The sequence below is a fragment of the Trachurus japonicus genome, chromosome 7 (assembly GCF_045865225.1).
Source record: "Trachurus japonicus isolate A0001 chromosome 7, Traja_1.0".
Lineage (NCBI taxonomy): Eukaryota > Metazoa > Chordata > Actinopteri > Carangiformes > Carangidae > Trachurus > Trachurus japonicus.
The window spans coordinates 18,890,040-19,391,271 of record NC_140913.1 but is presented as its reverse complement, the minus strand read 5'-3'; the positions used below and the strand labels follow the sequence as shown (position 1 = coordinate 19,391,271).

At 42.2% G+C, this 501,232-nt stretch overlaps 26 protein-coding genes, 1 long non-coding RNA gene and 1 other non-coding gene across 40 annotated transcripts in view; 15 read left to right on the top strand and 13 right to left on the bottom strand.

Moving 5' to 3' along the window:
* Positions 1-3,773: 3,773 nt before the first annotated feature.
* On the bottom strand, positions 3,774-20,836 carry fignl2 (fidgetin like 2). 2 transcript variants are annotated; one of them, XM_085781882.1, is made up of 3 exons: positions 20,555-20,836; positions 18,744-18,884; positions 3,774-8,473 (listed from the first exon to the last, which is right to left on the bottom strand). In XM_085781882.1, the coding sequence occupies exons 2-3, from the start codon at positions 18,766-18,768 to the stop codon at positions 6,450-6,452; spliced, it is 2,049 nt and encodes a 682-aa protein (XP_085638008.1). In that variant the 5' UTR covers positions 18,769-18,884; positions 20,555-20,836; the 3' UTR covers positions 3,774-6,449. The 2 variants fall into 2 exon arrangements, with proteins under 2 accessions (XP_085638008.1, XP_085638010.1); XM_085781884.1 differs by having other exon boundaries at positions 20,041-20,655.
* Positions 20,837-49,188: 28,352 nt separating this feature from the next.
* Positions 49,189-50,190, top strand: LOC146984592 (uncharacterized). Its single transcript, XR_015036213.1, has 3 exons — positions 49,189-49,530; positions 49,639-49,738; positions 50,041-50,190. It is a non-coding gene; the product is annotated as an uncharacterized LOC146984592 (long non-coding RNA).
* Positions 50,191-54,866: 4,676 nt separating this feature from the next.
* On the bottom strand, positions 54,867-97,940 carry scn8aa (sodium channel, voltage gated, type VIII, alpha subunit a). The gene is made up of 27 exons (XM_085781881.1): positions 97,832-97,940; positions 93,884-94,214; positions 88,553-88,670; positions 87,066-87,156; positions 86,180-86,308; positions 85,188-85,279; positions 81,674-81,895; positions 81,349-81,412; positions 81,033-81,174; positions 78,681-78,887; positions 78,303-78,584; positions 76,745-77,059; positions 75,055-75,190; positions 74,582-74,820; positions 73,217-73,390; positions 72,659-73,015; positions 72,024-72,497; positions 71,158-71,275; positions 70,312-70,466; positions 69,601-69,774; positions 65,056-65,178; positions 60,244-60,528; positions 59,834-59,887; positions 59,486-59,623; positions 59,280-59,384; positions 58,897-59,167; positions 54,867-58,788 (listed from the first exon to the last, which is right to left on the bottom strand). Exons 2-27 carry the CDS (start codon positions 94,157-94,159, stop codon positions 57,629-57,631), a joined length of 5,901 nt encoding a protein of 1,966 aa, XP_085638007.1. The 5' UTR covers positions 94,160-94,214; positions 97,832-97,940; the 3' UTR covers positions 54,867-57,628.
* A 903-nt stretch (positions 97,941-98,843) lies between these two features.
* On the top strand, positions 98,844-111,252 carry LOC146984590 (transmembrane protease serine 11D). Its single transcript, XM_085783206.1, has 5 exons — positions 98,844-98,913; positions 99,432-99,615; positions 102,170-102,447; positions 110,738-110,880; positions 110,974-111,252. Exons 1-5 carry the CDS (start codon positions 98,844-98,846, stop codon positions 111,208-111,210), a joined length of 912 nt encoding a protein of 303 aa, XP_085639332.1. The 3' UTR covers positions 111,211-111,252.
* Positions 111,253-113,663: 2,411 nt separating this feature from the next.
* On the bottom strand, positions 113,664-159,324 carry dip2ba (DIP2 acetate--CoA ligase B (putative)a). The gene is made up of 38 exons (XM_085781880.1): positions 159,053-159,324; positions 137,199-137,270; positions 135,644-135,799; positions 135,419-135,544; positions 134,923-135,159; positions 134,648-134,776; positions 133,741-133,860; positions 132,968-133,165; positions 132,559-132,650; positions 132,361-132,471; positions 131,774-131,897; positions 131,309-131,418; positions 130,897-130,999; positions 130,561-130,625; positions 130,349-130,442; positions 129,056-129,175; positions 128,833-128,947; positions 127,961-128,100; positions 127,667-127,803; positions 126,996-127,076; positions 126,782-126,909; positions 125,685-125,799; positions 125,304-125,505; positions 124,965-125,077; positions 122,888-122,968; positions 122,549-122,672; positions 122,306-122,427; positions 121,157-121,268; positions 120,345-120,454; positions 119,815-119,945; positions 119,532-119,700; positions 118,871-119,041; positions 118,466-118,527; positions 118,270-118,327; positions 118,068-118,142; positions 117,665-117,839; positions 116,440-116,563; positions 113,664-116,305 (listed from the first exon to the last, which is right to left on the bottom strand). The coding sequence occupies exons 1-38, from the start codon at positions 159,135-159,137 to the stop codon at positions 116,053-116,055; spliced, it is 4,740 nt and encodes a 1,579-aa protein (XP_085638006.1). The 5' UTR covers positions 159,138-159,324; the 3' UTR covers positions 113,664-116,052.
* A 3,758-nt stretch (positions 159,325-163,082) lies between these two features.
* On the bottom strand, positions 163,083-180,115 carry atf7a (activating transcription factor 7a). Of its 4 annotated transcripts, XM_085781878.1 has the most exons (12): positions 180,030-180,115; positions 174,635-174,706; positions 171,148-171,244; positions 170,803-170,915; positions 170,166-170,330; positions 169,760-169,908; positions 169,216-169,309; positions 168,993-169,112; positions 167,964-168,119; positions 167,507-167,695; positions 167,086-167,191; positions 163,083-166,220 (listed from the first exon to the last, which is right to left on the bottom strand). In XM_085781878.1, the coding sequence occupies exons 2-12, from the start codon at positions 174,680-174,682 to the stop codon at positions 165,988-165,990; spliced, it is 1,470 nt and encodes a 489-aa protein (XP_085638004.1). In that variant the 5' UTR covers positions 174,683-174,706; positions 180,030-180,115; the 3' UTR covers positions 163,083-165,987. The 4 variants fall into 4 exon arrangements, with proteins under 4 accessions (XP_085638004.1, XP_085638003.1, XP_085638002.1 ...); XM_085781877.1 differs by lacking the exon at positions 180,030-180,115 and having other exon boundaries at positions 167,964-168,095; positions 168,975-169,112; positions 174,635-174,748; XM_085781876.1 differs by lacking the exon at positions 180,030-180,115 and having other exon boundaries at positions 174,635-174,748.
* A 4,482-nt stretch (positions 180,116-184,597) lies between these two features.
* On the bottom strand, positions 184,598-189,335 carry asb8 (ankyrin repeat and SOCS box containing 8). Its single transcript, XM_085781875.1, has 4 exons — positions 189,086-189,335; positions 187,903-188,079; positions 187,704-187,808; positions 184,598-186,742 (listed from the first exon to the last, which is right to left on the bottom strand). Exons 2-4 carry the CDS (start codon positions 188,029-188,031, stop codon positions 186,107-186,109), a joined length of 870 nt encoding a protein of 289 aa, XP_085638001.1. The 5' UTR covers positions 188,032-188,079; positions 189,086-189,335; the 3' UTR covers positions 184,598-186,106.
* Positions 189,336-190,415: 1,080 nt separating this feature from the next.
* larp4aa (La ribonucleoprotein 4Aa) lies at positions 190,416-203,475 on the bottom strand. Of its 4 annotated transcripts, none has more exons than XM_085781871.1 (17): positions 202,856-203,475; positions 200,428-200,545; positions 199,916-200,074; positions 199,377-199,461; positions 199,141-199,277; positions 198,947-199,050; positions 198,749-198,859; positions 198,587-198,640; positions 198,286-198,495; positions 197,736-197,839; positions 197,041-197,082; positions 194,343-194,570; positions 194,148-194,202; positions 193,892-194,050; positions 193,641-193,780; positions 193,321-193,531; positions 190,416-193,001 (listed from the first exon to the last, which is right to left on the bottom strand). In XM_085781871.1, the coding sequence occupies exons 1-17, from the start codon at positions 202,979-202,981 to the stop codon at positions 192,606-192,608; spliced, it is 2,439 nt and encodes an 812-aa protein (XP_085637997.1). In that variant the 5' UTR covers positions 202,982-203,475; the 3' UTR covers positions 190,416-192,605. The 4 variants fall into 4 exon arrangements, with proteins under 4 accessions (XP_085637997.1, XP_085637999.1, XP_085637998.1 ...); XM_085781873.1 differs by having other exon boundaries at positions 203,402-203,451; XM_085781872.1 differs by lacking the exon at positions 197,041-197,082 and having other exon boundaries at positions 202,856-203,458.
* Positions 203,476-204,857: 1,382 nt separating this feature from the next.
* On the bottom strand, positions 204,858-217,521 carry pfkma (phosphofructokinase, muscle a). The gene is made up of 22 exons (XM_085781869.1): positions 217,333-217,521; positions 215,873-215,946; positions 215,671-215,748; positions 214,568-214,757; positions 213,508-213,673; positions 213,221-213,265; positions 211,018-211,126; positions 210,793-210,888; positions 210,607-210,699; positions 210,385-210,510; positions 210,190-210,254; positions 209,423-209,486; positions 209,169-209,315; positions 208,684-208,754; positions 208,482-208,569; positions 208,179-208,331; positions 207,913-208,077; positions 207,701-207,762; positions 206,771-206,882; positions 206,555-206,654; positions 205,253-205,358; positions 204,858-205,163 (listed from the first exon to the last, which is right to left on the bottom strand). Exons 1-22 carry the CDS (start codon positions 217,421-217,423, stop codon positions 205,022-205,024), a joined length of 2,343 nt encoding a protein of 780 aa, XP_085637995.1. The 5' UTR covers positions 217,424-217,521; the 3' UTR covers positions 204,858-205,021.
* A 761-nt stretch (positions 217,522-218,282) lies between these two features.
* troap (trophinin associated protein) lies at positions 218,283-227,304 on the bottom strand. Of its 2 annotated transcripts, none has more exons than XM_085781867.1 (14): positions 227,145-227,304; positions 226,542-226,651; positions 224,692-224,929; positions 224,077-224,599; positions 223,626-223,738; positions 223,444-223,495; positions 222,188-222,318; positions 221,998-222,052; positions 221,813-221,895; positions 221,624-221,710; positions 220,678-220,767; positions 220,255-220,576; positions 219,842-220,044; positions 218,283-218,910 (listed from the first exon to the last, which is right to left on the bottom strand). In XM_085781867.1, the coding sequence occupies exons 2-14, from the start codon at positions 226,601-226,603 to the stop codon at positions 218,836-218,838; spliced, it is 2,034 nt and encodes a 677-aa protein (XP_085637993.1). In that variant the 5' UTR covers positions 226,604-226,651; positions 227,145-227,304; the 3' UTR covers positions 218,283-218,835. The 2 variants fall into 2 exon arrangements, with proteins under 2 accessions (XP_085637993.1, XP_085637994.1); XM_085781868.1 differs by having other exon boundaries at positions 221,813-221,892; positions 227,145-227,284.
* Positions 227,305-228,936: 1,632 nt separating this feature from the next.
* LOC146984583 (differentially expressed in FDCP 6 homolog) lies at positions 228,937-237,445 on the top strand. Of its 2 annotated transcripts, XM_085781863.1 has the most exons (12): positions 228,937-229,058; positions 230,624-230,764; positions 230,868-231,053; positions 231,963-232,190; positions 232,282-232,428; positions 233,932-233,994; positions 234,088-234,196; positions 234,291-234,589; positions 234,685-234,851; positions 235,283-235,481; positions 236,313-236,403; positions 236,837-237,445. In XM_085781863.1, the coding sequence occupies exons 1-12, from the start codon at positions 228,963-228,965 to the stop codon at positions 237,031-237,033; spliced, it is 1,923 nt and encodes a 640-aa protein (XP_085637989.1). In that variant the 5' UTR covers positions 228,937-228,962; the 3' UTR covers positions 237,034-237,445. The 2 variants fall into 2 exon arrangements, with proteins under 2 accessions (XP_085637989.1, XP_085637990.1); XM_085781864.1 differs by lacking the exon at positions 233,932-233,994.
* Positions 237,446-240,174: 2,729 nt separating this feature from the next.
* On the top strand, positions 240,175-247,296 carry ppardb (peroxisome proliferator-activated receptor delta b). Its single transcript, XM_085781865.1, has 8 exons — positions 240,175-240,683; positions 242,630-243,028; positions 243,122-243,273; positions 243,390-243,528; positions 244,316-244,518; positions 244,634-244,840; positions 244,929-245,172; positions 245,909-247,296. Exons 2-8 carry the CDS (start codon positions 242,689-242,691, stop codon positions 246,154-246,156), a joined length of 1,533 nt encoding a protein of 510 aa, XP_085637991.1. The 5' UTR covers positions 240,175-240,683; positions 242,630-242,688; the 3' UTR covers positions 246,157-247,296.
* Positions 247,297-248,173: 877 nt separating this feature from the next.
* mkrn4 (makorin, ring finger protein, 4) lies at positions 248,174-252,421 on the top strand. Its single transcript, XM_085781866.1, has 8 exons — positions 248,174-248,321; positions 249,415-249,543; positions 249,629-249,864; positions 249,968-250,020; positions 250,111-250,361; positions 250,455-250,562; positions 251,432-251,531; positions 251,646-252,421. The coding sequence occupies exons 1-8, from the start codon at positions 248,263-248,265 to the stop codon at positions 251,790-251,792; spliced, it is 1,083 nt and encodes a 360-aa protein (XP_085637992.1). The 5' UTR covers positions 248,174-248,262; the 3' UTR covers positions 251,793-252,421.
* Positions 252,422-253,074: 653 nt separating this feature from the next.
* fance (FA complementation group E) lies at positions 253,075-257,785 on the top strand. The gene is made up of 10 exons (XM_085781862.1): positions 253,075-253,335; positions 254,408-254,978; positions 255,139-255,183; positions 255,274-255,330; positions 256,276-256,419; positions 256,501-256,624; positions 256,860-256,935; positions 257,052-257,118; positions 257,236-257,361; positions 257,479-257,785. The coding sequence occupies exons 1-10, from the start codon at positions 253,133-253,135 to the stop codon at positions 257,581-257,583; spliced, it is 1,518 nt and encodes a 505-aa protein (XP_085637988.1). The 5' UTR covers positions 253,075-253,132; the 3' UTR covers positions 257,584-257,785.
* Positions 257,786-258,590: 805 nt separating this feature from the next.
* rpl10a (ribosomal protein L10a) lies at positions 258,591-261,318 on the top strand. The gene is made up of 6 exons (XM_085781861.1): positions 258,591-258,635; positions 259,076-259,147; positions 259,455-259,535; positions 260,271-260,419; positions 260,522-260,694; positions 261,106-261,318. Exons 1-6 carry the CDS (start codon positions 258,631-258,633, stop codon positions 261,274-261,276), a joined length of 651 nt encoding a protein of 216 aa, XP_085637987.1. The 5' UTR covers positions 258,591-258,630; the 3' UTR covers positions 261,277-261,318.
* Positions 261,319-262,095: 777 nt separating this feature from the next.
* Positions 262,096-266,678, top strand: irag3a (inositol 1,4,5-triphosphate receptor associated 3a). Its single transcript, XM_085781860.1, has 13 exons — positions 262,096-262,312; positions 262,409-262,472; positions 262,561-262,633; positions 262,731-262,758; positions 263,445-263,585; positions 263,676-263,807; positions 264,478-264,634; positions 264,722-264,762; positions 264,853-264,903; positions 264,988-265,124; positions 265,240-265,368; positions 266,255-266,368; positions 266,449-266,678. Exons 1-13 carry the CDS (start codon positions 262,301-262,303, stop codon positions 266,597-266,599), a joined length of 1,230 nt encoding a protein of 409 aa, XP_085637986.1. The 5' UTR covers positions 262,096-262,300; the 3' UTR covers positions 266,600-266,678.
* An 88-nt stretch (positions 266,679-266,766) lies between these two features.
* inavaa (innate immunity activator a) lies at positions 266,767-277,314 on the bottom strand. Its single transcript, XM_085781859.1, has 10 exons — positions 277,240-277,314; positions 271,414-271,507; positions 270,830-270,963; positions 270,584-270,706; positions 270,037-270,271; positions 269,891-269,944; positions 269,284-269,488; positions 268,744-268,893; positions 267,946-268,642; positions 266,767-267,576 (listed from the first exon to the last, which is right to left on the bottom strand). The coding sequence occupies exons 2-10, from the start codon at positions 271,475-271,477 to the stop codon at positions 267,484-267,486; spliced, it is 1,755 nt and encodes a 584-aa protein (XP_085637985.1). The 5' UTR covers positions 271,478-271,507; positions 277,240-277,314; the 3' UTR covers positions 266,767-267,483.
* A 1,480-nt stretch (positions 277,315-278,794) lies between these two features.
* LOC146984576 (protein FAM107B) lies at positions 278,795-282,347 on the bottom strand. Its single transcript, XM_085783114.1, has 5 exons — positions 282,110-282,347; positions 280,565-280,595; positions 280,084-280,231; positions 279,849-279,993; positions 278,795-279,480 (listed from the first exon to the last, which is right to left on the bottom strand). The coding sequence occupies exons 1-5, from the start codon at positions 282,131-282,133 to the stop codon at positions 279,370-279,372; spliced, it is 459 nt and encodes a 152-aa protein (XP_085639240.1). The 5' UTR covers positions 282,134-282,347; the 3' UTR covers positions 278,795-279,369.
* A 1,486-nt stretch (positions 282,348-283,833) lies between these two features.
* On the top strand, positions 283,834-284,241 carry LOC146984575 (small Cajal body-specific RNA 2). The gene has a single exon (XR_015036234.1).
* A 1,089-nt stretch (positions 284,242-285,330) lies between these two features.
* Positions 285,331-296,924, top strand: smc5 (structural maintenance of chromosomes 5). Its single transcript, XM_085781854.1, has 24 exons — positions 285,331-285,614; positions 286,543-286,684; positions 286,857-286,909; positions 287,265-287,427; positions 288,233-288,367; positions 288,968-289,108; positions 289,231-289,392; positions 289,797-289,868; positions 290,002-290,257; positions 290,392-290,546; positions 290,944-291,057; positions 291,179-291,273; positions 291,391-291,523; positions 292,059-292,232; positions 292,420-292,589; positions 292,719-292,842; positions 293,207-293,329; positions 293,464-293,589; positions 293,763-293,858; positions 294,250-294,354; positions 294,471-294,590; positions 294,965-295,144; positions 295,888-295,983; positions 296,386-296,924. Exons 1-24 carry the CDS (start codon positions 285,451-285,453, stop codon positions 296,518-296,520), a joined length of 3,234 nt encoding a protein of 1,077 aa, XP_085637980.1. The 5' UTR covers positions 285,331-285,450; the 3' UTR covers positions 296,521-296,924.
* Positions 296,925-297,581: 657 nt separating this feature from the next.
* On the bottom strand, positions 297,582-298,849 carry cfap276 (cilia and flagella associated protein 276). Its single transcript, XM_085781855.1, has 4 exons — positions 298,664-298,849; positions 298,033-298,149; positions 297,825-297,940; positions 297,582-297,721 (listed from the first exon to the last, which is right to left on the bottom strand). The coding sequence occupies exons 1-4, from the start codon at positions 298,736-298,738 to the stop codon at positions 297,622-297,624; spliced, it is 408 nt and encodes a 135-aa protein (XP_085637981.1). The 5' UTR covers positions 298,739-298,849; the 3' UTR covers positions 297,582-297,621.
* Positions 298,850-300,477: 1,628 nt separating this feature from the next.
* elapor1 (endosome-lysosome associated apoptosis and autophagy regulator 1) lies at positions 300,478-313,116 on the top strand. Its single transcript, XM_085781853.1, has 22 exons — positions 300,478-300,607; positions 302,635-302,755; positions 302,878-303,058; positions 303,190-303,337; positions 303,422-303,502; positions 304,096-304,201; positions 304,287-304,436; positions 304,717-304,805; positions 305,041-305,218; positions 305,822-305,950; positions 306,313-306,403; positions 306,497-306,602; positions 306,713-306,850; positions 307,692-307,955; positions 308,504-308,680; positions 308,763-308,913; positions 309,725-309,818; positions 309,969-310,070; positions 310,293-310,419; positions 311,419-311,597; positions 311,730-311,895; positions 311,980-313,116. Exons 1-22 carry the CDS (start codon positions 300,521-300,523, stop codon positions 312,064-312,066), a joined length of 2,952 nt encoding a protein of 983 aa, XP_085637979.1. The 5' UTR covers positions 300,478-300,520; the 3' UTR covers positions 312,067-313,116.
* Positions 313,117-314,002: 886 nt separating this feature from the next.
* mapk14a (mitogen-activated protein kinase 14a) lies at positions 314,003-327,981 on the top strand. Of its 2 annotated transcripts, none has more exons than XM_085781851.1 (12): positions 314,003-314,426; positions 317,068-317,197; positions 317,329-317,387; positions 321,559-321,670; positions 322,363-322,392; positions 322,648-322,695; positions 322,812-322,926; positions 323,554-323,625; positions 324,902-324,981; positions 326,178-326,256; positions 326,473-326,646; positions 326,756-327,981. In XM_085781851.1, the coding sequence occupies exons 1-12, from the start codon at positions 314,308-314,310 to the stop codon at positions 326,818-326,820; spliced, it is 1,083 nt and encodes a 360-aa protein (XP_085637977.1). In that variant the 5' UTR covers positions 314,003-314,307; the 3' UTR covers positions 326,821-327,981. The 2 variants fall into 2 exon arrangements, with proteins under 2 accessions (XP_085637977.1, XP_085637978.1); XM_085781852.1 differs by lacking the exon at positions 324,902-324,981 and adding an exon at positions 324,360-324,439.
* Positions 327,982-330,145: 2,164 nt separating this feature from the next.
* Positions 330,146-342,635, top strand: srpk1a (SRSF protein kinase 1a). Of its 2 annotated transcripts, none has more exons than XM_085781850.1 (16): positions 330,146-330,196; positions 330,898-330,952; positions 334,117-334,244; positions 334,366-334,474; positions 334,619-334,706; positions 334,869-334,956; positions 335,443-335,549; positions 336,015-336,180; positions 336,279-336,304; positions 336,953-337,178; positions 337,291-337,680; positions 337,811-337,911; positions 338,115-338,222; positions 338,394-338,463; positions 340,793-340,885; positions 341,224-342,635. In XM_085781850.1, exons 1-16 carry the CDS (start codon positions 330,184-330,186, stop codon positions 341,406-341,408), a joined length of 1,953 nt encoding a protein of 650 aa, XP_085637976.1. In that variant the 5' UTR covers positions 330,146-330,183; the 3' UTR covers positions 341,409-342,635. The 2 variants fall into 2 exon arrangements, with proteins under 2 accessions (XP_085637976.1, XP_085637975.1); XM_085781849.1 differs by lacking the exon at positions 340,793-340,885 and adding an exon at positions 339,625-339,717.
* Positions 342,636-343,619: 984 nt separating this feature from the next.
* lhfpl5b (LHFPL tetraspan subfamily member 5b) lies at positions 343,620-348,583 on the bottom strand. Its single transcript, XM_085783204.1, has 3 exons — positions 348,069-348,583; positions 344,664-344,900; positions 343,620-343,639 (listed from the first exon to the last, which is right to left on the bottom strand). Exons 1-3 carry the CDS (start codon positions 348,475-348,477, stop codon positions 343,620-343,622), a joined length of 666 nt encoding a protein of 221 aa, XP_085639330.1. The 5' UTR covers positions 348,478-348,583.
* A 25,711-nt stretch (positions 348,584-374,294) lies between these two features.
* On the top strand, positions 374,295-452,470 carry cpne5a (copine Va). Of its 2 annotated transcripts, XM_085781856.1 has the most exons (21): positions 374,295-374,542; positions 389,762-389,802; positions 390,636-390,682; positions 394,474-394,577; positions 395,664-395,703; positions 396,667-396,681; positions 396,858-396,934; positions 411,399-411,462; positions 416,921-417,024; positions 417,277-417,381; positions 420,157-420,198; positions 420,559-420,634; positions 422,683-422,736; positions 423,147-423,208; positions 437,510-437,556; positions 438,771-438,952; positions 440,647-440,774; positions 443,989-444,091; positions 446,553-446,610; positions 446,828-446,901; positions 448,676-452,470. In XM_085781856.1, exons 1-21 carry the CDS (start codon positions 374,433-374,435, stop codon positions 448,862-448,864), a joined length of 1,722 nt encoding a protein of 573 aa, XP_085637982.1. In that variant the 5' UTR covers positions 374,295-374,432; the 3' UTR covers positions 448,865-452,470. The 2 variants fall into 2 exon arrangements, with proteins under 2 accessions (XP_085637982.1, XP_085637983.1); XM_085781857.1 differs by lacking the exon at positions 396,667-396,681 and having other exon boundaries at positions 374,296-374,542.
* Positions 452,471-465,511: 13,041 nt separating this feature from the next.
* On the bottom strand, positions 465,512-470,381 carry dclre1b (DNA cross-link repair 1B). Its single transcript, XM_085781847.1, has 4 exons — positions 469,699-470,381; positions 468,206-468,371; positions 467,867-468,049; positions 465,512-467,513 (listed from the first exon to the last, which is right to left on the bottom strand). Exons 1-4 carry the CDS (start codon positions 469,894-469,896, stop codon positions 466,255-466,257), a joined length of 1,806 nt encoding a protein of 601 aa, XP_085637973.1. The 5' UTR covers positions 469,897-470,381; the 3' UTR covers positions 465,512-466,254.
* Positions 470,382-498,442: 28,061 nt separating this feature from the next.
* adora1b (adenosine A1 receptor b) overlaps positions 498,443-501,232 on the top strand; it is a 4,244-nt gene continuing 1,454 nt past the window's right edge. The window contains exons 1-2 of the mRNA XM_085781848.1: positions 498,443-499,138; positions 500,693-501,232. The exon at positions 500,693-501,232 is cut by the window's right edge and continues 1,454 nt beyond it. Of these exons, the coding sequence (XP_085637974.1) occupies positions 498,807-499,138; positions 500,693-501,232 (872 nt within the window). The 5' untranslated portion in view covers positions 498,443-498,806. The remainder of the gene's footprint in view (positions 499,139-500,692) is intronic.

The window sequence follows — 501,232 nt, the reverse complement described above, 5'->3', positions numbered from 1 at the left end:
TCCATTATTTTATTTTATTTTTTTTATTTTGTTCCCGTTGTTATTGTATTGTATCTTTTAAGTTGTTTTTTTAAAAAAAATCTATATCATCATCTACTTCATGTACATAGGCTACAGTATGTGTGTTTATTAGTTAGGCCTACTTTAGTGCATAAATTCATATGATCCAGAAAAAAAAATCTTGTATGGGCTAAAATTATATTAATAATGTATGTGAATTATTTAAGAAATAAATTATTTGTTGACGTTGCAACCACATGCACGTGACATATCCCACTGTTTCCTTTTGAAGAAATAAAAAATTGTCATTTTTCCCGAGTGGAGCCACCAGAGGGCGTTAGTGTGTTTATTTGTCACAGTTCAGCTACTGGTTTGTTACCTGAGGGTTTGAAGCTGTTCTGCCTATGTATTTGATGTGCTGTGTTTATATCGATGTAAATGTTCATAACTGTCACATTGTACTTGGTAACTTTAAAACACATAGTAGAGACAAAAACACGCACACCCGCCAAAAAAAAACTCAAGACTAGGTGCTGGACCACCAAGGACACATAAAAAAAACACATCTCACTGGATATGAAGCAGAGTTTCCCTTGTTCAGGAAATAAATGCACAGGATTTGGGCTGAATTCATATATTCTGATGAATCGCAACAACGTAATTCTGCTAAAATACATTTCAGACAGAAGTCTTTTTTAGTGTCAGGGTGTTAATCTGACTAGATTCAAGTCCTCAATCCAGTTAATACATTTTCCTGATTTGGCCACATGATGGAGCTGTACACCTGCATTAAAAAAAAAAAAAAAAAAAAACCTGACCTGCCTGTCTTGAGTGTGTCCAACAGTCTGTTTGAAATTAGGTGCCATGGCAAGATCACACATGGTCATCAGCAGACTACCCAACATGAGTCAGTGCGGCTCTGCAGAAGAATTTAATGTGATTCCATCAATACCAGATTCTCCTCTTGTTTTCACAGTGACACATCAGTTTCAACAGAAACTTCATTCTCCCACACAGATATTTATCTGTTATTTATTCCATGATTACCTCTTGGTTATGTGAGAGGGGGCAGGCCAAGACATTCCACCTGTCAGATCCAATTTCCTGGAGGTTTTGATTGACCTCTCCAACACAGAAACAATTCAGCTGCAGAGATTTGATCATTTCCCTTCAAAGAACCTGAGGAGTTTCCTTTGTTTCCTTTTCCCCTCAGATTTTAGATTATTTTATTTACCTGGCTTGAAGTTTCAACTTCATCCACTTTTTGTGATTTATATTCTCTCCTCAGGACTCCTCTGACCTGTCAAATGAAGCTCGTTCGGTGGACTCAGACCTCAAAGATTAGACTCTTTAGTATTCAAGCCAATATTTGTAATGACAGCTACTCCTTCCAGGAAAGAGAGAGCCAATATCTGACGTTAAACAGCACCGACCTCACTCTCTAAATGCAGTTTGCAGAGGTAGGAAACAGGAAACCTTTCATTGAGAGAAACTGACTGTTCTTAAGAATTTTTCTGTGGTGTGTTTGTGTTTGTGTTATTGTTGCATTACCATTCTCCGTGCAGGTCTCTCATCATTTTCGGGGTCCTCTTAGGTAAAAGGCCCTCACCACCACCAACATCTTGCAACACCTGGAACCAATACAGTTGTGCTGGCTATCTGTGGGACCAGGGGGCTTGGAGGTTGTAGGCTGGGTTCAGGGGGGAGGCGAGGGGTTGGGCTAGTTGCTGCTTTGGCCCTGGGGGTCCATGTGTCCCTGACTTCAAAATAGACTTGATTGCTAACAGCTGGCAGTCCTAACTCACCCAGTGTCAGAGCTCTCCTCTGATGTCAACCTTGTCAGTATCAAGGCCCGGACAATGGAGGGCCAGCAGCACGGCAAAGGTATAGAGGACTGTGTCCATGTGAAATGAGATTCAGAGAATATAGCCCTTTTTTCCCTCTGTTTTTTACCAAGGGTTTTAACAGCTAAGTTTTTGTCAAAGCACAAGGATCTGGCATGACAATGAAAATCCAATATTTTAGATGATTAAGGAAATAACGCTGAAATAATATCTTGCAATCTCATGCTGCTTAAACTATAGCTACATCAGCACAAAGCAAACACGTACAAACACTGAACAAACAGTCATCATGAATGCATCCATCAGTGCAACCCATTGTCTAAAAACGTTGGCTTTAATTATAGCTGCACACATTTAACATTATTACATCATAAAATGTGTTTTACAGTCTATTATCATATTGACTAGTTTATAATCCATAAAGTAATATATATAGAAGTCATATTCTGATAATTAACATATATATCTCTCAATTATTGTCTAATGTCCTTTCAGTTTCACTCTTATTAGAGTTGTATTGCAGTGAGGAAAGTGTGACAGAGCTGCGTCCTCCTATTCACTGCCACAGTATGAGTAAATAGGACAGCCGCTCATTAGCATCTTTTATTATCCAATTACAAACTCTGCTCGCCTAATTACCTCCAATCAGCAGGGAGAAGAAAATGATTGGCTTCCTGGAGGACAGGCATCACTCAGGACAAAAAAGGACAAACTGGTTTTCACACAAAGTCAGACTGTGGAAGAATGTTTCAGAAATGAATTATCACAAAAATCAAGATAGTGTGGACGTGAAATATTTGCACCAAAAGGTTTATAAAAAAATAAAGATTTTAGATTTAGAACGTTTGGTATTTTACTTATCAATGGGTTGATACTGTAACTCCAGTGTGAAATTAGTATGTAATGTGGCCAAATAGGCCCCCCTTCATTTCCAATGTCACATTTCCACATGGTCTATTCTACTTGTGCAAGGTTATGTTGTTCTGTGGATTATGTTATTGAGATGGTGACAGGAAAAGATAGGATATAATTTTTAAACAGCTGCAGAAACGATTATCCTTCATCAGAGGATGAAGGGCAGCCACTGCACAAGGTTGCGCTTATAACAGAGCTATGCATCATTATTAGACAATTAATTACTCTGTCATCAACACCACCGGCACCACTGGTCTACTGGGATTCAGACACAGATGTTTTCAAACTCTGCTTTTGACACCACTATCCATAAACTGGGCACCGCTGAATCCCATTTCAGGCTTTGGCTAAAAACTTTGGCTTCTTCGCAGAGAGTTTCTCAGATTTACTTCTTCTCTCAGTTAGTTTTGAGTCTTTGAAAGATGTCAGGGAAGGCCAGAAATAGCATAGGGCAGGCCGCTGGGACGGGCTGTTGTTTACAGACAGTGACAGGGATGAAGGACCTCTGTGCTCTGTTGCTGGGCCTGAAGCCTCAGGGGTGCACTAGCACTGCTTCTGCTGCTGTTCTGGACACTGCAACGCACACATAAAAACACACAAACACATAGGCCGACGAACTTGTGTGCACGTGGACACACAAAATACATACAGTAGGCTAATCTCTGTCTTCAACACAAGAACACACACCATTTCCCTTCTCTCTAATCTGGTTTTAATTCTAACAGAAATGGACCATCATTTTTTTCATTCTGCCTTTACCTGCTGACTATACAACCTGCTGTTGGGTAGGTCAATCCAGCAATCTGTTACTACAAATCCAAAACCTCATGACGTACTCTTGTGCGTTTATACGTTAAAGGTTCAGCAATCAGTTTAAGTAACCATGCTGACCTCAACACTGGGGTCAAGCCAGGCTGCAGACACATGAACATAGAGTCACCAGCAGCATCATGTAGTTTCCGCACTCTGCTCAATTACACTGCCTTGAAAACAAACAAAGACATCACCTCAGTGCAGTATTGACAAATTCTGTTTAATATTGTGTGATACTCTTCTCTTAAAATACAGTCTTTTCTGAGGTAGACCATTACAGTTCAAGAACATTATTATCATTTTTAAAACAGACATCAAAAAAGACATGAAATAAATACTTTCATGTACAATATGCCGCAAAAATGAGGTAGAAATGGTTACAGAAAATGTACAATAACCAAGGACAAAGTTACCGTGATAACAGATCAAAACATGTAAAAAATAAAAGCTTGTTTTGTTGGACAAACTGTGGGGCGTCGTGGGAACAACGACAAATGAAAATATTGAAGCAACTTGTACCTCTCAGTCATCGTTATCATTTTATTCTTGTAATTTCATGTGAATAATTGCTTGCATCATGTAGGCGCTGCAGCTTGAGGCAGGGGCTGCTCTGTAATTTGTAAATGTGTTTTCAGTTTCTGGGACAGTGATCAGTATGCACAGAGGGGGTCACTCTGATTGATCTGGCTGTATGGCATGACTGAAGCCACCAGCTGGAGAGGGAAGGCTGCACTGTGATATAAGGTTGCTGGACATCAATCAGACCACTTCCACTCCCAAAGAATCGGTGTAAGGGGAAGGGGGGACGGGGGTGTGGGGAGGGGAGGACACAACGCCACATGGCCACCGGGGCTCGTGGCCAGGGGGCAATCCAATCTAATGAGGCTGCATCAGGGAGAGAGGAAAAAGAGAAAGAGAATGATGAGGGAGGGAGGGAGGGAGAGGAAAGGGCGGGAGGAAATATTACATCATTCTGTGTAAACCTCCTCAGCACCATGTCAACAGCCTAACACCGTCGACCTCTGTACCTGCTGTCCATGTCCAGTGACCAGGTTTTTCCAGCTTGTTAAAACAGAAGTGTACCGTTGCTGGAAAAAGGAGAGATCTGTCTGGATTGTCTACGTGTCGGGTTCATCCACTATATGAACACACTTTGGGATTTGCTGAAAGCTACGCACAACAACAGAGTTTTTCTTTTCTTTCTTTCTTTCTTTTTTTTGCATCTGTGTTTTTGTACATCGTCTTTTTTGGAAGGTATAATTGTGCTCAGATCTTCACTGTGAGTGCGTGTGTGCGGTTGTTTCTGTGTGTGTGTGTGTTATATTTACAAATGACATTTTGCAGCTGTTAAACTATAGACAGCAGACATGCATATACAGGATATGTAAACACTAAATAACACAGAGATCTGCAAGCAGTTTGTCCAACAAAAAAAGGAATATTTTCTGTATACTAGCATTTTTTGAAGACAATCATCACTCCACCATAAACTACAATAAAAACAAAAGGTAAAAGAACAGAAAAGAAAAATGTATTTATATATTCATATATAATAATACATGGATTTATGGCATCAAATATCCTTTGAAATACCTGAATTACATTCAATGTTACTCTTTGTAGCATATTCAAGTTTCTCTCCCGAGGTAAAGCCCAGCTGCAGTGAGTGTTACTAGACTGTCAGGTTTCTCCTCGCTCCTTTATCTCGCTCCGCGACACTCCCTACTAAGACCCTAAGATTACATACATTCTTTATTTCGTATTTCTGAGGTAAAGAAATTCTTCCTGAGCATTTCAAACAAGACTACATACTAAGAAAACAAAAGGAGTAAGTGAAATAGAAAACACGCTGTAGGAGAAGCTGGGTGTGCAGGTTAAGTGTTGCTCTGTGGGTGTGATTCTCAGGAAAACTGCACTCGATGAGGAATGTGAGACCCAGAACAGATTTATGGAAGTCCACCAACAACTATCCAAAAGTAATCAAAGAAGTTGTCTGTGAATTGTACCATTTTAAGTGAGTGTATATTACCACAATGATACAGATAAGATAAAAGTATTTCTACAACCAAACATGTCTAGTGCGACTGAAAGGTTTCGCTTGTACATTTGAACTCCTGGCAAGGGACAGCCGCACGGTCCAGTTTAATACATGTGATTACATTTTCTTTCCTCCCCCAGAACAGTAAGGACAAACTGCTGCGTCATGATTTGGTAACAAGCGATCAAGAATATTAATATACTGCGATTTTGAGGACCAGTCTGTTTGGGGAGATAGAACAGCACTGTTGATTATGCATTTGGTTTGACATGTTTTTGGTCAAAAACTGTGGTTTTCTGTAATGTTGCTGATCCCGAGCCCTTCGTTCTTAATGATTAGTGACAATCCAATGACTAAATCAACATTAGGATAACATGGTAGTGGACTGGCAATAAATACGATCCTGAGAGTAGCAGTCAAAGGGGGTATTTTGCAAACCCTGATTATCCATAATCTTGGACCACGTTACCTAGCAACAAATAATTGATTTTTGTCCTGGACCAAGGCTAATCAGGATCTCCGAGAGTATCCAAATACTTATTTGATTCTCCCATTGGCCCTCCAGTACACTACCCCAGTCAGCAAGGCTAATTCATCTTTCTTTTCTTTGGGAAAAATAAAATATTGCGGATATTCATAGCAAAACAAAAACAGTACACCATGGCATGCTTCTGCCAGTAAAACAACTCTGTCAGCTCTCCTGTATCGCTGAGCTTCTCTGGCTCTTTTGGCTTCATAATCTGTAATTACAAAACAACAACAAAACATTCCCAAGGCTTGCCATGTCAAAGCAAAGACAGGTCCGTGGTGCAGTCCAAGTACAGTGACTGGCTGCTCTCTCAGTGGCTATACATCTTGCTCCACTCTGTACAAGTGTCCAGTTCTTTTGTGGTGGTGTGTGGGCACACCTTGCAGAAGGCATTCTCAAAGTCTGTGAAGGCTGGGGGTTTGGAGGGTGTGGGGAGGCCGTGCATGGCCCCGCCGGGGGAGGCCGCGGAGGAGAGCGCCTGCTGGCTGAGCTGCAGCAGCTCCCACACTGAGAAGCCCTCGGTGCGCTGGAGCACAGCGCTCAGCTCCCTCTCGCTCAGGCTGCAGCCCTGAGGCGACAGCGCCTGCAGCAGCACTTGCCTACGCATGCCCACATCTGGCAGGCCGACGTGATATCGCTTGGCAAAGCTACGATGAACCGCATCCTGCAGCAGATCTGGCCTGCCAGTGGCACACACAAGAATCACCAGACCTGTGGTCCCCACCTGGGCTTTCTCCAGGGTGGTCAACAGTGTCTGCCTCAGCCCCTCCTCTTCCATGGCCTCCACCTGGCTGAGCAGCACCACCGAGGGCTGCCGTGCCCCTGCCACCTGCAACAGAGACCCCAGGATGTGCTCTGCCTCGGCCTTTCCTTTAGAGGCCAGCATGGCTCCACTCAGCTGGTAGAAGGAGGCCCCCAGCTGTGAAGCCAAAGAACGAGTCAACGTGGTCTTACCCCCTCCCCGGGGCCCAAACAGCAGGACGGTTCTTGGTGGCCGCACCACTGGACTGGGCCTTAGCACGGGCCACAGCAGGTCCTCCTCCAGGGCAGTCTTGACGTGCGTGAGCCCGACTAGCTCACCCCAGCCTAGTGCCGGACTGCAGTCCAATAACTCCCCATTGACAAGGTCCAGCAGTCGGGGATCTGGACTCTTCATAGTCTCACACAGTGGAGGACGTTTGTGGGCCTGAGAGCGGTGCTGCTGCTGCTGGGTAAAGCCCTGCTCGGCCACACCATTCTCCCCCGTCATACCCGCTGGGGGGCTGTACTCCCCTGCTGCCCCATACTGGGGGGACACCAGAGGCTGGGAAGAGGGCTTACTGGGCTTGAAGGATTGAGGGTCTGTGCTGCCTGAACTGCTGAAGCCGTTTCCCCGGCACTCTGTTTTGTCATTCACACTGTAGGGTGAGTTTCCTCCGGCCTTCAAGGGATCGTAGCTGTATTTCCTGTAACGAGAGCCATCGCCTCCCTCATCCTTCTCCACAGTCATCTCAAACGCTTTTCTTTTTAATGTCCCTCCAGACTCGGACGTCCCAAGGTTGGTGCTCTGGTAACTATAGCTGCCTCCTACCACTGTGGGCCTTGAAGGTACAGGAGTGGGGGCTGGTAGACCTGAAGGCAGGTAGGTCGCAGAGGGGTGGCTGTAGCTGGGGGCAAGGCTGGTCTGGGGAGGGTACGTGCTTGGGGGGTAGTTATAGACAGGTGTGGGAGGGCTATAGCTGGGTACCAGAGCGGGGGTGGATTGGAGAGTGTGCAGGGAGGCAGGGGGAAGTGCTGCGCCGGGTTGGGGACAGTACCCTGAGGAAAGATAGGTGCCATTGTAGCTGGAGGGGTACTCGCTGGAGCCACTGCAGGAGCTGCTGCCGCTGTAGCCAGAGTCCGAGAGGTTACTGTTCACCACAGACACGCTGCCAACTCCTGGGGGGCCCGCGGATGTGGCTGCAGCCTTGGAGCCCGAGAGGCTGTCGTGTCCTCCCAGGGAATACGAAACATCAGTGCTGTGAGTAAGTGGCCAGGGCTCCAGCTCAGTCTTTGGGCCATTGAGGCCCCCGAAGGCTCCTGGCTCCGGGTAGGCGCCAACGGTAGGTGGCCGGTCATACGGTGAGTCCAGCACGCCAGCGTACTTCTCAGCATAGCGCTTCAACATGTTGGAGGCTGTCATGGCAGAGATGTCGTCGTTGGCCCAGGCGTAGTTGTAAGCGCTGCGGCCGCGGCCAGAGTAGAACTCCGACTTGTGGGCTGGAGAGGAGGTGGTGGAGGAGACGTCCAGGTGCTGCTCAGGCCACTGGCTCAGAGGCTGGGCATGCTCTGGGTTCCAGTGCATCTTCAACAGACCTGACAAAACAAAGACACACACGCATTAAATTTTGAACCTGACAAATCCTCTACAAGACTTGAGTCTCTGCAGACTCAGAACACAATCAAAATAGTTTGTTCACCATTAAATGTGATGAATTACAGGAATCATTTAAAATCTTTAGATACAACATCCACAACATTTACTTCATGTAGAGGACAACACAGATAAAAACTTATTGGACTCATTTGTTATGATCAAATTTGTATGACAATGGTATAACAGCAATACCTTCAACCAAAAATGCTAGTCGACATTCAGCCTAATATGGATTAGTAAACTAGACAGTCCACACGGTGACACATGGTCCGAGCCCCACACTCAAAGTGGCCAGTGACAAGAAATGGCCTTTCTTCTGCTTGGAAATGAATCTTTTTTCATTCATGCCTGGTAGCAGAGGGGGCTCAAATTTCCCAGAGAGGGAGATGGTATGGTAAAGAGGAGGTGGAGGGAGGCAGAGAAAGCTGCAGAAAGGAAAAGAGTGAAAGCAGATCGGTAGGTTGGATTGTGTTGTTTTGCAGTTTCCCAGCTTATGTGGGAGTAGCGATAAGATCCCACTACTATTCCCTATACTGCTAGCATCTGCAGGTCTCCCAGAGGAGCTATTGTTATCTCCCCGTGCATGTTGCTCTGAATGCCTGCTCTCTCCGCCCTGCACCCCCACCTACCACCCACCAATCCACCCACCCACCGAACACCAGAGCTCCAAAGGCCCAGTGGCCGGCTGGACAGAGAGAGGGAGGGAGGGAGGGAGGGAGGGAGGTTGTGTGGTTGTGTGTGTGTGGTGTGTGTGGACAGTGGTGTAGAGAGAGTGAGAAAGAAAGGAGGAAAGAAAGAAAGAGGGGGGTTGGGTTTGGAGTTGCAGCATAGTGTGCTATTCATCAGCACAGTCTCCCATGGAACATTGGGAAAGTGGAATGTCTGTTCCTCTGGCTGACTTCAGCACAGGCCGAGGTCTGATTGATCATGGCTGCTACACACTGAGCACATCAGGCAAGTTAACAGGAGACAGGGCAGCAAGGCCAAAAACAAAACAAAAAAAAGAAGAGATTTTTGCTACATTAAGTGTTTTCCCTCCATGTGCGCTCATGAAAACGCATTTGAAATCTGTGGAACTTGCACATCTGCACATAGCAAGTAGTATAACATCTCCTTCAAGGATGTTACTAACAATTATTTTCATTATTGGTTCATTATTTTGTGATTTTTGTCTATGGAATTCCAGAAAACTGTGAAAAAATGGCTGCAGCAGTTTTCCACTGACAGAGTTAAAGGTTTAACCAACACAACAAAATCCAAAGATATTCAGTTTACTTTCATGTACGACTCTGCTTGAAAAAAATATATAAGCGCAATTGTGCTGAAAACACATAAAACTGACTATTTGATCAACAAAACAGCTGCTTATTTCTGTTGATCATCAAACTGATTCATCAATTTCTCAAATCAGCTCTAAACTCCTATTCCTGCATGTAAACTGCATCTGCACAGTGTTCATACACTATCAAGCCCATTTCACCTGTATATTAACCAGATAAATCACAATATCATAGTTATAGATTCATCTATTTCATGGAGACCAGCACCACCTCTTGCTGAGGCATTAGCTTGACATTCCACACATAGCTTGGCATTATTGAACTGCTACGATTTACCCTGAGGTGACGACTACTGCAGCTAAAAAAGAGAAGTAAAAAGGAATATTGCAAAAGCTGTCATTACCGGCCTCTGCCTTCCCTTCAGTGGACGCCTGATGATTCATTATTCATAGCTGTCTGTGTGTATGGAGCCAGGCTTCTTATTGCCATTTAAATCAAATCTCAATATCCACAGCCTGTGATTTTTTTTTTTTGCTGCTGTTCTTGCTCTCTCAAGCTCACTCCTAAACTTTGGCCTCTTTCTTTTCCCCGCTTTCCAAACCTCCCCATGTGTATTTTCAGATTACGCCTGTTATTTATTCAGTCAAATGAGACCAGCAGACCAGATGGCCGCTGGATTATCATGTCCTTCATATTCAAATCCACTGCCTTAAGTTCCCAATGGCCAAACCAGTTCAAGTGCTTCCCTAAGCTTCAGCCAACCCACACAACCACACACCCACCACAGCGAGCTGCACAAGAACGTTCTCACACTCTTGTATTTTTACAAACATACTGAAGACAGTGGCTTGTCCACACCCAGATTACCACATATTTTTGTGGTCTGACTTGCAGGTCTTTGTCCAGCCTGCAGAAACCATATATGTCCTGCAGGCCCTTCCCATCTGCAGCCCAACCAGTTTGTGAGCAGCCCCAATAATGGGGCCTGTGTGTGACAGAGATGGATGAGAGCCCAGGGGAGCTCATAAAACCTGCAGCGGGGAGGGAGGGAGGGATGGATGGAAGGAGGGAGGGATAGAGGGAGGGGAAAGAGTGGACAGCAGGCCCTTCGTCCTCTCTAAGCGGACTGGAGCGGACATTAGAGGACTCACTGAGGCGGGCTAACTGCTGTCCACTCCATCATCAGAGCAGCACCAACACAGAATGGACTTCTCTTGCACTAACCCCCCACCACCACCACCACCACCAATGTAATGACCAGCTGCCAATACCTGAGGAACCAATTCACCGTTACATCTGAGAGTAATATCCATACGTCTTTTAAGAGCGTGCATTATTCTCAGTAATTCTTTCTGTGTGCACACTGTGAGTTTGATGAGTGAGTGAGTGAGTGAGTGATTCGCTGCCACCCACCCCTGATGAACACAGCAGGGTTGCAGTGCAGTTCGGCCCTTTCCATGTAATTAGATCTTGCCTTCTGCTGGACTGTGGTTTTTAGAGCAGCAGCACTCCACAATAAACTGAGCAAGCTCTAATCTACACTTCTGCTTAAATCAGAGCCATCATGTAGATTAATTCACTGGAGGGACAGGAAGAAAGCTAAGATTAGAAGTAGGAAATCAGGACATTGTGGCCACACTGTGGGTAGCAGTGAAATCATTAGATTAACTCCAATATATGTTTCAGAACAATGCTAGATTGTAATTTATCCACTGAAACATGACAACAGGCTGCTAATATAACTTTATAATGTTGTCATCCTGATCGAGGAGGCTGTGTTCCAGTTTTTACCTTTATCATGAAACATTTTCAGCTCTGAACAACATGACATTTGCCTTTCCTGCTGCACCCCCATCAACACTGTCTCAATCATATTAGGGGAGGATTATGGATAAAAACACATTTATAAAGCATGGACCAGGACAACAGCATGTTTGAAACTGGGGATCTTATCCTCATCCTTTTGTTTTGGAAGCGTTTGTAGCCGCTGTTAGTTTAAGTAAGTAAGTCACAAAGGGGGTGGAGGAGTATTTCATATATTTTATTATTTCTCAGTGGCTTTGTCAGATTTATATCAAATAAAATCACAAATTGTGTCCCGGTTAGGTAAACATAAATATGTGCCGAGGCTGTTTTTCTGTTGACTGATGGTTTCACTTGGCTGCAAGGAGGTTGATAAGAACCTTGTGTCATGCACATGAAACTTCCCTCTGTTTGTGTGTGTGCTCTTGGCCCCAGGAGAGACAGATGTTCTTCTGCTGACCGCCTTACTGTCTGTGCGGCCATTGTCGTGGACGGCCGTCCAGCAGACGTGCACGGCTCGGACAATCCAGTTGGCCCTGAGACAAAGCCTGAAGGATCCTATTGTCAGGGGCCTGTCTAATTATGGAAATCTTATTAATCTATTCAGCAGCAGTCCACTGACAGCTTTTGTGTTAGCCTGGGATTTATTGAGGGACCTGTGTGAGCTGCATCCTATTGTAGGAGTGCGTGATGAAGACAGTGGCACGGCTCTCTTCAGCAGAAACCTGTTTTATTTTGAGGAGGCCCTAAAATTAAAATTAGATCGTTTATGGCTCAGAGGGAGCGTGTTAGGTTCATCTGTGATTTCTGCCCTCGAACGCTCTAATTTAGTTTCCACAAAGTCACTGAATCTGATGTTGACTGAGTGAAACTGAAGTAGCTTCTGGCCCATTAGGGCTTGTAGTACTCTAGACTGTGTTGTGGTTTCCTATAAAAGAAGTATCAGTGGGTGAGGTGAAACGTTATCTTGGCAGGAGGCCCAGAGACGGAGGGCTCCAGTGCCGTTTCACAGCTCCCCTGAGGTTGATTTTTCCTTCTCCCTTCCCGGCACTTTTGTTTTCTCTGCCCCAAGGAACAAAACGGACACGGATGCAACAAGCCTTCTGGGACAGCCGGCTATTAAACTGTGCCGATTGTGAAGAGGCTGCTTGTAAACAAGAGCGCTGTGGATCAATCCAATCAGGACTCTATTCAGGGTTGAGCTCTACCCCCACCGCTGACCAGAGAAAACGCCGCCGCTCCATCGTCCACCTCCACACAGTGGCACAAATTAGGTAGAGGAAAGTGTCTCTAAACCCTGCCACATTCTTTGTTAATAACTCATTAAAAAACATCAAGAGCCATCATGATGTAGACCATGGGAGCTCAGCTGGTCAACTTCACATTTATGAAATATGCTATATATATATATATATATATATATATATATATATAACAGCAAGTTCTTTCATCAGAATTCAAGTCAAGATTTTAAGCTGCACGGTAACACAAGTTAAACAAGTAAAAGCTAAAACTTTCCCTCTGCTCTAAATGAAACCGTTGACCCTGATGGCTTCCACGGCACCAAAGCCATTCTCTCTGTTCAATACGGAGGTAAAAAATGTTGAAAAAGATATCAACATGAACAGTTTACTTTATGCCGAAAACAAAATTCTTTCAGTGCCTCAATAGAAAAAGCTGCACTGAGGGCAGTGTCCAATTGTTTTGAGAATGCTGCTCCGGCTGTTGTGGCAGTATGTCAGGGATTCAATTTAGACAACATCTCAGAAACAAGACACTTTAAAGAAAAAAAAGAAAAAAACTGGGACTGAATGCACTTAACAATACACAAAGCACACAGCCGCACAAGGGGGAATGAGAGGCAGAAAGTGGAGAGAAGGGCAGACTGTGACAGACACTATATTTGTGCTGATAAATCACAAACTTGGTGCTTTGATGATTGCATCAGTTGTTATGTATTCAGCAAGCGCCGGCTGATCAATGAGAAGCTGGATGAAACTCCTGCTTGCTGGACATTAATATGAAGAAGAAATGTATCTATTTTTTTCTTCAAAAATGTTCTAAACACTTTACACATAAACATTTTTGTTAAACTTCATTTTGTTATGTGATTAAGGGATGTGTTATGTGATTTTTTTTAATGAATGATTAAGAGTTAAGTTTGGTGAAAACAACATGGAATCTGTTATTTATCAGAGTTTGTTATCTTGATTTGTCGTTCACTCTTGAAGCCCCCTTTAGTCCTCTGTTCTCAAGTTCACTGTGATTTATGGCACTAATATCAAGCAGGACATTCTCACTAGGCTGCTGCGGTCCTCCCGCTGCATACTACCTGGCCTGTCATAAAAACACCAATCTGAAAGGCCGGCCACATTTCACAGCCTGGCAGGTAGAGACAGAGGAAAATTGTCTCTGGACGTTCTCTCATGTTGGTATGAAATACACATTTTATCAGCTTTTGCTCAGTTTCTACGAACATACTGAAAAACGGCAATATATGTGTGTGTTTTACTGCACTCATCTTAGACAATGTCAAGTTACCATGTCCTATGCTGAATAGCCTCTGTTATCATGTGGGGTATTGCAAAAAAGCTGTTAAAGGAAGTGTGAGGTCAGTCCCAGAGACCCTTCCCAAACCGCCTTAAGACAGGGATAATGCACACACCAGACAACAGGGATCATAATTTATCAGCCATGCATAATTGGACATTGCTAGGGAAAATTATTATAAATCTATGCGTTAGTCACAGAGCTGCTATCAATCAAGAGAAACACAATCCCGCACTCCCACTCTGCCTGTCGCTCCCTTCGGCTCATCTGCTCCCTCTTTCATGGCCCTAAAAAGATGTAATAACAGAAGAGTGCGGGAGCTCTGGTGGGGAGTTTTCACACCTGCTGCCCAGAGCACGAGCAGACGCAGCTCTTTTCAAACACGCCTCACCAGTCCAATCCCAGGAGGAAGAAGCCCATCTCCTGCAGTGGCATTGAGGGATGTCCTCTATGTGTGTGTGTGTGTGTATGTGTGTGTCTTTCTCTCTCTCTCTGTCCCTTTCTCTGTACCTTTCTCTTTCTGTGCATAGAGCTATCTGTACTCCATGTATCAGAATGACAGTTTGACTTGCTCTATTTTTTGTTTCATCCTCCTTTGGGAGCGTCCCGGGCCAACTGTCAGAATAGTTTTTGTCAGCATGTACAGCTAATATGGTTTTATTATAAGAGAAGGACAATGTGACAGCACTCTACTGTGCATTTTGTAGGAATAATAAAATCACATCACCCTTGTCTATAATAAAATATACTTAGAATAAATGACAATTATTTTTCAAAGCCAATCAATACGCATAATGAAATTCACCTCGTTTTAGCACATCTCCAATTCATTATCAGAGAACAAATATACGCCGTCATTAAAAGTTGCTGTTTTGCAGAGTGGAGCAGGCAAACTGTTTGATGACATTTTGTTAAACATTGATTCATTGACAAATGTGTTTAGAGCTGAAACAAACACAACAAAGCAAGTTCCCATGTGAGTGCATGTTCATTTTACATCCCTTTTCTCAGCACTCTCCAAAACTAGAAAGCCTCCGGAATAATTGCTGGATGCGTCACTTCATGCTCGTAATTTTAGAAACAACTCCCCCATCCCCCGTGCCTGCTACGCACGTCCACAAATGGTGGAAGCCCCCCCTTCTACCCCCCACCCCTTTCCTTCAAGAAAAACAGGGTTCCTATTTTCTGTGACTGCAGGCTGGCTTTAGGTCATTGTGTCCACTAATATATCAAAGACCAGCTGTCCCAAGGCTCTGTGATGACCAATCACCCCTTCCATCTGTCTCACTCACCCAATCTCTGCTCTATCTCACCCTATTCAGCCCAATCCTTCCTTGCCTATATTCCTTGCAATCTCCTTCTCTCCCTGTTTCGCTGCGTCCTCCACCTCCCTCATTCCCCCCGTTCCCAGTGACCATGTTGCATTCCCTTCTGTCTGTCCAAATCCCCCAGCCCCCTCCGTGCTCCCAGCTTATACTCTCAGCACATGGACAGCGATGGGATTTGTTGTTTTCTGTTAGTACACACACAAATTAGAGAAAGCTCGATATATTCAACAGCCGCAGTCCCCTGCTATGGCGGTGCATTTTATGATCACTGCGCTACAAACTGCTAATGGAATAAAGATTTAAGTATGTTATTTCTCAAGTGTAGTCATTTACTAATTAGCTGCGCTGGTGTGAAAGACGTTGTGTCTCATTGTCAGGCTCTGGATTCTGCTGCCTCAGGAATCCAGTGAAGTGTTGCCATCCAAATGAGCCTCACCACCCTGCTTCTTAATTGGGCCCTTAACGGGAGCGGAGGTCTCCTTAATGAGCTGATGAACCCTCAGAGAGAGAGAGCAGAGGGCCAGCGGACTCACAGGGCCCTGGGTCCCTAACCTTCTTTTCTTGTGGACACAGAGACATGCAAGAAGCATGCACACAAACACATACACACACACACACACAAATACGCACACATACCCACAATCATGCACACACACTGGGGGCTAATTAGAGCCCATTCACACCCTCCACTAATGATCCCAGCTCTTATTCACACACACTTTAGCAGACTGTGTGTTTACTCAAGGGCCTCACAGGCCCCTCCACTGCACCACTCATACCACTCTGACGACAATGGGGAGAGACGCATGCATGGCCCTCCAACCTGCTCCTTCAGGGGCCAGGATGAGATCTGCTCCTTCTTTTTTTCTATACAAACTACTCCATGACTTGGCCGAGTCATTCACAAAGACACTCGCACAAAACATAAAAACAGAGCCCGAAAGAGAAAGGAGAGGGAGAGGGGTCAGTCAGAGGAGAGCTATAAAAACTGCCAGATCTGGACTCCTGTGTGTAGTGTGTGTGTGTGTGTATGTGCTGTTTTAAAAGAAAAGGTATCGCTACACCAGCGGGGGCCCCCAGCAACAAGAGTTAGGGCACTCCTGGGTTGGCGGCCTGGGACTGATTTAAGAGTGTGTTTGAAGTGCAGATTACAGATTCTTTGCACCAAATCCCTCCAGGAGTATCCATGGCCCCTGGAATCTCTCTCGGGTTTCTTCTCAGGTCCAGCCGTGGTTTCTCGCCCCAGCTTGAAGTCCTCTGGACTGGCCGGAGACGAGCACCAGGGCCGGACACGCCATGGGAGAGTGTGACACACACACACACTCACTGAGGCTGCGTGTTAGATTGCGATCACAGAGACTGGATATGTTAGAGCCGCCCTGATAACAAAGAGTGAAGCGTGCTGATGGGCGTACCTGTTCTATCTGTGTCACCATGTGCACATTGGTACACTTGTGACCGGTCCATGTGCAGAGGCAGAAATGCCTACAGCTGGAGTCAGAAATAGGGTTGGGATGTCGGAATGATCAACATTCCCACAAAGGGAATTTCAACATGGAGGTGAGAGTCTTCGCATGTCCTGCACATATGCAAAGTCCCTCACAGTCAGTGTTTCGCTCAGCAGAATCATGACTACAGTCTTTAACTAAAACACAGTGAGCTGCAGTGTCACAGGCGAGCAGAGGGATGTGTTTGTGTGTCACTGGTCTGAGAGTAAACAGCGTGACTACCTAACACTGCCGTGTGCGCTCATACGATCCCTCTGTCTGCACACACTTACACTAAGCGGGCTGTTCTGAAACGATCTGAACCCCGCTGAAGCGCCGCAGAACAGAGCCGCTCTGTGCACGAGAAACCATCAAGCTGCTGGACAAGAGCAGATGAAAACCAGCTTTGTGCGTCCTGATCATAAAAAGCTGATCACACACAAAGGCTGCTGCGTAAAGTACTGGAAGATTCCCATGAAGGAGCGGCAGTGTGCCAGCTCTGAAGACATGCAAACTATTCCACCAGCAGTTTGTGACATTCTTGGACGCGGTGTCCACTGCAGCAGCACCGAGTGTCCGTATGGGCTAACAGGGCGCAGGGGGCTGATGGAACGACCAGTTAAACGTGCATTTGTGAGAAGCAACACAAGCATGCATGCATGCCCTTGAGAATAAATGTGTTATTTGAGCAACTCCACCTAATTGGATTTGTTGCTGTAAACATCATTTAATGGGAAAGAAACATAACATGTTCTGGGAGAGCTGACATTAAGAGCCACTTGTGAGAGGACATGTTTCATAACAACACATAAGGTCAACTACTTATTCATCTGGCAACAATTCTGAATTCCACTTAAAATAACACTGGCTATTTCAAGGGTGAAATTTACAAAATGCAAACAAAGTGTAATGGTCACTGTCAAACATCCTCCTCTGATGCTTTAATCAAGCTGTTTTGTCCAGTTTGAATTCACACACCCACACACTTGTCTTACACTGCCTCTGCAACCTCTTTTTGGCAGCTCCAAAAACTCCATCAATTACGGAGTCATATTTTTTAAATTAACCATTTTGAGTGATTTCCCTCTTTTCTTGTGAGAGTCATGCCAATAATGTTCCTTTGAGGCGAGTTAAAGAGCCGGGGAACAGGGGCTGTTGAGGCCGAGGCTGCGGAGGCAGCCCCATGCTGGCCAGCAAACAATGCTGTTTTGGAGAGTCAGAGCACTGGACTCAAATGAAACCTGGTGGGAGGGTGCGAAGGGGGGTGGAGGCCAAAACTGGACACGTCAGTTATTAGGTCAGCACCAAGGAGAGAAAACAGAGAGCAGGGCAAAAAAAAGGAGGGAGGGAGGGAGGGCAGGAGGCGGCGTCGTGGTGGTGGGTCCTGAGCTGTATTGGTAAAACGACACTGGCAGAACTGAGGGGTTTCTGCTGCTCACACCATCAGCCCCCCGCACCCCCTCCCACCCCAGCCATCTCTGTCTTCAACCCAGTCATGAAACATTCAGACAGGGACAGTGCCCAGGGTTTAGCTTTTCCACAATGCAAGTTTCTCACCAGGGCATGCACTTTTTCACCTTTTGTTACCTGTGCATTTTTTGCAAAATACAAAACACGACAGTGTCCACTCCTACTCCTGCATATTTTTTTTTGTGAGCATTAGGGGCTCATTGATTTCAGGCAAAGTCCAACTAAGTCAAGTGAGGTTGTTTGGTGTTACGTGCAGCTGTGTAGACAGAAAGAAGGGTGCAGTGTACTCACTATAGGGGACAATAGGACTCAGCATTCTGTGGAGCTGGTCTCAGTAAGGAGGAATGCTGTTTTGTGAATGCCAGCTAAGGTTAGCATCCGTCCGGCTGTAGTCCATCACTGGCATGAGCTCGCACTGACAAAAGAACAACCCTGAGAGAGAGAGAGAGAGAGAGAGAGAGAGAGAGAGAGAGAGAGAGAGAGAGAGAGGTGAGGCAGTTACAGGGTGCTGCACAATGTCTGGACAAACACTCACATGTCAACCAACCAATCACACAAGCTTACACACAAACCTAAACACACACACACACACATGCAGAGAGAGAGAGAGAACACAATTCACTCAGTATGATAGAATTACTGACCAACCTGAAAACACAACCAGTGTAACAAAATCAGGGTTCACACACAGTCTCACAAATACACACACTCCGCCAAATTGACACACACAAGGGTATTCATTATTGGCAGGCATTAAGCTGATTGTGAGGCAGCGTTCAGCCTCTAAAGAGGGCTTTCTAAATCTGCCACACAAAAAGACTCATGCATACCATTGCTCTGTGCACTGGGGCAATAAAGACTGCATTCTTAGGACACCAAACACTTTTGGAGCTGCAAAAGCAAAGTGCAGAGGGAAAAAATGTTGCCTGTTTCACATCTCAACCCATCTTAAAAAATATATACTGTGTCAGGTATGAAAAAAAGTAGTCAAAAAAATTACTTTATCTATTTTCAAAAATGAGGCAGAGCAATCTGTGTGTTCTGGTCTGGGTTGTAAATGTCACATTTTAATCATGCACAGATTAAAGGCAGTTTAATCCTCCAGATTTTATTGTTTTATTCTGATATAAAGCACCTATCTCGGCAGAGCCCAGAGATTAAAACCACTGTCAGAAAATTTTGTCGTTTCATCACAGCCATTTGTGTTATTTCTCGTTTCTGTGGACACCAAAGCACCATTTTTTTTTATCTGCACTAGTGCTAAGCTGCTTTGTGTAAAAACAACAGACAAATAACTGAAACTCTCCTCCAGTTTTTACGATATGAAAACTTTTTATCCACAAACACACATTCATGTTTCTGTAAATACACAATTCAACAATCGGTAAAGATGAGAGATATTACAATAGCTATCTAAAAACAGTATAGAAAACCAAAACATCACAAAATCTCAAATACAACCAAGAACTAAACAACAACTTTTAGACACAGTATTTTACCTAATGCAACGGTGAGACATTTACTACATTCGCACATTGTTGGAGTAGAGTAAAACAATCAGCAATGTACACTCACTCCTGTAGCCTACCATTCATATGGAGAAGAAATTACGCAATGAGCACACGGCTACCCCTGGACACCAACAGGCTTCACACACACAGCACCACCTCTTGACGGCGACCCCCTCCGCTCCCACTGACAGTCAACTTTGAACACTCTGCCCAGAATAACTAACTGCACTACAGCGGCAAACCACAGCTTCCACTCAAAGCAAACACAGCTCCGTCCTGACACAGTTCACCGAGAGGCTGGAGGGACGGAGGGCAGAGTTTAGGAGGTTTGGTTTGGTTGCGCTCAGGGAAGTGTCTCATGGTCAGTGGCCAAAGAGGAGAGGAGAGGAGAGGAGAGGAGAGGAGAGGAGAGGAGAGCACTGCCGCCGCCGCCGCTGCTGCTGAAAACACGCTCAGCTCCGGTCCTTCTCCTCCTCCTCCTCCTCCTCCTCCTCCTCCTTCTCTTTCCCTTCCAACTTCAGCGGAGCCAAGTCAAACAGCGGAGACAGCGGATCAACAGAGATGCGGAGAAGACAAGACAGGCAGCCTTACCTCCTCATGCCTGCATGTCCTCCATCAGGTCTGAAAGCGCTACGGTTGTAATCCCTGGAGTAGACCGAGCCCGTGTGTGCACTGCTATGCTTTTTTTCAACATATGGGACTCAACTCCACACTCACTCTCCCTCCCTCCGTCTCTCTCTCTCTCTCTTTCTGTTTCTCTCTCTCTACCTCCTCTCTCTCTCTCTCTCTCTCTCTGGCCAGTGACAACAGAGTGAGCACTCAGCTCCCCTCCCCCATGGATCTCCCATCCCCCCCCTCTCTCTCTCCCCTCCTTCTCTCAATTTATGCTAAAAGTATTTAAGTGGGGAGAGAGAGAGAGAGAGAGAGAGAGAGAATGAGGGGAGGGCAGCAGGGAGGGTGGGGGACTGACCAATCCTGCTCCTAAGGGGAGAGAGGGTGAACACAGAAGCCTGGACACAGAGGACAGTGGAGTTTTTGGTTGGAGGGAAATGACCGGGGTAAGTTTGGTTTGCCCTGGGAGGATTAAGAAAGAGCTGAAGGAACAGTGGTCAGACTGTGGTGCAAACACACAGAGGAACAGTCTCTTATGTCTCCTCTGATTGACCAAAAGCAGGTTACTTAAAAAATAAAAAAAAACGTATATAATTGCTCTTTAAAAAGCCATTGTTTCACTTCACTAATCGCCCAAAAGCAGAGGGAATGTGGTGTTACTTGTTAACTAAGCGCAGCTCTGTCAAAGATGCCTTCAAACTGCCACACCCACATGTCACATCTTCTGAAGGTAACATGTTAAGAAAGCGAAAACAAGACAATGTGTTCAGCAAGCGGCCATCCCACACTTAGTTTGGAGGAATTTACTGATTAACAGCTAGCACCACCCCTGCTGACAATCCACTAGTCCTGTCCGCACACAGGCCTGATCCTTGATGCCACACACCAACAGTCGAGGGACGGTCTTGGACATTTGAGCTGTGACAGGAAGGATGCTGAAATACAAACTCACCAAGAACAGACACTACAGTCCAGTGGGGAGGACACACTGCAGGACTTCTTTTTTCTTTTCTTTTTTTCTGGCCTTTCATGCACGAGATTTATCTTGATTGTGGTCATTAGTGTTTTTTTATTGAATGCATTTATCTTCTAAAGTCACAACTGGGCAGTTTCAGCAGGTTTGGTGCTTTTTAGTGTTGTGAATTTGCACAGAACGTGTTGTCAAACTGATGAACTTGAGCACTCAGGCCCACCGTACAAAAAAGACTGAACACACGTAGGTGAAACTCACCAACCTCCATCTAACCTCTGGAAAAACAGCAAAGAAAAAGATTCCCCCAAAAGAGTTGAAGTAAAGACTGGAAGCAGTAGCGCTGATGTTATTTCTTTATATTTGATGATTAGTTTTCTGTCACAGTAAAACAATCAGAAACTACACATGGAAAAACACTAGTAAATTTTACAATACATAGTTTAAAGCATATTTGGCGTTTTTATTACCCAATCTTCATGTCACTCAAAAATGTATCTGTGCTTCATCTATCTCATGGTCAGGTGCTGTCCCAGTTTCATTTACTCACTCTTCACACACAGCTGTCAGGCTGTTTTTAGCGCCACACTGAGGGCCACATGTTCCAGTCATCTCCTCCTGTTACATGGAGCCGGTGCTCCAGTCAAGCTTCCCTGCTGCGCTTCCGCACGAGCTACGGGATACCACACACACACACGCTGTTCGTCACAAGTGAGCACACAGAGTGAGCGGACTGGCTGAAAATAGAGAGGGACATTGTGATCATATGATTGGTGTTCAGAGCATCCCATGTTCTTCATCATGTGACAGTATTAAGGAAAATGTTTGCTCTCTGAGTGTCCTAAAGGCCCACAGACATGAATCAATCATCCTGGACCAAAGATAGATAGTTCATTATACTGTAACTTAACATGACTTCCCACATTTAAAGGATCTGTTATAACAGTTTGGTGTTTATCTAATTAGTTTTGGCCATTACTTCAATTAAGAATTAACATGCATTTTTGTTGCAAGCTGAGAAAGCAGGAAAGCCACTAAAACATCTGTTTAAATAGAATATATGATTAATTAACCCTCATGAAAGACAAACGTATATGGACTAGAAAATTAAGGCATCAAACACATCCATCAATTTACCAACCAATACCCTGGTTCAAGTTTGAGGTATCTTGGTGTAGGATGCAGAAGCAGTTTGACGCAGCCATGTTTTTAACCCATCTGATCACCTGACCACTTGTGTTTTTTGCCCTGTCAGCCTCTTTCAATCCATGTCTATCTGTTACAACAAATATAAGTACTGCCCCTCACTTCAAAACAAGACCCAAGTTGTAACAGGTAATAATTACCCTTTAAACACACGGCCTCTGAGAATCCTCTTTTGTAAGACGTGGCTTGAGCTATTTTAGGAGATGCCCCAGCGGTCAGCGACATGGCTCAAATTGGAATGTAGGGCAATAAACCCATTGGAGGAAACACTGCAACTCATTAGAGTGGTTACAAAACTTAACACACCCAGTGAGTCCCAGTTCAGAACCACAATTAGACTCCTTAATGTTTTCCCTAATATGGGATCCTCAATAGATTTGCTAATGGTGTCTCTGTGGGGGGTTAGGTGAGGGTATGGTTGAGTAGGGATGTTGAAAGCAGACAACTCCGCGCTCTCTCTATCACTCTATTGCCTTATTAGTGCTGAGGCAGCAGTGTGTGGACACAGGCAGCATGCTGAGCCCAGCACTACTGAAGCACAAAGACTTCAGGGCCCCAGGACATGAGATGAGCCAAAACCGAGAGAAATGAGAGAGTTTGAGTGAGACCGAGCGGGTACGTGCGCACAGCCTGGATCCTGTGCCACATGAGCGAGTCTGACAGGTGTCAGTCTCTGAGATCACGCCCCCTTTTTTCTGACTCGCATTAAGATATTTCTGCACACGTGTGGCAGGTCAGGCTCCCCGAACGCTCGGAGGAATTTAAGCCCATTGGACACAGGGGGGACATGGGTTACTGTCAGGACTGGGGATGTTGCGTAGGTGCCTGGTGGTTGGAGGTTAATGGAGAGATATGAGAAGCAGACAAAAGAGCCATGGCAGGCTGAAAATGACTCATGAATGGACAGAGGCCACAGGTCAATGCGCTAGTGTTTGACCTCATACGCCGGGGCATGTCAGCTCAACACCTCCATTCAGCAGGTTGTTCGCCCAACGATTAACCGTGTTTGCGTGTCAGCTGATTTCTTCGAGCCAAACTGATGAATCAGGCTTATGTTTAATTTGGTTAAATGAAAATCTGCATGGAATAAGGTGCACAGGTGATTAGCTAAGCAAGAAAGGTCAAAGGTGCACTTCTATGAAAGCACTTGCACACCAAAAGACACGGACTGTGAGATTTCAACAGTTGTTATTTGTCATGCAAGCCACACTGTGAGACACAGCTCTAAATAATATGGAGACATCAGGTTTCATCATGTACAGTAGACTCTGCAGTGATGACAACTACTGGATCGTAGGCTACAACACCAAAAGAATATAGGAGAATAAAATGTAATCAGAATATGTCATCCATCCGTACCACTATACTGGTAAACAATGGGGTTCAGCAGCACGTTGATCAGTGTGTTTCATTCTGTCTTCCTATTGGCTGATCAGTAGACTTTTGTCATCAAAGCATGTACACATTTTGTGAAGTTCATCCTAAATTTCAGACAGTCAGAAATGTTGTCCTGTGTTATTATTAGTCCAACAACTGTGACGGCCATCTTTGAACGTCTCTCACACCGCAATGTATTTTCACCATTTTACTAGTAAGTGTAGGAAGGGTTGGGGGATGGAGAAGATCAGAGACAGGATGAAGGGTCAAGTCAAGAAATTCTCGTTTACATGATTTTAACATCATTTTTTATTCATCTTTTTAAAAGAAGTACAACATCTTCTCCTAAAACAGAAAGAAAACATTTAATATAACACATAAATTTATCATTTAATTTAGTCTGTAAAATGTCGTAAAATTGTCAAAAATCAAAAAAGGTGACATTATCCTTGAGGAATTCCTCTGTATTCACTTGGACTCCTGAAATATGTTACTTGTGAGAGACATTTCCCTTGTGAGAGGGGTTGTTTGAGCCTCATGAAGGCTCATGACCATGTGCATGAGTGTGCTAATAATTAGGATGGTGTCTGCCTCCTTTGACCCAGGAAAAACCCTGTTAATATGCATGTTTTCAGTCATTCCTCATACAACTTGAAAAACTGGAAGTACTCAGCTCAAAGTGTAAATGTAAATACTTCAACCAGTCACACTTTCTACTGGTGTCAAAAAAAAAACCTGAACTAATAATTCAATGTTGTATTAATTTTAGAACACATATTTCAGGACAGTGTTTAAAAACTAATGTCCCAGTCATTCAGCAAATATCATACACTTCTAAAAAAAAAAAAAAAAGGTAAATATTACTTACATAGTTGAAGTCTAGTCTATGATTCTTTGAAATTTTCAGGAATTTACCTAACAATTAAATTCTCAAACACCAAAAGCATTTTTGTGATCAAATGGCTGAAAATGTCCAGGAAGGGCAAGAATATCTAGATGAAATGTTATTAATTTTCAAATGTGTTGCTTTAAAGACCACAGGCACTGTAACTGACACAGTAGGTAACCACTGGGTTTGAAGACTGGGGGGATGTACAGGCTCTGTGCAGCTAAATGGACAGAGTGGACCAGAACTGAGGCATGAGACTTGAGGTCTGACCTCTGGAGACTAATTGCTTCCAGGACTGTGCAGGCGGCCCTGGACCACGGCACTGCCGAAGGGGAACTAAACACCCAAATTCAAACACAAAGGCCTGCAGGCAGAAAAAGATGCAAGACAAATTTGTACACATTTTGTATTTCAAAACACATTACATGTAATTTCCGGTGTTCCCTCTCTTGTGACGACATCTCAAAGCTCAATGAGGCACAAGTTAATGTTTGAGGAAACAGTGTAGAAAAGCTATCCGATGACACAGCTGAGAGTTGAGAGTTCACCCTTTGCCTACACTGAGGAGGGTGTGCAAGGATTATTTGTGCTTTGATGTGTTCACAAATAATCCACTAAATGTGCATGTGTGCGTGTGTGTGTATGTGTGTGTGTGTTGATGGCGATAATCAGTTCCAGCCTCCCCAGGTTCGCCGATATCATTTCATTAGAGCAGAGGAGCGAGTGCTTGGGCTTTGGCTGAGATTAGGGCAGAGAGAGAGAAACTCTACCCCAGCCGAGCAGTGGAGGAAGGGACACAGTGAGTGTGCATGTGTGTGTGTAAGAAAGAGATGGACAGGAGTATGTGGGGTGGGTGGGGGGGATTATTAGTGGGAGGTTCAGCTGTTTATTATTCCAATTCTATCTCTAACAGCTGAAAATTGGAGAATTAGGCAGCAGCCCTGGGTAACCTGGGGATCAATGCAGAGGGGTTAAACCCTGTGGCATGGCTCCACGCACTGACAGCGCTCACAGATACTGACGCTGCACATACACACACACACACACACACACACACACATCACAGAGGTCATTCACAAAACTTAACAGACACATCAGATTTACCGCTCTGAAGTGATAAGACACTCACACACTTCTTAGGTCGATGAATAGCTTCACACGTCAGTCCTGGTTGAACCATTGAAAAACATAAGAGTGTTAGTTTTCTGCTAATAAATTGAAATTTAGCTAAAATTCTAATGAGTGAGTTTTCTCTTTCTACAGATAGTTAAAGTCCCACAAAGCCTCACACACAAATTAAAGTTTTGTGTATTACATAAAGAGAAATACTTTGTCATGTAGCCTTGATGTTGTTACAGTAATCATAGGATCCACAGAGACGGCCTATGTCCTCAAACACTGTTTACTTCTCAATGCATCCTGTGCACACATGGACTTTTCTCTGCTACATTCAAATGTTGGCATAAGCCAGTGGTGTCAAAGCGTTTCTGGTCACGTCCATGCATGTTGTTAATCTGGAGAGGGACATGTGACACTGGAAACTGGGAAACCTGAACTTTCCACTCCATGAAGACATGTCTGGGGGCATGGGAATAGGTCTCTGGACATATGGAGGTCAGGGAGTTGAATTTAGATTTTAAATGGGCTTCTAGCTGTTTCAAATTACAATCTGCATTTTGTGTTGTTTAGGCGTTTAAGTTTTTTTTTCTTTGGCTAAGAGAAAACAAGCCAATCAAGCAAGGAGAGAAGGTGCTGACAAGACACAGTCCCAGTGGTCAAACATTAACTCCAGATGTGGAGATCTTCACTATTACATCAGTGCTGTGGATCAGTTATAGTATTTGCTGGCATTTGGACATTAGCTCTTAATGCTTCTTGTGTCGATTTACAATGAACAGAGCTAAAATAACAGGCAAAGAAAAACAATTATAGAGTGTAGATAGTAGGAGCAGCTCATGGGATTATTCCTTAATGTTAGCATTGATTTAAACGTTTGTGTGCGTGTGTGTGTGTGTGTGTGTGTGTGTGTGTGTGTGTGTGTGTGTGTGTGTGTGTGTGTGTGTGTGTGTGTGTGTGTGCCTGTACATTCTTTCATACTGCCAACTTTAAGCTGTAATTAAAGACAGTGAGCTAATCCACCAGCTGCAGCCTAACACAAGTAACTATCAATAAGACTCTAAACATGATTTAACCTCAGAGTTCCCTCAGTGTGTGTGTGTGTGTGTGTGTGTGTGTGTGTGTGTGTGTGTGTGATGAGTGTGTGGATCAATAGAGACATGCTTTTAAACAAGTAAAATAATCATAATTGATATATCTCGACATACACTCAAGGCCCACTGGTTCTCATGTCCTACAGATGAGGACATGTTAATCAAAATAACCGATGCAAAGCAGAACCTTGCTTACTGAGGCAACTTGACGCCACAAGTCACTGACATTAATTTACAAAAATGCTTACTTAATGAAGATGATTTCCTTAAATAATGGCATTCATTTATTCACTATGAATAGGTCAGCTGCAAATTGCATGAGCATATTCATTATTTTAAATATCTTCCAGTGGACTCTCTCTTTTGGCATAAGACTGAGCAATAGTTCACACTGTGTACTTTCAGCTTACTCAGCTGGTTAAAAGAAACTTTCTCCTTGAGGATAATTCACAGTCACAACAGTGTTTCAAGAAGTGGCCAAACAATGGCACGCCAAGACTGAACATTAGTTAACCTATAGGCTTTAATGGCAAAAAAAAAAAAAAAAATATATATATATATATATATATATATATATATGTATATATATGTATATATGTATATATATATATGTATATATATATATATATGTATGTATATATATATATATATATATATATATATATATATATGTATATATATATATATATATTTTTTTTTTTTTTTTTTTTTTTGCAAATTGCTGTTACTTTGGTGCAGTTATGTGTTCCTTATCAGTTGTTTTCTATTAAATGATTTATGAAATATTGATCAAACTGCATCTACCATGCCACTAAAGTGGCATAGGTATGTGTGAATAAAATCTTATCTAAAAATGACACTGTCCTCTCCAAACCAGCGGCTATTGATAGATGTGTATGTGGCAGAAACTACCTCCAGAAAATTGATTGAATATTGATTTAATTTTGAAAAGACAATTCATATATGCAGGGCAGGCATGAGCGAAATCAATCTCTGCCATCTGCATGCAAAACAGAGGAGTGTGTATGAGTGCATCAAGCTGAGGGTGACTTAAACGAGATGAAATGTCGGAAATAGAGTTTTATCATTATGCGTGTATGTGTGCAGGTACATACTGCACAGGCTGGCAGACACATCATCAGCAAAGGCACAATATGAGTTAACTCACATAAGTGAAGATCCATCTGCTGAATTAGACTGGATAAATGAGGTAACATGTGAGCACTCTTAACACAAGCTGCTTAAATTTTGTAGTGAGTGAGGCCAGGTCTTTGATGTAGTATACTGGTGGATCAGTCGGGCTAACGCTTAGGAAAAAGGAATTAGTTTCCCCTTTCCGTGATTGTCACAGACTCCAATAGTTCTTGTTGGTCTATTGGTCCTGCTATTTTCTCCTCCATCAACAGAGGTTGGTAGGGAGCTAATGGCTATTCTCCACTCCTTATTAAACCTTTTCTCCAGGGTCTAACTCGTGCCCAGTGTTCAGAGAAACAGGGGCAACAGAGCGGGGCACAGCTCACCGGGGTGTCCTTTCTAAAGAGTCCACCCTGTTGGAGAAGACCTGGACAAAGCAGGAGCCTGGTGAAAGCTGCCTGTTGTCCACCTAATCCCAGCTATGGCCCCGTCTCCATTGACAACGAGAACTCGAACAAAGGTCTCTTTCAAGAGTCGTTCTCTTCACTGACACACTGACATAGCAACAATAGAAGAAGACACAAGCAATGGAAAACCTTGTCCATGATCAGACATGTGCGTCTTTCACAAACGATACAGGAAGAAAACTGCATCTGTACATGATTGTCCAAAATAAATAGAGACTTCCTCGGAGAAAAGGCTGCGGGGGCAGAAATGAGAAGCCATGGCCACTTGAGATCAGTCTTCCATATCTTCACTGATGAATGCAATAAACAGCAGCCTAGGATAGCCAGTTGTACCAGACCAAAGGGTGAAATAGGCTTCACTGTGTGGTCCGGTATAAAATGATTTCTCTTCTTCCAGATCAGCTTTTCTCGCCACGTTTTTTTCCTTTCCTTTGCGCACATTTGCTGACCAACAGAAAAGGAAGATGAATGCTTCCATTTCAGATGCTGAGGCCCCTTTCTCTCATCTTCTTCGATCCAGATTTCACATTAAACTTGTAATGGCATGCGACCCTGCAAGGCACGATTCTCATTCAGGTGGGCCATGTTATATGAATGAGATTTGGTGAAATGCCAATATTTATGCACATACATTCACATTCTGAGCCTTTCTCATCATAGCATCTACCCCAGTGCTGAAGGAAGAGCAGCTGTCATTTAATACATCAAATTATACTGAGGAACATGCAGGGGTGTGTGTGTGTGTGTGTGTGTGTGTGTGTGTGTGTGTGTGTGTGTGTGTGTGTGTGTGTGTGTGTGTGTGTGTGTGTGTGTGTGTGTGTGCGCACAACACAGCACAAACACTTTATCACAGGCATGAAATGTACAGCTGCACCACAATGTCCAGACGCTGGTCAAGTTGTAATACTCGTCTTCCCAATGCTCGGTGCAGCACGATCTGGCCAGCAGGCTGTCCAGCTACAGCTACAGCTGCTGGGAAGGTCATCTGTCAGAGAATGAACTAGGCTGTGGCCGTTTGGCATCCCCAGGAGGTGTACAGAGAGGGGAGAGCCGTCTCTGAAGGACACTTTCCCTCCTCTCCTGCACTCTAATTCAATCGTTCTGACAGTGTAGCGGTGTCCCAGTGTCTGCCAGCCCAGTAATCTCTGTGTAATTGAGTTCCCAATCAGCCATCCATCAATAATGCATCTGGTTCCATGAGGGAGGAGACGACCACACCGCTCCGGCCCTGTGCATCGAGGAAGGAGACAGGATTCTGCTCCGACTGGCCGACTGGAGAGATCTATTACTTCCTGGAGATCACACACCAGTCTCTCTGGCTTGTATCACTCCTAAACACAAGCTACTTTTAAAAAATGGGATTATTATGTTATATCAGACAGTATCGTGATGGTGAGTGGTTTTGCAGAGCTGAAAACGTTGCTCAAGACAAACAGAAATGTTCAGATATCTGCCCACGTATCGATGTTGCAATGTGTTGTGTGGTTGTGAGATGGAAAAGATTCAAGAGAAATGTCAAGGGCCATCGGGGAGATATTCATGAAGCATCTCTCATGGTGTTTCATAAAGCCTTCTTGAAGCACAGCATGTCCGTACAGACACACACAGGTTTGATGTCTACCCACATACGCCTCACTTTTCAATTGCCACTGCATGCCAACCCATCAATTAGTGACTAAGACCATGGTCCACCAAGGTTAAACTGTACAGCTGTCTGAATGATTTTCAATTATACAGCCAGGAAGCCCCCGACAGCTCACTGGCTCCCACCTCCTTCTCTGGTCTCACAGGGTCATTTATAATACCTAACGCTTCCCACAGATAATTGTGTATCACCACCTTGCTTTCCTTTCCTCCGTAGCGTTATCTCCATTTTCAATTTCCGATCTTGATGCACCTGGTGTCCTTTTTTAAAAGCCTCAGCTTGCCTCGACCCTTGTATTATGAATAAACTGCTTTTGATGGAAGATTCTGAGAAAAAAAAAAAAAAAAAAGCTGTCTTCCCAGAAGCAACGCATGTGTCATTAGGCGATTTGATGTAACACTTTAAAGGAAGATTTAGATGCATATAAGATCCACCCACTTATGATAGCTACATTTTATATCAGTTATTCTTTTAAAAAATAGGCAATCACAACTAATCTGTGATCACCCGCAGACCCCCACATCTTGGTTACATCATGCTCCCTGAATCCCTGTTGTGCTGTCCCTTTACCCTTGGGTCTGCCAGATTAATGGCTCATTTAAGTCCCCATTACATTACATTAGCCCATTCAGCCAGTGCATGCTGTACACTCCCCAGCAAATAAATCACATCATGAAAATATTAATCAATCTCAATAAGTGACTGCACATAATCTGTTTGATGATAAAGACTATGACAAAGGTTTATACTGGGAGCGGCAAATTACTGTCACTCACAAGGATAGACTGACTCTAATAGTTTTGGAGCTATTGAAGCTATTGGCTTATCATAGCAATGAGACTCTGAAGCTCAGGGACATAAAATATTCTGCTAACAGATTCTGCAACCAGAAACCCACGTATGTCAGTGTGAGAGTGTATTACACTAGTCAGTGGTCTGAACCAATTCCTGTGGTTGGTTGGTTGGGCCAAAAGTCATAAAATGCCACAAAATAGCACTGCTTGCCCAAGCAATTTTAGAAAACCGATTCTCCGCCGCATAACAGTGTGACCGTGTGAGTTGAAGAAAATTCTGTGAGTTGCAGGCATGTAAAAGGCGTAGGTGTGGCTCCCACCACCACACACCAACACACACACAACAACACCATTACCAGCTGGAGGTTAATTCAATCCCAGCGCGTTCCACTTTCAAGCTGCTGTCAGGCTCAGGTCTGCAGTGTGACATTGTGAGGGAGAGGTAATTACATTTTGGTCCAGTCCGGCAACTCAGCGTCTATTCAGAGGGTGCTGTCAGTGCCCTCCTCCTATAGACCACAAACACCAGAGGAATGTCCAGCTCTGGATACACTGCTGTAGACAAACACTTTTATTAAATGCACCACTACACTTTGCAGGCTACAGCAGTGGACTCTCATTTTTAAATCCAAAATTTTACTTCAAGTAGTTAACTACAGGAAAAATAGAAAACACTTGAAAGAAACAAAACAATGCAACACATTTGTCAGCAAACAAACAATCGCAGATTAAGTTTTAAAACTACTCTCTATTATATGGAAATCCTAAATGGTTGCAGTGAGTCATGGTGCCACAGCTCTATATCACTCTCTGCCTGGCAGGCTGCAACAGACATACGAGCCTTTACGGCAGCTACTCGGCAATTAACAGTCACAAGTTGTTCGACTGATCTGTCTCGTAACAGGATGATCACATTGGGAAGTTTACTTTTGATTTTAAAGGGCTGTTTTTAGAAGACCTTCAGCACTGAAAGACGATCGAGCGATGATGTGACACATGCTGAGGACCCATATGTTTCACTGTGTGCGATTTGTTTTTGTTTTTTTTTACAATGAGGAGTGACTGTGCTGTGAGTGGAGGGCTGTGGAAGTAGAAATGAGACACACCCAGCTGTTTGCACAGTTTCTCTGCAGTTAGTATGTGCACCTGACCACAAAACTTTGTGATAGATTTACAGCTTTGCTGATGCTCTCAGTTCATGTGTGGTCATGTTGTACTTGTCCATTGTGTACTATTGATCAGGTCCTGGTGAAACTTGTGACTAAAGCTTAGTCCTATCCCAGCAGAATAAATCACAGTATTGACCGTGTGGTTATCAATAAAGGTAATGACAAACATCTGGCCCCACCTTTAATGGAATCGACAGAGTCTTCCTGGCAGCAGCCCAGCATTGGCCACACATAGATTGCCTTGATCTTTTCAGTGGGAGCCCACTCTTAGTATGCAAATGAGAGGGGAGAAATGCAATCGCCATCTAAAGCTAAGCAGTGCTCCTATTGAATTAGGAGCTGAAAATCTCCATAAACACCAAAGAAAAACCTTAAAATGTCCGCTGACAATAAGCCTGTTTTAGACTGACTAAGATTTATTCTGTCAAGGAGCTCTGACACAGTGTATCTATGTCAATGACGGAATAAGTGAGGAGATCAAATCAATGGTCGCTCCACTGAGGTCCAGAGGTGCTGAGGTGGACGTTTGAATTGGCCTGCAGAGGCAGCACTCTGTCCTCCTGTGTGTCTTGGGTGTGTCAGGCCTGGGTCTACACGGGATATCTTATTATTGGGGCCAAGGGTCTCCAGTGACAATATACCCCCATGTATGAAAACGCCTAACCCTGGAAACAGAAACAATATCAAAAGGCTCAAACAGGAGTGTGGCTATTTTTTTTTTTTAAAGCCACGCTGTCCTTCTAACACTGGATCAATGAGTGGCTCAGAGAAGCATAGATATCTCTGTTTTCCTGTACACATGAGGATGGGCTATACAGTAATTCATCATATTGAGGCTGCAGCAGCATTACTGAAAACACAGAGGCGGTTGATACCCTGCAGCCCAGTTAGCGTCACTGCAAATGACAATAAAACAGAACATGTTCACCAGACTAATAGTGACTGACATAGAATTGCACTCTATTGACAGTATTGAATTCACGGCAACAACAAGCAAGTACAGCACAAGCTATTTGAAATAACATCATTTTGTTTTAATGGAAATGTTATGACATTTTCTTTCATGGATAAAATGGCAACATAATGCACTACTGCAGCACACAACATATGGAGCAATGCTGATGGAGCAATGTTGAATTTATTTTAAAAAGTGAAATATGCAATGTTTAAAGATGGATGTGAATTCAACAAAGATGATTTGAGTGTCTCGAAATGAAATGAAAGTAAATAAAGCAATAACATCGTCTGCTGTATCTTTCCTGGAGTTATCCAATGAGACAAGAGCTAGTGAAATTTTATCAGCACGTCATAAAATTCAGTCATGTGTCTCCAGGTTTCCATCATCATTTCTTTTGGGTTTCCACTTCATTTAGTGGATGGGCTCGAGCACAATGACTGAGTGACTCATAAAGTAGGTAGGGATGTAAACACACAAACATGCATGGGGTGGGGAAAAACATAAAGGTTTACAAGAACAATTTAATTATGGGAGGCTTTAAGGTGTTTCGTTTCTGGAAGGCTGCATGACACAAAAACATAAAATGTATGTGTTAGTTAAAATCTGCACATAAATACCTATAGTGTGGATTCTCCAAAATACAGTTAATTCAGAATTAAGTAGTACAAAAACACAGTGGTGTTTGTCTGTAATGCAACAAAGCCCAGCAGGGATCCACACAGGGATTATCCTAAAGTCTGAAATGAAAACAATGTTTAACCCTAACCCTAACCCTAACTGGCAGTACTTCACATTTGTCTGTAATAATAATAAAATAAAAAATCTATCAAGTTGGATTAATATCTGATGGGTTTTTTTAAGACATGTAGTAAACTTTGTTAATAATGTTTTTGTCTTCACAAAACAACCTGAGGAGAATATCCAGTTTGTTTAACTGATGACGTCAAATCACCAAGCAGAGAAGATAAGCAATGAGGGTGAATATTTTTCATCATTTTTGGTTTTTTTTCTTTCTTTTACGGTAAGGTGAGGCAGCCCTGAACCTTCCAGTTCCCCGCCAATCCTGTTACTGCTGGGATTTGTTCTGCTGGCCCTATAAAAGATTAGTCCTCGAGGAGAAAGAATGGACTTGATTAGCTAGACAGCAATTTAATGGGATTGTCAGAGGGCCTACAATAAATCAGCTTTTGTGATTAAATGGGATCTCCAGTAAAAGTTGTATGTCTCCAAATCAATAACTATTGAATGTTTCTCCCTTTGTTCCAGGCGAAGTAAAAAAAAAAAAAAAGAAGAAGAAAGAAAAAAAAAACAAGAGAAACAAAGCCAAAATTTCCGGTGAGTTAATGACCCTGTGGCCAACGGAGGGAAGCAGCTTACACGTTGAGCAGAGGTGGAAAGAGAGGGCAAGGAGCCACTCAGCCTGGACTTGAAAGGGAGGAGGAGAAAAAGAGATGGAGATTTGTATTTAGAGTAAAGAACAAAGCATCAGGGAATAGTTGGGGCATTAAGTAAAAGCAAATGGACTTAAGCAGAGGCGGATGCATGGCCATAATTGGACAGATACTGTAAAAGCTCTAGGCATCTTTGTAATGGCTGACCACAGACAGGACTGTACTCCCTCTCTCCGTCTGTCTCTGTCCATGTGCTCGCAGGGATATGAGTCAGGTCAAAGAGATACTCTCCATGTGTATCGCTCTCATAGTGATTGAACACTTGGAGAAGGAGCTGGGCTTTGTCTATTAGTGGGAAATAAGATGGTGTGGAGGCACAGAGTCTCCAGCCAGCCCATGACCCCGTGCAGCGATGGAGAGGTGCCCTAGTCAATTAAGCAGCAGAGATCTGATTCCTCCATACATATTAACCACCAAACGCCAGTGAGACACAGAGGGAAGTGCCCATAGATCATCACACCAGGTTAAATAGAAAATATCATTGACCAGCGGAAGGTTTTTCTGGCTAAATAGATATGGGATTTGGATTTTGCAGGAGGTATCACGAGGTTAAAAGATTTATTGACGTTCAGAGGCGCATTGTGCTTTTTTTGCAAAACCACAAACACGGGGGCATTCATCAAAGCATAACAAATGCTCATGTAACAAAACATGTCCACATTGCAAAACAAATGACCACCTCTTCTTCCTCTTCTTCCTCCTCCTCTTCTTCTTCTTCTTCTTTTTCTTCTTCTTGCCTAATGCAGGATCAAGTCTGGTAACCAGCTGTATGATTGTGGCCCTGCTCTGTATCTGGACTGCTATGTGCACTGACGAGGCTCACCCCTCCACTTCACACATCACATCAGATCAGAGGGTTTGAAGAGCGTTCCAGGTCCTACCAGCCCGCTCGACATTCCTGCTGCTTTGATACTGGGAGGGCTCCCCCATGTCTGTCCATCATCATAGTCTCCCCTCTCCTCTACCCTCCAAACCTCCTCTAATCCCCCCCACCATACACGTACACACACACACACACACACACACACACCACCACCACCACCACCACAACTCCCTATCCTCCCCCAGCTCAGAGGAATTCTCCAGCTCTGGACAATGTTTCATTTCTTCACAGGCCACAACTTTGATAGCTTAATGGCCCCCACAAAAAGGACAACATGCACTGACAGACAGGCAGCTTTAAAGCCCTACCACTCATATTCATGAAATTCAGGGGTATAAGCTTAAAGGCCGGTGCGTGGGCCTGTTTGTTGCAATGAAATGATGTGGCATGGCCCATTCTGTTAGTAGAAGGAGTATGTTGACTCCCTTTCCATCTGAGCCTGTGTTGTTCTGCGAGATCCGCTCAATGTTCCTTTCACAAGCTGCACTGAGGAACACGCAAGGACAGAGCACAAGGAAAGAGTGGCCTTGAGCATTGTCCAACTTGCAACCAACAAACATTTGACATAATTGAGCCATGTGCACGAGCCTGGACTCAATTCCCTCTCCCTTTTCACCTCTGTTTCACACTGAGCCGCGGCAGCTCTGCTCTTTATCAGTGCCATTCCACTACCTTTCACTTTGACATCATCACAAGTGTGCGCGCTGTCTATGTGGCCTTCTGCACTTTGAAGGTCTGTTCATTTTCGAAGCTGAAGGCGCAGCACACAGAGAGCTGCCATCTTTTCCCTCTGACAGCATGGATCCTGCTGCGCTGAGAGGAGTGAAAAGCTCTACGATTTTACACTGAAAGACATGAAAATGTGCCATTGAAATATTCTAAAGATAAAGTGAAAATGTACTGATTTATTTCGAGTGCTGCTTTATGCAAATCTTCTAAAGCAAAAAAAAACAAAAAACATCACATGTATTACACTTTGCATTTGTCCACCTGTCCATCCATCTATCACATCTTTTTTCTAGATGAGTGGCTCTTAAGCCTCGACCAGAAATAACACAGTTATGCTCATTTCCTCATCTAATTAAGGAGAGCTTCACACCCGGTTTGCTTTGTGAATGCGGAGAAATGTCCTCTGGATCGTAACCAGCTGAGCACATCATTTTGTAATATGCTGCAGTACCTCCAAAAGGTTCTTTGTGTGCTCTTGGTCCAACTGGGAATTTGTTGTTACACCAGCATGTCCTGGGACTCCTGGCAGACAGTCATGACTCGAAACACAACGAAACAACTGTGCCTGAACAGCAATCACTCCAAAAAGGCTTGAGTGATTCTATAAAACCTATGTAACTGTAGCCATAAAGACTTTTTTAGTTTTTATGGCTAATCAGTTTTAAGGTGAAGTGGGAGATGGGTTATAAGACGTGCAGATCTCTACACACATCGTTTCGGGGTCAAAGGAAATACAGGAACAACCACTGTGAGAAATGTAAACAGCATCCAAGAGAAAGTGCAAAGTAGTTGGAGGGTGCTGTAAAATTAGGCTGAATGAGGTGACGCATTTGAGCTATATACAACTGGATGGCATTACATAACATGCAAACAGGGGGATTTACATAACATGTAAACACGCTTAAATGGGGATAAAGAAAGCAAAGACAATTGGCAGGTATGTCTGAGAGAGTGTTGAAGCACAGCTGGAGAACCACAGCTGGCCACTGACCTTCAGGTGCCATTTGAGGGACAAGCCCATGATGCTGCTTTTATAGCCAAAGCCCCCCCCCTTCCTCTCTCTCTATTCCTGGCTGTAATAGCTTGGCTTATAGTCATTTTCAGCTATAGGACATTTTATGACAGCCATAGCTATGATTGTGGAGCAGGCCTGTGGCAGCAGCAGCAGCAGCAGTGGCTGAATTCGTAGGACAAGGTGCAGGCTGACCCTGAACCAGCCCCCACACTATTGGCTCAGCCACACAGGCAAACAACAAGGGCTGGTGGAAAAGAAAGATTATGGCAGTGGAGGTGCGAGCCTGGGTTAATCTCAGGTGTTGTGAGCAGGTTTTAATATAGATGGTCAGTGAGGATGTGATAGGGGATAATTGCTTTTAGGGTTGTCACAGATGGTGCTGGTTGATCTGTTAACTACGGACAGGCCACAGCGCTGTCAAGGACATTTTTACTGCTCTGATCTCCTTATCACGCTCTCACAATGTCAATCAGAGCAAGTCCAGCAGATGTAGGAATTGATATGTAGTTCATTTCATATTTTCTTTGCTGAGTATTTATTGTGTCATTAAAGCACCATACAGAAGTGTGTTATGAAATGGCTGATGTTCAAATCTGCTGAAAGCTGGTGTCATCTTTTACAAACAAGTATCCCAACAACCCCATTTCAGTACACTGCAACTCAAATAAATGCATGGAAACTGGACTGGGGGGGGGGGGCATGCAACTACACATATAGTACAATGAAGGTTTATTCTAACCTCCGCAGCCCAAGTCCAACCCTTGGTCCTCTCTCTCTGTCGCTCTCTCTCTGTCTGTCTCTCTCTCTCTCTCTCTGAGAATTAGGGAAAAACACAACTTAATAATACCCAAAAAGAATAATGTAAGTCACAAATGGGCACTGGACAAGTCCCAGCCAGGTTTATCACCCTTTAATGTCCCCTGGAAACAGCTAATTTACATTTTTAAAAATTGTCATTAAAAGTTTTCATTAAAAATACACGATTGATAGATCAGAATTAATGTTGCCTGTCCCCCATCACTTTTAAACCAATCAGGTGTGGCTGCTGAATCAGAGAGGCACTGTGTGTCTATATGCACTGGCCAACACAACAAGAGACAAAAGGCCATGTGGAACTTAACAAGTGTGTGAGACTGATACGCCATTTGCAATGCACACCAAAAATGATTGGTATCAGGCAATCACAATCATCGGTGACCTTTCAGTACAGTCATCCTTGCAGAATCACTGCAGAATTTACACTCCGAGAGAATTGTGTAACAAGGAAATACATAATAATCCTACATGTTATGCTGAATGTTATGGTTATGTTTTTGACAAATCATCATAACTATAATACACTGATGACTATAAAAGCAAATCACACGCCTTACCTGTAGTTCATGATTTGTCTCAGCACTGTAAATAATTTATCTTTTAATGATCATTACAAATTGATAAATCCACTTCCATATCACTGTATGGTTTTTAGTGCTACAGTGCTCCCCAACATACAGCATGCACAGACAGAAACAAAGAAAGAAAGCAAGAGTGACAGGGAGCAGCAGCAGAACGATCGAGGTCTGCGCTTGCCTCTCATCAGAGCTATTCCAAGCGGCCGCCCTGTCAGAACACGCCCCAGATGAGGTCTCTCAAGGCAGAGAGAGAGCTGTCATAACAAGACGCCTGGAGGGCCGTTCAATCAGACAGACAGCCCTGAGAGGTGTTAGGCACACACGCAGGACCCGTCTGCATGTGAGTGGTCCTGGTTATAGCCACGGAGTACAGCCCTGCTGACAGACAGCCGTCATTCACAGGCCTTTATCCTTCTCTCTCTGCATCTCCTTTTACCCTCTTCTTCCTCTCTCTCTTGCTTTCTACTATACCACCGCACCAGGAGGGAGGGAGCACCACTTGACAGGTTTACTTAAATATTTATGCTGACAGAGAAAAGACAAGAATGTTATCTCCAACAAAACGTGCTTCCGTATCAACACGTCCTCCGACTCACATGAAATATTTGCTCCCTAAAACCTCTCCACCTCCTCTTAGAGCTAGTTAAAAAGGCATGTGCGCCAGTGAAGATTGAAAACCCAGATAAGATGACCCCAAAGGTATGTAGCTGCTTTCATCAGGTGTCGTGAATATTAATAGAAGCCACTTATGTGATAAAACGACCGCAAGAAGAAAAATTCAAGGCAGGAGTCATGGCACTAATGAAACACTCCTTCCACTGCAGCCTCTCTCTGCACTGTTGTTCACTCATTGACTTCTCTTGACTCTCCATTTACAAAACACAGATGGGCTGGTGTTGTTACAGTGCGCCGGGCCCCGGGGATGTGTGTGTGAGAATGAGGCAGCGCTGTACCACAGATGCCCCATCTCATGTGATGCACATCCCATTGATGTAGGGTGGACAGCTTCTCCAATCAACAGATCACCTTTTCAAACAGTCCTTTGTTCCTCGACCTCCAGCAGCTGGCAGCAATTAGCTGCCAGGACAGTACACAGCAGTCCGGCTTTCCAGTCAGTCCATTACTGTGGAGGGACGGCTGTAACGTGGGAGTGGACTCGCAAGAACTGGGGACTACAAATTAGATCCGTGATAGATGTGAAAACCATGCAGACCTAACTTTGCAACTTTCTAAGCATAGTCATATCCAAAGCAGAGCAACACACATGTTCATTAAACCCACATTATGCTACAGGGGATACTCTGTATACAATTACTGAGATGTTAGTCCTCATACTCAGCTGGTTTTTTTTGCTTTGCCAAGTTGGCACAACAGCTGATGAGTTCAGTTTACCCAGCGGACTGCCAAGTTTCCCCTTGAAAAGTCTTGTTGCTGACAGCAATAATAAATAGCAATCTGACCAATCAATTGTAGACCAGCTTGAACCCCTTAAGTCCTTAAGAATGAGAGGCTGGGGAAAAAATCAATTTGCAATTTACATCAGGCTGATGAGTGTTGAAAACACTAAGAAAGAGACAGCTCCAAGGATCCAAGTATAATTACATCCCAGCCAGTGCAGAGCCGTGGTCATAATATCATCATGGGTTTCATAATTAATGGTACTGGGCAGGACTCAGTCTCACAGTGCCTAAACTTCTGTCATTCATGTGCACAGACTGCTCAGCACTGCCAGGTATCACTCAGGGGACATTATTTGTGTCGCATCAGTGGGCAGTGAGTGTGTGATGACAACCTCTTAGTGGCTTAGCTTCCTGGAAACATGGCTACCTGGACAAAACACAATGGGGCTGATGGGAAGAGGACACCGTTAAGGTTAAGGAGCAGATTGAGTCGGTGGGGTGTCTCAGGTGCCAGAGGCTACTGCCACATTGTATTGTAACCTACAGTATGGACACACGTGGAAAAACCAGATCTTGTGGAGGTGCTAAAAGAGCAATGGACTGCAAGGCTTTTATTTTATTCTATTACCTGTGCAAACCAGGATGAAGAGCAGATCCACCCGCTGCCTATCTCTCACATGATCTCACAAACACATGCGGCAAATGAAAAGGGTCGCAACACATTTATGCAAAGGGTGCAGTGCACAGCCAGAGACGGAGCCAAAAGTCATAATGAAAAACAGAAGCAGAGGGAGGTGAATGAATAGTCGTGGTTTCAACTATGTTTTGTTTTCTAGTGGAGACAGAAAGAAGAGGCAGAAAAAGGAGCAGGCTCGAAGGGTTAAACGTTGGCAAAAAGCGGGGAGGGGACAAAAGGCCCATTGTAAGGGCCAGAAGTGTCCCCGGAAAGGAGGGGAGAGAAAAGAAAGCCACCACTGGCTGGTCCCCCGGACCCATTGTAGGCGAAGGGGAGTGCAGCCACGCATGACAGATGTCCCTGGCCATTGTTTCCCAGCAGCCTCCTCTCTGCCTCCTGCTCCAGCTCTGGAATTCCATGAGATGGCCTCCGCCTGTGAGAGTCGTTCAACGCGCCTCATCTCTCGCCGAGTGCTCCCCGCCACTATACCCTGGCGATGCCGGGCCAGTGGGTGTGTACGGAGACTCTCAAGGTGGGGCTGCACGGGGCTGCGCTTCTCAGGAGGGGCTCTAAGCAGGGTGCCACAAGTTCTACTCACTAGACAGCACCGTTCCCACCGGCCTTTTCCTTTATGGTACTGCACTTGCCAAGACATGTGAGTGTACAAACGTATAGAGACAGAGCAGCTGTGTGTGTGCACAGAAAAGAAATATGTTGATACTACATAAGTCACTACATGAAACCTGACATTCACCAACTTATAAATCAATCAAAATAAGATCAATTGTGTTTGTAATTATCTGAATGGCTTCAAAAACAGCGGTCACATTTTGTTTTGGCCTGGAGGCTATGAGGCAAAGGCAAATTACTAAAGCGCTAAGTGAAGCACAGGTGAACGCTTTTTGCAACATAAAGAATTGAGGTAAGCTGTTTTTTCAAAGCAGTGACATTTTGCCTTCCCCATTCAGCGGCCCACCATGTGGCAGACCTACAGAGGCGGCTTGTCGGGCTGTCAGTCACAGCAACAGTGTGCCAGTGGGAAATGAGCACAACAATAGCCCTGTCTGGTTAATGGGTGAGAGAAATAGCAGACAATCCTTCATTTCTATGCCTTACCACCACACTGTCTGTTCTCTGTCCTATTCTTCTCCCAGTCTTAACCACATTCTGCCAACACTCGCTCACTCAGACTCCAGCAGTTACCCCACCCCCGCCGGCCTGTTTCAAACACACACACACACTCACACACACACACACTCACATTCCTATGCATAAGCATGAGAGAGTGACCAAGCGAGAGGGAGAGAGATGTCTAAACAGAGTGGAAAATCTGCTTGAAAGCAATGAATGTTTACCGCGTGGATCAATGGCTGGCTGTTAAATCATTTGTTGAATTATAACAGAGCTGAGGTGTAGCTGCTGCTGTAACACCCGGCAACTCTGGGTTGCGCTGTCTGAAGCTATCCTGCCACCCTGACCCCAAACTAAACACTGCGTCAGCACAAAACCACCATCTAAGAAGACACTTCATCATTATAGATGATACAAATGCAACTTCCACATAGCCTATAAGCAAAATACTCTTTACTCTGTCAGATGCTCAGTACACAATCTGCAGAGGTGACAGGAAACGATCTGAGAACATGGACTTGAACAGGAGACACTCCAACTGTTAAGATGGCGCTGGTTATACATGTGGGAATGTTTGCTTTGAAGTTGCTTAATGTGCCTGAGTCCTTCCATGTGGGGATGAGTCAGACACGTCACCTAGAACAAGATGCCCCACAATCTCTATTTCATTCAGCACTATAGCGCAGCACTACAACTACTCTTAGACAGCCAGCAATCTTTTCATTTACAGGAAAACATACTGCGATTAAAGAAGAGACAACAGGCACAATGAGAATTGGAAAAAAAAAACCTAACCCTAACCCTAAAACTGGGGATGCATGAGTACTGTTTTTTCCCAACCGACACTGATGACCAATAACTTCCTGCTTCTCATAACTGATGCCGATACCGATAACATTTTTAATAGTTTATATACACACCTGAGGTAAAGAAAGACAAAGATGTGATGAGTAAAGATGAATTAAAAGTATATTTTTTGGCTTTACATACTTTTATTAGATAGTTCAGATGAGAGAGACAGGAAATGCGGAGGCAGAGAGAGGGGGAATGACATGCAAGGGCCGCCTGATGCAGGATTCGAACCGGGGCCACCTGCAGTGAGGACTGTAGCTTCTACATATGGGGCGCCTGCTCGACCAACTGCGCCACTCGACGCCCCGTGAAGATGAATTTAATATTATAGCTCTGTATCTGACCAACATCACTGCTGTTGTAATCACAACAAAAACACGAACAGTTATGACACTTCAAAAATCAACATTTATTATTGTTTCAAATCAACTTAGCAAAAAAAAATTTTTTTTTGACTTATCTGTGTATTTTGCCTATAATTATTTAACCCTAACCCCTTTAATTATTGTCCAATATCGGGGCATTAATTATCTGTATCAATAGTTATCGTGCATCCCTAAACATATTCACCACTTTGACGACACATTTATGTTTTCTTTTAAAACACAAGAACTGACTGTCCTGGAGAGGCTGTCTGCAAATGTGTGCCACTAATTCACTATAAACAGCACTGGGACCTCTGATGATGGGTATCTTATCAAGAGTGGCTGTAAACACTGCCCCAAGTATAATCTGCCCCTGAGGCTGCATGTACAACAAAAAGAACCACTTTCTTCGTTTACTTGACTGATGTTATTTTATACTTTATCTTTATTCAATATTATATTTCTATGTTGAACCTTTTTGTGTGTAAGTTGTCAGTGATTTCCGTAGGATCATCTCCTGACTTTTTCTCCTCTGCCCTCTCTGCTGCAAACAGAACTGTCTCTGTCAGTCCTGTTGTTTTGTGGTCTAACTTTTTTTTTTTTTTTATCCCTGGAGCTCTTTGTGTTGTCTTTCTCAAGCTCAACTATTTACCATTTATTCACCTCCGTTCGTCACTGTCACTCCTGGCTCCAGATAAGTGCACGACTGAAACGCTGAAACACAAGATACAGGCCTCTTTCTCTGTCACGTCTGGCAGGTTAATGTCAACAGTGAAGCAACATTAGTGTCATATGTTCCTCAACCCACTCGTGTTAAGAGCTATGTCTGGTGTCACAGCTGAAAGCTCAGACCCAAAGCACAAGGTGAGGATCCGCCCACAGTGATTATTTATTCTTCCTAACTAGCCACCATAACCTGGTGGGTCTGACCTTCAATCCGGTGGTGGAGAAAAGCATGACATATGGCCATGTCTGCTCATCCACGGGTCGACCCTGGATTGGGCCGGGAGACCCCTGGGTAAAGTCAAATGAATGCATGTAAACATTTAGCCCCCTGCACACTGTTCCATGATCCCCCGCAAAGGCTTAGGTGACCCCAGTCAACATCAATCAGACAAAACACAATAGGAAGAAGCACACGGGGGAAAAACCGGGGTCAGCCGCACTTTTAATAAGTAGACGCTGATGGCAATGTGGAAGCAGACCGGCCCTGTCCGACCGTGGGTAAGCTGGGCATTGCTGCCCCCTCAACCGCAAGCGGCAGTTATGAGGAACCCTCAATGCATGAGCTTTAGAGATGAGTGGATAATCTACTTGGGCGGATTTAAGACTAATCTGCCATTTCTGCTCTCCAAATCAAATCACAATGGGATACATATAGGGCTTATGCACTGATATGATGATTTCAAAGCATGAACAGAAGGAGGACGATTCACAGAATGGCCAGGGGAGCATTTGCAAGGATTTGGCAGGAATATGATATAACAACAACAAAATGAAATGCTTTATTTTGGTTTAGTTTAGATAGCCCAAATGGTCACCACCTCCCACAACAGCCCGGTACAAATTGTACTATGACAATCTATAACCTCTTCCTTGCAGCTTAGCCGAGCTCTATCTCTCAGGGACATGCATCAAGTACACAGACAGAGAATGGGTGTTTTGACAGCTGCAGGGACAGCATTACCCTATTTCTCTGCCTTCTGAGATAAGAACTATCAACAGAGTAGGAAACGTAGAAGCCGGTCACGCCTTCCCTGCTGCAACATGCTGTGGTTATGTTGTCATCCTGAGGTTTATGTCTACCACAGTGGCACAGCTACAAACCCACAGAGCTAATGATAGTTAGCAAACAGTAACTCACATGGTCCCGTCTGGCTGTCTGACAGTCAGCAGGGGCAGCGAGTGTGGGTCCGAATGGGCATAAACACATGTAATCATTCGCACGTTTGAAGAAACACACACTAACAACATGCTGGATGGTGTGTATCCTCTGATGCGGGTGGCTGTCAGTTAAAGTCTCTCTCTCTGACAGTCCTGGCCCCTCATTTCATTACCAGTCCTCCTCTCTGCCAGACACTTACAATCCCATTACCTTCTACAGATCAGCTCCGGCCTGAGCCAGTGCCTCCCTGCACAGACACAAACAGATTGATCCAAAATCTGCAGCAGCAAACAGCAAGGGCAAAGACGAGCAGTGCCAGATTCACAGCCTCACAATCAATAAGTAAGGAAGCGTGAAAGAGTTGAAAGCAAATCTGGGCGAGTTATATTCATCATATTTTTCTACCACAGATTACACATGGATTTGACTTATTACTAACCGCTTTCAAAAGACACACAAGATTACTAAAATATTCTTGGTGCATTGATGCATGAGGACTAATGACACAGAATGAACCATTTCTAACTAAATCTCCCCCTGCACATGTTTCAAAATCCTCAAATTAAAAAGACTGAATCAATAAATATAAATAAACACAGAACTACTCTGATATACTACATCTCTCCTGCTCTCTCTTTACCCCAAGGAAATGACATGAGGCTATGAAAGGGTACGAGGCAATCACTTGGCGGTTGAGCTTTGAGACCACAGTTGTCCACAAGCATCCTCCAAAATCTGCTGAAAATAGACTTCCCCAGCTGCTCTACGACCACATTCACCCAAGCTGACTGCTACACCACCCCCTCCACCTATTCCCCCCGTGGAGACAAGGCCCGAGTCCACGCTGCAGTGGTATTGTTCAACATTTAAGATCCTGTTATGAGGCAGAAAGAAATCAAACTCCCCCTGTTGTGGTATAAGCAGGCAAGGGACCACCGGGCCTGTCCTCCCATTCATCCGCAGGAAAATGCAAGAGATGGAGGAAAGAGCATTTTGTTTTGTGATGGTGAAGAGAAAATCTACAACTAACATAAGCTGCTGGGTCTTTGCAGGCTTCCTTTCATTTCTCCCACCTCCCCGCCCCCACCACCAGCTCTGCCTCCTTTGTGGACCGTGGCCTGGCGTCCATGCCCCGAGTGCGCTCGCTGGAGCACAGGGCCCTGCAAGAAAGGACTCTATTCAACAGCCTTCCTCCAGATGCTTGCCAAAACAGTCCTCCAGGCTACAGCAGGGAGCACAAGAGGGGAAAGAGCAGGAAAGGGAGATAGGAATCTGATATCCTATCATTAACAGGCCAAATAAATTGAAGGAAAAAGTCCCAGGCTACACCGTTGCCCTCAGTCGTGATGTTTATAGGTGATAGCCTTATTGTTTTGTCTCTTGTGGCGTTTCAAAGACTTGTTGCAAAAGTAGAGAAGGTGTTCGTTGTTGCAGATAAATTGTCTAATGTGTAGCGTCCACTGTGATTCAGAGACACTGCCCTCCAAACCCCTAAGTAAGGCACGATCCATATGAGAGCATTGTGTGGGAGATTCTCATCAATGTAAATCAGCCTTACACCTTATGTAACATTTTCTTTCATGTCCTAGAATTGAAAAGTAAAGTAAGTAATGAAACATGTTTAATTATGACCTCCACATTCTTTCAGTTTCAGTCTCAAAACTGCAGTTACCATGTGATAATGTGCAGATACCCATATAATGAACATAAATGTAGCAGACCAAGTACAAAATAACACCAAACCCAGTGAGAGACTGTGATGCTGTTAGATAGCCTTTACGTGATGCTTTGTAATGGAGTGCCCCTGTGTGTACGAGACAGAGCAGATCAATGCAATATTAATGTATCAATCAGCACCAAGTTATCAAGCAGCAGCAGAGAGAACAGAACTGTCGACCCTGTAAGCATGACCCTCAGCTATATATCCCTGCACTCAACTCCCCATCTTCTCTTAGTGATAATATATATTGAATATAGACTCAAACATTTATACCCTCCCTCCCCAAGGGTAAAGCCAGAGGAAAACACTGAGAAGACTTGTAAGGTAGATGTGTGAACATTTCTCCAACGATCCAGCACAGTCCTTATGAATACAATATTACTGTTTTTTGTTTTTTACAGATCGTACTGGTCAGCTACTTGCTTTATTCACCAGTACAATTGCATCAGGCATCTTCATATCTTTGAATACAATCAGGATCTGAAAGTCTCTAGACCTTCAAGACTGCAGATACAAGAATAGAGTTGTTTTCTGTGGGACCTACATAAAGTATGGAGGTACATTTGTGTCTTTATTATTCAATTAAAAAAAAGTTGATTTAAACAAAAAATATATTTTCAATAAAATAATAACTCACTTCAATCAAAAAAACCTTTTCAATCAAAGAAAAAAAGAGTTCAAACGCAATCTTTTGGGTCTCAAATATTTTTTCATTCAAACATTTTTTTTGATTGAAAAGGTTTTTTTGATTGAAGTGAAGTTTGCTTTGATTGAAAATATAGTTTTTGTTTAAATCAACTTTTTTTTTTTGATTGAATAATAAATACACAAATGTACCTCCATAATAAAGTTGCCTTTAGTTTTCTTTATAATAAAAGGAAATTAAATACTGTACAGCAGCAGCATTCAATAACTCACAGTAAAAGGCTGAAATACTCGCCATAGAGGTCACAGTGAACTCTGCAGAGTGAAGACAACCTCACTACTGCCGAGTGGTCAAGTCTGACACTGACACCTGGTGGCCAAAGCCCAGAAGTACACTGTATACAGAAACTAGCTATTCATTTGTGATGATTAGATGGTCTTCTGGTTTTTGACTCAATTAGGGGAGGGGGGGATCAATAAGTTATGTGCAGCTCAAATTAAAGTTAATTCTCAACCTTCACCAGATGAAACCAGAGCTAGCATGTCATTTATGCCAGTGTCTGGTGCATGATTTTTGTCTTTTTATTTGGATGTGATTTTGTAAAAAAGTGTGGACAGAGAAACAAACATTTTGGCCATGAATAGAACGTAAAGTAAATACATCAATGAAAACATTAGAGTTAGATATACCTAAAATGTACCTAGTCAGCAAATGGCGGCTGAATGTTTAACACCACACCTGCAGAATTATCAAGAATATATTATGATGATTAGATGTTTATGTTTGACTTCAGCACAACAAGATCAACATTATCCAATGTGTGATGATACTGGAGGACAACATAAACTATACTGTATATCTCTCTTGGTAAAGTTTTTCAGATATATTGGTAAATAATCCCCTTTTTGAATATATCTAATGAATTATAACCTCCCAAAGCCATGGAAATTTCCTACTAACTAACAGATGCTTGTTTTATCCTGAAATTACAGTAAGTAACTTGTACATCTGACCCCACAGTGTCAGCAAACTTGAGTCATAAATGTCAAGATATACTTCTGTGAGTCACCTAAGCCACTCGAGTTGGTGGTGTGTTTACATTTAAGAATTGTCTTGTATATATAAGACAGCGGGGCCACTTCTCAAAATACTTACTCTGACTTTCTCTGTGGTCCTGACACATGTGTTCAGTCTAAACAGTGCATTTCATTGTGTGTTGTCAAAATGATTCACTGGTTTAAATACTGTTGAAATTGCAAAACCAATTGCAAAACAACTCTCATTCTGAGGAAAACTATGATGACATCTGAATCATCGGGATGGATTCATGTAAAGGAGAGGATAAGTGGTGAGAGGGAAACTAACAAATTATCAGATCACTAATCTTCTAAGAACCAAAACATTGCATTTAATCAATACTTCAAATACACTGAAGTAAATAAGATGATTTTTTTTTTAAAAGAAAAGAAAAAGAAAAAAAAAGTTTACTGAAATATACATCCACCACCAACACAGACAGATATGTACCCTGATAAGTCCTTGAAGACTGCAACACTCTGGCTGCCTATACAGTCTTTATATCAAATATTAAAAAAGTGAACAGTGCAGTTATAAGTGTCATTTTCTTTGCGTCACACAGCAGAACAATGTTTCTCCACACCTGCTACTGTCTCAGTAAGTCAGAATGGGCTGTGACCTTTGACTTATGTCGTGAGTACTCTCCATTCTAGCTCAGATCCACTATGATCCAAAACACCGTAATGAGGAGGAGGGTCGTGGTCTGTGGGAGGTGACCCGTATATATGTCACACTGGGACACCTGCTGTCCTTAAGGAGTGACGGAGACAATCAGTATTTGTAGTTTAGTCCATCCCAGTGTATCTTCAAGGTGTTGATACAAAGTGTGAAGGAGCTCCTCAATACTACACTGCATGTGCACCAGACAAGCAAGTACAGCGCTTCACTGGAGACAAGCCAGAGTTAACCAAGGTGAGTTTGTTCATCAGACCCAAGCATTTCATAAGAAATGCAAGTTTTTTTCATTTCTTTAATAATCAAGTAGGATAAACATTGTGTTTTTGGTTATGTGTTAACCAGGTGACCTAAAGATGAGGCTACTCGTGTGGTGTATGTTGGTGCTGTTCCTCTGCTCGAGCAGTAAAGAGATGGTTGTGGATAAAACAGCAAGAGCAGCAAAGTGTGTCTTCAGCCTCATTCTGCTTAACTGGATATGTGCATGTTTGGACATTTAGCCTTTGTATACTTTTACATTTGATATGATTTAGCAAACAGAGTTATTCTGTGAAATCAATGAAATGATATAATGATCTGAATGTGCAGCTTCAGTTTTCTCTGTATTTTTTTCTTCTTTTGCTGAACAAAACAATCAATATACTATATTGTGCAATATCTGTGTGCAATATGCAACATGATGTCTGGCAATGAAATTGACTGAAAACATAAACTTAACATTCACATATCTGCTCTGGTTGATCTTAGATGGCATTCATATCAGATAGAAAAAGGAGAAGACATCATCCAAAACCTGAAAAGGCACGCAGAAGGGACGTTCAGCAGCGACTTCACCCATCATCTCGATAGGATAAAGGCTAAGGATTTTGTGGAGTGGCTGGCCACCATCAAACGGGAAGGGTGAGCTGACAATCAATATTTATGCTGGAGCTGTTTCTTTGGTGTTGATGTGACAAGAAGGTGGAAAAGTAGAAGTTTGTCAATAAGTGTTTTTAATGGCTCTAAATCACTGTGATGGAAATCTTTTAATATTGGATCAAAGTGAAAATGAAGTATTTCCAGCTGAGTGTGCTTCAACCCCTTTATTATTATTATTTTTTTATTAACCTTTACAGATGTCATGCGGATATACTCCACCCTCCAGAAGTATAAGAACCCCCTCCCCCTCCCAGAATGATGTGTTTGCTTGTTTTGCTTGTTACTGCTTAACGTTGGCCAGCAGCATCAAAGAAGACAAGCCCTCTGCAACATCGTAGGAAATACTGCTCAGTTTATTTATTCTGAGGTTTTCTCAGATTGAAAAGTACAGTTTTTGCACTTTGCTGTTTCCATTTTAAGTAATAAAATGAATAATAATTACCATGATGTTTAATTACTTATCTCAACTTCCATGTTATTTTAAAATGTCAGAATTATTTCCTTCATCTGGTTCATCACAGACTTTTATTAATTTATATTTCAGGGGAAACCACTGTCATTGCCCGCACCTTACATAGAAGGCAGGCTGTCTTATTTTAAATTTCTGCAGGATCCATAAACTAAGAACTAAACTGTATGAATGCATCATGAATTCACCTGTATGCCTTTGATGTTGTAATACGCACAAATGTATTTTCAAATTAAGATTTTAGAATAAAATCTTAAATTGTAATAAAAGAGGCAGTATTTAGGGCTCTGTATTATTTTCTTTAACACACATATTTCATACAGGAGTCTGACCAGAGGTAGGTGCTGTTGTTTAGCAAATGGGGAAAAATCAGGCAACCAAGCAGCTCAGGCTGATTTGGAAAATCTAAAAAAAAAAAAAAAAAAAAAAAAAAAAGGCTGGCCGTGGGTGTAAAGGCATCTGTTTTGTTTCTTTTTGCAGTGCAGACTGTATATAGCACACACATTTACATTGTTGCACAATAAAGTTATGCAATGAGGCGAGCAGAAAATACAGTAGTTAATGGAGTTGATGTTTAGTGAAAAGGGAGGGGCTGGTGGATTTTAGGTATGGTGGGGAGAAACTGAGTGCTATAACTGGTGGTGGTGGTGGTGATGTATAAGCTTTCATGTGCATGTGTTCTGGGAAGGTAGGGATGGAGGGAGAGGGTGAGTGGGTGGGTGGGGGGTTAGTTATGTGTCTGCCTCTCTCCCATTGAGAAATGTAGAGTTATATGAGGGTGCAGCTGTGGTGGGGGCTCTTGGCTTCTGGCCAGAGTGATAATGGAGAGCTCCCTCTTCGGGCTCCCTCCTCCCTCCTCAGTGTGACTCACTGGGGACAAAGGGAGACCAGGGGAGGAGGGGGGGTGAAGGAAGGGAGGTGTTAGGGAGAAAGGGAGGGAACACCACAAGAGCACAAACACAACCCTCTGATCTCAGTCAAGGGTTGAAATGGGATCAGATAGTAGGAAACCCCCTCTACTCCCAACCATTTGCATTTGCACTGACACTTAGCAGCAGGACTGCAGCAAAACAGGACAGAGTGGGACAGAAATATGATCCATGATCATTGCCTTAGATTATAAGGAGCCATTTGAAAACAGTCCTCATTAGTGACTAAAGGACTGTCATATTATTCAGTGCCACACGCTTACTTAAAAACAATCATCATGGCACAGGAAATACTGTGACACGTTTAATCGTTATATTTAGCCACGTTCAGGTCTACCCACAGAGAAGGCACATGCTATGTGGCAACACACTTCAGAGGAGGGGAGGTGGGTGAGAGGAAAGCGAGGGAGCGAGGGAGGGAGGAGGGTGAGGAGAGGGGAGTGTGGGTGTGGCTGTCTTCGAATTAGGTCGAGCTCCTCTCTCTGCACATTGAACACATTTATACTGAGGTTTATACTGAGCTCCACCGGAGACAGCGATGCCCTCCTCCGATGCAGCCCCGTCCAGAGAGCCTCATACCCCGGGCAGAGGTTGTTGGTCCTCGCGGTACCATCTGCAGCACCAAGGACAGCTCCTCCTCCGCAGTAGCGCGCAGCAGCTAAACCGACAGCCGCGCCGCCGCCGCCGCTGCTGCTGCCGCTTCGCCGCGCTCAGATGCCGTTAACGAGGCTCGGTTAAGGTCTAAAAATGTCCATATTTTGTTGTGATTTGTTTTTCTACTGAGAGGGGCGAGCCGCTCTCCTGTAGGCAACCGTGCATGGGCACAAGCTGATGGAGGCACTGGGCCAAACTGGGAGTGTGCTGCTGACTCAGCCTCGACTGCTGCATTAATTTATCTGCACTGCAGTGCTCCACCACCTCCCTTCCCCTTCTCTGTTTCTTACCTCGCCCCTCCCTTCCTGACTCGCCCCCCCTCCTCTCACAGCAAACCTGGAGCATGTAGCTAGGAGCCAGGAGGTGAGGGTCCATGCAGTCAGTGGTTCTCCTATTGCCTGCATGTGTACTGTAGCACAAACATACATGAATTTGAAACATAAGCAGCCATACTGCAGATATAGATGGACAAAAATCCAGGGAGTTGGAGGAATTAGAGGGGAGGAGGGAGATGCTGGGAGCTGAAAAGAAACCATGTGACTTGAGGGAGACATTTTTTAGTGTGAATAAAAAAAGAGGGGAGGGACGGATGAAGAATCAGCCATCTAGCTGTTCAGTGTCTGCCCTGCCCGAGGTTCACTCCACACATCATTTACATACAATAACACCTACACTCCAAAAAGCCCCCCGAACCCTCCTCCACCTTGGGGAACCCGACAGAAAAAAAAAGAGCATAAACAGATCAATATCTCCCAACATGGCCATCTCAGCTCTGTTCACAGAAGGCGTACGTGGGTGATGACTGTATTATCATACCTCTGAGCTGGGCCTATTTATTTTATGGTGTACCACAAAGAGGTAGCATGACAGTACAGATGGACTGCATAGTAATTGGGCTATAGTACATACTCTGCCTCTGAGGGGTGGGGTGGAGAGGGAGGGGGGTGTTAACACAGGGCTCTTAACAAATCCATAAGTCCATTACATTTGAAAGGCTGCCTTTCATGACCCTGTTACCACAGTGCCACTCAGCTCCATTTCACAGGATGTTTTGTAATCCACTCGCATCCTCATACACAACAGAGCAAAAGAAAAAAAAATATATTAAGAAGTCAACATTACAGCAAGAAACAAACACAAGTTGTAACTGGAAGGCTGCTTTATTGGTAATAAAAAGGTTCGTGCTCAAATGAAGACAATCTTTCATATATTCTTACCAAGAGTCCAAGTGGTTGTGCAACACACCATCATATTGTACTGTATATCCTCTATCACGGTGTCAAATGATAACAACAGTTTGAAAAGCACTTTTTAATTTTTCAGCAAAAAAGAAAAAACGCCCATAACAAACCATGCTAAAAAAGAATGAGTCCTATAATCAAATATTGATACAAAAATAAATTTCAGATGGAAACAGAAATATAGAAGAAATAAAACAGAAATATAGAAGGCAAGCTGCTTTTTCACAAGCCAAGTGGGTGACACACATAGCACTAAGAACAGGACATTTTGAGTTAGCTGTTTTCTGTTAACATCACACATTGTTGAATATTAAAATGAAGTGGGGTGTCTGGATGATCCTCCGGCAGTATTTCTGACTCGACATCCCTGATTAATGTTGTGCTCACCCTCAAACCCCCACCCTCCACAGTTTGGAAACATGTTTTTTTGTTTCTTTTAGTTGTTGTCGTTGTTGTTTATCTTTTTTTCTTTCTTTTCTTTTTTTTTCAGTGTGGCATCGACATCCAAATTCGCAGAAAAAGCAGAAAAAAGGCACATGCCATTGAGTGGAACACTAAAAACAAACCGTTTATCAAAAGAAATGTGAGGATGAGAAGCAAGTACGTGATTGTATGCATGTTGAGTTGTAATGGCACTGATGTGTGTGTGCGTGTGTGTGTGTGTTTGTGTATGTGTGTACTGTATGGGGGAGGCAAAGGCCCTGGGGATGGTACTATCTCAAGGTGAGACACTGGGCAAGGAGAAGAGTCACTTGTGTGTGTGTGTTTGTGTCCGTGACTGTGGGCATGTCCTGTATAATCAGTGAGGGTGAGAGATATGACAGTAAGTGAGAAATGTGCTGGTAACATTATCCTTTCATCATGATCAGGCTACAATCCATGGCAAGCAGCTCCAGTAACATCGCACATGAGCTATTCCCCAACATAGAAGGGTGCTGGAAACAACCAGTTTTAGACATCCACTGAACGTGTTGCACATAAATCAAATGTGACAAACAGTGTTCTTCTGTTTTATGTATATACATATAGACATATATGTATACATGTATATATCTTTTGTATTATATAATATCTATATTTCATTCAATTTCTGTCAACAAAGTGAAAAGTGTCTCAAAAAATCCAAAAGGTAACAAATGTGACAAAGGGCATAGCTGGAAGCCATTCTATATTATTGTTATTATTCATTTTTTGATTATTAGTAGTAACATTTTTAAAATTCCATATTTACAAAAAAACACAACAAAGCATGCCGATAAAATAAAAGAATATAATACAATATTTATAGTTTCTCTCAAAAAGTTCGTTCTTTTTCAGCGATTGTGCCATTTACATCATAGCCTGCACTGTACACATATTATGTTTTTGTGTTTTCTTTTTTCTTTTTGTTTTTTTGTTGTTTTTTTATTTATTACTTTTTTTCAAGTGTGAATGTATCATTCTAAAACATTACATCCAAGATGAACATGGGTAAATTGGATGACATTACTCACTCCTCCTGTGGTTTTCATTGGGAATGTATTTGGTTTCAATGTGCAGCAGCCAAACTGATTCGGAGACCTCATATTGTAAACAGACCTCAGTTATTGTTACAGACAGGGGGTTCTGGTACAGGCAGTGTTAAACACACCAAATGGCATTAGTGGTGTGACAATGGATGCTAGATTTATGTCCAGTCATCCACTTATAAATAGGACCATCACTCCTGTGTAGAAAAGAAATGGCAGGAACACATTAAGGAGGCAGTTGTGTCTTGTCAACCACTTGACAAAGCCTCAGGTTTTTTTGTTTTTTGTTTTATGAAAAACACCCACAAAGCTTATTATACAACATAGCTGCGTCGATGTGAGGCCTGCTGATGTTTTATCTCGGCAAGTGTTAGGTTTCTACCTCCATCTCTGACTAATTATTTTTGAAGCGGGTGGTACTGTAGCGGTTGAAAGCCTGCACGTATGTGAGAAGATGGTGCGAGCCCGGGTCCAACACCACACAGTGTTTAAGAGGTCCCACAAAAGCACAATGATACACTGACAAACATGGGACTTTCAGCACTCCGACTCAGACCAAAGCACTATTCTCTTCTTCTGCTCTTGCGTTTCTTTCTTGTTCTCATGGCAGTCAGTCTAAAACCCTGAAGGGAGGCGCTCTTCTTATTTATTGGTCCACGTTTATGCTGTGTTAGTTATCAACCATCCACCTCCCTGTAATATCAGACGAAATCCATTTGTTTCTGCAGACAAAACCACAAGCCCTTCATGGCCATCCACCTTTCATACATGCTAGGCACGACAAGGCATGTCCTTGTGATAATTCTCTGCTAACTCTGCTGTATTAGATGGTCAGTGTCACACTCACTGATCGAAGCCTTTTCTGAGAATGATTGCATCACAAGGACATCAGAGAAGGACTTCAAGGCTTTTTGTTTTTCTAAAGCTCGCAACTCAAATTGTCTGAAAAGCACTACCTAAGACATCACTCACTGGGAAATTCTGTGGTGGATCTGACAGAGTACAAAAGAGGAACTGCAATGTATCTGTAAAAGTACTCTCTACTGTGTCTATCTAAATGTGATTTTCTGTTCTAGCCCAAAACAGTGAAGATCAAAATGAAGCAGAAAACATAAAAAATTCTTCTGTCCCTTCTCCAGGAACTATGGCAGTAGATGGGATACCTATTGACACTTAAGCACACCAGACCCTGACTGGTGCCAGATATGGATTCCTTGGCATGAAACATCATTTGCTCTCATTGCCAACACAGGGACCACAGGAATGTGAGGAAAGTGACTGCAGGATGGAAAAGACAAGGAGATGTAAGCCCCAGATTGGGTTCGGGACTACTGACATGACCCTCTCAAAACTATGTATCCTCAACATGAGAATATTCTGCTTCCTAATAGTCATACACTCCACACTCTTTCTAAACTATCCACATTCAGAGCAGCAAAAAACCTTTTCTAGTTTGTGTTATGGCCGATCTGACTGAAACGTTGCCTCTGAGTGCAAACATCCTTCACTCACCTGAAGATTTGATAAAGGGCTGAATCAAAAGATCAAGGTCAGTTGAATAAACAAAACTAGAGAAGGGTGGGATCATATGAATATCATTCCCCCTAATATTCTATATATCACTATCCATAATCTTCATTTTCCTTTTATAGTTCTCATAATTTTTCCCAGTGGACAGCCTCAAACTTATAGTCAAGCCACTGCAGTGGTCTGAGAATTAGTGTCTTGTGGACTATGATTACTCATGCATGATTCCTGATCAAAACATGCCTTCATGCAAGTCATTTCTATGCATTGAACGAGCACAATAATTATTATTTATCTGGAACTCGGTCTGAGCAAGTCTCCTTCAGCCCAAGTCAAAACAATAACTGATGACCCCCTACCCGGTCCGTGTGAAAGCCCATGTAGAAAATGTCTTTTTTAGTGTCAGTATAAGAAAGAGGAGATGAAAAGACTAGTGACATGGGCTAAATGTTACCTTTTTTGCTGCTCAAATAATGTAAAGATGCAAGTATACTCAGCACAAACAAACAAACAAAAAAATCTTTGTCTGCGGTTCTGGGTTTCCCCCTCCCTCGCAAGTGTTTCCTTCCTAGCTAAACTTGCTTGGTTGATTATTGTTTTCTTCTTGATAAAGATGGTAAATTCAGCGTTACAGACCCTCCTTCAGACTGCTAACACAGTTCTAGTAGGATCTGTGTGATCCAGTCCCGTAGCACTGGAGGTTTCCACGCGTGGTGGTGGCAGGGATTTTGCAATTCTCCAATCATCTAGCAGAGATTTCTGTGCCTTGGCATTTGGTCCCCAAAGAAATGTGTCATTGGCCAGCACACTGTGAGTCACTGTTTTTCATTTTGTAATTGTTCCTCATCTCTATGAACTTGATCACTATGCAGCAAAAGTTCCACGGTAAACTGATTGTGTTTGGTTCAGCTGTCTTTGACGACATAAGAAACCACATTGCCTCAGTAGTATTTGAGTCTGTAAACATTTTTTTGTATGTTTTTGTTGGGTTTTTTTCTTACTTGCAAATGATCACGTTTTCTACATTTGTTGGGTTTGGGCTCAGAGTCTCATCTCGCTGTGTTTTATTGGATTTTGAGTCACTGAACCCTAACACTTGGATTCCCACTCATCTTTTTGGTTTTTGTCCTTCTCTTTCCTGGCCCACTCCTCCTTGTTTCCATCCTGCTTCTCCTTATCAGGTTTGGTCACGCTGTCATAAGAGGGGAGAGAGGCAGTGGAAGGTGTGCTCTCCTTCTTCTCTTGGTTGGTCCCACCATTCTCAAGCTTATTGTTGGTAAAAGGGTGGCGTTTAAAGATGATGCCACGCCTGATGAGGTGAGTGCGGTAGGCATTCTGGATAATTCTGGCAGAGACGTCCTCCTGTTTGCGGCGGAGGGTGGTGGTGATGGGTTCGTACGACACTTTGGAGGGGTTGGCTGCCACAAAACGCTCCTCCATCTGCTGCCTCAGCATGTCCAACTCACCACTGTCACCCAGCACACGCTTTGTGAAGGCAAACAGGATGTCCAGGCAGTGAATGCGATCGCCGCTCACCATGGGCATGTCCATGGCAATTAGTTCTATAGTGTTAGGCTTTGGCACACGAAGTGGGTGCTCCAATGCATCGGCAAAGTCAGACAGCTTGGCAAAAGTAATGAACTGAGAGGCAGAGGGGTCGAACTTCTCCCAGATCTCGTAGAAGGTCTCAAAGTCGTCCTCACTGAGTGGATCAGCACTTTCCTCTGTGGCCACACTAAAGTTCTCCAAGATGATGGCAATGTACATGTTGACCACAATTAGGAAAGAAATGATGATATACATGACAAAAAAGAAGATTCCCACTGAGGGATTACCACAGTCGCCCTTCACCGATGTACCAGGGTTTTCCAAGAGGGGGTCACAGTCTGGTGGGTAGTTCAGGATCGGCAGCAGTAAGCCATCCCATCCGGCCGACGTGGTGATCATGAAGAGAATGATCATACTGTTGCCAAAGGTCTCAAAGTTGTACAGGTCATCGATGCCTGCTCCATGTTTTACGTAACCAAAGTTAGACATGCCAAAGATTGAGAAGATGAACATGACCAGGAAGAGCAGTAGGCCAATGTTGAACAGGGCTGGCAGTGACATCATCAGAGCAAAGAGCAATGTCCGGATGCCCTTAGCTCCTTTGATCAGACGGAGGATTCGACCAATACGAGCCAGCCTGATCACCCTGAACAGAGTTGGCGACACAAAGTACTTCTCAATGATGTCAGCCAAGAACATACCTGAGGGAAAGGAAAAGGGAAAATAAGTGAGAACGCAGTCAGGACACAACAGACTTCATATTTAGGCGACCTCCTCAGTGCCTCCTCTCTTCTATCTCTTTCACTCACCAACAATAGACAGGATAACCACAACCACGTCAAAGATATTCCAACCATTGGTAAAGTAATAGTGGCGAAGGGCAAAGAGCTTCAACAGGAACTCCGTGGTGAAGACTACGATGAATATGAAGTTGACCCAGTAGAGGACATTCTCCGTTTCAGCTGACTGATCATCCGTTTCCACCATCATAGTGACCATGTTGAGGCAGATCAGTATCATAATGGAGATGTCGAAAACTTGCTGCTGCACAAAGTCAAACACCATTCCCTGGATCTTGTTCTGTGAGGTAGGACAACACAAAGAGGAACAATGTTGAGATGTACTGACGTATCAACCAACAGCATCATATGTTGTACCATCTGAATGGTTGGTTAAAAGGACAAAAACACACCTGCGGGCGAGGAATAGGCTTTTGCGGCTTTTTGGACCCAAGTTTTTTCATGGCATTGTAGTACTTCTTCTGCTCCTCTGTCATGAAGATATCCTGGCCTCCAAAGTAAAGGAATAAACAAAGATTTGGTTATAATCATAATCTAGCACTTTAAAATAGAAAATATAGATGCAAAATATGGGATTAGAACTCAGAGCGGGTCTTATCTTTTTCTTTTGCTGGTTAAAGTTGTCAATGATCACACCAATGAAGAGATTGAGGGTGAAGAAGGAGCCGAATATGATGAAGACCACAAAGTAGATGTACATGTAGATGTTGACTTCATAGTCAGGCTGGTCTTCCACCTTGGAGGGAGTCACAGTGTTGATGACAGTGTTGTATTTTGTTAACACAATTTAAACTAATTCAAAGTGAGATTTTGTGAATTACACTTTTTATTTTCTTACCAAAGGTTACATGAAACCTTTCTCATACCTGTACAATAACTATGATCGGTGTATACAGGGAGAGCATGAAAATATTTCTTTAAAGAATTTTTTAAAAAATTAATATACCTCTCTGGAATCCACAGCTGCATACATAATGTCCATCCAGCCTTTGAACGTGGCCTTTCAAAAGAGAAACATGACTAAATACATTTGGAGAAACCATAAACACATAATGCCAAGAAAATTCAAAATTGAAATCAAAGAATACTCAAACTCAAACCGAAACTGATGAATGTCCTGTAGGAGACCTTGCGCATGGAAAGAAATAACCGGATAAAGAAAAGGCCATGGAGAAAACATAGACATATACAGAGTGAATACAGACAATAGACGGCCTCTGAGTGCTGTGAAAGTAATGGAATTTGAAACAACAAAACAGAAAAAACAAAAAAGTGCATAGGAAAATGAGAAAAGAAACCGAGTCAGCGTGAAACAAGAAATGCAGTTACAGAGGAGAGAAGGAGTGACACTCTCACCACTTGCAGCAGGGCCAGGTAGCCGGCGCCCACATTGTCAAAGTTGATCTTGACGTTCTTCCACCTGACCTCGGTAAAGTTTGCCAACCTGAGGGCCTCACACTGGGTCTTGTTGTTGACCACGTCAACAGAAAAGTATTCCTCTGACGTCTCATTGAAACAGTAGTAGTACTTGCCCGCAAACAGGTTGACCCCCATTATACTGAAAATCAGCCAAAAGATGAGGCAAACCAGCAACACATTCATAATGGAAGGGATGGCACCCACCAAGGCGTTGACTACCACCTAGACCAGACCAGGGAAGACAGGATATGACAGTGTGAGAACCAGGAAACAAACTCATCTCATTCAAACCCTCCGACAGGACACTGCATACTGTTATGGCGTCACACTTTGTACTATTCGCAGGTGGGGTTAACAGCAGCCGTTCAATTCTATTGTGGCTTCATGTTGCCGAAAATAATCACTGCATACCGCTATGATGTGCATTCGGAAGTATGGGGAATTAATGGGAAAGAGCGCTGTATCAGTCCCTTTTCTAATTAGAGCAGCACTGATGTGACTCTGAGATGCTCTTTGATCTGTTGGAGAGCGCAGCTAGAAATGCTTAAGGGATACTCAAGCACACGCTTATAAAAATTCTATAAGAATCACATGTTTATGATGTAAAATGTACACTTTTATGCTTTTTACATAAAACATAATGTGAATGTTTATGATTTCATCTTTCAAACCATTATCTAGCACTGACAAGCAGTTTGTAGATGGTTAAAAACACATTATAATGTAGTTTTTAACCGGCTTAAGTTGCATTTGTCAAAACGTATAACCACTGTTTATACAGAGTTACTGAATGTTATGTAGCAACAATGTTCTAAAAATAAAAGTTAATATAAAGTAGCAAACTTAAAATGTCTTATCTACAATCAAACTGCATTTTTATGTGTTGTAATTCATTGTGTAGCAGTGTTTCACCCTAACACTACTTTATGCACACACAAACACACACACAATTACCAAATTCACTTTAAATGCTCCTGTTATTTTTGTGCAGTGTATAATTGCGTACAAAATGGACAGGCATCTGTTGCTGCTTACTTAATAAAGTTTACGAGTTAATCAAAGTGTTTGCCATACCACTATGAAGTGTCCACTCTTACCACCCCAACCTTAGACAGTCAATATTCTAAATCTTATTGATCCATAACTCCCAAGTCAAAAAATAAAACACTGAAGCAGTGAAAATTAACAGTATAACTCCCACCACCACCCCAGAAACCTAGTGCTTTCTAGCAATCCAATCTAATTACCCATAGACTTATCATAGCCAGTATTAAGCTCAGCACATAGTGAACCGCTCACTACCAGTGTTAGGCAGGCCGACCAGCAGCTCTCAGGCAGACAGCTGAGCATGCATGTCTTTGGCAGACTCGTTTTGTGGAGCCATATTCCCTCCTCATTATAGACAGACAGGGAGGAGCTCTAGAGCAGGATTCTCTCAGCGTGTGCACGACCTTCGCAGCCTGACGTAGAATCACAATGCGCTTGTGTATGAAGGGCAGACTGCTAAAACTAACTTTGGAATATTTCACAAATGTAACTGTGAGTCTGTCCCACACAGTGTTGCCGTTGCACTCGCTGAGAGAATGACTCTTTGCTCAATCTGAGGTACAATTGAGCCACTTTCAAAAATTCTGTGTTTAAAAAAAAGAAAGAAATTAGGCCATGCTGTACGGAAAGCATTCTCAGAAAGAGGGAAAATGGCTTTCAAAAATGCGTAATGTGCATCGGCAGTTATATTACATGCGTGTTACATGGCATTGTGCAATCTCAAGAACCGCTCAAGTCAATAGATAAATAAATAGAGAAATGTGTGGATAGAGAGATAGCGGCTAAAGAGATAATGGTTGAAGCTTTGCTTGCGTGTCTGACGAGCCATTCTGACATTTACATGTGTTATTTGGGTGTCCGACAAATATCTACAGCACAGAGACTAACACAACATTTGTAACATGTGTAAGCCACTGAGGTGATCGAGGTTTAGAGGTTTTATCCAAATACCCCCTGATGACCAATAACTTTAACAGGCTGCAAAGCTAATATTACAAAACAATTGTCATTTTAAAATGTTTTAACTTCAGTAGGTTTGTCAGGTAAAAGGGGATTTTCTGGGGTTAAGATGGCTAGACATTCCTGTACAATGCATTACTCAAAAAAGTAGGACTGAGATTACAAAGCAGCATCAAGAGAAAGAGAGAGCAAAGTACAAAGTCAGAACAGCCCATAATCATTGCATGTTAAGCAGTGCAATGTGTCCAGTTGAAGCTGCACTGCTCGATCCGCACTGTTGAGATATTTTGGCCTCTGCGATGCATCGTGCCACAAGTCAACTCAACCAGCGAAGACGTACAAGTTCTCATCATTCTAACTCTCCAGAATCTCTTTCATACGGTGTCATCTCTCCATTCATGTTCTTCCCTATTCATTTATTTATTGTTTTGACCTCAGACTTTCTGGTTTCAGTTCAAACAAAATGGTAACTCAACTGATGAGCATATACTGTACATTGTAGTCAGAAATTGATACAGCAGGATCGTATTCCTCTGTTTCCCTTTCCACCCTCACCCTCTTTTACCCCATACACCCAGTGAATGAGGTCATTCATAGGGCAATCGGCGCTGCATATATCCATATATCTATTTATTTCTCTATTAAAAGCAAATGTGCCATGATTTCCAACCCCAAAAATGACATCATTTTACTGGCAGTTCTGTTTCCCAGAATTAACAGTTAAACATCATTGAAACATTCATGACAACATCCATAAAGCCTATCCAGGGCCTAAAAGCATTGATGTCTGCTCATATGCAACGGCATCACATTTTAGTCGCTGGATATCTAGTATGAATGAGACACTCCGAGTCCAATTTTAAGATTAAATTTGGTTACGACCAATCCACCCACTGAATGATTACATAGGCCTTCTCCACCTGCTGGTCTGTCATTTTTGGGACGTACTAGAAAAAAGGGTGACACATTGTCTGTCTAGGGTTGAGAGTGCTGTCCTGAACGCTCTAGTGCTAGTTAACCTAAGGGCCAACACCTATCCAAGCCCAGAACTCAAAGTCAGAGTTGAACTGGGCCCGTTGTTGCCTCCCAGTTTCACTTCCTGTGGCAATGGAAGGCAACAGGAAGCCAGGGCCTGCTGTACGTGCTACAGGATGTGGTGCCATGACATGACAGCAGTAATGCCTTGTGTGAAATGGCAGCCTGGCGTATTTGCTAAGCTTCTGTGTGCATTGCCAAAGGAAAGCATTGGAAATGACTGTAAGTATGTAATATGGACAATGTTTAGAAAAGTTTACAGTAAAAATCTGCCCCCAGATTGGACCGGTAGCAGATCAGTCGGTCAGATGCTATGACCTGAGGTGCTGACACTGGCAGAAGCTTAACAAATACTTTCCTCCCAAAGCCACAACACAGTGAGTGTGTGGTTTCTGTCTCAGTCCCTGATGCAGAAAGATCCTGGACAAGCAGGAGAGAGTGTGTGGTGACCCTCCAGTGGTCCGGCCCAGCCGAAACCGGGTCAAGATGGAGTGAGTAGTGGAGGGATAAAGGGTTGTGGAGGAAGAGGAAGAGGAAAAGGAAGAAGGGGAAGGATGGGATGGGTGCTGCACAGTGCTGCACATGTGGGGGCTGAGGAGAAGGAGGGGAGAGTCTGAGGTGAAGAGAAGAAGCTCAAACTAGAAGACAAGGCAACCAGTCCAAGAACAGTGAGAGGTTAAAGAGAGTGAGATCACAAAAGAAAATAGGGGAAAGAAGAGAAAAAGACAGAAGGGACTACGCGTGACAACAACCAGGTGCAACCTATCGCTACCACCAGTCAGAGAAAACCAATCAGATCTGTGAATTTTCAGAGGGGACGGCTGAAGCAACCAGAGGTACTTTCACAGCGAGCGATTTGCTCTGCAAACCACTCAACTGTAAAAAAATAAGACAGATTCCTCTGAGTGGTTGTCTGGCAGCCGCCCTGCATGCAGAAATTTGGTGTGACTGGTTGGGCAGAGGTTTTTGGTGTCTTGCAGCTCCCTGGTTCCTGCTGGTTGTTCTCGATGCCAAATGCACTGAAGGATGGTGTGAGCCGGGGGGAGGGAAGGGAGGGGGGTTTATGGGAGCAGGGGATGGGAAGGGTGGGGGGTGGGGGGGTCATGTGGAGAGGAGGGGGGTTCTCAATTGAAAGCAGTGGTTGAGAATCAGGCCAAATGAAGAGCTAATAGTTGATTTGGATGCTCTATATGAGATGGCATGTAAGTTTGGTTAGCTTTGACCAATTTCGCATTCACTTTGGCCAATCAGGACGAAACAAAGTCAGATGAGTTAATCAGAATTTCTACTTTGTTATTTATGTGATGAGGCAGCTTTGTGAAAGATATTTCTGTTGCTCTTTGGGTTATATTTGATCAAGAAACAAATCGATTTGCATGTTGATTTTTTTGTTGTTGTTGATTTAATTGATATTCAATTGAAATGTATATTGTTCTGCTGACAAAAATTACTTCACTGTTACTTTACTCAGTCTCCCAGCTGCATCATGACTTGTTCTTTGGCTCTAACAAAAGGCATGGTACAGGATTGCGCATGAAAAGGTGACTTCTTGGTTTTCATTTCCTGGTTTTAAAAACAATCCCCCAATATTATGGAGTTTTTTTTTTTTTTTTTTTTGTCCTCAGTTTGTTTTTAGATCAGTTCTAGCATGCTTTAAACTGTTGAATGGGCATGCGGAAGGATCAGCTGCTTAGCTTTGGATCTTACCCTCATCCCTTCAAAACGTGACAAGGCTCTGAGGGGTCTCAAGGCCCTTAGTGTCCTGAGTGATTTAATGGGGCCTAGATCGGAGTAGCCCAGCGCATTAGCTACAAGGCTGACTATAGACACCTACACAAAAACAGAGAAGCAAAAGAGGTTCCAAACTGTTAGAAGTGAGAATATTCACTAGGGAAGAGAGACGGCCCTGGCATAGGCGGAGAGTTGCTTGACATACACACATAAATCTATGCATGTATATGCATGTATAATATTGCATTTATACATGTATATACACTGAGAGAGAAGGTCAATGTTTAGTATAGGTTTTATGTGCGTAGTATTTTTAGTAGCAGTAGGCCATAGGGATTGTTTGTCAGTGATTTTGGGGCAGTTGACGAGATGTGAAAAGTCCTTTGTACCTGCAAAGAAATTTGTGGTTGAGAGAGAAAGAGAGGAGATAGAGACATAAGACTCAAATAGAGGGTAAATTAGGCAGAGAAGAGTGCTACATGATTTAGTAAAGATACAAGCGAGGGAAATGGGAGAGGAAGAGGAATTGGGGAGGGAGGGAAGGAGAGAGGTTACCCTGTAGTAGCTGATAAAAACCCAACAGACTTGAGAGCCTTACCCTTGCCCCTCTAACATTGTCTCTCCATGTCGCTCTTGGGCTGAGGCATAAAATCCCATATAATTTAAGACAGACAAACTAACGGAACCTAAGAGAAAGAATACAAGTAAACATGTACAAGTGTGTCATTTTGCCATTTTGCTTTCTCAGACATCAAATTGTCACACAGCATTTAGAGTCAAATAGGAGAGCCACAGTCACAAAGACCACACACAAGAAACAGGGATGGAGGTTAAGGGCAGACCGGATATAGTTATTAGCACTGGATGGCACTGAAAGGACAAAAATAACACAGAGTACAGTCAAGTTACACACAGTTAACAATGGTTAACAATAACAGAACACAACCTCAAAGAAACTGGTGCAGCCCCTCTCATGTCCAGTAGCAGCCATCAAGGTACTGCTGCAGCCAAAGAACGCTTTATCATTAGGTAAAAACACCCACTCAACCAATACTTATATTAGGTCCTTGTTTTACAAAACTGTATACACATTAATTCTCAGCACCACTGTAAATGTACAGAGCTCTTATCCCAGCTATAAATCAATCAATGTAAATTTAGGCACCAGGCCTGAGTTATGGTTTGGTGACTGCGAATGCCCTATAGCTCTGGTCCATAAAGCTGATCTAAGCTGAAAACATATACAGTATTGCCTCATTACCAACGAAGGAAATGGACTGTGGAGTGTGGTCAATAAGCTGCACTAATGTTCTTTGACGGGTGGTAAGTAGCAGAGGAACGACTTAGCCTTGATGAAGTCACAAGTCAGAACAGAAGTGTGCTAAGGCGGTCATTACAGGCTGTCTGCTGCACAGGGTAGCAAAGTATTCGTTGGCTGAATGTAGGTTATTCAAGATGCAAATGTAGGTGGGCAGCTATGTTAGAAAAAAACCTCAAAGTCTAATGACATCATTCAAATAGAGAGATTTTTAGTTCTTCAGGAATTAGTACATTTTATTAACAGGAATTTAATTTTGTTTAGTTTTTTTCCTGAATGTAATCTCTCTGGGTCTGGATGCTGGACAGACTGAAACAGGGGGAATACCAGTTCCTTTCAATAAGGAAAAATATCAACAGTGAACACATGTGAAAGCACCTCCAACCAGCCACCGACACCAACCGGTCAAACTCACCGCAAGAAGTACACAACATCCAAAGCTTACCAAAGTCACGGAGGGAGGATTGTGATAGGCAAAATCTTCATTTTGACTGATGCCATTATCAACATAGACTCCAAGAGATTAACATTTCAACCATCAAAATTTATGGAGAGAACAGCAGGAAAGGTGTCAGCATAGATTTAGACTTCTTACTATACATGTTGGACACTGTTCAAACAGCAGGCCTTCATTTAGATTCTGTTGAGTCTCCAAGTACTTACTGTTTGGCACAGAGCCCTTATCAAAATCAATAACATGGCCCCTTGAGTAAAGTTAGCAGCTGTTCTGGCAGGTAGACAGTAAAATAAAGATTTTGCCTTTATCTACACTACAGTACTTGGGGTAATTGTCACCTTCAGCCTGACCCCTTGGAGAGCCCCCCTTTGGGGTGCCTGGCCTCTGACCCCCCGCTGGGCCAGCTGCGCAGTAGCGGCCTCAGCACCTCAGCGTCCTTCTCACAGAGCTCTGCAAGGCAAGGCCAATGACATCTGGGGCTGTGATCCCATGATGACGACAGCACAAACCAGAACCTCACAGAAATAAAACAAACTAAAAAACAAAGGGAAAAAAAACAACAAAACAATGATAATAACCTGAGTGAAAAAGAAAAATGAATGGAGTATGACACCTCTCACCTCACACTCACAACCCTCAGTATCAATGTTAATCTAGAATAACAACATAAACTAAATTGCTCTAAATTCAGCTAATTTAAGATGCATATGGATTCTTATTTCTAAGATTCAAGCTCAGTACTGAATGTTTGTCTTCACTTTACAAATAACTAGCTGAGCTCTCCAACAATGATTATGTAAATTGATTTACCAGAAGACTTGTCTCTCTAACATTATCTTTCTTCTGACATTTTAGCCAATTTCATTATACAATAGCAAAACATTATTATAATGAAAATCAGGAAGACACAAATTGAATGGATAACAGAAAGATACAGTAACACAAGGGAAATGAGGAGCAACACACTCACACAAAGAGTCGGGCGCATCCACACTCAGAGAAATATACAGGCTGGTCTAATGATGGTGCCCCCCCTTTCTGAGTCCATGGCATTGGTTTTACCCCACAACACAGGACGGCAGAGGAACAGTCAGGCCACAACACAACCCAGACTCATCAAGCACAAGTCTTTTTTTTTTTTTTGAGGGGGAGCGCTAGTGAAGACCAAACTTACCGCCGGCCGCCTGTCACCCACCATCATTACATCTCAGCACAATGTCACCACATTCCTGAGGTTACACTTTCAAGGGGGAATTGGGACGGGGAAAGAGGGAAGGAGGAAGGAGGAAGCTCTTTGTAACATTTTCACAACTTGGGAAATGTAGTGCCCTGCACTGTCCCAAGTGTCGGGCTTGAGATCACACCTACAGGGAGGGAGTATACAATGGCAATAACCAGAATCAGTACAGTGTGGTATTGATAATAATAGCCACAAGCTCTGTGTGCTACTGTGTAAGTCAAACTTGAAAGTATAAATTAAAAACAGCAGAGTGCTGTCCCTTAAGGGAGTCTTTAACAGTAGCTATGTGTGATTTTAAGCCAAAGATATTATTAAATCTATATACAGTATGTAGTTGTAAAGTGTAAGATCTTAAAGTGTAGATCATGATATTGTGTTTGCTGCAGGGGGGTATCTGGATTACAGGAGCTTATAATGAATCAACATGGCAACCTCTGGCCATTGATAGGAGTCCATTCACGGGTATTGGCTGAGGTGTTGGACACTGCAGAGAGGTGGTTAGTTCAAGGAGAAAGCCAGAAGGCAGGGGAATTCTTATTCTATCCAATTCTGCTACTCGGTGCATTTATTACCCTTCGACTCAGACTTTATGTAATATTCAAAGTCATTATACCCCCCCTCCTCCCCCTCCCCCACTAGTGTCTGTCACTGAAATCCGTCACAGACATCTCAGCAAGTAATACAGTGTCAGTATGTACAGTAACTGCAAATGAATAGAGTGAAGAATTATCCCTGGTCTGGTCTTTCATACTTGACTGGCACAAGGAGCAGATAAGTCCACAGAGAGAGGACAGAGGCACATATCAAACATCTTACAGGTCTGAGACACAGGTAAACACACATCTTTGACACATTTCGTTGAGTGTGACTTGAATATGGTTGTGGTCAACGAGGCTCGTTATCTAATTCATGGTCCAAATTGTTATGTTTTCACTTTCAATTCTTCCTGGCAGATGTTTTCATTAAGTTAAGAAAACAGAGACCTCTGCTTGTGGCACAGCAATAACAGTGTTTAGGCCTTAATAGTTGTACATATTCAAGCATCTCAAAGTCATCAACAATGTAAAAACTGGGATTGTTGCTTGATGGAGTTGTAAAAGGTGCCACGGGCATGTGTTTACTTGATATGGACAGACATACAGTCTTGTAAAACACTGTCCTTACAACACAAGGAAATAAATGAAGGGTATTCTTGTTTGTACACAGCATGCCCTCTCACCTCGTACTGTATATACCATGAAGCAGATTATAGCAGTTTATAACCTGACCTTTCAAACCTAACCACACCCTACAGACAACAATTGGGTTTTAGAAACATCACCTCTTGTATCTATGTGGTATACGTACAACATATGCAGAAATTAGCATTAACACTGCTGGTTAATAGACTGTGTAAATCTTAGTGTTAGTGTGTTGCTGTTGGACCAGGGTGTGGTTGAGGACCATGTAACTACTCTTCTGATCTAGTTTACCACACACGGTAGAGGAAACGAGAGCTGGACTTACATCCACAATAAAGAAGTCCAGCCAACACCAGGCATTGGTGAAGTACTTGACAAAACCATAGGCGACCCATTTCAGCAACATCTCCAGGATGAAAATGTAGGTGAAAACCCTGTCGGCATACTCCAAAATGATCCGAATAGTCTTCCTCTGCTCGATGTACACGTCCTCAAAGGCCTGTGGAGGAACAGGAAACTCATCTCAACAAAGAAGAAACTGCACCTGGTGATTTACGATTCTGATAATGAAATTGTATACAGCCGTACAGCTCACTCCAGCTGATCACCAACCATGATTTACAACAAATACAATCTGTTCTCCATGAAATATTTCTAATAAGTCCACAGCTAATGTATATTTGCAGTCGCTGGTCTTATTTTTGTAGGATTTGAGATGCTTGAGAAAAGGGCCTCCCTCAATCCCCTGAAATAGATCCCATTCATACAGTCCATTAATCACACCCTTGGTCCCTCCCCCAACCAAGCAGCTCCGAGACTGAGCAACCAAACCGCCTGCATGCATCACTGACATTTAACACACACACACACACACACACACACACACACACACACACACACACACACACACACTGGTCTTTAGGTTATTTTCATTGAATCTTTATCCAAATGGAATTTTCTCAGATTAGTGAAATGTGTGTTCAGTCTTTCTCTGTGTTTTTGCAAAGGGTGCAAGTGCTAACACATGACTCCTTACCAGTGCACCACTACTAAGGAGGATCATGAAGATGATGAGCGTCTCAAACCAGTTGTGCTCCACAATCAAGTAGCAGGTTTTTCTGAGGAACCACCAGGGCTTCCCCCAGCCGTGTGTGATCGGAACGTCGCAGCACTTGTACTTGGCCACACAAGCTGTGTACACACAGAAGGAGGGACAACATTTAACCATAATACCGATATCAAGTGTTTGATTTGAATGTGTGTTGTACCCCTTTGTGTGCAGTTTTAACACTGTTTTGAGTGACTAGGTTAATCCTCCCTGTGAATCCTTGGGATCAAGTAGCAAAATATGTAGAGTGAATAAACAGGATACATCCTCTCCAGTGCTTCACATTTCTTAATGTGCTTCACATTAACTAAGTAACTTGATGTTTTTCCAATAAGCATATAAGTATTTACTTTGACCTGTTCCCCAGAGCTCTGGGAAAATGTTAAAAGTGAATTTCACAGCTTGTCTGAAAATCCTGTTGACAACCTGGAGTTGAACTGAGCCAAACTAATCTCATGGCTCATCTGCATCTTCAAAATGAGCATGGTAGATACAAAAAAAAATCTCTTTAGGAATTAAATTGCTAAAAAAATAAATAAAAGATTAAATAAATTGAACATATATCATCTCTAAAGTTATATGTACTCATGCATCAGTCTATTAGTATCATAGCTAGACTCAGTGACTGATTAATTTAATTCCTATGATAGAGTGATCCCCTCATTATGTTACTGTCCTTTAGCCTAGTGCCATCCTATCATTTCCACTCCGCCCAGGGGGAGCCTCTGTGTTGTCGAGTGGAGGTAATGGGTGCAATGGGAGCTGTGGTCTCACCATCTGTCCAGCATGCCTCTGGTTCCATGTATTCCTCCACTGTTTCCACCACCACCACCTCCTCCACATCTGGCTTGATGTCGATGGTGCTGCCCTCTGACGAACTGGTGTCATCCAGCTGCGCACACAGACATGCAAGTATAAATTTACATACACACACATATAAAACACAGGGGCGAAGCTTCAGTAATTCACAAACATTTCAGTTTTCATTTCATGGCTGAGAATCGATCACTCATGACGCCTTCCACGACTTGTTGTGTGCTACCATGTGTTTCCTGGTGTCTGTTTGTATGGCGATACAGTCTACAGTCTACAAATATCATGTTATTCCCAATTTGCATGGCCTCAGTCTCGAAATGCAAAAAAACTTGTACTATCTGATCACAGAGTTTTTTTCTGCCTGGAAATGGCCAACCATAACAACATCACATATCATCCTGACATGGATGGAAGTGAAATGGAAATATCAAATGGCAGATCATCTGCTCTGAAAGATTCCTAAATGAATTTTCTCAAAAGAAATGCATCAGCAGATATCCATTTCATCAACAGCGCTCCAGCCACTCCCATAGACTCTGTTGAGTAATAGAGTTATATTAGTGTCTGAGCAGCACAGAGTGGACAGCCACACCCAAGGTTTTACAGTCGTGAGAGACTGCACGTAGCCCGAGGACTACAACAACAGAAACACGTTGCCTCTTGGAGGATCAGCTACTATATAATTACATGTTGGCATTTTAAAAATAAAAGATTATTTTAATAAACGCTTGAGAAACTGCAGATCAGACTCTGACTAATGTTATTTTCTACATGCACCCTAATGGTTTATTAGTTAATAGTAACTACACACTCCACTCACTGACCTCTTTACTGTTCTCATTTTCCGACTCGCTGCTGAAGTCCTCTGTGTTGAGGTTCTCAAAGTCAGATTCTCCCACAGCTATGGGCACGCACACGGTCAGGTTGGGGTTGTGGATGAAAGACATATGGTCCTCATCGATCATGTACTTCCCCACGCTGCTGCCTATACCGCTGGTGGTGCCGTTACCATTCTTTGCATAGTCCAGGTCACGGTTGATGTCGACCCCGGTGTGATTAGCGATACAGTTCAGCTTCTTGTCGTACATGTCGTCCAAAGGCTTCTGCTCATCCTCCATTGGTGGTTTCTTCAGCATACTGGCCACTAGTATCCGCATCTTTGCTTTAAACCACGCAATCCCTTTCTTAATGCGCATAACTGAAATCTGGAGGTTGTTGGGCTCGCCGTCGTCATCTGTTGCAGCCAAGTTGTCAGCGCTGAACGAGCTCAGCAGCAAGGCAAGGAACAAGTTCAAAACCTTTGAACACAGAATAAAAAACAAGGAACTGAACATTGCACAATATTTTTCATAGATTCTGACCACATTATAATTCTTGTTCTAGTCTAAAATGCCCTGAAGACATGTCATTCTACACATCAAAATACCCTACACCCCCTCCCACTGATGTGCACACTCACCACCAGGTTGCCAATGACCATGACCATCATGAAGACGATTAGACACATGCCCTGGCCCGCCACTTCCATACAGTCCCACATGGTCTCAATCCACTCGCCGCAAAGCACCCGGAAGACGATGAGGAAGGAGTGGAAGAAGTCGTTCATGTGCCAGCGGGGAAGCTCACAGTCGGCAGCGATCTTACACACACAGTCTTTGTAGCTCTTTCCAAACAGCTGCATCCCAACCACAGCAAAGATGAAGACGATGATGGCCAGCACCAGAGTCAGGTTCCCCAAGGCTCCCACCGAGTTACCGATGATCTTGATCAGCATGTTGAGAGTGGGCCATGACTTGGCCAGCTTAAACACTCTCAGCTAAAGTAGAGTAGGAGGAAAAGAGTGGGTGGGAAATGATTTAGTCACACCATTTCAACATTAAAACTTGCTGCTTTCTTTCAGTGATTTTAAAATGGCATCGGGTGTGTCTGTATGTAAACTCCACCTGCAAAGATGTTGAGTAAACAAAGTTATCTCTATTTTGGTTTTGCTAAAGCGGGGGCTAAAGTGAGCATTTACCAATCGGAATGACCGCAGCACAGACAGGCCTTCGACGTCTGCCAGAGCCAGCTCCACTAAACTCAGCGTCACAATGAAACCATCAAAACAGTTCCAGGCCTCCTGGAAGTAGTAGTATGGATCCATAGCCACCAGTTTGAACATCATCTCCCCTGCAAAGATCCCTGTAAAAACCTGGCAAGTTGGAGAGAGGACAGATTTTAACCAAAAAATGTGGCTCAACATTTTTTTTTTTTGCAGGACAGTGAAAGACAGACAGATGAGAAATTTGTTCCGATCCATTATTGGAGCTAAACATAATAAATGCTGCATTCAAAAAATCATCATGTTATAAATTAGCCCTATAGTTAATGTATGCATATTTATGTATTTCAGCAGGGTAAATCTAATTACTGAAAGCGGCAGAATATCTAGTTTGTGTGTGTGTGTGTGTGTGTGTGTGTACCAGCTGCTCTGTAGTTAGTAGGGGTGAAATGGCACTTCTGTGGCCTCGTAACAGCTCTAATAAATTACCAAGGGTGATCCTCAATCATAGACTCCACATAATGAATAAATGCAGTGTGAGTACATGTAAGGTTGTAAGGTTTTTGTGTGTGCGCGCGTGCGTGTGTTAGACGATGACTCATATTGCATCAAGGTGACCTAGAAATGTTCACCTGTACCACCCATCGGCCTTTTCTGATAAATTATTCTGGAGCAGGAGTGGTAAATAACACATCTCTGTCCTCATAGTAAATTAGTACCTGTCTGCACTGTGAATAGACACAAACACACACACATTCACTCACTCTCACACAGACACACACACAGTCAATAATCTAGAATTGGACTTGTGTCATTTGAAACAGATGCAGTTTTGGGGACAACTGCAGTACTGACAGGTAAAGTAACAGAGTGCCGCCAACATTCAGATTTACTCAGTTTCCCCAAGAACGCCACTAGTGAAAATGGCCAGGTTGAGTTATCCGAGTCATGATTCAGGCACCATTTTAGAGCGGCTGATCGATCAGGCTCCATAAAATATTAACATGAGCCTCCCACCAGTCAGCCAACCAGCAGGAAGCCAGGCTGGTCCCACTGAAGCCAACATCAGCTCCACTCAGCCAGTAGAAAGAAAGAGAAACAGAGAGGGAACATGTGTGTGCTTGCACGTGAAGAAAACAATAAATGCACGGATACAAGGAAGCGGCGGGGGGTTGGGAATTTGTTTTTTTTTTCCCTTTCAACTCTGAATCGGCAATGAAACAGATGCCAATTATAGTCCCAAAAATAACACCCCGCTATTAGCGACTGAGAAGAGAAAAGAGAAGATTTGTTAAGGGCAAATCGGATAAAAATAAAAGAACAAAACAACCTGCCACTCACCAGATTGCCTACAGACAGCATATGCTCAAAGTCTGGGGTCATGGGGTAGTGCTCCATGGCCATGAAGAGGGTGTTGAGGACGATGCAGATGGTGATGGCTAAGTCGACGAAGGGATCCATGACTATGAGGTTCACAATCTCCTTGATCTTAATCCACTGGGGGCTGCACTCCCAGATCAGGAATGTGTTAGAAAACTTATACCAGCATGGCGGACACTTGCGCTGAGACTCCTCCAGTTCTGAAGACATAGCGTGGATCACACATCAAAACCAAACATACTTGCGTGCTTGAGCATACAGCATGCAATGGTATCAAATGATAGAAAAAATTGTATGCATTGTATGTATCTGGTACTTTTGGATATGCAAAGCAGATAAGCAGGAAATTCATGTCAAACTAATCAACCAATGAGAGCAGCCCTAGTTAAAGAATAATGAGAGCAGGTTAAATAGCTGGGTTAAAGTGGCAGTACCCTCCACTAGTGTGTTGGTAATGACGCTCATGACACTGTTGGCCCGCTCTTTCCGCCCAAAGGAGGTATTGAGCTGGTCCACAGACACCATCAGGGAGCCCGACAGCTTCTTCTTCACCTCAACCTCAGTAGTTGGCTGTCAGGAGGAGAGGAAGAATCAAGCACCCATGGAGAGGACATGAACACCATCCCACATCACCACCGGTGGCCGGCGGAGGGAAGTGCACAACAGCATTGGCAGGAAGAAGTAGTTGAGGATCAAATTTTTTTGGGGGGGTGGGGACAGGGCATGTTTCATTCTTTTCTATCTCAATGCTGGTTTCAAGGAAGATGTGTGTATGCTGTAAATGCATGCAGGTCTCAGCCAAAGTGGGAGCAGTGGTCTAGGGCTACTTGACCTAATTGTGTTCAAATGTAATTAGCTCATCCAGATTAAATAATAAATGGATTGTGAGATATTGTGCAAGGAGAACTGCTTCTGCATGAATGCATTTTCAGTCCTGTCATGCAATAATGGAGGCTTTGCTGCCATTGCAATATAATCATTAGGTTATTTTACAAAAGGTCTCCCAAATCTGGCCATTTTAACATTACTTGCAAATCGATGCTACTGTATCTTCCTACTTTGAAACCATACAACTTATATTGCAACCATCAAGTCAAGAGCATTGTAAAGAGATCATATGGAGGCAGGTAGTTCAGAGCCATCCAGTTGTCATGCACGAGCATGCTCCAAGTCAAAGAGAAGGAGAGGAAATTACAGACACCATAGCCATTGTTCTACTTGTCTATGTCATGCTTGTACGAATTTAGGGTTTAAATCTACCATGCTAACTAGAGAGAGACACAACTAATTCACTACTGTTGACCAGGGAGAGTTTGGAAAACAGAGAAAGATAAAGACAGACAAGGACAGCAGCCCTCCTTTGTTTCTTAAATTATATCATTGAGGCTTGGTAGGATGGTGTTGGTTGCTTGTGTATCTGTTCTGGGATATTATCTGTGCATTAGGGAAGCAGATAAAAATGTCTGTGGCTCTACAGTGCTGGTCCCCTCTGTTTCATCCGCCTCCTACTGTAGATCTACCCACACAGGCTAGCAGAGGACCTGGATTCCTGGAGGAGGAACACATCAACACACTGGAGCATGTTAACTCATCATTATATGCTGTTTGTTAACAAGAATTGTGTTATTATTTGAATGTGTTAAAACTTCATGACATCCATACAAAAAGCTTAAAAATGGGTTTGATCTATGTGACAAACTCGAATGATCAAATGGGGAGTTACAGAGTCACGTCTGTGGGATTAATGCCACAATGTATCGTGTAAATATTGTGCACGTATGAATAAATTTGATATGAACATATTCAAAACATTGACATTCATCGTTCAAATCAAACAACAAAATTGCCTGGAAGTCATTGATAGACCCAGTTTCACTAACCTACCAATTGCAGGGTTGGCTATAGTATAATAAGAATAAAGTTAAATTATTTCTCCATCCTTTGCCTACTGTCGGAGGGCAGCATACACTGCAGGGGCTGGGGGAGGGGAGGCGCGAGCGCTTAGCCAAGAGATACATACGGACTTGCAAAGATGACAGAGTAGATAGATAGAGAGCCAGAAAGAAAAAGAAACGGACGAGAGGGGGGCCATGCCTAGATAGGTCTACTCATTGACTTCCTTACACTGTCGTCAGTAGCTGCCTTATCTATTTTCACCTCAGGCAGAAGGCGTCCACCGGGCCCAGGGCCGATGAGCGACACCACGCCATTGCAATCCACCGTGCTGTTCCTTTTCCCATGGAAACCGCTGTAGCTGTTCCGCCGGTACGGGCTGAACAAGGAGCCCCGGCGCTCCTCGCACTCCTCGACCGTGCTATGCTCGTCGTCGGCAAATTCGTTCTCGGAGCCCACATCCTTACCGCGGCCCTTGAAACTGAAGATGCTGCTCTTACTGTTATGGCGGGACAGGAAAGGCGAGCCAGGTATACTGAGGAGGGACTGGAGGGGAGCAGGAAGAAGAAGAAGGAGAGGAGAGGAGAGGAGAGACATTTATGTGACTGATGTAGCCCTGGGTGTTCCTGAATTACAATTGATTGCACCATAATTTTTATGCTGTTTGTCATCAGTTCCCGAGGTCAGAGTGAAAGGCAACATCTGTGGGAAATTTAATGGGACCAGGACACTTTTCCCCAACGAGGAACACTCTGCAGGAGCAATCACGTGACTTAATAAACAAGAGGGATACATATAATTAGGTCAGTATCCTACACCGTCAAGGACACGCACACACAGGACAGAGCAGTTGAAACAACATACTGTATAGAGGAACATGACTCATGTCTACATCAGTCTGTGCTGCTGCCAGTATTGATCCGAATATGAATATAGCAGCACAGAGATCACACTGGCTGAGGTGAAATCATATTTTTTGACAACAGTTCTCCGCCTTTACAGATGATGAATGTAAAGTAAAAATGTAAACATTACACATCACATAAGCAATTTTCACACGAGGCCGGTTTGCTTTTCTGTCTTGTTTAGTGAACACCACGCTATAGAGATATAAAAATCCAGCGGTGCCCAAGAGAGGCCAAAACAAAGCTGCAGGATTTTTCCCTCTGAAACATTCATGCAATCATTGTAAATAATTCAGGACCTGGACATGTGCTTCTATATCTCTGGCCACTATAAGCTGCTCTGTATGTGAGCTCATGCAACACCACATTGCACAGTAGCAGCACTCTCAGTCTAAAATACCACACTAGGCCTACCTAACAGTCAAAAAAACAACTGAAAATACCTTTTGTGTGGCCACATTATTCACCAACATCTTTACTCTATTCATAGATATAAGAGGCATCTCTGTTGTTTGTTTCCATGGTTTTCTTGTATTTCACACAAATAAGTATCACTGAGACTTAAAAGTGACTTCAGACTTTCACATGTTCAGGTTTTGACATTTTTGTGTGCAAGATTTCCCCCATCGACTGAATAAATAACCCTAATTTACTCAAGTCATTCACCACTTTCATTGATAAACTCAAAGCAACATGTGTTTTGCAAAACAATTTTATCCTGTTACTTAGGATAATATATAAATCCTTGTGTTTTGGGCTGCACAAACAAAATTCTGTTTCATAAGTGGATGTGCCTGCACATACAATTGGGAATCTTTTTTCAAATGATGAAAAGTATTTGAAAGTATTTACAAAAAATAAAGAAAAAGGGATGTTTTCTTCACCTGATTCATAATGGAAGACTTTCGACCCAGCCGGTTATCAGGGAAGCGGAAGCGGCTCCTCTTGCTGCCATCGTCTGACTCCGACTTGACAAACTTCTCACTATCACCTTTCTCCTTCTCCTGCTCTTTCTGCCGCCACTTCTTCTTACGGTTTCGCCTCTCTTTGGCACTCTTGGAGCTGAGTTTCGACATCTCAGAGGAGCTGCACGACAGCCGCCCTCCTCCATCGTCCTCTACCGCGTCCTCTGACACTGTGCCCGCAGAGGTTGCCATGGCAGCAGCCTGGAAAGAAAAACAACAAACACAAGCATGAAGTCCTGAAACTGATATAACATGACAGAAGCAAGTATTTCAGTCTCCATCTGGCTCCGGACTGACCTGGGCATCTTCCTGCTGCTTCTTAAGCTGCTCCAGCATGGCCTTGAATTCCTCCTCCTTCTGCAGGGCCTCCTCCATGGTGGCCTGATTCTGCTCCTCATAAGCCATGGCCACCACAGCCAGGATCAGATTCACCAAGTAGAAAGAGCCCACGAAGATCACCAACACAAAGAAGATCATGTAGGTCTTCCCTGCTGCCCTCAGGGTCTGTGGGGAGGAAGTGCAGCCGAGGGGGGAGAGGGGGAAAAGAAAAACAGAGTCACGACATCTGATACGTGACCTAAACCCCTGCGTCAAGCATAGTGTCGACCTCACTGCACGTCAGACCTCACAATGAATCATCAGAAACAGACACAGTCAGCTGTTGATGGGGCAGAAAGGACAGGCAGTTGGAGTGATGGGACATTTGTGGGAGTTAAAATCAACTCAGCATAAATAATAGGGTCTATCACTTCCTCTGAACAGCAGATTCAACTAAGAAACACAACACACCTACAGTTAAACAATTATTGCTAATTAAAAAAATACTGCAACAGTGAAATTAGCTCAACTCTAATCTCAAACAATAATTAATTGATTTGCAAACATCTATTCTATGTTCTGCATAGAAAAAATCTTATACCCTGAGCTTGTTAATGTTGTCAGTCCAAGGTTGTGTCGTTTATCAGAGAGAGCGACTGTATATTAAGTTACGCATTTTGACCTACTTTTCTATGCACATTATACCAGGCAGCTCTCAGCCAAACAATTTCTATGGATTGGGATGCTATCCCCAGTGGAGATGAGCCTGAGCTGCAGAGGCACAGCTATAAAAATTGGAAATTTCTGGAAAAACCTAGGGAAACTGTTTGTAAATATACAGTTGCTACGTTCACTTCCATGCAGGTATTTTACGGGTTTTGATATGTTTACAATCAAATAGACAAATATCTTATTTTGTTTTGTTCTCCAAGGTATTTTAGAGGTTTTTAGTAGAACACAAGATGCACCAGATTTGAATTGAACTGTTCCCCACCCAGAAGCTCCCTCCTTCTGAAGGATAACTATTGTCTTCTGGGAGCAGAGCGGGGGAAAAAAGGCCTTCCTGGGATAGAGAAGTGAAATTCCCCCACACATCAATTATAGATGTAGTTGACATGTATTGCTGAGAAGTGTATACAACAAAACATTCTCAACAAGAAATGTCCACATGTCTAAAACACAGTCTCTCAGTCCCACACATGACTAAAGCTCATGTGTATAAAAACAGAGACTAATTGTCAGGGACGTTACTGGGGCTGAAGGATGAACAACGGTGTCCTATATTCTCTGCCATGTCACTTTCATTTGTGAACATCTGTCAAGAACATTCAAACCTAAAGACTTGTTTTCATTTCCATCATTTTTCTTAATATCCACTACACAATAGCAGTGAGAGTCTGTAGCTGGAAGCTGAATTTCAAAGATAGGACCAAAAATAGAAACAAGAGACTGGGTGCTCTCATCAGGTCTCATCTCCCTCATTGGCCATACTGTAATACTGAGCTGTTAATATTTCATACTCCCTTCCTTCCACTCAGCCTCCATGTGTGGAGGCAGGAGTGACTCCACCATTTATGACAAGCTACAGAGACAGACAGACAGACAGACAGACAGACAGACAGACAGACAGACAGACAGACAGACAGACAGACAGACAGACAGACAGACAGACAGGCAGAACGGGAAGATGGCAGACGAGACAAAGCTAATCAGAATAGGAATTAACACAGAGTTGTACTGGTTCTAGATTAATCCACCATTTCCTAAAACCTGGAGTTACAATATACTCAGAAACGTCATGAATCAGTGAAGGAGATGAAATGGTGCAAATAAACACTTGCAATTTTGAACAAATCAGAGCCTCAGCATAAATCTAGAGGACATACTGTAGACAAAATCTGTCTTTGTTGTTGTCTCGCTGGCTCTCTGATTTTGAGTCTTTTTTGAGTAGATTTAAATAAACCAAACTATTTATTTAGGAAGTGACAAAATACACTAATGAAGCACCCTTTATACGTACTGAGAGCCCAAGGTGTTGTATTTTACTGTCTAGTTTTGTCCAAAGTCCAAAACTATACAACAGAGAAAAGCAGAAAGACACTACATGTACAAAGCTGTAAACAGTGAGGCTTTGACGCCTCTGCTTCCGCTAAATAAAACATCTCAACATGACTAATTCTCTATTGATGGACTAATCAGGTAATCGACCAATTCACACATTTACTGTATATAGTTCTGTTATTCATATGCACCAGGATTTGAGTAATGATATGTGATGTATAGACTTCCTATTGAACAAATACTGTAGACATTTTGACATATCAGCTTTACCAGCATGTAAAGGTTTTCCCAGAAGTCCTGTGTCATGAGTCGAAAGAGAGCAAGGAAGGCCCAGCCGAAGCTGTCAAAGCTGGTGTAGCCATAGTTTGGATTCCTCCCAGCTTTCATGCATGTGTAGCCCTCCGGGCAGCGACTGAGAGATAGGGTGGAGAGGGAGAGGGAGAGAGAGAGTGGGGCACCCGGCCCGAAAATGATGACTCAGCATTATTTACTTACTGCATATTGTTATCTGAGTAAAGGCAGATAGGAGAGCTAGAGCAGGTCTTGGATCAGCACCATTCAGAGGAGATCAGAGAAGGCAACTCACCCAGAGTCAGAGCTGTTCCCACAGAGAAGAGCATCCAACTGGCCAGGCAGGAAGTAGAAATTGGCTTAAGAAAGAACAAATAACCATAATGAGAAATTCTGTCGCAGCTGCACTTGCAATGGTGTCTAAAATCATTCAGACCACGTTCTGACTTCAGTTAGCTCATGCATACATCTTCAATTCAGCACAGTTCATTTCAAACCATTTCCCTTTGTCTACCCTTTGCCAAAATGACATATTGTTTTTTTGTTGTTCCAGCATATGGGCTGACTCATATCCCTAGATCGCTGCCAGCTCACCATTGGCGAAGCCTTCCTCTACTTACTGTCGTTCATGATGTACTCATCCCAGTCAAAGCCCTTGCTGCCGTTGGCCAGGTAGCTCTCGGTGGTGTTGATGGGCCAGAAAACACACTTGTGGCGCAGGTTGCCCATGAAGAGCTGGAGACCGATGAGGGCAAAGACGCTCAGGCAGAAGACGGTCAGGATCATCACGTCCGAAAGCTTCTTCACAGACTGGATCAGGGCGCCCACAATGGTTTTCAGGCCTGGAGGGCAGCCACGCACACACGTACACAAACCATGCAGGTGATGCAGGAGCTGCAGTTGCCCCAGGTGTGAAAGACTGGACTGTCTACTTCTATTGGAAATGATCTCTTACAGGGAATACTGCAGATTGCTCATTACTTTTAAGATCTATCACTGGGAAATATCCAGTTTTTACTGGATTTACTGCAGAGTGGCAAAACTGTACTGATTTCATATGAAATGGTACTATATTGTTTAAAGAAATATATTTTGATTTAATGAGTTGAACGTCAATGTAATAAAATGTCAACATTTTTAACTGTGATAACAACTTTTTCTAGAGTAGAACTCACCCAGTGAGGGGGAGAAATTGATTGAAATAATAACTGATTTGAGCAATATAGATAATTCAATGTAGGTAGTAATACATTTTGGACAAAACTGACAGGATACGTACATGACATCTCTAGAAACAAAACAAACAGGAAATATTTAGGAGCCTTCCCACTCTTTTCAGATTTATCCTGACAGAAAAATATTGTAACAAACCAATTCTAGTAGATTTTCAACAGAGGAAATTTGCATTTCACTGCCAATGACAGAGATAATGAAAAAGAGGGGGAAGGCTGTAGAAAAGTGAGAGGAAATTCATAAGAGAGCACAGCAGCACAAAGAGGGGCCATGAAAGGGACATCGGCACAGGCAGGGGGGCTGGAAACCACATGCAGGTCATTTAAACTCCAAGGCTGAACAGGAGCAATTCAATGCCAGTGCCAGTGTGGCCACTTTCTTGAACTGTCTTGTATAAGGTGTCATTAGGAAAGCACTGACTCCCCACACCGCGACCCTGCAGTCTGTCTCATCCACAGGTTCACTAAAGACAAAATCGGTTTACCTTCCACACAGGCATCCTCTGGCAGCGTTCACAAAGGTCCGTGAGGAACTAAAACATGGAAGCAGGATGACCCGCACCCCCGTTTCTGTTTGGCCTCTAGAGCTACAGTGGCCTTTACCAGCTGTACAGTACAGTACATACTTTATCTTCCTTTAAAATATGCATAAGTTTCGGCTTAGTAAAAACTCCATTAGCTTGGCAGAGTCCAGTGAGACAAATGCAGGCTCACTCTTATTAAATTCAAAATGTCTTGTCCCATCCAGAAGAACGTGAGAAGGTCCAATGAAGAAAATCAACCTAACAGTGTGTTACAATATCAGCTGCACTACAATATGTCATTAAAACAACCCCATATCTTGCTCTAACGTGTTAACTCCACAGTACATTAAACATTGATCGCGAGATTAAAACAACTCTATTAAAGCTACATTCTCCCACACCGGTGCTACAGGCCTGGATGAATTATTGTTTAGTTTGATTTTGGGACATATGCCAATTCATTTTCTGGCAGAGGGTCAGATGAGCACAGATCGATCAATACCACTCTCAGGTCTGCAATAAGGCTACAGCTAGTTGCTGGTTAGCTTAGCTTGACACAAAGACTGGAAACAAGGGGAGGCAGTCGGCCTGGGTCTGTCGAAACTTGACCAAATCTACCTAAAATTATCATCTCTGAAGCTCAATAATTGACATGTTATACAGTAGCTGAACACATATGGCAAACTTCAACTGAATAGTCTGACATACAAGCTATGAAATGGTTTGACATTTATAAGTATGTAACTGGTATTACTAGATAAAGCCCCTTTATAGACCCCATCTTGCAATTCACGGATTCACTGAACAGTAACATTTTTTCCAAAAGCCTTAGTTCTAGGTTGAGGAAGAGCATTCTCACTTGTCTGTTTTTATAATTGTGTTTATGTAGATATCATTATAAAGATTACTCCCGAGAACAGATGGTTTGGCTGTTTTAAAAACACACAGAAGGTGGCTAATGGACTAAACACCAGCCTCTCCTCAAACATCAACCTGCCCTGGTTGATGTTGGAGGCGAGGCTGGTGTTTAGTCCAGCATGCCTTTTATTAACACGCTGTCTGAGTGGACAGTTAAGGACGAGATGAGCCACTTGATTGTGATCCATCAGATGCTTCTGCAAATGTGTTTTTAGCTGCACTGGACAATATCATTGGCCTACAGTCCAAATCTAGGCCATTTGTGTATTAAATGATTTTACTCAACTATTTGAGTTCAACTTTTTTTTCTCCTCAAAACCTTATTAAATAAATAAATAAATAGCTACATTATATCACAGATTAGCAAATTAGCATGCAACAATATGTAGCAACATCTGGCAACAGTCTTTCAAAAGTAATTGCTTTTTGTTTTTGTGGATTAACTGGTAAAATAGGTGGATTTTGCTCTATGAGAGTCGTACTTTCTCCTCTAACCCCCCACCAGAGCGTGAAAAAACATATTTCCCAAAATGTCACAGTTTCAACCAAATTAGATCCCTTTGGTCTGCACTTGATGAGTTTTCTTTTTTCAGTCTTAACAGTGAGTGCGCCATTTTAGAAAAAAGACCATCCATTCCATTGTGGTTCTTTTGAGTAAGCATGACATCTGTTCAACATCCTCTCTCAATGGATAGATAGATGTGCGGTCAGTGTCACTCAGAAGGTCAATAGGTCGTCCAACCATCCCATCTGCGTCCCCAACCTCTACAATGTGAGTACACTGCTTTTTTCCCTGCGTGGTATATCATTCAAGTAGGTCATAAAAAAAAGAAAAAGAAAAAGAAAGAAAAGCAATAATCAAACTAAAAACAAAAGAGGGCAAATCAAACTTTCAATGCCATTTGTCAGCCAAGCTCTTGTTAGGCTAGTATTGTAAAAGCAAGTGACTGAAAGCATCATGCAGCATAAGAGATATGTTCACAAACTAGGCTTGGCAGTCTTCATGCATAAATAATAGGTGTATTCTGTGGGATCTCTCTAAGAGCTATGTCTTTTCTTATATGGACATCAACAAATACCATGTCTGTTTTTGTTGATAATTTTAATTTTTTTTTAGTTTAGGCCTATAAAAGGGGATTTTCTGAATGTGAAAGCTGGTGAAAGGAGTAGGATAAAGCTAGATCTACAGAGAAACATAGCTGCCTTGTTGGAAATAAGCCTCATAATGAGAGTGCTACTGGGGCAGAAGAGAGTGCAGACACTTTGGATGGCCCTAGAGGAGACTGCAAAGCCTATCAAAAATGTATTAGTACCATTTTTGATAATTTTGGAGGAAAAATAAATCAAAAAATGGTTGTCTCCAATTTTTTAGTTGTTGCTTAAATCATAATCGTAATCATAATAGTGAGTAGAAAAGAAAGGGTGAGAGGATCAGCCTTAGTGTTTAAACTGAGTCTCACCTGGAATGACAGAGATAGTTTTCAATGCTCGGAGAACTCTGAATGTTCTCAGCGCAGATACATTGCCCAGGTCCACAAACTCTGTTATATATCTGAAATAGGGGAAGGATCACACACAGAACAAACACGATGACAAAAACCACACACGCCAAGAGCACGACACCACCGAACCAGGAGGAAACGACGCCACTCACAGAGCCTGTCCACTGAGGAGAAGGGTGGAAGGTAAAAGGAAAGAAAGACACACACACCTAACACCGACCCCGCCCCACCGTCCCCCGCCCCATCCTGTCTTACCTGGAATTACAGAAATTGTTTTCAATGCCCTCAACACCCTGAACGTGCGCAGAGCTGAGACATTGCCTAGGTTTACAAACTCTGTTATATACCTGCAGGATCAAACCACAGTTACAACAGCTTGTTATTTACATGCAGATATGAGGTGATAAAGATAAATTCACACACAGATGGGCCATGTCACAACTCTACAAACAATAATGATGTTGCATTTTACATGGTGGTGATGATTCTTGGACATGTACTTGCTCATATGGAGGCATTAAGTACTATGTGACATGGGAGAGTAACGTGGGAAAGACAATGGGCCATAAATTGGATGTTGCAGACGACTCCGGCAGATTGAGCGGGAAAAAGGTGAATGAGAGGAAAAGTTAGATGAGAAGAGGAAGATAAGATAAGTCAGATGTCAGATGAGGTGTGGATGTTGTCAGGGAGGCCGCAGTGTGTCGGATGGAAACCTTCGATTCCCAGAGAGAAAGACCAGAGGAGTCTCAGATCAATGGAGGAAACACGGAAGATGGGTTATCAGATAGAGAGGAAGAAAAAAGAAAGACAGAAGGATGAACAGTCATCTGTAGCACTGAAAGCTTACTTTCTTTACCCACCCTCTTTAATAAAACAATGGCAATATTTGCGCACATTTCATCATCCACTGACAGTTGATCACAAAAAAAAAAAATAATAATACTTACGCCATCGAAATGACCATGAAATCCAGCCAGTTCCATGGATCTCTTAGGAATGTAAACCCGTCTATACAGAATCCTCGTGCTGTGATTTTTACAAGAGACTCAAACGTATAAATTCCTGTGAATGTGTACCTGAAAGACAAAAGCGTTGACAGAATCAGTTCACCAGGCTGGATCAAAGCGCACTCATATCTGAATGTCTGCACCCTTGTTAACTGCTGAAACATTTCAGGAAATGACAAAGTTGAGTGTAGGGCACAGGATAAATTTGGAAAGCTTAAATCAAATTAAACTCTATAATAAATTGTTTTTTACTTTAGCACATTAGCACTGGTGTTAGCCCCAGGTTGTGCGTTTAACACGTTTAAACCATCTTAGTTTAGCATCTTCATGCTAAATAGCACTAAACACGAAGTACAGTTGTGGCTGATGGGAATATCATTAATTTTGCAGATATTCAGTCATAAAACAATGCATTACAAAATTTAGTTTGGTTACAATTCACCCTGAGGGGAATGTGAATCGAAATATTATGCCTACAATTAGAGTAGAGAGATTAGTTGTAAAGGTTTTTCATGAGAAATCCTCAGTGTGGCACTGCAGCATTCATCCTCTGGGGATCATGAATGTCTTTTACAAAACTTTACGACAGATGTTGCATGTTGATTTTATAGCAATAAATTATAAAAGAATAATATGTTTTTTCTCCTTTTACATTTTCTTTTTCAATAATGTATTAACATTATCAAAGATATAAAATACTTTCTATTTGCATTAGAAGTCAGAACAATTTTCATCCAAGTGGTTAAAGAAGCCTTTATAATTGGACACAAACTGTTAGTATGCATTCATGCAATCACAATTATGGATATATTAAAAGTGTACTTACTCTACTTGTTTTGACCACTCAGGAGGATCACTAAAGGTCATGAATATACAGTTGGTCAAAATAGTACACATAATGATCATGCTGAAAAGAGTGGGGAGCAGGTTAAGGAAAATGAGGACAATAGTAGAGGCAAACACAAATCACAAACACAACAGACATTATCATTATCAGCATCAAGGAGACAAGATATCTACTCTAACTACATTATGGATGTCACGTTCTTTGGTCCAGCCAGCTCTAGCAGCTCCAACATGTAAAGGGTTACAGTCATAAAAACCAACTCATAGCACTTAGCAGAAGGTGGTTATGTTGTGTCCAGTACCACAAAGGCCATTATGTTACCCATGAAATATTTAAACGGTATATATTTAGTGAAAATACAATAGCATGACCAAAAGTACAGCATGTTTTAAAGCTGCAAGGTTCACAGTGCAGAGAGGTTTACATTCAGAAGAGGGAAAGAAAACCTCAGAATTAGCTGTAAAGGCAGCCACAGAGGTCACTTATAGCTCTAGCTTGTGGCTATGAGTGGGTGGATACTGGGTGAATGTAGGGACAGAAATATTCTGTATTGTTAAGAATAGAATATACAAGAGGTTTGGGTTTAAGCTTTTGTTATTGCTAGTGTTGCCATATCTGACAATCACCTATTTGCACACTTTTTTTTGACAAATGTGTCCGGATAAGGAAATGGCTGCTTGGCAACAAGATGAATCTTTGAAAATCTTCAAAGCAGAGAGTACAACTCAGCTGATATTGGCTTTCTTTGTGTTTCTTTAAAGGGCCTAAAAGTGGCAGGCCCCACCCACATTAGTATATCACCCAGCATCCAGTAGCCCTGGCTGCTTCGCTTAGCCGGCAGTCAAATAACCCAATCCATCACTTTAAGGGAAGCACTAAAACTGTATAAAGCACCATTGGTTCAGGTGCCTGGTGCACAAACTGGCAATGAAGAAGAAAATAATGAAAAAGAAATTATATAAGAAACATGATGTCTCTGGTTCTGCTGCATCATCAGCGCTGATGAGGGGTTTCGGTAACATCTGGGGATCCGTGTCAATGTCACTTTCACCATGTGGTGAATCAATAGGCAGATCTGACCTACTTTATGGAAATGGTTTATCAATAAGAAGAAGAAAGAAAAAAAAACTTTCCATCCACCTCAAGTCTTTGTGTGGCAGCTCTCTGATGCCAGTGTTCAACCACAATGGGCTCATTTAGGAGGTCTACCTTGGTTTACTGCTGCTAAGGGTGACTCATCATTTGTGTGAGCCTCAGTGAGAAAATGGCTACTGTACAACTTCCTGTATTGGCCTCCATGTAAGGAAGTCTTCTGTCTAACATCCTGAGCGTCTGTATCTCTCCTGTAGCATCAGTCACTTGAAACATCAATAGCTGAGTGGTAAGACAGAACATTTCATCATGAATAATACACACGTACAGGAAACTCAAGTCTCTGCTGTTAAGACACTTTTTCAAAGGATATGAATGTATCAAAATTTTAATAGCTATTCGCCTAGCCAAATTAAAAGGACTTATGAAGTACAAGGCAGGTGTGGCACTAAAACGGAAGATTGTCTTCCCTTTATTTAGCACTATAAATGTCTGTGGAGAGAAGAAAAGGAGAAAGAGATAGTGTTAAAAAAAAAATCAGATAGAAGGACACATACAAAACAGATTGTAATTAAAAACATTTACTAAAGGCAACTACATTTGTTACAAAACCTAACACGCATATTCATATACATGAGGTTATTTATAATACATGCATTAACTCATAAAGTAGTTCAATGTGCATTTTGTGTCACATAAAATGAGCCGTAACACGTTTGAACAGTAGGAAAATGGCTGCCAGGATGTTTCTAATGTTGGTATGTTGTCCCAGTCACTCAGCGCTACCCTGCCCATCACGGCTTTGGTGGTTTCAAGAGAAGGAAACGAGCAAAACCGAGGGGAGCTGGCAAGCCTCTTTCTGTGGATAACCTCATAATTGTTTAAATAAAACATAGCGATTTGCATGAAACTTTAATGAGACTCTGTGCATTTGCACAAGTGATATGGGCCCTTGTGCTTTTAACAAGGCTTCCCTCACTACATTAAGCCCTGCAGAGTCAAGGCTGGAGACGATGGAGTCAGGAGGGAGGAGGTGGAGGAACGAGGAGGAAGAGAGGGAGGAGACGTACAGTAAGAGACCTCATGGTAGTGTCACATGACTGTGACATGTATAACGTGCCCTTCCAACAGAAATGGGGTGTAAGATGTTGTTAACAAGGAAAATAAGCATCTCGCAAAGAAACATGGAAGCCGAAGCAAAGAGCATTTCTGCCCGGAGGACGAGACACACTTCTGTCACACGACCCTCTGATATTAATTTGACGGAAATCTACACACACATCTCAGAATGAGCCAGTTCAGTCTAACATTAGATAATCTTACTCTCCGGTTACTATTCTGGGTCAAAGTAGCAGCAGCAGCCTCTCCCCTGAGTGGTAATACTCTCATATATACACTGTAAACATTCCCAGTCAGCACCACGGTCAGCCTTAATGACACACTTGGAAATGTCCCAGTTGCCAGTAGCATGGCATTTCTGTTAAATACAGTCAACACACACGCACTCACACATATACTGTATATTGTGTGCACATGCATGACCGACACACATGAACTACTGTGCACACAAACAGCATGCACCAAGCTCTGAAATGAGCAACCAATGTTGTCATCCAAACACACACACACACATACACACATGACTGGTATGTATGTATGGAGTCTTTTTTCATAACGCATGACTAAACTGCTGCAAAGCTACTGAAAATTTCATAATCCAGAGCGGAGAGGAGAGGAGAGGAGAGGAGAGGAGAGGAGAGGAGAGGAGAGGAGAGGAGAGGAGAGGAGAGGAGAGGAGAGGAGAGCAGGAGAGAGGGGAAGCAGAAAACAGGGGGAGATGGAGAGCGGGAGAAGCAGGCAGGCAGCAACTGTGGCAGCAGCAGGCTGAGGAGAGGCAGGACAGAGGGAGCCAGAGCGAGGGAGCTGGGCAGAAGATGGAGAGGAGGAGGGGAAAGGGGGGGATGGGCGGCGGAGATGAGGAGGGAGAGAGCAAGCGAGCGAGAGAGAGAGAGAGAGAGAGAGAGTGCGGCTTCAGCACAGAAGCTCCAGCCATGAGGCAGGGCTGCAGCATCTGTGTCTGTGAGGGCCACAGCAGCAATTCAAAGAGCCCCCTTCTTTCAACCCTTGTGGTAAATGGCCGCTTTATGGCACCTTTAGCCTAAGAGCCTCACACACACACACACACACACACACACACACACGCATTAATGCATCAATTGGGTTAGGGCTCAGCTGCCATGTAGGTGCTTACTTGTTCAGGTTTGCTTTCTTCTAGAACTACTATCATCTATCTTAATGTGTACAACCTGGGGACAAGTAGACATGTTCTTTAAGATTAAACTGTTTCCGTCATGATCAGACTAACTGTCCCCGAGATGATAACAGAGTTCAAATTAATCTGAAGAGGACGTATGACATGGTTCCTACAGCTTAAGCCAACTTAAATTTAAGACTTTTAAAGATGTTTTTAATGCCACTTGAAATTAAATTTAAGACCGACTTCACAATAAACACAAATCACACACATCTATTATATAGGGTTAGGGACAATTTTACCCACTTTCCTATGTGGTCCAAGGTAAAGTGACTGCTACATGAATGATTGGGGGGGGGGACTGATTTGGGAGCTGGTGGCGGTAAGAAATTTAGTGGTGACGGCCGCCACTAACTTCTCTATGTCAGAATGTTACCAATTATTTTGAGATTTGAGACTAATTATAATCATAAAATCCCACTTACCAAGTGTTAACATTTTTAAGACCTTTGAAAAATCGATTTAAGACATTTTAATGCCAATTAAGGCCTTGTTTTTAGATTAATGAATTCAATGCCATTTAAGACTTTTTAAGGATCCGTAAGAACCCTGTATGAGTTGCCTAACCTTGTTCGCAGATTTTATTTTTAATAATCAGTTGATATCAGTCCCCTCATTCAGGTTCTCTCTCCTTTTTTTGCACCTTCGGGTCTTCCCCAGCAAAACACATTTTACTGAACCTCGCTGCAGCGAGCAGGAGAGCAAGTGCACTCATGCATCCTTGCACATGTCGTCCATTTCATCCCTGTCCTCACTTCATCTCTCCCTCCCTCCCTTCCTCTGTCATTCTCTTTCCCCTCTCCTTGAAAATGATCTGTTCCACCGGCCTTGTACGCCAACGCCAAGCTCGACCTGGCCTGGTTCAGCATCAGCGTTGCCCGGCCCTGCCCAGGCCACCACCTATAGGCGGGTAGGGCTCGATGCTGCGTCACCGCCCGGCCAGCCTGCCTGTCAGCAGCCAGCCCTCTGTTTAAACTATGACACCATCTAAAAGAGCCACAACTGAAGATTTGCGATGAAGAAGATGAACACGTCTCCTTTATCGTTAATTCCCACCCCCCTCCTTCTCCCTGCGAGGAACGCTCCCAGAGCGACGTTCTCCCATCAAGGTCACCACCTGATCTGACGTCACGGCTGCTCGAGCTGCCAGATCCAAAGCAGCATCGGCTCCCATTGGCATTAGAACGAGACTAGATCGAGGGCCATAATTAGATTTGCCTGAGCCGAGCGCTGACGGGACCGCTGGAGAAGACAGGTGCAGAGGCAACAAGCACAAACACAAGAAGCAGAAAGAAGCTTCGCAACACTTGTGTGTATCTGTGCCAGTAAGGTGTGGGCATGTGTGCAACAAAAGACAGTTCCTGAGTTAATTTATCAACTGTCCTGTGTATCACTGGACATGTTTTTCCACGTGTCATTTGAATCGTGTCTCTTTCTTGTGCGCTGGACTGACGTGTTACATAACAATCAGTGAGCACTGAGTAAAGACATGGAGGTATGAGACAGAGACAGATGGAGAGAGAGGGACGCAGATCCTGTGCACCTAAATCAACACACACACACATTTTCTAGACCATTAATGATGGTGACGTTCACAGTATGCTGTGAGGACTGGCAGGGTTACACAACATTGTTGTCATAAAGGCATCAGTATGTAAAAGAATATGTGATAGGAAGGAGACCATTTTGAATAAAAATGCCAATTTTGTTACATAATTCTTTGTTAAAAATAGACAACAAATGATGTTACCAGGGAAGGAGATTTTAGCCTCGCTGCTGAGTCCTGTTATAAACACGGCTGATCTCAGTACACTTTGCATCTTGATTAATGGACAGCCATTTTATGCTAAAGTATTCTTGCATCTTCTTAAAGTAACAAACAGGTTTACAGAATACAGGAGCTCTACAGTGCACAGATGGCTCAGATTTTTCAAAATGGCTGCACATTTCAAGGAAGTTTTTAACTTTCCAGAGCCTCCATGTCACTCTCTATCAATATCTGTTAGATATGGATTTTATTTATATGGTTTTTTTGGGGTTTTTTATCCGGAAGGATGATTCTTTCAACAAGGGAAAGACGACCACATGTGAAATGACTACAATCTCCTTTACAGGTTTGGTTGACAGGTACACATGACCATGATACTCAGAGACTCTCAAGGTCACCCAGCCGTCTTCACACAGAGCTTTAGACATGACAGAAAACCCCAGAGAGACACGTGTCTCCTTTAAGACAACCAGAGTCCTCACAGCCTGCTGCTGCTTTCCTCTCCTGCCACAGATTAATTTTGAACAATTAGAAAAGTCCGTCATCTGGAACAACAGTCTTTCAACAGCTACCACATCTGACCTTTTCCCCAAAGCCCTGTGAGCACATCAGAGATACGCCAACGTCCCACTCAACAGTTTGAGTGCCTAACTCTTACCTTCCCCAAAGGCCTTTAAGGAGGAAAGCATAATTACATTCTGCAACCTAATCATAAAATTAAGATAACTGTAAACACAGCACAACTGGAAGCCAACGTCACAAACCACACATCTCCATTTTGCCCACGTGGATTCCAGCCATTATCTGTGATTCATTTTGACGTCATGAGGCTGCTACTGGCCATGATCTGAAACAGTCATATGCACGTCTGGGCCTGACAACTGTGCATCAAACACAGAATGTAAGGTGATCAATTAAAATCACCAGACTGACTAAAAAATGTTTAAAAACTAGCACAATTGAAATGACAAGTGTTCCTCTAAAGTTACAATCACAAGGGACTTGAATGCTCTACATATTTTGTTTCGTAACACTCAACATACCAGGAAATTGTTGTTTCCCGTTGTTTCTAATTTAAATGAAAAAGAACGATTAAAGACAAAGACATGTATGTTAAATCTCAAACAACACTTACAGTATTTTGATAAAAAGGGAAGAATCTTCTAACAGGGTTAAAGGCAAAACAATACATTGAGAAGTGGCAATGATGTCACGTTTTGATATTACAACTAATATCATGGTTGTAGTTTGAGATTTTGAGAGTCTGAGGAAGTGGGACAAATACCGTCTATAAACTGTACTGGGCATCGTTAAAACATTTCAGCAGTCAATAATATTTCTTTGTGTCAGGATAAATACTTTGACAGACACAGCTGTCACACAAAAAAGCATTTTCTATATTCTTTGAATCCAACAGACACGTTTTGGTCCGTGCTCATGTTCGAGGCCCAGTTCCAGTCAGAAGCATCCTGGGCTTTAAACAATTACTTTGAGTTGAGTCATTATGGGTGCACTTATGTGTGTTTGTGTGTGTGTGTGTGTGTGTGTGTGTGTGTGTGTGTGTGTGTGTGTGTGTGTGTGTGTGTGTGTGTGTGTGTGTGTGTCAGGTCTATATGAACTCACTTTTTGAGAGTTCAGGTAGTATGGGTCCAGGTCCTCCAGTGGTACCGCCACCATTCCTTTAGGGATGTCCCCGTAGATGTAGGGCAGGCTCTTCCCCGCCTCCAGATCGCTGTTGGGCTTGGGCTTGTTCTCGTCATCGTCGTCGCGGTAACTGCTGTCCTGCTTGGGTGGTTTCTTCTTCTTCTCCTCATTGATGCGCTGCTCAAGGCCAACCAAAGATTCCAAAGTAAACTTCTTGAAGCTATCAGGTCCTGGCGGTAGAAGGGGTGCAGCCATGTTTTCATCCTGCAGCTACTTGGTCTTTAGGTTTGTACCATCCACAGTAGCAGCTCTGCAGGAGACGCAGAAACAAAGAGGACAAGTCAGCCAACAGTCCATCCTTCACTGAGATCACGACTTACAACGTTTTAATATAAAAAATAAAGCTCACATCTCATGTTATTGGTTCTTTATTTAATATCAGCAAGAAAAATAAACCTGTGTTAAAATATTTCTTGGTTAGGAACATGTATAATGAAAATCACAAACATTCTGGTGTATTCATGTTCTCTCATTAACATTTCAAGTGATGAAGTCCTGATGATTGAAATTTGAGTTGAATGTAAAAATGCAATATATCCATTTTTGCTTTAGATAACATTAAGTATTACAAAAATGGCTACCTGAATGTTGCACCCTTACCACAGTTCATATTCATTTACAGTTGCATCATGGTCTGTATAATGCTGATGTAGGCTATCTGTCATCTGTGTTGTTCCACAGTCAAGGAAGTGTTGAAATGAATGATTCTTAAAAATAATAAATGAAAAAATGATTTTGATTTTAAAGCAGGGAAGAAAATCTTAGCTAATTACACCTTTGCATGTTAATAGTAAATGAATTTGTAAAGGCAGCAATGCTTTAACCAAGAGCGTTAAGACAGAAACATAAACAGAGCTGCTGCCTTAATGCATCAGAAGAAAACACAAAACTGTCCGTCAATGTTTTCAACGTTATGTTTACCGAGTTTCTTAGACCTCGCTCCATGTCTGCTTCACTTACATACAGAGATGAGGCAAGTTTGAGAACCTGGGTCTTACTTCCCTATGAGTGACAGGACATGCCATCCTGTAAGGTGACAAAGATGAATACATCTTTCCGTTTTTTTGTGGGTTAAATAATAAGATATACTAATTTTATTATAAAAACTGGAAAAAGAAAAATGTATGATGCAACTTATGGTCCATGACATTAGATGTATATGTTACACAGGCTTGTAAGAAATATCCAGATGGCCCAGTAGACAGTCCATCCTTGAGGCCTTTTCAGATATATCCGATCTTTTTTGTAATGTTTTACCCAAGTAACACAATATCTGATCTTTTTAAATTTGAGTAAGCTTTATATAATAATAGCTTGTTCCTTGTTGCTAAATATTTCAACTGGTCACGAATCTTAACATTGTGCACAAGCTGAAAAACACAAACATAGTGCAATTTACCGGTACATATTTTTCATCAGTTACGCTGGGTCTTGTGTTCAGGCACCGACAGTTTAATGCTGTGATTAATAATGATCTCAAATTTCTGTTACCCAGTGCTGAAAAACAAAGTTCTGGCTCCTGCACTAACCCGCTGACAATGAAGACAACGGACCCATTTAAGGATCTTACTCCTTATGATTTTTTGAATAGCTGCAGAAAGGCTGACAGAAAACACAGCACACTTTAATGGCTGCATGACTCAGTGGAGCCTTTATCCAGCACACTTAGATGTAAAAAGGGTATGATGGTTACATGACAACTGTTCAAGCTGCAGGACATTTCAGGGTCAATGTACTAATGTGAGGCAGTGCTGAGGAACAGAGGAGAGGGCTGACAGGGAAGAAGTGTTCGGTGGGAACACGGCCACACCTGAAACTGATACACTGACTATTTGAAAGAAGACAAATGACTTGAATCATTTGATTTGGGCAAATTTTAACATTATGATCCTACCTTTCCTGTGCATTAGCCTATATTACATCCCACTCACTGTTGTTACACATAAACCTGTTCCATGGCAGTGGAGAGAAAGGTGAATGCTGCCTTCACATTACAATTAGCCATATCTGAATCACAAGGCCTTGTCACTTCCCTGCTCCCCTCTTGCATAACACAGCCTAATTAAAAATGCTCCACATAAAGCAGATAGCCTATCACACAGGAAAGACTCCACTCTATCCGTCCTGGTATGAGAAGGTGGGAGGGTGGGGAGGGGGAGTTGAGGGGGTGATGATGATGATGGTGGGGTGGAGGAATCACAGAAAACATGCAGCCTGTGAGCCAAGACGTCTGTTTTAAAATGGACCCCGGAACCTCGCAGTCACTGAGCCTTCTGCTGCTCTGCTGGCGCTGTCCGCTTCAGCACCACAGGAGCGCGCACACACATACACACACACGTACACATATGCACATGCACGGATGCATAGCCTACATGGAGGCTTCATTGAGAGAGGGAGAAATCATAACCGATCTGTCTGGGGGAAACCAAAAAAAAAAAAGCGTTTCGCTGTACAGCGGGCCTGGCGCTGCTCGACGCCTTCGGGCCTCCATGCACTTTATCCTTCATTTCCCTTCAATGGCATCAAAGTCTCGGTGACAACAATCGTCTTGTTGTGTCTCGGGTCTCGTGGGCTGCACACTGCTTGCTTGCACCCGGGCTGGTCATTTTCACAGAGAAAACGAGCAGCTTCTGGCACCTTCTCGGTCATTCGCTCAGTTTCAGAGACGCAGTCAGAAATGGAGACACTTGTTTACTAAAGCTGTTAATTAAAGAAGCGGAGGGAGGGACGGAGGGAGGGGGGCCGTGGACGCCATTAGGCTATGCATTTTAACTAACAGGGTATATGTCATTGAATGGTAGAAAGTGCAGCCCAGCCACAGAGAGAAGCTGGAGGCTATACTGCGCAGAGAAGTGGCCCGCTACAAACCAAATTGGCCAGAGCAGTGTTGCTGCAGTGGGTGGTTTGTATGTTGAAAATGTCACGCCGTGGTTAAACGCACCCGTGGATTTGTCAAAGTCACATATGTGATGTCGATGTATCATAACGAAATCAGTGCAATATATCCTGCCTCTTGTTATTCAGCAAAAAAAAAAAAGTAAAAAACGATAGATTTTTTTAGGAGAGGGTGGGGGGTGGGGGGTATTCTGTGCGTTTTTGCGCGTTGCCTTGAAGGATCTGCACCACACCCGTGAAGCCATGTCGACTGCCAAATCAATAAGGGCTCTATCTGTGCACCAGATAGCCCCATAGTATGAAGCTAGACATCGGCATAAGGACAACACACAGAGACCAAACACAACAAATTAGGGGAATCAGAGAACAGCGAAGGTGCTGCCACACCAAAACCCCCCTCGACAAAACACCACCTGGAGGAATGTCAATTTCTTGCCTATCGATGATGGAAGGAGGATCAGGCTACTCACATAGCATCAGCCCCATTTTCGAAGCCTTGTGGTGAATCAAGAGCATCATCCTGTGATCCGGAGGGTGTAAAAAAAAAAAAAGAAAAAAAGAAAGACAAATACTGTGACCACAATTTTGAAGAAATGTGCAGCTTTCGGCGTTTCTGGGGCTGGGATCAGTCAGACGGCGCCATACCTGAAGCCGAACCTACGAGACATTTCCTCTCACAAAAACCTCTAATCAAAAAGCCTCAGATCCTCGATCAAATAGTTAATCCGATGAATTCCACGCCATCGATATCAAATTATTGATAAACAGATCTCCCCCTCCTTCCTTCGCTCTAGTCCAGCCGATAGATGCTCAAGCAAATGCAGACACCCCTCTTCCATCCCGCTCCAAAAAAAAAAGAGCAGTGTGCAGCTCTGCGACATTTACGCAAGGATACCGACAGCGAGAAAATGTACCCGCACCTAACATCATGCGCACCTTTTTCTCAAGCGATTAGAAAAGAGGCATACTCACTTTGTTTGCGTTACAATGAATCCGGAGAGCCGCGGCAGGACTGCAGATGTGGAAAAGATTGGGGAGAAACTGCGGTTGTCGCCATATTGTTGCTGCTATCTTCCCCCTCAGTGAGAGCAGTTTCCCTGCATAATTGATGACTCTCAGCAGAATGTGAGGGAGTGTCGGCGAGTGCGTTTCGTGAAATCGTAAAGGTCATTTAGGCCTGCAGCCTCCAAACCCCGGAGTGCAGCTCCGTGAACGCAGCTCGCGGGGCTCGGCGGTGAGACTGTGCACAGAAAAACGCGCACATGGTTATTTCTGACAAAACGCACTGGGCACACCGTGAGCTCCGACAGGGGAGTTTGTAGTGCAGGAATTTATTGGCTGCCAGGTTTGTCGGTAGTCAGTCAGTCAGTCAGTCAGTCAGAGACATCTTCCAGAAGACCACTGCGAGTCTGAGGTATACAGACACAAGAAAACACATTAAATACACGTTTCAAATCACACACAATACGAAATATATATCGTATTTAGTATTAAATCATGTACATTTTTATATATGAAAATTCAATTATACATAACCTACTTAGCAACAAACCCAATTCAAACATGTTGTAAGCAATATTATGAAATATAAACGATTTCCTCCTTGTAAACTATTTTCATTTACCGCCCCTCCGCCACACCTGCTCTTTAATAGCACAAATTAATATGCAAATAGACAGCTCTTAATCTGGTAACCTGCATTCTCGTCTTTGTGTTATGTAATTTTAAGTGTGTGAATGAACACAACTGAGCTCAATCACAGAGTTTAAACTCTTTTGATAATAATATAATTAAGACAGACGTCAATTCTGATGCATTAGCTGGGGGGGTCGTTTTGTTTATTCTGTGGTAATTTGGTCACGATGTCATCACAGACTTGAGTTCACTTGTGACTAATAAGGACGTGCAAATGACGTCATTTGTTGGAAGAACAGAGTTGTTTTTGGTCAAAAAAAGAAAAAAAAAGACCAGAGCAGTTTGAGTGATGGGGTCTAAGGTGTTTCTGCTGTGTGTGAGTGCTGTGTATTGGGCTGCAGCGACTTCACCACAGGAGAGTGAGTAAAACCAGAGCGGTTTCTGTGTTCAGATAAGATTTTAATTGATTTCTCTTGACTTGTTTTTTAAAATAGATGCTTTCCCTTAGCCTACAGTGACAGTGGTAACTAGGTGCATTTAACGTTACTCAACATTTATCATTTTAACATGTCTTTTGAGTTTTTCCATTTTATGCTACTTTATACTTTACTCAAGATGAAGTTTCATATAGGCTAGAAAACATGTTTTGAGCATGATGATTTTTCCTTAAAAAAAAAAAAAAGATTGCGGTACTATTTAAAACAGTCTAAATATTGACAATTAGGCTACAACATAAAAGTTTTTGAATTTGGAATAATTAATCTGTTATAAAATATCAGCTAATTTTCTGTAATGAATTGACTGAATCATTGTCTCACTATTCATTTTAAGGAAATTATAGTACGTCTAACTGACAGCGTCACACCCACAATCATGTACACTGTGAGATTTCACTTTGAAATTGAACATTTTTCTTTGATTCTGTTTTTTTTTTTAGGCTGTGGGCAGCGGTCCCTCGTTGCCCCCCCAGGTCTGTCTCGTATAATAGGGGGCCAGGAGGCACCTGAGGGGGCGTGGCCGTGGCAGGTGAGCATCCAGATCAAGTCCAGGCACCACTGTGGCGGGACGATCCTCAACAGCCGCTGGGTGCTTACTGCCACACACTGCTTCTACAAATACCTGTGAGTGTTATGCAATCTATACACAAGGTTGCCAAAATTATTGATTAAATAATGTGAACACTTTGATCCTGAAAGGTGTCAATAAAAGCACAAAAACAGATGAAAAGGTGAGGCATTAGGTTACAGTTATCAGCATTTTCCAGCTATAAAAACATGTCTGTCACATGTTGTATATGTGACTTAACCAAACATCATGAAACAACACACAACTGCAAAGAGGACACACAGCATCTGCACTGGATTTTATGCCAAAGTCAACTCAAATGTGAGATTTAGAGACCTAGGAACCATCACACTGCACGCACAGTGGTTTTCTCAACTCCTAACCATTCAAACCCGGACCACATGGCTGTATAAGTTACACCATATCAAGCTGCGCAGTCTGATGTCCTCAGGCAGGGACCATTTGACGGCTCCTATATTGAGGTCTAATATGAAACTGGACAGATTGATGCATCTTCTTTTGAATCAATAGCCTACTAACAGCTTATACTTATCAAAAGGGCTTTGACAGCAGTTAAACACAGATAAATCTACCTGGAACAGTTAAAACTAAAATGACATCAAACATTTAGAGGTGCATCTGTGTTTAACCTCAAGGTGTCAGGATGCAACCAAAATGCAAACAAAGCAAGCAAAGAGTGGTTGATTGTGCTGGTAGATGTGATAGGTGCCTGACTGGGTTATTTGAAAGCCTAGGTCGGTATTTTATCGTCTGTATTAACCTTTCACACACATGGCCTTTATAGATTGTAGAGAGAACAGACCTAAATGCCATAATAAATAGATACAATATTGGCTGCAAAACACACATTACCCTCTACAATCTACACCGTTCAGGTTTAAACACCAGGGAGCCCATAAATCAAACCATGAATGTAGACTGAGAGATGCTGCTGCTGTGATTCAGCATTTATGATGCAGTGTTGTTTGAATTTCTCTCCTCGTGTCAGTCGATGCCACTGTGTGGGCATCATTTGTGCATGTATTGTTGGTTTACAGGTTGTTTTTTAAACTTTTTAAAATAGGCTACACAAAACCACAAAGAATACAAACAGCATACAGTGCAGGGGGAAGGAGAGATTTTCAACGGGATGTCTGAATATCACACTTGACTATATAAAATGTTGAAGACCAAAAGACCAAAAGCTGTGAGCTCTTTAGCAGTAGGGCCACTTCTCTTCATCTGTTCTTCTTCTAGCATCATCACAGAGGAGCCTGTGACTGCAGCCATACAAATGTGTACATTTAAAGGATAATTACAGTTTTTTACAATCTGGACCTTATTTCCAGCATAAAACACGATCATTTACTCACCCAGATAACTTTTATGTCATTACAAGTCGTTCCGGCGAAATTAGATCCAGCCGAGAGCCGCTTATATCCGTATAATGCGACTCTACGGGGCAACGGAATGCAGCCTCTAAATAACACATTACTGTATCTGCAGCGAAACTCGTTCATTTCACCAATATTTTGTTATGATACGCTAGTGCTAGTCCCCTCTGAGTCCGGGCTGACCTTATCAACATCCGGCGTCTGTAGGTTGAACTACTAACCTCTGACCTGGATGATGTCATCTCCGACCGCTGCCCGGCTCATTCTGATAATAATCATTCCGCTTCGGCATTCGGGTCCATTTTTAGTGCAACTAGCCAGAGCTTTAGTGAGTCCAGATTGCAGAGAGGAAGCCTGTGGATGCTGCTCATTTTGTTCTGACAAGTCGGAAACACGCAGAAACGAACCGTAGCATTGGCGGTAGCAACAAGCCGTGCCGCGGTCGCCGATGACATCATCCAGGTCAGAGGTTAGTAGGTCAACCTACAGATGCCGGATGTTGATAACAGGTCAGCCCGGACTCAGAGGGGAATAGCACTAGCGTATCATAACAAAATATTGGTGAAAAGAACAAGTTTCGCGGCGGATAATGTGTTATTTAGAGGCTGCATTGCGTGCCCCGTGTACTCGCATTATACGGATATACGCGGCTCTCGGCTGGATCTAATTTCGTCGGAACGACTTGTAATGACACCAAAGTTATCTGGGTGAGTAAATGATTGTGTGTTATGCTAGAAATAAGGTCCAGATTGAAAAAAATATCCTTAAAATGAGCACATGACACAGACAGCTCATCTCTCTGGACTCCCTTTACAAACACAGTTAAATGTGTTAACATCAGGACCGATTATTTACCTTCCTGGAAGTAGCACTAACAGGTGAGAGCCTGATATCAGCCACAGATGGCCTCTTCTCCTTTCTTCTCTTCTTAGATAGCTTTGGTGACTGTGGGTTGACTGTCATTATTGTGATTATTAGTGCATCTATATTATTAATCTCTATGGCAGTTTGTAAGTCAAAGTTCTTCTTTAAGGAACATTGAGGTTTTACTTACAGTCTCACTATTATGTTGTACATGTACAATAAAGTTGGTAGGATCTGATGGTGCAAACCTTTGTACTGTATGTCATTTGCCTTGGCTTGGGACAAAGCTGAAAAAACGTAATGACTCCAATTCCGTCTTAATTTAATCTTTGTCCTTCTGGTTTGTCTACAGTTGGATCAACAGGGCCCATTTCAGCGTGGTGGCAGGACGTCATACGTTATCTATTCCTGGAGATCATGCCCAGACCCGTTCCATCAGTAAAGTCAAACTGCACAAGGCCTACAATGAGATGACGTCTGACAGCGATGTGGCACTGGTGCTCCTCAGCCTTCCCTTCAACTTCACTGACCACGTCCAACCTGTCTGTATTCCTCATAATATGACCCATGAACTCACCCTCAACTTCACCCACTGTTTCATCTCAGGATGGGGGAGCAACCATTACAAAGGTTGGTTTTAAAACACACTGATGCAGGATTATAATGAAGGACATGGTGGTGGAAATATTCACACTCAAGTGCACTTGAGCAAGATACAGAGGCCCTGATGCTTTCTATGTGTGGAAGGAGAGACGGCTCCACTTTACAACGAGATATCAAAATTAATTTAAAGGGACAACGAGGAGTTTCTATTCGGTTATAAAAAAGTCTGTGTGGATGAATCTCCGCTACCCACACTTGTTAATGGGCCCATTTTCGATAAATATATCGTTCTGCCTCTTTCGTTATTTTGTTATTATTAGTGGTGGCGGAAATGCTGGTCGAGCCGACCAGCGTTTCCTTAATGAGAATAACGCAGCTGAATGGCCATTTATGGTCGGAACTACGACGGTAACTGAACGTCTTTGAACCTCTGACTTTAATTATTGATGAATGAAAACATGAGTCTGTCTTGCGCCGGTCAAAGAATTTTACGGTGTGCGCGGAGGCTCATAAATGTAGTGTGAAAACGCTTCGCTTTTCCAAAACTCCTCGTTGTCCCTTTAACCAGAAAGTCCTATGAAATTATCATCTGTAAGGAAGGTGTGGACAATAAGGTTTAGGTGTTATAATCATAAAGTTGGGTCAAAATAATCATTCATTGAACTCAGAGGCATAAATAAAACTGGTTAAATAATAGTAAGTTATTTGTTTTGCAGATAAAGAGCAGAGGTAATCGTTATATGTAAATCAAAATGGCCAATTATTGTTCAATGACCGGTAAAGCACATTGAGTTGCCTTGGTATGAAATGTGCTATATAAATAAAGATGCCATGCCTTGCCTTCTATACCAACAGGGCAAGTTTGCATGCCCAATTTACAACAATTATCAAGTCATGAAATGGTTTGATAAAAATAATTAGGCTAAATGTGTAAAAAATGGCACAAGCACCAGGGATCTAGCATATGAGTGGACCACGCCACTAGGTTTATTGCAGTTTTCTGTTTGGAAATTATGATTTATACCTGCTGAAGAGTCAGCTGCCCATTTTGGCTATACAAACCCTTCACCCCCTTCCCTTTTCCACTTAAAGCAACATTGCAGAGTTTCAGCACAGTGCTTCCACCATCTGGTTGAGAAGCGCTATCGTCTGGGGGGAAAAACGAAACTTAACGAAAACGAAACTTATCAGCCAGCACATCCAGCGTTTATTCCCATTAATAAACTACAGTATTTCCCACATGTTTGCAAGGAGAGACTGTGTGGCGGGTGGTCGGGGGAGGGGAGGAGGGGGGTGAGGGGGGTGAGGGGGGTGGGTGGGCGGCGGCGACGGCCGGAGGGGAACCGTAAGTTTCGCTTTTACCCACCACGTCTCTCCCTCGACGCAGAGGGGAGGGGGGGAGGAGGGGGGGCGGTGTTTCGTACCCGTGCAGGGAAGTTAGCCTACATAGTGCAGTTTCAGCCGACGCGACCCCGCTCAGGCTGCAGCGGCAGCACCATTCATCCTATTAATCATTTTTCTACCATTGCAATGAGTCTGGAAACATTATTTTAAGGCTGAAAAACTCCGCAATGTTACTTTAAAGGACAATTCTCAGTCCCTCCAGGATTTCGCGGGCTTTTTTTGTGATTGTTGCGGCCTAAAATGCCTGAATTTGCGGCCACATTTTGAAAAAATTGCGGTGAATGTTGCGATGTTTTAAGCGCTTTTGTTGCGATTAAATTGCGGGGGACAGCGAAAGTTGCAAAAAAAAGTTGCAGTTTTGTTCTGAATAATTAAAAATCAAGGGAAAATTGAAAATTTTGAAATGTCACAAATTAATGTGATGTCATGTTATACCAGCAATTTTCCACTTGTTAAGAAAGGCACAGGAAAATTATATAGAGTTGAAAGTTGTTTTACTTTTAATTAAAATGTCTGTTTAAAAATCGTGGTAAAAAAACTGTTTTATTAAAACAGTCCAGTCTTTGAATAAAAAGGGGAGGGTGGCTACTCAAGTCCAGGGCCAGGGCCTTAGGATGGGGGGAGGGGCACCTGGCCGCCGGCTGCTCCGCTCCGGCCCTGCAGTGGCACACTCACTGGATTCCCCCTCGGCGAGTGCTGCGGGGTTGACACAGCCTCGGGTGGTCAACCAGGACAACTCACACACTCAACACGTTCAACTCAGCTTGTGTTCCTTTACTTATCACTTTGTGCACGTTGTATCAAGTTTCTTGCCGTCAGCCCAGCCACGCTGTTCCTCCGTGGACTCACTTTCAACCACCGCTCCGTCCAGACTCGCACTCTCTGCTGTGTAACTCGCGGAAAGCACCGACAATTGGTCCAATTTGCGGAAAAGTTGCGGTGATTGTACAAAATTGCAAGATCGCAAAAAATTGCGGGGATTGGCTGAATTTGCGTTAATTGTTGCGATCGCAACATCGCGAATTCCTGGAGGGACTGAATTCTGGGCAAATTCAACCTGTGGCTATAGTTTCTTAAAGCATAAGTAAGTGGAATGTATGTGTTAATATAAGTCTTAAATAGTTATATCTTCCGACAGCAATCACTTATACCCCTTTCCCACTGGCCAAAAAACCCGTTTAAACCCGCTAACAATCGGCTTTTGGTGGCAGTGGGAAAGGCGCACCGAGCCGCGTCGACGCGGGTCAAACGACTCGGCAAGCGTCGCGGGTTAAAATCGCCTTTAATCGGCTCGGCTCCGAACGGCTTGCAGTGGGAACGCCAGACCCGCGTCAACCCGCTAATTTACGTGATGACACTGAACGTTACGTGACGCTACGTCATCGCGCCGGTCGCGTCTCATATCACGCACCAAAACAAAGCTCTGCTCCGCTCTGCTCTCATCCGAGACTGGGATCAAAGGATCAGAGAACACTGACCAAAAACGATAGAAAAAAAGAAAAGAAAAGAAGCGACAGTCTGTTTAACTGACGTGTTGTGCCGCGGACGTCCGTCATCCGGCCGCAGCAGACTCTCTGTCCTCCGCGGTCCTGGTGCTCCAGGTCAGCCAGCCAGAGAGTCTGCCTCGGCGGACGGACACTCCGCGGCGGGCGGCTGTGGCATGACTGTGTGTGTCTCTTGCACCGCGGATGAGAGCGGGGCGACTGGTTTATGCTCTGTCTGATCCCCCAGCGGGGGGTCAGACTTGGCTCATTTTGGTCAATGGGAAAGGGGCCAAATGCCGATTGTTAGCGGGTCGACCCGCGTTTAAAAAACCTGTGTCGACCCACTAATTTTAGTGGGAAAACGGCTTTATATAGAGTGTTTGGTCTGAAACACGGGTCTGTCAGTCACTCTGCTCTGCTGTAAGCCGAGGAGAAAACTTTCCTTGTATCCTACAACCTTTATCCAATGAGGAGAGAGAACAGCATAAAGGGGCGGTCCTCTCTGTGTGTGCAGCCAAGGGATGCGCGTGAATGTGGTGACATAGGGACGAGGGCGGGGACTGCTAACTCCATCTGCTGACAAGAAGTTTGCCAGAACGACCGGATTGCTTACTTCTGCTTTAATATTTTAGGTCTAAAAGAAGGATTTTGGAAATTTTCGTTTTAATTGCTCCTGTTATGCAGTAGTTCTGTCTGTCCCCGCATCGCCACGGTAGCGTATAAAGGGAGAAGACCGATCTTACCTGTTTGTAGCCCTCAAAGCCGCACATTTTTTCCACAGACAGCGTCCGGTAGTATTCAACATACCCGGACCGAGGGGTTTGTTTACTTCAATCTTGTAAACGGAGCTGAAATAGAAAGTCTCGCGAAGTCTCGCGTGAGAGGCTAACTATCCTAAAATAAGCATAGATGCTAAAATAGCCCCAGGTTGTCCTTTTTGTCGCACTACACCACCGCCACCTCAGACCAAAACAAAGATGCTACCGTCTTTGACCAAAACAAACGCTTCGTCAACCTCAATTCCGACCTCCATTAACTCCCCGCACGTTCACAGTTGGCTTGGTGTGCTAGCTTAGAAAACGCTTATTTGATGCAGAAAACCATAAAGTAGCATTTTTTGATAGGGTAGCTTGAATCGATAGATAGACGTCACGGTTTATGCGGCGGTAGCAATTTTCGACAATTAAAAGCAGCAAAAATCGACAGAACACCGGGCGGGCCATTAGCCTACTGTGCTAACAGTTAGCCAGCCACCGGTGGTCTGTCACTAAAACAGACATGTACTAACCACAGACTGTAAAAGGTACTAACATTACGTACTGTAGCCATAGAGTAACACAGTGGAGATGAAACACTTGCTCTGAGTCGGACTGAATGTCTTGACTGAATCCAGGAAAGAAATCCAGTGAAGAACTCCTTTGCTGTCAGTGATCAGGTAAAAAAAAAAAAAAAAACTTGAACCGGAAGTCTCCGTGACCTGTCCACCTGACCTGGTGCTCCTCTACTCTGATCAAATAGGCCTATGTGAAGCCTTTAATAATTTGGCATAAACTGGTTTCTTCTCTGGAGGAAAATTCTGGAAAGTTGTCCTCACAGGTGAGGTTGAATTACCTGTAGTTATCCCGGCCGGTGGGCGGGGCTTACTCACAGGAGGCACGCACGCGCCACCAAAACAAAAGTCAGAGGTGGTGTGGATGCCATGATAAACCACCGCGGTAAAGTGAGCCGCTGTTTGCGAGTTAGTGGTAAAGTGAGCCGCTGTTTGATTTTCGTTGCGCGCGCGCTATAGTAAATACGGTAGGCACGGTTCTCGAGCAAAGTGGAGGTCCTGAAAGATACATAAAGCCTATGAGCTTTTACTGGAGAATAATCACTTCCAAGATGAATCAACGTTTTAGTTGTATTTCACTGACGTAAGGGGGAGATAAATCACCTTTCATCGACATTTTATTTATTTATTTGTTAGTTTATTTATTTTACTGTAGAAATATGGAGAAAAATTAATTAAAAACGACCCCTGTAATAAAATACATTCACAGTGTGCTGACATTTGACCTTACGTCACATAAATTCCTTTATAGGTGTATTCCTTATTTCTTTTGCATACTGTTCCTGACATCTCACTCTACTTCTGGTATCATTTTGGTGGCATTTTACTGTAGAAATTTGGAGAAAAATAACCTTAAAGTCACCCATATAACACAACCCAGTTACAGTATGCTGACCTTTGACCTTAGGTCACATCAATTCCTTCATAGGTGTGTTTCTCATTCCTTTTGCATATTGTTCCTGACATCTCACTCTACCTCTGGTATCATTTTGGTGGCATTTTACTGTAGAAATCAGGAGAAAAATCATTTTAAAGTCACCCCTATAACACAACCCAGTTACAGTATGCTGACCTTTGACCTTAGGTCACATCAATTCCTTCATAGGTGTGTTTCTCATTCCTTTTGCATATTGTTCCTGACATCTCACTCTACCTCTGGTATCATTTTGGTGGCATTTTACTGTAGAAATCAGGAGAAAAATCATTTTAAAATCACCCCTATAACAAAACCCAGTTACAGTATGCTGACCTTTGACCTTAGGTCACATCAATTCCTTCATAGGTGTGTTTCTCATTCGGTAGAGTGAGATGTCAGGAACAATATGCAAAAGAAATGAGAAACACACCTATGAAGGAATTGATGTGACCTAAGGTCAAAGGTCAGCATACTGTAACTGGGTTGTGTTATAGGGGTGACTTTAAAATGATTTTTCTCCAGATTTCTACAGTAAAATGCCACCAAAATGATACCAGAGGTAGAGTGAGATGTCAGGAACAGTATGCAAAAGGAATGAGAAACACACCTATGAAGGAATTGATGTGACCTAAGGTCAAAGGTCAGCATACTGTAACTGGGTTGTGTTATAGGGGTGACTTTAAAATGATTTTTCTCCTGATTTCTACAGTAAAATGCCACCAAAATGATACCAGAGGTAGAGTGAGATGTCAGGAACAATATGCAAAAGGAATGAGAAACACACCTATGAAGGAATTTATGTGACCTAAGGTCAAAGGTCAGCATACAGTGAGTGGGATTGAGTCATTATGGGTGAGATTTTTAAAATGATTTTTCTCCTGATTTCTACAGTAAAATGCCACCAAAATGATACCAGAGGTAGAGTGAGATGTCAGGAACAATATGCAAAAGGAATGAGAAACACACCTATGAAGGAACTGATGTGACCTAAGGTCAAAGGTCAGCATACTGTAACTGGGTTGTGTTATAGGGGTGATTTTAAAATGATTTTTCTCCTGATTTCTACAGTAAAATGCCACCAAAATGATACCAGAGGTAGAGTGAGATGTCAGGAACAATATGCAAAAGGAATGAGAAACACACCTATGAAGGAATTGATGTGACCTAAGGTCAAAGGTCAGCATACTGTAACTGGGTTGTGTTATAGGGGTGACTTTAAAATGATTTTTCTCCTGATTTCTACAGTAAAATGCCACCAAAATGATACCAGAGGTAGAGTGAGATGTCAGGAACAATATGCAAAAGGAATGAGAAACACACCTATGAAGGAATTGATGTGACCTAAGGTCAAAGGTCAGCATACAGTGAGTGGGATTGAGTCATTATGGGTGAGATTTTTAAAATGATTTTTCTCCTGATTTCTACAGTAAAATGCCACCAAAATGATACCAGAGGTAGAGTGAGATGTCAGGAACAATATGCAAAAGGAATGAGAAACACACCTATGAAGGAATTGATGTGACCTAAGGTCAAAGGTCAGCATACTGTAACTGGGTTGTGTTATAGGGGTGACTTTAAAATGATTTTTCTCCTGATTTCTACAGTAAAATGCCACCAAAATGATACCAGAAGTAGAGTGAGATGTCAGGAACAGTATGCAAAAGGAATGAGAAACACACCTATGAAGGAATTGATGTGACCTAAGGTCAAAGGTCAGCATACTGTAACTGGGTTGTGTTATAGGGGTGACTTTAAAATGATTTTTCTCCTGATTTCTACAGTAAAATGCCACCAAAATGATACCAGAGGTAGAGTGAGATGTCAGGAACAATATGCAAAAGGAATGAGAAACACACCTATGAAGGAATTGATGTGACCTAAGGTCAAAGGTCAGCATACAGTGAGTGGGATTGAGTCATTATGGGTGAGATTTTTAAAATGATTTTTCTCCTGATTTCTACAGTAAAATGCCACCAAAATGATACCAGAGGTAGAGTGAGATGTCAGGAACAATATGCAAAAGGAATGAGAAACACACCTATGAAGGAATTGATGTGACCTAAGGTCAAAGGTCAGCATACTGTAACTGGGTTGTGTTATAGGGGTGACTTTAAAATGATTTTTCTCCTGATTTCTACAGTAAAATGCCACCAAAATGATACCAGAAGTAGAGTGAGATGTCAGGAACAGTATGCAAAAGGAATGAGAAACACACCTATGAAGGAATTGATGTGACCTAAGGTCAAAGGTCAGCATACTGTAACTGGGTTTTGTTATAGGGGTGATTTTAAAATGATTTTTCTCCAGATTTCTACAGTAAAATGCCACCAAAATGATACCAGAGGTAGAGTGAGATGTCAGGAACAATATGCAAAAGGAATGAGAAACACACCTATGAAGGAATTGATGTGACCTAAGGTCAAAGGTCAGCATACTGTAACTGGGTTGTGTTATATGGGTGACTTTAAGGTTATTTTTCTCCAAATTTCTACAGTAAAATGCCACCAAAATGATACAGGAACAGTATGCAAAAGAAATAAGGAATACACCTATAAAGGAATTTATGTGACGTAAGTTCAAATGTCAGCACACTGTGAATGTATTACAGGGGTCGTTTTTAATTAATTTTTCTCCATATTTCTACAGTAAAATAAATAAACTAACAAATAAATAAATAAATAAAATGTCGATGAAAGGTGATTTATCTCCCCCTTACGTCAGTGAAATACAACTAAAACGTTGATTCATCTTGGAAGTGATTATTCTCCAGTAAAAGCTCATAGGCTTTATGTATCTTTCAGGACCTCCACTTTGCTCGAGAACCGTGCCTACCGTATTTACTATAGCGCGAGCGCAACGAAAATCAAACAGCGGCTCACTTTACCACTATCTCGCAAACGGCGGCTCACTTTACCGCAGTGATAAACCCACTATATATTTTTTTTTATCTAGAACATAGCTGTTGGCTGCTAAAATCAAAGAGTAAGAGACTATAAATAAAATACATAGGCATTGAATTAATTAACATTTGCAAACAACAATTATCTAATGTGTTGTAAACCATTCATATTAATATTTAATACTGCTTATGAATGCTAATGGGGGTAGTAGCCTAAATGCATGATATATTGACCATAAAAGCCCTTTAAAAATAAAGTACCATTTTGTGTGGACACACTGTAGGCAGGCTGCTGAACAGACTGCAGGAAGCTGAGGTGGAGCTCATTGACAGGACAACATGTAACCTGATCACCTGGTACGGCGGCCTCATCACTGAAAACATGATCTGTGCTGGACTGGAGAGTGGAGGGGCTGATTCTTGTCAGGTGCTGTTATTCTAATAAAGTGTAAAGTCAGTTACAGCCAAGGCTGCAGGTTTCTGGGCAGTTCAACATGGCTGCTGTTTATGTCTGCTCCAGGGTGACAGTGGAGGTCCTCTGCAGTGCTACAGTGAAGATGAGGAGAGGTTTTATGTGGTCGGAGTGACAAGCTTCGGAGAAGAGTGTGGACTTCCTCACAGGCCGGGGGTGTATACGCGAACCAGCAGGTTTGCAGGGTGGCTGGAGACAAGTCAGACAGCATCAGTGTCTGCTGCACACAGACTGAACACAAGACTGATCTCTGCTCTGCTCAGTGCTACGCTGATGCTGCTCTGAAATATCCAGCCTGTCGGCAATAAACACCACCGCTGAACAAGAGTGAATGTTTTTAAAATCTTTTTTATTAATGTTTTTGTTGTTTTAGTTTTAATATCCTTACCACTCAGCCTGTTAGATTTACCAGTGCTCATTCAGAGGCCTTGGAAACCCATTTCCTCAGTCAGTGTGATGAATTAGAGTGACAATCTCCAACAGTTTTGTTATTTCACATGAGAGCTTTCTCTATCTGTGCTTTTCTTCATTCATCATGGCCCACGGCAAGTTCTACTACCTTGAAAAACTGTACACAAGTGTGGTTTGAAGAATTGCACTTTCTATGATTTATAACTGATAAATAAAACCTAATAATGGCTTCTTCTTTTTTAAAGCATCCTCAGTTTATTTCCTAAAACTTTTGCACAGTACTGAATTATTGATGCAGAAAATGTAATTATAATTCACAGCCTTTGAACCAAAGTCCACTGATCAACAATTTATGAACATTTTTGGAGCTACAGATCAGATGCCCTGAAAAAAAAACTCATCAGAGTTCTTTGATACATTACTAACATTTTAATTGTATTGTAATTATTTTTTGCAACTTTGCAATCCAAAATATACAATTTATAAACATTCTGAAATAGGAAAATGTTTTATAAGAAACATCATAAGATATTATATTGTTGCTGACAATTTGTAAATGCATGCTGTATAATTTTTTAGATTTTATTGCACCATCAGAGCTACAGAGGAAAGAAGAGGAAACACTGCAGACTTAAATAAATCTGCAACACATTTGCATTTCGAAACAATAACGTAACGGACACACAGCAGTCTGCTGAGATTTTCATATCATACAGAAATTTAAAAATGAATGGATGTCTGAGTATTACACCCAAACATCCTCAACATCCTATCACAGCTTTGTCTATCATAATTCAATAATGTGAATGTGATTTCAGGACATTGCTGTAAAATAACTTTATGCTGAGTCACTCTCCCCTGAATAATAACAACAATGGTTGAAGTGAGAAGTTCTAGTGACAGTTGTGTTACAGATGTTAGCATCTGTAAGTCATTCCAAATGGCAGGGAAACATATTCAGCATTGAAGGAAACTGGGCCCTGGCCATGGATGTATTATATTATCGGCCCTGGCGGTATCGGAGAGGAAGCATTTTTAAGACTGACACCTGGTGGAAAGAAGGTGCTGGAAGAAAGAGGCACAAGAAGCTCTGACAAAGCATTTTTTTTCTTTATTTGACGTGAAACACATCCAATGACAGTGTGACAGTGTTTTGTCAAGTAAGACATGTTGTTAGAAGTTATCGCACCATTGACTAGTTCAGAATGTCTTTGCTGCAGCTTGACGATGCATAGTGAACAGACAGTCGTTGAGGTATACATTGTGGGCCCTTGAGATTTTGTGACGTTTGCGTGAAAGATCCTAATTTCATTACCTCACATGTACATTTTACATTTTGTGCTTAGAAGAACTTTGGAGGTTTGAAATGTTGCTCACAACACAACAACTCAAAGACCGATGTAAATATTCAGATGGAGAATGTGGACTTGCATTGTCTTGTGTTGAGAGATTTTTTCATCACAGCTCATAGTGGATGAAAAGTGGTGATGAACCAACAATCTCAGAACTGAGCAGTGAGTGAAAACTTTGAAGATGTTGGCATGGAAAAAGAATGACTTATTTTCATACAAAAAGGCCATCCAGGAAGAAACCTTGTTTGTAATGACATTGGAGGACTTGAGTCTGTCAACTTTCCCCTATTGAATAGCACCAATGTCTATTGAAAAGGCTTGAAGGGCAACATGAAATTATAAAACTTTATTAAAACTTGGAGTGAAACAGTAGCAACAAAGCAATTATCACACAGTCGCTCAGAAACTTCAGTTTGTTATTCATGAGTAACTGTAACTTGTCCCAGATACTGGCTCGCATACATGTCGTCAGTGTCTGTCACTGAACAGAAAGTGGTTTATTGACGTGCTGCTTCTAAACTAAACCATCCGTTTGCAGAAGTTGTGCAGTCTTAAAATAAAGATTAGATCAGGAAAATATTGATGAAACCTCTATAAAATATATTAAATACCAATTTTGGGTGAAAAGAATTAAAAAATACAGTGGAGGCGACATTAAAAAAAAAAAAAAATTTAAAAAAAAAAAAAAGGTTTAATATTCTGGGATAATTTTCTTACAAAAGACAAACCTTGTTGCACCAGAAAAGCCAAATATCACTGTTAAACTGGACACACACACACACACACACACACCCGCTTCTACATACACACGCACACACACACAAAATGATATTGGGAAAGTGCACATTGTTCCTGCCAAAATAATCTGAAACCTTTTCTCTTTTGTAAATGTGATATCATTAAATTAACAATGCAGAAAAAATGCTGTCAAGTATGAAAGATCAGTCAAGTTTTTTTTTTTGTTTTTTTTTTCAAATCAACAAAGTTCAATTCCATGTACACATTAACACCAGTAATACAGTATTTGACCTCTAGAATACAGTATACAGACAACACCCTTGCTCTCATGTTACCTCCTGTTTTCTGTTAACGGAGGATTCTGCCATTTTCAAATCACTGATTGCTCTTCATCCTTAATTTGATTTCTTTTCTTTTTTTTCAGTGTTAGAGACATTCAGAGAGAACTGATTTAAATGGTAATGATGAAATGAGAAAGGCATGACCACAAACTTAAAAAATAACAAGACACCCCCCTTGCTCTGAACATATGTAAGTGAGTTCTCAATTATAAACTGGGGTCTGATTGATCATGTATGTGAAAAATATTGGAACAGTTCTTTACACTGATCATACAGCCAGAAGTGGGATTAAATGCAAAAAGTACTGAAGTCCCAAAGGTTTAGTAAGGCAAAGTTATGTCCTCATTCTTCAAGTCTTGATTTTTTTTTTTTTTTTAGAGATCAGTCCATAATCGTAAATATCATGTCACCAGTTCAAGCCAGGAGAGGCAGTGACTTATCCTGTGAAGCTCCACCAGCCCGAGACTAATGGAAAAACCCCAACTCAAGGCTGACTTACTCACTTCTTCTGAAGCTTATAGTCATTTTACAGTCAATTTCCACAGATTTTTTTTATATACATCTGCTGATTCATTACATTTCGGATTCAGAACAAAGCATCTGATTTTCCCAAAAAATAAATACCTGCCTCTTTTTTTCTTTAATCGAAAGGGCTGTTCTGAGAGGCTCCTCTAACATCCTGTTTGCTACATGACTTAAAAAGTTACATTTTCAACCTGTTTCCTGTGTTGTAACCATACTTTCTTGTCAGAACAATGGTCCCAGCCAGAAATGGCGCATGTTCTTGCTCAATTTCTACATGAATCAAACATTTTACCATCAGTCAAACTGATAAATATTAATGGGTCTTGTCGTACTAAGAGTCCCACTTAACATTATGTCACTTCCTGTTAAGTGAAATAGGAAACACAACTTGTAGCCTACAAATAGAGCTGTCTTCCATTTGTAGAACACATGTTTGTATTTATTCATCCAGATGTTTGAGGAGTGGAAATACCTTTAGAACAGCAATCAAATGTTTTTAGATTTAAGTGTTACAAAAGATTACAGTGTATCTATTCTCAGAGAAACAGATGCTTGTGCTTTGAGTTGCATGTAATTTCAAGAAGAGGCACAAAATGGGGCTCAGCTCAGTCTGCTGTTTTACACCTGGACTTGTTAGATAGATTTCCTTTTTTTTTTTTTTTTTTGGACTACATGTAGACAATGATTGACCTCTGAACTAGCATGCACAGCTCAACACCAGGCATAGCTTCAACTCTTCTTCTGAAAATTGGTGCTTTTGAGAAAAAACTGTATTAGTACTATCACAATCATGAGAACTATCTAACGGACCGCGGCCTACTTACAGCGAAAATGAAGAATCTTGTTTCACCTCTACTATCCAGCTTTGTACAAAGCTTTGCACGAAGCGAGTCTTTCTTTTCCCACACCAACAATTACTCAAGTGTGTGTTTTTTTGGAGGACTTTTTGTAATGTGTGATTGCCGACAGCATGTCCGCTGGCAAATACAGTATGTAACGGGAGGCGGGAGCCACAGTGCACCTGGTAGGAAGGTCATATATCAGGATCGCCCCTGTGGGCTGCACTTGCTGGTGGAACTTTTTTAATACTGTTGTGGATTTGCTCTCGTGACAGCAGCAGACATGGGGTGGTGGTGGGGGGAGGGGGTGTCCCCTTGAGGCAGGTGAGACAGGAATTGGACTCAGAGGTGCAAGGACTTAAAAGTGCAAGGGGGGCAAAGTTCCAGCTCCTCTCAGCAGTCCTAGTGCACCAGCCTGCCTTCAAGAATGGAGGGGGGGGGGTTAAAAACATAAACAGTGATGGATGGTTGAGGATAAAAACCAAGGATTGGAGGGGGAAGGGGAGGGGAGGGCGATTTCTTTCGTTAATGAAAGTATGTAATTAAAAAATGTCTTATAAAAAAGATGAATTGGAGCTATGAGGGAGAAGTGGGATGCACAAAGAGGATGAAGATCAAATTTTCTCCAGTGGACAGATGTGTCTACGACTCAGCGGAGAGAAAACCTCAGTGAACCCGGACTGCAGCGGTCGAGCAGGTGGAAGCAAAGAAGGAACAGTTTCTGAGAGGGAAGCACGTTCTGACTACAGTACTGGTACTGTACTCGCATCCCCACATTGTTTGGTGTTTTGAATGTGTGTGTCTGAGGTTTCACTATCGGGGGCTGCTACTGAACACACGCCCCCCCCCCCGATTCCTTCTCCCTCGTGTCTGTTCTCAGAGCGCGGCTCAGTTTTCTGCATCGGTTGGTTTAGGGGGTGTTCACATGTTGTAGGCCACGTAGATGGGGTCCAGTTGGTCTGCCAGGAAGGAGTCTCGCAGGTGCATCCTCTGCTTCTCTCCTCTGGAGTTGATGGGGATCACCCCGGGGTCCACGATGACCACCACCCCGACGATGAGGTGGTGCTCCTCCAGGACCACGTTGGTGACGAGGGGCACCAGGTCCAAGGCCTCCTGCTCCGAGCCGCTCAGCTCCGCCACCACCACCAGCAGGTTGGTCCACGTAAACACGGCGCTGAGGAGGGTTAGTGTGGAGAGCACAGGGCAGGTTGAGTTCATTTTCTGTGTTAACTCGCAACCTCTTTAGTCCTTTTTCAGTAGATGGAAAAACTATGCAAAGACACGATCGTTACGGTAACCGAAGCTCACCTCTCTGCGATGCTGCGGTGGGCTCGGGACACAGACGTCTCAATGTCGATGGGGTGATAGCGCAACCCCCTCAGCTCCAAGGTTTCATCAAGGGAGCCCACCACAAACAAGGCATCGTGACGATCTGTAGCAGAAGAGGACAAACGTGTTGGATTATTACTATTATACAGTCATGGTGGTATGACAATAGACACACTGGGCCATCAAGAAAACACATTAAAGCAGAAGTAAGCGATCCGGTCGTTTTGGGTAATGCTGCGTTCCAGGCAGGCTTTTGAAACCGTAAATTACAGCTTCAAGTCACAACTTACGACTTAGTAGGGTGTGTGTGTTTCAGGCAACCCACTCGTGTTTTTCCGACCTGTTTTACCTGTGAAAGTCACTATAACGGCCACTCGTAACTTCCGACCGGTGAACTCGTACCAGATCGAACTGGTCCTACGACTTCACAGGACGGAAAAACACGAGTCTACGAGTTTCCTTGAACGCACCATAACAGTCCTCGTCCCTACGTCGCCACATTCACGGCGTCCCTTGGCTGCACACACAGCCCTGCATGCCGTTTTCTCTCCTCATTGGATAAAAACTGTAGGATACGATAAATGTTTTCTCCTCGGCTCAGAGCAGAGCAGAGGGACTGAGAGACCCGTGTTTCAGTCCAAACACTCTATGTAAGTGATTGCTGTTGGAAGATATAACTATTTAAGACTTATATTAACACAAATATATCACTTACTTCTGCTTTAACAGTGTAGAATATATTCCTTAAATGTGCCTGGTTATATATCGCCACTGCAGACAATGTTGCAAAATTTGCATTGTAGCCATATACAGGGATTTTTAATCAATGTTTTTCAGATCAGGGTGGTACGGTAAGGCAGAGGTTAGCACTGCCTCTAAGAGTTCGATTCCTGGGCCTTGGCATTTCTGGGTGCATTTTTGCATGAGTTTGCATGTTCTTCCCGTGCCTGTGTGTGAGTTCTCTCCGGGTTCTCTGGCTTCCTCTCATAGTCCAGACACATGCATGTTAGGTTGACTGGTGACTCTAAAAACATGTATGTGTGAATGTGAGTGTGTGTCTGTCCACGGTGTGTGTGAACTAGTGAACTATTATTACAGCTAATGATGAGCAGCTGAATTTCCCTGAGAATAAAGTAAGTATTTGTTGCATTTATTTATCCATCTATCTATCTATCGGGGGAACAATTATCAAATGCCCTCTCACCTCCGCTTGCATCCAGGAGCTCTGTCCTCTTGATGAAGCCCAGGTAGCCCGTCCTAGCCCACAGAGTGTGGGGTTCTCCAAAGCTGAGTCTGGTGTTGAAATGATCCGCCTGCAGGCCCTCCTCACCGTAGATGGTGTAGTAGCCGCTGGCACTATGAGGACTGGTCACCCAGATCTAAACAAAAACAAAGAGGCAAGAGCATATGTGTGATGTCTAAAAGAGACTGAAAGAGAAAAGGCTGCGGTTAAAGAGGAAAGTCACAATGATGGATTGGTGTCTCCCCCCCCCTCTCTTTGTATCAGCTTGCTCAGCCAGTGAAACCAGTTGCAATGCTGCAGGATCTTAAGAGGAAAGAGAAAATCTTTAATTATCATTATCCCATGATCCTCTCTGCCCACTCACCTCCCCAAGATGTGAATCTCCCAGCGGGCCTCTGGTCTCCGGGTTGACTATGATGACCCTCACTCCTGGGAGGATCTTATAGGAGAATATGAGAAGAGGCTTTAGCTTTAGGGATAATACAGCCACTTCTATTACCTCTCTGGCTCTGTGGGCAGTATGAGCACCACACAAATGAGTTAACTAGTCAATAATCAATACTTACAGTGCCTGACTCCATGAGTGGAAGACTCTGTGGTGCTCCTCGCTCCACTAACCTCACCCTGAGGGACATGGACAAAAGATAGCCTGTCAATCATTCTGTTTGATCTGACCCATTGTGATTTGTTTTTTGTTTTTTTCATATGTAGCATGTATGACAGTAGCTGCCTTGTACTGGTTATGAGGGCGTCCGGTCGTACCTGTCGTGACGCAGTGACTTCATGTCAACATAGACCGTAGAGGGGTCTGGTCCAGCAGTGCCCTGAGGACACAAGAGAGGACAATAAATCAAATCAAATCACTTTATTGGCATTATGCAGTTTAGAAAACAAAAACAGCACAAAGAAATTTACTTGTGCAACCTCTATGAAAAAAGAGCAGCCTTCAAACATACCTTTACATACCACACACACCCTGAAATAACCCTGAAATCTGAAAAACTGAGACCAGGACGTTGCCTTTTCAGCAGAGCATAGTTTTTTTTTGCAAACTGGATAAAAGAAAAAAGGGTGTGTGTGGGAAAATGGAAGAAAACTGGCAAATGAAGTAACGATCAGTAGCAAGAAGTCAGTGACAATGACAGTGTGTGTCTGTATGAGACTGACCTGCAGGCAGATGGCCAGGTTGACCCTGGAGCCGAAGGCTGTGCTGACGGCGCGCGGCGACAGGCCGAGGTCTTTGAAGAGCTTGGAGAAAGACTGCGTGAGAGCGAGACGGGGACGCTCCTCTGCAATCACCACGCAGCTCCGCACACACGACAGGTTCAGACCCCGCGCCTGGAGACATGCATGGATAAAGGTTATTCACACTTTTAATGGAGAGGTGTAGATGGAGCTCGACACAAACAAGCACTCAGCAGTGACAGACATTTTGATCCAAAGTGCTGTGAGGTACCAACAGAAAGAAGCGACTTATTGTGTGATAAAGAACCACAAGGAAACTAATCATAGTCATATATTTTAACTTCTGACAAAGTACTTGAGTTTATATTTTCTATTTATTGTTTCCATGTGACTACTGGTACAGGAAAAGCAGACGGATTTGCTTATTTGCTCTTTTCATTATTCTCATTACAACTTATGATACAGTCTTTTTAAAACCTTTGTGCAGGTGTGTATTAGTTGCCTCAACGGCAGATAAGATTCTGAAAGAAACTATTAATCTATCACTGTGCTGAAATTAAAATAATGACAGAAATGACAAAGCAGTTCTTTTAAAGCAGAACCACATGTGGCAGATTGCTCCGTGTGCGTGTGTGTTTCTGACCTTCAGCATCTCTGTCTGGGTGCCGAGGCCTTTGGTGCAGAGCTCCATGACAGAGTAGGAGCAGAAGGTGTCTCTGATCTTGTACTGACTGAGCGTGCTCAGCCACACCGGCAGCGAGCTCTCCAGCTCCAGGGGAGGGATGAGGATGGACTGGTGACCTGAGTAAACGCTGAACCGAAAACAAGTTCACTATAGCAACACTGCCAAAATTACAGGCTATAGTTAACATGAAATATAATATCAAGTCTGAGTGTGTGTGTGTGTGTGTGTGTGTGTGTGTTACCTGGAGAGGCACCACAGGACAAAGCCCAGGCCACAGTATGGGTCCAGACAGATGGCTATTTGGCGTGAGGAGTAGAGCTCACACTGAAGCTTAATGGAGCGGCAAAGAGTGCTGACTGCAGCATGAGACATCTGGAGAGATATGTATGTAAAGTGTCATCAAACCTACATAGTGAGATAGTCAGAGCTAATTCAACAGGAGTCCTTGTGCCTTAGATCATATTTTATTATATATAAACACTGCTCATATAATGTGCCTACTACAGGCTGTGACAGTATAAACAAATTACATTGTTTATGCATCCATTTCATTTCATTTCATTTTAGTGATGATGATTAAAGTGTCTGGCAAAGTTTTGCTACTGTGCTGCACCTGAAAAGTCCATCATCAGTGACTGTAAAGTGGGGGATACACATGTACTATGATGCACTATGATGCAGGCCTGGCTTCCAAAGTGCTACAGTGATTTCAAACTGATCTACTTCATGTGTATGTATGAAGATCTGTGTGATTTTGTCAGAGTGAATTACCTTGACTCCCGTCAACATGCCAGTGGTGGACACACTGAAGTCCAGGTAGGCCAGCATCTCAGCTGTGGGAGGTTTATAGATGTGCGGAGGCCGCTTTCTGGGGAGATCATCTGGGCGGAGAGGGAAGAGAGAAGTCTTGTTACATTTTTTTTTTACTGGACAAAATAAATCACACACTCTCAACGTCACCAACTGTTTGATGATCTATGTGCTACCACTTGATAACCGATCAGTGCTTTTGTCGCGTGGGAGGACGGTATCATTTCCAATGTAAATGTGCTATTTCCATATACATTTAAAAAGCTATATACTATCTTCAGTCAATCCATGACACCTACACATCATACAGTACCACCGTGTTCATGTGTTACCTTCAGTAACTGTTTTATTTTAAGAAATTATTAAATATTTGTAAACATGGTTTCCCCACCCCCATCTCCAACACTTCTGTCCCCTGGAAACACTTCTGTTATTTTGTGGAAATTCATTTGTAACCATTTATTGCCATATCTTGTGATCCTTACAAGTGCAAATTGATGAAAATGTTTTGCATTATGTTTGTGTCTTTGCATGTGTTTACTTAAGCTGCAGTGCATTGAGCTCTCAGGGCCACCATAGGTTTCCTGCTTCAAGTTTGGTAAAGAGCAAACATGACACCTTGTGGCCAATGAGGGAACACATTTTCTAATCTCAGGTTGTTGTTTTTTTTGCTAAGCCTCGTGTGCACCGAGGGATGTCATGCTTGTAGCAACTGTGCTCAGCTGCTTCCCATCATGCCTTGGTCCTCTGAGCACGTCTCAAGAGTAAAGCACCTGTATCGATAATCGTGGGCCACGTCTTGACGTTGACGCTGGCAGCAGCCTCCCTGGACCTGAGGATCCTCATGAGAGGCTGAGTGGTGAGGATGCAGGCTGCTTTGCTCACCTGTGACACAGCACACACACACACACAGAAGATCATTAGCAGACATAAAACACCACAGTGAACTCTAGTGAAACTCCTCCAATTCAGGAGTTACTCAAATTAAAGGCATTTAATTATTGTCATACTATATTGATCCCAGAGGTAAAATTCAATTCTTTCGGCTTTCCTCCAGGGAAATCAGTTGTGGGGATCAACAGCAGAACTACTTTACTGAATCATGGTGGGATTCAGTTACTATTCATAACAGTTTATTAAAATAGTGCATTTTTATTAGCTGAAAGACACATGTTTTGGGGCTTGACGTCAATCTAATGCTCACAAAATACAGCTATGTTACAACGTTTTGATAACAAACTACATGTTTTATTTTGGATAGATGCTGTATGATTCAGTGAAAACTAAAATATAAAGGTGTATTGAATTAATTATTTTATTCATTTTCCGTTAAAGCAGAAGTGAGCGATATTTTTGTGTTAATATAAGACTTAAATAGTTATATCTTCCGACAGCAATCACTTACATAGAGTGTTTAGACGGAAACATGGGTCTGTCAGTCCCTCTGCTCTGCTCTGAGCCGAGGAGAAAACTTTTCTCGTATCCTACAATTTTTATCCAATGAGGAGAGAGAACGGCATGAAGGGCTGTGTGTGCAGCCAAGGGATGCGTGTGAATGTGGTGACGTAGGGACGAGGACTGTTATGGTGCGTTCAAGGCAACTCGTAACTCGTGTTTTTCCGACCTGTGTGAAGTCGTACCAGTTCGATCTGGTACGACTTCACGGGTCGGAAGTTACGAGTGGCCGTTATAGTGACTTTAACAGGTAAAACAGGTCGGAAAAACACGAGTGGGTTGCCTGGAACGCTACAAAGTCGTAAGTTGTGACTTGAAGCTGTAATTTACGGTTTCAAAAGCCTGCCTGGAACGCAGCATTACCCAAAACGACCGGATCGCTTACTTCTGCTTTAATGTTTGATGTAAAAAAGAAAAAAAAGATTGCTATTGATTTTCATATTCCAGTCCAGATGCTGTGTACTCACATCGATGATCATGCGAACAGTGGGGAGAGTAGCAGCCAGGTTCTGTGGATGAGGCGGTCTCACTGTCACAGGGATGACCCCCGCATAGAGACAACCATAGAAGGCAGCTATCAGGTCAATACCTGCAGAGGTGGGAGACCGACATAAACCTTGTCAACTAAAATTACAGGTATATAAATAGGAAAACTTAGGGAAAGATCCATCCATCTGCAACGATGGCTGTTGTACTGTGTGTATGTTTACCTGGGGGATAAAGCAGCACCACATTGTCTCCTGTGTTGAGGCCTCCTCTCTCCATTAGGGTAGCAGTAATTTTCTCAGCTCTCTTGTGTAGCTGAGCGCAAGTGGCTGTGCACACTGCCACCCCCTAGAGCAGGAGCAGAGCAAGTTCAGCTGATTGTACAACCAACAACAACAAAATGGATCACCACGAGTACCATGGCACAATTTTAAAGATAGAAGACAACTGTTCATTGTTTGTGTGTCAGTATATTTATCTGATGTACTGAGTAGTACTATTCGCTAATTTCTAAAATTGATTGGTTGGGTGTGTCCATATGCAAGTGTGTGTTTTTAATCTACCTTGGCATTGAGCAGCACATACAGGACATGGTCTGGGTCGGTTTGGGCTCTCCATTGCAGAGCTTCAGACAAGAACTGGTGCTGGAAAAGCACAGAGAGGAATATGTCATCACCCCCTCCCAAAAAAAAGGTGAGTTCAAATCTATTGCACAATTAACAGTCCCACAAAGGTGCATCAGTGGCAAATAATAACCCATATAAAAACCGATCAAAAGATAGAAACACATAAAAGCAGGGGAACGGTCAAATAAACGGTCTTCTCAGTGACAACAGATACATTTGGTCGTTTCAAACTGACTTTGTGAGGAACAGGGAGGAACAAACATTGGAAAGTGCATCACAGATATGGTATTCTGTGACGCTTTTGACCTCTCACACAGAGACACACAAGCACACAACAGGAAAACGGGAGTGTCCAGAGAATTTTCTTTTTTTTTTTTTGCCAAGAGTAGGGTCATGCTGGGACCATCTGCACCTGGTAGGAGGCAAATTGGAGCCACTGTCCGACAAACACTGACAAGCTTTGGGTCTTTCAAACAAGGGGGTCGTCGTGACAACTTTGAAAAGCTTTTCACAGACTTCCCAGAGAAGATTAGTGCCTCAGTGTACAATTTCTTCAAGAGAACAATCCACCTGCTATATTGATAATTAAATCCATAACTGATATTAAACACATTATTAACATCTTGGTCAGTAAGCTGAGGAACTAGCCAGTGCACAGGGCAAAATGGGACAGGGGGGGGTGGAAGCAACAAAGTCCTTTAAAGGCAGAAGACAAGTGAACATTAGGCAGCACACACATGTATAAGAAGAAATAAATAAAGATGACACCATGACGTTCTCTAGACAAACAGCAGTGTCACATAGCTGGCCATTAAAATCACTGGCAGGAGGTACCCTTTGTGCCACCCACTCTCTCAGTCAGACATCATCATGCAGACTGGCTGCCCTGACCACTCATCAAGCCATGCTACAGACGGGAGCATTACAGTGAACGCAGCGAGCAGAGGTGCACACGAAAATGTTCCTAATACTTACAAGTATAAAGTTTGCATAACCTCCTAAAAGAAAGTCTGTGTTTGCAGATTATGTGAAGGGAATATAAACTTTAATTCACGAACAATGAATGAATGTCATTTAATTTACTGCTGGGTTTATTTTACAGCAGGTCGGCTGCTGGCCAACTCCATTTTTTTAAAAGGTGCTGGCAGAGAGAGCTGGTTATGGGAGACCTATAAATGCAGAACGTCTTGTTTAATGTGTTAGAGTAATTTGGGTGTGTGGACCCCTGCTGGCCGTGGAGCCAGCCCGGACAGTCAGTCAATCTCTGTGCACGGGGCCAAAACAATTGCTGGTGGCCGTCAGGCTCTCGCGGCTGCAAAAGCACATCTGACTGACAGAAGTAGCAGAAGCAAAGACGAGTGGGGGGTGGGGGGGCCAGACTAGAGCCTTACCATCATGGTGGGCCACATACAGAGCTAAAGCCCAACCCAAGCAGAGTAAAGGCAGAACAACAGAGGTTTAGGATAAGACATCAGCATCAGTTAGAGCATTTTATATGGCAGTTTGACGTGAATAGGTTTCCTATAGTGAACAGATGCAAATTATTATTTCCATTAATTTCCTGATTACTTGGGTTTATTTAGTAATTAATTGTTTGGTTTATGGAACATCAGAAAACAATAGCATCATTATACTACAGTCCAAGGTAATGCCATTAATCTTAATTGTCCTATCCATCCGAGAAGCTGGAACCATCACATATTTGGCAGTTTACTATTTAAATGACTTCAATAAATAATCGATTATCACTAGTTGTTGATTCATTTTCTGTCCTTTAGTTGACTAATAACTGCAGCTCTAATTAAGTGAGGAATAAACAGGTACTACGCAATAAAAGTAACAAACAATATAAAATACACTCATGTAAATTTCATCTGTCCAGGTGTTTGAGTCACCATTTAAAGAGATATCAACCATTTAAAGTCGTAAAAACTGTTTTTCTGACATCCCGCTGAAAGATGCTTCATTATCGAGTCTATTTGAATCTATTATTCTTGGGAAACGGTTTCGGTACCTTTCGGATCAGATCCTGGTCCTCCACCACACCCAGCTCTCTGCCTGTGGCCTGAGCGATCCGTTTCCCTGCTACCAGGTTTCCAACGAGCATAGAAGCTGGACCGACATCCACTGAACAGAGGAAAAACAATCAGGGTCAGACGGTGACACACCATAATACAAACTCCAGAACAGAAGTAAAGTCCCAACTAGTAATTTATAGATTCACTACTGTATTGGACTGAATTTAAGAAGAAGTCACATGTCACATACTGACAGGGCAGTATTTATGATGCTCCCTTCTTGCTGTGATGTAATGTGTAGTAAGCACCAGAGGACGAGGTCTGAGGTGACCTACCTGGCTGTTTCTGGCGTGGTTTGGGGAGATTGGTAACACAGGTGTGTGGGCACATGAGGATATTACAGGGGTGCAGGTTTCCCTCCAAAAAGTTCTGCTTGGTTTCACAGATGTGGATGCCTCCGAGAGGCGTCTTAGGGAGGGTGTTCGCTGGGACGAGCGCAAGGCAGAACAGGCCGACCTGGTGGATGCTGTCGATGGCCTGTGCAGGGAACATACCATGATATTTCAACTGTGAGACAATTGGGTAACACCTTACCGACAATTGTCTTGAGTCTTTGTAAACTTGAGACACAGGTACTTTTATTTTATCCATTAATGGTTTTAAAATGTACGTAACATTTTCAAACATAGCTCAAGACCTTACAGAGAAAGATTTACCTGCAGTACTCGACTCATCCACTGGAAGCTGTCCTCCTCGCTGGCATCAGGCCTCTGCTCTGCCACGATCACTATCCTCTCATCGTAGAAAACCGTCACCGAGAACACGGCGATCCTGCGCGGATCACAGAGGAGTGAGCACCAACACATGACCTAGTACTACACTCTGAGACAAGCTCTATGGTTTATGCAGTTACACATCAATTATGACTATAATTAAGTTCTATGGAGAGCATGTAACAAATAATCAAGACCTTTAAAGGGAGATTTCAACATTTTGGCAAATTCGCCCATTGCCATTATCCCTATTAGTCTTAGGGGTAGGTTTGTTACCTTTACTTGTTGGTGAAAACTGTTTTTAGATCAGTAACTCATCAAATGCACAATCCAACAACTCCAAACAACGCTCTCGTGGAGAAGTTGTGACCTGCACATTCACCACGCTATGAGATAATAACGCAACGTTACGAGACGGAGTTGTTTTCGAGGTAAATGCAAAGTCGGTGTCATGCCAAAAAGAGACTCCTTGCAAAAAAAGGACTGCCCCCGACGGGAATGTGCATCGGTGGCTTTGCATTCGCCTTGAAAACAACTCCGTCTCATAACGTTACATGAGAGTTACACGAGAGCGTTTTCTGAGTTGTGAAAGCCCAGAAATACCATGAGCCTCCGTAGCGTTAGCTGAGCAGCTTGCATCTCTGCCTGACCGATCTAAAAACAGCTTGCACCAATAATTAAAGGTAACGAATCTACTCCTAAGACTAATAGGGATTATGGCAATGGGCGAATTTGGAAAAATGTTGAAATACCCCTTTAAAAAAGATGCAACTCTTTTAACCTTCCATGTAATGTACTTTTTTGAGGGAACTAAACTCAGAGCCTTTTCAGACTTTTTAAGACCCCTCTATAAAAGGGAGTATTCAGTTATATACATTTTCTCACTTTCTAACAAAATATCATATATTTAACACTGATTATAAAGGTTTATTTGCTGCAGGAACTGTTCTCCTCCTCTCCTTCCTGTTACTTTAAAATGGTACACACTCACACACACACACACACACACAGTGGCTCACAGGAAGCCGCCAGTGTCTTACCTCCCCCTGTAAACTGTTTTGACAGGCTCAACTGCGAGCGCGGTGGCCACCAGGTCGTCCGCGTTGTGGCGTCGCCCACTCACCATCAGCAGCCCTTCAATCTTCCCCACAACAAACACCAGGCTGCCCTGTGGGGCACACATATTCAACTCAGCAGGGAAAAACAAGTCTCACCACCTTTATTTCACTTAATTTTTGTGCATGTGTGCCTTACCGGTCCTACAAATCCAAGCAGGCCAGTCCGGGTAAAGGGAATCTCTCCAATGGGTGCTCCAGCTTGGTTGACGGGAATCACCTACAGAACGGAAGTGACATCAAAACCCAGACTCAGACAGGTGCACAACAACAATCACCCTGTAATAAGATTTCAAAAGTATACCAAAAGAACTGGGAGATACTTCAGGTAAATTTTGAAAGCACTTCAGGGCTGTTTTATCATCTGCAAGGATTTAGATAATAAACCTCCATCGTGTTATTAAACAGAAATCACACTACGGAGTTTGGGAGAGTAGTTGGGAGGGTAATACTAATATATATGGCTCCATCTAGTGGATCATTTCAGTTCTTTTCCCGTCCATCCATTTTCTAAACTAGCTCAAACACGGAGAAGGGTGACAGGAACTGATCAGGCAAGAGGTAGCTTACACAAGGCCACATCAACAGAAAGTTCATTCATTAAAAGATAACCCTTGGGGTAGCAGTGTGTTTGTTTTGCATGCTGTTGAAAGCTACATTTCTTGCCTCATACCAACAACACGTTAACTGTTTTACTGTTATAACCTGCACTGATTTTGGCAGAAACTTCACATAGAGATCAGTGCATGAAGAACAGACGTGGAGTCACACAGGCAGCTCTGAAACATGACTTTAAGACTCAAGACAGACCTCGAATGTGTTCTTGGTGACACCAGGCAGGCCGTAGTACATGGTGCCTCCAGCCCGGGAGTTGATCACAATCTCTCCTATTTCATCTGTCTTGCACAACTGAGGAGGCCCGTCGGGTTTCACGATGCACATCAGAGCTGAAACGCACAGACAGTTCACAATATTGACATTACATACAGTTTGTTTGGGAGCCTGCACCCTGGCGTTGTAGGAGGCAGTGAACATACGTAGGTAAATAAAGTAGCAGCTGCTGCACTAAAACCATGCCAATTAAAACCAACTGCAGTTGCAAACCTCCAGGCATGATGTGGCCCACATCCTGAACAGTAAGCGCAGAGTTTTTGTCCTCTGTGTTCACCCTGATCACACCGTGGCTCAGCCCGCCCATGGACAGGATGGCCCTGGCTGGCAGCGGAGCTCCTCGTGCACCAGGCCTACAAAGACGGCAAATGTTGTGAATATTTAAATTTTTTAATTTTTCAAATTCAATAATGTATGTATGGTCTGTGTTATGTGTCATTTTTACATAGTGTATATCTTAAATTTTGGATGTTAAATGAAAAGTCCCTTAGTATGAGAAGAATGCATTTGTGTAGTTTCCTGTTGTTCCTATACATACGGAAAAAAACCTCAACTTAAAAGAGAGAAGTAACTGTGTCAGAAAGAAAAACAAGTCAGACAGGAAGAGCAGCCTCAGTCTAAAAGAGCAGTGGGTTCAAAACTGTGTCATCATGTATCTTTATCTTTGAAACATAAAAAACACGGTATAGCTTATGTTTATTTGTGCCAAATAATCCTTAACTGAATTTAAATGTTTACCCTTATAGAGGCGAAAATATTTTAGTAAAATTTCTAACTTGATCTAAGAAACTGATGTTGGCTACAGATGTGAGGTTTTAAGTAACCAGCTGTGCAAGCATAAAGGTCAGCCCAGTTGGTGTCACGACCACAAGTCTGTTGTCTTTTTGTTCCTCTAACACGCTCTGTCTACTACAATCTTCACTTCCTGGGCTTGTGGGTACTCAGTTGCATAACTGTTTCAACATCAACAATAACAATAAACACAATTCAAGTGAGTGTTTATGTGCAACAGCTCTCTTGCTGTGTGCAGGCAAAACTACACTCGTTTTGACCTCCTAATGTCCGAGAGGATGCAGATGTTGTACCTGCGTATGGCCACAGTCAAGGCCTCAGGAGAGGTGGCACATGGACAAATGACCTCAGGCTTCAGACCATGAGACTGGAACACATTCAGGAAGGCATCACATGACGACACAGACCCTGATGGCAAACAATGGATAAAAACATTACCACAACAGCGCAGCTAGACTATGTAGTAGTAGTTCTTCATCACACAGGGACGGTGTTTGCTCAGGCAAAGTCACTCACATGGGTTCGCACCATCCGCCACAATCAGCATTCGTATAGAGGACAAGTTGGTGTCTCTCTGGTCCTTGTGGGCCATCATGGCCCAGTGGAGGTCACGGCACTTCACCAAGGCCACACGTGCTATGAGAGGATATGGGAGACATGTTAACATACTGTGCTTAAATATTATTTTATCATTTACAAATACATTTGACATTTTCTAACATCACCCATTTTGATGGTATAATAATTGGTCATCATTTGATTCATATTTCAAATAAAATCTGTTTCATTTCATGTGGACAATCCATGCTTTATTTTTCATTTAATATGTAGTTACTCTAAATACATACACTGATATGAAAAAAAAGGCATGTTATAGTGCTTGATTCTTATCCATCCTCAGTGCCACCGAGGAGGCATCAAAAAGCAAATTTAGATTTGGGTTATATAGAGCATTTCTAAGTCTACACCAAATATAGATTTCATTTAGGTTTTTCTATTTACTGCAGCCGATTGAAAAACTATTCACAGCATAATTTTTGAAAATATCCTCACTTATGGTTTATTCGCTAAACATTAAAGGGATAGTTCACCCAAAATTCAAATTTCACTCATTATCTACTCACCCTCATGTCGACTAAGAGCTGTGAGAATTTTCAAAGTCCTCCGTGCCTTCTCTGAGTTACGGGGGGGTCCGCGCAGCAGTATTTGTCCATATAATGGTTGTCAATGGATACCAACTTTCTTCGTCCAAAAAGACACACCAAAAAACATCCAAATACCTCCATAGTGCTCGTCTGTAATGTCCCTCTTGTATTGAAGCCCTGACATGAGAAATTGTTCCAAAAAAAATTAAATAAGTCTATATTTTAAGCTTGTTTGTAGCGGAAGCTCCCAGTGTCTCGGTTCACTGCTCTTCCTGTGTCAGTGCAAATCTCTCGTGATTTGCACTGACCGGCGGAACAATTTCTCATGTCGGGGCTTCAATACAAGAGGGACATTACAGACGAGCACTATGGAGGTATTTGGATGTTTTTTGGTGTGTCTTTTTGGATGAAGAAAGTTGGTACCCATTGACAACCATTATATGAACAAATACTGCTGCCCCGTACCCCGCCCCCGTAACTCAGAGAAGGCACGGAGGACTCTGAAAATTTTCACAGCTCTTAGTCGACATGAGGGTGAGTAGATAATGAGTGAAATTTGAATTTTGGGTGAACTATCCCTTTAAAACAGTTCTGAGCAACTCTGTCTATAACTACTAAAACTATACAAATATTGATTATAAGTGAGAATGGATATTGGCTGAACCTTTGTGAATGTGGACCCTTTGCACCCAGGACATGGGACAGGCTTTCATGACAGCATATGGCACTGTGATGGTGTGGATCCTATTCATGACACTCTGCAATAAAAGAAAAAATACACATATTGTCAACGCCACATTGTGTTTCATACCAAAGTGAAGAGAATCTCATAGTCCAAATACTGTATATAGTACAAGTTGTTGTATTTAGCCTCACCGTTAAGACGCCATGCCACATGCCCATATCCTTCTTGCAGTCCAACACATTGACCAGAGTCTCCCCTAAGAGAGAAAACACAGAAAGACGTCAGTGAAGTTATGTGCAGTCTCTAGCACACTGATCCTAATCCTAATCTTCTCTGAGGTTTTCATGCCATGCGTTTCTGACAGCCTCTCTCTCTGAGGAGGAGAGGAAAATTAATTATAGGACAGGCAGCTGATGAAACGTCCTGCTGAAGAGCTCAAGAGTTGTAAAATGTGTTTTAATGCTTAGTTTATAATGCTGCACCATCTCAGAGAGAGAGACAGAGGGAGAGAAGCGCTGAGCTCTGACCTTCACAGTAGTTACAGGCCTGGGTCAGGGCCTGACAGTGGGTCAGCATGGAGATCTTGGAGACAGCCACTCCCATCACTGTTCCCTCCTTACTTGCTTTGTACTTTGAGACACACAGAAACAAACACACACATTGACAACATTTAATGACAGCATAGTAAACCTGGACACAAACCAATAACAACAATCAGACACTTGCATACCTCACACGTTTACTATTAAAGTTTTAAAGATTACATGTTATTTTCTTTACAAAGCATAAAAAATTTTACTGAAAAAGGAAAAAACTAATAATTATTATAATAATAATCACCATCACAAATGTTTATAGTGAGTGAAATCAAGCAAAGTCCATCATAACTAAAATAAAATATGCTACATCTCCTTCAATATTTCATGTTTTGAAGGATACCTCTATGTAGGCGGTGTCTGTGTTGGCGGTGGGGATGTGAGGCTGCCAGTCTTTGGAGGGTTTAGTCAGGTACTTTGTGTCTGTCACTACCCATTTCATCCTTGGCCATCCTGGTGAACATAATCGCCACACCACAGAGAAACATTTATTACAACAAATATTTCAGCTGACAGAGAGCAAAAAGAAGAAAAAAGAGTTTGGGGACACTCATTTCGAAGTGGCCGTAAAATGTCTGCGTTCATGCTGTGACCTCCTGGTTTCAAGGCCAAAGGTGAGGAGCAAATACTTAACAAGCAGAGTGATTACACAGCCACCCACTCACACATTTGGCCCTAAACTGGCCTTTGAACATCACGCCGTATATTCCCTCTAATGAGTCTATCTAATGGCTCCCAAAGAGACTGGGACAGAGATGACTCCTGCTGAGCCAGCAGATTTAGCAATGGTGCGTTTAGGTCGGCTGACCTTTGAATTGGATGATCTCTCCGTTCGGCGTCTTGGGCAGCCCTTTGAGACACACCTCGCTGGTCAGTGCCAGACTCACACCACAGCTGCCCAACAGGAAGCCAATCTGCTGGCTGCCTGCGTCCTGCAGAGAGAGGCAAGGGTGAAGACACTTAGGACACACAGGCACCGTGACAATTAGAAACCATGCATTTACACTCTCACTGTCAATATGTTGGTCACCTAATAAATCATGTGCAGACATAATGAGGAATGAGGCACTTTATACTGAATATGTGTTTAGAAGGGCATGCATTCGGACTGCAACTATGAAATACTTCGATTACCGATTAAACTGCTGAGTATTTTCTTGATTTAGTCGATAAAATGTTACAAAATAGTGACACAAGTTTCGCCTTCAACTGGTATTATGCTTTTTTGCTTTTATAAAATAGCTAAAAATAATAATAATACTGTTCAGATATAATTGACCAGGTTTATTTAATCCAAGACCATAACTAAAAGTTAAACTACATGCTTTTGACAGAATGCATGCATTTCATTTGTACACCACAGAGGAATTCATTTGATGACAGCAGCATCTTTACCTGTCGAGACAGAGGAACCTCAATGGGCACAGGGATGACCTCAGCTAACAGGCAGCCATAGAAAGCCACCCAGAACATGCCGGGGTCACTGTTGGGATACACCAACGCCACCTGAGAAAAACAAAAGACTTACTTTCCTTTTCATTTTCTTTCATACTTTACATACACAGCGGGGGGCTGTCAGACGCCTGACCCTACCCGATCTCCAGGTTGCAGGACAGGTTCAGTCTTGGTGCCAAGTTTATTGAGAAGTGTATAGGCCAACTTCAGACTGCGACTCCATAGTTTGCCTGTGGTGAATGGAAGTGAATAATGACTTTAAAATGTCCTGTTTGTTATTCGTCGTATTAATATTGCATAACTGATGGAGGGTAGGTTTTACTCCTCAACCCACTATAGCACTACAAGGGAGGAAATGTACTGTAGCTGTTATCATTTTCAAGCCAGTGAATTAATTGAGCTGAGCAATATCATATGCAAAATATGTCCCTCACATTTACATTTGTTAGACACGGTGATCTAGACATGCAACCATCTATCTTTGGGTTTTACACAATGAGAAGTTGAATAAAAAAATTTAAAAAACACGAGTCGAGTAGTTGCTCACCATATGTGAGGGTGTAGAGGGGTTTGCCAGTGATGTCTAGAGCAGTGAGGGCAGGACTCTTGGCCTGGGTGGCCCCCCAGCGGGCCAGGGCGGCCTGCAGGGCAGGAGGCCAGTTACTGACCACTCCCAGTGGCTCCCCTTTCACCGGGATGATCTGACGTCCTTCGGGCTTTGGGGTGTTGGGGTCCGGCTGGGGAACTGATCATCAAAAAGGAGACGCAGATAAGTACCGGTAGATGTTGCGAGGAGACAATTAGTGAGGCTGAAATCCTGCAATAACACTGTGAGCAACATATCTGATATGTCACAAGCACCTGGGTATTTTCCAAAAGATCTGAGTAACCACACAACAAACAGTCTTGTCACCAACCAGTCTACAGCCAAGATGATTAGCATGTATTTTCCAACCAGTGTGTACTCTTGTTTTAAAATAGCAGTTCTCTCCGGCTAGTGCAAAAAGGTAAATGAGTTCATTTTGGCCTGGACTTTTTTTCTATTACGCCTCCATTACCTCTACATGAATAGCAATAACTAGTAATTCTGGCTGTGCTGCAAACTATGTAAATAATCAGAAATACCATCCATCCACAGTCACTCAGACTTAAGCAACACATTCATCAATCCAACAAACTGTGAGATATTATTATTATATATGATGTGATGATAAGTTTTCTGCTGTGAATATCCTTGTGACATTTCTCCTTTATCCATAAAAAAAGAACCAGTCTTTAAACTGATATGGCCACTGTTACTGATGAGAAGGTGCGTCTCACCTTCTACTATTTCCTCAGAGTCGTCAAGGAAGAATTCGCTGAGTGGTGGTCTTTTGGGCCGTTTGAGTGTATTCAACAGCTGCTGGATCTTGGTGGACACCCTGCTGTTGACAGGCACGCCTGGACAAACACCAAGAACAACTACCGTCACAAACATATGCAAACAGGCAAACCAAAAGGAAACACTGCTCCCCCACACATGCAGGTCTATTCTAACACAAATCTCCACCGTATCACACACCCTCATACAGGCAGGACCCTACGCACTAGCACACATTCAGGACCAGAATCAGCAGCAGGAAGGATTCGGGAAAAAAAGGGAAATTTGTACTCTAAGAGACACAGATTGGACGATAGGGTAATCAAATACAGAGGATTCTCTACGTCTAGACCTACAACACAAGACAAACATAAAGATAGATCGACAAACACCAGGCTGGAAAGCAAGCTGAGTTGGGCCTCTTCAGCATCCCTCCCATTCCCCGATTTCGATTTATATTACCTTTTCTTTTTCCTTTTTTAAATGAATTGCAAGACAGGGACAGGATTAGTGGACCCAAAAGAAAAAACACAAAATATCTGTCATTAGCAGCATTCACCACACACTGGAATGAGGATGATGTTGAAGGCGACTTGGGAAGAGCACGGGTTGATCGTTTACTGATTTGAACACACTCCAATCATTTGTGTCACTACGATTAAGTGAGTCAAGCAGTCAATGCAAAACAGAAAATGTCACTCCCATGATCAGAACATGCAAATGGTTCAACCTCCCGATCTGAAGCAGGAACCAAAAGGACAGTGGCCGAGGTCATCGCATTTCAGGATCTGAAAAAAACTACTGATTTTTTTCCCCCCCGCACATTTCTACACATCCTGGTTTGTGTGAGTGTGAGTGTGAGTGTACCGTCGGCAGTATCAAGCATGCTGGAGCGGCTCTGTCCGCGGCTCATGCCCCTGACCGCCGGGGGCAGGTCCACCCTGGACCCTCTATCCTGGGGAGTGGAAGTTGTCACATCTGGAGGAACACTGTTTTCTGGAGGAGGAGGAGGAGGAGGAGGAGGAGGAGGAGGAGGAGGAGGAGGAGGAGGAAAATTAGCCTCATGAAGAAAAACAACAGTCAACCACCACTGTTACGCTGTATAGGTGTTAACTCTGGAGCTGTTTGTCAGAGAGGTTTACCGATGCGTGTGTGTGCCAGTACGTCAGCCAATACAGAAGCAGCAGGCTGAAGCTGAGGCTGTGGTTGGGTCTTGGGCTCTCCATGGGAGAGGGTGGAGGAAGCAGATGAGGAGGTGGAGGAGCTTTGGACGGAACGGTTGATCCAGTAATCGGGGCTCTGCAGGCTCTGGGCCAGCACTGCGCTGAGAGCAGCCTTTCTGCGCAGTGAGCCCTCGTCCTCTGATGCAGAAGACGTGTCTGATGTACAGAGAAAGAAACACACATAAATGGAGCATTGTTCTCTGATCCTGGCTCATTCCTTCAGCCGCTTAAGATTTTTTTTTCACTTTATTCAGCCCCAGGGAACATATTTATGATTCTGTCCTGCAGATGGTCGGGTTATAGACTCGCTCCAGGGAACTTCAGTAGTAAGGACGTTTGCCGTACAGAGAAAATTAGGCAATTTTTTCTGATTGAAAAGCAGGATCCATAATCATGACACAGAGAGGCAGTTTACCTGGAGGTGTGCAGGTGTCTATGGGAGACTGGACAAAAGCTGAGCGTCTCTTGGTTGGCATGGGCAGTGCCATCTTCTCTTCTTTGTGTTTGGCCAGTGCTGCCTGCACAGCCTCTGTATGGATGTCTGCAGAAAGAGTAAGAGCAAACAAAGAAAAAATATATTACAAGGTCAGAAGATAGGCTGATTTTATATTTGTTTATTTAAGGTGTTTTATGATTTTACCCGATCTGTAACGATCATCCCTGGCGCCTCCACTGCGGTGCGCACGGTGGTGTCGGGAGGCCGACGAGGTGGAGGGGCCCGGGGCCTCGGGACTCGGGCTGGGGTCGGCACTGTGGCCTGGGGAGAGCTGCACATCTGGCAGAGACAGATCTGCATCTGCAGAGCAGAGGCAGGGAAGTACAACATCAATAAAAACTCATGAAGGACACCATTAATAAAAAAAAACTCTTAAAACACAACAACAACCGCATATGAGCTTCTAGTGGAGTTGTACACACACAAACAGAGCACACTCTTGTTTTACATAATACCATTACAGCTACATGTAGGCATTAATATTATATGATTCTCCCAGAAGCTCCCTAAATATAACCTCGCTACAGAGCCTCTGAACCTGAAGTGAAATAAGGACATGTACTTGACTGACGTAACTTGTACTGTTAACAGAGTACATGAAACTAGGTTAGATTCAAGCAAATATATTTTTAGTCAACTGTCTTCTCTTCCCAGAGGACCTGAGTCCCTTTAGAGGCGGATGGTTTGGAGGGATGAGGAGACCTGAGGGGACGGGCGGAGGAGCAGGAGGTGACCTTTGGAGCTTCAAAGCTTCCCAGTGTGTGCTTTGACATTCAGGGCAAACTGACCACAATACAACACAAATCACAGCCCACTGACATCCATAGGAATTGGATTTGAGTTTTAATTTGATTTAGTCCTTTTTTTAAATGCCCCCGTGTGCGCGTAACCGCTCCGTGAAACGAGTATCATGTGTTAGCTGAAGTCAAAAACAACACAAGGTTAAATATAAGGAAGGGAAGTCAAGTATTCCACTTTTTAATTTAAGCTTCCACTGACACTTCGAGATGGATTTTTTCAGGTCAGTGTTAAAAGTGGTGCAACTCTTCAAGAGGAAACACCACACCCTCATGTGGGGGCAGCTGACTGAGAGAAACCGAGTGGATCAGCAGCAAACCAATGAGGACAGAGGTGACTGGCTCATAGTGATACTCGAAACTCTGGTACTTCCCTATGGTTGTGAGTGACGGTAAACCTACAGGAAGCTGTGTCCACGGTTTGACGGATGACAGCACAAGCAGTGTTTTTTTTTTTTATTGTGGAGATTTGAAACATTATGTGCTGTTATTAGAGAAGTGGTTTAGATTTTACTGTACGCTTGGTTATCACCTGTGCAGTTCACATTTTGGCCACTAGAGTGCCACAGAAAGCCAGGAATTCTTTTGGACACAACTCAAGACAAAGAAAATTACAGTCACACAGTGGACAAGTGAAGTTGCTTTTTATGGAGCTATAAAGATACACATCCCCCATTAAAAACACACATAACACAAATCTGCGTATTCTCAGTTCAGGTTCTCCAGAGACAAATGGGGAAGAACCACCTGAGTTGTAACTTCCAGTACTGAAAACACTGATGACTTGATGAGTTCCTCTGATGCAATTACTCTGAGTTTCCGAGTGGCAGACACCAAGAATGATGACAGAGGGTCGGGATGGGGGGAAACGCTTATGGCAGAAGAAGAGGAGATGATCTTACTTGACAGTTTGGGGATGTAGGAGGCCAGCAGCTTGGCTCTCTTCTTCTCGTAGCCCTTCTGTGTGATGTCACCTAGGAGAGAGCACAGCGACACCACACCGTTATGTTGGCAGGAATTACCACACAAACACCAGATACCTCCAAACACACACACACACACAAACACAAACATAAACCAGATGAAGTACACACAATTATCCTCTGACTGACACACACACACACACACACACACAAGCCCCCTGCTTTAGCTAATACATTTGCAGGGGTTGAGTCATAATAATAATCCTCTTTAAACCAAATCTACTGAACTCCACATGTTGACGGCTCAGTCCATTTACAACAAGGCAAGGAGATAACACCATTGTTTGGCCTTACATTAGCCCCGGTGAACAAACATGATGATGAGAGCACAAGAAACAAAAACAAAAAAAAACCTCCTAACCCTGGCTATGAAACCCAAATATGATTACAGCAACTATGAGATAACCGTGCCAGGCACAGAACAATGGCAAAAGTGAAGGCTATCGGGAACAGTCGGGATGGTAAGCAGAGCAAAGAGGAAGCCATGTGAGCAAGTTTCACATGGGACTCGGCCATTTATCTCCTCCACCTCCCCCTCTTTTTCCCACTGTACTCCCAGCACCAGCACCACCCCTTCCTCGTTCGGCCTTGGACTGGCAGGCCTCCCAAACGCTACCAGAGTTTGTTAGAGAGCGACAGCGGCAGGGACAAAGTCCACTTAACTGGGACCCCCCCCCCAAAAGCACACAGTCTGTCAAACATGCATGCAGCCAGGACACGCCCGATCCAGTCCAGCTAACATGCATGCGCAGCGCACTCCCCTTGAACACACAAACAAATCTCTCCCTCCTGCAGTCTCCCACACTCACAGTTATTCCCCTTCCTCTATATCCAGCGATAACACTGTACGCTATGTCAAGTGCACTGAGCCAAAGGACTGCGTAGTCTCAGTCCCCTGACACCTCCTCCACACTGAGCAGTGACAATGAGGAGAGACCCTCACCCAACCTATTGAGAGGAGGAGAGAAAGGAGCTAATCAAAAACAATGGAAAGAGGGAGAGGGTAGAAGTTGGAGTGAGAGGGGAAGAGAAGTTTGGGGATGGGATGGGGGGGGGGCGGGGGTTGATAAGCACGAAGTGAGAGGCAGTGGTGGATGTGTATGAAACAACAATGGAAAGAAACTGTAGCGAAAGAGGAGGGGGAGCCAGAGTTCAACACCAGATTTGAGGGTGGTGGGCTGGATAAGCCGGCGCTGGGTGGGGAGTCCCATGCGTGACTCAGATTCTGTGTTGTGTCTTAATGCTTTCTCACACTTTGGGTCAGTATCCACGGGTGTGTGTGTGTGTGTGCCGTTCGCCTGGATAAACAACAGAATCAGAGAGGAAGATGTTTCCCTCAGGACCGTGTATGTAGATTACCAGTATGGGTTGCAGATTTTTTTTTATTTTTTTTTTTATGCCTGACCCTTCCCAAACAGAAGACTCTAGAGGTTTCACAACACTGTGAAATCATGAGAAACAGGGGGAAGAGGGAGGGAATAGAAGGAGTGCGCAACATTCACAGAGAAAAAAGTCAGCAAAACAAAGTCCGAGACCGTTTTTTTTTTTTTTTTTTACAGCGTGAGGCAGTGTGTGATTGAGTGCTGTGTGCTTTGTCATTCCCTGCGTAAAAAAAAAGCTCAAATGGGGTGGCCGGCATTCAGCTCTGACTTCATGCCTGGATAAGCACACTGGCCCCGAACTCTAGCTGGGATGAAAAACACAGCAGCAAATGCGTGTTTTAGTCTCTCTCTCTTTGTTTCTCCTTCCCGTAGGCATGCCACGGGCCTGTTGATATAGAGGAAACACTCACAGACAGATACACAAGCACAGCAATCAACAGCAAATTGATTGTAGTGGACTGGAGCGTCATTGTTGTCGGAGACGGGCTCCTGTCAAACCCAGTCCTGGTGTGCCCGAGTCGGGGCCGGTGGAGGGAGGGAGGGAGGGAGGGAGGGAGGAAGGGAGGGATGGAGGTCATTAACACAGACAGAGGAGAGTCTGTACTGGTGTGGGGACATAACAACAGGCTCAGACTGGCACGACCGCACTGGCTCTGTGGCTGGCAGTGGGCAGAGAGACACTGAGGGGCTCGGGGGGTTGAGAGAGTGACTGTGACAGCTGCTTCAAAACAGAGGAAAAGCTGTATGTTTAGAGAGCAAGAATGTGGTGTTTTGAGTGCGAGCAGGAGCAAAACAGTACAGTAACTGTGTGTGTGTGTGTGTGTGTGTGTAATCTGAGGTCAGGGGACAGGATATGAGCGTTACCCCACCCTGTGTGTGCACTGCCAAAATCGTCTCCCAGTGTCTGTCTAGAGAAAGAGGAATGTGCTGATTGGAGAGCGCCATACTAACAGAGAGGGCCAACTGGCCAGGAGAGCGAGCTCACTGGCCAGAAACTCCCCTGAGGTGCAGGAAGTGAATGTATGTGTGTGTGTGTGTGTGTGTGTGTGTGTATATGTGTGTGTGTACACAGCTGGTGCAGGTTAAAGGGCGCTACAGTAACACACAGGAATGAATGCTGAGCGAGCCCTGAGTGAGAGTGGCATTTCAGGCCCTGCCCTGTCAGATGTGTGTCAGTGTGTCAAACCAGGTCTGCGCGTGTACATTTTATCGTCCAGGCTCGTCGCCGTGGAACCCGCTCAGCTCAGTAACATGTCCGAAAAAACATAAACATGTCTCTTACATGCGGTAACTGCAAGGGACAAAGGTCATCTGGTTTTTTCATAAGCAATCATCATAATCCTCCGCTCCAGTCAACCCGGCTGTTTAAGGGTGTATTGATGAGGATGGCGGTGTAAACAGGCCGTTTTCAGAGCTCAATGAAGATGACAGTGACGGCACAAGTCTTCCTTTGAACTGGTACTTTGACCTCTGACCCCCGGGATGGGTCAGGCAGAGGGCTGATCCTGTCACAAATGACAGCACAGGGTCACAGCCGCTATAAAAACACACATGCACAGACACACACAGGGTTTTACATCAATAATTATGGCGAGCTTAAGTGCATTCTGACTTAAAGGGGGTTTTACAGTAGAAGTCGTGCATGCAGTCATTCTGACCACTTCAGTTTTAATCTGTACAGAGTTCTCATTTACTGATCCGCCACATTACAGCGTTTTCTGTTTGTGCAGCTCATCTTTGCTTTATCTCTGTATTGTGCATCATTTCATGCACATATTATAAGAGCTCGCACAATAAGAACAGACGCTGAGGATGGTTGAGAGCTATTATTTTGTTACCTGAGTGTCGGCTATTTTTGTGACATTGTTTTACCGTGCACCTGGACCTGTCAACACTTTTTTTAGAGTTGTGCGGATGTTCTCTACAGATTGAAAAATATAAGAACATAACATGTATCAGGGTTCCTACAGCTAAAGCCAAGTTAAATTTAAGACTTTTTAAGACTTTTTTAAAGCCACTTGAAATGAAATTTAAGACCGACTTCATAATAAACACAAATGCAGAAAAAAAGAAAAAAAAAACCCACATCAATTACATAGGGTTAGGGACAATTTTACCCACTTTCCTATGTGATCCAAGGTAAAGTGACACATGAATATTGGATTCTGTCTCTTTCCAGCTGTCCTTCCAAAATAAATGCATAAAAAGTCCGGAAAAACAAAACAAAACACTGACTCGGGAGCTGGTGGCGGTGAGAAATTTAGCAGTGACGGCCGCCACTAATTTCTCTATGTCGGAATGTTACCAATTATTTTGAGATTTGAGACTAATTACAACCATAAAATACCACTTACCATGTGTTAACATTTTTAAGACTTTTGAAAAATTGATTTAAGACATTTTAATGCCAATTAAGGCCTTGTTTTTAGATTAATGGATTCAATGCCTTTTAAGACTTTTTAAGGATCCGTAAGAACCCTGTGTATGTATTAAAAAGGCTTTTATTGGGGTTTTTTTTTCTTTGTGCTTTTGAATTTGCCGTCTCTATTATTTAAGGTGTGAAACTGTGTCAGCCTTTGCTTTCCTCTGTAAACCACAAACAAACATTCTTCTAAACGTTTTTTTTTATCATTTTCATTGAATGTTGTTATAAATATCATTAATAAAAGTGTTCCAAGAAATAATATATAAATTTAGTCTTCGGTGTAATTCATGTAGGTGAAGTGGAGGCACAGGAAATCCTCCTTTTGGGGTGTTGATGACTTCACTCACACTTTTACACCAAGTACGAGATGCTGTTGCCATCAGAGATTCCTGACATCTGACTTGTAATTACAACAGGAGGCCAGTGTGTTCATGATTGAGGTCGAAGATACATGATGTGAATGTGACTCATTTTCCTAAATGTCTGGAGTTGAATCAAGTCAACCACTGCTGCTGCCTAAAGCATCGACTGTTTATAGTGCTTCAGTTGTGGATCTATAATATCAGTGAACAACAGGATGAAGTCTAATGCCTCTGTGGCCCCATTTGTCATTAAATCTTAACAATGAGATCTTTATGGGAAGTGGCTATTACGCCCATTTCTCCATATAGCCATCAAAAAAACAGAGATCCTCCTCCAAGCTCACAACAAACTGACTACGGCTCACATTTAAGGAACCCAAGAAAAGGTACAAGCTGTTCTTCAGCCATGTCACTTAAAGACTGATGTCCATGTTGAGTCATCTGACTCACTGATTGTGGCTGCCACACACAAACATTTTGTTTCTCGGGTTACTAATAACAATAGAGCGAGTGTGGCCTTCTGGAACAAACCTTAAGAGGAACACAGTCACCACATCAGCTGTGAATAACAGATGAGTTAATAGCGACATGATGGAAGTAGCTACACAGGGAAGGAAAGGCCAAGGCTAGGGTTATAAAAACACACTGCATGGAGGGAATATGCATGAGTGGAATAATGAATATTGGAATTAAAAGATGACTTAAAAGGATCGTGATGAGTTTTTGTTGATAATTTGAACAAACAGTTTAATTTGCCACTATTAAGAAAATGACACTTAGGTGCAAGTCCCAGGCATTTACTTAAGGCAGCAACAATAAATCCAGTGTGCTCACTGCTCCACAGCTATTCTTCAAAATCAGAGCCACACATGCTGCCAGCTTTCATACTGTGTCACAGTCTTTTTTCTTCTTATCTGATATTAGATGGCTCATGAAAACTATTCCCAATTTTGGAAAATGCTCCCCTCAGCCCGAGAGGCTTAGTCAAGCACTTTTTAATGCCAAAGTTTTCCATCTGTCTTCTGTCAAAGCACATTTTCTTAAATGAAAAACCCCGTTGGCAGTTTCAAAAAGCAAGAAAAGCAAGTGTGAAAGTGCCGCCAGTTGTTTTTTAAGTATAGAGGAAGCACCCTGGGTTAGAGATGAAGACAGCAGGCAGCACATGAGCATGTTTCTTCCCGCCGCAACCCAGGGACCAGATAATGAAAACACGGGAGAACTTAAAAATGCACAAAGGCAATGAAATCGAGGCGTCAGTCGAGCTTCCAGCGGGTCTCAAACAGAATTGAAAAACAGTCGGAGGTCAGCGCCGGGCTAATGTTTCCTAATCTATGACAGAAGAAAGAGCTAATAGTTGATGATGGCAGACAGGAGAGAGTCTGTCCATCCACCAACATGTACACACCACAACATACACACAGGAACAATCAAGCGACAGTCAATGCTTGTAGTCAGTACATTAAAGGGATAGTTCACCCAAAATTCTAATTTCACTCATTATCTACCCACCCTCATGTCGAGTAAGGGCTGGGAGGGGGCTCCGCGCAGCAGTATTTGTCCATATGATGGTTGTGAATGGGGCTCACTTTTCTTTGTCCAAAAAGACACACCAAAAAACATCCAAATACCTCCATACTGCTCGTATGTAATGTCCCTCTTGTATTGAAGCCCCGACATGAGAAATTGTTCCGCCGGTCAGTGCAAATCTCACAGGAAGAGCAGTGAACTGAGACACTGGGAGCTTCCGCTACAAACAAGCTTAAAATATAGACTTATTTAATTTTTTTTCGGAACAATTTCTCATGTCGGGGCTTCAATACAAGAGGGACATTACATACGAGCAGCATGGAGGTATTTGGATGTTTTTTGGTGTGTCTTTTTGGACGAAGAAAAGTGAGCCCCATTCACAACCGTCATATGGACATGCAGTGCTGCGCGGACCCCGCTGTTACTCAGAGAAGGCATGGAGGACTCTGAAACTTCTCCCAGCCCTTAGTCGACATGAGGGTGAGTAGATAATGAGTGAAATTTGAATTTTGGGTGAGCTATCCCTTTAAAGCACAGAGGTACAAGGTGTGTGTACCAAGTGGCTTTAAAAATCAGCCTCTTAGGCCTCTTACAGCAACATGTGCTGCCCATCTTCATGTTAAATGCACATAATGAGTCAGTTTTCACTGCTTTGCCAATGATGCGTCGACAACACTGATATGATCTCATCATATAAAGAACACATGTAGACCCACCCCACACCCCCACACCCCCACACCACCATCCCCTCCTTATTTGCAGACACATATTTAGCCCCCCAGCTGAGAGAGCTGCTGTAATTACTACGGGCAGATTAGCCTGGGAGGAAGTGACACGACTGCTGCTGTCACCCACAATTTCCTCTTGCTTCACAGTTTCAGTTCCTCTCCGTGCATGTGCACACAGGCACCGACATGTCACAGGTTACTGTTTACAAACACACATTTTAAATCAGACTAACTAACTACCAACATTTCTCAGGCCGTGATAAAAATTAAAACCTCCGTTTCGCATTGGTGAGAATCCGGTGTTCACATCCTCGGCTCTGTCCTAATCTGTAATCTGAGATTACTTATTTAAGAGAACAGATTACATCGTTCCGTCTGGACATTTATGTACACTTGTGAGAAGCATAGATGACAAAAAAAATGTCTGTGCTGAAGCTGGCATCTATGTCTGGTATGTAGGACTGTCTTCTAACCCTGTGAAGTCATGGCTGGGCGTGGAGCCAGTGATACTGGTTTGATCTGCACAACGCCGGCTTTGTTTATCGGTGGTTTATTGTCTGTGACGAATGTGATGCTAACATGCAACACTGTTACAACACTGTCTCTTGAGAAATAGATAACAAAAAAAAAAGAAAAAAAGAAAAGAAAGATACGGGTCCATAGGGTTCTGGTGAGCAGATGACTGTGGGGACACGCAGCACGAGCACTAACAGAAATACTCACACAAACAGCCACAGTGCGCACATTTACATGTAAATACACTCATACACAGACAGGGGCCGAGAGCAGAGGAACTAACGTCACCCACAGGATCTTATTTATAGAGACTCGGAGCAGAAACACAAAAACAACGAGCAGGCTGTTCTGAGAACACGGCTATATAGCGCTCGGCAGGAAATGCAAATGAATGAGTGTGACACCGAGTCCATTTCACTGCACCTGGTCATTAGTTAGTAAGTACATGGTAGGAGCTCATATCCATAGAGCGTGTGCTAAATATGGAAACAGGGAAGAGGAAAGTAGTAAATCTCCATATTCTCCCTTTGCATGATAATTAAGTACTATTATCAATATTATTAAACACTTAGCTGTGGGTCAAGCGACAGAAATAAATGGCAACTTTTTTCAGATTCCCTGTGGCTTGTGTGAGAGTTGCAATGGGATTTTTCCACTAGTGTCTGACATTTTACAGACACTAAATAAATAAATGATCACTAGATTTGTTGAGAATGATGAATATCCTCCATGAACACAAAGAATGTTGGTTTGGTTTGGTTATTTTGCCAGCTTATCATTGTGTACTCTACTTTGCATTTGTGAAACATTAATGAAATGTGCCGATGGAACAATTTTAGTTAAAAAAAACAAAACAAAGGGAATCACCAGTCACTATACGGTTGGTTGATGTATACTGGGCTTGATAATTAGGACCCTTAGGATTGTGTAGGTGTGCAGGTGCCTTTTATTCTTGTTGTATCAGTGGCTGAATCAGAGCTATTAGATATCACAGGGTATCTGGGTATTTTCCGCATGTCTGGGTTGTGATTCAAACCGTTGTGCAAAGGCCTCCCACCTCCAAAGCCAATGTTTTCCACTGCAAAAAGCAGACCTCCTATCCCTCTGGGACCCAGGGAGTCCATGTGGGGGTTTTCAGACAGACAGGGAGGATGAGGTGATATCTGGTTGGGTGTAGAAATCAACTGGCCAGCTGAGGAAAAACTAGGGACTGTGTAATTTCTCTTGACAGGATCAAGATAGGAAACAAAAATTGTGGTCAGTTTTTGGTCAAACAAACGTACCGGTAAACTACATACAAAGGAGGAGGCATGAAGAAATTAGGGTTAGGCCTAGGAGATTGAAAATGAAAATTAAAGAGAGAGTAGTTTCCATAGCTGGCAGCATCAGCCCTATTTGATTTCCTTGTGCCTATCAGTTGTGGAATACATCTTCACAATTTGACGCTGTGACGTATACTGATCTCGGTAGAATATTTTGCTGATAACTGGCATCACAATGTGAATATCACCGCCTGCACTGACACGGTAAATTGGATTAGAGACAAAGAGAAAAAAGCAAAGAAGCAGCAGCTTGTGATGCAGAAACACATACATTCACAGCAAAGTGTCTGTATTCGTATCAAGACAGTAAAGCCCGAAAGTGTAAAAAGCCTTACAAACACCATGCCCGAGAATCATGGGCACACACTTTTAACCACACACATAAACTTGCAGACCAGTTCATCCCCGCCTGAGTAAAGCGCCTAATCGCCTTTGTTTCAAATCAGATCTTCCTGTACGGGGGAAAAAAAACACTTCAGCTCAATTGTGTTGGCCGCGGTCAGATCAAAATTAAGATCATGCCCACACTGCGAACGAACAGCGAGCAACAATTCATCAGACTGGACGCCGGTCAGCATCCTGGCAAGTTATTTTTGCCAAGAAAATAAAGCTAAAAGTCCCATCCAAGCTTTTAAAGCATTCACATTCTGTCTGAGTGCAGAGGGAGTATCGCTCTACTTCCTCCATTACTTCTATTACATTGTGCACTTTATATTGGCAGAGACAGAACTCTTGAGCCAGCTGTGTGATACAGTGGAGCTCGAAGCTGGGGACAGTTGAAGCATTGAGAGTTGGTTTCTACTTTTGGCTCAGCGAGAAAGCCACAGCGAAGAAGTAAAGAGAACACATTCAGTCTGAAGCTCCATAGAGAGAAAACTCTTTTGTGAACAGCCCAGTAATGTAACAGATTCCTGATGCATTAAGATGAATTACCTTTCACCTGCATCTCACACTCCCCATTGTTAATCCACTTTCACAAACTAATTTGGGTCAACTGCGTTTCCTTGAAAGGAAAAAGCACGTCATACAAACAACGGCTATGGCCAGCTGTTCTACAGATAAATTCAGGGCACATTACCTCATCAAAGTGATAAGACTAGTGAACAAGTGTGCACGGTCGATCGATGAGTCAGAGGGACACAAGTGGGTTGGACTGTTCCGCTGTGGGAGTTGCAGGAGCTAACAGGTTGTTGTGTGTGTTTGTGGCATTAGATGAACGAGACCACCTGAGGTGAGAGGCCGCCAAACCCCCGGTAAGATTAGCTATCGGCTCTGATAATTACAGCACCCTCTACTGTGGGGATTATCTATCACCTGGAGTCATTGGGCAACTAGATAATTACTGCCAATGTTGGAACCATTACACCAGTTTGATGATTTACTGGTCGGGCCTGATCGTAGGAGACATGTTGACTTGCAATTACTATGTATGATATAACTATGATGACATATAACTGAGTAATTGAGATGAGTAAATGAGATGATGTGATATTTAATAAAACTATAGCCAAAAATTATGTTTTTTTCCTGTTATGGCAAATCAAAATGTTGATGAAACTCAAAACTCACAGATTTTTGATTTTAGTAATACCATGTGTTCTAGAAATGAAAAGCACAGAGTTATACTCAATACATGAACAAAGGAACCGTCGTAATCCAAAACAAACGTACACAACACAACCTGCAGTGACGCAGCAGTAGAAAGACAAATGATGATGCTGTAAGTTAAAAACATATTTGCATAGGATGAAATGGTTTGAAGATACCAAAAGTGTCTCTCTTTTTTTGCATTTCCATTTGCTGGCTGGCAGCCTGACATGACTACAGAGCTGTCAATGCTCTACCTAAAAAACCGAACAGCTTCTGTCAATAACATCTTGCATAACAAGTAACATTTGTACACCACCGCTGCCGTGTGTTCTGTCTCAACTGGCCTTTTCACAGAAGGTGTTTCTGATCAGGGTCAAAATAAAAACATCGACTACGGCTGGGAACTAAACTGGAGATCACATCTAATCTAAACCCCGCTTCACTTTCACAAATCCTCTCTAGTTCTAGTGAATGAGTCTTCCAAACAAAATCCCAACCCAACATACTGTGGACATTTTGAAACGTGCTATATAAATAAAGTTGTTATTATGAGGTGCTGTGTGTGGTGGGGCTCAGCATTTCTGCTCGCCAGTCAACCTCAGAGACAGTTTCCCTCCACAAACAAACCACTTTTCCTTATCATCCCTCCCTCCAAACCGCAAATCATGAGCTACTGTAGGTTTTGCTCTTTTTTTTTTTTTTTGAGCCAGTGGTCAGCAGGTGCCACGGACTGTTACCATGGCAACGGAGGGTTAGCCTCGTGGTCGGGAGGTAAGATTAGGCTTAAAATTAGTCAGGCTTTATTTTTGTGCATAGAAAAAAAAAAACATAATTTAAGAGCAAACTTCCCATACAGACCAGTCTCAAACACGGTTGTGAACCCAGGCTCAGTCTGGTATTTTATGGATTGCTGCCTCACTATCACATTGTCATCAGCCATTATAAATGTTATTATACACCTGTGATTTTCCTACAATGACGAGTCAAAATGTCTGCTGTGTAAAATAACTATTCCCCAGTGGAAATTGACCAGTGGGAGTTCCTTTGTCACTGCCTCTTCTGGCTCATTTATTTTAACAATGAAGGCCGCCTCTGGTCTCCGACTTAATTCAGCACGCTGTTAAGAGGAGGAAAACAGAGCAAGAGACTTATTTAGACAGAGGCATCCCGGCTGGCAAACTGCATGACAGACCAGCTTTCAGCATCGCTGGGTAACCAGAGTGTATCCAGCAGGGAAAGTGAGCAGGAAGGTATCAGATTTCTACGTGGCTGGTGTTGTGGTCAAGAGATACAGCGGCGGTGGGTCAGACAGACGTGTGGACCAGACCTGATCTGAGGTTCACTGAGCCTCACGCATCAACAGAACCATCAGTGGCCGGGGCACGTGAGACCGCGTATACTGGGCCGTAGAAACTGAGCTTATCTTAGCAACAGCCAACATCTGGATGACAAATGAACAAATGATGATCCTTTTCTCTGTTTAATTGCTGCAGGGTGATGGGTTAAAAGTGAACACTAATGTAGGAGGAGGAATGTTAGCCAGGCAGCTGACTCATTAAATCAATATTACAAGCGCATAACAAGGCATGAGTGGCCTTTGTCTCTGCCGTTGCCATCCTTTTGGTGTTGAGTCTAGCGCTGACATTGAAACCACACACACACACACACACACACAGGCCTTATTGCCTACGTTTCCACTCTCTGGACAGCTCAGAGTCCTGACCTCTCACCACCCACAGCTCACAGTCATTAAACAGCCTGTCATCAGGACGGGAACTCACGCCGGCTCTGAAAATGACGGCTCAGAGTCTGCGGGGGACGTCCGACCAGCAACACCAGAGGAACGTGTTAAAAGAGGAGGACTACTACTACGCCGCGGTGAAAAACAGGTGAAAAACGAACGCCTGTCAAGCTCTAAAATACACAAAGCAATGTGTGTCAGAGAAAACATTTCACTTCACGTGGTGGGAGTGGGACTGAAGGTGCAAGGTCACAAGGGAGTGGTGGTGAGGAGATGTTAGCAACAAGCTGCTCGCTACCACACAGGCAGGTAGAGGATTGGGTGGCAGTCAGCGCAGTGACAGAAAGGAAAAGAGAGACTTGACTGTGCAGTATGATCATCATCATCAATGAATCATTTTTCATTCACTGTATGTATATTGTGTAAAAGTCCCCACAGTTTCACAGTGTATCTATGTGTGTGTGGTCTAAAAAACAATACAAAACCAAAAATTATAAATAAACTACAACATAGAGCTGTGACAAATGCAATTGTATTTTCATCATTTTATTATTATGTTTTCAGCTCCTTGACTACTCTGATTCAATGTTCGATCCATGAAACATCAGTAAAAACAGTGAAAATGCCAATAACAAACACTTTGTTTTGTCTGACCAGTCCGGAAAATATTAAATATACCGGACAAGACGACACACACACACACATTCACACATTGGAGAGTCTGGATCTATGAAATGTTTGAAATTTAAGATATTCAACATCAGGATTTCAGTAACTGTATGCAAAGTGGATACAGTCCACCATGTTGTTAAAAACAGAAAAATAAATAATTGTCAAGTGGCTATGCTTTCTATGCGAACACAAACAATTATCCCAGAATGGATAACACATCTGACTAGTGATACCGCACATCTGGCAATGACTCACTGACGTTCCTGGCTTGCACCATTATCTTTCTGAGGTGTGTCGAGATATATTTACCAACAAGCGTGCGCACAACATGGTCTGAGTAGTTTCAAGGGAAAGTTTTGTTGGATAATCTGTGGCGATATAACTTGAACTCTAGTGGCTCTTTCACTGCAATCACGACCAAATCTTTTAGATAACATCCAGAACAACAGTCATCCATGTGTCGTCACCGTCTGTGGGAGTATTTAACACCACACAAACCTGCTGTACAGCCAGGGCCTCCTACTGATACAGCAGTGTGAAAAATACTTTGCGTTGACATACTGTCACTACTCGCTCCACAGACCATCCAAACTCATCTCATTCAACGTTAACATTACAAAGACTCGTCTTATACTCACAACGGTCATAACAACACAGATCGGCACAGACACGGAGGCAAACAACCAGCGATCTCCAGGAAATGAGACCGGCCAGTGTGGCCAGTAACTATAGCTGTGATTCTACCATGTGTCAACACATTAACCCAATGTTTCCATTCAAAGCAATAAACATACAACATGGTGAGTTTGCACCTGCACAGAAGCCAGCGTTACCGACAGTTAGGGATTAAGAGGTTAAAGCCACACCCAACCTGTGTGTTTTCATGGCCTTTGTTTTACCTCTTTCTCTCGGGAACTGAATTAAAGGGGTCCATGACTACAAGCCAAGCACAAGCACAATGTGTTCCAAGGGGCCAAGAGGGGAGATACACATCGGCTTGTTCAGGAGGGTTTCCTGAGGACTTCTACTCACTGGGCCTTTTTGATAATCCTTTGGCTCCATGCAAGAATTAGGAAGGGAACCATTCAAATGCACGGCACAGGTCCAAAAGGGAAAACAAAACAAAAAAATGACCCAATGAGTGACTGACAGATACGCGGTTGACCTTTTGGAAACTTTCATTGTACATATACAGAAAGTAGTGCTTTACCCCTGAGCTCTGGTTTCCCATCAGCCCTTCCTGTGACGCAGGCCTGCGCTTTCATATATAGAAACTGACCAGCTGCTGAGAAAATACGCTGTGTCCTTCATAGCCTCTTTAAAAGGCTGTAATGATCAGCTGTGGCCGATCAGCTGAAGAGGCTGGAATGACAGACACTGCAAAAGGGTGAGAAATAAACTATAGGTGAAACATTTAACAGCAGACAGCCAGTGTATGGCTTATGTTCTGGTGGAGTTGCCACCCTGATGCCCAATAATTGTCGCAAAAGTCAGCAATTTTTGAAGACCCAAATATCAGAAATGCCACATTAACCCCCAAGTCTTAGTGACTGAACCTCAACGTTACAAATCTGAAGCAATGTAGAGACTTTTAAAGCTACATTTTTGAACTGTCTTAACAGCTATTGCTGAGAGCTAAATTACATAAGTGAACTGACTTGTTTGTTAGATTCTTCAGCAAAGCCAAGGTGCAATAAAAGATACTGCATGACTTATTGCTTCATGGCACTCGTGTTGCTGTTCTGCTGTAAGCGTGTGGCTGGCTGTATTCAAAGATGTAATCAGTTGGCAGGAATTGATATGCAGCACCACAACAAAAAGGAAATGCGACTGATTTTTATTTTCATGATGTGTTTCGGGGAAGCTCTGATATCAGGTGCCAAAAGTCCCTGCAGTCACAAGCTACATTATCTGGTAGCCAACCGTTAGTTAAACATGGACACAGTGTGAACTTGGTGATTTTGTGCTTCACAGAAACTCCTGTTTCCCCCGAAACAATTGGACGCACCACCAAGCTGAGCAGACCCTAACTATGACGAAGCACTTGTGTTGATTTTTATGGCAAAACATGAAGGCAGCTGCCTGCAAGCTAAGAAATTAGCCTCCGAACTAAAAGGCATCATTTGGTTAGCAATGATGTCGGGTATACAAAATGTGAAGGTAACATGCTAAACACATCTAAAACCACTGCTATGATGCTTTAACAATTAGCACGCCTATAGCAACTTTCTCCACGGGTCAGACAGCAGGCCGATTGGCCCGAGGAGGGCGGTTCTCAACAGGCCATGGTATTTCACACACAACCCATGGGCGTAACAGTGACCCACATGTAGCGGCCAACTAGCCAGTTGGTTGGATGTGGAAAGTGTTTGCCACTGGCTGCTGTCTCCACTAGCCAGAAACATTAGCCTCAGCGAGAAAGAGATACACACAATTAGGAGTGACTCCTTGGGACTTGGAGAGGGTGGCCTCCGCTGCAATAATGGCAGAGCTTTTGTGTCAAAGAGATGCTTGTTTTCTCCTCCTCAGGCATGAAAGTGAATTTGTCTTGCCAGCCAGGTCTATTTATATTCACAAGAGCATTCTTCAGCATTAGCACAGTCACATGGCCTGCCGGGCAGTGGATATAGCCCAAGTGATAGATTGTAAGGGGCTCCACGTCAGCTCCGGGTCTGACAACAGAGAAATGCAACACACCTTGGTTGCTGTGTCACTTCCACTGAATTCATCATTTAGCCCACGAAACGTAAATCAGCGTGCCATTACTCACTGTCTGATGCGTCACAGCATGGGCCCCTGACTAAATGACTGTAGGCCACGAAAGCAGTCTGAGCGAAGATTGCGAAATGCAACGTCAAGCTGAGATACAAGTTTCTGAATGAAGGTGGGTGGGTGCACTGCACAAGGGGTCTCATATCTCAAGATCCCCATTCAAGTCTTCTCTTATGATGAGTCACAGTTTGCATCACACCTTTCAACCCAGTAAACAGGAGGTTAAAACAGGTTTTTCTCACTTTGTGCTGGACAGACGTGCCCCGGAGAGGGAAGACACACCTAATTGCAGTGACTCACAGATCACCGGCAAGACAGAATCCAGGCTTCACCTCACCTGTAAACATGTCCTATTGCTCACACTGCTGGTTCAGCTGGAGATATACACACGTCACGTGGGTTTACATGCCACATCAATGGACAACTTAGTGTAATGTGAAAAGTGTATTCATTGACCGCAGGGCACACACCTCCATTAACTTTCTGTCCATAACAGGAAGGCCACAGGAAGAGCACAAGGTCAGACACAGAGCAGCAACGTTCAGCGGCAGAGTCCTGCTCAAGGGCACTTCAACAGAGTGGATGCTCGCGAGCACAGGCACTTCAATCAGAGTCTTTAATGGCTATCACTCTACACACACACACACACACACTGCTGCCATGTGTCATCTCACACACCCACAACAACTCCACACTGAGACTGGGCAATGACTCAGAGTTCATATTGGTGGATTAATATGGTCAACACATCATCATGTTACGTTATCCTTGGACAAAAGTCTGTTCTCTCATTAAAGGGACAACGAGGAGTTTGTATTTGGTTATTAAAAAGTCTCACCTTAATGTGGATGAATCTACGTTACCCACACTTGTTAATGGCTCCATTTTCAATGAATATATAGTTTTGTCTCTATCGTTATTTTGTTATTATTATTAGTGGTGGAAATGCTGGGCGAGCCGTCCAGTCCAGCGTTTCCTTACTTTCGGTTTCGTGGACGTGGGTCATGGAATAACGCCGCCAAATTGCCGTTTATAGTCGGAACTAAGGACGGTATCTGATCATCTTCGAACCTCCGACTTTCATTCTTGATGAATGAAAACATTCTTGGCAAGACGTCCATCTTGCACCGGTCCAAGAATTTCACCGTGCACGCGGAGGCTCATGGGAAATGTAGTGTGAAAACACTTCGCTTTCCAAAACTCCTCGTTGTCCCTTTAACACATCTTAACAACAAGCTTTACAACTTGTCCTTTGGGGGCTGTGAGGGGCTGGAGCCAACCCCGGCTGACAGTGGACAGGGGCGTGGTTCATCCTGAAGTGGTGACCAGTGGATCATCACAGGGCTGTGGAAACTCTGTCTTCGTAGTGTGGGAAGAAATACAGTGGGAAGAAACCCCTGTAGGCACTACACAGAAACCCAGCCCCTTCTTGCTGTTAAGAAACAGCTCTCTCCACTGCACTGTCATTCAGCCCCTATGTGGAACAGTGGATTAATGCTTTAAGTGTATAATTACCCTTTTTCAACACTGAACTCCTCATATATATGTCATTCTGCCCTCCCTGACCTGACATTACATGCGAGCTCATTCAACAAGTTTAGCATCTTCATAATAAAGACATGCAAGAGCTGACGAGAAGGTTGACAAGATAGCTCCTGAAAGTATTTCAAAAGAGTTAGGTTGGTTTTTCTGTTCCTATGCATGCCCCAACGTCTACCAGGGGAGGATGATGACGTCACGTGCCCTAACCACACACACGCCAACACACCCACACCGCTCTGTCAGGGTGTCCTGGTATTTAATGAGAGCATGTGAATAATTCAGCCCACTACAGGCCTGGAGGAGTCGAAGGGACTGCAGCCATCATTAACTATTCACAGAAACATTATTATGTCACATGCATACAAACATACTGTGTATACACACAAACACATATCAAGGAAGACCTTTGCCAAGACAACCCAACCATCTGCTTGGGCCTAAGGTCTTGGCTCTGAAGCTACAGGACGATGCCTTTTGGATTCTGGTCTGTTAGGAGTTTTAGATACAAACATCTCAACAGAAAAACGAGGCTTCATCTGAAAACTCTTTATAGAGTTATTAAAATGTGATGAAAAATGGTGGAGAAACGTCCAAAGTTGTTTTGCAAGCACAGCTGGGCAGTAAATCATTTTTATTGTTAATCACCCCTCTTTGTATTCATGCTTGTGTTGTAAGAAGTACCACAACTCATATACAACTTGTTGTGTCTGGGTGAAAAATCATTTATATTTTGACCAAATTCTGTTACAGACAATCGCTCAATGAGTTTTAATTATCCACATTTTTAGAAAAGTATAGCATCATGTTCCAGGGAAAAAGAACTGGAGAACTGACCCAATGGGATAAACAACATGAGTCAACCTTTTCACCATGTCATTTGATACACTTCTGCACATAGTAGACACAGGAAGTAGATGTTCCCTATTTGTTTCAGCTGAGAACATTTGTTGCATGTCACCACACACACTTTCCCTCCCCTTTAACTCCTGTCTCTCCAAAATCCAAAAAAAAGCCATGTGATAGTCTGTAAAAGACATAGCCTAAATGAAAATATAGCTAAAATTTTGATAAACAATATCAATATTGATTTTAAAAAATCCCCTCTCCTATACGTAGGATAAGTGCACTCACTTGCATATGTTAGAGTTGTTAACAAAGCACGCAGGAACAGTTTTGAAAAGATTTAATTCCAGGCGGAAACTTTAGTTTGACAATCACTGTAGAGAGAGAGGCCCTGATCTATCCTTTTATACCAGCGCAGACAGGACTTTCTATCACACATCTGTCTGTCTCATTATAAGCACTCTGCCTCACTACTTACAAAAAAAAAACTGTTTGCTACGTATCCCATTAATGAATGATACAGATAGAGTAGAGACATGTCTTCACAAACCTCCTCCATGGCTGGGAGGAGGGTCCTTCTCAAGGATCCATCAGGCCTTGTCCTACTTGCTGTCACTGTTGGCTGGGGTCAGGAGGATGGATGGCTGATATAGAAAGGGTCCATATCAGTGCTGTCATCCTCTGCTGAGGGCCCTATCCCTTAATAGACAAAGAGCCCCAGTCTGCTTCTGTTGGCTGGTTAACTGTATGATTGGCCCAGAAAGGAAACAACTGGCAATAATCTGGACTGTTAGTTTCTACATGTGAGATGCAAACAGAGGGTGAAACTGCATCTCCACAGACATGAGTTTAAAGGAATACGCCAACATTTTTTTTTGTCTTGCCTCACTCCCGAGTCCATGACAAGCAGATAGACACCATCCTTTCGACTGTGCCGTATCGCCTGTAACTAGCTTAGCTCAAACGCTAGAAGTGTATGGGTAGTGTTAGCCTGCCTCCTACCCGAGCCGAAATCAGCAGTCAGAAGCTGATTTCATTTTAGCTCTAAACTCTGTAAATATATCACTTTATCAACATTTCAAACATTTTTAGGCGAGAAAGTAGCCGTTTAGATCAGCAGTGTGTCATTAATTTGTCTAAATACCAGCTGTTTACAATTTTGCTAGCCGTTGTGACCAAAGCACTTCGGGTTACTTTCACAAAATAAAACACCCGTTGCCCTTTACATACAGAAAACCATGACGATAGAATTTGTGCTTTTACTTTGAAATAGGAAGCTAACCTACCCTTGATGTAGCTAGCTTGAACCAAAATAAACCGTCTTTGCTTGAACCCTCTGTTTTGACCGATCTCGTCCCGTTACCGGCATCTGACCGCTCAAGATGCCGTACCGGAGAGTTTTGTCAGCTCTGAGACGAAGATCGGCCCGCCGGTTTCCATTTAGAGTTGCTGAAGAGTGTCTCTGATGACTTTAAGTGGAGGCAGGCTAACATTACCTATACACTTCCAGCGTTTAAGCTAAGCTAATTACAGGCGATATAGGCTCCCTCGTTACTGCACGCACAGTCGAAAGGATGGTGTCTATCTGCTTGTCATGGACTCGGGAGTGAGGCAAGACACGTTAAAAAAGAAATAGTTGGTGTATCCCTTTAAAAGCTCAGAAGCAGAAAGGGTCTAAATGCCAATCACTTGAAGTAATATTTCCATGCGAAAACAGCGTGTCAGTCTGGAGTGGACCACCAGCTACACAGACCATAAATGTGGAATTCTGCTTGTGTCAGCAACATCAGCTTTCAGTGTAACACACTTGACAGACGGCAGGGGATGTCAGCCAGGTAGGAAGAGCCAGACGTGACCTTTTACCCCCTCGCCCAGCTGAGAGATGGCAGGGTGAGAGGGGTGAACCTCTCCCAGTAGAAGCACACACACACACACACCACACGTCATCTTCTCAAGTATGACCAGTCCCCAGCCCCTCCCTTCTCTTCCTATGGAGGCAGCTCATTCCTACGTGCACACAAAGACTGGGTTCAGCTGAATGGCCTAAATGGCAGCAGAGCTCCTGGCCATGGCGGCTCAGACCAGCTGAATGGTCCTCATTGTGTCCCCATGGTCACAGGGGGCTAGCAGAAATGGGTTGTTTTTAAGAGGCCATTTGGCAGGCCTGTGTTCTTATCCGAGCAACGTAGGAACAGGCATTTTCACTTGGTTCGGAGGGGTGGGTGGGGGGGGGGGGGGCTTGTTGTGGACTCAAGAAAAAGAGCCAGAAAGGTGGTGACATGCCACATGCATCCAGTCGTAAATGGGGCTATGATATTTGAGAGCCGCAAGTTGAAAAGCACTGAATTTACAAGCTTTGTTGTCAGACAAGTATTGTGCAGACAACCTACAATTAGTAAACCTGGGCACCAGGACAATGTGAATTTGGTCGTATATCTTCCTTTGACAATAACAGCTTTGGTGACAAACTTGGGTCTCATGTTTTTCTCACAAGCACTTGAATGCACCAAAAAAGCTCTTCACAACTGCATTGCAACACATGTTTGTACTACTGTACAAATAAAGGTAACATGTTTTTCACTGTTATGGGATAAAGCAAGAAAGAAATCTCTGGTGGCAAAGTATGTCATCTACATGACTGACTCTATGATGGAAAAATAATACGGAGATTCAACATGACCATAAAATCAGTCCTGATTCTTGATTTACGACAGCACACCCAAAGATGCACTGTATAGTGTAAAAAGGTATTATCCATTTATGGGAGACACATTCCTATCTTCTGAAGGTGTACACTGTATATAGCTATATTAGTCACCCCTACGATGACCTTTGATACAATTCTGTTCAATTGCCTGTGATTTAAGGTGTAAACTCTTCTAAAAACATCCTAACATCACTGCTGTAACTCTCTAACAGTGTGGGCCTACATACTAAATACTATCTGATTCACAGCTGAGTGACACATTAACCTTGGAGGTCAGCTCTTCAAATCCCTGCAGATGCACCAATATAACCGCATATATAGTCTGGGCTGATATGGTGTATTGATCAACCCAATCTTCTGATAACTAACAGTAATTCACCTTTGAATATGTTTTCTTGTATCTTTTAACCATCAAATACAAAATAACCATATCTTTAAGGTCTAAACTACCATATTCCTTTGTACTGCCTTATAACAGACATGACAATTACTGTTAACCTGCCTAAGGGTTCTCCACAGATATAAAATACTGGTTATCTGTTTAAAATTAAAAAAAATTGTCAACTAACCCCCTACTAATCAGCACACAGGATGACTGGATACACCTCATACTGTCAGGGATGTGTGATAGTGTGTGTCAGTGGTTGTGGAGCAGGACAGCTGCTCTGGGGGAGGGGTTGATTTGAATATGCTTTGGATGAATGAATGGTCCTGATATGTGTGAAATACAACAAATAGCATACACACACACACACACACACCTGACACACATCTCACACAGGGACAGCGTAACCCCACAATGAGCATCACGGCTATAGGCAAACCCCTAATTCCAGTAATAGCAGGTTTACACAGGTGTACTGCACTAGGCTCTGCTGTGCACAGCTTGTTGGCTGCTCCAGTGGACGTCACTGAGGTCATACACTAGCTTTGGGAATTAGTGGCACAGTCATTTATAACAGCCTGTGTTGTCTTCATATGACACCAGAGCCAGATCATGCCTGCTGCAGGCCTTCTTGTCATTACCACCTCAGCTCTGTGTCTGTCACTGGAAGTCACAGTTATAACGTGATTACAACTGATTTCCAGCAGCAACTTCAGCCACAAATGCCAAGTGAAATGATTATAAGGCGTCTAAATGGGAGGCCAGAGGTATAACTATAAGGTGAGTCACAGGGGAAGGGGGTCACTCTGATGATGATACCCCCAGACAGACCTCACCTCTGCCCGGTCTGTCAGGGCAGCAGGGCGGACTCACACACTGCTAACTTAACAGGACCGGATATGGTACAGAAAACACGTCTTTGCAGCGACGTTTGGCTTCAAAAGAGCCACTGTATGGTTGGATATGAGAGGAGAGGAGGGGGGGGGGGGGCACGAGGATGAGGTTGAAAGCCCTTTCTCTTCATCCAGTACAATGCTGTCTGACTGTCTGTCATGCCCGGCTAGCTCCCACATCCTGTATGTTAGCACAAAACGAGCTAGTAGGTGCCACCACAGCCTCGAGTAGTGCGCTCATTCAGATGCACGGCAGTGAAAATAACAGGAGGGACACGTCTGATTAAACCACACAGATCAAGACATATCGATATCTTTCAAATCTGTCATAACATCCCCCCCCCTCCTCCTCCCCGCCTCCCTTACCTTCAGACAGCTCCAGATCCAACTCCGCCAACTGGTCTCTAACCTCCTTTGGCAGGGCGGACAAATCCATGCCGCGGTCTGCCATGGCTCCGCCGAGAAACACGAGTGCAGTCTGGTTTGGAAAAGGAGCCCGGGCCGCCGCCGCCGGGGGAAGTGTTAAAAAAATGTGGATAAATAACAACGCCTCTCCCCTCAAGAGGCGAAACAAGCATCAGAGTGGGAGAGACAGTCCATCCGCACGGCTGGCCGCTCCGCCATAATGGGAGAAACTCACCAGCGGCAACCAGCGGTCACGTGACTGCATTTACCTCCCCACGCCTGTGTGTGTGTGTGTGTGTGTGTGTGTGTGTGTGTGTGTGTGTGTGTGTGTGTGTGTGTGTGTGTGTGTGTGTGTGTGTGTGTGTGTGTGTGTGTGTGTGTGTGCGTGAAGTCACCGCATCCATCCGAGAGCAGAGCACGGCGACACCGGTGCTCCCTCTGGCGTCGCTCAGGCCGCAACGCACACACACACACACCTAGGCTACCTGCCAACATTGGGCTGTGGGAAATTTCCCCCCGTCACATAGGCTAATGATCCCCCACAAATCAAATCAAATCAAATCAAATCAAATCAGCTTTATTTATATGGTACTTTTCATACATTGTAGTAACACAAAGTGCCTCACTGAGGATAAACAAAACAAAACAAAACAAAACAAAACAAAAAACACACCATGAAAACCCCAAACCTCCCACCCCCACAAACTCAGATAGCCTACACAATTACATACACACTCACGCACATACATAGACATACCCACACACACAATATCAATCACCACAATAAATACAAGGATGTAAACAAAATGACTTTCAATTGCCACAGCTTACAATACATTGTGCTACAATATAGCCTAGCCCAGTGGTGCTCAAAGTGGGGTCCTTGAGGGGGTTCAAGGGGGTTCCCAACTTCCAACAGAATTTTACCACATTTTTTCCCTGAAATTTCTCAAAGATGTAACGCCATTGGCCTTAATTTGAACATACATTGACAAAAAAAGTGATGTTATTCAGTCTCAGAACAAATATTTGTGTACATTTTCTGGTGTTTGTTTCAAAATTTTGTCCAGTGGGGGTCCGGAGAAGCCCCTGGCTGCACTGCAGCCCTCAGATCGGGCGTGGCTCAACATGGGAGGAGTCAAACGTTGATCAACGCCCACCCTGATCTGCAGGCTGCAGCCAGGGGTACTTGGGGGTCCGTGGTCTAATTTGTGTCAGTATAGGGGTCCTTGATGTAAAAAAAAAAAAAAAGTTTGAGAACCACTGGCCTAGCCTATCAGAAAATGTGTGTTAAGTGCAAGTGCAAACATTGTGAGAGTGTCAGTGAGTGTCTGTGTTATGGTTGAGGAGCCATCACCAGTCAGAGGAGGAACACAGCACATGAATAGGTAAATAATTGTTATAATTTCATCCCTCAGACACATGTTCAACTCAAGAGCATGGTAAAGATTTGATGCATGCCTGTGTGAACTTTGAGCCCAAGGGCCAGGGGGTCACCTGACACCTGTCTGTGCCCATATGACATGACATGACTGTCCACATCAAGTCAGATAGCCTAAATGACCGTTAAGGAATACAAAATGACTGAAAAGAGAGAAACCACATAAAGCAGTGTGAAAGAAAAAAACGATGATTGTAGAAAACCCCAAATACTCGAAAACCTGATCAATCTGAAGGATTCACTCACTGGTTGGATGAGAACTTTGGAGTGTCGTATATTTAATCAGAGCTCATTAACACCGCTTGTATGTGCACAACAGTGCACCAATCACAAGAGACAAATTTTATAGATAAAAATAATCTGAATCAAAGCAGCTGAGGGAGTGATATCCTGTGGTGACACTTATTGAGGTTGTATTCACTAACAAACGCTACAAGACTAAAACAAGTTCTTTGGTATGGTTTAGCCTAATAGTTAGTTGGTGACAGTCATACTTTCTCAGACAAATTATCAGGGGCTTTCACTTGTACAATGGTGGGGGGGGCAAGGAGGGGGCGTCATACACGAAATAAAATAATATTTACGAATAAAAGAAAATAAAAGACATGTAAGAAACATACATACAAACATGCATTAATGTGCATATTAACAGGAAACATGAAGATGACATAACAATCACCAAAGCACATTTATGTAATTGTATTATCCAGGCATAGACATTTAAAGTAGGCTATGTGTTCACATGTTCAAAACCATCTCCACCTCTACATGTAAAAAAAATAAATAAAAAGAGGGTTAAGAAAATAAACATCTTCAGGAAAGACAAATGAGGACTGCATTTGACTATTATTTCACAAGAAAGTCCCATCACACTATCCGAAAGTCAAGCATGTAGGTAAACACATAGGTCTCAGTTAGAGTCAGTCTGGTGTTATACCAACAATGAACAGGAGAGGCTCCCATAGCCAGAACAACAATCACTAGCTTATATTTAGAGAATATTCAGTAATAACACCTTTACCTCAGGATAAGTTTACTTTTAGTCAGTCCACTAAAATTAATAGATCAGATGTAGTTGATGTATGCACAATCGTAAAATTATCTCTTCACTACCTGGCAGAAAATTCGCTCAACATACCTGTATGCCTTGTTAGAAAGTCATTCACAAATGCTTTAAATTTTTTTTGTGAATGAATCGAATAATTCACAGATAAATTTGTGGATTAGTTAAATTGGTTTGTTTATTTACAAGATATACTGTATTTGTGAGTTTGCAAATGAAAACGTTGTATTTGTGGGAGGTATATATACAGATTACACCTTTACATTCAGAGTGTCAATCTGTTGACACAATACAGCTACAGGTGCAGCACATATAATTAGAATATGGTGGAGAATGGTTTTGTTGTTGTTTTCGTCTCATACCAACTCCTGAGGGAAATATCTGTCTCTCCGGCTGCTTAATGCTCCTCTACATTCACCAGGTGGTGTGTGCCTGCCGTTTGGTTGTTGGTATGTTGTGTATGCTGTACACTGAGGTGTAGATCTGTACCTTCTGAAATTGATGCTATGAAACTGAGAAGATACAATTACGAGACAGGCAGCTAAAAATGATCTGAAACTTAGTGTGTTTCTAGTTTTTAGCAACTAGTGTCAATGAATGAATAAATAGTCATTTCAATAATTGTTTCAGTGGGATGGAAACTACACAGTATAGGCAACATGACACATGCATTGCATAATGTCAGGAGAATGGGGTAGATCGTTATCTAATCAGACCCAGGGCCCTATAATTAACCCTGATCCGAAATGAGACTTGGCCTTAAATGTAACCAAAAGTCGTTTGAGGATGCTTGCGCTGGGGGAAAAAAAAAAAAAAAAACAGCTCAAAAACACAAGTAACTTATTGGTCAGTGTGGCATCTTGACTGTAACCATTACAAAAATAAATACAGTTCCAGCAACTCTCTCTGCAATTAAAGGCTGCGTACAAAAAGTTATGATCATGTTCATTTTATAATCAACATGTATATTGTCTCAAAAGGAAAACAAGCTTCAAAACAAGTATGATGATCATAATCATAGTCTTCTCCTTCCAAAAGCACTTGAGTCCCCAAAAAACATCAATTTAAAAGCTGCACTGGAGCAAGGATTTTTGGCAAATCCAAGCTCCTCAACACAACCCTCAGCTCCTCAGACGGTCTGGACATGCCACTTAACGGGAAGTACTCCAAATGATCTATTTCTGCATATTTTTCATTTTATCAAGTTCAGTGTTTGATGAATTACATCTTGTGTAAACGTTCTTTCCCAGGATCAGGGTTAAAATGCCGTTTCTAATTCTTGTTCCACACTGCCTGGAATAAAACAGACACTGAAACATTGCTACATGCCTGGGAAGACTGAAGAAACACTGGTAACAGTGTTACAAACAGAGCAGTGCATCATCTTTATGTTCAACACCAATACAAGCATTATGTGAGAGTCTCCACAGAAACCATGCTTTATCGTTGTGCATCTAAAATGAAATGTAAAAAACACATGATAGTCATTAAGATGTAGTTTCTTTAATTAAAACTGCAGCACTGTAAGTGTTCATAGTATTCCACTTGGACATGCATGGAAAAGTAAATATATTCATATAGTACAGATATGTACAGTACAAGGACAACTTTTTGAAATCATCAGTCCAACAATGGGAGTGTGAAAAACCATTAAAACACTATGTGCAACTGTCACATTGTTGCATTTTTCATTAAATTGCTCTTCTCATAACAGTTCTAGGGAACATCAATATGCACAAGACTGTGATGACGATTGTTATTTGACCAATTAAGTAAAAATAAGTTAGACAAGGACCATCAAAAGACACAACCAAATTTATCTTAAAAGATATAACAAAAGGGATAAAATCTCTTTTTGAAAAGGACTAATGACGTTTTCCTGCAGAGCAAACAAACAAAAAACAGAAATCTGTGTTAAAAGCAATTTGTCTCTATATTCATCGGTACAATCAGAAGCGTAATGACAAAAGTTGTATAGTGCTGAAAATAGCACACAACAAAAGAAAACAAGAAATTACAGAAAAGGTGCCAATGACATGAATTACATGAAAATATGAAAGCTAAATATAGTTTTAATTTTCATTTCATATGAACAATCGTCTATAAGGGACTGCCAGCCAAATATAGCGCCAGCAACAGAGTACAACAAAATGCCGGGCTCGCCATTGGGACTGGAGGACAAGAGGTTCAGTCAAAGGTGAGAAGTATTAAAGTTGCTGAGCAAATTCCCGTTTATGTATACAGTACAGATATGTGAAAATACCACTTTAAAAAAAAAGAACAATAGAACTGCAAAAACCTAAATGAACAGAAATACAAAGCAACAAAAAAAAAACTTGCATTATTATTTTTAGTGCATAAAGACATGCCCTTATGTTAATGGACAGATATCTTGTTGAAATATCACATCTTGCAAATATATGATCAGACAAAAGAGGGACAAAACTATAAAGGGACACAAAATGCTTGTTAAGGTGTTTATGTAAAAATATACTGATATCTGGATAAAATATGTTGGTGGGATTTATGAGAAAATGGAGCCATTCAGAAACTTTTTCCTACGAGTGGGGATGTCTTTGCTGTGTCCCTCCAGCAGATGACGGACAAGTGTTTTATCATTCTGTGTCACTGGAAAGAGAGAGGATAGTTAAATAAACTCTTCATCTTAAAGGCTTAGAGGAATCGGCAACAGGTTATTAAATCGTTTTGTTCCTCATTGTTTTGACGAAATGAACAAATTAAGACAAATATTTTCTTTCTAAGGCTCCATTGATTATCACACGAGCAAATCTGCATGTTTTTAAAAGTGGGGGGTATCGGAGGCACCAACGTGATCTTAAGGCAAAAATTACCAGACATTGTGTGTGAGGCTGTGTAAGTGCAAGTAACAAGCAGTGATATACTGTAGATTGTGTCGCTGTGACCTCTGAATCACAAAATAACAGTCTGGCTATTGACTGCCTGCCCCAGAACTAGTACCAGGTGGTCTTTGGAGATTCAGAGATCTGACCTGTTGTCATATATGGCTTAGGTTTAGGTTTGGTAAAAAAGCACAGAGACCTAAGGGGTTCATCGCACTTCCAATGAGCAGCAAGGATGTGCAACCATCCTGAGAAGTGTGAAAACAACAGTTACAGAGAAACACAGTCACTAGAACAGTTTTTTTTTTTTTTTTTAGATAAAATGGAAAAGGCATCCACTTACAAACCAATAAACAGCACAACCGCCTCTTTTAGAGGAAACGTGAGAAGGAGAGCAGAGGTTCAATTCCCTTCAGGTTAGACAAAAATATTGCTCAAACAATATGATTTTAGGATACTACACTGTCTTGGACAATCCAATGTATTTTGGTTTTATGGACTAATCTTGGAGGATGTGCCAATTAATTAAAAAAAATATATAGCTGCACATACTGTATCAAGAACATAACACCCTAATAGAAAAAGTCACATGCTAACAATCTAAATATTAATGTATCAGATCAGGAGTAGGCAAACTGCTATGTTCTGATGTACACAAACATATACACACAGAGCCAATCACACACACAGTATCTAAATTGTTTATCGTAAAGGGGTGTAGATGAGGTAAGTTTAGGGTCCATGTTGAGATCGCTTTGAGGTGGAACCATTTACAAGAGGTTTGCGTGAATATTTGAGATCGAAGTCGCCGAAGCTGAGACAGCTACTGCATCTTTGGAGCCGAGGGTGTGTGTGTGGGGACCTATGCGATGATGATGGCCTGCGCGGGTGTGTGTATGGCTGAAACCTCAAGGAGCACAAGGCACTATTCCCTGCTGAAAACAGTGTAAAAAAAAATCCTGTGTATTGTTTGGTATCTGATTTGATCAAGAATGTTTATGCAACACCGGTGTGTGTGTGTGTGTGTGTGTGTGTGTGTGTGTTTCAAACTGTGCACGTGTGTGTGTGGTACGCGTCCACGTGGGAAGTTCATTACGGCAGTACACTCAGAGCGATGCAGTCCTACAGTCCAGTGAAGAGTCATTTTGACTGAGGGTGAGGAGAGATGAGCAAAGGGGGGGTCGGGGGAGGGAGGGGGCGCATAGAGGGGAACAGGGTGGTGGGGTGGTGGGAGGAGGTGGTGGGGGGGGGGAGTCCAGCCCCTGTAGTCTATGGCAAAGTTAACAGGAAGCTCTCTCAAAAGTCTCAGTCCATTCCCAGAAGGCTGCTGCTGAGCTCCAGGCCACAGCATGACGGCTCCACAGGAGGAGCAGAGAGAGCAGAGGAGGAGCAGGGAGGCCGAGGAGGAGGAGGAGGAGGAGGAGATATTTGGACTTCTAGACTGAGGTGGTGGGGGGGAACGGGGAGGTTGCCTGCTGCTCTTCTTTGCCCCTCTGTGATGAGCCAAGTCTTGGCTTGGTGGCATTGCTCATCATCTGGCAGCAGATTGAGACTGTGCAGCCATGATAATGTGAGAGGGTCCGCTCTCGGCCCTCTGCTGCTGGCCCATTCCCGCCAGCACAGACATGGCCATGGCCTCCGCCGCTGCCCTTGAGCTCAGGCCATTTTGCCCTGCGGAGGGGCTGTGCGCCAAAGAGCTGTGCTGGATCACCGGGGCCGGAGACCCCGTGGGCTCTGAGGTGTCTTTCATGCTCTCCTCAGCGACTGCACAGAAAAAGACATACGGTAACAGAAGTTTAGATTTATACTTTAATACACTTGAATAAACCTACTTAGCACAATATCCGTACTGGTTTGGAGATTATGTTTGTTGTTTAACATTTAAATTAAAACTATCCAAGTCAGGGACCCCATGTGTTGAGGCTATAGTCCTCACTGCAGGCGACCCTGGTTCGAATCCCGCGCCGAGCGGCCCTATCCTGCGTGTCATTCCCCTCCTCTCTGCCTCCCATTTCCTGTCTCTCTCTCGACTTTCCTGTCCAAAAAAGGCAAAAAAAAGCCCCAAAATATACTTTAAAACTAAGTCAAAAATCTAAAAGTTCTGCCCTGAATAATCGGGAATGAGAAAACAAATATGGAAGGAAACTCATGAATTTGTAGCTTAGTAGGTTTTAATTATGTATGTTGTCTTTTCGTCAGCTCTTAGAAATGTCATGAATTGCTGTAAAAATGAAAATGCTGTTCCCTCAGCTTTGTTTTACAATTGTTTTCCTGGTCCAGATGCTGCTTTTTGAACCAAACAAACTAATAAACAGTTTATTACAGGAAGTAGCATGGAAGTTCAGTTGTTGGTATATTGCACAACTCAGAAATTGTTAATTGTTTACTAATAAATTGTGAGATGGCAGTAATATAGAGTTGTTGTTTTGGCTTTAATTACAGGTAACTGAATCATCACGCCATCCTGTCTGATTAATCAGAAGTGATTTCTAGTTGTTTTTAAACGTTTTCTGTAACTAACAGAACATCATTCATATGTAGATGTGGAAGAAATGTGATTGTAAATGCATTTTCCTGTAACTTTAAATATCACAAATAGAGTATTACTGCATAATTGTGCAGGGCTCACCTAAGTAGGCAGTCTTTTTCTGTAGGGTGGTAACAGGACAGTCCTTGTGGGCCAGCAGCAGCTGCTTCAAATGAGCCACTTCGTTCCGCAACAGAGACACTTCATTCTGACGGCACGGAAAATCAGACCCGTGGAATTACATATCACAGTTAGACAAACAGTGAAACCTAAAGGATTATTATTGTTAATATAAGCCGAAATAATACAATGAGAGTCTGAGATGAGTTGCAATGGTTTACAGGGATTCAAGTTACCCGATTTTTTTCCTGAAATTGATTTTGCCAATCAGAAATACACCTCTTAAACTCCTAGGATTGTTGAAAACCTGTCAAGTGGGCAGGCGGTGTGACAGTGCACGCACCAACACCGGCTTCCCACAGGCCACTTTTCATCTCCGTCCGCCCACTCCAGGCCCACTCACCGACAGCGAGACGTTCAGGTTGCTGAGCTCCTCAGCCTTCTTCTCTAGAGAACTGACCCACAGTTTGCGTTTCTGTCTGCAGCGCGAGGCCGCGGCCCGATTCCTCTCAAGGAAGCGCTGTCTTCGTTCATCTGGGTCATCGTCTGCTGTCCGTCGCCGACGCCCACCTGTAGGCTGTGCTGGAGATACCTAGAGGGGAGAAAGGGTGAGAAGCAAACCGACAGGCAGGAGGGGAGAGGAAGCAAGGCGAGAAAGAAAAAGGGAAGTTTGAGTCATAGTTTCATCATTTTAGTCAGAACACATCATAGTCATCTCACTACAAGAAGTACAGCCCTCATTTTCTGTAACTAGAACAGGTGTTACGGCCACATTAGACAAGATTTTATGTCAGTTACTTTGGGGTATTTCTTAAACTTTCCAAGTTTAAATCATTTTGACCTTTGACACCACAGTGTACCTGAGGTTGTGCAGGTGATGGAGCATCTGGCTGCTGGACAAGCAGTTGGCTCTGCTCTGCTTTCTGAGGCACCATGGGGCTGCTGCCCATGGCCATGACCCCCATACTGTGTCCTGACGGGCTCTGCTGGGAGTGGGACAGCGCGGCCTTCAGACGCTTGAAGAGAACAATCATACGACCAACATCATTAAAAAGCACAGGAACCAGAACACACAACACAACAGTATAATCATTGTAAGTAAGATCAAAGAAAGCAAAGAAAGCACAGACACCACAGATCAGATTTTATGGCGATAGCTCACTAATTTTTTGTGCCAAGTTAACTTAACATGGTTGCTAAGCTTAAAAAAAGCCTCGAGTAAGTTGTTAATCACACTTACGCAGCAGATGCATCATTTCATGGAAGCCAAGTAATTTCCAGTGATAACTATTTGTGCTGTGAAATTCTGCTGCAGACAGACAGAGATAAATCTGCTTGATTATGTTTTCTGCTACGTCTCTGATGTTTTCATGATGAACTCTAATCCAGTGCCAGGTTGTCCCGCCCATCCATCCCCTCAGGAAAACTCTGTATCCTCAGAGGAATCTCTTTAAAAGGTGCTCTAACTCTGCTGAGATCTCACACCGAGGATGATGTTGCTTTGTGATGAAGGCAGTTGTCAATAATGTTTTGAAAACAACTGGCTGTGGCTCTGTAGGCATAAAACTGGTAAACATCATCAGCCAACTAACGATGATCATTTGGTGCTAAGAGAGGCTTGTGTGTGTTTGCCAGTGCCAAGAAGAAAAAAACCTGGCCACACTCACTTGTTTTCATCTGTGATACAGATGAAAACTGTCACCATCTGTGTAGTATCATAAGTTCAGTGCAAATTGTTATTGTAGTGCAAGGGTTAAATTAACAAGTAACTGCAGTAAAAAGTCATATGATGAACAAACTAAGTCAGTGCAGGGGAAAGCCGGAGGGTGAAGATGGAGACAAAAAGAACAGATAAAGAGATAAAAATAGAGAGCTAATCTAGTGCTGACCATCTTGGCCTCTGAGTGGATGCTGTAGCCAGAGGGGGAGTTAGAGCCGCTGCTGCTGCCTCCCAGAGGAGGACCAGGGATCCCAGGAATGTTGGGTACCATGCACAGAGGTCGGGCCAGCTGGAGAGCAGAAACGATACACAAATACACATGTATTAACAACTTGAACCAACTTCTTAGCTTTAGGGTTGAAATACAATACATTAGGACTGCGCTGTCTCACATTAATGACAGAGGGAATCTGTACGGGACCGGGGAGCAAAGGCACTGCCTGGCCAGAAGGGAGCATCATCATGGGGTAGTGGCTGGTTGGTGAACTAGACAGACAGACAGACAGAAAGACAGACAGAGGAGAGACAACAGGAACAGGAAGTTCAGTCATTTTTGCAGAAATGACAATTTAGCACCATTCAGGAAACATATTCACTTCAAGTCCACAAACTCCCCACACTTCCATCCATCATAACTAGTCCAAACTGTGCAAAGAATTACTGCATTTTCTACGCACATTTATTTAATATTTATGTAAAATACATTTTTAGAGACCAAGCATGTGTCGATTTAATGATGAAGATATAAAAGATATAAAAATATGCACAGGACAACTAACAAATTTCAATTTGTGAACATGACGCCTCTTTGGAATTGGGAATATGAGTGTGATATCGCCACACCGTGAAAAGGGGGGAAAGGTATTTTCTGAGGCAAATCAGGGTTGAAACAATTAGCTGCAGTCAGGAGAAGGATGTTGACTGAACTTAACTGACCCCAGAGTACGATTGGAGGGCGGTGCCTGTGTGATGACAGACGTCGGTGATGGCATGGTGGGCTGAAGGGCATCGAAGCCCAAGTGTAGTGGGAGGGAGCCTGGACGAACAATAGTCGGTGTGGGGGCTGAACTCCTGGGGGGGGTGTCCTAGGAGATTGAAGGTGTCGGAAGTTGTGTTAAACAGTTGAAAAATACATGTTGAAGTCGTTCTCGATAAAGAAAATGGAGCTGTGCTTTTCAACATGTCAGGAATTACAATTTTATGAAAGAAGGTGACATGATTCACTTGGGATGTATTTATGTAACACTGCACAAGTCATCGTGACATGCATAATGAGCAACACTCCCTCCCGCCCTTCTTCTTACATACGTTCAACCCTCCCTTACTCCCATTTCTGTCCTACCTTTCCTCTCACCAGAGGCTCTATGCTGCTGTCTGACTGTCCAGAGTAAGAGTCTGGGCTGTCTGGGGGTGAGGAGTCGACCTCTACAGGTGCCTCCTCTTTCACCTTCATGTCTGATGGTGTTTGCAGGCTCATGTCCAACGCCACAGAGTTTGCAGCAGGGAGCTGCGAAGAACACAGGATACAGTGAGAGAGAGAGATTAAGAAAGTAAGTTCACACCACTTATCACAGACAGCATTCTCATAGACTACAGTGCTTTAAAAGGGGGAAGTGGGTATTTATCAGACAAACCAAACAACCACAGCATCAATTTATGAAACACTGTTTTATCTGTTATAAAAACACACGTAAACTTGAAATGAAAGCATCCTAATAAACTGCTGAAATATCTAGTTTAAACTGTAATGACACACAATCAATGTGCACAAGGCGGGAATTCCTACGAAGCAATCATTTTTGACAAGTTCAACACTTAGGCTGAGAAAGAAGGAAGTAAAAAATCATATTTCACTTCATGGGAGTCTCTGCAGAAAATTTCCTTGGTTCCTGTACAGTAATGCATGCAGTCACACACACAGTCACACAAATTCACAGAAGAAAACGCAGACAAAATAATCAACCCCAAGCCTTTCTTACAGCGTTCTTGGCCCTCTTTTCATCATCGTCTTGCTCGAAGGAGCTGGCCAGCTCGTTGAACAGACCGACCTCCTCGCAGTTCTTTAGGAAGCGGGTGGGAGTAGGTGTCTGGTCTGTCAAATGGGAATGAACAGAGATAGCTAAATATGACACTTTCACACATGGTTCACACTGAGCATTGAATATAGAAAGAAAACCGTGTCATAAACGAGCCTTTGGAGCTGTTTTTTTTTTTTTTTTTTTTAACTGTACTAATAGTGCTGGGGCTGAGCTTTTCCTAACAGCCAGGAGAGGATATATAACAAAGATAAAGAATAAACTGATTGTCTTGAAGACAAACAGTACCTGCAATTATGACAGAGTCAGTCCTGGGTGGTCCAAATTTCAGTGTCATCTCATGCTTGTGTTTGTGTACAGCCAAGTGGTCCTCATTGGTAAACCTCTGTAACAAGTGAGCAAGAAGATAAGAGGAGAGATAAGTACGTTACATGATGTCGCCTCAAGGTAAGCGTCTATTTTTTCCTGGTGACCTAAAGAAGCACTCTATAGTGCCTTAACCCAAATATCATGTTGCAAAAATCAGAGACAGATAATCTCTCAGAGATGTATCCCAACACATGCAGCCAATACCATGTACATTATGTGACCAAACCACAAAGAAAACGATATCTGTGGTGTACAGTGTCTTAAAAGCTCTGTACGGGCCCATTATAGCTGCAGGATAACGGCTCAAATTTCCTCAAACCAACTCGAATTATCTAGAAAAAGAAGAAGCGCTGTATGAGTGAGACCTAAAATAATTTCAGCCGCACTGAGATGTAGGAAATGAGCGTCAAAATGATGAACTGTACTAAAAACTACTGGCAAGAGAAAAAAAAACAAAAAAAAAAACGATGAACTGACACATCATATTGGGTAATGTCCTTTTTACAGAGGAAACCTAATTGTTTCCAATAGTAAGTGTGTGAAACATGTGGTGAGCTGTGTCTCGGTGGAGCGCTACACTGGACTGTGATCTGTTGCCTAATATCAGGCGGTAGGAGCTACAGGAGGTCCGGCAAACAACACGACAAGATAGCCATTCACTCCTGTGTGAGACGCGCCGGCACTTCTTCTTTGGAGAAGTGGCGACGAGGTGAATCAGTCAGAGAGACGTAGGAGGAATAATCTTGGCTCTGGCACCACCAGCCTATTCACCATTCGCTGCAGCCTATTTTAGGGTGCCGCCGCGTTGCAGTTGCGAGTTCAGTCGTGAGAGTGAAGTGGAAACACAGTCAAGTGTCATGGGACTTATTTTTAGCCCCACCAGGCAGCATCACCAATACAACTACATGTCTCTTCCCCCTGAACAAGGAGGCTGCGTCTGGTGGACTAAACTATCTGCGGCTAATCTCCCTGTATGAGATACTGGCAGATAGGATTACCCTGTCGCACACAGTAAATACTGGGAGCTGTTGTTGTTGTTGTTGTTGTTGTTGTTGTTGTTGTTAACTTGGTAAAGGGAAAACCCTGGGCAAAGCCAGGAGTCAATCATACTTGTTCTATTATGGGCATGATTCAGACTTTCCTGGTAGACAACTGTTGCTTGTAAAGGGCAGCGGTAAAACAGCATTTGTGCATGAGCTACGTGTGACATAAAGGATGTTCCATGTCTAAATGCACACAAATAACCATCTCCAAGGCAAAAACACTCATAGATAACAGTCTAGACATAAAAACAAGTTGTATGACAGTAACTAAGTAAGAATTGATAAAGGCTTTTTTTTATCCAATGCACGAATGTCAGTTTTTGTAGTTTGTTGTAGTGTTTGTTGATTCTTTAATCGGGCAGTTTTTTATTTAAAGTAAGAATTTGATCATTTTAGGCTGCATTTTATTCAGGTGCATTTCTTGTTTGAAAGCTTGTGCTTAAACAGCCGAGGCTGCAACTGATCAATACTTTTACATAACCAGCTGATCAAAATGACGGTGTGTAATGCGACAGGGACTGTGGCCTTTAGTGACAAACCTACACACACACACACACACACACACACACACACACACACACACACACACACACACACACACACACACACACACACACACACACACACACACACACACACACACACACACACACACACACACTATCCACAACCCAATTCAGCCGCTTCCCTCAGCTCTGTGGAGAAATTTGTGTGTGTTTTGTTGTTTTGGTTTTCTGGCCAGAAATTTTATTGTTTTGGTTCAGTCCTCAACAGCACTGACTCCAGATTCTTTTTTTCAGGGAATAAAATCTAATAAATCCACCGTACACACTGTCCAGAACAGCAGACACACACACAAAGGTAGTGACTATAACTCTGGTTCATATATACAATGGAGAAGGAAGCAGCAAACAGAGCTAAAAGAGAAAATATAATACCTCAATGTTGTGTTTGAACTTTATTCTGCTGCCCTACAGTGTAGAAATGAACTAATGTGTCTATAACATCTGGGATTTCATTGTAAATGTATTCATAAAATGGTGTAAAAATAAATAAAAATGTTTATATTGCTCAAAGTAAAGAGGTGTTGTGAAAACGCACCCAACCATCTAGCAAGATCACACCCTACTACGAGACCCTCAGACCTGTTTATACAACGGTTTGTCACTCAAACAAAGCTGGTCCGAGGGCTGCAGCTGTGGACCGCCACCACCACCAACCTTCACTTTGCCTTGAGAAGCTTCAATGTGATTTTGTTACTGTCATTTAAATTAATGATGATGCGGCGTTTCCCACAGGATTTTAGGAGACTATGGGGTCGCCATAGTCTGTTGACTTGAATGAATGGGAAGCACTGCGATGATGTGTGCAAATGAAATATGCAGAGTATTTACACTGCCAAAACATGTCAGAGATAAGTTAAGATGTCTGTTGCTATCAGGCGAGGCATCCCACGGCGTCCATAATGTTCTGAGAAGAACAACGAGCAAACAAATCATCATTTATTTATCCAACACACGCATGTTTCACTGCCTTACATGGCTGCCGTTCAAGCCGCAAAGCCATGCGTACACATCCCGTCTGATCAGAGAACAGTACATGTGGGCTTATGAATCACAAATGTTTCTTAACCACATTAACACTTTTCTTCCTCCACGGCTCAGGAGACATAATCCATCTCTCCGTCTCTGGGGGATATCACACCCAAACTGGACACAGCAACAAAACAGCTGAGCTCAACACCAGACATGATGTTTCTTGCGTTGGATAATCATGACTCCTAGGACACACTTCTTTTATTCTGCTGTGTTATCGGGCCAAGCCCCGACATCACACCACGTTACTGGCATGTGAACGCACTATTGGCACTCAGCTGAGTCACTGCCGCGGCTCAAACCTGTGTCTGCAGGCGCTGCAAGTCAACAGTGACAGGTTGAAACAATAACTGTGCTCTGATTACTCACCGGAGCCTCCAGTGAGTCACGGCCAAAGGAGACAGCATTGTCTCACAAGACAGCATGCTCGCTATACAGCACTATCGATGTGATGATCATTAAACTGTGCTGTGTAAAGCGAAGTCGTTCTGGCAACACAAAGTGTTTTGGCAGACCGGAAGTTACTTCTCAGGGTTGAATAGTTGTAACACTGTTCAAACAGGAACCGTTATTATACTATATAAATAAATACTATCATGTAAAGTTCAGTCTCTTTTTCTTTTACCTTCAATTCATTTTCTTTTGGAAGGAGAGTATACTTACAACACTGACAGTAAACTGTAAACTACTTACACAAACACTAAAATACCCCACATCACACACATGCACACACCTGAAACCTAAGGGACAAGGAGGGAGAGGACTTACCTGTCCACAGCCAGGAGCGTTGCACACAAAAGGTCGGTCGTCCCCCATTTTTGCAAAGAGCTTGCAATGTAACTGTGGGAGAGGAGAAGAGGAGAACATTGCTGCGGCTTTTCTTGATTTGTGAACTGGAAAATCCTGGAAACAACAAAACAGGGATGCTGTGGCTTGTAGTCTTTAGTCTGAGCAGGAAGCCGAACGCTATTTAAAAATAACCCTGGCAAAAAGGAAAACATGCACAGAGGCAGCGAGACGAAGTTTCCCTGGTGATACTTCCTTCACACAGGGGGGCTTCTGGTTGGCCAATGAGGAGCTGCTTACAGGAGAGGACGGCAGCTACCATTTACACAAAGACATCTCCCTCTGTCTCGTTTTCCCTCACTTCCAATCCCTCCTTCTCTCGTTACCACTCCCTCCTCTCACTTCTCCAGCACCTCCCAGCCTCCTGCCTTGTTGTACCCCTCATTCAGCCTCTCTCTGTCTGATGAAGCTGTTTCTCTCTCTCTGCATAATCTCTTCACACTCCCATGTGAATCCACAGCACAGTAATCCTGAGATGGGCACTTGGACGCCGGCTGACACTGTACCTCGTTTGTTCTTGTTGTGGTTAATTCATGATACGTTTGGTATGACCAGTGGCGCTTTCAAACAATATAATGTAAACTAAGAGTGGGCGACATGTAGAGCTGCAGGTGGACAGAGAGAAAAATGTCATATTATAAGTAATTCACTGTTTTTTTTGTCAGATTTTAGTCTCTAAAATATGCAGATTTCCTGTATTTCTCTGTTTTATACCGTATTTAACTGGGTACATTTGGGTTTAAAACTGTTTACAAAACAAGAAATCTAAGCATTATGTAATGACACAGCAACTTTTATTATGTAGGGCAGGCCTATACATTGTGTTTCATTATAACATGTATTGCTTAGGAGACATCTACCTTTGTGAAGCACAAAAAATACATAAATGTATTGTATTATTGCCAATGAATACGGTAGTATGATCTGAAATATATGCCACAATAAAGAGTCATATTTACCTCAAAAATGATCAAAAGAAAATATATAAAAATAACTTTTTCCAATGTTGCTGATGTTTTCAGTGATCGATAACATTATGTACAGTTTCACATCAAGAATCCACTTCACATTAACTTGTTGGTTGAACTTCTGGGTGAATATGATTGGCTGCCGCTGTTTATTCTTAAGATTTTATTGGTGTGCTATTAACGCACCATAAATATTTGGTAACACTCTAAAAATAGAGGTTCATAAGGATACCACTGTTGGATATGTGAATGTACTGGAAGCATTTCCAAGGCTTCCCACAGGACTACAAACCAAATACTACTCCTACTCTTCTCTTCCTGAGTACATGCTATTGTCAAGAGTTAAATATGCACATGCTTCTGTTTGGTTTCTCCTCCTGTTGTGCCTCAAGCTGAAGTGACATAAACTAAAGCTGTGTGATGCTTACTGCCTCTATCAGCTGTCTCCGCAGAGGAGAATAACTCCTTACAACCCCCCTCTCCTTGCTCCCCACCACCCCACTGCCTCAGCCCCAACCCCAACTACACTACACCACCCCCCCACCCTGCAGTGCTCTGCACAGCTGAAACGCGCTCCATGCGAAGACAAACTGGGAAGTTTAGAAAAATAACTTGTGCATTAAATTTGAATCAGTGAATTGGAGGGGTAGCAATGGCAATGGATGAGGGACATTAATGTTTTAGCACTCTCAGCTGGCCCAAAGTGACGTCTGGCAGCTATTACACAATGCTGTCCCACTGACAGTACAGCAACTAGCAACATGCATCAAGGACACAGTGATGTATACGAGTGGAAACCTTTCAATAAACAAAAGCCGCTGATTACTGCAATATTCAGCAGGACTCGACTAAAATGCATGAGCAGAGATAACGGCTGACCTTAATGATTTAATACCAGCTATTTAATATTTAAGTCTCAGGTGTCTTTATGGATCGACCTCCTGAACTTGTACTGACGATTTGACAGGACACTTTCACTCCTTCTGTGTCCTTTTGACTTTTTTCTAAACGTGGTGCAATTGTGTTTGTTTGTTTTTTTTAAGTTGTTGGTATTTTATTCAACGCACAACATTCAGCCTCCACAAACTGCAGAGCATTGTCCGTTAAACATGTTCAGTGTTGTAATATTACTGATTTATCGACGGCATTAATCTCTGCTGCACCGACTACATGGGTTGAGCATGTAGCCTAAGATTATTGAGTGGGACAGATTATTCATTATGTTGGCGAGGCATAAATGGCTGAAAGTTTTCCCAAAGTTGAAGTCAGTACATTTTCCTCCTTCCTCCCTCCATTTCTCCCTCTGTCGAGGACAGCTGCCCCTGAGCCAACACATGATTACTGAAGCCTTGCGCTGGAATACGACGCTCTCCCATGACGCCGGGCCTGTAACAGGCCTCACCGTTGTGTCCCTCAGCTCTGTGTCTTTATGAGGAAAGAGGCCTGCATCGTGTTTTCATGCAAAAGCCCTGTCCCTCCCTGCAAAAGATGAAACGGCCGATGTGGCAGAGCAGTCTGATTTCTTGCAGACCTCCCATGCTCTGGAGAAAGACAGGAGATCGGTGCCAGGACCTTCACAAAGTGCTTACAATCCACTGAGTCTATTTGGGCTGAGATGTGTCTACAAACAAGATACACCGTCTAGCTCGTTATACCGAGGGTGTGGACTGTGTGGAGAAATGTACACATCTGGTGTGAGGAGTGGGAACAGATTTCAGAGTTTACATCTTACTAAAGACATGCTAGACATTAACTTGGCTGGCAGGCACCGACATGAAATGTGGGGTTTTATCTTGTGGGAAGTCCACCATAAATTCCAGATGACAGGGGTGGAAAATCATTTCTTTTCATGGCTGCCCCAACAAATATCTTAACCTGATTGAGACAGATGTGTTGAGGTCTTTTCTTTAGACTCTACTTCTTGGGTTTTGTTGAACGACTATCAACCTTGGAGGACATCTTCAAAGACTGCAACTCTGTACAAACGGAAAGAATACTATTAATCTGCTACTTTGATCAGTCAGATATGTCTCACTGAGAATAGACTCCAGGAGTAATTAATTAGTTGACAGTGTAAAGTTTTACAGCACACTGTAAAATGCTCTGCTTCATTCAGACCTCAACTGTGTGAGAGACAATAAATCAGTCTGCTACTCACATTAGTCCTGATGCACGTCACAGATATTCATTTCAGGCATGGATATCAAGTCCACCTATTTTCGCCTCCTTTCATCCAAGGTGACATGGAAGCACTCAAAGTGCCCTAATTCCTGCCCCTCTCATTGAGCTGCTGCCAAAGTCCCACCATTAACTTGGATTTCTCCGACTCAGCAGGTGTAGAGGAACGAGTCCCAGCTATAATCAGCCTCAGCCATCCAGTGTTTGATGCAGCCTGCTAGGAAACTGACTAAACAAACTGTATTAATAGCTCCTGCTGCAGCCATGACTCTGGAATCTGAGGCTTGAATTGCCAGAGGGTAGGGGAGACCCCACAAAAAGGAAAAAAAGGAAAAGAAAGAAAGAAAGAAAGAAAGAAAGAAAGAAAGAAAGAAAGAAAGAAAGAAAGAAAGAAAGAAAAGATGCAGTCAGCAGTCGGTCAAGTGAAGGATCATGGGTATTTGCTGGATCACAGGTGAGGTCTTGTAAATGTGCTCTGCGCTCTAGAGACCACAGATCTAGGCTGCGGCTGGGTGTGTGTGCAACAGCCAATATGTATTTATGTAAGCAAAGTGAACACGAGATTTGGTAAATGGAACAAATGAAATCCTATATCCATGTCTGCATAACTAACAAGGCCTAAAAGCTAAATCCATGCCAAGCCAGGAGACAATGCGGGACAATATGGGATGGACCCAGAGCGGTTTTCCAAAATTAAATCAAAAACACTGTCCTGATCTGATTCCTGCTGGGCGGCTTTTACAAGCTCTTGCCGTGAGGTCTTTGTTCTAAAAAACCTCAAAAAGAAGAAAAAGACCATGTCATTTTATGTTTTGCGATTCAAACAGAGCCAGCACAGCACTGGCGCTAAATCACCAACAATTTAGCAAAGTCCATGCTGAACAGCATTACCAGTACGACACTGAATTAACAACTCAATAATAAGATTTACAGGCTTTAAATCACTGACATTGCACTGATTCATACGCCGTATACTCTATACAGTATGTGTGTGTGTGTGTGTGTGTGTGTGTAAGATTAGATTTATTCACAGTGTAGTTAATGTGATGGCATTTAAGCTGCAGTCAAATGCATGTCATGAGTGTGGGTCAAAATGTTTGGTTGGACTTACACAGACAGACTGCAGCTTTCTCTCCAGTGTAAAACTTTCTCTATGTGATGGAATGAGGTACAAGTCTGCCAAAAACATGACCTACATTCCTAGTGAAGGTGTTGACATGCATGTGGATGCGGATCCCGGGGCGTTCAACAGCTCCAATTGCAAATACTATGGATATCATTATTACTTTAGCCTATTAATTCTTTTGAGGCTCTCCCTGCAGACCCACTTTATCATCGTGTAATAGCCTGCCGCCAAAAAGCAAAAAAAAAAAAAAAACCCCAGACAAGACAGGCAAATTATGTTCCCATGGGTTTTGAGCATGTGTAAGAGAGGCAGTGTCAAAGCGAAATCCTGAACTCCTGCAAACTTTAGTTCCTTCTTCTAGACAGCGTTGCCTTGCTTGAAAAAGTTGGGTCTTTCTTAGCCTCCATTACCCTCTGGCTATGTACGGGCACACTTAGCCCTGCCTTTTCCCGTAACAAGACCGCCTTTTCTTTTCAGCAATTGGCTATAGGCACGCCAGTCAACGGCATCTAATGCAAGCAACGCGTTAGACCCTGTCAATAACATCGACTGGCACCATCTTATTGGTTGAGAACCAGAAATCAACTTTTTGTATCCACGCAAAAAAAAAAAAAAACTAATGGCTAGCTGGCGTGGCTAGCGTTAACAACAGGCCGTATACACGTTCAAAGTGAGTAATAACAGCTCCACTACCACTCTCTGCGGTGACAGCAAACACACGGTAACACACGTTTAACTACACCCGAAGTGAACGGGTGTATTTTAGAGATATTGCGACATAACCACAGTCAGAAAAGTAGTAAAAAGCTAGCAGTTGGTTGGCTGGCTGGCTGGTTAGCGGAATGACACTTGAGTGCAAATCGAGACTCTGGGTCCGAATGAAGCGCAAGTAGCTGCCACAACAGTTTTGACAATTCAACAGACGCGTCGTTTTAGCAACAACAAACAATGAAAACTGGCCCGGCGGGTGCTACTTTGTCATAGTTTAGTGCAGTCGAGATATCTGTGGTAGATTTCAAGGGTAATAAAGTGTTTACAAACTCACCCTTGCGCCCCTCTCTCTGGCTCCCCTCTCCTCTCCTCTCTCTTGGAATTTGACACTCCCCTCGGCGACGTCGAACTATCGCGAGAATTCACGTAGGGGGCAGACATTTAAAATGTGGTCTAGACGCAGAGAGAGTCCCCCAAGAAGGAGATTACTCATATTGAGTAATTGTAACGACTCGCCTTTGTTTAAAAAAAAAATATATATATATATAAGTATATAGTCATATCTTGACGAAATTGGACATACAGTCACTGGTTGAGTCTCCTCAGCGTTTGGCATAGATGTCAAAATTTACAATTCAAAGTATGAAGCTGTCTATCTCGGTGGACTTGGGCCCTGAGTATATGCAACAGCAGTAGCCTATGTCTTTCACACATTAACAAGCAAACATATGCAATTCTTTTGAGCAGGGGTTCCCAAACTTTTCCATGCCAAGGCCCCCCAAATAGGATCAGCTTCTGGCCAGGGACCCCTTTGCCAAGATTGAGGCTTGATGCACAAACTGCCAGGTCAACACAATTTATGATGTCATGAATGATATTTTGCCTGGCAAAAAAATTAGAAAGATGAGCATGATGGCAAATAAGTTTTCAATATGTTATTACTATACATTATATTTCATAATGATTCTCAAAATATAATGATTTTATTTTATTTTGTTATTTGCATTTTTACTCATTTTCACTCAAATTTGCTGAGGACCCCTGGCAGCCCCCACTTTGAAAACCACTGCTTTAGAGGCATCAGCATTTTAAAAGTCTGAATAAACTGAAATCTTATGATACAAGCATAATCTTGTCTTCTCATGATAGTGTGCCTACTGTTTCATTAAGCAATTTTTTTCAATATTACAGAATATTTCATCATGTAGCATTAGTCAATGCAGCCAGACCTTAATATATAGGCCGATCAAGCAAGTACATAATGTTAAATTCTTCTTGACATAGTTAAAAATGTATAAATTCAAATATACACCCAGTTGGCACAAAGCTAAAACCAATGCAGCCCTGGAGTAAATGCCAACACTTTAATATCCAGTTCATTTGTCAAAAACTTTTCATTCAATTTTGATCATTGTGGAGACTGCACTTGTCAGTAGTGTTAAATTGTATTGTGCATACTGACTTAGAAACCGCAACCCTATCTTGTCCACCCCATTTATATGTGAGGTATAGGTTAAGCAGTTAAAACACTTGTCGGAAATACAGCTATGCAGCACTGCAAATATCATATACTGTCCAAAATTATCATTGCTGAATCTCTCTGAAATTGTTTTAATGAAATCTGAGCATTACAAGGGAGGATTTATTGCAGACGGCATTTTTAGCGGGTTACCCGTAAAGTACCAACTGAGTGTTTATTAGTCATTTTGTTACTTGATTACAAGTCGTAATACTTCTGGGAAGAAACAATTTAATTCAAGTAAAAACTCTGCACACAAAATTTTACTTAATTAAAAGTGCAAAAGTTTTTAACACTAGTTATAAAAAGTTATTAAAAAGCATGATGCATCACATCACTTTTGCAGCATGGAGCTAATTTGAATTATTTTTGAATTTCCAACCAGCAGTCATCATATCATCATCATATCTTCATCATCATCATCATCATATCTAATGTCATCTAATCATATATTTATTGATTAAAGTTATATCAATATACAGAATGCGAAGTAACTGAATCCGACAAATAGCTGGATAAAGTGTGTCATATTTGCCTGTGAAATGTAGTTGAGTCAGAGTATGAAGTAGAAAATATTGTACAGAGGTGAAGTATCGCTACCTGAAATTACATTTAAGTACAGTCCATGAGTAGATATAGCCTACTTAATTACTTTCAACCACTGTGGGATAAGGTCACTACCACAAAATATTGAGAGGCATGTTCACAACAAAATGATCACAACTCTGACCTCAGTGCTAAAATAGGTAAAAAGCAGTTAGGGAAATGTTGTCAATGATGTAGATATTGTGTATTTGATATTGATCTTTTTCTATAGTCTCAGGAAAAGCTGAAGTTGTGATTTGAAACTTTAAAATGTATTTTCTGATAGGATCTCCATGCAGCCTGATATTAAAAATGTGCAATTTTAAACTAGTGACCATCCATGCATATTGTTTCACTTATGTTATATAAATATATTTTACATATCTTTTACATTCTGTCTATTATTGTGTAGAATTATGTCTTTTGTAGCTTACAATAAGTGTTGCATGCAATGTCCCAGTTCACATGATAACAGTAAACTGTTGAAACTTCTGTATGAACACAGAAAATAAAGGCGCCGTCCTCCCCCCACGCTTTGTTTTTGTTTCCTTCCTGATACTCTCACCCTATTCTTTTCCCTTGAAGTGAACGTCCTGAATGTGGAGGTACATGGCAGCACCATTAACAAACCTAAGAGAATGGGCTGGGATATATGACAGCCTACATCCATGGTTGAACAAAAGATTCTGTTACCGTAATTATATATGATAAACTCAAGCTGTATGTTTGAAAGTGCACAAATTATTGTAGATGAGCCATCTGATGTAATCCACAGCTGTTGTTACTGAACAGTGCAATTTACCACAGATATGCAAATTACACTCATTCACATGTTACTTCAAAAACCAATTCATGTGAATCCACAGACAAAGCTTGAGAGACCCCCAATGGATGATTTGAGAACTGAGTGTATTTAAGTGAGCTTTGGTATTCCCCTCTGGAGATAGAAACAAAGACACCACGAGTTCACCCCTATTTCCACAAACTAAATAAATCTCTCACAGTATTGGAATAAATCTAGTAACTCTGTTTATATATAACATATTGTCCCTTTTAATTTCATAATTTCATTAGCGGGCCTAGAGTGGTGTGAATTTGACTAGACAAAGAATATGATTTCATCTCACCTCAAAACTGTAGCAACATTTAATTTACTTCCTAAACTTAACAGGAACCTGTGGACAAAGCCATTGTAAGTGACATTAACCACTATCACTGAACCACCTGTTGAAAATTGACAAAGGCAAAAAAGAGAAATTTAGAAAAAGGTGGTTTTATTAGGAACTCTGGTATTAAAAACTACAATGAGGAGGAGTTATTTATTATGTTTAACTTATAAATGTAGTATTGTTTACCACTATCATGCACCCTTGTCAGCTTGTAACATGTTCCTAACCATGCTGTTAAATGAATCTTAAGTTGATCTATACCACCTTCCCACAATATTAGTATAGTATTAGGAATCATCCCAAACACTTTATTTTGGTCCTCAAAAACTGATTGGATATAGCATCTTACCCTGTGTTTTATGAGGTAAACTGTGTTGTATGCATGTATTACTTCATACTGTGCTGTGGTTCACTGCTGTGCTCTGATTGATAGACTGTTTGAAAGTGCAGGTGAGGTTTATAGTGAGGCCACACCACTGTTTACACTGGTCTGATGAGAATTGCTGATATAGTGATGGTCTGTGAGTGTTGAAATTGCTCTTGAGCTTTGATTACAAACTCTCTGACAAGTTCTGCTGATGGTTTGAGGAAAGTTTAGACTGTCTTTACTTTTTTTTTTTTCACCCCTAGCACTTTTACCGTCATACAGGAGCTTTTATTATGTTTGCTTGTACTAGTTTCTCTTCATTTTTACTGTCATGCTTTGTATCATATAGACTCTCCACAACCATATCTCACTCATTGTACTTTGGACCTGAATGAAAACTCCTTAAACTGAGATGTTTTTCCTGATTTATCCATGACTGACCATTTGGGTTTTTAACTTTTAATTGATTTGAATTAATGATTTCCTTTACTCTGCCAACAAGTGTCAAGAACTTTATTCAGAAAGTAAGCTCTAGGTAACAAATTCTGACTGTTCATCTTGTGGTTTCTCGTATTTGAGCTCCTCTGGGCCTCTCATTGTAATGACAGTGATTCAGTCTAATGACTGCACTAAAACGGTAATTACACAAGCCCTAAAGAGATCACGGCTGTGTTCAGCCCTGACCACTGACGGAGTTTCACACTGTTGAACGGCAATTAAGCCTTTTCTTCACTGAGTTAATATTCACACTGATCTATGTATAGACCCAGGAGATAATGAATATGGATATATTTTCAGCATAGAGTTTCATACACATCCAAACATTGCAGATGCATGTCCACCTCTAATCCCAAAGAACTGACCCTGGATAACTTGTTTGGTAATCAAAATAGGGGCTTATTTACATCTCACGGAAGAAATGTGGACATGAGAATTATGGGAATCAAAAATAAAAGGAATCAAGGTTAATGTACATCTAGCTGTTTCAGTTTCAGACTCCTGGTGTGGAACATGCTGCCTCATTGGAATATCCTTTGTTAAAATTATAACTAAAACTGTTAAGTCTATGCAAATAAACCGAAATTAGTCTGGCCCCATGAATATGACACAGCTAAATATTTCAGTAGTGTTGCACATCCTACCACAGTGAAGCTTTTAAAGTACGGTAAAAGCACTTAATCCAACAATGTGATGTCTCCTGTTAGTTTAAACAACCTAAAAATTTCACAAATTTTGTAAATAAAAATTGCCGGAAAAATAAATGGAATATAAAGGCATTTACTTTCATTAGGTTGACAAAGAAAAAAAGCACTTTTGCAGGTGCACACAAGACATGATCTAAGGGGTTCATTTTTATACATTTGCAGAACAAGCAAACAAAATCACAGAAATGGTAAGAGTTCAGACAAATACCATAACAAACGTAAATACATTTTGCAAGCATATTTAGTGAATCTTTCAAAGACAAAACTTAGTACTCATGCCATTTAATGGTTCTAACATTTAAACAGTTAATTTAAAATAATCTTTAAACATATGCTGCAAAATGTTGGGCCCGTGAGCACCCTTGAAAACCTGAACTCCTGCAAGTTAAGATTGGAACACATTTATAAAAAACAAAAAAAAACACAAATTATTCCTGCTTGGCAAATGTGACTGCACCCTTGGTTAAAACAAAGCCCAAATAAATATTAAATTACATACAACAGCAGGCATGTTGAAGTGACTTTTAACAGCGAGCTTGATGGGAGCAAGACAAATGCGCCCATCATACTTTGTGAAACCAATCTGTGAACCAAATAATATTCTTCCTTTTGTTGCCTCTACATGACAAATAAAACTGTTGTTTTCTGTTCTGGTAAAAGTTTGTTTTCTTCCCCTTGGTAAAATGCGGTGGTAGCTTGTAGTGGTAAAACGACTGCACTGTGAGTTTTCTTGGGGCGTCACTCAAAGAAAGATGGCCACTCCAACTATTAAACAAACTACTTAACATTTGCTCCTGGTCACTACTTCAGAAACTGTATCCTCTTAATTACTAGGCAGCCTGCATTATTCCGCATTAGCGTTCATTCATAAACTTAGATTCTGAAACCTGATTCTAACCTTTACATTTTTACATAAAAAAGCAAAACCTATTTTTACCACCACACTCAGTATTTTATTACGTTTTCCTCATCCTTTGTGACATACCGGTACAATGATAGTAATTACTTTCCATTATACTGAAGTTTTGTAATATTCAATAATAACTGTGAATTTTGCAAACAAAATGAATAAACCTATGACGATACATTGGCTCTGTATAAACATACAGAGAAAGGCCGGGTAGTGGGACACAGTTAGCTTTGTGTAGGTAAAGATAACTCCCAACATCACAGGACTCAATCTGATGCAATCGTTTCTTTTTGTACACCCCATTAAGGTTGGGTGGCATAAGATTTGTTGCACAATGACGTCCAACAAGTCAGTAAAATAACAACATGAAGATAATGCATTGGTAGAGGCTCCTCGAGCTAAAACTGATCAAATGTATCGACTTGAACTTAAATAACTGCTCATTTCAATGCTGTGCACTAAATCTTTTTTTTTTTTTAAAGAAACATGGTGAGTTTTGCTCAGCTCTCCCAGTGCATGAATCTGTATTGATTTGCAATAAGGTTTAATAAACGAGAGCCACTGTCAGACACTGTCATACATTTCGCTGAAGACACTTCCTTGCCAGTACATGCTGTGTGATGAGCTGTAAAGGTCAACCAGTGGGGTTTATCACCTCAGTCTCTCAGCAGCAGGTAGTCTTTGATCGTCTCTGGTAAAGGAAGCTCTTTTACAGCCGTGGGGAGGAACTGCACTCCAAGACTCTGCCGGACAGCACAGCGTGCCAGAGAGCGCAGCGTGGGAGCCTGAGCCACCATGTTGGTCAGCCTCGCCAGCAGCTGCGGATCTTTATTCAGCTCCCTGGGAAGGGTGCCGTCAGCCCGTCGGATCTCAAACCGCCCCGCTGCCCGGCACAGCAGATCAAGGCACTCCTCCTCCTGTTCGGTGCCCAGGCCTCGGGCCAACAGAGCCACCAGTCGGGAGATAGGGGTCTGGCCCTTCAGGTTGGTCACATGGACCTGGGCTCCATAGTCTAATAGCACTTTGACACTCTCTAGGTTGCCTTTCATAGCTGCCCAACTCAAAGGAGTGTCATTGTTGTAGTCCCGGGCATTGGGACAGGCTCCGCTCTCTAGCAGGGCCCTCACACACTCAGGGTTATCTTTGAAGGCGGCCCAGTGAAGTGGAGTGTCCTTGTTACCATCCAGGGCATTTGGCTGAGCCCCATACTCCAACAGCAGCTCCACGCAGCTTTCATCCTTCTCTGCCGCATAGTGCAGCGCTGTGCGGTTGTATCCATCCAAAGCATTCACCTGTTAAGTAAAGTCAATACATTAAAGGGGCAATATGCCAAAGAGGTAACAGCCCTAACCACATACATGCAACAGTAGGTCTTGGACACAACTCATTTTGTTTCATATACCGTGGTATACTTAAGAGCATGAAGTGTGAAAGTTGTGGGGGACCTGGTATGTCGATTCAAGGGTGTGGCAATCAGCCACTAAGATGCAACATTACTGGCAAAACCAGTTTCAAGGTTAAGTGTTGGCAGATGATTGAACTGATCACTGTACTGCCATGACTCGTAACAGCTGAGGGGTCCATGCACCCAAATTAAAACAGACACTGTCAGAGGAACTAACTTTCTACCAAAGATTTATCCATATTAAAATGTTCCTGGTTATTATCTTAGGTAACAGGGACCGTTTCTGGAACACAAGCATCACTGGTATTATTAAGATTAATGAATGCAATTTCCTCCCTTTCAGGCAGCCACTGTCTCAAGACAGCACAATATGACCCTCAATATGATTCTGTAAATGAACATCATGCCCAGCTTTACTTTGCACCTGCATATTAACTTGGGTTATGAACAACTGGTTTAAAAGGGCTTTTTAACATTTCATTGGTGTGTTCAAGTGCGTAGGAGTGAACTTCAACTTCTAACACTTCAGAACTGTCAATCATATGACAATCTTTAAATACAAGCAACTCTGTATTTTGTTTTCAATTTCAGTGTTGAACACACCCACTGGAGGAGTTTTAAAGCTTGTGCTCACAATTGAATTGCTTAAAAAAAGATAAGATAACCTTGGTAAAAAAAACAAAAAAAACAACAACAACTGGGCATTATGTCAAGTGCAATGGATTGGATCGCCCAAGTATCTTAGGCAAGGCTAAACTCTCTTCATATCACACGGTGAGTGCCTGGGAGGTAGCAGATTAATACAAAATCTTGTGGTTCGGTGTTTGTGAGAGTCATCAGTGACGTACCTCTGCTCCCTTCTCCAACAGCAGCTCCACACAGTCAGCATCAGCGACCATGCACGCACAGTGCAGGGGCTTAAGTGTGCCATGCATCCGGTTCACATCAGCTCCCTTAGACACGGGGATAGTGATGTCAATACAACTGTGTTGACACTCGTAAATCTTATACACGTGAAGTCAAACTGAAAGATGAGCAGGTCCATACCTTACGAATGAGATCCTCCACATTGTCGTGTGGGAATGAGCGGATGGCTGCGATGGTGCGGATGAGCCGCTCAGACAAGGAGTATTTACTTTGAATGCTTTGCATGATGTACCACATAGTAGAGCTCATGTGTAACAGAGGACCATGGCACCCAGGCAGGGGTGACACTACGGCACACTGAAAGACAAGGTGGAGTTAAAAACTGTAAGACACAATGGTTTTCACAACTAAGAAAATACTACATACAAAAAAAACCTACAAATTGAAAGGGTCCCTCTTCTGCTGGTAGTTATTTGGGGTAATTATTTGTCGCTTGTGATGGACAATAAAGTTTTTTTTACTGAATTGAATTGAATTAGACTTCTTCTTAGGTAGTGGCAGAATGTGTGTTTCCTGATTGTTTTCTTAAAACAAGATGCTTTAAAACCTAAATAAATAAATAAAATAAAAATTATGTTTAAAGTTTACATGATATGAAGTAGTTAAGAATCATAATTTCTAAAGTACGTGTTGGCATTTAATCAAAGTGTCATACATTTACATTACATTACATACATTTAGTAGATTTCCCAGGTCTTTATTCATTATCATGTTGGATAGACCGTGCAATCTATACTGTGCACGCTCGTACTATCGTCTATCTGAGACCGGGTGCCTCACGTTGCTCTGCTGTCGCTGCTCCCTTGCAGTCGCCCGAGGATCGACTGTCAGCAAGGTGACTGCCATGTAAATAGCTGAACGTAAACATATGACTGACATTGACAGCTAATGCTAGCTCTCTTATCTGGGAGAGGACATGGTCCACAACAAAAGGAAAGAAAACACACGGTGTGCAACAGTGATGCACGCATACTACCAAGTGATAGTTGTGAGGAATAACGGGCTAACGTTTGCATACAAATCACAACAGCTATTTGACCGACAGGCAGACGCTGACGGGCAGGTTTAGAGGCGATAATTATCCCCGGCTGTATTTTCACAAGCTGCTAGCACTAGCACGGTAGCTAGCTAGCTAGCGAGCGAGCTAACGTTAGCATTATGAGCTAAAGCACAACCGACACTCGTAGGCGGAAAAAAAAAAAAAAAATCAAATGACATCCATCTTCAAATACTTGTGAGCACTCCTAGAAATGCTTCACCCGTCTACCGTCGATAAATAAGCAAAACAAACTAGATAACGTACCGTTTTCGGCCCTCGGTTTGGTGGTCTGACGGGCTGCGAAACGGTTTTGACATTAACTACATAAACAGATGACGTCACACAGCCACGCCCTCCTCCTCCTCCTTCACCTCCTCCTTCACCTCCTCCTCTCCCTCCTCCTCCTCGCACGAGCTCCTGTTGCTGTGTATTTAAACCTTTTCATACACAGTGAGTCTCTATGATTTAAACCCAGCGGAGCCGGTACCGACTCCCCGGCTGGTCTGAGTGCTGCTGCCCGTCAGGAGTTGGGACCTCCGTCTGCAGGATAGTAATGTCTCCGTCAGAGCGCCCACCCTCCTAATATAGGCTTGTAACGCTTGTAACGTAGTGGCAGGACCGCACCACCACATACCATGAATGCCTCCAGTTCATGTCCATGTAAAGGACGGTCGAGTCGACGAGACGAGTGCTTCACAGCCAAACCAGCGACACTTTTGTTTTTTTTTAACATGGACAGCCTGTCCAAAGTCGTAGTCCTATTATAGTCCATCTTTGACAGCTGACACGCTACAAGAATATGCAAATGAAACAGGTAGTAGCAGTGGGGTCCGATTTAACGCCCTTTGAATATTTAAATATTTTCTTTATTTAATCCTCAGTATATATAAAAACTGTCATCACAGGACCTCGGTAGCAAAGGTCACTGGTTCACAACTTCAACATCCCTTTAAACAGATTTTAACCTAATTGATAACACTCAGTGAATTGCCTTACAGCTTCCACAGTTGATTACTCCTACACCTGTTATTAAAAATTGTATGGATAACATTACCAATCCTTTTTTATGATCACATTGATTACTTTGCTCAGTGCAGAAAATGTGAAATTTACACAAATACATTACACATATAAAGCAGGAACCAGTGACTTGACAAATGATTGGCTGTCAACATGGACATACATTCAGATCTGGGCCTTCATGATCCATTTGCATCCCGATTTTCCTATTTTCCTTATTGAGTATCACCAGGTAATTGATAGAATATGCCCAGTATCAAAATATCAGTAGGTCAGGTGGCCAGTGGGCTTGCAAACAGCCAGTGTAAGGGTTAGAGGAATAAACAGGCCCAGAACCTATAGACCCTGACCTGACCTGATATGACTGATATAAGACACCCAACTAAGCTAAAATATTACCATCAAAGTTGACACCTGTGAGTCTCACACATGAAAGGCTGAGGGAAAAAAAATGACATTGAAATTACCACTCGGATCCAACCTGGCACAACTACAAACCATACATGTGTCGTCATCACTGCAACAAAGACAAAAAGACAAAAAAAATGGCAGAAAGAAATGTGACGCTGGAAAAGCCAAATCAAAATAATTTATTTTTGGTGACATTTCATACAGTTCTAGGATTGTGTCTCAAACACTTGGTTGATCCATTACTATATTTCCTTTTGCCACCCCAACCCAAATTAACAGAAAAAACCCAAACATATGGAGGGGGGAAGCAATTCCTGTAGGTACTTGCAAGCCTGTCAACATCAACCATATGCTTCTAAAATGATTTCACCTTACCGACAAGTAAGATTATTTTTTTTAAAAACAAGTTAGTGCATTTATTTAATTATACTAAATCACTAGCTGCTCATACTCATTAATGAAAAAGAATTAAACAGCCCCAGTGATTGGTTACTCGTTTACTGCATTACTAAACCCAAAGTCAATGCATCAAGTATTTTCTCTCAGCTGACATCTCGAACAGTATATAAATGTCATATGCGTGATTTTATTTTGCCAATGCGATTTCACACAACTTTGGGGAAACCAGCCTACCAAGATTGGGAGAAAAGCGTTGCGCATCAGAATTAAAATAAATAAATTTAAAAAGCAATACATACAGTAAGTAAAACTTCAAATTCTAAGTCAACCTGTTTGTTTTTTGTTTGTTTTTTTCAAAAATTAAAAAAAAGGAAAGAAAAACAAAACAAAAAGAAAACAGCAAACTCACCCTAAAAAGCACAAAACAATCTGGTGGATACCTGCTGTCAAAAGCCTCCCTCTGTAAATTCAGAACTAGAACAATTACATTCTCCCACACACATTTCTAGTGAAGGGTTATTACAATATAGCATAGGCAACTACACTGCTACAGCTTCTTCAAAATCCAGTTTTACTGGGCCAAAGGTTTCCGCAAGACTACATTATTTAGCAGACCTTGTCAATAAAAATCAAAACTTTATTCTAGCACACTATGATCGTAGGCAGCTGGCACATAGCACGTGAAAAATGTTCCAATTCTCCTTATACCCACGACTCGGCTGCCAATTATTATGTAGCTATCATCCTTAACTAACAGCACTCCTCAGTCTATTTTTTTTGACACTATGCCATTGTTAAGAACAATTCACAGATATAAGCTTAACCTGGATATCCTGTGATGATGTAGAAAAGCCAAACCTCACCTAAACCATCAGGCGCACTGAACAGTCAAATCTTACCATTAACCTATTTGTTGTTTTTTTTCCTTCTCTTGAAACACATCATCCTACTACCCAAACAAACATGTAAACAGAGAACCTGACTGATTATCAACATGACAATAATCTGAATCCAATGGAGCGGGTACACTCAAAAACATTTCAGATAGATAGCAAAGATAAAACTTAACATGAAAAACTTTGGACCAGGCTAGCAGATTCACCGTGGCTAACAGGCCAGTGAGCACCCCAAAGTGGATTTCGGCTTCAAACAAAACCACACATCTGACTGTGGCGTACATCAACGGTTTTCTGATATCCGACTGTTACGGCTGTAGCCAATCATAAACCAGGATCAAAATACCACCATAGAACACATTTCATTAATATACATTAGAAGACTACACTGTCCAGTTCCAGGACAGCGACTCTTAATCTCTGATGTAAAAATCAAAAATCATCCATTTCATTACATCAGTGCAACAGCACACTGTAGCACTTCAATCATTTTGTTTAACAATCAATGCATACACAGACATCAGTCAACCCTTCAGTCATACTTGCAACCCTAAGCACACACAAAAAAACCAAAGAAAAAAAAAAGACTGATGTCTCATTGCGTGTTAGTGATATCTTTGTATATGTACATGACAAATATGCATGTTCTTTTCTTCTTAGTGCATATTGTTCTTGCAGACCAACATCTATTCTTTAAAATCAAAAAAAAAGGTAGAGGGCCAGTTACGTGGCCCAGCATCCCACCTCTCCCTAGCAGAGCGTAAATGAGATGACCTCCAGATAAATCGCACTTAAATTCTGTTAAGCATAACGCTGGAGGCCGAGACAAGATTTTTGTTTCCTTTTCAAATCACTCGTCAAAGTTCTTCAGGTGTCATTTTGCCCATTAGTCCTGGATGTCCCGGTCTTAAATGTCGTTTTAAAAGCTTTTCATTGGACAAGTTCCAGGGGGGGAAGGTGGCTACCATAATGTTGTTGCTTTTATGTTATTCATTTGTATATAATTATATATATCCATGTATATATTCATACATCTTTTTTCTATTCATATCAAGTTTTTACTTTGGCGATACTGGTGGGATATTCTGCTCTTTGCCAGTGTGCCTGTAGCCTCCCTGGGGGGAGATGCGTCGGGCCGGAGGCTGGCGCCGCTGGTCCCGGAACTTGAGGCCCCCGGAGCCTCTGGGGCCGTTGCTGCGGTAGTAGCCTTGAGAGTCACGTTCACGCGGTGGCCGGCTCTCCTTGCATTCCCATCCGCCCTCTCTGTCGTGGCTTTTCTCGTGCTTGTCTCCGGGAGCGCTGCTGGAGCCCGACTCCTCGGCCTTGTTCACGCGCAACTCGCGCAACGGCTGGCCCGACGCGGTGCTGGGGGGAGCTGGAGCAGGGGCCGCGGGGGGAGGAGGGTCCTTGGGTGGTCGTTGGCACACCTCGGCGTAGCTCAGCTTACGTGGCTCCTGAAGCACGACGGGAAACAAGAGCAGAAGTAAAAGATGTACCTAATCATCAAATTCATACGTTCATTTTCATGTTTTCTCGTGTGAAACCCTCAGATCTCATAATCTTAACGCTCATCGGGATGGGAAGTGAACGTTCTGGACTTGTGGTGGGAAAGTTCAGAGAGCGGGAGAAAAAAAGACAGAAAAATTGAAAGAGAGACACAGAGAGAGAAAGACCCACAGCCAGTCAGTCCACTGCCTCATTTCCCTCTATGCGCAATAGATCTCATCATCGGGAGGACGTGTCCGCCATCGTTGTACAGAACCAGATTCTCACCTGCACAGGGGTGGGAATAGTGGCTGGAGCGGCGGCCGGCGTGCTGGGTGTCGCTGGCGTGGAGGCGGCAGCGGGCTGAGGCCTGGGGCTCGGCACAGGCACAGGCTGTGTGGCGGGGGAGGCGTTGACAGTAGTCTGGACAGGTGCACGTGGGGTCACTTTTGGTGCTGGGATCTCTGCCCGTTCAGCCCTCTTCTCCTGACGAGTGACGCTGTCAGCAGAACAGTTTCGGACATACATGTCAATACTCTTGAGTTTTAATACAGGCATCTGATTCCTAAAGGTCCTGAATTAATTAGCTACTAGTCAGAAAGTCGTACCCAGGGGCCGAGGGGCCGAGTGGTTGTGTAGCAGGTTTTGCTGCTGCCAGGGCAGGACTTGGGACCGCTGCAGCTTCCTCTGCGCCTGAGGCTTGGCCTGAACCTTGACTCACAGTGGCTTCTTTATTGGCTTGTTCGGTCTGTTAAAAAAAACAAAAAAAACATGACGTACGTTACACCTCCTCTCTATAAACCTACCCGTGTTAACAAACCCAAATGATTTACAAACTCTTAAAGTTTTCTCTTCTTACCTTGTCCCTGTACAAACCGCGTACAACATCGGACATTCGGTTTTCTAATACAGGCTCTCCCTGCGTGCTGACCACACAACCAGGAAGTGGTGGGAAGTTGGTAGCAGCCAAGTCAAACTTGGGTGGAGAAACCTTGACCTCTGCTAGTGGTACAGGCCTCTGATAAAGGAAAATGGACAAAACAAACAAAGATCACGAGATGATTCATGCTTTCGATGCAACAAGGTTTCACGACGACATGAAAACCGCCATTTACCGAAATCCGCTCGTCCTCTCGCCTCCTCCGTGTTCCTCTGTAGGTCGTGCTCCGTCTGAAATGCAATACAATTATCAATAATGACTCCTCATCAATCAACAGTGCCACTGATCAAATCTGAGCTGAGGAGCAGCAGCAGCAATGACGGTCAGGCGGCGATCAAACAGCAGCTGAAGCCAAACCACCAAAACTCACCGTCCGCGTCCAGACATGCCACTGTCATCACTTGGGTCCGAGGAAGAGGAGGAGAGATGTGAAAACGCCATGCTCAGGTCAGAGACGGTCTGGACTGGGTTAGTGGTGGCGGCGGCGACGGGGACAGGGGGCTGCGGGCTGCGCAGTCCAGTCAGGCTCTCCAAGGCGACAGGAGTTATGGAGGGTGGGGTCACCTCGCTCGTCCTCACCTGGGGCTTCACGTGGTTTCTGTTGCAACAGGGAACAGGCGACGATGAGGAAGGGCAACGTTTAGAAAAAACAAAACAACTTTTACAGCATAGTAGCAACCAGTGTTTCCTGTGAGGGTGATTTAGACCTCTAGACCTTCAGGAGGTGCTACACTAACCATATAGGTGTTTTTTTTTTTACACCAATTAACTGTCTTGATTAACTTTCTGGTAGAAATTGTTGAGAGGTATTGCTTCAAATATATTTGCGCGATGTGGTCCATCGTCACTGATATAAATAAATGTGGACAAACAGACCTAGAATTCAATACCGCACCTTTATCATGATCATGAAGCTGAAACAACATCTATGAAACAATATTGACACAAAATTAAATTTATAACCTTTAGGAAGTCCGGCTTTAATCCAAGAGGACTATTGGATCAGTTCCCACTTGTTTTGGCTGGGTGTACTTAATAAACTGCCAACTGTGTATATTTCTAAATTATACTATTGTCAGGGCCTAAATAAACATTGCTTGAAATGACATGCTCTAGGTAACTTCCCCAAAACCTTTAAAGGGATATTCCAACATTTTGTCAAATTCACCTATTGCCATAATCCCTATACTGTATGTATATAATAGTTTTAAGGAGTAGGTTCATTAACTTTAATTGTTGGTGCAAACTGTTTTTAGATCGGCGGGGAAAAGACGTGAGCAGCACGGTGTTTCCACATTTCCCTCATCAAACTAAATACACAATCCAACAACTCCAAAACAAGTCACAAGTTGTGACCTGCACATTCGCCACGATATGAAATAATAACGTATAATTATGTAACATTACGACACGTGAAGCAAATACTCTACTGGCTACTACTGGCTTTTGAAAATGTAGTTTCAGCTACACATTTGCCTCGAAAACAACTCTGTCTCGTATCATTCCATTATTATTTCATAACGTGGTGAATGTGCAGGTCACAACTTGTCCACGAGAGAGTTTTGGGGTTGTTGAATTGTATATTTAGTTTGATGAGGGAAACGTGGAAATACTGTGCGCCTCTGTCTCACCCCCGCCGATCTCAAAACAACATGCACTGACAATTAAAGGAAATTAACCTACTGCTATGACTATAGGGATTCTGACAATAGGCGTATTTGCCAAAATGTTGAAATATCCCTTTAGATTAGTATGTGAACAATAATGCTATAGATACTGTTACACAGCCACTTAAGCTCTGCAGGCCAGTTTAATGGGTATTAACATGGTCCTTTAAATGGAGCTTGGGATTGCATAGAGGAAACTGCACTGCAAGTATTGATTATAGGGCCTACAACAGGCTGTGTACAGTAAAACAAATCTAATAACTATATTCTGAAGGATCCCTCAACAATATTTGGATAATAGAAGCTGAGATTGGTTGACGAGTTTAAAGGAAACACTGGTGGCACCCACTGAAAACGTTGGCACGTTACAGGAGGATTGAGACAGCATGCTGTGTCCTCAGGGTAAATATGTTCACATGCAGCGGGCACTCAACTACATCTGCGCTCATGATTGGTTGAAGAAGTATAAACTAGTGCAGACGAGACTATACTGTGTGTTTGATGATCTGCAACCAATCATAAACTCATTGAGTAGCGATGACAATGTCTTAAGACCGAGACTAAAATCTCAATGAACCACAAAAATAAAACTGAGACCGTTGTTGCCGTCAAAAACCTGGCAATGTGGTTGACAATGGATTGATCTTCTTATCAGTCTTTGACCCTCAGATCTCATAATCTGAACGCTCATTGGGATGGGAGTGAAGCACTTGACTTTGGAAGGAAAGTAGAGAGAGAAATGAAAGGAAAGGAGGAGATAAAGAGGAGAAAGACAGAATCAAAGCCAGTTACCCCACTCCCCAGCTTCCCTCTATGCGCATCATGATCTCATCACCGGGTCTGACTTGGGAAGGGGACTGTGTGGTAATTCTTTGTGAGGCTGCTTTGTGACGAGATTTGAAGCACACTGATTAAAGCTCGATATGGACACCAGCTTCAGACTGTCAGCAGCTCTTTGTTATGGCGTATGACACATAGCACAATGGTAATACAATCACAGATAAGGGAAGCAGCAGCACAACATGGGTGGGGGGGGGTAAAATGAATAAATCAAGTTGATGGTTAGTTGTGATGGACAGAAACTGTTACGTGTAATCGTGGAAATGCAAAGAGGATATTTTGCAGCCAAAGTGATGATAACTGGAGAAAGCCATCTACTCCGAATCAGACAGCAGCTGCTGCCGTTTCGTAGGCAGGCCTTCATTTATCAAATGACATGACAAATCCAGGATGTCCATTACCTGGCAACAAATATTTATCACAGTGATGATGAAAGGGATTGTGGCTATTTAAGTCTGACTGGCAGAAGGAATGGGCCCCGATATGGATTTAGTCATTTGCTGCTGCGGTATGGTAAGAGATGAGGGTAGCGATGAAGCTTATTGTACAGTATAATAGTACCTGAAGGCATTTATTACATTCTTTCTTGAATAGAGGGGGACACTGTGGGGACAGTAAGAAGACAGGGAGTGAATAACAGTTCCCTGATGGGGTTACATTGTTTTTTTGTTTTTTTAGACAAAACTTAATTGCAGAAGATCTGAAGTTCAATATTTCATTTCATGCAAACAACGACGCAGGTGGTAAAACATTCCAAGTGGAAAAGTTTAGCTCACTTTTGATTTTGGTCGAAACCAACAAAGAAACTCAACAAATGAATAAATGGCCTGCACCAACCAGTCAAACTGCAGTTTACATCCACGTCTCTCCTGACTTATACATGGAGTGAAGAATTTGAAGCTGGTTACTTACTAAAAAGTATGATGTGTGTGATTCTTAGATTTGGTCTAAAAGTGTGTGCGTCAGTGACCTTTGACTATTAAACTAACCAGTTCATTCTTGAGCCCGACTGAACCTTTGTGCTAGATGAGTGACATTCCCTAAGGGTAATCCCAATATATATCACTATCACAAGAATGGGATGGGTGTGAGGCTACGCTGACCTTTGACCACCAAACTCTAATCTGTTCATCCTTGAGTGCAAGTGAAAGTTGGTGCCAAATTTGAAGAAATTCCCTCAAGGTGTGACCGAGATCTCGCCTTCATGAGAATGGGACAGATGAGAAACACCTCTGGACATGAAAACGAGTTCTTACCGATTTCTGTTGAATTGGCGCGTGATGTTAAGAGAACTGGAGGCCGTTTTGTAGTGTCCGGCTGAGCCAAATCCATTCACAAAGCTACTGTTGGGGAACGGAGCCTGCACGTGGAAGAAATGCAATATTAACAAATCCTATTTCATGCAACAACCTCCACAGTTATTTACACAGTAGCGAGCACAAAGACAGGAAAACACATTCACAGCGTCATTTGCTCTGGAAGTTTTAACTGTTTTAGAAAATACAGAGTATCATGACTAACTCATTTAGCAAAATATTGGGTGTTTACTTCTGACAATTCAAACTGCAAGAAAGAAAGGACTCATTTGAATTCACTCAACACACTTCCCTCCAGACATCACAACAAACAGGGTGGCAATGACTCATAACTGATTACGCAGACTCCTAATAATGCAGCCGCACAATGTGCAGTTTTTCGGGTCAGTTTCATCAGATTTATGTCTTGAATTCATATAAAACGCAACCACATTTGGATCTGTGTAGGTTTGTGTAGCTGCGTTACCATGTTAAGTACAGTGTGTCTCACCAGAGGAGTTTCGAAATACGGTGTGGGCGAAGGCGTCCAGGTGGGAGGTACGATGCCGTAGACTGGGTACTGCTGCTGGGGGTAGACGTGCTGCATGTAGAGCGGAGAGCTGTACTGGGACTGGCTCTGGGACTGCTGAGCGTACAGGCTGCTGTCCATGCTACGGTAGCCATTCTTCGCAAAGAACGTGTTGATGGCCTTTATCCTGGCCTGTCAGCAGAAAAAAAGGGAGGAGGAAATGGTTTATAATGCGACAAACAGGCCTTTCCAAAAATGACAAAGGACTTTTGATTCGACTTACCATGATGGGTTTTCCCTGAAATGTTTTTACTTCCTCTCTTAGATACTTGTACGCCTTGGGGAGCACAAGAGAGAATAATTCATATAATCAGTGCACGGTGCAACATTTTCACTCAACACTCTGACAATGTGAGGAAAGGAGGAGACGTTTGACCGCCAGTACCTGTTGAGCATCCGTGTCTGATTGGAATGTGATGTACCAGTTGTTGTTGTGCGCAAACTCGACACTTATCACCTTTGGACAGTTGTCGTTTTTGAACAGCGACTCCACTTCCTGTGAATTAGACAAAGAAAAGTTTTGTAAAATCATCCTAAAGATAATAAACAACAGTTTGACAACCGTGTCAAAACAAGCATTTACCTCAACAGGCGTTGTTTCAGGGACCTCCCTCAGGATGATAATGCACCGCTTGTGATTAGGACGCACCTTCTCCCCTTTCTCGTCCACTTGTACCATAGGAGAGGCTGAGGGAGGGGTCATGGTGTTAATATCTGGACGCAGCACAGACGCGTGTAATTCATTTTAATGTGCATCGCAATGAGCTTTTCACTTACATCTCAACACATCGAGGATGAGGTCCATGTCAGTGGTGAGGACCTTGATGCCCTCCATGCTGGCTATAGTCCAAATGGGGACAAACTGGTCACTGTCCATCTGGGACATCAGGTACAAATCCTTCGAGAGGTTTTCTCTGAAAATCACAACACAATAAATCCAAGCGCATTAGTCGACTCTTGACTTGACAAGAACCACCGTATTAATCATCGTTCATCAAGTGCTCGCCCAATACCTTGAGAAATAAAACTCCAGCTCCTTCTTCAGAGACTCTCGTAGATTCTCGGAGGAGATCGGCTGCTCTTCAGCTTTGGAATCCCCTGATCACCAAAAACAAAATGTCAGCGGAAGGAAAAGTGAATAGTTCACTGTTTTCAATACAAATATTGAGACGTGAGGCTTTACTGGACTGAAATGTGCAATTAAGTTGTATTGATGGTTTGACCTTTTGAGTCACACAGTCACACACAGGGTTTTGCATGCAAACGCGGTGAATGAAATACAAATATCTGCACAGGCGAGGTGTGGCCAAACAGTCTGCGTGCTTACAAGCTTGTCTTGTTGCAAGTTTGTGAGAGTTATGACTCTGCAGAGCAGATGAGTCCGTTTATGGTTTTACAGTAAACGATAAACGTTAACCGACTGTGCATGTGAATGTTTTGATTCCATTTAATCTTTAGATCGTAAAAACTATGTACTGAAAAACACCATAATCCTTAGTTGCAGCCACAGCTGGCGTGTGGAGACGACTGCATGTGATGTGACGTGGCTGACCTGCGGTCCCTGTGGTGGACTCAGCGGGGGAAAAGCCCAACTCTGGAGGGTCCATTCCATTTACTGCTATCTCAGCTGTTGCTGTGGAGCTGCTGTCATCCAGGGCTGTGAATCCCACAGTGTACGGCTTGCACCCAGCAGACGAAGACTCAGAATAACCTGCGCACAAGGTGAAGAGTTTCATTCAGAACCAACAACGGACAGACCATATTTTTAGGACGGATTCACCTCGCTTGTTTTAAAAGTCCTGTTCATATCATACCATCGCACTGTGTAAGTGTATTAATAAAAATAAGCTGTTTGTTTTCATGTTTTCCTTAATTATATCTACACATTTTAAGTGTGTGAATAGCTGTAATAGCAGGTGTCAAATGTGCATAAGTTAACATTTATATCAACAGATGTGGATGTGATCGAGTCCACTTTTCACATACAAATAAGTTAACTGCAATAAAAATGTCCTATAACTTCTCTAATGGACATTAAATTCTGCTGATGGAAGTAAATCTCACCCTCACTTATGTCCGTGGGGGGCCAATGAGGGCTGTTAGTGACAGCCTCGCTGGGGGCCACAGGCATCTCCTGCCACACCTTGGCATTTGGGTTCAAGCCGGCGCCCTTAGAGGTGACCTTCAGAGAAGAAAAAGCAGGATCAACAGAGTGCAATTCTTATCAGCAACAGCAGAAATGTGTTTGTATTCTCACTCAAACATGACAAACTCACACAGGGACAAAGAATAAATGTAGATAACATTGTACACGTAAAACTGTCACTAATCAGACAGCTGCTATTTGACGTCCGACAGCATCTGAATGTGATTTGCATGCTGCATCTCCACCTTAGACCTATGCTATTTTGAGCATCGTATGTTTAATATTCTTACTGCATCTGACCAGTGTTACAATCGATGAAGATTCTGCAAAGTTTGAGCTGTTCAAACTAATTTGTTAATGACCAAACAGTACACAGACCGACAGACAGTATTTTTTAATTATTAACCAGTCAAACCACTAGCACTCATTTGTTTATCTACATTATCACTTTAAGTTAGTTTATACCCAGTTCTTACTGAGCATGAAGTAGGAAGTAGAATCACAAATAAACAAATGAAGCTACACATAATATAACATAATAATCTCATGTAATTATTTCAATGGAAAAAAATACACAAGAAAACTCATTTAAAGACTGTAAGTATATCAATGACACCATTTAAAAAGTACAAGAACCAATCAATTCTGAAATTTGCATCAATACCAGTAGACTCTTAGGTATTGAAAGTCTGGAAGTGAGATTCAATGTTAACTCACAGTTTTCAAAGTAAATATAACATCTTATCATGCATTGCGCACACACAAACACACATGTCCGCTATCTTAAAACCAGCAACATAGAAAAACAGAAACAGTGTAAAAAAAAAAAAAAAAGTTATCCAACTGTGATCTCCAACAACAGGATGGTGGCAACACTGCATACCACTGGAAACCAGAGAAGTACCATGAAATGTGCCCACAAAGGGTGGCATGATCCCCTGTTCACAACATAGACTGCTTGCTGCCTGTGTGGACCTTTAAGAGGGGGGGGGGGGTGATTATAGAGGCTTTGTGTGACCAAAATGTCTGCAATAGGCCAATAAATGCAGACAAAGCTGGGTAAAATAACTTGCATAAATGCTGACGCTATTTTATGTAACTTTAACCCAACATGTTACATTTTTGAGATGCATTATTCAGGGATTTGCCCGGCCTCTCTGTATCAAAGGGGGGTGTGGAGTGGCAGTAGAAATCCTGACCCTGCAAAGATCCGTGGCCAAGAATAGATCAGGTACAGTACATATTAAGGCACACAGAAACTGATGTCAACCTGACTGTAGTAGATTGTGCTTTAATCCAAAGGGGGAATGGATGACATCTTCATACTACCTTCGAAACACTGCTATATCAAAATTGGCAGCTCCTTCTTTTGACATTGTCCCTCTCCCTCTCTCCACCTGCAATTGGATCCACTCCCTTTTTTTTTTTGGTTGCAAAAGCACCGGGCCTGACCAGACCAGCTGCCAGTCACAATAAGCCTTGGAGACACACTTCTCTCCACCAGCAGCCACACACACACACACACAAGAATTAAACGGGTTTGTCAGATGGTCAAGGCCTCTGTATCAATCAAATGAGCACGAACATTTTATGCGCCGTGAAACTTGACACATGGTTACAATGCACGCTTCTGTGTCACAGGCCCGTGACGAGCCAAGTAATATCAGCTGACTGCGCTGCGCAGCACAGGGCCAGGTATTTGCAACGCATGTCACTGCGCTATTAGCTAGGTTGGGTTAGCTCGGCTCGGCTCGCAGCAGCAGCAGCGCGATTAGCTCACAGATAACGGAGTGAATGAACCTTCATCCGTCGGGCCAATAAATAACCGAAGCATTGATCAGCTACGGAATTGAATTAAAGATGATTCAGTCGGTCCAAAAACAGCAAAACGTGTCCATTTTACAGTTACTGTGTCATAACTTAACTTATAAGCTAATGATTACTCAGCAAACTACTTAATGAGCTTGCTGCTGCTGCTGTTGCAGGAGCTAAGCTAACGTTAGCCGTGAAGGAGCAGAGCAGATCACCTGCAGCTCACTCCCTCTCTCTGTCTCGCTCCTGTTTGTGTTTGATAACCACCGTAAGATTACACGCTGCTACCACAGGGCGATTCACACGGACACTCGCTGAGTTGAAGCCGAATAAAACTTGGGTGTGTTAATAATAATACAAGTCTTGTTTGAGTTAAATTTAGCTGCTAGCTGCTTGATAAATATCGCTCCACCGCCACACGTTTGGGGGGTTGGGGGTTGGGGGTGGGGGTTATGTGCTGCTGCTGCTGCTAACAGGTTTTTCCACTGATAACTATTAGCGTTAGCTCGGTAGCTTAGAGAAGGCCGCACTCACCATGCCGCCTGACCCTCCCTCGCTCCCCAGCGGCGGAGCCTCGTCGTCCTTCCCCCCGGTCTTCGGTCCCGGATCGGCCTCCTCCTCCTGCAGCAGCGGCGGCTCCCCGCTCTGGTCTGAACTCATCAGCCGCTCCTGACTCACCTCCACCCCGTCGCGTTCTCCCGGCCCCCGCCTGCCACCACCTCCACCACCACCACCACCACCACCAGCGGCGTCGTCTCCCTCGGAAACCCCGGCTGTGTCTGAGCAGTCAGTCCGTGTCGGGGCTTCCAGCTAACCGGCTAGCAGGCAGAGGCTAACGCTAACGTTACCGCAGCGGGCTAACGTTACCAACGGCTGCTAACGGCTCAATGAATCAAACCAGCAGCAGCAGCAGCAGCGACGCGCCGAGACACTAATGGTGGAAGCGATGCCAAACCATGACTCTTCTGCTCACACCACAGGCCCCGCTGGCGTTTCACCGAGTATATCACGACTCCACACACCGGGCTGGTGAGGCGCATTCCTAGCCGGGCGACCGGAGCGGACACTGGGGACACGCACCTCTCCTCAGCGCAGGCACACAGTCCGCCGAGGTCCCGGCTGCCACCGCGAGTTCTCGGTGACCTCTGCTGAAACCATTTCCTTTTCCTTTTCCGCCGCCCGCACTGTAGTTTTCTGCGGGGTTTTAGTAGTAGATTGTAGTTATTGTGCTTTTTTTTTTTCACTTTAGTTTTTATTGAGAATTTTTCTTTTAGATAAAAACCAAAGTTTATACATAAAGACAAATATAAACACATGGGAGTTTTGCGAACGCACCTAATGAATGTAACTTAGGCTACTTTGTAAAAAATAAAATTGAAACACAAGAACACTTTTTTTCCCTCTTGTGATGTTTCTGTTTTATTTTGGGATGCGACTTATAGAAAATAATTAGTCTTTGTCAAAAATAAATAAACAAATCAGATTTGGTCGTTGGTTTCATAAACAAATGTAAATTTTTTCCTATTTTTTGGAAAGAGTTCTCAATATATTGTGATTCACCAAAAAGTATCAAATCTAAAAATGTACAACGTCTATATCAATATTTGTTTGATCTTTCCCTTCATCAGACCCCAGGAAACTTTAATTGATTTATGTATTGTAATATCTTTATGACTCTAATATGTCATGTTTGTATTTGTTTATTTATTATTATTATTATTATTATTTTATTTTTATTTTTTTCATGGCTTTCCTGTTCCATTCATTACTGTGTTATACTCAAACGCTGAAATGTTTTGCTCAGTTTTAAAGTATAATTTGTATTGGAAATTATTCTGCTGATAAGATTTGTATTACTAATAAAGAATTTTTAAACTAGGGCACATTACGCAGATCAGTTCCTGTGTTTTATTGATGTGTTTAGAGTGAAGACAGATCAGTTCATTGACTTTTATTCTAAAACTGAATCATACTGAGGATTTTTAAAACAGACAATAAAATGTACAGTACACTCTATATGATCTTCTGTTATATAGCATCATGTCAGTGTAAAGGTTTTTACCATCAAGAATAAAGTGAGGATATGCCACTAAATTTTCCATTTCCATCTGATAAACCACATGATTTATGGGCAAATACACTGACAATATGCCCAGTAAAGTAAATGCAATGGCTCCACAGTTAATGCTCCCTGTGGGATAAATAAAAACATGTCTATAGCCTAAATGTAGAATACCGGTATAATGATTCACTGACTTAAAAATGTATTTGCAATCGCAGACAGTGGTGTGTTTGATCTGTTCCCTTTAGCTGTCATGGATGACTGAAAATCAACAAAGACAATGTTTTATATGTAATGAAGTGACAGGTTTAACAAGTTCCCAACTAAATACACTGTGAGCTTCACTTAAATGGACTTGAGCAATACTACTGATATCCAGAATGAGAATATAAGTTAATAATAAGATCCTCCTAGAGCTTTACATCATTTCTATCTTTCAAACTTAACATTTAACATAAATCACAAACAATGTGCCATATTTGAAAGATATCTTTAATCTGTTAAAATCTTTTTGAAAGTTCATTCACAGGAGGTTTTGGAGAGTTGGAAGTGCCACAAAACACTGAAAATCATAAAGAGGCACACATTCAGGATAAGAAAGAGTGAAACAGCAGCTCTTTTAGTAAGGCATGTGGATTCTATTTTCCAAGAGCAGTCCTCTTCTTGATCACGTGCTCCATGTCGGTGTGTTCGGATGTGTCTAGTTTGATGTTGTACTTGGCCAGGATTTTCATGATGGGCCTAATCTTCAGCCACCACTGTGACTTCGGGATGCGGTGACTGCAGCAGACAGGGAGACCAGTTAAAATTTGCCATTACACTTGTTACTTCTATAGTACACTGTGTTATATGGGAAACATGTGTCTTACTCAAAATCTGTGTCTGCCTTCAGTTCAGCAAGTGGCTGGAAGGTGAGCGCCCTCTTCCTCATGCCCAGCACACAGGCAGAGTCGGGTGTGTTAGCAAAAATACGACCTAAAGGTCACAAGAAGTGAAAACGCTCAGTTAAAACACCATGTAAAGCCCACGACCATCAACCACTCAGATTTAATAAAGTAGGATCAAGACAACAGCGTAAATCAATGTTGAGGTATCAAGAGTACCAGAAAAGGATATGCCCTGTGAAGGTTGTTGCCCATAAAGTTAGCATAAGATATTTATATAGCCTACCTCTTCTCATGAAATGATTATTCTTGATAGATAAACTGTATATTATCAAAACTGGTAACTGGGACTCAGTAGCCTATGTAATCATTGCACCTGGTCAAAGTGATTACTGATGTGTATAAATAGGAATAAAAAGAGGAATGTGTCTGAAAACCAAATTATTCCAACTTAATATGTGTGTATATTACTGGTTAGTTGTTATTCTTATTTGTTGGTGGGGACTGCATTTTAGTTTGAGAAATTTTAACTACATCAAACTGGGTACAAAAATATATAATAGCCTATAATATAATTTAAGCTGATAACATACATGGAAAATCGTAATTTGTAAAGTAACTAGTTACTAAAACTGTCAGATAAATGCAGCAGAGTCAACACAACAATATTTCCCTCTGAAATGTGAAGTTTAAAGGGAATATCTGTATAGCCTGAAGAAGCCACGTTGCTCTGAAATAAATCAAAGATCCTCTTAACCCAGTCTAGTGTCTCGTTCGCCACACTATCGGCACCTCGACTGCCGCTGTGCACGGGCATCCTTCTAATTTTTGGGAATATCTGTAGGTTTTCTCTGCTACCCAGTTCTTTGTCAGGGCAGGTGGTGATTGCTTCAGCCATCATAGTCTTTACAATACAGGTTAATATGTCCTCTGATCGGTGCTATCTCTTCAATATACTGGACACCACAGTAACTTGGGTATGGCCAGACCAGGGCTAGCAGAAGACAAGAAGTGATACAAGTGAAATAAAAACAAGAGTTAATATTGGTGTTGCTTTCACTGCTGGAGACAGCTTGGAGAGTAAAGGAATAAAGTTAAATACTAAATTCACAATGTTACTTCTAGACTGGTAAGTAAACAGCTGCTGATGCTAACGCTGGCTATGTACCAAAAGGAAAAACTTGTCTTAGCCTAACTACTTTAAGTGTAGCATTAGTAGCATATGAAATACCTCAAGCATGTTTGTATTATTATATATTGTCAAAAATGTGCAAAATGTCAACATACCATGCCTATAGCAGTCCTTGAGTTTCTCAGTCAGCCACAGAACAGACTTGGCGCCCATTTTTGTGCCAAAGTTTCTGTCGAAGGGCGTTGGGGTGCCACCCTGCAGATAACAGACAGGCATGTTTATCAGCTATTGTGTTATAACAGGAAAAAAACTATGAGAAAATCAATTAGCAGTTATTTGGACTGGTTATACCCTTCATCACATTAACCCACCTGCTGCATGTGTCCCAGAACATTCTTGCGGCAGTCGAAGACGCCTTTGCCCTCCTCTGAGTACAGGTTGAAGATGAAGTCAGTGGTGTAGTTGGCGTTACAGCTCTCATTCCTATTGCAGAAAGAACAGCGACAGATCCTTAAACTGTCATCAGTGACATCATTAACATTATTTTTCTAACCACAGATCCCCATGTTAGGGTCTTTTTAGTATCCATCACTGTCATAGACATTACATAAAAATATATATTAAAAAAAAAACCCATTCAATTATTGATATCAATGCTTTATTTTGAAAAATATCTTTATTTCTCTTGTACGTTTGAACTATTTCACTTGAAATAATTAGTTTATAGGCCTAAGTATAGATTTGGAGTAGCAACATAAATCCAAAATCGTACATGAATGACCTTTAACTATTGTGTTTTTTAAGTTTGTTTATCTTTTTTATCTTAAGGTATCCAAACTGAAGAAAGAGATCTCCACACACTTAGATCTATGCAATCTCACTTTATTAAAAGATCTATGCAAAGTGAGATTGCATAGATCTAAGTGTGCAGAGATCTCTTTCTTCAGTTTGGACACTTTTGATACCTCCAGCACCTTAGCAAAGAACCAACCGGGTGAAGCGGCAGCCCCCTTTTTGCATTATCTTAAGGTATCAAAATAGATTTTTAATTCCAGGAACCAGGAGAAATCTCATCAGTTAGCTTTAATTAGCCAGAGTGTGGTTTGTTTCTTGCCTTTGTTGTGTTGTTCCTATGAAATTTCCATGATTCCCCCTGTATTACCGCTTCTACAGCAGCATACTATGTCCTGACTCAGTTTTTTACCGAATATGCGATCTACCTCTTTGTTTTGAATTCATTGGTCAGTGTAGCTCAATTCAGATCAGCTGTATGCCTGGGCCATGTGTGGACAAAAACCCACCTGAGAATCAAACCTCTCTTCACTGTTGTCTTCATCTTTGCCACAAGATGCTCTACATTCACCTGTAGACGAAATCCACAGTTCATATTCTCACAACACATTTCTCTTCACCTGGTGATCCCGCTAAGAGTTTAACATAATCAAGAACAATCAAACCATGACATAATTTTAATGTTGCACAAATAGGACCTGTTCTTGCATGATTAACTCACCTCCAGATCTTTAATGTTGAATTTGTCTTCATAGATGTAGGCAGCATCAGCCCCAGCAGCCAGACCGGCCATGGTGGCCAGGTAGCCGCAGTATCCGCCCATTGTCTCAACGATAAACACGCGACGTTTGGTTCCTGCTGCTGACTGCTTGATCCTGTCACAGGTCTGCAGAAAAAAACACACCAGATGTGTTCAGCTCCTGTTTTACAAATGTGTGTGTGTGTGTGTGTATCTACAGTATGTTACCACTGAATCTTGGCACTGACCGAGGTGATGGTGTTGAGGGCCGTGTCAGCGCCGACGCTGAAGTCGGAGCCAGGGACGTTGTTGGAAACGGTGGCGGGGATAACCACCATGGGAATGCACATCTCCTCATATTTTTGTCTGGCCTGAACCAGCTCCAAACCTCCAACAAAGGCCTGTAGTGGTGCATAGATAGAGGGAAGATTTAATGTAATGTCAAGCTTTCATATTACAGGTGAAGCCATTCTTGAATCTGAGAGAAAGGTCATGCAACATTTACACATGACCTCTGGTGTTAAAGGAGAGGAACAGCCCTCCTGTTTTACCTCAAATCCACCAATGACCACCAGAGCGTGGATGTTGAACTTGGCGATGTTCTGGCTGATTTCCTCCAGTAATTTACCTGGCAGAGTTCTTTATTAGACAAAGACAAATATCAGTGAACGGCTTTGTAGTGAATCTTCTGACAAGAGCAGCTTTTTATTTTCTGTAATGCAGAACAATGACGATGATCAGCTAAGGCTTTACCTCTTGGTGCCCAGCACTGAGCCTCCCTTTCCAGTCCAGCCACTAACTGTCGTCCAGTTAATGGGCTCAACCTGCAATGAATGGAATTAACACACAACAGTAACCATTAATACTAATGCCTATATTATTATGGTTGTTACCATCATTTCTTATAATAATACTACAGTTATTAGTTGTATTGTTATTATGTTTTTGGCCATGTTTGTCTGTCTGTTGTCTGGACAAACAACCTATGGGCTCGTTTTGCTCTGGATGATATTCTCGTTTCAGGTTATCAGTTTGATAGTTAGCAAGCTAATAGCTCATTCAACTGTCAGTGTGAAATCTGACATGAAGTTGGTCCAGTTTCTGGGGAAGTGAGAAATGTAAACAGTGAAACATTTTTCTCCTGGATTCTGTGGCTCCAGCTGGCAAAAACATAACTTTTATAACTTATTCTAAAACATCATTAAATCTTAACATGCTGGGGAAAAATCTGTGTTAACCTGTCCGTGAGCCAGACCGTCGAAGCCGTCATGGACAGCCAACATGTTGTGACCCTGGATGATGCCCATCCTGACTGCTGCACGCACTGCAGCGTTCATGCCGGCGCATGGAGCTCCGATGTTCATGACGGCCACGTTGATGTTACTCTGTAAAAGAAAGACATTGTCGAACAGTCTGTTGTTGGTCTAAATATAGGACAACTCCAGTCATTTGTTAAGTTAAAAATGTTGTTCAGAAAAAAATGGATCCTCACCTTAGTATCTGGGGGGTTGATGTGAGCCAGCAGTTTGTACGTGTTCCAGTTGTTCTCAAAACTCCTGCAAATTCATAAACACAGCTGAGTGCTGGATGTTCTGTGCTGCAGCATCAGTCAAATGCAGTGAGGCTGTGGTTGTATGGAGCCTCAAGTGTGTCAGTGAAATAATTAGACATTTTACACAGTTTCAATACTATCAGTTAATAACAAACTGTAGACTTAATAACACTTTATTGCTCTGGCCCAAATAAACAAACTTATTTTAAATCAGATGTAATAACTTGTGATGTCATTAAACATGAATTAATTAAAAATGTACTTTAGAAGATTTAAATTTAACTTGTTTGGTTTGGGTTGGTTTGGTTTGTTGATTTAATATTTACATTACTTTACCTTAGAGGTGGTATATAAAAGTGCAACTGTCTGAAAATGAATGGGCTTCTTATCCACAGAGCAACAGCTACTTTTGGCCATTTGTTATGTTTTAGCAGGAGTCTGGCCAGTCAGAGCTTTAACTACGACTCTGTGGGTTGGATTTCCTTCAGTGATCCCCGCCAGACATATTTAATGGTTTATATATTAAAAAAAAAAAAAAAACCTCTGCTTTGAGAGTAATTATTTGAGTCTGATGTGTTTTTATCAAAAACAGTTCCGTTGCCACTTAAATAAACTTGCACCTACACCTGCTCCCTCTGTTAAAAACACAGTCAGTGAAAACTTAGTGCAATATTATACTCCACTAAACCAAAAATGAAAACACGCACTTTCCCCTGAGCTTGATTGCATCCTCAAATCTGCCCTCAGCCATGGCAGCAGTCACATCTTTGGTCTGTAAAGGAAAGAGAGTGATGAAGACTGTGAGAGGGAGACAGATGAAGAGGAGCCCTTTACTGTAATGTCAGCGGGTAAGAAGAGCAACACATGAAAATGAAACACGGATGGGAAATGTTTTAACGTACCACTTGCACACACTCCATGAGCGGCAGTCTGACCGCCTGGTTTCCAGAGAGACTGACCACGCAGGCGGGAGTGTCTGGGGTGGCCTCCAGCAGCGCCATCACGGCCTCGACACCCATCCTGCTGCCCTGGACGACACACAGACACACAGACAGACCGTCAAGTGTGTGTGACGAGAAAGGGAGTTACAAATGTACACTGTTGTTTCTATATGAAACACTCACCAGGATTCTGTCGAAGGCGGAGGGCGTGCCACCTCTCTGGACATGCCCGAGAATAGTGGTGCGAGTATCGAAGCCGAGTCTGTCAGTCACCAACTGAGGGGAAATAAAGCAATCAAAAAGTCAGCCTGTGATATTGTCTGTGGATTTCACTGATTTGTATTCAGTGATATCAAGAAGGGGGCTTGCCTTTTTAATCTCCTCAGATGAAATTGGTTTTCCGTCTCTAGCCATCGCACCCTCAGCCACGATGATCACATTCAGACGGGAACCTCGGGCCCTTTGCTGAAAGAGTCATCAAAGGAAATATGAAAGAAAGAAAAAAACAAAACACAATAGTGCACTCTGACTGACATGTATAGAGAGGTGTTGATGGCAGCAGGCATCTCCATCTGCAGATTGAGACACACATACGTTTGCCAGCCTCCTGCACAGGTGGTCCTCCCAGCCGTCATCTGGTGGCATCTCTGGAATAAACACCCAGTCGGCACCGCAGGACAGAGCTGTCACCAGGGCCAGGTACCTGCAGCCAAGACACATTTTCCACTTTAGAGGGATAGTTCAACATTTTGGCAAATTGGCCTATTGCCATTATCCCTATAATTTTAGCAGTAGGTTTGTTATCTTTAATTGTCGGTGCAAGCTATTTTTAGAGCGGAGGAGCAGAGCCGTGAGCTGCTCAGAGCTACGCTACGGAGGCTAATGGGATTTCTTGGTTTCCCTCATCAAACTCATCAAATACACAATCCAACAACTCCAAAACGATCTGGTTGGCAAGTTGTGACCTGCACATTCACCACGCTATGAGATAATAACGGAACGTTACGAGACAGAGTTGTTTTAGAGGTAAATTCATGCAAGTTGCAGTTTTTCAGTTAGCAGTCTCTGTATTTACCTCTAAAACAACTCTGTCTCGTAACGTTACATTATTATCTCATAGCGTGGTGAATGTGCAGGTCACAACTTGTCCACCAGAGCGTTTTGGAGTTGCTGGATTGTGTATTTGATGAGTTTGATGAGGGAAACCAAAAAATCCCATTAGCCTCCGTAGCGTAGCTCTGAGCAGCTCGCGACTCTGCTCCACCGTTCTAAAAATAGCTTGCACTGACAATTAAAGGTAACGAACCTACTGCTAAGACTATAGGGATTATGGCAAAGGGCCAATTTGCCAAAATGTTGGACTATCCCTTTAAAGAAGTTTATATTAAACATATTACTTCAAACTATGCTCGGTTAGGAGCGCCAGAGCTTATTTTTGTCATGCCTCAAAGAAAAGAAGGGAAAAAAATAGTAAATAACAAAAAACACAATGTTACACTATGAGATAATAACAGAATGTTATGAGACAGAGTTGTTTTAGAGGCAAATTCATGCAAAACAATTTTTCAGCAAGCAGTCTCTGAATTTACCTCTAAAACAACTCTGTCTCATAACGTTCTGTTATTAGCTCATAGCGTGGTGAATGTGCAGGTCACAACTGATCCACCAGAGCGTTTTGGAGTTGTTGGATTGTGTATTTGATGAGTTTGATGAGGTAAACCAAGAAATCCCATTAGCCTCTGTAGCATAGCTCTGAGCAGCTTGCGGCTCTGCTCCACCGTTCTAAAAATAGCTTGCGCCGACAAATAAAGGTAACGAACCAGCTGGTATGACTATAGGGATTATGGCAATGGGCCAATGTGCCAAAATGTTGAACTATCCCTTTAAAACTGCACCCAGTCCTCTGTCATCCCGACCTCTGCCTCCTCTGATCAATAGCTTTCCACCTCCCTCACTGTAGCCCACTGCAAGACTCCAAAGACACTAAAACATATGGTGTAACATATAGTAGGTCCTAACACGTGTCTCTCCAGTCTCCTTGGGTCAAGGACACATCTTCTCACAGGTGGTCGACCTATTACATGTTTCCTTAAACATCCTGCAAGACATGTCTCCTACAATGTGCCAGCAATAACACATTGGATAAATGCTCTACCGCATTCAGACAGGCTCGGGTAACTCCTCTTCTCAGCTGCCCTCGCTTGACCCTGCTCAAGCGTGCTGTAAGGGCAGTTTTCAACCAGGTCTCATGGGAGGAACCCCTTGATCCAGATCAGTCAGGCTTTAACAGCTCTGTTGTCTATGACAGAGGCAATAAAGCCACCGAGAGGCGCAGCGCACTCCTTGGCTCTCATCTTACTGGACCTCTCTGCAGCCTTTGATGCAGTGTTTTTAGTCATGTGGATAAAACTTCAGTGAGTCACAAACAGTACTGGCACTCCTTATATATATTATACACCACCTGGATGCCATGCTCTGGGTGGACCTTGGCTATAAGGAACAGCACCTTCAGCTGAACCTCTCTTCAGTCATCCCATCTAATCAGCCTCTCTCCTGAAGACCAGTTAACCTTCTCACTCACCATGTTGCATTTATTTTTCTGTTCTTGCTGCTTTGCTCATTATAGCATAAGAAAAGGGTCTGATTTCATAATAAATGGTACTGGTGAAAAACAAACAAATAAGGACTAGAATTAAAATTAGCAATATTATAAAAAATATATTCAAATAGATGAAGATGTATTGTATCTTAGACTACATACAGTACACACACAGTCACAAATGTACCAGGTACTGACCCACAGTGTCTGCCCATCACCTCCAGGATGAATGTCCTCTGGTGGCTGTGGAGAAACATAAATTACAGGTAAGGAAGGAGCAAACTAATAAAGATTCTCCATTTTGCATGAGAAAAAGAAAAAGCCAAAAATATCTCTTTATTAATATTTATTTACACAACCGCATATTCTGGGTGTACAATCTCATACAGACTATAAATGTATAAATCAGTGAAGCTGTACATTGACTTTTACCTGTCTCCTTTTATTTTCTGTGACTATGACCTGGTTGTAGAGTGATATCTGACCTCTGTGCTGTTGTGGTGATGGCGTCCACCACCTCGATGATGCGGTGCAGGGCGGAGTCGGTGCCGATGGTCATGTCAGTGCCACAGAAGTCATTGTCGATAGAGCCGACCATGCCGACAATGTTGAGGTGGGAAGATTTACTGGCTTCTTCCTGTGTAATCTTACCTACAGGACATTTAGAAACAGATGTTTTATATCTAGTTTTACACTCCTTTAAACATTGTGTTTTTTGTTATTTACAATTTTTTTCCCTTCTTTTCTTTGAGGCATGACAAAAATAAGCTCTGGCGCTCCTAACCGAGCATAGTTTGAAGTAATATGTTTAATATAAACTTCTCTAAAGGGATAGTCCAACATTTTGGCAAATTGGCCCATTGCCATAATCCCTATAGTCTTAGCAGTAGGATCGTTACCTTTATTTGTCAGTGCAAGCTATTTTTAGAACGGTGGAGCAGAGTCGCGAGCTGCTCAGAGCTACGCTACGGAGGCTAATGGGATTTTTTGGTTTCCCTCATCAAACTCATCAAATACACAATCCAGCAACTCCAAAACGCTCTGGTGGACAAGTTGTGACCTGCACATTCACCACACTATGAGATAATAATGTAACGTTACGAGACAGAGTTGTTTTAGAGGTAAATACAGAGACTGCTTACTGAAAAACTGCAACTTGCATGAATTTCCCTCTAAAACAACTCTGTCTCGTAACGTTCCGTTATTATCTCATAGCGTGGTGAATGTGCAGGTCACAACTTGTCCACCAGAGCGTTTTGGAGTTGTTGGATTGTGTATTTGATGAATTTGATGAGGGAAACCAAGAAATCCCATGAGACTCCGTAGCTCTGAGCAGCTCGCGGCTCTGCTCCGCTATCCCTTTAACAATATGTGTTCAATACATTTTGGTAATGGTAATGAGTTATCTTCTCTTCTCAACAAGTTGTCCAAATGAAAAGACAAAATGTCACAGCACATTCTTCATATTCATCAGTCTGTCTTTTAGTGATGGACCAGGAAACAAGACATCTTGACAGACACAGCACTTTGTTTTTTTCTCTTTACCAGCTTTGACCAGGTCAGTCAGCAGTCCGCTCCACTCAGTCCTGAACTGGTTGGCTCCCGTCAGACTGCCGTCACCTCCGATCACACACAGGTTGGTGATGCCCAGCTTCACCAGGTTGAGGGCAGCCTTCATTCGACCCTCCCTCTCCCTGAAGTCCTTGCAGCGGGCACTGCCGATAACTGTGCCTCCCTGACACAAGAGGAGAAGAGAAGAGACAGTTTTTATCACAGTTATACAAACATTATCTGGCAGTGAAGGAGAAAAAAATACAATATTTCTGTCATCACTGACATTTAACTCCTTAAATACTGATCCCTATAGAGAAACTGGCACCAGGGCAGCAGTGTGGCATCATTAAGATGCTTTGAAGGCACAGCAAGTGAGGTTACATCACATCAAACAGGCACTATAAAGGTGATATCCTAGATGGCCCATGCCCATCCCATTGCTTGCTTTTACACACATCATGAATCTTAGCGTGTCATGTTTTCTACATTGCCAGGCCGCTTTATTTAGACAGAGATGACAAAGCTGTTATTGCATCTCCATCATCCCTCAGTCACAGGACCAGGCCGGCCATTTAATTTCATCACTCAGAAAACAGTTTCTCATGTTGTCAGAGCTCATAACACCTGGAGGAAACTCTGAACTGGAAAGGGCACTAAAGTTCAAAGAGCCCAGATTATGAAATATCAGATCTCTTACTTATGTGTTGGTATATGTGTTCTGTTACTGTGAATGAGTCATAGCTGGCATCTGTTTACAAATATGTTCTGTGGAGGTATAGAGGTAATTGGCAGCTTTGAGAAATCCTGTGGGAGAAGTTGAGAACCGTCTTGAACTCTTCAATATGTCTACCTAATGATTGTTTCACTGTTCTCTTTAAGTCATTCTCATCTCATTTTTGATTGAAACCTTTATTTCTGTTTAGATATAAAAACTATATATAGGGCCTAAACATCAAAAAAGTAAAGTGAAAAATCTATAGTTTTAGTTTGGTTTTATTTATAGTTTGGGTGAACTCAGCCTTTAAAAACACAGTTCTGTCCCATATCATGTGTTTGTGGGTGTGTGTTTGTTTATTCGGCTGCACATCACTCACCAGCTGAAGCATCATGGACACGCTCTCCCATGTGGCGGGGCGGATGTTGTCCCCTCCGTCCACCAGGCCCTGGTAGCCCTGCAGCACATCATAACATACACTGTGATATAGATACAGTTATGTCTAAATGCTCTGGTTTAGGCTTGTGCTGCAACAAAACACTCTACATTATCTGAGTAATGCAGCTTGTACCAACACATACCTCATGGACAAAGTAGACTTTGGCTCCAGTGTAAAGACCAACTCTGACTGTGGCTCTCACAGCAGCGTTCATACCTGAGACACACACATAGCATCGTCTGTGATGACTGATTGATGCATTTACACATAATACAAGTAAGGGTATTATGATATGATGATCCCCAGGGTATTTAAAGAATCTGATATTGATATTGTGTTGATAATACACTCCTGATGATGTCATGATGTCAGGTGATAGGTCATGTGGATCTTGTTTATCTCTTAATCCTGTTCCAGCCTCACAATCCACAAAGTGTTCATATTGTTTTTCATAAATTTATCTCCACCTCTCCACACTTATACACACAATAAACGTAATAAAGTTAGAATTGAATTTCACCAATAGCAAATACTCTATATATAATCACGATAATATTGTTATCGTGATTATTTGGGCGCGATAATCGTGTGATAATAAAAATCTGATATCGCGACTGAATCACGAGACAATGTCAGTGTCATGTCTTCCATCACGTTTCCTGTCACAAGGCTTTTTACACCCATCTTAACCTTTAAGTGACCGCACTTTGGAATCAGATGAGACAAAAATACCCATAGGGAGAGGGGCTGGAGCTGAGGATTATGGGACGGTACGTCTTGTGTACCATCTCGCCCTTGGCTGTCTGGCGCACGAAAGGCCACAGTGTACGTTTGTGTTGTGGCAGGCTGGCAGTTCTTGCAGCTCTTGTTTCACCAGACAGCAGCTGTGGATGGTGGGCGTTTCTCTCCTCCATACCACAAAAAGGTCACAGCCACTAAAATTAGCCCCAAAGGTGAAATAGGGGAATGCAAGGGGGAGAAAGGGGTACATAAAGCCTATACAAAGAGTCAGGCTCGGAGGAAAAGATGGGACAGGGATACGAGATGCAGATGAGACATCAACATGCTGTGCCTAAGTGGAGTTGATGGATTCATTGTCAATAGAAGCTTAACTTTAAATAATAAGTTATAAATGTTAATTGCCTAATTAATTTGGAGAGAAAAACAACTAGTTTGAATGATATCTTAAAGAACTCTTGGAAAAAACATGATTTGTTGACATCGTCTTCATCAGCAACACAGCAACATCTATGAGAGTGTAACGGTTTTGTGCATTAGGAAACTGCACATGATTTCAAATGTGGTTTTCATCCGTCATTCTCGACAGCTGAGCCTTAAACTGGGCTGCTCTTACATTGTGGAAAAAACGTACCATGTGCTTTGCTTAGGATGTCATGCAGTCAGAGCATTAACATGATACTGAAGAGAGAGCAGTGTTTCTGCAGCTGTTTGGATCCAGCGTTGCAGTCAGAGACGCAACAGCAGGGAAGATGCTGTCCCACACCGCTTGTCCTGCTTTGCTGAGACTCACTTTATGAAAAAAATAAAATAAAAATAAAAATACAAAAGTGATTAAGCAGTGGAGGCTCGTCCTCTGCCTACCTTGGGCGTCTCCTCCTGACGTCAGAACAGCAATGGACCGTCCGAGCCCCATCTTCGTGGGGTCCGCGGTTGGATGGTCAGTGTGGGACATGTTGCCAGAGGGACCAGTCAGACAAGTGGCACCGACCAAGGGAAAAGGAAAAGGAGAAAGACCAGAGAGGGCTGCTCTTCCTTTACTCTCTACTTCTCAGAGGAGGCAGGAGTGAAGGCGCAGGCTTTATAGACTACAGTTCCTGATCCTGCCCCAAGCCCCCTCCCGCTGACACCCTCCACCGCTCACTCAACTCTACTAAATATACATCAGGTCCTGTAACCACCTGCAGTGGACAGTCACAGGGAAACACAATGCACATGGCTTTAATGTGTCAGTAAACCCTTTGACCCTACTTCAGATCAGTTATTTCCACTTGAAAGAAACATGAAGAGCAAAAAAAAAGGAAATGATTTTGGTTCATTGTGATTTGATTCACTGTGCCACATCTGTACAAGAAATTTAGCAAAGTGACTACAACTCAACAGATTTAGCAAAATAACAGTAGCTACTCACAACTCAAACAGAGCAGTCAATCAATGGATTGGTCAATCAACAAAACTGAAAATGAATAAATCATGTGTCATTTTACATATTCAACCCTGATATAAAGCTTCTCCTCCTTTAATGTCATCGTTAGTTAATTAAATGTTGCTTTTTATGAACGGTTTGGTCACATGAGGTTGTCAAATTCATCCCTTTGGTCTCAGGATCTTGTCTTGTACATTTGACATTTAATCGTCCAAATGGAAACTGTCCTTTACAGTTGCTGATTCAGCAGCAGGGTGCGTTTCACGTGTAGCATGCTCAAGTCTCCAGAAGAAGGCTTGAACTTTACATCTAACCCAGAGAAAATCTGGGGAATGCAAGACATTAGAGCCCATCTAGTGTCATGACAAAAAAAAAAAAAAATCACAAATTGCGAGTAGTAACATATATACATTTATTATAAACACTGTACATTATGGCCTTTAATCATTTCATCACACAAGATTCTTGTTTGTTAAAAAAAGTAACCAATAACACCTAACAGAAAAGCTCTGACCCTTTCTTCCTATGTGCACACTACAGCTACAATACTGACGAAGACAAGTGTCTTCATTGACCTTTTACAACATTTACTTTTTCTCATTTTTAGGGTTCATGTCATATCATAAACATTATGTACAATTCCGATGCAATAATGTAGATGTGGATCCACATTATTGACAAACACGAGTGCTTGTAGTATAAAAGACGTTACTTTGAACAGATAGAAATCATCTTTTAAAAAGTAATCAGACATTTATAGGACAGTTGGTTTCAAAATAGTGACACCAGTAGAGCTTCTTTGGACCCGTGTTAAGGCTTACAACAGCAGTGTTGGACAAACATTGTGAGTTTCATTAAAGAAAGTGTCATCAGTACAAGGGAGAAACATTATCCACTGTGGATATTCACAACAGCAACAGGTACTGTACTTGTAGTGCAAATCATCTCTCCTGCAGTGGAGAGCTGGGTGGAGACGAAGGACCGGAGGAGAGGTCGAACTCAATTGGAACAAATCTCTGGAAAACACAAAGAAAGGTTGCATTGATATCAGCTCTGTGTTGACGTGCAGTGAATATCCACTTATATATATATATAGATTATGTTTCAAAGTGCTAAGCGTTGTTTAGGGTGTCACTGTAACACTACATGTGAAAATGTGTAGAGCTATAACACTATGCAGTGTGATTCACCAGGAGTCAGACGAGAGCGGCTTGGCTTAGCAATTAGGCTTAAAGCAGAAGTAAGCGATCCGGTCGTTTTGGCTAACTTCCTGTCAGCCGATGGAGTTAGCAGCCCCCGCCCTCGTCCCTACGTCACCACATTCACGCTCATCCCTGGGCTGCACACACAGAGAGGACCGCCCCTTTATGCCGTTCTCTCTCCTCATTGGATAAAGGTTGTAGGATACAAGGAAAGTTTTCTCCTCGGCTCAGAGCAGAGCAGAGGGACTGACAGACCCGTGTTTCAGACCAAACACTCTATGTAAGTGATTGCTGTCGGAAGATATAACTATTTAAGACTTATATTAACACAAACACTCCACTTACTTCTGCTTTAAAACAGGGGGAACCTGTTAGCCTGACTCTGTCCACCAGCGCCTTTAGAAATCACTGATCAACATGTATTGTTTGCTGGAACTGTGTCAAAAAGTATGTTAGCTTAGAGCGACTGCACGTTTCAACATATTGCTGCTCCTTTAATGATCACGTAACATTTCTTCTAGCGCCACACTCACAATATACGAGTGGTGGGGCTCCAATAGTCACTTATTATCATTGTTAATATCCTAAAATTGTAGCATCCCTGGCTGGGACGCAAGGCTTTAGACTTTAGTTTTTCAGTAACATCAAACTGTTTGAACACATTTTGTTTTTCCAACAGGAGCAGCAGCAGCAGCAGCAGCAGCAGCAGCAGCAGCAGCAGCAGCAGCAGCAGCAGCGTACTCACAGAGGACTCTTCAAAGTGCAGGATGGTGGCCAGTGGGTTTCCACAGCGAGGCCGAGGGGGGAGAAACCCAGAGGGGGCAGAGACGGACACTGAGGTGTAGGTGGCCACCTCCTCGTCCATACGCAGCTCCTCCAGAGGAGGGAGACGCTTCCGAAGCAACGCAACTGCAGGACTCAGACCACAGCTCTTCTGAGCACCGATGTCTGTGAGAAAAAGATGTCACATATTTAATAACAGACGGCACAGTGGTAATACATGCTCATAACAGTTTACATCCTCTCCGTAGGAGCCACTAACCTTTCTATCTAAAGAATCATATCTGTGTTGTCCTCTTACGTAACACAGAATAACTTCCAGGATATAGTCTATCATACGAGGTAATAATGATTGTGGGAATGTGATGGCTCAGTTACCTCTGTGCAGACTCTGAACAGGAGGGTTGATGCGAGCGGTCGGCTCCGACACAAATGACGTCTCTGGCTGCACTTTTCTCTGCTCTGATGAAACCGGACCGTGCTGATCCTGATCACATGAGCTCTCCAGCTTCTCAAAATGTGGGGCTCTGAAGAGATTTTTGCCCGTTGAGAAAAAAATAACCGAGTCTCTGTGTGGTGCTTGGAGGAATGGCTGTTCTCCCACAATCCTCTGCTGCTGCTGCTGCTGCTGCGGCTGCTCCTCATCCTTGATGGTGGTTGCCCTGCTCTTCTCTACCTTTTCCTCACAGCGGGTTTTAGTCTAGAGAAATGAGGGAGGAGACAACATAATGATAAACACCTCAGACACAGAGCCGAATTCAGCGTTGTTGTGTGTAAAGTTGTATATTTTGGACTTCTTACGCTTGAGTCTTGAGCTGGGAGCTGCTCAGCTTGTGTCTCTGCGTTCTGCTCGTCCTCGGGATCGTCAAACAACCTCTGGATGACCTCCTCCTTACAAACAACAAAGTAATACAAACTGTGATCCAGAGCACTGTAAAGTGTGTTCATTTAAATCACTTTCACGTGATATTCTGTGCTGGTAGCATTTAAATGCTTTGGCTGTGCTATCTGCATGCTCTTTGTTTTGAAGTGAATTTAACTGTGGCTTCTCCAACGTGTGGCATCATAATGGTCTACTTTTAAAACCTGCAAGCTGCTCTTCAAATGCATACATTTAGCACAAAACTTAATTTGTTCTACATCTACAGCATCCACACTCTTAAGAGCCCTGATTACATGACTTGATTTAATATTTACAGCCTGCCGATGTCCAGCAAAAATGTAAAAAATCTAGTAATTCATAGGGTCATCGTTTATTTTAGCAGATTATCTAAGATTTAAAATCAAAACTTTACTGAGAATGACATCACTAAAACTGAATACACCTACTCCTAATTTAACATTTCAGACCCATCAGGAGGTATAGAGCACTGAACATCCTTTAATTTACTCCCATGGTGTCATGGGCTTTTCTGGCACATTAACCAGCTGATGAAACCACTGACTGAGGTGAATTTATTGAAACATGCCTCAAGAACAAGTTTTTCCTCTGACCATGTCAAACGTATTTTCTATTCTATTCAATTTATTTCTTTATTTCAGACCCAAGGGGATCCATATCGCAATAAAAGCAGTGAGCACAATAAAAAATGACAGAAAAGAAAAGTGCAAAAAAGAAAAACACAAAATACAAAGTACAGAGCCTTCCCCACTATTCAGTATTGTAAACGTAATACAGTATTTCTGTAAAGCACAGGTGTAAAATCTCTCAACACATCATAAAATTGAATGAATTTCCTTCTCTCACCTCCTGCTGCAGCTGAAGGTTGGTTTTGCAGCTCTTTAGCCTGGGAGTGCCGGTGTACGGTGTCTGCTGTGACGACAGATGCCATTTCTGAAAACATCAACAGCATCGTGAGATAAGGAAGCGGATGCCAGAAACACAAACGCATGCCAAAACGGAGAGAATATGCGCGTACAGTGCCTGTGTACTGACCATCGCCGACATGGGCTGATGTCTGGTGTCGCGGACTCTCTTTGGAGTCCATTTCTGCAGCGGAGACTCGACGAGCGCTCCTGCTGAGGATAAAAACAGCCGAGTCACATCAGGATGAAAGGACAAAGAGATAAGGATGCATTAGGTCTTATAAAGATAACAAGAACAACGCTGCTGCATCTTACCCACTGGTCCGCCGGGCGCCTCTGCATGATTTTTTCTGACCGGCACTCTCTGAGGCTGCGAGGGGAAGCAACACAGAAATTGAAACTGGGCACTTGCCTCTCGAAAGCAGCGCAGTCATCTAAATAAAGCTATAAGACGTGAAATGAGGAAGGAAGAAATGAAATGAAAACACATTTAATCAGTACATACTGTGTAGATTGAAGTGCCTCTGCCTGACTGACGGACAGACATGCGGGTTGCGGCACCGCCCGCCTTCACCCCCTCGTTCTGAAGGATACTTTGCAGGGCAGCAGCGTCCGGAGAGAAGCGCACTAACTTTACTACTCACATGAGAAGAGCACAAAACACACACACAACAAAGTCACTGATATTGTATTGTTTGTTATTGAACTTCACACCAAAGCCTTCAACAAGTAATATTAAAGGGATAGTTCAACATTTTGGCAAATTGGCCCATTGCCATAATCCCTATAGTTTTAGGAGTCGGTTCGTTACCTTTAATTGTCGGTGCAAGCTATCTTTAGAACGGCGGAGCAGAGCCGCGAGCTGCTCAGAGCTACACTACAGAGGCTAATGGGATTTCTTTGTTTCCCTCATCAAACTCATCAAATACACAATCCAACAACTCCAAAACGCTCTGGTGGACAAGTTGTGACCTGCACATTCACCACGCTATGAGATAATAACAGAACGTTACCAGACAGAGTTGTTTTGGAGGTAAATTCATGCAAAACCGCTGATGCACGTTCCCGTCGGGGGCAGTTTTTCATCAAGCAGTCTCTGCATTTGCCTCATCAACAACTCTGTCTCGTAACGTCCCGTTATTCATAGCGTGGTGAATGTGCAGGTCACAACTTGTCCACGAGAGTGTTTTGGAGTTGTTGGATTGTGTATTTGATGAGTTTGATGAGGGAAACAAACAAACAAAAAAACCAGCTTGCATCGACAATTAAAGGTAATGAACCTACTCCTAAACTATAGGGATTATGGCAATGGGACAATTTTCCAAAATGTTGAATTATCCCTTTAAGTAATACCGACTCATAATTCTGCTCAGTTTATGGCTCTTGAGTCTGTGGTACAATATGAATCTGCAGCCAGCATCCCAGCACCTCTAAAGCTCACAATAGAATATGCTGTATAATATCTGCTTTGTATAGTCCATACATTATTTAAAACTGTTCTATGGACAGTGTGAGGCGAGTTGTTACTCCGTCTCCAGTCTTTCTGCCAAGTTGAGGTTGCTTCACATTTGCCATCTAGACTTGAGCTTTGTTATCAGTCCTCGTGCAACTCTCAACAGGAATGCTTATACGTGTATTTTCAGAAATGCTGACCTACCTGCAGCCTATAAGTTTACATATAAATGTACCATGACATTGTTTTGCATGTCTCTCTGTGGCTAATGCGACACAAACAAAATGAAAATGAGGTGCTATGCTAACCTGCGGTGGGCGCAGCTTTTTGTCGACTCTTCATGACGGACACTCGCTGGGGCTATCAACGAGAGAATCAGTAGCACATAGATCATTATTGGGCTCATTGTCAAACACATTGACATTAAAACACCCCAGCAGTATGGACATCAAATGATCATGTAAATAAAAGGCAGTGAATGACATCTCACCAGATTGTTGTAGGACTTCGACTGTGGAGTTCCCAGACCTGCGGTGCTTACTCCCTCGTTCCGCAGGATGCTGAGCAAAGCAGCATGGTCCGTTTGAAATTTGTTCCCTTTGTCTGAAATACATAAGAACCCCAGCTAAGCATCGGTGTTGGATGCTATTCACAAGGACAAACAAGTGAGGGATGTAGTAACCAAAGACAAAACTAATATAGCAACGCTCACAACCATCTGGAGATACATACTGTAACTGTTAACAGCAATTTTACAGTTGGATAAAGTCCAGTTTGTGTAGTTTGCGCAAACAAATAAAACTTACATTCAAAATCACTGTAAATACAATTTGCTGCCAAAATATTCCATCATATGGTATCTGCACTGCTGTCATCACATTAGTACGGTATCTGCACAGCAACAGAAATGGAAACTCAAAAGCAATGTGAAGTCAACTCACCACTTGAACCCTTTGAAAAATTAAGCTGCGAGGTGAGCTGTGTGTTGTGGCTAGCATGCAGTGTATCGGTCGGGTCTTTGAGACTGAGCTGGTTCATATTTTCCAAACAGGTCTCTGCACTAACAGTAGGATGTGCAGAAGAAGCAGCATTGCTCTGCACAGTGTTATTATTGGGATTGGCTGAGTGAGGACCAGACAAAGTGGACGGGGTCTTTAAAGAGTTGGGAAGTCCAGACTTCGCCAACAGGTGGGACATATTTTCTGTTGCCTTTCGATGAGATTTAAGTGTTGAGTCCACATGGCTGTGCAACACATCTTGGTGTTTAGAGGGTTTGACATTTCTGTCATTGGTCTTTAAACGAGTGTTGGATATATTCTTTTCAGGTTGGACGGTGCTGCTGCTGCGCTGCATGAGGGGTCCAGTTAGGGGTTGTTGGTTTTCGCTGGTCGCTCTTGAACTCCTGGGCTGAGAAAAGTTAAACGGCACGGGCCTGGTGCATGGCTTTTTCTTCCTAGCCTTCCCCTGTAGCAAATAAATGTAATGATAAAGAATAAAACAATCATCGTATTAAATGAAAACATTTAAAATCTACACAACAGGAAGGAGCCACTTACAGCCAGAGGCTTCTCCTCCCACCGACAGTGTGACTGACTGAAGTCAGAGGAAGTCTGAAGGGAAAGAGACTTGGCGAGAACTGGAAGCCTGCTCCCACCTGGTCGCACAGGCGTCTTTTTACCCACTTGTGACGTTCCTGGATCTTTGTTCTCACTGTCCAGCTTAGAAAGATGAGGGGCCAACACAGGTTTGGAAGGCTTCAGGTCTGTTGGCATTTTGTTGTGTTCATTCTTCATTCTGTGGTGGAAAAAATGGAAAAAAAGCCATTTAGAGAGAATAAATGCAACAATAGTCACTTGATGACTTTATTAGAAACACCTGTACAAGCAAAGACTATAGAAACTCTTGGGCAAATATATGGTCTCATTGACTTTAACTGTGACATGATTGTTGGTGCCTCGGCTGCTTTGATAAACTCGCCACAACCTATCTTGTGCTTACTTCCAGCATGTGAATGCTCCAAATCACAAAGCCAAAACCATCACACACTGGTTTCATGAACAGTTAAGAGATCTGAACCAAATTTTTGGGGGATGTGCAGCTGATGATACGATAGTCCTGTCAACATTGTCAACATTCAGTGCAAGCGGGTAAATGGTATTCATAGTGGTATGGTGTTCCTAATAATGTGTTGAGTTGGGTATAGTGCGATTTTTTATATACTCGTGCCTTTACAACACTCGTGTAGGGCTGTTTAAAAAAATAATGTAATAGTGAACTACAATATCCAAATCGCAGGAGCTTTTTTTAAGTTAAAATTTCAAATTTCACTCATTATCTACTCACCCTCATGTCGACTAAGGGCTGGGAGAAGCTTCAGAGTCCTCCGTGCCTTCTCTGAGTAACAGCGGGGCTCCGTGCAGCACTGCATGTCCATATGACAGTTGCGAACGGAGCTCACTTTTCTTCGTCCAAAAAGACACACCAAAAAACATCCAAATACCTCCATAGTGCTCGTCTGTAATGTCCCTCTTGTATTGAAGCCCCAACATGAGAAATTGTTCCAAAAAAAATTAAATAAGTCTATGTTTTAAGCTTGTTTGTAGCGGAAGCTCCCAGTGTCTCAGTTCACTGCTTTGTCTGTGTCTGTGCAAATCTCGCGCGATTTGCATTGACACCCAGTTCGCGGAACAATTTCTCATGTTGGGGCTTCAATACAAGAGGGACATTACAGACGAGCTGTGTGGAGGTATTTGGATGGTTTTTGGTGTGTCTTTTTGGACGAAGAAAAGTGAGCTCCGTTCGCAACCGTCATATGGACCTGCAGTGCTGCACGAAGCCCCCCTGTAACTCAGAGAAGTCACGGATAACTCTGAAACTTCTCCGAGCCCTTAGTCGACATGAGGGCGAGTAGATAATGAGTGAAATTTGGATTTTGAGTGAACTATTCCTTTAAAACATTGTTAGCATTGTGGTGCTACAGAGATACCTTGGTCTACACATTAAACAAAACAACAAACAAATATACAAAAAAACAAATTTTCTACATGTAAGGGAACATGACATTTGGTATGACCCATCAGCATTTCTATTTTTTCAGTGAAAATTAAACCCAAAATAACAATCCCAACTTAATTCAAATACTTTGACAACAAGACACAGACAAGACAATCAGCTGAAGGATCTTGCCTGAACAAAACACACTCTACAACAAGCAAAGTTCAAATAAGGAACAAGTGATTGAAAAATTATTAAACTAGATTGAGTTTGATCGGCTTTGGTGCTGGACAGTCTTTACTAGTTTGTGCCACAGATACATTTCAGTCCCTACTGGCACAGTGTCCAGCCCAGGAGTCAGGGAGAAAAGAAAGCTGAAGATGTGTCTCGGGCTTTCTATAACCTGACCTACCTCATGAAGTCACTGCAGATTTTGTTGTGACTTTGCTGCCGAAGAACCGGAGAGGAATCCATCGTGATGACAGTGGAGGAAGCGGGGGGTGAAGAAGGTGTGAAGAAGAACTGGAGGAGCAACAGATGGGGAAAAAATACAAATGAAAAGGAGAGCAACCATGCGTGAAGCAGCACCACGCAGTCTCAGAGCAAACTGACCACAAAGATGGACGAAATACGTCAAGTTTGAGCCCGCAAAAAAACAAACAAAAAGGCTACGATACCATTCAAATAATATGCTTCATAGATAAAACAGGTTAAACAACAACAACAACAAACATAAAGCTACATCTAGGTCGATAAAGCTGGGGGTGAAAAGAAGCTCACCACCAACACTGCAGTCAGACAGGGACAGCATTTAGTGGTCTGATCTATAGATATAATTCATAGCACATAAATGATAGTACACACGTCTGTATATAACAGAAAACGACGGATTGACTAGAAACAATGACGAAATAAATATTTAACTCGAGGGAAAGGATAAATTCAAAGTCGCTTATACTAAGAACACGTTATACACACAAACTTAAACCCGTTTACTAGTACACACTTCACATACTTTCTAAAATAGCCACTGTTACTTCCTCCTGGGTATCCGGTGTCCGTTCCCGATACAATTTAATCCAAACGTTTGTGCTTTCTTGGGGTTTTGTCCAGTTTAAAGATCCCTGGTTGCGACCTTTCAACACACAGCAAAGGACTGACAACTTCCTGGACTCGGAGCAGTTTGTAAAAAGCGGGCTTCGCCATTGGTCGCAATAAGAAGTCGGACCGACCAATGACCGCGCACTATTTACCATGACAACACCTTCGACCAATCAGAGACGGACTTGCATAAACAGCTCCATGGTAACGACGCGAAAGTGATTCAACCACGTGACTTCTTTTTGCCGCGGCACCATGCGTGACGTCACACCCATTGGTTTGTGAAGGGCCGTTTTTAAAAGGATGCTGAAAATAACTGGACGTGTGTGCGGGCTGATTATACAAGTCAGCGGTGTAAAGTTTGGACATTATTTTGATCATATTTAGATCAATTGTTCGGCCGTGATGCAGTTTCTCGTAAATCTTATACCGTCATCGGTCCGTGAAGGCAGCACTGTGGCACCATACACGGTGTGGCAAGCACATAGGCCTAATTGGAGTGAAATTTTGAGCACATGGTATTAGCCTGTATTATGCTGCTGTACACTTTTACCACACTGTATTTTTTTTGTTTAACAACTTAAGTCAGTGGTCATTTTGCATGTCTTTCAGATTCTACAGACAAAACAGCCTATTATCATATTATTGTGAACAAGTCCAACCAACAACAATGTATGAGTGGGGTAAGATAAGCCACTTTTCATATTCAGGATCAGTACATCAAGACAATTATAGTTTTGTTGCTAACTAATATATCTGCATATATTTCAGGACGTTGCACCCCTACAAACAAACCAGATTAGTGTAAATATAACTGTTTTGATAATATAATAAAAAAGTGGTATCGTGGCACAACCGTTATGGGGTAAGTGGAGCATAGGAGCAGGGTAAGTTGACCCACTTTCATGCTAGGTTTAGGTACTACCTCATGTTGTAGCTCACAGACACCACAACTCATGTAGGCTATAAAACAAATTTATATTTATCTCTTTCGGTCTAAGCACGATAGACCAAATTCACTTTTGTGTTGTGTTTGATGTTTTTTTGGACATAAATGTCTAACCACTTTACCCATGTGGTTCTTACAGATGCCTAAATATTTGGTCACATGCACAATTTTTCTTATGGTTTCCTAAGGGGTGGCTTCACTTGCCCCTATCCTGAACTTACCCCTCCTCCCCCCTATCAGTCAAAATTAGGCTAGATCGAGCTACTTCTAACGCGGCCTACAACTTTAATACAACAATCACATTAACTGAATAACAGAAATAATAGAATAAACAGTTTGATGGTTCAGAAGGTAGTTGTTTGGTCTATAAAGTAGAGGAAAGACACAAATCTTGCACTGCAGGTGTAGAATCAACAGGTTGTTGGGTGTTTTTATGTGGAAAACTGACTGATCTATTCATCAGATAATTATTTTATATTAACATAATTGTTCAAGAGGCTCTGACTCCAGTCATTTGATTGCAGGATTGTAAATGTGTATTTTTGTACTCAAAGGGATCTGAGCTGCTTACAGGACCATAGCATATAAACAAATAGGGCACTCCCACTCACTCACTCACAGTGACTGTAAACGTCCAGCAGGTGTCGCTGTCAGCAGACTAGTATAACCTCATGCCTGTCTAACAGCAGCAACACTGTGTGGGTGTCTGCCTGTCACCCAGGGGCCCATGTCAACAGCAGAGGGAAGAAGAAGAGACGTAGAAGAAGTAACGCTGTTGCAGAAATGGATCTGCGATCTGAGCTGCTCAAATCCATTTGGTACGGCTTCACAGCCCTGGATCTGGAGAAGAGTGGTAAGGTGTCCAAGTCTCAGCTGAAGGTGAGTGGTGGGTCCTCTACCTGGAAGGTGGGACTTCAGTTAAGTTTTTTAAGCCTGAGAATTCACTCACTATTTTACTCTACTGCCTCATTTCCTATGTCAGTTTGTGCTCCATCACGTGGGCTCGCTCTGGGGAGGATGCGATTGAAATAATATGAAGTGTTCGGCAAACTAAATGTGACAAATTCATAAGTCTTTGCCATATTTGATTCTGCTCTGTGTTGTGGGAAATAAGCGTGTAGACAATCTGATGCTCTTATCATCCTCTGTGGTTCCTGTGTGAATTTGTTCCCTATATTATGAGTAAAATGCTTTCACTGCTGAAGCAGGGTACAATATGCACCTCTGTCTGGCAAGAGCACCAGAGTAACAGTTTGCTCTCAGTCTGTATATGAATGGTGGCCCTCATCTCCAAGCTGTGCATACTCTGGGCCTCGACGTACCAGCATGTAGTGCAAAGGGTCCTCTGGCACTGGACCTGCCCCGAGAACAGCCTGTTGAATAGAGTATGTTCACAACATGAGCCCATGTGCGTCAAAAGGACATTGTCACAGTTAGTGCAGGGGCAAAGTGGAAACATGTTGGCGATTGTTGTCTCTTGCCACAAGGCTTCAATGAAGCAGCCTTGTTCTTGTTGATCTCATCATTATGTCACTTAGTCGTGGTGTGGATCAGACTCCATTTCCAGCCTGAACCTCCACGTTCCTGCGATGTGTTGCCTGGCTCACAGCGAGTCAGCCTCATGACTGGGCTTATCCCCCTCATGCATGCAGCCTGTGTACAGGCGCCATGCTCTTAAGACATGCTCGCAGAAGGCAGCCGTTTGCATACTGTGGCCTCAAAACTTACAGATGTTGTAGTGTTCTGGAGACAAGAGACAGGATGTGGTTATGGCTCAACTCACGGAGAGTGATTGTCTGATAATAAGCAACACACAGTTATCTGAGAACGTTAAAGAAATGTTCAAGTAAAAGGCAAAAGGTTCAGGTTTTATTGGATGAAATACATTCTGACACACAAGTAGCACTTTCCACTGATTATACTTATGTTTTTACTTGAAGTTTATAATCTAATCAGACTTTTTTTGTTTTATGAATATTTGATTTTCATCTTTCATCTTACACATTATATTGATTTATAATTTAAAAAAAAAACTTTTCTCATTTGTTTACACATTTATTCATCTGTGATCAATATTGTTTGAACAAATGTCTTGTTATTCTGACTCCCATAAAGCTCTTTGATCTGCACTAACCTGCGTGAAAGCTGTTTGACAAATACTTTGATTGATTGACTGGCTTTTAAAAAAAATACTACTTTAAATATTGTATCTGAAAACACAGTTCAGTTTCAGTTCAGTTTAATTTATATGATGTCACACTAAAAAATGTGCAAAATTATTTTTAGGAAATTGCGTGCAACAGAAAGAGATTCAAAACAACTAGGTTATTTGCATTGGAGTAACAACCCATTATGGTATTATAGCTAATTTGATTTATCTGTGTTCTGCGGTCAGGTTTAGTATATTTTTAATGATGTTTGTCCCATCTGCTGTGATTTTTCAGGTGTTGTCCCACAACCTGTGCACGGTCCTCTCTATCCCACATGACCCAGTTGCGTTAGAGGAGCACTTCAGGGATGACGACGATGGCCCGGTGTCCAGTCAGGGTTATATGCCCTATCTCAACAAATACATCCTGGATAAGGTGATTAAAACACAACTATATGCTCTTGTTATTGTTTCAAATGTTCTGGAGTAAAAAGATGTTGCTAGAGTTTTTTTTCAGCCTCTGTGTTTTGTTGCTGTAGGTTGTGGAAGGCTCTTTTAATAAGGAAAACGTGGACGAGCTCTGTTGGACTCTTACAGCAAAGAAAAACTACCGCACTGACAAAAACAGCAGCACCGTTCTGCCAGAGACAGACGCTTTTCGGCTCTGGTGTCTTTTTAATTTTCTGTCTGAGGACAAATACCCTCTGGTCATGGTCCCTGATGAGGTATGTTCAACTACAATATATTTAGAATTAGACAACCTTTTTCACACTCACTCACTATAGTTACAACCACGGAGCAAAGCAGATTTCTGATAAAGTAGATATATTTTACTTAGAATATGAAGTATAGCTTGTTATGCAAAAAATGATTGGACTGGAAAAAAACAAATCCTATTGTAAGATTATAGAAACATTTCAAAGTCAGAGTTGATCATGGCTGCTTGTTTCTAAATTTAGCCGCATGAATGTTTCAAGTCTCTGTGCTCTGTTGTTGAGTACAAATCTAAGACTGTAGTCAGTAATCTGTGACCTAAAAATGCTGTTGGATCTTTTACAATCTCTAAGTACACCCCAGCTGAAACTTTGTTTCTTGCCACTCTGGAACATGGTGCTCTTTGTGTGCAGCGGTGTGGGCTTGTTTCTCACTTGCAAACTCTCGTTTTGGTTTCCTGTCAAGTGTTTTTCACAGCTGCTGCCAAGAGAAAGCCCTAAATTTCAAGGGCAGAGTAGTTTCTATCATGCTGAGAAAACATTATCCAGTTTTATTTTTGTATTTTGGGCTCACACATTGACCATTACAAAAAGTCTGTGGTGCAATAGGTACCACAGTGTTGTGAATGCTGTTACTAAAGTGGATTTGATTGAGAAACGACATCAAGAATTGGCACTTTAGACAAAGGACAACATTTCTGAATGTGGTCTTAATTGGGTGTGTAAAGAAAAAGACAAGTAAAAGGAACTTAAAACCAGAGTTGATTTTATCACCTATCGAACCATTTTTGTGTAATGCAACTTGAAGTGAAGGGAAAAAAACTTACTTCCTCACTTGATGATAATGTAGCAGACATAGGTAACTGAAATGAATCATATTATTTCTCACTCTAAAGACGTTTGGTTTCTTTTCATCTTTAGGTGGAGTACCTCCTCAAGAAGATATGCATGGGTATGAGTATTGAGTTCAACGGTGTTGAATTAGAGGACTTCTTCTCCCAAGACTCTGTGCAGCAGAGTGGCATAACTGTTTGGGTTTTTCTGGAGATGATGAACTCTGGAAAGATAACCAGAGGAATTGATAAAAGCACAGTCAGCATGGCCATAGAGGAAGTGTACAGGGAGATAGTTGGAGATGTCCTCAAAGAGGTAGGAGACCTTCTGCCACCAGAAGTCTGTGTTTTGGTTTCCAACATTTGGTGGTGACAGTGTCTGTATGTGTTGGGTCGGGTGCATGCAGGGTTATCTGTGGAAAAAAGGCCAGCTTAGGAGAAACTGGAAGGAGCGCTGGTTCACCTTAAGGCCAAGCAACTTGTCCTACTACACCGGGGAGGACCGCAAGGAGTGCCAGGGCAACATAGCTCTGGATGGAAACTGCTGTGTGGAGGTAAGCAACTGGAGATGATCATCTTCCAAAGCTAAACACTTGACACTGGAACAACCCGTGGCTTTGAACAACAATGAAATCTCTGTCAGTTTCTCCAGAGAAGAAATTGTTTATTTACTTTGTTTGGTAGCAGTTCCCAACGTGGGGGTGGGGACTTCCCCAAGGTGTTGCAAGACGAAGTAAAAAAGGTCACAAGATGGTTAAAGGAAATTTGTTTTTATATCCGATGGTTTCCCCTGTGAAGTGATAGAAACGTTTTTCTCTTAAAGACTCGAATGATGCTCCCAAAATATTCAAATAAAACATAATCTGGACACATGTGCAACCATGAGGGGAGTGCTGTCGATGTTTTTGGACCAGGCACCTGTGACGCAAGTTGTTGGCAGTGTTTAAGTTGGTCCAGTTGATTGAGCCTGAGTGCATCACATGTATGGATAAGTGAGAACATAACAGCGCACCAAAATGGCTGCACCAAGCGGCTACAATCGTATTCTGGTGCGGTCCATTTTTTATATGAACGTAGCCGGACCTCAATCCACTCCAACTACCTGATGTGGCCTACACCACAAGTTTACTAAGCTAAGTTTCACTTTTACAACTGGGAGCCATGTAAACATGACGTAGCACGCGTGTTTTTCCGGTCAGTCGTCTGAGTTCCCAGCATGTACTCGCTCTCAGCATGCTAACTTCTCTCCACACTGTTGCCGGCTTCTGATACAAAATCACTATTGCACATAGACAAGTTTTCTGTGGGTGCGGGGGAGCAGGCCTGGGCAGACTGCTGTGAGAGAGGGCAGAGAAGATCCAACTTCAGAGCTAATTACATATCGACGGCTTAAGATTTAGTGAGGGTTTGTACTCGATGGAAGCGTTACGGTCATTTGTTACATCTCGTGTGCAAGAATATTCGATATATCGCCCATCCCTACTTCAATCTTGTTCTACTTTTGGCTCTAATCCAGAATATATGGAGAAGAAAAATGCTAAAAACAAATGATGCACCACTCACTCCTCAGCAAAAAGAAAAAAAGAAAAAAAAAACACACTCCCCACTTTTCTGAACAGCACTCATTTTCACACAGTCCCTAAGCCAGATGCTCACAGGTCACATACTGTATGTAGGTGTTGTAACTCAAAAAAGGTTTAGGAACAGCACAGAAGTACGAAACTGAGAGTTGTTTCTTTCACAGTACAACAATCACATCATGTTTTTCCTCACAACCCTGTCAGAGCTGAAGTGAACTGAGATGAGGACCGGTCTGACATCCTCACTATGAATGTGAATGTGACCTGAGTTGGATGACAGTGATTGTTCCTTGGGGTGTTTAGGTGGCTTTCGATGTGTTGCCTGAGCCAGTTACTTAGCCCACTGATGCCACATGTTACCACACTGAGCATGTTGCAAACACACAACTGGTCAGGTTTTGACTTTTCCCCTCAAGAACACTAAACACAGCAGCATGTGAAAACAAACAACCATTCTAAAACCATGCTTTATTATAGGAAGTAGACGATGATCAAATATTGTTTGGTCGTTCAAAATGGATCAAAAACGTCCTTTTTCCAGTGAGTTCACTGTTTCTTTTTTCTCCTCACCACTGTATATTACATGATGAAGGGATATTTATTGATCCGGAGAGTGTTGCCCCTGTTGAACAGGTGCTCCCAGACCGAGATGGGAAGAGGTGCATGTTTTGTCTTAAAACCCTCTCCAAGACGTATGAAATGAGCGCCTCAGACACCAAACAGAGACAGGAGTGGACCGCAGGTCAGAGGAGACTCACATTCACCGATATTGATCACTGATCAGTCTCAAAAGCTTAATTCTGACATCAACACATTAAACGTGATCTCCTCCTCAGCCATTCAAACAGCTATCAGGCTGCACGTGGAGGGGAAAACGTCCCTCCACAAAGACCTGAAGCTGAAGCGACGCGAGCAGCGGGAGCAGCGGGAGAAGAGACGACAGGCCAAGGAGGAGGAGCTGCAGCGGCTGCGAGCCCTCCAGGAGGAACGGGAGCGCAAGCTGGCAGAGCTGGAGCTCCTGAAGGAGGCGCAGAAGCAGGCCCAGACCCTTCTGGAGCAGGACGAGCAGAGGAGGCGCCAGCAGCACGAGCAGCTCCAGCAGGCCCTGGAGATCCAGCTGCGAGAGGCTGAGGAGGTGAGTGTGGAGGCAAAGGAGGAGGGAAAGAGTTCAAACTGAGAGGCAGAAACGTGTGACTGTTCATCCCCTCACTTCTTGCTGTGTGTCTCAAGGCTCGGGTCAGCATGCAGGCAGAGATGGCTCTGAAAGAGGAGGAAGCAGAGAGGCAGAGAAAGAGGATCCAGGAACTGGAGGAGATGCAGAAGCGTTTGGAGGAGGCGCTGCAGCAGGAGATCAAAGCCAGGCTGGATGAGGAGGAGTTCCGCTACACTCAAGCCGGGTAGAGTGCTGCCACTTATCTTCATCCAGGACACAATCAGAGACCTACAAACACTTTCACGGCGCGATAAGAAGTTATTTGTCCAGGTTTCTAGCTGCAAACAATGATGCATGTAAACAGGGAGGTGCTGCTGTGTGCAGCTGGCAGACACTGAGCTCAGCTGCTGAGAGGAGCTCATGTTGCGTTATGTTCCTGAGGAAGTTGATCTGCCGACAGAGGAAGTTGTTAAACGTACATCAGCCGGATCTCTCGTTTTGCTCTTTTAAGGCTCTTTCAACCATTTAATTTAGAAGAAAATTCTGACAAATAGGTTATGTAACTCTGCAAACACATTACTCCAGACCCATTGCAACCCTAAAATGTTTTATAAACAGTTTGGTGTCAATTGAAGATTCTTCAAAAATATCTATGTTTTGTCGTGTTGTGTCCAGGTTACTGGCTGAGGAGGAGGAGAAGATGAAGGCACTCATGTCCCTGCAGGAGGAACAAGAGGAGTACATCCTGAAGACACAGAGGGAGAAGCAGGAGCTCAAGCAGGAAATGGAGGCCAAGTCTCGAGCCCTGGATGAGGCGCAGAGGCAGCTGGAGGAGGTCCGCGCCAACCGACACAGGGTTGACCAGGATGTTGTGGTAAGAACCAAAAACCCTCAGACATGTCGGTTATATCCAAGTTATTTGTGTCTTGAGGAAATGTTAAGTTGTTGCTTGTTGTAGATCTGGTGTGATTTGCTTATCTTCGTGTATCGCTCTTTGCTTAATTTGCTTTCATTTGAAGACGGTTCATGTGTGTTTTTAGTTGTAGCTGCATAACGCTGTGTTTTAAAATCTTATCTATAAGGTAGATATTTACAGCATGTGGCTGCAGACAGGACAACACACCATATGCACCATGCAGCCTGGCACAGACATGAATTAAACCCAAAGCTGTTATGTCCTGTCATGCAAAATAAGTCAGTGGTTTCAAATTCCAAGCAGAACTTCAGTTATTATCAAGTTCTCTTTCACAGAATTTTTCTTTTTAATTATCTAAATACCACAGGTTTACTCCTCGGTCCTTTGTAGACTTCAATAACAACAACATCACCAACACAGGGTGTGTTTTGTGGCATATAGAAGAACTCTGATATGAATTCATCTATCCATATTTATGGGTCGGAGACAAATACTTTTTTTTTTTTTATAAATAAAACAAATAGGCATCAGATGTGTTAAAATGTACATTTTGTATTCATGTTGGTTTTATGTCATTTGAACATTTTTTTTTTACCATTTTCCACCTGCAGTGGATTTAAGTGTACCTATAAAACGTATACTTTCTTCTGAAAACATTAAATTGAAATAGATTTTTAGCTGTATTTCTATATTTGAATTTTAACGCATTTTAAAAACTGCTGATATGTTTCTGCATCCGTTTGTTTATTCATCATGCAGTTTTAATCAGGAGCTCTTTTTCTCTGACAGGCTGCGCAGAGGAAACTTCGCCAAGCGAGCACCAACGTTAAACACTGGAACGTCCAAATGAACAGACTGATGCGGCCGATCGGACCGGGCGGTACGTGTCTCATCTGACTGCAACATGATGACAAACTTGAATTTAGGATTTTAATTTCATATAGTGTAGGATAGACAAACTCACCATGTGTAGAAAGGTCAAATTTCTGTTTTATAACAGAATTAATGACAGCATCAACCATTTAATCATTCATGAATGAACTGAAGGTTACCAAATTCCAGTGTAAAATGTCATTGGGTTGAGTTGACATTTAACAAGTAGATTCTAGTAAAGATGCGTTTGTGCCCTTTTTCTTAGAGATTGTTTGTGATTACTCCCCGTCTCCTTCCCTTTTTATACTACTGCAAATGCAAATTACATATAACTCTTATTCTTCAGTTTTTGACACCTTCTTCAGTTCTGTGCAAACTGTCTGCCACAAACATCGACATTATTTTCTGATGTATTGTGTCTTCACTGTCCCCATTTTCAGAGAAGAGACCGTCGTTAGGAAGCTCTTTCTCCTCCTTCCAGATCCCGACGCAGAGGGATCCTGGGCTGCGTCTCAGAAGGCAATCAGGATCAGAGGATCGGGATGAGGAGAGCAAAGAAAATGTTGACAACAGAGCTGGATGTGATTTAGAGAAGCGTCACTCCCATGCGTCTAATGGAGACATGGACATCCCCTAAAAAACATGACTCAGAAGGGCCGACCAGGTCAGAGCCAGAGGTGACCGTCTAATATGTGAACAGTGGGACATCTACACTTAAAACTGAATTTACAGTACTACCAACTTTTTTAATTCAACGTTGAATTTACTGACCTCATTTCACACACAGCATATCTGTTAGTATAGAAGTTGCTTTTGCACTGTTCATAGCTCAACTAACGCTTTGACTGCAACCGGTGTGAGGCCTAATGTTTCAGTGCAGAGTGAACGAACTGCAATGAAGCTGAAAGTAAAAGGTTAATTCATGTAAAGAGTAATAGCTACAAACACAATGGAAGCTCTTTTGTGTAACTCTGTAATATAGAGAAAAAATTATGTTTCAGTTTTATATATTTTGTGTTGTTGTGGGGTGCAGCTTTGCTGTTTGATAGGTTTTAAAAGGTTGGATCAGTATTAAAGTTTACTTCAATTTCAGTGTAAAAGTATGACTACTCATAAACAGGAAAGAGAAAGACAAGAGACAAGAGAGAGAAAGCGAGAGGGAGGGGTGGGGAGAGAGAGACTCGGTGCACTTCCTGTTTCTACTGTCATTTAACGTAATTGTAAATAAAAGAGTGAATTAATGCCATGAACATATTTCTGCTCTCACCTTTACTGTGTTGAATGACATGCAAAATTATATTTATATTTTTGCTCATGGAGCGAATGAGTTATAAAATTGCTGTGACACAAATTCCAGAGACCGCACATGGTGGAAGAAGTTGAGGCCAACAACGCTGAAGTTGCAAACCGCACGTCCGCTTTAGTTTGAATTTGAGTCTACCTCATTTATTCAAAGTTGAAATGTGTCAGCGCTGACTAATTTGACTCCTCCCACAGATTAAAACCTGCAGCTCAGTTTGAGTGAACAGAGACATCACCTGACAAACTGCGCAAACTACATGAGGCTAAAAAGATGTTTAGCATCTGTAAAAGTTTTTTTTGTGTGCCCTATCTCTCAGTATTAATAAACTCTTTCTCCTTTTTGTCTACTGTTAAATCTTACTAAGTAAATTTATGACAATTTGCAAACAAGGTAAACATCAAGCAATGAATAAATATATAGTATTAACATTGGTGTATTGTAGAGACAATTTATACTTATGGTTGATAAGCAGTAAATAAGTGATTTAAGCTACTAAAAAACTTGACCTGTGTTTCTTTTTAAAACAATATCATGTTAGAAATAACTTGACAGCTAAAGGACACATCGTACACAACTTTAAACTCAACTTTATTGTCAGAGAAAAACTAAATTTAACATCAAGTAGCTGTGAACTTTCTTGTGTCTTAAGGAAATTATATTTTTGGTGTAACAGTAATTTCAAATTGATGTGATTTTATAATGCATACCTTTTCTTTTTGTAAGTTTTAAATGTGAATATCATGGCAAGATTTAACCCACTGGTCCTAAAAATGAGCTGCTGAGCCCCCACTGGACCACCTCTGTTCAGTACATAAATTATGTCTAAGCTGGAATCATTTATGGTCCCTGATTTGATTTGTGATAATCTAGTTAAACATAAAATGTATTTGGGAATAAGGGACATAAAATAATAAAGGCACTGGAGTTCTCTCCAACAAGATCGGGTCATAACAGCAGCTGCTTGTTGCTCATTAGATCTATTTATAGGGATGTTGCAATGTTCTCAGATCTCAGCCGTTAATTTGGGTTTGCTATCATAACCAATAAAACTCATAAACAGACCCCACCAAAAACTGTGGTAAATACTATTTACTGCCAATTTACTTAGAATTAAACATATTTTATGTTGCACAGTGACCCTGAGGCCTTTGGGGGAGTTTCTTATTTTCTGAGATAAGTAATCAGTGAGTAGTCAGAATGTGAAATTCAGCTATACATAGAAATTAGATCCATTTCCATTTCAAATACGGTTGATAACACATAGGACATTTATCAGTGTTAGTACACTCCACAAAAAATGTCCCATGTTTGTATTTGAGATCTGAGATGTTGTGAATGAAAAGTTCTTGTCAACGTCAACATCTTGACATACATATTGAACCAACTAAACACATGTTTGTCAGTGCAATGTGTTAAAAATAGTTAAATAGTTTGGCTGAATCTTAATTTCAGATTAAGTATGAACCTACAAGTAATTTATTCATTAAATTAATCTTAGCTATTAATGTAAATGAATGTATCTTGAAATCATTTCCTTCATAGTGGCAGTAATAGTCAGTAGTATGGACGTCTACATTTGTCCAAAGCCCAAGATGTATTGACGATGTGAACATTGTTCTGCTATGTAATTGTGTAATTTTTTTTGTAGATATTCTTCTGTACTTATTAATTAAATTATACATTTATAATGGAATAAGTGGTCATGATACATGGTTTAAAATTCTGTAATATTTTAACATCTCTCTGCAAACTAAACATTAAAATTATATTAAAATGGAAATATTGATACATGTTGAGAATTCATCTGTGCACAACTTTTGAAATGTGTTATTCAGCAACTATGATTGCATGCGTGTAATATAAGGGGAAGTTGAGACAGTGCGTGTGTCTGTGTGTGTCAGTGGTCGTGTAGGCTACTTCAGAGCTAAATCTAAATCTGCATATTTGCACTTACAGAGAATTCAACTCTTGGTTTCTTGGTGTCCTCACACACCAACAACAGCAACACAAGGACAACAAATCTTAACAAAGATTTGTAAACATAAACAAGCAAGTTGGTGAAAAAATAGATGTGTAAAGGAACAATAAATGCACAACAACAACCATCCATTATACAACATGTCTGTCTAACTGTGTATTTAAGTGGTGCAAAGTGTGGAGGGGTGTTAAAGTGTATTGGAATTATAATAGATTGTTTTATATGGGCCACAGATTTTTATACTATTATTATACTTGATGATATATAGGTACATGTGATGTCAATGATCAGTACAAACAACTTTACAGCTTTGGTGAATTTTGGTTTGGTTTGCAAAAGAAAAACATCCTGACATCCTGAAAAACAACATGATATATTAAGAGAGACCTTGACTCCTCAGACAGTGAGCTCTGTGCGGGTTTCAGTCAGTGTGTGTGTGTGTAAGGGGGGGTGGGGGTGCTGTGTCCTGGCATGTGACGAGGAGGAGGAGAGGGGGCAGTGAGGCAAAGCAAAGCAAAGCACAGCACAGCAGAGCAAAGTGAAGCGAAGCTAGGAGCCAGGAGAGAGAGTCGGAGAGTCGGATTATGAGTTCACCATGCCGGTCTGGATGTGACACGGTCTGCGGCCAGAAGTGTCCACGCTGCCTCTGTAGTTGTCCGCAGCTCAGCGGGATGTGTCAGCTCGGCCGCTGCACGAACTAGGCCTGACTCGGTCTAAGTTTATGTTAGCAGTCTGGTGTTAGCTCCTGCTGCTAGCTCACTCTGCACTCACTCACTCCTCCTGCCTCTGCTGCTGCCGCCGCCGCTGCTGCTGCTGGTGGAGGGGACTTCACTTCACTTCACTTCACTTCACACAACAACTTGTCAACAACCGACCGACCGATACTGGACCGGGACCGGGACCGGGACCTGTTTCCACTGCCTGCTCCGGTTCAGCCCGTTCGTACTTTTTCCGTAAAGTAAAAAAAAAAAAAAAAAATCGTGAACCAGCAGCAGTATTGGGAGAGGTAAGCTAAGGTTTATTGAAGGCACACAGACACACAGAGAGACACACACACACACAGGGGAATGTGGGTCAGCCACAGCTAACGGCTAACGGCTAACGGCTAGTGGTAGTCAACAGTCAAGGTTAGCAGCTAACTAGCCCAGTTAGCCCAGTTAGCCGTAGCAGCGGGTCCGTCGACGGCCACTGACAGGCTAACGCCGCTCGGTTACACGTTTCACACTGTTTCATCTGGAAGTATATATATATATTTTATTATTTTAAAAGTTTGACGGGTAGCCATGTCTTTAACTTCACGGTCCTTTGATTGTCTCTGTCGCCTGGGTCCACTGGTAGTTTGTGGTTCAGTTCACAGAAACATTAGCAGATATTTCTGAGAACCAGTGTGACAGGTTGTCTCCTGCATGACAAGTCTTAACAGTCCTAACCTCAGGTGGGGTTTTCTTTTCTTTTTTTCCTTTCTTTTCTCAACGAAATGTCGTGAGAGCAGAGTTTTAGACTTTGTCAGTCTTTTGCCGTGTTGTTGCCACAGTGTTTATTTTGAAATGTATTAATATAAATGTCTAATAACTGCAGACGCTGTGGGTGTTTGTCAAGGCACAGCTACATTCACGGGCGGATTAATCCACTAGGGGGCCCCGGGGCAAAAATGTAACCCCCACCCCCAAAGCTCACCCCCCCCCCCTCCCCACCGCCTCCTCCAGCGATCAACACTGCCCAGTGTGTACATAGTGCATGCACACTGTCCCCTTAAAACACCCACCAAGTACACTGTGCACCCTACCACGGAGCTGAGGCAAACAATAATACAGATGTCTGCAAGCTGCAAAAGAGACAAAGTTTACTTTTGAAGATAGTGGAGAACAGACTGAAATGTTTAAGATTCAGTAATGACAGAGTGAATCAGTGGTTGGGGCAGGGATATTATGTGCCCTGGGCATTGTGTCATTGTAGAAGGGTGGTTTTTATTTGTGTCCTGGCCAGTGTGTGTTTTTTTTGTTTTGTTTCAAGTTTGCTTTTAGCCTCGCGGACACATATTCTGACCAGAAACTATGTGATGAAACAAAGATATACGCTGGGTTTGTAACTCCAGAAAGTCTCTTGAGATGCATTATCTCTTTTGCAAGAGAGACCTGGCTTAAAGTAAGCTGTCAGTTCTCTGTTACATATGAATACACAGTCGTTGATTTACAACAATCACATGTAGAACAAAAAAACCTGAGAGACATCACAGACATAATTCATATCATCTGTTTTTTTGTTGTTTTTTTTGTTCTTTTTCTTCAAAGTAGAATTTTATATGATTTTTACATACAGTGTAATGAAGTACCTTGAGATGACTGGTTTTGACTTCGGTGTTAACATTTATAATACTAGGTAGGCTAATGCTTGCAGAAAATCTACTACATAGTGATATATAACAGGATCAGTGTATAAAATAAAGATGTAATGCAATATCCCCCACCCACATTAATCCAACGTGCAAGTTTGCCCTTGTTGAGGGCTCTTTGTGGTCTGGGATCCCCTGCTTGTCTGTACAGCTTGCCTTATTTGTAATCCAAGTATGGTGTGTATATCATAATCTTATTACTATTAGGGATTTACTCTTTTCTCAAACACAACCAGTTGTATTGGACTGACCAGGGAAAGGACATCTAATAAACAGACTGTCCAACAAATGGATTAGTAAACGTGCTCATTATCTTGCCCTCATTTACTTATATGAAAACCAGGGAATTATACGGTTTTGCTCAGTTTGGCTAGAGACTGATCACTGGAATTGGGCTGTTCACCACTCACGTGCAAGCTGTAACAGTGCTTTAGATTGTATGTGGATTTTTGGACCAGTTAAGTGTTGTTCATTCTTGCTTACTCATGTAAGGCATGTATTACATGTCCATTCCTAATTTAATATTGCATGGTAAAACAATTTAATCTGTTCTTTCTTAGTGGAGTTAAGATGGCAACGTGACAGGAGGGGCACCGCTGAGTCAGCTTCAACAGGAACCATGGAAGGGTTTCAGCAAACTGCTACAGAGCAGCACGACAGTGTGAACGGCCACTGTGAGCCCAAATCACCCCAGGACACTGCTGATGTCAGGTGGACATCACCAGAGGCAGAGTCTGGAGGTTCGGACAGCTGTGGGGGGACGAGTGTGTCGGAGCTGACAGACTTACAAGAGTTGAAGGCCAGAGAAAGTGAGGATGAGGAGGACAGGGAGGAGAAGGAGCCAGTGCCTGTCTCTAAAGGCCTGAAAGGGGACCAGAAGAAAAGAGAGAAAGAGGGTCTGGATCAGGAGGAGAACAATCACAGCAAGAAAAACAGCAGTGCTGCGTCCAGCTACACAGGTAAGACGTATGTGTTTGTAAAATCGCATGCCTTGAAGTGAACCAAGACAGATGATTGTTGAGCCTTCATATTCATCTCTTATTTTTATGCAGACCTGTCCCATACCTCATCGCCTTCGTTGTCAGAGCAGCTGCGTCTTGGCCGTGAAGACAGCGCAGGGTCTGGGATCAGTGTGGAGTGTAAGGTCTGTGGGGACAAGGCTTCAGGCTTCCACTATGGTGTGCACGCCTGTGAGGGTTGCAAGGTAACACAGTTTGTGCATCACATCAGAACGGCTTAGTAAGATTATGAAGCTTGATAGTGGTAGTTTTGTATTTTCCATGATGAGTTGCTGAACCGGTTGTGCCGTTTCTTTCTCAGGGCTTTTTCCGGCGAACCGTGCGGATGAAACTGGAATATGAGCGTTGTGAGCGCTCCTGCAAGATTCAGAAGAAGAATCGTAACAAGTGCCAATACTGTCGCTTCCAGAAGTGCCTGTCTTTGGGAATGTCCCATGATGGTGAGAGGAAAAAAAGAGACAAAGAATGAATGAAAGAAAGACGAAAGCTATTTTTTTTAATGGAAAAGTTCTGAACTGATATGGTTTGGGCTTAGAGGAGTTTTATCAAACCTGATAAAACATTTTATGTTGCACAGTGACCCTGAGGCCTTTGGGGGAGTTTCTTATTTTCTAAGATAAGTAATCAGTGAGTAGTCAGTATGTGAAATTCAGCTATACATAGAAATTAGATTATGATAGAGACGTCTTTTTAGTTCCATTTCAAATATGGTTGATAACACAAAGTTTATCAGTATTAGTACACTCCACAAAAAATGTTCCATGTTTGTATTTAAGATCAGAGATGTTGTGAATGAAAAGTTCTTGTCAATGTCAACATCTTGACATACATATTGAACCAACTAAACACATGTTTGTCAGAATGAATGAAAGAAAGACGAAAGTTATTTTTTGAATGGAAAAGTTACGAACTGATATGGTTTGGGCTTAGAGGAGTTTTATCAAACCTGAAGTGAGCAACAAATCTGTTCATTTATTTCAAATTCTTTCTAAGCTCCTTTGGAACCTTTTTACATAATTTGGTGCTGAGGGTGAAAGGTAGAACACGTTTTCAGGCATAGCAGGTGGTAAGTTGTAATCGATTTGCACTGACAAAGTGAAATATGTTGTTGCACCCTGTAAGCTGACAGATCTCGAGTTTCAAGAATTCAATGGAGATAACGATTCACGTTAGGAAACTCCTGGAACATCAACTCAAAGTAAAACCAGCATGTGTGTGTTTGCTTAGCGATCCGATATGGACGTATGCCTGAGGCAGAGAGGAAGAAGCTGGTGGCAGGCCTGCTTGCAGAGGAACTGAACGTTGGCAAACCAGGTGGCTCCGACCTAAAGACTTTGGCCAAACAAGTCAACACAGCCTACCTGAAGAACCTCAGTATGACCAAGAAGAGGGCCCGCAGCATCCTGACAGGCAAAACAAGCTCCACCTCGGTACGTTGTACTCACCAACAACCTACCTGTGCTTTGCCAGCCTGGTTTTGCTGATATAAAAACACACAAAGCTCTAACGTCAGACATTATTGTTATGTTTGTGTTTCCCTCTTAGCCATTTGTGATCTACGACGTGGACACACTCTGGAAGGCAGAAAGCGGTCTGGTGTGGAGCCAGTTGCTTCCAGGTGCGCCCCTGACCAAGGAGATCGGGGTCCATGTGTTCTACCGCTGTCAGTGCACCACAGTGGAGACCGTGCGAGAGCTCACAGAGTTTGCCAAGAGCATTCCAGGGTTTGTGGACCTCTACCTTAATGACCAGGTGAGTCCCAGTCTCCTCATTGTGCTGTGATTTGTATGGGACCCTTGAGGAAGATACTAATGTGCAGTTGTCCCGTTACTCCCTGCAGGTGACTTTGCTGAAATACGGTGTTCACGAGGCTATTTTTGCCATGCTGCCGTCTCTCATGAACAAAGATGGACTCTTGGTGGCCAATGGTAAAGGCTTTGTTACCAGGGAGTTCCTGCGCAGCTTAAGAAAGCCCTTCAGCGAGATCATGGAACCCAAGTTTGAGTTTGCTGTCAAGTTTAATGCTCTGGAGCTGGATGACAGTGACCTGGCCCTGTTTGTTGCTGCCATTATTCTCTGTGGAGGTGAGCACGGTTGTGTTGTTTAGCATGAGGATGCTTGTTATGTACAGTCTTGAAACCTTTTTCAGTTCCCCCCAAAAAGGCACTAGAAGGTACTAAAACCATATTTACTAGACTATTTATTTGATTTTAATAAATAGTACAACATTTGACTGTTGTACTGTAAGTTATAAAATGGTATGTTATCTGATTAAATCTGGTCAGAAGTCAAGTTTTACTCGTGCCATTGACAGTGGGTTGTACACACAGGAAGCTATTCAGGTGTTTTTTGTGGTTTGCTCATCAGTGTCATCAGATCTATGGCTTCAACTGCCACTGCTGTAGGTAGTAGTGTCACTGTTTGGAAGCTCTTTGTTTTATAATGGGCACAAACATGACCTTAAATGAATTATTTTTTGTTGTGTTTACCCCTTCATGCAGTTTATGCTCCTTGTGCTGTTTCCTGCTTGCATTAATTAATTTAATCTTATCATGAAGAATTTTTATTACATACTGATAGTAAGTACTGAAAAAGTTCAAGTGTGGTTTATTGTCCTCACATAACACTCTGGTTTTCCATCATTCTTTGATGCTGTGGTTGCTACAGTGTGGTCATGAAATAGATATTAAATTGGTCTCTGTGGTATTAGAAAGGTTGTTAAAAATCTTTAATTGAACTTGTTGAACCTGCAGAAACCCAGTGCATTTGAAAGTTGTATCTCATGACAAGCTGTACTTTGCTCCCATCTTGTTATCCCAGATCGTCCCGGGCTAATGAACGTGAAGCAGGTGGAGCAGAGTCAGGACAACATCCTACAGGCCCTGGACCTTCACCTCCAAGCAAACCACTCTGACTCTGTCTACCTCTTCCCAAAGCTGCTGCAGAAGATGGCCGACCTCCGTCAGCTGGTTACTGAGAACGCTCAGCTTGTCCAAAAGATTAAAAAGACTGAGTCTGAGACCTCGCTCCACCCTCTACTACAGGAGATCTACAAAGACATGTATTAGTGTTCTTCAGCACAGACTGCTCCTAGCAATACTGTTACAGACTTAATTTACGTTTATTATAATACACTGCATTCAGTACAAGCACTGTTCCACATTTGGGCATGGATTTTAACATGTGCAGATGAAGCAAAGTTGTGATGGTAGGGCTAACACAATCAGCAAAGTCTTCATAATGGCAGAATTACCTTCAGCACAGTGTGAGTGTGTATGTGGGCGCGCGCCTGCTTGTGTGTATGCTTGTGTGTGTGTGTGTATGTGTGCGTGAGCATCTGGAATCATTTGCTGCAAGTTTGAGTTTCCCACAACGGTCACTTAACAGAGAGAATGATATGTTTTCTCAGCGAGGCTGCTCCTATTTCATCCTAATAGCAAAGCTGACCCCAGAGCAGCATCTAGAGAGCTTCTCCTCACTCACCTCGCCTCTGTGTTTTGCTGTAAAGGGAAAGCATTTCTTGTTCTTACACCAATGGCATAGCTGAGTTGAGCTGTCAGTTTGTACTTTGCAAGAGTTTCTAATAATGCCAACGTCTCTGGTCGAGTGATTGTTCTCTTTGGGTGAAGCTGAAGATGCACAAATTGGGGTTTGTTTACATCTTTGTTATCATCATCACATCGTAATCATCATCATCATCATCACCATAATCAATGACCGCTTTCTTTGCCATTTGGTTTATAGAACACAAACTGGGCTGGCTCCAGCAGTGTAGAGCTCTCTCAATGCAGCTGTCTGTGCAATACCATTTCCATTTTTCAATAAATGTGGAGATTCAAGTTATTTAGGTTCTGTCTTAAAGCCATCTACCCAAGTGGTAACTAATGGACTATGCTGCATAGATTTTGCTTCTGAAGTTGACACTATAAACACATGACCCATTGAAGTACAAGGGACAGCATGTTTTTCTTTTTTTTTCCTTTATTTTTTAATCTGCAAATTATCATGAACTTGCCATTTTAAGGTTTTTCTTAGTTTATTCTTTGTAATTATGTTACTAATTATTTGTAATTGTTGATCATACTTGTTAGGGTAAAACATGAATTACTATCTTGTTTTATGTATTACGTATATGTGTTCTTTCATATTACATGCCTGCCTATTTAGTTTAGGTTGTACCAAATATATTATTGAACATACCAACACATTTTCCTTGATGAAGAACTTGAATTTAACGCCTCAGCAGGCTTGACCTAAAACCAGCATACTGTACCATGATATCATTATTGGCAAAACTGATCTGAAATCAACATTCAACATTCTATTATCATGAGTCATTTCTGTGTCCACCTTAGATATAACCACAAAACCCAGATCACTACCCTGTCTGTGTTCAGTCTGATTTGTCTACTTAGGAGAAGCACAAAGTGTAACAGCCTTACAATACTGTAGCCACCATTCACAAATTTCCTTTTCCCCCCACATTTCTGTAGGATTTACTTTTTTTCACTGTACTTTTTTTCTGAATGGACTTCAGTGTGTCAGGGGTGGTGCTCGCAGACTCCACCCTCAAACGTCTCCTCTTGTGCTCTTATTCTGTCTTGATCCCTATCTACCTCTAATGTATGATCTGTGACATTATTCCACTGTCTCATCTAATTTCTGACATTTTTTTTTATTACTTTTTTTGTGGGGGGGCCTTAATTCCTGCTTTTTTGATACACATTTCAGATTTGATTTTTGTTGGCTGATGTGGAGGGATAAAATGAGATAGTACACAAAACAAAAGTTGATGTAAGCTACCTCTATGCTTGTGTAAGTGATGGATTGACATTTGCTCACAAAAACACATGAGACTTGAGATTTCGTGTAACCAATCTGCAGGTCTAGTTTAGTTACAATTCACTTATAAACTTTATTAGAAACTCTGATTTTCTCCAGTTTATTAATATGGGGCAAATAATATGTCTGAACACACATGGCTGCAGGTTTCCCCATCATTTCCCACATGATAAAACACCCTGTGTTGTGCCTGCTTGGTGGGAGTTCGCACTAATGGATAGATGGGAATTTGGGGAAAACGTAACGTACAGACGTCAACGTCACGTTTCTATTGGTTCGTTGCTAAGTTAATTGGTAAAAAGCAACCGGCTGTTAACTATTTAGACAGGGGGATGGCGGGTGCTCAAAACACATGGAGGATGGACTCGGGCCGTGGTGGAGGTGTCTGTAGGTGAGTGGTGAGCAGTACTGGGTTGCTTAAAAACAAAACAAAAAACTACCAAAGTGGATTTAGAAAAAAGAAAAGAAGAAAAAAGTTGATAAACAACGTTACTAACGTCTCCGTTTGTCGAACTCATACACACTGCGTTCCAAATACAACCGTGCTGCGTTCGAATGCGGTCGGTAAGGTTTAGCCCGCTGAGTGAGGACGAGTCCAGTTAGGACGAGTAGTCAATACAGGTGGTTGTGAAACGTAAAGGAAAAGAGGGGCAGCGTGGAAAGCAATGTGAATGGGCCACCGCGTGTTAATAAGTTAGGCGAAACTGTTCTCAAGTCAGTGACACGCCCTCTGACCTTTTGAGTCAGTCATGTCGTTCAAAGTGGAGCTCAACAGATTTCAGTCCAGGAAAAACACGGCTAACTAACTAGCTGTTGTTGGGAGCCTCGATTTCCAACCGCACATAAACACGAGCAATTGAGGTGGTGGGATCTCATGACTGTGGATTTTTCTTATCTGAGTTTTTAGACATGATAGCCTCAGAGAATAAGGCTAGGTGATGTTACCATCTAGTTAGGGTGTAGTGTTTCAATTTGATCTCAGACATTTAAGAAAAGGTGTCTCAAATGTCAGATGAATCATGATGGCTGACTGGACCTCACGTGTTTATGGGAGTGTGGATTGCATTATTTTGTGAAGAGCTGCAAGGATAACAACCATTGGCTTGAAATTGTCTTGATTACTGCTCTAGGCATTTTCAAGCAGAAATTTAGACAATTCAAAATATATTGGCCCACTATCTTAAATGCCAGGATTTCCTTATTTACTTACTGCAAATGAAACATTTTTGGTTATATGATTCAATTATATACATTAGAAGAAGTGATTTGGAATATTTAGCATTCTTGGTTTCTTGACTAAATGATCAATTTCACATATACTTAACAGATTAATCTGATTAAATTACCTGTTAGCTGCTGCCCTAGTTTAGGGCTAGATCCCACTTGGAGATCTTCATCCTGAGGATTTGTTACTTGTCGGCGACACAAACAAATTTTACTTCAGACATCACACTTGTAACTTATTGTTTCCTTTTTCCTTCCAGGCATTTTATAAATGGCGCTTGCAGGTTTGGCCCAAGGTGCAATTATCGACATGAATGGCCAGTTATACCATCATCCCAAGTTTGTCGGTACTTTCAGAAAGGTGGATGCTGGTATGGTGAAAGCTGCAGGTAAACCCTGTGTTCGTCCTATGTCTACAACTAGATAAGAGGACATTCTCGCAAATTTGATTTATTCAATATTTTCCACTTCTAGGTATCTCCATGTCCTTCAACCTGAAGCTGCTGCAGCTGTTACAAGAAGAAGAGGTTCAGCGCCTAATGTCTCTTCCCCAAGGGCGGCTCGCACTCCACCTGACAGAGGGTCACAACCTGCTGCCCTACAGGTGACCATCAGACAGGAATGCAACAGATCAGAGACGGTGGTTGATTCTTCAGATACTCGACACAACATTGGGCGCCTGGCATCAAATGCTGAAGAACAATCACACGGTACTTAACGTTTTCATATGTAAAATGGGTTTTGGTCAAAAATTTCTCAATGCTGAAGTTGTTTTTTCCTACCTTTTTTTTTTTTTTGCACATCCTGACTCAGTCCAAGGCTCAGTTGTTGCTCAAGCTGGTGCATGTGATCAAAAGAACGAACAGGTAGGCTACGCATCTAATTTGTCAAGTGTGATCATTCTACAGAGCGAGCTAGTGTCTGGAGGCTTTTACTGATGTACCTGTACTTTGCAGACATCTTCAGCTGACAAGACGGAGGACGGGGCTGCGGCTGCCGCCTCCAGTACCCTAGGGAAAGTGGAGGAAATGGAGGCCTTGCTCCAGAGTAAAGATGTGACCTGTGGGATTTGCATGGACAAGGTGTATGAAAAGGCTGATCCAAGAAACAATGTGTTTGGAATCCTGCCAAACTGCAATCATTCCTTCTGCTTACAATGCATCATGACCTGGAGGAAAACAAAAGACCTCGGGCGGGATGTGGTCAAGTAGGTTTCACTGATATTTGACCTTTTAACTGCAGCTGACAACATTACATAAAGGGTCGGGCCTGATGTCACTGTTTATTGATTATTCCTCAGGACCTGCCCGCAGTGCCGAGTGAGGTCTCCCTTCTATATGCCAAACAAATACTGGGTTGAAGGACAAGCAAAGGAACGTTTGATTACTGCTTTCAAAGAGAAATGCAGGTATGTCAAGAGATTCTGTTTTGATGGCAGCACTGTTTACATAGTTTGTTGCTCTTAATTAGGCAGTGTTTCAACTCAGGGCTGTACTAGGAAGAAGTTCAACATATACCCAGCTTTGTGTTTTATGATCCGGCTCAACAAAACCTAAAGAGTTCAGAGTTAACTGGTGTCAATGATGGTGGTTATCAACTTGATTTGTCAAGTCCGGCTCTCAGCTTTGCGTGCGTCCACATAAAAGGGAGCCAAGAGGAGCAGGTTGGTTTTTAATGGAGACCTAATGAGGAATAGCCAAAAGCAACACTGTTGCTGCAAATATGGCAAGAGAGAGCTGCTGGTTTTTAATTTTTGACAGCTGAACATGTGCAATTACTTAATGTTAACCTTTTTATCCAATTTAAACAAAATAAAGTAGAGCAACAACTGTCATTTTTGAATGGTGTTTTTTTATATTTGACTAATTATAGGTGATTTTTAAGATGAAACTCTGAAAATAACCTGGTCGGGGAAACATGCATACCATGTATGTATCTTAAGCCTGCATTTATTGTTGGAAGTCATTTAATTTGACAGTGTGCCTGCTGCGTATGGTCAATCCCACCTTTTTTGTGAGGGGAGTTTAAAAATCATCCACATTAATCTGGTTATTGAAACCACCGTCTCAAACTGCTGGTGCACACAGCTATAGAAGTTTTGTCAATTAACAAACTGACATTTTGGAGAACAATAAAGGCGCCACATTAATTCTGCTTTTTTTTTTTTTCACTTAAAGTGTTAAGTAAACTGCATGATTGCTTTCAATCTGAAGCTAGTGTTGAATCGTGATTTGTTTTTGAATATACCCCTAACTGTTCTCTTGTATCTTATTTCAGTAAGAAAAGCTGCAGTTACTATGCACGATACAGATGTTGTCCCTTCAAAACGGAGTGCCTTTATCGACATGATAAACACACACGTCGCAGATCATTTCCGGTGAATATACTTTGATTTTCAATTGTGCTAGAAGTTCTGACAACTCTGGCTGTGCATGAGACTAAATGTTGCCGTGTTAACTTCTCTCACACACTTTGCTTTTCCTGCTCACAGTATCCTGCAGAAGAAGATGATGATGACTTTGATAGTGTAGATCTACTTAATTTCTTCATAGCCATGACCTTTCTGGGCGATGAAGATGATAATGATGACGATGACTACGACTTTGGTTTTTACCTAGCCGAGGAGTATGGTTTCTGAACTTTTTTTCATTCTTTTTGTCAGTGCCTGAAACCACTGTATGGGGCCTCAACTATAGGTAATGACTGGCCCCATTGACCCTTCTGTCCTCTTGTTATCATTATTGAAGCTTTTGTGTAGCTGTGGTCAGGATCAAGGTTGTTAAGCAAGAAGTTGTTTTCTATAGTATGGAAATGAGAATGTGTACACGAGGTCTGCACAGCACATGGTTTGTTGCCATGGCCTTGTATGTAAGCACCCCAGTTAGAAATTGAAGATTCGCCCTACCTCTGAGTTTGTGTTTCATATGTGGTCTTCTTGTTTAGGGTTTACTCCCATGACCATAATGCCTCAAACCTGTTGCAAAATTGTTTGTTTCCCCTTAATCTCTCTAGTGGTTATTTGTGATTCCTCCCTAAGCAGTTTGCACCAGTTTGATATTTTAAAGTGTTGTGTGGATGGTAGTTTTAATTGTCTAAAGATGAAATGTGTACTGTACCCCCTTCTTCTTTGTGTCCACTGCTGATAATGCCTGCCTCAAGAATGACACTCAATATCCTGGCTTTGGCAAGAATAGAATAGAAAATGTTGGTTTTATTTCTTTTTAAACAAGTTGTACTTGTACACAGAAAATAAAACATTGCATCCCACTTTGTCTCACGGAAAAAAGCGTGTCCTGCTCTTTATTGACACTTTGTTGATGGTAAGATTGAAAGTCTTGATTAAAGAGACTAGAATCTGTCTGATTTAGTTATGAGGTGGTCCGAAGAGCATCGGTTACAATTTAAATGGTGACAAGGCTCTGAGGAAACAGAAATGGGACAAACGGACATCATACAAGTCTCACTACAGAGACGCCACAAAGAAGACATTTCATTACCATAACAAAAAAGGCATGTATCCACTGATGCTCCTGTTTTACCTTGAAAACTGATAAAATTTGAGTTGTGAAAATGAGTGAATGCAATGAATTGAGAGAAAATCAATATTTCACATCCAAGAGTAAACGTGTAGACATTATTTCTCAAACTCAGGGGGGATGTTCAACCCTTATCGTAATAGACAACATGTATTAATGTATTCTCAGGTGACATTGGAAAATTAAAGTTACTCAGGGAGTTGCCAGATCTGGGTCTCTCTTCTGGCTGAAAAGGATTTTCAACATTTCAGAATCAGCAGTCATAAAATTGTGTTCACTCAACTGGCCTGAGCTAAATAGAGGTTCAGTAGCAGACCCCCTGTCTGTAGAGGGCAGCATTGAGGTTTCAGTGTGGGCTACGACCCACAGGAAGCTGGTCAGTAGAAGAAGAGATGTCAACATAAGTGGCGGCAGCAGCAGCAGAGTTCCTCCAGCTGAGAGGATGTTTTTGAGTCGGTTTGACGGCCAGTCGAAGCTGCTGGTCCGGTCGCTGCTGTCCGGAGCCTCCGGTGCGCGGAAAGCACTGGACGTCTTCCGCCGGCAGCAGCGGGCCAACCCGGACATGTCTCTGTGTAACTTTATAGAGACGCTGTGCCAAGAGGACGTCGCCTGTCCAGAGACCGCCGCCGCCCAGCCAGTTACTGTGTAAGTAACAGTAAGTTAGTAGTGTGTCTGTTGAGAGAGAGGGGGGCAGCAAGTGTGGGACAAAGTGTAGTCTAATGTGTCTATGTTTTGTGTTTTAACGCGACCGTCAAAGTAGACTTTTTGGAAGACACGGCGCTACATGTTGAGGAGGCAGACTGAAGGCTCGTTCACCATGGCAACACGAACGTTGTTAGCTCTATGTTGCCATAGAAACGCTAGTGGAAAACACATCATTGCACATCACTTGATCTCTTCACTTTACCCCATCTTTTTACTGCACTTCACACAACTTAAAGGTCCAGTGTGTAATATTTGTCAAGGTTTATTGGCAAAATCTGATATATACTACCAATGAATATACTGTAAATAATAGGATCGGAATGCTAGATGTCACTGTTTTCCCCTCATTTTACACACTGGACCTTTAATACCGGTACTTATTTTTGTAATATTTAAAATACAGGGTAAGGGTTAGGTAATAAATGAAGAACTTATAACATAGTGTTTTGTTCCAGAGTAAATCCAACTGCACACACATTTAGAGCCAAAGAAAATAAGTTAATGTTGCTAATTTTGGTCATCATTTCAAATTGTGAGGGTTTGGCTCTGTGGTAATTTTTAAAGGGCACCTTTCCCAACCAGAGCATTAATTGATTAAGAAGAAAAATAGTTTTTGTATTTTCATATTGCATATTATATTTGAGTAACATTTTTGAGGGGGCTTTTTCATGCCTTTATTTGACAGTACAGTTGAGAGAGACAAGAAATGGGGAGGCAGAGAGAGGGGGAATGACACGCAGGAAAGGGCCGTCCGATGCGGGATTTGAACCGGGGCCGCCTGCACGAGGACTATAGCCTCAAAATATGGGGTGCCTGCTTAACCCACTGCGCCACACGGTGCCCCAATATTTGAGTAACATTTTCATGATGTTTTTTTTATTTATTTTTTTTACAGTGTCATATTTGTACTTTTATATATGGAGGACTGATTATTGTTTCAATTTACACTGTTGACATCTTATCACACATCTGTGCCTCACTCACTCCACTTTCCCCCCCTCCCTTATTCTAGAAAACCCCTGGTGTGCCTGTTTCCTGCTTTATTCAAGCAGAACCTGCTGTCCTTCATCTACCTGGTCCACTCAGTTCTTCCTCAGACCTCCGTCCTCTGTCTGCTCAAGTGCCTCAGCCAGGACCCTCTTCCTCCAAACCCCTGGATCACTGCTCTGGGTAGACAGCTGAAGAGAGGCCTTGGGGTTCATACTGAGGAGCCTCTGTGCACTCCACTGTGCAGCCAGAGACTCAGTGAGCTGTCACAGCGTTTAGTTGGTCCTGGTGAGACTGGAGGATGGGCTCAGTGTCTCAGCAGTCAAACCATGCGATCCGAATCTCAGAGTGCATCTGGTTCATCAGAGCAGGGGACACAGAGGAAGAGGAAAGGAAGTGTCGTCTCTTTGGACTCTGAAAGCGATGACAAAGTGACACAGCAGAGTAAACGGACAAAGATGGATATCAGTAGTAGCGAGTGTGTTCATGCACAACAACAGAGTACGAAAGAGGAGACATCAGAAAAGTTAGAAGAAGATGCTCCAGCAGAAACTACTGCCGACCATCCATCTGATTCCTTGCCCGAACATATAAAGGTGGAGGATCTGTCTGTTCTGTCAACACTGAAATCATCCATGAGTTTTACATATTTGTTGTCTTTCCATGTAGGAACTGAATGGTGTATCAAAAATGTATTAATCAGTTACAGGCTCGGTTGTAATAGTAAAATTGGTCGGCTATGTTTTTCTTTTTTAGGTCTCTGTTCTTCAAATAAAAGAATTACTGGAAAGTCAGACAGAGGTAAGAAGTGTTTTCTTCTGTGTGATCTGTGCACAGGCTTCAATATATATTTATATCATTATAATAATTGTATCTATTGTCTGTTTGCAGTGGGACCAGAACTCCATTGATGTGTTTAAAGTCCTGAACAGCTGTGACCCCGGCCAGGTTTGTACTCAATATTTTACAGTGGGCATTTTTAAATGTCTTACCCCTATACTTATGTGTGTTTGCTGCATTATATTAAAGCAGAAGTAAGCAATATTTTTGTGTTAATATAAGTCTTAAATAGTTATATCTTCCGACAGCAATCACTTGCATAGAGTGTTTGGACCGAAACACGGGTCTCTCAGTCACTCTGCTCTGCTCTGAGGAGAAAACTTTTCTTGTATCCTACAATTTTTATCCAATGAGGAGAGAGATCGGCATGAAGGGCTGTGTGTGCAGCCAAGGGATGCGCGTGAATGTGGTGACGTAGGGACGAGGACTAATAGATCCATGACGAGGGCGGGGGCTGCTAACTCCATCGGCTGACAAGACGTTATGGTGCGTTCAAGGCAAACTCGTGTTTTTCCGACCTGTGAAGTCGTACCAGTTCGATCTGGTACGACTTCTTGGGTCGGAAGTTACGAGTGGCCGTTATAGTGACTTTCACAGGTAAAACAGGTCGGAAAAACACGAGTGGGTTGCCTGGAACGCTTCAAAGTCGTAAGTTGTGACTTGAAGCTGTAATTTACGGTTTCAAAAGCCTGCCTGGAACGCAGCATTACCCAAAACGACCGGATCGCTTACTTCTGCTTTAACTTTTTTTTTTGTTACAAATCATTCACCCCATTAATCTACAGTACAAGGGGACAGAATATGTCAAGGTAGTGCAACATAACCAATACAAATAATACAGAAACATCTCAACTTATATCACAAGTGTAGTAAGTACTTACATTGTACACAGTATAAGACATACAGCAGAAAACCAGAGGGGAAATGACAGTGTTCCAGTCTGAATGTGCTCGATGGCTCTGTTTGACCAATCAGGAGGCTTTTCTTAAACATTTGGTCAATGATGGGCTGTGATGGGACAAATCCCACTACTCTGTCTCTCTGTCTGTTTAGGTGGCGGTGGTATGCAGCATGCTGAGTTTGTCTGATTTACCGGAGCAGACTCTGCCTAAACTGTGCAGCAGTGTTTTGGCACTCTCTCCTGACCTAAGCTACAGCACGGCAGCAACACTCATTGAGAGCCTCCTGCTGGAGAAGGTACAACACCGGACACGTAAAGGATGGAAAATGTGCTGCTGTGTTTGATACTGACTGGATGTCCTGATGCTACATGTGCAGGTGCAGTCCCTGTCAGAACCGGCCTCCAGATGCCTGGTTACAGCAGTAACATCACTGTGTAGCCACTATCCCAGACCAATGTGCCATGCTCTGGTCAGACCAGTTCTAATGGAGAAGCACATAGGTGAGACAAGCTAAGCTATGACTGAGTTATTTCATCATTTGTTCACACAGTTTGTTGGAGAAGGATTTTAGTCAAACACTGATGTAGCAGAAGTCCTGGCATGGATTCAGTGTCCTGGTCCAAGTGCACATAAACAACACACATTTTGATGTTGTAGAGGACTGAGCCAGGACCTTTTACCCAGTCTTTGACCCCAACATTGATTGATCTGTTTTGAACTTTGCTTGGTTTTCAGGGAATCCACAGGCTGAGCTGCTGAACAGGCTGATAGAGGGCTGTCTGGATTCCCACTACAGACTACTGCTGCTTCAGTAAGATAAGACCTTTAAATGTTGCTTTAACAAGTAAAAAAAAAAAAAGAGAGATAATAATCATGGACTGTAATGTTTATTGGCTGTCACATTTGTTCACTTTGTTTTTCTTGCAGAATGACATTCAAAATTGCTTGGACTGAGGCACTGCTGTCCATTATCCACAGCTTGCTAGACTCTAAGGTTAATAAAACTTATCATTCAAAAAAGATGTCAGACCTCTTCTACACAGTCACAGGGTGTATATAAAAAAGGGTTGTAGTAGTCATTCAATTGAGTTGCCTGTTTTTTGTTTTTCAGCCTGATTTGACTGAGGAAGTGTTTTCACAATTCACCGAACAGCTTGTAGGCCAAGGGCCTCAGTTTGTTAAGTCTGTGAAGTTTGCAAAGATGATGTTAACAGTCCTCACCAAATATAGTAGTCATGTGAGTTTGTAAATTTATATTTTATGCATAAGTAATGAACAGTGGATGACATACTTTGTTTGAAATCTTTGTGTGTATATACTGTATATCTTAATATGTATCCATCTTTTTTTCAAGGTGACTGCTACACACAAAAACTCCCTGTCTGGTTGCCTGATGCTAAATGAGACCTTCCTGAAAAAGTCTCTTCAAGCTGCTCTGAAAAGAATTAAAAACACATGAACATGACATCATCAGTTTATATACCATCTTACACCTGTGTGGACACTGTGTAATGGACACTTTATAGGAGTTATGGTTGTGACAATAGAATAAGAAATAATGATATCTGCTATATTATAATGGATTATTCGTCATTAATTAAATGTTACTCATCAGGGTTCTTATGACTTAATGCATGTTAATAAAGCTGTTCTTGAACTCTGTTCTTGTTTACTTATTTATGATAATATGAGACAATGGAGGTATGATGGGAAACAGGGAGAGAGAATGGGGGATAGACACAGTTTAACTGTGCGCCCTCAACCCCTGGACGTGTTCTTGAAGTCCAGTACAGCAGAACCCAAAGTAGCTGGAGGCTGAAATCATGGGAGATCTATCAGCTAATGTGATAAAGCCATGTGTATAGTAAGGGGAGCATGTGAGTCATTTTATAATTAGGCGTACATGTCATATCTATGGGCTGTGTTCATCAATTTACTAAAAACTAAATTCAAGTAATTATCTATTTCATATCAAGACACATTTCTCTTTCTTTTAGTGTAAAACCCCTGACAAATCCCATCATTTATAAAAATAAAAACTCAGGATCTTTTGAACTTTGATTAAATGGAAGCTATAGAATAAGAAAGTTGCCTGTATTCTATTTTGACGTTTTTTAAGCTACATATACATTTTCCAGCACAGATTGTTGTGCAGACAACAAATTTATTTTTTATTTTATTATTGAGAGTATAACTAGAAACACTGGTGGCTTGGACGTGTATCAATCATGAGCAACAATCGTTGTCCTTTCCTTTTTGTTTTCGTAAAGACAGTGCATTAATAAATTAGAGGGAAAATGCGTTGAGTTGAATCCATGGATGTATTGGTCTTATAATAAATCCATGGTTGAATATCTTTGGTTGAATCACGCTGCAAACGTAAAAAAAAAAAAAAAAAAAACGTCCTTACGTTTTCTGTGACGTCGCCACGGTCGCCTTTATTTTGCGTCACTTCCCTGTCCACTTCCTTTTCACCGTAGCGACAAGGGAGGGACAAGCTGCGAAAATGAGGTTAGCGCAAATTCAGTCAAATAAATCCAAAAAATAAACGTTTTCGACATTTAAACCAAATGATATTTATCGCCTAAGAGTCTATTATCATTCTGTGATGCGGTGGTTGTGTTGTTTGGTCCAGTTTTATCTGAAATCGTTGTCGCTAAAAGTGAACGTATGTGACCGGGTTCACCGGCCGGCGAAGGAGACCATGCTAAACTTTTAACATCTAATCCATCGTCATCCGTTGATTTAGACCTGATCCAGTGTCACAGTCTAACATCTAATGTGTAGATTAACTCGCATAGATGAGATTCATCCAAATTTATCAACAACTTTTTAAACATTTTATGACTTTTTTCAGCGCCGTTTTCCGCGTCGCCGGTGAACGGACTCTGATGGGACTTGTAACACATTTTAGTCGCTGTAACTATTTTATTATTTTTCCGTCCTTACAGTAAGGTTTCCAGGGACACGCTGTATGAAGCCGTGAAGGAGGTCCTGCAGGGCTCTTTGGCCAAGCCCAGGAAGTAAGTTCACATCGTTAAATCCCATTGATACATTTATGTATATAATACAGAATATGTGCAGAGTATCTGAAGGCCATATCCTCTTAAAACACATGTAAAATTAAGGTAAACATGTAATTTACATCAAGCTTTAATGTCACCTTGTACAATGTTTTTTTTTTTTTTTATTGTTAAATCTGTGAGTTAAATATTAAGATTGTGTCCTTTGAAATTAAATCTTAAGGCCCTACTTTGTGTCATATAGGTATGATGGAGAATACGAACCCACAAGTGTTATGTATAATGTTAACAAACTTTCTGTCTGTAGGTTTACGGAGTCTGTGGAGCTGCAGATCAGCTTGAAAAACTATGATCCCCAGAAGGACAAGCGTTTCTCCGGCACTGTCAGGTTCGACCTTTTACTGTCTCACCCACCCTTTTCCTTGTGTGCTTCCAGCCCTGTCTGAGCATCAAAACATCCCATTTTATATATGGAAAACAGACGCTTGATAAACTTGGAAAATTAAAAAAGGTTCAGACAGGCCAGGGGCGGACATGGAGAAGTACTCTGGGTAGTCTGACTGAGCCGACTCGGCCTTGGCTGGGGAAGGTGAAGCAGACGGACCCCTACCCTGGGTCTTAAAACATGAGGGGAGGCTTTGAGTGGCAGAGCTGGTTAGTTCATGTCCTCATGCCGACCAATTTAAATAAAGAGGTCAGCTGGACACCGACCACGGTGGTGGTATGGGTAAGAACTTCTTTACTACTGCAAAATCAGGGTGGTGTCACTGGGAATGGCAGAGTATTAGTTTCAGATGAAGGCCTTTTTTAGCAGTTAAATGCTTTTATAGTTTGTTTTTTCCCCCGATTGAGGTCAAATGTTACAATTTATCACCGAAACCAACTCTGTGCTGAAATTACAATGTACAATATGTTGCACACTAGTTGGACTGGATTCATTACATGTAATAATTCACGATTAACTTGCAGAAAGCAAACAACGGTTCATGAAAGCAACAAATCATGAATTTGAAAGTGATGGACAATTAATGAGTCCACCACACCCTGCCATCTTACCAGGCACCGTCCCTGAATCAGCTGTGCAGTTGTCGCCGTTGTTTCTAACTGTTTTGTCGCTGCGCAGGCTGAAGACTCTCCCCAGGCCCAAGTTCTCCGTGTGCGTCCTGGGAGACCAGCAGCATTGTGACGAGGCCAAAGCTGCCGACATGCCACACATGGACATCGAGGCTCTGAAGAAGCTCAACAAGAACAAGAAGCTGGTCAAGAAGCTCGGTACGCAGCTACGAACGAACGTGACCACTCGTTGAGACGTTTTTAATGCTAATGATGGAGAATGAGTTATAACGTTGCTAATTTTCTGCTGTCCTTTTGTAGCCAAGAAGTACGACGCCTTCCTGGCTTCAGAGTCTCTGATCAAACAGATCCCTCGTATCCTGGGTCCCGGTCTGAACAAGGCTGGCAAGTTCCCCTCCCTGCTCACCCACAACGAGAACCTGAACACCAAGGTGGACGAGGTCAAATCCACCATCAAATTCCAGATGAAGAAGGTACGTTGAGCAGCGATTCATTCAGTAAAATAGATGTACGGGTGCTGAATCTGTCTTAGGAATTTAGATTTCTTCTGTTTTCAACAAATGAGCAACATAGGACCCTTGAATATGGAAGTTTCCAGTGGAACCACATCGACTGTAATGGCTCACACCAACCCTCTGAGGAATTGTCCGACAGGCCTTTGTGCTTTTTGTAATGACTCGGTCTCTTCAAAGTAGATGAATCCACCGCTAATCACAGCGCTGCACTTTTATATTAAACATCTTCCTCTGGATTTTAACAAGCAATACTGGATCATTCAATCTACAGTTGCCACTTTTCAATTCTAGTTCAATGATTAAATGAATGTTGTATTGGTAAAATTGACTGTTGGGTTACTGAAGAATATATTGGCATTTGTGTTGTAGGTGCTGTGTCTGGCTGTGGCTGTCGGACACGTCAAGATGACAGAGGAAGAGCTGGTGTACAACATCCACCTGTCCGTCAACTTCCTGGTGTCTCTGCTGAAGAAGAACTGGCAGAACGTGCGCGCCCTCTACGTCAAGAGCACCATGGGCAAACCCCAGCGCCTCTACTAAATGACGGCTTTTCTGTTAATAAAACAATGGAGCTTCTCCAAAGTTGATGGTTTTGCATTGTTTTTTTTTTCCTTCTTCAGATTTGTCTTCACTGACATGGTTTAAAACATTGGTTTTCATAGTTTAGAGACAATTGCTCTCATTTCCCCCCAGTTATTTAATTATTAGCTTAGTTTCTTTTGTAAAAAATCTTGGAATAGTCAAATGAAATGGGTTTTATAATCTGTACAAAATGAGAAACATAGTCGATCCTCACTCCTAACACAATGATGTTATGTATGGAGTAGACGAGAGAATTAGAATTCAGATGTATCTCATTCACATATAGCAGGTTTACTATCAAACTTCGAGATTATTTGAACATACGAGCTTTAAATTTATGAAATTCAAATATCCCATTTGCTTTTGTTGTATTAACAAGTTCAATGGACTTTAAAGTACAGCACTGTACATGCAGTGAAATGTAATTCAAAACTGATCAAACAATTTTACACTAGTAATGGGCAAATTGTTTGAATAGAGGAGTAAATGATTGAAAACATTATCGCCTTAAAATCATAAGGTGGACCGAAGCTTTCTGCCGCTCCAACTCTTCCAACAGCTGAGACCAGAAAGACAAACTGAACCAAGAAGTTTTCCTCCCGTCATTCAGAGCCGAGAGCTGACTTCAGTCCGTATGTTCCCTTTCTCAGAGGACTGAGAGGGAGACGAGGCACATTTTATTCTTTACAACACCAGTAATTATTTACCACAGATAGAAACAGCCGTGCACTGGAGCTACCCATGAGCCTCTTGGGGTGGCCGCCCTGCTCTGCTCTGACTGTGGATCTCTTAATAGGATTATCTATTCTCAGTACAGGAGAAAGGCAAGGGGAGAAAATGAACCAAAGAGGGACGGGAACTTGGGAGAATATGTTTGTGTTTTCAGCAACAATAATGAAGAAGCCCCTGTTGACCCTGAAGAGGATTTAAACCTTTTAATCTGAGTAAAACATTTGGATTACTCTCAGCAGCTAACGAAGCGATGAACGCTGAGGTGAGTCAAATAATCTTCCACCTGCTCCTGCTCCTCTTCACACAGGAACTATTTCTATTTAATAAGCAGTGACAAGAGTTTCTGAATATGTTTCAGCCTGATGCAGAGACAAACAGCTGCAGCCTGCCCACCATGCTGGGCAGTGATGACAGTGATGAAGGTAACACTTGCTCATTAAAAAAAAAAAAAAAAAAAAGGTTCCCAGTGTCATGGCTCTGAATTTAATCTGCATCTTATCTCTGGGACAGAAACCAGCCAAGAGGAGCTTCCCATCACGAGCTGGAACGAGCTGTCCATCATAGAGCGCGTGGGCCTCAACAGGTGCAATTACAAACACAATGTAGTTATGATGAATTCAGTTTAATCAACCTGGTTCTTTTGACCTTTAATTAAGCATCTATCCTTTTTTTTCTGACAGTGTAGAGATGTCAGAGAAAGATCTGGAGGTAAGGCCTCACGTTTTATTCACCATGATGTCACAGATTAAATATTGTTTCATCTCATTCTTCCTCTTTGTATTGTGCATTTTGAACTTTTATTCTTGGCCCTTTGTCCTAATGTTGGTTTTAAGTATTGAGGTGTGAAATGCTTAAATTTATTGCAGTTGATACAGTTTATGTCAATGAATGTACATTTTACTACTTTCCTCAAGTTTAGTTGAGTTGTTATTCTTCAACCACATAAAATACATCTAATGCAATATAGTTTATCTCCAGGACCAGGGATTAAAATCTGTCATATAGTCGAAACGGGTGTCAAAACGTGCGGCCTGTGGGCCAAAACTGGCCAGGCAGGGGGTCCAAACCGACATAATATTGTTGAAACTGCACATATTTTTTATCAAGAAATTTTAGGATGTTCATATTATGTTTTGTAAAAGGATGTAAACATCTTAATAATGGACTAAAACAAAGGGAGAAGTTCAAAGTTATCTTTATTTATAGGTTATCATGCTATTATTTTACTGGTCCGGCCCATTTGAGATCAAATTGCGCTGTCTGTGGCCCCTGAACTAAACTGAGTTAGGCACCGCTAAGGGTTTACAGTGAGTTACTGAGTTACTGTATGTGTGTGTGTGTGGTGTGTGTGTGTGTGTGTGTGTGTGTGTGTGTGTGTGTGTGTGTGCTCTCAGACGGCCTTCTCTCAGATCACCCTGGCTTTCCGCTGTGACCAGTACACCCTGAAGCAGAGGCTGCAGGCCGAGGAGCACGCCCGCAACCTGGCTGAGGAGAACGTCCAGCTGGAGCTGAGCAGAGGCAGGGAGACTCTAGAGGTCAGTATGACACTGATGATCTGAACTGCAATCATTTCAGGCCACAGAGAGAGAGAGGAGGGACATGTGTTGTGCGTTGTGTGTCTGCAGACACTGAAGGGCCTGTGTCTGGACAGTAAGCGCAGTAAGATCCTGCAGAGGCTGGAGCTTTCCATGGACATCCTCGGCGGGACTGTGGAGCGAATCTCTAACACAGCTGAGGTCCTCGGGGCCGTGCACCAGGTAACTTACACCAGTTTGTTTCTTGATTGTTCACAGCAGCTAAAGCCATTTTCTTTTCTTTTTTTAATTCTATTTTACAGCTGGAACAACAGAGCAGCAAAAAAAATGAATTTCAAGCTTTGAGCCTTTAATGAAAGTTTTCAAGTGTTTGTTAAAACAAAGGTGTCCAGGTGAATATTTACCAAAAACCAGTTGTATTTTGGACATTTCTTGTTTCCGTTTGCCTTTGAGCTGCAGTGGAAACCAGTGAGGAGGCATGAAATTCTGTTCGGCAAATACCATAATTTTTAATTTAATGTGTCTAATTGGGACGTCTGAGTCCTCTACAGGCTCTAATTAAACCATTTCTTGTGACTGGATTCAGAGGCAAAAAAAATTATTTAAATATTGTAAGCATTTGTTAGAAGGTCTATATTGTTATTCTTCACTTTACTAGTGTTTAACTGAATAACTTATCATCTGACAGAGCACAATAAACCACCAGATGACATGATTTAGAGTTTGTACATCATTAGTCAGTGGTAAATCATAGCCCAGATGCTCTGCAGATTTCTCCCAGATAAAAGGATCTGACTTCCTCACTGCTGGTACTCAGCACATTATTCATTATTGTGTGTAGATTTCCATTGTTTGTATCACTTGTGATCTCTCTCATTTCTGTCTGTGATAGGAGGCACGAGTGAGTCGAGCGGTCGAGCTCATGGTGGCTCACGTGGAGAATCTGAGGAGGAGACATGACAGAAACTCGGCGGAGTTGGAGGAGGCCAAGAAGGCGATCCAGCAGCAGAACCCGTGCGGAAACGCCACCGATCCCAGAGCCTCACCAGGTTTTCCCCACACTTTAGTCTGAAGCTTTTTGTGCAGCTCACAAGCGGTGTCATGTTCACTGACCACTGGATTGACTCTTGTCCTAGACCCAGAGGAGAGCGAGAAGAGGAAGAGGAGCACCCAGCAGGTATGGAGATATCCTTGGCTCGTTGTGACGTCATATTTAAACAGCTAGACAACGTTTCATTCTCCTCTGTCTCCTGCTTTCTCCATTTAGAGCAGCGGGCGTCGAAGAGTCAGCATATCGGTCATTACCGGCCCAGACCAGGTCAAAGCTCTCACTCTCTCTCCACTGAGGTTATCATCAAAACGCACAGAGCGCCTTTGACCAACGCACTTCTTGTCCCTGCAGGAGAGAAGGCGAGAGGCGAAGAAGCGGGCGGCTCACGGAGGCTCCTCCAGCAGGAAGTCGTGCCCCTCTCCATCCCAGAGCTCAGAGTCCAGCTGCTCCGCCATGGCCAAGGACGACACCTACTTAGTGGACGACAGGTCAACTGGAGACTCTGGGTTTAAGCTCTGTTCACAATAAACGAAGCGTAGAGCAGCAACCATGAATCACCTGATGTTGTTTTCTCTGTTTTATTCATCTATTTCTTCTTTTCAGGCAACTTGATGCAGATGAAACACCGTCAGAAGCTCCAGCTGCTCAGCCTCCTCCAGACCCTTCTCCCACCCCCAGCACAGAGTGTCCCCAATCAAAACCAGTGGAGACCAGCAAAACCCAAAACAAAACGTATAACCTGGAATCACAATCACAGAAACACCAAACAATACAGGAGCCTGCAGCAATTACCAGTTTGCTGAGGCTGTTTTTAATTATATTAAAGCAGAAGTAAGCGATATTTTTGTGTTAATATAAGTCTTAAATAGTTATATCTTCCGACAGCAATCACTTACATAGAGTGTTTGGACCGAAACACGGGTCTCTCAGTCCCTCTGCTCTGCTCTGAGCCGAGGAGAAAACTTTTCTCGTATCCTACAATTTTTATCCAATGAGGAGAGAGAACGGCATGAAGGGCTGTGTGTGCAGCCAAGGGATGCGCGTGAATGTGGCGACGTAGGGACGAGGACTGTTATAGTGCGTTCAAGGCAACTCGTAACTCGTGTTTTTCCAACCTGTGAAGTCGTACCAGTTCGATCTGGTACGACTTCACAGGTCAGAAGTTACGAGTGGCCGTTATAGTGACTTTCACCGGTAAAACAGGTCGGAGAAACACGAGTGGGTTGCCTGGAACGCTACAAAGTCGTAAGTTGTGACTTGAAGCTGTAATTTACAGTTTCAAAAGCCTGCCTGGAACGAAGCATTAGCCAAAACGACCGGATCGCTTACTTCTGCTTTAAATATAAGTACTTTTAGACAACAGAATAGGTCTTATGTTTTATGTGTGTTGTCTTTTAAAGCTGCAGTGGCCAGACTGACTTGTACCAGCTTGAATCTGTATCTGTGTGGCAACAATTCTGTTAAACTAAAGCACAATTGAGAACAAAAAAATTAAGAGCTCCTCTAGAACTCTCATCCACTTTTTTCCCCCAATCTTTCAGCCACTTTGTGACTTTGCAGGTTGTTTTCTGGAGAAATGTTACTATCCTCACTTATAGTTCCTCTGTATTTCCTACAGTCCCCCTCCGGATACTTTACGACAGAGACACAAGGGCAGAGCTGCGTTATCAAAGAAGAAGTTAGACCGGGACAAAAGGAGCACAAATATCTACAGACGTATCTCTACGGGCACGTACGTCGATGATTTGTTAAGAGTCCTTTGATGACTATGATGATTGTTTCCTGTGGTCAAACACTGACTTTTCTCCTCAGGAATGGATCTCTGTGGAGACGACGCCCTCTGGCTCACTGGCTGCATCGCTGTCGCTGGCTCGTCCTCAGCTTGTACCTGTGTGTGCTTTTCTGTATCGTAATGCTGACGTACTTCTTGTGGCAGCTTCATGAAGCAGAATATGAGCCATGATCTGCTCCTTTGGGATCCACCGTCACCTCTACTGTGAACATTACCTCACTTTAAAACTCTTTGTGTATGAATATAAAACATTTTGATGTAAAAGTTAGGTTTCTTTGTGCTCCTTTTATCTCAGATAACACATTCATCTTCTACATAGAAATGCCACTAACATCATGTTCAGTCACATTTTTTTTATTATAAATATACAAAACATATCAAAACTGATACAATCATTGGTTAGTAACAAAACAGCAAACTGCAGTGAAAACATTCATCAAACCACCATTAAAGGCATCAGTGATTAATTATTAAGAGTTAATAGCAAACGTTAAAATTGAGCTTACTTCACGTCATGGCTAGACAGATGTTAAACTTTAACTAGAGATATAAATATTCATTTTCAAAGATGTTCCAAACTTTTAGTAATAAGTCTCTATGTTGTAAGAGGGAAACTTTAAATAATAGATAAATATAGTGTAATGTTTAAATTATATTAGGAATGGGAGAACTCATTTTAAAACTACTGTAGGCGAATTTTATGTGCAAAGTGTGTGCCAGCCACAAAGCAATTCTTGAAACCACAGCAAGTTTATGATCAATTGACACGTTAATGGAATTGCATGAACCTCAGTTCACCTCAGAGGTTTTTTTTTCATGATCAAGCATTATAAAACAATTTAAAATAAATAGAACTGGCATAGCACCTTACATTAATTTTTAAATTAAAAGAGGAGAGAGAAATGTGCTCATCAGGATACCCACAGGTCCATGTTTTCTGCATCATGTCAACATACGATCTCACAGAGAGTCCACAGACTTAATAAATACAGAGATAAATAAAAAGGAGTAGCATACATCCTACTGAACATACTGCAGAGGAGCAGAGGTCTCCGCTACACTTGGCTCACGATTTCAGCGTCCTCGGCCACAAACCACTGGAGTGGAGTCCCGTCTGCAGCTCTCTGCAGAATCACATGACCTGACCCCTGCAACAAACACATGACATCAGTGCTCACATAGTGCTCATATATCATCTATAGATTGTTTCAAGGCTGCAACACTTGGTTAAGTAATTGATCAGTCACACAACAAGTTGGTTAATAACTGATTAATCATTCCTGTCATTTGCTTAACAAAATCAAACGTGACAAATGTAATTGTTTCAGCTTCTTAAATGTAAGTTTTTGCCACTTTTCCATGTCTAAACATGATCATAAAATTCATATCAGTTGCAGCCGGCCTTACATCTGTTAAGACTCTAAACCAGATTGAACGACTCATCCGTGACCTATTGTTTTAACTGGTGTGTGTAGTGTGTTATGGTCTGTTAGATTAACATCTTCATTAGTACCAACCTGTTTAAATGGATGCAGGTGAGGTGAAGTTGGGCTTCTGACACCGAGGGAGCTCTGCTGATCTGAGCAGCTCGGCCACAACTTCTGCAGCTGATTCCTCTGGTGCCAGGACTTCAGCTCCTCTGACACAATCTCCCTGGGCATCAGCCTGATGGCGTGGTTCGGGTACTCCTTCAGCGAGGGTGTTCTCACCAGCCTGGTGTAAGGCGGAGGGGGTTTCAGGACTCCCCTTGGAGACAATGCTTCGTCCTGCCACTGTCTTTGCTGAGGGCTGCGCACTACGGGAGGAGAGGACACGAAACATCTCCCCATGTCCAGGTCTTGAGGAGAGAGAGGGCCGTCCTCTGGCATGGCCTTGACGTAGTTGGGGCTGGGCTGAGGCTGGCTCATGTTCTTGTGTGGGCTGGAGAAGCCGGAGAGTCCTTTTTTCTGTGCTTGAAAGTGGAAGCCATAAGGTGGCGGGCAGAGCTTTGGGATCTCAGAGGGTCCGTCCCTGCTAGGAGAGCTGATGTAGGAGGAGGACGAGTGCTCTGAGCTGCTGTCTTCAGAGCTGGACTGGTACAGACGCAGGGGAGAGTACTCTGGAGAACGCACCATGAAGTCAGCCACGCAGCGCCGCTGGGGCAGCCGGGCTCGCCCTCGACTGTTCTCTGAGCTGAGACGCTCCAAGTCAGCAGACAGCTTACTCTTAGGAAGTCTGAGGAGACAAATCATATCACATTGTAACACCAAAGCACACACATTTACATCCTTTGAACCGCAGACATTTGACATATCTGACATGATGTCTTGGTGTACCTGAAGGACTGGGAATACTGGCGGCGCACGTGCAGCTCTGGCGTGGAGGGGGCGCTGGTGGAGTGGTTGTGATACAGAGCCGAGTTCTTGATGAACTGTGAGAGAGGAATCCTGCCGCTCTCTGCAGACACCTGGGTTCCTGCTGGACTACTGCACACAACACAAAGAAGAGGGACGACTTGAGTCATGTAGCATGTAGGAGATCTCCTTACTGTGTGATGATGACTCTCATAAAAAGGGAGCCAGTGCAGCATTATATAAAAATCTGGACTGTGAAGTTAAGGTTAATTTTAGACCAATGTAATTTCAATTTGTAAAATGACAAAACAGAAAAGGAAAAATAAAAAAATAAAAAATAATACCTATTTGGTACATGCATCTGAAGCATTAACATAACTTTAAGAACATTAAGATAACAGCTGTATGAACACTGACAGATTAACTCTGTGTTTCTTTAATGTAATGGTCAGGTTAACTGAAAAATAAGTTCATATAGATTTGTTGTTACGTTGTCGCTTTACGCGCGCTTCACAATCATACCTGGACCTGCTGCTGCAAGCAGACTGGGGTTTGGTGCCCTTCTGGTACGGCTGGTCCAGACTGGACTCCTTCCACGGAGAGTTCTGGATGGGGGAGCGCTCGTACTCCACACTGAGCTGGCTTGACGACTGCGGAGACAGCTGCAGGGGGTCTGAATAGGAGTTACCCAGCACTGGAGGAGAGTGGGGGCTGGGCGGGTCCACATCTATAAACAGAGAGAGGAAATCACTGTCAGGCAGCACTGACAGACTGTGATTTTTATTTTTATACTATTGTGGTCTGTCAGGGCACGTAGCGATTGTGTTACTCCAATAGATATCACATCTACATGATCTTTTATATAGATAATATAGATTTTATCTTTATGGTATATAAAGAAACTAAATACATTTACTGAGAGGCTACTCGATTACAATTTCGAGCTACAGGGCACAAAATATTCACAATTACTATGTATACTACGTAATATTACATACTACAATTTATATTATTCTGAAACTCCCCACATTTTTATGCCAACATGTACTTCTTCAATGTACATGTTACTACTGCAACAGAGTATTTCATCTTAAAACCCATTTTGTGTATGAATATAGTTGTGTCTCACCATCATCCAGGGCCACTACGTCAGACAGGGAGCTGTCATCAGAAATGCACAGATCTGCAAATACAAAACAAGCGTCTTAGTAACGTCCATCATGTTCATGGGTGTAATTCAAGTATTGGCCTGTAGGGGGCAGCAGTGGCACTCACCTTTGTTCTGAGTGGTTGGGATGTTGATGCACGGTGAGTTGCACTGGCTCTTGATCCTGTGCTGGAGCACGGCCTCCTGTAGATCTCTCACTTTCTTCTCCTCTCTCTTGCACTGCTGCAGCCGGCTCTTCTTCTGCGGTTTGCTGAGTTTTCCCTCCAGGGAGAGTTTCCGGGCCGCTTCATAAATCTGCTGCTGAAGAGCCAAGTCGGTTTCCAGTGCTTGCAACTCCGAGTCCTGTAATAGAGACATTGAAATGTAGGCGATGAACAATAGTCTCTTTTACTCATTCATGTTGATCAAAATGACTAAGCTGTGATCATGTCTGTAGATAGATAGATAGATAGATAGATAGATAGATAGATAGATAGATAGATAGATAGATAGATAGATAGATAGATAGATAGATAGATAGATAGATAGATAGATAAATAGATAGATAGATAGATAGATAGATAGATAGATAGATAGATAGATAGATAGATAGATAGATAGATAGATAGATAGATATACTTTATTGATCCCAAGCTGGGAAATTACAGGCTGTACCTGTTTATCCAGGTGGATCAGGCCTTCGTCCAACTTGAAGGAAGCTCCGATCCTCCTTCTGACCCGAGGAGGCTTCTCATCGGGCATCAGAGGATAGTCTGAGGGTAGTGTGCCAGTCAGCTCCTGTGAAGACAAAAACTCAGTTATGACCCTGAAATACAGATTGCAACCCTGCAGTATTTGTTCGTTCAGAGCTACGGTAATGTTTTTCATCTGGCACAGAGTCTCCACAGAGTTATAACTTACTGCCTCTCTGATGCAGAGCTTTCTCAGCTCCAGCAGGCAGAGCTCCAGACGCTCCTCCAGAGACTGGTGCTTCAGCTTCAGGGCTCTGGTGTGGGTGGTCAGGTCCTTCACTGGAGATGTAGGACTGTCAGGACCTGCAGAGAGACACACAGCAGATTCCTCATCAGCAACTGTATCAGCCATAGAGATAAATATACAGCCTATAATTCACTATTTCTACTATATTCTACTTTCATTCTGTAAGGACAGAAATGTTTGAGATGATTCAGCAAAAGAATAGACTGCAAGAAAGCAAACGTAAACATTTTCTGCTTTGTGCATATCTTGATCATGTCTCTGTATTAAAACAAATAAATAAAAAGCTGCATAAGATGTTTGTTTATATGTGTAAAAAGGTGTTAAATCCTCTATTTATTTTTAAAACAAAACAAAACAAAAAAAAACTTTTAAATACGAATACCGGCCTGAACTAGAATAGGTAGTATTAATGTGTTTTGATGATGTAGCTCTGGTGTGTGCATGAGATGCATCAAAACCAAATGCTGTGTTGTGGTATTGATAATCTATTGCATATTTGTTCTTACCAGAGTGCAAGATAATCCCACTGTCAGTGTCACTGATCTCCTCTTTACTCTCCATGGCCGTCATTGTGAGGCTGCTCTCAAGTTTTAGCAATACCTGTTGAAATAAGTTGGTTCAGATTAATATAATTAAATTGATCACTTAGAGGAGCACAGACCCTCCAGTCTCTGTTCCTGCCACATGGCTTCATTCATTCTGGCTCCTGCTGTTTTACTTAACAAAAGTGAATGACTGGCGAGTGTCCTTTCACACACTTATCCATGCAGCTCAGTATCTCTCCCCTCCTCCCTCTCTTTTTTTCTCCTTCCCATGCTCGATCACAAAAGAGGCAGCCCCTCACGGTTGACTCGGCACATGTGCGGGGGTTAATCCGAATCGTGGTGCCATGGTGATGACGGGGCATGGTGCCGCTGGCCGGGGGAGTGTGTCGCCGTGAGGCGTGTCAGAGGGCGTTTAAAGAGCCCAGACCCCGAAAAAGAAAGCAGATGGCAGCGGGAATTACCCCACTCATGGCCTGCACCTGTTCTCCCCCCCTGCGCCCCTCCCTCAGCTCCTATTCAACCAGTGTCCAGAAAACCCTCTGGGGCTTTGAAGTGGAAGAATGTCTCAATGCTGGGCTTGTCCGCGCAGCGTCAGATCACAAGGTCCCTGCTGACTCCTGTGCAACACTGCCCATTTCACAAACAACACACTTTCACAAACAGGCGAGCACAATTCATGTTTATGGCCTGCTCCGCTCCATTGTTGCTCTCCACCAAACATCTGACAGACAATAACCTAAAAACAAGATGGAGAGGGGAACGACAGCAAGATGAGGAAAACAGTCACAGCAACAAATTGGTGGTGATGTTTGGGGAATAAAAACCCATGAGTGGTTTTTATTTCCTCCATTTTGAGGTAAATTAATTCACTCTGGTTCTCGTATGTCTGCCACCAACTGGAGATTGCATGAGAAAATGCTGTTGGCACTAACATGATTAAATGATATTATAATCTTTATGTAAATGCTACACATTCATAAAAAGGCACAGTTCATAAACTTTATGACTCCTGGAGCAGCCTCTGTGCTAAAACCACGTAAGCAAAACTCACACAAGATGTAAATGATGTGTCATTATTCAGGAATAAACGGAGGCAGGGAAACATAAAGACACCGCATGAGTGAATGTGTTGCTAAGGCTGCTGCTGTGTATAATCCTCAGCTCCTCTCTCGTCCTCTGTGTTTGGAGATTGGTATCAGGCCTTTTCCTGCAGGGACCAGGAAGACTCAGAGCCCGTGTGGATGAGAACCTCCTCTAAACAGGATATTATTGTGCATGTTATAGGCCCGACCCATTCACCACAGCAACTCATGTGAACTGATGCAGCTATGAGCAGCCGGCAGCACAATGAAGTAGAGCCAGGCAGCTCGAGTCAGTAAAACAACACTGCAACAAAAGGCCCTGTATCCACCAACCGGCCTCAATAATCTGCTGTGGGCGCAATATCTGCTGACAACTCCGCTTCAGGCCCGAGCAGCATTGTTTTAGGCCAACACCGAGACAAGGCTGCTGTGAGCAGTGGAGAAAGGAGCAACGTTGAGTTTTTACTGTACAAATTCTAGGACCCGCCGTCATACCCTCAGACGCAGCAACCTAAAACTAATGACGTCGTCAGGAATCCAGCCTGGTAATCAGACACAGGCAGGGTAATGTGGGATTTACCCACTTACACCCCATAACTCTCTGAAGATTTTCACAAGAGTCTGTGGTCGGAGGCCTAGGCTGAGTGGGTGGGTGGGTGGGTGGGTTTGGGTAAAACAGCAAATCCCGTTAGAAGTTGCAGCTCATTGCCTCATGGCCATTTATCATAGCTTTCTCATATTTATACTCAAAGGAAGAGCCAGAAAAAAACATACTTCTCTTGATCGAGTGCAACAGGAATAGCAGTCCATTTCCTGAGTGGATGGCGGCTGATAGCACAGTCTCCACCCAGAGGACGAGAATCGATGTAGCCATAACATCTTAATGGAGGAAAGTGTGTGATCATCACTAATGAAGACCGTCTAGAAACGTGTCAGAGATGGGAGTTTGAGGGTCTCCACCCATCCTCCTTTGCTTTACCGGACCGTGACAGTGTAACATCTACGGAAGTGGGTGTTTATGGCAAGAGATCACGATGTGGATTCAACTGTCTCGCAGACTTCCCCCACCACCCTTTCCCATGAGCCTTTGGAGCTGCAATCTCCTGGAATGCCGCCACCGCTGCCGTGCTCATTACCACTGTGGTCGGCCCTGGAATTACCGACGGACCAACGGGGACCGGCCTCACCGAGGAAACAGTGAGGGATGCCTGAAACCAGACCGAGGCCCTGTTCGAACCCTGTAATTAAGATTCTCCACTGAATGCTGATACTATGGAAGAAACCAAACGACTTTACAGCATGCCTTATTTCAGAGTCTGATGAGAAGCCAAAATCCATTCAGCAAAATGGATCCACTCTGTACACACACAGTATGGGTTAGGGGGCTGCTGGGGGAAAAGTGCATCGATGTGGGGGAGCAGCAGGAGTGAGAGAAAGTGAACTGTTGCATTAGAAAGCCGGTCTCTGGAGGCAGATCTTTAGCTTAGGAAGCACAGACAGCAGCCACGTGTGGACAAGAGGTGATATGATGACATGAAGTTGATTTAAGCCAAAGGTGTGAGGCCATTACTGACTGACTGCTGGTCTCATCTGTTTGTCAGACCAGCACTGTTAGGTAGGCCTAGTGCAGGGACCGTAGCTCCTACAGAGACAATGCAGGGTTATATGCTCTCAGTCTCTGGAGGCCATATGCTGGCCAGACGCAGCAGCTCTGTCACAGCCCAGCGACAGCGTAAATACAGAGGCCAAGAAGAGCCGCTCCATTGTTCGCCTGAGGCTGAAGGGCTGACCGGGGATCGTGGCACCTTGTCCCTCTGAGTCATCATTTCTGAGGCCTCTGAATAGACACTGATGGTCATCCTAGGATGTGGTTACAGCTCTTCACCCACAAGTAGCCACCGTTGACAAAAGAACCGGGGGACTCCAGGGCATAACAACACTGAGGTGTTGTCTTTGGCACCACAGTAACGCTGCATGTCTGTCAACATGTGGACTGTAGGAGGCTGTGTTTATTCTGCTGATGTGGGCACAAACAACTATGTGTTGTCCCACATTACCTCTTTTTTTCTATGAAAACAATTTGTCTGTACTACTACTGGGCAGGGTATTGATCTGTCCAGACTTAGTTGTCTTTTTAGTTTTCAGTTTGTTAACAGACACATTTGTAAGAGGAACTGCAGTTAAGGAGGAAACACTCAGACCAAAGAAAATCTAACAATGCCAGAGTTTGCATATTATCAATTAGAACAATAAATAATGCATTAAAATCTAACAGCAAGATGTATTTTAAGTATTAAAATAAAAGGTAGCATGCGGAATAGTTTCTTTCATAGTGTTATCGGATTAGCAGCCTACCACCTATAGATTACTGTATAAAAATCAATTTAAAGCAGATATCAGTGGAATGTTTTTGTTAATATAAGTCCTAAATAGTCCTATTTTCCGTCAGCAATCACTTACATGAAGTATTTCAGCCTAAACACGAGTCTCTCCGTCACTCTGCTCTGCTGTAACCCGAGGAGAAAATTTTCCTTGTGGGATACAAGTGTTATCCAATGAGGGGAGAGAACGGCATGAAGGGCTGTGTGTGCAGCCAAGGGATGCGCGTGAATGTGGTGACGTAGCACGAGGACCAATTGATGCCTGACAAGGGCGGGGGCTGCTAACTCATGGTGCGTTCAAGGAAGCTCGTACTTGGTCAGGACAGTGTGGGCGTGGCAGATAACGCTATGATTGACAGCTCCATTGTCATAGCAACACGTCAGTGGCGACCATTAAAAAAAAAAAAAAAAAGTCCTCACCGGAGGACGTGCATCGATTGATTGATGCTATTTAGCAGCTAACTAGTCTACCAGCTTCGTTTTGGAGCATCATAACCGTCTTTGGTCGTAGTCTCACAGAAAAAAGAAGCTTTTAACCGTCACTCATGTCTGTGTGAGCGCCAGGAGGGGCTGACTGACACACACACAGACACAACGCAGGTCGCGCTGGAAAGCTAATAAATGCTAAAAGCTAATCGCCAATTTACACACACCCTCCCTCCCTCCCTCCCCTCACCCCCCCAAAAAAACGGCTGTATCGGCTGTATGTAGAGAGGAGTTGTGAGGAGTTGTGGGCACACACACAGACAGACAGACAGACAGACAAGGTAGGTCGCGCTGGAAAGCTAATAAAGGCTAAATGCTGATCGCGGATTTACACCCCCCCCCCCCCCCACACACACACACACACACACACACACATAAAAGAAACGGCTGTATCGGCTGCATGTAGAGGAGATGTGAGGAGTTGTGGGCACTGACAGACAGACAGAGTGACACACAGACACAGACAAGGTAGGTCGCGCTGGAAAGCTAATGAATGCTAAAAGCTAATCGCCACACACACACAACTCGGGTTGACATGGCTCTGGTTGTGAGGACTACAGACAAGGTAGGTCGCGCTGGAAAGCTAATGAATGCTAAAAGCTAATCGCCACACACACACAACTCGGGTTGACATGGCTCTGGTTGTGAGGACTACAGACAAGGTAGGTCGCGCTGGAAAGCTAATGAATGCTAAAAGCTAATCGCCACACACACACAACTCGGGTTGACATGGCTCTGGTTGTGAGGACTTGAGAGGAGTGGAGGAGCGACCGTTAGCAGAACGGTTTTGTTCGCCGCCACTGGGGGGCTGGGTGAGAGAACTGACGTGGCGATTTATGAGTGGGTAGGATTTATTGCGTGATAAATCCCAGAGATAACTCCGCCCAATTCAAACCTACTGTACAAAACCTTAAAAGACAAATATTTTCAATTTGGATGGAAACTTTTTTCTAATTATTTTTACATGTTTAATAATATGTACATAAGACCCTAAAATACATGGTTAGGAGGCTTTGGTGGATTTGGGTTTCCAGAGGCTTTAATGTCACAGTTGTAGCTGTAGCTGTAGCTCTCATGTAAAGTAATAAGGTGATGGAGTAAAGTCTCATTCAAATGAAGTAGGGAGAAAGCAGAACATTAAATATTTAAGTGCTTTATAAACATCTCAATGACATGGTGGAAAATACATAAACTTCAGTACTGTAAAAGATTTGAAGAAATTTTAATTGAGAAAAGTAGTACTTTTTACTGCATTACATTTATTTGACAGTAATAGTCAAACTGACACTGAGCCTCTATAATAAAGCCCTATAGTTTCCACACAGGTGTTTTCACTTAATATGGCTCTTTAAACCTGATCAAACTAAAGCTGTGCAAAAGCTACAAGTCCTCAAAATGCTTAATTTTGCTGCAGAAGATCATTTGTGCAGTTAAAATAAAACGATATTTTGTTACCCTCTGGGAGTCCATAAGATACACACCATGAACCCTTTTCATAATGACTGCTTATTAGCAGCTACCTACCTCCTAGGCTACAAGATTCCTTTAGTTTTTGTATTTTTTCTTTTAACGAATCCAGGTAGTTCTTCCATCACTGTTAGTTACTTTACAACATGAAGACTGAACACTTATCTTATTGTAATATCGGACGTTTTCGTGATAAACAAATGGAATAGACAATTTATCGAAGCTGTAAACGGTTTTGAATTTGTCTAAAGTTAAGCCACAGCATCTTTGATCTCTTACTCTTCTTCTGGTTGTATACGTGTCGCTCTCCCTTCACTTTTCTGTCATATATATCAAACTTCTACAAATTTGTGAGTGCCGGTGGGACTCACCTTGTGTTGTGTTTTCAGTCCGTCTACTTCAGCATCCTCTCCTGTGGAGCAGCAGCTGTCCACACTTTCTCTGATCTGATGCGAGGGCAGCGCTTGGGACATCTGTTCCAGTCAACCCCACTTTCTAGCTGAAGGGGGGGCACTTTATTGGCCTTTGTTTAAGTATCTTTGGAAGCCAAAATCTTATCTTGATTTACTTCATAACCTATTTATTATAATGGTTTTAATCCCAAAAGTTTGCATCTTCCCCAAAGTATATTTCTAATCGGGAAAGATGTTTTTTGTTGCCTCTCTCCCCCCCTGGCTCTTTTGTAAGTGGTTCGGTCCGACGCTGCTGACTTTCCAGACACGCTCTGCGTATTGACACAGCACGCGACGCGACGCGCGAAGGGGCAATTTGAGAAGAGGCACAAAGGATGAATGACCAAGAGAGAGACGGTCTCAAGGCAGCTGGCATGTAAACAAGACTCCATCCATCCTAAAACACCTTCACAACATGGTTTTACTAACAGGGACAAGTTTAGCCTGTTTTCAATCAGCATAAATAAGACGATTTATAAAAAAAAATAAAAAATATTCACCTGCACACTTGATAAGAGGCTACTTGTAGGACTTTTTCACTTCCACACAAGGAAATATAGTAGTGCATAGTGTTCTAACTAGATTACACCTGATATAGTAGGTAAAAAGAAAAAATGTCATAGGCCTACCAAAGACAGAATCCCCTTATAGTAACTCATGGTCAGTCTATAGCCTACAATATTGTCTGGTAGAGTCATTAATTGCAGTTTATAAACCCTTTATAAATGGTACTTAACCAGATAGACATAGGCTAGTTATACTTTTAGGACGCTGCATTTCAGAGGTAGGCTACACATTGCACTTTTTACTCCACTACATTTATTTAACAGCTAATAGGCTACATGTTTGGCCTTAATGCATCAGTAATGACAATCAAATGATCTAACCTATAACATTTGAATGATTTCGTGAATTTAAATGATAGTTCTGTGCTTGAAAGTACAGAAATAGAGGATTAGTAGACCTATCTTTATATGCCTACATCCTGAAACTTGAATAGACCTATTACAGGCGTATAGACCACACTTCACTGAAGCTCTAGTCTGGTCCCTCACTTGTAAGACACTATGGATAAAAACGTCTGCCACTGTCACTGTAAATGTTTATTATATTGATAGTTTTCCTGGATAGATCTGACTCTTTCTGTACAGGGTAAGACTACCTTTCTAAAATAACCTATTCTGAAACAGGCTGCTTTTATTTGGCTTCAGTCAGTGGACTGGCTTCACTGACTTTCCCAAATGTCTCCGGTGCTTTAACCAGGCCCTTGGGTATTCCCAGCCTATATGTCCTGAAAAGCCTCCTCCAGATGGCCTGTGCTTTCTCCTATCATCCCGTGATGGAATGAAAAGATCAGCTAATTAAACAAAGTCCCATATCCATGTGAAAGAACCGTGAGAGTCCTCAGGGAGGAGAGCTGCATGCAAATCAGTCACCAGTACTTTGAATTGTGTCCAGCAAAACAACGCATCTCTGCAAACCATGAAGCCTTTATTTCCACAGCACACGGACACACTAAAAATCAAAAGTCATGACAGAAACAGATAAACAAACAGATTTGTAACACTGAGGGGATTTCTATTGATACAAAACAGGTCTGTTGAGAAATGTGTCTGTTAACAATCTAGTTGTCTTCTTAAGTAAGAACGGGGCTTGACTGAAGTGGCCCTGAAGAAGTATGAGAAGATGATTTGAAAAAATAAATAGTATCATAGAAAACATAAAAAATATCCAGCTTCTGAGCAGTAGTAGCTTTCCCTTTGCAAATATTTATCCGCTTAATTATGAATAAAAAAAAATAGCACTTCCACTCTCTCATTGGAAACAGAGCTGTGGTTTTGTGAAGATGTATTTAAATCTGGATTATGTATTTCCTGGTTTATATGATCCATATGCAAATTCTGATATTTCTGTGAAGAGATGCAAAGTCAGCTGTTGCCTCTGTGATGTTGTTTTTTTTAATGTGTTAAACTCAGCAGACAATGACCATAAAGATTTATGGCCACTATGGTGAGATGCTGCCGGGGCTGATGGGAGCCATATAGGGTCTCACTGATCAAAGTGCTCATACGTCTGTGTGCGCCTCAGGTTGTCCCTCACACGGACAAACTCTGGGATCTTCAGCTGGTTCTCCCGCCGCCTGATCTCCTCTTGTTCATACTGGAAAAAAAATAAAAATTAAAGTCAGTATGTCGGTATATCTGCTTTCATCCAGTGTCAGTCATCCACCTCTGTCCAACAGTAGTTTAGCCTACTGTCGACAAGAGTCTGCATGTTCTGTGAATTATTGGATAAACTGACATTTTTAGTATTGAGCCTTTATCCAAATAAAACCAACTCAGAGGTTAGCAGGGCTTTATGCATTCTGTTGGATTGTTTACAACTCAAAAGTGACATGTGTCCAAACTAGATGTTGTTGCCTTAAAAAGCCATGATTATACTAATATTACTAATAACGAAAACTGTTAATTAGGACCAGAGTAAAAAGTTTATAGTAACTTTTTAACTGTATTTTGCATGTTTCTGACCTCTTGTAGCTTCTGCTGCCTCTTGCGGAGCTCTGTCTCCAGGTCCGAGGGCCCCCGTCGCGCCATCTCCTCCTCCTTGTGCAGCTCCAGTCTGCGCTGCTCCAACACTCGCTTCAGCTCCGGTTTCTCCTCCAGCAGCAGGCCCCTGCACGGTCAAGCAGAGTCACAGTCACACTGAACAACAAAATCCACCTACAGTAACAGGTGTTTAGAGGAGGTGTTGGACTTCCTGTACCGTTTATGGCTGAGCAGCAGCTCCCTGTGGAGGTCCTGGTAGCTCGGTGGGTCCACTGACGAGCCGTTCAGTTTCCTGGGCTGAACAATGTCATCGCTGAAGTCTCCTGTGGACTGACGGCACAGCGGTGGGTGGCCAACTGAGTTCTCTGAGGAACACAAACAACCTTATATCTGTACTATGATCAATTCCACTAAGGTAACTAAAACTACTCCAAACTCTAACTGTCACTGTCGCTTACTGACTAGTATTTTTACATTCCTGGTCATTTAAGCTTCATATATTTAGGTCAATTGACCAAAGAAATTAAAATAATTCATTTGGTTAGTGCACAGAGAGATAATTATATCAAACAAATCATGCAATCATTCAAACAAATTGATTGATCAACAGTCTTTAATTGCTCCTTAAACAATTCTTTTAGCAATCGAATACTGCTATCCATTGCATCATCAGATGTATAATGTGCTTCTCAAGATACCTTTTTTGTGATGATGGCCATATCCTGGTTTCTGTTGGTTTTAAAAGTGGGAGAGAAAACAGAAAAACAGACACACCCTGTTAGTAATTTGACCTAACTAACATGTCACACTTGATGTATGAAAACACCGTCTTTATTTTGTTCAACGCCAGACTGGACAGAAGGTATAATTAGATAAAGGTTAAAAGGAACAGTGCCTGCTGTGGTGCTTAAGCAGGTGAGCTGTGTTTTACTTGGAGCACAGAGGTGATGTAACAGCTCTGTCAGCCACTCAGGTTTGGCACGACAGCGAAACCAGAAATATACATATGGTAGTGGTAATTACCATGAAAAATATGTTGATATCTATATTAACTATACATTTGTGATGTCACAACAGTGGATCAGACCTGGGCCTGTCTTGTTGCTTGTAACACAACCAGACGGATACCTCTGCCACACCTTGTGAAACCAGATCAGCTGGAGGACGGATCATATTGAGCAGAGAGCAGATGGCAGACGCTGTTGTTGTTGTTGTCCTGCCTTACTCAGGCAGGTAACAGCATATTCCTGCTATTACTGTCCTACAGATGACCCTCATAACCCTCAGGCTCTGTATTTGGAGTTGTGCCTTTTACTGTCCCTGACGCCGACATAAGCCCTCAGATCCTGTCCCTCTTCGGGCCCCTGCAGAGCGGGCGAGCCGGGACGTGACCTGACTGATGTCTGACCTGATGGAAACCATTGTTTCCAGACTGGGCCTGCAAGGCTGGGATTAATTCCAGCAAACTCACTGATTCCACCTGATCTCTCACAACTTCTACGTCCCTCTAAGCACAGCCACTTTGAATTGTAATTGGCACAAATTAATTCCTTAGATGTAGCGCTGCCATATGTTTACCCTCAGAAACATTGTTGATGGATTGAATTCTAGTTTTTGTCATCCACGTCCAGTCGTAGCCAAATGATCTGTGATTTCTTCTTGGTGTCAGATAAATACTGTGTTCTTCGAAAATACAACATACCTAATATCTTGACAATAAGAGAGCTTTTTCATCCTGGTATAAGAAAAAAAACTCAGTAAACCTGGGTCAGATTTTACACCCAACGTATAACTACATCAGTTATCTGAAGTGATTGAAGTCATTTGAGAGTCAAGGGAGAATTTAAGTATCCAGAAAAAAGCAGAAATAATTCTCAAGAACATAAAATATTCACACTTGATAAATCAAAACCTGCGCTGTAGCCTACTGTTTACCAAACTAAAGTAATGATGTAATTACACAGAGTCTGTAATGGCCTACAATGAAGGGGCTGAACATCAAATTCAATAATCTTTGTTGTTCTAATCTGAGGGATGATTCTGGATTGCCCAGCGACAGTATCCTGTAATAAGGCATACACTCAGATTTTGTATATTTATAGAATAATATTGGGAAGAATATAAAGTCTTTTGGACAGAGTGAATTCAATTCAAGCTTTGACAGATGGCCACCAGAGCAGACCTTAACCTCTCATTCACCAGACAGGAGTAAAGGTCCAAGAAAACAACATGCAAGAACTCACTTTCTTTGGAGATGACCCCTCCATGGCAAAATGGCGCAAGAGGTGCACTGTTCCTGTCCAGTATCAGTTCCCCTGTTTTAGTCCATTATCCAAAGAATCACAGCTCCTCACATAGTCAATCAGTTGTTGGTTTGTTTGTTGCATCCAAGTCCAACATACTGGCATTAATGAGGGCTCCTCGCACTCAGTGCTCCATGCAGTTGTAGTCAATAGTGGTAGTAGACACTGAAATCTTATTACGCCATTCAAGATTACCTCACAACCCCCACAAGGCAAGGACACTAGATTAGTTAATTGCCGCCGACACAAATGCAGCTTAAAACCAACGTAGCACGGCACTATTGCCAGTCCATTGCTCTACCACCGAGCCCATTAATGTTGACAAAGGCTCCGACAAACAAGGATTTTCAGGCTGTATGGTTTCGCAGCAGCAGCACGTGTGTTTTTTCTTCCAGAGATTCAGTTGGTTTGGCTGCTGTTTCAAAAAAAAAAAAAAACCACTGTCTGACTGAAAGTTGTTCTAAGTTACTGTACAAACAGTACGTTGTCTTTTTACTGTGTGTCCTCTGCTGTAGAGTGCAAAACCACTAGGACCAGTCTTTATTTAATTTCCAGTCACCCAAAATGCAGAATAGTGTGGGGGGCACAGTAGCTACAAATATGATCAATTATGTTTTGTTTTTGTTGTGATTTTTTAAATTCATAATGAGTTAAATTTGTTATTTTTTCAGTTTTGTCTTGTAATTTATTGATTATAGCAAGATCTTTGCACCTCCATCTTAATCTCTGCTCATTTTAGAATAGCTTTTAAAATGTTACTAAGTCTGTTCAAGGCTAATCAGTGTCTCCCTCCAAATTTTATTTCTAAGGACAACATCCATGTGAGCCAAATTGTAATTGGAGGTGCTCTGGCAAGGATCGCCTGCTGCTCCTCAAAGAGGGTTTGTAACTAGAGGTGACAGAGCTTTTGTTGTCAAAGCTCAGGGATGCCGTGCCAGAGGAAGTCAGGCTGGCCACCTCAACCTTCAAATCCCTTCATACTAAAACAGGCTAACATCTAAACAACTCACTGTTACAGCTTCTGTCCTTTGTGGTTTTTATTTTATTTTTTATTTTATTTTGTTTGTGTCTTGTGTTAGTTATTTTAAGATGTTGGTGTCTCTTTCCTCTTCAAAGCACTTGAAACTAGTATTTTCCAAAATCCTATCCAAAGAAAGTTAATATTGTGATTCTGATTCTGACAAAAAAGTAACATAGGCTCGGACAATTAATAGGTATATTATCAAAATCACATGATGACCAAGGGCAATACCCAAAACACGTGATGGGAACAGCATTTTTAAGGATAATGCGTCGCGACTAGAAATGCACAATAGGCCTACTCTACAGAAGTAAAGGAACATGCTTTTTAAAAATACATGGCCCAAAATCACATCATCATATAACTGTTGTGTGAAAATGAAATAAAACCATTCTGAGTAAAAGTCATATTACATTCTGCAAATGCAATAATACCAACAGTAAAATAATAACAATTGTTTTGGGGTTTTTTGGGAAGGGAGGGGGGGGGTTACTGTATCTTTCATCCTGGGGGGTTGAGGAGATTTGAATTTACTCATGCAATAAATATGATAAAAAAAAGAGAGAGAGGTCTTTTCTGTTAATGGCCACATGGGGTCAGTATACAACTATGTCCTGCTCCGATTGTCCTATGACTACTTCCTGCTTCTGGGTTTAAATCCCGCCCCGGAAGTCCCTGTTCTCCATAGTTTGAATGGTTGTGTGCGCGGTGCGTATGTGTTACAGTCTATGGTTAGAGCGAGTGGTGAGTGTTTGTGTGAATGTAGGATGTTTGTGAGTGTGAATGTGACTTTATTTTAAAAAACCTACACACTGATCTTATTTGATCCGGTCGGAGTCTGGCTCTGCTCCGATCGGAGATGATAGGAAAAGCGCTCGCGAGCCCCCGTGGCGATGAGCAGCAGGCGAGAGTTAAACCTTCAGGGCCTTCCACTGCTTCATGTTGTGGTGAGAGGTGATGAATTGATCAGATATACTAGTTCTGACTTTAGTTTTGGGATTCGTCTCAAACTTCACGACGAACACTGAGTAAAGAGGCGATTCTGATCGAACCACAACTGAAAAGCAGCGGGCCGGGCACGAGCCACACACGGTGGCGAAGGTGGAACGTTAACCGCTTCGAATGATCTGCGTTCGGTTCTACCAGAGACGTAGAAGGACTCTGGTTCTACTCTCGAACTCATCGTCGTCGTGGTGCCAGACCCTGTGAAACGTTTACATAGCCTACGTTTGACCTGAAGAGAGACTTTACGAAGACTTTTCATCATAAAGAGTAGTTTGTTTTTTTTGTTCAATGGGTCCACAGTGTGGGGCTATCAGTACGGACTCGGAGCACCGTTTGCTCCTAAATATCTGATTTCATTTGAACGGATGAAGATGGACAAATTTGAAGCGTACGACAATTTGCGTAGCCTTTTAACGACACAAACCCGAGTTCTTAACAAAAATGGACGTCGTCTGAGGCCAAACGCTGTCCCATTTAACCGAGTATCGTGTCGCATGTTGCCCAGTCTGTGTTTTCATCGAGCTACCACCACCCCCACCCCCCCCTCTCTCCAACAACAGTCACAAACACAACAACTATGAGCACAGAACTTGCGGGGTCAGTCTGCGAAGATGACTGATTTCATCAAGTGGCCAAGACACATAAAGGAGAAAAACCGTAACAGTGCGGGGATTCCTGAATTTTGGCTGCCTTTTCACATGCCCTATAAGCCCTAAATGTGAGGCCACTTTAATGATGCCACGCATATATAGTCTGTTTTACATCATGCAAAGTCCAGTATACAAAGAATCCACTCAGTAGGCTAATATTCGTTTCTTTTTGTATTAAAGTTTTTATTGTGAATATGAAATGTGGCCGAACATATCAAAGTAATCCATACTACAGTATATTCGCATTTGGACTTTTATTTATCATGCATGACCCAAACAGCACACGTTCAAAACAGAATAAATTGGAGAATATGAAAACACTAATATAATACCAAATATTTCACCTGAGAGCAATTAACTGATACATCTCTTAATCGCTTAAAATATGAAAGTTTTCTTTTCAGGTCTATACACATAGTCTCGCGATAATGAACGCTACTTCGACAATGACGTCGAGGTTTGTTATTCACACGTGACCTCCCTTTGTCCAATCAGCACTCAGCAACTACTCGACGAAGCGCGCGAGGAGGACGACCCACGGCTGGAGCTGTGGTTGTTGTCCACGGTTCAAGCAGCAGGTAGTTTCCCCGTCTCATGTGTGAACCATGGCGGAGACAAGCAAAAGACAGCGACTCAGCCAGGTCAACAGCAGCTCACAGACGTCTGTCCGCTCCGGTAAGCCCCTCATAGCCAGCCAGGGCGACGGGGGCGAGGCGGACGGTCGCTATGTGGAGGGGTCGATACGGCGCATCACTATGAAAAACTTCCTGTAAGTTGCTGCTCGTCTTCGACTGTCAGTCAACAGCACTGGAGCGACGTTAGAGCGAAACCGAGAATGGCAGAAAGTGATGGACAACAGTGCTAATGTATTGGCGCTAACTTACATGCTGCTCTTTGTTTTGTTTTATTTGGCTGCTATATTAACGTGACAAAGTTGTGTGCCCTCTGAGAAAGGCTGCTGAGAGTTAGCCAACATGGGACTGCACCGGTGACACTGCAGTGCTGTGATGTGAACTGGAGTGGTGTAGTCTTTGTTGTAGTGGGCATACAGACATCTTAATGCTTTTTAAGTAGGTGCACTGTTCATATCTGTATTAGAGTATAAGTAGGTCGTTTTGTTGTGGGGGGTATACTAAAATATTAACGCAATCTAAGTGGATGTACTACCTCCATATCACATAGATAGACGACTACACCACTGAGTAACTTTAACTCACATCACCAAGTCCACAATAAGGTCTTTTGAGTACCAGACAAAGCTTAATACTGTTGGGAACAAATCCAAATTCTGTGTAAAAATGAAGAGTTTTCTACTGTTTTCACTCTATTACTTTGCTCAGGTTTTAGGATCTTGTGAAAATATTTACATTACATTTACACCTTCACACACATACATATATAATGTACATATATGACCAAATGTTAACATTTTATGGGTTTATCAAAACGAGACAATCAAAGCATTTTCTAAATTGTTAAGCAGAACTTTGTGAGTAAATGAGAGTGTAAACAATTGCCATGCTCATTATGTATGCTATATGCAACTGTGGCTTTCATCAGATTAGTGTTATTTTCATCAAAACATGTTCATTTATGTGATGTTAGTAGATGTTGTCTTTATTCCAGGCAAGCCAGACCACTTCTGCTGTAAAATGCTACAGGAAAACCCTCACGTATTTCCCTTGTAATTTTCACAGAACATACGACTACTCTGTGGTGTATCCTGGACCAAATCTCAACATGATTGTCGGAGCTAATGGAACCGGCAAGTCCAGCATTGTGTGTGCCATCTGTCTGGGTCTGGCTGGCAAGACAACTATCCTGGGCAGAGGCGATAAGGTGAGTAGCAGGGAAACCATGCCACTTACAGATGCACTCATCATGTGATGTCAAGTGTCATGTACTTGCACTCAGTTTAGTATTATGCATCTGTTTCATCTGATAATAAATGATTGAATTTACAACTCTGGTGATTGTTGAAAGGATTTGTTTGTGTTTTTTTCCCCCATAGGTTGGGCTTTATGTCAAACGTGGGTGCCATAAAGGATTTATTGAGATTGAACTGTAAGTTATGATAGCACATAGACATACACTCTTACTTAACTAGGAGTATCTAAATAAATATAGAAGGTCCTTTGTACCTTCAGCCATCAGGGTTTTTAATTCTTCTGCAAATGGTAGATGAGCTTTTTGTGAAATATTTTTGTTACATTGTTTGGAACTTCCTAAGGAATCAAATTAGAAATTATGCAATTGTATTATCCCTAACATATTTTACAGAGACACACTTCCACCTTAAATTTAACAACCTTTCACCATTGATAAATTGTCCATGTAATGTGATTTTGTGAATCAACTATGTCATTTTTACCCAGTGCTAGATAGATCTGATTGTCGAATCCCCTTCTTGTTACTCAAGGTGCAAAAATGATGGGAGCATAGTGATTCATAGAGAGATCCATGTGGAGAACAACCAGTCTCTGTGGATGCTGAATGGCAGACACTGTAACCAGAAAAATGTGGAAGAGGAGGTCAAGGCTCTGCGCATCCAAGTCAGCAACCTCTGCCAGTTCCTGCCTCAGGTTAGTTTTCATCACTGGGTTACGTCAGAGACGTTCTAAATAGAAGGGCTTTGGTTACGTGCATATGCATGGCCAGCTTGTTAAAGAAATGGCTGCTGGAGTTTTCTATGGCTAACTTAAATAGCCATAACAGTCCTTTCTTAAAGTCCCACTCCCGCGACCCTTTTCGGCCATTTTAAAACCAGCTCATTAGCCATGCACATTAGCAATGCACCTCTGGAGGGTGGGCGGAGACTGCGCTGCTCTGCACCCGCCCAGCCACCTCCTCGCACCCCACCCCCCTGCTTGCTGACAGCTGGACATTGTACAATTACAGATTCAGCGCGTTTAGCGTAAAACTCCACACTGGGATTCGATCCCAGACTGGAACATAGTCCTTGCTCATGGTGCAAGCTGCTCTACCAGGTGAGCTATACCTATTATACCTTCACAGCTACACCGAGCTGTGAAGGCTTTCACCTCTGAGCCAGATGCAGAGCGGGGCGGGAGCTTGTAGCACTAGTGCCCTCCCCTGGAGCTGTGACACCCTCAACTCCAGTCTTCCTGAAACTGCCAGTTCGCGTCTGCCATTGGTTCACAGCAGTTTGAAGGCAGAAAAACTCTGAAGTGCAATTTTGCACTTCCTTCTCTGCTGATATGTGCTCTAACACAAGAAAAATGCCACAGGAACATGTGAAAAGCTCAGAAAACACGATTTTCACGGGAGTGGGTCTTTAAAGTGAAGGTGTATAAAACTCTTAACATCTAACAGGCTTCATCTGATTAACTCCTTCCTCACTGTTTTCTTGCTGGTTTGTCCTTACAGGAAAAAGTGGGAGAGTTTGCCAAGATGTCGAAAACTGAGTTGTTGGAAGCAACTGAGAAGTCAGTGGGACCACCAGAGATGTACGAGTACCACTGCGAGCTCAAAAACTTTCGCAACAAAGAACGAGAACTGGAGGTAACGTTATTAAACCATCCTTTGTATACCTGTTGTATCTAGTTATTATTTATGCGGCATCTGTAAATGTCTGTGTCTTCTCTACAGTGGTAAGCAGAACACTACACAGTCACACAGTCTTACACCACAGATTATTAAAGCTTTTCACAACAGAAGAATAGAAACATATTCATATTGGTGGTTATACAGAGAACAGTACAGGTTTTCTGACTGAGGTTTTTGACATTCAACAAACAGGACATAATTGCACAGTGACAGATGAGCATTAGGTCAATTTCCAGACACTCTTTAGCTGACGTAATGTACGTTTTTTTTCTTCTTCTAAATGTAATACATTCCCCAACTCCCACAGCCACATTTCAAATGTAGCAGTCTTTTTGGATTTCCAAGATTGCGAAATTAGCTTTCTGCTGTTTGGAGGGAGCCTATGTATGTGTCTATGTACTACATTGAATTATATCAAATTGTGTCTTGCAGAACTATCATTGATGTTCTCAATACAATTATCCCACATCTCTTCTGAGTTTATTTACGTTTTTCTTCTATGTAAAACATTTGGTTTTGTCAGGATTTTCAGTGTTCGTCTTGTTTCCCTTTTAGAACGTCGTGAATGAGCGGGCTAGCTTCCTGGAGAAGGCCAAGCAGAGGAATGAGAGGAACAAACATGATGTGAACCGTTACTATGAAAAGAAGAGGCATCTGGATGTGATTGAATTGCTTGAGAAGAAGAAACCGTGGGTGGTGAGTGAAATGAAACACTGAAACCAAATGAGAGAGACAAATAAACAGTACGCAGTCTGCAGTCTGAGAAAAGCTGGTCCTGTGACGGTGTTGGATGTGTCCCTGTTTCTTTGTGGCATTAGGAGTATGAGACCACCCGTAAGGAGCTTGAGGGTGTCAAGAAGGAGCGAGACGATGCCAAAAGACAGCTTGCTGCACTAAGGCAGGCCCAGACACCCATGCTGAGGAAAATCCAGGAGATTGACAACCAGCTGAAGCCCACTGAGGCACAAATAAAGGCTAAGGTGAAAAGCAAAGCGGAGCTTGTTAGACTCCAATCTGGGCAGTGATGTGTTCATTTTTTGTACATGTGTGGAAAACTGATGTTGTTTACTTTCAATCTTGTTTAGTAGTTGTCATCCATGAGAATTTGACAGGAATTGTGATTGTGAATTAATTAGATCATTATGCTGCCTACAACTTTTAGACATTTTTTGAGTATCACACTTGAGAACCCTGCCCCCATTATCGACAGTTTATCTCTTTGATCCATACCGAATGTGAATCAGGGATAAATAAAATGAATTATAAACCCTTTGAAATAAGGATCAATATTGTCATTAGAAATTAAAGGATAGGTGTTTTGGCCATGTTTCTCTGGAGTGTAATGGACACTGCAATGTTAATATTTGTGTTTGATGTTTTTCAGACTGCTGCGATCAAAGAATCCTCGAACAAGTGCAAACAGAAACAAGATCAGTTGGATCGGAAACACAGAGAGGTAGGACTACAGAATGGATGTGAACAGGAATGGCATGTGATTTCTGTAATTAATGTTTTTATATTATTAATGTTACAGTCTTGTACAAAGGAAACCCTATGTTTTTCCTAATGGATGACTCCTCTGTCTTCAGATTGAAGATATTAAACAAACGCTCAGACTGAAGCGGACAGAGGAGGAAGATCATCAGAAGCGAATCAGCAACACCAGACGCACCATCGACGACCTGAAGGCAGAGCTCGCCAAAGTTGGTGATCAGCCAGATGTGACACCTGCGATCAATGCCATCAACGCCGAGCTGAGACGCATCCAGGAGGACAGAGCCAAGATCGAAGGAGAGAGGGCCGACCTCCGCAGGGAGAAGGACAACCTCACCGCTGAGTCCAGGAGTGAGTGTCTGTCTGCCACAAACTTCACGGTGTCCTCTGCATGAGCAAAAATCTAATTATGAAGCACGTTAAACATTACGATGCTGCTCACTCAGCCTTTCATGTAAATTATGTTTATTGATTTTTATTGCCAGTGTTGGAGAGAAAGCTCAATGACATGAACAACATGATGAATGCCAAAGAGGAAAAGCTGCGAGGACGTCACAGGGACACACATGAAGCCCTCCAGTGGCTCAGACAAAACAGAGACCAGTTTGATGGGAATGTCCATGAGCCCATGATGCTGGTGGTGAGTGCCAGAGAAAGTCTTTATTACTGGGCTGTTTTACCAACAACTATTGCCCAAATAATGGAGTAGAGTGTATGATGAATGAATGAATGAATGAAGATGAAATGGAAATATTATAAAATGTTTTCTCGTAGAAGTAATTGTTGATGAATAGTGTACACCAACACTTGGCAGTTGATAACAGCATTTGTATTGGGCACAAACACACGTGCGATGCCACACGATCAATCACAATCTGAGTTTCAGAGTCACAGACACAAGGACAGGAGCAGCTGTGAATCGAGCTGCCAGCCATGTGATTGATAGACACCCAAATGTCCTTTTATCTGCTTACAACCATGTTATCATGTGTTATATACTACTAATTTTTTTTTGTTGCTCTTTCTCTGTTCCTCAGATCAACGTTAGAGATCATCGCTTCGCCAAGTACGTGGAAAATCACATCTCATTCCATGACCTGCGGGCGTTTGTCTTCCAGAGGAAAGATGACATGGAGAAGTTCATGACTGAGGTCAAATTATAGTTGAGCTGAACTTTGCACAAATCCCAAACCTAATCCTTTGTGTGAATAATCTAGTAGTTCATCCCCACCCTAAATGAAAAAACTGACTTTTATCTGTTCTGACCCTCAGGTCCGTGACAAGAAGAACTTGAAGGTGAACTGCATTTCAGCTCCAGTGGACTCGTGCTCGAAGCGGCAGCCTTCCCGAAGTATTGAGTCGCTGAGGTGAAAAAACAAAACAAAAAAAATCAACTGGTCAAATATAACTAAACCTATTTAGAAGTATAATTGTGTTTTTGTCTGTGACCATTTCTTGTCTGTTTACTTTGTTCATATTTGCAGGCGTTTTGGGTTCTTCACCTTTTTACGTGAGATGTTTGATGCACCTGATGAGGTGATGAGCTACCTCTGTCACCAGTACAAGGTGCATGACGTCCCTGTGGGCAATGAGCAAACCAAATCCATGATTACAACGGTACGTTCCCACGCTGTTCAAGTTCTCAGAACAGGGAGGAGAACAACCACTTTGGTCAAATAGTCTCAAGAGACACTGGCTACGTCCACACTACTGTGTTTTCATTTTAAAACTGTTCTCTCTACGTTTTCGCCTCCTGTCCACGTAACTCCTGGGTTTTAGAGTTAGATAACAGACACCCATGGTTGTGGAAGGAGTGGATCTTATCTGCCTCCACTACCAGAGGTGGACACTGAATTTGGATAGTGAATACGGAGCCAAAACAGTCATCTGGATGGAGACTGTATTCGTTGGATGTAGCCAATGTAGTGGTAGAGACTTGATTTCACTGAGGTCTGTAAATGTGCATCACCAATAAAAATTACCATTGTATTTACTGTTGCCTGGTGCCCTCCAGAGATGTCATATCGCTTTTGAAATAAGTTGCTAAATTGAAAATGTAACTTCATATTATTACTGCTGGTTTAATTTCAAGCAGAGTAGGCATTAATATCTCTGCTGACTTCAACCTTTCTGTTCATTTTCTTTCTCAAAGGTGATTGAGGAGCCTTACCTCAAGGTGTTATACACAACAGAGGAGAGGTACTCAGTGAAGAGGTCCTTTTACTCCAACAAGATAAGCACCAGTAGCTCTGCTGTGCCCTCGTCCCAGTACCTCATTATCACTGTTGATGCTGAAGAGAGACGACAGCTGGAGCAGCAGCTGAGGGTGAGACACTGGAGGAACCGTGGAGGCACAGATCAAGCTGTTCTCTTAATAATAATAATAATAATAATAATGTATAACTTTGGCATCTCTATAAATCTGACGCACTGTGATGAATTGAATTTTAACATGTGAGAATTTGAATGACAACTTAGTCAAGGATTTTACCGTGAACTCCCTCCGTCACCAGACATGTGAGCTGAGAATACGGGAAATTGACGATCGGATGAGGGCTCTGCAGACAGAATCAGCCGCCTTGGATCGCCGTGACAATGAACTTCTGGCAGAGAAGAAGCGTCTCTCTGAACTAAAAGGCAAAAAGAGACAACTGGAGCAGAAAATCAGCACCAAACAAGACAGGTACATCTGAAGGACTGAGTTTCCTCCTTGTCATGTAACACTGTGTGTTTACACCTAAGTATGAAATAATAGTTTAGTTTAGTTAACACAGTTCTTAAAAGAAGTGTTGTACCCCTCCCCTGTGTTCAGTCTCAGGCAGATGGAGCAGAATGTCATCGACCTGAAGAAGATTGAGGAGGAGACAAAAGAGAAAATTGCGAATGTCAATTCCCAGAAGGTGCTCATAGTCTCAGCGTTCACGGCCCAAATGAAGGTACGGATAATACATTTATAACTAAAATGATCCTATATGTCACTGTATTGCATCTGACCCTTAAAATTCGGATAATGTCCAGGAGCCTGTTGTTGCTTTGACTCTTTGGGATTTTTGTAATCTTACATATCCCTCATGCTTTCATGTGACATAATTGGACTAGAGCTCCACCCTCTAGTCAGCCTTTCATTGTTGAATGAATGAATTTAACAATTTAACAGTAACAAAGGTCATTATTGGTGGTAATGGATGTTTAAGATCATTGCTTTTTTAATGCAAACCTAACCTCATGATCTTTCTCTGCCTCTTGTGTGTCTGACTCTGGGTGTGCCCTCTGTTTTTCTGGTCTGTGCCTCGTGTGTAGCTTCGAGCCAAGTTGACTATGGAGAAGGTGTACCTGGCCCTGGAGACGGTGGGGCTGACAGCGGAGAAATCCAAGCTGGAAAATGACTGCAGAGAAGGCGCCACTGAACTTAAGACCACTGATGTATGTGTTTCATTTAAGTGTTTATGCACAGGACTAGGAGTCAAAAGTCCCCATGTAGCTGGAGTGTCCATTATGTCCTTGTCCTTTTATCTTCTTGCTGTGTCTCACTCGTGTGTGTCCATGTGCTCTTGTAGCAAAAATTCAACCGTCTGGAGCAGAGGAAGGTTCAGCTGACAGAGCACTGCAAAGGCCAGCTGAGGAGAGCAAAGTCGAGCTGCAGGATGCAGGCTGACGAGTCACTACCAGAGGACCTGCGTAATGTTAGTGTTTGTCTCAGTCACTGAATAAGTGAAACAAGCCTCCCCCTCTATAATTCCTGCACAGTATTACCCTGCCATGCAGGCTAATATTGCGCAGCTGGCCATTTGTACATCAAAATATTACCAGCAGTATTTATAAAATGTTAATGATGCATGCTCTTTTGTCACTGCAGGCTTTCAGCAAGCTGCCCGACACACTGGACGAGATTGATGCCATGCTGAACGAGGAGCGGTCCAGAGCTGAGTGCTTCACTGGTCTTAGTGAAAGTGTAATTTGCCCATTATTTCTTTAAAAACATAATTATGGCTTAATTCTCAGGAGGCAGAGTAGAAATCTCGAGCCTGTTTTCTCCAGCTCTGAATTATCTCGTCAAGCCTTGAAAGCCGAGAAGAAATCGCCGATTTTTATTTGACTTAATTCCACAACTGGGTGAAAATGACCTGAAAAATCCAATTAAATACCAGTAATGTGGTTATTTTAAAGCTCTGGCACCAATAATTGGGAAAGGGCACATAAATGATTACAATGCTTGTGTTATTAAAATGTGATTTGGCAACATTAGACCTTTGGGACAGAAAAGTGCAATCAGAGCGTATGAACCATTTAACACTCAGCCATTTATTTATTTACAAGTGTGAATGTTTGTCTCTGCTGTGAAGGTCGTTGACGAGTTCAACAGGAGAGAGCAGGAAATCAAACATCTGGAGAACGAGCTGGAAGATAAGAGCAATGCCCTCAACGCCTACAGGCAGAACATATCTGAGGTGATGACTATGTTGCTGCTGTAGTTGCTCTGACAGTTTGACTTATTTAAGTCTTTCAGAAAAATGGTTCATCTCTGGTACGAGTGAATAATGCTGTGGGCTTGTTTTTGTTGCAGGCCAAGGAACGCTGGCTGAACCCTCTGAAGCAACTGGTTGAACAGATTAATGATAAGTTCAGCGACTTCTTCCGCTCCATGCAGTGTGCAGGGGAGGTGGATCTGCATGCAGAGAATGAGGTAAACAGACAAACCCATGATCTGACACCTTGGAGAAGATTTTAGTGGCCATTTCTTCTTATTTTCTGAGTTATATATTCAAATTATAACAATCAAATATCTTAATATTTGATTAATTTTTTTTTTTTTTTTCAATTTTGAATGACAAATAAGTAAAAGATTACTCTAAATGTTTTCATTTAATACACATTTCTCTTGAGTTCAGGATGACACACAGTATGTGCTTCCACTGTATAACTATAACAGCATTGCAGAGCGAATAGTTAAAAGTATTGAAGAGTAGAAGCTTTCAAAGAACTTAATGTGTGTGATCTGAAGGTGACTTTCGAGGTCACCTTCAGATCCAAAGCGTGGCTACTGTTTTCCCACTGCAGGAGGAGTATGACAAATATGGAATCCGTATTCGGGTGAAGTTTCACAGCAGCACTCAGCTCCACGAGCTGACGGCTCACCATCAGAGTGGAGGAGAGCGCAGCGTCTCCACAATGCTCTACCTCATGGCCCTGCAGGAGCTCAACCGCTGCCCCTTCAGGGTGGTGGACGAGATCAACCAGGTAGGACCGGGACACACACACACAGCTTTTTCCTTTTCGACAATATGAACGTAACACTGAAGCTGCTGTAATTGTTGCCATGAAAGCAGGCATGAGGTTTGTATAATTGTACAAGAAACACAAAACCACTTCAGTCTCTGTGGTCGGGTCAGTGCATCACGTTCAATACAATACATCAGAACTGAAGACGAGAGTTTATTATGGTGTTTTAACAACAGTCTTTGAAATGAATAAATGCGGGGCAATTAAATGAGCAATTCTGTAAAAATAATCCAAGTGTGTATTAAACAAAGTCTGAGAGGAATGAGCTCAGAGCGCTTTAAAAAAACAAAACAAAACAACCTTTGTGGTATTTCTGTCTCAGGAATACAGTCATTTAGGAACAGTGCCAAAGCATGAAAATAGAAACGAAATAGAAAACTGCAGAAAAATTAAAAGAGGTGGAAAATAACATGACATACGCTGAGTGCAGTGAGGTGCTTCATAAGAGGCCATGGAGTGGTGCTGTAGGGTCAAAACTGCTGCTGCACTGCTTTCTTTCATTATGACTTAACAGTGAGGTCATGGCGCAGCACATCCTCACACACATGCAGGCAGGAGAAATGTACAAACGTTTCCTATTGGTTTATTCTGTACTTTGACTTCTATAAGGGAAATGTGTCAGCAAAGCAACTGTGTTACATTACATACAGTATGCATGTATTTGGTTTTATTTATTCATTCATTTATTTCGTTGTGTGTAGGGAATGGACCCTGTGAATGAGAGAAGAGTCTTTGACATCGTGGTCCGCACGGCCTGCAAAGGGACAACATCCCAGTATTTCTTCATAACACCAAAAGTAAGTATTTTTCTTTTTACCTTCTCATGAGTGAGGGATCAGTGGGGAAAAGGAGACTGTTTCTGTTTAGCTCTGTTCACTCAGAGCAGACAGACAAAGGTAGTGACAAGCTGCTGATTCAACAGATGTTTCCTTCAGGATGCAGTAGAGACAAAAAAACAAAATTGGACTTTTTTCAACCATTGTGTAAATGAATGTTATGTCGCTGCATTTGGATGGATGTGTAAAAAGACAATTATTTGCTTTATCAACTGATACTTTTAACACTGTTGCCTGTTGCACTGAATGGCCATAAAACAAATAATTGCTTCATGTGAAACTGTGCATCTGTTGTTTTTGCCCCCCCGAGTCAGTGCTCTTCATTTTCCTGAACTGTATCTCCTGCTGTGTTTTGTTTTTCAGCTGCTGCAGAATCTCCAGTACGCCGAGGAAATGACCATCCTGTGTGTCCATAACGGCGCCCACATGCTTCCCCCAAACCAATGGGACGAGAGGGCCTTCATTAAACGGTGTCTCCAAAGGAAAGCTCAGGCATGAATCCTCCAAGAACTTCCTGACCTTCCCCTTAGAGTCGAATTGATTCAAAGTATATGACGACAAAACTGTAGAAGATGTTGCTCTTTTATGATAAGTGTCTCTGTTGGGCTGTTACTTCACAGAGAATATTACGTTCATGAGACTTTTGAAGGAGAACAGTTTCATTTTGCACTGTGGAAGGGGAGGCCTGAAATGTCCCCGATGCTCTGTCAATTGAAAAATGTTTAGTTTCAGAGGTGATGGACTTTTATAAAATGTTCACTGAAAATAGAAATTGTGATTATTTATGCAACAGTTATTTTAATAATTCAAAGCAGTTAAATCTCTCCCTTAAAGAGTTGATATGCATGTTTATTTGTTTGAATAAAATGTTCCGTCTCTGTTCTAAATAGATGTGTTCAATTTTTTATTTTTTTTTAAGTATATTTTTGGGGCTTTTTATTGCTTTTAATTGATAGCACAGTCGAGAGAGAGACAGGAATAGCATTAGGTGGGTTAAGATATTTTCTTGAAAGTGCCTTCAACTACAAACAGCTGCACTGTTGTGCATTAAAAGCTATGTAAAAACCAATACACGTTCATTTTGAACCTTCAGTATTATCCACTTGGCCATTTAAATATTCCAGTAATGTGACAGCTGAGTGAGCAAAGTGTTTAATTTTATTCCTCGGTGTCATTGTACTATGCACAGTTTTCTTCGCTGTGTATTGTGAATGAGATAAAATACCCATTTTTTCCGTGTTTTGCTTTCCATGTATTAACTTTCAGTCTTCAGTTTTCAGTGTATGACATTTGGAAAAAACACAAGCGGTACAAAAATGCTCTTGAAGGACTTGTGTATTTGTTGGAGTTGGCAGCAGACAGACAGTGGTAGTGGAAGCTGCATGTTGAGCAGAAGCTGCTGCCGTTCTCCCTGGTCCAGCTCTTGTTTGAAAACGAAAAGTAGGACATTGTTTTGGTATTTGGGACACACTATGCTCTAAACAAAGCCAGATGCTCTGCAGACTCTGCGGGTTTAGTTTGAGTGCTAGTTTGAGTCAGAAGCAGGAAAATGAGCCGTATTAGTTTTGAGACACAGTTTTACTGAGCTTCACCCATGTTTCACTTGATGCTGTAAATGGAGCACCTCTGTGGGTCGACCCACACTCTGATCTCCTCTGACTCCTTTTCCTGCACGTCCTGATTTATGTTTCCTTTTTTCCTGTTAATTAAAATGAAAAAAAAAGAGATGGAGATGTTCATGTAGGACAATAATTTGAAAATACAATGCCAACCACAATCTTAACATCACATCACACTCCCACCTGTGGTCCTCGTAGACGGGCTCTTTCTGGTATAAAACCTGGCTCTTGGTCCTGAGGAAGTCCTTGCTTTGGTCATGGACTGAGTTAAGGTGGATGTCGAGGCTGTCGTTCGGTGCCTGAGGTCAAGAAATAAGCTGTGCTTTAAATACATTGAAGGTGTGTTTGGTTAAATATGTTTCTTCTGTCAGAAGTGAAGGTCAGTGCTCACCTGGGGCTCATAATACATCACACTCCGTCGGATGCTGGCCAACGTGGCGTTATAGTAGAGCCGATTCCATGGTTCCTCTGTTTGGGCGATGTGTGTTGGTTTGTTGTATGTTTTTATCTGCACAAAGGAAAGGGAAGAAAATGAATTTAAAAATTACATTTTTTTTATCTACATGATAATAATGAAAACCAATCACAGGATGGCCAACTTTTAATTTCTGTGATTAATTTTAGATGTGAACTGATACATTTCACGAGTTATTTTTATTAAAAAGTAGAAAACATAGCAAATGTAGATGACTCCAAATAAAAATAATTTATTTAATTTCATTTGTGTTTATTTGCCATAACGTTAGATGTTAATTTTGTTAGACTTGATCCACATGTAGTAAGCCAACATTGACTGAGCTAAAGCATGTCTCACAAGTGCTTTGCTTTAACTAATAACGCTAAAAAGCACTATTAACAACAATAAGAAAGTTTTGTTTTCTTTTTAATTATCGAGGTTGATGTATCGAGGTTGCTGCACAGGTCAGGCTCCTTCAACTGCCTTCATTTAAAAGACAAACCCCAAGAGAAAATGAGTCCCTACTTTATTGTTTAAATAATATCATAAATGTACAGTAACAAACCTGTTGGGGCCTGAAGCCGCTCAGAGTGAAGCAGTTTTCTAACTTTGGATACGGGAAAGGATCTCGGCCAGACATCGTTATCGACAACAGATGACAAACATTAGCCTACACATCGAAATCCGTGTTGCTGTTGAGCAGCGCAGTCCAGTTTGTTTCTAACTCTGTTTCTAGGCAACTAATCTCCCGGTTTGACCTTTCAAAATAAAACGACTGTTGACGGAAGTTTCCTTCCACATGTTACTGGCTGTCAACCAGCTACAGCTGTAACGCCATACCACACACAAGGTACATTAGGAATGCATTTTAATTGATTGGCAATAGATTGATAATAACATTAAACAACAACATAATTCAACAAAAAATATATTAAAGGTTGAATATGTAGAATATTTATTAAAAGCTATATTTTTTCAAAAATAATACATCCATGGGGCCTTTAGAGGGGTACAGAATGAAAGTATTGCTTTTCCATAAAAAAAATTTTTTTAGTCTGAATTATTATTTTTAATATTTTTGACGGGCTCGACAATGACTTTCTGTCAACGTTCTGTTTACATTCGTACCTGCCTGTAGCCGACATGTGGCTCAGTTCTCCGCTATTTTCCTGCCTCCTCCCGGTAGTATGCGTTTGTTTCCAACAAAGCCTTTTTAATAATCAATCGGTGGATCAATGGATTATCATATACTTGTTAGGATGGGTGTATTTGTGTAGTCTTATCTGTCATAAACACGTTTATCGTCGCGGACTTTCAGTGCCACGGAGCTCTTTTTTTTTTTTTTTTTTCAACTTGAGGAGAGCAGTGACAGCGGAGGCTCTGAGGCTCTGAGCAGCAGCGGTGTGGAAGGCAGAGAGCCTCCACTCTCCCTGTAACAAGCTACAAGTCATTTATTATGCTGTTAATGACGGTAAAAATGAAACATAAATATCCTGCTTAGCTCTCCTCCTCTGCTGTCCTCTGATCAGAGCGGAGTCCCTAGCAACGGCCCGTTTTACCTAGCAACGGTCTGGCAATCGACTGCTGGAATTCTTTTTCTGTTGTTTTTTTTGTAATTCTACATAGTCAACCTTTAACAAAAATAATGACTCCGCACCCATTAACTCTATTATTATTATAAGTGCCGCTGGGAGGTATTTTACTTGAGTATTCTCATTTTTACTAAGAGATTCTTCACGTCTTTACAATGACAAATATAATAATTTTACTGGATTGTATTTTTTTTTTTTTTAATTTTTATACCTCACAGTAACCTTTAAGATTTTTATCCAAAATATTAGGGTACAAAGTCATCACTTTTGTAACGTGGTCTTTAAAGTCTTATTTTCTTTAATAAAAAGTTTTAAAAAAAAAATAAAAAAAAGGCGGTGGCACTGCAGTAAGAATATTTTAACCTACTTTCAATGCAGTTTCCATCAATCTTGCAGCAACCTGCTTCATCCAGTGTTGTTTACTCTGACCATTTTAAACAAATTCATTCAACCCCCACCATTTAAAATGCAACTATACATTCACAGATTAATTATCCTTTGAAATTACTGTTTTAAATGTCACTTAAATGCTTGGCTTGAAACATTTTCCAAGTGGCCACTTAAATCAACACTATTAGGTAGCCTACTGTATGTACATTTTTATTTTTATTTGATTATATTTCAACTACTGTGTCCACACATTACTAGCAGAAGGGAGAGCCTGTATAGCCTATAAAACATGGTCAGCAGCCTATTGTGGTTGAACAGGCTGCTGGGCCAATCGCCTGAGCTGTCGGTGTTTGCTCTCCCGCCTCCAGCGGCGGCACCTGAACGTCTCCTGACCTGTCGCTGCTCCGTCACCATCACTTCAACCCTGACAGGAGGCGACGATGCAGCGAGGCCTGACACACCTGAGCCGCTTCTTACTGGGGCTGCTGGTCGCACAAACCTCTGCGGATTTGCCCATGTGCAAAGAGGTGAGGAGGTTCATCTTCTTGTTGTTTTTAATTCTTAGCGTAAACTCACATTCAAAGTTAAAAGGATTCAGTGTGTCTGTGTTTAACTTCTGCACACAAGGTTTCATTGGGGGTTTATTGCTGAAACTTTATTGAAACAGTCTTACCAGCACTCAAAGACCTGTTTAGTGTCTGACTTTAAATACTAAGAATAAAATCCACATTTTTCTGTTGGAGTTTTGAATAGATGCATCCCAACAGTGTGTCTTTGGCCTCTGTAGCATATTGTGTGTGGGAAGATGAACATATGTTTACATGGTGGCAAGTGTTTGAATTACAATAGTGTTAGTCCAGTTATCACACACTTGTTTTACTACATCGTCCATATGCTGCATAAGGTCTGCTGCCTTCACATTGCCCTTCTGTTCCCTGTTTGCATATTGCCAGTGCTGTTTGATAACACTCAAAACAGTTTTTATCAGTTGACTTTGAACATAATTCAGTGTGTGGTGGTGTGGGTGTGTGTGATTAGTGAGCTGCTAAAAGGTTGATCCCCGGTACCAGCTCCCTTTTTCCAGGTGAGGTGGTTTCCATGCCAATCCATTGACCGTGAGGCTGAGCGGTCATGGTGTCCTGTTGCCTAGGTTTCCTCATGTTTGTTTAGAGGAGGCGATTAAGCTGCAGCACATCCCAGTTTGATGCATTTTTACATCAGACCCTCCCACGTAGACCCTGTGTTCATCATCCGATACCCCATACAGAGCTAATGTAGCTGCTCTAATCGAAAACACAGACACAGAGTAGTGCTGCTGCAGTGGTCTTTCTGTTAACTATTAATCCCACCAGGCTGTGTGTGTGGCTTGGATCAGTGCTGAGTGACCTTCCTAGGAACATGTCAGTCTGCTGTTGACCAGTGACCAAATCTTAAGACTCTACTCCAGTGTTTTCCAACCTTGGGGTCGGGACCCCATGTGGGGTCACCTGAAATTCAAATGGGGTCGCCTGAAATGTCTAGTAATACATAAAAAGAAATTACTGATGAAAATATTTTTTCTTAACCATTCTTTTTAAAATTATGATTAAAAACCCCACACACAATCTTAAACAACTGTATTCTAAACTTTCACTTTCTTGACTATAAATCGAGTTCAAGTGAAATGCAGAATATAAAAATATATGAACTGGTGCATCTTGATTGATAGGATGTGATCGCAGAGTCGTCAGAAATTTGTAATGAGCCAAAAAAGGTTGGGAACCACTGCTCTACTCTGTGTGTCTGCTCTGTATTCATGACTTGTTTCAGAGGGTGTCACCTACCTCAACAAGATAACCTCGTCTAGTAACCTCATTACGGGTGGGACAGTGTTTGTCTGTCACCTACTGTAACGATCTCCAAAAGCACCACAGACAAACAGAGCAAAAAGCTTTTGCACCTGAGCTCCTGCTGTCAGCAAAGTTCTGTGGTGACGACGCTGAAATTAAAATGTTTACACAAGGACTGGGTGACTCACCGTCTCCCCCCCTCGGCCGGGTAAATACGGCCTCAAGGTGCTGGAGCTGCAGCATATCCTTGATGAGTGAGCTTAACAACAGTTGAGATGGCGTCCTGGGCAAATATTAGCTTCCACTTTTATTTGGAAAAGAGGCTGGCTCAGAGTATAAAACTGATCTGATAACCTGTTTAAACTTACAGCCTCATTTCCTCCGCACACACAGCAATTAGTCGATCATTCATTTAGCCAATGATCAGAAAATTGTGATGTTAAATTGATATGAGATACATTTTGAAAAGTTGTTTTTTTATTTTTATTTTTTTCAATATGTGAATTTGATGTTAATCTTTTTTTGGGGGGTATACTGGGCAGTTGGTTGGATTTTAAACTTGCTTCCTAACAAAGTAAAATAGGAAACCTATTTAACTAACAGATTCAAATCTTTACTTATCCCCCTTGTCCTTTATGTGTCAATACAGATTTGATATTATGTGCACTTAGTGCTTCTTTTATCCGGCTGTGTGTGAAACTCACAGCTGTGTTTTGTCCCTGCAGTCGGATTATCACTTTGAGTACACAGAGTGTGACGTGCTCGGGTCTCGATGGCGAGTGGCGGTTCCCAACAAACCTGAGACATGCACAGGTCTACCCGACCCGGTCAGAGGCACTCAGTGCAGTGAGTTTCCTACCTTTACATATGTTACGGCTTTAACACGCCAATAATAAACAACATCTTTCCACTGATGCATCAACCTCTCCTCTCTGCTTGTGCTCCTCCTTGATCTTTCTCCTCTACAGCCTTCTCCTGTAGTGAGGGGGAGTTCCTCGCCATGGAGTCGCAGCAGTGCCAGAAGTGCGCCGCAGGCACTTACTCTCTGGGCACCGGCGTAGCCTTTGATGAGTGGGACAGCCTACCGACAGGTTTTGTCACCCACGGCGTGACAACAAACGGCGGGGACGCCCACACAGACTGCTCCAAGTTAGTGCTCACTGTACCTCACTCGCTTTATTGTGAACGTGTTTATCTATGTTAGCTTCAGTGACCATTTGAGATCCTTAGTGTTTCCTGGTTTCTCATCGATCTGTTTCTGCTTCTGATGTTTTTTCCAGCTCTACCTGGACACCAACGGGTGATTACGTAGCCTCAAACACAGATGAGTGCACTGCGCTGCTGTCGTATGCAGTGAGCCTGAAGAAACCTGGGACTGTGTCCTTTGAGTATTTCTACCCAGACAACAGCATCTACTTTGAGTTCTTTGTAAGTGTTTTAAAATGGCTGCCATTGTGCTGCTGTTTTTGTTCTGAAGACCTCCCACTCACTCTCTCTCTCCTCCTCTTCTAGGTGCAGAATGACCAGTGTCAGTCCACAGACTCTGACAGCCGCTGGATGAAGATCTCGGAGAACAGCTGGAGTAAATACAGGGTTTGTCTGAGCGTAGCTTTAAAGGGATAGTTCAACATTTTGGCAAATTGGCCCATTGCCATAATCGCTATAGTCATAGCAGTAGGTTCGTTACCTTTATTTGTCGGTGTAAGCTATTTTTAGAATGGAGAAGTGGAGCGGCAGGCTGCTCAGAGCTACGCTACGGAGGCTAAAGGAATTTCTTGGTTTCCCTCATCAAACTCATCAAATACAAAATCCCAAAACTCCAAAACGCTTTTGTGGACAAGTTGTGACCTGCACATTCACCACGCTATGAGATAATAATGGAACGTTTTGGAGTTGTTGGGTTGTGTATTTGATGAGTTTGATGAGGAAAACCAAGAAATTCCCTTAGCCCCATAGCATAGCCCTGAGCAGCCTGTTGCTCCGCTCCACCGTTCTAAAAATAGCTTACACCAACAATTAAAGGTAACGAACCTACTGCTATGACTATAGCGATTATGGCAATGGGCCAATTTGCCAAAATGTTGAACTATCCCTTTAACTCTAGGTCACTGTCACTTGCATCAACATTTTGTCTCTGCTCCTCTCTGTCTCTTCTTCTTTCACTTAGTCGAACTGCTTCTCCGCAGATTGAGCTGAACAAGGGCAACAATGTGCTGTATTGGAGAACCACTGCGTACACTCTGCTAGACAGCACTGTCAAACCCGTGCTGTTAAGAAACGTCGCCATCTCAGGTAGAGATTCACATCTGTTTGTTCATTCCCCCGCCGGCTCCTCTTGTTGTTAATGATTGAAAGGCGATTGGTTGTTTTCTTCCAGGGGTGGCCTACACATCCGAGTGTTTCCACTGTAAACCTGGCACCTACAGCGCACAGCCAGGATCCGCCCGCTGCGCCCCCTGCCCTGCTGATTCCTACTCCACTAAAGGTGCCACTGTTTGCCATCAGTGTGAACAAGACAAATATTCAGGTATCCCATGTTTGCCTTTCTCTATCCACATAAACTCATATAACTCACCGGCGTGTTCTTTAAAACGCCTCATAGTTTTCGTAGATGCGGCTGAACCTACAACTGCTATGTATTTGCATGTTACCACACATACGTAAAAGCAATCTGCATGCAAATACTACATTTACTGCTCAAGAGGTTACAGAGCGTGCTTTCTTATCACTGGATCTTAAAGCGAGCCGTGTGTTTTCCCTCGTCCTCACTGGCTGTTCACGTCACCCTGGTTTTTCCATTTTCTCAGAACCTGGATCAGGGAGCTGCAAACCGAGACCTGCATGTACAAACAGCGACTACTTCTACACTCACACTCCCTGTGACTCAGAGGGAAAGGTAACGTAGACAAAAAAAAACACGCAGAGGCAGGAGTCATACAAGTTCAGTCGAGGCAAACACAGGGAGAGATCTCACCTCCAGCATCTTGCCGCTCACCACAACCATCTGTTGAAACTATCGGGTTTCCTTAAATATAAATCATCTGGGCTCATTTTGTTTGTCACAGAGCATCTGGTCGCTTCTTTAATTTATTCATGTCTGTTTTTTTTTTTTGTGTGTGTGTGTCTTTCAGACCCAGCTCATGTACAAGTGGATTGAGCCCAAGATCTGCAACGAGACCGCTAGTGGAGCCGTGAAGCTTCCTGCATCAGGGGAGAAACAGACCTGTCCACCGTGTAACCCCGGGTTCTTTGTCACCAACTCCTCCACCTGTGAACCCTGCGCCAACGGTTTCTACTCAAATGGAACAGGTGCAGAAACGGATTATTCTGTGTTACATAACAATTAGTATGTTGTATGACTTCTTGACTGAAGTTTGATGTATCTGTAAGAGTGAAAGACACACTGAGCCCAGAAACAAAATGTATGCAGATACAATTATTTTCATAAGATAGAAAGTAAACATGGTGGACATACTATATAGGCATACGCATGCATATAGAGTCTAGTGCATAGACACACATCTATATACAGCGCTTAGGGAGGTACTATATAAGGCTGCCAAAACAAACCGTCCATCTGGTCAATATGCAGTCAGACAGAGGTAATATGAAGTGTGTATTTGCTTTGGCGAGTGATGCGTGTGATGGTCTTAGTTAAGTATATTGTTGATAGTCAAACCAAGAGGTCTAACAATACAGGAGGAACACTGCTCCCCACAAAACCCTCATATAATATATACAACTAAACCAAGTAAAAATAATTTGTTGTTTAATTGACAGTTCAGAGTTCAAACTTGGTGTAAAACCTAATGGTAGTGCAGGGTGACCCCTCCTTTGTCCTGTTTTTAAGCACAAGTATACTCAGACGTACTATATATTTACACTGATCTAATGCGCATTATTTGCTCACAGCCTGTGCTAAGTGCCCTGTCGGCACGGAGCCAGTGGTGGGCTTCGAGTACAAATGGTGGAACACCATGCCGAGCAACATGGAGAGCTCCATCTTCACTCGAGAGTTAGGCCGCTCCGACCACAGCACAGGTAAGAGACTGAACAGCAGCCTGCACAGCACAGGAGAGGAGAGGACAGCCACCGCAGCCACTGACTCATAATGACCTTAGACTGTTGCAGAATGAATCATCAATCATTATTTTGAAATTATTACCACACATCTGATAGTATAATAACAGTATAATAACCATAACTAAAGGTCTCATGGTGATGAAGTTGATAAACAAAGCTTTTGAGTGAATAAGTGCATAAATTCTACAAACTTGTGCTGTAACTGTAATTTATACATGTGACTAATGATATGTAATATGCATGCTCACCTCTGTTATTGTTTACAGTTTGTATGTATTGTGTGTTACCATTTTTTTTGCTTATTTCTAACACGCACACAGCATGGGAGGTGGCAGGAGAGTATGTTTACACCACCCCCGGGGATCAGGACACAGACTACCTGATGCTCATGCTCAACATCCCCGGATACAGGTCGAGTCAAATATACAAATCTCACACATAAAACTCCACACACAGTATGTGGCAGGTGAGGTAGTGTAATGAAAATGTCATGTGTGTCCACAGGCTGCCTCAGTCACTGGTCAAAGACAGTGAAAGGACTGAACTGTCTCGCATCACCTTCGTGTTTGAGACCACATGCACCGCCGACTGCAATTTGTACTTCCTCGCCGTGAGTGACAACGTTGCATTTTGTCACATGTTTGCTTCAGGTGATGATGATGAAGAATGTACCGAATGCGTGCGCAGTGTGTGAGTGAGGGAAATATTATTTCTCCGCAGGGTTATAATCAGTGGAATAATAATGTGGTGGAGCATTGGAGAGGCAGCAACAGGAAGCAGTCGTACTCCTACCTGATCCATAGCAACAGCACCGCCAGCTTCGTCTGGACGTTTCAACGTACAGACACGTTTGACATGGTGAGACACAACTAATTGTAGTGTTCTTTGCTTCGGCTCATCTTGTTAGTGTAAAATCATGATGTTTGGAACGAAACAGTAAATAAAAACCACATGTTCTTCATAAACAGTCCTCATTATCTGCTGTGGTATGAAGGTCCAAAAATACTGATAAATACCGTAAATATGTTTATGAAGAACGTCTGTAAATGTTTTAAAATGATCACTAGAATTTATTATGACAAACTCCTGCACCTTCATGTTTCCTGGTTGTTTTGTGGATGGATGACAGTGGGTTTGTGCTGCAGCTAACCCTAGAGGGCAGTCTGGAGCTGGTCATCAAAAAATTCAAAATAACCTTTGAGCTACATGAGCATCATGTATAAAATAGACTTTGGTAGGAGAACTGTTGATCATATGATGTCAAATTATATGATTGAGCTAAAAGTGTTAAGGAATCTATACAGTATGTAACAATCACTTTAATGTTGCTGCTCATGAAGGTGTAATTTTAACCATTTTATACTCCGTGTAATTGTCTTTCAGTGATCAGTTATCTCCCTAATGATTATTTGTTGACAATATTCTATATTGTAATATGGATATGGAAGTAAATTAATAGCAATAATCGAATTGTAGTGGAGTGGATATAGGAAGTAGCAAGAAGATACTCAAGTACAAGCACCTCTAAATTGTACTGAAATGCAGTTCTCGGTTAAATGTGTTGTGTTGTAAATGAGTTACTCTCTAAACTGAAAATATATTCAGATTTCCAAACTGTTCCTTAAAGCCGAGCCGACGACCGTCCTCTATGTTGAGTGTCTCAGCTGGTGAATGATATCAGATCCTTCTCTTCCCTCAGGAGAGGAAACACAGTGGCGACATCGCAAAGATCTACTCCATCCACATCACCAACGTGGTCGGCGGCGTCGCCTCTCAGTGTCGGCACTGCGCCCTGAGCTCTGCTCCGGCCGGCTCCGCCTGTGTCCCCTGCCCGCCGGGACGCTACATGGTCAATGGGACAGGCGTGTGTGAGAGATGCTCGCCGAACACATTCATCCGAGCCGAGCAGTCAGTCGGTGAGGAGGCTTGTATTCGCTGTGGTCCAAACACTAAGACAAACAAGGTGAGGAGAACCAGATCCTTAGGAACTCTAAATACATGAATCAGTTCATAAATGAGTCTGGGGTCTGAGGTCACAAAAGGTCACATCCTCAGGTTTGTTTCTGGGAATATATGAATTCTAATCTAATCTATCAGAGCTATCAAAATAAAAATGATTTTTTTTAAAATTAAATTAACCCACATTAAACATGATTTAGTATTTGTTTCCTCAGCAATGTGCAGAAAGCTCAGCCCTGTCTGTTGACATGATATATCTCAAATGAAAGCATATAGAGCCTTTGTTATAACTCAAAAAATATGGAAACTGCTCTTTGATTTTCAAATAGCTTACCGGAGCAAATTTACAAAATGAATGTCGGTCTGCCTAAAGTACCTCATTCCCGTTTAAATATGATTTTATTTTAATTCCATAAGTGTACCAACCCACATCATTAATCTTCACAAACTGAAAATATTAAAATGTAAACAGAGCACTGACCTTTTCCCGCAGTAATCAGAATATGATGTGCATGTCAATGTGCCTGTTGACTCCCCGCCCGCATCCCTCAGGCTTACTCAGCCTGTCTCAGCGACTGTACGCTGGATGTGCGGACGGGAGGAGGAGCGCGGCTGCAGTACGACTTCTCTGCTCTGGCCAACGTCACCGGCTTCAACAGCCGACCTCGCTTCACCAACAAAGGCCTGAGATATTTCCAGCACTTCAGCGTGGGTCTGTGTGGGAAGGAGGTGAGAAAGCCGTGACCCTTGTGGTTTTTTTTGTAAACATTTACTTTGATGTGCATTTTAACCTGCCGCGTTCCTCCCGCAGGGCCGCGTGCCAGCCGCCTGCGTGGACAACGTAACAGAGAGTGGGAGAGAGGTCAAAGGTTACGTCTGCCAGTCCACCGTGGTTCCTTCAGAAATCAGGAGTCAGAGCGTGGTGTCCTCCCAGCCGTTCCTGATTGGTGACTCACTCATCGGTACGGAGTGGCCGAATGCTGCTGCTGCCAAGTATTGCTGTGAATGAGTGCATCGTGTTTTACGTATTTTTTCATCGCCCGGTTTTCGTCATTTACTGAACATTGTGATGAAAAATCCCAGATATTAGTCAAAGGCAGTGCAGACTGGCAGCTTCCTCTGTTTACACTGCACTGGTTTGGTGCATCAGTATTTTTCCACTTTCCTAATTCTCAGCAACGCGTGTGTCATTTTCCAAAAAACAGCAATTTTATGACTTTATTGGAGTTTTACACAAGTCTTACACTGTTAGTACAGGTTACCTAAGGATTGTAAGATTATAACCAGGGTACAAAGAAACACAAAACATATTTTTTGTATATACTTCTTTAAAGCTCTGCCCAAGGCATAAGCAAACTAAGCTGCTGCTTAGGGCCCCCTGTGGCCACCAGGGGGCCCCCAGGAGTGACTGATATTATTGCTATCACCTAAAAGCGCCTGACACATTTGGTGCACACCTGAGATTTATTATCTGAAGTTTTGCACATCATAATCGTAAAACTATCAATTACAGAGATTGTATAAGTATTGATAATAGGCAGCAGTACTGGCAATGTGGCGGTAGTGGGGGCAAGTCAAACTCTACTTAGGGCCCCATGAAGGCTTGAACTGGCTCTGACCTTCTCTAGTATTTCCTGATTCAGCTGTAACGCAGTACCAGGCAAGACATTGCTTTGTAGCACTGCCAGAAACAGAGGTTGGGAGCTACTGTTTACACTGTGTGCATTTCATTTATCAGATAACAAAAGTATGTTACGTGCTGTTTTTCTGAAGGTGTGACCACTGAGGAGACGCAGGCTGGCATCTCTTCTCCTACCTGGTTGTTCCCCTCACCGTCTGGCCTGCCAGATATCATATTCTATTACACGTAAATAACATCACAATTTGTTCTATTTCTATTTATTTGCTGACTGTGGTGTATTTTTTTTTTTTTTGATACTGGAAGTCTAATCTTTGGAAATGTAATATAAAATGGGAGGTAAGACCTTCATGTAGGTCATGTTTGTGACATTTCCAGGTCCAGTGAGAAGACTCATGCTTGTAAACAAGGCAGGTCAGCCACCATCAGACTGAGATGTAATCCCACAGTGATGGCTAAAGATGACATCACACTGCCAAGGTATCTCACCCCATCACCAGGCTCAGCCATTCACCTGACAGGAGTCGTCCAGATAACATGCGATTTTGACACTTATACTGTATTTCACCAGACATACTGGTCACCAACAGGTCACATTTGAGCTCTCTGAGGTTGAAGTGTGGACTAAGTGGCCCCTTGGAGAGACTTTTTGTCATATGAAAAGCTTGTAAACACCTCTCGTACCTTGTTTTTTCTCCGTAGTAACTGTTCAGAAGGGACGTGTGATGGCTGCACTTTCCACCTTCTGTGGCAGAGTCAGCACGCATGTCCGCTCTGCACCAAAAGCCACTACAGAGAGATTGTCAGCGCTTGTATCCAGGGAATACAGGTAGAGCCATGGACACACTGACAAAAATCATTTCACCTTCTCAACCCCACACATCCACCACAGATCAACGACAGCCTCAATGTATGGAAAGAAATACTTAAAGGGATAGTTCAACATTTTGGCAAATTGGCCCATTGCCATAATTGCTATAGTCATAGCAGTAGGTTCGTTACCTTTAATTGTCGGTGCAAGCTATTTTTAGAATGGTGGAGCAGAGCCGCGAGCCGCGAGCTGCTCAGAGCTACGCTACAGAGGCTCATGGGATTTCTTGGTTTCATCAAACTCATCTCATCAAACTCATCAAATACACAATCCAACAACTCCAAAACGCTGTCGTGGACAAATTGTGAGCTGCACAATCACCACGCTATGAGATAATAATGGAACGTTACGAGACGGAGTTGTTTTAGAGGTAAATTCATGCAAAACCACTGATGCGCGTTGCGTTCAGGGACAGTTTTTCAGCAAGCAGTCTCTGCATTTACCCTGTATTTACCTTGAAAACGGCTCAGTTTCGTAATGTTCCGTTATTATCTCATAGCGTGGTGATTGTGCAGCTCACAACTTGTCCACGAAAGCGTTTTGGAGTTTTTGGATTGTGTATTTGATGAGTTTGATGAGGGAAACCAAGAAATCCCATTAGCCTCCATAGCGTAGCTCTGAGCAGCCTGCCGCTCCGCTCCACCGTTCTAAAAATAGCTTACACCGACAATTAAAGGTAACGAACCTACTGCTATGACTATAGCGATTATGGCAATGGGCCAATTTGCCAAAATGTTGAACTATCCCTTTAAAGATCCCAAATACAACAATGATGGCCGACTCACAGATAAAAATGTGCAAAATTACTCATAGGAGTATCTGAAAGTGTAGTTAGCCTACTGTACTGTAGCCTACTTGTGACACCGAGACAATGAAGTACTACTGGCACAAACAGATATTCATCTAGATTTTAACATTTAAAGGAACAGTTCAGCATTTTTAAGGTTTTTGTTTCAGAGAACCACCTATGTGTGGCAGCAGCCGTTGCAGTGTTACGGTGGAGAGACTCTGCCAGCGCAAAAAGTCAGCGCTTGTGTGACTCTGGATTTCTGGCTCAAGTTTGGTGTTTCCACGGGAACGATTGCTGCTGTGCTACTGATCAGTATCAGCTGCTATTTCTGGAAGAAAACTCGCAAGTAAGACCACGAGCTTCACACTTTGGTTTGGTGTTTATTGAGGCGCTAAGGTGCCGTAATAGGAAATAAATTAAAGCTCTAACTAACAGTGTGGAAAGATTTTGAATTGTTTTTGCAATTCTCCACCTGCAGGTTGCAGTATAAATACTCCAAGCTGATGATGAGCTCTGGGGGTAAAGAGTGTGAACTGCCCACTGCAGACAGCTGTGCTATAATGGAGGGAGAGGACGCAGAGGACGAGCTCATGGACCTCACCAAGAAATCCTTCTTCACCAAAATTAGATCCTTCTCACGGGAGGTCAGTAACTACTCCATTCACACACACTCACACAGCGTAAGGCCACTTTTCATATACTTCATCTTTTCATCAATGTGTTTCCAGAGGACGTCCGATGGATTTGACTCGGTCCCACTTAAGTCGTCATCTTCTCTCTACCAAAGAGAGGAAGAGGACTCTGACGATGCTTAAATCAGAGGATGAAGAATTGGTTTGACTGCAGTGCAGCGCCAACAGATGTCTATATGGGGTCACTGAAGACGCAAATGGACTGTGAATGCATTTTATTTGTTACAAAAGATATAGACTTGTAAGGAGTGGCAGTTTATTTAGTAGGCTATTTTGTCATATCTTAACTTTCCACAAATACTAGGTCTCCATATTGGGGGTATTCTATTTAAGACCAAATCTGTGGAGAAAGTTACACTTTTTGTAGATGTATGAGATTGTGTACATTTTACTTCACTATTACTATGAATTTCATTTTTTTTCTCTTCTATGTCTTATTTTTTATTAGGTGTACTCGTATATCTGAATTATATTTGCTGTATTTGCTTTGGTAAATTTTACTGCTGCATCGAGGGCTGTGTTATTTTTGTTTTACTGTGAAGTAAACACATGACCTTGTATCACTTCACATTTCACTGTGTTGATTTGAGGTGAGTTAATCCTCTACATGATGTTTTATAGTGTAAGAAATACACTTAGGGTTGAGATCGCTTATTTCAGAAAAGGTGTCTTCCTGAAACTGAAGAATAAGTCACGTTTATTGTTTTACTTCAACAGCAAAGTCCAAGTATTCTTTAAAAGCAGCTCCAGAGCATCAATGCATTATGTATAAAATTAGACGTCCATCTGCCCTGTTCTTCATTAACAACAGCAAATCTGCTGCTGGTACATCAGTAAAACTGTTAAAACCACTGGCTCTCTATTCAGGCTCTCTGTTAATTTAGTTGGGAGGTAGAAGATGTTGGAACTAGAAATTAGAAAATGGTTTGACTTTGGCTTCAGGATAACCTCTGCTGGAAATGTATCACATATTTTATACCAATGCCACTGTTCATATGCATTTTCATGTGCTTTTGACTGGAAACAGATGTTTATATGGAATATGCCAATAATGATTGATTTGTAATAATAATTTTACATGTTGCTTCTTGGCAAATAAATGAATAGGCTACATTTTGATTCTAAGTTGTCTTCTGCTTCACAAAAGTTAAGAATTAAATGCTGTACCTTTTTTATCAGCCATAGATGTCGCTGAATTTGGAGATTAAGTGTGTTTTAACATTCAACACAAACACACACATCATAAAAAATATGATGTAGCCTATTCTAAATTTACATTTTAATCCTGTAATGCATTAATACACTGGTAATCATCCAACAATAAACTTTATGCAGATTCCACATGTTGCATTGCTTGTCAGATTATGAAACTTTTTACTTAACAAGTAAAAGCATCATCAGCGAACTGTACAATATAAGTTACCGGTACTATATTGTACACTTTGCTGATAGTGATGTTCTTTTACATAAGTCATGTTTGAATGCTGAACTTTTACTCATAATGCAGTATGTTAATACTGTGTTGCTGCTACTTTTTTTTTTTTTTTTTAGCAAAAGTAAAAGTACTCATGCTGAGTTTAAATGAAATTCAATATAACATCAACAACCCTCATGAAAGTAGGCTACTATTTATTGAATGGCTGTGGTATTAGGCTGCATCAGCTTGAGTGCCTAATAAATTGATTGCTTAGTGTAAATGTTGAGGTTTACTGGTATCTCACTTCTCTCTGGAGAAGTGGAAGTATAAAGTAGCATTCAAAGGAAACTATATTCAAGCAAAATAGTAGGCCTAGGTCTATCTAATTATAGCTACTACAGTTATTATACTAGTTCCTGATTTAATGTAGCCTATCTATTTATTGCCCATACCTCAGTGTAGTTGTATGTCTGTTACTTTTTCACTAATGTGTTGCTGAAACGTCAAATGTCTTATTTTCTTCCGGCAGCATTAAAAAGGAAGCAGAGATTTCAGTTCGAGTCGTGGTCTTGGTCTTATGGTCTTGCCCGCTCAGCTGTGTGAACTAACGTGTGTTCTCGCGATACTTCCCGCCTAGCGTTGGTTGCAAGCGGGGTGAAATCTCGGAGGTGTCTGAAAGCGAAGAGCGAAGAGAGGAGCCGAGCGACCGACCGACCGACGTGAAGGTCTACAAAAACGTGCACGCAGCGGACGGTGATTCTGCAATATTCAGCAAGAAAGGCGAAACCCCCGCACAACTTTCGAGGGCACAAACTTCTCCGACGGGCGAAGAATATTATTGAACTTAGCTCCTATTTTCGCAACTTGCTGTAAAGTTGGGGCTGAGGCTCGAGGGACCCACCTCTGTGAGAAAGTGCAGTCGGTGGTCGGCGGTCGGTTCTGCAGGAATGTCGCAGAAAGAGAGACCAGTGTTTTATCGACAGGAGGTCAACAAGACGATATGGGAAGTCCCGGAGCGGTACCAAAACCTGTCCCCGGTCGGCTCCGGCGCCTACGGATCCGTGTGGTAACTCGCTCTTTCTTTCTTTTTCTTTCCTTTTTAAGTTTAGTGAGCGCGTAGTAGTAGTAGCAGCAACAGCAGCACAGTCACCTAACTTAACCTCCATTCATTTAGACGAGGCCTGCGCTGCAGATGCTAAAGTTAGGTTAGCTCGCCCCGATTGTTGGCTAGCAAGGTGGAGCCACGATGTGTCTTCTTCCTTTTTAAGAAAAAACCCCCGTAAGAGTTGGTACCTATGGCTCATTATCCGCCTGTACTGCACCTTTGACAACTTTCTGCAGTTACACAAGTCACACTAGTTACAGGAAACTGCACATTTACGACACTTTAACAGCTGTGAAAGTACGAGAGTCTATCAGAGGACATGTTACACATTGGTCCTTATCAGTATTTATACTGTGGCTGCACATGTAAACTGCATTATAACGTTACTCACCAGGCCAGGCGGTTTGTACTGTATGTGGTCTATACCTGCTACAGTGGTAGTGATGATGCCAGTGGGGCAGTGATTAACAACATCTTTATAATCTGCAGACTCCTCTTCCTGTCTCAAGAAAACCTAACTATTGACTTAACAAAGGATATGAAGGAAATCTGTCAGTATTTGGCTTTATTCGCCATCTTCTGCTTGAACTGGGGCTGAAAACACCTTTCAAAATTGTTGCAAATAGTTTCAACCTTTGTTGACAATATCTCCATTATTAGTGCTTTCAAATACCTGTCCTATAAAGTAATGAGTCAAAGAGGGCTAAAAACTAACAATTGTTTTCATTTTCGCTTCAATCTAACGATTATGTTTATTATTTATGAAGTATTAAATGTCCAAAATGATGAGAAAAGACCAAATGCAACCTCACAGATATCACATGCAGAGTCAAACAGACTTTTCAGGACTCAAGGGATTGTTTACAGTTATAAAACGGGGGGAATTGAATTATCTCTTTAGGAAGAGAGAATTTGATATTATTATTTAAAGAAAATTATTTTGCTGTTTCTACAACCAACTAATTGATCAATCATTCCAGCCTTAGTCTCAGTTAGTTGGTAAGGTACATGATTGAAATGTGTAATGGATTACCGTAATCAATTAGTCAATCCACAGAAATTCATTGTAAACCACTCTGATCAATAATTCATTGTCAGTTAGCAAAAAACAAACAAACTAAGAGTCAACTAATGATTATAGTCTATCTATCTATTCATTAAAAAAGGCATTATTGCATAATGGAAATAGTCTTTGTAATTAATATGGCAGTAAGTCCATGATAGGACAGATTTTCTGGTTGCACATGATCAAACCCTTCATCTTTTAAGGCGCTACATGGAGAATACTTACAATAATGATAAACAAATATGCAGCACATGCGTTTGCATTTACAGTGGAGGTCACGCCTGTTGATTAGTGCCTCTTTAGAAACGACCTTGGTGGTACAGTGGATTTCCTTAATGCTGCTGGGTGGCAAGAGGGTAATCTTTGACAGGAGGGACCCATTGCTTTGGCGTATTGCTTAAATAGGTTGCGCTGATACTATCTAGGACATAACATTGTCGGCGGTACACTTGACTTAGTGGGCAGATGTTTGTTTTGCAAATGCAAGCGGACAGCTGTGCTGTTGCCGGGCAATACGATAATCTGTTGCTGGTCAGATTACTGGCTGGCTGCTCACCAGTGCGATTGTTTTGTTTTGTTTTTTTCTCTCCAAACAGCACACTGGCTTATATTGTCTGTCTTTACATGGTGAACTCTGCCCAACTGATTCTACAACAGCATTATCACTGAATGAACTGCCTTTATAATGCTGCATGCATACATTGCTTTTATCCAAAGCACTTTTTAATTTACCTCTTATTTACACTTTAACGCTGATGCAGCGAGTTACTAGGCAAGGCCTCACCATCAGCAGCAGTACAGGCTTCATCCTCGTTCTTTTTTCAACATTGCTGATGCATTAAGGGTTTAAAGAAGATTCTTCTTCTATACCTTTGTAATTGATTTTTATTTTTTAGAATAAGCACCCAGTTGCACATTTCTTTCCTGGATAATCCATTTTTATTAATGGAAACCATAAACCAATCTTATTTCTGCATGTTTAAATGGATGAGCCCATTGTTTGTAATATGACCATAAAAACTGTATGGATGATGTGGATGGAGAATGATTTTTCTTTCAAGAACTCAACGACATCCCCGATCATAATGTTTAATGGTCCTCAAGCCTCCGTCCCAGCAGCAGTCACAGGTGTCTGTCCACCCGGCCGGCAGGGACAGTCGTTGGGAGAAGTGAGCAGGAGGAAGTATTGGGATTGTGTCAGCTTTCAGAGTGCAGGACAGATTGCAGGCAGGGCTGTTCCCGCTCTGCTGAGAGATGACATTTTCTGCTGATGTCGCCCTTTTTCAGCCTTCAGCAGCTCTTACTGCACCTAATTTGGTGTTGAGCGCAAACTCAGCCCATTCGGAGCCATATGAAATATTTTTCCTCCTCTGCTTAAAAATGACCCACTTGCTTTCCTTTTTTTTGTTGTTGCTAAAGTTCACATCTAGTTTAAAATGATCTGTACTTTTGTTTTTCAGGCTTCAATGGTGTGTGTCAGTATTAGGATGATTACAAGTGAGATTTATGCTTCCATGTTTGCCCTTTCTTGAACAGTTCTGCGTTTGATATGAAGAGTTGTATGAAGGTCGCTGTGAAGAAGCTGTCACGGCCGTTTCAGTCCATTATTCACGCCAAGAGAACATACAGAGAGTTGCGGTTGCTTAAGCACATGAAGCATGAAAACGTGAGTTGACTCTCTCTTTTTTGTGCTTGAGTTTGTTTTTGCTTTGACTCACAATGTCTCTGTGTAAATGAAAATGTTATTTGCTACCCATCGTTGGCATTGACTGGACATTGGTTCTCATATTTGTGCAGGTGATCGGCCTCCTTGATGTCTTCAGTCCGGCTACTTCTCTGAAGGAATTCACCGATGTGTAAGTTGACTGTATTTGTTTTAAACAATTGCTTTAATCCCCAGTTTCCCCCTCTCTTCACTCTGGCTTGGTCCGAGTGTCTCCTCAGCAACACTTGTGTGAACTTTCACAGTGTTCAACAAACTGCAGCCTTAAGTTTCTCGGCAGCAGACAATCCAGGCTTTGGCTGGGAAACACCTGGAGGCACGCCAGCAGGCCAAACACAGTGGAATACTTCATAGATTGTCTGCTCTGTTAGTTATTCACTGTCTGCTGCAAGAGCTGTTTCACCACCCGCTTCCTTCCCTGTGTTTCCTGGTTTCTGTTCTTTGTTGCATACATCGTAACTGATTTGCTGCTGGCAGGTAGTTATTATTTGTTGATGTTGAAAGTTGTTAGAAAGGAGGAAGTGGACAGCTAGACACTTGACTCATTCCTCAAACGTATGTGCTGACTCCCCCGTCGAGAGAGGAACGTCATATTCTTCCTCTTCTCTTCACACTGAGAAATTTGTCCCAAAATCACATTGCAACCGATTTCTATCAACACCTGACAATAAGAATGTATCTCAGGCAGCTGAAAACCACATTTTCTTTTCTTTGCATATTTTTTTTTCATGCTTCATATTTTCCTGTATGAAACAATAATTCCTGAATGACTGACTCATCCCAGCTATTTTGGGGATTGGGCAGTGCCGCACTCAGGAACCCAGTTCATATCTCCGTCTGTGGCCAACAACATTGGCTGCATTATTACTAATACCTAATGTGTATGTCATTTGCTTTGCCTATTTTAATACTCTGTCTAGAAACCAGGAACTAAGTCTGGGTGGCAGTGCTCTGTGACTTCAATTGATGAACAGATGAGGATAAACATCTGGTTTGTCATCTTAGATAAGGATAAAGACTCTTTTTTAAAATTTGGTACTCACTTTTGCTGTGAAGATAATCTGTGCTACATAATTACCACCGAGTGCATGTGTTCGGGGATCTGTGGTTCCCCACAGGAAAGTGATTTGCCGAGGTGGCACATTTCTTCGGTCCTGACCCATGTTGTCTCATAATGAAGATGACAGTCCAAACAATACCTCAACTTGCTTGCATTTGCTACATGAAATGGCATCTCTGGCCTTTTTTTAATATCTAATGTGCATATTGATGTCAGAGTTTTACTTATAGTTTCTGGTAGCATTTTAAATATACATAATACAGTTGTGTAAAAAACTCCCAATGTTCACAAAAGAGAGTTTTGTTTTCAGCAAGAGGCAAGGTGGTTCGCTTCTGTTATAAAATGCTGTGAAGAAGTTTGTATCCATGCTACATTGTATATGTAGTTTCAAGCTTCCCTGACCTTTCGATTTGGGTTTTGTTTTAGGTGCGAGTCACGTCTTTATCAGGAGCTGTTCACATGTATTTTAATGTAAACTCTTAAAAAAAACCCATCAGACCCTGTCATATGGGGCTGATCCACAGAGCTGCAGCATGATGACCTCGTCTCCATGACCAGGTTCACAGTGCTGCACTGTGTCCACATGTTTTTTATTCATATCTGACATGAAAATTGATGTGCACCGAGAACTGATATCTTTGTGAAACACTCGGCAGGTCAAAATCAGTGTCCAGGCCTTTTGAGAGAACCACTGCATGTATGAAAAAAGGAGAAATTGCCTAATCTTTGCTTGTGGGTACATGAGCTGTTCTCGTGAAACACATCTAAGTCTCCGACTGTCAGTAGTTAAACTGCATCATGGATTATACATGAGCCAAGTTTTGTTGAGGAAGAAGACTGCGTGGAATAAAAAAAAAGGGACTGCAGCTTCTCTTGCCAAGTTTTGTTGAGGAAGAAGACTGCATGGAATAAAAAAAAAAGGGACTGCGGCTTCTCTTCTGATTGTTCTTTAAAACAAATGGTCTATCATTAGTGTCAGAGAAGGCCAATACTGGTGGAGTGCCCTTTGAATTTTCATGAGTTTGCAGGATGATAATTTATCCCCTTGTGCAACAAAGAAAACTGGAACTTTTCCCTCACACTTTGGGCAGCAGTGACTCTGTCTGCTGTTAAAATGGAAAGTTGTCCTCTCAAGATGCCCCACCCTCCTCCCCCGTTAGCCTAATGCCATGGTGGAGTAAAGGCAATACAAGGTCACACGTGTAGACTGTGCACACTGCAGTCCTGAGGGGGGTAGATGCAGAAACAATTCTGTGAAGCTTGTCCCATTTTATAGAAGAATAAATGCTGCGTCACGGGGTTGCCAAAAGGAAACATGACTCTTCTCTATCTGCACATCTGCTGGGACATTGGAAATGTTCTGCATGCGCTGTGATATCCAGGAAAAAATCTCAGATATGCAGGTGCTGTAAGTGTGGTTTCCCCTCGGCTCTAAAAATACAGACGAGTCATAACGCTGCAGTAAGGCTCCTCGCAGCTCCAGCCACGCTCCTGTTTCTATAGGAGAGCGGAAAACAGAGGCCACTATTTATATCCCCCTTTTTCCAAGGCGGGTGTCTGTGTCCCTGTGTGTGCTGCCGACAAGTTCAAGCATAACCAGGGGACTCTATTACAGAAACTTTTGAACCTGCAGACTCTTTCTTACATGTGTGGTAACTGTGGTTATTGCAGTTAGAAAAATCTTCTAAAAGGAAAAGTGTATGAAATAAGCTTGCTCACTTACCAAATTCCCCAAATTCTCCGATAGCCATTAAGCTGCAGTAACTCACTTTCATTAGCTGCTCTTTTGTTGTTTTTACACAACCAACACTTTCAGCAGGCTCAGTTGGATGCTAGATACAGTGGACAGTGACTACGTTTGCATGCAGTCAATATTCGGGTTTCTGAAACATTCACAATAACCTGTTTACATGCGTGAGCAAATAGGGTTATTCCTGTATACATGGTAATTGTAATCAATTGGGATATCCCAATCAAAACAGCGACGCACGGACAACGTCTCGCGCCATTTCTGCTTCTTCTTCCTTTATCCACAACAACAGCAACAGCAGCAGTCGTCTTCGTTTGCACTTTGCTGCTGGTACGGACCCGCCACCAGTACTTGTTGACACTGTTTTACCGTCTACAAAAGACATGATGTCCATGTCTTTCGCCACTTATGAAGTGATTTGTTTCCTCCTCGCTCCAAAGGTGTGGTGTTATCTTGCTTTTCACCATGTTTACAACAAGTACTTCCTGTACTCAAAAGATTATTTGCAAATGGAACATGCGCAGAACACAAATGGATGTTCCTTTCGATGGAGATATCCTTGGGTTAGAAAAGGAGTAACCCAGGGGTCATTTTCGGGTTTTTCAAAAGGGTTATTGGTGTTTACATGGCTGTGCACAACCGAGTTATGCTAATATTCTCGTTATGAAAGGGTTATTGACTGCATGTAAACGTAGTGTCTGACATTTTAGCCCACTCCCTCTTTTATTTCCTGAGTTATCGTCGTCGTGTATTTCCAAAAACAACATTTTTGGATTTTTTCTGCATCTCTTAATCTCAGGTCGAAGTGTGTATGGAGCGATCTACCTACAAAAATACCTCAGTAAAATGAGAAAAGTAGCATTGGTTGCTTCTTGGTAACAAGTTAACAAATTAGGAATAATGCCATTTTATACTGTTTATACTCTTTCCATCATCTTCAAATCTAAGATGAGAGAATATTCTGTTATGGGGTCCCAGGTCTTATTCTGATGCCTCGCTCTCTCTCAACGTGCTGTGTGAGGACAGGAGAGTATTCATGAAAGTGGTATTTGTTGAGCAGCAGACTGTTGAAGCAGCACACTGCTCTGTGTTTTTTGGCTGCAAAACTGCCACTGTAGCATCCTGCGCTCGCCTTCTTCCATAAGTGCTATTTGGGCATTTTAAACAGCTCTGGGATTAGATTTGAATTATGCACTGATGTGGTCCTATTAAGCCCATTTATCTGGGCATGCTGTTAAATGACATTCCATTTGTGAAGGGCTTGGCCTTTCAGTGCCTCTGGAGAGAAGTGAGACTGAAAAGAAGTAGCAGCTAAACCGGTTTAAGCTCACAAAGCCATATGGGAAATTAGTTTCAGCCTGAAAACAACTCTGGAAAAAATGTTGGAAGTGCTAATGTTTTATTTATGGAAACCAGACTTTTTATAAAGTGGGAAAACATTGATAAACCTCATGATATTTGTTAGTGACAACAACAATGTCTTGTGATTGGCAGGTATCTTGTGACTCACCTAATGGGAGCAGATCTCAACAACATAGTGAAATGTCAGAAGCTCACAGATGACCATGTGCAGTTCCTCATATACCAGATCCTCCGAGGGTTAAAGGTGAGCTTAATAAGGAATATTTTTTACATTTTGGAAAATATGCTCATTGACTTTCTTGCTGGGAGTTAGAATTAAATTCAACATATCTGCTTGTCTCATCTTATCTGCATATAATGTCAGTCATTATAGCCAAAAACAGCCATGGGGAGAGACATTATGATTTTATGTTGTCTGTCTCTGTTCATTCTCATGAATGGGATATATCAGTAACACTGCAAGATTTTACATAAACAGAGAATTATGTCCTTGAGGTTATTGCTCAAGTGCATGGAAAGGTTCTCACACACACACACACACAGCCACCTGCAATCACATGATCAACACTCAGACCATAATATGAAAATCAGTTCCTGTTTTTCAATGCTTTGTTAATTTAACTTCTCTTTTTTTTTCCAAAATAAAAGCACATTGTTCATTAAGAATATTTAATCTAGGATTGACAAATCAAGCCTCAAACTGCCAAACAAGGTTGGGCAAGAATAAGAAGGATTGTTTTAGCTTGATAAGAGTGTTTTCATCTGAATTAACAAAGCCACATGTCATTGAGCCGGCTTACCTGAAGCAAGAAAGTAGATCATTAGATAACTAAATGATTTTTACATTGTATTCCCGTGCCGGTGAAATTTTTTGCACATCAATACTTAAACTGGTATTGTAATTTAATGAACATGTTCTCCTCCATCTCTTTCCAGTATATCCACTCAGCAGAGATCATTCATAGAGTAAGTGCTTTTGATTAATTTTTGTTTGACAAATGTCACTTTGTCATTTACCCTGATTGTGGTGGAGTCAGTCTGGGTTTTTGACTTGGCAGAGTCGGACTTGTGCAAACATTGAAGGGAAGTTATAAACAGGACCTTGACTTGACATGTTGTTAATTGCTTTGAACAATATCACAGTGTATTGTGTATCCATGATTGTAGTTATCACTTCCATTTGAATCACACTAATTTACATTTATGACCTTGACCCTTTAGGATTTGAAACCAAGTAACCTGGCAGTGAATGAAGACTGTGAGCTGAAGGTCAGTGAACAGCTGCTTTCATTGAAAATCTCAGTTTATCCTGAATCTGCTATAAATGTGATTATTTTGCAAACATCTCTGCTTTTTTTTTGCACTTGCACTTGCACTGCTCTTAGATTTTGGACTTTGGTTTGGCGCGGCACACTGATGACGAGATGACTGGTTATGTGGCCACTCGCTGGTATCGAGCTCCAGAGATCATGTTGAACTGGATGCATTACAACATGACAGGTAGAGCTGGAGGACTGATGCAGGATTTTTCAGTTTTTCTAACAATTGCAAAATATCTGTAATGAAGTATTATTAATTATTGTTAAAGGGATAGTTCAACATTTTGTCAAATTGGCCCATTGCCATAATCCCTATAGTTTTAGCAGTAGGTTCATTACCTTTAATTGTCGGTGCAAGCTATTTTTAGAACAGTGGAGCAGAGCCGCGAGCTGCTCAGAGCTACGCTACGGAGGCTCATGGGATTTCTTGATTTCCCTCATCAAACTCATCAAATACACAATCCAACAACTCCAAAACGCTCTGGTGGACAAGTTGTGACCTGCACATTCACCACGCTATGAGATAATCACAGAACGTTACCCGACAGAGTTGTTTTAGAGGTAAATTCATGCAAAACCGCTGATGCGCGTTGCCTTCAGGAACAGTTTTTCATCAAGCAGTCTCTGCATTTACCTCTAAAACAACTCTGTCTGGTAACGTTCTGTTATTATCTCATAATAGGGATTATGGCAATGGGCCAAACTATCCCTTTAAAATTTGGACCTATGACTTTTTCTTCACAAAATAACAGAGCAGCTGCTTATCAAGTAAATCCTAACATTTGTGTCCTGCTTCTCTGTGTTTCAGTGGATATCTGGTCAGTGGGATGTATAATGGCAGAACTCCTCACCGGAAGAACTCTGTTTCCTGGCACTGACCGTATCCTTTTCGTTTGCGAGTACAGTATGCACAGAGCTTACATAGGCGGAGCGGCATTCTGACACAACATTTGCATAACAAATCAAACAGGCTAATGCGCATTGACTTTGTTGTGGAAGTGCTGACTCGACATTTTTCCTGCAGGTACAGTAACTGAGGTTGATTTATTGTGTTTACTTGAAAGAACCTGCTTGTCTGCTTTTCTTTTTCCAACACAACACTGCTTGAATCGGCCTCATATTAGAAACGTTAACACACATAGCATCTGTTTCTGCACTTCCCTCTGGCTCGACACATACGCTCTGCTGTAATGTTTCTACTGGAGCGCCTCAGCTCTTTGTACACTGTCAGTACGCATTGTTGGCTCAGGTCCACGTTCTGCCTGCGCTGCCAGTGTTTGTATGGGCCTTTCAATCTGCAGAGTCTATGCTTAAAACTGTTTATCCCCCCCCCCCGCCACTCTTCTCAGACTAACGGCTGTGCTTGTAAGTAGGTGTACAACTGGGCTGTCCACTGCCTCCACTCTCTTCCTGTTGTGCGCTGTCTTTATGAAATTTGTTCTTTTTCCACAGGTTCAAACGCCTCCTCTGCTCTTTCCTGTATGAACCAAACTAAATATAGTAAAATTGAATATCAAGTGATACAAGCTATACAAGGAGGTCGGATTACTAGCCCCCCCCCCCCTCGCCCTCCCCCCCACCAGCCTCTGGTCTTCCTTTAACGTGTGCTTGTAGACATTGATCAGTTGAAGCTAATCATGCTGCTCGTCGGAACACCAGGGCCCGAGCTCTTGATGAAAATATCTTCAGATTCTGTGAGTTCACAAAGTTATGCAAGGTTTTTCTCTAACCTTTTTTTTTTCCTGCACTAAACCTGCCACTCTCTGCTGTACAACAACTTGATACAGCTGCTTTCTAAATGACAGCATGTTTTCCATTCTTCAGCTTCATGGATTTGAGACTCGCTTTTTCTGCTTCTTTTTAACCCAGTGAACAAAAAACGGTGTTTGCTGTGAGATTATTGTGACACCAGTTGATTGATGGCTGGCTTTTACTGACCGACTATAATGCAAATACTGTGTTGTTTCTTTCCCCTCGATCTGACAATCCCACCTCTTTAACTTTTTGTGACACGTTGTGCTTCAAAGCTTTGAAGTTTGCTTTTCAGCGTAACATTGTAGTGCATCTAGAGTTCAGTCACACAGTGTTAGGTTGAGAAGCAGCTTCTTAACCAGCTCTGCTCTGTCGCTATACTCCCCTTGACACAAGCTTCATAGATATAAACCAGCTTCAGCAGATAATGCGTTTGACTGGAACGCCCCCAGCATCTCTAATAAGCAGGATGCCCAGTCATGAGGTGAGCAGGATCCACAGTTGCTTCCTTTAGACTAGGACCATCAGACCTGCTGTAATGCACTCTCGCTTTTTGTTTCTAAAGCCACACAGCTCTCGGCTCAGTATCCTGTGTTTGTGTTGTGTCATCCTAAAATGTAATTATAATGTCACCGGTGTATCGATATTCACACCATGATAGGCTACTATATTTCAGCTTGTCTTTAACACGTTAAGCTGACAGTGTTTTACTGGCCACACTCTTAACAACACAGAACTTAAAGGAGTGGGGCATAAGGAGCAGCACGGCCACTAAGGGATATTATTGGAGTTAAAGGTTTTGGTTTTCTAGTTAAATCGTAGTATGTGTGTGGTATCCGACGTGCTTGTTGCATGTGATTGTAACGATTGCCACAAGCAGCTCTGAACCTGTGTGAACTTGGTGTGCTAAAAGCATTTCCGTGTGTGTCATTTAAATGTCTTTTCAGAGTTACACATGCACACTGTGCAATAGCTAGACTTACTATTGGTGATACAGTAGTTACTAACAGCAGATTCCTCCCTCTGTGTTTTCTTCTCCTGTTGCACATTTCTGAAACTTTTAACATTAATTTTCGAGAGAAATTATGACGTAATTTGGGTTTTAAAACTAACAATTGCAGCACAAACACGTAATAGTTTGACTGTTTTAAACCAGGCGTCTTCAAAAGAGTGCAGCTCCACATTGTTTTTACTCCTGCAGCACCTTTTTTGATCCCACCAAGACATTTTACTGTTGCTAGGCAACACGTCAGGGCTGTCAATCCATTTTTGCTGCGAGCTACACACAGATATCAACAGCAGCTGAGTGTGAGTTTTTGACTGCTCTAGTCTCACTTCAGGCTCTGAGAAACTCAAAAAAAAAAAAACCTTGGTTGAAACTTGTCTCAACAGTTTACAACCACAAGAATGTTTTTCTTACACAGAAAAGAAAAGGAAGAAAGTGAATGAAAGAATTAAAGTATGCTGCAAATAGCTGTAAGGCCATAATATATAGTGGGATTAATGTTAGATGCAGGGAGATGGGACACAGTACAGTCACAGCCGAGCAGTATTGATTGGATGCAGGTGGCTACACTGAGTAGTATCAGTCGTATGAAAGAATGTGAGCGTTATGAGTCGTGGATGTGGCCGACATGTTGCTGCTGGTGGGGATTTTATTTACACTATGTATTTTTCCAGGCCAGGAACTACATCAGCTCCTTGCCACAAATGCCCAAGAGGAACTTTGCTGATGTGTTCATTGGTGCAAACCCACAAGGTAATACAAGAAAAAACAGGCTTTGCTCAACAGCGACTGTGCTGCGTTATGGTGCAATTCATGCTAATTACGTTTCAGTTTATTTTGAAATTCCCCCTTTCCTTTGTGAGTAATACTGGCTCGATATCAAAACATCTGTACGTGATGGGACACAAGGGGTTCTGATGAATCATAGACTCTGTTTGAGATTCGCTTCTGTCTGCCATGTTTTTAAAGCTGTTGACCTGTTGGAGAAAATGCTGGTTCTGGACACGGACAAGAGGATAACGGCGGCCGAGGCTCTGGCCCACGCCTACTTCACTCAGTATCACGACCCGGACGACGAGCCTGAGGCCGAGCCGTACGACCAGAGCTTTGAGAGCCGCGAGCTGGAGATTGAAGAGTGGAAACGTATGTCCTCTTTTTAAAAAAACAAAAAACAAACCAAGACCACTCATGACTAAAATTTGAAACCTCCGCAATGAAATTTCGTAACACATTTTTTTTAAATTTCTTGCAGGATTAACCTACGAGGAGTTGTGTAGTTTCGAGCCGCCCATCTTTGACGAGGATGACATGGAGTAGTGAGAAGGCGACCCACATCAACCCCAGCGTCCGACAAAGTTGTAACATGCGCATTAGTGTTAAAGAAACTCTCAGACACTTGTATCAGAGTGCCTACCCACCCTCGTCTGTCTTTATTAATTGAGATCTCCACGATCAGCCTTTGGAAGGAGAACATGACCAGCACAGGGAGGTGAAGAACCAGTTATCTTTACTCTGTTATGTACCACTAACGTTGATGGTCTGATGCTGGGAAATGTTATTTCTTGCCAATAGCTGAAATAATTTTATATTCTTCAGATATTTTTTAAATTCAGACTTTAATGACTCATCACTGTGACACGGAGATGCTGAAACACCTGGACCTACAGATGTGCTATTTTGTGTTTTTAAATTTTCTATTGACTAACTTATGAATAAGCTTTTGTATCTCTGTCAAAAAAAAAGGTAAAAAAAAAAAAAAAAGAAAACCTCTCTTCTGCCACTTACCCTGCCACACAGTCACATATAGCACTGGGTCCCATGTATCTGTAACGTGATTCTTGATAAAGTCGTTGCCATCATTGTTCCTGTATTTAAAGAGATAACTTTGAAGGGTTTCTTATCTGTGACAGAAGTAGATTTTACAGAAGCTTTTAGATATGTGATAAGTAAGAATGTGCCTGCATTTTGTAGTCACTGACCGGTAGTGCTCACCAACCGAAATTTACTTGTTTTAATGTTTATTTAGATAGTTGACATGCCCTGTGAGACTTCTATACATATTTTGGCTACACAGAAAAATCTGAGCCTCTACTGCTTTTCAACAAGGCACCGTAATATAAAGAATATCCATGGGTACATGCTCCGCTCAAAAATATGTAAATATCTGTGCCATATTTTTTAAATCTTATTGTGGTTATGTTGTGAAGCAATCACTTTTAGCATGTACATCAGTTAAGGATTTTGTGTGTGTCTGCGAGAGTGTGTTGTTGGTTTACAGGAATTTTAAGTGTCATGCTGAAACCTTTAATAGAAATACTGCTTAAATGTGTAAAAGAGGGATTATAGATGTATTTATACTTTGTGGAGGTGGTATTTATAAACAGCAATTGAAAGATCCCGTAAACTATTTTCAGTCCAGCAGAGTAACTACTATCTTCAGTCCTTTGTTTAACAAAATAAAGACTTATTTTTAAGAGACCCAGGTTTTTGTCCTCATTTGAAAACTCTTTATTTTTTTATTTTTTATTTTTTACAACAGGGCCAATACTCTGTGGTTTCACTTGAGTATTAATGAATCAATCAAATAATGGGGATGATTTTACTAAGAAGACAGTGACTTCCACATTTTCTGTTTTAAATATATTTTAACTCGTGGCATGTGTTGTATTGGCCCTGCTGAAGTGTCATTCAGCAAAAGACAAAGCAGGGCCAAATGTACAAATTGTTCTGACACAGGCGAGTAACAAACTAAAGGAAAAGGAAAAAGGTGAAAAAATCACTAGATGTTGCCACACAGGTGCAACATGCATGCACTGCATACATCCCATAATGCTCTGCTGCAGCATGTAAAAAAATGAAGAGCAGGCCCAGTTGGTAGAGATTTTGTATCAGGGTGGTAAGAAGGGAAGCTCTAAAAGCAGCTGGAGCTTCAGTCACAAAGACTGTTGAACTGGTTTGTGTTTCAGTGGGAACAGAGACTAAAGTGACATGAGTAAATTAGGTTGTAGGTTGTGCTGAGGCGATCCCCTTTTCACTTCTAATGTCAATCTATATTGTACAGAGGCTTGTTTGTGAAACCAATTTCATTAATTGTCTTTGTATGACAATTTACCACTGTCACAGATACTTCAGGGCGCCTGCATGGTCTATTATCAGATTTAATTTGCCTTCAGAACATATTAAAAACGATCACATTTTAGTTACAAACGTCCAGATACTTTCTCTGACCTGCATCACCTAAACTTCTACGTGGCAGATCATTTAACACTTTACAGCCACCTGCCAATTTGACTTGTATGACACAGTCTAAGTCAACATACTGTAGCCATTGCCATGCAGTAAAAGTAAATATAAAGTTAAAAATTAGTTAGTAGTCCTGTAGTACTACAACATAAGACATTCATATTTTGCTGTTGCTGTAGGGACAAAGTAATTGCAAAGTATAGTTATTTTCAGATTTATACTGTAGAAAGTGTCCTCTGTTTGAAAATGTAATGCAAATCAGGAAAAATATAAAGCAGACCAACTGTGTTACTAAGCACTGTTACTATCCCAAGCAATGTGTCATCAGTGAGGGGAGGCTAAACATCCAATATCTCTATATAATGCTCTAATAACAATCCATTTGCACATCCTTTAACATGACGATACAGTTACAGCTACAGGACACAGAAGCATGTTAGGGGCCGAAGACGTCAGTAAAAACTAAACATTAAAGGTTATATTTCAGTTAATGAGTCCCCTGCCCTTGGTGAGATCTGTCTACTGACCGAGGCCTTCTGTCAGTCCCTATTTAGACTAAAAACCTTTAGTTATTAAATGCGAAGTCTGCTTTTAGTTAGAAGAAGCTGTTTAAAACACACAGGTCTCGCAAGCATTTTAACCCGTTAGACTAGTTTTGATCTTTTTTGCTTGTGGTTTGATTGTTTTTTTCACCTTCTTTGGTTTAGAAAGCTCCTATAGTAATAATAAGAATAAGAATAATGATAATTATTATCAAAATCATAATAATATGTACATTTCTTTTTTTTTTTAAAAATACTTTATTGCAAGGCATCAACTTTCACATACATAATCAGTCATTTCATTTTCTTTGCAATATTGTACCTTGCATTTTATTTCCTTTTTTCCAGGTATATATTCACAAAGTAGCCTAAATAACAAACCATAAAGTAAACAGACAAACATATAGGTATACAAGGCAAAGTGGTATTTCCCAAATGGGGTCTCAAAGAATGAAAAGAAAGAGAAAAAAAACAAAAACATAATAATAATCATAATAATAGTAGTAATAATAATAATAATAATGATGATGATGATGATAATAATAATAGTATCTAAATAAATAATAATTATGTACATTTCTTAAGAGTTGAGTGGTGGTTTTACCTAATGTATGGCTCTATCTTGCATAGATTATGCTTTCTTTAGACAGTTTTACTAAATAAACCTACCAGGGGCCCCAACAGCTAACATTTGCGCACACAGGGATCTGCTGAGATGCAGCCTGCAGCTCCAGTGCAGCAGCTCCAGTGCAGCAGCTCCAGTGCAGCAGCTCCAGTGCATGTACTGTAGATGTTGTGATGATCAGGTGGAGACCCTGGCGGCGCCACTGCGCATGCGCGGAACCTTCGATCACTGGTGGTGTAGCTAACGGCTAACGCTACGGGTCCAGCCGACATGGAGAGGAAAGGTAAATCTTTACACCGACACCCCGCACACTGCGTGAGCCTTTGTAGCCCGTTGTACGTGTGTGTGTCCGTGTGTGTGTGTCCACTGCTGTGGATGTCACAAATGCGAAGTTTAACCCGAGCTGCATCCATTCAGACGGGGGTTTTAATTGAACGCGTCTGTCACGCACTGTTGAGCTGCGTTAGCACTTTAGCTTTAGCTTCAATGGGACATGTCAGGATTAGCGAGCTACGTTCAGCTCTCTAGCTCTTTCTGTTTTATAGCCAACCTCAAGAAGAACAACCGACAGCACACACAGCAGCAGCAGCAGCGGCAGCAGCAGCAGCAGCCGGCTCTGTGTGAAGAACCGACCAGCTAGTGTGTAAAAACCAGTCCACACGCAGACGTTGCAGTCTGTGAGATGAGCGGTCACCTATGTGGGGTCGCTGACTGATGGTTAGATGGTTTCCAGTATCAAACCGGGTGACAGATGCATCGCAGTTGTGATTTAGATGCTGCTATTCGTGCTATAACATGATACACCACAAAGCTTATAGTTCATGAGCTGTAAGGTGACGTTGTCGTATGCTTTACATCAGACAGTGGCATCTTTATTGTGTGTGTGTTTTTGTCTGGAGTGTGAGCTCCAGATCAAACGGCAGCTATTAGACAAAGGCAGAAAAAAAACACACAACATAACGTGTCGCGTGTTTCTTCTGACAGTTTTGGCACTCCAGGCGAGGAAGAAGAGGGCGAAAGCAAAGAAGACCAGTAAAAAGTGAGTCTCGCCACACGTGCTGTCATTTCGTTTGCATGTGAAATTGACAGCAGGGTCACTGCAGGCTGCAGGTTTGCACTCTTGCAGTCTTTTTGGTCTGTGCATGACCCAGAGATGAAGAAGTGAAAGACGTATTAACACAATCTCAGATGGCCTCTGAGATCGTGCATGCAGGGTTGGTTTTATAGCTTCCCAGTTTTTTGCATGGAAGCTCAAGTAAGACCTACAGCCTTACCCACAAAGCTTCAGGCGTACATTTTAATGCAAGTTCCAAGCTGTCCCTACATACATGTGGAAAAAAAAACCCCATAGGTTATATCCTTCTATCAAAATAGTTTGGTCTCAAGTGATGATCTCCAATACTGATTGTTTGGTGTACCTAACAATCCACTAATCATGCCATCAGTGGCATCCTCTGGAGTGTTACATAACGGCCTGTGCTATATTTAAAACAAGAGAATGAAGAAGCCCACATCAGCCCACCGAAGCATGGTGTTTCACTGAAAGCAGCACGATTGCAGATATTCATCTCCTGATAGCGTTATCTTCCCGGCTCAAACTTGCATGTCCATCAGGGGTAACAATCACATTACTAAGAAGCAAGATATAACTTGCAGTTGCAGGACTGTTACATGCCTCAGTCATCCTTGCAGACTGACCGCTATTTATACATAAAGAAGAGCTGTTAGACATTGTCTAATTGCCATGGTGATAGTGGAGTGAAACAGCTATAGGTCTGAACCAGATGTCAAGATAAACATCAATTTAATGTAAGGTTCCCCGAGGAAACTTGTGTCAGAATGACTTTAATATTAGACCACACAGTTGCCTTCACATTGGAAGTAATGAGCATGTGCAAAAATAAATAGGTACACCCACTGAAAAATGCAACCAGTTTTTTCCCTTCTTGAAAAAATGACTAATTGGAGCAAGTAATGAAATTCTCTTGGTTCACTGGCATCTTCATTCTTCAATAGGTCATGTCGATTTGTGACTAAGCATGAGACCTGCATAGATGAATTATTAGTATTCATTCTGATTGCTTCCAACAAATGTGTTATTAATACTAGAATTGCATCATTAATTCAGCGATAGCAAATGCATCTCAAATGGAAAAGCCGTCATTAGAAAGTCTAGATTCTGTTAAAATAAATCAGTAATTAATTGCAGCTGTTTATTCTGTAATTGCTGCACAAATATGCTTAAAAGCTCTTTGCTTCAAACAACTGTGTCAGGCATGAATTTGCAGATTATGTAGAAACCAGCAGCCCATTTGTGAGACGCCACAGACCAGTTTTTTGGAATTTATTTGAATGTGATCTCGGCTCTGTCGGCTCCCATAGTGATGAGCAGCCTTAATCTCCTGTGCGGAGGAAGTAACATCAGGCTGTTTGGCTTTCAAGTTAATATTAGCAGCTGAACTGTTGGCAAACACAGATTATATGGTGTCACTATATATTCACACAGACAAAGTGCTTGCATACAAATGCGATTTTTATTACTACATAAAATTCTGGTATATAGGTATATGTTGTTCTGTGATTTAGGACGTTGTTAGGTTTTGTTCTGAGCTCAGTAAATTTACTGGATGCTCTGTTGTGCTTGGTTGAAATGTGAGAAAAGCTACATTTATATTTCATTGATATTTGTATGACAAATGAATGAAACCTCAAATTAAACATGAATCTTAATTTTAGAAACTCTGATGTACTTCCTCTTTCTATATATTACTGTGGTATGGTGATGCTTGCCCTGATACATTTTTAAGCCACAGTTATGGTCAAAACATCTAGGCTATAAATATCGATTTTAAAAGCCTGCACATAATCATCCAGTAATTTAATATCTACGTTCACTTCCACCTTTACTACATTCTTCATAAGCTACACCCCAAACTTTAATTGGTCAACTTTAACAACTTCTCAGGTTATTTTGGGGTTCAGGTCTTTTTTGTGCAGTAAAATATGATATGTGTCTACAAAATGTTGGGCCATACTGTTAATATGACTATAACTATGAATATAAATTTCAATCCTCTGTGTCTTGTTCTCGTTGGACCGTGTCTGTTGCATCTCACAACTTGACACAATAACAAAATTTGGCATTCTAATGTGGGATATCAGCGGCAGAGACAGACTTGGACCTTGATCTTCTTATTGATGATACATGTATTTTTATTCCTTTTAATTCAGATGCTTAATTCAGTTTAGCTTTCTTGCCTGTGACTTTGGTGATTTATTTTATACCAACCACTGAAGCCCTGATTCAGCCGTGTTTATATTTTCATACATGATATAAATACACAGCAGACACTAATCCTAAAATGGACTTGCAGTACAATTAGTAAAGCTGTTCTTATTCAGACATGTGTAGACAGCTGAATAGCTGCATTAAGAAAATGTACCCTGCAGCAAAGACATTAAAGGTTAAATGTGTCTTATGCGTTGTAAAGTGTCTTCACGTGTGACATTTACTGTACATGCCAGGAATGTTTTTACTAGATTTTAACTGGATCTGCTCATTGCCTGCGAATGTATGTAGATGTTTTTTCCCCGAATCATCATTAGCACTTAAAATACTTTGTGCACTTGATTTTTATTTTTTTTAACAAAGGAAGGTATATTTTCTGGCATTGCTTAGTCAAAGTGACTATTTGCTGTGTTATTTTATTTAAAATATGCATATAATACTGCCAGCACCAGTCATGCAGATTAGCTCTGTAAATACCCTTTTTGCTTGTTCAAAGTCATTAACATGTCAGAGTCAGAATATTAATGTATTCAAATTATTTAAGTGGTCAGTTGGTTAGACCAGGACAAAAACACATGAAGCTTTCTTTCGGCTAAATAAAGACACAGCAGTTGAACCAAATTAAAATCCCAACTTGAATCTCAAGTGAAAACTCTAATTAAGGAGTCACAGGTTTAAAGGCAGGATTTGAGTGTTATTGAACTTAAAGGTAGCAGGCTGGTGAGAAAAAGAGGTGTCGAACATTTGTCTTGCCCCGGTAAAGCATTTGTTAAATTGGAGTGCGTTTCTAGAATTAAATGACAGGTAATTGTTCAGAGCCGCCGCAGAGGTTACTGCTCAAAAGACTTTGTACTCAGGCAGAAGAGAATATGTCAGAGATGATGTTAAAAATGGTCGGTGTGTACGTCCATCAGGCAGCCAGCCACTCCCAGATCTCGACAGCAGCCCCAGCAAGAAACCTCACCTCAGGAGCCCGAGGAACCAGAGGAAATTCTGGGCTCTGATGATGAAGAGCAGGAGGATCCTAATGACTACTGCAAAGGTGAGTCTCGTCTCACTCTGTATGTTTCCATGCACAATATAATCCAGTTATTGTGGATAAACAAGCTGAAACATTTGATTCAAGTTCTTATTTAGTTAAGGTACATTTTCTTCTCCTCCAGGTGGCTACCATCATGTGAAAGTAGGAGACCTTTACAATGGAAAATACCATGTTATCAGGAAACTAGGCTGGGGACACTTCTCCACCGTGTGGCTCGCCTGGGACATCCAGTAAGAGAAACGCTTTGCTGAATATTTCATCCTGTTTTGTTTTTGAGACCTGATATTGCATAACACAGTAACACACGCCTCTGTTGTAGTATGACCTTTTTCAGTGCTTCCTGTCACCGAATGTCACCTCCTTTGTGGTTCCAGGGTGAAGAGATTTGTTGCAATGAAAGTGGTGAAGAGTGCAGAGCACTACACAGAGACAGCAGTGGACGAAATCAAACTCCTCAGATCTGTAAGTCACTGATCTATGGCTTTCACTCGTTTGTTTCCAGTGAAAACAGTGTGACATGTCACAGATGAAGAGATATGTCATCCCACTATAGGTCCATCGATCAGTTATCAATAAATGTAAATTCAGATAGTTATTTGTTGCATTCATTTTGTTTGTCTTCAGGTGAGAAACTCAGACCCCGATGACCCTAAGCGGGAGATGGTGGTCCAGCTGCTAGACGACTTCAAGATCTCTGGTGTCAATGGAACTCGTATCCTTTGTAAACCAAATCATGCAAATACTTCCTGGTCTTTCCTGACTCAGATTTAATTGCTTCTAGCTGGAGAGAATAAAGCTTATTAGTTCTTAGAAATTCAAGGAAAGAATTTCTCTTTCCCTTGGTGTCAAATTTAGGTGGAAAGCAGCGTGCAAGTAACAAAGTAAACAGCAGGTGTCGGCCGGACTAAATGGAACCTTTGTGTGTCCCAAACAGGCCTCCGCCTATCACGACACTTTGGCTGCGTAAGATCCCACGAATGCCACAGGGATAGCTATGGCTGTAATTTGAGACTCCCTCACAACAGTGTAGTGTTTGCACTCTCATGACCTGCCTTCTTCTCAGTATAAATAATGCTACTCCTCATGTAAGTGTATGGCCACAGGGCCTTCACAGGTTGAGTAAGTCCTTCCTAATGAGTTTTCAGTTTGGCATTTCTTGCATTTCACTGTCACTATTCTTGACTGCTGTGATCTCCAGATGTCTGCATGGTGTTTGAAGTGTTGGGGCATCACTTATTAAAGTGGATAATAAAGTCCAATTACCAAGGGTTGCCCCTGCCGTGCGTGAAGAGCATCATCAGACAGGTAACACAGGACCTTGTGTTGTCCCTTTTGTATGCAGATGATTCATTATGAAGTCAGTCAGAGCTTCCTCAGGTTTCTAGCAGCCGTGTGGCCTCCAGGCTGTATGATGGGTGGAAACCAGTCAGGCCAGAGCATGTTGTTATAAGTGAAAGTACAAAAGAGCGAGCAAGTCAAACCTGCCTCTTTGCATGACGCTGGAGTAAGAAAAGAGCTTTTGAGCCAAGGAGCTTTTGTTGTGATGCAGTCAGTAATTAAAACACACATTTACAGTACATATACACAGATTGTCATTACTACTTTGTATGCAAGCATGCATTTATTTAATTTCAGGTTGTCCCTATGATTTCTACATGTATTAGTCATTTCCTCTGTATAGTATAATTAGAGAGCCACAAAGAAAAGAAACTGAAATATAAAGTGTGAATTCCAGTTCAGCGCTGATCTTTAATGACCTTATTTTTCTAGGTACTCCAAGGCCTGGACTACCTGCACACAAAGTGTCAGATCATCCACACGGACATCAAGCCAGAGAATATCTTGATGAGCGTGGATGAGCCTTATGTCCGGAGGCTGGCAGCAGAGGCCACAGAGTGGCAGAAGGCCGGGGCGCCACCTCCCTCAGGCTCAGCAAGTATGAGACGAACACATTCTCACACACACACCCTCACGTGTTTATGTGTGTGGATTGGTTTCATAACAGTTTGTAAACATCTCTTATTCTCTTTTCAGTAAGCACAGCACCTGCTCCAAAACAGGTACAGGTACAGTCCTTTTCATTGTCACATACTAAGCAAGATGTGCACCTTAATTAAACAGCTTCGGAGTAATTGTGATGGTTAAAGAGGAACTATGCAAGATTTTTAGCTTAACTATGCTACATTTTTACCTTAATGAAACAGCTTCGGAGTAATTGTGATGGTTTAATAAATTACATGTAACTTGTTACGAGGGAGAATGGAGGCTCTCTGCTTTCCACGTAGCGTCTCTTGGCTGAAAAGCAACTTTCCAAGATCAGTGCCACTGCCCCGGTGTCCCAGCTCTTGTCTCTGCACACCGCGACACAGACGTGCCCCCGTAACCTGTAATCTCTTTGTTTGTTTATGACAGATAAGACTACACAAATATACAAGTTGTAACATCATATATGATATATAACGTTATGTACCGCTCTATTGATTGATTTCTTGCCGGCTTCGTTGTAAACAAATGCACACGGCCGGGGGGGAGGGAAGAGGAGGACTGTGAAAATATGCACTCCATAACTGTAGGGGGAGCTCCATAGAAAAGGGACCAAAACAGCAAAAAAGCGACCAACTTGCATATTTCCCCTTTAAAGCATTGCCAAGAAGAAGCATCTATCAATGAGAGCCCACTCATATTTTGTGTTTGTTTGTCTCTGACAGACAGTAAAAATGTCCAAGAACAAGAAGAAGAAATTAAAAAAGAAGCAGAAGCGTCAGGCGGAGCTGTTAGAAAAGTGCATCATGGACCTTGAGGAAATGGAAAAGACCACAGGGCCACGAGAGGAGGACGACGAAGAGGACGAGGATCCACAGTCTCCAAAGGCACGAGTGTGTGCTCCTCTCAGACAGGAGTCTCTTCAGGAGCTCGGAAATGAGGAAACAGACGGTAAGAGGCCAACATCACATAAGTGATATACGTATACTTTTATTGTTGGTTTTTGTTCTGTTGTCGATGCAAGAATTAAGATTCCTCACCTCTCCTGTCCTTCCACTGTCAGAGAGGAGTGTGCTGGCAGATCTCAAGAGGGTGGGACCAGAGGTGCTGCCAGAGGTGAACTGTAACGGCCATGTAGAGGTGGAACAGAGACAGTCCCAGTGGAGGGACCAAGACCAACACAATGGCAACGCAGAGCCCTTCGAAAAATGTGCCAGTGAGGAGGAGCAACGCAACAAGTCTCCCGTCCAGCCCATCCCCAACGGCGTGGACTCTGCCAGGCTCAATGAGCTGGACACTGAGACTGAATGCAGGGGCGCTCGTAGCAGCGGAGTTACTGAGAGATACCTTCCTGCTGGGCTGGAGGAAGGAGAGCTGGAGCGAAGCATTTTGCTGGAGGAGGGAGAGGACGGGTCTGACTGTCAATATAGAACCGAGGACAGCCTGGGAAACGGTCAGTGTGTCAAAATCAGTGCACCAACAACCTGCAGAAAGCTTGTAAGGAAGCCTGTTGTTCTGACTGGGCTGCTATGAGATTATAAGCCCATCCTTATCTGTCTGTCTGTCTCTCTGCTCCAATGTAGGGAAGCTACCAGCAGGATCCCTGCTAGTTAACCCCCTTGAGCCACTCAATGCAGACAAGATCAAGGTCAAGATCGCAGACTTGGGAAATGCCTGCTGGGTGGTGAGTAGTCTGCTAATGACCTGAGGGATTTCCTGATTAGGGATGAAGCCTTGCGGCGAGGGACACATCCAGTGTCATCTTGCTACCAAAATAGAAATACATCAATCTATCTCTTTATTTTCATAGGATATTCAACATTTCTCGCATTTATAATATAATAATTTATAGTTTTTTGTCTATTCTCCTTTGTTTGCCTCTCTCAGCACAAGCACTTTACAGAAGACATACAGACACGGCAGTACCGGTCCTTAGAGGTGCTGATTGGTTCTGGATACAGCACCCCCGCTGATCTATGGAGCACAGCCTGCATGGTAAGACATTACAATGACAGTCCACTTGCATTATATCAAAAGAAATATAGTCAAATGTTCCTATAGGACCTCATTAGCATTATGAAACAGTAGCAAGTAGTGGCAGTGAGTCATTACATTCCTTCATACTAAGTCTTTTGCTGTGTTTAAGATGATGTGTTGTCTCCTCAGGCCTTTGAGCTCGCCACAGGGGACTACTTGTTTGAACCACATTCTGGGGAAGATTATTCCAGGGATGAAGGTATTGCTGGGATTTCCTCTTCCTGCCCATTTTCTGTTTTATCCAGTTATAATTGCACACCATTAATCACAAGTGCTATATTTAGAAGCATTTTTGAAATACACACGTCATCAGTAAGAGGGTTTTAGCATGGTTGGTAAGTTTTAACAGTTACTGCTACTGTAAAAAAGCCTTAATGAGGTTCTCATCTTGTTAAATTGAGTCTCATTAGAGCATTATTGTCTTGGTTAATTATTTAGATTATTAAATACACGTGATGAGAGTTCCACACTTAGCATGGCAAGTTGTGACCTTCACTGCAAATGAATGTGCAGTCTTCTGTACAATAAGTTGCGGTGCACTTTGCTCTTACATGAGTTACTCCATTGCAGTGATTTCAAATGTTCTCGGATGTAGAGGAAATGCTGACATGAATCATGTGATGACGAGTACCAACATTCCTGTGTTTATGTCCTCTCTTAACACTTCGAAAACACATTTTCTGGCGCACTGGAGACGGGGCCCATCACTTCATTTCCTCACTCATTTTTCTTCATCTCCTCATCATCGCTCACTCCTCCATGCTTCCTTGTTTTCCGCCTTTTGCTTTGCTTTATGTTCATGTTGGCTTGCTGCATCGCTTGAGATGTCTGTACTGACTTGATTCTGCTGCAGCATGTCAGGTATGCGCTGAGATTCAACCTTTTAGTTTATTGGCTCATATCCTGCAGCTGTGAATTGAGTTTTTTTCACCTACAGCACATACAGTATATCCATGAGTCTATTGCTGACTGATAACCACTGCCTTCTCTGCTGGGTGGCTGTGCTTGATTGGATTTTTTTTTCAACTCATCACTTATCCTGTGCTGGACTCTGCTCTACACATTTTAGTGCGATTAGCTTTTTCTCAGCTCTGCTTTCCGCCTTGTACTCGATCTGATTCAGTCCTCATGGTTTATTTTCATGTATGAAAGTCAATGGCCTACGTGTGTTCAAATGTTATGTGAAAAAATAATACAGGCTCCTCATACCCGTGCTCATTGTCATACTAGGCTGTCATCATCCATTGTTCCTAATACATTTGTTCCACATGACTGTTTGCCATCCCCTCCTCTCTCTCCGAAATGGTTTGTCCCTGACTTCCTATCTCCCCTCTCCTCCTCTGATGTGCCTCATTTCCAGACCATCTTGCTCTCATGATTGAGTTGCTCGGTAAAATCCCTCGTCACTATGCTCTGAGTGGGAAATACTCACAGGAATACTTCACGAAGAGAGGTATGCCAGCCCTCTGTCTGTGGCCCGCTGTGGGGACGGTGGTGGATGGCTGGGGGAAGAGCACAGGTCACAAGATCCACCAAAGTTGTTGGTGTGTGCAGGCCAGTGGGTGAAACAGTCGGCGCAGACCAATAAATGTCTGTTACTTTGGACAGTGCCATCAAACATTGATTTAATGTCAGTTGTTCTGCCATAGACTGCCTGGCAGAGGTACGAACACTACCTCCTCAGTTGTAGCCAGAGGACTTCACTGGATACTTGACACTATTGAGCCCTGCAGAGAAAATTTCTCTTGACTTTATTTTCCTCCACGGAGGAGTTGGAGTAAGAGCCACAGAAGTGGCGTGATAAACGAATTATATCATATATCTAACTTAATTTGATAGAATTATTGGACCACAGTGCAATCGTTAAACTTTGTTTCACTGTCTCTGTAAATTAGAGGTCCCACATGTTTCAGAATTAAATTTCAGAATATGAAATGTTTTTGCGTTCAGTGTCCTTCCCAAGGGCAGATGTCCGCCTGCTGAGATCCTAGTAAAACTGCTCTTTTATTGTGAGAATCATATCATTGTAAATTGAATATGAGAGCTGAATTCTGTCACTTTCTGACAGGATCGAGAGTAGACCGAAATCTAATGTAGTAATCAAGGAAACATCAGTTGACAATGTAAAAAGTTGCAAAGATGTAATGGAATGGATTCAACAGATAAGGTTATGTGTCATGTGAGAAGTTTGAAGTGTGAGGACAGGTGTCTCAGGAGGCTGATGATAGATAATACCTACTATTTATTATTTGGTATGGCTGCAGCCATCTTATTGGTTCTTGAAACAGAAGAGCCCTAGAGCTTATGTAATATCTGAAGGCTTTGTTTTGATACCTTTATTTATTTTTTACTGCTGTTCTGGGCACCCCGGCCTCTGCAGCCATCTGGCCCGTGTGCCACGAGTCTGACCTGCTCTTTCTCAGCCGTCCATCCACACACCCAGAGCTGGGCCTGAGACTGGGACACTGTCTGATGAATCTGTTGTCTGTCTTGTCTTGTCTTTTCCTGTTCCTTGTACTGCCGTGTAGACCACATAGCGTTGATCATTGAGCTGCTGGGGAGTGTCCCACGCAAACTCATAATGACTGGCAAATATTCCAAGGATTTTTTCACCAAGAAAGGTAAAACGTAAAGTGTCCGTGTCAAGATTAATCAACATTAGAGTTTTCTGTTCCCTGTCCCTGGGATCATGCTCAAGTGTTGTTTATCATAGCCATAACTTTTCTTGTTTTAACTTCAATGGATAAAAAAAATCAGCAATAAAAACTAATATCTGTTTGAAAACACTTGAACAGTTAAAAAGATAGTACATCTTGTATGGAATATCTAGATATTAAGACTGCATGGCATTTCATAGATGTAACTACTTTGTTGTTCTCAGTTCACATGTTGTAAAGTGTGGTGCTCTGCTCCTGCGTGACTCTGACGCAGCGTTGTCCGTCTGGATGTATGCATGCAGGTGACTTGAAACACATCACAAAGCTGAAGCCATGGGGACTGCTGGAGGTGCTCGTCGACAAGTACGAGTGGCCCCGTGAAGAAGCCGAGTGCTTCACCGACTTCCTGATTCCCATGCTGGAGCTGATCCCTGAGAAGAGAGCCACAGCTGCAGAGTGCTTGCGCCACCCATGGCTCGCCCTCTAGTGGAGTCTTCCAGCCCTTGCACCTTCCTTCCTTCCCTCCCTCTCACTTTTCTCCAGAGACTGCAACAGATCACTTTCCAGTTTGGGCATATCAGATGAATATTTATTTCTCTTTTTGTTTTTTTGATCTCTTATGTTCTTGTTATTGAGCTAAAGCTTCTGTGTACGTTTGCTTTGTATTTGTTGGTTCTTTTCTCGGTGTGATGACGTCAGGAATCCAGTGGATTATATTTCTTTGTTATGTTGGCTCCAACTGCTGTGCTCCGTTCACCGTTCCACCCAAGCAAACCTGTTATCGTACTGCTAGTGACTCATCCTTGTTGGTTTCACTCCTGCACTAAATCCCAAACAAACCAAGGATATGTAGCCTTTATTGGTCATTTTTGTCCCCTTTAAAAAGGACTCGCTATCACTTTCTTCATATGTTTTCATTAGTGCTGTGTTCTCTTTTTTTATTTTTAATGAATTTATCTTATATTACACATGTAAGGTATGCATTTTGTATTTGTAAAGTAGGTTTAGGAAGTTGCACACTGGGCTGACATTTACACTGACTGCAGTAATGTTCACAGCATTTTCCAGACAGACTCTAGTTTCTTACTGAGACATTCACTGTCCGATAAAATAGGTCATATTGTTTAGCCATAACAAATCCGTTATCACCTGGTATGTAGTGTGGTTAGTTACTTATAATAAATGAGATCTTTCATTCTCATGGGAGGCTGGTATTCTCATACACCTATTACAACTGAGGAATATAGTGTTTTAAAGATTTCAACAAGACCACATTTTAAGAGGCCCAATTCAAAGGAAAAAAGAAGTGAAAATAAACTGTATATATCTGTACCAAAGAGTTTGCCTTTATGTATATTACAGTTATGTACAGTTTCTAACAAAAATCTTATATCTTAGCTAAAATTATTTAGCTGGGTAGCTGTGTTTTAATAAAAGCGTATGGATGATGTGTTCAAGCTCAGTTGTATGTATGGCCAACTGTTCAATAATGTCACTGTTTTTACCATAGAGATGGTGAGATCTGATGTTACGTAATGGTGTCTCAAAATCGATCATATCAAAGTCACCTATGTATCCGTCGAGGCTTAGGTAAAAACAAAATTTACATCCGTTTCAGATTCAAGAGCATAGACTTTGTGTGAGCTGTCAAATTACAAAACTGTAAAACAAACATGAAATAAACACCATACAATAAAACAGATGTTCATACAATGATGAAATGACTGTGTGAAGCTTGTATTTCTCTGTTTATTAGGTTTTTGATATGTTGTATGAGAAGCTAACTCCAACAGGGTATGATATGGTCTGTGAGGCGGTAAAATAAATGTAAAGTTGTATAAAACTGTGGTAAAATAAAAAAAAGAAAAGAAATCAGCAGAGAACAAAAAAGGCAAGAAATAGAATTTTTTTATCCATACTGCATGATGGGTTTTCTAGATTTTTGTGTTGAAGCTTGAATCTCATCAAAGAACCGACATCACACGGGGGTCCGGAAGGTCTGGGTGCTCATCACGGGTTTTCTGTAAAGGGGTAAAACATGCTCTTGCAGACATCTGGATTTTAATGGACCGAACCAAAATTTTGAATTAAAGGGAGAAGACTGGTTAAATCATTTGCAAAAGAAATCAGCAGCTCTTAATGATGGACATGCAGCTTACGTTATACCGTAATTCATGAGCTGATGTTTGAGTTGTAGCCTCGGGGGGCAAAATGTATGAAATCATGGATATAAAGTGCATTTAACAGAAATAAAATAATCCATACATAATTTAATTCTTTAGTACTACATGAAACATTATATAGTAAATATGAACTGCTCCTTAAAAGTACAAGTGCCATAAATGAATAAAAAGAACTACCCAGCTTGCTGTGGGATGGATATCAGTGTAAATAAAGAAAGTATTTTTTTTTAAGTATACAGTGCTGCTTAAAAGTTTGTGAACCCCTTGAGTAGTTCAGATTTTTCTTTTCCTTTTTTTCCAGGATTTACTATTTTATCATCACCAGTCTTTATAAATGACATGTCAGGTTTATGTTTATCTATTCCATGTGCTTGTTTTGAGGAACTGTGTGAGTAGCCAGCAGAGTACATGCAAAAGTAAATGAACCCTGCAGCTGCATCTGTAAAGTCAAGTATGTAATAGACTCAGGTGAAAGATATGTTATCAATTAAGCAGACCAATCAAATAAAACATCCTTAGGGAAGTTTTGTTAGATCTGTAAGACAAATCATTTACACGTGGACACTCAGAATCTGGGATAAATGTATATAATATAATATGCATGAACAATGAATAGACATGATTTTCATGGGAGAGTGGCTATAGGAAGCATCTGCTCTCAAGAAAGAACAAAGTTGCCTGCCAGAGATCACTTGGACACGATCACAGACAGCACGTTTGGAGGGTTCACAAACTTTCAAGCAGCACCGTATATAAATTGTATATTTCAGTCTGCAGTTTGACAGCATTAAAGCAGAAGTAAGCGATCCGGTCGTTTCGGCTAATGCTGCGTTCCAGGCAGACTTTGTAGTGTTCCAGGCAACCCACTCGTGTTTTTCCGACCTGTTTTACCGGTGAAAGTCACTATAACGGCCACTCGTAACTTCCGACCCGTGAAGTCGTACCAGATCGAACTGGTACGACTTCACAGGTCGGAAAAACACGAGTTACGGGCTGCCTTGAACGCACCATAACAGTCCTCGTCCCTACGTGGCCACATTCACGGCGTTCCTTGGCTGCACACACAGCCCTGCATGCCGTTCTCTCTCCTCATTGGATAAAAACTGTAGGATACGAGAAATGTTTTCTCCTCGGGTCAGAGCAGAGCAGAGGGACTGACAGACCCGTGTTTCGGTCCAAACACTCTATATAAGTGATTGCTGTCGGAAGATATAACTATTTAAGACTTATATTAACACAAATATATCACTTACTTCTGCTTTAAGACATTTACAATTTTCATGACTGACAACTGCACAAGTCTGATCCACAGAGGATCATGTGACTTGATCAAAAGCTCCTCAATGGCCCCTGAGTTGATAATGTTTTGTAAACTGCTGTTTCCAAGGTCAAGAATGAAGTTTGACCTTTAAGATTCTTTGTAATCAGCTTTTCAACATGTCACAGTAGGATAATCACAGGTGTAAAAAAATAAAATGAATGGTGAACGCGACACCTCTGCTTTTCCATCCTATGAAAATGTGGTCGGACTGCACCTGTCCAACGTCATCAACACTCACCTGCTCCCTCCACCTCAAAGTCATCTGGCAGCAGTTTGTCCTGCCGGTTGCCGAGCGTGAAGGACAGTAAGGCCAGGAGGAGGGCGTCCAGGATGCTGATGATAGCCAGGATGTAGGCCCAGCGCACCGTGCAGTTCCCCAGGCTGTACTTATCCGTCCTCTGGCCACACATCCTCTTCACCTCGGGAGCGTCCCAGCCGTCTGGGTAGATCATGCAGCCCATCACCATCAACGCAGCTGTGGTGGAAAGAGGACACGGATTATCACCCTGTCTGTGCTTTTATTTTGATTATTACTTATGAGGGAGGTTTTTTTTAGAGCCCCGTGCTGCAGTATGATGTAGCCCCATAAAGAGTAAAAAGGTTTCATTTATTTAGAGCGCAGTCGGGCAGAGGATGCTCAGTGGTGCAGTTTGGATGATGTACCGTTCTGAAAGCTTCTAAATGTTTAATGCTAAATCTGGTAAAGTTTCCTCTGGGTTTTTTTTATTTTTATAATTTCTATTTTGCCATAGCCAACGTACAGACCTACATGGGAATATTAACTCAAGTGGCAGTATAAATAACTAGTAAGTGGTACTTTCACTTAATTTGGAGTATTTTCATTGTATGTAGCCCAACTGAATTCTAGCATATAACTCATGACTTAACATTGAAATGAAAAACCAACACCAAAAATGCTTGTAAAAAAAAACACATTAGGATTTAAATTACAATGGATCTCAGAGCTCAACTCACTGCAACTCTATATAACTCATTCAAGTACAGAAACATGCAGAAAATTCACACAACAGTAAGTGTCTCTTTGAATTTGTTGTTCAATGCCCAACTGTGACTTTTGAAGCACTGAATATTAGGAGTGTGGCTGCAGGTTCATTATTTTAGTTTTTCCAAACCAATTATTCCCTAAATGTTTCAGGTGGTTTAACCCCTGAGGCTCAAACGGGTCAAATTATTAAAAAATGCAAAAATATAAATCTCTTTTTTCACCAGTATTGATAATCTAATTTAATACATGAGGAGCTATCAGTCACACTGGACATTTTACTGCTTTTTACCTTACTGTGCTGTAGTTTTAGTTTAAGTTTTAAGTTTTACCACTGCATTGTGACCTTATTTTAATACACAGTATATTAATATAATTGATTATTCTGACATTGTTATTTTGTTTCATAGGTGAAGGATCTGAGTACATTTTATAAAGGCCTTTGTGATATGTAACTACATATGGCTGGTTTCCTTGGCTCTGGTACATTTCAGGTGCAAGTTTAGATCAGTTAACAACCAGCAACACCTGCTCTTGTTACATGTAACCAATCCACCATCAGAGGTGTCAGAGTCTGGGCTGAAACTGGATCCTTTATTGGCTCCCACTGTGAAGAACAGCACATCAAGAACGAACACATCACACCTGAAACCAGAGAGGTGAGAAGGAGGCTCATGACAGGATGAGTTTATCACCTGGCTCATAACAGAAACACAGGTCTCACTCAGATGACACAGGTTTTGCAGTAAGGTGCAGACTCGAAACATTTTACTGCATGTGTACTTCCATGACAAAATGTAATGGACGTGTCGTGAACAATGTTCACACATGTAATCAGGATAATTATGCACTGATAAGGAAACATAAACATTAGGCTTAAAAAGCAAAAGCTGTAACCTAACTAAGATTTTAACCCAAACTAATAACTACTAGCTCATTTACAAACTTTGAGCATCTGAATCTGAGCATCTTAATATTTATATGATGATAATTTAGAGCAATTATTCTAGTGTTTTTTGTTTTATTGAGAAATTAATGGAACATGACGGTCAGACAAGGCGATGGACTTTCAGTTGATATAATTTCCTCACTTCATGCTGTATTTAAGCCTGTAAAACAGAAACAGCATCACTGGATTAGGAAAATCAAATTCCCATTTGATTTCCAGCTTCACTGTAAAGCAGCATCATATTGATTTGTCCCCCAGTTTCACTCGGTTGTAAGTTTTTATGTCAAATATAATGTGACCTGAAAATATAAATCAATACAAAATATGACATTCTTCTTTTGATTGTTGCTGTTGTTATCATTAGGCTACTACAACTATCATCATGTTTAAGCCCATGATGAATATGTAAGCAGCAGTAGCCTACAGCTGGTGGAGCTATTGCCTCCTAGATGTGTGTTGTAAAGGTACTTCTGGGAACTTTTTCTACTGGGTAAATTACATTTATATGGTCCAGCACAATTTTAGTATCTGAAATGTAATGGTATCAGGTGATGATAATTCTAGGGGCCCAGCGCCCAGTGGGGCCCACAAAAAACCCCAGTAGTCTAATCTTTGTATGACTGAATTATTCTGCATAAGACCCTGACTAATACTCATAGTAATGCTGCATTAGCATCAAAACAAAGTAGGTTAAATAAAAAATGATAATACGTACGTAGTCTAAGAAAAAAAGTGTAAAAGTCAGCAGGGGCCCACTTTCTTTCAGGGGGGCCAGAATTCCTAGCAACGGCCCTGAATGGTATACAGGTATAAAGGGAAGTGTAGGTTACTTGTAGTAAGCTATAATAAAGTTTGTAGAAGGGTTAGTAAAACAGTTGATAGTATAAAAGCATGTAGTGTAGTAGTTAGTAGTGTAGTAGGCAGTTCAGTATAGAGTGTAGTAGCCTACAGTGTGTATTGAGTAGGAGCCAGGGCCGTTGCTAGGAATTCTGGGCCCCCTTAAAGAATACTAAAGTGGGCCCTCCCTCTAACTTTTCCAGTTTTTTTTTTCTTAGACTATGTATGTATTATCATGTATTATGGAGCATTACACTGCAAAAACTCGTATCTTACCAAGAATCTTACCAAGAATATTTGTCTTATTTCTGGTCAAAATGTAATTTCTAGTCAAAACAAATCTCATTATACTTAAAATAAGACACATCATATTAAAAGTAGCTTGTTTTTAGACACTTTTTACTCCTTTCAAGCATATTTTCACTTGGAATAAGTAGCCTAGAAAAAAATCTGATAATGGAACAAGTTTTTCTTCCTTATTACAAGCACAAAAACATGCTTTCACTGGCAGATTTTTCTACTTATTTCAAGTGAAAATTTGTTTGAAACAAGTGAAAATGATCTAAAAACAAGTTAATTTTTAGGTTATGAGTCTTATTTTAAGTGGAAAGAGATTAGCTTTGGCTAGAAATGAGACATTTGGACAAGAAATAAGACAAATATTCTTGGAAAGATGTTGAGTTTTTACAGTGTACTATGAGTATTAGTCAGGGTCTTATGCAGAATAATTCAGTCATACAAAGATTAGACTACTGGGGTTTTTTATGGGCCCCACTGGGCGCTGGGCCCCTAGAATTATCATCACCTTTCTCCCCTATACAACGGCCCTGGTAGTAGTACCTAGTAGTCCGTACCTGAGGCCAGCTGCATCCAGGCACAGATCTTGTAGACGTTTCCTGCGTTGCAGAAGAAGAACAAGCTGAAGCAGACCATGGTGCCGACGATCAGCAGCATGGAGGTCCCGACGAAGAACATGGCGGTCCTGAAGGCCGGGGAGGGGATGGAGCCGAAGTCCAGCACGCTGCCCTTGCAGGTGAGCTCCGAGGTCAGCGCGTTGCCGATGCAGTAGTGGAAGAGGCCGAAGTATCCGGCCTGCGGGGTGTTGACGCTGTCCCCGATCCAGAAGGGCTGGATGAAGACCACCACGGTGATGATGACGAAGCAGATGGTGAACACGGCCCACATGACGCCGATAGCGCGGGAGTTCCTCACATAGTTGGTGTGGTAGATTTTGGCTGCCTCCTGGGCTGGAAGCAGATCCATGATGTAGCTAAAAGGAAAGAGTTTGTGTCGGATTTCACAGATTCTTCACTAAACCCGTGAGTTGTTCTGCTGTTGCACTGAATCCATATGTCCTGGCTGTGTCCACAAACACACACACACACAGACACACAGACACACACCTGTTGCGGCTGTGGCTGCTTTGGCTCAGGATTCAGCACCCCGGACAGCACCCACCTCCCTAATTAATGACGTGGGTCTGACGTCGCCGTGGACAGGTGCAGGGCATAGACTGTAAAGGGTTAATGTCAGCATATTGTCTTTTTAAATGACAATTGTAATTTCAACACCAAATTGACCCAGAGTGAACAGAGCAGCTGATCATCTGCCAACAACACAACCCCCTGACCCAGCATGAGCAATACAACACTGTGCTGCTGCTCATACCAGCATAAGATTGAGCAACAATGTGGTTGCAAATACAAAGGATGTTATTTTTGGTTCAAACATCCAACATGTCTCACCAACATTTATTTTAATTTTTTGTATTACAAGACACTGTTTATAAAGGCTTTATAGCCTGTAATTAAAGTGTCTATAATGCTTTCTTGACCATGAGCCAATCTTAGGTTGCTAGATTTGCTAAAAACATTTATTTAAACCTGCGAGTCTGATTGTTTTCCATCTGTTCACTCGAATCATTTTTTCATGTTGCTTTTATAAACTGCAATTATTCATGTTATTAATTAAATTTAACTTATATTGTTCTTAACTCTCTCTTGACCTTGGATGTTTTGAAAGTTGCCTATAAGTATTATTATTATAATTACTGTTATTAACTTCATCAGGGAGAATCCCTCCAGAGCATCAAGTCTGCACTGTAATAGGTCTCTTAGTTTGTTCTGTCACACACAATGAGTCAGTCACACCAATAAGCTGTTTATTAGATTTTAGCTCAGATGCCCTTCAGCCCTTTTCTGAGTAGGTCTCCCTGATTAATTAAATAGCTCAAAAGATAAAAGTGTCATGCCAGAGGAGTTTCCACAACAGCTTAAAAAGCCTTATCTGAAAATTATATGCCGGTTATTTTGTAATTACACTGCGGTTTTACTGTTGTTCTAATTTGTCACAAACTCAATTTGTTCCAATAATTTAAAAATCTCACTCTGTCACACACCCGTGACTGTGGACTGACAGTTTGCTGAGGTTTTATGGCTGATGCACAGGAAGTTTCAAATAAAGGTTTGCTGATATTAAATTCAATATTGTTCCAGCTGAGTCTTCATATTGGAGCGCTGCTTATCTTCCAGTGACAGAGAGACAATAAGGATTTTATTTTGATGAATTATAAAGAAGAGATCCTATGTGGATAGATTATGACTTTTGTTGATACTCAGGGTGTTGGGGAATTCAGCGGCTGAGCAAGAATGAAAAAAGTATATGATTCAGCTGGGACATGTGGAAAACCTATAACACATGCACACAGGTGGGCTGCTCCAAATCACAGGGCTCACTAGTGTTTTGCCAATAAGCTGGTCTATGATACCAAAACAGAACTCTCTCCACCGCTGGTGCGTCTGCTCTCTCTCATAGCTGCTGCTCAGGAGTCTGCTCCGTTTCCATATTAATTGCTCCTCCGTGGGCTGATAAATTACAGTATTCAGCACCAGAAATACATTCAGGGCACCATGAATCTCATTTGCTCCAGACAAACTTTCTCATCTATCAGTTATTACTGGTGTATTTTATGTAAACATTTCTATAATAACATGAAGCAAAGCAGCACACAGTTTTGCTTCCTGCACTCTTTTGTTTTTCATGCTGTGGTCAGTTTGGGATAAAAATCTGCAGCTTGACAGGGACAGGGACCGCTGTACAGAGCATGCCGCCATCTGTGCCCGATGCCCTCCAGTCACAGTTGGTAACAAGGGGCTTGAGGGCAGTCTACGTGACATTATATCCTGCTGTGGAGAGACAATAGTCAGGGATGAGCGGTCCCCAGGGGCTCCCTGATGACTCCCTGCAGCTCAAGAGGGACAGTCAGCAGCGGGTGGTGGGGGGGGGGTGGGGAGCAGACAGAGACTCTGCCTGAAAGACAGTGAGAAGGATGAGACGGAGAGGGGGTCTCACAATTCAGATAAAAAGACTAATCAAACCCAGCCCTGTGGAGGCATAATGTGTGTGTGTGTGTGTGTGTGTGTGTGTGTGGGGCTGCTGCTTTTCGGGGCTGCTCTAATGAGGCGTAATCCCCGATACTGTATGTGACAGCTTCTGAAGAGTCTGACTGTCTCATCCCCCTCGCAGTTTCCTCAGTGATATCCTGGAGAAGAGGAGTCCAAATGGAAAACACAAACACAGATAAACCTTATATACACTTTCAGGAAAATTAATCTCTCGATTTGTTTTCAGGCAGAAAACCTTAAACTATTTTTAAAGGCAAAAATAATGTCTGTGGTGGTATGAGGGCAATTGTGGAATCCAAAATTAACTATGTTGTCTCAATTCAAATTAAAAACTAAATCCACGACCATCTGGTGCTGACCCAGAGCATCGTTGCTGTGTTACAACCCATAAATGAAGATGAAATTTGATGTCTACATCTTTAGGACAGATGTGTTGGATTCATCACAAATGTTAAGACAGGGTAATGACTGCAGACAGGATCTGACATCAGGAAAAACATGAATGGTTGTCTTCTAATTTTCTCAGTTTTCATATAAACTGAAGAGCACTCACAGCTGTGATGGTGGCACCGTCTCCTGAACACAAATTAAAGCTGCATTTCTCTCTCTCTCTCTCTCTCTGTGCTCTGAGGAGAATGAAACCTTGTTTGCATCTTTTGTTATTATTCCACCATCTTTCACACTGAAGGTTTTTCAGCTTTTTATGCACTGAAGACAATGAAAGAGGACCTTTTCTCTTTGGATAATTTCTGCTCGTGCTCGCCACAAATACAATTTCGGGGGAACATTTAGAATGATAACACTCCACAGCAGCAGCAATCAAATTCTCAATCTAACATGATACTGAATCTGATCATCCATCCATCCATCCATCCATCCATCCATCCATCCATCCATCCATCCATCCATCAGGTCACTAGTCAAGAAAGTCATGCAGAATGCAATGAATTTACAGCATCCAAATATTTTATTTTGAAAACCATCCATCTTGATTTGATTTGGTCTGGAGAGTAGGTGAATATACTTCACACAGAACATAATCCTGTAGCCATGTTAGCAACTCTTTTCTGCAGTCTGTGTTTATAGCAGCAGCGTGCATCTATTTGCTGTGATTAAAGAGTAGATAGTAGGGATGTGACATCGAATGGGGGGCAAAGGAGAGAAAGAGAGAGGAGGGGGATGATGTGTCTCAACGGTCCTCAGACATCGGGCTCTTGGATGCTCCAATATCCTGTACGTTTTCTCAGGGGGATTCTAATGTCTCATAAGTGGAGGAGAAAATAATGAATTCATGCTAGAATAAGATATCTTTAATCACTGCATGATAGACAAGCTCAAGATCGACTCTATGAGAGCCACAGGACTGTTTACACTTAATGGTCTTACGATGGTTGAGCACGCATCTGGGATCTTGACCTCAGATGAGTGAGTCCTTAAGCAAACCTGATAGCTGGTGCTCGTCTGCCTTGTCACTCTCATACCTCAGGGAGTCCGGTCTGTTTATCCATTTAGTTCAGTAATTCCCGTTCCTCGCTGCAGCTCAGAGATGCTGTTAGGACGATCTGCCTATTTGGTTTCCTCTGCAGCAGGCAAGAGAAAAGTGAGGAGAGGTTCAAGTAAACACCTTTAACCTGGCGCTCTAAAAAAAAAACACACACACAAATAAAGTGATGGATAAAGTGAATGTAGGGGGCTGCGTCTCCTCTGGAAAACAACAGTGAATAAACTCCTGCTTCATCAGGGTTTGATCCACAAAAAGCAGGAGGATGTAGTCTCACATGTTAAATATGACTGTAATTCACTTTTAGGACGACTCAACATTCATTACAAGTTGCAGTATTTTGTATTGTGTGATTTAGTTCCTGCATATGTTCCTTTTCTCTCTACAGTGTGGCCCATATACAACAACACGACCTTTACTGTTTTTCATTGTTCAGTGAAACAACTATTATCATTATTTCACATGAACAATGGAAAACATGACGACTTGTGGTTGCCCATAGCGATGAACGTATAGAGAATCGTCACCACTGTGAAGCATCCTTCTTCTCATAGATGGAGGTAGTAAAACAGACCTATATGGAGAGTCAGTGTTGGACTTGTGTATTACTCTGCAAAAAGGCACAACCCCAAACAAATGCTGATGTTGGTTTATGCGAATGCCGAATGCTGGATTGTAAATATACAACTATTTGCAGGTTTATCATTTCAGCGTTTACAGCAGTAGCTTCCAATATACAGGCTGGGGCCAGTGGAAAAACATTATTAAGACCTATAACTGTGATAATGATTAGAGCTTGTACTTGGCCCACTCAATTAAAGACTGAATCCACAGCAAAAACGGGGGAATTAAAGTGGATAGCTGGTTGGCAGCAGGAAGAATTAAAAGAAAAGAGGCAAGAGGCAGGTGGTAAAATTGACATTTCAGACAAAAAGAAACATCATTTTCATTCAAATTCAATGCGCTCTAAGTTTTTAGAGCTGGTTTCTGTTGCTCTCACATTCCCAAAAAGACTTATTGCAAGAGTTTAATTGTGATGAAGGTACTGGTCATTTCACATTATTACAATCATTAGTGCTCCCCGGTGGGTGAACTAGTCCGACTATACTCCTAAATGAGCTCAAACATACCTTTCTTTTTTACTGCAGTCTTTATCAGCTTTTCAGCTATGATACAAATAAGTAAAAATGCAGTTAAAATACCAGCAATGCACCTGTGACCAATTGTATCAAACCATGCATAAAATACAACGTAGGCTACCAAACAGAACAATTGATCAAGGGCATGTCTGGTCATAAGGGCGAATGGAGGTTTAATCAGATAATTAGCTGTTTAATTTGATTGTGAGTCTGTAAAAATCCATCCCAATCCAAGTGAAAAAAAAACACACACGTTGAGATGTTGTTATTGACAACTCTGTAAGATCGATCAACTCAGCACCAATAGAAAAGTAACGGTGCCAGGAATTGAATAGTTCGGGAGCAGTTTTGATTCATTTGCTGGACTTAACCTGTGAATGCAGCTATAGAGCGGCTATTCACTGGACTGTACAATACAGTATGTTACATGTCCAGGGAAATAAATGAATGACATCCTACACTCCTTACAATAATGTCCGTTGCTGTGATAAACCACTGCAGATTGTCATTGCTATAGGAATTAATGTGTATGAATGGATTCAGTCGCAAGCCATTAAACCTCCACTGGTCCTTTTGTAAATGGGAAAGTTCTACTTCCTCGCTTCATCATATTTCTCTCCATAATCCAATACGAGGTGTGTGAGTAAAATGGCCTGTGGCAGTTCTAATAACCTTGGCAGCTTTATTACATTTATGGCCAGCTTTCATCAAATGAGCGACATGCTTATTCCTTGATGTGATTAAAGTTTGCCGGTGAGACGGAGAGCAGAGTACATCATAATGTTTTCCAGAAATGTTGACACGTATTCAATCATCATCACATGTTCTGTCTGTTGTATTGTTGTTTAACGTTATGTGACTCATCTTCCAGCCCACTAAAGTGTCTGTCCTTGTAAAAGATGCTGTTTTCAGGCTTTGAATTCAAAACAAACAACCGGCTCTCACCACACTTGAATAGATTTCAAAGCCCGTGCCAATTGGAGATACGTACAGAGGCATTTCTTCTGGATGTTAACAGTCCTCTAAACTCAGACGCTAATTTCTTCTGTGATTTGCCCATAGGAGGGAGCTGGACGTGTGATGCTGGATCGTGGAGAATAGATTTAAGTCTCCTCTGCTTAGCATTCAGTTTGATAAACCACTTCTATCAGTATGCAGGAGGGTTGTTACAGGGTCAAACTGTCACCGAGTGTTTTTCTAGTATACCTTCATTTTTGTAGTTTTAATCTCACAGGGATTGCACATATTCTAATATTCTCCTAAACACCATTGCATCAATAAACCTGACTCTGAGCTGTATTGTAGCTCTGTCTCCCTGCAGAAACAATGTTTGAAGATAATGAGCTCTGTGACTTTTGTGCAGGTGTGATAATGGTTACAGCAGCTCTGCCCAGGACAAGAGATGAGCAGCCACATTTTTGTGCCCCTCTCCGGGCAACAGCGTGTGTTGTTCACCAAAACGACACAAACCTGATCTTCCCCTCCCTGGTATCTGACCTGATGTCTGCACAAATTATCTCTCTCTCTCTTTCTCTTTTTTTTTGTAACAGCAGCTCAGCTTCATAGATGCTGGTCCATGCCGTCAGCTCTGTGGCCAATTTTCTCTCATCCCATCTCTGTTCGAATCAGCTCGGTTTGGCAGCAGAAAGCAGGGGGTGAGCAGGACCTCAGCCAGGCGCATCTTGTTATTTCAGACAGAAGAGAGATGCACAATGGACTCTCACACCCTCAGCGACCGAGCACCACTGTGTTTAGGATAACTGAGGCCGTGGTTACAGCTCTTGGAATGTGTTACATCGATGGGGTTGTTTCCCCACATCACAGACACGCAGGCTTTGTGGGGAAAAGAGGGGATAAATGAAAACCCAGAAAGTTTTAAAAACGGTTTTCCTGTGTTTGTGAGCTCTAAGTGAGTGCCTTGATGTAAAAATATTTTATTATCCAAGATTGTCCAAGAGGGGGCAGTATGCCATTAAGTGTATTGAGTATACTGAGTATGCACAGAGGATATATTAAGAATGTACTCCTCCCATACTTCCACTGAAACAAGCTGCCAGACAAGGAAAAGTCCCATCCTTACTGATCACACATGTGTATTTACATATAGTATTTAAAGGATTCACTTGCAGTAGACACAAAAATCTATTTGAAAATCAATATTAAATATACATTTGTTCTACTTTCTTCTTGCAGGGCATGCCTGTGTTATCTTTTGATGTTGAAAAGCACCCTGGGTGTATTTTACATAAATCCTTTGTGGAGCCACATTCTTTGAAGATGACTTCTGAATCCTCTAGAGTGTATTAATACACAAAATCTTCAATCACATTCATTTTCATAGTCAAACATCTGTTTTTTTCACTCTGCCTCTCTCCCTCTGTGTCTTTCCTCCTCGTTTGGATCTGTGACTAATGTGTTTATTCCCAGGATGTTTTTGTTGCAGGTGCACCTTTTTGTTTCTGGGACAGAAGCCCAGTGTGTGTATGTGTGAACATGATATCACGTATTAAATGGGGGGTCATCATTCAGTCCTCCTGACAGACTGAATCCCCCTGTGGAAACACTGCCGCCACCTCTACCCATGCACAGCTGCTGCTGGTGCAACAGCAGCAGCTTCATCTCCGAGCTCACACACGCTGGGTGAGATATCAGGCAGGGGTGCAGTTATGCGAGTGCACGTGTGACAAGGAGGCATATTTATCTCAGGGGTGAATCTCATCATTATTCTTTCCCTTCTAACCTCCCTTGATGTGCAAAGACCTGAGGCTCTGAACTTTGATTGCATGTGTACACTTGCGGTTGTGGAATACCAGAGGCCCTCCATTGATTAAAGAAAACACACCTCTAATTTCAATCATGATGTTCGGTGCCCTTTTGAAATGTCACCATCAATACGTCTGTCAAGTGCCCTGAACAGAGGCAAGGGCAGCCGCCACACACTAATGTATGCTCCCTCTCTCTGTTCTTGTAGGTGCTCGTTTGGTTTTAACATACGAGCAAATTTGTTCACATTCAGACTGTCACTGCATATGTCTGTGACAGTGGCTGCTTACAGGCACCGTATGTGTAAACGATGTTCTAAGTAGTTATATAACCTTGTAGCAGAAGTGATAGGAAGGAGGATTTTTTTCCCCCCTTATGACAGTAAAATTTGGCGAGGCGGTGCTGCCAGAGCTGCGGGGAAATTCTTGCTGTTAATTGGACTGTGAAGGATTTTTTTTTTTTTTTTACTGCAGATTCAGCCCACTCTCCATGTCACTGTTGTTCCTCTGCAAGTTCACACCACGGATTGTAAAAGGGTATTAGTTTACATCATGTCCTCAGTTTCTCCCTCTCTGTCTCCATGTCTCTGCCCCATAAAACAACTGCATTCACTCGGTGTGCTATGAAATATTCATACTGTACAGATTTTGATGTTCCTCATACAGTACAAGACCCAGTTCTGAGCTCGTCTTACTGTATATAACACAAGACATACGCTGACAGACATCAAACATGGTGCCAAATTTGGAAAGCTACTGTGAGCTGAAGGAATACTTAGACATTTTGGGAAATATGCTCACTCTCTCTCTGGCTCTGAGGCAAATGAGAAGATTGATGCTGTGCTCTCATTTTTGTCTGTAAGCAAGAGCTTGCAGATAATAATCTTAGGTCAGTGACTGGAAACATGGGGAGCCAGCCAGCCTGGCTATTTCCAAAGTAAAAAAAGAAAAAAAAAGAAAGAAAAGGTCACTAATCAACCAATGATGTATCATCTCTTTAATTTGCAAAGAAAAGGAACTAGGACCTGGCTAGGCTAGCTGTTTCCACCTGTCAGACGGTCACAATCCACACAATCCACAATCCACACACAAAGCACTCCCCTCCCCCTTTCCCTTCAGGCTGCACTTGAAAATAAGAATTTTGTTCTTAATTTGCTTGCCTGGGTAAATAAAAGTAAAAAAAAACAAACAAAAAAACAATCCGTCCTGCCTGTAGTTTTTGTTGAAGCTACTACTGTACCTACTTTTATTTTGAAATCTCTACCTTTATGGTTGTTATTATAGAAGATAATTCTCTTGTATGTTTTCCCACCCTTTTCATTGTCTGCCCCACCCTTATTAGTTTCATCCATCCATCTATACCGCTTACCTGTGCGTGCAGGGGCATGGGGGGCTGGAGCCAATCTTACCTGACATAGGGCGAGGGTGGGCTATCACAGGGCTGACATATAGAGATCTGCACACACACAAAGTTACACCAATGGGCAAATTTAGAGTTGCTAATCAACTCTCTGTGGGACTGCGGGAAGAAGCAGGGAGAACATGCAAACTCCACCTTGAAAGGCTCCAAGGACTCGAACCCTGAACCTTCTTGCTTATAGACAACTGTGTTTACCATTTTCCCACAGTGGCGCCCCTGTCACCACCCAGCCTGTCCTTTGTTTGTGAGTTTAGTGACACTTCCCGTTTTATTTTGAAATCGTGTTCATGCTTAACGTGTGTTTTCCCACCTGTTTGATTGTCTGCCCCGCCCCAATTAGTTTCACCTGTGTCCAATCAGCTCTGCTACATTGCAAAGTCTGTGTTTAGTTCACTGTGCTCTCATTCTTTGTCAGTTTGTCTGTTCTCACCCTTCCTTATTTGCTTGCCTGCATCTAGTCTCTTCAGGTAGGCTAAGACTGATTTTAATTTTGTAAAACAAACGTAATTTCTTTTCAGCGTCTGTACTTGCGTCCAGCGTTCCCGTGCTGCTGCTGCTGCTCCACAGTCCTGACACACTGGGTGGCTAAAAGTAGTTCCTCATGGCTTTTGATCATTTGATGTAATTTTCTGCTTCATTTAAAGGGTTTCCAAATTGGCAACATTTTTTGTGGCCTCTCCTCCCATCACTGCCAATGAGCTTGAAAGGACACTGGGTTCAACAGTCGTCCAATAGTTGTAATAATACATAAATAGAGATGCATCCAGTCACAGAAATAAATGGAATATCTGAGTAGCCGGCAGGGACGTATCAAAAACCATCTGAAAACACACACACACACAAAAATAGCACACATTTATGACAGTGGAGCTGCTTTGAGGCTTCACTGGGCTACCTGGTCTGGAAACACTGCTTCCAGTTTACAGTCTGTTTGCTAAACTAAGCTAACTGAGCTACGCTAATCAGGTGTTGGCTCTAACTTCACAATAGTCACAGAGTGATGTTAATCAAGTGTTATATTAATCCTCTTCCTTCATAAGAAAGTGAATGTGTTTACCAAAAATGTTCTAGGTTTCTGGTCTTTAAAAAGAATAATTCAACTAATGTCTTTTCCTTCCTTTCCCACTTGCCCTTAGATATACTTGTTTATTTGTAGCTGCTGCTGTTTTGTGCTCCGAGCCGTCTCTTCAACATTTGAGATGAGTTTTTAATGTTTTGCAGCAGTGATTCGCTCCTTGCTCTGTGTCCTTTGTGCACTGCATTATGGGACAGTGGTGCCCATCCACAGCACAGTCAAGATTGAAGTAAATGTAGAAAACATACTGATATCTTTGAGAAATGTTGTCACTTTAAAAGTGTGAATGCACACTTACAGAAAACCCTGTTAGCATTAATGTGCAGTATGAAACTGGGGCACAGCCTCTGCGCCTTGCTCTCTCTTCACACATTCGCTTACTTTTTTCAAGACGGCTCTTCAGAAGAATGGCAATCAAACAAACACTATTTGCATCAAACACTGATGAAATAGTGACTGATGATGATGCCAGTTCATGTAAACAGACTGTAAACCAGGCTTAGAGAATGACTGGATCCAGCTTCAAGGTGGTTACTGGGTACGTATAGAAACTTCTCTATTGTGTATTTGGCACTGCTATCTCTTCTTGTTAGTGTATTTCGCCTCTGTGTTTCTGTAGATTTACAGTGTGTACCAGCCTTGTGACTTGATTTATCACAGAAACGGTGGTGCAGGCAGAAAAGTGCAAAGAATAAACTACTCTCACTGCTGGGTGCCATTAAATGCCTCTCTTTTATGCACAGAAGAAAGGAGAGGTGCTCCATCACATAAGGCACTGGCTGTGGCTAAATCCTGGACAGCAGGAATAGAGATCTTATTATTCGTGGAAGCTACTTATTGCTGCCAGAGCAAACCTTATGCTTATTTCTTTCAACCTTTAGATATCTGCTTTTGTGGAAGCCTAACTTCCAGATTGTCTTTTTGTTATCTGACCTGCAGGCAAATGCACTGAACACTGTGCATATATGTCTATAAGGGAAAGCTGTGGAGTGCATACATACGCTTTGCTTATAAAGCAACAGTCACTTTGTGGAAAAGTGTGAAGGACAAGCTGTAAACATAGAGTTGCTGCAGAAATGTAAGGAATTTCTCTTCAACACCTGTCAAATGGTTTGATCACGGAGTAATGGTGGCGAGTTAGCTGTCACTTCTGTGGAAAGTCGAGTGGCAGCTGCTGCCGGTCGGGTGGTAAGGAATAGCTCAAGGGGTTAAAAGATTCTGGCATTAACGGCACCACAGCGAGACTGCACTGCTACCAGCATTTGCCACTGATGAGTTTTTATTTTACTTTTTTTTTTTTTTTTTTTTTTACAGGCGGCATTGACTTCCCCGGGCCCCTGTGAGCATGCCCATCAACTCCTAAAATCACGCTGCTCCTGTAATGAGGAAAACCATAATGGCAAATACAGCTTGGAGCATGCTCTGGCTGTGATGGCTGCACTGGAAGGAATGTGAGCAGGGAGCGAGGGGTGTTTCAGCTGGCGAGCAGGCTCTCCTCATTATCTAGATGTGAACGCCACAAGGGTCAAATAATGCAGAGGGTGTGGAGCCTCATTAATAATGCTGTCACACGTCCACTCCAGAGACAGGAGTTCATGCCATCCCATGCTAATGCTGTGAAGATGGTAACAATAGTGTCCTCAAGACACAGACCACAAGAATGTGGCACTATATTTTTCTACTTTGCCAGCAGATCACTCAGTAATATTTAGGGATGTGTGATGCTGTAATGGTAGTCCTCCTCTTGTGGCTCCAGCTCAGCGGTACACTGCTGCACCTGCATCTGATCTCTGTGTGGGAGGAATCCTGCTATTTCTCCTCAGTGAGCCATTGGGGGAGCACTGTGCCTGCTGTGCGCCTCACCACGGCAATGTTCACATATCACTGGCTGTGTGGTTGTTTCCACCCATACTGCACGCAGTGCACAGGGGATAAATGCAATGATTTGCATGGATATAGCTTTGAGAAAACACTGTGATGAAAGTCCCTCCTGCCCACAATGGAAAAGCAAAAAAAAAACTTTGATCAGGAGTAGGAGGAAAATGTTTCCATGCCTCCTGGCACCAGAGGGGCAGGAGGCGACAGGGATGCAGCGTAAAAGATGAAACCCACTGCTTGTTGAATAAATAGATGTGGTCAAAATGTTTTGGGAGTAGTTTGTTCCTTCTCTTCTCCCTACAAGTTGTAAACCAGTCTCGGCCATGGTGAAGATGCCACTGCCACTGCCACAAAGCAGTTTTTATTAACCATCTAAATCATTCTTATTTCATTAAAGACAAAGAGTGGAGCTGCTGAGTTTCAGTCAACACAAACTAAATTACTTGAGTTAGCATCCTGAGGTAGAATGATTAGTGGGTGTGTTGCTGTTGCATGAAAAAGCTGAAATGGAAAATTTAGATGATGCTGTGTCCTGGGATTCGGTGGATGAACAGATGATACATTTCTCCGGGGCTCCCTGCCTCTGAGGTAATTCAATTCATTTTCTTTTATTGATTGACACTGGACACCGTGCTGTTTGCAGTTCATGCATGCAGGCAGCTGTAATGGAGGAATTTCTTGCAATTCAGTTCCTGAAAATGAATAGTAACTCTGTGGGAACTGCCAAGTAGTGTGTGTGTTTTCTTGCACATCTTTATTTATGTAAGATATTTTTGCAAATAGAGAAGATTGTGACTGGTGCTTATTATTTGTAGGGCACGTTTGAGGGTCAGTTTGATGTTGGGGTCAGCCACTAGGTTGTTATGTTGATAATGATGATGATGATGATGATGAACGAAACATGTTTACACCATGGTATATCAATTTTTGTAAGGGACATTTATGCCTTGACAAAGGCAAACATTTAAGCAGCCTGCAATATACTGTATATTTTACCAAATAGGGGCAGTGGAAACAATATGCAATATTGACATTTCGTTACATTTCAAATTCTTATGGTGAACTAACAATGGTTTGTAAGCAGTTGCTTCTTTACACGTCATGGTATTGGGTCCAGCTGATGAATTCAAGTCAAGTCTTTTAGCTCTAATTTTGGTCCCCACCACCCACCACCAAGGGCTCCACCATGGTGACCAGTTGGCTGTTAACTTTATTTGGTGTTGGGCAGGTAGTATGCAGTGTTTCTTTAGAGTTGATGAGAACTGGGTACTGAATATTTTAGTAATAAATTCTCCACGAGAGAATGTGAGTCCTCATAAAGATAGAAATATATAAATGTGTGTGTATGTTATTAAGAGTCAATTGCTTTATGAATTCTTGCTGGAAAAAGGAGGAACCTGTCAGCTTTGGTTGCTTTTGTTTGTCTTTCTGACATTTTCACATTTCACAGCCTTTGAAGATATTCAACCTTTTTTTCTTCTTCCATTAAACTCTAACGCATTTGTTTCTGTCAAACTTTAGACTGGCACAAGAACAGCCCCATTTTATTATGCTGCAGAGAGTTTAAAGATTGGTTTTTGAGGGTTTTGCACATACTCTGGAGGACTGGCTCCATCCTCTCTAACCACTGAAGTGTTTAACTTTGTGACTTATAAAGTCTGACCTCAGGTGTTGGCCCAAAGCTTTCTGGGAAAGGATTTCATATCGGTGAATTCATTTCATATTGAAGAGGTATCGGTCTGGCCCTGCCACGATTTCTCAAAATAACCTGCAATCCACTGACACTGTCAATTTACTAGTAATAGGCAGTGCTCAGCCCCATTTCCAGATATGAATGCCAATAGTGGATGGTTCTGCATAGCCCTGGATTACACTCAGCAACTGTTTACATATTCATTATGTTCAATGTCAACCATCTCACACTCATGCTTTTTACAGTATGGCAACTTAAACAGAGTTAGGAAGTTAGGAAAAGACCATGGTCACAGTTAACAGGAAGGTAAGTGTTTAGTCCAGGTCTGTGATGGGACACAAACAAGTCCCCAATTCCACACTGGGCATGCAGGATCCAGGGTCCCTAGCATGTCTGCCAACTTCATGAAAGAGCATCACTGAATGCACAACCCTCTTAATTTGGATGCAGGGCTGTGAAATGTGTGTTAGTCCAAAATAATGTTTATTGCAGAGAAATTTGGCTCCATATATTTGGATATGCATCCAGCAATCTCATGCAATCCACTGTTTCGTATTAACATGCGCTGCCAGTTTCGTCAGCCTACAACCACAACTGACACAGCAATCAGTCATTTTCTGAACAGCAAAGAGGGAAAGTGCCTGTTAGAAATGTTGGTATTTAGGTCTTAGTGTCCCTTCATTTGCAGGTTGTGCATGAACGATCAGTAAATATCCACACTGAGAAGATCACAGTAACACATACGCATACGCCTTTGATTCATTTCTCTGAGAATACGAAGCTACAAACTTCAATCAGTCAGTAAATCATGCAGTGTGGTCTCTGAAGCACTGCTACCTCTGAGCAGGCAGCTTCAAGCACAATGCCAAACATAATACAGCAGAATGAGAGTCACAGAAACTCATCGCGACCCTCATTTTACAAGTGACCACTGGTATGGCAGATGACAACCAGCCTTGAACCTGCATGAAAGTGACTGCAGTGGCATGCTGAGACAAAAACATGTGGCGGGCTAGACAAACGCAGCCCAGTGAGCTGCCATCGGTTGATAGCAACTAATTAGAGAGTTTTCTCTTCCGCTCAAGGGGCTGTCTTATGATTAAGAGAGCCCAATGAATATGTATAGGATGTGAGCACAAGGATGGCTGGATCTAGGTCAGGCTGCCGGTGGATGATCAGTTGCTTGTGGAGTGAAGCAAGGAGGCGTGAGGCAACACCACGCTATTCAGAGAAACCTTCATGCAGATGTGAGGGACCTGAACTTTTCCAGATTATGTCTCTAACAAGTTTACGGGCTCTTGGCATTCAGGGAGGCAGCTCATCCAGCTGAGAATCGCTAAATGACTTCTCTGGAGATCATTTCTGTCTGTTACAGCTTGGCATTTAAGCAGAGCAACCAAATGCATTGATTGGTGCGTCTCTTTGGCAAACAGAATATGAAACAGATATGTCTGCAAAGACGGTGAAGTGACGTTGTTGGTTGCAGGAGCTTGGAGATAGTCTCTTTGTTTTTTTTTACTTTACTTTTTGTCATTTATATACTTAATAAGACAGGAAAGCAGAGAGAGTCATGCAGTTAAGTTTGTCTCAGTCAGGGGTTGAACCAAACCAGCGATCACTGCTTTGGGCGGTGCAACCATGGGCTGTGCTCCTCCTACCACTCAACCCCAGGAGGCCTCACCTATGCTGTGGTTTTGTAATGATATGCAAATGAGTCAGTGATGGTGATGGTGATGAGTTATTCTGCACTCACTTTCCTTCACCATCACTGTCAAAAATACAAAGGCAAAAATCCAACTGTTGTGCTCCGGTGGCTCCCGGGTCCTTCAGTGGCCTTTAAGGCAAAGAGGATGTACTGTGTGGAATCACTTATGATAATTTCAGTGATTTCCGTGATCGTCTCCCTCTACAGGTTCAGTATTACTGAAATGCTATACCAATAAATTCCTTTGGCTCACATTATCAGCATAAATAAACCAATTGGTCCAACAACGTGGGTTCAAAGTTGAAGTTAGCTTTGGATATGAAGTGCAAGAGGAGAGACCTGTCTTTGGCTGCCAGCCCACCACACAGCTGAGTCCTCACTGCTGTCACAGACGCTCCGCCAACAGATCTTTGAGAGGATATGAGAAACGTCCCCCAGTATTATTTTCAGTTATTAAAATGTGCAAGATTTCTTTCCCCCCTTACCAATCACACTTTGAAATTATGAAAGGTAATATGATTTTGCGATGCATGACAGGTCTCAATAAATGCAAATATATTTCATTTGGCCTTCTTTTCGAGAGAAAATGATTTGGAAGAATTACCCCTTGTTACGTGTGCAACATTTTGAAATGAAACCACAGAGAGCTGATTCTGTGATCCTAAGCTTTTCAGAGCATACTTACTGCAACCTGTGACTGTAATTCTCCACCTTTTATCGCAGGAGGATTTCTGAGATTCACACCACCAAAAGGGTTTTATGTGTGAATACTGAAGCAGGTTTCAGACACAACGTGCAGTACAAGCGACAGTCTGAACTACCTCCTCTCTATAACAAGAAATGCCTCCACTTTACTGGCCTGTGAATCTCTTTCTTTACATAATGAACTCCCTGACGGAGAAGTGGCAAAGCTCCACCACAGTAAAACATGCTTGTTTTACCCGTCTCCAACACTGAAAACAGCTACGCTCCAGTGTTTCAGTGATGACGATGGAGCAGCTGCCTACACCACATTTCCTGGGGTTCAGTCATTGTAATGGATGAGTCTCTTGCATGTACACATCCATACATGTCATGCCTACACACACATCCCATTCCCTACACGAAGAAACCCTCTCTTGTGATGCCTCCATGTAATAGTCACACCTCACCTTTTCTCTGTCACATGATAGAGTGAGATAAATGAGCAAATATTTCACCCTCCTCCTCCCTCTTTGTTCAGTGAAGCTGTGTCCACCTTGGTGTCAAATGTGCCTTCAGCTCAGCACAGTTGTGTTGCTGATATATGCAATAGATGAAAGACTGTGTAGGTGTCTGTGTAGTGCTCAAGTACCATGTAAAATCCACTACAGTGAGGTTCTGAAAATGTGTATGTGCTGATTTGTTTTTATTGTGTGTACTGTATTACTGGTGTTTTTTAAAATCATCTTTTATTACTTTTTTTCCCCCCGTTGTATATGGTTATATTTGGCCAACTATCTTGTTTTTCTATTTTTCTATTGTGAATAAAGTTGTACTGCAGACTCTGTGTTTAACCAATCATAAAAATATCAGCACTGAAAACTGACAGAAACAACTCCCCCTGGATTTTTTTTTCAGACCTCTGAAAGATTTCTGGTCCATCAACTGAGGTGCTGGTTGTACTGGAAAATTCAATATAAAAAGTTAACTACAAAATTTGAAAAATGCATGGATGGAGCTGCAGAATAATCATATATCATCGTACAGTAAGTTTGCAAAGATTCTGGACCCAGATGCAAAACACTGAAGGCAGATGAACAGTTAAGGAATTTATTGCACAAAGATGGATAATGAGTGAGTTGGGTTTCTGGATGGCAGGAAGGGAAGGCTGTGGCAGGTGACAGAGGGGCAGAGAGATCCTGAATTGGCCTGAGTTGTGGCGAGGCAGGGGGGATGTCCAGGGGAGCCAGGGAGGGACAGATCTGAGGTGAGCAGCAAGCAGTGTAGCTGATCCGGTCAGTTCCTGAGGCAAAGGGAAGAGACAGGGTGAGTACTTGGCAAAGAGAATCAAAAGAGAAAGAGAAAAGTCACTATGGTGCACAACAATTTCACTGGCAAAAGAGATGGGACGATCTGACGAGGAGAGCCTGCAGAGACCGAGCTTAAGGACTGTGGTTGATGAGTGATGAGAAGTCATCCGTCATGAGCTGCAGGTGTATCACTGCTGCAGGCTGCTCACCGGATTTGCCCCTAGGAGAGAGAGGGAGAGAGACAGAGATACACACACACACACACACACACACACACACACACACACACACACACAGGGGATGAGACGAAGGCAGGATCATGACAAATATACTGTAGCCTACCAAATAAATAACTAAAGATAATAACTTTATTTATATAGCACCTTTCAAAAACAAGTTGAAAGGTGAAAAGAGGGCAAATAGCAAAAGCCTGTCAAAAAATGAACAGAAAATAAAATCAATAAAACACTGTTCAAGCATGCAAAGACAATGTAAACACAGATGATGACAACAGTGAAAACACATTGGGTCAAATACAATAGCAACAGCACAAAAAGGCAAAAGACAGAAGTTCCACTCTCACTCTCGTCTGTGTGCTTTTTCTGCCTAATTTGTTCCTCCAACCTTTACACTTTGTGTCTGGGCATTTTAATTCTGTTTATTCTCAGTGGGAATAGGCGGACATACTGAAATTGGATTCATTCATTATTGTTAGTCGTTGTATTAGTTGGTGCACTAAAACACAAAAACTTTGCCACAGATGGCAGACTTGTCCTTTGCCTGCTTTTCCACAGAGACGCTGAAAACTGAAACTAAACGCAAAACTGGAACAAACAAAATTCCACTTTTAGCAACAATCATCTAGAGAATTCATATCCAATATTTCTTCCACGGTACATTTACAGTGTGTGGCTTCACAGATGTTCATTTCAAAGGAGATGCATTGAATGTTTTCAGACTGAGCAGAAAAATAGATGATAGCCTACTACTTTCTATTGTGTTTTTGTCTTTATTTCAATTCATTTCTTAAAAACAGGAAATGCCAGCAGCAGCATGCAGATGCGCAGCCCCTCCCCCAAAGTGTTCAAAGATCAGTACTGACTTAAATATAGACATTTCTGAGATTACTTTCCCAATCACTCAAATGGGAAAACCGTCAATCAATTCTTGTCAAATTATCAACAACAAGATGCATAGGCTATGTTTTTTTGTTTTTTTTTTGGACATTTTGGAGAATTAAATAAGCATAGGCCTAGCTATTAACACTTCCTGTTGGTTGTGTATGACTGGAAGTAGGCTAATGGCAGTTTCTGGAGAACCCACAAATTTGATGATTCTCCTGTATTTTATCTTAAATTGGGGACATTTATTCCTGTCAGCTGATTTTGGCTACAGAAAAGCTGGTCAAACCATAGCAACTCACTATACCTAATTTTTGTTTTACATAGGCCTACTAATTTGAATACACCTGTCCTCCTCTATTATGGTGGGTAGAAACCGCCTACTATGTATAAAAGCCGTAAAAATAAAACACTGATTTCTGAATCGGAAGAGGCCACCCGTCGCGGCCCAACCTGGCAACACGGCCCCGGTCTAAACAGCGGAACTTCGTCCCAGCGCAGTCAGTCACGCCGGTGAAAATACTGGATTTAAACGTTGTTTCTATCTCAGTCGAACATAATAAGTGCAGACAGGACGAAGAAACCTCAGAGATGACTCAAATACACTGGGAACACCGACCGACCGACCTGCAACAGGTAAAACAACAGCTCGACAGGAAGCGTGTGTGAAGTAGCTGAACCGTGTTGAGCTCCTGAACCACAACACCACCACAGACATGGCGTTTTATTTTAGCCCATCAGGGAGTTGCTGCTTGCTGTTTATCTACCTAGTCTTAGTTAAAAAGCCTTCCTTGTCAGTCGTCGTAACGGCCATGTGTAGGCTAAAACCTGTGTTCAGCTAAAACAGTTTATGCCTGGCTCCTAGCCTAATTGTTAAAAGTCTGATGCCTACAATTAAAAATGTGTGGAAAAATGACCGGATAGAGTTATGTTTTAACAGTTGTATCAAAAGTAAAGATACTCATACAGTAGTGAGTGCAATTGGATTTTATTGTACATTAAGTTGTCAGTTTGTAAGTAGGCTACACATAGCTAAAACTAGCTAACAGTCGAATAACAGTCCTACAATAAAACCTCATTCATGAAAATCGTATTGTACAGTGGAGTTGTTTTAGGTCTTGATTCAACTTTATGATCATTTTGGAGGCTGCAGTTTGTGACCCTGCTGAATTGTACTTATTTGTATTCATGAATTTCATTTATTTCAGTAGCCTATGGGAAGGCTACCTAACTCCACTGTGTAATGAAATACAGTTCAACAGCACCATTAAATTACATCCCCCACAATGATCAGTGATGAATCAACACTTCTCTTCTAAGTTAGTCTGAAACAACATGAACATTATAGCCTTCATTCATGAAAGAGGGTGGGAGGTGCCAACAAACTGACATTTTAATGCATATTTACGGGATCACATTTACTTATCAACATGAGAAATTGTCATCTAAGAAGTTGCTCCATTGACATCAATGTACTAGATTGAACAGCACATTATTTTCTATGAAATAAAGAGTCTTTCTTGTGTTATTTGGGTCTATATGAAGGCCACTAGGGAGCACTATAAAAATGTATTTATTTACTTGCCTGAAAATGAAATATTTTGTGTATAACTATTCAGATTTTCAGATGAAATTGATGATCACTACTTACAATACATTATAAGTATATAGAGTATTTTATCAAACTTTGCAACACCGCTGGTATTTCTGGGTCTATCTGACCCGGCCACCACTAGGGCTCTGTAGGACACTATTGCGCTTTTAGCACAATCAACGTATCCAAACAGTCTAACTCCTCCACAAACACCTAGACCCCCCCCACGTTTCCATCCACCCCCCCCCCACTCCAGTGACAATATTGTGCTTTCCAGCAAAATCAGCTGACCCATGTAAATGAGGTCTATGACGACATTGTATTTCAAAAATAAGTGTAAAATGTGTTTTTAATAAGTTGAAGTGAGGTTGACTCACACAGTAAAACACTGAATTTTGTGATAACTTAGTGTTACATGCTTTAGTCAAACAAAATCGGGTCAATATGATCCGTGAAGGCTGGTGGTGCCGCTGCAAACGAAGAGAGCACAAGGGTTACTGAGTGTAATGTAGCAGAAAAGGGAACTGCCACAGTAAATTAGAAGTACATCATAACTGTACTGTAGTTTGTACTGTAAATGTATGTTATTAAATGGGACACAAGTTTCATATATTTAATCAGTTCCTTCTGTGTACATGTTTAGTTTTTTAATTATTGATTTCCTCTAGATGGCTTTTGATTGGAAGACAGGCATCAGACTAAACAGTTGTTTTGCTGTGTTTTCAGTTTTTGGAGCCGAGTTGACATCATCTTCATGTTGCTCTGAACATGGACGTCATTATGCTGCAGTCAAGGAGACTTTCAGATACAAACATCGTTATGATGCCTGAACCGTCAGGTGGCCAGATGTGTTGAGGTAAGAAAGTAGAGCTTCTCTTCTCTCTTCTCTTTAGCTTCTTCTCTAAAGGGACATTGCGGTTGTATATCGCAACCAACTCAATCGTATTCTCTATGCTGCATTCACATGGAATCGGGCAGACGGATGACAGCTGCTGCACGTAACGGGTAAAAAAGAGGTCAGTCGGCACGAGGCAAAACGATACACACGTGACAATATTTTGTCATGGTAATGTAGTATGTAGTACTAACAGTATGTTTTACCGGCTTTTTCTCGCTGACTAAAATGACATCCGATTTGTTAGCGACTGCCGTCTGCCTGACTCCGTGAATGCAGCATCAGTGTGACCCACCATCCTTCCTCACACTACAACGGGGTGATGGTTTTCACAGATGCCACCTCGATCGTTTCTCCCCGAGCCGACTGCTCCGGTGTCTCCGGTGAGTTTCCGTGGTTACTGTGGTCACTGTTCGCTGCCACTGAACGTAAAAGATGGCGACACAACATGGCAGCCAGCACTGGGCTTACCTGCTCTATGGCAAATTCAAAGTTTACCAGAACACTTCAGTTTGTTGATGGGGGTAATTACTGATTAATGAAACACATACCTTTGAACAAAATAAACGATTTTTGTGAATAGACAACAAGAGAAGCTACACAATGTCCCTTTAAATTTGCAGGTAATAGGTCAACGACATCTTGTTTGTAGTAGTTCATTTTGAACATACCATTATCTTTCTTCATTCGGCTGCTGCTTGTTGTGATGTTTTCTTGTCTCTCTGTGTTACTGGTATTTGAGTTACAGTACACATATTTATGGAAATGAAACAGCAACACAACAGGAAAATAGCAGTAAAGTTCTACTGAAGTGTTTTCATTAGTGATTAGTTTTAGTTTTAGTTTTAGTTGTCTGAAGGCAGATGTTGTTTCCCTCAGACAGAGCCCAGCTGGCAGTTTCCAGTCTTTATTGTAAGTTAAGCTTTGCCAACTGTTTGCTGTTGTTAGCTTCAGACTCACCATGAGAGCGCAGTGATCTCTCCTTGCTTAACTCCGGGCAAGACAACAAATATGTAAACTTCACAAAATGTCAAACCATTCCTTTAAAGAGGAACTATGCAGGATTCGTAGCTTAATGCTACATTTCTTTTACCTTAATTAAACAGCTTTGGAGTAATTGTGATGGTTCAATAGACACAAACACACGCAGTAATCTGTAATTTCTTGTTTATGACAGATTAAACTACTCAAATATACATGTTAACATCAGATATAGTATATAACATTATCTACCACTCTTGATTTCTCAACGGCTTTGTCGTAAACAAATGCACATGGCCAGGAGGAGGCTTAGCAAAACAGTGGAAAAGCGACCAGATTTACATAGTTCCTCTTTAATGTTGTGGCTGGTATAGCAGTATGTAGGGTACCCATGAGAGGTTGGAGGTCATTCCCAGCCGGGGCGAGGCTTCAGGGGGGACTGGGAGGGCGGTAATCTTCCGGGCCAGGATCCACAAGGGCCTGTTACAGTGAGTAGGATTTTTATTGTTTTTTTATACCTTTATTTTGACGGCACAGCGAGAGAGAAACTGGAAATGGGGAAAGAGATGGAGAATGACACGCAGCAAAGGGGCCACCTGGTGGAATCAAACCCGGGTCTGATGCCTGTTTATGGGGCGCCTGCTCTACCGAGTGAGCTATGCGACTCGGTATGAAGAATTATGTTTGAGGAATGAGGCCACACCCCCGTGATATTGGGCAGAACCGCTAATTGTCAATGCTTTGAACTGTGTGAGTGTGTCTCAAAAATGTAGTGATGCTCGTAAACCCCGCTGTTGTAAAGCGACGGGTTTAATGGGCCTGATCATGTGCCCAGCCCCTCAGCCCGGCTTTGATTTGTTCTGCTGGTGACTTTCAGTTCAGTTTGCATCTTGCACCAGTTTGTCTAAACAACATTAGACTTTCAGTGAAGTAGGAAACATCTCGTGTCCAGCAGTTAAACTTGAGAAAGAGATTCTGGATGTTTCAGTGTGGCAGAATACAGTATGGTGGACATATTTTTACAAAGGAAGCTGAACGTTTATTTTTTATTTTTTGCTAAAAATCCCTTATCAGGAACAAATTACAATTCCAAACACACATCTTAAAGGGATACTTCACCCAAAATCAATAGTTCACCAATTTTCTACTCACCGTCATGCCAAGGAAGGGTTTGGAGAAGTGTCAGAGTCATCAAAACGCTTTTGGAGTTCCAGGGGGCATCCGGCTGGCAACAGATTTTCATATAATGGCGGCAGATAGTGCTCAGTTTTGAATTGTCCAAAACACACACTATGAAACATCCAAATACCTCCATGCTGCTCATCTGTACTGACCCAAGTGTCCTGAAGCTGCGACGTGAAAAAGTTGTTCGGAAAAAAAAAAAGGATGTCTGTTTTTAGCCTTGTTGTAGCTGTAGCTCCAAGTGGCTCTGTTGATGTTTGTGCGCATGTGTGAGTTTTGCTGTGAGATGTTTATTCATCATTGTAAACCATTGGATGTATGATGTAAACACGGGAGAACATCTCGCAGCACATCTCGCGCAGCCACTGGCAGCTACTGCTACAACAAGGCTAAAAACAGAGATCAAATTAATTCTTTCCGAACAACTTTTTCATGTCGCGGCTTCAGGACACTTGGGTCAGTACGGACGAGCAGTATGGAGGTATCTGGGTGTTTCATAGTGTGTATTTTGGATGATTCAAAAGTGAACTCTATCTGCCACCATTATATGAAAATCCGTTGCCAGCCGGACCCCACCTGGAACTCCAAAAGCGTTTTGATGACTCCTTCTCCAAACCCTTCCTTGGCATGACGGTGAGTAGATAATTGGTGAATTATCGATTTTGGGTGAAGTATCCCTTTAAACCATAGCTGGAGTGAACTTGTACATTTTTTTTCTGTAAGATAAATGTAGTGGGGGAAAATGCTCAGCCTCTCCCCCTGCATTGCTGTGTAGTGCTGCACAGAGTTAAAAATAAAGCATATAGTTCAATACTTTACTTAAAACCTTTGTGCTTGTTGCTGAAGGCGATTCTTCATTGCAGACCACCAGTCATGTTGGAGCTTGTAGCCTGTCATCTGGCCTCCTCCCCCTTCGGATGCTGAGGTCTGGGTGGTACCAGTGCTCGCTCTCTCTTACACACACATACACACACACACACACACACACACACACACACACACACACACACACACACACACACACACACACACACACACACACACACGCGCGGACACACTCCCTCCCTGCAGCGAGTGTTCATATAGGCGTAATTACACTCCTGCCAGAGCTGTAGGAAGTGGGGCGGCTGCGGGTGGGAACAGTGGAGAACTCTCAGCAGGCGGCTGGGAACAGTGCATCGAAGGGAGCTTAAAAAATCAACCCAACCGAGGGCCACAGCGAGGCCTAATTACCGAGTGAACATGACTAACGATGAAGCCCCACTCTGGTGGTGCTGGTCCAAAAATGTGCAGCCCAATCAGCCCGGGTCTCACTCCCAGGTGTATAATTGTAGCTATAGCACACAGCGCTCCCACTGTGGACAGACCTCCCACAACGCTCAATGCTGCTAAGAAATGACGTCTGGAGAATGATGGATCCCCTGCTGCATGGTCCATATAGCTGCAGTTTCCATAGCTGCATGAGTTTTTACTCTTTGCCTGTAACGTATATAATGTCACAAACTGGGGCAGCACAGTGTATTTGAGCAAAAGGGGAAAAAAAAAGAGGTTAGCCATTTCCAGGTGAGAGGTGGGTGACTGTTTGCCACTGATGGCTGTGTGAATGGCTGCTGGGGACATGGGGGAGTGAGTGAGAGTGATTTCTTAAAAAGCGTTTTGCAAGCGAGAAACAATCACTCTACCCAGTGATGCTCTCCTTAGAGATTACCGGTAGTTGGTTGTGGTGAGTGATGGTAGAAACTCCCCCTGCAATCTTGCTTGCTTGCACTCTCTCTCTCTCTCTCTCCCTCACCCTCTCACACACACACACACACACACGCTCTGTATGCATGTCCACAGCAGATCCCTTTGAATTATGTGTTTGTCTGGTTGAATTCTTCAACATTTCAGCAGGGTGTTCAATCAGGAAAATGATAAATCAGAGATGGGGCTCCCCAGGGAGAACACAGCCTCCCAGTGATGACAGTAGGTGTGTGTGTGTGCGTGCGCGGGGGAAAAAAACAACAAACAAACATCACTTTTTATTGGCCAGAAAAAAATAAAACAACACAGAGGAAGGAGGCTGAGACTGGAGCTGTAGGAGTTTGAGGAGCTGTCCAGATGCTGAAAGAGCATCAAGCAGCCTTTCAATTAGTAATAAGAGGCTGGTGGCTCTGAGGGAACTGATGTCATTTTAACACTAGGTGAAGATAAACTATTCATCCGTTACGCGTGACCTGAACATTTCATTTTGACGTTAATTTGAGGCGGTGCTCTCCTAAACCAAAACAGCGAGGAAGGAAAATTGGACTGGTAAAAACTGGTTCGATCTAAGTCAAAAAAAAAAAAATTAACCTGTTTTCATCTGTCATCCTAAAACAAAGATGGGAGTAAAACACAAATGAAGGCCACATATTCTGTGCTTATTTATTTTCTCTTAGAGGCTTTTAAAACCAATTTAGACCACCGAGGTAACGATCCATCCAGCCACAGATCAATAGCTTGAATCTGCAACGGGTTTCAGTCGCAGCACAGCATGTGGGGGAATGCAGACAGGGGGGTGGAGTTCAGTTCACAGCTTTTACTTTTCAAACGCTCCTCTGGCAGAAGAGCTCAGTCTTCTTCTCCGCCTGGCGAACAGCAGCGGGGCTGGCGGTGATGCTGCGTCCTGGCATGTGATCCCACTTCAGTCACACCACTCGCCCCGCCGTTGCCGCCTCCCGTTAAACTTTCCATGCTGTTGGCCGTCAGATGGACAGCACTTAGGAGGTTTGCCTGGACCTTACCGCACCGCCGCCGCCGCCGCTCGCCGCTCCTGCTCTCCACCTCCGGCTCTCCAGCTGTTAGAGGGACTCACCGCGGGCCAGGGGAGTTGCCCTGGGTCTCTCGCCTGCACACATGGAGGGAGACGTTATGGACAAAGTGGAGGCAACGGCGACGGTCCGAGACTTCGACCCCATCAGTGGGAGCATCCCGGCTACCAAAGTGGAGATCACCGTGTCCTGCAGGTGAGTCCACTCCGCGGCTGCTGCTGCTGCTGCTGTTGCGACTGCGTCAGGGGGTTGGGAAGCTCCGTGCGCTTTGGGTGCGTTCTGCCGTAGGAGGACTTGAAAAGAGTAGGCAAAGGTGTGGGATGATTAAATATTCTAGTTTTAAACGCAGCACAGCGATGTATTGTGTCATTTTCATATGAAAAAGAACCACTGCTCTGTGAAAAAAAAACTTTATGAAAGGTGGATTGACATCGCTGTGTGGGTTTTGCTTGCTGCAAAGACGCATAGCCTACACCTCATTATTGTCTAATTAAAACAACAACTTCTGTTATAATTTTAGATTATAAATGCACTTGGAGTGAATTACCTTTCCAGTAATGGGCGGAATTTTACAGACAATACGCTGCAAGTCCGACAGTGGCTAAACTTTTGCGCGTTTATTTTTGTCCGATTTATGATGGAGATCGATGCTTTGGTGCTGTATAGATAGACCCCCTATCCCCGGCAGAGTCTCGTGGGTCTATCTCGCTGTGTTTGTGCATTTTGCGCGCGCGCAACGTCGCGTGCCACAGGAGCCTATCGACCGTCGTGGAGCTGGCGTGCCTGTGAGGTGTCCCCTCGAGGCAGAGTGTGGAGCTCTGCAGCTGCTTGTGAGGCTCCGAAAACGTCACTAGTTTTGTTGCAGCAAAGTGAGGACCACAGTTATAGCACCAAATAGTTTCCTCCCTCCTCGTCCATTGGCGCTGAACTGAATCCCTCGGTCTGCCCCCATAAACCAGCAAAAACCACGGAGATGGCAAGTGCTTCGGCTGGAAAGGGTGGGGCAGCGCCGGCTGCAGGTAGAGTCACTGTGTCACTGTATACTGTACAGTATGCTGCTGCAACACACTGGCTTTAGAGAGTATAGGTCGGCAAGTACAGTTGGTGCAGTTATAATGACAGTTTATCATGGAAATTGGTGTTAATTTGTGTTTCCATGGCCTCCCCAGTTGTGTGTCATTCTGCTCTAATCCACAGTGTTCAGCTCTTTGCACCTCCTGGCAGTGTTATATGCATGTAAATGATGCATTCCCATGTGCAATGCTGCTGAAACTGATCCTGTAGCGATTTCAGAAAATAAATGAAAAACACGGCTTCATCATTAACTTAAAATTTGTGGCATTGTTCAACAAATCCAGCATTGGTGTTGCCACGCAGGCAACCTTATAACCCATTCTGGATGTTACTTAATTAGTCATATTTCAAAACAAGTCTGTTAACCTTTATGAAGTGGACAGGTGGAGACGGATGGTGCAGCACAGGAGGGTGGACGACTATTTAACGAAGATGAGCAGTATTAACCCCTACATTGGTTTCATCGGATTCTATGTAAAAAAAAAAGAGGCAAGAGTGGGTGGGTGTGTGTGTGGCAAGGTTGTACATCAGGTTGGTATATGGAGCTCAGGTTGTGTGTGCGTTTTATCCACTGTGAGGTGTTTTTTGAGAGTCGCAGCTGGACTCGTGTTATTTCCCTCCTGGTACATGCTGTTGTTGTTGCTTTTTCCCTCAGACCTTCATACTTTAAGCTGGGCTCCGTGTTGATGCCCCCAGGCACTGTTGATCTGCAGCTCCCTTGTTTGTCATTAATGTCTCTCCAAACAAAGACTTGCTCGAGGACACCGTTTGGTAGAGAATAAAAATGCATCCCTGCACTCACTGGGCCTTGGAAACGTTGCCTGTTTCAGATGACTTCAGGTCCTATCTGCTCTTCCTTGTGACTTTTGGAGATTGCCACAGTAGCTCATGTCTAACCTCCGTGGACCGCTTCAAAGATGAAGTATTGGACAATTCAACACCGATGAGAGACACAGCCATGCACCTATTCCTCCCACTTTTCAGCAAGTGTCTATTTGTTCCATCCAATTGGAGTAAGCAGAAACAATGGGTGTCATGTGGGTGAGATGCACGGGCTCCACAACTCTGTGTAATTGATTTAGTAAGCCTGAAAGCTCGGAGAATACAGCGCACATGGAAGTGAATTGCGGCATGCAGCCCTACAGGCATTCTCATAACCCTCTGCCGATATTGCAGCAAGCCCCCTGACAAACTGAAGGGACTGAAGCAGACACCCCCTATCAAAACAAGTGCATACCACTGTGAGAGCACATTGTTCCCTGTCTATGGCTCTGATTGGTTTTGCTCACAGGTCACCCAGTGAGCACGAGCCCACAGCATCTGCTTCTTGGCAGCAAGAGCTACACTCAGCAGTAAGATGGCTCTTCAAACTCAAGTGGCCTCTATTCCTATGTCTGCCTCTCCCAACGCACGACAGTCGATATACCTCTGAGGGTCATAGCCAGTGGTCCCCTTGGTGCTTTTAGAGGCGTGATCCCACCTCTTATATGGCTGCAAAGAGTGTGTTCGTTAGTTAATACTTAAGTAGCTCTGATGAATATTTCATAAGTTGTCAATGTGGTTTGCAACATCATGCTTTAATTATGAGCAAAGTAGTAAATGTGAATCTTGGTGGATTGTGCAATGTGCCCTTTCTATCTCGGCTTACCAGATCGTCTCAGAGTTCCCATGTTCAATGACTTCAGGGAACGTGGGGCTTCGGCTCTGTGGTTCCACTGCAAAGCACACTTTTAGTAATGAATGTTGAGAAAATGTGCCCATAGACAGAAACCACAAAGCCCTCAAAGGCTTGACACATGGATTTTCATTTAATGAATAGATGTTTTTTTTTCTGTTTCTCTTTGGCACATCACTGTACAGATCCATGTGCGGGATGTCAGCAATGATTTGTAAACGCACATTTTACTGTACTGTAACGTGTCTATGTGACCAGAATGAGGGAGGAGAATCATGCTGATAAGCCTGACAAAGGTTTACAACCCTTATCAGAAAAGAGCGAGGGGAAAAAGGATTTCTTGCTTCTGACAGATTGCTTGTTGACATCTCATATTTTAGATAGTTACCATCCAGAGAAGAGTGAGAGCAAAGAAAAGAGCAGATTGATTTGATGAAAAGCCCAGATTGGACATTCTATCATTGTAAGTACATGAGACACATTGATGTTTGAGAAAACCACCGGGAACAAAGATGCAGCTTCAATTTTTATTTTATTCCAATTTAAAAACAGATCAACACACAGGGAATATTGTAAATATGCATTGGTCTTTTGAAACATGTCATCAAAACACACCACATGTAGCTATTAAAGAAGAAAATGCTGCTCAAAGCCACCCTCTCTTCCACTGTGCGCAGCCTCCCACCTGACAGCTTGAACATCGAACTTTAATCAGCCCCCATCGCCTGTTTCATCAGGACGAAGACTCTGCTTCTTGTCCATCCCCTCCTCCTGCTTGTCGTTGCCTCAGAGCTTGCTGTAACCACTCATTTGATGTGATATATTGGTTGGAGTGGCACTGCATCCAATCAATGCGGTCCATAGCTGGGGAGCAGCGGTGGGGGTGGGTGTCCAACCCCGCCAGGCCACTCTGCTCTCGAGGGATTCATTACCTGGTGAAACACACAAGGGGTCACATGACTGCCACCATCCTGTGATAGATGCTCACACGAGAGGATCACTGGTGCACGGGGTCAGTGATTGCTGTTCCCCCGAGGTCAGTCTGAAAACTTGTGGCGTGCCTCTCGATGTTAACCGTAAATGAGGCGGTCCTCGCACCGGAGGGGGCGGTGTAATGAAATGATCAGAACGATTAGGATGTGTGGCATCGCTGCTCAATCTGTCAAAAACAATTGCTTGAGCAGAGCAATTTGGATTCAGGCTGTGTAGTTATTCGCTATTCGAGTGCATTGTTATGCCTTTGTAACTTTGCTGCTGTTGTCGTCGTGTTAATAGCTGTTGTATACAGTAGCTGTTGATCACATTGAGTCTCGGTTTCCCATTCAGTGAAACAGTGTGACCTAGTTTTTCTGGTTGAAACAGCCTTTTGTTTGGCTCTGGCAGACAGCAAAGTTCAACTGAACTAGTTCGCATTGTGCAAGAACATAAAATATTAATAAAAGTCGCTCTGAATAGGAGAGAAATTTCAATTTGCAGTGTTTCTACTGTGCCGCTCTTTTCATATCGAGTTCTGGGTTAAGACTGACCTGAGGCGAGCTCGCAGCTTTTATCTTGTGGGATGGCTCATGTCTGTGAGTGATGTGTCGCATCTGTGTTGGGGATCGAGGCTGAGAGACACGAGGGTACCAAGGGGTGGCTGATTTTTTTTCTCTCTTCCAATTTTGGGGATGTTAAGATTGCAGCAGGCGAGTCTCACAAGCCAATGAAGCAGATGATTATGCATGAACCCCTGACACAGTGAAAATGAGTTTGGATCCCAGACACTTGGCTTGTGGTGGTGTCAGTGTTATTAATATATTCTCATTTGGGATGTATGACAGCAGAAGGGGATCCCATGGAAACACATTTGTGGTCCCATGCCAGTGGTTCATAAACACTCTACATGTTGCCTGTGTCATCTGAGAGTGTTGATTGGACTGACAGGAAAAGTCAAGAGCGGGGTGTAGCAAAAAGAAATCAGAGCTGTCCCTCTTGGCTCAGAGGTATCAAGCTGCTTTTGTCTCTACTCTCAAAGCACCTTAAGGGTCAGCAGAGTGTGTTAGTCGATGTCTGCATCGGGGATATTTGACCTGAAGATCATAATTTGTCGAGGAATGTGGGAGCCGGTGGCAGATCTTTTCAAAGTGTGACACGTTTCTCAGTGACAATTTCACTACATTAGGTTGCATATGCTGAGGGTCTCACACGTGTTGACAGTCTCAGCCAAAGGGCTAAACAAGCTACTCATTGTCAGATTATTATCATGTCTGTAGATGTATTGAATTTTGAATTCTTCCATTAGATACATTAGTATTGTTTATGTAGCTTCATTGGACATTTTTGCTCATGTGGTTGATATTGTGTGTGCATCTTCAGTACAAAGCAGTGTGTAATGTGTGTGCTGAAACATTAGGATTGATAAGTATACAATTATTTTTTTACTGTGGGGAAAAGAGCTTATCAGTGAAAATGTGTGTATTATGCAAGATAAACTCAACCACAAGCTACAAAATGAGAAATTGTTTTTGGCTTATGTAGAGAATATGAAAAAGTCAAACTCAACTTTTATTTAAAGGTTTAAGAGATTGTTGCTGCCAGTAAATGTTGCACTAGACCAGCGTTTTTCAAACTGTGGGGCGCCAGAGGTTTTTTTGGGGTGGGGTGGGGGGGGCGATGTGAGAAAAAGAATAAAAGAAAAACATTCAAATTATATGCGATTTTGTAACGCACAGGCTGCGATTATGCTCTAGTTGTGTGCCATGCAAACAAGGGAGAGCGGAGCTCGGCGGGCCTCAGGCTCGGCTGAATGTAGCGCGACGTTGGCTGTGAAACTATTCCGGTTAAAAAAGAGGTGTGCCGCACAGTGTCAGGAAGCCTGTAACTTCATATGAACGCAGCTCAAACCGACCCGGTGCCTCCCAGCACGGTGACCAAGCTCAAATAGATACACTGGATCCGCAGTAGCCGACAGCTATTTATTTTTTCTTTAAAGAGGAACTAAACCCCTAAACCACTTTTTTCTGCTGAAAACAAATGTATTTGGGTATAAGGTAGTGTTGTCAGTTGATTCTGGTCCAACTTTTGACATTTTAGTCAAAATATTTCAATTTGGTGTATTTTGTAGTAAAAATGTAGAGTGACTGCCCTCTATGGGTTGAAACACGGCTATTACAATCGAATTTTTCTATTGGCTGAGATGGAGGCAGATGACGTTTTGGAGGCAGCTTTCGTCACCGGCCACTAGCTCCCCGACCAATCAGCACCGGCTGCTGCCTGCAGCTAACTGTTGCTAGGCGCTCTAGCTGCTCTGCTGCGGCTAACGGCTGCTAACAGCTGCCTGAACGGGAATCGTTAGTGCGGCCGCAGCCGGCGCTAACGAGCCGTTAACGAGTTAACGAGCCGGCGGATCGGCTGTAGATGCTGTGTCACGGCTCTGGCGTCCTCTCCTAGTAGTGTCCACGCTACTAGTGCTGTTAGAGTAGCTCGTTAGCAGCTCGTTAGCGCTAGCAGAAGTGTCGATGTGTGTTTATTACTTTTTTTTCTCTTTTGTGTGATTTCGCGGGTGTGAATGGGGCGCAGGGGGGAGGGGGGAGGGGGGATCGGAGAGTGCTCCTGGAGTCCCGCCCATAATCAAGGCATTTTTTGAATTTCAAGCTTAGAGCACATCATCCAAAACTGAGGGGTTTAGTTCCCCTTTAAGGGGGGGCTCACTTAGCCTGACTCTCGCCAGACCCTTGTAGTTCCGCAAAGCTACGCTGAGCTCCACACAAGGGTCTGGGACTGCTCCATAGGCGATTCATTTCAGAAGGCGGGGCCTTGTAAAAAAATCTTGTATGTGATTGGATAAACCACTTGTCCGTTATCTTGAATGACGTGCTACTTCAGCCACTCACTGCGAGCCGCCATTGTTGTTTGACTCAAACAGTCGCTTCAGCGCTACGTCACACCTCAGAAAGTCCCGCCCGGCGATCCTGATTGGTTCATTATTTTTTGCTCCGGGGAAGAAGTTTGCATTGGCCTCGAGTCCAGACCCTTGTGTGAAGCTGAGCGTAGCGCCTCTGGTGGAGCTTTGCGGAACTACAAGGGTCTGGCGAGAGCCAGGCTAGGGCTCACTCTCTCACACTTTGAAAACCCTTAGACCATCGGGAGCACAGGCCAATACAAATGCTCTGTTAGTCTCCATTAGGCCACAACCCTTCCCCTCACGTTCATAAGTGACCATCACCACAACCATATGGGCTGACTGCTGAGAGTGAGCCAGCTAGCGAGGGTTAGCAATACCATAAGTTCACAATTTTGATTACAAAAACTTAGCTACTTAGCATAAAACAGCTTAAGTAACATTCATGGAGGAGAGGAAAAGCCTCAGATTACCCAGTTAGCCAGTACTGCCCTTGATTTAGCCTTGGTCTCAAAAGTACATATCAGTGTGTGTCTTTTTGCATTTAGTACAATACAAGGAAATTATAGTAAATCACAGTGAAGAACAACTCCTATCAATGTCAAGCAACATTACAATGTGGTAGTAAATAGAACGTTCAGAAAATTTCAATTTCAAGTCATGAATACCAACCACATTGTCTAAAAAAGAAGGAAGAAGCTTAAGAGCATCAAAGGAAACACCTTTCTTCTTTTATTTATTTTATTCATTTTTTTTTTTTTTTAAATATTCCCCTTCAGTGAACAACGGTGCTCTATGGAGTCAAGGACCACAACAATGCAAACAGGAGACACCGAGTCAACTCCAGACTCAGAGCGTCTGGGTGACAATACAAAATACGAACGCTGCATTCACACGAGGCATGACACAAAAGATGAGACGAGGCCTGAGCTGGAGGAGATTTCCCCTTCACCATTTTATTTCAATGTTGTCTGAATTCTGACAAAAAAAAAAGTCGTGTCTATTGCGTTTTGCAAATCTTTCTGACAACAGTCCCAAAATACAATGTACTTTAGAGAAGTTAAAGGTCACATTCACAGGGACACATTAAGAGCTACAGTCATGGTGTTACTTGACTTTGTGCAAACATTTAGTTTAGAATTTTTTCATTGGTCTGTCAGGAAAAAAATGAAGCATGTTGCTCATGATTTCTTCTCTCATTGTAAGATAAATCAGCAACCTTGATATCACTTGCTCTTACAGCTTCATTATTATAGTTCTGTCCATATCCATAAAACTCATCAACAAAGTCATTCATTCAGCCTTCTTATTGTTATGTCTGCTGTCTAAAAACTCGTAGGCATCCTTCAGTGATGGTGTTTATCCCACAAACATTTAGGCCTTACTAAAAAAAGATCACCATCCTTTGAAGGCATTAAAGGAGAATTCCGGTCATTTTTGACCCCTAAATCGTTGTCCTGATGGTCACCCAGTCTTGGGGGAGCAAAAAACGCAACTAAAATTGCTGCAGGCAAACCGGAGTTACACCATGGCTACCCGGCGCTAGGGATAGCGACAACGCTAACCTATGGGGGCAATTTTTTCAACCACAACAAACACTCAACAAACAATCAAATATCTATGGTACATGACTCGAATCCTAACGAGACACCACTGAACTCATAGTGTACAGTATAAACAGAATAAACTTTGTGTTTTTGCATGTAATCACTCACCTCAGACAGCTGAAATCTGAAACATCCTGGAAAGACATTACTATCCGATCGCAGAGCGCCTGCACACAAACACTTTTTCCTTGTTGTGATGATTTCTTTATAAAAATAAACGGTCGGAGATATTTTGGACATTACCACTACACTGCTCGACCGTTTATTTTTGTTAAGTAATCATCACAACAAGGAAAAAGTGTTTGTTTCTGTGGCGGGGAGAAGGTGCTCTGCGGTCGAATAGTAATGTCTTTCCAGGATGTTCCAGAGTTCGGCTGTCTGAGGTGAGTGATTACATGCAAAAACACAAAGTTTATACTGTTTATACTGTACACTATATGAGTTCAGTGGTGAGTCATGTACCATAGATATTTGATTGTTTTTAGTGGAGTGTTTGTTGTGGTTGAATAAAGTGCCCCCATAGGTTAGCGTTGTAGCTATCCCTAGTGCCCGGGTAGCCATGGTGTAACTCCGGTTTGCCTGCAGCAATTTTAGTCGCGTTTTTTGCTCCCCCCAATACTGGGTGACCATCAGGAAACGATTTAGGGGTCAAAAATGACCGGAATTCTCCTTTAAGGACACCACACAGCATACTGTGAAACATGTTTCACAGTCTTACTGGAACAAAACACAGGCACCTCTGCTCATTCCCAGTGGCCAAAATAGCATGAACTACAATTATAAAAGAGACATCTGTAAAAGTGTTGACAGGACACCCCCGCCTGTCAACATGGTTCATCATTACTCTTTCTCTTAGGAATTTTAACCCATTGAGGTTATATATTTGCAAAACTTTTCCAGAACAATGAAAGGTGAGTCAACCCAGTAACAAATCTGTGAGATGAGTGGGTGACAACAGCAGAGGAAACACTAATGTGATGCAACATGTGAAGTGGGCTGTACAACATGGATGCAAACCTGGAAATTATAGAAACACTTTTTAATCTTACATGCCTGATTAGCAGTTTTCATCAAAGTGTGTTGGAGGATGAAACGTAGTCTAGATGTTTGCCAGGTTACTAAAGGAACTGCTGTGATTTCTGACTTAAAGCCATGCAAATGTGGATTTAAATGTATTCTCTATTTCTATTTACCACTGATACTCAGGAAATTATCAAAAATTAAAGATTGAAGGTTTAAAATATCTTTATATAAATTAACGGTCAACAACACTTGATTCAATTGACAGTGACATTAACAACTTAGATTGTGTGTAAATATTGTCTAAACATGCAACACGCCTTAAGCATACATGGACGGGATGTGACTAGATGGTTTTACAGTGCCGTGCTGCGTTTGTGTGCATCTCATTTATTTGATAAAGTTTCATATTAAAAAAGTTTGTTTTGTCTCAACTGTGTGATGAAGATCATCCATGTCTATGTTGTACGTTACGTCCCCTTGTCATCTAGGGGAGACGGGAAGCAGCATAGATAAATGAAACCCAGGCAAAAGAGAGAAAACAAAACCAGAAATTGGCCAAATCAGGAGTTTTTATTAATTAGTCCCAAATTGAACTCTGTGTGGGGAGTGACCACACATAACACAAACTGAAAGAGAACTCCTAACGAGGAAGTACACACAACAAGAAGGTTAAGAAACCCAATCACACACCCAAACACCGTCCGGGAGCAACATGCAACACAATTGTACGTAACTGAACCACACAGATCTCAGTCCAAGTGCTGCTGTTGGCCCACTGGCACCGCTGCACCTCTGCCTCCAGCTTTTATGTGAGGCTTAATAAGCGATTGGATCCCAGTGTGCTCTGTCACAGCACAGACACACACACACAGCAACTCTACGGCCATAACAGTGTGTAATGACTCTCTGGATTCCACCATTGTCCACCAATCAGTATTTAGTAAACTGGATGAGCGACGTGGATGTTTCACAGGGAACTGGCTGCAAAGCTACACCCATGAAAAGTATGAGTCAGAAGAAGGCAAATAGGTGTGTAGATGGGGTTTACATAGCTGCACAAATTGTTAGAAGTTGATTTTCTCTAATAAATGCAGGAGGCACGTCACATGCTGCTTGTAGAGGAACTGCGAGCTCAGCCTCCACATTGTGAAGTCAAATAAAATTCTGTCTGATTATCAGATTATCCTGGCGTCTATCGAGAAGCTGCATACGGTATTTATTTCCAGCCCAGTGGGTACACGTCAAGTCGATTAGTGTGCGCGCCTTTCAGTGAACAGTTGTGTGCGACGTGTCATAAGGTGTTGGCGTGGTTACCCCTGAATAGGTATAGTGCTGGTTACTGTTTGTCAGTTTGTGCGCATTGCGATTCTGCCACCACCCACCTGCTGTGACTCCTTTCACCTATACCAAGGCTCAACATGAGGCCACTGCCAATTAAACAGCTCAATTTCTCTGTTTCCATCCAATACACTCATAGAAATCACAGCAATCCCATCCCTCACTAACATCAATTAGTGTCTGGAAGAGACTTTGAGAGCTTTATTATCATGATCGCTATTGAAATTGACCCTGCTCCCTCTTCTCAACACTTGACTGACTCCAAGCGGTTTCTTTTCTCTATCTCTGTTTAATGGCCAGTTACTATCACTTTAAAGCCGATATACTGCATGTATGGGCTTAGAAATGCATCACTGTGCCTGACTTGTTCCTATTTGCAATATAAAGTGTGGTATACAATGGTTTGTGAAGAAGTTGGTGTGTGTGCAGGTTGGATTTTTCAGATTGAACAACGACATGAAGGGAAATTGTTGTGAATTCAGAGTAGCCCATAGTGCTGTGCCAGGGTTATAACAGCTATATAGTAACAACAGTGTGTGCACCTCCCTCAGCTCCAAAAAAAAAAAAAAAACTTTGTCTGCACAAAGCCCAGGCTGTCGCAGTGTGCAATTAGCAGTGATATTATTCCCAGGTTGGACATTAGTCACACAGCAAAAGCCAGCCTGAAACACGGAGTCATATGTGCATCCTCATTTATTGTACTATCAGAAGAGCAGTTTTATGTCTGAGATTCTGTCGGTGCCCGTGAGACGGCCGCCCTGGGAGTGCTCAGCAGCAGGTATTGTCGACCTGGAGAGATCCCAGGTTGGACAGAAACTGAATAATTAAACAGATGGAGTGGAAGAAGACACCTGGTGGCATCCCAGTGAAGGTCAGCAGATGGGTCTGTCACTAATAAAGGGAGCAGATTGCTCATTGAATACAATGAGGAGGGGAGTGTTTTGAGATCCAGACAAAAGCAACACCACTTCGCATCATCGCCCTGTCTGTCACCATCCAGGGATTCACTTGTGCAATACAGACGGATCATTTCAAATAATGAAATGCAGAGGTGTTTCAGATTTTATTGGTTGTTTTAATTTGTTAGTTAATATTTTTGTGTTTGCGCAGCCTCACACCTGTATCCGATAACTTTCCCTGTACGATACACTGTAGACACTGTAATGATATACTTTTAGCTAAAGTGCCCCCAAAGGAAACCAGAATGTTTCAGTTGAAATAAATGAATTCCAGCTCTTTGTAAAGGGCTTGCCGACCTCTGCAGCAACATAGTGTGTATATATCCCCTGTGTGGTTCTGTGACCCCCTCACAGGCAGCTTAAGGTTATATTAGACAAAAAAGTAGACCCACTGACCCTGTGGTGTGTGAGTGGAAAGAAAATATCTGAGAGGAGAGGGCCATAGCGCAGGAGAGGAAGCGAGGAGAGAGAGCAGACTTGAAAATGCAAACCATCCTTCACTTTTGCTCCTGGACATCTCCCATTGTTTCTAATGTAATATAAAGACTTTCCTTCCTCTAAGCCAGTCAGAGACTAACTTTCAAGCTTGCGGTTGTCATGTCCTTTTAAGAACCAATGAGGCAGCAGCTCATGCTGGAATTGGCCAGCCGACTTCAAGACTATTTAAAACCACTTTCCACTGAATTAGATGCTATTTCTCCAAGGTGCCAATTATGATTTCGACAACTCTTAAGAAACTGAAGGGGAATTAAGGGAGTGCAGGCAATAAGGCACTGCGGGTGCAGGAATTAATTCCCACATTTCTTGGTTTAATAATCAGTCACGTGGATGAAGGAGCTGCTAAAATATCTCCAGGGATCTGGCCAAGAGGGAGCACATGCTCCTAATATATTCTCTTAAATTAGAGTCCAGCAGCCAGCCATATTTTAGAGGTCAAACCTCCTTCACACTTGGGTTGTAATGGAAACATTTATCAATATTTCAGCCAAACAGAAAACATTTTCAGACACAACCAGAAATAGTTTGTAGGTTGGATTACAGAACACGTACAACACTTAAGTGATGCAAATTCAGCATTTACAGATTTTCCTGGTGCTGCCTTACTCATTAATTAAATCATGCATAACAAATTACTACAAGTTTAATGCACTAATTAATAAGCAAACAACGCATTGTTGGGAATGAATAGACGGAAAGCTATTAAACTTATTTTTTCCTCGAATGAAATCAAATTGAATTTCTCGTCATTTTATTTGTTCAGCATCTAACAATGCACTCCAGGCTCCGAGTTGTAAAATATTAAATATTTTGGTGACAAGAGGAGATGATTGCTCTTAGAGATTTAATGAAGGTGGTGAGATCAAGAGGAATAAGAAAGGTGATGTTAGGCATTTCCACATAGTCCTAATGATCACAAAAGTGCTGTGGTTTGAAAGGAGGTTGATATATGAAATGTGGTGTGGTTGAAAAGTAGCTCATCTAATTACTTTTGTCCTACTTTCAATGAGCCTCATCTTCATCAACAAACTTTCTCTACATCAGCTTTCGGGATAATGATCTTCCCTTATCCCACTGAGATTTGTAGACCGAAGGAGTTACCTTTTGAAATAGGCAGCGGTACTTCAGCAAAAGGATTATCTTAATACCCATCCTGCGGTACAGTTGTGTGTTCTCTGGCCATTTGCACAGTAAGATAATGGATTAATTTGTATTTGTGTATAAGTCTGTGTACACATTCATTTCTTCTTGGAAGAGCCCATGATCTGTGAAAACAAAGTGAGGTTGAGCAACTCAAATGCATCATTGTAGAAATGTGAAACGGGATGTCGTGTTTTCCTTTCTCCATGTGTGATGCTCTCCTCCGCAATGAGAGCTGGGATAAGGTGATGGACAAGCTAATTGTCTGAGGGTAATGGATGCCAGACACTAACAGGTGGATACAAAAAGGCAGTTAGTCATGGATGGCTTAGTTATCTCCAATGATAATTACAGTGACAATGTTCCAACTGTAGTCAGGTCAGCCCGAGGCTAATACCCAACGAAGCTGCATCCATTATCCCCCCACGTTTCCCTGTGACAGAAGATTTTGTGTCCAGGAATGCAGAATTACGTGTACATGAATGATGTCCTGTTGCTTGGATTCAGTCAGGAAATCTCATCTATATTCATTGAAATCCTTCTGTCCCCTGAAGGGATATGGGGGATTCGGGGGGTGGGGAGCTGTTGCGAACTGCTTGCAAGTTGTTATTTATCGACTCTAAATCCGGAGCCAGAAACATGAGGTATTTATAGGCTTTCGCATTTTATTGATGTGCTAATGAGATCATTGATACATCTGGAAAATGTCTCCTGTAAGATGTTGACTGCAGTGACTGATGGCGGTAGTGCATAACTACGGTATGACGATAATGTGTTTGATTAGGGGGAGAAAGTGGGAGTGAAAAACACAAGGGAACGGCTTTAATTGTTAAGGAAACACTCAGAAATTCCCTCCATCACCCAGAGAGAAACACACTATCAGGTCTGGATGAGGCAAAGAATAAAAACGGCATGAATAATATTAATGCTGATTGCGGATCTTATCTTGAATGAGTCAATCAGTGAGTGTCTGGCTGCTTGAAAAGATGAGGATCGGTGTCAGGGAGCTAGGTAGCTCCTTAACAGCAAGCAAGGTTGTTCCTTACGGGGAGGATGTGGGTATCCTGATGCAATACTAACTTTCTCTCTCTGATTGTAGTTCAGACTGAGGGGAACTGAATGAGTTGTGACTTACATAACCGTTGCTGCTGCACGAGAACAGAGTGAAACTCAACAATATGGCACGCATGGAGCGTGCTTTGGCCCGCAGCGACTGCAGGGTGCTGCTGGCATGGATGCTGAATGAGCTTTGAGTCCAATTCAGCCCACGGATGCATACTAATGGACCTGTTCAATGTATTGACAGTGTCATGTTGCTGTGAGTGGTGATGTAAATCCTCATACAGTACTGTATGTACAGTAGCGTGTTGTTGCTGCTTTCTGCTCTCAGGCACCTCACCTTCACGCTGCAGCGCAACCTGACTGTGACAGAGCTGATTTTATGTCAAATGTCACACTTTCCTTTGTGTTGTTTGAATGTGTGAAGAGGTTTGATCGTAGGTCCAAGCCAAGGCAGCCCATTAATTTCTATGACAGTAATGAAAAATGTTTACGTGCAGCACATCCAGTTTGCAAAGCACCAAATCCTCACATTTCTCATTTTTGCTTGAGAGAATGATTGATAAATGAAATAATCATTAAATGATTTTTTGGAAATCAATTAATCAATTATTTGTTGTCTCTAAAGTGATTAAACTCCATGAGAATCTTTATTTTTCACTAAAACTGTAATTGTCTTTATCGATCTTGATTTATTTATTGTTTCTTTTGTACAGTAATTCTCTTTCTGTCTGTTTACTTGAATGAAAAGATCTGACTTCCATGATTGTCTGTCCTTTGTGTGTGTGTTTCTTTTAATTGTTGCAAACATTTTCTCTAATTAGAATAAATGTCTGGGACTGTTTTCAAAATGTTTTCTCTGCCCCCTCCGTGTGTCCTCTTTGTCCTTTAACTGAGCTTTGCTGTGCTTATTGTTCTGCTCACGTTGAAAAACTCAAGGACAGTGTGGTTTATGTGGTGTTAAGTGTGGTTGTGAATTACTCTGCATTCATCATGTAGCTCTTTGCATATGGTGTTTTATCTTTTATTTTTTAACCATACTATAATGTAACTTACTGCTAAACTGTAACAATTAAATTCAGTGAAATGAATTAGACCAACACAAATACATGGGAAAACTCGAATATGATGCTGATGTGTAATTGTTTCCCTCTCTCACAGGAACCTCTTGGACCGAGACACTTTCACCAAATCAGACCCATGTAAGTTTTTTTTTTATTATGCTAATTGCTGTTTAGCTTTTCCTTGCTCAGAATATGTTTTTTGACACGTCCTCTGCTTTTGTGAAGCTTTACTTTTTTTTACTTTTGCTGAGCTTAACTTTGATTCAGTTTACTCTGCTATTTCAAAGTGTTCCTTCAATAACTGCATATCATTTGCACAGTAATGTGACAACCTTTCCACAGTGTGAGCATTGGAAAGTACCTTAATGCATGCAGGGTATAAACACCAGCCTTTGAATACAAATGGGTTGGTTTTGGTGAGACGCATAGGGAACTGCCATAACGGCATTTTCTCTGAAACTCCCTGCAGGATAGAGAGTGAAGGGGGCATTTAACATAATAGGGAGGAGGTTCAAGTCCTTTATGTACAACATACTGGAAAAAATATCACACCTGCCCCGTTTTGTATTCACCTGAAGATGAACCTTGAGCTATGTGACAGGTCACGTAGTGTTCGCCTGCCTGCGCTTCACCTGAAGTCGCAAAATTAAATTGGAATCAGGAGAATCCCACCGTTAAGAAATTGTGTTTTGATCGCCAGGCTTAAATTGTGCTCCAGGAAATTTCAATCTTGCTTCGGAGCCCAGAGTTTGATGCAGTGCAGCATCATCAAGCTTGGCACTTGATTATGCTGTCAGGGTGTGGCAGGATAATTAATGATGAATGTTGTCAAACGGCGAACAAAACAAACACTATTAGAAGAAGTGGGCTGCTTGATTGAGCTTGTTTAGTGACAATGTGTTTCTCTGCCCCCCCCCCCCCCCCTTTTTTTTTTCTCTTCACCTCCACCCCTCCACCTCCTCTCTTCTCAGTGGTTGTCTTGTACACCCAGGGTGTGGAGTCCAAACAGTGGAGAGAGGTAAGAGATCACAGCCGTCCCTCTGTCAACACAACTCAATCAGCCTGTCTCCTCACCACGAGAGCCTGCTCTCTGTTTACAGCCTCCCTCCGCAGACACACACACACACACACACACACACACACACACACACACATGCACACACATTCCCCCCGCTCACTCTCAAGGTAAACGCTGCAAGTGCCAATCATTTGCAATTGATTGACCCTGTGGAATATCCAACTGCTGGTCAGCACTGTGTTAGCTATGACTGATTGGACTGATAAAGGTGACAGCAACACGTATCGATAAAGATTTGCGTCTGCGTCACTGTCGCCGCTGGCTGTTGGCCACTGGTCCTTAATTAGACCGGAGAGGCAAGAAAAATGGAAGAAGGCTGAGATTACAGCAAGACAGAGGGCCCCTCTGGGATTATTATTTGTCCCTGTAATCCCTCAGGGTAGACATACACAGAAATGGTTTTAGATTACATCTCAGTGGGGAATACTTTATTGTACATTTTTCTTGTGCACTCTTGGTGTAACCATTCACTGTGAACATGAAACGCCAGATGGACCAAAACAAAATAAAAATGTAATTAATCCTGTATATAACTGCTTTCTCACAGAAAAACTGGGACTTTACAAGTGCAGAACAGTTTGCGCCTGCTCTCACAGTCAGATACTTTATGATTGATGTTCATTGTCTCCACAAAGAGCTTGGTGTCATGCTGGTGCACAGCAGAGTGTCACAACAGATTTCCAACATACAAAGGGAAGATTTCAGAGATAATCCTGTGTTGTGGTGGGTGTGGGCTCCTAAAAACAGAGGAAGATTTAAAACAGTTTTTAGTTGATAACATATATTTCAACATACAGTGCAACAATTTCAGAAATAGGGCTTATTTGCTTCCTTGCTGAGAGGCAGATGATTGTGATGCTGTCATCTGTCATGTCTCTATGGTAAATAAGAAGCTAAAGCCATAAGCTTAGGGAGAAACAGGGAGGAAACAACCGGTCTGGCTCCGTCCAACAGTAAAAAAATAGTCACCTGTGAAACTCATGTATGATATATTCTTTATTTCATCTAAAAGTGTAGTACAAAGTGCAAAAAACATCACATTGTGGTTTTATCTGGCTTATGTACCAGTGTCTCTGCTGGTTCTGGTTCAGTTTCTCCAGAGTGGTATCACTCTTCTCAACTTATTGTCAGCAAAAGAGAGATAAACTGTATTTCCCAAAATGTCAAGCCATCGCTTTAACAAGCCTCGTCTGAAGAAGTAGAGATTGACCAGGATGTCGAGCAGACGATTCTCCCGGAGATAAAGCGACAGCAGCAGCAGCTCGCAGAGGCAGAGGGAACATCATGTGTAGATTTAAGTCCTGACAATGCTGCTAACGCTCACACTTGGTGATTCATTCAGAGAACTGTTGTCCACTTCGCCATCCCTTCATTTTATTTCTATCTCTGTTGGTCTGTGCTGCGGTAACTTCTGTCTTGTTCTGTATGTGCAAATGTGTTTGTGATTGTTGTTTTACTCTAACCTGATGGCGTAATAAAATTCACAGCAGGGACAATTAAGAGGAATGACTGACTGATGGAGAGATTAGTTGGATGCTTGATTGATTAATTGACCGGCTGATTAACTGAGTGAGCTGAGCGCAGAGCAAATAATACTTGAGTCTGATTATAATGTTTGCTCACATGTCTTTCAAGGGCGGTCAGCTCACAGCATAAACAAATAAATCTTAGTGAGAGTTTTACTGATCAACATGCAAATAATGCTCCAGCATCAAGTGCGGCGTTGGGAGCGAAGCCTCCTACACCTGTCAGCTCGGGTTACGCTGCCCCACCTCGAGCTCACACACCGTGGGTGCAGCTTGAACGTGTCTCCCTGGAGGAGATGATAAAGGCCTGTGTTGTTGAGGCAGGGGGCAGCTGGCTTTGTGAGCACCAGAGTCAAGCTGTGCTTTATTGATAAAGCTAAGCACCTCTTGCCCTTGTCATGAAATTTGTTTTTGTTCTTTCCCTAGAGTAGATATGGTCGGTCGGAGCGGAGGCACCTTTTCCACAAGCCACCAACTCTCTGTAATCCTGTTATGAACTGCGAGCCAGTCGCTCACATGAAGACAAATGTTATGGAGAAATTGTGGATTTCATGATCACCTCCTCTTTAGACCTCTGCCCCCTTGAATAATTTTCTTGTCACCATCTGTGGTCAAATTAAACTGTAGCGCCAACCCATCACTCTTACCAAGTAAAGTATTAATCCTCAACTCCCTTGTCTGTAATTACACCTACTCCATGTCTTCCTTCTGTCTACCACTCTCACTCAGCTGAGCAGCTGACACAATATAACCTCCCTAAATTCAAGCCCAGCCAGGCCTCTGCACATCTAGTTAAACTCCGAGACACTAATCTTTCACCCAGACGAAGTTTCTGACATCCCAGCTCACAATTTATTCTAGTTAGGGTTGTTGGAGGGGAAGAAGTGAAAGCTGCCAGCACCCAGATATCCCCTTACACCATTTTTTTTTCTCTGTTGACAGTTAATTGCGCTTTCGCAACTCTGGCTTTTCAGGCTGACTGTGTACTTGCCAAGGTAGGAATAATATGTGGAGTGGGAGATCTGTTATTTCCTCGGGTGGCTGTTCTTTGTTCTGGTGCTGATTCGTCTTCCTTTGTTAAGTTTGGCCCAAGACCAAAGTGAATATGCTATTGGCCTCCCGCTGCCGCATGCAGCTCTACTCATTTTGCACAGCGGAGAGAGTTCACCTCCTTTGCATCTGCTGGTGCGGAGCATGAGAAGAGGTTGTGCCACACAGTAGTTAAACTTTCATAGGCCCAGACACATGGTTTATTTTTGATGGCAGGTTACACCTCAGTAAACCCACTCTCTGCCACTGTCGTACGTTACACACAATTCAGCGTGACTGTCTTTCTATTTGCATAGGCGTCCACCCATCAGAAGTATTTTGCAGGTGTAACCTTCCTGTGTGCCACCGCCCTAAGTCTCTCTTTGAGTTTCACCCCCCACTGGATGTAATCACCGAGGTGTGAGCCTGTAATCCTGCTGTTTCATCCCTTCATTAAGCCTCAGCCCTCCCATTATTAATTCACTCTGTCAGGTTATGGTAACATGTTGTACTGGGGATTTTATTTATGCAGCTCAACATCAGTTCCCTGACTTTGAATTATTCATTTTGGATACAATTAATGTGTGCGCGTGTGTGCGTGGTTGCAACACTTTCTGTGTCTGTTGATTTGTTTATCAGCACATCACCTCATCAGAAGATTGCGCTCTGTAACACCGACAAATCCTCTTTGGGTGACTGTGCTGGAAGGTTTCTGTTTCCTCTCAGCACCTGGTGTTAGGAAATGGTTTTTCTGACTGTTATCCTGTGAAAAGAGAAAATGAACGTGATCGTCTTTCTTTTTCATGTCCCGCCCTCCTCACATCTTGTGTCCATTGTTTTGCAGAGGCTCTGAGAGTGACAGTGGTGTGAGTGTGCTATTAATTAAATGAGTGTAATTGGTCTCGATAAATTGCTTTCCTCAGGCTTGCTGATCCCCATCACAATGAGAAGAGGTGGAGAAGAAGAGCTGACACTGTGTGATCATTGACTTCTGTTAATCAAATCAGAGTTTATCTGAAGCCGTGAACTCACGCGGCTGTCGGGGGAAGATAGAGGGGGTGGGGTGAGGTAATAGAGCAGTGCGTGTAGTTTCTGGGCGACTGCATGATGTGTAGCCCCAAAGCTCTGCTCTCTCATCTTCATCTTCCTTCCCCTTCTCTCCTGGTTCTGATTTAGTTTGGCAGAACAGAGGTGATAGACAACACACTAAATCCAGACTTTGTCAGGAAGTACATCCTGGACTACTTCTTTGAGGAGAAGCAGAACCTGCGCTTTGACGTGTGAGTTATTTCATTTGATCTGGTTCCTCTGAGGACACACACCTCGGTGTGTGTGTTTCAGATGTGCCGCCCTTTCCTAACCCAGTCCCCCAGTTCCTCCTTTTGTTTCCACCACAAGCTTAACATCTTCTTTCACATTCACTCTGCCTCTTCCTCTGTCTATCTCTTCATCCCCTTGAACCACTTCCCTCCTCTCTTCCCCGACTCTCTCCTGAGGAATTATTCATCAGTGCAGTGTCTCAATAGTCATTTGTTGAAAGGAGATTGGTATAAGGGTGATAAATATTTAATATAAAGTTTTATCCTTAATCTCCCTGCTGCTAAGCAAAGCAAATGTTGGAAACCAAGTCCCATAAAACTCAGAGAGACCCCTGTCCTCTCCTCTTTCACATATAGCTGCCTTTCTCTTCTTGAAAAGGCCAGAATAGTGAGAGGGTCAGGAAGGTGCTGTTTCATTTTGAGATCTCTAAGAACAGAGTCAGGATCATTTTATCAAGAGGAGAGGCGTGCTTCCAACAATCTGTTTTTTTTTCCTCCCTTCGAGCATGAAGTCCCTGGTGGACTTCCAGGATGTATCCAGGACTGCACTGCAAGTCTCAGAGGATTTTTAGTCACTTAATGAATTCATTAGACATGCTATCATGATATGACTCTGGAACAGGAAAGCAGGGAGTGCATCCCCTCACAATTAGTGTTACTCATTTACATCCCTCTTTTATCACAGAGGTGGGAGCCAGGGCGTACTGAGCTTTAATTACTTTTACATTAAGTTTGACTGGCAGATGCTCAAAACTTTTCTATCCATCGGTAGATGGTATCAATATGATCCCACAGGTGTAGAGCTGAAATTACATTCATACACCATAGAATTACTTCCTTAATTAACTGTCACATTTAGTGCTTACATTTTTTCTCCCCTCGGCCGCTCCCTTCTGCCTCCCCAATGACCCCAGTGTGTGATTGACGGACAGAAAATGTCCACACTGCAACCAGTATCCTGTTATTAAAGTCAGGAGTAATGTGTGTGGTCCTCTGTTGTGTTAACCTCCTCTCTGCCTCTGTGATGTGTGGTCTCTGTGATTTCAGGTATGATATTGACTCAAAAAGTCCAGATCTGGCAAAGCATGTAAGTGAAGAACTTAAATTTTATTATTCTTTGGGTCAGAACTTCGTCTTTATATTCTTGTTTCCCTTGTTATCAGTGCATGTATCTAATATTTAGGTTCTGTGCAAACCAAAGTTTGTGGCATCGAAACGCTGAAATATATTTTGGAATAATGAGTGAATTATGCTTCACATGCCAACCTTACCTTATACCACCTGCTTCAGTTTGTAAAATGCAGAACTTTATTTCTCCAGAGCAATTAAAATTAAAATTTCATTGGCATCTGGCATATCCTCATTACATTTTTCTTTCAAATGAGAAATGAAGTATTGCACATTATTATTATCAAAGCTTTTCAGTACATTTCCCTGTGTGCGTTTTAGTCCTGTCTGCAACTTAGATTTTAATTTCCAAAACAGCTTATAGTCAAAACAATATGCCTTTATTTTTAAATGGAGGCTTCGTCTGAAAGGCACAGTACTATATGGAACATACATCCTGGTAAAATGTATGTTAGTATCATCATCTACGCTAAAAGCTTTGATAAATAAACTCCTACTCATACTATACCGACACATACGGTGAATAATATATTTGCAGCAAATGGTTTGCATACTACCAAAATGTTCATCGTTAACCCGGCTTCTGTCACTGTGATGCTTTTATTGTTCTGTTTTCACATTGTGCTCCATGCTCTGGAAACACAACTGTCTCTTGTGTGAAACTTTCCGCCTTCATTGCTTTTCACCTCCTCCCCTTCACTTTGTTCTCCTCTGAGACTCTATGGCTCTTCACCTTCTGCTGTTCCCATTCTGCTTATCTGCACTTTCACACATCCACTTTTGCTCTTCTTTCTTGCTCTTGGTTGATGACAGTCTGGTATTTTGAGTCTTGTGCTTTCTGTTCCATGATATGCTCTGTTGTGTCACTGCTGCTGCCTGGTCTCTCTCTTTTCCTCCTCCTCCTCCTTCTCCACCCCGGAAGCCCACCGACTTTAACGTACGTGTCTGCCTCAGATGTCTTAATTTCTAACTGTACAATGCCTATAATGATGCTTAACTCCTCACAGACTCTCCCTCTTACCCCTGTTATCCATCTGTACTCCCCCTTCCTTTGCCCCAACATGCATCTCTCTCTCCATCCCACTTTCTGCGCCCCCCACCCCAACACGGCAGGACTTCCTGGGCCAGGTCCACTGTACGCTGGGAGAGATCGTCGGCTCACCTGCCAGTCGCTTGGAGAAACCTTTAGGGTAAGTGCGAATTTCTCTCTATACACCATCTGATTTTGTACATTCATGTGGCAAGGGTAAGAGCCACTCAGAGCTTGGAAGAGGCTCTTACTTTACTTATCTCCTCAATGAGACAAGAAGACACTTTTAACTTTGCAAACACGACTTTTCAGATATTATCAGATAATGAAAGCTCGGTGCCACCTCTCAGCCCATTCAGTTGTGACATGGCTCTCCTGCTGAATTTCATGCATTCCAGCAAGCAGAGTGATGAATATATCTCCCTTACCTACTGGTGTTGCACAATAACACTGCAAGATTAGACTGGTGTGCTTTGAGCAATGATGGTTAATTGAACACAACCAGGGGGCTTCGTTATTGCAATTACTGTCATTAGGGCGTCGATCAAGCACGGAGAGCGAATTGAAGAACCTGAGACAGACGTGATGGACAAAAGTATTGATGGTGTGGCTTCAGCAGGACTCGTCCAGCAGCGTGATGATGATGGTGATATGGTGACTGGAATGGACAGCAGTTTGCAGACTGAAAGATTAGCCCTTCACTTGTGTGTTGCTATCAACGGTGCCAGCAGCTTTCATGTCAGAGAGCAGCAATTCAGAAACATAGGTAAAGTATAGATTGCTTTTAATTTTTGTCTTCCTGATGACTTTCAGCTTAGTCTATAGTTTTATTCATCCCCGTCCATGTGGGCAACAGCGTTATGTTGGCACGTTGTCTGTCCCATTCTGATTAATATGCTATCTCAGGAATGCGCCGAGTGAATTTCAGCAAATTTGGCGCAGTTTCTCCTTTGGACTGAAGGATGATCTGATTAGAACTTGGTGGTCAGATGTTAAAGGTCACTCTTTTTTTTCTTTTCAATAATTTATTTCAAACCAGCCGACCAGAATAACATATTCACATACAACAGATGCACCATTAGAACAAAGCAAACAATAGCACAATCAACAAGAACAAGAACCATCAAACAAACAATAAACGATAAAATATCAATACAGTAACAATACAATAGATAATAATACATGGTTTGAAATCGGGATGGATGAAACAGAGCTAGAGCTCATGACCTTTTGAAAAAAACTCTCTAGCCATATAGAATTGTTAATGTGTTAATTATGTCAAAATTTAGTGAAGTGGTGACATTTTATACTCAAAAGGTCAAAGGTCAACTTCACTGTCACGTCTGACAGCATAATGTCTTTTCTAGAGATTATTCAACACTGCATTGTCTTCACTGTATATATTATTAGAGTGTGACTGACTGGTGGGTGGAGGCACACAGCTGCACAGCTGTCTTTCTAGGTGAATAGCTAAACACTGTCCATGGAGTTTTGTCCCCTCCTGCAACAGACAGATAGCTCAGGAGTTGTTTAATGGCTATGTGCTCCATTTCCTCCTCATGCATCCTGATGTGGCAGCGCCTCTCTGGACTGCAGTTTGGAGGAGTGGCTTCCACAGGGACTGAGGAAATCTGTTAGCCATGCTTAAACAAGCCCTCCCAAGGCACACTGCATCCAATGACCTGCTTAAGAAGCACATCAGCACCCCTTTTCCTAGTTTTCACACTTTATCTCTTATTTATTCAGCCTTATTTTGTCCACCAGATTCAGTTTTTTCTTCACAGTTTGAACCTCTTTCTCCTCATTGTGTTTTTTTATTTCTATTTATTCCTCTTAAACCCCTCAACCGCTTTATTTCTCCCTTTCTTTTGTTCCCTCCCGCATCAGGCAGGCACGCACAAATATTTGTTACTATACTATACATTTTTTCCCAAATCAGTGATGAGTTCCCACATGTGTGTTTAAAAGAATCTCACTACAAAATACATCTATACTAGATACTACTAATTTGTTCTTCTTAACACATTTTCGAAACAGCTGTATGCATCACATGGATCATGTTTACCCATGTCAAGTTTGGACTTAAAATGCTCAGAGCAGTGGGAGACAATGGTTTAACAGGATTCTTGCTTGAAGTGAAAGATGAAGGTCTTGTTTGGAAATTGAACGTGAGTCAACATGTTGCCATTGTTGAGTTTTTCAATACTTAAACGCCATAAAAATAAAAAAAAATGCTGTAGTTGCTAGGAGTTGTTAGGACGAGGTTGAGTTGGTTGATCAACGAACAGTCTGACCAGCATTACAGTACGTCTGTATAATGCCAGTGCAAACTAGTCGTATGTGAACATAAAATTTAGAAAAATGGGTTGATCATAGTTACAACGTCACTCCTTGTAGTCTTACTATGACATTAACTTTAAAAATTAAAAAATTTCAACCCCTAAATAAATGATTTACTATGTGAGGACTGTATCGTGGGGCATATGTGGGCCAGGTACTGTAGTCTCTATGTTGTGGGATTTCTTTCATGCAGAATGTACATACATACACATATACTACATGCATGCATTTTCAATTCATATCAGCATAAACATAACCTACAGCTCACACTTGGAACAATCATTTACTTCAATCATTTTGCAATTTGTACGTAGTGCACACATGGGGAAAAACATAATCACTTCAGAGCAGATTTCCACAGATTTTTTTTTCTCTGGGACAATAACAGGTCAGGTAAAATGTATGTCTTTTCCCACATGACATTATCAAGATGGAAATGAGTGCCAGTGGGAGGAATATAATCTACAAAGCACCGAACTGACAATGTGTTACAAATCTTGCCTGTTTATAATGCGGTTTAATGACACACATGTATCAGTGTTATTGGTAGCCAAGGAAATGCAAAGTGAAATGATTGACTGATGGAGGGGAATGACATGTTTAAATGAAAAACATGTTTGCTGTCATGAAGCTCTCGTGGCTGGCCGTGGGAGGGCATCGTTATATGGCTGTATAGGTAACATGATAATAGAGTTCATTATACAAAATAGCAGTAACCTTTTCTGTTGATATGGTGAATTACGCCACACTACAGCGTATGAATGCAGCACAACATTAGCATGTTAAACCCATTAGCCTACTGCGACTGTGCCCTCGCGCTGTATGATTGAAGCAGGAAATGAACTGTAAGCAAAACCACAATGACTGCTGTGGGTGTGCTGGCTGCACCCGTGGGAGCCAGGGGAGGAAACAGATTTGTGGAACTGAAGAAAATAATATATATATAATAAAAACGTGCATGCACAACTGAATAAATTCAGAGCTGTAGCTCACATCAAAGGCTCACCTGAACTGTGTCCCAACTGTGGGAACCGAATCACCATCAAAAGGAGTGATCTTGTATCTGTATGTGTGTGTGTGCAGCTCTGCATATCAATAGTAACTATGTGGGAAGTCAGGGAAAAATGTTTAGGCAACAACAAGGCATCAGCTCGTCTCTGGGCCCATATGTCCATATTTTGAGCTGATGGTAATTTTTTATAGTTTGATGCATTAAGGCTATATGCTACTCCATTTATATGAAGTCAAAGTTAAATTGAAGCCCTGCTGGAATGTGCCCTGGATGTTGAGACACCATGGCAGTTTAATGTAATATTGATTTTATGCCTTTGGTTCTGTTATCAGCGTGGCAGTGTACATTTCTGTATTTGCTCTTCGTCTTCACCATAAACTGCTGAAATGTGTCTTTACATCTCTTCAGACGCTCCACCACACTGGCACTTTGAATGCAAAACTTCAAAGTCAAAGGCCAAGCAGAAATTTGATTTAAGTGAGCCCATGGGTGGAATTCAAAAACGATAAAAACAGAGAAGATGAAAGTGTAGTTAAACTAATACATTTTCTTTTAAATTCTCACTTCTTTTGATAAAGGGACAATTTGATTAAAACTACATATGAAAAAGAATTTAATCAGCTTTGCTGTAAATCATTCTTATCACACCATCACTGTGTCACAGGCCACGTTAATGTCCAACCTGCTCTCTAATGACAATAATTAACACCTGCTTTGAATAATTGCTATCAAGAAATGCATTTAATGGACCCACGTCTTTGTTCTACAGCTTGATTTATGTTCAAATGGCTAACACTAATAAGGAGCAGAAAGTCCTGAGAGAAAAGTAAACAAGTCTGACTCACACTGTTGATGCCGACCAGATCCAAATGGCTCTAAAGTGACTCTGTCACATTTAGTCTGATGGGGCCTCGGGGAAACAGTCAGGACAATCAACGGCGTATTTTAAGATTATGTTTTGATTGACGCGTCGGCTCGTGCACATGTTAAATGTGCACGACTGCCCAAATGATTGAGACTGTAGATGTTAATGTTTTACATTGAAGCCTGGTTCTGCTTTCATCACAACAACCTTATTTTATCCCATTGTGGGATAAATAAAGGCTTATCTTATCTTATCTTAATTGATCTTTTAAAGCAGAAGTAAGTGATATATTTGTGTTAATATAAGTCTTAAATAGTTATATCTTCCGACAGCAATCACTTACATAGAGTGTTTGGACCGAAACACGGGTCTGTCAGTCCCTCTGCTCTGCTCTGAGCCGAGGAGAAAACTTTTCTCGTATCCTACAAGTTTTATCCAGTGAGGAGAGAGAACGGCATGAAGGGCTGTGTGTGCAGCCAAGGGATGCGCCTGAGTTGAGTGGCCGTTATAGTGACTTTCATAGGTAAAACAGGTCGGAAAAACACAAGTGGGTTGCCTGGAATGCTACAAAGTCGTAAGTCGTGACCTGAAGCTGTAATTAGAGTTGTCACGATACCAAAATGAGTAACCACGGTACTATACCAGACAAAGTATCACGGTTCCGGGTAATATCACGATACTGCAACCTTTTTTTTTAATTATTATTATTTTTATGAACTGCAATGTATTTGTACAAGTTATAAATACTTATTAATTAGGCTACTTATAATGTTGTTTGGTGCATGATAAACATAATACTGGTGAAGTAGGAATTAGACTGAAACAAATATTTTTAAATAAGCAATAAAAAACAAATAAATGAAGTTAGAATTTATATGGTTGTAAATAAATAACCATTCAGTCTCTTGCACATTAATTTATGTTTAACAAATATAAATAATCAACTTAGGATAAAAACAAATCCACTGTCTTTTTAAAAAATCTATTTGACAATAATGCTTCTTCTCCAATCATAGAGGACAGAATACAATGAACAGGAACTGATTCCCTGTGAAAACTATATTTTTATGCATTTTCTAGGTGCTTTATACTTGGACATCCTTTAACTCTTTATTCCTCAGCCTGTACACGGAGCATATAGCCTGATATTAGCCAATGAGAAAATAAACAGAGCTAAGTGCCACTGACGACGACGCCGCGGCAGACCCGCCGCTCGCGCCCGGTGCTTCTGCCGTGGTCAATGTGTTGTCTCGTGTTTGTGAAGCCGTGCGCGCGTCGGACGAGACACTTTAGCTCGTTGTTTGTTTTGAAGCGAATTTCTATCGAAACGGAGCTGTCTCAGCTGTCTTCATGGAGTCCGTGCTTGCCGGCACGAACCATGAACAGCCAATCAGATAACAGACGGGCGGACCCAGCGTGCGGAAACAGCCTATCATATCCCCGGACATCACCAGTAACAGGCAAACAGCCAATCATTCAGCAGCTGTGTAGTTAGGTTGCAGTGGGTGCATGTGGGTTTTGTTTACAAGGGAGTAGCATGCAGGGAGAAGCCGGGAGGAGAGGAGAGGAGAGGAGAGGAGAGGAGAGGAGAGGAGAGGAGAGGCGGCCGCTATGTAGCGGAAACTGGCACCGTAGTAGTAATCCACGGTAGTACCGTCGTGTAGGATTTCTAGTATAGTAGGAACCGTTACGTTTTGGCACCGCGGGGTACCGTGGCTACCGTGGGTATCGTGCAACTCTAGCTGTAATTTACGGTTTCAAAAGCCGGCCTGGAACGCAGCATTAGCCGGGAACCGGATTGCTTACTTCTGCTTTAACCTGCAAGTCACACTTTATGACACTTTATGACACTTTATGACAACTGAAAAACTGTTCTCGCTACTGAAACACTAAATTGCACTAAATTAAATCTATTTTTTTTATATATACTGTAGTATAGATGCAAAATATTTTATTATACTCCCTCAGGCTCTCATCGTAGTGTTCACCTGAGAACTACACATCCTTTTAACATTGTATCTGTTCTCATTTGTCTCTGCAGATCATTTCTGCTCCCTATAATTGAGCTTTAGATTAGGTATTAAATGCAGGAGCTACTGTACAATGTGATACAGTCCAAAACAACAGCAGTGCAGTAAAAACTGTTTGATGTTTGATATTTGTTCACAATGAAAGGTGCTGATTCAGTTCTGTGGTTATCTGAGCTGCAGTTTTTTGTGTTGTGGTGGATTACATTCAAAAAGTTTAGGTAGCTTTCACTTAATGTACTGTACAGCCACAGCCCTGTGCTGTATGGCTGGACTAATGCTCAGGTACTGCTATCTGTGAGTGAGCTGGTTGGACATGTTGTTTACAGATGGTTTGAGCTTTGTTTGTCCTTTTCCTACACTTTTGCTCATTAGTTCTTCTCCTGCCATCTTGTCATATTACCAGAATTCACTGGGCCTGCTTTGTATTTTAACCATAGAGCGTGGTTGGATGTTCGTTGTTTTATTTTACGATGCAGTGGACATTGAACCTAATTTAAAATTGCGCTTTTCCTCTGCATGAGGTTAACTAATCAGTATTTACAGCACCATGTGTCAAACGACTGTGTCCTGTAACAGGGCTGTAACTCATTAGAAGTTTACTCACACAAAACTAAAGCAGAGGGCATCACTTGTTTCATTGTGTCTTCAGCGCCTCAGTAGCTTTAAGGTTTTTGGTTAAAAAAACACTTGGGCTGCCCATTTAAATAATGAGTGGGTGTATGAGAAGTTCATTTTTTTGTTGTAAGTGAAATATTATCTGTCCTGAGTAGTCTACACGGCACTGTGAGTGGAGGCAGGGAGGCAGGTACCGTGTTTGTTTGCTTGTGTTACTTAACTGCGAGATGAAGTGTTTTAGACGGTTTACAGTAATCAGCATTCTCTGCCTCGGGACATCATGCACAATTAGAGCATACTGCTGCCTTGCTAAATGCCAATTTGGGCTCCAAGGCTGAGCACTAACAAGGGTCCCTCTCTAATAATGCAGTATGTGCTCCTGTTTAGGTGTGGAAAACCCCAACTGTGCTGATTGTACAAAACACCCTTTCTGGGCTTTATTAGTAGGTACCAGTTTGTTTGCATAAGAGGTGAAGGGCCTCCACATTCTGCAGCAAACGCACCTGGACTCTGAATTATACTGTTTATGACTCTCTGAGCATCTCCCCATTTTTCTACCATGAAAAGAAACAGTTGCTTTCATATATACTATGGTTGTTAAAAGTAGTCTGGAGATGATAGGGCAATAGATTGCTGGCCTCTCACTAATAATGGAGGCCTCAGGTGTAAGAGCAGGCAAGGGCATGGGAGGTTTTTACACTGCAGATAAGCTTAGCTGATTTGTTTTCCAGTGGGAGCAGACAGTGTTCATTCCTGTCATGGCCGCGGGCTGTCATCTGCTGGAAAGGTGAGAAAGCCTCCTGAATGTGTCTGAGCACTCGGCTGCCACAGTGTTGTTAATCTATTCAGCTGAAAACGATCTCTGTGGGCACGCAGATTACAACCTATAGCCAGCAGTCAACACAGAGAGGAGGTCAGGGCAACCCACTGTAACATGAGGTCCATTATTCCACGGCTAAAGGTGCCGTGGCCTCTTGGTACAGCCGGGGTAAGTAGAGGAGAATTGGCCGTGATTTGGTGTCATCTGCCTCCAGTGGGAAAGTGGGACAAAATGCAACTTATATCATGTGTGTAATAACAGAGAATTGGGTGTTTCTTTTGGACTCGGATAGGGAAGGATGTTCTGTTCTTGGCGGGGCGGGGGGGGACTGAAAAAACAATGAAGGAAGGGAACTCAACTGTCATGACTCTGAGTAATTTTAGCTTTTAGACTGAAAGCAAGAAAGTTTCCTCTTGAATGACAACTTCATCTAATCCTCTCTCTTTCTCTCTCTGTCAAAACAAGCAGTTTGGAGCTCGCAGGTGGTTGATGAATGCCTCATTTATTTGGAATCCCAATAAATCAAACATTGTTATAGTGATTAAAGCCTGTGCCATAATTTATGTAATCAAAATGTCAACAACAATCCCATTACTTCAGTACGCGCCGCACACATAAAATGGAATACACTCATTATTGAATTGTATTTTATATTATCGTTCATAATTAGGGACTACATAGCAGCAAAACAGAATTCACATAAACAACAGGATTGATTCTCCTCGGGGAAGCTGTGATAGAGGTCGTCATGTATCAGTGGGAGACTTGAGGTATCTAGTGAATAACACTCAATACTGTAGGTTACACAACACGGCTGCAACAAAAGGAAAAAGGAAAAGATGACATGTTGGTGACAATGTGGTTGCATAACTCGCACCTTGTTTCCACCACTAGATAAACAAACACGTTCTTTTCGTTTGGCTGCTTTGTATATGCACTTGACTTTTTTTTTTCTTTTTCTCGTTGCCCTATTTACTTGCTTTGTGGTGATTGTAACAAAGCTTGAAAGAACTTAGCACAGGTTGCCTTTAGCTGCCTGTTTCAAACACAAACATCAGCTCATCCAGCACCAGAAGGAAGCAGCTTTTCTCTCTCAGTAGGTATTCTGGTGTCCTTTTGAATTAGGTGGTACACTTTTTCATGCTCCTTTTTTTTAATCCTAGTGAGGTGAGGGATTATGGGTTCTTATCGGTGTATGAAGATCAAGAGGATTAAAGGTATAATCCCATTTGAACCCACATAAGAGTTTTGGCAGCCTTGTCCAATTCTGTCAACTATGATCTGCCTACTGCCCCGAATGTTTACTGTGGCACAAAACCACATTATCCGTCTACCCTCCCTCTCTGCTGGTCTTTGATTCAACTCAGACCAGTCAGATTTGTTCATTTCCTCGTGTCCCATTGTCAACCAGGAAGATTCACTGAGCTGGACAGTCTCAATGACACCTTTCTTTTGTGCAGTGAAGCTGTTTCTATTCCTCCTTTTTGTCATCCCATATCTTGCTCTGCTCACACTCCACCTCTACAAATAATACTTTTTTAAAATTAGCGTATCCCCACTTAGGTGCTAAACTGTAAAGCAGCCTTTTTCTTGATAACACTGCAGTCATTTTTACCTCACAGGGAAGTGTGTAGACCCCACCCTAGAACAGCTGCAGTGTGGGGGGAAAATTATTTTCTTCTTCTTGGGCTCTTGTTCATATTGTCAGGCAGATAACCCTCCCCCACTTGCATATGCGTGACACGTTGCTCCGTTGTTAAATATCAAGACCATTCCTCATTCTAATGACCTAATGTGAACGGCATCAACAATTGCTTCCTTCTCCCTCTTTGGACGTTATTCTCGCCATCCTCCATCCGCCCCCACCTCCGCGCTGGTGTGTAATAGAGAATGCAGCTCGTTGTGAATCACCATTTCACGACAGCAACTGTCTCTAGATGGGGAATTATAGCGGCCATACATTGAGCCTGAATATCCAGTATACAATATGTCATCCTCAATGATCTTTGATGCTGACTTTGTGCAGGAATAGGCAACTGGAATGCGCTCTTCCCTTCTCCTCCCTGTTCTCATTGGTATTCTGCAGAACAGGAATATCAGAAACTTTGGCCAAGTAATTGAAGTGATGCTGAAATATGCTGCTTGATCTTTTTCCATTCAGTTGATCAAACAGGGGATCTGTCAAGACAGCAGTGGTTAATTCTCTATTTCAGGATGAGCTAAGAGCATGACAGCACTCCTTCCTTCCACTGCTTTCCAGGTAAGAGGAGCCAAGGTGCTACAGTACAAGGGCCCGATCCACTTCTGTCTTTAGTTGTTTATGTTTGTTAGGAAGTATTGTTTGATCCTCCGAAGGGTTTTCTGATCCTCTGGGTTTCCGCACAGACATGATGGTAATCTGACTGTTACTATGAAGCTCTGCTGAGGTTTGCACAGGCAACATTAATACACATCACAGAGCGGTATTGGATGGGTCAGGACCATATGGCACCGTGTCTGTTTCAGTGCCGAGGGAAACCTGTAAGTGACTGTATGAATTACAAGGAACCGTGAATGGTGTCAAGTATCATAGCTTCTCAGCGTGTGGTTAGTGTAGTAGTCACTACTCACTTGTGTTGCTAAGATGGTGGAAGCCTTTAGTGCCTTTATTATATCACATTAATCATTCACCACGAACACAGAAGCCGTAGATGCTAACAGGTAGTCATCAGTCTTTTCGGAACGAGACCGCCTCATCAAAGCTTTATTTAATGTCTGCCCTTAACTGTGGGTTTAGATTTCATTACTGCTTCTGCAAAATCATATGTTCTTTACTATTATTCCTCTCAAGTATGGATTGCATTTAATCCAATAGAAAGTAGCAGAGTTTAAACAGGTTTAAATTACTGTTCTTCATACACTCAAGGTTGTGATTGCACTTAGCCATCAAGCCTGAACAATCTCCCTCAGGCTTGTGACTAAGCTACAAGTTTTTAACTAAACATATAGTAACGGTTTCCAATTTCATTTGATGTCATTGGTTGTGCAGAGGAAGTTGGTGTTTAAAAAACCCACAGTTATCAATCTGTAGTTGCTTGCAATGATTTTGCCAAAATGTTTAACTCGGAGTATGGCACTCACTCAGCCGATAAGATTATGTGATGCCCTTTTTTTTGCATTTTACAGGTTAACATTATCACCCAGATGTTACAGGTCAAGTTGTTTTAAAAAATGTTGCATTGATTTTCTGAGCAGATCTCACAGACTTTGATATTTATTGTGTTGGAAATGTTTTTCCTGATAGTGAGAGTAGTGAGTAGTGAAAAGACCAAGAGGTCACTGAAAACAAGAGCAGTGCATTTCACTGGTGTTTAACAACCTCTTGCTAAACCCACTTTTCCCTCGGCTCGTCCAGTGTGAAAATGTGAGTGGACCTCTGTGAGATCAGAGAGTCGGAGCATCCATGCTACTCCACGTGCATCGTGTATTTGCAAGAATCCTTTGTATTATATAACTATATTTTACATTGTTTTGATTCTGCCTTTGAAACCACTGACTTTTTCATTCTGTCATTACTAAAGACGCTAATTTACACAAATGATGCTGACATATTGCAATGATTAGCTGAGAAGGCAATGTCCTCATTGACATTAATTAGTTCGTGAGATGTAGTGACTGCAATGCTCAGACAGTCAGACAAACGGCTAATTCATCACTGAACGGTATCTATCGAGTCTACAGACGACGCTCAGTGTGCTCCATTTTAAATCATGTGCTCCCCTCTGACCCTGCCCCCTTACTCATTTGACGGTTCAGGGGAATTGAAGGGGGCGCATGGAAAACAATTATCAAAGAACACTTAAGGAATCATCATTGGAATATAAATATCCTCAGCAAATCTCATAAAAATGCTGCCAGACAGACCACACTAAAACTACCATGTCCTGTCAAGTCAGTCAGACGTCCACGTTATAAAATACATCCTTATTAGGGCTTTTAAAGGCTGTAAAAGCTGCACCGTTACTATGGAAATGCCAATATCTGTTGATTAACCTAATGTTAACTAAATAAAGGTGACCAGCATCTGATTAATAATGGATTTAATGATGAATTTATGTTAAAATATGAAAACCTGTAATGATGCAATGTAGGCATAATTTGGTTATAACCTTAACTACATGATTGCAGCATTCACACTGCCTTTGAGAAAGCTAAGAAGTGACACATGTGTTAACTTGGTGGTTGTAATGACGTAACCTACCATGAAGGTGTAATCCTATGCTGTCCCTCTCTCACTCTATCAGAAAATGATGCAAAAAAAGAAAAAAGTGATGAACCTGCTGCGACACATTTGTTATTCATTGCTTTTTACATCAAAAGTCACATGTGGGCATTGAACAAGTCTCAGTCAGATTCATCACTCTTTAGTGTCCCCGGGAAACACGTTTGTCCCTTTATGTGAACAGGAACACTTTGCGATGTCAAACTGACGATGGTGTTTTCTGAATTTGCAGAGCGTTTGTTTATTTGCATGTGTTTTCTGAAGTTGCAGTGCGTTGAGCTCTCAGGGCCGTCATGATACGGATGAAATGAGGCAACCTGAAACACTGAAGTACGACTCATTATTGTGTTGACATGAGTTGGTTAGCTGGGGATTGCCTGACTGTTAAACTTCACAAAATACCCCGATGCTGTTTGACTGTGGTAATTTGAATATTCAAATGTTTGAACTGCAGCAGAATCAGTGGAGACAAATATGACACACATTTACATGACCGGCTGATTAAAGCCTGCCAGTTTCTTGTGGCAGTCAGACTTTAGGCCTTGTTCATTGCAGATAGTACAGCAAGGAGGACCACGGCAGCGCATTTCACATAATTTCATCATCAAAGGCTTCTCCCACTGAGGAGGCATCAATGAATGAGTGCTGAGCGAATGAGGCCTCTTGATGCAGGACACTTCACATCCCCGGCAGTCACGTGTCGGTACAGACGCTCTTAAGAGTTATCAGAAAAATGTTCAGTCCAGGCAGGAAAAGGGAACTCGTGTGCGACAGATTAATGGCAGGAAGTGTGTTTATCCATTCAGAGCCTGCTTGCTCTTCAAGTTAACCAGTCACCGTCAGAGAAAATGCCACACTCAGTAATGCATGCTTACTGTAATTTAAAAGACCATTGCCCTTTTGGTACCTGCCGTCGTCTCAGCTGCACATCAGAGCGGGGTTGTGCATCTTAATGCACCCGGAGGTGAGATGTTAACAATCACTGGATCTGGATTACCCAAATCAAAAGGCCTAGTTGTGGTTAGCACCACCTGGGGCAGATAACTTGGTCTGTGTGGTTTTGTGAAGTTTACTGGCCTCGTTGGGCAGGAGTTTACTGTCTTTTTGAGGTGTCATCAAGCTGCATGGTGGTCAGACGAAACATCAATAATTCAAGGACAGTTAATTCGCCTTGAGATTGGTCTCCATGGTGCCTGAAGACAGAGCCTGAGAATGAAGTGTGCCTCCCCTCCTGGAGCGTGGTGCTTTTGTTTTTTACTTCTATAGGTCGACTGAAGTCAGAGGCTGAGATAGTCCTCTCAAACACACTGGTGGATGTGCAAAGCCTGAGCTTGGGCGGTTTGGCCAGTGGATTTATATTAAGGTATCGATCAAAAATTGATCAGAGGCTGCAGTTGCTTTTATGGAGCATTTCACTGGATGTGTTTAGGCTCTGTGAAACCTGAGAGAGGGCAGCAAAGGTTAATGGAAACAGCCCACCCCCAACATATCCTGCAAAAGCAGATAAGAAAAAAGGAAATCACACTCTATCTCTTAATAGGTTCTCTGGCATGTATACGTAGTGCTGTATCTTTAAACACTGCAGTTTACACTTTAAATTGTCTTTGTAAATAATGCAAGCATCTGCTGCTTGTAGTAAAATACTGCCTCCATTTAGCAGCATCACATTCAGTGCTACTGCTAACAGAAAGACTGACCTTCCAGTGATTGGTCTCCAGCTACGGCCACAGCAGGTTCCAGTGTAATTTCCGTCTTGATCTGGAAAGATGAGAGGAGTGTCAGCAGCTGTTGGGGGGGGCTACTGTTCGACTTGGGAAGAAAATATGTTGTCTTGCTCTGTATTGGGAGGGACGGGCTCTCTGCTTCTCAAAGATTCAGCTGAAAGTTGGAAATACTTTGATATCAAAAAGACTCTTACAGTCATACAACATTCAATGTGAACTCTGCAGAAGTGTGTCTATTTTTGTTAGTGCCATCAGATTGGCAACCTACTGAGGAGGTGATGTTCAGAAACGCAGAGATGCAGCGAAGCGACGTCTTGATCTTCTGCTGGAGCAGGAATCAGTGGTAAACAACAGCAGACCTGCGGAGCTTTAAAGTCTCAGAGTGGCGGTTGCAAACAGGGATCAGAGGAGGTCTGTGTCTCAGCAGTTTTATTCCACATCATACAAAAGAGCCAGTGTTTATAACTCTCTTTTGATTCATTTACCGTGTTGAAACAGAGTAATGCACTCATTAGAACTGCTAAACTGTCACTATTATATTGAGTATAAAAGTGTGATTTTACATAGATAATACATCTGTATCCTCAAAATGAAAAGCGCAGCTGCAGAAAAATGCATCATTTCTAATTGCTGTTATTTGTAGGTCTGGTTTGATCTCTGGTGGATTTTTTTTTTTTTTGCCGGCATACGAGACATGACCAGTCAAATCTGTGGAGTGAGAGTGAAAGCCTCAGCTGTACTTTAGCCCTCTTTTTCAAAAGATAACTGGACGCACCAACGCAGGGCGATGCGGCTGCTGAAATCACCTCCAGCAGCCAGCTGTGCTGCAAAATACAGCGCAGAGCCTCTCAATGCCCTTTAGGCCACAAACTCTCAAAATTATCAAGTATATTCCAAGGTTGTGCTCTGTACTTGTTTTCACTCAACCAGTGAATCATATGTATTTTGTTTTCACAGTGGCATACCTGGGAAGAAATGTGGGACCATTATCTTGTCGGCCGAGGAGCTGGGAAACTGCAGAGTAAGTCCAAAAAGTCTTGACCACTGTGTTTTTAATTGGCTATTACTACTACTACAAATACTACAACTTCAATAAATGGGCTCTTTAATAATCGTACACTACAGTTGAACCGAACATAGTCATTGTGAGAGTGTATGTGACATGCTAAGGGAGTGGTTCATGCTGTGTCAAGCGCACAATGCACGTTTAGCAGCGTTCACAAACCAGCTGGAGTGAAGTAGGTTGTTTAATAGCCTTGACATCTGTAAGATCTGTTGTATCATAACTGTCCCCGTTAAACCAGCAGCATATGCCATGTCTCTGTGCAATTGTGTTTGCCATTTGGGTATTGTGTACATAGCGACTATGCTAAGAGTTTGAATGGCTATTTAATGAGCCTGCACTCGTTCCGATCACTAAAACAGGCATTTTCTCCTCTGTGTGGTGTGTTAATCCATGAGTCTGCTCTAATAACCTGCGTCCACTAATGCCCATTGGCTTTCTCTCTACACTGCTAAATGAAGATAGTAAATAATCACATTACATTGCTGCCAGTGGAGCATGAGAGAGTGGCAAGACTTATTGGCCAGAAGAACTGGCCTCCCTCAGAGGCGATAAAGCCATTGAGCTGCAACTGCTGTATAAATGTTTTATGATGGCCTCATACATACAGTACAAGCATCAATGTTGCAGTGCTTTGAACATAGTGCCATACATGTTGAGTGCAACTCCTGGTTAAACAGCAGTTGTACCTGACTTGGAGGATTTTTTGTGAACTTTAACTCTCTAACAGCTTCATTTATTTCCCTTACAAATAAACGTTCTCCCACTCGAGTTAAACAGAGAGAGCATGCTGATAATAAAACTGCCATGATAACCGTTACTGATTCGGCCCTGCTGGATTGAAGTGTCAGTGCTCACATTCACAGTCATTGTGGGGCTGCTGTGAGTCATCAGGTGCACTGGATCTGCGATGATGGGAGTTAGCATCATCACAGCAAAGCACCACTTCAAGAAGTGATTTTGTAATATAAATGCAAATGATCATCACTGGTACAAATGACCATTTCCCCTCTCCCAGACTCAATTAGAGAGACCCAGACCTGACATGTCACTCCGCACCTGCCTTGTTTACACAGAATTAAACCCAGGATGGAAATGTGAGTAAAGAACAGGGCCATGAAATCTGAGAAATGGCAGATTTTAGTTGAAGATGCTGCTGTCAGTACAATTCTCATACCTACGAATAAGAACAGTTTGGAATTGGTAACATCCATCTGGTTGGTGTTTATTCTGTAATCCACCTGTGACCAATAAATGGAGACGGCAGAGCTGCAGCTTCACCAGAGGTAAACACTGCAACTCTTGCTTGGGAAAAAGTGAAAACTGAAACCGGCAGAATGGGAATTGACTGTGGAAGTTCTGCAGGGACCGTTAAGCGAGAGGCAGGCCAGGTGTCATTAGACAGAGCAACAGCCTCTGCATGGATCAAAGGCTTCCTCTTGGCTGCCGTTACTCTGGCACATAAGACATGCTGAGCAGCGGCTGGGTTCCCTCCAGATCCTCCTCGCAGTCCAGCCGCAGCTCCGGCTGATTTAAATCTAAGTGAACCACGCAACACTTTACATATGACAGCAGTAAACCACAGAGAGGTTTATTACCAGCTGCAACAGTGGGGCTGGTGTTGTTTTCACCTCATGAGACCGTGTGTGTGTGTGCGTGTGCGTGTGTCAGCCATGTGATCCTAGGGAGACCTAATGTAGCGGCAACCACCACAGATGAGGTTCTTAATACGTTCAGCAGGTGCTTTATGTCTGTCTATATATGTGTGTGTAGTATTCATGAATTATCATCATCATTATGAAAAACTATTGAAAAAGCACGCACATCCCAAAATCTGAATGCTGGCCAGACAAAAAAGTAAATAATAGGGAAAAAAGGAAACAAACAATAAAATAAAAAAAACACCTTTCCTCAGTCTGAGGAAAGGTGTTTGACCTGAAACGTTACTACTCACCTTTGGTGATTATTGCCCTGGAGCTGTTGCTGGTGTGCGGACTTTCCTTTTTTCCTAGTATTCATATTATAACATATATGGAGACTTGCCTCTGACGGGGTTTGACAATCCATCATTATGACACCCTCAACCCTCATTTATAGACACGCTCACCATCCTACTATTAACATATATTTAGTCCAGTCACCATTGATGTTTTGGCTTGTATGATGTATTTCTGCCTTCACTTTACCACAGATGCAGTAAAATTGAACTGAGTTTATTACTGTTACTGTTAATAGGGCATTTTTTTCTTTCTTGTCATTCCCTGTTTTTGTTTGTGTATATGAAAACATTCATCACATTGACAAAAATCCCTCACCTGAGGCGTACAGTCGTAAGAGACAAACATTAGAAAGAACATGAGGAATGGGGTGAGGCATACAGTACTAAGGAATTGTGTTAATTTCTGATTCATATAATCCTTTGGCTGAATTCAGAATCGGTGATTCACTACATCCCGTGGAAGCCAAAAGCCTCTTTAACGTGAATACAAGTATTGTCTGCATTGCCTCCCATTCCTTTGAAGCACCAGTCCCACTTCCTGAAAGTGACAGCGTGCTTTGCTCTGCCACTTACCCCATGCAGCGATATCTTGGTGGAGCAGAGAAATGGGTAGAGGGCTGCAGACTGCGCTCATGTATTCCCCTGCTGCTCCTAAACCTCAGTGGCTGAAATGAATGTTCTGCCTTTTTCCCCACTTAATGAGAGAACACTACTAGGAACCAAAGTGGGCATATGTTATCTGTGTCTAATGAAGGCTTAAAGCACTGTGTTGTCATGATAGTGTAATTGTAGAGGCTGTGTCAGGGCTGAGCAGGAAAGTTATAGGATGGCTCTATGTTTATGAATGTCAGGCAAACTGATTCTGGCCCTGGTCACAACCCAGTGAGTGAGTGAGCGACACCATCGACCACAATGTTCTTCTCCAATTGACAATTATCCTTTAAAGATGATTTGATAAAAAAAAACCTTTTTGGTTTCCTATTACCATAATATCTACTTTTGCTATTAAGCATTAGTTTAGCATTAATTAATACTTGGATCATCATTTACTAAGTGTTATTCCTACACTGATACTAATAAGTGTGTAAAATCTATACATATAGTTAAATATGAAACTCTCAATTAATCAGCTAATCTGTTATGTGTTTAATGATTGTAATTCATGGTTAGTGAGTGTGTTAATAGATCTTTTATTAATACTGTAATTCATGATTAATTCAGGTACTTACAAGTTAGTTGCAAACTTCTTCAACAACTATTAACATCATTAATGCATGCCTTTATCATTGTATGCATGTTATTGCATGCATGAATGTACGGTACATCTAAATAGTTGTTTCTGTTAATCAGTCACTTTAAAATATGTGATCTTAAGAACCACTGACATCTCCTAAATAACTTGTTGGTTATTGATCTAATACTTAATTTACAAATGCTGAATTTATCATCTGCAAAGTATGAAAATACAATACTGTAATTAAACACACTGCAGATGAGCGCATTAATTCAGAGTTAAACATTTATATCTGTGTTTATAAATTACACTTTAATTGGCATCAGTGTGGGAATAATACTTCAAAAATGATGAATTTTTAGTGCTTAAGTTTCTATAAAGTCTGCACTGGCAGATCACTTGTAGTGACATCTGGTCAATATATGTGGTGTTAATGGGCTACGCTTCAATCACTACTTCATACTTGTTCTGTTTTTCTGATGACGGAAACAGAAAAAAAAAACATATGAGAGCAGCTTTATCAGAAATTTGGCTGTAATATAACAGTGCATGTTTGGGCACAGAGAAACCAGCCGAGTCTCTGGTGGAATTCAAACACTGTGTTACACAATGGTGTCATGAATATGGTAATTGGCATATTACATCATCTAGCAACATTACAGTGGTGCCACATCAGTTTTTAACTATGTTCCCAATGTTGCACATGACCCAGGTTTTCATTTATTCTTGCTTTTACATCCACAAAATAATCCACAGCAGGAAGTTGGCAAATTGTATGTTCTTATGAAAAGCCATCAAGGGAGGTCCCAGCTCACTTCGTGTACTGTACAAACTGCACTCAGCTGATTTGTATCCATCTACACAAACTGGAAATAGACTATCTTCCATAAAATGCTTTATAGCTGCGTAGAAACACTGGTAATAATGACTGTGGGAAATGAGATAAGATGTGCAGCAACCCATTTAGACCCCACTAACTGTGTTAATCAGTCCACTGCTTTGGTTTCAACATTTCCACACTGACGGTTGGAATGGAAACGGCTGTGATTGTCAAATTAGCTCAGTTTTCAGGAGAATACAAATTATTTTGCTACAAATCCGTGCAGTGGCGCACACTACGGAGCAGATGCCTCAGAAACAGAGGCCGGTCTGTGTCGTGTCTGTGTCCAAGGCACAAAGTGACGTGATGTGGGTTAGCGAGGGGCAGGTCAGTGGCGGAGCGCACCACGCTGATGTGGGTCAGGGCAATCGATAAAGGCGCTGTCCAGCAGCACGCTGATTCAGATCTAATAGCTGCACCTGAAAACCTCAAAGCTTGAGAGAGCAGCTGGATAAAAACAGCTCTTCTTTTTGCTAGTTCTGATTGTCGTCCGATATCACATCTCAGGATTTCAGATATGGTGACGAGACACTTGACTTGCATATGTAGTGTGTTTCAGTGCTAAAGAGATTTTTTAAAAGGCCAATACAGCATTGAGATAAAGGCTGTCAGTGAAAGGGAACATTTTACAAAGTTTCCTCTGATGCCGTTGCTTACCTGCAGTCTGTGCTTAGTGCTTGTACTGTAGCCGTTATTATATACAACGCAGACTAATACCTTGACCACAGGGAGACTATCTGGAACCAAGGGCATTATGGGGCATGTTCATTGTCCTTGTAATGGCAGCATACACTGAAATACTGCCTAAATGAGTGTAATTATGGTAATACCAGCCTTTCTAATGTAGCATTAGCTGCTCTCACACCCTCTACATCCTTTTTGTACACAGCCCCCCTCCTCCATGTGCAGGGTTTTAGAATCCATTTTTGTGCCTCTGCATGGTCTCTCATACTATTACCATGATTATATTCATCAAAACACGGTATTTTCTATTTGATATCCCTTATCCCATCCGCTGTTGTTATACAGGAGTTGAATAATAAAGGAATGGTAATGAATGCATTTGCAGGATTTGGAAACTAGAGGCCACTGGTTTGTTTCCCTGTGCTTTTATTTGGATTCAGTCAGCACTTTGCTTTTATTTGGTGCTTCAGTGCTTTTATATCTTGGCACACAGCATGTATAAACAAACAACAGGAGACAAACAGAGGCAAGAGCATGGATTTACAATGTCATTTTCTTTTTTGTGTGCCTTTTTTTTTGTTTCTCTGACTTTCTTTTTTTTTCCCCCTTATGTCTGTAGGACTACGCCACAATGCAATTCTGTGCCAACAAACTTGATAAAAAGGACTTCTTTGGAAAGTCAGACCCCTTCATGGTTTTCTACAGAAGCAATGAGGATGGCACGTGAGTTTCCTCCTTTGCGTCGGCTTCCCGGGGGATTTTTCATTTTAGCTTATCAAAGTCAGGTAGGAGGGCTAGGAGATCAAAGAAGATGGGAACCAAGGTCGAGAGAATTAGATTGAGATTCCCTTGAACTCCGCTGCATACAGATAGATACCTTTATGCAGACTCGGGCCCCAAAGCAAACTATAATTGTATCACTCAGTTTCTCTTAGAAATGTGTGTTTTAGGTTTATAAATGATCTGCATCTCCAGGTTCACCATTTGCCACAAGACCGAGGTGGTGAAGAACACACTAAACCCCGTGTGGCAGCCCTTCTCCATCCCTGTCAGAGCACTCTGCAACGGAGACTATGAAAGGTAGGATGAGTGATGATGTACAATAAAGTCCTCTGCAAACACACACACACACACACACACACACACACACACACACACACACACACACACACACACACACACACACTCTCAGATGGACTGTGATATTTCAGTGGAAATCAAAACCACGCAGAGTTTCAATATGCAGCATACAGTACTTATTTCAAAATGGGCTTGGTCCGTCAACTTTAGATGCCATTGATTTTCTGCTGTTGAAATAGAGAATTATTACAGGTCCATCTCTGACTACATGCTACCTTGCCTTGCTCCTCATTGATTTACCCACGAGAGGCGAGAAGCTTTCAGAGTATTTCAAATTTCTGATCGGCTGCACCAGTGGCATTTCTTATCTTATCTGAATCTCGAAGGACCTCGGAGAGCTCCCTGGGAGGAAGGAGGAAGAGTTTTGGCAGGAATGTAAAAAGAAATAAAGAAAATCAGAGTAAATGGGAAGAAAGTGAGAGGGGAGAGGAGGAATGGCTGGATTTGTCGTTCTGTCGATGTTGACAGGTGGCTGGAGCCGCATACTGTGTGAGAGCATGGAAGTGTGCCGACGCGCACCGCTACGAGAGTCTGTAGAAGTCATCAAAGAACATGTCAAACCTTGCCCTCTCCGCCATGCTGGGTGTCAGCGGAGGTTCTTCACTTCGATCCTGACTCTGCTCACCTGCCCGCAGAAGCTAATTGGGTCAGACAGATGGAGCCGGAGCTTGAAAGACGTCTGATCCCCTTTGAGGATTTTGATGGCAAGAGAGATCTACGGCTATTTAGGGTCAAATATCCACAGTTTGAAGATCGACATTTTTGGACTTGCTTTATTTGTGAGGGCTACTGAGCAGAGCTGCTGCATCTCTCAGCCACTTCTCAGCCAAATCAAATGTTAGTGGCTGACATGATCAAACATTGTATTTGACATACGATGTTGCTGTGATAATTATGGCTACCCTGGTTGTGACCCATGGTATGCACAGTGAGGCTTTGATCTTTTTTGACTCATGCACTGATGGTCAAATGCACTACGTACACTACACAGATTCAGCTCCTGTGCATTTTACTTGTATTTTAAAGTGAAGTCAATTTGACTTTTATAGTCCAACATCAAACACATGCCTCAAAGGGCTGTACAATACAATCTGTACAGCATGATACTCTCTATTTGTGGCCCTTCGATTTAGATAAACTGCAAACAAATATGAAGAGTATGGATCAGCGAGGAGCTCTAGGACAGGATGAGGCTGAATCTCTCGGAGGATGAAAAGCTGAGATGTCTGACAGGAGCCAAAGGAAGAGAAAGAAGGGCAGAGGACTGGCAGCACATCACCCCCCACCCATCCCGGACAAATACCGTATTTCTTATAAACTCCTCCTCCTCACTTACAAATTCCTCCATCCACTTGCCCCCGACCACCTGTCCGACCTTCTCCTGCGGTCCTCGGACATGGGCCTGCTGTCCATCCCTCGCACCAGATTGAAAAGCTTCGGGGACAGAGCCTTCAGTGTGACTGCCCTCTGGTATTCGTGTTTAGTCCATCTCCTCCCGGCCTCATGTGAATCAGTTAGACCTCTCCTTATTCAAAAAGTAAACTATCAACTTAACATGTACTGTGTGCAGGAATAGAAATAAAACTGATCCGGGGACTGCTGTGTATGACCCTGATCGTTAGTTCGAAGAAAGTGACATCGGAGAGGATTGACAGTGACTGACACATCACTCGGGAATCATCTGCCATGTCGGCCCAAAGTGTCAAAGCACATCAATTTTTTTGTCTGTCAGTCGAAACTAGAAGGAGGATTTGATCGTGTTCTTCCCCCTGACTCTAAAATCTCAGTATCTGTGTGGTTCATAATATGTTGTTTCAGTATTTAGTGGGGAAGGAAAACATCTGCTTTTAGCACAGGAGTCACAGTATAATTCTTATCTCATCTCCTCCTCTCCCTGTTCTACGTGGATTGCACACCTTTGTTAGGTGGGAAAATACGTTAAGTGCAGACAGAATGAGTTCAGGTCAGGATAACAGGGCGGCCCGCCATCGCCCCGCATCCTCCTGGATTGACAGCAGCAGCTGATGGTGAGGGAGCGGGAGGAGGAGGAGGAGGAGGAGGAGGAGGAGGAGGGGCAGGGGGAAGCAAGCCACTGATCTTTCCATCAGATCAAGTAGAAGAGCGGAAGCACTTTTCTCATTCTCAGTGAATCCTCTCAGGCTTACATATTTGCGTTCTCGCCTTCCAGCATATTTCAGGAACTTGCAAAAAATATGCTCCCTCCCAAGAGGTTAGTCCTCTATCTTTGGCATGTGCGGAGAAAATGCTTTGCTCAGACTTTTGGCAACTCTATCAACCTGCTCTCTCTCCACAGTGAGAGACATATGCTACGTGGTTAACAAGCCATTCAAATCCTTAATGAGAGTTTACCAATCTTCTTGGGAAAAAAAAAGACCAACGTTTTTTGTTGAAGATTGTTATTAGCGAAACAACAACAAGTTTTTTCAAAACTGACCATTCCCCACCTATAGCTTCAAAGATGTAACAATAATGCTTATTGGATCTTCAGAAAGATGTGTGCATCATTTGCATGCAGAACACAGCGGGCTCTCATGGATTGATTAATTCAACCTTCACTAAAAATTAATGAGCTTTAATTGCTTGTTTTGTGCTGCGTCATGTCATAAATGTTTTCTTCCCTCGGGGACATTTAGGTTCACATTTAAATGTGCTCATGCAAACAAAACTTTTTCTCTCTCTCTTTTGATGTGACAGGACGATCAAGGTGGAAGTGTATGACTGGGACAGAGATGGGAGGTAGTGGACCCACACACACACACACACACACACACACACACTCATACAGTATCATGAACTAGTTTAAAAAGTAATTTATTTAAGAAATTGTTCTTGTGTCTGAGCCAGTGTCTGAGTTTTTCCTCTGAATCCTCTCTGAATTACTCTTGTATTTTTCAGAAACACCCAACAGAAACCCTGTCAGCACATTTCACAGTATCGCCGACTAAACTGCCATTAATTTTTCATTGAAAATTGATTATTACAGTACAGCTGCGCAACAGAAGTTGTGGTGTAATTCCTCCAGCTACTTTTATCTTTTGCCTCTCAGCATTGTACCCACTAAACCGTCTCTGATGCAGTTTTCTTTCTTCCCTCCAGCCATGACTTCATCGGTGAATTCACAACCAGCTACAAAGAGCTGTGTCGGGGTCAGAGCCAGTTAAACGTCTACGAGGTTAGTGGAGATAAAGACGGTCGATACTGTTGCCACCCTGCCAGAGCTGAGGACCCTCATGTAAAACAGCGACTGTGGTTTCACATTTCACTTGGACAGTTATGAGAAACTTCTTCCTTCTGTTCCTCTGAGATCTCTTTAAAGTAAAATTCAGGTCACAATGCAAAATTTGACCTCCTTTAGATCTAACTCTGAAACTGTGAAACATCGAGTGATCTTGTTCACTATACAAGACTTTTATCCACCCACACTTGTCATTTGATACATTTCTTGTGGAACAAAGCACATCCAACCTTACTGTACCTGCACAGACCTGTGTGCAAACTATTAACGAATGAACTCTGGATGCACCTTGAGAACAAAAGTTACTCGCAAGGGCACGAAAACAAACCTATGCTCAATTTCTGTGTGCCAGTGTGAGAAAACAATTTCGATTTAAGAGCCAATCAGTGTGCCCTTTGGCTCTGCAAGGTCTTGTTATCCAGAGTTTAATGACAGGAAACCCTCCGCGCCTTGGTTGTTTGAGCCGCGTTGTGGCTATTTGAGATTAACAGCAAACCTCCTCTGCCTCCCCTCGCCCTACCCAGCATTAACGACGGTAAGGTTAAGTGGCGCAGCCGACCAGATGAGGAAAGGTGCTTCTGCGTTGAGAATACAAATGGGAATGCAACAGAAGTATAGCTGCTGATTGGACTTTTCTTTTTGATGGTCCTTCGAGGGTCAGGCGGGGTATTACTGTTAGGCGTTTGGGAGGCTCCTATTGGTCCCTGCTCATTAAAACACTTGCCATGTTACATTAGCCTCCGAATTAGTCACGGTGGTGGATTAAGGAAAGAACAGGGCCAGTGGAGAGAGTGAGTGGTGGAAAAGATGGTGGCTCCAGGAGAATAGGTAAGGACAGACGCAGTGAAAGACAGTTAGGGAGACAGGATGAGTGAGAGGCATGAGGAGCTGCCCTGCTGACACTGCAGAAGACGATGCATCCATTACCCTTCACCAAACCTCCCTGTATTTTAATTAGAAAATGAAACACAGCAGTTTCTTCGTGCACTCTTTGCCAGGTCAGTGCCCTTGAGGCAGGTTCAGGATGTGGCCGAAAAACTTGCACCAAGCCGCCTTTTCACAGCTGACGAAGAAAGAGTTTGAATAGGTCACAGGCCGCCGTGCCGATGCCTGTGTGTGTGTGTGTGTGTGTGTGTGTGTGTGTTCACACAGCCTGACGTGCACACAAGGCCCGCAAACATTAGCTCTATGAGCTGAGATGACAGCAGGCTAATGCTAACGGGGGCTGGTGTAATTGAAGGTGATGTCTGCGTGACGTAACGCAAACCTGGTTGTGAGTGATGGCCGCGGTGTCATGTGTGTTGAGCTGAGGAGCAACGACAGAAGCAGAGCAGAAGAGTAGAGCCCATGTGAAGGACAGAGAGTGGGATACCTTTTACCTTCCTCTCCTCCAGCTTCCTCTCCTCCAGGCGTGTGTTTAATGTTTGTTTACAGACCGACAGAATGAGCAGCAGATATGTTTGACCTGGATAGCTGACTATCACACACACGTTTTTGGCTGTAAGCTCTAAATGTAACATTGAAGAAGCAGGTAGTGCGACAGTAGCTCATTATCAGCTCTGCTTATCTTCCCTATATTCCTCCCTATGCATTTTTGTGTACGTATTTACACACACACTGCATTCACACTGTTTAATTCAGTCTGCATTTTGTTTATCACAAATACATGGTTTGTGAAGAGATACAGGACATGTGTTGTACATCCCCGAGCTTGGTATTATGCATGTAAAATGTAAAACACACCATACAGTAGGTGCTTATATAAATCCCCCTGAATAATCTGTGTGCTGCGAGGCATGATCAATGCTATCTCACTTTCACCCACTGCAGTTATTGGATTCAGTCCCTATGCTCCATTACCCTTACAGACATGGAGTAGGAGGACAAAGATGTTTTTATTACTTGCCCAAGGGGGGACAAAAAGAAATGTGCTGTAAGTTTACGTTATCATTATCCTTCTTTTTTTTATTCTGCCTTCCTACCAGGTGGTGAATGCCAAGAAGAAAATAAAGAAGAAGCGATACATCAACTCTGGGACGGTGAGGCTCAGTTTTCAGATAAGAGGAAACCTCCTGGTGCACTGGCACCTCCTGCCCTCCTTTTGCTTTTGTATTCATCAGGAAGTTTCCTCTAAGTGGATTGCATGAGGCAGCTCAGCTCTGTTAAATGTTTTTGTTCCATTCCTGGTCTCAGACAGTGAATATTAAACAGATGGGAAAACACTCTCTGACCTTAAACTGGGTGAAAAACCAATTCCACAGCAAGGCATGAAGGGACTTTTGTCAGCCACACTACTGTTCTCGGTGACTGTGATGCTAATATGCTGCACAAATCTGAAAAATCATAGGTCATTGTGTGGGGTCGTTACCTCAGAGGTCAGAGTTAATGTGGAGTTTGGTTCATTCTGCTTTCTTTAACGCTGCGATCTGTTTGGACCTTTGTCTCCCAGGTGTCCCTGCTGTCATTCACAGTGGAGTCAGAGCACACATTCCTGGATTACATCAAAGGAGGGTGAGTCCAGTCTCTATCTGCCACTTGTGTTGGCTCCATTTATATGAGGACACGACACATTAATGTGTTATGCTCCTTTGTGGCTGGTTCCAAGGTCTGACAGAAATGACTTGATTTAAAATCCCCCTCCACTCAGAAACTACTTTCACTTATTACCACTTAACTTGGATATTTGAGCGTCACTGTGCAGGTGTCAGAGCACAGGCTGACAATAGAAAGCTGTTTTCACCTTCAAGGGTGAAGGGAGAAAATTCTGCAATCAAGATGTGAAGATAAGAAATGACTGAAATCACACAATGGAAAGGATTTAAAGAATAGATTTAATTTTAAGGATTTAACTTGGTGATTTAACATTTTTTATTGTTTAGTGTAAACTAAAGTGTTGTGGTGGTTGGCGAAACTGTGTTCATGTTACATTTGAGATGGTTACAATTATGAGTTTCAGATTATGATTAGTAATGAGGAGGTTTTGATTCAACTGTTAGCAATAAACCACCTACGTAACTTGTTAAAGTAGCATCTCTGCTTGTGAGATAAACACAAGGGGGGGGTGACATATACTGATACACTTAAGAAACATGGCCACTTTTGTTGAGGATGAACAGATAAAAAATGTAGCACATGGACTCTGCTTGCTCCCTGTTGGCCGGCCTGCAGCGGTTATCAGCCGTCTTCTCTCTGTTGGCTAAAGAGGTTTCAAGCCCAATGTTCACTCGCACACCAGTGATCTGTCTCTGCTCTGAGATAAATTATTGCCAAATGTAAAAAAGCTCCACTCTGCTCAGTGTTTATTGTCAAAGACAGTCAGTGATGTTGTGGTTTTGGTTCGTGCTGGGATGTTTTGATGCTGTCGGGCATCACAGTTGCCTTGTGGTGTAACACAAGTACTAACTTCAAAGTTCCTGCTTTGACTTTGACTAGAAACCTTTGTTTGAAGGTCATCCCAATTTCTTTTTCACCTCTTAACTGTTTACTATAAAAAAGAAAAGAAAAAAAGAGGGAGAATTGATATTGCTACACTTTTCTTTATTTTATTTGATTGACTAGAAAGTTCTTTTCTTGCAGTAAATTATTTGCATACCCTGAGGTCACTCTTCTCAAGTCTGTCTGTACTCTCATTGTTCAGTCGCAGTGTTAGAATATCAATCAATAGTGGGGGATAATGATTCGCTGAAACTTGCCGCAGAAACACAGAGAACATTAGTGAGCCCTGAAGACACTGTAGACATGTTACTGCTGTGACTAACACATGGAAATTAGGTAGAAAATCGCCTCCGTGAGATTTAATACAGTAGATTTAAATGCATTACATCAGCTCCTGTGACTCATCCTCTTTCCCATCTGCACCGTTGCCCATCGCAGTAGGAGCACCCGTCCACATTTTCCTCAGCGTTATTGACTACACGTAGTGAGTAGCCTTCGGTTTTCCACGTGTGTGTTGAGTGTGGCCCCGGAGGAGACGATCCCGTCCGCAGCCACAACTACAGCGTGAATGAATATGGATGAGTGATAAAATATGGAGAAGATCTGAGAGCTTAATTAAGGCCGGACAACCTGTCACATATGGAAATGTTTCTCAGTGGATCAGTGGCTGCCCTGGTTTTAGTTTCCTGCTGCTTTGCTACTGATGGTTGAGTGTCCCAGATCTGTCCTGTTGGTCTCTCCCCAGCTCACACAAAAAGACTCACACACTGTAACTGCACACACACACACACACACACACACACACACACACACACACACACACACACACACACACACACACACACACACTTACACTTACAAAGTAACAGTGTTTCCATCCTTACCTTTACTACTTGTTCACTTCAGGTCTTATTTGTCCAAGAGACACTGAAGGAAAATGGAGGGAGAAGGGAAAATGGGAAAGAGGATGTACTAACACACTGAAGGTCAAAATGTAAATGTGGAGTTTTCACATTCATGTCACAGTTAGTTAGTTTTTCTGTCTCTGTGACAGTGACAGCTGTGGCTGAGGGCTTTATGATTCTGGGTTATCCGTCTGAACATGGTTCCACTCTTATGAAAGCGGTGTCTCTGTAACGCTTTCAGGGAATTTCTTCAAATTTGGCACAAAAATTCACTTGGTCTCAAAGATGAACTGATTTGATTTTGGTGGTCATACAATCAAAGGTTGATAAGGTTTAAGGTAAATCCAGATAAACACTCTCACGGTCTGTGTAACCTGGCACTGTGCCGATTTGCTGATACTGGAGCATGAGCTCATAGACTCATTACTATGTTCGTACTGAAAACTTCTGCATGTAGGAAAAAATAAACGAACAGGCGGAAGTGAGAGATAACTGATTCAAAAACAGCCTTAAATTGCCTGCAAAAGTTTTATGACTACGGGATACTATTTTATTATTCACTGGATATTTTGCTTTCATGTATCAAATGATTTGTCGGACCGGATAAATGTCTACAGAAACTCAAAATGTATGAGGAGGGAATCTAAAGGAATATCACAACCGGAGCAGATAGAAACATGAAAGCTTTTCCTCAGATAAAGGAGTGTTTCTGAAATACAGACTGAAAGGCACTGCCATTAACCTGTTGATCAGTGATGTCAAAACAACAAAGCAGCTTTACTATAACATCAACAATAAATAAAAGAACAGATGCACAAAGAACATGCTACATGATGGATGGATCAGCTCTTTTGAGTTGAGTTGAGTTGAGTTGAGTTGAGTTGAGTTGAGTTGAGTTGAGTTGAGTTGAGATGAGATTACTTTATCCCATAGGGCAATTCTGTTTCTACAGCTGACCACCGCACCACAATCACATACAGTACACAAGCATACATACAATTGAGGAGGAAAGCGCAAGGCAGTGCAAAATTGAGATCGGGTAAGATAAAAGTACAAAAATATAATAAATACATAAGTAGGGCAGTATACATAAAAACACATTGTCAGCAACAGTACTAAAAACTACAGCTGAGCATTCAACAAACTAATGGCAGAAGGCACAAAAGACCTAGAATAGCGATTGTCTTCCTGAGAGGCTGCATGTAACGTCGACCTGATGGCATCAAGATAAATTCACAGGCCAGAACATGATTATGATTATTAATGATGCATGCTGCCTTTTGTGAGACCTGTCTTTCCCAAAGGGAGTTCAAGTCAGTAAGTTGGGTGCCAGTAATTTTTGAGCAGACTTTCACAATGTTATTCAAACAGTTCCTGTCCTTCACTGTCAGACTGTTAAACCAGCAGGTGAAAGAGAAAGTAAGGAGGCTCTCAATGTATGAAGAGTACACAGTACACAGTGGTCACCTGTGTTTCCACTGACGTAAACATGTTTTACTTTACTAACTGTAATTAATACTGCTGGGGGAACAGAAGGTGCACCTTCTGTTTGGTAGTAAAGTGGTAAATGTTATGCATTTGTAGATGGCTCCCCTGAGAAAAACTCCTCCCAGAGGACAGCACAGTGTAGGTGAATGTGTGCAGGACAAGAACATGTATGAATGAGAGAGACTTTCCACTGATCGAGGTGTTAACTTGAATCTGAATTTAATGCTCTAAACAGGTTGATATGCAGCTACCGTCAAAGGCTGCACATCTAAATCTGTTGTAAAAGGACAATCCCCAGTTATTTAAGCTCAGATTTGAGTTTAAATCTTAATAAAGGCGTCCGTTTGGGGTTTGACACTGCTTTTTATCCATCGTGTTAAATGAGAAGTGGAAATCTTCACATGAAACTGTTTTGGACAGAAAACGAGAGAGAGATTACCCCATTAATTTCAGTGAGCCAGTATGGGGAGTGAAGCATTATGTTGAGTGGTAATTCATCTTTTTGTTACAGACATTTAGAGATGTTAAAAGCTCATCGATTCTTTTGGTATTGTGCCCAGGAGGAGGAATGATGACAAAGACTATTACTTTAAAAAACATTCTGGGATCTGGGCAATTTTTCAGAAAGATGAAATCCCAGAAAGAAAAACGCTCAAGCGTCAGATGTTGTGATATTTTCTCGTGAGGTCTTTTAAATCATCATGAAAGACGTGATGTGGCACCCGTGCCTCGTGTTGTCATTGTCTCCCTGTTTTTTTCAATGAGAAGTGCTCTAAATAACGGACGTCTTTGTGTGTTAAAAACTCTCATGAAGCCACAGAGATTAGAAAAGCCTGGAAGATACCATAAAATAACATGACAGGGGGTGGGGGGTGGGGTGGGATGCAGAGAGGGTCAATATTACTTTCCTTTTTCTTATTGTTCTGTAAATCAACGCTATCTCTATCGCTACCTTTCTATTTCTGGTTTGATTGATGTACCATATTTTCTCTGTGGTTTCTGTGTCTCCTGAGGCCGAGAGCTGAACACAAACCAACTCACATGCATCCGTGCAGCCATTAGTGCTGTCAAAATTAATCTGAGAATGACACACTGATGTAAATATTCCACATGGAAGAAATTTAACGCAACATTTTACTCATTATTTTAATGAATGAACTTCATGGATTCGGAAATCAACTTCATTAGAAATAATTTCAATGATGCATGCATTTATTTTTCTATTCACTAATTTTGACTTTGATTTACTTTATACTGTAGACTGATCCACTATTACTACATGGCTACATTGTGACTGACGACACTTTAAAAGACTTCCAGTCTCTACAGTAGTTCGTAAATGTGCACTGACCTTTGTGTCTATGACGATGTGTCTCCTTGTTCCAGTTTTATCAGTTTTTCTCCAGGAAAGACCTTAAACATTTCAAGTGAATGTGAGTTTCCTTGTAAACACATCAAATGTTTATGTTCAGTCTTTTCACCAGCCTGTATCCTTGATCTCTAACAGATCTATTGAGTGCAGCTCTCTCTGGTTCATCGCTGCTTTCGTTCGTTGTGTTAACTGTCACCTGCATCAGTGGAACAGTGTAAAAGTTAAAAATTATCCTAGTAAGTCCACAAATTTAAAATAAACAGAGTAAGAGTTATGTTTCTGCAATATTTACTGTCACGATAAGCCCACAAAAGGATACACACATCAATACTCATGATTCAGTAAAGAAACAAAAATCATAAATGTATAAATGTTATAGAGATTTTACCTCATCTCACCTTGAATTGATGAAGGTTCAGTTAATTTTGGACTAGACTACTTGTTTTTGGAGTTGGTGGAATACAATGCATCAGTTCGCATCTGTTTCTATATACAGTATGCACCCAAATTCATTGTGGTGTAACACAAATCTGTATTGCATATGCTGGTGATGAATTTCTAAGTTTGCATCTAGATGGGTTTTTACTGTGTTTGGTATTTGCTGCTTCCTGGGATGTGGGTAGTTTGTTGTAGGAGATGTTTATTGGTTATAAATGACCTCGCTTTGAACTATTTCTGTGTTCAGGTTGGGCGTCCTGTGAGCTAAAAGTTATACATAAATATTTCATTAAGATGAGTTCAAACTTTTTTCCCCCCTAAAGACAACCTATACGAGCTGAATCATTGATTCATATAATTAAGAGTATAAATGTTTAATCAGGTTTAGGCTGGTGTCTGGCTTCCACTTCCTCTTCTGGTTTCTGCCTGTGTCAACATCACAGAAGTGGATTTCGTTTCCCATCAGCTTCGGGACCATTATATGTATATATCCTTGAAATACAAGCCCAGAATTTTATTTCATATTATTTGTGCACTGCTGCTATCCAACAGATTTCACTGTCAGCACCAGCTGTGGTAGCTAAGTGATTTGTGGCACCTCAGCAAACATATAATTTCACTTTGTGAGATCCCCAACCATATATAACCTAATTTATCAAGTAAGAGAAGGAGAATAAAAGATATTGCTTTTAACAGAGTCTCAGCTTGGAGCAGATTGCATGACAGACTGATGAGAAAAATAAACAAGATTAGAGGGGAGGGATAAAACAATGAGGGTGCTTCTTAGCCGCAATGGGGAAGATTAAGTGTATCCATGGAAAATGAAACACCAGACCAAGCTCAAGAGAAGTAGCTGCTATTTCATCAATTAAACTGGAAAACCTTTAGGCAACTTTTAAGTCTCATCAGCCTGTATAGATGGAGCCTATTCTCCACTGAGCATTCACCCAGTTAGATTAGGTTTATTTGTGTAACCTTTAATAACTGTTACTGTCTCAAAGGGCTTCACAACGCCCACATTTGGAAGATAAACCACATCCCTGCAACCTTAACCCTTTCAACAAAGGATGAGAAAAATGAACAAAACCTCATTAGAAACAAAGAGATTTTCCCCATGAGACGGTCCAACATGCAGTGGGTGCTGAGAGAGAGCCAGAAAAGATTAAATGTATGTGTCATCTAATTATAAGATGGATGATTTTTAAGAAGCAGCTCACATTGTTATTATTAAGACTGAGCAAATAGACACAAATATTGCAGATTTGTGAAAAGATACATCATATTTAAACAAGTGTTTTCTTTTGTTGTAATGAACATATGTTCTAATCTTTTAATTTCATATAACATCTAGAAATCATAATGAAAGTAGCAAGAATATGTTACTATCTGATTCAGATTTAAGTCTGCTGTTGTTCAAATATTATGGATTCACATCCTTGCATGGCAATTTATGGGTTTCTGGCGCAGAGCACAGTCGCTCCCGTGGGTCACATAGTTTTGATTTGGCATCTGAACTAGCGAAGGAGTTGACTTTTCTTCAACTCATGCAAATGAATAAAATCCAGCTGAATGCCTGCCAACACTGCCATTCAGAGAGATGATGAGGAATATGAGCATTAGCCTGAACAGTGAGCTGTCTAAATCTGATCTCTGACCCAAATTTGATATTTTAGATTTCTGTTAAAGATTGCTCTCCCCTCATGTGTGTTTGCTTTGCTGCTGCCTTAAAAGGTGATGCATTTTAGACGATTTCTGAGATGGAGGGTAAAAAAAAAAAAAGCAATTTCTTTTCCAAATACACTGAGACATCCTGACTGGTTTCACAGTGAATTGGTTTTTCATTAATTTTCATTAATGTTGAATTGGGGGAAGAGATATAATCAAACATAGGTAATTAAAGTCCAAATTCCATATACTGCTCAGACTCGAAGGCGGTAATGAAATATTTATATTCTTTTGACCACATATTGAAATGTTTCTTGTTAAATTAAATCTGCTGTGACTGAGATCAGCTGTGTGACGGCTTCTCTGGAGCCTCTATTGTGTGGAGATTTTATTAAGGTTTAATAGTTTCATCCCAAAATGTCGTGTTGTTCCGAAAAGGGAGAAAGTGATTTTCCTCTCCCCCTCTTCTTCAATGTTCACTGATTCTCAACAGCAATGATTGTTGGATGGATGTAGTAGATGGAGGGGTTTTAGGTGGATGGGGGAGAGCCTCTATGCATGTTATATCTGTTGTCATGACTGTGTATGTTATGTGCTTTGTGTTTTATGTTGGACCCCCTCAGAAATGAGATGGTTGTTCATCTGAAGGGGCTATCCGTAAATACATTTCTAAATGTCTTGAAAATAGGAGATATATTTCTCAGATGTGCCATTCACATGTCGGGCGCAGGTTTTTGTGCAGCTCCCTCGTCTCATCCTGACACTGGGCCATGGGCCAAATGTCTGATACATTTTAGTTTAGCCCAGGGAGTCAATGCAACTGGAAACTGACTCTCTGATCTCTCTTTTCTCACTTGCTTGTGGCCACTTTTACTGCCACATAAGTGTAAAGCCAAGATCCTAGATTGAATATGTCTCTGGCTCATGGTTATCTTACTGTGCAGCTGCTAAAGTCCAGATACAGTGAGAGAACATCTGCGTTGATAAGATCTGAACTGATAGAATGATGAGATATCAGATTCCTCAGATTAGACTCGGATTAGATCGCAACATTTGGTTGATGTCTAATCTGAGTCGCTATGTGCTCACAGCAGTTCAGCCTAATGAGCAGCTCTGGGTTTTGCCACCTCCCTGACTGGTGAAGTTGGTTGAGGCAGCTAAGTCCTGCAGACATTACTCGGGGCTTGAAAAGGCCAACTTGCTTCCCCACATGTTTTCTCTGTGAAATAAAGTAATTGAATCCATCCTTTTATTTTGACCTAAAAACTGCTGAGTCTTTGTAAATACGACTAAGAAACGAAGGTCTAGACCTGCTCTATTTAATAAGTGCCCTGAGGTAACTTCTGTTGACAATTGGTGCTGCATGAATTAAACTGACTTGACTTGACCTCAAGTAAATATTCTCCCAAAGATGACTATAATGAAAGCGCCATGTACAATTCTATGTAATATTGGGTGGAAGAATTAAAAACAATGTGGGTGGAGAATGAGGGAGGTTAATCTGTAAACCGTATTTAACACAGGTTTCACAGTTGGAAAGTAATGGTCCACAAACAGAGAAAAATGGCCTTGATAACCTTACTAATATCTATTCTCTGTTCTGTATCATTTTGAAAATTACAATCTCCACAGTTTGATTTAAATTTGTTTCCATGAATCATGGAGAGACAAGTGTTCTTAGTTGTGTTTCTAAACTTTTCTGCACCGTCCTTAATAAAAGAATCGTTTGAATCATTGGTCCATTTGTCAGACGAACATAATGAGTCCCATAGCATCAGAGCTGGTATTGATCACATATATTCTCTCGTCTAAAATCATTTCTGCGACAATATGAGAGGGGCAGCAACTTTTTGTGGCTTTAAAGATTTACAGAAAGCTTTTGATAGTGTAATAACCTTATTACTTTGAAATGATTGATTGAAATAGTGAGGGCTGATGGAAAGCAGTGAAATCTCTTTATCAAGCCACAGTTATGTTAATGACATACAGTACATAGTGACAAACAAGGATCTCTCTCTCTTTCTCTCTCTCTCTCTCTGTATAGTATGAATATAATATTGAATAGCTGAAGTCAAGCAAGAAAACATGGGGTGTCTGTTCTTACAGTTGGTACTGATATTTATGCAAGTGATGTAGATCTGCTGCCAGACACTGAATAGAATCTTCTTTTAATAAATATTGTACATGGTTGAGTAAAAGGCAATTAAAGATAAAACCCGGGTTATGGATTTTAGAAAAAGGATGATGCACATAAGTGAATTTCTGTTTCATATTGGTTCAATTCTTTTGTCCTAGTCATGGAGTTATAAATATTTAGGTTTTTATCTTAGATGATAATCTTTGTTTTGAAACAGGAAAAAGTTTTGTATCAGAGAGCTGAGCTATAAACGAATTGGCTGTACAAAGCGCTCAGTTACAAGACATACACACAATTGTGTAAATCTTGTGGCTCGTCACGAGTCAATTTAGAATAATGCTGAGGGGACTGAGGGTTGTTGTTGTTGTTGACAAACAGAAAGTGACAAAGAGATTTGTGTTATTTCTTGTGTGTACTTAAAACAGCTCCACAACTGTCAGAATGAGGTGTTGGGAGCCTGTGAAGATGAGTCTGGGGCGGCTCGACGTGATTGTGGATTCGTTTAATCAGCACAAGAGAGTCATTGAACATTTTTAATTGGGAATTAGGAATCATCCACGTTATTGTCTAAGTTTATATATACAATATATTTAATAAGTTTCACTATAGTGTTAGTTAATTAAAGGGATAGTTCACCCAAATTTCAAATTTCACTCATTATCTACTCACCCTCATGTCAACTAAGAGCTGTGAGAATTTTCAGAGTCCTCCATGCCTTCTTGGAGTTATGGGGGGGTCCGTGCAGCAGTATTTGTCCATATAATGGTTGTGAATGGATACCAACTTTCTTCATCCAAAAAGACACACCAAAAAACATCCAAATACCTCCATACTGCTCGTCTGTAATGTCCCTCTTGTACTGAAGCCCCGACATGGGAAATTGTTCCGAAAAAAATTAAATAAGTCTATATTTTAAGCTTGTTTGTAGCGGAAGCTCCCAGTGTCTCAGTTCACTGCTCTGCCTGTCTCAGTGCAAATCTCGCGTGATTTGCACCGACCGGTGGAACAATTTCTCATGTCGGGGCTTCAATACAAGAGGGACATTACAGACGAGCAGCATGGAGGTATTTGGATGTTTTTTGGTGTGTCTTTTTGGACAAAGAAAGTTGGTATCCATTCACAACCATTATATGGACAAATACTGCTGCGCGGACCCCCCCCCCCCGTAACTCAGAGAAGGCACGGAGGACTCTGAAAATTCTCACAGCTCTAGTCGACATGAGGGTGAGTAGATAATGAGTGAAATTTGAATTTTGGGTGAACTATCCCTTTAAAGCCTCTGTTAGTTGGAAATTATCATGAAAATGGTCAGAAGAAACATGTATATGTGTGTGTACTGTATGTATGTATGTATGTATGTATGTATATGTATTGTGTATATACTGTATATATACATACAGGGAGACAGAGAGAGAACATATTATACTTTATTTGTCACACATCTAAAACTAATAAAACAGAAACAGACATGCGATAAATTCTCCCTCATGAAGGTTTTGATTGCAACTGTTTCTAATGAGCGTTGATTAAACTCTGATCATATTGGAGGCTGAAGTAGCACCTGTTGGTTTCCTTGGTAAAGTAAGTGTGTTATAAACCCACGCGGGCAGAGACCTGTATGACACTTGAATAAAAATACCTTCCTTCTTATATACCTACAGTATAGAGTGAGAGAAATACACAGTATAATATATACATGTACACACGTCCCACCTCCACCACGCCCCACCCTCTGAAACAAATCTGCCTCAATTACATTAAACAACAAATTCACTGAGCCGATCGGCCTTTTGCTGTTAGTCTGTGTTGGATTGATAATGATGCAGTTGTAGGTTTTTACTGTCGCTCTATTTTTTTGTCACTGTGTTTTACTCATCACATACGATATCCCACCTGACGCAGATTGCCAAGACTGCAGGGATTTCACATTACAAAGACTCCTGCCATATGGTGTTTGTCTGTCGAGAAGGGGGGAAGTCAATATGATACCGATATATTTGTACCTATTTTAAACTACTGCAAGATTCAAGGTGACACACAGACAGCTGCCATTTAAGATGACACCAATTCTGAGAGAAGATGAGACACCGAGTAAGTTAGTGGTGATATAAAGGAACAAAGTGAAGCCCACTGGGACTTACTGAACTGCCTGTTCTGAAGGATTTGTCCTGAGTCAGGGTGAGAGGGACCATTTCAAGGCTGGTATCAGATTTAGAAGTCCTGATCAAATGTAAGAAATGATGATGTTGCATTAATTTATCCATAGAATAATATGTCACTCAAGGACGAGGCCAAGGAATGAGAGAAGACTAACAATTAGCTCCTTTCAAGGACTATAGATTTGAGGATTGCAGGGATAGAATAGTATTTACAGATGAGCCACCAGCTGTTAGCTCTTTGTAACAATACCTATGAAACAGACAATAGCTACTGCAGCATCAGGCAACAATAGTTTACATTGATTTTTATTTAGTCACAGAATTATTCTGTAGGCTCAGCTCTTAAACAAATTCCCACCGTTCATCACAAATTAAATGAAAACAAAAGGTAAAACAAATAACAAGTAGTGAAACCCGAAGCCACTCAACTGAACACAGACATACTGTTTCTGTGCTGAGAGATGTAGCTCCCGCAGCAAGCCTCGGATAGACAACAGCAAATACTCATCCCCGGAGGGCCCAGTGTGTCCATGCTCCGTTGGCCTGTTTGTTTCACAGTACTTTTCTCTAATAGATAGTGGCATCACTGAGAGAGCCCTGATTTGTGAACCTTTTCACCCAGTGAATCCTCATGGAAAACGACTGTACGGAGTGGAGCAGAGGGATCGCAATGTGAAGAAAACCACCCTAATTACAACCGCAACTCAAGCATTAGTCCCCAGGGAAACGAGGCATATCCACCTTTTGTACCGTGGAGCTGTTTGGTTTTTACATTGTTCCTCGACTACTTCCTCTGACTTTGATCAGATAATATGTGATTGGTGTGTTATCGTACAGTACAGATTCCTGAAAGAGAGCTCACCAACAACATTTTAACAAACCACACAATCACCTACAGCTACACAATCCATCGGAATATAATTGCCTTGCAATGGGGCCAAGTCCAATAACTGGTATGGTAAAGATAAAATGTGTTGCCACTTTGTTATGCATAGGTAAAACCATATCAGACTTCATTTGTATTGATTTTTTTTTTTTTTTTTTTTTACAATGCAACACAAAGTGCTTTACAGAATATAAGCAATAAAAAATACCATTTCACCACCCCTGACCCAAACACACAGAACAATTTAGAACCGAGTAATGAATAAAAACAACAGAAATAAGACAATAACAACAGAACTGAGGACGTTCTGTCATCAATTCATGCAAATCATAAATTTGCTCTGAGGAAACACTGATGACAAAGCAAAGATAAGGGTTGAATCATAAAGATAAATAAGATACTAAATTAGATGTAATAGTTGTGATAAAGAGAAAAGCAAGAGAGAAAGGTTTCTTATAATAATGACATGAGAGCAAAGATAAACCACTGAACTGCTATAAAAGAGGGATGGTTTGAAAGTGAGTGACATGTACCTCTGGATATATTGATGTGTTGTTGAGTCCACTATGAACGTCATCTTCAGAATACAGCGCTGGAAACTGCACAAGTTAAGTCTGGATAAATTCTCCAGAAAACTTTTCAGATACTGATCTTAGCTATATATAATATCTCCTGGCCCCCACAGTGACCTGGTCAGATGTGTTTCTGCCGCTCTATTCTGTTGGAGCCGTTAGGAGCAGACTCCTTCAAAAGAATTTTTGTCAGACCGGCAGTCTGAAATCCAAATATTAAACTTAGCTACAATAGTATAAAACACAGAAAATGAGCAAATCCTTTTGAAAATCTGCAGCATTTTAATGATTAAACATTATATTTATCAATTAATTGATCACTTGTAAATTAATTGTTGTTTTGTTCTGTCTAGTTCTCTACATGTTTTCTTGTTATACTGTTTTTATTTTTCTGAAGGGATTGGGAGGTTTTCACAGCATTATGCTATCTATGCTAAAATGTAACTCTGGTCAATGATGTGTGATACAGTAGGATAAAACACTAATGCATCAGGTTTTGGGTAGCACAGCTGACTGCATATTAGTAAAGATGAACCCTTACGTAATGCTCTGATAACCTAATTGGCATTTTGATTGACAGCTCCTGTCCTGCACTCGGCCGTCACTCGAACTCACCAGTTGTTCTTTTTTCTTTTCTGGCCAAACCTTCAAAACCAACTACATATATCAGCAGACACTCTCAAACTGAGGCAGCATGCCATTGTAACAGTTTCCCCTTTGTCAGCTGAGCAGTCCAGCTCAATGCTGATTAATGAGCTGGGGTCAGTCTCTCCCCTGGAGGAAGCCACCATTATCTCTGATACAGTGCTTGTGGGAATATCATAATGGAGGTGAAGTCAGAAAAGGCAATCAGTGTTAATCCCGATGAAAAAGCACACACTTTGATCTAAGCCCACCTTCCCTCCACTGTGCCTCTGCCTCTCTAGGGAAACTGGCAAACACAGTGGAGACTTGTTAGGCCATGTTTAGCCTCCTTTTTTCATAGTTTTGGCTCATTACAAGCTCATGAATATAAAAATATCCAATCACTCCTTTTGTGGGGTTGTGTTTTCACACTGATGCAGTGGATTGAATATCTGAAATCCCCCACTGACTGGACTATAATAGCAAAGTCAAACAAAGGCAATGATATTGACCACAATGATGGTTATCATGTCTGGTGCATAGCATATGTACAATGTGTAAATATTCACATAACCTGAGAAACAGCAGTGAAAACAACTAGCGAGGAATCTTATGCAGCTCCGACGCCTTGTTAATAATCATATCTTTCCTCAGTGTGATGTTCAGTCAAGTCATTAACTGCAGCTGCAGCTACTCATTATATGTTTGTAGAAATCATTTGGGAAATAACCATGCCTTTATCAGTGATAGTAGGTTTTATGGGATGTGTTTGTGGCTTTAACTTTGCCACTGAGCTGTTAAATCTTTAATACTATGTGTTATTCATTGATCAAAATACTGGTTTGGATGCTGTTTGACCATTAGTAAATGTATGTGTTCTTTTTTTAATAAATTCAATAATAAAACTCTGACTGGATGCAGCAGAAAAAGGGCTTTGCCAAAATAGAAAGAAAGTCTAATATCTATACTCTATTGGATTTTGTATTGTTACCTGATCTCAGGTGGGTTCAGAGTAAGACCAGAGCATACAGTGAAACAAAGGGAAGCCCAGAGCTCATTAAACTGCTGCCCTGAGTTCTCCAGCCTCTTTTCTTTTTTAACACTTCCCTTTCCACTTTTAATGTGTTGCAGGACTCAGATTCACTTCACAGTGGCCATCGATTTCACTGCATCTAACGGTGAGTGTTTCAGCCACCGTCACCCTGCACAGCTGTCCTCTGATGTATGACTATGGTACTGTCACCGTGTCAGGGAGGGGCTTGGATTAGTCTCCCTGCCTATAATAATTCATCATCTTTCAATGTTTTATTGAAGTTTTCACACAGTTAACAATGGTAAGTACAAGGCAAGACGAGAGACAGATAGGGGGACAGTAAAAATGATTTGCTGTATTTGAGGGCACAACACAAATAATTCGGAGTGAAATAAGATGATATGGTATATCCATTTACAGATGTACTTACGTACAAATGTACACAAATATCTCTGACATTATCATCTGTCTCTCTTCTATTGGCCTAACTCTGAGACAAAACAAAGAACATCCAGTCCTAACGTTCATGTCATGTTGGAGTTGTCAAACTTATACTGTAAATATGAACTTCTTTCTTGTCACAAACTGTTCACATAAACAGCTCAGGTATGTCCAACTTAGTGCTTAAAGACAGGCCTGAAAACCAGACAAACATGGAGGAACCATGTTAAGTCTAATTCAAGTCGGGGCGGTGCGTGACGCAGTGGGTAAAGCGGCCGCCCCATGTACAGTAGAGGCTACAGTCCTCACTGCAGGCGGCCCCGGTTTGAATCCCGCGTCGGGCAGCCCTTTCTCTCTGCCTCCCCCTTTCATTTCCTTACTTCAAAAAAAAAAAAGTCTAATTCAAGTGACATTTTCCATGTGTCTTATATTGTCCATACTCACTGTAATCAGCGCTCACTAACTTGTCACCAGATGTTACCCTGTCATAAAAACAAAAACATCTGGATAGGCAATGATCTATTGAGGGATTATGTCCATATTTTCGGTCAGTGGCTGCCATATGCATTCAGACTCTGACGGTATCTTTCCTCTCAGCTTTCACTGAAATTTTTCTGAATACAATATTTTGACTGTTGCCATTTACTGTATGAAATTAATCAAGTTTAAAATGTCACTGTAACTTCAAAGTCATGTGCAGTGCACAGTACCAGCGTCATGCTGTGTTTTTCTCATTCAGTAGCCATCATAATATCACTCAGTTCCAGCACTGGCAATAAGCCACAGTCACACCGAGTCCCATCTCTGATATTATGGAGCATCCAGTGTAGTTCTGGTTCACCCGTGTGGCTGCAGCCGTCAGTCCAGCCTCACTCTGCTGGTTTGCATCACTGACTCTGGCTGCTCTTGTCTTGAAAGGAAATCCGTCCCAGTCCACTTCACTGCACTACATGAACCCATACCAGATGAATGCCTATGCCATGGCCCTGAAGGCTGTGGGAGAAATCATTCAGGACTATGACAGTGATAAGATGTTCCCTGCCCTGGGATTCGGTGCTAAGCTGCCCCCTGATGGGAGGGTCTCCCATGAGTTCCCGCTGGTGAGTACATTATGAGGTTATTTAAGATGCTGCGGCAGTAATTCAGCATCAGAGTTTTTTATCTAACTCCATGTGAAAATCATTTTGGCCCTCCCCGAAGAGCCTTTGAGTGAAAGCACATGCTCTCTCCAGCGTGTATGGACAAGCATGTGTTCATGTGCAATATGGATGTGTGCATTTTTAGATGAATGCTGCTACACCTCTTACATGCATAATTCTGAGTGAATTCCATTTACCTTTTATAGTGCAAATTAGGTTCTGTAAGGCTGAAGGATTCTTAAATCAATTTGGCTTCTCTCAGCCAGCTAATGTGCTTTGGCTGCTGCATAGTACAGCCTAATGAGGAGTCTGTCTACAGGGTAACGTCTGCATCACTCCATATTTCCATTAGAATTTGCAAATTAAGATTCATCTCACCATATAATTGAAGCTTCTTTCTTTCATGCTCTAGTCTTGTAAGTGGGTTTAAAAGAAAAGTTACAGTCTTGGCTGAATATTTGTTCTATATGTTTAGTTAGAAATTTGCCTTGTAGCTAAGGAAGGTAACCTTTGAAGCAAAGTTTGACAAGCACATCTCTGGGAGAAAAGAATGTTTCCAAAAATGTCATTCTTCCCCTCAAGAATGAGTCTATGCTGGATCCCGTCTTTTGGAGGAGATGAATCCGTGATACCGGAGGGCTCCTCCAGCTGCGCCAACCACTGCTGTGTTCAGTCTAAGACCGACAATAACACATACTCTCATATATTAAGAATTATAAAATTATAACTACTATAATATATACGTATATATATGCAATTATAGAGAATTACGAAAAAAAGACACTGTGTTAGCTTTGCATATATTTTTTGTTTATTGTAGCCAGGTGTTGCAACTTAACAGCAAATCCTGCTGCCCTCAAGGTTAAGTAGCTCGATTAACAGCCACAACTGAACAAAACGGAGGTCACAACTGTTTAACCCACTGACTTGTTGTGTAATAACGTATTTGTACAACCAAGGCCACAAAACCAAACCAATCACCACTGTTTGAGATGCAACAGACTTGACAGTTAAAACCAGACAGGGAGGTGAAACATCACCTTTCAACCTCTTATTAAAGCTACAATATGCAAGACCATGAAATCAAGCTAATGCAGATACCCACCACCTACACATCCTGTAATGTGATGCTGCCTAATGCAGGACTCAGTATGTTGTTAGCCAGGGAGTCAGTCATAGTAACATCTTCCAGGGGTTAATTACAGTGTGAGGCCTTATAGTGAGGCTAGTAGTAGACCACAATCACTTCCACTTGTTGACTGACATTATAACTTTGGACGTCTTTGATTGGATAGAAGATGCGGACTCGCTTAAAAACATTAGAGAGGAATAATTGTGCACAGCTGCCAGGCTGCTCAGTGGGTCTGGGTAACAGAGGCCTCTGGCATCACCTCTCCACATTAGGATTTGTTTTGTAGCATATTTTTATCTAAAAAAAAAAAGAAAAGCCATCCAGATGTTTTCTCAATCAGTGAAGACATTCATTTACAAACTGGAACAGGCCCAGCCACTGGTTTACGTCCTAAACACTGTATGATACAACTGAAGCACTGTTGTCCACATCAATTACTGTAACTGTTACATCAAATCCCATTGTAATAAATTCTGACTGACATTTTTGTAATTTTTGTTCCATTCATGTTTTGTTTTCCCAGAACGGCAACATCGAGAACCCGTACTGCAACGGCATGGAGGGGATTCTTGAAGCTTACCATCAAAGCCTTAAGACGGTTCAGCTCTATGGACCCACCAACTTCGCCCCTGTTGTTAATCATGTGGCAAGGTACAAACACAAAAATCTGTCCCAATGAACATATCAGAGCACAGTCGTCCTTTGGTGCAAAGCCAATCTGTAAATAATCTTGAGCAGGCAGACGCACCATCAGATACATTAATACAGTGAGTGATGGTTCCTTCATGAATTGAACAGAACTAATGAAGGAAAAATAAACAGCTGCCAGGCTGAAATGAATAGGATTGGTAATAAAGCATGTGTTGTTCCATACGTAGTGGAGTGCAGGTGTATTGTATGTATGTGTGTTGTATTGCTTTTTAAACATCTGGTGAATTTGGAAAGGTAAAACAGTGGGAGGCAGGAGAGGACACAGGACTCAATGGCTTAATGTCATGTTGCCTTTCAGGTGTGTGTGGATGAATCACTTTAGTCTATAAATAAGTGTCACTGTGAATGTGTGTGAATGTGCTTTAACTCAAACATCCTGTCACTACGGATGAAATGAAACTCAATTCATGGGATTTGCTACAATGTAACTGTGCCACATTAAATACAAAGCAGATGTGAGTGGTTTAAAATAATCTCCGCTGGGTTGGAGCCGTGGGCCGGTGAAGTTATAAGACACAGGCGTACAGTGTTTCAGCACTGAAAGCTGTGACACCTGAAGCAGCAGTTATGTTATAAGTACGAGACTCTCACACTCAAGCTGGGAGTCTGACTGAGACCCCAGTAATCAAATTCAATGACTCGTGACTTGGCTTGGCCTTGAATGTTAATGACTCACGCTTGGACACAGGTTTGTCCACTGTGGACCTGAACCTGAAATTAAGCATTTAGAGCATTTGCTTTATTTCTTGGTTTCCACATGAGCTCCCACATGTTGTGATTCTCAATGGGTTTTATCATTGCAAATGTAAAAGTAGTCAGGTTTTTATTAATAATTCTTTCTACTGGATATATTTGGGTAGTCATAGTAGTGCTTAAGTATTAAGTATGGTTTCATTTTATGTGTTACTGAGTTACTCCATCACAACTTAATACAGTACAAACTCAACACTTCCCACAGTATAATCAAGTTATTTCAAACTTTCAGTTCATGTAAGCCCTGTGCTGGTGTTTCTGTTTACTCGCTATCCAGATCTGCTATCTTCTTTAGCTTAGCAGCTACTGATGACTTCTTTATTTACTGCAAACATATACCATCCAATTCTTGCTAAATACATTTTCAATCTTCCTGAAAAAAATTAACAATATTTTGGAGTCGTGGTTGATAAAGTTTGGCAAATATCAGAATTTTATCTCAAAATCTAAATTTTTTGAGAACATTTTGAATTCTGCTCTCATGGGAACAACTGAAGTCAATGTAAGAGTGGCAGTTTTAAACATCAGATTTTCACTTGTGAAGCAATAAACACTTATCGTTAAAAACAAATCACCAACATTTCCATGTTGTCAAGATGCAATTTATGTATTATCAGATTTTTGTTTAGATAACAGTATTTCTGACATTTTTTAAATCTGCCTTGACAACTTCTGCCTGGCCAGTGACTCTCTGAGTCTATTTAATAAACCACACACTAGATCTCACTTTCAGACTATTAGCTCAGTGAGTTAGGAGCTGGTTTTTGTTTTTTTTCCCTCAACAAATCAGAAACCCTTAGCCTATTTAAAAACCTTAATGTGTCAACTATAAAAATTATGTATGAAAGTGGTTTTAAGTAATATTTTCAGGTTGCAAAATTCATCTAAATAAAGTGACTGCAATGTAGTTGTAACACATGCCAGGGTGATCTACCTGTTGAACCTTAGAAAAGCTCAAGATTTGTACTGTAATGTGTAATGTAATTTCTCATTTTTTTTTAGAACTGATATTATAAAATTGGTATTGAAAAAAGTATCGTTCAGGAACCGGTATTGAAGTGAAGGTATCGGTATTGGTACCGGTATTGAACATTTTTGATTGATAGCCAGCCCTACAGTATATGTGCTACAGCTTTGGAACTTTCAAATTGCCTAATTTTGCCTAAAATTGCCCCGGCCCCGACCATTGCTCTGCAGCAGCTATAATTACCTCTCACTCTCCTGCTCTCTCGTGCTCACAGTTTTATGTTAAGTTATTCCTCTGTCTCTGTAATAATTGTACATGTAATGAAAGTAGTGGGAACCAGGGCAGCAGAGTGACTGCCCGTATCACGAGGTGTAGCCTGAAGCCCACTACTACTCACTCAAGTCATGTACCAGGTTTACTGTATATATCTATAAAGAAAATCTCTAAGTCTAGAGACAGATGCACCAAACTGGCAGCACTGCAGGCTAAGAGAAGCTTTTAGCACCAGATCATATTGAAAGAGCAGTGGCCAATGGGGAAACTCCAACCAGGCCACAAGGCATTAAGCTGACCAGTGATGGAAATATGATTGCTCAACTATGATCACTCACTCAGTCAGTCACTGGTATTTGCAATTATGGGACTGGCCCCGCTGTTGCGATCCAGCCAACACTGTAGGATGTCTTTACTGCAGTGGCGTTATGGTAACATGGTCAAATGTCTGCAATGAGCGTGACCCACACTGTTGTGCGTCACATAGGAAAGACAAATGCCTGTTTAATCTACGAGAAATTGCTCATCAGTCTTGCCGTTGTCACCGACGAGGCACGCTCTTTGATTAAAATGTCAGCGCGTCACAGTCAAATTGATCAAACTCAAAGCAAGAATGAGAGCTCACCTCTGACCTGTCCTTGGCTCTCACAATGATCTGACATGTTTTTTCCCCTTCTAGCTCATCAAGTCTGGTCAATTGAGAGCTGGGGAATCAATAATGTTCTTAAAGAATAAGACTGCAGCACTTTGCATAAACAGTTTAATAAATTATTCATAGAGCAGCCAGCGATAGGAGATGGAACTAGGCCACACTCAATGTGGTGTCTCTGATGGGTTTCATAATAGTGTCTGGATAGACCTCTGAGACGTGAGGAGCTGTACAACATATTTTACTTCTTTATATGTCTATATTAAGCTTTTGTGTCACATGCTGGGTGGAGTGGGAGTTTGTTTTTGAAGAACATGTTTTTTTAATGTGTTTTTTCTTTCCCTAAATCTCTGACACGTTGGTTGCTGCTTTTAGATTTTCCCTCTGACTATTCAGACCAATCTCAGAGTTCCATGTCAATCCATGAACATGTAGTCTGTGACTGTTTTCAACTTTGCTTTGCTCTAACACGGTCAGTGTAACATGGTGTGTTGATGCTTCCTCTGCTTCAGGTATGCAGCAGCGGTTCAGGATGGATCTCAGTACTTTGTCTTGCTCATCATCACTGATGGCGTCATATCAGACATGGCTCAGACCAAGGAGGCCATAGTGAATGTAAGTGCATTTCTAACCCCACCCCCACTTCTCTCCCTCTCCCACCCCCTCTTCTATAACTCTTACTCTCTCACTCTCGGCTTCACAGGTGCTTTTAGCCTGCTGTGGCACTGCTCTCAGGTTTCCTGTTACTTTGAGGGCTTTATAAGCCACTACCATTAGATTTGAGGATTTATGGGGTGTTTTCTGCTCCACTTGTCTTCCCCCCTGCGCTTGGTTCTCCCTGTTTGTGTAATATTTTTCCTCTTATTGAGAACCTCGTTGGGGTTGAGGGCCGCCTCGGGTGGAATTCAGTTTGAGGTCAACATTTTTCACTCTATCAAAAGCAGAGGTCCTATCCACCATATGAGGCACCTGTTTGGCCAAGTTTTTGATTGTGTTTGTCTTGTCTTTGTTGTATATTCTTCCTTTCCTCCTTCCTTTTGTGTCCTATGAAAAGTTTTACAGTCGGAATATATTGTGAATCATCGTCAGCCACGATGCACGGTGCTCTGACCCCCAGCAGACTGGGTTTAAAGGGAATTTGCGACTGTTAATCAAACCATTCGAACAGCCACACCTTCCTTTTAAGATCTTGTCTGCTGCTCTGCGCTGCACCGTTCCAAACCTGCTGTGTCCTGCTGCCACCTCTCACCTCTCAGTGTGGACCTGGCTACTCTGCTCACAGAGCAAAGGACCGAATGACCTGCTTCGCTTGGCATTTAGCCTTTGCCCTGCAGAGATGACTCATGACCAAAGAGTAACATGCGATACTCACTCTGCACTTTTGCTGTCTTGTTTGTGCCCTCTGATGCTGTGATGTATTTTTAGAGGTGTTTTTAAAGATGGCAGATAGCGCATTGCACATAGCAGCAGTAATGTTGTAAGTACTGCTGCTGGCCAAACTGCACTGTAATGTTTATTCTGATTTACTTGTTCCACAAACCAGTACAGATTAGCCTTCACCAACTAAAATGCCCACACATCTAACAGGACAGCCTCTGGGGTAAATACAAACCTCCGCTCCATCTTTTGATATCTAATAATGGGATTTATAGAGATTAACTACATGTACTGAACATCTGGATGCTAAAGTGTTTGTATGTGCAATGGGCACCAGAAATGATCCCACATAAATATTGGTATGGTCTTAAAATGTTCAACAAAATCTTGTTATGAGAAGTGCTGTCAGCTTCTATGTGTTCATTATGGATCTGCTCAGTCCGAGGAGGAAGGATGAGTTCAGACAGATTGATGGAGTGAAATCCCTCGAGTAATTTTACAGTACAGGCGAAGTAACAAATGGTGTAGACTGAATAATTCAGCTCTGGATACAGAAACTGACCTGGCATTTATAAGTATATGCCTTTAAGGTCCTGTGCTGCCGGAAAGGGGCAAACAGAATGTATGTTTTTGTGTAGAGAGCAGGAGGTCATGAGGAATGAGCCTGGTGGATGGAAAGATAAAAATGGGGAAAGAGATGGAGGGAGAATAATGATAGAGAACATGGAGAGGATGGCCCTCTTCAGTCTGTTTAGTCCTATCTATGACAGGCCTCTACCCCCGGGAGGTTTTTCCAGGAAAGCTGACCTACTTTTACCCCTGTAAATGCGTTTCTACCACAAGCATATATCATTCATTCATGCCAGAGCTTTTCACATTCTCTCCACATCAGGACTATGGCTTCAGTTCGTGCACTGGAGTAACCTCCACACCAGAAACTGCGAGGAAGACAAACCCTTTATTAAATCTTCATTTTGTATGTTTCGGTTGTGTTTAAGTTGGAGATAAAGAGATTGGACATGTGGCTGCCCTCCTCTGACTAACAGTATTTGAAACATTTTTATATACAAACATGATGAATAAATAATGTTAGACTGTTCGATGCAAATGTGTCGTGTTGTGAAGCAGTCATGTTTTATGAATACAGCGTTTGACTTTATTCATGTTTGTACATGTTCATAAACTGTGCTTCTCTTTTTGTGAGCAAAAACAACACGAAGGGTCCAATAACCTTATGTTCTGTAACTCATTTTGTATTCCACATTTTAAAAGCAGCTTTTAAAATGTATACAGTGTATAGTAGTTAGCTAAAATATTCTGTTATATGCTGGCTGTTGTAACAACCTTGGGGCCCTTGGGTTGAATAATGCATTTTGCATTTCCTCTCAGTCCCTAGGAAACCTAAGCTGGGCAGCATAATGTGATGTGAAACACGGTCAAGAAACTGTTATGATGCTATGTATCATTTATGTTTATCTTATTTTATCTTGTTCATTACTGTTTGTTATTGTCTGGCTTCTCTGGGGAACTGTAGCTTCAGATTATTTCTGATGAAATGAGAAGTGAGTTTGGAGAAAAACAAGAATAATTGGAAATGTAACCTCTTCATATTCTGGTATAAACCCTGATGTCAGGCAGATAGAGTTTCTTCCACGTATCTGAATGACAACTGACTGTTTGCTTCTCTTGTTCATGACAGGCAGCTAAACTCCCCATGTCTATCATCATTGTTGGAGTTGGTCAAGCTGAGTTTGATGGTGAGAACAGTAACTAAAGCTGTTTGGGGAAAAATATGTCAGTAAATGTTTGTTTTTTTATATTGTTATAACAAACTTAGGCTCAACACACTGGTGTGGCAGCTATTCAAGAAGTTATTCATAAAAAGATGTTTTCCCTGGCTACTTTCCAGGGATGTGTGTGTGTGTGTTTTTCGATACAGAGATCTTTTTCTGATAAAACATCTTTCCTCTGTAGCCATGGTCGAGCTGGACGGCGACGACATCAGGATCTCTTCGCGGGGGAAGTTGGCAGAGAGAGACATTGTACAGGTGAGATGCTTCATATATTTGGTCTGATTCTCTCTCTCATCATGGGAAGGAAGCGGCTCATTTCCCAAAAGGTACAATGGTTGCAAGATATCATCTTTGCACCATTAGCAGACATTATCTCTCAACGATAATGTTTGTTTTATTCCAAAATGAAATCTCCTGAATTACAACGTTGATGTCAAGATCCTGAGAAAATGATCTCCAATCATTGTAGTTTGTTTTAGCAACGCCACCAAGACAAAATCTCTTACACTCAACTTTAACATGCTCCCAGGAGGATGAACTCTCTCCATGGGCTCTATTTTAATTATCAAAAGCTCATGGAGAGTGTGGTCTATGACATTTCTGCTTTTTTTTTTTACCGGCAGAAAAAAACAACACAATTGCTGCACCACTTAATCTCTCAATTATTCATTGCAATCTTTTGGCCATAACATCAAATAAACCAATCACAATGCCATGTCCAATTCCCTTTAAAGGCCTGGTGTGCGTGCTCCTGGCCTATTGCTTTTATAATGTTGCAGTGTTTCTCTCAGCGTTTGATTCTGGTTGCAGTCGGTCCATAACATATTGTGACCGACCGATGAGTCCAGTCACTGCAGCAGCTCTGTGACTTGAGCAGCTCTACAGTGAAGTAATAGCACAAATCACATTAGAAATATTTAGTTATAGCATCAGAGGTGTGAGTAAACCTTTGGTTTGTTGACACATTTAGGTAATGAGTGGAAACACTGTGGGGGATTTACTGGGTAGAGAGAAAGAAGCTTCATGCAACAAACATCCATGATACATGATGATGTTATACAACACACAGATGTCACAAAGAAACTCCAACCCTGTGAGGCTGTGTTGCAATCTTCCACCAGACTTCTCCCAATAGCATTTTCAGCTTTCAGAGTGTATGAGCTCTGTATGCACACATGTATGCTGGCACATACTGCATTACTCTCTTGATAATACACCCTTAAAATAACAGTGGATTACTACCAACGTGCCCATGGACACACAGATGAACTCAAATTAAATATCTGTGTTATTTAAACAAGGACACTGCTGTTTTGCTTTTGTTTTACTTTTCTCTCACTCGAGCTAAAACTCTTTACGTCAGACCAGGAAAAGATTTTATCAATGTTCAAATGAGGCCAGCCTCCTCAGGTTTTAATGACCTCTTCACCTCTCCTCTGCTGCCAATGTAAAAAAAAAAAAACAACCAAACATTTATTTACATATGCAACCTCATTACTGGTTATACTGTCATGCTTGATGTACAGTATATCTGTATGTTATAGAGTTAAGCTGTTACTATGGAGCATAAACTTTGAGGAAAATGTAACTACATGTCAGCAGCAGCTACAGACCAACCTGTATAACTCATCCAATTGGGCTGCTGGAGTTTCTTCCTCTGAGTTTCTGATGTCAGCAGAGAGTGGAGTATACACTGAGAGAGACATTTGCTTTAATGTAAATAGTGTGTTAGGTTGATGTATTAATTTCTACTGCAAATATGGTATTCACTGCAGTTAAAGAAGCAACATACACAAGGCAAAAGCAGTGTAGTCCACATTCGCTTCTACTGAGTAACAGAAGCTCTAATGTTTTCTACTGTATTATTTAATCCAGTTGGAGCCGTCCAAGGTAAAATACTGATGACAAATCATCAGTCTGAGTTTGGTCCAATACTAGAACTCTCAAGGACTTGAGACTAAACCCCAACAGACGATTACAGATACAGTCCCTTCATAAAGTCGTACCTTTCTTTCCCTTCCCGTGTCAGTTTGTCCCGTTCAGAGACTACATGGACCGCACAGGTAACCACGTGCTCAGCATGGCGAGGCTGGCTAAAGACGTACTGGCTGAAATCCCCGACCAGCTCATCTCCTACATGAAGAGCAGAGGCATTAAACCCAACCCTGTCCCACCTCCGTACTCACCCGGGGACAAGCCCCAGACCAACCCCGTCTGAGCCCCCTCCACCCACCACCACCACCACCACCACCACCAACACACACCGCTCTGCGTTGGGGTGGGGGCAGGATTACTTACTGCACCAACCATCCTTTGAGGGGGAAATGGAAACGCTTCCAATGCTGTTTCTTAATTATTAATCCAGCTAAATATAAAAGATGATGAGACTCCATCTTGGCGTGGAGCTTTAAGACTGTTTTTTTGGGGGAAACCTGCTGATGATTAATTGGGAGGGGGGGGGTTTCTCTCTCTTGAGCGCTTGAGGATGAGAGTGCTGAGAGGAGAGGAGCCCGGTGTAGTGAAGGAGGTTTTAGTTGTTTGCTGTCAAACCTGTCAAAGTGGTGATGTACTGGATAGCAAGTAAACCCCATAGAGAGGGCCTGTTTGAAGGCATAAATATATTAGAATGTGCCAGTGTGTATCATGTTTGTGATACCTTTTGGAGTTAACGTGTGTTAGGAGATCATGTGTATACTAATTTATTTATTTATTTATTTATTGCAAAAATAACGTATTCCTTTGAGGGGGATTTAAAGGTAGGGGATTAAAGTCATATTTCCCCTGTAGTTTTCCATCTTATATTTTGTGACCAGTGTAATAAAAAGTCCCCATTTCTACTTTGATAAGGACTGTAATATAAGAGCATGTGATTAAAACAACAACAACTATTCAGCAGTTTATGAATCATTTTCACTGATGGATAATTTTTGATTGCGAGCTGTAATGTAGAGGACCTGCTGTGAGCTGTCGCCATACTAATTTTCCAGCACCATGTCTTATACGTGTTTCTAATATTTATAGTAACAGAATGCACTAATTACTCTCCAAATAAAAAGCACAAAGGTTAGATTATTAATAAGCTGAAAACCACTACTTTGAAAGAATGAACAGCCGCCACAATGAAAATAATAGAAAGGACCCCACAGTATGTTCTCACCACGGCTTTTACATCGGCTTCAACCATCAATTTAAAACAGGATAGGAAGTTTGTTTATTAGAAAACTATTATACTGATGTTGTAAAGTGAAAATCTATCATAAAAATTATATGTTTACAGGAAAATAGATGAATAATTAAAAGCACATACTTGCGTTCCCTGTCAGTACGCTTTTGAAAGACTGATGTCAACTAACACCCACTTTTATTTTTCCTTAAACTGACTTGTTTTCCCGCTATTAAAACCTGAACAATTGCAAATCGTGCAGCAGAATATGAGATATTTGAATGTTTTTTGTTGTTTTTTTTAAGTGAGATAATGAAAAAGTTTAAGTTATCAATCTGGTCAGTGTGTTACATGTGCAATGTCTCTCCTGTGTTTTGCTTTTTGATTTTCTCATTGAATGTTCCCATGTTTTTATGCTAATGCTCATCAGCCCATTTTATGACAAAACATTGGAATATAGTTTTTAAATCTGAAGACACATTATAATTAATTCACCTCAATATATTCACACTTCTTTATAGTGACTGTATATAAGGTTTCTAAAGACAGTTACAGCCATTGTGGCCCAGTTGTGTGCATCCTGAGTTATTGATTTACTGTACTGTGACCATTACTTTCACCAGTCACTCAATATCTCAATCCAAATGTGCCTATTATATGGAAACATATCCAAATTCAGTTACCCAGGTGTTACTCTGCCAGCAGCAGCAGGTCTAATGTTTAAGATGTACACACAAAAAAAATGTTGGTGATGATAAAAACTGTTGTAAGATTAGGACTATTCCAGCCTCAGTGACTGACGCACTCTCTACCAGTGTTGTGTACTTTTTATACTTACAGCTCTTCACTAATGATCTTTGAAGTAATGAGAGTTAATGGTATCGCTGAGCCTTCTACAATATTCAAAGTCAAGACTTGTTTACAATTCAACTGTGGCTATTTACATTGCCTCAAGGAAAAAAAAACGAAACATTCATGGGTTAGGATTCATGGGTTTTCATTGGGAAGTGTCTTTACTTTTGATCTGTTGTGTTATCCAGTCGTACTTTGTGCTTAGCGGAGTTTCCCTGAACGAAACCGGAGAGCCAACGTTTACAAAGATTTGTTGTGTTGCTCTCAGAGAATGTGAAGCTCTTGTTTCTCACTGTTGCTGTACTTTGTTTTGTGTTGACATACTTCATATTACTTGACGATCTTTGTAAAGCCGTTCAGTGTTTCTTTGACTCCCGCTGCTTTAGTGCTCTCGGAGAGAAGATGGTCTAATGATGTAGCAGAACTCAGTCCAGAGGCGGTTGGCTCCCTCTGTCACGGGCCCAGCTCCATGTTTCCTTTTTTCTGTTTTAATTTTTCATCAGTGATGACATTTCTCCCTCAGAAGACAAAGCAGCGTTCACTCTGCTGCCAAATTCTCTTGTTCTATACAAGTGAAATGAGGCCACTAAGTTTTCAGTGACATAACACTCATAAATACAAGTATACCTCTACAGAAAGCCATTGAAGCCAAAAAGTAATATAAACACGTATTTACTATTAAATATATTTAAACGAGTATTATAAATTATTAACTTGAATATCTTAAAATTATAAATATGTGATATATTTACTTTGCAAGTAATCTCTTTAAATTCTACTTTTCAAAGTGATTTGTATTTCTCGCTTTTAATTTCAAATTAATTACAAAGTACTCATTACTCAGAAAATGAACAACTTGGGAATGTTTGTTATTTGGCAAACACGATATCTGTCAGCAAGTCAGCCTCAGTATGCGGCTCATATACTGAGTGTGATTGAAACTGTCTGTGAGAAAAGTGGAAATGAAACCGTGTGAAGTGGAGGTGAGGGTGTATGTTGTGTGCACATTTCAAACATATTTCATGTAATTATTACTAATCAAAATTAATTTAAGGTAGAATTAAATGACATTTTAGCTGTATTATTAAAATTAGGCTACAAAAAGATGTACTCTATTTTTCTTTCTTTGGACCTGAGCCCTGATAAAAAACTACTTCTCTAAGTAGTAAACAAATAATCGATAACTATGAAATGAGCACAGTAATGACACTTATGCAATTGTGAGACATTAAATTATAGCTAAATTAATTTTTCGGTCCACTAGATGTATTTCCAACAATACTATAATTTATTCTCACCCTGCTGGAAATGGCTTTGATTGTCCCTTCATTTTGAATTTTTCTTTGAGGCTGAACTCTAATTATGTACATAAGACCCGTATAAAGACTTTTCAATGCCAAAATGTGTTCAGATGAACTTGGCCTCTAGACAATGTGCATGTTTGTGCCAAAATGGCAGGAAGCTTTGGTAGTCTGCCTTCATTTCACCTGATTAGTGCATCTGCCACGTGCTTCATTTGTTACTTGGGGTGTTATTTAGAGATAACAGCCACTTCTAGCATGTTGTATCTCTGGGTTCTTTCCATTCTGTTCCTATGAGACACATACTGTATGGGTTCTTCTTGCCACTAATCCTGTTTTATCCCAGGTTGTTTACATACCTCTCTTGGTCTCTGACTTGCATGCTGAATAATTTCCAAACCAGGTGTTGGACATGAAATTGTCGTCATGCTGTGGTTTGTGAAATGCTTTGTAATGGATTGCCTTAACTGAAGATTAATAAAATACTGACAACTTTGGCAGAATGCAAGACTGTTTTTTTTAATGTGTTTAATGACAATGATCTAAAAGATGAAACAACAGCTAACATTGAATCTTACCATAACCCTAGTGTTGAACGTGTTACAAATAGTTGAACATCCAGCAGTGACAGAGCGACATGTTTGCACTGACAACTAGAAGTCCAGTCTCCTTTAGCATATTTTGGTAGTCTCCACTTCTGTAAATAAAGTTGCCACCTGTGCCAGTCTGCTGCAGTGGCAGTGAGTTGATACAGGTTGTGGACTGGATTGCTAAACAATCAGCTGAAACTTGTAAATTCTACAGCAGCAGATTGAAGTGATCTTTCTTGGTTGTAGGTTCATCACTGCAATGTATTTGTAGTGCACTGAATTCAATATACACTATTCATGATAATCATATATTTTACTGTAAAAGAGCAACCTTATCATAGCTTTTCAATAGACACACATACTTGAAATCAGTACAATTATCTGACTTGAGAATCTTAAAATGAATATTTATTGTGAACAAAGATTTTAAACAACTTGAAACTGACTGTGGCAGTCAAATATTTCAAAAATACAATCAATACTTAACTTTCAAGATTAAAAACAAAATTAATCACATTTCAAGATCCAGTTGCTGAAATAATTCAAAATATTATGGCACAGATGTGCTTCCATTTAAAACAAGTTTTTTCTGGTGTAGCCTATTATGCAGTTCATTTTGCATCAAGCCACCAGCCTAACACAGGGATAATGACCGAGCCACAGAGGTCTGCAAAACCCTGAGTTCACTTCACACCACCAGATATCTTTCATTTTAAAACTTGTAGTCTTCAACCCAAACTGCCCAGCAGACTTCACACAGCTCCCTCTGGAACAAACTGAAAGCCTGATACAACTGTTCCTCCTCCTCATACATACAGTAGTACTATGAAAAGACTTTGAGGTGTTAAATCAGTGGGGTTTCCTCTTTTTTTTCTCAGATCATACTTGAAAAACTGCTGTCATGTGATTTTCATTGCAGACAAAAAAAAAAAAAACCTGATGGTTTATTTGCATCTACACATCTCTCCCCCAGGGAGTCTGGTGTCCAATCGGCATTGAGTGCTGTCCTCTCCCAGAATGTGTTCCTCTTAGAAATCTGTTTTTCTCCACCTAATAAGATGCGCTGCTGATGAATCAAGCTGTCCGTGCACCTTGGAAGAAGGAGACAGCAGCTGGAGCCATAAATTACCAGCCTAAGACAGAGCCAGCACCTCCCCTGCCCACCCACTTACTGCCTGAACAATAACCTCCGACTGGCAGCCAGGAAGAAAATCAACAGCTAATGACATAGAATTATACTCTACTTATCTATAACATTTTACATGTATAATATGCAAAAATCATTCATGAGAGCACTGCTCAGTACAAACTGCACCAATTACTATGGAGTTCTGGTAGGCAACATTATTAGGCAAAAATAGATACTAAACACACAACACTCAGTGGCCTATAGTCTGTACATGGTAGATTCTTTAAGGGCTAGTTCAACATTTTTGGAAACACTAATTCACTCTGTTGCCAAGAGTTAGATGAACAGATTTGGTACCTCTGTAATATAACGTATCTGAGCAACAAATGGGAAGCATAGCCGAGCACTGTCCCAATTCAATAAATAAAGAAATGAAAATGAAATGATAGAGATAAGGAGTAACAGCTTCACTCGGTCGAAAGATAACAAAGTCCACCTCACTGTAAACTCACTGTTTAACACATATCTTGTGTTTTTGTTTGTTTGTTTCAACCCTAAAAAGTGTTGCAGTGTTTTATGGAGGATTATGTGCTGAATGTAATGATGTCCTGCTACTGTCCTCACCATTGAAGACCCTAACCCCTGTTTCTAGTCCTTGTTTGAAGCCGAACTGACCCAGCATTGTAATCATCCACCATATTAGAGTAGTAGTTTCAATCCTCCTATCAAGCATTCTGCAAGAAAGATTGTTAAATATACAGTATACAGTATGTTACCCAGTATTTGTCAGTATATTGACACATCTGACCAAACGCGATGACGCTTCATCGCGCGTCGAGATTACATGTAAAGTCAATGCAAACACGCGATTAGTCGCGTCATCGCGCCGGGCGATGCGATGGACGCGATAGCGCGGCGCGATGGACGCGTTGGCCGCGAAAAATCGCCTCCATCGCGTCGCCCGGCGCGATGACGCTTCATCGCTCGAGTTCAAATAATTGAACTTTTGCGGCGAATTCGCGTGAAGACGCGCCGCGACAGCCTATCAGCTTCGAGATCGTCACCGACGTGCTGACGTACGGACGTACTGGTGTTCCCTTTGCAGTTTAGTCAGAGCGAGTCTATTGACAATATTAGAAGTTTTCTGGTTTAGATTAGTTTATTATTCAGATCCCCATTAGCGGCAGCAAAGCCACAGCTCTTCACTGTTGCTTTTCCGGTTTGGAGATTCGGACCTGAAAGCCCGTTATCACTGCTGTTTTCAACCAGCGGGCGCTGCGAGCCGGCCGCCCCGTCCCAAAGCACTCAACAGGCGGTCAGTCACACAGTCACACAGTAGTTCACGGAGCTGTCTCCTCCTCCTCCTCCTGCAGCCAGAGACCCACACCGCTGTTCCTCTCCCATCTACAGGGACAGGAACAGTGCAGCGACGGTGGTTATCTCAGCCAGAGAATGAAATAGTGGGAGAAATGTTGTTGTTTGGGCGGGCTCGTCGCGCGACGCGATGCCGCGACGAGGCGTTTTTTTGCATATTGAACCAGCGTCAAAACTGGAGCGTCTAGCGCGACGCGATTTCATTTGACGCGCGATTCAATCGCGTTCATCGCGTTTGGTGGGAACAGTGTTCCCACCAAACGCGATTCGTTCATCGCGTTTGGTGGGAACAGTGTTCCCACCAAACGCCTCGTCGCGCGACGAGCCCGCCCAAACAACAACATTTCTCCCACTATTTCATTCTCTGGCAGAGATAACCACTATTGCTGCACTGTTCCTGTCCCTGTAGATGGGAGAGGAACAGCGGTGTGGGTCTCTGGCTGCAGGAGGAGGAGGAGGAGACGGCTCCGTGAACTACTGTGTGACTGACCGCCTGTTGAGTGCTTTGGGACGGGGCGGCCGGCTCGCAGCGCCCGCTGGTTGAAAACAGCAGTGATAACGGGCTTTCAGGTCCGAATCTCCAAATCAGAAACGTTTGTAACAGCACCGGAAAAGCAACAGTGAAGAGCTGTGGCTTTGCAGCAGCTAATGGGGATCTGAATAATAAACTAAACTAAACCAGAAAACTTCTAATATTGTCAATAGACTCGCTCTGACTAAGCTGCCAAGGGAACACCAGTACGTCCGTACGTCAGCACGTCGGTGACGATCTCAAAGCTGATAGGCTGTCGCGGCGCGTCTTCACGCGAATTCGCCGCAAAAGTTCAATTATTTGAACTCGAGCGATGAAGCGTCATCGCGCCGGGCGACGCGATGGAGGCGATTTTTCGCGGCCAACGCGTCCATCGCGCCGCGCTATCGCGTCCATCGCATCGCCCGGCGCGATGACGCGACTAATCGCGTGTTTGCATTGACTTTACATGTAATCTCGACGCGCGATGAAGCGTCATCGCGTTTGGTGGGAACACCCCGTAAAATAAGTGTTGCCACTGCTGCATGAGCTAATGTCAGTCTGAGCAGCTGGCAGTGTACGTGCTTATGCTTATTTCAACATTTTAACTGCTGTTAGAATTCAGGATAAATAATTACCAGTGCCAAAATTAAACCCAATTTGTGGCTGCTTGCAACTTTTAATTTGGCGGCGCAATGTCAACCGTGCAGTTTTTAAAAAAGATAAACCAGTCCCCACACGTCTGGGAATTAATAAGGTCAGCAGCCAAAAAAACCGCCCCCCCCTGGACTCAGAGTCTGTTTTTAATCTGTTCAACAGGGCGAGGAGGGAGGTGTGCAGGAGCTCTTCCCACTCTAATCAGAGATCAGGCTGGACTGGAGTTTCAGTATTGACCTGGAAACCAACCAGAACCAGATCTCTTCATGGTGTTGTCAATGCGCTGCCAGCTCTGCCCTGTTAAAACAGCCTGCAGGTTCCCCAGCAGCAAGGTAAGCTGCCTCCTGTCAATTGGTGGGTGGAACAACATCCACCTATTTGTAAAGCCGGGGTCAATTGAAACGCATATCTATTTCTTCTCAGATTTGGATTTGGAGTTAGTGTGGAGGAATCGTTACGGCTTTGACTCCTCACATCTCAAACTCGCTCCTTTTTCGTAACCTTTCTGCTCTGCTGCTCAAAATGAACTCCACTCACCTCGGGGCTATAACACGGGTCTCGCTCAGCAGCACAAATGGACTCACCACCATGATTCACTAGCTGCCATTGCATTGCCTATAAATCATCATTAGGCTTCCATAAAGACTGATATTATGGGTATGAGTGAGTTTGCAGTCCACTGTAATGGAGCCGCGGTGGGTGGTTTTGCATTATCCCCCATGTGGGTCAGTGTGTTGGAGATTTGTCAGCTGGTTTAGCAGCTCCAGACAGAAAACAATTGTGATGAATCATCTTAATTGATATGTCAAATTCACTGAAGAGAAACGCAAACATGCCATACATTTGTTTACCTGTTTATTTTACATTTAAATTGGATATTTTGCCTTTGGAGCAACCTTGTTTCAGTAAATATCACATCTCCTGCCTTGGAGGGATGAAAACTGACATTAGAAAGAACAAAGCTCTCGTTAACAGACTGTACACGCACATTATTAAAATCAACGAAGAAGAGCTGACCCCGAGCGTAGCCACAGAACCAGAGTGCTGACTTCTCAGGGGGAACTCTGATGTGCTGAATATCATTACATTCAGAGTGAGGCAGGTATTTACTGTTTGCTGCATACGGGAACAGTCTGCAGCAAATGCATTTAAAGAGTGGAAAAAACCAACAGTGGAATAGAAAATGTCAGGGGTACTTTGGTGATTTGGTTTGATTCTGCATGCCAGTGCATAACTAGACAGTACAAAAAGGGGTAAATAACCCCTCTCTGAACCCTGAGTTTTAAATTATTGTCTTTTTTATTTTTTATTTTTGCAAAATCAATACATTTCAAACTTATTGATTATTTGAGTAAAATAGCACATTTTTAACTTTTTTCAAAAAACAACACATAGGAAAGGATATAAACAAAAAATATATAGGATATAAGGATAAGCATATTTTTCAGAATTGAGAAGCATTGATATTTCCTTTTCTAATAGTTAGTTGATTAACAAACACTACTATAAATGTAGCCTATCAATTTGTCCCTGATTTGTTTTTATTATGTTTCATTAATTTGTCCTCAATTGTCCTTTCTTTGCTAATTCATAAATGATTGTTCATACTGTGAACTCCCTGAGGGGTAAAAAAAAAAAAATGCATTTGAAAATTTGGTTTTGTTTGTTAAGTGAAATTTTCCTTTGTTTTTGGTTGCAGTTTGGTTATCTGTGGGTGGAGTGTGAAATAAATAGTATTTTCAAACTGGAGACAGTTGTTTCAGCAGGTGCTGTATGTTCAGGTGACACAGCTGACAGGAGGAAAAGAAGAGGCCGGATGATGATGTGATGTTGTCATTGTTTGACATAAGGAAAGTGGTTGGATGTGTGGATGTACGGATGAACAACACATTGGGCTTGAACACAGGTGACAGCTTTTCATTTTCTGTTTTAGTTTGGTTGGAGTTTTTTTTAAAGCCTGAGAAAGACCACTCCATGACATTAAGAAAGTATTTTTTGTGATCCCAACCATGACATTACCTTTAATCTGCCCAAACATTCACCGAAACATTATTGCTTTATAAAACAGATTCACTACCCTAACAGCAATTTTTCACAGTTTTACCAAATTTAGTCCTGATCGGACTATATATCATTCTAGGACATGGGCATAAGGTAAGTATTTTGACTTGGTGCACCTGTAGCATTGATCATATTATTTTCTTTCTAAAGTGTAAACCGCTACATCAGGGCACAAAAGAACAAGTGAAAAATTACAATACCCTCCCCCTCTGATCATTTTCCCATAGTCCCTAGGAAATGTAAGATATCCACGCTCACTCGATCTCACGCAAATGAAGTGGCCGTTACATCCTCGAGTGCTGATGCAGCCAGCAGCTGTAAACCATTTCAGCAGTGAGAACTATTCCCCGGTTGATGTGTGCCATTTAGCTGCAAACTGGAAAGTGCACACAATGGGGGTTGACCAGCCCTGTCACGCCGTAAAAGGCTTTGGAGATTTCGAAACCGTGGAAGTAGGTGGTAGTTCCACACGGGGCTCAGATAATACCTCTTACACTGACAGCTGTTCTTTCTGCTGCGCCCTCAGCAACGTGTTTACTGTACACCTTAGATTACCTCTTCAGTGACTGTGGGCAAGGCCTCTCATCTGTGTGGCTGGAGGAGAGGGAGAAGAAGAGGCTGGTAAGAGAAAATATATGGGAGGGAGCAGATGATGAAGGGGAGAACGGCGAGTGGTGACTTTAAAGATGATGAGAGAGGAGCTTTGAAAGGGAAGAAAAGCTGGCAGGTTGGAGAGAGGACAGAGGGAGAGGGTGGGAGGCTGGAACAAGGAGAAAAGGAGATTAGAGAGAGCACAGAGGAGGGAGGGAGAGAGAGGCGAGGAGGAGAGACAGCAGAAGAGAGCATGAGGAGTACAGTAGGGGAGAGGTGGGGAACACAGAGCCCCCCATAGGGAGACACTGTCCTGTGAGTCATCCACAAGCAGCTGGATCTGGGCCCGTGGAAGCCACAGACTTCAGTCCCTCCTATGGTCTTATGGGATATTAACAAAGAGGGAGTGATGAATTACTTCTTGGATGAAGAGAAAATGGGGGGAAAGAAGTCTGTCGTTGAATTCACCGCTGCCAGATTGTGTCTCTCTTGATGTGAAAGGATGTGATGAATGAGTTGGACCTTACGGTAGTGAGCTGTCGTTTCCCTCTAACAGTGAAAAGATTGACATGTGCAAAAAATCCTGAACATTTAACGAGGAAATGACAAATCTTCTCCAGCACGAGGTTGAACCATAAACTGTATACAATATGAACATGGTCAAACAGTATGGCAACCTTACTCAAAAATAATACACAACATATTCATACTGTAGTACGTACAGGCCTATGTATAATATGAACATGAAATATGTAGTTTTTACTTCAGCTCCCCAAATCGTTCTCTCTGTTTTCTCTCCAGTCAACAGAGATGTTTTGTAGAGCGCTGTGCTAACTCTCATTCGTCTTACTCCTTTCTTATCCGTGTGTTTTTACCCCCTCATTGACATATGTGTGTGTGTGTGTGTGTGTGTGTGTGTGTGTGTGTGTACCCCCACACACAAAACACTGGCAGAGGCAACAGAAATAGCAAGCAGACTGTGAGCAAAAAGATAACAGCCTCTGCTGCTGTGTGGGTTTGACACAGCTCAGCTTCATCGTTCCGACGACAATGTCAGGGAAAAGAGGGACTGAGAGAAATCACTACAAAGTGGAGACACCACTGGCTTCCTCATTGTCTACCGCAGCCGGCTGAACGACTCGCTCTGCTCTGCTCATATCACCTGTACCGAGCTCTGAGCCGGTTCTCATCTCCCACACAGCTCTGTCAGAAAGCTGTTGTCTTTGAAGAGCCGCTTGAGAACTGACACACAAGCATTTTGAACGTTTTCTCCGAGGCCTTGAGTTTAAAGGCCGTCCTGTTGCTCATTGGTTTCGCCTCCAGAAAAGTCCTTGTTTCTGCTGTGTCAAGTCAAGCGTCAAGTTGATCTGGTTTAGCTCTGCTTCAGACCAGCACAATAAAGATGTGTGTGGTTAGGACTCTTCCTGCATCATGGATGAATGTGCCCCTAAACCTTCCAAATCCATCCTTGTGGAAAATACATTCGTTTGCATGTTAGCAATGTTTTCTAACCCACCTTCGTCCTCCGAGAACAGGATGAAGGAAACTGCCCTGGGTTACATTAATGTAAGGTTGGTTTTCTGTTTAGAGAGGATTCATGGTAATGGATTTCACTGGTAGCTGTCCATGGTGCTGAAAATACTCATACACAGTACATGCACTGAGCGTATGAGGTTGTCAAGCAGCACTGTTACCTCACTGTTACATCTGCAGCTGGCAAAGAATACATTTACATGTTTAGTCAGGTGTAACACCTGAATATTATGTGTTGAAACTGACAGCATAGTTAGCAACATAGACAAACACAGTAAGTCAGATAAATACATTAACGGTTTAATAACACATTCACATTCACATTCACATTCCACTTCTCATTAAATGATTGTGACAATGTGATTTATTCTTGATAGATAAAATGTATAGCTTCTCAAAACGTTATACTGGTCAATCTCTTCCCAACATATTACTGTGAAAATTAAACCACAATTAAATGTAGTATCAGTCACTCCATGTTCTATGCCGTTCTGTTGCATTCACAAGGAACTTTTTGTGACCTTGCATGCTGAGTTTCACATATTTCTACTGCAAGTTCAATGTATTTTCTCATGTCTTAATATGTTATAAGTATTTTCATATAGAAGCGTATGTGGCAGTGACCTTTCAGTTTTGAAGTTGCCCCAATGTTTGCCTTTCGTTTCACACCAAAGGTTGTAAAATTGTAGCATTTGTAATTTGAGCAGAAGATGGATAGCTATGTGTAATGGATAAATGCCTGAAATCTCAATGGCACAATGTGTGCTCTCTCTGTGGTGAAATGCCACTGAATGATTCTTTTAAGGCCATCCTGTCCATCAGTGAAGAGGTAATTGAACCCTGTGAGGGAACGTCAGACAAAAAAGGTTGGAAATGGGGTTGAAGTTCATCTCAATGAATTTTGAATGTATTTTCACCAATGACAGATGAGGATAAGGACACTCAGCTGCATTCATTCATGACCATGTGAAGTCACGTCAAGTTGCTGAGCAGAATTGACTAAAACGGGTCAAAAAATATCACTGACCTTAAGACATTTAAAAGGTTTGTAGGCTAGATGTTTCACGGTATTATGTTGAAACAATATGAATGATTCTGTATCCAGTCTATTCTGTACAGAATTGATCATAAAAAGCTTTACAGTCAATTTAAGATCTTGACTCAAACCATATATAAATTATGGACAGATCGTGCTGCGGCCCTGTTCAAAGAGTCAGGGGGGCTTTACTCTAGAGCAGCAGTGAATCTGGAGGCCAATACGACTCTGGGACTGATTGTGATTTAGTGCTTCAATACACACAACAGAGGGTTGGTGTGCTTGTCTTTCACGTGCATTAACTTTTTTATTTGTGGTTCTCGAGCGGGAAGATGAACTTAGATAGATAGAAGATAGATAGAATGCCTTTATTGTCCCATAAGGGAAATTCATTTTCACGCTCTGTCACTGAGCAACATAGAAACATCACCAACACTGAGCCACATGTAAAACCAAACCGCCACCAGACACTAAGCAACAAATACACACCAGACAACCAAACACTTGTGACACACTCAGAAGGGCTGGGTCCATACAGGGCTATTGGGGGAGGTGATTGAGTGCGGAGATGGCAGACGGGTAGTCCTGTACCTGTGACCAGACGGCAGCAGAGTGATGGAGAGGGTGAGTGGGGTCGTTGGTTATTGTCCGTGCTAGGCGTGTGACTGCTCTGAGGTTGAGCTCGGTGAGGTTGGGTGTGGGATGGTCGGTGATTTTAGATGCGGTGTGTGAGATTTTTGTCAGTTTGTTCCTGTTGGTGATGGACAGCATGTTGTAAAAGCAGGATGCACAGTACAGTAGGATGGGTTGAATGATGCTGGTGTATAGTAGTGACACCTAGTAACAGTTGAAAAATGTATTGAAAGCTCTTCCTGGAAGAGCACAATAAACCACTCACAGCTGGACCCTTCTCCTCTTCTTCACAGCACAAGAAGAAACATAATAGCCTAAAACACCCAATAATACCACCATATTTTGTTAGTAAGGCGGCCCAACAAACATTTGGTTAATGAGTTGTAATCAATCAGATATATGAAGTTGCAACTGGATTTTGTGTTGATCAGATCAATGTCCTTAATGGAAAGAAAGTTGAAAGGAGAGTTGGGTGAATTGCAGACAGCCAGTCATTCTATGAGCAGTTTTACTCCTGGTAGAAGGACTTGGCCTTGCAGGTAGCAGTGTCCTCATGATTTCCACTTTGAAGTAATGGTGTGTGTGAGGAATCCATTACTTGAGCCCTAATACCCTGCTGTGAGGCTTCTAGGGGTGTGTGCCACTCCATTTCCTTTCATTTCCTAGCTGTACTGCCAGTGCTTTATATTCTCCAGTGTAAAAAAAATAGAAGCTACATTTTTCCTCCCAAATTATTATTATCATTTTTTTTTGTTTTGTTTTGTCACAAACATGTTTTATGTTTCTGCAGTGCAAGTGAATGCCTTAAAATAGCATCTGGGGCTGCTGGAATACAGAGGGAGAGAAAAAGCAGCCTTGTGTAAAATATGCAGGAGTCCTTATGCAAATACAGTCTCTGGTGTTCTCTGGGTCTTTTCCTGATTACAATCTCAGGGGCACAAGAGTCAGCCCCCTCTGGGCTCACAGGAAAAATCACAGCTAACTGTAATCTAAGCCTTTATAACAGTAAACTACAACAATCCATCAGTGTGAATCTGATTATGAGCGTCCGTACAGAGCAGGCAGGTGTAGGAGCATCTCACATAGGCTTTAGCCTGTGCCACCTCTTTGTCTGCAAGAAGAGTTGCGATTAGAGATGGAGTGTAAATGTGACTTCACTAAAAGGTCTCTGAGGATTTGTTAATAATAGTTTTGGTGTAGCTTTCTCTGTGAATTTGAGATTTGGACTATTGGATGGATAAAACATGCGTGCTGACATGGTGAGGGTGGCACTTGTATATGAATTTTAACAAACAATGGATTTAAATAATCAGAAGATTACCTCATAAGGAAAATAATTAGCCCATGTGATCCCATATAATTATAGGATGACTGAGTTTCACTTTGAGCAGCTGCATTTATGAAATGCATATTAACATGTAGTGAAGTATTAAATGATCAGAAGATTACCCCATAAGGAAAATAATTATATAATAGCCTATATGATCCCATATAATTATAGGATGACTGAGTTTCACTTTCAGCAGCTGCATTTGTTAGATGCGCATTAACATGTAGTGAAGTAGTGAAGTATTTTATAGTATTGTTTAGTGTGGGATCTGAATACCTGCTCCAACAATGGTCGTCATCTGTATTCAGCTACACACTGTTGCCTCTGCGGCTGTAGCTGATTGTTAATCCCAGATCTCCCTCCTCCCGCATGCAGGAGCCGGTCATTCATCCTCAGCGAGCACAAGAAGAGACGCCTGTTGGCAACTCTTGTCAATCTGACAACCCACTGATGGAGACTATGTGATGCCTCAACGTGATTGTGTGCAGGTTTCTGAACTTCACGCCGAGGCTTTTCTATACTGCACCTTTCCAAAGTGCAGCTTAATGGGATGTGTCAGGATCAGGGCCAACTAAAAGAGATTTTACAGCTGGATTGATTTTACTGTTTGTTTAGAGCGATTACACTGCTCACGTTGCAGTGGAGAGGTGATGAAGTGGAGATGTAGCACAGTAAATGAGTATCCAGTTTAGCCCTTAACAAGGCTATTAGCTATTAAAGCAGTGAGGACATGCAGTGTGCCTGGGTGTGTCAGTTTAGAGCTCAACCTGCTTTCTATTGTAGATTTTTGGTCCCTAAGAGGTTCAGCTCATGTTTCATTAGAGGATCCTGGATCAGTGGTTTCTGTGGTTGTTACTCAGTCCAGGAAGCAAGAAAACCTCCAGATTTACCTTTCTGTGGTGTGAGACACAACCCGTCCCTGCTATGTTCTCAGTTTAATGCAGCATGCATGCTTTAGTGCTGCACACACAGTATAGACAATCTTTATATGAATGTGGAAAAATACTTCAATTACTCAGAGCTTGCTTTTTCACACACTCAAGCTGCTTGGTTCCGTGTGTGCTAATTGCTGTCATACAACATTTTAATGATATTTTTATTATCTTAATTTGAAATATAATGTTAATTTAAAAACCATGGAGGGGCAATGGGATTTAGTTGAGAGCTGAGCCATTACTGATTACTCAGCATGCTATTAGCTACCAAATGTATATGATTTTCTTATTTATTTATCAAAAAAGAAAAAATCCAACCTGCTGCAGAAACCTAAAAGCCTAATTAAATGAGAAGCAAGCTACAGAGTAAGATCTGTTGGCATATTAAGTGAACTACTGCCATCTTAGGGAAGAGTAACAACATTGCAGCAGGAAGCAGCTGTAAATCGTACAGCAGATGCCAGAAACGAATCTCTACACTACAGTACATTTCACATTCTTTAGTTTTCTGGTTAAAAATTGAGACACAGAGAAACATTGATTTGCAGGTAAGCTATAGTTTACTGAGCAAACAATTGGCACATAAGAATATCAGTTACATACAGTATGTTAGTTTACTTTTCCTTTACAACACACTTCTAAAGAGGAACACAGTATGCAGTGGTTAATCCCAAAAAAACACAGTTTTTTAATTTAAATGTATTCACAGAAAAGGAACTATGCCCTATTACCATGTTAACATGTACATGTGTCATTTAGTTTTTGGATATAATAAAGCCATACAAATAGGAAAACTGTGACATTTATAGAGCACTGTAGTCAGACAGGTAAAATATTAGATTAACACTGCAAAAGTGAGGGATTAAATTCACACAGAGCAGCTGAGCTGCACACAGCTGGGTCATGTCACCTCTCATCAAAAACTATCCACTTTTGTCCTTTTTACATATTTTGATTGTAAAATATGTAAAAAGGACAAAAGTGGATAGTTTTTTGGAGTTGGCAAAGGTGGTATTAGAGAGCAAAAACACTGTAGTCAGAATACAAGAAGCAATAAGGATATTATCATACATGGCTCTACTGTAACACATCTCTTATCCTAACAATAAGACATAATAAGACACAAAAGTGATTACTATGACATATTCATTCAAAAATTACGAAGTACGAAGACAATCACAGGAAGCATTAATGTTTTTTTCCATTCCTTAGTACCAGTGCGTAACCTCCTGCTGAGTCAAAACTCTAAAGCCAAACCCTCAAAATACAGACGACACCAAAACAAGAACAATATGTCCTGTAATTCACACAATAGAGGCCTTACATTGCTTACATTAAAAGGAGATGAAATTCCGATTTTAAGTGAAAGGGGCTGATGATCTGGCACATGGTAAAAACAATTTTATTTCAATTTTTAGGATAAATCTGAATTATTTTTTGGTTCAAAACTCTTTGTTCTTTCCAGCAGCAAAAACATCACAGTCCTCTGACAGTACTACAAAATCCCCTGGCTCTCATTTGACCACTGGCAATTGTGAGCTGTGACTCAGCCTCGTCTAGTACACATTTACCTACTAGTCCTAAAAGTCATTGATTTTTTCCACCACAAGAATTTTTTTTTATATATTATATTTTTTTCTTTAATGAAGAATAAAAACTTCCTTTAAATACAAACTACACTGGTTTACACATGCAGGAAGTCAAGGTTAAGTCCATCACTTGACAGGGCTAGTCCAGAAACCAGCAATCATGAACCTGCTCCAGGCCACTCATACAAAAATAGAGGCACCATAACGAGAATCATATAAAGTAGGAAGTTACCACAGAGCACAGGAAATAGTGCTGTGCTTGCTGTGCTTTAAAGTGCTTAGGTTAACCCAATGAAGGCCAAAAACGTGTACATCAAGTCACATTATTCATCTGAAATGTCATCTCTTTCATGAAGTGGACAGAGGGGGTACTGTTGCCAACAGTTCTTCTGCTGGACGCCCCAGGTCTTCAAGTCCTCTTCTGTGAAGGGGAGACTATTTAAAATACTGTTTTCAAGTCTCTCAGTATAGTCCTCACTTGGCTCAATGAAGGAGCTTGATGAGCAGCAGGACTTGTTACCAGGGCTGTTTCGCTGACTAATGTGATTGTAATTAGAGATTATGTCATGATCCTGATTGATTCCATGTCCACTATCCTGACCTGTGCTCTCGTTGTCTGACAGAGTGTGGCTGTCAATATCTCCATGTCCACTGTGTTGGCTGGTGTTATTTTCACTTGATGCTGTCTCGCTGATCACTTTGCCATTAGTTTCAAAAAAGCGTTTCCTGGTCCCAGCGGGCTTCCAGCCAGCCTTGTCGTTGGTCAGGATGTTGTTGCTCGGGGTGAGTTGACTGAATGGCACCGACTCTGTTATCATCACCACATCTTCAGAGACTGTCTGGACAATGTTGAGGCTCCACATGTCGCCAGCCCCTCCTCTGTTCTTGTTTGGGGAGAGTTTCTTGCTAATATCATCAAGGACACGATCAGAGTCTTTTTCACAACCTTCTACGTCCACCTCTTCCTCCAAAGCATCCAGTTCCTGACATTCTACTTCCCAGACGTCTTCATGTGACCTCAGGGACACTCTTTCAGGAGACTCAAATATCACCCCTTTGGGGGCAATAGGCCTTAAGGGTCTGTGGTGAAGGTTGGTATGTGCTGATGAACGGACCAGGCTCTTGGGCTGTCTCAGCATGTATTGTTGCACTGACTCAGGCACCAGGATTTCATGGCATTTTTTGCCATGCAGTAAGGCAGACAGACTTCCAGGCATACACTTACCAACAATGGGTACAATACAGGTAGGTTTAAGAGCAGAGATAAAATCCTCCAGTTCTTGATAAGAGGAGTGGTCAGAGTAGGGCACCACGTGCATATTGGGGTGGAAGGAGACCAGAGGCCTGCTTGTGGGCAAGATGGCCAAAGTGGGTTGTTCTTTGTTCCACCGCAGCAAAGAGGCAGAACAGATCTCTGATTGCTCCACGGCTCGGATGCGACCAGCTCCTTGGTCAGTGGTGAAAACGTCAGGCAGTTCCAGAGCTTTGAGGGTCTCCATCCTCTCAAAGCTCACCTCAATCCAGGTTTTAAACTCCATCGCCAGGTCCAACAGCAGGGACTCCTTTCCCAGTGCATACAGGCCTGGAAGACACCACATAGTCAGCTCAATTATTATGGCGCATTGATTGAACATGATAATAATAATTGTATGTATTTTTAATCAGACACGCAATTATTATTTCAATTCCAAAATTACACAAGGCTACAATTATTTTTTTTTATTTTAGCTAATGATATTCTCCATCATCCTGAAGCTGATAATAAGGATAAATACATGGAATAAATAAAAGCAGCGATGTGTGAATGACATTGACAATTGTGAGGTCATCTCCCGAAATTGAGCAATTCTTAAATGTTTCTGGGCTGTTAGCTTGTTCTGATACTGAAGTGCTTATAACAGAAAGCCACGTTAAATAAGATCTATACAAAATTACCTATGACAACACTGTGGTTTGGGTGGTTGCGGATAATCTCTTTGATTTGTTGAGTGGCTCGGTGTCTGGAGGGGAGGGTGCGGTTGGGGTCACAGTTTGTATTGTCAAGGTACAACACATCTATAGTGGTGTTTGTCCTTAGGCATGGCGCACGCAGAATAGTGGGAGTATATCTGAAGTCACCTGAAATGAAAACCATTGAAGAATGCTTATGGTTATGTTTCTGTAATACTGAACTGTGCAAGGAAGAAAGAAAGAAAGAAAGAAAGAAAATATTACAAGCAATAATTAGACTTCCAAATACCTAAGAACTGGCAGATAAATTGTTTAGACACTGACCTGTGTACAGTATGGAGCCGAAGTAGCCCTCAAAAAGAAACATGACAGACCCTGGACAGTGGTTGGCGTCTATTAGGGTGACTGTCAGTCTCTCCTTGTTGATGTCATCCAGTGGCAGCAGGTGAGGCGTATCGAGCTCCAAAGGATGGATCCACTGTTCTTTAACCTGTGCAGAAACAGAAATTATCAGTGAAGAGTAGGCTAACTAATTGAATGTACAAAAAAGAGTGAGGTCCTTCTAAACAATCTGATTCATATGTTCAAAATTGTCCTTTATAACATTAAAAAGGCACACACAATAATTCTGCACCATACAGTCTGATGACATGACACAGATATGATATGCCTGCTTGCTCTCATTGAATGTGATTGAATCAACAGTATGAGTGCAGATATTTTGGCTTTTTGTGCCTTTATTGGCTGTCCCAATAAAATGATAAGGTGACTCTCCAGTCATTAGATCTCAACTCTCAACTCAAGATTTTGGACCAATGTTTTATGACTGACATTAATTTGATTGCTAGGCATAGCTGACTATTACATCTGGCTTAATCTTTCTGTTTGTCATCCATCTGTATGTTTAAGAAATATTCAAAACTAATATGCCTTTAGAAAGGTAGCATACCCTCACTTATAGTCTACTTGCCAACAATGAGTACCCGGAAATGTTGAGTACCCCAAAGTTTTATGTGAGAAATATATAGTATGGGTCCCCAGTATTCAGAAACTGCCGGATGCTAATTTATATATATTGGGCAATTAGCACAATTGACATAATTAGCATAAATTAGCATAGTTGCCTATATGGGCAATATTTCAGCAAAATTGACTTGGCTGATCTGGGCAATATTGGAGTGGTTTTAGGGGTTATTGATGATGCTGAATCCATTTCTGACATTTTCAAAATTCAAAATGGCTGTCTAAACCGGAAGGGACCAGATGAAATCCATCAAAATCGGCCCACTGGCAGTTTAAATCTGGTCACTACCGGTTTAGACAGCCATTTTGAATTTTGAAAATGTCAGAAATGGATTCAGCATCATCAATAACCCCTAAAACCACTCCAATATTGCCCAGATCAGCCAAGTCAATTTTGTTGAAATATTGCCCATATAGGAAATTATGCTAATTTATGCTAATTATGGCAATTGTGCTAATTGCCCAATATATATAAATTAGCATCTGGCAGTTTCTGAATACTGGGGACCCATACTATATATTTCTAACATAAAACTTTGGGGTACTCAACATTTCCGGGTTCACAATGGGGCCCTATGGGCTGGCAAGTAGACTATTATCCTGATGTGTTTGTTACATTAGTTTGTAATAGTGCTTGTCACCTTACATTAATGTTGATTTAATTGTTTGTACTTTAGTGGCTTTGCAAAGACATGATAACAAATAATTGATCTCAAGCACAAGTGGTCTTATTCACATGCTGTAAAACGCTTCAATGCACTGAATGAAATCTTAACCTCCCCTCCTCTCCTCACCTGCAGCTTCAGTTTCAGCAGTGTGGCAGTGGTCGGTGAGCAGTAGATGGGCCGGTCGCTCCAGGTGGAGGTCAAACCCACCGTGTGGTCGCTGTGCATGTGAGACAAGAAAAAGAGACGGGTTCGCGGACACTTCCGCACCTGCCAGAAGTCCACGGCGAGCGGCGTGTGCGGGATGACTTTCCCATTGACGGACATGGTGTGTGGTTTCACTGGAGTCTGAGGTAAGGGTTTATATTTAACTGCGTGGCATGGTCAGCTGGCGACTCGCCAACAAAAGTAAGAGCTGTGTGGGAGTGAGTTGTTAAATTACGGTTGTTTCAGTGAAGATTCCTCGGGTGACATGACTGCTCTGTTGTCGGTGATGATTGTTACTTAAAGCAGCGTTGGCAGCGGAGAAAGAAGAAGTTTTACTGGAAGCTAACTTCTGCTAACGTTAGAAGGAATGGCCAGCGTTGCTACGCACGATGTAACGTTGGCTGTAAGCCGTTAGCTTTAACCGCGTGTTGCTAGGCGACGCCATTGTTCTGCGATTACAAAGTATTTTCTTCAACCCTCGGCATCACACACAGCTCCCCAGTCGTTACCGTTTCACAGTTACGCTGCTAATAACAACAACACACACACACACACACACACACCCCGCCATTTCTGTTTTCAATTTGTCTCTCGACGCCTCTTCCGCTCCCCGCTCTTGCTCGGGCTCGATTAGCAGCTGGTGTCCTGGCTGATGTGCTAACTGCTGCCACCTGGCGGTGATACGGTGTTTCGGCCCTGGTCCGCTACAGTCATCTGTCTTATTATTGGAACCAGTTCATGCCATCAAAAGTAGAAAAAAGGGACAACAAGTTTATTGACTGAAACAAAAACACGCTCAGTATGTAGGCCTACCACCTAAAGAAAAAGAAAAAGATATGACTTTCTAAGCCAAAATCATAAGATAGGCTACTTAGTCACAGACCTGTCATAAAAGCTCAAAGTTATAAGCTCTGTTGTAAATTAAAATTGTGGTGTAGACTACTGTAGGTCAAATATGAAAGTTACTAACTGGATACTTTACGCACTTTTTAGGCCTAGGCTAGCCTATAACTTTTGATGTTTATATCGTGAAATAAGTTTCACTTACAAACCTTGCTTTCATTTATTTTTTTGAATACCAGGATGTTTACAGACAGCAAACCCACCAATATCCTTAAAGTCGATAATAGACTTAGAAATAGGCTAAACAAAATAGGACACACTCAAAAAATTGCAAAAAAACAATTTACACATTTATCATTGAATGAAAAAGTGGATGGATATTTTGGCTTAGATGAGTGTAGCCTACAGTAAAACCCATGTTGTAACCTAAATAGCAGAATTGAGAAATAGCAACTGGCACAGATTCTTTATTTAATCGTATATGAGGATTCACACAGAGTTTGTGAAATAAGATACTGTATGTCCTCCTGGATCAATAACAGCAGCCACCAGCAATGTTCAATGTTTTCCAGAAGATGGAGCCAAGAGCTATGACAATAAGATCTCTGGGACAAAGAAAAAGAGACTGTGGGGTGTTCAATTGTAAGATGCCCATATTCACAACAGATTCTATGAGGGTGGAGAAAATGATTTATCTAACAAATTCAAGCAAATGCATGTAGGCCTATTTTGTATTTTGATTGTTCTCTCATTTAACAAATAAGATTATATTTTAAATTGTAAAGGATCACATTGTGATTTTTCTGCACAAAGTGCCAAAAAAAAAAAAAAACTATGGCTATAACAAAACCAAACCAAAAATATTTTGATTATATCTCACCTAGTTGAATTTTCTTTTTTTTCCTACTTGTGAAACTGAACAAGAAGTGGTACATATAGGTGTTTATGTGATTATGATATTGGATGATGGATGCGTTCCTGTGGAAAAGCTTGTCTCATCTGTCATGATGCTGTGAAGAAAATCCCATTCAACTTTAGAATATTTGAATATCAATATTGTTTTAAGTTTTTTTTTATTTTTTATTTTTATAAAGCTGTCTGTTGATGTTTGAGGATGTTGGGGGGTATTAAATGGGGTCGTTGCTATGGTGACAGCCACCCATTGTTGCCCCCTCCCCCTCCACCTCTCCCTATGTTTGCACACCACTCACTTTTCAGGATTATACCTGGGATTGCTTCACATTCCTCTCTTCCACACAGCGTGCGTCCTCTCCTCGTACCCAGAAGCACATTAATCGTACGCTGGTTTACAGTTAATTATCTTCCCAACACGCACTCATACACTCATGCAGTCACACGCCCAATGGAAACATCATGGAGGAGATGAAATACATTGTGCTGGTGATTATCTGAACAGGAGTAGGTCGAGCTCAGTCATGAGAAGCAGTGGAGCCCTTGTTACTATTCACATCTCATGATGATAAGTCACACAGCTGGGTGCCCTTTAGATTATTTCACAGTGTGGGATAACTTTGTGCCATCAAGAAACAAGTTGGCAGGTAATCAATTACAATTTTGCTCCAAGTGTATGATTTCTTTTTTACAGTAATATGTCCACAGTATTTCAAACGATTTCTCTTTGATGTCATTTATTTTTAATTACTGGATCATCCTTTAACCAATACAGTGCGATCAGACCCCATCAGTTATATCACATTTTGTTATTTTGCAGCTTTATGCTGGAAAAAAATGAAAAATGTTCCTCTGACTAGACTCAAAAATCCATAGTCACACACTGTAAACAGAAATGATATGATAGAAATGTTAATAAAAAGTAAAAAGCTAACTGCATCACATTCATAAACATATTTATACCCATTGCTGTCACACTTCACATTTAGCTTGGTTGCATCCAATCATCGTCAAGCTGTGACTGTGATTACCTTGATTGGATCCACCTGTTATCACTTGAGTTAATGAAATGTGATTTGGAGAGGCGCACATCTGTCTGATAGCTGATAATACTCATCACCAGGGCAAAAGTCAGATCACGAGCTGTAGGTGTAAGTCCCTGAAGAGCTCTGAGATAAGGATAAAAGATGGCAGCTCTGTTTGTCAAGCCAAAGGTCGCTGAGGTCAGGAGGATGAGCTGTCTTTTCTGGCATGTTCTTCTGCTGAGGAAAAACAAAAGTGCTGTCAGACAGCAGCAGTGATGCTTGGAAAGCAGATGGCTGCACAGTCTGTGATCTGCCACTGTTGTTGTTGTTGTTGCTACACTTTTGCTGGCTGCAGCCCCAGTGTGTTACTGTGACCTTTTCTATGTACTGTATTTTCTTTAGCATCGAGAGCTAATGAACTGTCTATAGGCAGTATGAAATGCTGTGATGTTCTCTAGTCTGTAGTGTCCCAAAACTCTCCATGTCCAAGGCTTCACTAGTGTGATCCCAAATGAATAACAGGCATCTCCATTGCCTTCATTTATCTGAGTCAACAATTTGTGCTGTCAGAGAGGGTGGCGGCTTTATTTCTTACACCCCCACCCCCCACCCCTGGAGGGGTGATACACGCACTCCTGCAGAGATATTTATGGACACGTGTGAGAAGCTGACGATGTCCCTCGGGGGCTAAGAGCAAGTTGTCGGCTGAAACGAGCAAGTGAGAACGCACAATTTCATTTTGGCCTGCGCTCTCACTTATTTCACCTGTCTCTCTCTGTTTATCCCTCTGTCACTCTCTCTTTCTCTTTTGCACTGATGTGTCTTTGTTAAATTTTTCTTGACTTGATCTCTTTACACTCTGTCATTCAGAATAGGATTTCATCATAAACTCTTTTCTTCTGCTGGTGCTGTGCATGATTTTGACACAAAGGCACAACACATTACCGCAGCGCAGCAGCGTGATCACCGCCCAGCCGTCTTTACAGCCAGTCTTGGTGGCCACCTCCTGTCCCGCACTGCTGTTACACCTTATGCCAGATGTGCAGAGGTTGCAGCCCAGGCTTCATCCCTGACATCCCACAATACTGTGGACTGAGATCCAGTTGATTTCCCTCACTCATCAGATATGATTAGCTCAGTTCATTAGTCTTTCAGCAGTGTGGCACGCATCATCCTGCAGAAGCTCCCCCATGGACCAGCGATGGGTGCAGTTTTAAGGGCTGCATTATGCATAGCAGTGTGCTCCAAGCTTGCTGTCACGGCAACGCTGCATACCGAGAGAAAGATGACGCTAATTGTCTTCCTAGAGGGCTCCAAGTCTTTTTGAATTTCTCTTATAGGACGCAGGCGTGAGGAAAGTCATAGCCGACGGGGATTGAAAGCTCTCATAGAGGGTGCAGTCTTAACAAGCATCATAAGACCTGAATAAGGCTGAAGACAGTCATTAAATTCACTCCGTCTGTGGGCGGAAGCAAAGCCCTGGTCAATTTATCAACCCTATCGGTCTTCAATCAATGTAACTTGTGCTTCTGAGGAAGAAAAAAAGCTGTATGATTTACAGTCTGAAAACTGCCCAAGCGGGGCAGTGTGTAAAAAAAAAAAGGAAGAAAAATGCAGCATGCTGCCCCATGTGCACTGAGTGCTAGAGTGCAAAAAGGTGACCCAAGCAATGTTCTCCATCTCCACACTGCAAATAAGTTATTGTGCTGTATTGAATTTGTGTAATGTTGTGTGTAATAGTCCATTTTTCTCCAGCACAGGCATAACTAATATTCCTGCCCAAAGCAATGGATAAGAGCTTTCATGCAAAAAGCTGACAGATTTTTGCATGACGGTTCTTCTTGTTGTCCATCTGCCCCGACACCTGCCTGACAACATCTCACAATGTTCTGACAACAACAACATGAACACATAGCTGCGTGTAATTTATTTTTTCCTCCTCGTGAGCAGAGAACAATGTGATCATCTGCCGAACAGATTTCTATACCTTGCCTCTGTCTATGCATGTAACCTATTTTGCATGACTGCTGCAATGACACATTTTCAATTGCTTTCATGTCACTTCTGTTCTGCCATTTCTCCTCTCATGCAGATCTGGACAAGATTTTTTGTTGTGTGGCAGTCGGATTAAAATGCCTCCTGTGAAAACAAAGAAGAAAAGAGATTTGAGCACTAAGAGGCTTTCTTTTTTTATATAGAAACTCCTTTCTCTCTACAGCAGAGAACTAATATTGCAGGTGCATTACTGAAATGGCCCAGAGATTGGATGATGGTTGGAAAAAATGAAAATCTGCAGTAAAAGCATCATTCACTTGAAAGAGAAGCTCTCTTGTTCAGTTGTGAAAAATGGGTTAGTTTCAAGCCCGCTGGCTTCAGGTGCGCGTAACAGCACAGAAGAGGAGAACATGGTTCAAGAATCGGCAGTATTAGAGCAGTTTATGACAAGTCTTCGTGTGAGATGGTTTCACAAAGTCAGAGAAAATCCATGTCTAAGGGAAGTAGACAGACCACTACTCAGAGTTTATATGCTTCCAGTTTATCGCATGTGACCACCATCAACTTGTTTTCACTCTCTACAGATGTCACAGATCTGAAGAAATGCTTATTTGTGCCACTGGTACCCACCCAGTACACTAAACCATAATGAAATACACGATAAATAATTGATCATAAAGGCCCCAAAGAAACCGTATGCACTGGGTTGCAATATGCTTTAGTGTATCAATGTGCACAGCAAATTACGTGTGTGCACATGATTTAGCAAAGTGGTCCATGTGCATAATGCATGTATGGAACAGTATTGCAAAGAGCTGCATTTACTGCAGAAGAACTGTTCGATCTTTTCCCAACACTGTTACGGCACCCATGAGGCTACAAGAAAACTAAACTGTGCCTGATTCCCCCCCCTCTCGTTTCACACTTTCCCTGTAATATTGCCCAATGGGAATACTGTAGGCAGGAGAAATGTTATTGTGAGTGATGTGGAGGTATGGTGCGCTCAGTTGCTTTGTGGCTGACAGCAACCTTGAAGGAGTTGGCACTGAACATATGGGGCAGTCTTTTTTGGGGCCTGTTACAGTCTATAGCTGGTAAAGCAGACAACATTTTGCCCGCTGCTAATGAGGCAAAGGGGTGCACACACACACACACACACACACACACACACACACACACACACACACACACACACACACTGAAGCCCAGTGTGAGTGTATTAAGTTGATGTGAGTTTCCCCCTATGACTGTTGTCTAGTTTATTAATAGGGCAACACAGCAGGTCGGTGAAAATACAGGTATCAGCGTGTCACATTGTACACGGCAGCAGATAACAATTCCTCATTAGCTGCCTCATCATAGCCACGGTGGAAAACATGTACCTGCAACTACAGATTGATACAGGAAATTAAACGCCAACTGGATTCTCATGGGACTGCAAGACAATCAATGCCCTGTCTCTGCCGTATGAATTCACTGAATAAAAGTGCAGGTACAAGATGATATCATTTCCATTCATAATGAAATAAAAATCTCACATTTTGCTCTGGAGATTCACAGCCTTTTATTTTCAAATGTCCTGCCACAGTAGAGATCCATGTGACCTTTGTCTGTGAGGGTCTATACAAGGAAGGTTAAGTCTGTAAATATCAAATATGAGATCAGTGCCACTCACTTTGATAGCAGTTTAACTTCCATCTCCCTGTGCAGGATTAGGCAGCTGAGTCTATTTGCACTGACAGACTGAGAGAGAACAAGCGAGCAAGTCAGCTGTGGATTAAATGACAGGAGGTTTCATGTACTCTGTCTCAGTCGGACAATGGATTTTAGAAAAAGAAGTTAACTTGTGTCTTCAAAGTATGAATGTTGACAGTTGTGACCACATTAGTGCTGCGGCTCTTTCAGCTCCTTAGAGGATAAGTGGCTGTTCAGTGGGTGATATGAGATAGCTGTAGGCAAACTGAAATGAGTAATAGCAGGGTTTATACTTCTGGATTTCCCCTTACTTGGCTTTCTGGCTAACCTACTTTTTGTTATGCTTTCGTTATCATTTACAAAATTGTGGATTCACATGCAGTAGAAGATGGTTGAAATTATTTATGCAGCTCCAGTTGGGCTGACATAAAAGATACTTTTATGGCATCGCTCCCTGTTTCATTTCCCAGGATGCTTCTGTTCTTGCCCTCCTTTTTTTCAGATCCTTGTGTTGTCTTTTCCAACTGCAACCCTTTTCATCTGGCTTCACGGTTTTCGTGGTTTGGTTCTTTACCCACATTTTCCTTTTTAATTTTCCCACATCTTTATATACATATAGTAACTACAGATATAATCATTATTTTTCATGATATCAATAGCACTGATTCATAAGATGAAAGCACAAAACAAAGCACAGCACTACATAGTCTGTGTTTTAAATGTGCACAAGCAGATTTTTTGGTGATGAAGAAAAACTCACCACACATAAAAACATAATTTTCTATGCATCTACAACCCCTTTGATCAGTAAATTAAAAGACCTGCATCAGTATATGCATTTTTGTTTTGAGCATTTCAGTTCAGTGTGATAATTTCACCTTAACATTAAATATGTTGAAATGTATTTCTTCCATGTTAAATCTGCTGTGGAGTGCTCACTGCCCATAGTTGACAAATGTACACAGATTTTTAAAGGAACCAGATGTGCGTGCATAAAAAAGGGAAAATGCAGGTAAACATCCCAGAGTGCTTTTACCACAGAGAGGGGAGTGAATGAAAAATGCTCTTTTATCTCATCTCGCTGCCTCTTCCTGTGCCCCAGCCAGATGCCAGTATTTAATGCTCATGGACGGCCTGTTCAGCATCATTTGGAGCCAGTGTAAACTGAGTTGAATCAGTGCACATGTTCCAGCTTCTTGGAGCACTGAGACAGCTGATACAACAGTTTTAAAGGTCACACAGGGAGGTCTCGGTAAAAGTAGTGGACAACTTCATGCACATGGCTGCGGTAATTGTGTTGAAACTGAGGCTACACAATCACATATAAATTGAGTGGCCAGTTTATTGGGTGTGAGTGTGTAATAGATGCAATATATCCTGTGTTAGTGGAGTTTATAATGTTCAGACTTTGTTGACACAGTGCGCTGAGACATGATGATTCATTTTTTTTAAAGCTCTAGTTAGTGGTGCTGTTGTGTTCAACTGCACTGTATTGAAAGATGTTTTCAATTCATTAACATTTTATTGAGACTGACCAATGCCACATACCACAGCATTTATAGCCTATTGCAACGCCTGTCTACTTCTCCATCCACCTTGTCCACCCCCATATAAACATTACACTTAGTCTATGAATATAACGCAGTTCAATACAACACCACAACAACAAATGAGTGCAGAGGTAAATCTACTCCTTTTGGACAAAGTTTTTATTGCAGGGTTATTGCATTAGATTGCATTACACTGTGTATCTAATTAGCTGGTATGTCAGCCTATGTAATTCAGATGAACTGAAATGACCAACATGACTCAGCCATGAAGCAAATTGCCTTACCCTGAATGAATAATGCGACTGCAGATGTTCCCTCTGAGGTCTAAATGCACAGGGCCGTACATTCATTCGGAGGAGTGATTTCCAATAATGGGCCTGAGCAGCAAACCGTCATTTGTCTCCATTACGTCTTGTCTGGTATAACAGACTTCAAAGACTGAGCTACAATTTAAAACAAATCCACTGAGGCAGTGCAGCAGTCAGCTGTGTCATAACATGACATCCGACCATGTGGGTTAAATAGAAGGTGAAGGCTAATAGAAGCAAAAAAAAAAGTGAAAATGTCAGTTCAGATTTCCTAAACAATATAAAAGGGTTACAAACACTTAGATAATACAGAAACTCCTGCCAATCAGGACAAGGAAAAGAAGCTTATATAAAACTGTGTTAAATATGAATTAAGGAAGCGGACACTGCAAAATCCTGTGGGAAAAGAGCCCAAAGAATTATGCAATCAAAAATAAATTAATAACCATTATGAATAGAAGTCTAATGCTCACTCTGCCTCACCAGCTCTCACTCTCACCTCCTCCAAATATCTTTGCAGGAGAAACTCACCACCATGTTTTTCACCAGTTATTTGCTAGCTGTGTCCGTCTTTCATTTTTTGCTGAGCAGCCAGTGCACAGTCTATTTTTAGAGCTTCTCCCTAAAACAGCTGCCTGAAACAACACTATGATGTTGACGGTGAGTGAACCAAAGATGTAAAGTAGCATGAATAAAACAAAGTAAAGCTGAAGGGAAGTACAGAGTGGATAATTCTTTGTCACTACAAGTTACCCCTGCCACATAAAAGTGGTGGTGTGATCCATTCTTAATGCTAATTTAAACATATTGATTGTAGGAATTTGTTCAGCAGATCATCCCTAGTTTATTGCCAGAGATTGTGTTATGAAACACTTCTCATGCCTTGTGTTAACTCTGCTCAGGCACAGTAGCATCTTGAGTGTTATTTACACAGTAGGAGGCACTTGGTCTTAGCAGATTGCTGCACAAAGGAGGAAAGGCAGATTTCCATACACTCCTCCGCTGAGACTGAAAAGATTTGGATCCACAGTCATCTTTCCCCATCTGTTGTGTCAGCTGACCCTTTAGATAAACACTCTGTGTCAGTATGATGGTCTTTTAAGTTTCATTATGTACAGGGAGTGAAATATTAATACCTTCAGCAGCGGCCCCCAGAGAGCTGAGGTCTTACACAGGGCTCAAAGTGTTAACAAAAGATGTTTGTTATCCACTGGGGACTGCAGCAGAGAGCAGCTAGATTACAGAAATAGCTGCCAGAGAGCTTTGGAGCTCATTTCATTGGCGTGTTTGGTCTTGAGTTTTTAAAGTGCTATTCCCAAATTGACAGGTTATGAGTAATGAATTTGCTGCTTTGATTTTTGCTGCCGTCAAGTATGAATCATTCTCAGGAGTGTTGACAGGAGAAGTAGGACGCACAGCTCATTTGCCAGACCAAAGTGCTCAGTGTCAGCAAAAGAAACTGCTCGGTTCTGAATGAACAGTTTTTCTGTTGTAGATACTGAACCAGAGAGACAAAGTCAAACTACCAGAGATAGAGATTTTCCAAGCCGATTCGCTTTTCCTGTATGCAGCATTTTTCCAACAGTGAAATAAGCGGCCAATCTCGATCTGCTGCCAGTGCATCTGTGTTAGCTACGTCTATCTCATTGTCAGCAGACAGCAGCCTTCTCATTACCATTTTATGAGGCCCAGTTGGTAGGGAGTGTTTGGCAGAGTGCTATAAGAACTCCATTGGAGTGAATTAACTTAAAACAGGATTCAGACATTTGCCCCAGATATTTTTAGTATCTTCTCAGGCTGAAGCTGCAGGGACTGAATGTCCAGAGCTCAGACAGTAAAAGGAGAAATCTGTGCTGCATGGGCCCTCTCCTGCAGAGCTGATAACGACTCAAGACCAAGAAGTTGAAGTAGATTATTTGAATTAAACTTTATTGCACTTTTCTTCAGGTGCTAATACTTTCATAACATACGTTTCTAATGTGTAGCATAGGCCTACTGTTATGACAAAAAAGACAATGCAGTTGGAAAAAATCAATACTGTTCGATACTGAAGCCCATTTTAAATGCAGGATCCCAGTATTTCTCTCCTGTTAAAATCAAATTAGTAGAAGGAGCAATCTTTCTTCATAAGACAATGAGCCATTTGTGTTGCAATGCTGTAGAACATTGTAATCCCATTGAGTATCTGGCTTGCAGCAATATCATCATGTTGTTTACTGGGATAAATTACTCGCACCACTGAGACAACTCTGATATTCTCCACAAGTCAGCAGTAGCTCTCAGTGAATCACATTCTGGGAGGTGTGCGTGCAGGAGAAGATAAGCCCACTGAACAGAAAGGGAAGCACCATTACAGCAGGAAAACTCAGCACCTCAGCACTTTTACAGGGCTATTAAACTTAGTTCTCTGTCCAAGAACTTTGCTGGACTGGTTGACGTTCAGTGAACCAGACAGAGGCCGAGAGTCATGAGCAATAGAAAATAAGCTCTGTAGAAAGGGGCTGTTCGGAGTGACGTGCAAAGTAACATTTTCAGATACAACTTTTTTTTTTCTTCTTTTTTAAAGTGAGACCTTGTAGAGCAGGAGCCTCTCAGATCTCCATCAATGTAACCATTACTGACAAACTGTTTCTTGAGGATAGTTCATTGAGCTGTATCTGGGAAGGAATGAGCAGTAATCTCCATGGAGGATACAGTACAGTAAAACAAACTCCCACATTCCCATATCTGCACTCACACCATTTGACTCTTTAAGGAGTTCTTGTGCAATTAATGTCAGAGAGGAGGGAGCCCACAGGGGAGGGCTGCAGTGTTAATTAGTTGGCTGTTGCTTTTGATGTTTTCCTTAAGGCCAGTTTTGCTGGTTGTGAGTACGAGCTCAAGGCGAGCAGTGAGATAGCAGAAACACTTGTGTCTGCATAAAACAAAGAACTGTTTTTTTTTCCTGTTCTTTTTATATTTTCCTTTCTTACCTATTAATTAGTTTATTTTCTTTCTCCCACATTTAATCATTAAATCAGTGAGTTCTTAATTTTTCCCTTTGCAGTTCACAGTTTCACTCAGAGGTGCATGGGCCAGAGTTGGACCCTGCGCTCCAGCCTCTCTCTCTCTAACCTTGAATATCCTTTTCACTTTGGTGCGTCAGATTCTTAGTCTGAACGTTGACCTGCCAGCTATAGATTGCAGCAATGAGAGATGCAATCCAATATTCAACATCCTTCTTCTGTCATGCCAGACTGCCATGTTGACAGTAGACTATTTTGAGAGTAGCATGAGTGGGCATTCATTATTCATGTGGTCAAGAGCTCTCACTGTATGTATGCATTTTATGTATTGATGCTTCATGTATGTAGCTGTGCAGCATGTGTAGGATTTTGTGATGATAATGGTTTTTATTGTGGAGTAGAGAAAATATTTGACCTCAGATAATCTTACCTGTGTTTGCTGTGTGACTTGCTCCTGCAGTCAAATTTAGATACAGCACAGTCAGTTTTAAATGTGGAAACTTGTCAAACCTTTCTCTGCTGCTGCTGCTGCTGGTGGCTTTATCCCTCAGCACATAAAACTATGGTGGAAAAAGCTCGAAGAATGAGGCACTGACATATCATCACCAGCCCTGATATGTCAAGAGAGATGTGTTTGCTTTGCAACACGAGTTTGCTCCAGGTTAGCGAGACAAGAGTTGCACAGACCGAGGCAGGTGACTCTCTGTTAGTGATGGAGCCGAGACAGGAAACACTCTCTGAGGAGTACTGCTGCTCATTATATACCTGCTGCCACCATATCAGGGTCGACACTGTTAGCATTTGCCATCTGAGGCATATAAGCAAGTGATATGACATCATAGGCAAATTTTGCCAAGGAGAAGATTAAAGCACACATACATTAAAATATATCACACAAAATAATGTAGCAATTTGAGATGGGAAAAAAAACCAAAGATGTGGGGAGTAAATTCTACCATCACCATTAAATTGGCACTTCTATAATGACACGTCAACATTTAGCTGTCACATTCATGCTTCGGCTAAGTGTCATCCATGATTGTATTCTGATTGAGATGGCGCTTAGCCTCCTGTTGAGAGCACCCCAGAGTTTAACATTACAGCCCTCTTCTAATTGACAACGCCCTTGTGTCAGCGTGAGTGTAATGCTTACAGTGCGTGGCAGCTGCAGCTGAAACACAAGACACACGGTTACAGAAGTGCAAAAATGTGTTTTGTGTGGGAGGCAGGGACTGTGTGTAGTACTGGTGCAGAAATCAAAAGATAGAGAGCTAAAAAAAAAAAAAAGTAAAGGGTCAGTGAAGTGGAGATCTGAGGCAGAGATGAAAAATCATAAGAGTGGACAGGCGAAACGAGAGAAGAAATGATATGGTGCATGTGAAAGACAGCAGAAGGAAAAAGAAGAACCAAGGTTAAGAAATAAAGAGGATGGGGAATGTAATAGTGTGATAGTAAGAAAAACTCCACCGTGGTAAAATTTAAATTCAACTTGCCAGGCTGTCAGCACAGGGCTGCCACAACTTGAAGGCAGGCGTGACCTGTGATTGGTCTCGGTGGGAGCGAAGGGCTGAGATTCAGGCTGTATGGCCAAGGCCGTGAAATGCCTCGGAAAAAGACAGATACTCTGCTCGAGCAGAACTCTTCTTGTCAGAAACAGAGTGATAGAGAAAGATAGTGAGTGGATATAGAGGGAGAGGAGGATAAAATATTCATCCCAAACCCACCTCTCTCCTCTGAGATACAGTGCTTGGATTTTTTTTATTTTTTTTAAGAGCTTCTCTCTCTCTCTCTTTCTCTCTCCCACTTCTTTCTCCCACTTTCCCCATCTCTGTGTGTTGCTTAAAAAGTTTTCCATTAGGTGAACTGGGAACTGGTTCACTCAGTTGTCCAGGTCATCTATAATTTAGCGGTTTGTCCTGTGCAGTTGCTTACTACAGTATAGAGCATTACTGTAGTGCTGTTTCCAGTTACTTTGTCTGTGGCACCACCAGGAGCGGGTCTGCCTAGTGCTGCTGATTTGATTGTAGATCAGGTTTTGCTTCAAGTGCCCTCAGGGTGAAGTCTAATTAACTCAACTTGACCTTTTGGTATCGAAGTCAAACCTCTGTGTTAAACTGAGGAGTCTAACAGACATAGAATAAGACCTGAATGGAAATGAAACAATAATTTCTGACTAACGGGCACAATTAGGAATAGATTTATCAAATGATGAAAAATGCAGTTGATTGTTTCACTCCCTCAATGAACCAACAATCGAATCCGCATTTCCCCTTGATGCTAATGGAGCAGTGCAGGTTAGAGACTTAGATTATACTGTAATTAATTGTAATGAACTAATTAAGTTGTTACCTTCTGTAATTACAAATTAGTTTTCTGTGAAGGTTTGGTTTGTGCACAAAAAAATGTAGTCAGGATTAACACAGTGGCAGTGGTGACATGATGACAAAAGGTTTTGTATGAACAGCTTCAACCATGTATTGAACCATCAAAAATAATTTGATAAAATGGCCAAACATGGAGTTAAACTTGTGCTTGGTATCTCATGTCACTGGGTCTGTTTGTGAAAGGTTATGTGTAATATTGGTTAGTAATCAGTATGCGTGGAGGCAAGATCCTGATGTCCTGCCCTTGGGTAAGGACTTGGACTCTTCAGTAGATCCTTTAAAGAAAATTGATAGAAGACCTTGACCTTGGCATGCATTATTCATGTGCATTTACAATGAGCACCTCTAAACCTAAATACAATCACAGCCCGAGAACACAGATTTAATTGTAGCATGGTGAAGGGCAAAATACAGTTATTTATGTTTAGAGAATAAGGTATTAAAACACTCTTGTCAGTTGTCCTGGACTTCAATATTTTAGAAGTCTGTGTTACAGGACAGTAAAGCTGAGACACTTCATGTAGATTTGATCACATGAAGAGTATCTCAGCGGATACCTTAACAACGCTGGGATTATCCGGATTCCAACAACATTGCGCGGTTTGTGTTTGTGTGTGTGTGTGTGTGTGTGTGTGTGTGTGTGTTAATCTGTGCCCTCATTTGTCAGTAAACCACACAACATGAATCCAGCTGAGACAATCTCATTCCTCCTCACAAGGCACTGCTCAGTATGTTGTGACACAGAGATGTTTTTATGATTTATAATAACAAAATATATGGAGGCAATATATTACACACTGTGTGCTGGTTCATATGCTTCCCATGAGATAAATGGGCGTCTATAAAACAGAGATCATCTTTATTTTTTCTCAGTTGGGCAGAAATACGGCCCCAAAGTACCTATAGGAAAAACAAACCAAACAGAACAAATAAAGGAATAGAGAGGACCATGACTCAACAAAGTGCATCCAAGTGAACAAGACCAGACGTTAAAGCTCAACTGGTGACTCCTTCACAGAATTTATTACAATAAGAACAGACAAAATGTCAAATTGAATGATTGAAGTGAAACAGATTGTATGATGATGATAATAATAAAAGTAGTAAAAATGTATCTACTGTATAGCACCTTAATAAATGTGTCTAGTTCAAGTTTCAGTTCCAGTTCACATGTTGAACTGGAACCCGCACCGTTGGGTCGAGAAGCCCAACTGGCATGTGCTCTGCCAGATAATCTACCAAGGCGCCTGCTCTGAGACAGATTATATATCTTATTTTATCTAGCTCACAGCCTCTGTCTGCGATCTACAATCGTTTAATCTTTATTTACTTCCCATTCGACAATGTAACAGACTTTGATTAGAGGCAGATCTGTATAATGTCTCTGTCTGCTTGTACTGGTTGGTTTTGTCTGCCTCCCTTAATAATAATTATACACATAGTGAAAATACAGTAGTTTATTTGCTGTGATAGAAGTGAAGCTCAGTGTACTCAACGTGCTCCCTCACGTCCCTTGCGGTTCTTGAGCAACTGGGAAACTGGGAAAGAGAAGCTCGGTAGTCTGGGACACTGCACTGGAAATTTCCTGTTCTGGAAATACCATCACTCAGTCAGTCAGTGACATTTGTGTTCATAGAGCGACCCTGCTTTAAATTGTCAGCCAAAATATTGTCTAAAACGAAAAACTCTGTTTATCAAATTAGCTAACTTTCAGTTTTTACTTTTTTTTCCATTTCAAAGAGGGACGTCTCTCTGATGTATACAGGCATAATCAGAATAATAGACACTCCTGTACTCTCTAATGCCATCTATCTGAACAAGCTTACAGTGAATATGTGTTGCCTTTGGAAAAAACATAGGACAATGAAACATTAGAAACACAACTAACAACATTTGGTTGGTCCTAAAGCCATATACTTCCGTGCATGTTGTTCAGACAAAATTAAGCTGTGTGGAAGTCGTTATGTGGACTGACGTAATCTTTCAGTTTTTAAATTGTGACTTTAGCATTTTGTGGTCATTATTCATTAATTTCACTGGAACACATTTCTGAGTCAGTCCATCAAGAGGAACAAGGGAACAACAAGGGAACGTAAAGAAATGAGAAAATGGAATAACGGCTTATGCCATGAATATTTTTGTCACTCCTCATGATATGCACATGGACATCATTTGCAGGATTACTGCCCATGTCTTCTTGAACTAAGACTATATACTATCCTACGTGAATGGAAATGTATTTATGAAATATTCATGTCTTCAAATTTTCATTGTGTGCACATTCTTGCACTGATTTAATAGCATACACTTCGGCAGTACATTTATCACACCATATACATGCCTGTAGGGACTGAGGACAGTGTCACAGTGTCAAAATGTAACCTTATTAGTTCACTTTTGATATTTGGCCTTGTGGGTTTACGCTCTCATTTAAGGATCTTTCAGCAGCTGCTGATATAACTCCTGTACATCAGGAAACTGCAGTCTGTGAGTCCACTAGGAAACCAGTGACCTTCTCATTATGAAAGCAGCAATAAATCGTATGGAGCTATACAGTGAAAGTTCCTAACCATGGGGAAAAAAACCCTACTTTTGTTTCATCTTCCATTGCATCTCTTATTGACTCTATCTAGTTAGTTAGTTAGTTAGTTAGTTAGCAGTTCAGAACAGAGCTACTGTACTGTAGGTCAAACTTAAAACATAACTTGGAGTGGTTTCCAGTTCCTAGGAGTGACTTCAGGTTTATAAAACAGTATTACTTTTAATGCTTGACTTCTAAAACCATGGTACTGAGATCCAACTTAAAACTTTCACAGTTTGAGCCCTGAGAATTTTTTGTTTTACGACATTATGACATAGAAAATACTCCGGCAGTTGACATTTCTTTACCCAAAGTGGTATAGGTGAACTAGGTATAGAAGGTTGACATGTAAGAAGTAAGTTATCCTGGCTAATACAGTACATTTCATTCACTGCTAAACACTTACATTTGGTAGATATTGAAATAAGTATTTTGAAAATGTGTGTTTCAGCACTTCTATGCCAGAGAATATAACATTTCTCCCTGTTTATATAATTTGAAATATCACATAAGGTAACACAAAGCCTTAGGTTGCAGCTGCCGTGTGCGTGTGTTCGGCTGTGTCACACAGAATCAATTCTTGCACATGAATATGTTAATAGAGGAGGAAAACGCCACTGGCTCTTTCACAGTCTTGTAACACCTCAGCTTTAGGAACAATGAGTCAGTCAGCAGTTTGTCCGCTGCCAGCACTGACAGTGATCGGTTTGGAGGCAAGGAGTGTCCTTAATGCATTCTAGCGGTTCTTTGTGGTGACTGATAAACTCTTTCTCTCTCCATCTCCGGTAATGAAGCGGAAAAGCAACGGTCATCGAAGGAAATGCCAGTCTTCTTCTCAGGGACATTTGGCAAAATCCTGAAACATTAAAGGGATAGTTCACCCAAAATTAAAATTTCACTCATTATCTACTCACCCTCACGTCGACTAAGGGCTGGGAGAATTTTCAGAGTCCTCCGTGCCTTCTCGGAGTTACAGGGGGCTCCGCGCAGCATTTGTCCATATGATGATTGTGAATGGGGCTCACTTTTCTTCGTCCAAAAAGACACACCAAAAACATCAAAATACCTAGCCTAGAAATCTAGACGCACCCTAGCGGCAGCAAAAATATTTGCTCCGTAGGTGGGTCTAGAAACGAGCCATAGGAAGTTTTTGAGTCTCGAACACTGATTGTGTTCACCAATCACAGCGCTCTATCTGTTTAGAGAGTCGTTGGGCGGGCTTAACGCGATGACGACATACATTTTAATTGGCTTGTCAGGCTAACGTCATCCTGCTCTTTGCTCTGATTAGTCGTAGTGCTACCCTATTGCGTGCAGAGGCAGTTTGAAAGACAGCCTTCATCCCGCCCCCTGGATTGAGCCGAGGTCTACCGGCCGTTGCCAGACTAGACATTTTAATGATATAGTCTGGCTTGTCAGGCTACAAAATACCTCCATACTGCTCGTCTGTAATGTCCCTCTTGTATTGAAGCCCCGACATGAGAAATTGTTCCGCCGGTCAGTGCAAATCTCACAGGAAGAGCAGTGAACTGAGACACTGGGAGCTTCCACTACAAACAATCTTAAAATATAGACTTATTTAATTTTTTTCGGAACAATTTCTCATGTCGGGGCTTCAATACAAGAGAGACATTACAGACGAGCAGTATGGAGGTATTTGGATGTTTTTTGGTGTGTCTTTTTGGACGAAGAAAAGTGAGCCCCATTCACAACCATCATATGGACAAATACTGCTGCGCGGAGCCCCCCGTAACTCAGAGAAGGCACGGAGGACTCTGAAAATTCTCCCAGCCCTTAGTTGACATGAGGGTGAGTAGATGATGAGTGAAATTTGAATTTTAGGTGAACTATCCCTTTAAATGCTAAACCCTCCTTCCCCACAGCTTCACACTTCCTGATGAATTCTTTTATTCCTGATATCTTAATTCCAGTATCCAGCAGTCCTTCTGTGACCCCTTTGGCCTGGTGTTTTATTCCTACGTCCATGGTTCATCTGGTTCTTAATGGGCCTGCACACACCTGCAAATAGGTCTTGATCCCTGAGGACCACTTCTCCTTTTCACTTTATTTATTTTTGTAAGCTTTATTCAGCCTCTTCACTGCTGAGTGAATAGGCTTGGATTGTCCGTGTGTAAAACATTTAAGTTGTTTGCAGCCACGGTTCAGCTGGGTTAAAAGGATTTAGAGCAATTGAGGGGAAAATGCAAACTGGGTGATTTTGCAAAAAGCAGTCTCATCTGTCTTTCTAGGTGTTTACCTCCCATTGCCCTTACCACAGAAAAAAAAAAGAAAGAAAGAAAAAAACATTCAGCTTGACATCACTGCAATAAATAAGAGCCTGGTGTGACTCTTTCTCCAGTGAGCATTATATCACTAAACGCTGCAAATGTTTTCTCCACTGAAAATTTTAAAATGCATTAGTTCCCACATTGATAGCTGTTGCCATAGAAACAAACATGAATTCCCACATGGAGAGTGTTAGATGATGGAGGATGCATACATCAGTGCATAAGGAATGCATTTCACTCCACACAAAGCATTTAATCAAGAGGCTTTTGCATGGTTGTCACATGCACTGTAATGCATGGAAGTAATCAGAGAGAATTTCTTATGAACATGCAAAGCCATGAAGCAATCTGCATATAGAACAGTGACAACACATACTGTATGCATACTGGTATACGTCTGAATGAGCACCGGAGTCACGTCAATCATTCCTGATGTCAGATGTGTTGGTAAATATTGATGGTTTGGTGATAGACTTTAGAGGGATGTAATATCTCATAGAGCTGCCAAGGAAAGCCTTACAATTTGTGCACAAATTAGCCAGAATCAATATCAATCAAGATCAGTCAGAAGAATGCCTCTGTAGATGGTCGGATGAATGGATGAGTAGGTGGGGGAGGGCTAGAGGGAACTGTGAAAAATATATGGCTGGATGGATTGATGAAAGATGGATGCATGGATGAATGGATGTATGAATGAATACATAAATTGCAGGATGGGTGGGTGAAACATCAATAAAATGAGTTACAGTATGTTAAAAGACGACAAACTACGGTATAGGTGGTTGTTTACATCTTAATTTCCAGAGCTGCACTTTGGTCTCTTGCATTAAAGCTTGTGAAAAACTGCTTACATTAAATCAGTTAAGCTAAACCTGATGAGGTCTATTTTAAAGATGCAGGGACGCTGATGATTGCCTTGATAATTTAATCATGACAGTTCAAATGACAGACTAAAACAGCGCTTGTGATCACTCTCTTCTGAATATTAATAATGAATCTTCATATTTCTCTGGGATTTTATCACCAACCACAGTGACAGAGGCGCTCATATTGCAGAGGTCTTTCTGCCGCTTTCCAGCAGCCACACAAAAGCAAGAATTAATGCATTTCACATTGCTGTAATTATAGCCTCAATATTTAGCACACACACTGCTCTCTAAGTGGTGCTTTATGATCCCTGATCCACCAATAATTTCCTTCATTTGCAATATTGCACTTCAATTGAAATGGCAAGTGGCCACCAATGAAGGGATTTATTTCATTAATAAGCTATCATGTTTCCTCCCATGGCTGAAAAAACAAATACTACCTTGTAAAATGCATTTTCAAATTGTTTTTCCGGAGGTGCAAAGAGGGTGAACATGCTATAAAATATACAAAATGTTATTTTCCTTCCCTCTGAATCAAGTATTACAGATTATAGTAATTGAATAGAGAGGCCAATGAAAGCACTGGTTTTTTGCCTACATGTAGACTATGTCTGCCAAGCTGGGGTCAACTTCTGGAAATCATTTAGCACGGAAAAACATGTTGACCATGTAGATATTTTTCTTTTCTATCTGGATTATAGTAATGGTTAAACCAGACAGGCGGAGTGCTTTTTGCATGAAACACAATGTGTTATTCATAGAAAATTGTCAGAGCTGGAGGCTGTAAATGTTAGAGGATGCTGTCTTGCCCACAGTGTTTACACCATGTGCTGGATATTTCAAAAGCTTCAGAGGAATCATAACTCCCCTCTGCATTTCTACCTTTCCACATTTTGTTTTGGGAATTGTTATGACAGAGATGGTTGAGCAGGAAGGAATGCTGCAGTGAGCCATGCAGGCTGGCATGCACTGTAAATGTAGCACACATGCAATGAAGCACAAGTATCTTCATGTATAGTGGGAGGAGCAGATGTTGGCCTTTAGGTTGGTCCTCTGCATCAACAAATCCCCAAGCGGTGTTGTTCATGGGCTCTGTTTATGGAGACTGGGCAACGCAGCCAAAGCATGTGACAGATACAGTAAAGAGAGAGTGTCCTGTGAAAAACAACCCCATAAGTCGTCAGTGCAAGTAGCTTATTGGGACTTGTAGCTGCATTTTATTGTTAGATGATTAATTGTGACAGGAGCTAAGGCTGGAGTCAGGTGATGTAATATAAAGTCCATGTTATGAGGAGGTTGGAGGCTGGAGGGAGAGGATGGGTTGGCAAAACACAGGGCATTCATACAAGACACACCTTGTTTCCTATACGAAACTAATTAATAATCATTGCTGTTTTTTGTTCATATCTCTGCCATTACCTTCATGTTTGTCTTTTTTTTTTTACCATGGTGAAGCTCCTTGAAGGTCAAGGAGGCACCTATTTTAACCTCTCTGGGTATAGTTGTTTAGGTTGAAGGAGTAAAGACATAATTTCAACACACACAAATAATGCAGATATCTGGATTTCTATTTATTGAACTATTAGCAGACTCAGATCATACTAATCTTGTAGAGCTACCAATATAAAAGGTAGACGGTGGCATTTGAACACTGGAAACCCTCAAATGGATGTTGGCAAAAAAAACAAGTTAGTACGCAGGAGTATGTGTTGAAAAATAATTGTATTTATATTCATATTTATTTATTTATTCATTTATTACAAGCAAAAAACAAAACAAAACAAAAAACAGGGGAATTTTGCAAAAAATAACTTAAGCCATACCAATACAAAAAAAACCCTCTACATCCTCACTCAATCCAACAAATAAAAAACCTATTAACAAAGCCGAACCGCAACTCCAATCTATTGAATAATTGAAATCTGAGAGTACATTGATGGGAATGATGGGGATATTTGACTGAAGTACTGATAATGTAACACGCAATAGAGATATGATGTGGTATAGTAAGGCCCATAGTGATAAGGTAATGCAGTAGCCTTTTCGTAAATAGCCATTTGATCACAGTTATGATTCAAATGGGCGATAGGAATGTGTCATATCACTGCTAGACCACTACTATGGCATTATCACTTGAATGTAACCAGATTTACATTTTAAGGCATTTCCTATAATGACCTATGATTTCTTTTTATTGATATCCAAAAAGCCATTGAAAAATAGTCCAACTATTTCTACATAGTAGTAATAATGATAATGGCTTGGATTTACGTATATAGCGCTTTTATGGGCACTTACAGAAGCGTGGCTGCCAGTGTGCACCAAACACCACCACCACACATTCATACACATTCATACACATTCACACGAGGCAAGGTGGGTAAGGTGTCTTGCCTATGGACACTACGAGAGTGACTGGGATGGAGCCAGCCCTCTGGTTATTGGACAACCTACTTTACCTCCTGAATATTTGTTGTGGTTAACAGGATTGTTGTTGACCATAAGTTTCTATAGGCTTTTGCACTGACAATGTAAAGGACAGTGGAGAAAACTTCCTCCAATTAAAGTGCTAATCAGAGGGTCATAGGCCGGGTCACCAGATGCAATGGATGTTTTTCTTATGACAGTGTAAATATGCAAATGGAGGTCATGAAGGGGCAGTAGTTATTTTGGAGGCACAGTATTTTTTCCCCCCACACAGAATATACAATTGAATGTACTTTGGCAACCACAAGATCTCCTTGCCAGAGCTCATTAAACAAAAACATTCAGACATTCAGTTTCAAGAATCAGTGCAGCACAGCCATGAAAGGCATATTTTTTCTGTCAAAAGAGAGTCAGCAGCATCCATTATATTATGCATGGCACAAGCTATAAACAGTGAGACAAACACTGAGGCACACACATTACTGAGAAATCAGAATAAATCATCAGATGAAATACTTTCTACCCGTCTAATCAGCAACATTGAGGATATGTTTGTTTATGATGCAGCGTTCCCCATGGTCTCTCAGTCTGATTAGTGTCATCCAAAAGTGTTGTGCATGATAGGCCCACACCAGACAATACAAACCCATTTTCATTCTGTGGTAGTGTAATGTTAACGAACATGCAGAATTCAAACACCCGGTCTTTAGCGTGCAGACTGTATAACGGAGCTTCTTGATGTACACTGCTATGGTCTTGATTATTAATTCTTTCTTTCACAACACTGGATCCTGAGTCCTGACAGCCTCTAAAATCACCGCACCAACATCAAACAAGCCGGGGCTGGGGCACAGCGTCTTCTCCCACTGAGAGCCATAACCACACGTTTGACCCAGTTTTCTTTTTCGTCGCCAAGACCCACTTTTGCAAACTGTCTTTTCAAAAGAACATCACAGCAAAGTTTGCCGACAACAGCCGCAAGTTAAAAGACTCATCCTGATGAGATGTTCGCACAGGAGGCCACATTAAGTTGTTCCATGTTGGATTGACCACACCTCTTAAATAGATTAGATTCAGAGTTTTGTCATTAACCAACACATTTTTCCACCTCCCTCTCCATCTCCTTTCATCTACTCTCTCATCTCTCTAGTCGCAGCGCAGAGTCCTAACTGATGCCTCTCTCCCACTGCTTCCTCTTATTATATTATCTCTCCCTTTTCACTGATTCGCCACCGGTTTCCTCTTTGCTGCCTTCAGATTTCAGTACTGTTGAGGCAAACATGAACCAGAGTCTGATTTCAAAGGGAAGTGCTGACTTGTGTTTTGAAGGCTATAATTATCCAGGTCTGATTTTATTGCTCTCACGTCTTCTCAATTCAAATGTGATCCACTTTTATAGCGAGACTTGTTCAAGCGGTTAGCCTATAAGCATACAGTATGCAGAACATGCCATTAGACATTGTACCCCACTAATTATAATCTTTGTTAACAAATTAGAAATTTGCAATCAACAGCTGATATGATATAGAGCATCAATATTTCATGGGCAAGCTGTGATCATGGGAGGGGTGTTAGTACATGCTGCTGTCAATGTGCTTCCAATTATTGTTATGCAGCAGTAACAGGAGCACATGTTGGGTGGGGGGGGGGGGAAACATTAAACATTCCTTCTCATTATCCAGACCACTTTCAATCTGCTCCACAGTGTAAAAAAACAGAGACCCATCATAAGTCTTTTCTGCATTGTTAGCATTAGCTACACCTGGCACATGGTGGCTAATTTAAGTTGGATCAAAAATAGCCCTGAGCAAAACAAAGCAAAAGCAATTCACCCTCTCTTAGAGGCACAGGATGTGGGTTTCTTTCTCGCATTCTTGTCTACAAATAGCTCTGTGTGCAATTTTACTTTATGATTGGTGTGTAGGCTGACTGAGAGCATTTGACTGTAAAACTATTACCCTAACCCTCGGGAGTCCCTTCATTTTCTTTGATTGCTATCAAAATATCAATATATTTTTTCCAATTTTTTTTAATGAATGCCATTATTACCTTCAGTCCTCACCATACATAACACATATTCATGGATTTTCAGAATATTTAACTCCTAAAATGCCAGTCTTAGCGATTAAAGTTTTGATTTTTTTTTTGTGCTGTCACTGGACTCCATCCAGTGTGAAGCCAAAATGGGTGCACCTTCCTGCATAATCTCCATCATGTTGAGGGCTTGGGCCACATTGTAGCAGCATCTGAGGCTGTGTCTGCTTATCCTGACAGCTGGGATGAAATGAAGTGAAATGCATTTATGTGTTTACCTGCAATTGCACCTGTGTAAGCAAAGCCATGCTTTTCTTTATGGGGAAGCCTTTGAGATCCTGCAAGTTGCCTGATGTTTTTATTACTTGAGGGAGTGCGAGTGTGTGTGGGCAGCCTCTGTGCAGGTGCATGATGAGGAACCATTATCGATTTGCTTTGAACTTGATGGGAGCAGTAAGTGTCTGTAGCTGCACGCACAAACACACACACACACAGACACACATTAATTCCTAAACACACACACACACACACACACACACACACACACACACACACACACACACACACACACACACACACACACACACACACACACACACACACACACCACACTACAATATCCCTAAAATGCACTCATATCATTTTAGCTTCAGATATTTATTGACCTGGCCTGTAGTGCGTGATAATATATGACAATGTAAAGAAGATGATATTGCCTGTCAGTGGAAGATTTATAGTACCTGAATAAATATCCTCACCTTGTGGAAAACATGACATTTTTAAGGGATTTCAACACCTCGAAATGGGGGAAAAAACATTGAAAATAGTATACAGTAGTGTTTTCAATAAATGCATTTTGAATCGAAATCAATGGCACAAAAAAATGCTGAAGGGACGCAGATTGCGCTATTTAGTTTAAAAGGCATATAAAAAGACTTGAAGAATCAAAATTCACCCCTAAATACACAACCTGGCCAAATTTTGTGCTATTTGCATCAACAAAGCCAAGGTCCAGGGACCCAGGAGGGCTACAGTAGTTTCACCCAGATCAGCTTCCCATCAGTGAGTCCTGTATGACAGTGTTGACTGAATATTAAACATGTCAAAATGTGGGATGTAATCTTTTTTTTTAACCTTGATAGTTTTAGAGAAGCAGGAAGTGGCACTCTGCTCTGTCTGCCAGTGTGTAGACAGATGAAGTGAAGAGCCGTGGGAGATACAGCAAAACACTTGAGAGGCTCAGTATTTTCTGCACAGTAATCTTATTTGGGGCTGGTGTTGGATGACGTGGAGGCGTTCTCCCCGTAGAGCTGCGTTAGGGAGCTTGTGGTTTGGGTTTAGCTTTTCTATATGAGTGGAGCTCCTCTTCACATTTTGGCATATAGCTACACTTATAAAAATAAATATAGCAAAAAATTAAGCAAAGAAAGGAATCCATGTACGTATATATAAAGTGATGAATTACTTCTTCAAATCTAATATCCTGCAGGCTATGTTCTTGATAACTTGACTAGGAGTTTACTACAACTTCACACATGACTTTTCCTGACTTTTTGTGCTCAAAAATCTGTCTAAAAACCAGTGATGGTGGATAATAAACAATGAAAATTTATTTAATGTAAATAAAAAAATTTGTGCAAGCTTTTTCTGCGCGCATACTGAATATTTTCTTAGATTTCACGTTCTTGTATTTTAGGGCAAATCCCAAGCATCAAAATATCTCAGTTTTGATGGTGGGTGGATTTTCTGTACGATGCCAGACAAAAAGCTGCTGAGCTCGCTGTTGACATTTTTCATTTTCACCCTGTCAGAGCTTCAAGTGGATGTGGTGGTTAATTTTCTGGGCACATTGTGAGCCATGAGCAGACAAGATGATGTCGGGCAGCCAGTTGGCAGCTCTGAGCGGAGCTCTTACTCTGAAATCAGATGTCCACAAGGTTGTTTTATCTTGTAGTGTAAATGGCATATCACATTAAAGTACCAGTTGTTAACTCCAGAGATCAAACGGGAAATGTTTCCATCCCATAAAGTCACCTGTTCACTTCTATGACATCTATTATTCATGAGGCAATAAAATCTGTCTTCTGTTGACATGCTCTCCCTACAGCTGTTTACTATGACCTCCAGCAACAATATCCAATTAATTTTTATAGCAATTTCTCCTAATCATATAGAGGGAATATACTGAGTGAATGTGTTGTGTTTCTGGAGAATTTCCATGTAAATTACAGAGGGCCACAATCCACTCCTATCCAGCTATAATAGTTTAGAGGCTGCCCGGGTGCTTGTTGGATTGTCCAGGGGATACATGGAAGTGCTTGAGTGCTCTCATATTGCCTCCTATCTGAGATTTTCATTTTAAATCTTCTGAGTGAGGGAAACAGAGCTATCCATCTTGTGTTGTTTTTTTCTGGAGTGTCCCATATAATAATACTGTAATTTTATTCCTCAATGTCTCCTGCCTATTTGACACACTTAAAATGTTTTCCTGGAAGTTCTGGATAACAGGACAGGGACCCAAGTCTTTGCTGGATTTAATAATATGGCTGCCGTTTGGTTCAGCTGTCCACTGAGGGCACCACTGGTTCGTCACTGGAGACTTTTTCTTTTCTTTTCTTTTTAAATGACGGAGCAATATTGTTTTTGAACTCAGTTCAGCCGACAAGACTCTGGGGAGAAAGATGCTGTGTGATCTTTTTTCTAATTTGAATATGGACATGGTTCAATGCTTGGATCTTCATCTAGGCAATTGAAACCGCCTTATAAATTGTGCTATGTCAGAACAAGAACTGCTGATGTGCTTTACACACAGGAGGTCTCTGCAGGGAGAGAGCACTGAACTGTAAAATCTGTTTCCCAATTGAAAATATGACAAACATTTAGTGAAGCACTTTTTTATTTCCAGACTTGGAAAGACAGTTGGTGCAAGACAGCTTAGTGTCTCACTGACAAGGAGAGTCCATCTTTAAGAAGTCTGAATGAGATAAATGGTTGGTTTTACATCTCACACAGTGACCCAGTGATGCCCTCACATGTGAAGAAGCACAAACAAGTTTGCGTTTTCCATGTTGAGCATACCTATGTTGCTCTCAGTCTCTAAACTCTGATGACAAACACAACTCAGATTAAACTGTACCTCTCTCTGCATCCTGGTGCTTTTCCCCACTGACGTTTGACATGATGTGATACAGATTGATATCTTATTGTAAAAGCAGCACTAAGGGTGAAATGCACATATGATGGTGCGTCTTATTTCAAAGAGAAAATGTTCAGAATCTCTCTTGATTGTCAGCCATGTTGGCCATGGTGTGTTGGCTCGCACCAGTTTGTCTGTAAAGATTGATTTCTCACGCGTTACCATGACGCTAATGCTCATTAACATTTCACAAGTGGGTCGGGTGCCAATCACTGCAACACGACCATATGGCTGCTTTCCTCCTCTTCTTCATATTGGCTGACCTCTATACCTCACGCCGACGTCGCTGACTATAACACTCTAGTCACAGATGGAAGCTGCCATCAGCTCCTGCTGACTGCTGGCTGTCCCACCATCATACACTGTCTGCGCATGCTGAATATTATCCTGCTTTTCCCTTTGTTATTGTTTGACTATAAGTCCCATGCCAATGCTCTGCTGGAGTTTAGGAGCTTCACTCCGTCCTCCTCCATATTACATCAGTTACAGTGAGCAGACATAAATCACCACCTGGGACCCTAACACATCCAGTGTGCGCCGTCATTCCTTGTTGGAAGTGAAGACAGAAATCCCTCCATGGTCAGAGATCAGGCTGCCTGCCTGCTTTGCAACCCTTGAACCCCAGAGACGGTGCACAAGATGTCAGTGCTGTAGTTCACTCCCATGAATGCAGCGCTTGGCTGCTCAAGGTTCATTGTGTGTTTCTCAGAGTCACCGGGGTCCCGAGAATAGCCAGAGTAGTGAAAGCCAAGAGCAGGAAATACATCTTGGAAACCTGCAGTTTTGCTTTTGGTTTATAAAGGATGATTAATGAATATATATATCTTACACCTGAATATCTGTCCAGATGTAGCTCTGAAAGAGGTACATGTTGGAAAAGGAGGAAAACAAGTGGGCTTTGAATTGTGTGCTTTCAAAATGTTACCACTGCAGTCCTCTGTCACTGAGAGACCTGTGAATGTGCTACAGTGGCTGCTCCCATTTCCAATAGCTTTATCAGTGTTATTTTCTGTCGGCTGTGTGGCGGTTCACTGCCTCACCTTTTATCATGACAATGGGCAAGTGAGCAAGGTCCATTAGCATTCAGAGAGGCGTGGGAGAAAGGCTGGCAAAGCAAGTGGGAGTTCAGATCACCTCTGCACTAACACCTGACTTCCATGGGACAGTCCCGCAGAAGGCTGCAGCAGCAGCAGCAGCGTGCGTTTATTTCTGCTTCATGAATAAAGCTGTCGCAACCACAGGAAATAAATAATCTCGAATGGAACCGGGATTATTTTACAGAGACAAAGAAGGCAAACCTGAATGGGACTTTTTTTTTTAAAAGGCGAGAAAGCCCACACAGCTATTTTAGGCAGCAGTATTAGCTGAAAGCACAACGAGGGAAAGAGAGAAAGGGAAAGAAGAAGCACCCGCCTGCACAGGAACTGCAAGTGTGCGCGCTTTCCCTCGCAAGATAGTTGATTATTTGCTCTGTTAAAACCTGCTTTGATAGATTTAAACACACACACTCAACAGACGCAGACCGCTGAGGACAAAGAGCTCTCGGTGCGCACTGGAAGGATGCTGCTCTCACTGTAGGAGCAGGTGTATCAGCCAAGTGGAGGCGCAGGACACACAGAGTAGGAGCGACGACGCACGCCTGCCTCCAAGACCACTACACCTGCTCCGAGAGGAAAACCCCCGTCATCCTCAGAGATGCTGCCGGTTTACGCGCCTCTTCCCTTGAAACACAACTGGATTTTCCCTGCAACTCATATGCGATAACCCTGGACAGCGTGGAGCTGATGGACGCACAGCACATTTGGAAAATACTGTAGCCCGGTGGCACACACTCACGCACACAACGCGCTCGGAACAAGGAGCGCTGCTTCGCTGAAAATCAATCTTGTTCTTATCAAGGACACAATCATCTGCAAGGATGCTTTTCTCAGCAGAGGCGCTCTACATTGGGATGGAGGTGGTGATTGCACTCGCCTCCGTGATCGGGAATGTGATGGTGGTTTGGGCCGTGAAAATTAATAAATCGTTGCGAGACAATACGTTTTGTTTCATCGTCTCTCTGGCTCTGGCGGATATTGCTGTAGGAGCCCTCGTCATCCCTTTGGCCATTACTATCAGCATCGGACTTCAAACTCACTTTTACAGCTGCCTGCTCGTGGCGTGCACGGTGCTGGTGCTGACGCAAAGTTCAATCCTGGCCCTTCTGGCTATAGCAATTGACCGCTATCTCAGGGTCAAGATCCCGACCAGGTAATGCGGTTTTCACAGCCCACGCATGGAAACAAAAAAAAAGACTTACTGGAAAAGTGATGATGATGATGATTTATTTCCCAGAAAAGCCTACTCACACACAGCAGAAGACACTAGACCTCCAGCGCTCCTGTGTTCCTGCAGGCATTGATTTCCTCATGGGTCATGTTTCACTTCACAGGATGCCATTCCCAGTATGTGCACATAGATCTGAGTCAGTAGCAGCCTATGACAGCTCACCAGAGCATGGCTGATTAACTAACAGCTTTAATTAGTCCCACTGTCCATCTCTAATGTGAGTGGAAGTGTAGTACAGTGACAGAACTGGTGCGCCTCTGGGGTGGGGTTGTATCCAGGTTGTCTCCTTTTGTGTCTCTGGGGGGGTCAGGTTTGCTGTCAGTGGTGTTCAGTCTCCCCTCTTTCAATTTGATGCACAGGACCACCAGTGCTTTATCATGCCAAGCAGAAACAAAAGGCTGAGCAGTGGTGCTGAAAGGCTAAAAAGATAAGCTTAGTAGAGAGGGGAATTTATTGTCTGAGGGTTTTGTCTGTGATAGCCTCAGACTTTAATCTCCTGTTTAAGACACCAGTCAATCTTCCAGGTTTAGATGGCACATCACCATGCATTTTAGGCTCTGAGTTCTCAGTTTTATTTTGTCTAAAACCACCCAAAGCCTATAGTTGTGTGTGTCACAATAACTTTTTATACTTATATACTTAACCAGTTGTTATATAAATCAGAGATGTGCTTCTTAATCCATGCTGCGCTGTTGTTTCCCTTTTTTCCCCACACTCCCTGTTAGATCAGTGTCTGATCTCTTCTGAGCAGGCGGGTCCCCAGGCTCAGTGTGTAAATAATGATCTTTTTCTCTGTGCTTCAGACACAGGACCTAACTTAACACATACATCCCCAATCAATACTAATCCAACATGTGGCACCTGTGACAGCCAGGCTAAATTGCAGGATTTTGTTCAGCTTCAGGCTACACTTTAACAAAGGTCATGCTATTGTAATGGTAACATTTCCCCTGCAATTACTACATCAGACATTGTAAATATCAACTGTTAGGAATCAATAACTCAACACACTTCCTGGCTATATGCTGGATCAGATGACCGTTTTCTTCTTCTATTTCTCTACCTCATCCTTGTTTTACGAGTAAAAAACCCCAAAACACATTGATAAACGCAAACCAGAAAAGCTGGCGTACTGTAGTTTGTCAGCTACTCCAGCTTCTGTCCATTGTCCTGCCTTAATGAATTAATAAATACATTTTAAGCACTATAAATCAGTTTTCCCTGAGCAAAATAAGAGCAAAGTGTGTGAGTAAAGGTTTCTGTCTTGTACAACAAGATATATGATGCTGCAAAGAGCTGTGTGCCGTGTCAAGGGACTTGTGGTTTAAATGGTTCTTTCTTGTGAATCGCATGTTTTGTCAGCCCAAGCACACTGCCACAATGAAAAATGGTGTAAAAAGAAGAAAGCATGTGTGTCCCGGCAGTGCTGTGACAGAAAGTGCTGACATGCTGATGCTGTGTTGTTTGCTCTTGCAGGTACAAGCGGGTGGTGACCCCTCGGCGAGCGGGGCTGGCCGTGGTTGTATGCTGGACGGTGGCTTTCATCGTGGGGCTCACACCCATGTTAGGCTGGAACAACCTGAGGCGTCTCCAGCAGAACGGCTCCATCAGCTCCGACCTCGTCATCACGTGCCAGTTTGAAAACGTCATCAGCATGGACTACATGGTGTATTTCAACTTTTTCGGCTGGGTGCTCCCGCCCCTGCTTCTCATGCTGCTTATCTATGCAGAGATCTTCTACATGATCCACAAGCAACTTAACAATAAGAAGATCACCGGCTGTCACACAGACCCCAACAAGTACTATGACAAGGAGCTGAATCTGGCTAAATCTCTGGCCCTGGTCCTTTTTCTCTTTGCTAGCAGCTGGCTCCCTCTCCACATCATCAACTGCATCACACTCTTCTGCCCTGACTGCAAGACGCCCATAGTCCTCCTCTATATTGCCATCCTGCTCACCCATGGCAACTCCGCTGTCAACCCAATTGTCTACGCTTTCCGCATTAAGAAGTTCCG

Bases quoted from the DNA above. Each gene is read 5' to 3' on its own strand.
- LOC146984583 (XM_085781863.1), top strand. From the start codon at position 228,963: ATGGATCTGCGATCTGAGCTGCTCAAATCCATTTGGTACGGCTTCACA. The intron at 231,054-231,962 runs GTATGTTCAACT...TTTCATCTTTAG, and splicing joins TGGTCATGGTCCCTGATGAG to GTGGAGTACCTCCTCAAGAA. The intron at 232,429-233,931 runs GTAAGCAACTGG...GCTTTATTATAG, and splicing joins ATGGAAACTGCTGTGTGGAG to GAAGTAGACGATGATCAAAT.
- troap (XM_085781867.1), bottom strand. From the start codon at position 226,603: ATGGATTCCTCTCCGGTTCTTCGGCAGCAAAGTCACAACAAAATCTGC. The intron at 224,600-224,691 runs GTAAGTGGCTCC...TATTTGCTACAG, and splicing joins GGGAGGAGAAGCCTCTGGCT to GGGAAGGCTAGGAAGAAAAA. The intron at 220,045-220,254 runs GTAACTGAGCCA...TTTTTCTCACAG, and splicing joins TGTTCAGAGTCTGCACAGAG to ACATCGGTGCTCAGAAGAGC.
- cpne5a (XM_085781856.1), top strand. From the start codon at position 374,433: ATGGAGGGAGACGTTATGGACAAAGTGGAGGCAACGGCGACGGTCCGA. The intron at 417,025-417,276 runs GTGAGTTTCCTC...CTGCATCTCCAG, and splicing joins AGAAGCAATGAGGATGGCAC to GTTCACCATTTGCCACAAGA. The intron at 423,209-437,509 runs GTGAGTCCAGTC...AATGTGTTGCAG, and splicing joins CTGGATTACATCAAAGGAGG to GACTCAGATTCACTTCACAG.
- ppardb (XM_085781865.1), top strand. From the start codon at position 242,689: ATGGAAGGGTTTCAGCAAACTGCTACAGAGCAGCACGACAGTGTGAAC. The intron at 243,029-243,121 runs GTAAGACGTATG...ATTTTTATGCAG, and splicing joins TGCTGCGTCCAGCTACACAG to ACCTGTCCCATACCTCATCG. The intron at 244,519-244,633 runs GTACGTTGTACT...TTTCCCTCTTAG, and splicing joins GCAAAACAAGCTCCACCTCG to CCATTTGTGATCTACGACGT.
- srpk1a (XM_085781850.1), top strand. The intron at 334,245-334,365 runs GTGAGTCTCGTC...CTTCTCCTCCAG, and splicing joins TCCTAATGACTACTGCAAAG to GTGGCTACCATCATGTGAAA. The intron at 340,886-341,223 runs GTAAAACGTAAA...GTATGCATGCAG, and splicing joins GGATTTTTTCACCAAGAAAG to GTGACTTGAAACACATCACA.
- inavaa (XM_085781859.1), bottom strand. From the start codon at position 271,477: ATGACGGCCATGGAGAGTAAAGAGGAGATCAGTGACACTGACAGTGGG. The intron at 269,945-270,036 runs GTGAGTGCCACT...TTGTATTTGCAG, and splicing joins CCCAACCACTCAGAACAAAG to ATCTGTGCATTTCTGATGAC. The intron at 268,643-268,743 runs GTACACCAAGAC...TTGTCTCCTCAG, and splicing joins CAGTATTCCCAGTCCTTCAG to ACTTCCTAAGAGTAAGCTGT.
- irag3a (XM_085781860.1), top strand. The intron at 262,473-262,560 runs GTAACACTTGCT...TCTCTGGGACAG, and splicing joins CAGTGATGACAGTGATGAAG to AAACCAGCCAAGAGGAGCTT. The intron at 263,586-263,675 runs GTCAGTATGACA...GTGTGTCTGCAG, and splicing joins GAGGCAGGGAGACTCTAGAG to ACACTGAAGGGCCTGTGTCT.
- cfap276 (XM_085781855.1), bottom strand. From the start codon at position 298,738: ATGTCTGGCCGAGATCCTTTCCCGTATCCAAAGTTAGAAAACTGCTTC. The intron at 298,150-298,663 runs GTTTGTTACTGT...TCCTTTGTGCAG, and splicing joins GCGGCTTCAGGCCCCAACAG to ATAAAAACATACAACAAACC. The intron at 297,722-297,824 runs GTGGGAGTGTGA...TTTAATTAACAG, and splicing joins CCCGTCTACGAGGACCACAG to GAAAAAAGGAAACATAAATC.
- fignl2 (XM_085781882.1), bottom strand. From the start codon at position 18,768: ATGCTGAGTCCTATTGTCCCCTATA. The intron at 8,474-18,743 runs GTGAGTACACTG...TTGTTTTGTCAG, and splicing joins GAGTCCTATTGTCCCCTATA to GTCTGTTGAAGATGCACTGG.
- dclre1b (XM_085781847.1), bottom strand. From the start codon at position 469,896: ATGTCCGTCAATGGGAAAGTCATCCCGCACACGCCGCTCGCCGTGGAC. The intron at 468,372-469,698 runs GTGAGGAGAGGA...GTTTCTGCACAG, and splicing joins TGCTGAAACTGAAGCTGCAG to GTTAAAGAACAGTGGATCCA. The intron at 468,050-468,205 runs GTCAGTGTCTAA...TTTTCATTTCAG, and splicing joins CGGCTCCATACTGTACACAG to GTGACTTCAGATATACTCCC.
- LOC146984590 (XM_085783206.1), top strand. From the start codon at position 98,844: ATGGGGTCTAAGGTGTTTCTGCTGTGTGTGAGTGCTGTGTATTGGGCT. The intron at 102,448-110,737 runs GTTGGTTTTAAA...GACACACTGTAG, and splicing joins GGGGAGCAACCATTACAAAG to GCAGGCTGCTGAACAGACTG. The intron at 110,881-110,973 runs GTGCTGTTATTC...TGTCTGCTCCAG, and splicing joins GAGGGGCTGATTCTTGTCAG to GGTGACAGTGGAGGTCCTCT.
- elapor1 (XM_085781853.1), top strand. From the start codon at position 300,521: ATGCAGCGAGGCCTGACACACCTGAGCCGCTTCTTACTGGGGCTGCTG. The intron at 303,503-304,095 runs GTTTGTCTGAGC...GCTTCTCCGCAG, and splicing joins ACAGCTGGAGTAAATACAGG to ATTGAGCTGAACAAGGGCAA. The intron at 307,956-308,503 runs GTGAGGAGAACC...CGCATCCCTCAG, and splicing joins CAAACACTAAGACAAACAAG to GCTTACTCAGCCTGTCTCAG.
- pfkma (XM_085781869.1), bottom strand. From the start codon at position 217,423: ATGTCCCACACTGACCATCCAACCGCGGACCCCACGAAGATGGGGCTC. The intron at 208,755-209,168 runs GTTAACACAGAT...CATTCATTGCAG, and splicing joins ACGGTCTGGCTCACGGACAG to GTTGAGCCCATTAACTGGAC. The intron at 207,763-207,912 runs GTGAGTTAATCA...TTTCGTCTACAG, and splicing joins TCAACATTAAAGATCTGGAG to GTGAATGTAGAGCATCTTGT.
- scn8aa (XM_085781881.1), bottom strand. From the start codon at position 94,159: ATGGCTGCACCCCTTCTACCGCCAGGACCTGATAGCTTCAAGAAGTTT. The intron at 86,309-87,065 runs GTAAGTACACTT...TTTGTCTTTCAG, and splicing joins GAGTGGTCAAAACAAGTAGA to GTACACATTCACAGGAATTT. The intron at 77,060-78,302 runs GTGAAGAAAACA...GCTCCCCTCCAG, and splicing joins AGTCTTCCATTATGAATCAG to TCCCTCCTCAGTATACCTGG.
- fance (XM_085781862.1), top strand. From the start codon at position 253,133: ATGTTTTTGAGTCGGTTTGACGGCCAGTCGAAGCTGCTGGTCCGGTCG. The intron at 255,184-255,273 runs GTAAGAAGTGTT...GTCTGTTTGCAG, and splicing joins TACTGGAAAGTCAGACAGAG to TGGGACCAGAACTCCATTGA. The intron at 257,362-257,478 runs GTGAGTTTGTAA...CTTTTTTTCAAG, and splicing joins TCACCAAATATAGTAGTCAT to GTGACTGCTACACACAAAAA.
- lhfpl5b (XM_085783204.1), bottom strand. From the start codon at position 348,477: ATGGATCTGCTTCCAGCCCAGGAGGCAGCCAAAATCTACCACACCAAC. The intron at 344,901-348,068 runs GTACGGACTACT...TTTCCACCACAG, and splicing joins CTGGATGCAGCTGGCCTCAG to CTGCGTTGATGGTGATGGGC. The intron at 343,640-344,663 runs GTGAGTGTTGAT...TTTGTCTTACAG, and splicing joins CTTTGAGGTGGAGGGAGCAG to ATCTAACAAAACTTCCCTAA.
- mkrn4 (XM_085781866.1), top strand. From the start codon at position 248,263: ATGGCGGGTGCTCAAAACACATGGAGGATGGACTCGGGCCGTGGTGGA. The intron at 250,021-250,110 runs GTAGGCTACGCA...TGTACTTTGCAG, and splicing joins GTGATCAAAAGAACGAACAG to ACATCTTCAGCTGACAAGAC. The intron at 250,563-251,431 runs GTATGTCAAGAG...ATCTTATTTCAG, and splicing joins GCTTTCAAAGAGAAATGCAG to TAAGAAAAGCTGCAGTTACT.
- smc5 (XM_085781854.1), top strand. From the start codon at position 285,451: ATGGCGGAGACAAGCAAAAGACAGCGACTCAGCCAGGTCAACAGCAGC. The intron at 288,368-288,967 runs GTAACGTTATTA...TTTCCCTTTTAG, and splicing joins ACAAAGAACGAGAACTGGAG to AACGTCGTGAATGAGCGGGC. The intron at 289,869-290,001 runs GTAGGACTACAG...CTCTGTCTTCAG, and splicing joins TGGATCGGAAACACAGAGAG to ATTGAAGATATTAAACAAAC.
- LOC146984576 (XM_085783114.1), bottom strand. From the start codon at position 282,133: ATGGAGGGGTCATCTCCAAAGAAA. The intron at 280,232-280,564 runs GTATCTTGAGAA...TGTGTTCCTCAG, and splicing joins TGGCCATCATCACAAAAAAG to AGAACTCAGTTGGCCACCCA. The intron at 279,994-280,083 runs GTACAGGAAGTC...TTGACCGTGCAG, and splicing joins CTGCTGCTCAGCCATAAACG to GGGCCTGCTGCTGGAGGAGA.
- larp4aa (XM_085781871.1), bottom strand. From the start codon at position 202,981: ATGAGTTCAGACCAGAGCGGGGAGCCGCCGCTGCTGCAGGAGGAGGAG. The intron at 198,496-198,586 runs GTAAGTCGAATC...TTCTGCTGACAG, and splicing joins TTCAGGGAAAACCCATCATG to GCCAGGATAAAGGCCATCAA. The intron at 193,002-193,320 runs GTGAGAATCTGG...GTCGTGCTTCAG, and splicing joins CTATTCCCACCCCTGTGCAG to GAGCCACGTAAGCTGAGCTA.
- mapk14a (XM_085781851.1), top strand. From the start codon at position 314,308: ATGTCGCAGAAAGAGAGACCAGTGTTTTATCGACAGGAGGTCAACAAG. The intron at 317,388-321,558 runs GTAAGTTGACTG...TGTGATTGGCAG, and splicing joins CTGAAGGAATTCACCGATGT to GTATCTTGTGACTCACCTAA. The intron at 326,647-326,755 runs GTATGTCCTCTT...AATTTCTTGCAG, and splicing joins GGAGATTGAAGAGTGGAAAC to GATTAACCTACGAGGAGTTG.
- rpl10a (XM_085781861.1), top strand. The intron at 259,536-260,270 runs GTTCGACCTTTT...GTCGCTGCGCAG, and splicing joins CGTTTCTCCGGCACTGTCAG to GCTGAAGACTCTCCCCAGGC. The intron at 260,695-261,105 runs GTACGTTGAGCA...TTTGTGTTGTAG, and splicing joins TCAAATTCCAGATGAAGAAG to GTGCTGTGTCTGGCTGTGGC.
- atf7a (XM_085781876.1), bottom strand. From the start codon at position 174,733: ATGTTCTCCTCTTCTCCTCTCCCACAGTTACATTGCAAGCTCTTTGCA. The intron at 170,331-170,802 runs GTAAGAAAGGCT...TGTTCTTCGCAG, and splicing joins AAAAGAGGGCCAAGAACGCT to CTCCCTGCTGCAAACTCTGT. The intron at 167,192-167,506 runs GTGAGTGGGCCT...CCGTGCCGTCAG, and splicing joins ACCTGAACGTCTCGCTGTCG to AATGAAGTGTCTCTGTTGCG.
- dip2ba (XM_085781880.1), bottom strand. From the start codon at position 159,137: ATGGCAGACCGCGGCATGGATTTGTCCGCCCTGCCAAAGGAGGTTAGA. The intron at 132,472-132,558 runs GTAGGGTCAGGC...TGTTTTTCTCAG, and splicing joins TCCTGCAACCTGGAGATCGG to GTGGCGTTGGTGTATCCCAA. The intron at 131,419-131,773 runs GTCAGCCGACCT...TATGTTCACCAG, and splicing joins AGAGATCATCCAATTCAAAG to GATGGCCAAGGATGAAATGG.
- asb8 (XM_085781875.1), bottom strand. From the start codon at position 188,031: ATGAGCTCTACTATGTGGTACATCATGCAAAGCATTCAAAGTAAATAC. The intron at 187,809-187,902 runs GTATGGACCTGC...CCCGTGTCTAAG, and splicing joins TGGAGGATCTCATTCGTAAG to GGAGCTGATGTGAACCGGAT. The intron at 186,743-187,703 runs GTACGTCACTGA...TTTACTTAACAG, and splicing joins TGTTGGAGAAGGGAGCAGAG to GTGAATGCTTTGGATGGATA.